Source organism: Bombus terrestris, chromosome 18, assembly GCF_910591885.1.
Source record: "Bombus terrestris chromosome 18, iyBomTerr1.2, whole genome shotgun sequence".
Lineage (NCBI taxonomy): Eukaryota > Metazoa > Arthropoda > Insecta > Hymenoptera > Apidae > Bombus > Bombus terrestris.
The window spans coordinates 3,411,684-3,889,844 of NC_063286.1; the positions used below are offsets into that span (position 1 = coordinate 3,411,684).

Sequence of the window (478,161 nt, forward strand, 5' to 3'; positions counted from 1 at the left end):
TGATATGTGATCCACGTGGCAGTCAAGGTGTTATAAACTACATCTCCACTATGAAACTGATATTTCCTTATGTATCGAAGCTGCAGACTGTTATAAAGCGTCGATAAAAGTAGCAACTATGCATTATCGTATTAAATTCGTTATAAAATCCCATTGTAAAATTCAATGCCACAGTAGATTCGGCTATCGCCAGGCCTTGAATAGAGAACCGTGGACGTGGCGCGGGACGCTGGATCCGCCGGGTTCCGAGAAATATATGAACCGAGTAGACTCCACCCCAGCGAGTTGGTCGTAAGTCAAACGAGACTCTCAGTTCGGCAACTGCGTCGAACTCGGCTGTTGGAAGCCATCGTGGCGCGCGAATAAGCAAGAAAAGGTGGAAGAAAGCAAAGGTGTGAAAGAACGAAAGGTAAAAACGAGAAGAAGCTGGAAGGAACGTAAGCGTGAAAAAAAGCGTGAGAGAAAGAGACGAGGGAAAGGGGTATAGGTAGACGCGAGTATGGAAAAGGGGGATGAAAACGTCGCTGGAGAAAGAGGGTAGGAACGGTGTGACGTATGGCGTGTCGTCAGTGAGCGTCACTTAGAGTGGCGGATGAGAAAACGTCGTGGAAGCGGGAAAGAGAACGGTCGGGAGTCTAAGAACCGCCAGAACCTGTCTGCGCCGGTGACGGCGCATTGTTGGCAGGGAAATCAGACGAAAAGGCGCGATAACTAACCGCATAATAAATGAACTGTTCACGGGAGTGTGCTAGGCGAACGGGTGCTGTGTACCCGCTCACAGCCGAGCTGCTGATGCGCGTCCCCGGAAAAGCCATCCCTTTTCGTCTTCTTTTGGATTATCTGCCGCGGAGAATTCTATGGAGCCTGACATATTCTATGGAGGCGCAGTGTGACACGCTCGCGGGCAAAGAATTCCGCGCCGACCGTCGCGATATGACCTGATTTTTCTCCCGTTTGGAAAAACACCAAGACAATTACAGGATCGAACGGGTGGTTTGCGTAAAGGCGACTCGAATTGTCTGGAAATTACTGTGTTACGTTATGGACCAAGTTTTCAAATGACAACAATAAAAAATTGATTAGCATTTTATCTTGGCTTTTGGTAAATTTCATTGACAGGTAGAGACAGGTAGACATTCAACGTTGCTAGAGTTCTTGAATTTTTATGTCCTAACCTTACTTTTGTTGTGATATTGGCTTGGCAACTAAGTGGTTGCGGATTTTGTTGATAGGTTAGGACGGAATCCGCAACTACTTAGTTGCCAAACCAATACTTGAAAGACAGCATAATGTTTGACAGCACTTTGACGTTTCGAGGAAATTTTTACTATAGTATTGAAAAAGGGATACTAAGAAAGATTATTTTATGTTCTCCTTCGATTTTGGGACATTTTTTAGTGATAGAAAAAAGGAATTCAAGAACATTGACGAATATGTTACTATACTTACATTTGAAGAAATCCAGTCTTAAAACATAAAGAAACAAAAATGATACAAAATTCTGCACTATTTTCAAAATCTTCTTGACGTATAAATAGAAACTTACACCGCTCCCTAATTTCTCAAATCATCACAGATGAGATCTGCAGCCTCTTCGTGTTCCCCGTAAGCGAGATAACGAGTGGAAGAAAACCGAAAATGTAATATTCTGTGGCACGTACGAAAGCGATATCGAACCCTCGGAATTACTTCATTGTGCTTATCGAGCAGCCGAGAAAGGACTGCAGTTTCTGTATCAGAAACTCATCCGCAGCATTGCGCTAGATGCGCCGGTGATTGATACCTGTCACTTCCTGCCTTGCTTTCCCTCATCAGTATCGACGAAGGCCAACTAGACTGCTAATTTACTGATAAGAAACATTCACCGTGCAACTTGATCGTTTTCACCAATACTTGGTACAATATACCCATTCGTTCTTATCTTTGCTTGTCTATAGTACGATATGGAGGCCCAAATCGAAATTTATCATTTTTTCGAGCAATAATTGTAAATCGATTGAGATAATTTGTCTTACGATGATAACAGTAGCTTGCAACATTGTTGTATCCAAGAAACATTGAATAATATTTGATAATTATTGGGTTGGCAACTAAGTGATTGCGGATTTTGTCATTAGGCGATAATGAGAAAATCCGCAGCCATTTAGTTGCCAAGACGATATATGTATTTTCTGATGGTGAACTAGCGACGTTGTAAGGTTAGAATGATAATAATCTACTAGAATACTAATCTAAATAAATGTGTATAATAAGAATATACTACCGTGATGATCAAGGTTACATATGAATAATGTGTGGAATACACATGATAATGACATGAATTAATGATGCAAATGTTCCTGTATATTAGTATCGTATATTATTGTACACTACTAATGATCCTACATTTACTGTATACGCTACAATGCAGTTATGTAACGTAACTTAGGATGGAATATTTAATGTGATACGACAATTTTTATTTCTACTTCACACTATAGTATTGGGTTGGCAACTAAGTGATCGTCGATTTTGTCAGTTGGTAGTACTGACAAAAGCCGCAATCACTTAGTTGCTAACCTAATATTATATACGATACCAAATTAGTGTCAAGCTGATGTATTTTCTACATCTGCATCATGTTTGTCAATCTGTTAATCAAGTTAACTCTTAACTAGAAAATCAGTCCTATAAAAGTACATAATTATAATATTACACTTAAGAGATTGGGATTACGATTAACGAGTTGATTAATTTTCTTCCAGTCGATGAATGAGAACCTTGACTTCTTTACAACCACCGCCAAGACACTAATTTTTGTAGTGTAATTTACCAATTGAAATACTAATAATACAATTAACTTAATCAAATATTTATTGCGTTGGCAACTAAGTGATTGCGGCTTTTGTCAGTACTACCAACTGATAAAACTACCAGTTGGTAGTTGGCAGATTGGGGTTATGATTAACGAGTTGATTAATTTTCTTCCAGTCGATGAATGAGAACCTTGACTTCTTTACAACCACGGCCAAGGCACTAATTTTTGTAGTGTAATTTGCCAATTGAAATACTAATAATACAATTAACTTAATCAAATATTTATTGCGTTGGCAACTAAATGATTGCGGCTTTTGTCAGTACTACCAACTGGTAGTTTTGTCAGTTGGTAGTACTAACAAAAGCCGCAATCACTTAGTTGCCAACCCAATAAATATTTGAATAAGTTAATTGTTAATTGCGGCTTTTGTCAGTACTACCAACTGGTAGTTTTGTCAGTTGGTAGTACTAACAAAAGCCGCAATCACTTAGTTGCCAACCCAATAAATATTTGAATAAGTTAATTGTTAATTGCGGCTTTTGTCAGTACTACCAACTGGTAGTTTTGTCAGTTGGTAGTACTAACAAAAGCCGCAATCACTTAGTTGCCAACCCAATAGATCACTGCAATACGACCACAAGTTCTTTCAACAAAATACAAATAGCAATGTTCTCAAAAGTATTTCCACTCGCCCCTCTTCTGGAAGAAGTGAAAGCAAAAAAGGAATCTGTATAGCAAGAGATGTAAAGAATTTGTCGTAGGAGGACAAGTATTCGACAGGACAGATAATCGTGGGAGCGTGCGCTCCACTTTCCTATCAAGGCCGCAGTAAATTTAACGCGGTACACCGCGATAGGGCTGAAAGCGGTGAAAGGAGAGAGAAGCGAACGGTTGCTTGGATAATGGTCGACCAACGCTATCAATTGATCTATCGATCGACAATGGAGGGGGGTACGATTCACGAAATCTAATAATGGCGACGATAAAAGGTGCTATAGTTTCGAAGAAAGGGGTGTGTGATTGCTGGAAGCAGTAGATTCTCAGTTATAAAGTTGTCTATTTTGTACACATTTCTTGTGTTAACCTAACCTCAATATCACCAGCAATACACATTTTTAATTAAGAATGATAAATAAATGAATCTTTTATACGAGACAGTCGAACAACACATGACATAACTAAAAATTTAAAATTGATATTTTTTCAATCTTGTATCGCAAAACAAAGAACCATAGAATATAAAAATATAGAAATAAAAGATAGAGAGATAAAAAATAAAATAACAGATTATAGCACGATGATAAAGCAGATGATAAAACATTTTTTCCAAGAGCATTTGAAATAAGATTCCGCGGCATCGAAAAAAAGAAGGAACCAGAGAGGAATAGGGGTGGTGGACGAAGCAAGGGTGTAGCGAAAGCCGACGCAACGCTGCCTCGATGGGGGGTAAGGACGATAAGACGGCGTGAGTAATGAGCAATGCCACGAGTGATATCAGCGACCGAGAATGAGATGCTTCTCGCCGCTTTTAAGAGGCTACGAGGAAAAGTTGCGGGACCGACAGAGTCCACAGGGTGGCGAGAAAGAGAGACTGTTACAAATCAACTTTTATACCGGAGGAGAAAAAAAAGTTCATTATTGGTTCCCCGTAAAAAGCCACGAATCCACCGTGGGGTAAAGAAGCCTTTCTCCCCCTCTAAGTTGGAGGACGGGGATGCTTCCGGCGCGAATATGAAGCAGGGGAAAAGGGGACGGTCCCGAGCGTTCTCTCGTCAATTCTTCTCGTCACCGCTGATAACGGATACCTCGCTTCAGTTTCGGTCAAATGAACCATACCTACAGAAAACGTCATAGAAAGGCTATAATGAGCGCCAGCCGTATCGATGTTTCGTTTGAAAAATTTTTGAAAAGAATTTATATTAGGTTGTCCGAAAAGTTTCTTTCGTTTTATGAGGAAATAATAGACGCACAACGTTTGTTGTTTTATATTATTTTGTCGAATTTCGTACGATTCGTTTTGTTCTGTTGATATAAACACCGAGACATTTCACAGACTTGGTTTCACGTTTGTACGAAGTGCGCTGTTGCAAACAACACGTTTGCGAAGGAAAGACACTTTCCGGATAACCTAAAAATTGTTATATCTTTGAATATAGCGTGGTTTCTGAACAGTCTATCTATAATATAATGTATAATTTGTTAATTCTTTAATAACATTAGTTAGCAAATTGTCGCTTGTGCGTGTCTGGACAATTTATAAAACATATTACAAAATTGTATTTACAACAGAAGTGCACAAATTAATTGCGAATTTTTATGAACGAAACTGAAGAAATAGAAACTAGATTAATGTTTGTTTCACCGTTTAAATATTGCAGTAGGCAATTGTTACTTCATGAAAGCACTAATTATATGATATTAGTACTTAGGTTTTAGATACTAGGTTGTCCGAAAAGTTTCTTTCGTCTTATGAGGAAATAATAGACACACAAGGATTTTTGTCGAATTTCGTATGACCATTTTATTCTGTTGATACAAACACCGAGACATTTCACAGACTTGGTTTCACGTTTGTACGAAGTGCGCTGTTGCAAACAACACGTTTGCGAAGGAAAGACACTTTCCGGATAACCTAAAAATTTAGGAATTTTGTCGAATTTCTTATAGGACCATGAGAATGCCTATTCCAGTCTTCTTAACTATTTTCTTAATAGTTTTTAAATTAAGGATAAACTAGAATCTAGCATCTGTGTAGGTTTGAAAAGTGGAAATTAATCTTACAATTCAGAAGAGATGCGGGCAACTCGCCCAATACAAATTAATATTTCTTATTAAGAAATACCTACCTCTCGTATTTGATAATAAAAATGCAAGAAATATTTTTTTTCAAATACCCATTACTATACTGTGTAATTATAAAAATACATATTAAAATAACATTTCTTAGTATCCAATGGTATGCGCAGGAAGATCGAAATTAAGGATTCTCATGAATCTATCAGAAGCTCGCGAAGAATTATAATTGCCAGTGGAGGAGGGGGGGACGCGTTTAAAAATGTTCTTGTCGTCCAGTTTCCAACCCCCCTCTTCGCCTCCCTTTTGGCCTGCCACGGTGGCGCGACGCGTGCACCAGCCCCTGTAAATCTACGCGGTGTCGTTTCCACATCCTGTTTCACTGTTTTCCACCAAATAATTTCAGCTTCATTCTTCATTTAGCTTGGCACAAACTGCCGCAAACAACCGGGCCCTCGTCGCGCGAGGCCAAGTCGGCCGACGCAGCCGCATTTATATTAAAATACTAAGAAAAACTTCCACCGTGCCGCTGCCACCCCCTCGCGATCCACCCTCTCTGGGTAGAATCGTTAATTTTCTGCTTCCATTCGCTTCTCGTAAATCCCCGTGCCCCCGCCGCGGAGAATAATACGAGCAGGAAATGTTGACCATTATTTTCGGGGCTCGCCTAGCGGTTTCATTAAAATTATGATTTCGATTCGGTGGCCGCGAGTCTTCACCCCGCGAAAAATGGCCTGGTCCACGGCTAGAATTCTGTTTCTTCGGCTGAGAAACATCTCATTTCGTTGAACCTTTCGTTCTGCCCGTTTTTCCTAATGGAATGCTCGAGGGATACAGTCCGTTTCAAAGTTGTACGATTCCGATTAGAACGTTTTGGGATGAGAATTTTATAGAACGAGAACGTGAGGGCGATACACAGGCAAATAAAATTAAAATCTCCATCCGGTTCTTGCGAATCTATGCGCACGAAAAATGACCTCGTTCATCGTTAGAACTCCTTGTTTCTTGGCTCAGGGAAACGTTTCGTACGTAACGTAATGCTTTACGTAACGAAACGTTCGAGGGATACACTTTGTTGTCTAAATTGTACGATTCTTTTATCAGAATTGTTAGCTTGAAAATTTGATGGAATTAGAGTGTGCGGGTAATATAGAGGATCGTGGTCGTTCGTGATACGTTCGTCTGCTTTGAGACACGCAAAAAAACGTCGGTCAATGGCTGGTCACCATGCACGATGAGAGTGGAGTTTTCGTGAGATCCGACCGGGTGCATCATTAAGGTACCCCACACGTGAAACTTTCCTACCGGGTGTACGGTGCAGAAGCTGGAAGATTTTTTGCAATTACCCGGCTAAAAGAACCGCTGCCGTGCTGCTCCATGGGATTAAGCTTGACAAGAAACAATTTGACTAGAGTGAAACTTTGCAGCAAGACGATTTTATTGTAAGAACAATATATCGAGAAAATTCTAACAAACTAACAAAGGACCGTCGAATTTTTATATAAATAGAAGGGTTATGGTTGGTCAAAAACGTTAAATTCATGGTACAAATGAGGTTAGAAAAATGTCGTGGCTCGAAATGTTAGGTTATCCGGAAAGTTTCTTTCGTTTTATGAGGAAATAATAGACGCACAACTATTTTTGTTTTATATTATTTTGTCGAATTACGTACGATCCGTTTTGTTATGTTGAGATAAACATCGTGACATTTCACACACTTGGTTTCGCGTTTGTACGAAGCTGCGCTGTTGCAAAAAACACATTTGCGAAGGAAAGACACTTTCCGGACAACCTAATACAAGGAAAGTCGAGAATAATTTGAGAAAACCAAATTTCAAGATTCACAGTAATTTGAAGTATATGTAAATTTGTTTAATTTCCAGCTGGTGGAGGGGGGAGTAGATAGTCGATAACAAGTTACTCTACGATTGAAAATTAGTCCAAACTTATACTCGTGTGCAGTGTTAATTTTTTATTAAAATATTCAGATTCACTTACATATTTATCAACTAACCTACATTCATCAGCACGTAATTAGCAACAACCATTGAAATAATCCAGCCTCAGGCGTAATATGAAATAAATGTCAGACTCGAAAACGACTTCGGGGACACCCAGTGTAGCATCTCACGGCTAGAAGCCGAAGCGAGGTAGCAGCGTTCGCTGCTCACGCTACATTACGTTCCATTATCTCGCGTTCACTTTTTCAAAAAGAACGCCAGCGGAGCGGACCGTACATAAGCCCGTGACGACCGCGACGTCCCGCCATGGAATTAAAACTTCTCTCCGTTACACGTGACCTCGTGCCATAGGGATTTTCAGCGTTCATCCACCTGCGATCCGCCTACGCCAGAGATCACCATCTACCTACCGCGCCGTTTCGTTTACAATGGAATAAATACGTCCAGTTGACAATGGAGCGATGTCTTCGAGAAGACAACGGAACGTGATTAATGACACTGAGAGTCTTTCGCTTCTTAAACGGCAGAAAATCGATGTCGATACCGCGCACTTCTCGTTTAATCGATCGAACACGTTTCGTAGTTAACACTGTGACTGCCACGTGGCATATGCCACCTGTCACGGTTTCTCCTGTGACACCACGGTGGTCATTGGTGACCGGGGCGCTTCAACTACTTACAATTGTAAAAATTAAATGAAAATTGACAGTTAGAGCATAAATAGAAGACACCTTGAAATAAAAAGTGCCCCACTGAACAATTAAACATTTTCATTAAAACATCAATAGAAAGAAAATGAGGACAAATCTTGCATCTAACCGTGCACTGTGTTTGCATCCATATCTTTGAGTGGTAATCTACGAATATTATTATAAACACACCTTAGAAAATATAATAAGTAAATACTGCTTTATGATCATATAATTGAGGTTAGAAGACATCTTGAAATAAAAAGTGCCCCACTGAACAATTAAACATTTTCATTAGAACATCAACAAAATGAAAATGAGGACAAATCTTGCATCTAACTGTGCACTGTGTTTGCATCCATATCTTTGAAGGTTAATCTACGAATATTATTATAAACACACCTTAGAAAATATAATAAGTAAATACTGCTTTATGATCATATAATTGAGGTTAGAAGACATCTTGAAATAAAAAGTGCCCCATTTGACAATTAAATATTTTTATTAAAACATCAATAAAATGAAAATGAGGACAAATCTTGCATCTAACTGTGCACTGTGTTTGCATCCATATCTTTGAAGGGTAATCTACGAATATTATTATAAACACACCTTAGGAAATATAATAAGTAAATATTGCTTTATGATCATATAATTGAGGTTAGAAGTGTAAACATTCCTTACTGTTATATATAGCATGAGCAAATACTGTTTACTAATATCTTCTACACGTTCACTAATATATTCTGCACGTTTTGCTTAAGGCGAAACAACGAATGCGAATGGTTTGTTGAAATAAACAAAGCCCTGTTATGATCTGTCGATATCAACTGTTACCATGGTGTCATGGTGGTCACCCGTGACCACCAATAAGATAAACTGTCCATTGGGAAAGAATGTTGTCTTACATCAAAGTGTTAGACAAAGTGTCTTACAAAGTGTTAGACTAATATTTGAAAAGTATTAGGTTATCTTGCAACGATGCATCTTTATACAAACATGAAACCTAATCTGTTAAACGTTGTGATCTTTATCTTGATAGAAGAAAATAGATCATACGTAATTCGATAAAACAATATGAAACGGAAAATGTTATGCATTATTTTCTCATAAAACGAAAGAAACTTTCCGGATAACCTAACATTTCACATTGCATAAAACAAATTGCTCTAATAAAGAAAAATATTGATACCGTTATAAAAATCAAATTAAACGTTGAAGGATAAAAAAAGAAATAAATACGAGAGGAATACGAAAGCAAAAGCGTCTGAAGTGAAATTGCGTTCATTGGGTCATCAAGCTACGATGCTTCAAGGATCAAACGAACAAGAAAGCTTTCAACTCTGTAAGAAGTCCGTGCTTGTAACGTAATCGTGGTTTATTAATTTCATTTCGTGGGCGAAGTTTTCGCGAGCAAACCACCCTTGCAAGGAGAAAGGAACGGGATCCGGCTCCACGGAGCCACGAATCACGTATGGAGACATTAATTTCTTACTTGAAAACTTGAGACATGAATTAATAGTGGGACGGTGTTCTTCCTTCCCGCTAGGCGTGCCGGCGACAGAATTCCCTGTTATTACAGCGAACATTCTACAAAATAATTTTTTCCCCTCTCTCCTAGCCCGCCGCTGGATAAGATTAATGAGACCGCGGGCAAGAACTTCAATAGCGACTCGTTTCGCAAATTAATCTTGGACATTTCTTTAAAACGTATTAATAACGCGTTGTACTCCGGCGAGCCGAGCTTTTTCCTCTAACGAACGCTATAAATTACGATCGCGTGGCTTTTTCCAGCCAATCTTGTCTAGTATCTTGGATATCGAATTCCACGGAATAGACATGTGGTCTGATGTGGACGGTGAGCTGACGTTGAAAAGTTTCTCCATTTCATTCCTGACATTTAAGTCTGTTCATTGATAAATGTAGAAATTCTTATTCAAATGAAATATTTGCATTCGAGAGTATTTTTCTGTTTAACACACAGTGCTGGTCTTTGTTAGTCTACAAGTGGTTCAGGAAAAAGGTACAGCATCGGATTTACAACTATTGTCACAGAAAGTTCCTTAACGCTTTGGCTGCCACGTGGCTCATATATGATCCACGGTTTCTCCTGTGACACCACGGTGGTCACTGGTGCCCCGAGAGTTTCAAATTCATACAATTGTAAAAATTAAATTATTGACAGTTTTTTGACAATTGTTTTATTGACAATTGTTTTTTTGACAATTTGTTTTATTGACAATTAATTATTGACAGTTAGAGCATAAATAGAAGATACTTTGAAATAACAAGTGCCCCACTGAACAATTAAACATTTTCATTAAAACATCAATAAAATGAAAATGAGGACAAATCTTGCATCTAACTGTGCACTGTGTTTGCATCCATATCTTTGAGTGGTAATCTGCTAATATTATTATAAACACACCTTAGAAAATATAATAAGTAAATACTGCTTTATGATCACATAATTGAGGTTAGAAGACATCTTGAAATAAAAAGTGCCCCACTGAACAATTAAACATTTTCATTAAAACATCAATAAAATGAAAATGAGGACAAATCTTGCATCTAACTGTGCACTGTGTTTGCATCCATATCTTTGAAGGTTAATCTACGAATATTATTATAAACATACCTTAGAAAATATAATAAGTAAATACTGCTTTATGATCATATAATTGAGGTTAGAAGACATCTTGAAATAAAAAGTGCCCCACTGAACAATTAAACATTTTCATTAAAACATCAATAAAATGAAAATGAGGACAAATCTTGCATCTAACTGTGCACTGTGTTTGCATCCATATCTTTGAGTGGTAATCTGCTAATATTATTATAAACACAGCTTAGAAAATATAATAAGTAAATACTGCTTTATGATCATATAATTGAGGTTAGAAGTGTAAACACACCTTACTATTATATATAGCATGAGCAAATACTGTTTACTAATATCTTCTACACGTTTCACCAATATATTCTGCACGTTTTGCTTAAGGCGAAACAACGAATGCGAGTGGTTTGTTTAAATAAACAAAACCTTGTTATGATATGTCGATATCAACTGTTACCAAGGCGCCATGGTGGTCACCCGTGACCACCAATAGGATAAACTGTCCATTGGGAAAGAATGTTGTCTTACATCATCAATTTATTATTACCTTGCCATTACATGCTTTGAATAATAAAAATACTGCAGTGGCGTCCTCAGTGAAACATGTGATCTCAGTGTAGCAATCAAAGTGTTAACCAACATTACTATTCCAAACGATTGAGAAACTTCCACAAAAGGAAATACTTGCATCGGGAGTTTTACTTCTAATTATTTAACATTAACTACGTTGCAATTAATAATTATAGTCGTTTTAAAAAAGACTGTATCTACAAGATAAAGAAAAAGTTGATAGCGAGAAAAAGCTTCATACATATCTATATATATATTTGAAAGCTTCTCAATTGCGAATACTCGACATGTACCTAATCTATCATGAGTTAAATACCTCTTCAAGTACTGATATGTAAAAAAAAAAAAAAAAAACAAACCATTTGCGAATCACAAACGAACGAATCGCATAAGCCACCCTAACCTCTTCGGATATGCGCGCTTCTAAGCAGAAAGTCATCAAGGTCGACGGAACGCTAGGCAGAATCCCGAGGAAGTTTAACAGATAGGAGAAGAGTATTCGAATGCATCGAAGAAAACATTGAAGTGCAACTAATTCGTGCTATTACCGGCTGGCAGTAGTACGGTTAACGTAATTACAAGGTATGCCTGTACGAGGTTGGAGAACCACGCAGAACTCCTCTGTATCTTCCTCTGCCTCTCTCTGCCCCTTTCGATTCTCTGTCTTTGCCGTTTTGAAGACAGAAGAATGATGATGCTACGTGCCTGTTGCTCGGCGTGGAATCGTGGACGCGTGGTTGTTGGCCGGCAGAGAACCCACGGGAACCGGTAATGGGAGGAGCCACGGAGCCTTCAAACGGCGGATCTTAGCCGGTGCACTTGACTAATCGAACGTCAAACGCTAATAAGCAACCACCGATTGCCGGGGCAATTTCATTCGCCGAGGCGAAAGCGGCTCTGCCACGGCTGCCCTTTCGGACTCGCTTCTCTTCGCTTCTTTTTCTTCCTCCTTTTCCTACCGATCCACCGGTAACCTGGCCACGCCGCTGTCTTTCAACTTCTTTCGTCTACTTGGAAACTTCGACTTTCGCGTTTCATATCCCCCGCTTTCTTCTGAATTCCGTAACATTTTAATGCTCGTGGTTGAGGTTAGAATTTTCTAAGACCGTGTGATTTAAGGTTAGCAGCGTGAAATCGGTAATTTACTGTGTCGGTAACGTAGAATTGGGAGTCATACTGTGATCTCTGTTACGAATACAATTCGATGTTACCAGGCTGCGAGTTACAACGTAGAGGTTTAAAATGTAAAAAATAAATTGGAGAATTTGTCGTGGGGACACGTTAAATATCGTCTCTGGTTAAAGAATGATTTAACAGTAGACAAGTATAGAATTCAAAGGTTGAAAATAAAGTGTAACTCGATCTGGGATATGTATTACGAATTTCTTGGGAACAATTTGAAAGTTCAATACAGCTACAGGAAATTCAGAAGTTCAAGGTGTAACTGAAAGCCTGAACTACGTTTTGAGAATTTCTTAAGAATAAATCGCAAGTTTCATAGCAGACAGAATTTAATGGTTGAAGGAAAAAGTGTAATTGAAAATCTGGAGTGTATTTTACGAATTCCTGGAGCGAACCAACTGTTTGTACGTAATGTTTAACTCTTTGAGCGCGGTGTTGTCCGACGTTAAGCGTGTGCCGTGTACTGTCCACTCTTTACGAAGAAGCACACCGTGGGCTACGTATTTTGGGCTACGAAAGAGCGCAAGTTGAGCAGACTGAATTTTCACTGGAAGATATATCGATCGTAACTAAAATAAATTACGTAGTGACCTGAAAAGCCATAACAACCATGTATTTCATTAGGCAATAATAACATGAACAATATCAAAGTTTGGAATTATATCTTTTAAATTGAAAATTTAATAATTTCGTATTGTATGGTAAATGTCAAAGCAGAGTTCGATACATAAGCCAGTGTTACATATTTTGCATTGGTAACGCGAGGAGCTCCTGCGATTATGTTTCGCGAAGAATGTTTATTATTTTCTTCAGTTACGCATGATGTAGGGAGATGTCTCTCCGTTAACCAAAATGAAAGGTCGTCCGAATCAACTCTTCCTCCTTTAACCTCCACTCTGCGTGGTGGGTATTTTTGCAAAATATCTTTTACGAGCAGCGGATGAAAATTTTCAAATGTTCCAGTTTTAATATTAGCACTTTTGTAAAGAATATATGCGTTGTATATAGCGAGGTGTAAGAGGTGGAAAAAATATTTTTTATGCCATTCTGCGCTTTTTCGAACGCAGCGAAGTGAACTGAAAATCATATCAATTTTATCGACTGCGTTCACCAAGGCACGTAGTCCGCTACACACTTTGCTTTTCGCTTTGGTTTGCCAGTTTGATAATTAACTTTTTCGTTCCAACGAAATCATCAGAATGTCAGGTGAATAACATCCATACGTCTCTTTTATCACGCCACTTTTAACCTAAAAATGTTACGGTAAGAATGTTAGGTTATGTGAGAACGCATATATGCATTCATAACCTAAAGTGAATGGTTGTGTGAGAACGTATATATTCACATAGCACTCACAGGGTTAAAGACACACATTAAAAGTAAAGTTATATTAACATAAGGAACGAGTATAATTCTCCAATTATTATTTTGAGTATTAAATATCTTGTAGACATATATTCTTCGTGTCATACGTGTTTTTTATCAGGCCACTTTTAGGCTAAATTGAATGGTTATGTGTACGTACGTCAAAACTTTCTTCCAAAGGAATAGATGAAGATTTGAAAAAGATTCTTTTCGGTTGTCTTCCGTTTGTTTAATGGAACAATCCACGAGCATCGTTTTGCTTGAATAAAAGCTTGTAAAGCTGGTGGAGGAACGAAAACAGGGCTGGAAACGTCCGTGGCAACGGAGATAAGGATCACGAGGCAATTTAGCTGGCGTTCCGAGGCGCGATGGCCGCTCGCGGAAAAGAAATCGGTCCTTTCCGCAACAGCAGCGGGTTTCTGGGCGAAATAACAAAGCGAGGAACGCCGGTGCACGCATGTTCAGCGGCGTGTTAGCAGATAAGAACGCGGTCTCGCGTTCCATTAAATGGATTTAGACGGAAATTAGGTTTGTTAACGCGCATCCCCGAGTGGAACGGCCGCTGTTCATACATGAAGGATACAATTAGCGCACTAATTAGAGTGCAGTAGGCAGCGACGCGTTCTGCTTGCCTATTTTACGCGATCTCGGTCGTTCGCGCCTCGCCTTCTCAACGAACGAACCATTCGTCGCTATCTGATGGAGTATTCACGCTGAGAATCGGATTCTTACCAGGGAAAATATTTTCTTTCGTCTACTTTTTCACTCTGCCGAAAATGTGAATGACCTGTGTTCGAGGTTGTCTATTATAAATTAAATAAATTAAATAAATACTTGGTGATAGGTTATATCCAATGCTTCCATATTTTTCATAATCACGCAATGGCAACAGAAAATTGTATAAAATGGAGCGGAACCTTATATGTATACAAAATTGATATTAATATAAATATTGATTTTTAATATTTGTAAAAATAAAGGTAATAATAATATAATTTTACTGTAACTTTTAAAATTAATAGAATGAAATTATCTATTAAATTAATTCAAACTCGATAATTTAATTTTTAAAAATAATTAAATTAAGGTGCTGATATATGTACATTGTAAATAAAAAATGTAAATAACGACAATAATAATAATAAATAATATAATAAATATAATAAATAAATTAATACCATATAAATACATAAGTAATATATACATATACAACATTTATATTAATATAAATATTGATTTTTAATATTTATAAAAATAAAGGTAATAATAATATAATTTTACTATAACTTTTAAAATTAATAGAATAAAATTATCTATTAAATTAATTCAAACTCAATAATTTAATTTTTAAAAATAATTAAATTAAGGTGCTAATATATATACATTGTAAATAAAAAATGTAAATAACGACAATGATAATAATAATAAATAATATAATAAATATAATAAATAAATTAATACCATATAAATACATAAGTAATATATACATATACAACATTTATATTAATATAAATATTGATTTTTAATATTTATAAAAATAAAGGTAATAATAATATAATTTTACTATAACTTTTAAAATTAATAGAATAAAATTATCTATTAAATTAATTCAAACTCAATAATTTAATTTTTAAAAATAATTAAATTAAGATGCTAATATATATACATTGTAAATAAAAAATGTAAATAACGACAATAATAATAATAAATAATATAATAAATATAATAAATAAATTAATGCCATATAAATACATAAATAATATATACGTATACAACATTTATATTAATATAAATATTGATTTTTAATATTTATAAAAATAAAGGTAATAATAATATAATTTTACTATAACTTTTAAAATTAATAGAATAAAATGATCTATTAAATTAATTCAAACTTAATAATTTAATTCTTTAAAAATAATTCAATTAAAATACGTATATATTATAAATAAAATATTTTAATATATAAATAATATTAATATTTAAATTTTAATATAATGCGTGGTCGTTCATTTTGCCTTCTTCGGATTCTTTATAAAAGTTTCATGGAAAGACTAGTTAACAAATAATTACATAAATAAATAGTTGGATAAATCAGAGGCAATTGACGTGAAATAATTGTGAAATCGTTAGTTCTTTTACGATCAAAATATTCTTCAAATTCACCCATTATAATTTAAACACACAGAATAAATTTGTAGCTTTGATCCTCTTACTGACACAAAACAATTTTCTTAATCTCTTCAAGAAGAAAATTAGAATGAAACAAGCCAATCGTTTTTTAATTTTCCATATAAAATAATAAACGATCATTGGACATAAGAATTAATTATTTATATTACTATTTTTATAAATATTAAAAATTAATGTTAATATCAATATAAATTTTGTATATATATATATATTATTTATGTATTTATATGGCATTAATTTATTATATTATGTTTCTATACTTCTATATAAGTTAAAAATTAAAATATTTAATATTTGAATATTATTAATATTACTGTTGTTGTTGTCATTTAAAATTTGTTATTTATAATATATATGTTAGTATTTTAATTTAATGGTTTTTAAAAAATTAAATTATTGTGCTTGGATTAATTTAATAGACAATTTTACTATATTAATTTAAAGAGTTATAGTAAAATTATATTATTAATAGTTATTAGTATTTTTATAAATATTAAAAATTAATGTTAATATCAATATAAATTTTGTATATATATATGTCGAATTGTCGTTTGGATTTCGAGCGCGAGACGATTCTTCGTTAGCATTTGCCATCATGATGTTCAATAAAGGTTGTATTTACATAAAATTATATTTCTTTACAAAGTTAGTTTATCGGTTAACTAAGATATCAAATAATAAGTAAACGAATGCTTTAAATAATATTCTTGGGTTCTGTAACGAATCCACGGTCAACGGGAAACTTTCTGTACGTTTTAATATATTTTTGATAGCACACTGACACGTTCACTCTGGCACAGGGTTTCTCTAAGACTCACTCCAAGACGATGACAGTAAACTCTCCAAGGAGATTGCAAAATAAAAGACAGATACAGTTACATATATCAAATACATATCGATCGGGAATATCAACAAATTCCCAAGCGCCGTAACTAGGCAGTTCCACATAAACCAGCATTGCTCCTGATCTAGACTTGATTGTTTATACAGCGTATCCCTTAACACTGGAATCTCCTTTGTAAAACATTTCGTTCATCCCGTGACCGTGGCTACGTTCGGCGACCAGTTATGTCACCCCGAGCCCAAGTATTGAGAAATCTTCCAAAAGAAAGGCTCGATGTCTCTGCATCTTTCGTTCATCCCGTGACCGTGGCTACGTTCGGCGACCAGTTATGTCACCCCGAGCCCAAGTATTGAGAAATCTTCCAAAAGAAAGGCTCGATGTCTCTGCATCTCCGACACGGCCATCCTGACAATCACCCGTCCTCGGGTGCATCTAAAATATTCGGTTTTCTTAACATTAGACCCAATTTAACATCTTTTACAATTTAACAAAACATTCTAATAAGCCAAGGGTCCACCACAACAACAAAGATTCTTACTAAATATTTGTTAACAAACATAAACAACAATCTGTCATATCACAATGTCTTTCTCCAAAACTGTTATTTAGTTGCATCCTCTGATCCTCCAGTCATTAGACTTCTGAACCTCTCACCAGAACACATCACAGTACTACTCTTATACATGAATATACCAAATTATATCACAACACCACACTGGGCGTGTGTGAAACACCAAATTACTTCACAACACCACATTGGGCGTGTGTGAAACATCAAATTACTTCACAACACCACATTGGGCGTGTGTGAAACACCAAATTACTTCACAACACCACACTGGGCGTGTGTGAAACACCAAATTACTTCACAACACCACATTGGGCGTGTGTGAAACACCAAATTACTTCACAACACCACATTGGGCGTGTGTGAAACACCAAATTACTTCACAACACCACATTGGGCGTGTGTGAAACACCAAATTACTTCACAACACCACATTGGGCGTGTGTGAAATGTTATGATCAAAACATTCCTTCTCAATCACTGTACCTCAATCGTCACTGTCGTTGCCAATATCATCATTACACACATCCAATTCAGCAGGAATACAACCATCTGGCATTTTCCTTAACTTATCATGACTGTACTTATACGACCGTTTGCCATCCATCGTTTTTAAAATATATCTATCTCCTTCCAAAATCTCTGCTATTATAAATGGACCCCTGTACTTAGGATCTAATTTTGTTTGATTTCTCTCTTCATTTTTACGTAATACAAAGTCTCCAAGATTAAATTTAACTATTTTAGCCTTAGTTCTATCAAATCTTTCCTTATCATATTTAGCGTTTGACTCTATGTTTTGTATAGCCTGCTGTCTTACATTGGAGATATCTACTTCCTTTTCTACAAAGTCATCGGGAAGCAATAAACCATAAGGTCTTGCTGTTTTCCCAATTAGTAATTCCAAAGGACTTGATTTAGTCACACGATTGGTGGTGCAATTTAAAGCTAATTGTATTTCACCAATCGCCTCTTGCCATGATCGACCAGTCGTTTCCACAGTTGTAAACATGTTTTTCAAGGTTCCCATGACACGCTCCACCTGACCATTGGCCCTACTAACACCGGTAGCTATTAAGTGAAGTTTAATATGTTTACTTTGACAAAAATCCTGAAATTCTTTACCAGTAAAACATCTACCCTGATCCGCTATAACTCGGCAAGGACTGCCGAATAAAAATATTGCTGACTTAAGCGCCTTTACTGTATTAGAAGAATCTATTTTACGAGTATGATATAAATACACAAATTTTGTAAAAGCATCAATCAAAACAATGACATATTCCTTTAAATCACTTTTTCCACTCAACTTACCCGTTATGTCCATGTGCACCGTATTCCAAGGTATGCTGGTCTTAGGTATAGGGTGGAGTTCGGCTTGTGGTTTGCCCGAACTTGCTTTAGAAACCTGACAAGCATGACAGTTCTCTACGAATTTGCGAACATATTTCGCCATTCCTTCGAACCAGTAATACTCGTACAACTTCTCAAGCGTTTTATCCCAACCTAAGTGCATAATTGATTGATGCACATGGTTGATAACGGACCATCTAAAACCTCTAGGAACTATAGGTAAACAGAGAGTCTTGCCTTTCCTTTGTATCTTACGATAAAGAGTACCAGACCGTAATTCATATGTACTCGCGATGTCTTCTGTGAGTTCGTCATTTTGCAACTTTGTTACAATCTCCAAAATTTGAGGATCACGACGTTGCTCCACTAACAACCATCCTTCAGAAATTTCAGTCAAATTAATCTCTTTTTCTTTAATTTTATTATTTTTAATACGTTCTATATCTATGGGGTTCCGTGAAAAGAAATCTACGTGAGTCATACGTTTACCTTCTCGATATACAATGTCAAAATTGAAGGTTTGTAGATAAGCCCACCACCTGTGTACTCTATCATTTAAATTCACCTTTTTACTTGATGCTTTTAAAGAATTACAATCTGTTACAACAAGAAATTCTCGTCCGTGTAAATAGTGTCGGAAATGCTTAACAGCGTTCACTACCGCCAACGTCTCTAATTCATATGAATGGTACCTAGATTCCGCAGGGCTAGTTCTTTTGCTAAAATATTCTACTACTCTGTTCTTACCTTCCACCTTTTGCATAAGAATAGCCCCATATCCATCCATACTTGCATCAGTATGTAACTCTATTGGATATTTTGGATCAAATATAATCAACACTGGCGCATCAGTCAATATAGAAATTACCTTTTGTCTTATGCTTTCGTGCCTATCTGTCCAATTTATGTTCTTATTACTAGAAGTGAGTGCATATAAAGGCTTCATTATTTGTGAAAATTTTGGAACAAATTTTCGGAAGTAAGAAGCCAGTCCAATGAACTGTCTAAGCTGTGTGACTGTCGTTGGAGGGGGTAAAGAACACAAAGCTTGTATCTTTCCCGGGTTGGGGCGTACCTCCCCGTTATGAATTACATATCCTAAATAGAGTACTGTTGTTTTAAGGAAAGAGCATTTTGCGAAGTTAAAAGAAAAACCAGCTTCCACAAGAGTTTTCAACACAATATCCAATCTTTTTAAAGCTTGATCTATCGTATCAGCAATAATCAAAACATCGTCTAAATATACAATAACATACGAATAAGCAAGTACACCTAAAGCTTTGAAAATGGCTCTTTGGAAAACAGATGGAGCATTTTTCAACCCAAACGGCATTGTCACATACTCGTATTGTCCATCTGGGGTAACAAACGCTGTAAACTCTGTCGAATTAGGATGAATAGGGATTTGGTGGAAACCACTAGCCATATCCAGACTTATAAAGTATTTAGCCTGTCTCAATCTCGCAATCTGATCTGCAATAAGTGGTAGAGGATACCGATCCGCAACCGTATTTTTATTTAACTCCCGGTAGTCTACACATAATCTATCTGAGCCATCTTTCTTTTTAACAAGTAATATAGGGCTGGCAAAAGGAGAATTACTGGGCCGAATAATTTCTGCTTCCATTAATTTGTTTATTCTTTCACGAACAAGCCTACGCTCTTCCTCACTAAGTCTATAAGGACTTCTTTGTACTGTGACATTAGGATCAATCAATCGTATCTCCATTTGGCCCGTATTCACACGAACACGAGGAAAACCCGTAATAAATGAATCTTTAAATTTTTCAAGAACAGAAATTAATCGGCTTTTATCTTCTCCTATAACTTCAGTATCAACATCATTAATATTAATCTCATTTTTAGTGTCTTTATTACACACATTAATTACTTTTGTTCTACTAATAGCAACACTATTTTGAGTGATTTTTATATCAAAACCCCGGCTCAAAATTTCACGACCAATCATTATGTCATATTTTAAATATTTATCAGCAAGGACATGGAAAACTATCTCCAACGTAAATTCGTTAATACACACAACAGACAAAATTTGTAAAGTACTCTTAATGGTAGTATTTCCTATTCCTCGCATCACTACTACATTCGTCTCTCTTTTACCGGAAAATTTCAAAGCCACAGATTCTTTAATCAGCGAACACTCTGCTCCAGAATCAAAATAAAATGGAAACGACTCACCCAGATGAGTTAATCTACCCATTGAAGTTTCCGTAACACAGAAGTCGACCCGACGCTCATTATTATAATCATTGCTACCCTTTGGTGTACTACTGTTATTTTTCCCCTTCCGCAACAGCGGACAATAAGGCGCAATATGTCCCTCCTCGCGACACTTAAAGCATGTCACTTTTGATGATGTAGCTGATCGCCTTTCCTCTGAGTTCTGTATGTTTTTCTGCTTTCCAAATTTTATTCTTCTCTGACAATCCACTACTTTATGACCGTAGTTACCACAGTAATGACATTTGTTTCGGTAGAAATCAGAAATCTTATATCGTTTTGCTTCAGCACGTATCCCACTTCTGATGTCGAATTGTCGTTTGGATTTCGAGCGCGAGACGATTCTTCGTTAGCATTTGCCATCATGATGTTCAATAAAGGTTGTATTTACATAAAATTATATTTCTTTACAAAGTTAGTTTATCGGTTAACTAAGATATCAAATAATAAGTAAACGAATGCTTTAAATAATATTCTTGGGTTCTGTAACGAATCCACGGTCAACGGGAAACTTTCTGTACGTTTTAATATATTTTTGATAGCACACTGACACGTTCACTCTGGCACAGGGTTTCTCTAAGACTCACTCCAAGACGATGACAGTAAACTCTCCAAGGAGATTGCAAAATAAAAGACAGATACAGTTACATATATCAAATACATATCGATCGGGAATATCAACAAATTCCCAAGCGCCGTAACTAGGCAGTTCCACATAAACCAGCATTGCTCCTGATCAAGACTTGATTGTTTATACAGCGTATCCCTTAACACTGGAATCTCCTTTGTAAAACATTTCGTTCATCCCGTGACCGTGGCTACGTTCGGCGACCAGTTATGTCACCCCGAGCCCAAGTATTGAGAAATCTTCCAAAAGAAAGGCTCGATGTCTCTGCATCTCCGACATATATATTATTTATGTATTTATATGGTATTAATTTATTATATTTCTATATAAGTTAAAAATTAAAATATTTAATATTTGAATATTATTAATATTACTGTCGCTGTTGTCATTTAAAGTATATATATATTAGTATTTTAATTTAATGGTTTTTAGAAAATTAAAATTATACTTCGACCAAAAATTTCACCGAGTCCCTTCAGAAAATCATTAAATATTCCGCAAACAAGTTCTCAAATGATTTCAATCGAAGAACCCTCGAAACGTCCACTCAGCTTTCTTCTCGACTCTCGCGCATCTCTAATTACAAATTCCAATCGCTGGAATCTGAAACCAGGTCTCGTCAGATGCTGTGCGGCTAAATCAAAGACACGAGAAAGCGAGTGTCGAAATAAATCAAAGAGCAAGGCGACTCGAATATTTCGATCCGCGTAAAATCAATAACCAGCGGTGATTATCCGCGTGCACGACGTTCACTTATCCCCACTACTGGCTTCCTGCTGGCGAGCAAAATTTCCCGATCAGCCTATTAAATGTCGCCTTCGACTTGGCAATCTAAATTTCCCAATGACCGGTGGCGGGTAGTGCAGAAATCGCGCGGCCGCGCGAAATCGCCGGCTTCCTGGCCACGCGCAATTACGCCTGCCGTGATTTCAGCAGGAAACCCGCCTTGCAGAAAATCTGCGTGAGAAAGAAAACCGTGTCTCTGGTAGAAACACGCCACTCGCTATTACCACCTTTCCCTTCTTCTCTCTTTTTCCTATCTCTGTGTTCCTCGTCCCTGGTGATTATTGATAATTACGTAACGCGAAGTAGCAGCGTTTCACCTTGGAATTCCGTTACAAAAGCTCAGCAGAACAAACAACAGATAGAGAGGCAGAGCGACAGTGGAGAGAGACGGAACTCGTGTTGAGCAGCGTGAAGAGATGCAAGTGGGAAAGAGAAGGGAACAGGAGGAGAGGATAAGAAAGGAAAGGAAAAAGAGAGAGTCGGTCGCATTTGCAAGTAGATTATCATTCCGAAAAGAGCCGAGACTTCCTTCTGCCTCGAAAACAACTGGGCAACGTCTTTGCGGCTGACGTTTGACAAATAAGAAACGGGGTCCAGCCGTATCATTACCCATCCTTCGCGGTGGATTCGTCCCTGGCCGGAGCCGAGGCATCCTCAAAAACTCTTTCGGCGATCTAATAACGTCGAGGACGCGCCGCCTCATTAGTCAAGTCCGAGCTGCTCACCCTCCGGCTCTCTCACCCTATTACAGTTGGGCCGCGTGTAACCGGTACCACGCTACAACCTGTATAACTCGTCGCACGAGCGGATACCTCTGTCTTTTTCCTTCTGCAGGTCTTCTGTTGGTTCGTTGTGCTCTCTTTCCAGTTTTCTTCTTTTCCTGCACGAAGAAAGTCCGCAAGATTTTGAATAGACAATCGTATGAAACAGGTTGCTGGTGAAATTGTGATTTGACATGGTGCGATAGAGTTTTGAGAGTGGAACTGGTCATTGTCCGGTTTCAAGCGTCTTTTCTCCATATTTTGACGGCTATTGTGAAAGATGGAAACGTTTGGAAGAAATACTGTGATTTAATCCTTGTACGTTAACACGTTGCGTATGGCGCTGTGCGGGCTCAGCGCGCTCCCAGGACCCGCACTTTTTTAAACGCTGCAGGAGCATGTTTGGCGAGCAATAGCATGCAAATATTCGCAGAATTTTAATTTGTATCTGGTTATTATATTTTTTATTCGGTCCTCTTCTATGTCTGATCGCGTCGCTTGATTGAAGAACGGTGCTGCTATCATTGAATTCATTTTCGTCGCAGGGGTTGCTCGCTGCATAGGATAAATCATCAAACGACGATTCACTTTGACTTTCGTTTTCTTTACATCTGTGTGTCATTTTGATACTTTTATAGAATTAGGGTCTATTTCATGGAATAACTTTTGTTAGAAAATATCGGCAACAGGAAAATTCAAATTAAATAATTTAATTTTTTAAAAACAATTAAACTAAAATACTAACACATATATATTATAAATAAAAAATTTAAGTAACAACAACAACAATAATAATAATAAATAAATTAATACTACATAAATACATAAATAATATATATATACAAAATTTATATTAATATTAACATTAATTTTTAATATTTATAAATATAATAATATAATTTTACTATAACTCTTTAAATTAATATAGTAAAATTGTCTATTAAATTAATTCAAGCTCAATAATTTAATTTTTCAAAAACAATTAAACTAAAATACTAATATATATATATATTATAAATAAAAAATTTAAATAACAACAACAATAATAATAATAATACAATAATAATAATAAATAAATTAATACCATATAAATACATAAAAAATATATATATACAAACTTTATATTAATATTAACATTAATTTTTAATATTTATAAATATAATAATAACTATTAATAATATAATTTTACTATAATTCTTTAAATTAATATAGCAAAATTATCTATTAAATTAATCCAAGCTCAATAATTTAATTTTCTAAAAACAATTAAATTAAAATACTAATATATATATATTATAAATAAAAAATTTAAATAACAACAACAACAACAATAATAATAATACAATAATAATAATAAATAAATTAATACCATATAAACACATAAATAATATATATATACACAAAATTTATATTAATATTAACATTAACTTTTAATATTTATAAAAATAATAATAACTATTAATAATATAATTTTACTATAACTCTTTAAATTAATATAGCAAAATTATCTATTAAATTAATCCAAGTTCAATAATTTAATTTTTCAAAAACAATTAAACTAAAATACTAATATATATATTATAAATAAAAAATTTAAATAACAACAACAACAATAATAATAATAAATAAATTAATACCATATAAATACATAAAAAATATATATATACAAAATTTATATTAATATTAACATTAACTTTTAATATTTATAAAAATAATAATAATTATTAATAATATAATGTTACTATAACTCTTTAAATTAATATAGCAAAATTATCTATTAAATTAATTCAAGCTCAATAATTTAATTTTTTAAAAACCATTAAATTAAAATACTAACATATATATATTATAAATAAAAAATTTAAATAACCACAATTATAATATTAATAATATTCAAATATTAAATATTTTAATTTTTAACTTACATAGAAATATAGAAACATAATATAATAAATTAATACCATATAAATACATAAATAATATATTCATATACATAATAATTATTATAAAATACTCTTCATTAAATACAAAATTATTCCATAATAATAATAATAATAATAATAATGTTCATGAAAGAGAGGTGCGCGGCTGTCAGGCGAAAAACCGCGGACAGAAGCAGAGGGTGAGAAATACAGGGGAGAAAGGGAATGCAACGACGCGTAATCCGTAATCATAATTCAAGCCAGCCTCCGTGCTACCAGTTCCGTTGTAACCGATGACTGCTCGCTGGTCCGTCACGTTTCCCCGTCCATCTCCTGAAATCACGGCTCTCGCCGGAATTTTATGTAAAATCCGATGCGGCTGTTAGTTTATGCGGCCAGCATACATTGGCGGCGGTCCCACGGACGTGCCCTACGTACCAAACCCAGCTCTTTTCCTTCCTTTTTTCCCGTTTCTTCCCCTTTGCCACCCTATTCGCCACCTCCTGCTCACCTTCGCCGATCCTATCGTCGATTTGGGGCGTCCTCGATATTTCGCCACCGATTGCATCAAGATTTAACCATATTTTGCAAAGAATCCAGCGTTCTTTCGTTAACATACAAGAGATTTATATTTATTTCACGGGTTGTGTTTTGTTTCCTTGAGAATAAAATATTGTGCGTTTCTAAAAGAGTAGGAATAATTGAAAAATTGATAAACTTATTGGAAATGTAAGGAAAAATAGTGGAAATTATAATTAGGAATGTTGCATATTTTTCACAAATTTTTCAACACCCGTTTTATTGAAAATACGATACTGTATGTGTAAGGAAAGAAGCTCAATCTCTAGAAATCTTGTAAAGAAAGAAATTCAATCCCTAGGAATCCAATGATTTGAAACAGAATTCATTGAAAATATAAGAGAAGAAAGCCCTTGGAAATGGAAGAATTTCAGAGAATTTCATCGAAAATGTAAGAAAAGAAACGTTTAGAAATCCGCTAATTTCGCAACAATTTTATATATAATTTATGGTCACAAATAAAAATACAATCAACTCGACAGAAATCATCTCTATGTTGGCAGCAATCGTTGGCCAACTTCTCGTAGTTTCATAGTGACGGCATGATCGTATCGTGGAAGGGCTCGAATTTCCATAAAATGCAGGCGTCGTAAAGTAGAAATTACGCAATCGGTTGCGAATCGGTCGCGTCACGTAGCTGCCGTATCGCAGAAGCAACGGCCGTGCTTTTTAATTGTAAACCGCTTCGAGGTGGTATTCTCCGGCGAATAGAGGGTGGACAGAAGCGAAACCTCGTGGAAAAAAAGAGGGCAAGGAATACGGAAACGGGACGAACGGGATAGACGGGGGAAAAGGAACAAAGGGATGAGGGGCAGAACGTCCAATTCGCCACGATCTCACCGGCCGGACAGACCGACGGATAGATGGATGTGAATGCAATTGTTTAATTGGGGAAACGCTACGTGGCACGTATAGACGAAACTGTTCGAGCAGAAGCCCATCCATCACGTCGAAGTCGCCGCCGCGAGCGTCGATGCCCATTCTACGTGGCGTCTTCCGAGCCTCTGTCTCTCCCGGGACGGAGATCCGAGAGAGTAGTTCGAATTGGATATCAGAGATTGGTTACTTTGCAGAAGCTATACAAGATCGTTGATACAGGTTTTACGATTAATAGTGAGAAGTTTAGAGATATTATTGGGTTGGCAACTAAGTGATTGTTGGTTTTCTCACTAGATGGTATTCGCAAAGTCCGCAATCACTTAGTTGCCGAATAAGTATACTACAAAAATAAGTGTCCTGCCTGTAGTTGTAAAGAAATCAAGGTTTCGACTGGGAGAAAATTAGTCAACTCGTTAATCAGAATCCCAATCTCTTAAGTGTAATATTATAATTATGTACTTGTAGAACCGATTCTCTAGTTAACAGATTGGCAAACATGATGCAGATGTAGAAAACATATTAGTTTGACATTAATTCGGTACCGTCTATAATATTAGGTTGGCAACTAAGTGATTGCGAATTTTGACATTAGATATTTGGTATTTGACAAATCCGCAATCACTTAGTTGCTAACCTAATATACTATTCACACGAATAATTCTCGTTTGGTATTATATTTATTATTTGACATTAGAAAATGATGAATAAATTTCAAGTTGCAACGAGGATGATGAGTGGAATTTTGTTTTTGAATTGAAGAAATATTCCCTGGAATTTCATGTAATATTTTGTGGTATTGTGTTTTACGTCCGTTTCTATGTGTTACGTTCAATCTGTTGGATTGGCAACTAAGTGATTGTGGATTTTGTCATTAGATGGCATTGTCAAAATCCCCAATCACTTAGTTGCCAACCCAATAAATATTTGAACAAGGTAATTATATTATTAGTATTTTAATTGATAAAGTACACTACAAAAATAAATGTCTTGGCCATAATTGTAAAGAAGTCAAAGTTTTCACTCATCGACTGGGAGAAAATTAGTCAACTCGTTAATCAGAATCCCAATCTCTTAAGTGTAATATTATAATTATGTACTTGTAGAGCCGATTCTCTAGTTAACAGATTTACAATCTGTTGGATTGGCAACTAAGTGATTGTGGATTTTGTCATTAGATGGCATTGACAAAATCCGTAATCACTTAGTTGCCAACCCAATACATTCTTGCTGTATTATGTATATGTTCCTATATATTTGAATACGATTTCGCTGAAGGATGTTATCTGTACAATAAGTAATTGTTATTACGTGTAGAAAATGGAAATTTTCGAGCATGATTTATCGCAAGATTTAGAACCAGACAATGCAATTTTAAATAAACCATATCGCGCAAAAGCGACATATTTCTTGACATAACCTTGCTAATGTGTCTGAACAGTTCAGATATTTCATATATTTTAATGTAACATAAAATATGCCACAATTGAGATATTTTCGATATAAATGATTTTCATGCGATGCAGAGAGTATTTTGAATAGACAAAAATCGAATGAAGAGGGCGTTAGAGAGAAAAAAGAAATTGAGAGAGAGCAAGAAGGATCGGCTTGACGTTTGACGTTGGCCGCCGGCCACTGACAGTGCTCCTCTCCCTTTCCAATCGTCTGACAGGGCGCCGTTAAAAATGATGCGCCGTCAGTGGCTCGGCTAAAGCACAAAATAGTTTTTCACTCTCGGAAAAACACGGTTTTTTGTCCATGTCGACGGCCCTGAATCTGCCTCTTCCTTTCTTTCTCATCGTTATTCTTGGATCATAGGGAAATTTAGAAAGAAACTAATAAATTTATGCCAAGTTCAATGAAATATCATTGGGAATAAAATAATGACGTTTTTGCCATATTAAATATCTTTCTTATTAATTTAAACAGCTTTCAAATTGACCTGAAATCTCGAGGGAAAGAAAGCAGGCAAACAGGGTCGTTTCTCTGTTAAAGTTTGTCTCGCTAGCGATTCCATGAATGGCACTGGAGACCGAGGAACCCTTCCGGACAGACATTTAACTCGCTCTCGTTAAATACACAAAATTAATGCGGCGCCTGGACACGGCTTGCCTCGGAAGAAAAGAGATTCCAGTAGCACGCACTGCGCGCAAGCTTTCACAAAGATAGGGTGAATGAATCTTACTCTTCTAATAAAATTTCTCTTCACAAACATTATATACAGTTCCTTTAATTTTACAAAAATCAATTTGGTATTCTATAATTATTTCTAGCAAGTAAAGAAAAGTAAAGCAAATCTCTTGTGACTAAATAATTTTATTGTTAATTCTCCTTGAAGCATAGTTGTAACAATGTTAAAATTGTGATCAGGACAAAGAGATCAAAATTACTATCAAATTCTGTTTGTAATTTCAATCTGCGATAATTCTTGTAATAAAGACTTCCTTTTTTAACATAAATTTTTGTAATTTTATAGAAACCAAGAACACCAAATATCTTATGTCCATCCTTGTGTGAGAGAAGAAAATTGAAGAAACCCATAAGACTAAATAATTAATTAATTTTTACTAATTTCAACCTGCGATAATTCTTGTAATAATGGTTTCCTTTTTTAACATAAATTTTTGTAATTTTACAGAAATCAAGAACACCAAATATTCTATGCCTATCCTTGTGTGAGAGAAGAAAATTGAAGAAACTCCTATGACTAAATAATTAATTAATTTTTACTAATTTCAACCTGCGATAATTCTTGTAATAATGGTTTCCTTTTTTAACATAAATTTTTGTAATTTTATAGAAACCAAGAGCACTAAATATCTTATGTCCATCCTTGTGTGAGAGAAGAAAATTGAAGAAACTCCTATGACTAAATAATTAATTAATTTTTACTAATTTCAACCTGTGATAATTCTTGTAATAAAAACTTCCTTTTTTAACATAAATTTTTATAATTTTACAGAAATCAAGAACACCAAATATCTTATGTCCATCCTTGTGTGAGAGAAGAAAATTGAAGAAACTCATAAGACTAAATAATTAATTAATTAATGATAAATAATCTGTTTACTAATTTCCTGCTATAATTCTTGTAATAAAAATTTCCTTTTTTAACAAACCTTTGTAATTTTACAGAAATTAAGAACACCAAATATTTTGTCCATCCTTGTGTGAGAGAAGAAAATTAAAGAAACTCATACGACTAAATAATTTGTGTTTTGTAATTGCAGAAGGACAGTGACAGCAAAGGGTGAAGAATGAAAACAGCCACGGGCCGTGGACAGAGGGATGAGGATAGTGGGAAGGGTAGGTGCGGTATTTCTTGTCCAGTCCAGACTGCTTGCTCTCTGGTCAAACAGTGTGTCGCCTTGGGTATTTATCGGGTAAGTTCTCACCTCAGGCTCATTTGTCTTTTCGCCGCGGGGAGTTGTCCAAGAGGGGTTAAACCTAGAGGTGAGAGTTCTGTGGCAGCAAAGAGAGCACAGGTTATTCCTCTACGTATATCTACTATTGAAATTCTTTGCTTACTACCCTCTTCAACAATCTATTCTGTATCACTGATTCATATTCATCTTTACAGAAATGGTACCGAAACAAGACAACTTGATACAAATCATACAAATACATCAATTAAACCTACATACACGTTGAAATACATATGAAATGGAGGCGAGAAACCACAGGAAACGACCACTCGTCTGTCTCGTGGTTACCAACAGTAAAATCAACTTTAAAGCGTCGCTTACTATTGAAATTCTTTATACTTCATAATATAAAGATATTAATTCTTGAAATAGAAAAATAATTTTTCATACCAACAATATTAATTATTACCGATATTTGAAATTAAATAATATCTTGCTAATAATTAATCTTGCTGGTGTGACAAATTATTCTTCTACTATATATATATATATATATATATATATATATTTCTTTTCTATATTACATTGTATATTTCATATCAAATATCTCGTTGCACTTTGTTACTTCGATATTGTTATGTGAAAAATGGTATGAAAAATTATTTTTCTATTTCAATAAATAACATCATTGTACCTCAAGGTATAAGGAATTTCAATAGTGAGTTTGAGGTTAAGGTTCAATAGCAAGGTAGTTGAGGTTATACTTTGATATTTCCATATGTTTGTACAATTTTTATATACAAAACTTGCCACCAAATATCGAAAATATGCAAACGTGTTATAAAACGCCTACATTGGGAAAAATGTCAAGCGGCGTACGCGTTATCAGACCGCGTCACCTTGTATCTTATCGAGGCGAGCTGGAGCGCATAAACTCGGCTGCTCGCGCGCATGCAAAGCGGCTGGCTCTTTTTTTCCCAAGGTTTCACTGCTTAGACGTAGCTCGCGCGCATAATGTACGCTTGGATGCGAAGGAAAAAACAGATTACGCGGCCGTGCCGCGGACGTTATTAATGACACGCGCGCCGGCCGCATAATATTCATTACCACAAATAGTTGATTATGTACGTTGGCTCATATTTTACCAACGGCCGACAAAGGACGTTGCTACGCGGCGGAGGCCATGACGAATTAATCTACTGATTAAAGCAATCCCTCTGACACCACTGGCTGCTACCACACATTTAATACGTCACCGGGAATCAAATCTCGTCCGCCCTTGCCGATTTTTTGCCAGCATCCGCGGTCAGCATCTCGCTTCTTCCTCTGCGCACCACGACCACGCGAATTCCTTTCTTCCTTCGAGAATCGAGTCTCGGCCACTGTTCGATCTCGTTAGCCTCGAGAGAGTACCATCGCCTTATCGCCATTAACTCGCGCCCGATTCCGCCGCGTATCGTTGGATAGATTTTCCTGGCGAGGCGGTGGAATGTTGATACCGAGACGCTGATGGCGACGTGCAACCTTTGATCGGTAAGAGAAAAATGGTGATCGATGACGACGAGGATGCGTGAGTGAATGCGCTAGGTGAGTCGAGATCGCGTTGAGATTCGCCGTGCATGATGATTGCATCATGCGTTTGCTGGGGCCAGATGCAATTCTGTTTAGATCCTTGAAGAATCGTGGAATTATGCTGTTGTAAATCGTAGCCGCGGTATTGTGGCTCTCAGAATTGCTATGGATATTTTATTGAACGAAGCGGAGGTAGTTGGTAGGTTTTAGGTATATAGAATGATGAATTGAAAATACACAGATACATAACCTAACTCCAACCTAACCTCAATCAAACGCATATGCAATTTAGGATTTATGCAACTTTTTGTAGAATTGCAATCAGATACAATTAGGTGAATGAGTGGTGCTGGTTAACGCTTTAATTTACGACCCTGTAAATGACGATTCTTCCTGACAGGATAAATATAAAAACGTATTGCAATGTAACAATTTGAATAACGTAAGGTCTTAGGTGCTCTACTACTAGATTAATTAATATTTTAAAAAATTAGAATCGACAAATTGCGACGGGCGAATATAAAATACGGAAGATCCAGCGACCGATTCCTAACCTAACTTTCCTTTCACGCATCGCCAATTTGCGATATCAATTAACAGTTGAAGCTTGCAATTTGCAGGATTTGCATTGGAAAGGTAGAAGGGAAGGCTTACAAATCGCTTTTAAATGAATGAACTGGCGGCGCGAGACAGAATCCGCCGGGCGGATCGGCCACGAAATGTCCGTTTTATTAAGACGCGCAGCGGGATAACTTATTACAATTCACGTAACAGATTCCGTCAATGTTTATAGCCGGCGAGATTTCATCCATCACCATTTTTCAGTATATCTGCGATCATCCATCACGAACGCTCCGGAATCCCGGGGTGGGCTTGACGCGCTAGCCTGCCCTTCCGAGCTAACAACTTGTTCCTGTTGACACTATCGAAAGCGTAGCCACTTATGGATCATCATACACGATTTATCTCGCGACTGATCACGATTGTCCACAGGAGCGGTCAGCCTGCATCGAAAGAAATTCGTTCGAATCGATATCGCACGCTGTGATAAAAATCTGAGGAGTTTGTACTACTGAAAGTTTTGAAAGATATGACAGATCTGCAGAATTTCTCGTTTCATTGTTAAATGTATTGATACTTTGTAAGATTGTTGGAATAACTTTCCTCGTTATGAAGGGAATGTCGAAGTAATTGCTTCAAGAAAAGCTTTACATCTTTCTCTTTTATATTGCAGTGACCTGGAGACCTCTGTTATGAAGAGAATAGAATTTAGTGAAATAAAAATTCAAAACAAGCAGAGGTCCATATTATTGTGGCATTAAATATAAATGTTGTTTTGGGTTACAAGGTGTAGAAACAAAACAGCTATAAGTAGGTTTCTATTTCTGTTTCTTGTAGCCTTCAGCTAGTGTTACACACCAAGGTTGACTTTTAGATAATGTCCTTTGCTATAAATATATGAGCATGCTCCCTATTATATTCTTTTGTATTGTAACACTGAAAGAGTGAGGATGTGGGTCAGCATAGACTATACCTGCACTTGTACTTATTTCAATACATTTTTCTATTATAAATTAATCCACTGGTTCCTCCATCAGTCAACCTCAATAATATCACACATTAAATTAATAAATAATGATAACAATTTACTTGATTTTGACCTCATACATTATGTCTGTACTTGTACTTATTTCAGTACATTTTTCTATTACAAATTAATCCACTGGTTTCCCCATCAGTCTACCTCAATAATATCACACATTAAATTAATAAATAATGATAACAATTTACTTGATTTTGACCTCATACACTATGTCTGTACTTGTACTTATCTCAGTACATTTTTCTATTACAAATTAATCCACTGGTTTCCCCATCAGTCTACCTCAACAATATCACACATTAAATTAATAAATAATGATAACAATTTACTTGATTTTGACCTCATACACTATGTCTGCACTTGTACTTATTTCAGTACATTTTTCTATTACAAATTAATCCACTGGTTCCTCTATCAATCAATCTCAACAATATCACACATTAAATTAATAAATAATGATAACAATTTACTTGATTTTGACCTCATACACTATGTCTGTACTAGTACTTATTTCAATACATTTTTCTATTACAAATTCATCCACTGGTTCCTCTATCAATCAACCTCAACAATATCACACATTAAATTAATAAATAATGGTAACAATTTACTTGATTTTGACCTCATACACTATGTCTGTACTTGTACTTATTTCAATACATTTTTCTATTATAAATTAATCCACTGGTTAACAGGAGACAATAGTAACGTAAGTCAATTCACTCTTATTTCTCAGAAAATAATATCCTGTTTCTGGAATAATATCATGTTGTCCCAAAAGTTTCTTTTGTTTCATAAGTGAAATAACAGATGCACAGCATTTTTTATTTTATATTACTTCATGGATTTATGTGTGATCCATTTTGTAGTAATAGAATAAAGTGGATTAAACGTAATTCAATAAAATAATATAAAACAAAGAATGTTGTGCATATTTCCTTATAAAAATGAAAGGAACTTTTGGGTCAGCTTAATTTATAAAAATTCATTGTATTTCGTTGGAATCATGGAAACGTATCGAGCTAAAGAATAAAGATATATAACTTAAGTAAATATGAAACGATACTTTTCACTTACACCGTTATAACTTCCAATTCGTTATAAATTTATGCATCCGAAGAAAAGAACGGAAAATTCCTATAATCGCATATATCTATCAATGGAAAGAATTTTTTCCCTTTAATAGAGAAGATAATGTACTTTGACCTCGGAGAAACAAATTTCTTTAAAAGTCCTCTAATCATAGATGTCTATCAAGAACCAGCTAATTCCCGTCTAACCAATCAAACGTCCTTTATCTTCCTAATATCCAGCCAAACGCATTATCATTATCCTATTAATTTCAAACCGAATTAATCACTAGTACCATAGCAATGGAGAATCAACTTTCGTTGCCGTAGAAAATTAAAAGCATCGATAAGAACAGGCGATAACGGTAGGGAACAAGGTGACACCCATTTTGCTATCGAGCCGGAATCGAGGAAAAATTCGTCGGTTTGGCGATTAGGCGCGATCGTTAACACCGACGAACGACATTTTCGACGATCTTGACGCGAGAAATAGGGAGGAAAAGGGGGGAGGCGGGTGGAAAGGCGAGTCGGAAGCGGTGTCCTTAAAGCTCCACCGCGAGAAAAGAAGCGCGTGCACACGCGAAAGCGCACTTAGCGTCACGAATTGATATCGAGTCGCGGGTCACGTGACTGGAAACATCAAAGCTGCACGCCGTGTATACTTTGTATCGGGGTTGCCTCTGAAAGCCGATTGGTCGAGCCGGCGATTCGCGTAGCGTATCACGTGGCACGCCTTCTGGTCACGCGAGTCGTCTTTGTTTCAACTTGGAAAGGGGGTAAAAAGTTTCGCGCGAGCGAAGCTACGTCCCACACCCCTACTCTCGAAGTATGGTTACACGGGGTGGGCGATCGATTTACCCTCCAACTTGACAATTATTGAATATCAAAATTCGTTTCAAAATTGGGAAACATGGTTTCCTACTCTTCTCTTTTTCATAGGATATTTCAAACGTTTTCATCATTCTGTATCGAGCACAGTGTTTTATGGGTTTATTTTTTCATAGTAAACAATCTTCTTGGAGGGAGTCAATTTTCAAAAGTTATTGGAAATTATCAAGCATTCGGCAATGAAATATGAAATGACCAATGCTCGTTAACTCTTTGGCTGCCACGTGGGTCACATATGATCCACGGTTTCTCCTGTGACACCACGGTGGTCATTGGTGACCGGAGCGCGTCAACTTCTTACGATTGTAAAAATTAAATTATTGACAGTTTTTTGACAATTGTTTTTTTGACAATTGTTTTTTTGACAATTTGTTTTATTGACAATTACTTATTGACAATTAGAGCATAAATAGAAGATACTTTGAAATAACAAGTGCCCCATTGAACAATTAAACATTTTCATTAGAACATCAATAAAATGAAAATGAGGACAAATCTTGCATCTAACTGTTCACTGTGTTTGCATCCATATCTTTGAGGGGTAATCTGCTAATATTATTATAAACACACCTTAGAAAATATAATAAGTAAATACTGCTTTATGATCATATAATTCAGGTTAGAAATGCGAACATACCTTGCTGTTATATATAGAACGAGCAAATACTGTTTACTGATATCTTCTACACGTTTCAACGATATATTCTGCACGTTTTGCTTGCGACGAAACAACGAATGCGAATGGTTTGTTGAAATAGACGAAGCCTTGTTATGATATGTCGATATCAACTGCTACCAAGGCGCCATGGTGGTCACCCGTGACCACCAATAAGATAAACGGCCCATCGAGGAAAAATGTTGTCTTACATTATCAATTTATTATTATTTTGCCATTACATGCTTTGAATAATAAAAATATTCCCCTGGTGTCCTCAGCGAAACGTGTGATCTCAAAGTGTTAAATTATTTCTATTGCTACTGAAGATTTTGAAAAGTTACTAACGCTACATACGACATCATTGCAAAATTATCTTCAATTCGTCTTGATGTCGCTTAAAACATCACATACATAATGTAAGAAATAGATATTGACACGCGAAATTGAATTGATGGCCTTGAAATTATCTTCAAGGTATTGTCACAGATACTTTGTAGGTTAGTTAGATGCTGAATTTAATGTATATAGGTATATGAATACGTGAACAAGACTGGCATAATATTGTCTGAAATTAGAACAACCGATAATTATTAAAGCAGTACTTTTATATCCACTTTCCTCAAATCCTTTTCATAAACCACGAAAGCACGTTGTTTCGTACGAAATCGATGCGGAAATCCAAATACAATTGGCAGGCGATTTTCACATTTAAGAGAGCTAAAGCCGTGGCGTCCTGGGCGAAAAATGTGATTTCAGCGTGGCAATCAAAGTGTTAAATGAAACGATGCAACTTAGGACGTTAGCTGCACCGACCTGCTCTCTGCAGCAAAAAAAAAAAAAAAAAAAGAAAGAAAAAGAAACAGAAAGTCCAAAGCGTTATTAAAGTTTGTTGAAAAATTTGATAGAACGTTGTAAAAGCAAAAGAAGCAGCGTATTTGTATTTCTAGCGGCGACTTTATCGTATCCGAGTACCTTAAAAATATTCCTTCTCCGCCTCTTTCAATGACTGTAACGTATTCGGCGAATATTCGACGAACCTTGTTATTAGCTGATATCGCAATCTCGTGATCGAGTGTGTGTCGGTTGGTCCTCGATGGGCTGAAATTGCTCGAATAACAAGCAGCGTAGCTCGTTTCCGTGGCCGAATGGTCTTCCACATATAAAACAAGCCTGGGACGATAGACGCGTAATTATATAGCGACCGACGTCCCACCCCGGCGTATGTATTACGCGTGCGATTCCGAAAAACAGATATTAGAAAAACGGCTGGCTCGCGATTCCAGATAACCGGCTAGCACCGTTGACAGCTCGACTTTGTTTCATTCGATATCTCTAACTTCTCGTTAACGATCTTCTTCCATTTCGATATTGATATGTAAAATTTCCTTGTTCCATTCCACGATGCAACAATTATCCGTTTATTAAATTTGTTCGTTTGAAGATCATACGAAGAAAACACGATAAGCACATTTTTCTAGATTTTCTCAGTTTAATGTCACCTTATAGTTGAGCAATGTTAAAAGTTTTTTAGAGGTTAGCTGACAAGTTGGCGAAGCTTCATGTAATGTCATAACCAGGCAAAAATGTACTCGAATGTTGAGAATTTTCGATCTTAATTGCCGAAATAATGGTATAGGAACGCTAAATTTACACTTAGAATTTATATTACAATAGTTATATATTTATTTGATAAACGATTTCAACGATATTCATCGATACACACTTGCACGCGTCTCATCACTTATTTCCATATCCGACTGTTAACCGACTGTACTGTTTACATTCATTTGTTTTCGAGATGCACACATATACTTCCACACACTGATATTCACATGCAAGTATTACTACTACGCAGCTAACCTAGTCCAGCACATACAATTATACATATCTCAACAGTGGTACAATGTCTTCTGTTTGTAATATCAACTTTTAGAGAATATTGAGACAAAGATTGGTATAAATTTCATTCTGTGTTTTTACGATATTGTCACTTGTATTATATTATATTCACTGTTTCGATAGTATTAGGTTGTTTCTTGTTCCGGAAAGTTTCTTTCCTTTCAGAAGGTGATAATAGATGAACAACAATTTTTGTTTTATATTTGTTGAGAATTTTGGATCTTGATAGTCGAAATAATGCTATAGGAATACTAAATCTATACTTAGAATTTATATTATAATAGTTATATATTTATTTGATAAACGATTTCAACGATATTCATCGATACACACTTGCACGCGTCTCATCACTTATTTCCATATCCGACTGTTAACCGACTGTACTGTTTACATTCATTTGTTTTCGAGATGCACACATATACTTCCCCACGCCGATATTCACATACAAGTATCACTACTACGCAGCTAACCTAGTCCAGCGCATAAAATTACACATATCTCAATATTGAAACTTTAAAGGCAATGAAAAGACATATGTTCAGCTGCAACATCAAATATAAAGACAATTTTACTAACTTTGTATTGGTCGATGATACATCGAATCTTAAAACCGATATCTAAAAAAATAGTAATCTGACTTATCGTGTTCTTTGCTTATAACCTACATTTATCACAGATTTACATTTAATGGGGTAAGATAATAGTTAATCGATGGCGGAGTTTTCTTGGAAACATATTAATTCAAAGAGTAGCTATATCGTAAATGATAATGCATGAAAAGATATACAGGTGAATTTAAATGGAAGAAAATATTGCATCGTGTCACGCTTGAACTGTGAGACTTGCATCTGCTTGCAATTTTTTCCGCACAACCCGTGCTTAAGCAGTCGATTTATGCAGGGTTGGATGCTTTCAACGTGGCCGTGCTCCGGACGGCTCTCATCAGGGCAGATGTCTTCATTTTTCTGGCCAAAGGCTATTCTTATATCGACGTTATAATCACGAATTTCGTCGCTGAACGACGCTGAACTTTTAATGTGCGCATCTGCCCTCTTGATTGTATAATCACCTGGTTATAAATCGGCCGCGAGCACGTATCATCACAATTTCAGGCTGCGTGTAACTCAAAAACATTACGACGAATTTATTCGCCTTTATAATCTTTCGGGTTGAGCAACCTTCAAATTGATATTTCTTCTACGAACAATGATTTTCAATTACACGCCAATGGAATTCTAAACTCCTAGGCAACATCGAACCTATGAAATTTAAATAAATGGGAAGAGATGCAAAATTTTGCAAAATTAAATTTGCTTCTTTCATATGTCTCTCAGACATAATAAACTTTCTCATGTTAGAAAGGCACAATTGCAAAAGGAAGTCCCATAGAAGACAAATCTTCCCCTCAAATTCAACGAATGTTCAATTTAAAGAAAAATATCGCACAGGACCTACCCTAGAAGCTGTTTGATATTTAAAATTCCTTCCAAAGAAACTCAGCTTTTCTATTTCTCGTAAAAAGAATTTCCTAAGTCTTCCCACGCTCTGTGCAAACCGCCTGCGAATAAAATCAGAAATAATAGCAAAAATTGGCGAAAAAAAGGTCAATCAGAGACACAATGAGCAGAGAAAATTCCGCTGGCCTGGAGCAAGGACGATAACGCGGGGGCGGCTGACGGGGGTGGTCGGTGAAAAATACTGAAACCGTTTGGAAACGATACGTTTCTCGTGCACAGCTCTCGTACGGCCAAAGTACAACTTATCTTTCCGCGGGCTAATAGAATAGCGAGCTGTGTACCTTTTGCAAGGGGTGGGATCGACGCGTTCTCGCGGCAAGGCGAGCACCGGCTGGGGCTTCTTCGCCGCGGTTTCCCGTCCCCGTTTTGTGGCATTCGAATTGCAAATACCAGAATGTTTGCATGTTGTTGTCACCGCATCGGTAGCCGGAGGGGACACGCAGAGAAGCGGCATACAGAAAGAGCAGGGTAGGAGGAGGAGGAAGAAGAACAGGGAGGCTGAGAAGGAGGAAGAACTCCTCAAGAGGAAATGGAGAGGAACCGACTCAAGTCTCAGATAAAGACGAATAAAAATAGGCGAGTGAGCGGAGAGATAGAGGGTGCAGGATGGAGACGGTGTTTCCTGCCCGAGGAACATTAGCGCCCTCGATACTCACCCCCCAAACTCTCCCTCTTCGTTCCGCCACCCACGCCCGCAGGACCAAGCTCCTCTGCCCAACCGTGTGCCTCTCTTTTCGTCCGCCTGACAGATGCACGGCCATCCTCTCGATCCTTAGATTGTTCTATTTATTTCTCTACCTTCTTCTGTATTTTATTCCTGTATATTTGTTTTCCCTCGGTAATGAAGAAGCTGCACTTGTTTCGTTCAGTATTTCTTTCGTTTTGTGAAGGATACAGAGTCGCAGCATTTAACTGTGATTTTAAGCGCGTTCGTTTGCGGTGGATCAGAGAACAGACGATGGTACGAGAAATAAGTAACATCGTTTTAGATTTACTAGGTTGTCCGAGAAGTTTCTTTGGTTTTGGAAGGTGGTAATAGATGAGCAATTTTTTTTTATATTATTTCAGCCATTTCGTTATATTTTTATTATTACGTTCAATAAATTAAAACAAGAAACATTCTGTGTCTATTATTTGCTTATAGAACGAAAGGAACTTTCCGGATAACCTAATGATTGATAAATATGAATGTTTACGTAGAAATGATTCAAACGAGTGGCTTAACACGTAGATTGAATATTTCACATAGTTTTCAATATCATCTTCGGTATTTATTCTGCAGCCATAGATAAACAACCATCAAATTTCTTGAACAGAGTGATTTACCATAACGAGGACCTTTGAAAATTATCACATGGCTTTGGTATAGAAATTGTTGAGGTTATTCGGTGTACAAAGAGAGAAAAACGCGTGTAAGTACAAAATATGTATATTTGATTTAATAGTGAAGCGTGATAATAAGTAGGAATGCAATTTGAGCTGGTCCAGATCCGCACGCTAGCAGTGCTACCTTATAACTGAAAAACCCCAAAGCCAACGTCTACTGTTTATGGTCTGCCTTCCTGCTATTCTTTTGTCCACATGCTGTCGATGGCTTCAGCGCTTGAGAAAACTAAAAGATCGGATGTGGAGTTTTGTGCTGACCACTTCAACAGAAATAAATATACTTTCGATTGACAGAGACACTTCCATAGTAGTTTGCAAGTACTTGGTATTCACCTTTCTGAAATACACAATCTCGTAATATACACTATTTTTCAGTGGTTTAGGATTCTTGTTTGAAGCTTCGTTGATAAAAAGAATATAAAACTCGATAATTTTGTATTTCTATCTTTCCTCGAAAATTGGCGTATTTCGTTCGAATCTCTATCTTCGTCTGAACGGTTGATCGTGTTTGGCTGAATGAAATATTCGTGCAATGTCTTTACTTATCTCGGCTGCAGTGGGATCGAGTATCGCTACTGGAGAATCGATACGGCGGACGCTGGTTTTTAACGAACTTGGCCATCGCTAAGTAAAAACAATGTTACAATCTTTAAACACCAAAGTCACTAAACACCAAAAATTCTCACATTTATCACTGAAGAGTCCATGGACTCTTTTTTAGAAATCGTAGAAATAAACGATATTAAATATAACATTTCTGGAAACCGTAAATTTTATGCTTTCTCGTTTGACGAATACCAGAGAGAGAGAGAGAGAGAGAGAGGAGTGGAGGGTGTCGGCCAAGGAAACCGGATGTCTCGCGAGATCCAGTCGCACGATTTGTTTCGCTGTTGCTCGTAGCCAAGTTATAAAGTTCCCCCTATCTGCCAGAGGAGATACGTCTTTCCTCTTTGCCTGGGGAGCGTTTATCGCGCGATTCCATATTGAAAAGCGCGGATACGCCAGCAAGGATCTCGCACCAAGTCTCTTTGAACTTCTTCGCCACTACTTATTGGGAGATCTAGATGTCGCAGTTGAACAGACTCGTGCTCGTTTTTTATGAGATTCGCCGTATGTTCCTCTTCTGAGTATATAAATAAAAATGTATATATATATGTATTTCAGAAACATTCTCTCTATTCTTTAATGAATCATTGTGTACAATACTGCGTGATACAAAAGACAGCATCTTTGTTTCACTGATCCTTTTTTTAGGTTAGCTGGGGTTTGATCTTTTGTTATTACGATGTTCATATTGCAGGTAAGAATATTCGGGAATATTTTCTCTATCCTTGAAACCATTAGGCATCGAAATGCTACGTGATAGGATAAAAGACATTTTTGGCCTGTTCGACCTTTTGTTATCGCGATATGAAATAAAACAGGCAGGAACCTTAAACCCCCATCGCATGAACTCACGAACAGACCTATCAAAGAAAAAGTTGGCCGATTAAACGAAGCGAGTATACGAGGCACGGAATTCTTTCTAAAATTTCAGTAAAATTCCCGGTCGTGGCACGATAATCGCACGGACAGGATGCTGCGAGGTAAACGCCGGATATCTGGCGTCTGTCCCTATTATGGCAGCCATTTCGCTGGCCCCGGACATGCTGGTCGCCGCATTACAGTAATACAGCCTAATAATAGAGTGGCTAAGAAACGAGAAAGATGAAAACAGGGGAAAAAGAGAGAGAGTGGAACTATGTCGTGAAAGAAGAGAGGCCCCGATTGGATGCCCCAGGCCCGTAATTGCGGCCGTACGATGATTATTGGTGGCGGAGGGGCTCCGATCACGATCGAGAGACTCCGCAAGCTTGGATCTCGGCCGATCGTTCCTTCCAACCGTCCCTTTCCAAACGTGCACGACCGGCTAAACACACCCATTACACTGAAAATGCGACTTTGATGATTGGGTGCGAGCCTCTCCTTCGCGTGTTCCCTTCATGGCGGACGCTTTATCGCCGATTCAAACCGGCGATCGCTGTCGTTCACTGTTACTCTTTTGGTACCGTGTTGATGATTCCCTTGGTGGACGTGGGAGGGCTCTCGGTGAATTGTTTCACCACCATGGTGGTACGGCATTTTTCTTAATGCTTTTTACCTCGTGACGTAATCTGTGGATCATTGACTGGCAGAGGGAGCCGGAGGATCGCGTTTGTTCGACGAGTGCTACGTCTGTTTGATGAGCTCGCTAGATAGTAGAAATTACACAGCTTCGGGGGAAAATGCGTGGAATGGCTTTGTAGACTTTTCTCCGAGTCGCCGTTTTTTCTACTTTCTGACGTAACTGTTGCGGTATTAGGTAGTGGGAGGAGCGATTGAGTCATAATTTGGTGGAACGATCGTTATTATAGAGAATCGATTTTTTATGTTCTTCGATGAAATATAGACAGATACATTGAATAGAAGTTCCTTTCTTTGGAATATTTAAAGCTTCAACCGGCGTTCTAACGTACACGTGATTGCTATTTATTGTCGGTCGTCCTCACGTTTACGTTACTTCAGCTTTTTCTCTCAATTTACTTGACGCTTAAGCGTTTCACGTTCTATTGAAGTGAAATTTACAAATACACTGAAAAGACCGAGTCAATGGTGAAAAAATGATCATAATCCTGATTTCTGTAACTGTATAGGGCAATCAGAAGATAAATAAATAAATTCGTATGATGCATACGCTGTTGGGGAAAATATTAGGTTGGTATGATCATTAGTTCCTACATGCAAGGTTGGTACGACTCTTTTGTTTTGGCATCCGCCATGTTAATTATCTGAGAGTATCCGGTGTGCTCATATGGCTTAATCGATCAATTAAATATCGAATTCCAAAACTTATTTAATAACATAAGCGTACAAAATAAATTAGAATAATGTGGTAAAGGTTCTATAGTTGTGGCGGATACAATGCAATTTTGTCAAAAAGCGTATCGTAATTCTAAAATAGTAATAAATAGTAATAGTATATAACGTTATACGTTATAACCTAACAATATACAACGTTATACGTTATATGGTAATACTATATATGGTTATACTATATATTATAATACTATACGTCATAAGAAAAGTGTTTATGGCTTATAATTACAACAAGTAATATTTATAAACCGAAATTTTAATTTCAGAGACTATGCTAATACGTTTTCATCAAAACTTCAAAATTATTGAATGCTATGAATTTCCAGCAAAAATGCCACTTACCTTGGTGACGTCGAGGGTCAGTTACCTTTCGGTTTTCGCCGCCTTAACGTTATTTTAACGTTTGTCCGCACAACAGGCCAGTTGCTGCAACTTCTTGCTTTTATTACAGGTCACACGGAAGCGCGCGGTCAACCTGCAATTAATTTCAATTATAAAAATATCATTGCCTTTTATGGCAGTGGCAGGTGCTTAGCGGTCAGAGGTTAGCTTTTTGCTCGAACCATTCTCATGGTTTCCGTGTGTCTTTGCCGAAATCACGCTCGAGAACTCGTTCCCGTTGCTGAGATTAATTTCGCACGGGCTGCTCCCAGAAAGCGCGACTACTTTCCCAGTAAGTTTGCTTTTTCTCGAAAATATTTCACTGGAAAATCCTTGTGTTTTATTGATAATAAGAAAATTTCCAGATCACATTTCGGAGGAAATTCCGAACACGTTACGATAATTGTTAAGATAAGAGGACATTGAAAAATTAAGGCAGAACGTATTTTACATTTACATTTTATGCTTACAATTCATATTTTCATAGAATATTTATACCTTGTACATAACATAATTTATTTGTATTATTTTATTCAATTGTTTTATGATCCTTGTTGTTCCAATAGAATTTTAATCACTCACCAAGGCAATAAAAATGCATCATATATCGTTCAATAAAAATAATAGAAAAGAAAGAACGTTGTACATCTATTATTTACTCACAAAACCAAAGAAACTTTTGGTACAACCTAATGTGTTCTGTGTATGTTACAATTCACAGAACGACTGTTTACGTTTTTCTAGAGTCTCAATCAATTTCTAAAGCGAAAATGTTTGTTAATGCTCGATTGAGGTTAGGTTAAGTAAATTCCACGTTCGGATGTGAGCCGATCATTTTAACGAGAAATCGTAGCCAGGCAGAAGAAGGAACGAATCGCTATTAAGACGAACTCCAGATACCTGAACTAATTATCCTCCTTCCACTATAATTAATACGGTTCTACCGTTATTTCTGTATTCTAAATATCGGCAACATGGTCGGAAGGAAATTAAATTACGAATCTCCAGCACTTTTTACACCCTCGTCCTTTCAACCCCTTCGCAACGATGCTTTAAACCAATCTACACCTCGGATCGTAGTCCGCAGTACACTCCCTAACTGAAACTCGGTGAACAGTTACTTTTTCCTGGCTTTCAAAGCGAAACAGACGAAAGCAAGGCGGCAAATTAACCGCTTAAAGTCCGTTTGCTACAATCGCTTGGGGGTTTCCAGTGAACTGGCGTTACATCGATCCCATTGTCGTCGAAAGACGGCCCTCGCCGGCAAGAAAAAGGCTCCATTGTTCCGCCGCTAATAGTCCGTTAATTCCCGGCGTACATTGTGCGCGATATTCCTCGGCGGCTCTGGGGATCGGTTAAATCGAATCATAAAAGAATCATAATTAACCGGTCTTTTGTTGCCGCGGTAGAGACGCCGAGACGAGGAACCGTCTCGCGTTACCGCTCCCTCCCCTCTTCTTCGTCCGCCAAATTGCCACTTCCGACTTTCGCTGGCCCGCTAATTTTGAATAATATCTCGCGCGGTCACCCGTACCGGATGTAGATTTATAATCATAAGCGGCTGATTTGAACTACGACGCAATTGATGCACACCTTACGACAATCTTTCTATTTCTGTTTCTTACATGTACCCCATATTCGCTTTCTCACGTTCTGTAATCTTATTTCCATATTCCTAACCTATATCTTCCATATTGTTTGCCATAACCTGTACCTCCATTTTACGTGTAACACTTGAAAATTTCATGTTCTTCATCCAGTGTTAAATATCTGTTAGCACTGGAACTAGCACACCAGTCAAATTGACTGATTTTACAATTTTATTTGAAAATTCCTACTTTATGTTACATTTTTTTCCCACAATGATGTAACGACTTTCGCATAACTAAAAGAATAATAGAATGAATTTGATGTATTCAAACTGAAAATAATTTTGTACCAATTAACCAGTTTTCTCGTTTTCTACAACATCATTCGATATGGCGATATCAGTTATCAAGAAAATTGCGCATCCATCGCTAGAAATACCACACCAGTCTAAATGACTGGTTATACAGTTTCATAAATGTGTTGACCCTCGTTTAGGGATCATGGTCCCAGATGGATCAATAATACGAAGAATATACCACATAACATGGAACTTCTGTAAGAAAGTAATAAATCAATAAATATACAAATATTCTATTATTGGGTATTTTTTAAAGTCCAGTCATTTTCACTGGTTTTGGTAGAAATAGCTTCCTGTTAACTATCGTTAATTCCAACGTTCACAACTACCTCACGTCGTTTCCGATTTCCTCTGGTTTCTCCAGCTATTTATTTACGTAATTATTTATTAACGAATTTTTCCATGAAACTTTTATAAATGATCCGAAGAAGGCAAAATGAACGACCACGCATTCCATTCGAAGAATATTCTTTGTCCAAATAACGGTATATATTTTCTTACTTCCGCGCCAGCAGTGGAAAGCAACTGCGTACAAAACTGCGCTCTAAAAAGAACGAAGAGAGAGAGAGAGAGGGAGATGGAACGAGGCCGATCGAAATAAATCCGAGGCACGTATCGTTGAACCCGCAGCGTCTGTACTTTAAAACAACTAAAAGAGGAAAGCGGTCGCGAAGCTCCGGGGCCCATTTAAATCTGTTGAATGGCTGGAAGGAGCAGAGCAACCTTCTCTTTCAGCGCGGGGATTCGGCAACAAAGGCAGAGGTTTTACTTTTAAATTTAGTACACGCCTGGCTTCCTCCGCCTCTCCTCGGCGCTCGCTGCTCCACCGTAGCCTTGCGACCGGTTGGTAAGTAAAATAGGGATTTAGATCCTGCTCGAGTTTATTACTCGAACTTAGTCTGCCGGTTGAATACGATAAATCAGCTTTCGGTAAATTGTCCGCAATGATCCAGGCATGAATCAGGATCAGCCTTGTCATTGTTTTTAACCCGAAGATCAACAAATTATACGAACCCTGCGGAAAAATAACGAGGTAAATAACCTACACCTTATTTTTTAAGAATTAATTAGATAATTAGTAAAGTATTAAGGGTTCACCTTGGTATAGTGTGTACAAAAGTCAGGTATTATACTGGAAAATTTGGTATTGTTTTATGCAAGGTTTTTTCACAAGGAATGGAACTAGTGTCTCTTTGATTTCCATTTTGTATTTGAAAGTTTCATACAATTTATAGCTACTCTTATTTCCAATGGAACATCCCTTCATCAAGGTCATTCCATTTTCATGGCATCAAATTTCTGTAGTACTGTTAAATGATGCAGGATTTAATATACCTGAATGTAATTAATTAGTATGTGGCTGATATAGTAAATACTATGATGTGCAAATACATTCTGTAGTTACTGTATGTGTAATTTTTATGTTTCAATTACATTTGTATATAACAATACCAGTGACACTGATAAATGGGAAAAGTTAATTAAGGAGAACACTACAATTGGAATTTTGTAAGTTTCAATCTTAAAATTGAGAAATAATAATTACTAGAAATGTATTTCTCTACTGACACAATGATAAGTAAATAAATTAAAAATTTAAGAAATATAGATATGTAACTTCCAAGTAATACAAAACTATATATGAACATATGAACATATCAATAACACCTAATGACAAAATCCGCAATCACTTAATTGCCAACCCAATATTAATTGGATTATGTTGAAGTAATTATTTCAAGGAAAGCTCTACACCTTTTCTTTTGTGACCTGGAGACCGCTGTTAGGAAGAGAATAGAATATAATGAAACAAAAATTCAAAACAAGCAGAGGTCCATATTATTGTGGCCTAAACAGCTATAAGTAGATTTCTATTGTTGTCTCTTGTAGCCTTCAGCTAGTGTTACACACCAAGATTATCTTTTTGGTAATGTCCTTTGCTATAAATATATAAACATGCTCCCTATTATATTCTTTTGTATTGTAACACTGAAAGAGTGAGGATGTGGGTCAGCATAGACTATACTTGCACTTATACTTATTTCAATACATTTCTCTATTACAAATTCATCCACTGGTTCCTCCATCAGTCTACCTCAACAGTATCACACATTAAATTAATAAATAATGGTAACAATTAACTTAATTTTGACCTCATACACTATGTCTGTACTTGTACTTATTTCAATACATTTTTCTATTATGAATTAATCCACTGGTTCATCTATCAGTCAATCTCAACAATATCATACATTAAATTAATAAATAATGGTAACAATTTACTTGATTTTGACCTCATACACTATGCCTGTACTTGTACTTATTTCAAAATATTTTTCTATTACAAATTTATCCACTGGTTCCTCTATCAGTCAACCTGAACAATATCATGTATTAAATTAATAAATAATGATAACAATTTACTTAATTTTGACCTCATACACTATGTCTGTACTTGTACTTATTTCAATACATTTTTCTATTATAAATTAATCCACTGGTTCATCTATCAGTCAATCTCAACAATATCACACATTAAATTAATAAATAATGGTAACAATTTACTTGATTTTGACCTCATACACTATGCCTGTACTTGTACTTATTTCAAAATATTTTTCTATTACAAATTAATCCACTGGTTTCCCCATCAGTCTACCTCAACAATACCATACATTAAATTAATAAATAATGGTAACAATTTACTTAATTTTGATGTCATAGACTATATCTGTATTTATACTTATTTCAAAATATTTTTCTATTACAAATTAATCCACTGGTTTCCCCATCAGTCTACCTCAACAATATCACACATTAAATTAATAAATAATGGTAACAATTTACTTGATTTTGACCTCATATACTATATCTGTATTTATACTTATTTCAATATATTTATATTTACAAATTAATCCATTGATTCCTCTACTAGTCAACCTCAACAATATCATACATTAAATTAATAAATAATGATAACAATTTATTTGATTTTGACATCATATACTATATCTGTATTTATACTTATTTCAATACATTTTTCTATTACAAATTAATCCACTGGTTCCTCTATCAGTCAACCTCAACAGAATATGAAACTAACGCTGATTAATCTTTGAGCAGCTTCAAGGAGCTAAATGTAAACTTTACTGTGTCGCACGATACAAGAATGGATCCTAAGATTATGTTAAACAACACATCCTTGTCCTTGACGAAACCGAGCAGGGTTTATCCTAAATGTGGCCCCAAATACATTATCCTAATGAATTAGAAGCCGGCCGGGCCGATTCAAGCTACGGCCGAAGTTCAATTAACTTTAAGAATCAGGTGACATATTTAATTTCCTCGGAATAATGAGAGTGGATTCAGGAAGGGTGAGCAGGCGAGATAGAGCGAGCAGGAGTGCCGGAAGGAGACGCCCGGTCCTTCATGCCGCTGTGTTGGCTGGAGAGAGAACAGCTGGAAACTTATCGCCGTGCAGGAAGAAACCCTGCGAGACTTATTTAGAAAATGGGAAACGCTCCTGTTAATCGGGCCGCCGTTGTTACTTCGTCAAACCTACCAGTCGTTCAATGCGAGAATTTGTAGATTAAAATGGAGCTCGAGATCAGTTGAAAAATATTATAGACGATTATAAGGAATTGTTTCCGGAAACGTTCATGGTGCACAGATGGTTTTGAAATTTTCATTAGGATTAAAACTGAAATTGAAAAGAAGTTCCGCAAGTTTTTTCGAACGATTAAATGTTGCACTAAAATAAAATTCTTTGTAAATTAATATTTATAAAGTTGGTCATAAAAGTCTTCTTATATATCATAAGAAAACCATTTTCGTTCCTATAAAATGATGCAGAATCTGATTGCTAAGTTACTGCATTCTATTAGGTTAGCAACTAAGTGATTGCGGACTTTGTCAATACCACTTAATGGCAAGATCCGCAATCACTTAGTTGCCAAGCCAATATTTCAAAACGATCAAAAGCAGTTCAATTCTGTCTTTATATATTAACCAAAAAATACATTGCCTGGAATGCCTTACACATTTTCTTACTGTTCATCGATATATGCTTCATTTGAACTAAAATGACTTCTTTACGAGGTGTGGCGAAGACTCTCGTGTCTCAGTGTACATACACGTCCACGATTTATCTGCTCTAGACTAAAATTCCATTCTGCGTAACCCGAGTCTGAAATATCATCTTTCCCTATATGATACTAAATACTAAATTCCCTATTCACCATGCACTAGAGAGAAAAGGACAACTTGACCGGTTGAAACTCCCGGCGGAAAGTCAGAGTGGTTTTTGTCCCAGATGGAAGTTCGAGTCGTAAACTTTTTTGCGGGACGATTAGTCGCGGGAGAGAAGCAACACGGTCGGGACGGCGGGATCCGCTGTCACAGCAGGATTTTGTCAGGAAGCTTTTATCCCTTCGCAAGGAGTAAATCGTGCGGTCGCCGCGTACATCTATTTGTCACTTGGCCCGCCTCGTGGACGTCACGACGTGGAAGACGGCAGTGGCGAGGGCCAAACACCACGTAACCTTCCTCCAGGAGGCTCGCCCTCACCCCCTGGGACCACTCCATCTTTCCTCCTCCGGTTCGATCCTCCAGCAAGAGGAATTGGTAACCTTTCGTTAAAGAGGTAATTTGTGCCAACGTCGATCGACCGTCTTCGCCAAACTTTTGTACACCTTCGTTCTACCTTGTTTCTCGTCCAGGACATTACCTGGTCAGTGACTGGCTGTATATCCAAATGTATTTACACAAATCAATTTTGTTTCTGAATGTGAATTTTATATACAGAAAAATCCGAAGGTATAAAATGCACGTAGTATGTAAAAATATATAAGAATGGTATTTCCTGTATGTTCTTTGGTTTATATATTTTATTAATTAATAGTAAAGTATGCGTATTTGAATGATTGATTTTTAAATTAAATTCTATAAAGTTTAATTCTACTTTAGTAATTAGTTTTAGGTTAATAATGTTTATGTTTCTGGTAATATTAATTAGCCGGATAATTTTAATATATAGGATCAGATATATGGATTTAAATAATGAATATTTGATTAATCGACTGTATTATTTAACATTCTTATTTTTCATATCAATAATTTTTTCCATTTCAAGACCTAATGTATTAAATTTATTATCAGGACGGGACGGTTTAACTTTAATTATTTATTATCAAAAAATAAAGTCATTTAATTCTGGAATATTAAGTTAAATTTAAATCCATGGGTTGATTCAAGTTTATTAACAATTATTTCTTTTATAACAATTTTAGCAAGACGAAGTCTCATATCTAACAGTTGAAGTTTCTATTTAGATTTCATCTTTTTAATTATGCGCATGAAAATATGAATTTGCATAAGTATCCATACTCTATTTATTAAGGTGAAAAGCGTGTTAAATGTAATAAGGAGTATTGCACTTTGGACAACTTGTATTGTACGCTTTCTATACGATTTTACGTGCTTTGTTTCAGAAACTAACCATAAAACCGCTCGTTAAACTTCACTCTATGTGCAAACGATGCTCGAATAATCCTTTTACATGAATTGCCCCAGCCTTCATTTACATTCTTTTCCTTTTTACATTTTATTTACATTCTCTGTTTATTTTTATTTATTCTTTACTGCCATCGCTCATTTACATCAATTTTACTCCATCGTGCAATCACTTGGCGAAATGTCAAATCGAACAGAGCAAGACCAACAATAGGAAAGTACATTCCACGATTGACGATTTTATTTTCCAAAGCATAGACAAATGGACCTGTGAATCGGGTGAACAACGTGAACGCGTGGACCAGGGGGCGATATATCGACGCCGACCCTGATGCCAAGTCACGAGCGTGCAAGTCACCAAGCTCCATGAAGGGATGATGAGACGACTAAAGTAGAGCCTCGCTGCTGGGGCCGCGCATGGATAACTTGATACACCTAAACACGAATCATGATTGCGTGTATCTGACAATCGATTTGGAGAACGACTGTTCGAGGGTGGCCGACGATGGACGAAAGCGAAGAAGAAATATAATACTTTGGATTTTTTTTTTTTTTTTTTACTTGCAAGAATTTTATAATCAATTCTCATTGGGAATTATAAACAAATTATTCTGGTGTGTTACTATAACGTGAATAATAAATGTTTATCGTGTGTTTGATTCTAGCTGAATGTAATGTTTAAATTTATAGGGTGATGTCTTTTTAACCTGTGCATCTAATCAGTAATCAAGTAATGGAGTAATTAGTGGGTTTTCGTGGTTGTTAATTCTTATCTTATATTTGTCACTGAATTTGCATATTTTTTCTTTAACTCTGGGTATCTTAAGATTGTATTGCTTCGTTGGTAACTGCATGCTAGAGTTTTTGATTGGAATCGTTGAAGAATTTCTATGTTGGCATTACTCGCTGTTCCCCATAGTTGATTTTGCGTTTTGGTTCTATAAGTAAGTAATTTTTAACCTAAGTGTCTTTGGCAATAATAAACAGTAATTTGAAAGGAATTTACACTCTTGTTAATACCTATGAATATCAGATAGTCGCGTCTTTATTCTATACCATAATTTACTTCAAAATTTTATGATGGCTTTTTATCATTTTTCTTTAAATAGTCTTGCTAACTTTATGGTTGTCTTAAAAACTTTCAATGATCAACAACTTTGTAACTACGTACGATATCCCTTTGCGGACGAGTGTCGGTAAATAACCGCCCATATCTTTTTACCGTTACGGACGAAATTTGTTCACAGTTGAGAACGCTTATTATGAAGCGACTGACCTACGTCTATTTTTTGAGCGATACTGTTCCTGATAAATGAGAATTTGAAGTCTTATTTTCCGTTTAACCTAAACCCTATCGATGGTCGAGCCAGAACCAAGTTCAGCTTCCCAATGACATTATCAGACGAATCAGCAAGCTTTTTATATATTATATATATTTTTTGTAGTACCTTACACACGATGTCTAAAAGATGCAAAAAGTACATGTTCCATAACCATATTATTGACGACGAATATTATTTTGAATCTATTGGGTTGGCAACTAAGTGCCAACCTAAGTTTGTTAATTTGGCATTTATTTATTAAGTTAAGTTTTGCCACTTTCGCATAAAACAGTATATAATTGTACACTGGTCTGGTCTTCCATCTTGTTATTGGGTTGGCAACTAAGTGCCTACCTAAGTTGATTAATTTGGCATTTATTTATTAAGTTAAGTTGGCACTTAGTTGCCAACCCAATAACAAGATGGAAGACCAGACCAGTGTAAGGTTACATACTGTTTTATGCGAAAGTGGCAAAACTGGTGGGGAAAATTATTTCTTTTGGGCTTGGAAATATTAACCATATGTTCTTACCTATTGTATAACGCAAACCAGGAGAAACAGAATAAAATGAAAATAACGCATAGATCAATTAGTTGAAGATTTGATATCTCAATCAATTTTTGAAACAGTAGAAAGGCCTGTACACATCGTTCGACGAGATGATACAGAAAGAAGTAAAGACCGTGTGGTATGTTGCAATCGAAAAATCAAATGCGAAAGAAGCTGATCATTGTGCTACTGGTTCGGTTGAACCAGACTTGCGAATAGACGACTGTTTCGAGAGATACCACATCACGCAGGAATATAAAACGATTCGTACATTCACTTTATCAAAACTAAATACCTTTTCATGGATATTATTTTAGTATTTGTAATATATACATACATACACGCTTTCTAATCCTTTCTGATCTTCGATGAAGCATGAATCTCTAAAAATTGGTCATTTCATATGCTACAACCTAAAATTTGCAATTCTAGCCGATGATTGCAAAGGAAATTGGCTAGTGTCCCGCAGAACGCGAAATGCATTTCCATAGAAGGATCATGCAAGCCAAGTGCGGGTTGGTTCAGTCGCGGCATAAAGGATTCATTGGATTCGAGGAACGGATTATCGAGGCCACAGCGAGTCCCGCGGGCTGAATATACAAATTTCCACAATTATTCGTCGACTTACGACGTCATTATATTGCAATCTGGGAACACCAACGTGGATAGACCGGCGAGTGATTTCGCCTAATATCAAGCAGCCCCCACCGCACTTTCTGATACCCCGGTATACCACTTCCATTCGTGTCTCGAACAGCACGCTGCAATCGACGGAACTTGCTAATCGTACTGCTTTGAACTATGCTTGCATGAATTCTTAAACAACCTGCGAACTATACCGAGCGTCAGTTGAAATTTTCCCAAAATGCAGAAATTGTCGTACATCGTCGTCAATTATCAGAGACGTTATCGTCATCATCAGAGACTCTATGCAAAGTAATCTATTAGGTTGTCCAAAAGTGTGTTTCTTTCGCAAACGTGTTTTTTACAATGCACCTTTATATAAACGTGAAACCAAGTCTGCGAAATGTGTTTATCTCAACAGAACACAATGGATCGTAAATAACTGGACAAAATAACATAAAAGAAAAAACTTTGTGCGTCTATTATATCCTCATGAAACGAAAGAAGTTTTTCGGGCAACCTAATACGATAAGATAAGCGCTAGAGACGATATGCACCATCCTTATCTTTCGAGTCTTTATGACAGTAAGGTTATGTTATGTTTTCGAAACGTAACGAATTCCATACTGCAGTAAATCTTAAATAAATGTGTTTTCAGAGTCGACTCGAACACCTTGTCAATTGTACCATCGATTTATTTTCAATGGATTGTTCAATTGATAGAAGTGAAAAAAATTCGTTTTTGAAAAATTATTCAGATTATTGGGTTGGCAACTAAGTGATTGCGAATTTTGTCATTAGGTGGTACTGACAAAGCTAAGTAGTTGCCAACTTAATACGAAGAAAAAAGAAAACAACAAAGAAATAATTGCAAAGAATAAATACAAAACGGTATTGAATCGACACCATTAATTACCCTTGCTCATCACCGGCTATCGAGTTCCATTAGCCGGTGCCTGGTCGACGTAATCGCTCGCAATTTATTTAATCGAATAAAGAAGGGTTTCTCGGGTTCTCGAGTTCCGGGAATGCGACACGGTATTCGCATTACGCAACGCCAGCCTCCGGCCACGTTCCTCCGAGCGACAAGTGCGCGCACGTTACGGTTAAGGTGGCCGGTTAAGGACAAAGGGGTTTCGAGGGATTCAGTGACCACTGAAGAACGGGTTGAAAACTGTACAGAGGGTTGAGTAGCAAGGAAACATTCTGCAATCTCGTGACAGCGTTTGCTTCTGAACAAGTTCAGTTTTGCAAACGTTTTATCTTAATTCTTAATTTGTTAATCAAGTCAATTCGTTGTTTTAATTATCTTAATTCGAACTTCCTGGAAATGTTAATGCAAGTGGGAGAAAATTGAAACTATTCACGAAGAAAAATAGAAATTTGATTGGAACGAAATGCGAATGGAATTAACTTGCAGTGTAAATTAAATTCACATAGAATAGGATAATACTTAATTAGAAGAAAATTCTTGGAAATTGAACTATCAATTAAGTTCACGTCTTATAAAGTAAATCATCGAATCTAAATACAAATAACACAGTTCCATCTCACCCTTTCACCGCTTCTCAACAAGTACCGACAACCAGAACCCCTACATTATTCTCGTGCAATAAAAGTAATTCGGGGAAATTGAAGATGGAGCTGGGAACACATCATCGATGTCTCATCAGTGTGCACGTAGCACTTATGAGGAACTAGCTGGTCACAGTTAGAAACGAACGAGGCGACACGCGCGGCGTGGCAAGAGAAATACCAAAAAGGTTTCGGGATGTGCGGCGTGTCGAGGGTTTACGAGAGGAACGCGGCCACCGCAACACACGCGGTGGCCGAGAGCAAACCAAACCAAAGATTAATGCACTACACTTACTGGGGCAATTTGCGCCAAGTGTCGGCCCTAGACCTGCCCTGTATACCTCCGGGGTAGATTTGTTCCAGGGTGGCGTTCTCGCGGGGAGATCCCTCTCTCTTTCGTAACAGTCACCCCTGAGAAGATTCTCCGGTGGACCGTTTCTTTCTTTCCAATGAGGAACCATCAGACTCGCTGAATCGATTGGCTATATCGTCGATCGAAAATGTTTACAAGAATGTTAGTGTAGTGGCACGTGAGTCAATGAAAGACTCGAGTCGCGAGAGACTTGTACTGTTGTGCTTTCGAGTGGCAACGCTGTTTTGGTTTGCTGGATTCAAAGGTAAACAAACTCTGGACAAAATATTATCGCCGCTATTTGTAGTCGTCAACCGGAGTTACATTCGAACTTTCATGATACTATCGGTCGATACAAATATTGGGTTGGCAAATAAATAAGTGATTGCGGATTTTGCCATTAGGTGGTACTGACAAAACCCGCAATCATTTAGTTACCAACCTAATATTTCGCAGATTTTTAGCGTAGACGATTGAAAGAACGTTCGTTTAGAAATGAGGAAAATTGAATAATATATTTGACGAAGATTATAGTTAAAGTGGAGATGTCCATATATTTATTCATTAGAATTCAATATAAACGTAGCGTTTTTCTACAGCAATACCATTTCTTGAATATTAGGTTGGCAACTAAGTGATTGCGGATTTTGCCATTAGGTGGTATTGACAAATCCCGCAATCACTTAGTTGCCAACCTAATAAATGAACGTGCTCTCTAGTACAATTAATATAGCGAGTCATACAGTCGAATAGCGAGCGTATAGCCGAACAGTAGCATTGAGCGAGCGACGATTATAACGTACACTATCTCTGTACTTGTACTTAAAGTGATTTTAATATAATCGTCAATTACTTTATTATTATTTTATAACTGGTGTCTTTAATAAAGTAACGCGTATAATTAACCATCTCATTAATATGACGATTTATTTGAGAATGGTAATTACATGGATAATATAAGTAGATTGCGGTTATGAGAAATTGAAATATGTGGAAATACACAAAATGCGTATAATAATGAAAATATATAAATATTATATTAATATATTATTATATTATATATTATATTTACATATTATAATATATTATTTATATTTATTAATATATTATTATATTAATATATATTTTAATTAATATATATTATAATATAATAAATATATAAATAAATATAATAAATCTGCTCATATAATATTTATTATATTAAATAAATATTAAATAATATATATAATATAATATTAAATATAATATATTAATATAATATAATATAATATATAATATATATAATATAATATACTAATATAATATAATATAATATATTAATATAATATAATATTAAATAAATATTATATTAATATAATATATTATAAATATATAAATATTAGAAATATTAACTGGTGGCATTCAGAGGATGAAATAAACTTCTATTTGTATTCTATCGCTTTAGTTACATTTATGAAAATATTTACGATACATTACAATTTTAAAAATATTGCAATCTATAAAAATATATTACAGGATTGAACATTACATTAATTCACGTCCGATAAAATATTTCACAAGCGAAGATTCTTGTGAATATTCTGAAGGAATCTGAAATAAGAATTCTAACGATCTTGAACAAACATATTCTGCATTAGGATCAAGCTAAACTCATGTCACTAAATCAAAGTCTCTAGACAGCATTGTAAACGAGGCTGCTAACGTCACCAACTAACCGTTTTTCTCGATTTCAGCTTGGAAATCGAAGCTCGTATAACCAATCAACGAAGTCTGGCATGGAAAAGAGAGGAAAACACGTGATGGAAGGACGAAGACGAGAGACAGAAAGACAGAGGAGGACCCCGGTTGAACGGGAGTGGCAGTTCTTGCGATTAGCGAGCGACTAGGGGAAGCTCGGTGCCAGAGTCTGAGGTTTTAATTAAGCATTCACTGCGGATGATATCGCATGCCTCTTTATACTTCATAGCGGCCAGATGTTGCTACGAGGACCTTCCTCGCCTTAGGTCCTCCGTGCCCCGCCGCCGTGCCACGCAAGGAACGTCGCTATTTCGTTTTAATTATGCATGTTTAATTTGCTTATATCCTGGCCGCCGCTGATACGCGGCGCGACTAGACGTTTCTGCCCGAGTTTCGCCACAGTTTCTCCTTGCAACCCTACTGACAAAGATTTCTCGTGACCTGACGATTCATGGTAGCTGCTTCACGTTGCACCGTATTTTGGGAAAATTTGCAATCGAAATTTCCAGGTAATTAGACGGAAAATTACGTTGTATAATTTATTATTTATGTTGATACTTTCCAAACTGTTTAATATAATTTACTACTGCTACGTTATAGGTAGCTTTTAATTTTATAATATTATACACATTATTTTTTAATATTTTAATGATGAGCAGACTACAAACGTTTTCGAAAGCGTAGAAATATCCAAAATTCGTGTAATATGCAAAAATATACATAATATTCGTATCGATGTATAACCCTTTGAGCGCTATGGACGCATATATGCGTTCTCACATAACCTAACATTTTTACCATAACATTTTTAGGCTAGAAGTGGCGTTAAAGTGGCGTGATAAGGAAGACGTATGGATGTTATCCACCTGCCATTCTGATGATTTCGTTGGAACGAAAAAAAGTAATTATCAAACTGGCAAACCAAAGCGAGAAGCAGTGTGTAGCGGACTACGTGCCTTGATGGGCGCAGTCGATAAAATCGATATGATTTTCAGTTCACTTCGCTGCGTTCGAAAAAGCGTAGAATGGTATGAAAAATATTTTTTCCATCTCTTAGACCTCGCTATATATAACGCATATATTCTTTACAAAAGTGCTAATAATAAAACTGGAACATTTGAAAATTTTCATCTGCTGCCCGTAAAGGAATGACAATTCCAGGAAGTTCGGACGTGGAAAGCAACTGAAACGTTTGCTACGGCCTACGAGCGAGGAAGGAGGGATAGAGAAAAAAGGACAATTTTATTTGGAGTCTTTAACGAGTTCGCTTTTACCTCGAATGTCGAAGAGGAAAAAGTTAGAAAGGATGGCGTGGAGTCGTGTTTCGTGAACGAAGGGCGAAAGTTTCCCTTGTGGAGAGGACTCGTTTCAGCGATTCGGTGATTGACAGATCGAACCCCGCTGGCAGACCATGCTAAAATGGCGACGAAAGATGGTTTATTTTTAATGGCGGATGTGAAGCACATTGAAAACTCTGGTTTAATACCGACGATCGTGATGCCGGCTAAATCGAAACAAAGCATTCGATCCTGTCGTTAATAATTCCTAATTAATTGCTTAACTGTCGTAAAGAAAGAAGTCATTTAAAATTAGGATTGTAAATTTGATAGATATAATAAATAAAATGATAATTGTAACCTAAATTCAAGACATTCTCAAATTTAAATTATTAATCACTAAAAAATCAATTCTTTGGATAAACGATTTGGAAAAATTCAAAAGTGTGTAAATGAAACAAGATCAAAATGAAATTGCTCTCACTAGCTCTCACTAGGCAAACTTAAATAAATAAATAAATAAAATAAAATAATAATAAGAACCCAAATTCGAGATATTCTTAAATTTAAAATATTCAAGCTTCTCAGAAAGAATTTTATAGCAAAAGTGAACTAAAATATCGATCACTAAAAAATCAATTCTTTGGATAAACGATTTGGAAAAATTCAAAAGTGTGTAGATAAACGAAAGATCAAAATGAAATTCCATGTACGGAAAATAGTTTCAGAGTACAAGACTCTCACTAGGCAAACCCATTGAAAAAGCTGCTGGAACACTGTACATGGGTCTCTTTATGCCACTCGATAGCCTATATATTAGGCGTCTTGGCGGAAGGTATGGCGGTGTCAATATATATGCAAACGCCGACATAACGATCTATCGGTACGTAAATATATAAGGGGTGCGAGGAGCAGAGTGGAAGAGGTCGGAGAAAAAAGAGGGGCGAAGGGGATGAGCGAGCGCAAGAGCCGAGAAAGGGAGAAGACGAAGGCAGGGAAAGGGAAGAAGAAAGAAGAAAGTCGAAGCTTAATATAAAACTTCATTTCGCAATCGGTGGCAGCCGGAGGAAACGGAGAGAACTGACAGACAGAAATTCCAGTACCGTAAAAAGGGGCCTCGCTTGGAATCTCCCATTTTTCTAGTATTAAGCTTGCCCGAGATAAGATAAGCGCGAACGTTCGTGGATTCGAGCACGCGGCGTTACTGCGAAAAAAGAGGAAATTTCTCAGCTGAAATAGAATGGCGGAACGGTGTCGATGAAAATTCTTTTCCATCTACGTTTTCGAAAAAAAAGGAACCCTGGCAATAAGATGGACCTTGAATCTCGGTAAAAAATATTTGCAATTATTCTACTATCTAAGAATTTGTTTAATTCTACGTTTATTTTTCATACACCACAACTAAATATTAATTATATTATTATAATATATCAATATATAACATTAATTATATTACAGACGCAACTAAATTTCAAAATACGACACATAAATTTAATACTAACAATACTACAATAGTATTGTGAGTGTTTGTAGTACACAATCTACCTACCATAACCTACCATAACCTACCATAACCTACCATAACCTACCATAACCTACCACTGTGTCTCCATATTATATGGCAAGGGAACAGGGCATAGTAAACAGACATAATTCAAATAAAAAAGGACATTCATCGGCTACTACCTCCAAAAAGTAAAAAAACAAATGTAATTTAAAAATACTATTTAAAATATAAAAGCGAAGCACCGTTTTACGAAGCGAAGTATCGGCGCACGTAAGGAATCGAAGTTTCGAATCGATCGCAAGAGGAAAGATCCTGCGAGTCTCCCGGGACTCTGCCAGCCCTCGCATCCGCCGTATTCCTCCTTTGGCGAACTTTTCGTTCGTATATTTCGAGCATCCTTGCTATATTCTTTCGGTGCGCAGCAGAAAGAAGGGGTCGAAACGGAGCGGCACGGTGCGCGCGATGAAACTTTTAATAAATGGCGGAGTCGATATGAAGTATAGGACTTTGACATATCGTGTGTCTGTAATGTATAGTTAAATCTGGCGGCAGATGTGGCGCTGCTCGCCTCCCTCTCGCGCTCTCTCGCTCTCCTTCTCCGCTCTGAGCCATCCGCGCCCTCGTTCGCGTTACGATTCGACTGTCGCCCTTTCAATCTCACTCTTTCTCGCTCTCTCCGTGGCGAAAATTCCCGACTCTAACCCGCTGCTGCATACATCTCGATACATATTCAAAGCATACGTTTCATAGGTCAGATTTACCGAGTACACAAAACATCAATTTTCTGGACAACTACTTATTTACAATAAATAAATATACATATAAATTTACAATCTACCGATAAAATGAAATTTTTCTAATATCTAGGAAATTAATTGGAAGGGTAGATTTTACTGGAATTCAAATCTCGAATATTCATTTACCAGACGTTTAGAAAGTTTGATCACACAGTCGTGAAATTAGGTTAGGAAGAGTAGAAACGAAAATAATTTCCCTTGCTATCATCTATCATTTTTTCCCCACGTAATAAAAGATTTCTCTAGCTACCTGAATTTGCAGTATGTTCTGCTCCACCCTGAGAAAACGCATATTATTCCATGGTATCTTTAACGCAGCAGAAGCAGAGAAAAAAAGGAAGTAGCAAGCAATTCATCTACATGGTAGGCTGCATCGTGCAACGAGGGTAGTGGCACGAATTTTTTGTTCCTGCAAAACGGTGGCAAAGTTTTCGATCAAACCGGCTGTCTAAATGAGAGCTTCTCCACAAAGCGGATCAGGGTAATCTGTCATCAAAACTGCCCCATGGCAAGTCGCCGTAACACCAGCCGGTGCCCCCAGCGGCCGGAAACCGTGACGACAACGTCGAATCCGCACCGTTCCATCCCTCAATCTACTATCGAATTTACTACCCTCGTAAAATTCTCAACGATTTTCTCGCCACTTTTAGCGATAGCAGCAACGTTTTCACAGTGTTAAACGTCAGAAGATGGCATTCCAAATTCCCGATGGACTATTTTGCATAGATTTTTCCCTGTGATTATATTTCTATTCAAATTGTACCATTGCAAAATAAAATTCATTGTTGTTGTACGAGAAATGGTTCAAGCGAATTGTCATTCGTACTTGTTTCGGAAAATACGAAGACAGGCAGGTAAAAAATTGGACTTGTTGAAACCCATTTTATCAAAAACCGTTAGCTGTTTGGGCTATTTACCAAAACAGTTAGCATTGCAGGCGAACGCATAAAGAAATACGCGATGTTAAGCACGTCACTGGATGGTCAGAAATGCAGGTTAAAGCAGGTTTGATGGAAAGAGTAGGACATAATTAAAACAAAAATGGGGTACTACAGGCAGCGACGGATGCTCGAGACCAGGAGTAAAAATAGCAATTGGCCGATCAGTGGAACGGTACATAAGCGATAAAGCGATAAACCTGTGCATATAAGAAAAGAAGAAATGTTTTAATCCGAGCAGATTTCTTTACAATACAAACGGTCGTCGCTTGTTTAGGTTAGGTTAGGCTAAAGCCTCGGCACATTTACAACTTTATTGCTGCAGTAGCACAGTTATCCCGCCACGAATTCACGAAAAAATTTTTACCGCTATTCAAACAGTGTCTTGTGAAACGTATAAACTGGAAACAAAGTAAAAAGCTCGTAGCTGATAATTAATTTCCATGAAAATAGCCCGATCACTGGACGCGAGAATCAGATTCTTACGATGGAAGTTAGAAAATCGAATATGGAAAAATCACATGGAATTCTTTCGGAGAAACATATTGCAAAACGTTCCACAACCTTTACCACTCACAATACTCATCCGCATGCCAAGAATTCATTTCACGGAACGAAGAAGACCCGATGGCCATCCTTCGACAGTCGGATCTTTACCTTCTCCTCGGCCGTTCCCCCGAAGGAAGTGGAACCGCGTGGTCGAGCACGTGATAATTTCCCCTCCACGTCGCGTGTCGACGGAAGTGGCGCGCTCGCGCGTCCCGCCCACAGTTGCGCCGGAATCCATGACCGCCCAAGTCGGCCTCGTGGTCGTGGCAGCGAACAGCAGAGAGTCGGTCGGCCACACTGCCGCGTCGAGGCGAGCAGAGAGGAACAGCTACGCAGTGTCTGTTCGTTGTACCCTGGCGGTTCCGTGCCCTCGGACCTCGATACGGCCAGCCCGCCTACGACGCCGGAGGGCTGTGCCTCCGCTGCCGCGATACCGCCACCTCATTGGTCGATCCGTTCTACTGGCACCCGGTCACGTGTCTCTCCCACAAGCACGGTGGCACACAGCGGCGAGAAAGAGTCGACGCTCGACGACGCGAAGAACCCTTGGGCCACCAACCGCCGAGGCCCCCTGCCCCACGGAGCAAACGAGACAGCAGTAACAACAGAGACACGCCACGGAGAACATTGGAGAAGCGAAAAAGGCCGCGGTGGAATTCGTCGGGGTGCCAGCCTCGAGTGGAAGTCACCGAGAGAGTCTCTCTCTCCTCTTGCCCCCTCTACACTCCTCGTGTACCCTTTGCTTCCGCCACCATCGAACTCGATCCTCCAAGGCGACTCCTACCCATCCTTTTTCTCCCTCCATTTCGCTCTCTGTTCCGTTCTCCGTCTCCCTCTCCCCCCTTCTCCCTCACTCTGTCTGTCTCTCTCTCTGTCTTCTCTGTCGATTACAGTTCGCCTCTCCGGCGTTGCCCTTCTCGAACCCCTCCACCTCCGCTTCTTTCTCCTCCTCCAGCACGTCACTCGGCAAGTGTACATTGCGCTCGCTGGCTCGCCTGCCTAGCCAGCCAGCCAGCCAGCCTGCCTGCCTGCTTGCCTGCTTGCCTGCCTGCCTGGGTTCCGGCCGATCGGAACGCTCCTGGTAGCCGTAGTGTATGCGATCGAGTGCGCGCCAGTCTCAGTGCTGCCGATTTAGCGTAACGTCTGTTTATCGATGCAGCGATTTCCTCTGTGAAAGTGTGCTTCCGCGTTATGTGGTTCAGCCGCACGGACCAGGTTATGTGATGATACGAGGTGTGATAGCTACGGGGTGAGTTTTTGCGGACATGCGAGTGTTCTGTGCGCCGTCGTGCTTCGATCTGCAGTGAACTCGACGGAGAAATGGCCCCGTGAATGCACCAAGTGGAAGCAGCTGTCGCGAACGACGGGTCGGACCTGGCCAAGGTCCTTCTGTTTTCGACGCCGGCGATATATTCCTCGTGCTAAGTGAACACGCGATTATGACTCGTGGTGTATGCTGAAACTGCAGTGCGAAGGATTCTTTCAGGATGTAATATCATTCTCGTGTTTCTGACGGCACAGCTCGACCAAGCTCGTCAGTTACAGTGAAAATAGAGACTACAGAAATATTGAGCAACCAAACTACCCCATTACCCTTACGCAAGCAACGAAGAATACGAAAACCAGTGTATCCTCGTCTATGCGAGGCAAACAACAATTGTCGTCGCATCAGCAAGAGAATCGCGAGGATCCAACGCAGCTAGACGGTAGCGGCAGCGTGCAGCCAGCCGGAAGGCAGCTCGAGGCGTTGGTCCACGCGGGTAAGGAGATCGCGAGCGTGAAGACGAGGCCGACGACACCCGTCCTGGCGAACGACGGAGGGGGTGGCTTCTGGCTGGCCACGGTGGCCGCGGGGGCAGGTGCCCCGGCCGGGCTGCCCCCGCACGGGACACATCACCCAGCCATGGATCCGACATGCGGCTCCGCGGAGACAGGCTTCATCAACAGCCAACCCTCCATGGCGGAGTTCATGACCGCGTTGCCCCAGCTGGCTGGCGACGCGAGCCTTCAACACTCTCCAGGAACCGGAGGATCCATCAGCCCAGGATCTCATCATCCTGGCTACCACGCTATGATGGACCCTCATGGGGTCGCCGATCCGTCCGTCAACGTGCCCGAGTACCCGTGGATGAAAGAGAAAAAGACTACGAGGAAAAGCAACCAACAAGGTAAGTAAGTGAGAACAGTGAAAATTGGAAATAATGTTGGGAAATGGCGGACTTTCGCGAGAGAGAATTGAAAAAGTAGGAGAATAGGAGTCGTATATCGGTAATTCGATTGCGTAGGTGGAATAATGGAAATAGATTTTAGATCTTGGCTGAAGGAAATTATAAATTTTAAACAATCGTGCCAATACTGTTAAATAATATCGGAAACAAATTAATGCATTTGACAGCCTCTTGTAAATTGATATATTTATTGTTACAACGGTTTTGAATTATTTAATCGAAAGAAATTCGAAAAACAGACGTATATTGGTAATTCGATAGTATTTTGAAGTGTTTTACAAAAATAGATAAAATTGAGCATATGAGTTCCACATGATAATACAACGTTGCATGTTGAGAAGCAGATGAATGGACCTAAACGGCACCCCACTTGAAATTCGACAGACACGATTACACTATACTATGTAAGTTACAATATCAATTACGAGGACCCCACAGAACGTTTCAGGGGTTCGTTTGGTCCAAGTCTCGTTGCGGTGAATCGATGAACGTTCGAGTCAATTAACGCGAGCCCATAGGATTCGATTACCATTTTTACTGCACTTTACAACCGCAGAAATCCCTCATTTGTGACTCAAAAAGCGTTACAATTATCTTTAATATTCCTGCAGTTTCCCATCGTTATTACAACTGTTATATATTAATCTTCAATCTGGCCATAAAGACTGAATCAGTAATCAGGCCACTAGAACATAAAACCAACCCTTTTACACATTAACAAACGTGTCATTGTTGAACACGAACGTTCATTGAAGAAAGATCAGCGATCCGTCATTCATCAACACCCATCAACCTTCTATTCACTTCGGACAGGACATTTAATGGTGTGCAATTGTAGGGTATAAATCAATTACAGAAGAGAGCTCGTAAATACAAGTGAAAATAGTCTTCTAGATGCCCGCGTTCGCTACCCCTAACAGACCTCCGATCGCACCTAAAACTACTCCATTTAACCGAGCAATTACCAACACCCACAAACGTCAGCATAACAGTTCACGGGATAATTGAACCATCGACCAAATAACGATGAATATACCGCGAATGTTCATGTACTTTTAGAAAATTTAGGAATAGAAAAATCTGCAGAAATATAGTCAGTATCTGTGAAGTTTAATTAGCACTAGTATTATACTTAGTTTTTATTTATTTATAACACGTAGATTATTTAGCCAAATGTTCATGCACTTTTGGAGAACTTAGAGATATAAAAATCTACAGAAATATAGTCAGAGTGAAAATGCAAGTATCTGTGAAGTTTAATAGAATTAGCACTAGTGTTATGCTTAGTTTTTATTTATTTATAGCACGTAGATTATTTAGCCAAATTTGCGAGTGTTCATGCACTTTTAGAAAATTTAGGAATGCAAAAATCTACAGAAATATAGTCAATGAGGTTTAATCGAATTAGCACTAGTGTTATGGTACATAGATTATTCAGCGAATAAGCAAAATTAGTACTGAGGTGGTATGTTAGTGAAGATGCCCACAAGAAATACTCTTGATGTTCAACGATAAGTTTATTAAACTATTAAAAGTCAACAATTAACGATTAACTATCAAGAATCAATAATCACGTATCTCTAATTATGTTTGTTTCGCTATGACGCTTAACCTTTCGCACTTCGCAGCTCAGGGCAGAATGAATGTTTGGTTCGAAAGCAAACGGATTCTTTTCCTTGTTGCCCCTCGATATCCCCACTACGCACGCGTTTATTAGATGTCCGCGACGGTTGCCGCGTATGCTATCTTCCAAATATTCGGCAGGGATATCGATGGTACGTTAGGCATGTCGGTCCTACGCTTCGAAGGTACAGCGCCTTGTGTCGCGAAGCCGTTGGAAAGTTCCATGGTCGAGTGCCGCCACAGTGCTTACTTATTTTCGTTACATTTAATAATAAATAATATTTAATAAAACACCCTTAGTATCTGTCCGCTAATTTCTGTACCCAATTGTATATAAAATACGTTAATTTATAGCAATTAGTAGAAACGAATTTCTATTCGGATATTATTTGTTTAATTACGTTGGTAAAAATATAAAATTGCATAAATATCCGCGGTCTACTGATGAAGCTACCGCACTGCCAGTCAATTAACGCCATGATTGCTGTAGCGCGTATATGTGGAACGTCTGTCCGGCGACACGTTGCGGCTCGCCACGGGGTGCCCGTTGTCCGACGGCTAATGACAGCGAGCGGCCACTCCTTTTCTCGACGGGACGGCATCTGGACCTCGTCACGTGCGAAAACCGCGCGTTTCCCAAGCATTCGTAAACATTCGCCGGCAAATTATGATGTATCGTTGGGCGAAACGTGAGCCTGCCGCACAGACAATCGATAGACCGATGGCTAACACATGCGGGCCTTCCGAAAACTCTTTCAATTGTGGGTGAATTATTGCCTTCCGGAACGAGAATCATCGCGTCCACATGCTGCACAGAATTTGGAATCCGGTATCTTCGACCATTGTGTCATTCGTTTTGGTTTGCTCGACCTTTCGGTCAACGTCGATTAGCTTTTTCGTTTAGTCGCCTCAGACATTTGTCGATGGTTTGATGATAATGAAGTATCGTGTATCTTGGTTACGGTTGTCAAATTTCTTAGAAAATTAGCGGTGTTTTTTGTTTATTTTAACTGCTGCGCGTTGATTGGCATCTTTGTTCGAAAGGTTTAACAGCCGAGGAAAAGTTGTTATCGAGGACGTTGTATTTAACGTTAACGCAATTTCCTCTGTTGTTAGCAATCGTCGTCTTCAAATTGTGCAACCGGAAACGCTGTAATTCCGAAGGATCGTGTTACGAATGAGCATCGATAGCGGTGTAATTGACTTACTGTTTGTGTCATCCTGACCTTCTGGTTAATTAATGGAATTGCGAAACGCGCGATTTTTTATCTCAACTTTCTTCTCCAAACATTGAACATTAGTTGTTAATGTCTGTGCTTTCTTCAAATTCTTCGAACGAAATTACAACAGAAATGGAAGAGACGCTGCTTTGGTTGGGTCAATCTTCACTATTCCCAATAACATTATTTGAAATTATTAATATCACGAAATAGAGCAATATTTTTAACAAATCTCAGGTGTCAATTATCTACGTGAAATAAAATGCACCTATTTATACGTATCTATCAGAACATGTTCTGATTTCCAAGATTCATAACAAACAACACAATAACAGTGACTTCTTCGCGGTACAAAATTGATAGAATTGAACAGTGCAGGTAGAAGAAATTTCAATTTATTATCACAAGAACATAACAACAATCACTGTCTCGCAATCGCAACGTGTGCTTGATAGAATTGAATAACGTGAATTGATTTAGTGCAAGTAAAATTTCGTCCAGTTGACGTTGTATCAACGTCCTGATTTTCAAGATTCATAAGAAACAACACAATAACAGTGACTTCTTCGCGATACAAAATTGATAGAATTGAACAGTGTAGATAGAAGAAATTTCAATTTATTATGACAAGAACATAACAACAATCACTGTTTGGCAATCGCAACGTGTACTTGATAGAATTGAATAACGTGAATTGATTTAGTGCAAGTAAAATTTCATCCAGTTGACGTTGTATCAACGTCCTGATTTCCAAGATTCATAAGAAACAAGACAATAACAGTGACTTCTTCGCGGTACAAAATTGATAGAATTGAACAGTGCAGATAGAAGAAATTTCAATTTATTATCACAAGAACATAACAACAATCACTGTTTCGCAATCACAACGTGTGCTTGATAGAATTGAATAACGTGAATTGATTTAGTGCAAGTAAAATTTCGTCCAGTTGACGTTGTATCAACGTCCTGATTTCCAAGATTCATAAGAAACAACACAATAACAGTGACTTCTTCGCGGTACAAAATTGATAGAATTGAACAGTGCAGGTAGAAGAAACTTCAATTTATTATCACAAGAACATAACAACAATCACTGTTTCGCAATCGCAACGTGTGCTTGATAGAATTGAATAACGCGAATTGATTTAGTGCAAGTAAAATTTCGTCCAGTTGACGTTGTATCAACGTCCTGATTTTCAAGATTCATAAGAAACAACACAATAACAGTGACTTCTTCGCGATACAAAATTGATAGAATTGAACAGTGTAGATAGAAGAAATTTCAATTTATTATCACAAGAACATAACAACAATCACTGTCTCGCAATCGCAACGTGTGCTTGATAGAATTGAATAACGTGAATTGATTTAGTGCAAGTAAAATTTCGTCCAATTGACGTTGTATCAACGTAAACAGGAGGCAGAATAGAACCACGATCCATTTTCCAGCAACTTGTTGGCTATTGTCGTCCCATCGAGGACCAATAAATCTACGGCGGAGGACCCCGACGCGGTCGTTCGACGCAAGGTCGCGCGATCAAAGGGGTGGCCAGTAGTTTATGGGCCAAACGAAGCCAAAACAGGCACCGTGTTCTGTTTCCATTTATCTCGAGGCCATTGCTCTGTCGTCGGCTCGGTTATCCGTGGAAAGTCGCGGGCCGATTCGGTCGCGGGACACGTCGGAAGATTAAGTGTTCGGCAGGAAGGTTAACCAGTCGTTGGCCAGGCGGTAACACGCGGAATCATCTGTAAATTGAGCCCAGGGCCAACGGGAGAGAGCGTCGGGACGGCCATAACTCACGGGGCCTGCTCTCTGCCACCGATCCTCTCTTCGTCGTCTCTATCTACCTCTTCTCCCTTTCTCTGTCACTCTATTTCCCTCCCCCCTGGCCGCGTTTTGCCCTCCAACCCTCCCTTACCGGACCTTATCGTTACGCTGGACGACACCCCTTCGCGATGACCCGACCTTCTATCTGGAAATTTTAAGATGTAAAATATTTGGGCAGAGACGCAGTCGATTACAAGTGGATTATGGATTTGTACGCGTTTGTGGGAAATTCAGGTGTGGAAGAGTGCGAAGAATACTCGTAAGATGTAAAAATGTATGAAATGTTCAGGGTAGTGTGTTTGTTATAATATTGTTAGAGTGTTGGTGTTCTCATACCTGATGTAGTTTTTTTATTAATAACTTGATCACAAGATACTGTTAAATAATTTTTACGATACTCTCTTCATTGTAAGTTTTAGGTAGACTATTGTTAGAAGATTGATTTTCTCTTAGACGTAATTGTTTATTAATAACTTGAGCATAAGACACTGCAAAATAATTATGACGCTCTCTTCATTGTAAGTTTTAGGTAGACTATTGTTAGAGGATTAATTTTCCCTTAGACGTAATTTTTTATTAATAATTTGATCACAAGACACTACAAAATAATATTTATGACACTCCTCTCTTCATTGTAAGTTTTATGTAGAATATTGTTAGAGGACTGGTTTTCCCTTAGACGTAGACACTGTTAAATAATTTTTATGACACTCTCTTTATTGCAAGTTTCAGATAGAATATTGTTAGAAGATTGATTTTCTCTTAGACGTAATTTTTTTATTAATAATTTGATCACAAGACACTGCAAAATAATTTTTATAACACTCTCTTCATTGCAAGTTTCAGATACATTAATCAATGAATAAATATTTTGAATATTACGACGCAGATTGAATTTGATATCTCACACTGTAACTGTCAGATAATCCTAATAATATTTTGTGAACGAAATGAATTTCAGCTTAGGTTAGTTACATTTAGAAGAATCAAATTGACCAATGGTTTACGAACGAAATAGAATCAAGTAGGTTGGGTTAGTTAGGTTAATTACATTTGAAATGAATCTCAGCTTAGGTTAGTTACATTTAGAAGAATCAAATTGACCAATGGTTTATGAACGAAACAGAATCAAGTTGGTTGGGTTAGTTACATTTGAAATGAATCTCAGCTTAGGTTAGTTACATTTGGAAGAATCAAATTGACCAATGGTTTACGAACGAAATAGAATCAAGTTGGTTGGGTTAGTTACATTTGAGATGAATCTCAGTTTAGGTTAGTTACATTTAGAAGAATCAAATTGACCAATGGTTTGCGAACGGAACAGAATCAAGTTGGTTGGGTTAGTTACATTTGAAATGAATCTCAGTTTAGGTTAGTTACATTTACAAGAATCAAATTGACCAATGGTTTACGAACGAAACAGAATCAAGTTGGTTGGGTTAGTTAGATTTGAAAATTCACTAATTAGTGATCTATTGGGAAAAAAATTATAAAATAAGGTGAAGTAAGTTTGTTAGGATTTTATTATAATGACAAATAGTTGAATCGAAAAGGTTTTGTTATTTCTGTAAGGGGAAAGGCTCTCTGTTTGATCCTTTCGGAGAGGCTCATTTGACTCTGCACTTTCCCGTTTCTTTCTGCCACACTTTCCCTCGTTAGTACATTTTCATTGTTTCCATGTACTTCATTGTCATGGACTTTGTAATTAGACAACAAAGTTAGATCGTGAAGATGAGATGAAATGTCGAGCAATGCGTTTATGGCTCTTAACTACCTGGAAATCTGACTAAAGAATTATATCCAGTTTCTTCGGGTTGTTTCCATTGTTAACCGGATCACGATAACTTCGATCGCCGTTCGTTTAATTAGACTTTTGAAAATTCACACTTCGAACAATCGCTGCCGATGAAATAATACAAAACCTATATCTAAACAATTGACGAATGTCAAACAATTATGGAAAATTTGAAGAAATTTGCAAATATGCAATCCAAGACGAAACAGATGTCATAGTGTATTTCTTCAATTCTCTTCATAGATTTACCCATATCGTTTCAAATTCACCGCATCATAGAAAGCTTCATCACCGTCATTAATCATCATTTCTCGTAACTATTACACATTTCGTGCGAAAACTAAGTGAACATATGCACATTCGTCAAAACCCATTTCTTCCAAGAGCATCTCTTCGACCGCGCCACTTGCTGCCAAATTCTTCTTCGAAGAGACTCTTCAAAACCATCACACGACACTCGAATAAGCCACGGAAGAATCTCGCGAACACCGCGGGTATCGCGACGATATTAATTGCAAAAGGGGTGACGACGAGTAGCTTGTCTGCTTGCCACGAAGACAACATCTCCGTGAGCGCAGGAGGAAGATACCGTGTCTGATCGGCAGGGTGGCACATCCTTGGAAGGAGATAGCAAGGAGGGTAATGATAATCCAGCCTCTAGCCTAGTCGTATCCCGGGGGATGCAGGGATTAATTGACACATCGGCGTTTCGAAGGAGAGTCTCGTGGGCTGGCGCCTCCGCTTTGCTAGCCGGCGACGTGACTGATGAGACGCCTGGAACAAGCCATCGTGAAAAACACCGTTGGATCCGTGGACTTTTTTGCCAGCCATGGATCCGCCAAGAATTACCGAGCAAACCATCATCGGTTGGCGGCTGCTTTCGCGCCCCCAGCCGAATAACTCGTCTAATCAGACGTCGTCCACCCTTGCCATTTTCTTCGAGCGTAGCCTAAAGCGTGGAAACGAACGCACGTCGATGTTACAGATTGGAATTTAATGCGAGCACGGTGACGCACACGGAAAGCAAACTAGGGTTGTCTTGAGAAGAGAACGTGCCTTCAGGAAGAGTCCTCCAGGAACAGCCGGCGAGGCTTCTAATTGAAATTTTCTGATGAAGATTTGCAGGCGGATGAATTGGTGTTGGAATATTCGGTTGGGGGTTGTGATAGTTGACGATGCGATGGAGGCAGGTCTTTTTTGTAAATTTAAAGTGCTTGGAAGGCAGAGCAGGTGTCTATTAGCAGCTGGGATTGTGGTGTTAGTGTCCAGGTTTAGTTTTTAGATTTTAAATGGAAAGCGAGGAAGGACGTTGCTTTGATTAGGTACGATGAAAGGAAATTTGAGATTGAAAAGGAAGAATCTGAGATTAGAAAAGAAGTAAGACGTCTGGGACTGGTGCTATTATGTTGGCTTGGCAACTAAGTGATTGCGGATTTTGTCATTAGGTGGTAATGACAAATTTCGCAATCACTTAGTTGCCAAGCAATAGTTTGAGTATTTAAATCTTAAACGTACTGAGTGTTAGATTTAAATGTGATATCGAGAGAGAGAGAGAGAGAGAGAGAGAGAGAGAAAGAGAGAGCTGCTCTGATTATCGTTTCAGAGTCTGAATTTTATGTATGATGAATATTTCTGGAAAATTTGAAGTCGAATAAGATGAAGAATACTTACAACTGCAATTATGATCTTATTGTCAGTGTACTGAAATTTTAAGAAAGTAGAAATTATTTTCTTCTTTTAGAATTGATGGAGATACAAATGTTCATCAATGAAAGTTTGTTGAAAGTCATATGCAAAATAAATATATTAAGAGACTGTACGTAATCAGTAGACTTACAGGGAAATCAGCATCGAAATAAGTAAAAATTATTTTCTTCTTTTTGGATCGATGAAGATAAAAATGTTCATCAATGAAAGTTTGTTGAAAGTCATATGCAAAATAAATATATTAAGAGACTGCACGTAACCAGTAGACTTACAGGGAAATCAGCATCGAAACAAGTAGAAATTCTTTTCTTCTTTTAGAACTGATGAAGATACAAATGTTCATCAACAAATTTTTGTTGAAAGTCACATGCAAAATAAATATGTTGAGAGACTGACAGTGCACTGTATGTAATCAGTAGACTTTCAGGTAAATGAGCATCAAAATAGGTAGAAATTCTTTTCTTCTTTTAGAATTGATGAAGATAAAAATGTTCATCAATGAAAGTTTGTTGAAAGTCACATGCAAAATAAATATATTAAGAGACTGTACGTAACCAGTAGACTTACAGGGAAATCAGCATCGAAACAAGTAGAAATTATTTTCTTCTTTTTGGATCGATGAAGATACAAATGTTCATCAACAAAATTTTATTGAAAGTCACATGCAAAATAAATATGTTGAGAGACTGACAGTGCACTGTATGTAATCAGTAGACTTTCAGGTAAATGAGCATCAAAATAGGTAGAAATTCTTTTCTTCTTTTTGGATCGATGAAGATAAAAATGCTCATCAATGAAAGTTTGTTGAAAGTCACATGCAAAATAAATATGTTGAGAGACTGACAGTGCACTGTATGTAATCAGTAGACTTACAGGTAAATGAGCATCAAAATAGGTAGAAATTCTTTTCTTCTTTTTGGATCAATGAAGATAAAAATGTTCATCAACAAAATTTTGTTGAAAGTCACATGGAAAATAAATACGTTAAGAGACTGACAATGCACTGTACGTAACCGGTAGACTTACAGGGAAATCAGCATCGAAATAAGAAGCACGTGAAACCGAAGGGAAGAGATATTAGCGAAAGAAGGTAGCCGAGGTTCCAGTCGATTCGGTGATAAAGGTGATTGAACGATTAGGAGTCTCGGAAAGAGGAAAGCACTGGTGAAAGAGAGAGGAGCATCTAATTTAAAGATTCATTGGCAAGTAAATCCGCGGCGAATTAAAGATAACTCTCCTAGGAAATCCCAGCCAGCAAGCTCCTTAAAAGCCACTGCGTTTGCTCGACGAAAGAGAAAAAGAAGAAAGATGAAAGGGAAGCAGAGGGGTGGTCTTAAGACTATGATATCACGTAGAACGTATTTAACCGAGGGATAAAGCACGCGTTTGAAAAAGAACATTCTTCAATAATTGTTGAACACGTAATTAAAGAAACAAGTAAAAGAAGATATAGTGATTTGATTTAACTCAAAATGAAGATACTCTTTGTTTCCTTATACCAAAGAAAGGAAGGAAGACTATGGTTTCTGTGAAATTCGATTTTTCTAAATTTGGAAAGATCGTGGGTGGCTGAATCGTCGAAAACAGAAGGCCAGGGTAGTTGGTTCGGTCATAAAATCGAACGATAGTTCAATCCTCCGACGTAAATCCTCGTGAGCTCTTCTTATCAGCTGCTCTACAATGCTGTACAAAGTAGAATGGAAAAGTTTCAGCGACTCGTATCAGAGGGGAGATTTCTTCCGCGTTCTTGTTGCCAAACACGTCTATTTAAATTCCTGCTGTTCTAAATTAATTCACAATTCACAATTCACTGAAGCGTTTCTTCAAACATGCAACTTCAAGTACACGTACTTTTGTCAAAATTTATTGCACATTCGAATTGTATAAAAATCGTATATGAAAATAATTTCTATAGAATTCAATGGAATCTTGCAACGCGACATTCTGATCTGATTGAAGAAAATCTTCTTGCCGAAGATAACTAGAAAAGTAAAACAGCAACAGTGAACTTTATCGAATAAGAAAACCACTCGACAAAATAACAGGCTGTGCCATGAATCTGCAACAAATAAAATTACAGCAGACGCCCTATAAGAAGAAGGAACGCCCTAACAAATTTACGATAACAGTTACCGCAGTTCTAACACTTGGCAAACGTGCGTAAAAACGAGAATCGGCAACGCATAGATATCATGTTACAACGAGCAACTGCACATCTGCGTGGAACCGGTGCTTGAATAATAAACACGGTATAACAAATTGATAATCCGGAACCCCATAATCGTGCGCATATTTCGGCTCGGGGAATCTGTGGACCGACACTAAAAGAACTTTCCACGCTCGTTGTTGCGCCAAATGGGCCGCTATAAAAGCGTGGGGGCGCTCATGGCAGCCCTCTTCCTTCCCGATTCCGTCTCACCCTCGTCGTCTCCGTTTCCGCCTCGTCTCGTGCCGCTTTCTGCTACCGTCGCGTGGATCAAAGTGTCCGGCATACGATTCTCGCCTTTTCGTCCTCCTCAGTTTCTTCGTTTTATTGTCCGTCGCTCGGTTCCGATCTTTCGAATGAACGTTGTTCGATAAAAATGTTTCGACAACCCCTGTCGGAGATTGATGAATGGCGGAAAAGTGGCGGAAATCTGATCAGAAGGGACGGCCGCTAGTGAGATGTAAATAATAGCAGCATGGATACACTGCACTGTGCGAGAATGATTTTTCGAAAAGGGTATTCGACCGTTGGCTGTGTAAATCGCTCGTTTCTTGCAGATTTTGTAATGTTTGTAATTGTTTGATAAAGTGCAAGCGATAGAAGTTTGTAGAATCTGTGGAACACCGGTTTAAGCGAGAACCTGTCAGGACGATGTGACAATATTTGTGAAACGATGGCAGTTTTAGGGGTCCGATGGAAAAGTGGAAAAACTTTGTCAATTTTTTCAAAGAATTTGATAAATACAGGAAACCATGCATAATATCAGTGTTTGCAAGATTTTTGTTGAAAATAACAACGTGAGTTCTCGCTCGCCATCTATGTGCTGACGGCTAGTTACAAAAGGAGTAACTAGAAGTTATTACTAGACACGGTCGATAAACCTGATCGATAGTTTTAAGACCTCTCCTGTTCTTTTCGTTCATTCGTTCGTGTTCCTTCTAAGTGTGTACAGTAAAGGCTTTTCTACTCCGAGAAGCGTGGATTTATTATCCAGATAATATAATAATAACTAACGCGATCCTACCTCTCAAATATAAAATAACAATTTTATTATTTCTAAGCCTCTAGACGTTAGGAATACTTTTCTATTAACAAGATTTTACTTCCAATGAGACTCGTGGAACAACATTCTACTCTGAAAGGGTTGTTCTTCAATTTTTCATCCGAGTCTCAAACAAAAATTGAAGAATTATGCAGTAGCACTGTACTTTCCTTGACATATATGCAAATTGTTTGCAAATTGAGACAAACCACGATCGCTAGCTTCAATAACAAGTTGATGGAAATATTCTAAGGCAATGGGGGGAGGGGGCAATGCTTAAAGAAAAATTGTCACAACGAGGGAAACTTCTCTTGTCTGTACTTAAAAGAAATTTGTGTTTGTCTTGTACATTTTTAGAAGAAAGAGGAACCTGAAACGCTGCAATAGGACAGATTCGAGGACATATTAAACGGTGCTTGATTTTCTATGCTTCTCTCTTAATTACACGCTGCTATTCACACTTTCGCTGAATTTCACCGATTAGATCGGGTTCCACGAGTGCTGTGAATTATGCTTTCGCGATGGTAACTCGCATACAATTTTCATTTATCTATTCGAAATCGTTGGATTGTAATGGAATATACAATGCCAGAATTTTGTCACATACGGAAGGGAATTTAATAGAAATCTGCATGCAATTAATAGACTGCGGATGTTTATGCACTTATTGGATATTCAAAGATGTAAGGACTGCGTGTAATATGCCAAGATATATGAAATATGCAAAGTATAGTATTTGTTAGAGGAGGAATAAATAGCGAAGAAATCTAGGGAAGTCATCTCTTCTATTTATTGGGTTGGCAACTAAGTGGTTGCGGATTTTGTCATTAGGTGGTATTGAAAAATCCGCAATCGCTTAGTTGCCAAGCTAATAAATATCTAAATTGTACCCCTTGGTAGCCCATTTTGAAAATATTTTGTTAGGAAGAAATTAATGTGTTGCATTTGAGCGAGACAAGTTTCAGAAATGTAAAAGGATGAAATATGGGTTTGATGTAGTTACTCATTGCTTGGTATTGTTTTACTGTTTGTTCTAAAACAGGTGGAGAAATTGCAGGTGGAATTGTTTTAATTCAAGTGGCTATTTGTATTAGGTTGGCAACTAAGCGTCGTTAATTAAAAAACAATCGATTATGCTACCTTTGTACAGTTAATTATACTGCAGCCATTAAATTTTCATCATTAAGCAGATAGACCTAAAATGAAAATCAATAAGCCATGTTAAACAGATGAACATATTTAATTTGTCTAATTCCTTATTTATATTAAAATTGATTTATTTAACAAAAATTAGTACTAACCTAATCATTATATTTAATTAAAATAAATTACAAATTATTTTTCTAATAAATAAATATATATACAAATTCATGAATAATTTAAATAAAAATTAAATTTTTGATATTTTAATCACCTAATACTTAATATTGTCATCGCCTAATGACAAAATCCGCAATCATTTAGTTGCCAACTCAATATATACACAAATTATACTACTTATATACATAACACAATTATGTACACAAATCACATATTATTAGGTTATCCGAAAAGTTTCTTTCGTTCCATAAGATGATAATAAATGAACAACAATTTTTATCTTATATTATTTCGTACATAATTCAATAAATTATAACAATAAAACGAAAGAAAGTTTTGGATAACCTAATATAAGCATGTGATAGCTATAAGGAAAATATTTCACTTATTTCATCTGAATTACATAAAAGTAGACGAAAAGGGGGAGGGGGTAGTATGCGGCACGCGAGCGCCATTTTCGTGTTGGTTTTGAGCAACCTGCGGCTAATAAATCGCCGGACCGCCACTGTTTATAAACCGTTTAACCGTTGGCAGGTTTCGCGAAGTAGGACGGAAAAGCTGCGGCGAAAAAGTGGGAGAAACGCGTGGAAAGTCAGCGAAGCAAAGGGAACGAGAACTATGATGGATGAGAGTGGACGACGAACCTAAAACTCGTCTCGGTCTCGTGCGACAATGGAAACAAATTATTAATTGTTTACTTAGCTACACTTTCGGTTCAATGTTAATTACCGCGAATCTGATAATTTTTCCATTTAGCATTTCAATCTTAGCGTTTAAGGTAGATTCTATATTATTGGTTTGTTCAAAAAGTTTCTTTCGTCTCATAAGGTGATAATAGATGAACGACAATTTCTGTTTTATATTATTGTAGTATCGTAAACTATTGTAATTAGTTTATTAATGATGAATGGATTAAACAGATGATAATTAAACAGAAAACAATGGTTATTCGACATGAACTAATTGCAACAAGCGTATAATAATTAAAACAACTAGATAATTAACAATTCTCGTCAACGTAAATTCAACTCTTAACAACACTAACAACACTATCTCGACAACACAATCCACACTCTTTGACTTCTCAACTCATACTGCTGTTAATTCGTTTATTGTCCCCTAGCAAACGCTTGTCTTATGTCTTAAACCGTTTGTTTATGATTCACGCCTCAGCAACCGCTTGTTTATAATCCGCACGACACCCCGCAGGCCCCTCGTTCACGATACTACATTATTTATTTTATTATCATTATATATTTATATATTTTATATTATTATATTGGCACGTAATTCAATAAACTAATATAAAAGAAAAAATATTGTGCATCTATTGTTTCCTTACAAAACGAAAGAAACTTCTCGGACAATCTAATACCTTTTGCTTCGATGGTCTCTGCATCCGAGTGTTGACAGAGTTGCGTCGTTACACGTCGACGAGAAAATGATCGTTGATGTAATAATTTCCCTTTGTCATTACATTCATTACACTATACACACTATATACCTTTACAATTAGACGTTTCTAATTATATCTTCGTTTTATGATCTCGCTTGTATATTTCTCTTTTAAATTATACTTTTGTCACTACACTCTGTTCATATTCTTCCTATTGTTCTTGCGTTTCCACTATGTTCAGATTACTCTGTTCTTTTTCAAATATACACAGATCGTCTTCGTACACCGTTTTTCCACTTTATCCCCCACTTTAGTGTATTTTTTAACATAGGTATTTTTTATACAACTCTTGAATTCATTATTTTTTAATTTTTTAAGCAAAAACACAGATTCTAATCTATAAACATTGTCCTCTAATTTTCCACTTCCACCGCTTGGTGACAACAAAAAGTACAAAAGCCCACAGAAAGTACAATTGAACCTTGGTATTTTTTACTCATAATTTTTTAACTTACCACTGCTTGCCCATTTATCTTTTTGCTACGACCGTCGCGAGGAAAACGCGTTAGCGAGGGGCATAAAATCTCGCTACGATTCCGATAATCGACGCCGCGAATTAGTCGTTACCCTGTTTCGATTAAGATAACAGAGATGGTTCAAACGAGTTTAACACTGAATTAACAGAGTTAATATAAACTTGTATATTTAACAATATTTAATATTATAATGAGCACGTCACAAATTGTTTAATGATAAATACAATTAGCTTGATACACGAATTCGACCCGACTTTATGATATTTCTCGATATATTCGTTAGACTAATCGACTTTAATTTTATTCGTTTGAACCTCTCGATGCATAACGTTTGAATCCTCAAATGATACTGATTGCCCTTCGATCTTTTCTTTGTTTTCTCTCGAAGACGACCCCCACTACGCTCGGGTCACGCCACCGTTCGCGCCTATGATCACGTATGCCACCTTCTTTGTGTAGATGAAATAACGAACCGAAAGCGAATCGACGTTTCTAGAACTCGCTGCTTGATGGCAACTACGCGTTTGTCGCTATATTGTATATATTTCGCCGGTCATGTAAGACGATCCATCTGCAACACTGTAGTACCACGGTAGAGCGACGGTTAGGGACACGGCCTATGGGAAGCTTCGTAGCGTAACACCTTTGCTGTTAAATGAAAATACGTCTTCCAAATCATCGTGCTGAAATTCTAATTTTCTAACGTCCACTTTCTCCGTCACAACAAAAACACACGCGATCTCCCCGCAGTAAACAGTGGAATAACGAGGATTAAACTAGCGGCTATCGATTTCCAAATCGTCCCCCGTCGATTCGACGAGGGAGATCGGAGAGAGCAGCGCGCGTGGATCGTGGAGTTCCACCCTCTGGTCGAACTCCCCGAGCGCGATTCGACGTAGCCGGTGCTACCGGGGGAAAATAATGCATCAGAAATTCAGATGACCGACGGAGAAGATCGTAGCGCGATTTATCAAATAAAAGTGCCGCTACAGTCGAATGCCCGTCTGCGTTGGTCGTTGGAAGCGACAGTTCATTTTTAATATAAAACGAGACTCGCGCGAACGAACGGGAATAGAAAAGAAGATTCCTCGGCGTGACGGCAAAAAGGCCGGGGCTGATATCGTTGCCGATGTTCGCCAGGCGACTTTCTCAAGGAAAAAACCGTGATTCTCAGCGGAGATTACGACTCCCGACGATTTCTCGAGCTCGCGGCTCGTTTGGTCGATACTGGACCATGAACGGTATTGTTTTTCTTTAACGACGATTATGGAAGATGTCCTCTGCACTTTTGGTGGTCTCGTGGAGGCAAGGCTCTGATGTTTCTTCGCTAATCACGCAGCAATGGAAGGAACAGTTTTTTCACCAGCTAACGTTCCGACGAATACGAATACGCCGTAGCTGCTCGTGAAGCTATTCGAATATTTGTAAATATTCTTTTTGGCTATATCGTTGCGTGTCTTATAGGAAAGGTTAAAAAGTTCGATTAACGCTGTAATGAAACTCCACTATTAGGATTATATTGGTAAAGTTAAATATGTGTCTACAAGATATTTAATACTCAAAATAATTAGAGGGTCGTTTTCCATGTAACTTGGACTTTTATACTCGGTTCTTATGTTAATTTAATTTTACTTCTAATGTGTGTCTTTAAACCAAAATCATATCAATCTATCAAGCTTATAGGACATCCTGTCTTTCATTCATTTAATTGATAGAATAGAACCATTGGTAATTGCAATTCTCTAATTGTGTCCAGCAGTATATTAAAATGTAACAGACCTAGTATACCTTATACAAGGTGAAATATTATTACTCGACGACGTGCAAAGTACACTTTCGAAAATCAACAAATCATTTTCCTGCAAAATACAAAACTAGCTGAAGCCCAAACAGCCAAATAACATCATTCGCATATGATTGGAACTTTGCCAGTTATTCAAGCGTCAATCTCAACGAGAGAGTAGCAAACGTAGAAGTTTCGGTGGGATACACGTCAACCAAAGTTTGCTTTCAAAAGTGCAGCGCATCTGAAAACACGCTAAGAAGTAACCGTTAAGCGTCGCTGTTTATAAAGACGATGTTCCTGTTATATTCAAAGCTATAACAATCTTTAGTGCAATAGGTTGGTTAGAGGTGCGCTTAAAGCAGGATAATCGAGAAACTAGCGTGTCCCCGAGGATCGTGCAAAACCTGTTGCCCGCGACGGGCCTCACAACGCGATAAAAAGTTGACTTCGCGGGAGCTTAGTCCGCGCGCTTCTTCGACGCGAACAGTTTAGCTTCATAATGCAAAGTCGCCAGTCATTCACCGATCAAAGTGTTAAGCCCCTTCCTCTGACCGCCTTCGCTCGACAGCGCCGCTTTCAAAGGCCCTGCCTGCTCTGATGGCCGTTTGATTCGTCGTTGGTTCTGCGCGCAGGACGTTGACACGAGGAAACAACGAGCGAAAGAGGACGGAGGTCCACGAGCGATAGCGGCTATTCCTTTTGTCAAATTTGAATGGGGATGCAGAGGTTGCGGCGAGGCAGGAAGTCGAGCCAAAAGAGAGCAGAAGACAGTTTTTGTGCACGTAGAAAGCTGGCTTGCAAGATTGTTTCTCGGATAGTTTAGTTTTTTATTTAAAGTTCAGGATATTTTCAAATTGTGACTCAAACTGTGTTTCTCTCCGATACTGAAAATCATAGATTGACGTTTCGAAAAATAAACTGATATTCTGGGTGAGTGTGAATGATCACTGGATCGAGCGTGCTTGCGCCATTTGTTAGATTGGCAACTAAGCGATTGTGGATTTTGTCACTAGATGGCAATGCATTGGTAATGCAGTGGTAATGATGCAGTGGTAAGGTAGCATTTAAGAAAATAGGAATTGCATCGATTTTGCTTGTTTATTATTTAATATACGAAATATCCGAAACGAAGTACTCGTTGTGAAATTTGTAAGACGAAAATTTCTCTGTAAGTCCCATTTTTTAATTACATTTATAAAAATACAGAAATTGCGTGGATATTTCGCCATCTATGTAAGTACGTGACCACGTAACATCTGTCACTTTTTTTTATCTAAAAACGGTTAAGTTTTCTAAAGAATACGAGAGAAAAGAAACTACGAAAAAATTGCAAAATACAAAGACCGGTACAAAGGGGAATCATTAAATGAGAAAGTACCGTATGTATAACTATTTCGGACTTCTTCAGGCAGTTCAAGATAAATACAAAATGACAAGAGGCTGATAAAAGCCCGAGACAATTTGTGATTCCTCTGAAAGCAAGCGAACAATAGGAAGAATCGAGCGTGGCGTGGAATAGGTGGCTTTAAAATCAACTTAGCAGCGATCGTCGGCAACGTTACAAGCGGCTACTATTATAAGCACTTTACTTTTAAGGAACATTAGCCGCGCTCCCTTCTTACGCGTCTTTTCTTTCGCGGAAACTGCGCCACGCTGCGAACGCCGCCGCCTCCGGGGAGAAACGGAGACGCGCACCGTGGCCATTGGGGTGGGTGACAGTGGCAGGAGAGGGGATTGTCTGGGGTAATTAGCCGATGGTTGCGTTGAAAGATCTCCCAGCGGCTGGCTCGGCTTGTCGTGACGGGTCATGTCCAGAATACCGAGCCATTCTGTTTAGAAAATGTCAAGCCGCCGATAAAAAGTCATGCAACATGAACCATCCAAAGAGAGTATAAAAAAGGGGAGCGAGAGAGTTTCGTAATTTAATTATCGAAGCGTGATCACCTTGAAGGCCCCCTGCGTTTGATATGATGGCGTTTTGAAAGAGGATTCTCGAAGGGTAAAGTCGCTTGAGAGTAGGATGAGAGCCGATGATATAAAATGTAGAGGAAGGTTACCTTCTTCCTTGGAAGATGTGTCATTCGACATTGTGTGTGTGTTTTTTTTTCTTTTAAACAGAAAATGTGGAAATTTTTAAAGTCGCTGAATTTTCGATTTGTAATTATAAATTAATTTATGTAAAGGACATTCGTATGATATACAGATCAGGATATTGATAAATGATATTGTTTATGTTGTTTGGAATATCTGAGGATTGGGAAAATTATAATTTATTTTGATTGGTAGTGCAACCACATAAAAGCTCGGATTTGTAATTGTAAATAAATTTATGTAAATCAAAGTCGTATTATATACAGATCAGGATATTGATAAATAATATTGTTTATGTTGTTTGGAATATCTGAGGACTGAGAAAATTATAATTCATTTTGATTGGTAGGGAAATTAAGTAGAAGCTCAGATTTGTAATTGTAAATAAATTTATGTAAATCAAAGTCGTATTATATAGAGATCAGGATATTGATAAATGATATTGTTTATGTTGTTTGGAATATCTGAGGACTGAGAAAATTATAATTCATTTTGATTGGTAGGGAAATTAAGTAAAAGCTCAGATTTGTAATTGTAAATAAATTTATGTAAATCAAAGTCGTATTATATACAGATCAGGATATTGATAAATGATATTGTTTATGTCGTTTGGAATATCTGAGGACTGAGAAAATTATAATTCATTTTGATTGGTAGTGCAACCAAGTAAAAGCTCGGATTTGTAATTATAAATAAATTTATGTAAAGCGAAATTGTATTACATACAGATCAGGATATTGATCAATGATATTGTTTATGTTGTTTGGAATATCTGAGGATTGAGAAAACTATAATTTATTTTGATTGGTAGTGCAACCACGTAAAAGCTGGGATTTGTAATTGTAAATAAATTTATGTAAATCAAAGTCGTATTATATACAGATCAGGATACTGATAAATGATATAGTTTATGTTGTTTGGAATATCTGAGGACTGAGAAAATTATAATTTATTTTGATTGGTAGTGCAACCAAGTAAAAGCTCGGATTTGTAATTATAAATAAATTTATTTAAAGCGAAATTGTATTACATACAGATCAAGATATTGATAGAGCTTTTTGTTGTTTAAAATATCAGATAACTGAGAAAATTATAATTCATCTATATTGGTAGTACAACCACGCAAAAGCTCGGACAAATCTAATACTCTCAAAAGCATAGTCTGTAGGTCCATGTATTAGTACCAATACCTATCACAAATTAGAAACAACCAAACACTATAATATTTACAAAGTGCTATTCAAAGATCAACAGTGATCTTAATCAATTTTTACAAGCATGAAACACATAAGAACCCAATAGAACTTCACGAAACCGCAATCCTCTACACAAACTTGAAATTTGAATAGCTGAACGACACGATAGGATGAAACACACGATTGCACCCGAAGCAATATACAAATCCAACTCTGAAACAACGTAAAACCTTCGCAGCTCGAACTTCCCCTAACCCATCTCCGTCTCCCTCTTTGTTCACCGACACATAGGAAAAGAAGAAGCGGAGAAGCGTAGGTTAGCGGCACGGATCGATTGTCAGGGGGCCCCGGTAGTCGAAGCATGACTCGCGGATTCGTAGGTAGATGCGTTCCTCGCGCGAAACTCCGTACGCGTTGGACGTGGCTGACCAGCCGACCAACCGACGGACGGCTGACTGCCTTTCTGATTGATGATCGCTACCGGACTCTCCGCCGCCATGCATACCCTATCCTCGACCTCCACCTACGCTGCTCACCATCCCACGAGTCAACCCTTCGCTCGGCCAAGCGGAGAAATGCCGGCCGATTCGTTCGCAGAATCTCGCACCTCCTCCCCCTGCCGCCGCTCTTCCGTTTTTCGTTGTTTTCGTCGTTACACGAATTCGAGGCTTGTTTTCCAACCCGAATAAACGCGCCGTTTCGTGAATCTAACCGAGGATTTTCCGGTTCTGGGAAACGCGTCGCTAAGCACCTGTCATGAGTTTACTGGGAAACGATCGTAGTTCGTGAGAGCTTCGTGAAATTGCTGGAAAAGGGAGAAAATCTTTGCGGCAGATTACCGACGCTTTCGTTCCTCACGAAACTGTAGAAGGTATTTATGTATAGTGTAGTACAGTATAGTGTTGGCTTGGCAACTAAGTGATTGCGGATTTGTCAATACCACACAATAACAAAATCCGTAATTGCTTAGTTGCCAACCCAATAATTTAGGATATTTGAATATTATTATATATCATAATTCAAATTTTATATTGTAACTCAAATTCTGCATATATTGGGTTGGCAACTGAGTGATTGGAGATTTTGTCGTTAGGTGGTAACGACAAAATCTCCAATCACTCAGTTGCCAACCTAACAGATTGAACGTGATACATAGAAACGGACATAAAACATAATACCACTAAATATTGCATGAAGTTCCAAGGAATATTTCTGCAATTCAAAAACAGAATTACACTCATTATCCTCGTTATAGCTTGAAATTTATTCATCATGTTCCAATGCCAAATAATAAATATAATACCAAACGAGAATTATTCGTGTGAACGGTATATTAGGTTGGTAACTAAGTGATTGCGGATTTTGTCGTTAGGTGGTAATGAAAAAACCCGCAATCACTTAGTTGCCAAATCAATATATATAGTGAGATTGTAGAAAATATTGAGAGTCTGAGAATAATTTGAAATGTGAAATATCTGAAGGAAATCGTTTACTGAGATTTTTATTGGTGAGATAATTTGTTGCAAATCCTTGAAACTTTTTCATTTTCCAGCTAGTTTCTTAGCTTTATTGTTTGTCCATAAGAATTGGAATGGAAATGATATTTCTAGAGTATAAAGTGAATCATTAAAAAATGTCGAGATTCTTAGGTTTTTAAGGAAATTATTACTCTAATCGTTAATTTGTAATTAGCCCATAAGAAACAATTTTTCTAGGATGGGTATACTATGAGAAAAAATGTCAAACAATTGAAAATATTAGAAGAATATATTTTCTAAAATAAATTTATCCAAGTAGTAGAGTTTCCAGGTTTTGAAACAAATTCGTTGTCTTCTCGTTAATCCAGAAGAGATAAAATAGGAATAATTCTTCCAAAGTATAATCAGGGAGAAGCTAAGGAAAGAATTGAAAGTTTGAAAGCAGTCGATATTCCGTGGAATGTTATTGTTAAAAAAAAAAAAAAAATTCCGGAAGATTCTGCGTGAAAATTAATTAAAAGTTGAATCGATTCGAAGACTCCACCGTCATGAAGAAATTAAAATCCGTTGGAATCTCTTTTCGCGATGAATAATTGGAAACTTTAATTGAAGAAACTTTCTAAAAATGTTGTGGTAGCAACGAATGTTAAACGTTCGTATAATTACGTGAACAGTCCATTATTGATTATCGTTGGCAATGCTATGATATCATCGGATCGATGTTAAAATAATGAATTGGAATAAGCAACGAAAGATGGGACACGATATCGGAGTGATGAAACGTGACTGGACGAAAATCGAACTTCCATCGTGTTTTCCTAGCTAACAGCCCTGTACGTCATGATATAACAATTTCCACTCCTGTACTTCTACTGTAACCATCGATTCTTTAACAATACTACACGTTGAACCACTTAAAAAAGCGTTTTGGAAAAAACTGTACCTAACCATGTCGATTTATCATCTACCAAATTCAAATTCCGTCAGTTCAAATCAGTTGAACGAAAAGCTATTGGAGAAACCTATTTATATTTCTAACCATTACTTTTTTATACATATTTTATCATTTTTATATCGAATTTCTCAAAAACAATTGGAATAAATTACTAAATTCAGCAGTTTGTTATTTAGCAAATCTATTGGCTTGGCAACTAAGTAATTGCGGCTTTTGTCATTAGGTAGTATTGACAAATCCGCAATCACTTAGTTGCCAACCTAATATATCGTTCACACGAATAATCCTCGTTTGGTATTATATTTATTATTTGGCGTGGGAAAATGATGAATAAATTTGAGCTGTAACGAGGATGATGAGTGGAATTTTGTTTTTGAATTGCAGAAATATTCCCTGGAATTTCATATAATATTTAGTGGTATTGTGTTTTATGTTTGTTTCTATGTATGACGTTCAATCTGTTGGGTTGGCAACTGAGTGATTGTAGCTTTTGTCATTAGGTAGCATTGACAAATCCGCAATCACTAAGTTGCCAACCCAATAAATATTTGAACAAGGTAATTATATTATTAGTATTTTAATTGGTAAAGTACACTACAAAAATAAGTGTCTTGGCCATAATTGTAAAGAAGTCAAGGTTTTAACTCATCGACTGGAAGAAAATTAGTCAACTCATCAACTGGAATCCCAATCTCTTAAGTGTAATGTTATAATTATATACTTGTGTAGAACCGATTTTCTAGTTAAGAATTAACTCGATTAACAGATTGACAAACACGATGCAGATGTGGAAAATACATTAGCTTGACACTAATTCGGTATCGCATATAATATTAGGTTGGCAACTAAGTGATTGCAGCTTTTGTCAGTACCATCAAATAACAAAATCCGCAATCAGTTAGTTGGCAACCCAATAAATCCACTTAAGAAAACTGTAAACTCAACAATTTCTACTTTCATAATCATCGATTCATTAAAAATATTTTCTTATTCCAACAAACTACTAAATTCACGTACCAGATGTAAAATTCCTTCGTTCTGAGGACTGAATTTTTCACTGAAAAAAGGTTTAAGAAATCCAGGAAGGCTGAACGTATAAGATGCAGCATATGATGAACACAGATGAAAGATACAAGTTCCATCGGAAAGAGAAACACAGGGCGCTATTTGTCGAGAAAAATATTAGGTTGGTATGATCACTAGTTCCTATATGCAAAGTTGGTACGACTTTTAACGACGTTCTATTGTTTTTGGCGTCTGCCACGTGTTAATTATCAGAGAGTATTCAGTGTGTTCTAGTGGCTGTGCATGGTGGTGAAATACAGAATATACAAAATTGAATCTGTGTGAATCAATTAAATATCGAATTCCAAAACCTATTTAATAACACTATTTAGCTGCTAATCGAGCAGAATGCGTACACGGATGACCTGGCACGACCTAGTCGAAGAAGAAGAGCGGTTACGAGGAAAAAGAATTCGCTTCCTCCCCGGGGGCCGAGCGTCGCTCGATCCTCTTCGTTCGCCTACTTCCTTTCATTCGGGGCAATATTTCTTTTCGCGAGTCCCCTCACAGTGTCCTTTATCTAACAAGGAGCAAATCATTTCCCTATTATTTGCTCGCTATCGCGCTCTCACTCCTCCGAGGCTTCCTGGTCCGGCCTCGTTTCGCTTTACCGTTCGAGTGTTCCAGGCTGACTCGTTTCTCTCGTTACGAGAGCCAAGCTTCCTCTCTCTTCTTTCTTTCTTATTCCATTTCTTTCTAGCGCGCTCTCTATCGCTCCCGTTCTTGTCTCGCTATATTTTTTGGAGGCCGTCCAAAGTCTATTCATCGCGTTTCATGTTCGCTTTCCAGCACGAGATACAAGACTCGCGCTCTTATTCTTTTTTTTACCTTTCTATTATTTTTCGATTTAGTCTACGGCGATATTTTTACGTAGTTTCTCAGTTTCAAGTTTATGAGAAACGATATTTTTCTCTTGTTTCTTATTCCTGAGCAAGTCAAATATTTAGTAGAAAAAGAATGGTCAGTGTCGAGTATCGCAATGCAATGAGTGATGATATTGGTCGACTTGATCGTAAGTGATATTGTATATGATATTGACATGAATATAGGACACGAAACAAAACATATGAAATTGTCTAAAAATATTCCATAATGATTCGTGGCCAACATACATCTGTGTATAGTTTTACAATATGGAAACAAGTATCGTACGAAAGTTATTTGCTATTAAATAGCATTAAACGTAATGAATGGAGAATTTATGGCTAGGTTTATTGGCAGATTTAAGTGTGCAAAAATACATAGAACTCGTGCAATAAATTAAAAAATACATTAGGTTATTCGAAAAGTGTCTTTCTCTCGCAAAAGTGTTTTTTACAAAAGTGCACCTTTATACAAACGTGAAACCAAGTGTGTGAAATGTCGCGGTGTTTATCTCAACAGAACAAAATGGATCGTACGTAATTCGAGACAGTAATATAAAACAAGAAACGTTGTGCGTCTGTTAATTCCTCATAAAACGAAAGAAACTTTTCGGACAACCTAATATATGTATCACTAATAGTGTTACTAAGCGTGTCTCACTACTAAAGAAATTTCAAAGTGTGTCTCTATAGGCATATTTACTCTGAAATGTACGAAATGTAACCGTAGAGAAGAAGGAAGAAAGTTTTCTGAAAGAATTTCTGTAACCGCGACGGGACAAGCAAGACCAGCGTCCACCTTTCGGCGATTTATTATCGGGCGTAGCGCCTGCCTTCGAAGTTCGCCACGGGTTTTAAGGGGAGTAATTTAATCGTAATTAAGTACCTACACGCTTGCCTCTAAGTACATAAAGTTTATACACGAACGCGCGACGCCCGGAGCGACCGGCCTCGGTCCTTTCTGCTAAAAGGGGTGGCCAGTGGTCGGTTTAAACAATTATCACAAGGGTTGCAGCTTGCACGAGTTGACAAGGGTGATAAGTTATAGCGCGTGTGGGGTTGCTTAGGAAATGCTGCGTGGTCAAGTGCCGCCGGCCACGATGAATTACATCTATTACGGTAATGCAATTCTCTTTCTCTTTTTCCTACTCTTCTTTCTTGTCTTCGATGCGAGCTTTTCCATTTAATCCGAACGAAATGACGCCTCGCATAATTTACTGTAGGCCACGGTGTGGCGTGGCCAATTAGCCTGGAAAATGAAATTCTCGCGAAACCGCGCCCCCTCCCTTTCTTTCTTGCTAAACCTTTTGCTGTGTTCAACAGCCGCGAACCGATCTCTGTATACCGTCAGTGACTGTGAGTTAACCGTCAAGGTCTTCGTGTATTATGGCCGACTATGCTCGATATGAACACGAAACAGGGCGTTCATACTTTCTTAGACAATTTACAGTGAAGGACACAGGAACACATGTTATGGTTACGTTGAATTATCGCGCTAGATATACTGTCCTCTTTAGTTGAAGTATGCTATCTAACATTTTTTCATTTTTCATGATAATTTGAATTATTTTTTTTTTTTTCGTAAGTATATGAAATAAATATATTAGAGTCTTAGTAAACTTGTTAGACATTGTGATATTTCAATTTTATACATTACCTTAGCCTTCTTCTTAATAATATACAGTATATTGATTGAACAAAAAGCATAGCAAACACATGATATTACATATAATATGGTAAACATATAGAAATATGTCTGAATGAAAAAGAAAGTAATAATTAGAAATATAAAACAAAGTAAATGAAACAAACACATTATTGTCTTGAATTTTATGGAGACCAACATTAATCATATCATTTCCAAATTACTTCCATTTCGTGGAACATTTTATTTGAAAAGGCAAGTACTAATTATCTAATATTTTAATAAAAAAGAATTGATATATAAAGCTAATACTAAAATCATATAAAACACATAAGCTTCCTGTATTTCTTAACTTTAGTTTACTTTCTTAACTTAGTTTAGTTTCTTAACTTAGTTTTCTTTTTAAGTAGTTATATCGTACAGTCTGTTACAAAATAACGAATTAATGAAGAAAAATAGAAATAGTACAGAAAAGGTAATAAAATTTAAAATTTTCTTCGATTTCATAATATGGAATTATATTAATATTATTGTTAAGAGAAATTGTTATTAAAGTGATTCTTGACTATTATTGACTATTACACAACTTGAGTACTGTAATGAAAAAGCGAGCAGAGGCACTGTCAGCGCAGCTGCATGCTACAGTAGGGACATCCATCGTAGCCAGACTAGACAAAGCTGGCAACAAGTCTCAGAATCTTTCTGGTTGGAAAATGATCTTGTTTTATAAGTATTGTTCCTCAGCTCTACTTTTAGATGCACGTAAAATAAACTGCTTTAGGAACGACTAATGCTTCTAAATACTTGCATATTATCAAAATTGTATCAATAAGTAAACCACAATACCTAACCTCAATTATCAACTACGAACGTTTGAACTACTTTTCAAAATGAATTGCTGCGGATACTTGTGCATTCTCTGGAAAATTTAAATACGTAAAGGTGTACAAATTTCACACAATGTACGATAACATGTAAAATATCCAGATTCAAATTACAATATCCTATTACAGTATCTACACTAGGAGCCTGCTGAAATTGAAACTTCACAACAATACATAAAAGTGTACAGATTTCACACATGTTTACGAAAACATGTAAAATATTCCTATTCAAGTACCTGTTACAACATCTACACGATGATCACTATTTAAAGTGCATTTCTTCTGTTGTGTTTACAAAACTGTAAATTTATATAATCCTGCACATCATACACGCAATTCCAACTATCTAGAAGCTTCCTAAAATTGGACCTTCGCAACAATCAGCTTAACACATCGCTCACACACGACATCAACACATCGATAAAACTCTGCTAACTAAAATCCTTTATCTTCCAACACTATGAGAAATGTCTATAATTTCGTGCAAGTCGAATCGACAGAGAAACTCTTCTCGAAGAATCACAAATTTTCGGCAGAAAACTGCGAGAGGGCAGGCGATTCAAATAATATTTTCATTCATAAGCGATCCGCAGGCGGCTTGCACCCTCCATGTCGCTGAGGAGCGTTACATAAGAATCAGGCGCGGAAAGGAACGATCGTAAATCTGGTCGTGCCGCGTGTGGGGGTGCGAGACACGGGCCGAGTGTCCTTTATAGCATTGTTAACAACTAATGTATGCGGCCCTCGAAACCCTCGCACATTTAACATTCTTTAACATTATTATACACATGGCGACCGTCTGAGCCGCTTGCCATCGGCCGGTGTCTTCGTGCCTTGCCATCCAAAAACGACCCTTCGCGCCCTCCCCGGGGAAGATTTTTGTCGGTTTTATTTAACTGCAACCTCGGAACCCTTTTCCATCCTCCTTCTGTAAGTCTGCTACCATTCCCCCTCCCCTTCTTTTCTTCTCCCTCCGCTCTCTCTTTTTTCCTCTTTCGCTCTTCCTCTCCGTTCGAAGGTTCAAGTTTCCGTCGTTTGGAATCTAGTCACGTTTTAAGACTTACGATCGGCACTGTAATTTCGAAGAACAAGTGCCGCTTACTACTTTCTGATACGACTTAAGAGAGGATGTAGGGGTAGGAACGACGCGTGCAAGTGCGTCCTGGTCCGAGTGTGATCCAAATTTACAAGCAAAGGCTGAATTGAAGATGACAGGTGAAATGGATCCTGGAAAATGTTTCATAACTGGATGCACGGTGTTAATTCGAAGTTAGTTAGTTTGGTCTTCTGCTTGACCTACTGTGATAATTTTCCTATTACTTGCGGCTAATTTCTATTTTCCTTGATTTATAATTACTTTTGTTGTATCGGGGACATATTGTGTAAGAAATATCAGGTGAACCATAAACAATGTTGCTAAAAGGAAAGTTTAATAGACCAATCGGTCCTTCAGTCGAATAATTACGCGGGAAAAAGGCCTAGTGAACATGGCCGGGGAAGAAGGAATAATTAACAGTCAGTAGTTAGTTGAGAAGTCAGTGTTGCCAACGTTGTCGAGGAGGGAAGTTGTGAATTAACTATTTAGTTATCTTAATTATAATAGCGCATTATTGTATTTAGTTCACATTAAATAATCGTTTTCTGTTTAATCCATTGGAAATAGATCCATCGATCAATAAAAAGATCCTACACTTTCATGAAAATAGAAACAAATAGAAGGAAGGATTTGTACTTTAAGTAACCTTGAATTTTAATTTTAATTTTAAATGGACTATAATTTCATCAATTTTGCGAATTAATCATCGTCATTATAATATATCAAATAATTTGGTAAAAAGAAATTCTATTAATCAATAATGAGGACGTGGAAGAGAAAGCTAGATGACGTGCGAGGATCGAAACCCAATTAAAAATAATTAGTTTACGTCTGGGAACGTTAAGTACGATATTAGTTCATGTATCACGATGTACGATAGACTCGTACTTAGAATAGACATCGCAGTGCCGCTTTTCCTCGCCGGAATCATCCGAAGGATTTATTACTGCGAACGCAATAATTCAGCGTAACGCGATTAATGAAGCATACCGTGAACCTTGTTTTGTCACGTATACTCCCCTTTCTCTGTGTATCGTTCTTAGTATGAATTCTGTATAGTAACATTCTACCTATCTCAGCAATCGTCCCTAACTAAATATTCGATGGCTGCAGATATCCAAATTTCCAATTTTCAATATTTTCCAACGAAACTAGAGTTAGTTTGGCATAACCTAACCCCATTTTTCTATTTCTTCGAACCATGTGTCACAATCGATAAGCGAAACTATAATAATAGTTTGAAACTCTGAAATTTTATGCAGAAATTTGTTTATTTTGAAAATGTAAATTGTGCATTAAAATTAAAAGTGTATTAAGAAAATTGGTAACTGACACGGGTATGCGGTTACCTACACGAGCCTTAATTCCATTTATCATTCGCCAGTAACAACAAACTTCTATGGAAAATATTTACACGTCAGCCAATTCACTCGCACTCGCAGCTGCTCCATCTGAAGTGTAACGATGCAACCGAAACTTTAATAAACACTGAACCTTCCTCCTCGGATAATCATCACCGTGTTTCTAGCATCGAAATTACGTAAACATAACCAGATAACAATCTGCAGATATTACTTGGATGATCTTATTGGAATTCAAGATAATGATCGTCGTTCAATTCGCACAGACATTGAAACTAATACGTTGATCGTCAGGTCTCTGTTAGTCGCAGCGAAAGGCTGGCCAGCTGACGAACGCCTAATTGCGTGAATATCAATCGATGCGACGCGATACGGGACATCACTTTCTCGCTGACGACACGTGAGAATCTGTCAGATAATAAGACGCGCGTGTAATTTGCAACGAGATGAACGTCGCGACAGAGAGCGACGAGTGTGTTGGGCGCGATGATTACGCAGCTTGGACGATTGCTCATCGAGGCGGTGGGAAACGCTCGGACGATTAGTGACGATTACCGCCATGACTATCGAAACGGCGCTCTCCGCTCGATCTTCGATCGATCGATGATGCAGCGGTGAGCTATTACGTGAATATAGTAGGAGTTGGCTTGATGTAATGTGTAAGTAAGATCGTGAGAAGATGAGAGGGAAGGAAGAACTAACCTTGGTACATCCTGGATACCTCATTTTGAAAATATATTGTTAGGAGGAAATTAAAGTGTCGCATTCGAGTGAGACAAGTTTCAGAAGCGTAAAAGGTGTAAAGGATAGGTTTAATGTAGTTACACATTGCTTGATATTGTTTTAATGTTTGTTGTGAAGCAGGTAGAGAAATTATACGTGGAATTGTTTTAATTCGAGTGGCTCATTGCGTTGCGTTGGCAACTAAGTGATTGCGGCTTTTGTCATTAGATAGTATTGAAAAATCCGCAATCTAACCTGATAGAATTGGAAGATAATCAACAATCGGTTTGACGTTGCTGCTGCTATAAAACAGGTGGATGAATTGTACGAAGAATTATCGAAATTCAAGTAACAAGTTGTAGAATTGTAAGATGATCAACGAGAAGTTTGATATTATTGCTACGATAACACAGACAGAGGAAATGCTATGATTCGAGTGACAAATTTTGTTATTTAAGACAGCCAAAGACATGCTCGATATTGGTGCAGTAAAACAGGTGGTGGAATTGTACAAGGAATCGTGTTTTCCACAAGGTGGAGAAAAAGTTTCAAGGGGATATCGGAGAGATACAAGCTAAAAAGACGCGAGATTTGCAGGGACGAAAGAAAGTGGAGGGGAGGGACTGTTCGAGGGGCGGTCGATCTTATTTCCCGTCGTGACACTTTGCACCGCTGCCGGGAGGGCCGCAGAGGACTTAAAATTTGTATAGATTAAAATAAACTTTTTATCCGACTACGAGTTTCCGATGTTCAGGGTGGAGCGAAGGAAACGACAGGGGATGTGGTGAGCAAGACAGAAACTTTCAGAACGAAACCTGGATGCAACGTTGTTGAAACGAAGCGCTCTCCTTTCTTTGCGCACCTGTTTCACCTGTTTTCTTTCATTTCTTAAATTACAAATCGACTTTTAAATGTTCAATTATCGTTGTTTTTTTAAATGAAACACGTCTAACCCTCTGACAGATGAAGGATTCAGAACGAACAATTTAGAAAATAATTATTTCTTTGCTGTCAACATTTCTTACACTTCTGACACCAGGTATAAAAATATATGCGCTTTTAGCTTCTTATGGAAAATAAATATTAATCATACGAATAACCAACAATTACATATGATGAAATTTATGGTATGTTTCAGATATATTTGACAATAACCTCAAATGGCATTTGTGCTACGCAGTGAAATAATTGAAAACCAACAAAGAATAACAAGAAAACGTTAATAGCATCCCATTATTATCCGATTAGTTTTATCATCATTGAAATCAATAAAATTCGATCAAACTCTTTTTTTTCAATTTTCTTCAAACGCAACAGAGACTTTTGACAAAAGGAAGGAACATAGGAAGAAAAGTAAAAAAACATGTTCGCGTTGATGTCACGATGGGATAAAAAATCGAACAGCATGAAGACTGATTAATAATCGTTCGGAAAGTGTGCGAGCGATTATCCGCTCGCTAAGGGGAAGGCTTATTTTTCTATGGACGCCGCAGCGCGGTCTTAATGGTATTACGGGGATGAAGCTCGTCCGAAATTGGCCGGCCCTTTGTATTTTGATTATCGTCGGATTATTTTAATCACATTAGCGATCTGCGCGGTAACGCCGATCCGCCTGTTACAGTAAGGAGCTTCTCGCAAAATCAATCTCGCGTCTAATGGGAAGATGGCGCTTTTCATCCCCCAGAGACCACTCCCGTTTTGCGTACCGACTACCCTTCGTCTTCGGAATCGTTTTCCACCACCCCTTACTTCCTCGATACAACGATATCTCCGAATGTTCGAACGGTATCTACTAAATCTTATCGATTAGAATAGCTTCTCTTAACTTTGCACGACTAGAAAAATGTGCGGAAGAAATGATGTTTTCTTTCTTGTATTTCTTCTATTTAGATTTCATTTCTTTTTAAATCATTTTGATAAAAGTATGGGTTTGTTTATGTTGGTGATAAAGCACGACAAATGAAATTTGTCTTTTTGACCAAATAGCTGTACATATAAATATAAGTAACTATACATATTTTCGACATACACGCATGTACATTTATTCTATAGCTTAACACAATCGCTGTTATTGACGCATATACGCATTGTCAGAATTGCCTCATTCACTACGCAGTTTTTGGCTTCTCGAGGTTACGCGTCCCAACAAAAATGGTTATTTGTTATGGCTATTGACAAGAACTATTCGAATATACGTAATATTGAGTGTATCATCTTCGAAAATTGAGAGCGACTATCCCAAAACGCGACACATTATCAAACAGCGGCGTAGAATGCAGATTCAGGGGTCCAATCCAAAAGTACAGTAGTCCTGGACTTTTCTCATGCTCCTCTCCCAAAGTCCAGCCACGTAGGACTCGATTCACTGGTATAAGAAGATCAAGGGACACTGCATTCGCTGCAAACTATCATACTCAACCCACTACTTCCGCAATAATCGCCAACAATTTCAGTATTCAGCAGCTACGTCGATGACAAATCTTCTACGAGCTGCCTTCGAAACGAAGAATTGGCAACGCGGAAGCAATAACAGTGTTCGACTGGTCGACCACGTCCCAAGGTACAAGGTGTACGTAGAATCTAGCGGACAACTGAACGATTTCAAAAAAGAAGGAAAAATAAAAGAAACGAACGCGAAATTGATCGCGGCGCGTTCCGACGTCCCTGCTGGCGGCTGCGATTAGAATATGCCGCGTGTACCTGTAATTAGATAGCAGCTCGAGGACGACTCGTACAAATCGCCAGGATTACGGGTGAGCAGTGTTTCTAGCTGTGTATCCGCGGGTATTAACCGGCGCCTCTATCTCGAAATACCGCAAAAATTCTGACGGATGGCCACGATCGGTCATCCGTCCGCACGCTTTCTTCCCAGTCGGCCGAACCTTCCTATTAGCGTGCCTTGGTCATTTGCTTATTCTACCGGTGTCGCGAATGTTTCTTGCGTCACGAATCTATTTGCTGGGAATCGCAGTTTGTTTCACAGTTCACTTCGTACAGGTGTTGTTCCTTCGTGCAGAATATTAATGACCGTTTGATTTTTATTTTGGCTTTTCTTCGATGGACAGTGTTCGTTGTTCAGTGGATAAGTTGGTACGCATTGGTTAAGAGGGGCATGTTCGTCGATGATCGTGTGGTGTCGTTTGGCTGAGTTGGGGAATCCGATGAAAGTTGTTGGAGCATTGTAACGGTTCCAGTCATAGTTTCTGAATTGTTGTTTGACGTAGCTGCGCTTGATACTTGATGAAGGAGCACTCATCTTAGACCTCGTATCGTGTTTAGCAGCAATATACGAAGCAGTATAAGCAGACTGTGCGTGCTCTGATCGATTGATGACTGCTCTTCTCCTGCTCCCTCTATTGACTCTCATAATATTGTAACGGTATGAACTTTACAGTAGATTTTGCTATCCAAAAACGTGGTACACCATCGATCAGTACCTTTGTAATGTGACAAACCATCGGTAAATTTGTATCTCCTCTTAGATCCCACTCATCTGAATATTCTAAACTAATGAAACTAACCCACGCAAGGATATCAGGTAGTGTCCAGTCAGGCTAAATACAAGAATATTATTTACTGTTGAAGTAACTACTTGTATATCCGTGACCTGGAGACTGCTATTATACAGAAATATTCTAAATGAGGAACAGTGCATATTGTACCCTTGAGTATACATTATGTTTTGGGTTGCAAGGTCTAGGAACAAAGGAACTGATAAACAGTTTTCTATTTATGTTCCTTGTAGCCTTTGGCTAAAACCATAAGGTTAACTCTTTGGTAATGTCCTTTGCTATAGATGAACGTGCCCCCTATCATATTCTTATTGTATTGTAACACTGAAAGAGTGAGGATCTCAATTAGCATACACTATACCTGTTCCTTTCCATATTTCAATATATTTTTCTTTACAAATTCATCCACTGGATCCTCTATCAATTGACCTCAACAGAATATGAAACTAACACTGACTAATCTTTGAGCAGCTTCAAGGAGCTAAATGTAAATTTTACTGCCTTGCATGATACAAGAATGGATCCTAAGGTTATGTTAAACAACACATTGTCCTATTGTCATTCTATTGTTTAGTAAGAGAGTAAGGATCTGAATCAGCATAAACTTGTACCTTCAATTATTTCAATATACCTCTTTATTACAAATCCATCCACTCGTTTTTCAAGCCGTCAACCTTAACCTCAACATTTACTACACACAAGTATAAATGAAGTATATTTCTTCAATACACAAATATATCTGTTATCTACTTTTAAGAATTGAAGACTATTGACCAACAACGTATTACATTATCAATTTGTCAAAATAAGAATTTTGTCAATACCACCTAATGACAAAATCCGCAACCACTTAGTTGCCAACCCAATAGTACCTATGCAGACTCACTCGATCCACCGTTTCAAGAATAGAAGCAAAGATTGTGAACCCTGCAAACCGCACCCAACGAACTGTAGCCTGGTCAGCTCACAAAACACCAACCACTGCAACGATCCGACAAACCACGGCGTGCAAACCTTTTAAGCCAGCGCCACGCCACAACTTGCCCCACACGTTGGTATATCAAGGATCAAAGAGCAGCGATGAATTATTAGTGAGTGGTCTGCGTTTGCGGTGTCGTGACGTTTATCTCGACCGGTGGTGCACGGCGTGGTATAGTAATTTCAGAGGCGTGCAGAGTCGATCGTGAGCCACGGCTGGTAGCGGTCGTGCAACCAGGCAGCTGTCCTGGGTCGCGGTTTCGTTGCTATTTGCCGGTGGTGGTTCGCGTGATCAGCCGAGGGATCCTCGTGCATAACGTTGGCCGCGACGCCGCCGGTGCCGCGAGCACAGATTTGTTATCGCGACGATGCAGATAGAATCGAAAAAATGAAACGGCCGCCGTGTAACCGGCAATTCTCCGAGCTGCCGGCAATGAATCAAAGCGACGTGGCAGCGCGGCGCGGCGTTCAGATCCGCTTCCTCGACGCGTGCATTTTCCCCGATCCCTGGGCCCGCTTGAAAACCCGCGATCCACATCGATATATCCTTTAGTCGTAATTAGCGCGGCCTCGGCTACAAGGTCTCTGAAACACGTTCATACATTTTTATAAGAACCTACAGTTACTTGGTTGATGAACCGAGTTGCAGGCGGAAGAGGGTGGTTTCTTCCACCAGTCGTTTGCATTTCTTTGCTCGCTCCGTTGCCTGAGAGGAAGCCTGATCGAATTGCAGGTACTTGTTAGTTTTTGGCTGAACATTGCGATGGATTTCATCATTTGCACAGAAATCTTTTCCAATATCTGCAACATATTTTTATAATATTAAACTTAACGACGAAAGTATAGCATCAGATTATCAGAGCATAGAATCATAACACAAATTTTCATCTAGTCGATTAAGAATCCTGTACTTGGTTCAAGTACCATTAACTTTTAAACCATCCTGTATATTTAAAATCTTAATTTTAGATCTACCAACCTTATACATAAAGAGATGCCACATACATAAACATAGTGTTCCAATCTCTCACAAATACGTGGTTCCTCTCTGCTCATTCCCGTAAGAAAACAAATGATCTGCCAAAATACAGTATCCGAAAACCAATCTGCTCGGTATCCTTGGAAGAACACGTCCGGCCCCACCCAACGAAGAAGAGGCCCCGAGAACATCTCGTCCGAAAAACCGAATGCCCATCCACGGTCTTCTCTCCAACCCTATCATCAATTGCCGCATCCCTCGTATCAAAGCATTGCCTTGGAAAAAAATGCGGTTCGCGGTACGAAGGACAAGGATCGCGCAGCCACGAAACGAAATTCGAAAAGAAGGAGGGACGACAGCTCGGAGGAAGGTGGCTGGTGGAAAGAGTTGTGGTGAAGGAGCCGAGAGAGGCACTCACGGAGATGCACGCACGGGTCGAAGGTGGTCGCTCCACCCCGATGATTGCAGGTTGCATCGGCACGCCTTCGGACTCGGCTTGGCCAGTGTGGTTCGCGCGCGCGCGCTCGGTCGCACACACGTCCCCTTCGCGGTCTGCGGCTCTCTCTTTCTTCGGTGCATCCAATTTTCTTGCAGGAAGAAGGGCCTGTACTCGTCCGCGGCCACCATAATCACGTTGCACGCGGCCAACATGGCCGCCGTAGCGTGGCAGCGGCAGCTGCAGCGCCGCGCTCCTCCTGGCTGCGCGCCTTTTTTCCCTGTTTTCGCCTTTTCTGCCCTTTCATTAATTTTTCGTCGCGGTTTTCCTCCTTCTCGGCCCCCCTCTTGCCTCGTTTCGATGCGTGTGTTTCAACGTTGTTTCTTTCCGTCTCTCTTCTTTCTTTCCTCTCCTCCCCCTCTGCCCCTCTCTCTTCCTCATATTTTTCTCTCTTCTTTCATTCCTGTTATCTCGCGATTCCTCTTACCGGTTCGTTCTTACTAACCGCGTTTTTGCGTCACTCGTACTAGAACTAAAGGAACAAAGCGACGAGAAGTTATGCTAATGCGAGCTTCGAGTTCTCGGAAGAAGCCTCGGTTTCGCGAAAAATGCGATGGCCACACGGACACGCGAGAGGGCTGTTGCGGCCGTAGTCGAGCGCAGGAAGCAGGTAATAACAAGGTGCGCCCTGTCGTTACGTGCTTCTTGCATATGGTTTAGAGCGGATTACGAACAGCGCGAGGACATCACGCGTGTGCTCCCACTGAACTTGCTCTAATGAACGAAAGGACTTCCCCCACCCTGGCTAATGAAAGCGGCCGTCTGCACGTAAACCTCCGCTGGGTAAACGAAACGCCATTCGTATCTTCCCCCTCGATACTCGCGCTACAATTTCTTCATCGTTTTCACCGACTCGACCTGTTCCCTGATCTCCTGCTTTCGTTAAGAGCTGATGGTGGTGGGAGAAGCTGGAATGTTCCGTGGAATGGACCATCAGGGTTATTCAAACTCGAAGTCGTGAATCTACATTGGAAACTTTATGTCGATGTCACTTGAACATGTAGATATTTTGACGAGATAAGCTGAGGAGTTTCTTCGGTTTTCCTCTTGCGAATTCTTTTTTAAACTCTTTTAACTTCGTTGATATTTAACTATTCGCAATGTTAGTTTTATTCGCTTTAAAAAGGTTTACTTTTATGCCACGAGGCTTACCATAGACCGTATTCCTAACCGTCGCTCGTGGTACTACAGTGTCGCAGACAGGATCGTCTTACATGATCGGCGAAATATATACAATATAGCGACAAGCGCATAGTTGTCATCAAGCAGCGAGTTCTGGAAACGTCGATTCGTCTTCGGTTCGTTACTTCATCCACACAAAGAAGGTGGTATACGTGATCATAGGCGCGAACGGTGGCGTGACCCGAGCGTAGTGGGGGTCGTCTCCGAGAGAAGACAAAGAAAAGATCGAAGGGCAATCAGTATCATTTGAGGATTCAAACGTTATGCATCGAGAGGTCCAGACGAATAAAATTAAAGTCGATTAGTCTAACGAATATATCGAGAAATATCATAAAGTCGGGTCGAATTCGTGTATCAAGCTAATTGTATTTATCATTAAATAATTTGTGACGTGCTCATTATAATATTAAATATTGTTAAATATACAAGTTTATATTAAACCTGTTAATTCAGTGTTAAACTCGTTTGAACCACCTCTGTTATCTTAATCGAAACAGGGGAACGACTAATTCGCGGCGTCGGTTATCCGAATCGTAGCGAGAATTTACAGCTCTCGCTGACGCGTTTTGCTTGCGACCGCGTCTCTCCATGAACGATCGTAACATACACTGTGTCATATTAATTTTTATAATACTTCTTACATCTGTGTTTTGATAATAATTTTTCAAATATTCCAAAAGTAATATTTTAAAATTTCAAAATGAAGATTAATTAATCTCTACCACAATATCGTATAACTAACCTACCGTGTCTACAAAACAGTTGTCCAGTGTTCTTCTCATGATCAGTTCCATAGAACCAATGGTAATTAACCCTCTTATTAATCCTCTAATTGTTTAGAACAGTATATTTCAAATCTTTTTCAGATTCTTCCAAATTCATTTTCAAATTTTCTGACCCACTAACTTATAATTAATATAATCGTTATAATATAACATTTTGTTATAATAGTATAATTGTTTGTGAAAAATGAGAGAAGTCGTTGATATACGTAACTACTACTGTCAGGAAAAGTTGTACAAAGATCGTTAGCCATCGACAAGAATCGCGATACGATGGTCTGAAAGAGGGAAACAGTCGGAGTGGCTGGAAACTGGAGCAGCAAAGTGGGAAATATTTTGCGGACTGCGGTGGCCAAGCGTGGTTCTTGCCTGGCTCGCCGTTAATTGATTATGGCTCGTACGGGCCGCGAACCCCAAAAAGCAAAGCGACCATCGCGGCCATTCCGGGTAGCGCCACCCTTCGCGTTTAGTTTTGTTCGTTTCCCTTGCCGTTTCCAGGCTACGCCTTCGTATAAATCTGTAATGAGCCACAGTTTACGACGATTCCACCCCCACACTCCCCTTTTCTCCCCCATGCGTTTCCTCCGGCGATTTATCCGCCACAAATTACCCGATCGCCCGTACACCCCGTCATCAGCCAATGAATAATTTTTTCATCGTTAGATCAAGTTTCTCCACCTACGTCTCACAGTCGATAATTATCTGTTTGATCGACAGAGTTTTTGGAGGTTAATCTACCTTTCTTTCTATTTTACTCTTTTTTCTTATCATTGATTTTTATTATCGAACAAATGAATTACATTTATAAGAATTAGAATTATACCTTGCAAAATATCATTTATGATGATGATGAATTTTGGAAATTAGAAATTACAAGTAACGAGATTGCCAATAAAAGAACGAAACTCTGCGAGTAAATCTTATAGGTTATTAGTCACAATATTCGATTGAGTGTAGAACTTTGAAATTGTAAATGAAAAATCTAGATCACTTTACTAATATTATTAGAATGAATTATTGAATTTTATTATTAGAATAAAAGTTATTAGAATTGTTGAAGTAGTCACCACTTCTAAGAAAACTCTACATCTGGTCTTTTTAGTTTTCTCAACCACTGAAGCCATCGACAGCGTATAGACAATAGACTGGGATCTGCACCAGCTCAAATTATATTTCTACTTGTACCTACAATTCTGTATTAAAATATATTTTCTGCTTCACAATTTAACCTCAATTTAATAACTTCAACAAGAATATTATTAGAAGATTATTGTACATGAGGACCCCGAAGAGAAGACCGTCTGGCAATTACGTTCGGTAAACACGTAATCACTTGAACCATTCAGAAGCCAATTCAATTGCTTTGTTTTTTAAAAACGTCTCAATTTTAGTATCAGAATGGCTGATTGTATAATGAGTACTTGAGAGACCAACCGATTAATCTTGACGAAGCTGGCCCATTCGGCTTCCGTGTAACTGATTTGCGCTTTTGATGCCGAGGGGAAAGTTATGCTGTTTTCAACAACTAGCTACGTTATACTACTTACAATTTTTTCGAAATCTCCATCTATAAAACATCAATATCAAAAGATCAGAAAGAACGAACGAAAGTTTCTCGGCTAACCTTATTTCAACTTTCACGTTTCAAATTAACGAAAAATGTAATTTCTAGATAATTTCATCGCCATATACGAAACCGAAAGATCAACCTATAGAGTTCAATAAACCGGTCACTGTGAGAGTTAATGGAGAACAGGCGATGGCGAGATTTCACGCTGACCCGAAGCGGTCTAGAATTTCGAGCAGTCGAGATGATCGAGGGGTTATCGATTAACTGCGGATGGGCCGCGTGCTATCGGTTCTCTACCTGTTTCGGACACGGAACCGGCTGTCTCCTCGTTTGTTTCCAAGTCTCGTCACTCATTTTTCATGCGTTTACGCGGTCCTCGACGTCGAAAGGAACAGAGCAAGAGAGATATACTAAAGCAAGAGGAAAAGGAAGCGGCTCTGTTGTTCACGTCAGTCGATAGAGCGGCTCTTTCCGTCCTTTGTTCTAGCCCGCAAGTTTTCTTCCTGCGGGCCAAGGGGAAACAAAAGACAAATTACAAAGACGGCCATCATGTGACCCTTCCCACCTGTCTATAGGCAACTGGCCCGGCCAACGAGCCGAACCAGATACGAAGAATTCCAAGCAGGACCACTTTCTCCATTTGTATTCTTCTCTTGTTCTCACCTATTTTTTAATACTACGAACAACAAATTTGTCAGTATGGCGAGTTTAGAATTTTTTCTTTTTACAATTGCAAACGCTTCTGACAAAATTAATAAATTGCGTATGGCGCTGTGCGCGCTTAGCGCGCTCCCAGGACCAGCACTTTTTTGAACGCTGTAGGAACATGTTTGGCAAGCAATTGGATGCAAATGTGCAGATTTTTAATTTCCATTTGGTTATTATATTTTTTATTCAGTCTTCTTCTATGTCTGATCGCATCGCTTAATTCAAGAACGTTGCTGCTATCACCGAATTCATTTTCGTCGCCAGTGTTGTTCGCTGCATTTTCTTTACATCTATGTGTCATTTTGATACTTTTATAGAATTAGGGGCTGTTTCATAGAATAATTTTTGTTAGAAATTGTCGGTAACAGATTGAAAGTGGAAATGATTTTTAAGAAGCTGTTTCCTTGGAAATTAAAACACCAACTTTGGAATAACAAAACGTGCAACGATAAAACACTTTATAAGGTGCAGCACAGATCTACCAATGGATCTACTGGGTATACTAACTGGTTGTTTTTACATGCTTCGAATGTCAACATTCAGTTGTTTTGCTAATCATTTGTTAGAAGAATGCGCGAGGCTTCATTACCCTGGTAACGTAACAAAAACATTTGTCTCTGGTTGCTCAAGTCATCGATTCAGTCGAAAAAACATGAAAACGAGATATCTCGTGACCCGGCCACAACGTTTGGATTGCTAAAAACCAGGCATCTCGTGACTCGTGCGCTATGTGTTAATATATTTGCCTCTATTTACTTTGTTATATTCATTATATTATTATAACAATACTATTATATTTAGAAACGTAAATATTAAAAATTGATAGTTTTTGTGTTACAAAATACCTGGAGAATGTTTTTTCACTGATTGCAACATGGTCGTGTGGATTCTAAATTCAAAATTTGGACGTAAAGAATTGTTTTTTGGACAGTTAGAGTGAACTGTATTATTAGGTTGGCAACTAAGCGATTGCGGGTTTTGTAATATCATCTAATGACAAAATCCGCAATCACTTAGTTGCCAACCCAATATCTTGTATTTTCTTAGGAAATTTAATTTCTGAGGGAAGTCGAAGTTTCTTTCGTATCCTAATCGCAAAGCTTTCAATTTCTTGACCCATTTAGACGAAATCTTCGAGCACTCGGTAAGAAATTCCATATAAATCTTCTAAGAGAACGAAGGGAAGAAATAAAAATGGTGCGATGAATGGTGACGTAGAAATTCAGATTTTCATGAAGGAGCGTGTCATTTTGTTTTGCTCAAAGGAAACTGCAACTGAACTGCTCAAACAACTGCTCAAAGGAGAATGTGCGAAGCGACGGCCGACGGCCCGTACTCGCTCGATGAATGACGAAGACCGCTTTAACAAGACCACAGTTATTTTAATACAACTGTCTGAAACTCTTTTCCATGTCATTTACCGTCATTATTTTTCAATCGTGAAGTTCCATCTCGCTGCTGTCTTTGCAAATTGTATTATATAATTTTCTTACGTTATAATTAAAAATTCGAGTTACTCTATGAGCTTTTCAATGTACAAAATGCAAATTGCTATAATATAAATAGGTATATTGTAATACATAAATTTATTATAATCTCGGTTAACAAAATTCTAGCTGTAACTTTAGAAATTTAAAATTTGGGACAATTTATCTTGCAAATCCAATTTCTCTAAATTCCATGTCACATTCGAACGAATGTTCTGGATTTCAAGCCTTTGGCAATTTTCACGAGAAATCAAAGGCAGGAATTTTTCCTGTAAGGTGTTGGAGGAAAACACACAGTGAGAGAGAGAAGCATTTTCGAAAGCGTGTCACAGTATTTCGAAATATAAATTCTATTTCTGTGGCGCGTGTTGCTCCACGCTTCACCGTTCACGCGTCACTCGCCGCTGTTCATTCTGAGAGCCAAAACCTGACAGTCCGTCATCCCCTTGGCCACTCAAGACGAGAATGAGACTCGACGCTATCGACCATGGTATTTTTGCTGCCACCGAAAGTAGCCATTCCGGCTGTTATTTCTGTACGCAGACGAATGGTCAAAGCTCTATCAAAACTTTGCCCGCCGCCTTGCGAATCGTCAAGAAACTTCCTTAATTTCCTTCCTCTTCTTATTGATATTTCAAGCTTGACACATTTGGAATTGCAAATTTTATGTAATTTTTTAAATAGAACTCAAATTCTGCATATATTGGCCTGGCAACTAAGTGATTGCGGATTTTGTCATTGCGCGGTATTGACAAATCCGCAATCACTTAGTTGCTAACCTAATATACCGTTCGCACGAATAATCCTCGTTTGGTATTATATTTATTATTTGGCATTGGAACATGATGAATAAATTTCAAGCTGTAACGAGGATGATGAGTGGAATTTTGTTTTTGAATTGCAGAAACATTCCTTGGAATTTCATGTAATATTTAGTGGTATTGTGTTTTACGTCCGTTTCTATGTATTACGTTCAATCTGTTAGGTTGGCAACTAAGCTGGGTTGGTAACCAACCCAATATATGCAGAATTTGAGTCATAATTTAAAACTTGAATTATAATGTATAAAAATATTCAAATATCCTAAATTATTGGGCTGGCGACTAATTTAGCATATTTGAATATTTTTTCCAAACGTATGACTCCCATAACCAATAACATTGCTGTTCTACCATTTATCTTCTACATATAACAACTACAAAATCATTACTATAAATAAACCTATTATATCAACGAAACAAATAAAATCGTGGATGTTAAACAGGACCACACAGGCTCTGATGAAGTGCAGAAATGAGAAAATTTCTATGTTCCGATATATCAGCTCACCAGTGAAAATCCAGTCGAGATTACCAGAGATTTACACGACTTTCAGGATCCACTATTACATCACCGGCGAATCAAAAGACGTGTTCAATACAGAATAACCTGCGACATGCCATCAGCAACAAAAGAGGCAGCAAGTGCCGTCCGACAGAAATCATTCGAAACCGTCTTAGCGAGGAGGAAAAAAAATCAGACGTCCAAACGGCGACGAGCGATAAATCACGTCTTTTGTACCGACTTCTTATTTTCATTCCTTACGGACACTTACGTCATCGATGACTAATATATTCCCTGGGTGGTACGCGAGGAAAGAATCACTTAGTGAGGCGGCTCTCCCCGCACGTTATTTGTTATCGCGCGATTTAGGACGCGTTTCGTTCCATCGGTTGCAACAAAGGTTCGCGTGCGACGCGTTTTCTGTCCGTCTAATACATCTCGATGGCATGGCGTCGTGTTTCGCGGACACACACCGCGCCAAACCGTCATTTATTTCTAGTGTGTGAAAAACCGCGCTCGGTGCAAAAGGTTAATAGCTTTCGCCTCGGTAGTTTATATCAGTAATTTCTTGTCCATCGTTTCGTCATTATCCACCAGGTTTCCTCTTTCGTCGCGAGCCGCCTCTCGTTTCTTTCTAAACTTTTCCACACGTGTTCACGCAATACCTGAGCAAAACCACGATATACCGTGGCCCTTTAGGTTAGTTTCGATCTAACTGGCACAGTTTCCAAAGATCCTCGATTATAACGTTTATGGCGAGAGATATTTTGTAATTTTCAAAGAATTAGCAAAGTTCACGCTTAGTTCCAGGTCTAAATACGAAGACAATTTTGGTAATGTCAGACTTGACGACGCAGTGAGTCTTGAAACTGCAGTTTTGTAAAAAATAGGAAATTTCACGTGTGTTCTTTTCCTATAGTTTTCATATATAATATAATATAGCCTACAAAAAAATAAGAAATTCTAATATCAAAATTTCAACTATCGATATCCATAAATTGTTCATATCGCAGCTTTGCTTTGATAGTGGCACAACCCAAAACATTTGAAATTTGCCTCTACCTGAATAGAAGATCTGTTACGTTTATATTTTTATCATGTAAAACGGTATATTTATAAATCCATCAGTTTTGCGTTAGAGAGCAAAATTATTATTTACGTGGCTATCAACTTGGCCTTAGTTTTACAACAACACCGGCTCACCTTCAGTCGTTTTGCGACGCCGCAAGTGGAAGGTCGTACTGCTTTCGCGAATAATGGCATATCTTACGTTAAGTCAGGCTTATAATGTCTTTGCAATGACTCACCAGCACATTTCTTTGTAAATTCTAAAACCTCTCTGCTCTAAGGTTTACATTTTTTCGATTATCCTACCATCGAATCAGAGTAACGATATATTGAAAACGTGGAGAATTTTTGTCGAAATTAAACAAGCAAAATGGCACAAAGATTCGGCTGAACGGTGATACAAACCTTCGCAAAAGGGAGCACAGAGTAGCACGAGACACATCCAATAGGCGTGGAATATCGGCTGATTGACAGGTTCGTCCAGCCAATCGCGAGACCGAAATGCTGATGAGGCCCACGTCAATCACGCGATACTTCCATCTCGCCCGGCACGCACCCCTCTAACCACCCTTATCCTCTGAAAAGCCCACGCGCGGGATTTGCCGAGTTTCGAGCACGCCACCCTCTCTTTTCTGCACGCTCTCGTTCTTCCACCATCGCCCCTCTTCCCTCGGCCACAGCCATTCGGTTTCAATAATTATGGTTCGTGCGGTTCCAACCAAGACAAGCTGCGATTTCGCGTTCAAAATGTCGATCGAAGATTGTTCTTTGCTATCGACGAACTTTTGTAGAATAAAGTGGGGGATCGAGGTATTGGGTTGGCAACTAAGCGATTGGGCATTTTGTCATTACCACCTAATGACAATCACTTAGTTGCCAACCTAATAAATTGCAATAAGGAACACTTAAAATAATGTTATTTGTTGCAAATCATTCTTATCACACATTGTGTATTTAAAAATCTGTCAGCCATCAGCATCTCGCATCCTGTTTCACACACACTACCTTCCCTTTAACTTAATTTTCAGCGAGTAATAAATACCCAAATACTAAACTCACCATAGAAAATTCAACTCTGGATAAAATCAAGAAAGGAAACCAATGGAACTGAATTGCAGTGAAAAGCTGCTTAAACCATTTCCAAATACTACAATTATTCTACAAAGTTGCTTCTACGAAAGTGCAAAAGAAAACCAACTGAAGCCAAATGGAACTATTGGGTTGGCAACTAAACAGATATGTGTAGAAATTAACGAATGTTGACATTGTGAGTTTTACATACACTGGTAGTCGTTAAATTATACATTGATCGACAATAAAATATCTTATGAATAGTATTTTCCAAATTAATTGTGAAAATAAAAATTCCTAGGTTTTCATAGATTTTACCTTATCACTTATGAGTGAATTTGAAAACATTATGGAATACGAGTAATTGGACTGTGAATAAGCAGAGATTTTCTGCATCCACTAAATACTATAGTGAATACTATACGTATATTAGATATTTAATATACCATTTCATATTGTTTACATCTTTTGCATTTTTGCGGTTTTATATTAGGTTGGCAACTACGTGATTGTCAATGCCACCTAATGACAAAATCTGCAATCACTTGGTTGCCAACCCAATAACGCGATCTTAATAGTGAATTCACCTTTCATAATTGTGAAAAACAAAATTGTTTCAATAATTGTTGCGAGAAAAGTGATATTGATTTTGTCATTAGGTGGTAATGACAAAATTCGCAACTACTTAGTTGCCAACCTAATACTTCGAAAGCGCAGAATTGGACGTAGGCAGTAGCGAAGGTCGAAATGGTGAATTTAGGTCTGCTGTGTATTATGGATCATTCTGAACTCTCGATCGTGTTATTTCTCTATTGTTAAGAGATTTTAATTTTTGTTATTAACATATAGAACGCTGGTCATAAATATTATGACAACTGCTAATATTTATTTAATATTCATATTCGATTTATTATTGTAGTATCGAAAAAAAAAGGATAGGGTTAGGATAATTTAGATTTGTAAAATTCTCCTAATACTATTTATTAAGATAAATAAAAATAACAGAGATTAATTAGACAGAGAACGATAAATGTTCAAGTTGAACTAAAACACAAAAGTCTTATTCCACTCGAATCACTCTGGCAACTCTATAACTCTAACAACTCGATCTCTCTACAACGCTAGCAACTCTACAACTCTAGTCTTCGGCTTCTGCACTCGCACGCTCTCGCTTCTCAACTCACACTGTACGCTTTTTGCATTCGTTCTCGCCGGCGTCTCAACTAACACTGTCTTTAGCATCTCTTTGTCTTTTCCCGTCCTATCGGACACGTGTCCCGAAACGCCCGTGGCCAGGATCACGCAGGCCCTTTCCACGAAACTATCCACTTGAAAGGACCGACGACACATTGATGTACTCGACGATGCCGCGGCTCTCGCGACATTGTATACGGTTCGGCCGATATCTTAGGCCTTTTGTCCACGATACTACATTATGAATCCGCTATCTTAATCGTATCACATGTTACTTGCAATGAAATAAAATTGGCAAAAATTTCCTAACAAATGGAATGAATAGATGTGTTGATACTCATGTGATTGACGATGTATGCAAAGATTGACAATATAGAAACAGGTATTGTATAAAAATAATCGTTGGTAATAAAAATCAGATCCGCCACAAACGTGTTAGAGTGGATGGTAGGGGCAAGTTAATTGAGATTGTAATTATTTATACAGGAAATGAAGACATTATAGAGCTGGTAGTACGGTTTAATGATTATTATCAGTTTCATGTTCTCTGAGAACCATGCGGTAGGACGATTACGAGATACACTGATAATATCAATTGTCAGAAAGAATATTATACGAGTAATGGCAGGAGTGTAATTATACAGCGGTATTTTTTACCGTAAGAAGTCAGTGTACTTGTTAATTTACTACGCCACCACACTTCTTGGCGTGAAAAGGTTGCTTGAAAAAAATATCACAAAGAACGTGTTTAACCAAAAAAGCTATCCTTCGCGCCTGATCATCAACGATTAACCCGGATACGCCTATCATGCTTACAAAAGAATTATTGCAAGCTACCTAATTTTATTTTACTCAGCACTGTCCAATAACCTTTCAGAAATTGGTCAACAATAATCAAGGACTTAATTCGTACGTTCGATTCAGAAACTAAAATTGAATTACTTTGAAAAATATCAGGAAGAAAATTCAAGCTTATTTACTCGAAAAATAATTCTTTATTTTCCTTCGTATCGTATCACAGTTGTATGCCGCAGAAACTAAAATTAACCCACCTCGAATTAATTGCTCTTTACCGACTGTTGTTAACTCTGAAATCGTAGAAGCTTTGGTTAGGAAACGGCCGGTTGATAAATGATATTGGATGGACGAAAAGCAAAAACATTTTTAAAAAAAATTCTACTTCGTGACCACGATCCACGCCTTTACTACTTAGCAATGAATACAAAAATTTCCACGCTATTACGGATCGTTTCCCGGAATCTCTGGCGCGTTATCGTCGTTCGAGCAATATCGAACCGCGTTCCGATGCGAGTCGCGATAACGATGCCGCGTGATACTTAATGGGACGAGAAAACGCGATCGATTCACGACTGTGGAACATCGAAAAACGAGAAAAGGAAGGAGGAGGTAAAAATAGAAAGAAGAAAAAAGAGAGAGAAGAGCGAAATGGAGAGCACAGAGAAATCAGTGAAGCGTGCCACGTTAAGTCAGACTTCACCTAAAGCTCGTTTTATCGGAGTTCTATAAATTCTGGCCGCGCGGCGCGTAGGCTCCGCCAGTGAATTCGCACGAAAACAGTGCTGCTAATTTCATAGGAGCCCGGATGATTTATGGTCGGCTGCAGCGTTCCGTTATTGCACCGGCCCGATGGAACAAGGATACGTCTCCGGCGCTGAACGTAAATGTCGGCTGGTGACGCGTTAATAGGCAGCTCGACCTTGACTTTTAAGCAGCGTAATTAACGAATCCGCGACACGCTGTGAAAGAAGAGGAAGGATCACGTTGCCCGATGGGATCTCCGATTCGTTGCTAATTTACTGGCCTGTGTATTTTGCCACGTGATTAGCTATATTAGAATTTTCATGTAACAGCAGAACGTATACTTTCGTTCATAGGTTAGGATTTATGATTTCTAGCAGATTTGATAATATATATTGCTAAAAGTAATAATTAGAATCGGTAATTACAGATTTGAAAAATGAGACAGCATTATGAAGGATTTTATTGCATCAAGCAAGACACCAGAAATGAGAAAGTCTTACAAACTACCAACTTTGTAGCTACCAATATTATTATGGTATTAAGAAAATATAGAAATAACAAACGTAATACGCGATGCTGCAATTATTTCGAACAGTTTATATAGACGACGAGAAATTTCTTATTAATGCAAGCTGCCTAGTGTAAGATAACAAGCAAGTAAAAAATTCTGATGACAATGAAATACACTAGAAAAGAGACACTGACAAGGTAATCCTAGTTACATTGAATTCACCCCTTAAAACCACAATTGAGGAAGGTAATGGATACCCTTTATAACCATTACACACTATACTTCATCCCCACAAATTCATCCTTCAGGATAGTAATATATCACTGAGAAATACCTACTCGTATAACAACTTGGATATCGTTAGACCATGGCATGCACCGTATTACAATTGATGCGTGTTCTGACGAATGGAACGCTTGAAGAATGACACAGCTACCCTCGTACAAATCTATACGTTTGATTGTTCGTTGGAACGTTAGTTTCTTCAGAATCTGGTATTAGGTTATCCGGAAAGTGTCTTTCTATTGCAATTTGTGAATTACGTGAATATGTCTAAAAATTTTTAGGGACTTTCGGATCTTACAGATTTAGTAAATTTCTGAATTACGTAAACAGGTGGACAAATTTGTAAATTTATAAATAAATTTGTATATTATTTCAGTTTTAACTTCCAAGAGATTGCGGTTACTTTTATATAACCTTTTTAGCTTCCTAAGATTCTAGTAATATATTAGGTTATCCGGAAAGTGTCTTTCTTTCGCCAACGTGTTGTTTACAACAGTGCACCTTCGCACAAACGTGAAACCAAGTCTGTGAAACGTCACGGTATTTATCTCAACAGAACAAAACGGATCCTACGAAATTCGACAAAATAATATAAAACAACAAACGTTGTGCGTCTATTATTTCCTCATAAGACGAAAGAAACTTTTCGGACAACCTAAAATCTAAGAGGTTAAGCACTAATATTGTACGATTAGTGCTTTCATGAAGTAACAATTGCCTGGTGCAATATCTAAACGGTGAAACGAACATTAATCTAGTTTCTATTTCTTCAGTTACGTTCATAAAAATTCGCAATTAATTTGTGCACTTCTATTGTAAATACAATTTTGTAATATGTTTTATAAATTGTCCAGACACGCACAAGCCATAATTTGCTAACTAATATTATTAAAGAATTAACAAATTATACATTATATTATAGATAGACTGTTCAGAAACCACGCTATATTCAAAGACATAAAAATGTTTAGGTTATCCGGAAAGTGTCTTTCCTTCGCAAACGTGTTGTTTGCAACAGTCCACTTCATACAAACGTGAAACCAAGTCTGTGAAACGTCTCGGTGTTTATTTCAACAGAACAAAATCAATCGTACGTAGTTCGACAAAATAATATGAAACGAAAAACATTGTGCGTCTAATTATTTCCTCATAAAGCGAGAGAAACTTTTCGGACAACCTAATACAATGATAACGTTATTCGATCATAAACTAGAAAATTACCATCTGTTGGAAAGATACACAAAAGATGTGCATACAAGGCAAACACAAACAGTGTCTTGAAAGCGATCAGATAGAAGTATCGACGGTTCGCCACGGCAAATCCCAAGATGGAAATATCGATAAGGGCCGTGTCACTCACGCGACGCTTCCACCCCTACTTTCGGTTACTCTATGAAAACTCCACGTGCAGACTTAGCTGCACCCACCCCTTCGCGGCGTCCATCCTTCACCCTCCGCAAGCGCTTCTTTTTTATCTGGCTCGTCCCTTTCTCGGTCTCTCCTTCGACCCCTGACGACTCATCGCGGCGCGGAACCACCCTTCGCCCGCCGATTCACTTGCACGCCATGGGGTAGTTTAGCATCTCAGCCCTGCGAAACGGAACACCCCTCTGCACCCTCCTACAGCGTCACGTCCTACAACGCTAGTTCTTCGTCCCTTTTTCTTTCTTCTGCTTTTTTATTCTGTTTTTTTTTTTTTTTTACGTCTGTCGTTTTTGAGAAAACAAACTCATGCAATAATTGCAAAATACTGGGATTGTGGCAGCGAGATGGTAGGACGTTCAGGTGATCGGTTACAGAAACGTCGACTGGATAGAAAATTCGTTCTGTGATCGAACTGTTCCTTTGTATCATAGGAAGACGATGGGTTTGATTACTCGGTGAAGAGCAATGCTATCGAAGGATGACTGATATGATGTTTGGAAGGACGGGAATCAGAAGAAATTAGTTTTCATAGAAGACTGTACGGTCGCGTTTCCTCCAGTTGTAGCAGAGAATAAAATTGTAATTTAATTGATCATGAAGCTAGAGGAATGATGCTTCGAAGTACCTGACGAAATTCGAACTCTCAGAATCTTGCCTTGCGCCATTTGTTAACGCGAATCGTTCGATAGGTATATAATTACTTCAGAATTGGATTCTTAGAAGAAGGATGTAAAATACTCGCGCGTTAGATATCTATCGTGTACAGTATCGTGTCAGAGATACTGCAAAATCTCATATCCATTGAATTCTCCGGCATAGCAATCAAAGATCCTGCCGCTTCTGGGACACGATATGACGAAAAAAGGAAGGGGAAAAATAGCGTTCTGAGAAAGGAACGATTCAATTACTCTGGCGACAGTGAACAATCGTAAACGCTCTAAACGTCGTGTCCAAGGCGAGCCACTTCTAGCCAGCTCGATTTTCATACAAAGCGTACCGGCGACTGTTACGCGAGTGCTATTTCGTCATCGTCAAAGAAAAAGGAATTCCAGACGGAGAAAAGGATGGAAAAAAGCCACACAAACAGGAAGAAAAAAAAACAGCGAGAAAAATCGTCCTGTTGCTGTTACAACGTGGATCATGTGGATCACGTTGATGGAGGTGGAAAAATCGATTTCAGCGAACGCGTTCAGTTAATTGCCGTTGCTTTATCGGCCACACGCTTTCCCAGCTGAATTTTGCATTAAGCCGTGCGTCGGCCATTTAAATATTCCCTCTTTTGCGAGGTTCTCCATGTTGGCTGTGTGAACGCGCGAATGTGCAAGCATATAGACTTTGATTGAAATATTACCCGCGTGTCAGCCGCCTGGTAAAATCCTGTAATTACGATAGCGGACTATTAATGATTGTTTACATCGTTGCTGCACGTAAATTACTATACGCCCTTAACCAGGAAGAGCAACATAGAGCCGTAATAAACGTTGCTTCTTACTTTGAAACCCTTTTCAGACGATCGCGAACCGTACGTGACTTCCTCTTCCTTCGTCGCGAAGCTTCCCTCGTTATCTCACGACAAGTTTCTTACCAGATAATAATTACCAGAGATGTTTCGCATCGACATGGAATACCGCCGGCTGAGAACTTAGCCGAAAGTTGCCAAGGAACGATGAAACTCGATGGAACGTCGAGCGAAACAGTGGCGACGTCTACATGAGGCATCTTCAACTAGCGCATTGTTCGCGCCATCGGTTTCCGCCGTCGGCCCTCGCTCGCACACCCAAATAATCATTAATTAAGCTGCCGTTTGAGTGTGTCGTAATCGAGCAAAAAGCGAATGTTCGCTTTTACTGGATGCTACGTTAACGTTCAATGGGTGTTCAGGGGTGACGATGTTTACGAAGCTCGTTTGCAGCTTCATCCTTTGACTCTACTCTGCAGAGATGGAAAGAAGTGGTGTGAGATAGTACAGGGACAAGGACGGTGTTTTGCTTTACTTTAATTCTTTTCTTCTTTAGTTATCGTATCTGAAATTCTTTCAGCATATCCGGGTGTGTTGAAGTATTTGAAATTAATCGTATTTATTATCTCGTAAATATAGTTAAATGAAGAATACATAGGAAGGATATAACTGTTGAGAATTTTGAATCTTAATAGCCGAAATAATGGTATTGGAATACTAAATTTATACTTAGAATTTATATTGTAATAATTATATATTTATTTGATACACGATTTCAAAGATATTTATCGATACACAATTGCACTCATCTCAGCACTTCTTTTCATATCCGACTGTTAACCGACTGTACTGTTTACATTCATTTGTTTTCGAGATGCACACATATACTTCCACATACTGATATTCACATGCAAGTAATACTACTACGCAGCTAACCTAGTCCAGCACATACAGTTATACATATCTCAATAGTGGTACAATGTCTTCAGTTTGTAATATCAACTTTTAGAGAATGTTGAAACAAAGATTGGTATAAGTTTCATTCTGTGTCTTGCATTTTACGATATTTTCATTTGTATTATGGTATATTCACTGTTTCGATAGTATTAGGTTGTCCGGAAAGTTTCTTTCGTCTCACAAGGTGATAATAGATGAACAACAATTTTTGTTTTATATTTGTTAAGAATTTTGGATCTTAATAGCCGAAATAATGATATAGGAATACTAAATCTATACTTAGAATTTATATTATGATAGTTATATATTTATTTGATACACGATTTCAAAGATATTCATCGATACACAATTGCACTCGTCTCATCACTTTCTTCCATATTCGACTGTTAACCGACCGAACAGTTTATATTCATTTGTTTTCGAGACGCACACATATATTCCCACATACTGATATTTACATACAAGTATTACTACTACGCAGCTAACCTAGTCCAGCACATACAGTTATACATATCTCAATAGTGGTACAATGTCTTCTGTTTGTAATATCAACTTTTAGAGAATGTTGAAACAAAGATTGGTATAAGTTTCATTCTGTGTCTTGCATTTTACGATATTTTCATTTGTATTATGGTATATTCACTGTTTCGATAGTATTAGGTTGTCCGGGAAGTTTCTTTCGTCTCACAAGGTGATAATAGATGAACAACAATTTTTGTTTTATATTTGTTGAGAATTTTGGATCTTAATAGCCGAAATAATGGTATAGGAATACTAAATTTATACTTAGAATTTATATTGTAATAATTATATATTTATTTGATACACGATTTCAAAGATATTTATCGATACACAATTGCACTCATCTCAGCACTTCTTTTCATATCCGACTGTTAACCGACTGTACTGTTTACATTCATTTGTTTTCGAGATGCACACATATACTTCCACACACTGATATTCACATATAAGTATTACTACTACGCAGCTAACCTAGTCCAGCACATACAGTTATACATATCTCAATAGTGGTACAATGTCTTCTGTTTGTAATATCAACTTTTAGAGAATGTTGAAACAAAGATTGGTATAAATTTCATTCCGTGTCTTGCTTTTACGATATTTTCACTTGTATTATATTATATTCACTGTTTCTATAGTATTAGGTTGTCTGGAAAGTTTCTTTCCTTTCAGAAGGTGATAATAGATGAACAACAATTTTTGTTTTATATTTGTTGAGAATTTTGGATCTTAATAGCCGAAATAATGGTATAGGAATACTAAATCTATACTTAGAATTTATATTATGATAGTTATATATTTATTTGATAAACGATTTCAAAGATATTCATCGATACACACTTGCACGCGTCTCATCACTTTCTTCCATATTCGGCTGTTAACCGACTGTACTGTTTACATTCATTTGTTTTCGAGATGCACACATATACTTCCACACACTGATGTTCACATACAAGTATTACTACTACGCAGCTAATCTAGTCCAGCACATAAAATTATACATATCTCAATAATAACCAGTCCATTTTTGTTGGGTTTCTCACTTTTATGTCAGTCGATTATAAAAGAAGATGATAATCTGATAGGTTTGAAGATACATATCAATCTTCCAAAAGTTAGGGACGTTATGTAATTGAAATCTGTTGATCATAGACGAAAAGAATGATTAGATAATGATAAGAATAATGACAGATTGTCGAGAAGTGTAAAGGTGCATCCTTTCGACGATGACAATGAAAGAATCGTATTTTCCCCTAAAGATCCGCATAGATTTGTTAACGCGCGGTGAGCATGAAACGCAATTACAATTTCTAAGCAATTCCCATTAACATAGCGATTAGATGATTAATTAGCGAATCTGGATGTTCCCTTTATTACTAGACCGCGTGACTTATCCGACGCGACGTACACCTGTCAAACAAACTGAGATTTACAATTCGATAACACGCTTTATACTCGGCGGAATATTTACGCTCTGGTAAAGTACTCTCCCATTTAAACGTTCTCGATCGCGAAAATATAGCGAAAGAACAAAAGAAATAAAAGAGACAATTTTGTTACGTTGCAGAGAATGGCCTGCCAAGAAGATTACGGACGGCGTACACGAACACACAGCTGCTCGAGCTAGAAAAAGAATTCCATTTTAACAAGTACCTGTGTAGACCGCGAAGAATCGAGATTGCCGCATCCTTGGACCTGACGGAAAGGCAGGTAAGAATGATTAAAAAGAAATGCTCCATGTACAGCCTTTCTGTATCAACTGGCTTCTAGCGTAAGCAAACCGTTCGTTCCACTGATTGCAGGTGAAAGTTTGGTTTCAAAACAGAAGAATGAAACACAAACGTCAAACACTAAGTAAAGAAGACGGTGACGAGAAGGATGGCTCGACGTCCGACGGAATGGAGAAGTCGAAGGGCGAGAAAATGCTGGCGATAGACAGCGACGAGAAGAAGAGCTGCCACAACTGTGATATATCTGGCGTGAGCGACGTGGGCAGCACACTGTCTGGTGACGTGACCGAACTGAGCTCGTCGGGTCGGCGAAACAGCAGTAACAATAATAACACGCCCACAGCAACGAACAATAACAACAACAGCAATCCAACTTTCAACGCGAACAGCAATGGAGCCAGCAGCGTTGGTAGTACAAACAGCGTGTCCAGTTCGTTCGAAAAGATGATAGCAGACGATGACTCGAGATCACAAGACGGTAGTGAAGTGACATCACCGAGCGTGGCTACCAAGAAATTGTCCAGCGACGTCAGAGTAAAAGTGGAGAGCGGCCACAAGAGTCCGAATCCGGGCAAGCAGCAAATTTCCGTCAGTAAGAAGTCTCCATCGGCGAATACCAAGGAACTCTGCTCGGTAAACAGCAATGGTGTCTTATTGGCAATGCCCGATTCGACCGTCAGCACGCCTGTACTGCCTGGTCAAAATTCTACCAGAAGTCTCACACCGTCTTCGACACCTGGGACGCCAGTGTCCGTTCAGTTGCAGCAGGGTAGTCCTCTGGGGATTCAAGCTACACACGCAGCATACATGCAAAGACCAAGAAGTTCTCCCTCGTCTACCAGCTCCGTGGCCACTCCCATGATGCATGGGTCGACGAACGCGGGCACGATGTCTCCTCACGGCGGCAGGAACATCAGCAACAATCAACAAACGCACTTCCCACAACAAAGCGTGTACCAATCGACATCTGCCATCGAATACAGAAACGGAGTACCTAGTAGACAAGCTGTTCCGACAGCCGCGCAACAAACTCAATCGCAAAACAATTATTGCTCCAGGGATACCTATCAACAACCTCGAATCTCCTACCCAGGTGACGTCCATCCCCTGTATGCCAGACAAAACCAAGTCCTAGGATCCCGAGTGGGTCATCACGTCCGTGCGACTACGGGCGCTGCCTCCAGGACGATGTACAACTCCAGCATGCAGTTTCATCAACAACAAAACCAATACGCCAACGCTGCAGGGGAGTACAACGGCTATACACAAGCAGGCCCACCCTATCATGCGCCTTATCATCGAACCATGCAAGGTAGCAACGCCTACAACACCAGCCAAGGTTACTCAGCTCAACACGACCAGACAACCGAAAACTACATGACACCGGGTAATTACGGCTACCCTAACAGCGGGAACTATCACACCAGTAGTGAAAATCTTGCCTCTCACGGCCACGCTGCTGTGTCTGTTCAAACTGCGCAACATTATTACAACGACATCCAACAGCAGCAACAACATCAACAGCAACACACGGCGGAAGGTTACGTCACGCATCAGCCTCCGATGCATCCAAGTTCCGCAGACTATCGAGCAGGCACCAAGTGCCACCCAAACGCTTACTACGAGCAAACCAGTCAACTGCACGTCCATCAGGGCGGCGAAGCGTCCAACATTCCCAACAGTTATGTGTCTTCGCCAGATCCGTTTCCAGCGCCAGGGATGACCACTACGGCAACCGCGATCGCCGCAGCCACAGCCGCTGTCATCACTCCGCCAGGAAGCGCCACCCAAGCGGAGGGCAACGCCGATTCTTACAATTACGGCAACTTCTACGCGGAACCAGTGCACACATCTGCCCCGCCACAATCCGCGGACAATAGCAACAGTTCGTCGGACTTCAACTTCCTGACGAACCTGGCCAACGATTTTGCGCCGGAATACTATCAACTCAGCTGAGTTCACGAGACCGAGAACCCTTGTCAGCTGGACTGGAGCGACGAGCAGTGTCTCCTGAACGCGTTGTACTGATGGCGCTCCTTGTGATCGTTGCATGTGTTGGATTAGTAGGCAGTGGTTGTCGAGGAAGATTCGGATTTCAACGTAAGTGGATTAGAGTGACGTGAAACGGAGACAGCCGTGGAATATGTGAATGTTGTGTGGGTGGTGGAAGTGAATTTCCGCGAGTTAGAAATTATCATAGTTGAAGAAGTAGCAATGAAGATTGTTTCTTCCTTTTTGTTTTGTTGAAAGAAATTTTAAGAATGGTATTGATTAAAAGCTGAGATTTTCTGTAATAAACCGAGCGACTAATTCATTATAAATATTCCCCTAAATAGAATCGATAGGCTATGATCATGTAAATAGGGTTTCAGGATCAGAAACAATTTGTTGTAGCCGCCAGATGGGCTTCTGTTTCTTCGGATTCGAGTCGAAGTTTACGTGTGATGGACTTTCTAGATATAAATGAAACCATGATTATTTGAAAATGTAAATAATATTTGGTAGATACGAAGGATCCACAGTTTCTAACGCAAGACTCGATTCAAACAGATGCAAATAGAAACGTGGAGAGAGCATTTGACTGGATAATTCTATAACGAATTTCAATAGAGAGGAAATGGAGCGCTTTCGATGATCTTCGTACCGGGCACTTCAATCATTTCCGTCCGTATCAATGATTGCTTCACCTGTACCGACCATCGACTGGAAGAGGTTGAAAACGCGTCGTGAAGGCCGACGAGTGATTTTCAAACAGTGCGATTTCACGTTCATGTGACAGAGTGTGTGTGTAAATAAATTAGAAATTTAGAAAAATAGAAAAAAATAACCAGGTGCAAGTGCAATCTTTCTAACATAAAACAAACACGATTTTCATCGTGTAATAGATAATTCCACGATGATCGCACCGGTCTCCAATCGTTCGAGTTCGCGTGTGCTTAACGCGACGCCATATTGTTGCGTAAACGAGGCAGCACCGTATCGATGATGCTATTTCCTTATAAATCACCGTAACCTGTTCGCCTAACGGTTAAAGGGAAAACGCGAAAAATATTTCAAATGCTATAAGATATTCGGAAAAGTGAACTAGCATTTCACGAGCAATAATTCATAGTGAAATAACGCGTGTACATATAGGAGGCTAGTTAACCAGAAGATTTGCAGAAAATGAGATAAGAAGGAGAGGATCGATAGTGTGGGTCGTGACACGAACTAAAGGACAGAAGACAGTAATCGTGGAAGCGTAAACGCTTTAGAGGATGATGAAAGGTGTACTCATAGTTTTTCAAGCGGGTTGAGAACGTTTCGTGAAAAAAATGACGGAACTTTATGGGAAGTTCGTTTTGCCCCTCGACATCGTTCACACGTCTTTCAAGAATTTGTTTTTCACATTAAACGTCACGAAAGAGTTTGAACGATCCGTCGAACGCCGACGAAGTTTCAGTTCGGACACATTGCACGCAGTTATACTCCTTCGGCGTTTATTTTCAATCGTACAAGGAAAGACAGATTTTTCGTTGCTTCTGGTTTTAGACTATGCGAGATGTGAACGCCACGATGAGAACTTGATCGTTTCTTCGCCAGGATCGTCCATCTATTTCGTCGTAATTTCTATTAGACTCTACAGATGTAAGCGAACCAAATAAAGGGACTCGCGTCGTTATCGGAGAAACAATAGCATAAAACGGTTACGAGATTAGATCACGTAGCTAGCGACGCGTGAAACCTTGATTTTCACCTCGACTCGACAGTGGGATATATTTAATAGTGCGCCAGTCGTCGTATCTGGTTTGTATAAAAAGAAAAAAAAAAAAGAAAAATTAAATAACAAATGGCATTTAAGGAGCCGCGATCGTTTACACGAGGACTTCTTTGTACATAGCGCGCTTACGATAATCGTACACACGGACACATGTACACACGGACACGTACACGCATATACATAGATACATGAGAAACACACATTGTTTATTCGATTCTGAATGTATGAATAACCACGCGATCCGAAGATTCCATCTTCTGAACGTGAAATGGAGAAGAAAAAAAAAATGGAAAAGCGACAAAAAAAAAGAGATAACTGTAAATGGGAGGCGATCATTGTGTACATTCGTTCATACAAACTTATAAAACAGAGAGAATTGTTTCATCCTATTCTGACCGCTCGCGATTTCGTTTAACCCCTTTCGACGGATTAAGCACTAAAGCAGATGATAAGTGGACATGGAAATGGATGATAATAAAAAATATCATTATAAAATTAAACAGGATTCGTCTTCGTTTCCTTTAACCCCTCCCCCCCTTTCTTCCACCTTGTCTTTGTTTAATCTTATCGATAATATAAATAAAGGGAATGCTTTATTACCATCTATAGAATATTATGTCAGTGATTAATTACTTAAAAGAGCGACTGCTTCGAAAGTAAATACATTTCGCTTACTACTTGACGCAGCAGTTACGAATAGGTTATGATCAAGAGAAAAATTCCACGCTCGATTCCACTTATGAGAAAATAATTACTTGTACCTTCGTTTTAGCCTACGTTACAGGAATTTACTTTTAATACACATGTTCGAAGAGTATACACTGGTCCGACGTTTTCGTATCGAGGAAACAGACGAGTCTCGCGTCAGGAAACTACAGACGACTGGCCAAAGAACACGATATACGAAGACAGCGCGCAATTTGCGCGCGCGAATCAATTTTAATAGGGTGATAAATGCGGCGCATCGCCTTGGTAAAATATGGATCGTGCACGCCGCTCCAGAGAGCCGCGCTAAAAATAATATTTCAGTTCGATTGCTCTGATATTTCGAGTCATCCATCATCGTCGCTCCCTTCGCTGACACGGAGCTCGCAGGAAACGCCGATCCGAATACATACATTTCGGCCTGCTCCTCCTTCCGCCAGTACAGCTAAGGGATCCTCGAAATTCAGACGTTCCTCCAGGCATACTATGCGCAATCTTGTGATCATCGTATCAGTGATAATTGAAGGGGGTATGGTCAAAAGTAATCATTCATTCGATATAATGTCTTGTGTTTGAAATTGAAGCTTGTCGAGAATATTGAAATAAAAATTAATATAATTTTCATTTTCGGTGTTGTAAGGTTTGTTTCCTTGAATTTGTGATACAATATCTTCTGTTTGTAATATCAATTTTTAGAGAATGTTGAGACAAAGATTGGTATAAATTTTATTCTGTATCTTGCATTTTACGATATTTTCACTTGTATTATGGTATATTCACTGTTTCGATAGTATTAGGTTGTCCGGAAAGTTTCTTTCCTTTCAGAAGGTGATAATAGATGAACAACAATTTTTGTTTTATATTTGTTGAGAATCTTGGATCTTAATAGTCGAAATAATGGTATAGGAACACTAAATTTACACTTAGAATTTATATTATAATAGTTATATATTTATTTGATAAACGATTTCAAAGATATTCATCGATACACACTTGCACGCGTCTCAGCACTTCTTTCCATATCCCACTGTTAACTGACCGAACAGTTTACATTCATTTGTTTTCGAGACGCACACATATATTTCCACACACCGATATTCACATACAAGTATACTACTATGCAGCTAACCTAGTCCAGCACATACAATTATACATATCTCAATAGTGGTACAATGTTTTCTGTTTGTAATATCAACTTTTAGAGAATGTTGAGACAAAGATTGGTATAAATTTCATTCTATGTCTTGCATTTTACGATATTTTCACTTGTATTATGGTATATTCACTGTTTCGATAGTATTAGGTTGTCCGGAAAGTTTCTTTCCTTTCAGAAGGTGATAATAGATGAACAACAATTTTTGTTTTATATTTGTGAGAATTTTGGATCTTAATAGCCGAAATAATGGTATTGGAACATTAAATTTACAGTTAGAATTTATATTGTAATAGTTATATATTTATTTGATAAACAATTTCAAAGATATTCATCGATACACACTTGCACGCGTCTCATCACTTCTTTCCATGCTGTTAACCAACCGAATAGTTTACATTCATTTGTTTTCGAGACGCCGCGCGCACACACATGCTTCCACACACCGATATTCACATACAAGTATCACTACTACGCATCTAACCTAGTCTAGCACATAAAATTATACATATCACAATAATATCATTTTATTGAATTAGGTATGATCCTTAAGGCTTAATAAGTAGTCACTCATTCGATATAATGTCTTCTGTTTGAAATTGAAGCTTGTCGAGAATATTGAAATAAAAATTAATATAATTTTCATTTTCTGTGTTCTAAGGTTCCTTTTTCCTTGCATTGTGACACAATGTCTTCTGTTCGTAATATTAACTTTTAGAGAATGTTGAAATAAAGATTGGTATAAATTTCATTCTGTGTTTTTACGATATTGTCACTTGTATTATATTATATTCACAGTTTCGATAGTATTAGGTTGTCCGGAAAGTTTCTTTCGTCTCATAAGGTGATTATAGATAAACAACAATTTCTGTTTTACATTATTTTATTTTATTTTATTGAATTATTTCTATTATTATGTTCGTGCATAATTCAATAAATTAATATGAAACAAAAAACATCGTGCGTCTATTATTTCCTTATAAAACGAAAGAAACATTTTGAATAACCTAATGTCACACAATTTGTATTCGACAATCCACAGTCTTCTAGAATTAACGTCAAAGCTAAAATTAAACTTGGATACAAGTACAGCTGCTACATGTATTTGATTCATGATTCCTGATAAATCTTAGACTAAATTATAGGGTCGAGATCTTTCTTTCCTCAAAAATAAGCAGAATAAAAACCAACCAAAACACAACTGATTATAACCTTAATACATAATACCTTACCTACTTTAAAAATATCCTTCGAATACAATCTACATCCTTATTTCTCATCCTTCCACTGTATTAGCCCCATAATCCAATCCTATTTTTACTATAATAAAGTTCCTACTTCGAATTTTACTAGAACCAAATCTCTAGTCTACTTGAAGACTCGTTTACATGTACAAACAATTGCACGCAGATTCTCAGGACCTTTGTCTTCCATTGAAATAAAAAACAACAGACAGTACCTTTGAATATTTGCGGAAACGTGTCTATGAACAATTGTTTATGAGTTTCGACAAGCTTAAAACACATACTTACAAACATTAATTAACAGACACATAAATACACATATACACAAAATATCTACAAACATGTACAGTGCTCAAAATAATTGCTGGCTGGGATAAACAGTTTTATTGTAAACACAAGTGAAAGAGGAGTAGAGAGGACGAGCCTTATGGACTTGATAGATTGACATGCTATTCACAAGATACCGGAATAAAACTTATCTCTAAGGCAATCGTTAAAGACAATGAACAAACACAATGAACAAACATTAAAAATCAAATTGACATGGAAAGCGATCTTCCAATTGTTTCGACCGTAAAAACACGATATGCCCGATACGATTGTACAACAATCTGCACATCAATCTACCATTTATCAACAATATCTACAACCATACACATATTATTTACATATTATTTACGTGTTTTGTAATTCACCTATTCAACTGTTCCCTCGAAAAATATACACAAACACGATCCTCTCACAATCCCTGCCGGAATTCAACGAAAACAACGATGCAGTTAAAACAAGCTGAACTTCGAGATCCCGTTTGAAGCAAATCGGGCTGATAGTTGTGCGTACGCTTCTCCACTCGAGCGAGGTTCAGTTTCGCGGGAAATCAGAGCTGGAGGAAGCCGGTTGACGATGCGAGAGGGAAGGAGAGGATCTCTCGAATCGAGAGAGTCCCGTATGCGCGTTCGTAGACCGGACGAACGGCTGTGTCAGTGAAGAGACTGACAATGATGGATGACTGCGCGTGATGCGTGTGAGTCAAGCCCATACGATGCCAGCGAGCTCATATGTGGCCTCCTGTCCGAACGAGCCGACCGAACTGTTGCTATCGTTGCATCTGTGCAGAACACCCCAGCGAAACGCAACCCCCGATCAACGATCACCCTTGGCTCTCCCCTTGCTCCCCCACTCTCTGCCGCTGAAACCATGGATCCTCTACGGTTCACCTCTCCCCTGCTCCCTGCCACCTCTCTCTGTCGGGCTAATTTCTCCACGCTATTAACTTTTTCTCAGCGATGGAAACGCCGCCCTTCCGCCGGCTGGCCGGCCCTAGAAAAAACTGGAAAACCGGGGAATCGCACTTTCGACGAATCCTTAGATATCACTGTTTTTGCCGGCATACTGGCCTTCCTGCTCTTTCGATGCTTCTTCCTTTGCTTTTTGTGTTTCTTTGCTTTTGTTTTTGTTTTTTTTTTTTGGAGAGATCTTGCATGAGATGGGAAAAAGTTCGCGAGGCAATTGTTTCGGTGGAGCTTGAAATTGAGCGAGTTGTAGAAATGGCGATACTGAGGAAGTGTTAGTTAATGGAATTTCACAGTTGAAGTTCTCCAATTCGAATTTTTATTTTTGCAGACGATTATCTTAAAGATCGGAGCTACAGGAAGATCGTATAATACGATGAAGTGGCTTGTCCGAAAAGTTTCTTTCGTTTTGTAATGTGGCAATGGATGAACAACAATTTGTGTTTTGTATTGTTTGTTTCTTGTTGGGATTGTTATTTTTATTATTATGTTCGTGCATAATTCAATAAACTGATATAAAGGAAAGAACATTGTGCTTCTGTTATTTCATTATAAAACGAAAGAAACATTTCGGACAACCCAATAACTTGGAATTTCGTACAATTTTTGGAAATCTAAAATAGTGGGAAAATTGGTTGTACAGTGTAGCAAATAAACAGAACTTTGCAGGTTTTTTTCTGTAAATTTATGACAATGATAAGGTTAGGATTACAAACCTTTCATACGAAATATGAAAATATCTAATTTCCACTTTCATGATGAACGTTTCCAAAAGACATAGAATCGTCGATTAAATAAAGTTTGTTATTTTAAGCTATATCTTTTATTTAAACTTCAAAAAAATGGAAATTACTATTAATTTTATATAATCTATTATTAATTTATTGGTTTGAAAAATTTAGTATAGTTAAAAATATTTCAATAGAATTAGAATGGTTTATAGAATTTTGTAAAATTAAAAAAAAGTCGATAAATTTTATAAATTAAAAAGAAATTAGAAAAAAATGATTATATGGTTTATAAATTTAAATAATAAAAAGATACATCATTTTAAAACAATATGGACAAATAAAAAATATCACCTAAACGATGGAAGTGTAAACACAGTGTATCTTCTAGAAAATGATTATAGCTCATACAAGCAGTCAGTGCCTGCTTCAACTACATTAAAAGAAAAGCTTCATGGTAAGAAAATATCTTATCGTACAAAGTAGTCATATTTTTATCACGAGTCGTACGACTACTATCACAACCGCATTGAATCGCAGGGGGTGGACCACGAGAAGTCAAGGGTTACTAGCCCCAAGTCGAGCAATGTTTGGCCTCCCTGTCCAACCGTCGCGACCATAAATCTTACGATCGTCAAGGGACGACTCATTCACGCCACTTTGCTTTCCGACCGATATAGCTGAACACCGGAAAACTCCTGAATTCCAGCGACTTTTGCTTCGAACAAGCTGTCAACCGACTTACTTTTTCATCAATTTTTCTTTTCCCTATCTACAGTGCAGAATTTTTCAATCGAGAAAATAAAAATATTATGCGTTTTTTACACTGAATTATATTCTATACAATCGCATACGTTAAATATATTTCACTCGTTAATCCTTTAAGGTCATTGTGGATGAAGAAGTTCAACGCAGCAGGTCTTTTCTAAATTTAAAAAATAATTAAGTTAGATATAGTTATTATGACAGCTGAAGAGTAGACAAATTATTACTCGTAGAGGTTATGAATAGTGACATTAAGATGATAATGACACAAATAATAATACATCAATAATAAAATAATAAATAAAATGAATAATAATAATTGTTGTTACGTCTTTATTCAAAGGTAGGATCACGATAGCTATTATTTTATTCTATGGATAAATCTATCACATCGTTGTGAGGCAAGAAGCCTTTATTGCACATTCTTACATGGACTAGGGATAAAAACAAAAGAACGTCTTAAATCTATCGATTAAATCTATCGATTGTATCTAGAACTATCTTCTAGTTACTTTTTCTTGTAACTAACGCATCTGCATATGGATGGCGAGCACGAACTCACGTTATCATTTTCGACAATAATAAAACATAATAACGATAATAAAACAGTCTTTATGAATCAATCGAATCTTATATAAAATTATAAAATATAAAGTAAGTCCCTGAAAGTTGCAAAAATATTATTTATTTCAAAAATGTTCTAGCTGAAATTTTTTTTTTTGAAGCTAAGGTACATTGACTTTGCTAGTTTCTAAAATTTGAAACGAAGAATATGGAAGCGTTGGACAGGAGAATGCGACACGAACGAAGAAGCGAGATTCACGAAAAGCAAATGTCGGCCGGGAGAAAACGGCCGGCTCTCGGTTCGACGTTTAGTGTCGCGTAATTGTAGGCTGGCGCAAAAACGTAAATAACGAGGAACTCATTTCACAGAGAGGTGAAATCTCGCGGCGCAGTGGCGCGGTGATGAAACGCCGGGGATTTCATGTAATGTAGAAAGTTAAACTGCAAAAGACATAATGCGGCCCCTGCAAAAACTCGCTGCTCGCAAAAACCACCTCGTGACCAATTCGATCGCGCGCTCCGTAGTCTCGATATTTCGATGATGAAGCATCGCGCGATTGCTATACTTGGAAAGCACAGATCATAAACCACCTTTAACGTCAAACTATCCGAAAACAGCGAAATAGTAATCAATAAAAAGAAATCAATAAATCTATCGACAAAAATGACATAGGAAGACGATTTGGAAAATTACCGCCCGATAATGCAGTTACCTTTATTATCTAACATGGCCTCCCTCCACTTCGACACGCTTCATTCTAACATACAATGACAATGATGATGATGACAATGATACTCCATAAAGTGCTTTTATGTCATCCAGGAAATCAGTTTCTTCGAGTTCTATAAAATAACTGTTTATTGTATTTTAGCTGGCAGTTTGCAGTCTGATCAAAATTATCGATCGACAAGAAACTTTTTCAATTTTACGTAGTAGCAAATGGAAGTGTCAGAGCGCTGAATCTACAGAACACGTGGAATTAGAAAGCAAGTGGAACATCGAATGCAGCAACTTGAATATGCAGCGTTATTCCTTTTCACTGCTCGTGTAAATAGTACGATACTGTGTTCAGATTAATTTCTACAGCAAACTAATCGACGAATCAGCTTCGAACTTAGACCCTTTAACGGTACAGCCCTAAACAGACTACTACGAATTTTATGATGCAATTCATACACGATGCAATTATTACTGTTTATTTGCTACAAAGCATTGAAAGTGTGTTTCACGTCTTTACATAAGGAATACAGGACATAGAAAAAGATGATGAAAAATTCGACATTTTTCAGTTAAACTGTTTATCAAATAGGAGGTTGGCAACTAACTGATTGCGGGTTTTGTCATTACGTGGTATTGACAGAATCCGCAATCACTTAGTTGCCAACCTAAAATATATATCGGTAACATTTCAAACTGTATAGTTGCAGCATCTACATTTTATATACTTCTTGAACTTTCGCGAATTACAGCGCGATCTCTAACCCCGTAAATTTTGAAACGGTGTCCCGAGAGAAAGAGAAGGTGCAGGTTAAATTAAAAGCCATTCGATTTATTTCCAAAGGCGGGAGATCGCCGCAGGCAAAAACATCGTGACAGAGTTGCTCAAAGACGAGTCGAATTTCGAGTTGGAGAAGCTGTCGCCCGAAACGAAAGGAATCTCGAATCCGGGTGAGGTGGCGGCTGGGGGCGAGCAGCAAGCAACGGACGGTTCCGGTTTCTTCGATGCCCCGTGAACGCCAGAGAAATGTCGTTAACGCTTAAATGTTAATAAATGTGGAGGGAGCAGGAGAGAAGAGCAGATCCCACGTAGCGGACAGGTAGAGAGTCTCAGCTGAGACTAAGCGTAGAAGGCAAGAAGTCGCTGCCACGCTGGCGGCTGCTTTTGAGCCTCGGTTTGTCATGGTTCGCATGATAGATGAAGGAAGCGGCAGCCTCCACGCTCTACACAACCTCTACACCCTATATATACGGTGTTAAGTTTTCACCGCGGGAACACCTTGCGCATTCGACTCTCCGCTTTCGAGGTTAGTTGTAGTTGATTCTCGTTCCTTCGTTAATTCCCGCCGTGGTTACACCGCAAATAGAATCTTACACGCCACGCGACCGTGCACTGGCACATGGAAAATTATGGATCTCGCTTCTATTCCGTTTCTTCCATGAGGAACACGCGAACCACCATTGCAAGCAAACGACAGAACTGTGTCGAGTTTTCTATGGTGGGCGGTAGATGTGTCGTTCTATTGATTGCCACGGTCGTAAAGGCTGACATATAGTTACGGTAGCTGGCAAAAAGATTTGCACACTTACCATCAGACGCTTTTATATATATCATGCGTGTTACATATATCAAACATTTCGGTATTTCATTAGTACTGTGATGACACGCGTCTGTCGCGATCATATTGCTTTCGAAAATGTATATATTCGGTTGGCAACTAAGTGATTGGGGATTTTGTCATTAGCTGGTATTCACAAAATCCGCAATTACTTTACTGTCAGCCAGAGGTTCAACAGCATACGCACGTCCGATCGGCAGCTCAGGTCCAGATTCTCCCTGGCGCCAGCTCTGTTTCGGTTTAGACTCTCCAATACCATTCTTTTTATTCATCGCGAACGGTAAGTTTTTCAAATTGGTATAAAACTGTAGGAACTAACAAAGCAATGCAACTGACGCAACCTAGCAAGATACCTTAGTACTAAATAACAGATTACTGCTCAAATAATGAGAAAGATTGACGGCGACAGAAAACCGATTAATGGCTATCGGTCGGTAAGCATCGGAGATAAAATGCCGATTAATTGGTTATCGGTCGGTAAAGTGTTAATATATGTAATGAATAATGATGTTAAATATATAAATAGGTGAGTACAATTAGTACTACAGATGCAGTCTAGCTGAATATCGTAGCTCACTGGTATACTGAATAATTGACTAATTCAAATACTTTGATGACTCTTATAAAGCAGAAGAAACGAACGATATTAGTACTAACCTGCATAGCTACTGTCGTTAACATTTCTTAAACATTGAAAGAAACGACAAAGAGAAATTATTGAAATCGAAATCAACAGAGAAGACAATACATTAAATTTTCAAATTGCTCGAATGTAATAGGCGAGAAATACGATGTATCAAGTTTTAGTGGTACTTCGTAGCCTTTAACGGATATAATTTAAGGAAGGATGATGCAGCGTACACTTTTTTTCATCGAGGTAGTAGCAGTACATAATAGCAGTTACAGTCGTTAACGTGGTACTACGCGGTGTTGACGGAACAAAACAGCGTAAGTTGTAACGTTTTCTTCAACAGATACGTGTAGAAAATGCGCTATCGATAAAATCTCTTTCATGAAATGTCAGTGTATAGAATCATTAACGTAGTACCAGGCTTACGGACCAGTGGAATACCATTAACGTTCGGTAACAGAAGTTGAAAGTCGACGTAGTACTACGTGCAAACACCTTTCATACATCTTATCTTGCGACACGAAGATCGTGCAGAGTCACTTAATGCACCGATCAAACCTCATTAACTCGACGATACCTGTGTTTGCAATGGAAATCACAGAATTCTATTACAACGAAATATTTTCTATTTATCCGTTCCGTTATCACAATTCACTCGCAACTATTTCCTAGCAACTCGAGAAGTACCGACGTCCTTTTAAGACTCGACTCGACCATTTGTCGCAGTACAACGTCCACAGACTTAACTAAGAACTCAAGGGTTAGCCGTTCGATTTGACACGTTCCATAAATCTCGATAGGGTAGGCTGGAGAGCACTGAAGAACGAACGGGCCAGGCCAAGCTTCCCGGAGGGTGATAGATCCGAAAATCGAGCGGTAAGCGTGCAAAACCATTCGACGTTTGTTCGTGGAGAGGCAGCCGGGACCAGAGTCCACGATCCACGCACACCACCCTCTAGCAACACGTATACGTGCACACACGGCATCGTTATAATGATTAGTTGGGCCGTGTCACGCCAGAATTCGAATATTAGTCGGGCCGCATCTTCTACGCCTAGACACTCCCCGATACACTTTATTAATTGTTACGCATCTGGTTTCACCTATAGATCGGCCGCGGTAACGCCACATTGCGATTCATTGCTCAAGGATTTTTCTATAGAACGTGAAACTCATGGGGGGGGGGGGGGGAGGATGGAAAGTTCGATCGATATATGACGCATATGAGTTGCGTGGAATGGTTTAAAATACGAAGAATCGGAAAATGAGAAACTGTGTAAGGTTAATGTGGAAAATTTGGAAATTTAAAGATTAAGCGTTATGATATTTTTAGATTTGAATAATTGAAGATTCGTATATTTGGATGTCTGAAAATTTGGCAACTTGAGTATTTGACAATTTTTAATTTAAATATTTGAAAAGGTGGGCATTTAAATTTACGCGTTGGAAATTTGAACATTTGAAGGTTAAGCGATCAAATATTTTTAGATTTGAATAATTGAAGATTCGTATATTTGGATGTCTGAAAATTTGGAAACTTGAGTATTTCACAATTTTTAATTTAAATATTTGAAAAGGTGGGCATTTAAATTTACTCGTTGAAAATTTGAACATTTGAAGATTAAGCGATCAAATATTTTTAGATTTGAATAATTGAAGATTCATATATTTGAATGTCTGAAAATTTGGCAACTTGAGTATTTCACAATTTTTAATTTAAATATTTGAAAAGGTGGGCATTTAAATTTACTCGTTGGAAATTTGAACATTTGAAGATTAAGCGACCAAATATTTTTAGATTTGAATAATTGAAGATTCGTACATTTGAATGTCTGAAAATTAAGAAACTTAAGTATTTGATAATTTTTAATTTAAATATTTGAAAAGGTGGGCATTTAAATTTACTCGTTGGAAATTTGAACATTTGAAGATTAAGCAACCAAATATTTTTAGATTTGAATAATTGAAGATTCGTATATTTGGATGTCTGAAAATTTGGAAACTTGAGTATTTCACAATTTTTAATTTAAATATTTGAAAAGGTGGGCATTTAAATTTACTCGTTGAAAATTTGAACATTTGAAGATTAAGCGATCAAATATTTTTAGATTTGAATAATTGAAGATTCATATATTTGAATGTCTGAAAATTTGGCAACTTGAGTATTTGACAATTTTTAATTTAAATATTTGAAAAGGTGGGCATTTAAATTTACTCGTTGGAAATTTGAACATTTGAAGATTAAGCGACCAAATATTTTTAGATTTGAATAATTGAAGATTCGTACATTTGAATGTCTGAAAATTAAGAAACTTAAGTATTTGATAATTTTTAATTTAAATATTTGAAAAGGTGGGCATTTAAATTTACTCGTTGGAAATTTGAACATTTGAAGATTAAGCAACCAAATATTTTTAGATTTGAATAATTGAAGATTCGTATATTTGGATGTCTGAAAATTTGGAAACTTGAGTATTTCACAATTTTTAATTTAAATATTTGAAAAGGTGGGCATTTAAATTTACTCGTTGAAAATTTAAACATTTGAAGATTAAGCGATCAAATATTTTTAGATTTGAATAATTGAAGATTCGTATATTTCAATGTCTGAAAATTCGGAAACTTGAGTATTTGACAATTTTTAATTTAAATATTATACCTTTAAATATTAAACCTTTAGAAAAGTTTCGTTCCTACAGCCTAATATTATTGAAAAGCACAGACTGTGATGCAAATTGAGGTTAGGTTGGAGTTAGCTTAGAAATAGATTAGGTTAGAATAGAATATAAAAGAAAACTATCTTTAAGCGTCACCATAAATTTTACAAAAAAAATTATTTTCCTTCTCATATAACGATATCTAGTTACAACACATGTAAATAACCAGTTAAGAAATGTATAGGTATCGGAATTAAAAAATTGCAGAAAATCAAGAGAAAGAAGGGAAAAGCATGAGGTAGATAACAAAAGCGGTGGTAGGTGAGTTTCTAATAAAGGAAAGGAAGAGGAGGGCGTACGAGGGGATTCCCCTGCGCATGTAAACAGGGCACACTGTATAACGGCCCTATAAAATGACTAATGATGTAAGGTGGGTGTAAAGTGAAGCGGCTATTGATTCGTAGACGCGTAAATGACACGTCTATCGGCTACCGAGGCCACCAGTCATGCTGAGGTTTTAACTCTTAGCACGGTGAACCCCCGAATCTCACTCAGCAACCTATAGAGATGATGATAAACGGTCGACGCCACCGGGAGGCTGCGGTTTACAATTACCCGGCAATATTTTTTCCACGGACCGCATTAAGAATGCTGACGGTCCGTTGATTTCGCTGTCGCAAGAAACTGCACGGACTCGTTCTATCCGCGCTGCGAAACACTACGTTGTGATTCTGCAGAAAGAAACGATTTCTCCGTGGATAATGAGATCGCTACGATTTTTTATTAAAAACGAAGCCCTAGAAATTTTGATTAAAAACGGAGACCATTCAAGGGAAGTTGAAATTAGCGAAATTTCAATTATTCCCAAGATAAATCTTGATTAATTTGAAATGAAAATTGAATTAGACGGCATTTAAATCGTGGGACAAATTGAGAAGTAACGATGGTTCATTTAGATTAAGTTGAAATTAGTGAGTTATCGGGGGACGATAAAGAAGATTGTTTCTATTATTGGCTAAACGACGGTTCCGATAAAAGGAAAGAAGATACGATAGAACGCGAAAGAACGGAAAAGATGTTTACTTCTGGTCTGACGTGGAATCCAATCAACGTCTCCATTGCGACTTGACCTTACGAAAATTGGGTCGAGGATCCACGGGGATGATTAATGCTCGCACTGATTAGTCTCGGGTCTTCGAGACGAACGAGTCTTCCACCATTAGCCGTCCTATGATCTTTGTCCATCGGTCGGGTAACATTAGATTGTTCATAAGACAGGCATAAAATCATTTTAGCTGGTACCTTTCCACCGACACCTTCGATTCCACGGAACTGATTGACATTTATTAATTATTCCTGCCAGCCCGTACAATTTTTCTTCGTCCAACATCGAACCAATACACACTTTATATTTCATATTCTTGTCCTCTTCTTTTTTACCAAATACTTGATAGACCGAAAATTTTATTTAGGAAATTTATTTTTATATTTAAATCACTTTTGAGTACTTTTTAAATTAGTACGTTTTTTTTTTATTTTACGTATATTATGGCGTCATTGAATATCGTAAAAAAAGTACACGACACTTAGTTCGTGTACGATCGCTTGTTGCACGTAGCTTTCGTCGTTTATCAGTTAGGGCGCACGAGGTTTGTTTATGTATGTTAACATGGCGTCGGCCTGTCTCTCCCATGAGCTCGGTTGATTTATAGGCGGAGCATCTGACAGTAGATACCACCCCCAAACTCGACACAACAGCTGTTTCGTTCTGCGGCACAACGTGAAAGTAATCTTGTCAAACACCATCTACGTTATTCAATTCTCACTAAACTTCGCGTACGATGAGCTAGGAACTTTGATTTCTCAGTCAGTTTTCCTACTTCACCAACAGTAAATCAATTCGTCAAATATTCTATTTTACCAACTCCTAGTGAGAAGGTTCTACTTTAGCCACAGAAATGTAGATATCCTGTATTGGTAAGAAGATTGCTACTTTATCAACAGTTAGTAGGCATATACCTTTCCGTGGTAAAACATAGAAATAACATAGTTTTCGTCACAGAATAAAAGAACTTTTACCTTCAAACATTAACCAATAGAAATTACGAAGTTTGAGACGATAATTGTTATACCAGATGGGCTTGTTTCACTATTGGAAGCTTGTAATACTTAATTGTTTCAGAAGTAGACAAACTTTCTTTATTGCTAAATTCCGTTACTATACCGATCATTTTATTATCAACAAATGTCCCTAACTAATACCGACATAATTAAATATCAGATTATATAAGGAATATCCATAATCTCGATAATTGTAAAAAGTTGTTACCGACTAAAAACATTCGCCGCATAACGAAGTGGTTCTCAAACGAGGAAATAAAACAAGTATCTAAATTTCACTTGTAGTCAATTAAAGTACAAGTTATACGAACTGACCTCAAATTTTTTCTTCTTTTTTCTTCTTCTTCTTCTTCCTTTCGTTTCAAGCTCGAAATCAATGCGCCATTGTACCATTGTGCCATTCTCCTCGCGTTAACGCCTGAACCCTGGACGCGTTTTCATTAAATGGAATTTCTTAATAGAAACTTTAGCCAGGATTGGCAGCATCTGCGAGAGAGTGACGTCGGACCCGACCTTAGTGGGATTGAACAGGGGAACCGACGATCCCGTGTGTTGACGCCCGAAATGCTGTCCGATCGATCTTCGTCAGACTTGATTTCGCAGCGGTACAATCATCCAACAAATAGAATTGTACGTTACCCTAGCCGTTCCCCGAAAAACTTCACAACTGCCGTTCCTTGTCAACAGCCCCTTTCCCGACTTACACCTAAATCCTCCGTCTTCTCTCACCCCTATCCACTCGTAACCCTTAAAAATTCTCTCAACTTCCTTTGCCCTGAACAAATTATAATTTTCGTCGTCTTTATCTCTCAACGCTACAATTACCACTGTAGAAATCATACGAACGAAATGAAAAGTGGTAGGGGTAATGCAATGAAAAAAATAATATGTTACGCCTGTATATCTGTTTTACAAGGAATCATTCAAATCCTCGCGAATACAACGTCCATTGTAAATTATGTGATAAACTTATATGAAAAATTACGAATTTATTTATTTGTCGTTGGTTTGGTACTTACAGCTGTTAGGTTGGCAACTAAGATTGCGGATTTTGTCATTAGGTACTGTTGCCAACCCAATAGTTAAACGCAGCAAAAATTTTGAAAGAAAATAAGGAATAAAAGTTAGCTGCGCGAAATAAATAGAAAATTAGGGAAAATAATTTCACCAATGTTTACTTTTATTCTCCTTTTATAGCAAACTTGCCCAAGTTTAATCGCAATGAAGAAGTAGAGAAGAAATGAATAATTATATGTTAGATTAATGAGATAAATTTGTAGGTTATACGTTTAATAAAAATGTGTTCGTGAAACGTATGGTAAACGTAATGGCCGAGAAAATTCCAACGCCAGTGAAGGAATAACGAGCAAGAGTTTTCGTTGCAGGCGCAACGTGCTGGTCGTAGCCACGCGTTTTATCGCCTGGCGATCAACCGACACGCGTAAGTGGCATGATTGATTCTCATTGTCGGACAGCAGTCGTTACCATATTTACTAACGACCGCGTTTGTCTTAATTAAAACATTACCGTACCAACCCTCGAGCAAAGAAACGCTACTGGCGTGCCGGTAGCTCGCGACCTTCCATCTTTTTTCCTCACGTGGTAGCCATTTTGGTCTTCGCTTGTTAACAAGATAAAAAAAAACAGCAGATAAGAATCTAAATAAAACGGTGTTGTAGAATAAACGTTTGATAGAAACAGCATGCTACGAAGAAAATTTCAATATTTAAACGTTTATAGGATAGCGAATTTGCGAATTTCAAACATTAATTACAGCAGAAACTAGGTTATCGAAACCTCGTCAATTGACGAGGAAATTGAGTCTCTTGACTTTGAGAGACTGAAAAATAGGAATAGCAAGAGAAAATCATTTTTTCATTTTTATGCCAAAGTCTTTGTTCCTGTTTAGCGTCGTCTGATATTTATAGAACGTATCAAAGTAAACGATCTTCTCTCATATAGCATCAAAGTCATTCGGTTAGTTGGACAATTCGATTACTCCGACAGTACGTGTTATGATTCATTTTGATAAGATAGTTTCCATTCTATGGAAATCGTACGAAATTTATGCGATAAAAAATTTGTTACAGAGAAAGTTTTTTAAGAAATCGTTTAAACTATATTTATTTCTTTATAAAAGTAGCAGGAACGTCAAAGTATGGAATCTGGTTTCGTTTATTAATTCAAAATAAAATAGAAATAAAAATGAAGAATTTTCTTAATAAAAATAAAATACAAATTTTTAAATAAAAATTGAGAATTTTCTTAATAAATATAAAATACAAATTTTTAAACAAAAATTAAGAATTAACTTTGTGTGTAATTTCCTACAAACATTGTTCTCTGGCTGTCTTCTTACAAAATTTCAATTAAATCTTTTGATCTTCCACTCCGAACAAGAATTTCAACATTCTCCTTTCTCCGTCTCGCTTTCCAGAAGAAGGAAAAGCTTCATGGTAGAATATCGGAGGAAAGCAGAAAAAAAAAGAAAAAGAAAGGAAAAGAGGGAACGAACGGATAGACGTACAGAGTGGTAAAGGCAAAAGGAAGCAGTGGCAGCGCGAAGAATGTCATAGCTAGTTGTTTCTGACCGAGGGGGGAGGCTGACACCTTCGTGATGGATGATCGTCGACCGTCCGCTAAAGCTGCCGTTGCTGCTGCTGACGCGGCCGCCGTCGGAATGGCTGTTGCTGCTATTGCTTCTGTTGCTGCAAGTACGAAACACATGGCCACGGAACTCTTCGGTCGCCAATGCCGCGCTATTTCATCCTTATTTTTCGCTACGCTAAATAGGTCAACTAGATCTAACCTATAATTTGAACATTGTTACTGATTATCTTATTATTCTTGCTTTTATTATTATTAAAAGCAGTAAATATTGGTGTGAGTATTAAAATACATGACATAACTTTTGACAAATTATTCTTAGTTATCTTTGGAAAATTTATTCAATAAATAACCGAAACTAAATTCCATACTCGGACGTTCTTTCCAGTTTTATGAAGAAATAAACGTGGTTTAAACGATTGCTTAAGAAACTTTGTCCATAGAGAACCGTCTATACGAAAACGAAATTTTCCACTGGGAATTTTATTTCAATTTCGTTAGCACCAGCTGCCAAGGCTTTTAAGTGTTACAATTGAAATTTACTTTAGTTAAAAGGTAAGACAATTGAAATAAATAAAGGAAAACAGAAATTCACTTAAATACCAGTTTCATTCACACTATTGTTATATTTTCTAATTTTTAAGTGTATGACATATCTTGAAACAATTCCCAGGATGCAATTCTGGTTTCACAAAAAGAGATGAGACTGAGAGAACGTCGACTGGGACTCGACAAAGGAGTGCAAAGGGTTAAACAACATCTGCAGTCGCTGATCCATGAGACACCTGGTGGAAAATAGTTGAAATTCCAGAGAAAACAATTGAAACGAAGGTAATATTTCTATTGCAACAGACGCTACACAAGAAAATCTCCAGCCTCTGAGAAGTGATCTTATAGCTTGGAAACCACCCCGGTTTCCTCCACAATTTCTCCATTATGGAGGATGGCTTTGGTACACCATCAGCTTGGTAACTTAATCCCGGAGAAGTTAGAAGAAAGATGACAGTACGATGGAGCTGAAGAGGAGAGAAATTGGCCCGAGGGTCTCCCGCTGAGAAACAAATTTTTCCGCGAGCAAGTAGGTGCAAAGTACAGTAAGCTCGGCAGCATTCAGCGGACCCGGGGATGTAGAGGCGGTAGCACTCGATGCTGTGCCGTTGGGAGCGTGCTAATGGCTACTGACACACAGTTTTGATGGATCGGCCACGGCTCTTCCTCCTATCCCGCACTCCGCCGCAACGAAATATGCGAGTCTAGCGATACGCCGACGTTTCACGATGAGAGGAAATGCACTGACAAACAGGAAGACGAGCTGCAAATGTTATTGCGTTTCGTACGAACGGCAATCCTGCTGATGATCAATATCTGGGTCAGCTAACGAAAAACATTCGTTGAGATACTATTTTCATGAAATCCTTTGCGTTACACTGTGTCTCTTCAGTTACATTTTTGGTGAAAGTCGTAGTTCGAGTAAGAGAACCGCCAATATCCTGTGTGACAGACGTTGATCTCGTTTCACAAATTGTACAACGCTTGTTACGCTCACATTTTATACACAAATTTTCCTGCGAAACACATCGAGAATATATATATGTAAACTGCCTAGAGTTCATGTAGGATAGGGATTCTTTTTGTTTTACGGGTAGCACGACAGGCTGTGTTTCACGGACAGAGCGATCTTCCTTTGTTTTACGGACGACCATTTGAAGAAGCACGTTTTCCCAAACGGACGGACAGAGAGTTACATTAGAGACAGACAAGGTTACAGAATAGTTATTTAAGACTTTGAAGACTGAAGATTTAAGATTTAAAGACTGAAGAAGAAAGATCGGTAGCTCAGGACGTTGAAAATCGATTCTCGATCTTCAGGTAAACATTGTATCAAAGACTTGTTATTTCCCGTTTAGATAATTATCGTTATTTATTGTTATAGACGCATATTGATTGTTCTTTATTTTTGTATTTTTAATTATTACTTCATAATAAAAAAAACTCGATTTTCAGACTTCAGAATCGATCCCTGAATTATCCAATTATTGAACTTTATATATATGTGCGCGAAACGAATTGAAATGTATGAATAGGTTAGGAGAAATATAAATAAACAAATATTATAGAAAATACATTACCGCTAAGTGATTTTCTTCATTCCAACGACCGGTTACATTGTAATAACAGTAGAATTCCATTTATCTTGACTGATCGAAACAGTATATTTGTTTACCTGGAGATCACATGTAAAATATGACAGTATACCTTCGTTGGTAACTACGTGATTGTGGATTTTGTCAATAGATGGTCTTAGCACAGTCTTTTGTTTTGTTAACGTGTTCAAAGCATCTAACCTATATTGTTTTCTTGTTCTTTGGACTTGCACCTTTAATTAGTAAAAAAATTGTATCGATTAATTGTTTAGTTTCGTTTTTATCCGAATATAAAAATGCAAGAACAAGACACGCATTTCAGACATATTTTATTGTATTATTTCCGAAAAAGCAAGAATGCATCGTAAGCACATAACAAGTTACGTGCCTTGCATGGGACTGAAGCGTTGAAGGAAAGGCAGTGTGAAATATGGTTTGCCAAATTTCGTTCTGGTGATTTTTCCCACCAAAAGTGGATTGTTTATAACAACGTTAATTAGAAAAGATCGTGGGTGATGCAGAATGAACCAGCCCAGACGACACCAAAAGCTAAGATTCACAAAAAAAAGATTATCTGTTTGGTGACTGTCAGTTTGGTAGGATTATAAGGGAATTCTGTACTTTGAACTTTTACCAAGAAACCAAACGATTAATTCAAACGTGTACGTTCAACAACTCGCCAAACTGAGCGAGGCAGTTCAAGAAAAGCGGCCGGAATTGGCAAATCGTAAGGGTGTTATTTTTCAGCATGATAATGCAAAATCCCACACATCTTTGGTCACTCGTCAAAAATTATTGGAAGTAGGTTGGTATGTGTTGTCACATCCACCATATAGCCGTGACCTTGCGCCTTCAGATTACCATTTATCTCGCTCGACGCAGAACTCCTTAAATGGTAAAATTTTTCGTAACGCTGATGATGTGATATCACATCTAATTCAGTTGTTTGCTGTTTGACAATACCTAATTGAATAAAGTTATATTTTTAAGCAAAAATGTTGAATTTTCCTTCTTATTTAAAATACGCAATCACTTAGTTGCTTTACATGCTAGGCACGTTCACATAAGCAGATTCAGTCCGTAGAAATCCATTTAATCGAATACTAATTAAAATTCCTTAGATATAAATAGACTCCAGATAAACGAACTGTACATTATCATGAATGAACGTTTTACGGATCATTAGTCTTCTCGGAAATATCATTACGTTACTAGAAAAACACCTGAGGGGACAAGCATAGCAGATCACTTTTCTCAAACAAATTACTGAAAGAACGTCAATGGCCAACGAGTAGGTCCAGCGTATCAACGATCGTTTATAGTTTCCAACGAACGACACGAGCATCGGGACTGGCTATCGTGAGCTAGTGATGCATAAAAATAATAAGAGGAGAAAGAGCGTGACGATTTCTCGACGAGAAGAAGAAGGAGCGAAGCGACGGGTCTCGGAACCGCGATACGTAGATACGCGAGGAAACGGATAGATACTAATTGGGCAAAGGAAACGAGACGAAAGTACTTGGAAGGAACAGAGAGAGGGCGAGAAAAAGAAAATGAAAGAGGAGGAGACAGCGACGGCGGCAGACGCGACGGCGACACGGGCATCCGCTCGCGTTGTTCGCGGTGACGTATCTGTCCCCAAGGATACACCCCTGGTCCCGAGGCCTACAGACGTCCAACGTTCAGAAATTCCCATTGACAACCTGTTCACCTCCGCTCGACGACGTGTTCACCGCCACAAAGTATTCCATAGAACCGCCACGACACCGATACCTTCAGTCGAGGACTTCCTGGCACCATCTTCGGTGCTCACTTTGTCTTCGAGGTTAGAAAACGAGAGCAACAACTATAGGACCTTGGTACGGTATACGAGAATAGGATAAAGATTTCTGAGAATGCTGCCGAGGCTTTTCTTGGCTTCTGTGCGATGCATTAAATTCTCTAGAATTCTACCGAAGGTATCGATCTGGCGAGAATGGTTGAAGGCATCAATGCAGAAACACGTTTCTGGTTTGGACAGTTTTACATGGATTTGTCTACTGGTTGATTAGGTGAGAGCATGTGTGATGGTGTTAGACTTTGAAGTATTTAGAAGAAAGTCATTATAAGTTTATTTCATTCCAAATACGAAAGTTTCATGGCGTTTGCTGAAGTTTCAGTTACATTATATTTATCGAGACTAATTTTAAGGAAAGAGTCAGATGAACAATTCCAACTTATATAAAATTTCAAGTATAATAGAACAGAAATATATGTGTATAAAGTTAAAGCATGATTTTAGTAAAATATTCTTCTTTTACGTTACTCGTCCCATTAAATTAGCTGTTTAGTAAGTCTCATACATATCAATTTATCGATATTTCCAATTTGAGGACTAAAATTAATTTTCAAACATTGTAATACTATCAGCACCGTGTTATTCGCTTATTCTTTTTTCGTGTCGTACTTTTAACACTCAGCCAACCGAACAGGGAGATCTCCACTCTGTGAAGAACATCGCTGCGTGACCGAACGAGGAGATCTTCCTTTTTCACTTTAGCAACGCGTTTTCTTTTTTCTTGTTGTTACTATTAGTTATTGTTTACCTGAAATTGTTGCCTTTTTCTGCTTTCACAAAGTACAGTAACAAATAACAAAATACAGCAATTTAGTGGTGTTAAAATTAATGAAAAAATTAAACTATCAGTTACGACTAAATAAGGTTATAATCGAACGATACCACGCTGTAAAAAAATATTAAAATGCAATATGAAATTTTAATTTCATGTTCAAGTCGTGTTATTTATCTTCAGTCATCTTTAATGTTTCTAATTTTACCTGTATTTTTTTATACTTTTAATTTGATGCTTTGTATATATCTCACATTTTTCCAACATCCTCGTACAAACATGCATCCTCATGGAGTTCATACGAAAACTATGTAACTTGAATTTACCATGACCAACATCTGTACCGTTAATTCTTTTTCCTCTGCCCATTTTTACTCTTACAAAATGTACAAATATTCCTAGTAAACTTTGGTCCCAAAGCATCAAACCATTGCAAGACGGTTGCATGTTTCGAGAGATTAAACGCGTGACTAGGAATACGAATCCTTAGGGACGTGACAAGAGGTCGCACAAAGTGTAGGATCATGTAGGTACGTCCGGCCGGATCTCTCCAGAGAGTTCCCGTGTACCTGGCCTAACATGCCCACAAACTGAAGAATTTTCGACAGGTCTACAACATTAAGAATCCATATCTCAGAACCGTAGCTTTTTTTAGCTACGAAACTTGCCTCCTGTCTTCCTCAAACATTTTGCTTAAATAATATAACATTTTTAACTCATAACTGATATAGTAATGATTCTATCATATGGACAGATATGTGTAGAAATTAACGAAAGCTGACAGTGTGAGTTTTACATACGCTGGTAGTCGTTAAATTATACATTGATTGACAATAAAATATCTTATGAATAGTATTTTCCAAATTAACTGTGAAAATAAAAATTCCTAGGTTTTCATAGATTTTACCTTATCAGTTATAGGTGAATTTGAAAAAATTATGGAATCCGAATAATTGGACTGTGAATAAGCAGAGATTTTCTGTATCCACTAAATACCATAGTGAATACTATACGTATATTAGATATTTAATATACCATTTCATATTGTTTACATCTTTTGCATTTTTGCGGTTTTATATTGGGTTGGCAACTAAGTGATTGTCAATGCCACCTAATGACAAAATCTATAATCATTTAGTTGCCAACACAATAACACGATCTTAAAAGTGAATTCTCCTTTCATAATTGTTGTGAAAAATGAAATTGTTTCGATAATTGTGAAAAAAGTGATATTGTTTTGTCATTAGGTGGTATTAACAAAATTCGCAATAATTAATTATTTGTTAACCCAATATTTCCCATAGACGCGTAAACACCCTATCGATAATGTCAAATAAAAAAAGACAGAAGCAATGAACATCGTGTTGTTCGATAATAATTATCTAGATTTTCTATTAAACGAATTTCAAGCGTTTCACGATCGATATTAGGACAAAGTAGCTCGTCCAACTTGGACGCTGATAAGATTCGAGGAACGCCAGGCACGCTAGAAAGCGAGTGTGTCGCGATCGTGACGATGACGCTGGAGAATCACCAGGTTAGAACTTCGAAACCGGATCATTATCTTCCACTGATGGCATGCTCACTTTCTCATGCATCCTCGAATGGGATTAATTAACATCTCAGATAAACATCTGAAAGAGAAACCGAGGTCAGTTCGAGCTGTCTTTCGATTTTCGAAACGTCTATTTCCAATGCGATCGTCGTTCTATGCATCAAATACACGCGTGATCGCCGCACATTGCGAAAATAAACTCTCGATATCGTGAAATCGTATCGTTGTTCGATCGGTTATCCAATCCTGCTCGATGTCGAAAACATCATACGATAGAATAATGTTCGAACAATACTCGCTGATCGAATTTATCAGAATTCTGTCTATATCTGTTCTTTGTGCTCGAGGAACAATGAGCTGGCGATAATGGTTACCGATTATAGAGATTCCAAACTCATTGATAAAGGAATACTGGGACAAAGATGATAAAGTAGAGTTCTACTGGAACTCCATATTCGACACAAATTTTATACGACTGATTCAATAACACTTTTCTATACACGTTGTTTCAGATATAGTATGCTCTTAAAATTCATCGTACTTACAATATAACACGTCATGAAGTTCCAAATTTAAAATATTCCTTCGGAAATGTCAGATTTAAACAAAACCCTCTCCAATATCCGTACGATTAAAGATAACAAATATATGTCGGTTGAAAAATATTTAAAAATATATGAATAGGTTAATATCTCCCAAGAAGACGATATTATGCTCAGGGCCGGAGCAAAGCAAGTTCAACGCGTTCGCCGGAACCCAGCCCCGCGGTCTATGAAAATTACCCAAATAAAAAACACCAATTTTGATTAATTTTTTACAGAATGATGATACCATTAACAGATGCAAGACATTTTTGTAGTAGCGATGATTCGGTTTAAAGGAGTGAGAAAAATCATGAAAGTTCTGTGTAACTTCATAAAGTCCTCATATCCTTGAAACTACTTTATATAAAAGAAATCCAGGCGCTTTCAGAGAAATGTACTTTTTAGAGAAATTAAACTACATCAATAGTTTTTTACAAAAGTCACACATGATTACAGATGTTCTACTTTCATTTAATTTTTTCTCCCTTGAAAGCGAATTATGCATGCGAAAAAATATTACTTGGATTTGTTTAAAAATGCTGCTTATAAAAAATATACAATACGTAGCAGCATTTGTGGATAAATAATTCCTCGTTGTAAAATTTAAGCGTAGAATTTGAATGTGTATTCAGGCCCCTCAAAATTTTTGAACCCGGCCTCGCAAAAGATCACGCCGGCCCTGATTATAACAATTTTTAAAATTCTAATTTTTATATCCAGTGTTTTTCCAATTTTTCCAATCAACTTAAATTCGCTTGTTCCAGTTCGACACTTCTTTCAAACTCCTATTGCCAAATTCAGAATCTGTGAAATATTCAACTTCCAGCAACTTGGATCAATTCATCTTGAATCAATTCAGGTATACCCATCATCCTTTGAAAAGAATGATCGCAAGATAATTCTATTATACTGTGCGATTTTTCCAGCATTCTTCAACAAAACAGATTGCCATTCTTTGAAACCTACACGAATACAACAATATGATTCATGTGATATTCGATGCAGACAAACAGAGGTTAACAACACATTTCTGAAAAACATCGGATTTGGCATACGACAAACTCGCGCCAATGTCAGGTAAGCGTCATCAAACCAGCAAACCAATTCCAAGTTGTCATTCAAATCTTCATTGTAGGTCTTTGTAAGCATCAACGCATATCACGTCAGCCTGCGATCCAAAAAAGGAATCAAAAACAAACAATGAGAAGACGGCTGTGATTCGATTCATATAGCAGCGTGTATCATTGGCATATACAGTTGGACCGAGTTCAGGTATCTTCGCGTTATCTCGGATGCGGGTCTAGGCTGGGTATATCGGTGGAACGCGTCCCGGTATCGGCGATCCCGTTGCCGACTGCGTTGGCTAGTTAGAAGAAAGGGATCCGTGAAAAGGAAGAACGGACTGAATGACACGGTCACCGAAAATGACAGGTACACGACTTGGAAGAGCCGTGGACGTGGGACCGATATCGCAACCGCATCTGACACAAACCTTGGTCAGCCAACTCCGTCTCGTCTTCTTTCTCCGTCCTTTTCTTCCTCCTCTCGTTCTCTCTCGTGTCTGCCTGCCAATATGCCTACCTGTCAACACACGCTGCATTCAATTAACTCGGGGACCAGTTTCACGCCTGTGTAATGACGCGGAAATCAAACTTTACCCACCCCCGTGCCCCTCGCCGACCCTCAAGACGGACGCGATCCTGTAGGACGCCAGGGAACGTCGACCTCGTTCTTGTGAGCAGCTTTCGTTCTGACAGCCACGGGAACATCCTTGAATCGGGCCTCGTGCGTATCTAGCAGCTGAAAAGAAGAGGATTTGAGGAAAAGAGAGTTGGAAAGTAAGAGGATCTGAGAGGAATTAGGATGTTTGTGTTACATACAGTATATGTACACTATAGCGTGGATATCATAACTATTTGTTTTCAGATTATTTGGAGAACAGAGAGGATTTAGTCGGAGGAAAACTCAATTTACATTATGAAATTTGTAGCAAAAGAAGTTTAGGATTATTTGAAGAAGGAAAGAGGATTATTTGGAAAGAAATCTAATCACCACAAGTGATAAGTATATTGCAAATATTCATGCAAAACTTCCTATTTTTGTGAATTCAGTAAAACATGGCACTTACAAGGAAATTGTTTTATCCACTAGATATTACACCTACGTCACGAGTTTTGTACTGTGGATATTCTACACTTGTTTGTATACTACGTACATTCTGTACATTTTTGCACCTTCAAATTTGCCTTAAATGAAGAACAATCGGTAATCTAGTGATGAATCTGTAAACTAAGGTCATTGAAAGGTCACTAAAATTGTTTTATCGTTGGTCTTGGCGTTTGTACATAAGAATTTCATATGATTAATAAACTTAATAGAATGGGACAGTGACAAGGCTGAAATAGAAAAGTAAACAACTCGAGGAAGTCTAATCCTGCAATCCATGCGGCAACCGCGAGCAACACGAAATCAGCAGATCAGCGACGATTACAAGAGGATAGAGATAGCGTTATCTCTTATCTACTAGCAGTCCGGGATCTCAGCATCCGCTATCTATCGATGGAATTAAGAAAGCCTAACCTGGCTAGATTAAATTAAAATCGGACTTTATCGGGGCCACTGCGCATTTCTTCTTATCTCGACGCTGACCGATAATGCGTTTACACCTTAGGAGAATCCGCGATCTCTAATAGGACACTGGTATCTTAGACCGATAGACCGATAGATCGATAAGCTTGTTGCTTTTATTTCGAAACTTTTTCATTTTTACATTTCCTGTATATTGTTTCATAATTTGGCAAACTGTTCTGGGTATATTAAGTATATTTGTGTAATTATAATTAGGTATATTATATATTGTATATTTAATTATTAGACTGTTGTATTAGGTCGTTCGAAAAGTTTCTTTCGCTTTCTAATTTAATTTAATTTTATATTATTTTATCGAATTACGTATAATCCATTTTCTTCTATCAAAATAAGGATCACAACGTTCGACGGATTAGGTTTCATGTTTGTATAAAGATGCGTCGTTGTAAAAGACGTGTCTGTAAAATAAAGAGATTTTTCGAACAACCTAATATTCTAATTATTGAACCGTGCTCGTTTCTACACTTACAGAAAATTTAAGTACATAACAAAATGTAGAAAAATATATTAAATATTCATTAAATGTTACAATACTTGGTAGATGAGACAAATCTCTGCTTATATTCCATTTCTATAAATCATGTTGAAAAATTTCCATAAAACACGGTAATAATTTCAATTAAGTAGATTTGAAGAAAGAAAATGAATTTTTATAACATATGTTGTATAAAATAGTTTCTGATAATTTCTATAAAAGTTAAAAGATCTACCATTTTTTTCTATACTTTGGAATATTTAAAAAATAAATTATGATCATCGTCGACACATCTTTAAAATAAACATGATAGAAAGAAAAAAGATACAGACACGAAAAATAGATTAAAATGTAAGTACAAACAACGGTACTGAAAATTGAACAGGAAGAGCGAGTTGCTGTGTTCGAGGCTTGTTTACGGGCGAATGAAAATTACACGACGGTACCAGCCACCCCTTGGTTCGACGCGTCCATTCATTAACACTTCATATCCCGTTGCGACGTGCTGGTAACGAGCCTGTCATAATTACCGCGCTAACTTTATTACTGCGGATACACGCTCTCCTTGCCCAGGCTATGATACTCGTGCGTCATAGGGCAAATCGAGCGCGCACCCTTCGTTCCACAAGGAAACACGAGCCCCCCGCGGCTCTGAATTTAGAACTCTCAACATATCAAGCGCTGCGTTCTCCTGGATATTTGTGTTTCCTATAAAAGTTCAAGGATATACCATTTTTTATGTATTTTGGAACATTTGAAAAGTAAATCATGATCATATCTTGATGATATCTTTAACACTAGCACCATCACACCAGTCAAATTGACTGGTTTTACAATTTTATTTGAAAATTCCTACTTCATGTTATATTCTTTTCCACATTGATGTAATGACTTTCGCATAACTAAAAGAATAATATAATGAATTTTGTATTGTTTTTTATGTATTCAAACTGAAAATAATTTTGTATCAAGGCTACTTACACCAATACCACTCGAAATGACTGGTACTTGTCAAAGTGTAAAAGGGCGCTGCAATCTGTTTATCGAACCCCATTAACCAGTTCCCTCGTTTTGTACAACTTGCCACACGTTTGTAGATCGCTATATCGTTAGATGCTAACACTGGAAATACCACACCAGTGAAAATGACTGTTTCTACAATTTTATAAATGTGTCAATCCTCGTTTAGGGATGATGGTCCCAGATGGATTAATAATACGAAAAATGTACTACATAACATGGAATTGCTTCTGTAAGAAAATAATAAATCAATAAATATACAAATATTCTATTATTAGGTATTTTTTAAAGACCAGTCATCTTGGCTGGTTTTGGTAGAAATAGCTTCGTCTTAACTATCGGTAGTTCTATTGTTAAAATAAACACGATAGAAAGAAAAAAAGACATAGACACGAAAAATAGATGAAAATTTGTTTGATTTGTCAAACACGATAATTTTCTCCATGATAGCTGTTTTGTTGCGTGGATTCGTCTTACATAGGTTACGAAACATCGTGTACATACAAATACAGAAAGAAAGTAAATTATCTGAAATTAGATGACGAAAAATTTCAATTCTCCGTGATGCTTTCAAAGCACACGATCATTCTAAATAGATCGAGTGACATTTCCAACTTCACCCACATCGATTGTACATAGAATAACGCACACTGGCGCACAAACGTATCCAGCAGCCATCAAAGTCGACACGCGAGAGCGTAACCCGCGCGAAGTCAGCTTTTGCCTGGAAAAAACTGCTTAAGCTGCTATCTTCGATCTGAAAAAGGGCAATTTACGAAACCAAAAGCATTGGACCGCGTGGAAATTGTAATCCGATCGGAATCGTGCCAGCTCGAACATTCGCCACCGTTTGCACGCACCATTCCGCCCACCGATGGCTAATTACATTTATTCAATATTTACGATGATACGATCTAGCGCGTAAAGCCTGCGAGTGAGTCAGGTCAAATGAAAGGGCAGATCGAGCCCAGTGCACAGTCATTCTGCGATCGAAGCTTTCCTTAATGCCGACATGTCCATTTCGCCTTTCCTTTCTACGTCTGGCAACACTGCCTTATTACATTTCCCTATTTAATCATTTTTAGGACTTTTTATTACAGGACTTCTGTAGACTTTTTGGTATTAATTTATAAAAGACAACAAAAAGAACAATAAACAAAAATGAATTGTTTTATAGGTTTTCCTCGTTTCTTCTTCAGTTGCTTCTTTTGAAATTTTTCCTTTTAGAATTAGCAAAGAGATATTGAATTTTTCATGTTACGTACAAAAGTTTACTATGATGAGCTCCATACTGCAGAGAAAATTAACTAATAATTCAATATGTTGTAATACGGTCCATGTTGTATCATTTACACTAGCAATGGCTAATTCACAATTAAAAATTAAATGTTTTTATGGTTCTTAATTATTCTAAATTTATCTATACTACTCTATCTATACTACTATAATCTATACTAATCCATACTAATCTACACTATTCTATATAATTAAGAACCATAAAAAACATTTAATTTTTAATTGTGAATTAGCCATTGTTATTGTAAATAATACAACATGGATCGTTCCAACATATGGAATTATTAATTAATTTTCGCTGTTTGTGTAATTTAGGTGTCCATTCCAAATTTGTCTACTTAGAAAGTGAAAGTTAAATTTCCATTCTAGATGCGCCCTTTTGTTTCATTCTCTTCCCTAAAAATTCTTATGCGATCAGATATTAACTAAACCCCATTTTGCCACTTTTTAATACCAAATACCCGAGTACAATAATAACACTGAATGGTCGAAATGAATCAGATGCACGTAGCATCTGATTTTCAGCAAGAATCTTAAAAACTCAGTGTCGCGTTTCCAACAAGACGTTTCATTTCGAGCGTGACGCCTTTAGAGTCGATCCTCTTGTCAGTCAAACATCCAGTCACAACAATTCAGCGGGTGGTTGCCGATGGACAGACAGCTGTCTATTCAGACACGAAGAACGTTGCCATTCTGCGAGAAGTTTATTTTCATAAAGGCGAGATAACTGGCTATTATTCGGTCGATCGTCTCTATTCTAACCAGCACGAAGGCAAAAGTCAGGAAGCCACGTGAAATAAAAGGAGGAAAGCTTAGCACCGGATGGGCGGAATTTTGACGAGAAGATGATTCCCTCGAGGAACAGAAATCTCGCGCCTCTCCCTGCTCCGCCTGCATCCTCCAAGGAACAAATTTCCATCGAACCCATTTCTTCTTTCGTATTTAATACGCGAATTTCGTCAAAGTGACTATCAACGTTGTTTGTGGATTATTGGACAACATTTCTGAATCTGGAAGCTTCAAATTGTGAATAAAATACAAATTATTGGAATTTGCTTTTGTGATCTAGTTGTTGATCGATGATTGATTAGTGTCACCTTAAGAGGGAACTTTTGTGCCTTGTGTTTTGGTAGAATTCTTATCAGCTGTTAGATAACAGATTCATTTAGTGATGTTAACCAAAGGCTGGTTCTAAGCATCGGGAAGAATAAATTTCAATTATTTAATTCTGAAGTTTCAAAATAGACAGAATATAATAATAATATAATAATAATAATAAGGGCAGATATATAATTGATAGTTTATTGATAATTGAACTTTAAAACTTCCAATAAAATTTTTTCAAGGTTAGGTATCGTTCGTAAATCTTGTGCCACTATTTTCATTGAACTAAATTAAAATTTCAATATACTGGTATCACCTTTAAAAATACGATAATGAATGCGATAATAAACGTACCAATAACAGAACCCAGACGTCCTTGACAAAGTCCATTAATTTTCTCGAATCATTCGGCGCAAATTCGCGTCGATCGTATCTAACGGACACTGTAGACGAAATACGATTTTCCACTTAGAATATTATCCTTTCTGTTCAGTTCTAGCACAATTTTGGTACTCAGCCTCTTCAACAAAATTCTCATTTTGAGTCCGTAAATCGGCAAACGTAACGGTTATCTCAAATCATCGTACTTTCCGAATTCATCGCACAACTTTTTCTATTGTTCAAATCTATAACATCTTCCTTTGACGTTTGAACGTGATGCAGATGTCGTTTTTCCGGAACGATCTCGAAAACTGTCATCGGGGCACAACTCGGCACGGAAATCGAAAATTCAACGCACAAATATCGGATTGCACGAGACACGGGGTGAAATCACGGGGTGCGAATGCCATCGGTCGATCGATCTTCCAGCTCGAATTTTCCATAATTCTGGCCATTTTCGGAATGGCGGCGGCTTTTTGTATGCCGCTCGCACGAAATCGTAGCAGGGACATGGGAAAGCCCGCACAATGGAGTCATCGATCATTCGGTATGAGAGTTGCTCGATTGCTGGTCTAACCGTGCGGCCTCTCGTCGGCCCACGAATGCGAGCGTAATCGAGTGTATTTACCGAATGTTTCGTCGAGTGCACGCGAATCCACGCGTTTCGTGCGCTTCTCTTCCGTTTGTTTCTATTGTTCCACGAAATTCCGAACAATAAGAGAAATCGCGAGTGCGAGCACTTTTATCTGATTGTGGTTGCTTGTGTATTATTTTTTATATAAACTGAAGTTTTAATCGCATACGATTTGTTGTTTAATCTGGACAAAAATTAAATTGTCCGTGATAGGTTTAGGTGTCTTTCTTGTACAAGTTGCTGCATACTATTTTTAATTCTTGTATATTATGGTTCAATTTTTAATTATGAATTAATCGTTTAAACATATTGAAATTAATTTTAGTTGATCGTATAATTTTCTACAAAATGGACATTTTTTAAGAATGTTTTTAATAATCACAGTGTGAAATTGTTAGGTTAGGTGTAGGTTGACACTTGAAAACTAAGATGGCCGGTCTTTATCGATATTCGACTAAGGGACTGATTACGTAAAAATCGATCATTTTCATAACCTCGAATCGAACAGACACAAAGTTATTCCAAACGAGTATTCGAAACTTATTTTCCATTGAGAGGTATATCTTATAGCAAATAAATGTATAGTACAGTAAATAAAGTATCATATATGAAATAAAAAAAAAAGAAAGAAAACAGGTCTCTTATTGTCTTTCTTACAAAAATCTTCTTCCTCGTGAAATTCTGTTATCTGAACCATCTCCAATTGCAGGCAAATTCCATAGAGTAAAAAATGCAGACTTCGAAACAGCAAGTTTGGCGTATCCTGCGAAAGTTCGGCACAGACCAAGTTCAGCATAGTAAGGCGAAGAAGACGAAGCGAGGGAAGAGGACAAGATGTTGTTGGTCGCAGATAAAAGGGAACTGCAGCAAGGCGACTGCGGCTTAGCATGACAATGCAGGTGCCTCATCCCACGTCAAAACGCAGCGTGGCGCCACGACGAGATAGGTACCAGACCGATCGACTGGTTTGTAATTGTTTAAGAGGATTAGCCAGAGTAAAGTTTACGCGTGTCCAAGCTGGAGAGGGAGGAGAAAGAAGCCCAGTCGCTGATATTTATCCGAACATTAGACTCGGCTAAACTCAAATTTACCAGCCTGATCCCGGAAAATAACATTAAAAGTGACTGGAATCGTTTGAACGTCGAATCACACGCCTCATCAACCGACAGTCGCCTCTTTCAGACGAATTCTTGTGGTTCGTCGCTTTGCAGATATCTGAAGAATTTCTATATCGATTCTAACTTCGGAAGAGGTTAGCTTTTTTCTTTTCTTTTTTTGGAGGGGGGGGGGTCATAGTGTACCGGTTTGATTTTAATAACAATTCTTTAGGTATTTAGGAAAGAAGATTCAAGTTCAAGAAGCAGCTGTCGGTTTAATTTCAGTAACAGCCGTTTAAATTACGAAGGACAAAGTTGGACAGTCGAATCTTGATGCAAGACTAGCAAACTTGCAGTTTGCAGCAGAAGAGATTTGCAGTTTTATTATGAGGAGCCATTTTCTTATGAAAATTTCTCAAAATCAATAGGATAAAGGTCAAATCAATTTTATACTACAATATGCTTTAATTTCTAAAAAATGAAACTCTAACTTCAAGTTCGAGAAGCAACGTGTCTGTCTAATTTCAGTAACAGCTGTTTAAATTACGAAGGGCAAAGTTGGAGAGTCAAGTCTTGACGCAAGATTAGCAGACACTACGAAGAAATTTGCGGAGTTTTATCATGAGAAGCCATTTTCTTATGAAAATATTTTAAAATCAATAGGATAGAGGTCAAATCAATTTTATACTACAATATACTTTAATTTCTAAAAAACGAAACTCTAACCTCGAAATTCAACAGAACAAACTCTATGTACCCTAATATTAATAACTTACAAAAACGCGGCATAAAAGATAACGCAAACACATAAACATACGTAAACCTAAAGTGAAAGATACCAAAAAGGACAGCGACAGCTAACATACTGAACCCAATTCGCAGGCAACATTATCATCAAACCCGAATTAACGAATATCGACGTACGAGGAGAGCGAGAGGACCGATGCACGAGGGCGTTCAGGTGAAAAAGATCGGCCGACAGTGAGAATCAGAACTATGAGACGTGAGGGAAGTTCGATCAAGATGAAGATTTCCTGATCTGATGCACGGCACAGAACGGATGTCGCGGGTGGCCGCAGGTGGCGCCCTCGATATAAGCTCTTCTGACTGAACCGCTGATATAGGACCGCTCTCCTAAAACTTTCACGGCGGAATGTGTCATCCTGTCACTGAACCCACATGGGGTAAGAGACGTCCCATGGGCCCGTCAACCGCGTCCCTCCAACTCCTATACCTTTCTCCGTCTTTTTCTCTCGCTTCCTCCGAATCTACTTCATCCAAGTTAAACGTTGTTTCGTACACTGTTATTACGTAACTTTGTGGGAACTTCATTGCCAACGATCACATTTATATCTGCTATTTGTAGCTATTAATCCACTGAAATGCACAGTCGTCTAGCAGGCATATCGTCTAACATCCAAGGGATGTTAAGGATAGAACCGAATTTTAACACTCTGACTGCCACGTGGGTCATATATGACCCGCCACGGTTTCTCCTGCGACGCCACTGTGGTCATTGGTGACCGGAGTGCTTCAACTTCTTACAATTGTAAAAATTGTATGAAAATTGACAGTTAGGGCATTTTAGGGTACGCTTGCCCTTCTTTCTTCTGCGTTTCGCGTCGCAATCTTTGTCGAATAAGTATATTTAACGGCTCTGGTGAATGGCACTGTGTAAGGTGCGTTGCGAATGCCATTCTAAAAGCTGATATCTTGGTTTTTGTTGCTTGTTTATAGAGTATCATCGCGTTTGAAATTGATGTATTTAACAATAACTCTAAAGCTAATTTTATATACCATTTGAGGGTTCTATGTGTTGTAGAATATGCTATTGTAGTATCGGAAAAAGGATAGGATTAGGATAATTTAGATTTGTAAAATTCTCCTAATACTATCTATTTAAGATAAATAAAAATAACAGAGATTAATTAGACAGAGAACGATAAATGTTCAACTTGAACTAAAACACAAAAGTCTTATTCCACTCGAATCACTCTCACAACTCTATAACTCTAACAACTCGATCTCTCTACAACGCTAGCAACTCTACAACTCTAGTCTTCGGCTTTTGCACTCGCACGCTCTCGCTTCTCAACTCACACTATGCGCCTTTTGCATTCGTTCTCGCCGGCGTCTCAACTAACACTGTCTTTAGCATCTCTTTGTCTTCTCCCGTCCTATCGGACACGTGTCCCGAAAACGCCCGTGCCAGGGTCACGCAGGCCTTTTCCTCGAAACTGTTCACTTGAAAGGACCGACGACACATTGATGTACCCGACGATGCCGCGGCTCTCGCGACATTGTATACGGTTCGGCCGATATCTTAGGCCTTCTGTCCACGATACTACACTATTATTTGATCTGATAAATCTACAGCACATTTTCCTCTGTTGGTAATCTACCATTGGTTTATCGCAAACATAATTTTTTTTCCGGACCTCTACCATTTCAGCCGAATGTTTCGTCGAGATCATAAAAATAATCGTAATACCGTTTACTAGTATCTTCTACACGATTCAACGATATATTCTGCACGTTTTGCTTGCGACGAAACAACGAATGCGAATGTTTTGTTGAAATAAAAGAAGCCTTGTTATAATACGTTGCTATGAACTGTTAGCAAGGCGCCACGGTGATTACCCGTGACGACCAATAAGATAAACTGTCCATTGGCGAAGAATGTTGTCTTACATCATTAATTTATTATTATTTTGCTATTATATGTTTTGAATAATAAAAATACTTCCTCAACGAAACATGTGTTAAAAGAAAGTCCGCTCAGAAATGAAAATTTATAAAATTTCTGAACATATCAAGGAATACTAATATTAGACATTATATTACATAATATAATATTTAGACATTTGATATGGAACAATTAGTAATGAGTTAAGTGTTGAAGTACCAGACAAAGCAAAGTTATTTTGTAATAAACATTCTTAAAATCTGTGAATACACATACATTCATATACACAGAGAAAAAACGTAAATGTGTTGTAGGATGACTAGGAAAGAAAGCTGAGTTTGTGATGGGAATATTTAGACGTTTGATATGTAACAATTAATACAACAATGAGTTAAGGTTTGAAAAACAAAACAATGCAAAGCAGAAAGCAGAGTTATTTTGTAATAAATATTCGTGAAATCTGTGAATACACATACATTCATACACACAGAGAAAAAACGTAAATGTTTTGTAGGATGACTAGGAAAGAAAGCTGAGTTTGTGATGGGAATATTTAGACGTTTGATATGGAACAATTAGTACAACAATGAGTTAAGGTTTGAAAGACAAAACAATGCAAAGCAGAAAGCAGAGTTATTTTGTAATAAACATTCTTAAAATCTGTGAATACACATACATTCATACACACAGAGAAAAAACGTAAATGTGTTGTAGAATGATTGAGGTCACTCGCTTAAAATAAATTCATATTTGAACAGTATCTTTGTTTTGGTAAGAATCCCCTGGACAACAAAGCGATTGAAAAGTTGCTGTAGCTCCTAAGCAAAGATTAATTAATTAAGTAGACGTTGCAAAACGTAGAATACTAACCCGATTCCGCTTGGAAATCGGAGCAAGCTCGGTGGAACCCGGTTAGGATGGTTCTCCGTGTAGCTTTCACGACGTAGATCTAGCGGTTCCTAATTAACCCATCAGGACGTCAGGCGTTAATGAAAGCGCAGGAGACAGTGTGCCCTGTCAGGGACAGGTGAGACACGCGTGTGTACACAGAAGAGCGACCAGTCGCGTTAAGGCAAAAAAAAAGGCTTAAGAGGGGGGAAAGAGAAACGAAAAGAACTCGCGGAAGAAAGGAAAAAAGAAGGAGCGATGCTGGGTCGGAGCTTGGAAGGGAACACCAACTAGGAGGCGAGACCCCGGCTATCCTGGAAGGTGGGCACCGAGATATAATACTCGACTACCTCTACCAGCCGCGATAAGTGTCAACTGCAGCGTGCCAGATAAAAAGAACGTAGGAAAAATAAAATTTAGCTCGGTGATCCATCATGAGGCTACGGACGCCGGACGCGCAGGCTCGTTCAGGATTGGCTGACTCCTCCCAAAGACGCTCACGTGACCTGCGTCGTGAACACGCCCAGTTTTGAAAAGGCAGCACCCTGACTATACCTTGATGTACGTACCGCGACTCGTTTGCCGGAGAACCAAAGGGGAGGGAGGAAGAGAGAGACAGAAAGGGAGAGGGAGACAGAGAGAGTAAGAGAGAGAGAAAGAGAAAAGAAGCCTAGGGTGGAAGAGAGATGCGAGAACTGGACACACCAGACCCTTGTGCCTCGCAATCTCACCTGCGTGCAGCGTTCGACCGTGCCGCCTTCCGCCAGACCAGTCCACCTAGCCAGTCCACTTCAGCGACTCTCGCCGATCGGATCGACGTCTACGCGTTCGCTGTTTGTCCGCTTACTTGCGCCAGCGACGACGCAGTACCGCGTGCTCTGGCGGATTCCGGCAATCTGCCTCGGGATTTCTCGCGTATTCGCGATTTTCTAGATATTTCCATCTATTGCGTCCGACTTGTTGACGTTGATCAGGGTTTGAACCACACCGAGGATGTTAAAGTAAAGGAAGGAAGTTATGATGAAGTTGACTAACGTCTGAAAGCAAGTGAAACACCGTCAGAAGGAATATCGTACGCTTGGACTGTTGGTAAAAAAGTGTGTCAACTAGTGATATTTCTGTGTTATAATCACAGCAAGCTCTTAAGTTAAAGCCTTCCATTCATTACACAATTATCAAGCATCGTGGATACAGAAAAGTGTAGATAAAAGTCAACGTGGTAGCCGTTGGTCGAGATGTAAGCTAATCGCTGGAACGCTCCTTTCTCCGCAAATTGCTCTCTCCCTTCCTCAGTGAAAGAGTGCGCGCACCGAAGGACACGCTGGTAGCCCGGCAGCAGGTGGCCAATTGATGTATTCGCCTCCACGCCACGAGGATGATGATGATGGACATGGGCATGTACGGAACTTACGGCAAGCCTGACTCATACCCCAACTACGTGTGCACGGGTCAAGGAAATCATCATCATCATCAACCCGTGTCCGTCGGGGGACACGTGCCTGTGCCAGCTTCGCCGGAACTCGCTCCAGCGCATTACTTCCCTCAGACCGCGGTTTCACCTTACTCGTCCTCTTCCTCGGAGAGTTTCCTGGCGTCAGAGTCCGCCACATCTTCCGGCACGCCTCCACAGGGCTTCTACTCGCCGTCGGCGGGTGTTCTGCACGAGGATGGTTCCACGACCGCGATAATCTCCTCGGAGAACGGTCTGAGTTACACTAATTTGGATTACGCTTCCTCGTCGTCATCGTACGGCCAGCAGCATCAGCACGCGAACGGCTCCCATGGATCGGTAGATCCTCACCAGAGTTACCACGTTCAGCAAGCGGCGTACAGAGACGACCATCATCATCATCACCATCCAGCTTCTTCCTCGGGCAACGGTCTTCATCAAGGTCCCATGATGACCGCTGGCCACTCGAGAACGGAGCATGACCAACAACTGCACCATCAGTCTTCTAGTCATCACCATCATCACCACCATCATCATCACGAACCTGACTATCAGCTCGCTGGTACCACCAACTATCTACATCAGCTGCCCACCAGTGAAGACTCGCTTCACTATCATTCGCAAATCCGACAAAACGACTACAGTGGACATTCCGCTGGCCACTACAAAGAGGAAAATCCGGATCCATCGTGTTATCACGTGCTGCAACAGTCGGGCCATCCTCAACACCCGCACCAACATAGTCACGGACATCATCATCAACAGCATCCCCATAGTCACCATCCTCCGCAGCAGCAACAGCCGCAACAGCCACACGTACCCACTTACAAATGGATGCAAGTGAAGAGGAACGTGCCCAAACCAGCTGGTACGTATTTAGATATTCGATGATTTGGGAGGAGGTTTGACTGGCGTGAAATTACTGGTCCGTGGGGCGATCCGGAGGCAGCTCGTTATTCAGCTTCTGTTTATCCAACGAGATGACTATTTTAAGTTTCACTAGTGGGAGAATCGTGCCTGTCCACTCTCTTGATTCCTATCTCATGGAAAATTAATGGTCAATCGGGAAGACGGTCCGATAGAGTTACCTTTGGAGGCGAGGTATCTCTCACGATGGTTTCATTCGAGTTATCGTTGATTAATGCGGATGAAAAGTAGGTTCAGGTGCCTTTTCGATATTCGATGCGTTTGATCTACGTACTTTGTCGACTTTAGTCATAAAGTCGTATATGGTTTGCAAATAGAGGTTATTTTCACTTGGAAGAATGGTACTGGAAATTTCAATTCTTTGTAAAATCCAGGAAGAAGAATTGTCGTATTTAAACCTTTGGGTGATATGGACACAATTTACGAAATTTTAAAAGGTAGACAAAATTGTTTGTAATTTTACAAAAATATAATGTCTAGAAAAAATACTGGCATTGTACGCACCAAGTAATTAAGTCCACATATATCAAATTATCATTTAACAGTGATTTTACACGAGTACAAAAATGTACCGTAAAAGTGAAATATATAGAACGTTGAAAAATGAGGATATTTGGCTGTACTTTTTGTAGCCGTTGTGTGTTCCTATCGTTCACATCCGACGTATTAAGAACACGCAGCATTGAGGTTAGGTGTTAAAAAGAAAAAACAGGGAAATAGGTATTTTCCTTTCCACAAACTTCTCCATCGCTGCTTTCCACGTTACTCACCCCGAGTTCTTGGAACAACAATTTGTAACGTTTAAGTGTCGCGACACGACCCAATTGTCGCTCGTTGACGACACTTTACACAAGTTCGTGCATCTCGAATGGCCGTCGCTGGTGAAACCGTGACGCGGTCCATTCGAAGCATCGAAGTCGAGAGGTTTTTCGCCTGGGTGGTGAATTCAATTAAGATTGACGGACAACTAAAATGTGACGTACTTGTTGGCCGACGACCTAGTGCCTTTCAAACGCAAACTATACGTAACGAGATTAATAAAACGTGACACGTAATTCCGGTTCGACAGACATCATTAATCTTGCACATGCTTCTCAGCCGATCGCGATTAGCCACATTCCTGTCTTCGCGGAGCTAGCTATCATTATTATTCTTCAATTTATCATTACGATTAATTAAAACTGAATGATTGGGTACACAGAATTTACCAAATATCGGGTTGTTCGAAAAATGTCTTTATTAAAAATTTCCATTATGAAACTGTAATAAAATATTACCTTCGTTGAATATTAAAGCAAATTACCGAGAAACATAAAAGAGTCATTGATACGAGAAATAGAAATTCGTAGAGAAAAAGAAGAATTTTTTCAGTCAGCTGGAACATTCGCTTCTATATTTCTCATTGGTTAAATGTATTGGCAACTAAGTGATTACGGATTTCGTCATTAGGTGATAATGGCAAAATCTGCAATCACTTAGTTGCCAACCTAAAAGTAAAATCTCATTATTATTTGTTGTGGTTTCTATAAAACTTATTCGAAAGACATAGATTAAATGGTTTAAAAGTTTGTAAAAGCTATTTGGAGAAATTCACTGTCAAAAGGGACGAAAGATTTTTTCAAGAGAGGATTCGTGAAATTGCAGATGGCAGGAGATCTAATTCTAATTAGACGTTTCATAACTCTCGCTACAAACTTCCCGAACAAGCTAATATTTTTCAACTCGAAATTGGCCTTATTTCATACAATCGAATGAATCAAATACCAAACGCTTCAACGATGATTTGCAACATCGTAAAATCAAGATGTAGATATCGATTTCTACGTGACAAATTAAGAAGCACTGCTGATAATTACCAAGCCATGGTAACTAACTATAATTATCTCGAATTACCGAAAATAAGCAAAGAATGTTATGTTAGACGAAACGTCGAAGTATAAGAAACACGAAGTGTTTAATGCTTCTGTAGAAAGAAGACATCCACGCGGTTATTCGTGAGCCAGGTAGAAATCAAAATTCGATACGGCAAATGATAAGAGGGCTTACCGAGATAGAACGAAAATTTATCGGTATTTATACTGTCCTCGGCTGAGTTATTTAGCCGCTGTTTACGCCCGTGCGACAGTCGTAAACGAGCTTGATAAGATTATGCACACGAATGCAACGCGTAACAGAAGATACCCCAAGCTTTTACGAGAATATCGTAGCTCCACGACCATAAATCTACCACTTGCGAATCGCTCGTCGGCTATCTTTCTTCCCTACAAACTACTCTCCATTACTTCGCCACGATAGATCTCTGATGCTTTGATTCGTGGCGTCAAGCATTTGAACAAGTTATCATCGGAGTTATGACGTTAAAACTATGTTCTAATATTGGGTTGGCAATTAAGTGATTGCGGATTTTGTCATTACGTGGTATTGGCTGACGTAGAATGGTTGAATTCAATTTTTCTAATAATTGAACCTTTTAAATTTCGACATTTTCTGATATTTCTTGGCATTCAGAGAATTTTGTATCTCGATAGCAGAAATTTTTGCAGCATCTGAAGAAACTTCAAGATCATTGACAAGTTATCATCGGAGCTATGGCGTTAAAACTGTGTTCTAATATTGGGTTGGCAACTAAGTGATTGCAGATTTTGCCAATACCACGTAATGACAACATCCGCAATTAATTAATTGCCAACCCAACAGTTGGTCAATTTTTCTGATAATTGTACCTTTTGAATTTCGACATTTTCTGATATTTCTTGGCATTTAGAGGATTTTGTATCTCAATAGCAGAAACTTTTGCAGCATCTGAAGGATCTTCAAGATCATTGACACGCTATGTAGGGGCATTGGCATTTCGAAAATGTAAATTTAGAACACTTGGAAGATTTGCAAAATGATCGTCGCGCTATGTGCGACGGTGATATCTGAAAAATCTGAAATCCCATATACTTGGAAAATATTCGGAATGATTGTCGTGTTACGTAACATACAATACTTGGAAGGTGTAAATTTCTTATTGAAAGCTAATAATAAATTGTTACCTGTTTCTTGTTTGAAAATTGATTGCTACTTTGTCTTATTCCTTTACATGGAACTTTAGATTCTTTAGAAAATTGTAATGGCTATTTATCATTTCCTGAGTATTTTCTCGTTTTCCTTTTACAACATAAACGATCCTACAACGGCGTGTTTATACACGGAAAAAGATATTTCGTGCATACCAAACGCGATTTATCACGCACGCTGGGTTCGATAATGATCACGATAGATATTGAAAAGCCCTGATAAGATTCGCGCTTAAGAACGAAATTCTTGCACTCGAGTTATCTGATCATTTCGAAAGAAACGACGCGGCGATAACAGGTATCGCGCCTGTAAAGCTTTAATTAAAAAGCGATATATTTTCGTAGCGCGTACGATCGTTTTGAGGTAAAAAGAAAAAAAAAAAGAAAATAATGCTAACAATCCATTGAAATGATGAAACGCTTAAAAAAAGGGAAAAAGAAAGGAAGGAAGGAAGAAAAAAAATGAAAAATCATATAAAATGCTAATAATACAGAACTGAACGCGATAACGTAAAGATTGCACGAAAGACACGGTAATCACATTACGCAAAACGGCAATTGAATGTGACGGACGAACAATTTATCTCGGATAGATCGAGTGAAAAGTACCGAGTGGTTAAACGCCTAACGATTTGCATAAGTGCGTGTAATTATAAACGTGGAAACGAAAATAGGGGAGAAAAAAAAACACCAGGCGATTTCATCGAGCGCAGGACTCAGGTCGTGGCTAGTTCAGTTGTCAAACTGTTAAAAACTTCATGAATAAGCAACGCGCAACAACGCCTGTTATCGAGCAAAGATCAGTCGAATTCCGGCGATTTAAAGTCGATTTCCCCGCCCCATTCAACCAGCCGTATACGCAGAAAGGTATTTTCCATCAGACATTGCACCAGTTTCGGTATTACATAAACGAGAATATATGGAAGAAGGAATTTCAATTTTAACGACTAGCAGCTAATCGACCAATGAATAGGTACCAGGGAATAATCTAACGTGACTAGTTCGATTACTTGTTTTTTTTAGAAAATCAAGACATAAAAGTGATTAATAACAGGTAGTTAGAGGCATTGGAATAGAATTCGAAGGAAAATTACATTATGTAGTTTTCAGATGTTAAATCGATATTCGATGATAATATCGTTCTTGTTTTCAATAATTATCGTACTGTTTTCTCATTCACTCGGAGATTTAAATCAGCTGATTTGATTCTTTGTAACAATACTTAATCGCCTAATTGTTTCTTCCACTTTGTTATATACTAAGTTAACCTATCAACAACTCTTATTTTGTTTTAAATAAAGGAAAGGAATAATGCAATATCTTAGAAAGAAAATTGTAACAAATAAAAACTTCAAAGAGGATATTTCTTTTTGTTGTTAAGTCTTTATTCAGACTTAGAATCACAATAACTATTATTTTATTCTATGGATAAATCTATCACACCGTTCTGAACCAGAAAAACCTTTATTGCACATTCTTACATGGACTAGGGATAAAAAACAAAGAACGACTTAAACCTATCGATTAAATCTATCGATTGTAACTAGAACTATCCTCTAGTTACTATTTCTTGTAACCAACGCATCTACATATGGATGGCGAGCACGAACTCACGTTTTCATTTTCAACACTTCTCATAGAAAGAAAACTAAAAAGAAAACATTCCACTGACCTCACAAATGAAATAAAATAGTCAAATTCGAAGATGGTATCCTGCTGGGGGTAGCATCTACATGTTATTTAACAACTGACTTAGAAAAATTTACCAAATGTCCAACTGGACAAATTTTCGTGCCAGGTACGCTTCCCCTTCTTCTTCTACATTTCGTGTCGCAATCTTTATCGAATAAGTATATTTCACGGGTCTGGTGAATGGCACTGTGTAAGGTGCATTGCGAGTGTCATACTAAAAGCTGATAGCTTGGTTTTTGTTTTTGTTGCTTGTTTATAGAGTATTATCGCGTTTGAAATTGATGTATTTAACAATAACTCTAAAGCTAATTTTATATACAACTTAAGGGTTCTTCTATGTGCTGTAAAATATGCTACCATTTGATCTGATAAATCTACAGCACATTTTCCTCTGTTGGTAATCTACCACTACCATTGGTTTATCGCAAACATAATTTTTTTTCCGGACCTCTACCATTTCAGTCGAATGTTTCGTCGAGATCATAAAAATAATCGTAATACTGTTTACTAATATCTTCTATACGTTTCAACAGTATATTCTGCGCGTTTTGTTTGCGACGAAACAACGAATGCGAATGATTTGTTGAAATAAACGAAGCCTTGTTATAATATGCCGCTATCAACTGTTAGCAAGGCGCCACGGTGATTACCCGTGACGACCAATAAGATAAACGGTGCATTGGGGAAGAACGTTGTCTTACATCATCAATTTATTATTATTTTGCCATTATATGCTTTAAATAAAAATATTCCCGTGGCGTCCTCAGCGAAACATGTGATTTGGACGTGGCAGTCAAAGTGTTAAACAACAATATATACTCAGCATCAATTTTCCCTGCTATATACATTAATATAATATTTTCTTTATTGTAACAAATAATAAATTCCAATGCCTAGTAACGAAATACTTTATACTCTTATAATTGAGAAATTATCTAAGAAAAAGTCCTACTTATATAAATTTCAATAAATAGCTACATAGATATATATATTTTCTAATCAAATAGTTAAATTATTATACAAATTTGTATTCATTTTATAAATATGAAGAGAACATCTTTAAGAGTCATTACACTTATCAATTGAAAGGTATCTAACATTAAAATCCCAGATTAATTAATATTTCAAACACAACTTAGATATATACATTTTCTAATAATGTAATAGTTGAATTATTATACAAATTTGTATTCATTTTATAGACATAAAAAGAACATCTTTAAGAGTCATTACACTTATCAATTGAAAAGTATCTAATATTAAAAACCCAGAATAATTAATATTTCAAATACAACTTAGATATATACATTTTCTAATAATGTAATAGTTGAATTATTATACAAATTTGTATTCATTTTATAAACATAAAAAGAACATCTTTAAGAATTATTACACTTATCAATTGAAAGGTATCTAATATTAAAAACGCGGATTAATTAATACTTCAAACGCAATTTACTCAATTCACGAAAAAAGTCTTTCAATTATTTATTATGCAGAAAAACGATCCTGTCAGCCATCCTTAACATCCTAAATCCGTCTTCGAGGAATTACTTTACCCTGAACGGAGACATTGCGGAAACGATTTAAAAATTGAAATCAAGGTGTCGTAAAAATGCGATAAGAAGGTAGTAGGAGGCTCGAGGCGTTCCCCTCTCTGATAATTTGCTTAACAGCGAACAGGGTTGCAGGCAATCGCTGGGTTCGAGCAGCTAAGCCTAGCCCGTTGAATGGAGCTTGTCAGGATTACCAGCGTTTCGCTTAATAGCTCATTATAATCGAATTAATAACGCCAGCCGAGAAGTCACTGGGGGTGACGCTTATTACACCGGGACATGCAAACGAAACGTTGAGCTGCCCTCGCCGCGCTCGCCCCTTTACCCTTCGCCGCCACGAGCTTCCGGTCCCGCGTTCCTTATCCGCGATTTCCACGCGGCAATAGAATCTAACGATCTCCGGCCAAAGGTTTTAGATTAAGGAACCGTGACTACCATCGACGTTATCGATACAACGTTATCCCACCTGATACCATTCGAAAAACATTACATATCTTTTTATCTTTCTACTTATTTTACTGAATTCTCTCCAGCGACTGGTATTTTCAAGCACATTGTGTTTTTATGTAAAGTAGCTCAGAAGCTCCTTTGTTGAGTTCCACTTGACATTCTTTCAGTCCCAGCTTTTTTTGTGAAACGTGTGAAGGAAAAGCAGGATCCTGGAAATTGTTTCAAGATATATCATACACTTAAAAATTAGAAAATACAACGATAGTGTGAATGGTATTTAAGTGAGTTTGTTACTTCCTTTATTTATTTAAATTGTCTTATCTTTTAGTTAAAGTAAATTTCAAATAGAACACTTAAAAGTGTTGGGAGCTGCTGGTAACGAAATTGAAATAAAATTCGCAGTGCAGAAGGTTAATACGCTCGATGTTGTGTATGTTTAAGGTTATGTTTTGACAAATTATTGTATATTGTATGTATTATAGACTTACCTTGCAAGAATGTTCGATATGTTACTTGACACCCTGTATAATTAATTCAACGACAAATGGATTTGTTTTTAGTGAAACTCTTTCTGGTGTATATCTGCATTATGTTGTCTTTGGAAAAACACAGGAAATGTGATTCTATACTCAGCAATTGATAAGAAAAATTTGTCCCACAATCCTGAAACATTACATAACAAGCATAACAAACAAACAACAGAAGACAAAGCTTCTGAAGCTCATTGGTTTTATAACATTTTATATTTTGAATAAAAGAATTAAAAGATTTTTATGCAAATAAAAAACGATATAGAAAATTAGAAAATCTTTTAACAAATATTACTATCAATCTGCGTTCGTCAAATATATCCAACGGATGTAACGCAATTCCAGAGGAGAGGCAGCTTCTCAACCAAAATAACGAGATGGGCGGAGCAGAATGGGGGGGAGGGGGTTTCAAGAGATTTTGGTTGGTGAAGTTTTTTGGTTGGCCAACAGAGCACAATAGCTGTGCTTTTTCCCTCGATGCTTCCATAATGCGTTCCGGGGGTCCATGGAATCTCTATGGGGACGCCCGGTGTGGACCACCACCCTTCTTCATGAGAAAAGCAGGAGAAAAAGGCCAACAGAAAAGGGAGAAAGAGAGAAGAAACAAGCGTCACAGGGCTGTCAGCTCTCCCGATTTATCATACACCACTCGATTTCTTCTCTCTTGTAATCAATAGCAGGATTGGCCAACACGCTGGAGGAAAAAACGACGGAACAAATAAGCAAGCCCCTGCACGAGACAGTAGTAATTCCCTGCATTCGTGCTGGTTTTAGAAACTAACACGTTACCTCGTCATGTATGTATATGTATTCACTTTTTTCCTCCTCTAATAACAGAGGATGCTTGAATAGGTAGAATTATTGGAATTTTTCTGCAATCACCGCTTTTTATTAAAAGGAACTTGTTTGGTAACAGAATATAATTTTCTAGATAACCTCAGGTTATAAAAGCGACATAGATTCAACGGTAAGAATTTCTTTACAACTTATTTCATAAGAAACAGAAATAGATGGAACTATTGGAATTTCTCTAGAATCACTATTTTATACTACAGGAATCTTCTTTAACAACAGAATACATATGTATATATGATCTTTTGATAATTACCTCATCTCACAGAATTGTCATGGGTTCTATTAAGTTGGCAACAAAGTGATTGCGGATTTTGTCATTAGGTGGTAATGCTTCACTTAGCAATCGCTTAGTTGTCAACGCAATGTATCTAGTGAAAATTTCGTTGCGATTTAAGTCATAGAAAAGTAATGAAACCGTAGATATGAACAAATCTTGAAAAATCGGGAAAATAAGAACAAATAACTAAAGAAGAAAGTTGAGATCATCTAAGGTTAGGACTTTTAAAAATTAGACAAAGTAATCGAATCGTATTGTAAATAAGAAATCGGACGTACCACAAAGTCTATTACAATAAAATGAAGTCTGAATAATGCCCCGAAATATTACAAATTAGGTAATTTAGCATAAATCAGGGCTAATGCAAAAAAGTGTAGAAGCGATTGTAAGGAATCGTTGCTAGTCGAATTGGTTGCCGTGTTTTCGTCATTTCGCCAGTTTTACGGCACATTTCGCGTTACTTACGAAGAGAGTAGGCGGCCAGTTTCATTGCACGCTTTCGTTCGTCCACGAACGTCAGCCCTTTACGTTCCACCGTATATACACACCAGCTTTCTTGTGCTGCTGCTTTACGACGTCACGTCACGTATCGAGCTAACCTTCAAATCGACTTCATCAATCGCAATGCTGCTGACGAGAGCGTGCTAGTAAAAACCTTATCTCAAGAATCGTGTCGTTTATCGAGTAAATTGAACACTTTTTGAATATATTCTAAAACAGATATAGGAAAAACTGAATTTTTATTTTTTCTTCCATATTTTGGATTGTTTTAAAATGCAAATAAATCTATCTATGATTAGTTAAAAGACTTTGTGATTATGAAATTACAATATTAGACATTTTGATTATTAATTCATTGTTACGTTTTAATTCTCCATTATGTTATTTTGTCAAACAATAATGAAGTGGAAATTTACTGACGTGGTAAAAAAGCCAGACTTAACAAATATATGTTAAAATTCTTCATTGTTTGGAGAATCAGAATAAAATACAATATTAATAACTGGACAATGATCTTTTATACTTGTCTATTGACTGTTATCTGCGCTATGTTCAAGGATAATTCCAAAACACTGAACACGAAGCAGTTCTTCCTGAATTTCCTGCGGCTGCGTTTTCCTCGTGGACGTAATAACACACAACTACAGTTACCATAATACTTCAAACAGGTAAGAAAACGAAAAAACCTCTGATCGAGCTAGAGAAATCAGCGTCGTGCGATTTTGCAAAAGGAAAAGCTCATAGAAACAATAACAAATTTTGTAAAAAGTGGGAAGCAAAGAGAATCGCAAAAATACAAATAACACGATCGACGAACGTTTAACATCAGCGAAATCGTCTAACTGGATAAGAAGCAGGAGAAACAAAAGTGGAAAAAGGATGTGAACGAAATAACACGGCACGGATGCAACTGACGTGTTCCTCATGCGCAAAAAGACCAAATTATCGCGAACCTAAACCGTCCGTGATCATAAGCCAGCGATTAGATTGAACAGGAAGAGGATAAGAAAAATGGAAAACGCGAGCGATATAAGTGGAGTGCAAAATAGAAAGGATGAGACGTCGCGCAGTAATACTAAAAGGAAAATTCTTAAAGAAGAACGAGGTGTACCATTAAAACGTGTGTGAAAGTCCACTAAAACAACGAGAGCAGGATGAAATTACTTAAGGAAAGAATATTAAAAAATCTGAAAATTACAACAATAAAAAGCAATTTATAAAAGTAGAAAACACGCCATTCCCAAATACTTACAACAAGGAACACATGAACAATGTTATTTGTTGCAAACTATTCTTATCACATACTGTGTATCTTACATCCTGTTTCACCCATACTACCTTCGCCTTAACTTAATTTTCAGCGAGCAATAAATACCCAAATACTAAACTTACCATAGAAAATTCAACTCTGGATAAAATCAAGAAAGGAAACCAATGAAACTGAATTGCAGTAAAAAGTTATGTAAAACATTTCCAAATATTATAATTATTCTACAAAATTCCTTCTACGAAAGTATAAAAGAAACTAACTGAAACCAAATGGAACTATTAGGTTGGCAACTAAGTGACTGCGGCTTTTGTCAATACCACCGAATGATAAAATCCCCAACCACTTAGTTGCCAACCCAATAAATTGTCTAAAAAGTTGAATAACCTATTCCTCCTCTTGTTTCACCAAACAAAGAAACTTTTAATATTTCCAGCAAAAATTTAGTGCATCGTTCTTTTATTGCCAATGTTAAGAAATATTTAAACAATAGAAAAACACAATTAGATGAAAAATGTGCGCAAGAACGTGGCAGAATTAAAGAAGAGCTTCGAACGCTTCTCTCTTTCTCTGTGACCGGAAAGGCTCAAGTACTTGGTACACGAAGAACGGAAGAAAACAGAACGAAGAAGCAAGAGGTAGGTCGGTCAGTTTGCGAGCGAAGGTAGAGTGGAGCGGCTGACCAAGCAAGCAAGGAAGCAAGCAAGCAAGCAGTCAAGCAGGCAGGGCAGCGTGTTGCGGCGCGGCTGGGGCCGTCGGCGGACGCGTGAGTGAGTGGCCGATATCTCGCGAGGGGATCAGAGGATCGTTCGCGTGTTTCCACCCGGGCTGCCACCCGCCGAACCTGGCAACCCCGGATCCCGCAAGTCCCGCAACAACCCTGGCCGGCTGCCTAAGTAACTGACTCCCCTTTGCTCCCTCGTCACTCGTCCCTTCTCTCTCTCTCCTTCTGTTTCTCTCTTGCTAGCTCGCTCGCGCCAGCGTTGCAACGCGCTGACAATCAACGACCACCCTGTCCACGTGTCTCGCGCAACGGTGATTTTCATTTCCGCGGCACTTCACCGACGATATATCGCGACGACGCGAGCGTGGCTCGAGTGCTGAAAAAACCTCGAGTTCAATGCTGCGACCATGTCGGAGTTTGGGGTTGCGAAAAGGTGTTGCTTTGAGAAGATCGAACGTGTGTGTGTGTGTGTGTGTGTGTATGAGGGATGGAAGTGGAGGTGGTTGATGTCGGACTTGGAAGAAAGGAAAGAAGGTGAATGGAAGGCGAACGTGTTGAGTCTTGTAAAATTAAACTCGGTGTATAGTAGGTGCCTCTCTTTCAAAAATAATTACATTGCTTTGGATTTATGGGTTTGGTTTACGTTGGTGATAAGAAAAAAGGAAATTAATAAGATTCAAAGGCTACTACCATGTTATTATATTTTAATGGCTTCCTACATTTAAATGGTTGAGGTTAACTACAGAGAGATTATATCGGATAAGTAGCAAAATCTTGTAATAATTCATTGTAACGATACGCCCTTCTACACTGCGTTATCTGTTAATGAATTTTTATTTGCAAGACGAACAGATTACAACTCCTATAATTTCGTTTTATTCTTCCAAATTAAAAATCATCTAGAAACTTATAAGTTTCATAGCAATGCCTTCCATTAAAGTTCTTCAAAGAACGGAGACTTCTTCATGCCTTAAATATCTCCATTAATTTTGATAACGATCATTTTGGTTTTTAGAAATTGAAAATGTTCCTTATAGAAATTATTATATCTTTAAATCAGACTTTGTACATCGAACTTGTAACACTTTACCGACTGCTAGCGATTCAACAGCATACGCACGTCCGACCGGCATCTCAGGCGCAGATTCTGCCTGGCGCCAGCTCTGTTTAGGTTTAGACTGTCCAATACCATTCTTTTTGTTCATCGCGAACGGTACGTTTTTCAAATTGGTATGAAACTGTGGCAGCTTACAAAGCAATGCAACTGACGCAACTGAGCAAAGTACCTTCGTTCTAAATAACAAATTACTGCTCAAATAATGAGAAAGATTGTCGGCGATAAAAAGCCGGTTAATAAGCTATCGGTCGGTAAGCGTCGGCGACAAAAAACCGATTAATCGGCAATCGGTCGGTAAAGTGTTAAAAGAATCAGATGTGACGTAATTTAGATCAAAGAAAGTCTAAAGACCTAACAGATACATGTTAAATACAGATATTTGTAATCAATTAATTTATCCTTAAATATATAAAAGTGATTTTACGAGGATTAAATTTAAGAACCAAATGGAACTTTTATTCAGCTAGGATTGCGGTTAAATTAAAGTAATCTTAAAACGATCGGATAAGTGGAACTTACATTTCACCGTGCGACGATAAGCAGCATCATAAATCGATTGGAGAGGAGCAAGAAAGTCTAGGCAACAAGGCCAATAAAAATGTTAATCTTAATACGCGAAATCGACTGACCTCGAGGCCATAAATAAAGCTGACTGCACGCAATCGTTCGGCACTATGGATCATGCCAAGAAATTCAGATTTCGGCCTTAACTAAAAAGCAAACACTTCTTACCAAAAAAGAGAAAGGCAAAAACGGAATTCATTACCATGTCAAGACTTCGCTCGTTAAGTACGTACATATACTATTAGCCTTATTCCAATGATTTAGCCAAGCTTTTTATTTTTACAAAGTAAGGTAATTGTTTATTCAGATCATTGATAGCACACAGTCGATTTTATATAATTGGCCAAGTAGTTTCGATCGAAATCTCATTTGCAAAAGCCCACCGTTTATAGTGACTCAGGACATTGGTTATCGCGATGCTGAAATCAAAGTAGCCATCGTGACACCCGATGACAAGGGGTCGAACAGAAGGAAATTGTGTCAGTAAAATTGTTTTGTTGCTTCTTATATACATCGACAAGATCTAATCGATACATATACTGTATAACAATCTTCGAAAAAACGATTTATCTATTAGCTAATTACAGATCAGAAATTAGTTTCTATACTGTACAAGTTCGTGTAACGATGCTTAGAAAGCCAGTAGTAAACCTTTATTCTTACCGATCCTTAAGAATTCTCTAAATTCCAAACGATCCTATATTTAATCCTAATCGTGTTATTAAGTATTCAATGAAAAAGACATGACTGCCTTCGCTATGAGAGTCATCAAAAATTGAGGAAAACAGAAGATCAATATTCCAACTATCTGTTATCTGTGATCTAGAGTAACGCAGGTTATCGCTCAATCGGTACAATCGTGAGAAAATATTTGCCCGGACAGTTGCAAAGAGAGTACGCGTGCAATAGTTACATTCGTTTGTACGTACCTATGTAAGTAGATTTGCAAGCTCTCATAACAGCACGTGATACAGATAAATGGCGAGATCGGATTTCCTCTTCATTTATATTCTTTAGTTAAATGGTCGGTTTATTAGAAGGATGATACAATTAAAAAGTAATATAATAATATTTAATAATAGTAATAAATAATATAAATTTTGAGATATCTGCGAACAATATGTTGTTAAAGATCCTCGGAATTCAAAGAATATTAACCCTTTACACTGCTATATCGACTGTGACACGACGCCAGTTTTTATCTCAACAGCTCCTTTGTCGATCCCAATTAACAGATTGTAACCTGAAAATTGTTTCAAGATATATCATACACTTAAAAATTACAAAATACAACAATAGTGTGAATAAAATTATATTTAAGTGAATTTCTTTCTTCCTTTATTTATTTAAATTGTCTTATTTTTTGGTTAAAGTAAATTTCAAATAAGACACTTAGAAGCGTTGGCAGCTGCTGGTAACGAAACTGAAATAAAATTCCGAATGCAAAGGGTCAAGGAAATTCACTGATTGTTAAATAGTTACATCGTTAATTTCTTATTTCAAACTTTCCTGAAAAATGTATTCTTTTTAATTATATCATTCTACTAACAAACTGACCATACTGACCACAATATGAATTATTACGGAGATAATCGTTTTGACACGATCACTCTATGAGAAATTCCGGAAGCGAGTGATTCCTTTTTCTATTTAATCAATATCCCGAATGTGGATAGAATCCATAACGTGCCACGTTATGGCTATAAAATACGAATAACAATATATTATAAAATAATGTATAAATACATTAAATCGCACGCACATAAATTTTTATCCGCCGCGAATATGTAAGCTCGTATTTCCCCTTTCAACTCAGTGTACAATAGAACTCCATTTATTGGAACGATTGCGCGATTAATTGAGAAATATTTGGTCAATTAAAAAATAGTACTGGATTGGCAGCTAACCTAACATTACCACCTAATGACAAACTCCGCAATCACTTAATTGCCAACCCAATAAGATGTATTCTTGGATTACTTTCATCATACGAAATAAACGATTTGCTAGAAACAAAATACAGTTGTTGTCGAATTTTCTGATTTTCACTAACGCATAATAACGCAACATAGTGGTATCAATAGTATAAAAAAATCATCTGTGTCATGACTTATTATATTATTGAGTGAGAACTATCTATTGGGTTGGTAACTAGTTAGTTTAGTTAATTTAGTTGCCAACCCAATAGATAGCGAAGAAAGCTGGTGAACTCTTATTACATGAATTTCAGTTATATGCATTGTTTCTCGACGAGTTCAGATGTTTAGATACGCTCGCTATAAAAAGTATTTGCCATTATATTTATTACAGCATTTTGGTACTAATTCTGTACATATATAGTGAATTTTGAATCATTTAATAATATTATAGTACACTATAAAAATTTGATACCATAAAAATGAAACGTATAACCTAATGAAAAATACATTTCGCTGAAGAGGAAGACATACGAATATTTTTTTTAAACCAATAGGAATTTGGTGTTTTAACCAGTGAAATAAAGTGTTGCTGTAGAAGTGCGTATGGAATCGTGACGCGACAAAACTCGTCCACATCAAATCCTAGAGCGATTCTTGAGGAACGTTTGGCGAACGAGCGTTGTTACAAAGCACGCGCACAAACGTAAAACACGATCGCGCTATTGACGTCGTTCAAGCAACAATAACGACTTTACGAGGCTCGTTAAACGTCTCGATATCCCTTATTGCCGTTCAACGAGCTTCGTTACAACCGGCGAACGAACAATTCGCGTTTCGCGAAAGGCTTCTGCGCAGCAGACTCGATATTTATTGGTAAAACGCGACATAACTCTGCAAATTGCTTTTGAAACTTCGGAAAAAATGAACGATGACATTTTACAACGTCCATTATGGACCGAGATAAGGCGGTGAGTATAAACGCGGAATATTTAAAGGTAATAAATTAAACAAGTTATTACGGAATGTCAAACAGCAACAAGATGTTTCGACGATGTATACCGGTTGATGGCTACTATATGCTACTTGTTCCATAATAACACGTTCTAATGGCTTTATTTTTGTTATAAATATTGAAAGAGATTGTTTCCTAAGTTTATGTTTAACGACGAACCTTGGAAAATTACTCGAGGTCCGTGCAGGCTTCAAGCTTGGTCTTTGTAAAGAAACATTCAATTATACAGGGATACGAGTGGAATGTTTGCTTAAAAGAAGAAGTTAGGATGGCGTTGTAGCATGTAATCGGATGTGGAAATCAGATAGTTTCAAATACAGCTGTATCCTGATGAGTGGATCCTTTTTTTTTTTTACCTACGGCCTACCCTGTTCGGATTGCCAGAAACGTAAGCAATACTATCCTAATATGAAACTGATTAAAATACTCGAATTAATGACTGCGAAATGACTAAACCAATTTTAATGTTATCGGTACAGTTGGAATATCGAAACACGCTATTACAGCAAAACGGTCAAATTGCCACGATTAATCTTCTAAGAATTTGAATAATTTATTTCAATGATTATCAACTTTTACTATGTTCAGGTGCAAATTTGAAGCAATATAATTTCCAAATAAATAATATTCTTAACAGATGATATATAACGGAAACTAAAAGTCGATATGAAGTTAATGAACCGCCAATCACCAAGCACAGCCGATCAAAATTTTATCCTCGATTTACAGTGAAATTTTCTCGAAAACAGTAGAAAACCATTGATCGACAACGAAGAAAATCCGAAGAGGAAGGAAACTGGTGCCCTTATCCAGGTCCATCTTTCCGGTAACATAATACCCTATGGCTGCTCGCACGCACACATTTCATCCCCTCTAGTTCCTTTCTACGTCATCTGCGCCCTGCCCCCCTAGCTTTTAGCCTTTGAATAATATTTGAATTGCGTAATGCTCGTCTAACAGGGGCACGTTCTCTACCACAAGGCCAAATGATCCCGTGTGATCAACGGATTAACGTCTTACGATTTTATCGGCACCATTAAAGAAGCTTGTTCGGTGTACCAAATCGTCGTACATATCATCCTGGAATTCATTAAATTTAATTAGGAGAATAGCACGAATTAGAAACAGCCAGAGTACAAAATAGATAAAAATTGATTATCATTAATCGACTTTCTTTTTAGTAACCACGACAAGAAATAATATTTTCTAACCTCTTTCATCCTTTCCCTCGATTGTATATTCGCAATTAATTTTTCTTTACATAATTTAATATTACGATTAGAAGAAAATTTTCTTGAATTTTGTAACTATCTGAAAAACTGAAGACTATCGTGACTAGAGTTCCTGTGTTAAATTTATTATATAGGTATCACAGGATACGATACTTTATGCTATTATAGGTGGCATAATTATTTAACAATTGATATATTATATAGCTACATATTACATAGCAATATTTTCCCTATCGACACGCAGAATCGCAATTCTCCGATTAATAAACGCATCCTCGAAGAACCGGATCGAGAGTAGGAACTCTAGACCAGGTTGATCTTAATGTTTTCGCAAGACTCGATCTCGATTCGTTTTACCTCTGCTGTTTTATTTTCGACTCGATTTTCTTCTTTTTCCCCCTCCTTTCAGAACGAATTATCAACGTGCATATAATGAAACGAACCGATTAAAGCTTGTAATTAACACATTCACTATACATGACCAGTCGACACGTACTTTCAGGATACGTGTATGATAGCAACTTAGATGCGTGATACAAACCGAATGTCCATTTCTATCGGATATACAATAACGCACATAATTATTCCTAGCACTTGAATAAGCAATGAATATTTAACTTTAAGAAACTAAACTTTTTGTGTAACCAATACAATCATAATAATCATATTTTTACTCGTGATATTTCAAAATGTTTCGTGTAACATGTATAATATAATACATTATATATACATATAACAATACTTCCACGTGAACCACTGTATACATAGTGTGATAGATGTAATAGATGTTCGAATGATTATAATTTATGTACATATAAAGATTAACTGGATAGATACAGGTGTGGCGCAGAACTATTTGTTAACAAGGCAATTTATATGTAACAAAAATCTGATTCACAGTGAACGGGTTAAAACCATGCAACATCTCTATATTCTATAAAAGCTTCATTTAATTCCTACATCCTTACTCTACACATTCTTCCACCGACCTTAGAAAAATATAATATTGGGTTGGCAAGTGGTTGCGGATTTTGCCATTAGATGGCATTGACAAAATCCGCAATTACTTAGTTGCCAATTGAATAAATTGCAAACAGCAATCGAACGACACCTTAATGACGGAAACATCTTTTTGAACAGTTCTTGGATAATTTTGAATAGTAATAGACCTGGAAACACCTAGTCAGAACAACGTTTCTACTCACGAATAACCGGGGAGGTCGGAGGAGAGGCTAAATAACTGGAATTACGGTTGCATAGACGGTACAAAGATCGTTCACGTGAACGATATTCGGCCAGTGTTTCCTGCACTGTTCCATTTGCTTTTATCCACTGGCATTATCCAACCTTCCCTGCCCGCCCCTCGCACTCTCTCTAATTTCCTCGCCCTCTCGTCGGGTCGCTCGTTTTCACTCGCAGGCGCCACGTAAAATAATAATATTAAGCCAGGTGAGATTTAATCGGGGGCCTTTGAACGAAGCCTGACTGGCATGCATGCTTCGAAACCGCGGCCACGCTGCTGTTTCCCTGTGTTTTACCTCGTGTATACGTGTTTCGCATGTGTGACGACAGGCTCGCGCGAGCGTGCGAGAATTACATTCATGTTCGAGCTTAAGTGCACTTGGTCGACTGACGTTGCGCCACCCGAGGGATATAATAATTCGTCGTTCTTCTACTAGCAACTTTCGCTGGGAACCATGACCACGCCGGACATTATTGACGAGAGAAATTTTTATCTGAAAGAAATTTTATCATGAGGAAATTTTACGCGAAAAGTATTTCATTTAAAGGAAACTATCGAAGTGAAATTTTGGACAAACTCTATGGATAATTGTAAGGCATTTTATGATCGAGGAGTATGGACTTAAATCTCTGAAGAATTTTCTGCGATCTCACTGAAACATACATAATATATATATATATATACGAGTAGGATAGGTAACCTTATGATTTTTCTAGTAATTTATATTTAATAATACTTTACCTGAAAAATGGAAACTAAATTTTGCTTATTCGATTGGACACGTGATCTGTGTTATGAATGTGGCTCGGTGTTATAAAGAGTTAACAGAAAGTTAAGAGGTTAAGATAACTCCTGAATATAATTTATGGTTCCCTTGGGCTATGGCCAATTATAATCCTTAACCGATGCCAATTTATCTATTCTTTAACCTGTGCTGCCCCCTGTGCCTTGTTCTCTTCTCATTTGCTATCACTTCAGCAATATAATTTTTAATTAATCTTAGCATTATTTAAAAACTACCTGACAGTCTAATTGACTCGAACGATCATTATATATATACTATACTATTATATACATATACTAATATAATAGTCCAATTTCTTACACACAATGTTTGAAATTTCTTTCCAAGAGCAAATCTGCATTCCCGATCTTCCAACCGTAATAACAGTTTCGTCCGTCTGAAAATTAACAAAAACATTCCTCCGTTAAAATAATGTTACCGGATGAAAAACGGCAAAGAAGTACTATGTATATTACTTGAGGAGGTAACACGATCGCAACATCTAATAATTGCACTACTAAACAGTGCTAGTAATTTTAATCGATACTAATATTAATGTTCGTTGCAGAATAAGTAGCAATTGGCAGGATATCGCGCTAACGCTTAATCGAAAGTGATTCCTTCATTCCACCTGAGCGAACGTTTCTCGGGGATTTGCCTTTTCGAGAAATGAAATCAGACGTGGCTACCGACTGCCATTGCAGAGCCGACTGGTACACGATACACTGTAAGCAAGAGTTTTATCGATTGAACGATGGTCAAACAGTAATACGGATTACCAAGAATTCTTGCATCTAGTTGGCAAAGTAACTTCTTGCTGGAAGATCCACCTTTTCTGTTGAAAATGACACGAAGAGACTTCTGTTTTATACAGGGTGTTTCTTTTTTTTTTATCTTTGTTTATTAATTCCAGGTTTTTTACATATTTTTTTTTACATGATTTTTTTTTCCAGAATAAACGCTGAATTCTAATTGTAGGGTGGTACAAGTACAGAAGTACCGATACGCGACGGTACGACGTAGCCATGCATTATTACATTTTTTTTTTTTTTTTTTAAGATTATTATTGTAACTTAAATTTAAGCCGCTGTTGCGCTGTGCTTACGTACGATATTTTAATTTATGTCCTGAAAGCCTGAACGCGAAAACAGGACAGTTCGCTAGCCTATTAGGGAGGGGATGGGAGAGGATGGACTGGGAGGGGAGGGGATACAGGGTGTTTCTACAATCGTAGATATGATTAAAAAAGTGGTAATTCCTAATTCAAAAAGTTAAAATTAGTATACATATACGTGATGAATTTTCAAAGTTATCTTCCTCGAAAAGGAAGCTTCGTATGTAAAAATGTTATTTCATACTCCTCGTTCATACCTTCGCGAAGAATTACTTTGTTCTCTGTTGTACTACGATTGCAGAGACACCTCGCATTTTGTATACAATGACCAGTGTGTACAACGAAAACGAAGCTTTATAATTTCACAAAGAATTAACCTCTTCTCTGTTGTACAACGAGTAGAGGAAACTATCAAAAAGTATCCAAACTGTCTACAAAAATAAGAGATACTACAATTGACGTATTTTCTATGAATATATCATCTTCTTCTATTGATTCAAAAAGTATGTGAACTACAATGTTTAGGATAAGGTTGTCAGCTAGTCTGTTACTTTTATGTCTCTATCTACACCATTCTGTGTCCACATTCTTATGAGATAGTAATATACAAACCCCAAACAACGCAAGAAACGCATAATTCCATTGTCATGAAGATTTCATGTTCTATAAAAATATAATTTTAAAAGATCCAAGAAAAACTTGGATGCAGCACTAATGATCACTGATGTATAGAGACGTTCGCCGGCCTGGCTAGGAGAAAATCAGCGGCAGCGCACGCTCTGTCCTTCCGTTAAGGTGCTAAATTGATGAATGAGTGGCGAAAACGGAAAACATTCCATTGTTCCACGCCGGCTCGTGGACTAATAGAACTTGTCCAACTCGATTATTCAGCTTGAAGATGCGTGAGCTTAATGGCCGCCGGCTAAGTTCCGAGCGCGATGTTTAAGTGACTGATGTTATCAGATTATTTGAAAAATCTGTGAAATAAAATCCCTACAAAATAAGTTGATTTTCGTTTGAGTTAGATTTAATATACGTTTGGGTCTCAATTAAATACTTTTAATATTCGGTAAAATATAAAAAGGTGATAAGGGGAATGGAGCAATACAGGCAAACACGGGTGAAAAAGAAGATGTGACTCTAAGGCGGTGGCTTGACAGTTTCGTCCGCCCTCTGCCATTAAGTAAATTGACTTCCACATACCGGTAGGCTAAATAACAATCTAATTTCCATAATGCGTAAGTGACGCCACCTTTTTTCATTAGAACGCATTCCTCTCTAGTTAGAATAAGTTTGGCTGCATTGCTTTATACCCAAAAATTCCCTGCTAATGAACACGCGTGTAAACAATTTGGAACTTCGTATCGAGTTTCCGAGTGGGCTTCATCGACGGTGTGTTACGATTCGATCGATATCAAAAATTGTACTCGGTAAAATTATTATCGAAATTGTTATACGAAATTATGTGAAACATGGTTCGTGTGGCGATATTATGCTTGTTTCGTTTGCCTGTCAGTCCAACACGACAGCTGACTATAGACACTCGTCGACATAACTTGACTCGAGATCGTAATTACGAAACTTAATTTCTGTCTGTGGTCATATACATATTGTCAGATAGCTCGAGACGATTATTATTTTTGAAGTAAAATATTTGGACGATCTTGTGATTAGATACATATATAGGAAAAGTTGGTTAACATGATCTAAGTCGAATATGCTTTTAGAGTGACCACTAATCGGTTGATAAATACGGGCTAAATAAAATGACGTAACAACTTACCCTTGACATTCGGCAACAGCTGATGCAATTTGATCCAGATTTAGGGCTTAACCCTATCGGTCTTCGGTAAAGGGTGGACAGGTTCGCTCCTTAGAACACTGACCAGCTGTGTTGGGCAACAAACGGCTGTCGCTCGATGGACCAGAGTTAAGCTTAATTCGGTATATATTACTTTTAACCTCTTCCGTTAACGCATCGGTCACGTACGAAGGGCATTGACATCTATAATTAAGATGGAAAGGAATTTGAGTCACAACATGTGCCCTTCTGAATCACACAGATATTGATAATGAATCTTAATGACTAGAATCTCGTAATTGTAATTGATATATAAAATTACACAGATGTTTTACTTTTCTAAAGCTTTACGTCAAAATAGTTCTTTCGCATCGTTACTGTACTGCTAGTACTAACATTTTTATGAATAGTAAATATAAAGCAAAGAATTTCAATATGTATAAACGCGCTTGTAAATTTTATACAAAAAGTTCCTAAATAAAAAGAAGATCAAAATTTGTTGCAGCAGCAAAGACAAATCTAAATGTGGGAGAATATGGCGGTAGCACAGTTGGAGGTGGAAACGGATCCCCCTACGCAACTACGGCGAACGGTCCTGTGAACTGTCTTACCGGCGGACCTATGGCTGGTATTGCAGGTAGCTTCAACAATACCGGCCGAACCAACTTCACGAACAAACAACTAACAGAGCTCGAAAAAGAATTTCACTTCAATAAGTACCTGACCAGAGCAAGGCGTATTGAAATCGCATCAGCGTTGCAGTTAAACGAAACGCAAGTAAAAATTTGGTTCCAGAACAGAAGAATGAAGCAGAAGAAAAGAATGAAAGAAGGTTTAATACCGGTTGATAATACAACTGTAACACCACTCAGTGGCGCCAGGAGTTCGAGTAATTCACCAACTAGTTCCTCCAGTCACGAAACTAGTGGTCTCGGATTATCTAGTTTTACGAACGATAATAGTCGGGAATCCCCACCCTCGTCTTCGAAAGATTGACGGGTTCCTTACTGCAGCAACGAACGTATCTATGGCCTACGACTTAACGATGATTGGTGAAAATTAAGAAAAAAAGCGTTATTTTAAATCATGTGATTTGAATTTACATGAATTTCCTTGCTGCAGCAGCAACAATATCTATAATAGTATTTCCAATTTTAATAGAACTGAATTATTGTAACAATATATGATACACTCTTTCGACGATCTTGAAAATTATCAAAATTAATCGAATATAGTATAGAAATTGAACAATGTATGTACCAATTAAGCGAACTATTTATTTTCGTTTGAGTTATATATGCCGTAAAGGCAATATGAACAGAATTCCTGAAAAGTTACCATATACCTCAGTTTGTGTAAATGGTATAATGATATTTATATATAATTATAAATACCAATGATTGATCACAGCATATTATGTAAAAACAATTGTGAAAATATTCTCAGATGCTAATTGATTACATCTAGAGACCAACTTTCTTTTTGGTGAGGACAATTATTGTTTGATGTTATCATTCTTACTATATGGTAATATTGTTTTAATTACTTTTTTACTCGCCTTTTCTCGTTCTGTTTATTGCGAGATATTCCAACATTGATAAATTTACATACCAATGAATATTGTTAACTATTCAATACTTGCGAATTATTGTAAAATTCTTGTATAAATTTTACATTCTCAAAGAAATTATTAGATACTGATAAAGATAATAAAAATGATCTTCATAAATGTAACAGTGTACTAGTAGATTATAAACATTCTATAATGATAGCATGATAACAGTAGTTGTGCTCCCAATTTGAATATCTTCTGTATGTATATGTACATATAATCTAATGCAAATCTTGTGTGAGCAGCAATGTACGTCATTATACAGTAAGACATTACCAGAGTATTTAAAAAATACAAGAAGAAGATCATTGCACAGACGCTATAGCTAATAATTGAAATGTATAAATAAGAAATTACACTGTATGATGAACTTATTTTAAAATGATTGCAAGATTTGCATTGATTCTATTTAACTTAATTTGATCACTTAAAAGTTAACAAATTAATGTAATCGTATAGTTATATAGATTATATTGTGATCTAATAAGAAATTCTGTACCTAAATGAATTTGGATATAATAAATTGTGATTATTCTGTAGTATTACTTAGAATTCTGTAGAGAGAATAAAATATTAATACACTACGAAAGAAAACTTATAAAATCCACTGAAACTCCGAAATAAAATGATTTACCTAATTATAACTTCGTATTTTACGACTTATTCTCTGTCAGGAACCAAATTAAAGTTTTTAGCATGCACTATATTTTCTTAACAATTCCTCCATACACGGTTACCTTTTTTCAACGTTTTCTAACAAATTTAAAACATTATCTGACCAATTTTATGAACGCATACACTGAATTTAAAATACATACAGGCAGTATACAAAAGCCAGTATTTACTCATACGTCAAGTTGGTAACATTGAAATCCAGTATGAAAACCATAACCTTCAAACATTAAGTTACAGATTTTTAATTACATAGAATACTTGAACTTACTTACATAAAGAACTTGATACTTTAGCGTATCTTGTTACTATAAAGTTTACGTTTTATTATTGATTTCGTTAAAAATAAAAATAATAAAATAACACTAACAAAAATGACGACTATCGATGATTTTAGCAATATAAAAATAAGTACCAGCGATTTACTCGTTTTTCAAAGAGAATTAATACAAGAAAAAGAACTTCTTCAAAATATATTAGCAAAAATTGATAATCAAATAAGTAGTTTGCAGGTAAATATAATATTTACAATCCCTTTTTTATCTGTTTTAATATTGAAAAACATTTCATATGCCAAAATGTTTAGGTAGAACAACTTCATTTATTGGGGTTAGTGAACAAATCATTAAAAGGTACAAATACCAAGTCTCCTCCACAAAGTATCAAGTATCAGTCAACAAATGATAATCAACAAGACTTTACAAGCAAATCGTTAGACTTAGCTGTACCCTCAACCTCCAGGTATTACGAGGAAGAAATGGAAGATGAAGATGATTAGAATAAGATTTTAATTTAAGAAAATTATATTACATTAAAGTAGAATGATAATTTGGTTAAATTTGATAATTTATTTCCCTTACAAATAATGAAACTAAATAGTGCGTCAATTTATTTTATAAATATGTTTCTCATTAATAAATTTCTAATATATTTATGTTAAGTGCTTTATCTTATTAATAATTCAATAAAAGTACAAAACCAAAATTAAATAGAAACCAAACTATTATTATATTTCTTAAATCAAGAGACTGAATTGTCTATACAAATTTGATGTACTGGCAATATGATAGTTGTCAACTACTATTGTTTCAAAGAATATGAAACATTTGTACTTAATTATATGAGTGTAATTTAAAATATATCTAGATATTTATATGTTTTACGATGGATGACTTTGTCTCAGATGGCTTGGATCTTCAGTGAACGATGGAGGTTTGAATTGTTCCGCGGATAGACGGGTAATAAATATTCCTACACCTTCTATTAAAGCCAATAACACTCCTCCAATAATTGCACTACCAGCCATGGCTGGTAAACCATTTCTTGCTGCTAATATTCCACCAGTAGCTGCTCCACTGATAATAGAGTTCCATGGGTCTTCTTTCTTCCTAAGATGAACCAAACTACAATCTATTGTAGAAAACATACCACCCCATAATGCAAAATTTCCAGCAATAATAGGAGACTTCTGTTTAATAGCTATAAGGCTTCCTAGGACCCTTTTGTTTATTCCACTGGGTGCATTACGAAATCCTTTAATACTTTGAAATACTGCACCACCAATAGCACCCATGGTAAAGGCACCACCACAGTCATCTATTATACGCCATGGGCATGGTTCTCTTGCGTATTCTTCCATTCCTTAATTGATATTCTATAAGAAGTTATACACATATTTTTTTTATACTATCAGTTGCAAATAATGATAATAACTATCATATTATTATGGTTTTACCACATTTTATATATTATTAAATAAATAATACATGTATGTATGATCATTGTTATCAAGGAAAAAAGGAAAAAGGCAAGTACTTAATACATCGTAACAATCATGTATAAATGTTTAATATGTTTTTGATTACATGTAAAATGTATGAAAAAGACTCACTAAAAGTAACCTTTACTGCTAGCTCTTTTGAATTTTATACAGACAGTAATGTTTCTGGAGCATTCTTTTTACATTCAATTTTCCTATACAAACATGTTACGTAAAAGCAATATATCTATATGTATTTAAATAAGAGAGGTGAAACGTGGGAAAAGTAATATATGATATAAGTGAGGTTATGAGACTAGATCTCGTGCACACTCGATTAACATGTAAATAACAATACGAAAGATTGCAGTGCATTTATGAAAAATCCTAGTCTTATTATAAAAATAAAATCTTTTTACGTATTTACCATAAAATTTGTTTCAAATAATTAGAATGCCGAGGAGAAAGATGCCCCGAGCGCGACACTGTGGTGAATGTAACTATGTTAATGAACCTTCATACAAATAAAAGCTTTTTTTTTTGATTATGTAAGAATAACGAGATGTCCATCAATTTAATGTAATAAATGACTTTTCGAAAACAATTGAGATATATTTTATCATTTCGTTAAATTATTTCTCGTTTACACTTTTCATAAATACGTTCGAATTCATTTGTACAAATAATGCATTAATTCAGCCTCACAGTGCATGATATTTCGTAATGAAACTACTGTAGCAATATCTTCTCGTATAGATATATTTTGTTCCCATAAATAATCGTACAATCCAGAACATACTTATAATTCGAACGAATAATCAATGACGAGTTTTATGTCATGTACTTGCTTTAAATACAATACGACTAACAGTTTGTTAAATGCTAGACTGGCACACGTTTACGATAGTTTAAAATAGAACTAGCAGACAATGTCCAAAAATACATCATACTTTTCATTAGTCCTGGATATCCAGTCGCTTTTGTGTGACAAGAAGTTCCGTATTTAAAGGGAAACATCATTTTTTAACACGTATTCCATTGTATTTTAAGTTCCCGGTAATTAATAAAATCGATCTTATAACATAACTGACGATCCAAAGCTACGACTCATATACTAGAACTAAATTTAAGTAAAACGGATTATACGTAACATTTTAGAATTTCGATCGTCACCCAAACAGTCGATAGACTACAAAACTATAAGAATAAGAAATTATTTCGTGCCTAACGATAGAAATTATTTGACCAGTTAGATAATAATGAACACAGTGAAAATACATAAGAAACAAATTCGTTTTTCCTCTGTTTCGTATGTTTCGTGTGCAACATATAAAAGTGACATTTCTTGCAGATAAAAATGTCAGACAGCGAGACTCTTAAATCAACCACTGATCCAAACTCTTGTCTATCTGAAATGGCAAAGTCAGGTCAACAGGACAATGTAAAAGATACATCAGTCGTCACGGTAGAAAATCAAAATGCACCCGTGCAAGATATTGACTGTAAGATTTCGCAATGCATAGAAGATCAAACAATAGAGATGTCCCCAAAGGAAGTAAACGCAACTGTCGTTGAAGATATGAAAATTGTCCGTGAAACTGTGAATAAGTCTCTAGAAAAAAAAGTGGAGGACAGCACAACCTCTGAAGTGAAGCAAAATGTGCCATCTGTGAGTTAAATATTTCTACATACGGATACTATCAAGTGTTAGGTTGGTAAAATTGTGAATTCCTTTTGTAGCCAAATATTCCGGAAATTCAGCAAGAAACGGCCATAGGCGCCGGAGATATTTTTTCCGTGACAAAGCAAGACGGAAATGCTGATGTTGAGAAACCGGAAGAGCAAATTGCACTTACTGGCATGATCGATCCGATTAAACCGGAAAACGATAAATCAGTGACAGGAAACGATAACAATGTAACTGAACACGAACTTTTAATATCGAAATTAAAAGAAGAAGTGAAGGTAAAATTTTATATACAAAAACAGAACAAATTAATAATAGGTAATAAGTTTTATGAAATCTTAATTTCTATGAACGATAACAAAGCTATGATAAATTCTTGTCTATTTACAGAAAGCGGCTAACGAACGAGACTCTTATCAAAAGAAGTTGGAAAGCGCAGAAAAAAAACTGACGGAGTTGCAGGCGACGTACGATTCCCTGCTGAAGGGTGAAGGTAACGAAGTCATGCTTCGTCGAATGGTGGATCAGTTAAAGGGTAAACTTATTCAAACTTCGCTGCAATTGGAAGATCGAATTCGTACTGTATCTAATCAGGAGAAGCAAATTAGCGCATTGAATAATCAGGTGACATCACTGAAGGAAGTAGAGTCTCTCACCAGAAGTCTGTTGCAAATTCGTAATATGGAAGTAAAGCATTTGCAGGTGATTAGTGAAATATAATAAGTAGTATGTAATCAGTAAAATACGATCAGTATCATCATAAGGTCTGTCAATCGAATGATTATCACATTTAGGACAATTTGGTTAAATTATTCAAAGAATTATATTTTTGAAAACGACAAAGAAAATGAAGTGAATATTTATTGTCATTGTCATAGGCGGAGGTTGATGACATGGAAGTCCGAATTTCTGAGGAACGTGAACGATATAATACGATGATTAACAAAATGGATGCCGCGGTCAAATTAAATGCAGATTTGAAAAAAGAATACGAGACGCAGCTTTGTCTTTTCCGAGATTTACGAGATAAGTATGAAGAGAAGGTTTCGTTACTATCGGAAGAGAAACGAGCCCTTGAGGCTAACGTACAGTCTCCTAAATAAGGAAGTATCATAAACTCGCTGAATTGTTTTGTAATTATTATAATTTGTATAAAATAGAAACTTTGTTCGGAAATAATTTACGGCTACATATTTTTATACCTCTTAACCTATTCCTTTGTTGACAATGAGTGAAATTATAGATATAGATATATTTGATATGTGTTTTAGTAGAGAATTTTTAATACATACATACATAAAGATTTTTTTTTATCTTTGTTTATTAATTCCAGGTTTTTTACATATTTTTTTTACATGATTTTTTTTCAGAATAAACGCTGAATTCTAATTGTAGGGTGGTACAGGCAAAAATGGTACAACGTAGCCATGCATTAGCATACATAAAGATTAATTAAAAAATACGTTATAAAAATTATGATTAAATTAAAATTATAAAAGATACCTTGCATATGTTTCCGTGGTGTAGTGGTTATCACATCCGCCTAACACGCGGAAGGTCCCCGGTTCGATCCCGGGCGGAAACATTTTTTTGCAGAAGAGCAAAAGGGGATTAAACAATTCACAAGATCAGTAGAGATCCCTGTCACGTAAATTTGACTTATCAGAATATTATTTTGGTTGTAATTTATAAAAATGTTTAAGCCCTGAGGAAATTTAAAACTTAAAATACTAGAAAATCCCATAACGAATAACATAAATAATTATAACAGATTAGAAAAAATAAATTATTTGTATAAGTAAAATGGATTTTCCAAAAACCATGGATTTTCCAAGGAAGAGAAACTTATGTTTATTCTTACTATTATTCGCGGTAATTCCCTCTTGCACTGGTCTGTATGTATACATGTGAACTTTCACAAGTAAATAAGAACACATTTGGTGCGCCTTAACCAAACAGTGCACTTCGACTGATGATGTGATGCAATGATTTAAACAATTTTATATAGTGAAGGCTTTCTTTACAAAAAATGCTAAATAATCTGTGATAGTATTTTGTAACAGCCAATATAAGTGCCTAAAATGTAGTGAATATAAATATGTGCTACTGTTTTAATCTAACGAAAAAATATGATTGGACTATAAACTTGACTCATATAGTAACAGTAAATAGGTTGAGAAAGAATAAGAAAGAATGAAAGAAAAATTCATAACTTTCCTGAAACAACAACATGACTAAAGGAAAACTAGAATAAAAAGAGATTCTTATTATCACGCGCGTGTTGTGTGCAGTCGGTAATTCCCAAAGTACTATGAAGCCTTGAACTTTCACGCAGACAAAGACTGATACGTCCAACAGTTCGTATAAATACCATGCAACTCAGTACATTCGATATCAGTGACTTCTCATTCAGAGATCTGACCACTAGTTAATTAGGTAAGATACACACCATATATATACAAGTAATTATTTTATTAAAAAATATTTGTAAAAATATTCAAAGATATAAACGCAACTAAATTATATTATTTTCATATAGAAAATCATGAAGAACTTTATCTTCGCCATTCTGGCTATTACCTTTGTGGTAGCCGCATCTACCACCACAATCCCAAATGCACGTAAAACTGAGGTAACATTAGAGAATATGTCCATGGTTAATTAGAGCAGATATACTTAATCTAAAAATTACATGATAAGAAAATAATTGAGTCAAGTATGAGAAGCAATATTAAATCGTTTTTCTTACCACAGCTCCGTCATCGTCGGGAAGCCGGACCGGAACCAGAACCAAGTAATCGACCACCCCGACCTATAACTCTCCCACCAATTAATCCTGTAAGTCTTTAAATATCAGTATTTAGATATTAATGCACAATGACAGTGTTCTATACTAAATTTTTTGGTAATTTTTATCTAGCGTCTTCGTCGCGAAGCTGATCCAGAACCGGAACCAGCCAACCGACCAGTGTACATTCCACCACCACGTCCACCACATCCGGTAAATATTAATTAGATATCAATCGTTTATATGATAACTGTCGATAGTAAAGTTGTTTGATTAAATTTAATTTTAACTTTCCCCAGCGCCTTCGTCGCGAAGCTGATCCAGAACCGGAACCAGCTAACCGACCAGTGTACATTCCACCACCACGTCCACCACATCCGGTAAATATTAATTAGATATCAATCGTTTATATGATAACTGTCGATAGTAAAGTTGTTTGATTAAATTTAATTTTAACTTTCCCCAGCGCCTTCGTCGCGAAGCTGATCCAGAACCGGAACCAGCCAACCGACCAGTGTACATTCCACCACCACGTCCACCACATCCGGTAAATATTAATTAGATATCAATCGTTTATATGATAACTGTCGATAGTAAAGTTGTTTGATTAAATTTAATTTTAACTTTCTCCAGCGCCTTCGTCGCGAAGCTGATCCAGAACCGGAACCAGCTAACCGACCAGTGTACATTCCACCACCACGTCCACCACATCCGGTAAATATTAATTAGATATCAATCGTTTATATGATAACTGTCGATAGTAAAGTTGTTTGATTAAATTTAATTTTAACTTTCCCCAGCGCCTTCGTCGCGAAGCTGATCCAGAACCGGAACCAGCCAACCGACCAGTGTACATTCCACCACCACGTCCACCACATCCGGTAAATATTAATTAGATATCAATCGTTTATATGATAACTGTCGATAGTAGGGTTGTTTGATTAAATTTAATTTTAACTCTCCCCAGCGCCTTCGTCGCGAAGCTGATCCAGAACCGGAACCAGCCAACCGACCAGTGTACATTCCACCACCACGTCCACCACATCCGGTAAATATTAATTAGATATCAATCGTTTATATGATAACTGTCGATAGTAAAGTTGTTTGATTAAATTTAATTTTAACTTTCCCCAGCGCCTTCGTCGCGAAGCTGATCCAGAACCGGAACCAGCTAACCGACCAGTGTACATTCCACCACCACGTCCACCACATCCGGTAAATATTAATTAGATATCAATCGTTTATATGATAACTGTCGATAGTAAAGTTGTTTGATTAAATTTAATTTTAACTTTCCCCAGCGCCTTCGTCGCGAAGCTGATCCAGAACCGGAACCAGCCAACCGACCAGTGTACATTCCACCACCACGTCCACCACATCCGGTAAATATTAATTAGATATCAATCGTTTATATGATAACTGTCGATAGTAGGGTTGTTTGATTAAATTTAATTTTAACTCTCCCCAGCGCCTTCGTCGCGAAGCTGATCCAGAACCGGAACCAGCCAACCGACCAGTGTACATTCCACCACCACGTCCACCACATCCGGTAAATATTAATTAGATATCAATCGTTTATATGATAACTGTCGATAGTAGAGTTGTTTGACTAAATTTAATTTTAACTCTCCCCAGCGTCTTCGTCGCGAAGCTGATCCAGAACCGGAACCAGCCAACCGACCAGTGTACATTCCACCACCACGTCCACCACATCCGGTAAATATTAATTAGATATCAATCGTTTATATGATAACTGTCGATAGTAAAGTTGTTTGATTAAATTTAATTTTAACTCTCCTCAGCGTCTTCGTCGCGAAGCTGATCCAGAAGCGGAAGTAGGCTCCCGACTAATGTACCTTCCACCACCACCATGTTCACCATATCTGGTAAATATTAATTAGATATCAACCGTTTATATGATAACTGTCAATAATAGAGTTGTTTAATTAAGTTTAATTTTATCTCTCCTCAGCGCTTTCGTCGTGAAGCTGATCCAGAAGCGGAAGTAGGCTACCGATCAATGTACTATCCACGACCATGTCCAACACATTCGGTAAATATTAATCAGATATCAACCGTTTATATGATAAATGTCTATACTAGGGTTGTTTGATTAAATTTAATTTTAACTCTCCTCAGCACCTTCGTCATGGAGCTGATGCAGATGCGGAATTATATTACTGACCAGTGCACATACATCACCCAAACATCATATCCGGTACATATTAATTAAATATCAATCGGTTATGTCATAACTGACAATATATTTCCTACTGAAGGTTTTTATATATAGTATTATATTATATAATATAATGATATCAAGCGCAATGTAATGTGTTCAATTTACTTTTTAGGCTGAATGTACGTTAAATACTCGAAGAAGTATTCTTTATTTCCCTAATATACCCAAGGCGAATTAAAATATTTTAACCTAATACTCTGTAAGATGTAGTTAACTTCACAATAAAATTAGTTATTATTTTAAAATGTAGGAAAATTTGTATTTATCAATCCTTATTTATATATATAAACATTTCCTATATGTACAAGAAGTAAGGATATATGTTTTATATTATACATTTTACAACTGTATGTTTGCACGAATTACAAATATACAAGCCTATTCTAACGAAACAACAACCGGCGCTTCATCTTCAGTTTCTTCCTGCAAATTAGAAAAATCCCACAAGAATTTTATAGACAGTCGTCCGCTAAATCTCGTTGTATAAGATTTTAAACGTCCATCTAATTCAGAATTCATTTCAATATTTGCGAACAATTTGCGTAAATTATGATAAACAAAATTATTATTGGCTACAATGTCACAAAGTATGTCCTCGGGTACGTGCATCAATTGAACTTCTAATGCTTTCATAAATTCAATGTAAATTGCGCGACGTTGTGATATCGCACAATCGGCTCCACAAATAAGAGATACAAGTTTCTTCCAATGTTCAAAGGCATCAAAACTTTGTCCAACAAGAAAACAAACAAATGCCAACTCCATTTCACCAATTATCTCCATGGGACTGTAAAAATATTAATCGTAGGTTATAAAATTCTGGAACAAATATTTAACTAATCACTTACAGCGTCAATTTCTTAAGAACAGTGTCCAATGCATAACTCGTATCCAAAGAATACTTTGTAATCTCAGTTGGTGATGCTCCATCTGGATATTGCTTACAAGGTATTTTTGAAAGTCGAAGTTCTGTCCCAGGCTTAGGTTTCATATCAGGAAGAAGCTCATCTTCCTTCTCTTCTATGGTAATTCCACTCCTCCTTCTTCTTTTCGAACTTGATTCTCCACCTCTTGGTCTTGCAGCATCAGTGCAATATTCTAATTCTAATGCTGACCTTACAAAGCTGAAATACAGAAATTTGTTAATAAAAGAATAAATATAGCAAAGACAATTAATAATTTATAAAACTTATTAACATACCCACATATGGGTGAACAACGTTCAACAAGAGGAGGGGTAATATGATTTGTTAATTCCTTCCATTGTTTCCATATATCATAAGGGTAACATCCTAGAAATCTATCTAAATCTTTCAAATTGCTCTTGTACCTTTCAACCGTTTCTTCTTCTATAGCTTTGTATGAAAAATTAGATTTTATTAATAATGAAGTCTTTTAACAATTTTCTAGTACATTAAGTGCTATCATACTTTCTGAACTTAAATCTTCTTCTTTTGCATCCCAACGTTTGACTAGAAATTCAGATTTTTTAAATATATGAAAAAAGCCAACTTTAGGTGTTGCTTCTCCAAATTCATCTACAGCACTTAAAGAATATAAATATATAAATATTACGTTATGAATAAGAAAAACATAACTACGACAAATTTACCTATAATGTACATAATGAAATCCTGGTGGGATCATTTTAATCCCTTTAAAATTATCTGCTGTATTCCAGGATTTTAAATCAATACCAAACTCTGTGCCAACAGGTACATCCAGCATAACTAATGTAGCACCTTCAACGAGAAGTCTCTGGGCTAGAATTTGATCCATTTCTACTCCTTTGCTTCCCATGATTAATTAATAAAACTGCAAAATCTGAGTAATAAATGGTTTTCTTCACATATAAATCGTATGGAAATTCATATATTACATTTGTGTATTACTACGCTAGTACCAAGCATTTACCTAAACAATTGGAAAATAAGTTTATATTTATTTACTGGAGTAACAAGATATAATATATATGAACGTTGTTGAATAAAAGGTTCTAGAAAGATATTTTATTTCCATCTTTAAGTTAATAGTTTACAACACTGTTACTTCCAAATTAATACAAAAATTTTGCAGTTTACCCAAAATATTCTTGTAAACATTTAGAGTAGGCGGTCAGTCTGTCATTCTATTTTCCATCACTCATGAACAATGTATTATAGAGTAGGGAACCACTCTACATATAATGTACAATGTAGATTATTCCCTTGTTAACTGGCCATCGCTGCCCCCATCATTTCTAGGAAATACATATGTACATACTTTTATTTCGCTTGTACCGAGCTCCAAACCTGTTTTATATAAAAACTATAAACTTTAGATTAGTTTAATTCTATTTCTTTATCAATTCTATATCGGAGCAGAATTTTTGACATAAATCTTTTCTTACTAAGGGAAGTTTGACTAGGAATGCTATATGTATACAGAATCATCGATAATGTTTATCAATTTCAATAATGAATCACACCGACTCAATTCGCTAGTTACCATACGAATTAATTAATTTTATGTAGCGTACTGATTAGTAGAATGTGGAAAGAGAGAAAAGGACGGCATCTTAAATGAACGGAGTGAGGCGATGCGCAAAATTTAACAAAAAAGCGCGCGACAGATTTCGAGTGTATTGAAAAGTCATAATTGTCATATTGTATCTTGAAAAAGGAAATATGTATGTGTCTACATTAAAATTTATGTCTGATATAATGTAATATTATTGAAAGTTTATTATTATAAAGACATATAAAACTGCGTGAGTATACAAAAACAGTTAAAGGTAATACTTTTAAAAGAATACTTATTAATATTATTAATATATACATATATATATACAATTTCGGCTAGGGACCCTAACATTTATGATAAAAATTATGATAAAATTTCTATATAATGTAACGATATTATATACAGGTGTGTAAAAGATTTTTATACGTACTAAAAACCTTTTATACGTACTAAAAATCTTTTACACACCTGTATATAATGTCATTACATTATATAGAAATTTTATCATAATTTTTATCATAATTGTTAGGGTCCCTAGCCGGAATTGTAAACATCAAACTGAACGCCGCATAAACGTGTTTCTTGATCGGCATTCAAAAATACAAATAATTTTAAAACAAATAGTACTAATTGTCATTTTAATTACCATGGACGATAATTTTTCGGATTTGAAAACAGATGAAACTGCTCAAGTGAGTATTTTATTCTCAGAAGTTTTTACTTTAAATTGAATTTAATAGTATCGACTATTTAGGTTAGTTTGAGGTTATAATACCATTTGATTCTATGTTATTAGTTAATAAGAATTTAATCTGAATTCTAATCAACCTTAATCTAAGACTCTAGTCAAATGAAATACATCACTTTAATACGAGTTTAATATGAAATATTTACTAATAAAATTCATAGTTATTGTTATGCCATTTTTAAATTCTGATTCTTAATAATTTTAATAGTCGATTGTTATTTATTTAATTTAAGGAGGATATTTCCAATGTAATCAAATTAACGCAGTCCTATTTATTGTTAAAAAAGAAAATTACTGGAACTCAGTAAGTAAATTAATATATTAATCATGTATTTTTATATATATATATTTACATCTGTCATCATTTTTAATTAATATTAACGAAATGCTTATTTTTAGTGAATTAATTAAAAAATATAATGATAAAACAAAAGAATGTGAACGATTAAGGCAAGAGCTAGATACAATAAATAAAGATATGAAAGAAACAACATATAATTATAATACTACTTTAGCAAAGATTATTAAATTAGAACTTGTAAGTAAAGAATATATGTAAATACTTATCCTGCGAAATCTTACCTTTCTTCCTCTTAGTCATGCATTATTAATATATAATTTTCAGCAAAATACAAAATATAAAAAAAGCATTGAAACTCTGACTACACAAGTAAATGAAGGTAATATCAAGGCAGCAGCTGATCAGCAGCATATACAACAATTAATATGTAAAATAAAGGACATAGACGAACATCAAAATCAAAAGATAATACAATATGACTTGGAAAAATCCTCACTTCAAGGTAATTTTATAAAGTGGATTTAAATATTATATGTAGCTTAATAATTTGATTATCTCTTGCAGTAAAAATCAAGGAATTGGAACAGGAGTTAAAAAATGTAAAAAAATCCCATGATACAAAAATGAAAAAGATGGAAAAGCAAATTTCTGTTTTCGAGAGTCTAAAAAATGAAAATAGTAAGTTAATTTAATTGAAGAATTAATATAATTGATTTAAAAATATTTTTTAATAATAATTTAATATTTTAAATCCATTAAATATTTTAATATTTTATAGAAGCAATGTTACGGGATATTGGAACTAATACATCGACTAGAGACACAATAATGCAAAATCCGGAAGTCGCAGATAAAAGCGTATTAACCGACAATTTTTGTAATATCAAGGATGTCTTATATCCTATATTTTGTGACAAGTGCGATGTTCTGTTAGATCCACCTCCCTTTGAGAAAATATGCAAAATTATGAGCAATTCATGTCCAAAACTTGTTGAAAAGATTCCATCTCCACCAAAAAGATCTCCATCTCCATTACAACCTTCAATAGGTACACATTGAAATATTTACAGTGTTCGTTTATATGAACTATATTTTAATAATTTCATATACTTTTAGATATAAAGAGTGGACAACGATGTAAAATTGAAACTTCGTTAACATTATCAGACACTTCTTCGCAGCATTTACCGGATCAGAATAGTCGTGTAGAGTTTATTCCAACGAGTCTGTTAACGCCCCATGCGATTTCGTTAGGTCGCTCGGATTATTGTAATACTTTTCCTCCGACATCGAATTTAATAGATCCAAGTACATATTATATCGGATCGACGCCACTTAATCCGTTATCAAGGACAGATTCGAATACAATTAATCAAGATAATCATTGTGAGAATATGGTAACGCCTTCGTTATCGATTATGTTGTCGTTACAAAAAAGAATCGATATGTTGGAAATGAAAATGAAAATGAAGAAGAAATTAAATAAAAAGGGCTTAAATCAAAACAATAGCTGTTGTCAGCATCATCATCTAAATGCTTGTAGTATATACGATGTAAATAACTCTACGCAATTTAGTTTCAATGAATTGAGAAAACTGATGGACGCTTACAAAAGAAAAGAAACAAAAAAATCGAATGGGCATAAAACATTGAGGAAATTATCTCGATTAAAATGCAAAAGACTACAAAATGTGCATACTGGTTTTTGGAAAATTGAATCAATTGTTAACAAAAATGAACGAACTTCTTTTAAGAAAAAGCCCAAGAAGTGCAAGTATCGACATTCGTTTCTCAGAAACCCTGATAATTTGTTACGTAGTATAGAAGACATAGAAGAAGAGTTGACTGATGACAGTAAAACAAATATTAATGTAGAATCTAAAAGCGTATTACGTATAAGAAGATCTAGCTTGTCTTTGAATTCTGATCATACGAATAGAAATGAAGCTGAAGCAAAAATAGTACGAAATTTGGTTGAATGTAGTAAGTCAGTAGGAGGTGAAACCGATTCAGGAATATTATCGGATTCTATTGAATCTGGTAAACTGATCCGATCTGAAGCAAATACGGACATATATTCGGCACTAACAGAGCATAAAAACACGATAGAAATAAAATCTTCTATGGAAAATGAATCATGTTCTATTGAGCATATTAAACCGGTAAACGAATCCTCGATAAAAGTAGTACACGTATCACATTTAGTAAAATTGAATAAACCAATTGAAGAAACTAATGCTTTAAATACAGACATGTCAGAAACGCCACAATCTGATAGCTTAATACCTCAGATTGATACAAATAATTTTAATACTCGGAATTCTATAAAGAAAAGGAAGACAAATGAAAGCGAATTTAGCAAATCCGTTATTCGACCAAAGTTGTTGAAAAAAATAAAAAATTTAAAGAAGAATAGTAAAATCATGAAAACATGTCAAAATGTGTTGGAACATCAAGATATGCGCAATTATGAGCATGAAAATGGTAATATATCTGAAAAACAAAAAGGTTTAGACGATAATTCTCAAGTAGTTAAAAAGGATGATTATATACCTAAAAAGAAACCTCGCATTGCACACGTACCTAAGAACACAATGATTAAACAAGAGAAATTGAATGATGTTCCAGAGTTCAAGAAACAATTAGTAAAAGATTTAGAAAATGCCGACTGTACTGATTTAAATGAATTGAAAAGAGATAATAATGAGTTACAAAAAATTTGTGGTAATAATATACAAAAAACTCGATTAATTTCTTCGAAGGTACATTCTAGCAGTACTGAAAATATTGCAGGAGATCCTGTTCATGAAATACCAGTTACCGATATTAAAAATTTATTAAGTAATGTAAGAAACAAGACAAGCGGACAAGACACAAACATAACATTCAAAACAAATAGTAGGTATAGTCTATTTGATACTACATCCAATACTAATTCTTTGGAAGGGATAAACGAATTGGATGATAAAAAGACTGATTTGACTAAGAATGACGAGCATTTGAATCACGTATGTGAAAATAATTCTCTAGTTGTAAGAGAAATCAACAAAACAGATAGTACGAGCAAACAAGAATTATTAAATTTCAATGACAAGTCTTCCACTGATACTTCAGAGATAAATGATATAAGTGAAAGGAATTTATGTACTGAAAAAATAACACGCACGAATGTTTCTATTACACAGGAAGATTCTGCTATAGAACATGAACTAGAATCGTACTGTCCATTTAAAATATTACAAAAACATATTAATAATAATCCAACTAAGAAGAATAAGAATATGCATAACAAAAAATTTTTACATATCGGTTTAATGGCAGGTAAGATTACTTTTGCTAACAGATTTTTTAAAACATGTGGGATTATGTAAAATATGCTTTATTTATTTTAGATAAATTCGTGAGTAAACAATTACAAAGGCTGGTAGATAATGATTGGCAGAGTTCCATACATTGGGATGTGATTGAAAAACTGAAATTTACCTGTAGTTCTCGTATTATAGCAAAGTTAGTATCACATCATATTTGTAATTAATTTTTAACATGACTAATTACTAACATATACTATATGATTTTAGAGGAATTATAGAATTCTTAAGTACAGAACAGGAACATAACAGAAATTTAGATAATAGTTATACACCGCCTGCACCATTAATGACAAAAGCACAACAAAGAATAGCAGCATTATTAATTGACCTAGAAAAATCAGTTCCCACTGTATTTCAATTTGTTCAAGTTGGCATAGAGTACAAACTTTTTAGACTTAATCAAGAAATAGAGGTTTGGCTTTTCCCTACTATTTTCATACGTAATGCAAAATTAACGAATGCAATTAACAATTAATTAATTTTATGTTTAGAAATGTGTGATAGAATCTCTTGCTAGAATGTATACAGTTTTAGCACGAATTAAGAAGGATCGAGAAAAAGTGAGGATATTTTGTTGTGATGCTTTGTATTGTTTGGGAGTTCATGCAATACTTATTTTATATACAGTATTCACTTCTTGGCCAGAAGTATTTCCAAATAATCAAACAAGTAGTAATAGTATGTGTAATTTTTTAAATCATTTCAAAATCAAATTTTTATTTCGTTATTGTAACTATTTATTATGTATACAGGATTATTGCCAAAATGTATGGCACATTTAATTATGGCGCAGCAAGCTATAGACTATCCTAAACTTTATGCTTTAAAAAATTTGGTGTCAATGTTCTACAAATATCCAATGGGAACATTATCGAAAGATTTGCTCGAAGAACTTTTGACTGCACTTCAAGGTAAGAAACAATTATAATACTTTTAATTTATTACCTAAATATAATTTGATCATTTATAGAAAGAAATGATAGTGAAGTAGAAATCGCTATTACACTTCTTGCAAAAAGAGAAGGAACTAGATGGACGCACAAGAACATTATTAAGGGTGCATTGTTATCTATGATAATTAACGAGAAATTTCCGAGCACATATCGAGCGTTTTCTTTATTAGGTAAATTTAAAATTTAATAAATTCCATTTAAATATTTAAATTATAACTTCCACTACAATATTTGTAAATGCAGGTAATTTGATGCGTGTATTCCCAATAGAAGATAAAGATAATGTAGTTGGTCAAATTGTAGAACAACTGTGCGATTTAATCAATTCCGATAAAGGTATACTGTTTTTATTTATTTTATTCATGTTTTAAATGTAATAGAAAATTCAGTTATTAATAAACAATTAATATTTTTAACTAGGATCAGATGAGCAAAAAGAAGGAGTTTTCTCTGCATTGTTGAGTTTGTGGAGGCATAAATTTGATGAAGTGATGCAGAATACGTTAAAGTGGACTCCATCTATGCCATTGCATGATCGAACCATGGAACAGATCAGTGGATTATTTAATGCACGCGACCCAAATTTTTGGAGGGCTTATTTAAGGAAAAACAGAAAACTGTTTGTTACTTGGGAAGAAAATAAAACGTAATGCATAGTTTTTTTAATATGAACAAATCGAGAAATCGTGTGATATTTATTGTAAGATAATTTAGATTATTAAAAACTCTGAATTTTTCCATTAAGGTTACGTTAATCTCGAATTTATTTAATTTTTCTTTTAATCAGACATCGTGTTATTCTATTAATCACGACAATTATTATTAGTTCTTTCTATGACATTTTATTACATGATCCTAAGAAATAGAAATAATGTTTCCTTCGTTATTTCTGCATGCATAGTTTAAAAGTGTAACAAATTACTGACTCCTTTAACTGATTCTGAAATCCCTTTTTTTATTTGTCAAATTGTATGATACTTTAAGTGATAATCTTTTTAAGTATTGTATTATGTATTATATTAGTATTGTATTATGTATTATATATTATACGTGACATGTAGAAGACTATGCGAAAGAGAACTACAATTGATAATATAATTTTGATAAGCCAAAGAAGCCATTTCGTACGTGAAATAATCATGCTTCCATAAACTGATTAATAAAGCTTTGGTTGCACTTAATGTGCAAATGTAATGTCTTTACTTTCTATTTCCTTTTATTTTACCTACAGGTAGAATCAAAGAATAGAAAAAAAATCATTTTGTTATGATATAATGAAATAAAAAATTGATTTTCTACATTTTATCTTTCGAGTGATAGTTCCCTTAAAATATTTTAATTAAAACTCAGATAAAGGATTTAAGCTGTTTCATATCGAATAAATTTCAATTATATAATTTTTATTATATCGTATTTTTCAAACACAGGAGATACTAGCAAAAATGTAATAAGATGAAATATTGATTGGATCAACTGAATATTTATAATTAAATTATAATTAGGAGGTATATGTATTTATATAAGTCGATGGTTCTTGGTCTGCATGGCCTTAATGTTTCTTTGAAATTCCATCTCGCCAATTATCTATGGATGTTACAAATTCAGCTTTTAATAACTCCAACTGTTAGCATTATTTTTCCACTATTTCACTAACATTTACACTAGTATCACTATAGCATATCTGACATCAACCAAACGCATTGCATCGAAGATAAGAATGCCATTAAAGTGAGATAGATGCTGAAACATCAGATCAGTTTCCACAAAAAATTTGTAAGTTCGCGAATTGTTTAATGTCGTTCCAAATTTAATGATTCTTTGAACAATTTGTCATTGAATTAATATACACAGACACTAATTTAAACACGAAATATTTTAAATATAACACTTTTCGATGCGTAGATTACACGTTTCATGGTGATCAAATCTACGCTGGAACTACTGCGTGATCAAATTCGAAAAATAAGGTTTAAATATTGTGCTCTCTTTGGTGAAACTTAGTACGTCATGTTTATATATATTATTTATATATATTATATTATATATATATATATATATGTCATTCTTCAATTCTTTTACTTTTTCCTTCTTTTAAATACAAGGATAAACGTTCTAGAATTTTTTAAACAACTATAATCACGTATTTGCCTGACGTATTATCATCTAATTGTAAAGGAAGGAACGCGAAGGACAGTGGCGCAGCCTATGGAACAATCAGTGAAGAATGGCGGGAAAGTGTTTAAAGTTTAAAGGATGACTGCAGCAACATATACGATCTCGCTTATTTATACTACTTAACCATTTCGGGAAACAAGAGTACAAGTTTTTATTCCTTTCAATATAATAATAATCGTAATAATAATAGATAATAATAAAAATAGATAATAATAGCAATAATAATAATAATAGAAATAATAATAATAGAAATAATAATAGCAATAATAATAATAATAGTAATAATAATCAACATATCGTAAGCTTCCATACGCAGAGCACGCTAAGTTAATACATGTACATAGTTTCTTTACAAAAATAATAACAATGTTTCGGTGCAACATTGCGAATCCAATGATCAATCTCGTCTAGCTAAATGACACTTTAGCAGCATTTTTCCTTTGGATAGATAACTCTTGTTAACTATATTATCCCCGTTATATTCGTTCATTGTTCTTACCGTTCGATTTTTACGAAGCAGATCATACACGCGTTATCCGCGTGCACACTGCTCCTTTCTTTCTATCATTTTCTTTCTTTCTTTTTTTTTCATTCTTCTTCACACATTTTTATAAATAAACTACCTTTATTTTGTCAGTTAATCGACATTGTCTTTGGTACATTTACAACGAACAGCATATATCGCGACAGAAAGTACGGATTTGGTATGTCGGACGGGGTACCTACCATCCGCCGTCATAAAGCGCACGCAATTCACGAAAAAAAGAAACAAATTTCACTTGGAGACCTTTCGCGTGTCGTCTGAGCGCGAAGATTTCCGTCCGGAAATTAAAAATTAAAACAAATAAAGGAAAACAGAAAGAAAAAAGAAAGGAAAAACAGAATATTAAGAAGAAACGGAAACGGAAAAGCAAGAAGCAAACAAGAGAAAACAAAGGAAAGAAGAGGATACGAACGGACTGAGCGGCGGTCGCCGACGGTAGAGTTGACCAGTCGTCGATCGGAATGATCGCGCTCCACTAAGAATTTCGTGATTCCAGTGTCCTCGAGTCGATTCCGATCGAACGGTTAGTGGTACAAACCATTCCCGTCGGGTCTCTCTCCTAGGATAAGACCTCTCTGACCACGCTGACCCAAAAGAAAAATTCATCGAAATTTCTTCGCGTCGTTTAGCTGTTTTTCTTTCTCTGTTTCTTTCTCTTTCTCCCGATCGAATGCAACGTATCCTTCTCGTGTCTGCTTTTTTTCTTATTCTTTCCCTCCCTTCGGCTCTCTTCTTCGTCTTGATCTTCGCGATACACGGCTACAGCGCTGTCTGATGTACTAAAATGCTACCACTGTCTACGCTTAAACGATCGCTAAGTCACAAGCCCAAGTCATTGCTCCCGACGATGATTCTCTCTGGTTTATTTATCTTTTCTCTCGACAAAAATTAAAGTCATGTTTCCCCTCGATGATTGATAGGGTGTAAATTAAAAAAAGAAAAAAGAAAGAGAAAGATCGTGGTCAAGCAATCACTCGGTCGTGACGATATTTTAACGTTTAGAAGCTGACAATCGAAGTCTACCTACGAATCTTTTCTCTTGCGATCGCTCCCGTATGAAACGTTTCGAAGTTCCTTCGTGTTCAACAATCGGCCATTCGTTGCTCAATTTTTCGGAATCGACGGGTTCGAGTAATCGCTCTCACGATGCACGTCGATGCGTTTCGAAACGCGATACGACCAATTAGAAGAATTGCGAGGAATCGACTACGATCGTTAGAAGCGATTATTCGAACTTTCAGTGAAACTGTGTTTAGAAGTTGATTCAACGATTGCTGGTTCGATTGCATGAATTACTACGTTGCACTTATGGAAAGAAACCTGTGTGCTGGCTGAATGAATTGTAGGAAAATGGCTTTCTCGATTGAAGAACAACTGCAGATACTACGATATTCAACGAATGCCTGTGCGATGTTGGAACGTAAGCTTTTCATTGAGTTTTATGCGGTTTTCACAGGCGCACTTGCGTCGGAAATTGCGTGCTTTTTCTCTTCGTTCTTTTTCTTTTTTTATATAACTCTTTTCTCTCTCTCTCCCTCTCTCTCGTTCGTTCGTTCGTTCGTTTATAAATAATAAGTGCGTGTCCTTAAAAGATATCGTGTTAACCAAATAATACGCGGTAGTATTAGGAATAAATTGATTAATCGTGGTTCGATAATAATAATAAAAGGAGAATAATTAAATGATCGCAACTAATGATCGTAAATTAGTAAGTTAATAATAATAATCGTGGTAATTAATAATTAGAGGGAAAAAAATAATATAAGAATAAATTAGGAACCAAGTACAAAGTTACGAGAGAAGTAAGATCGGGGAATAATTAAATTAGAGTTTTTCCATTTTCACGCTACGATTTCTTCACGATAATTACGACTATTTATAATAAATTACAACGTACGGTTACGATTCGAATTCGTACCCGTAACAGAAAATTAAAAAAAAGAAAAGAAATACACATTAGGCCACCTAGCTTCACGCGTTTCTCGTCTCGGAACCTATCTCGTTTCATAATTCTACGTACGTATGCGTATTCTTCGGTTTTCTCCTTCGTTTCTTTCTTTCGACTCTTCTTCCCGATTTTCGTTGTCCAGAAAGATTACCAGCTCTTACTGCATCTTTACGACGTTTTGTAAGTCATTCAAGTTTTGAAACTTCATAACGAAAGAGAAAACACGAGGCTCGTGGCCGAGCAAAGAAACGAAAGCGTCGTCGGGTCATGATCGCGCGACACATTATTCGTACACGTTACACAAAAGTATACTAGACGATTCATTTTCTGTTTCTTCAAAGCGTTTGGAAGCTTCTTCATTCCACGACACAGTATCTACAAATGTACAAATCATCGTCGAATACAGGATCGATCCTTCCAGGATGTTAGGTTATGATCGACTAAACAAATAACATATCGTGCTTCTTCGTGAACTTTTTAAGATGGCGTCGCGGTAGCGTTCGACAACGATCGTTTTAAACGAATCCTCGACTCCTTTCAAAATTCGAAAGAAGAATGGAGATAGTTCTATCGGTTATATTGGGAGGAGCACGCCGCGTGAACAATCGACTCTGTCATCCGGTCGACTCGTTGCCCGATAAATTTATTTGTCAATAGTCACCGTAAAGAAATGGGAACTCGCTGTCGACCAGCGTCGTCATAATTGTAGTTTGTCCGCTACAACGGCCCAATCTTTCTTGGGATAAATTTAACGGAAAACGAATCGGCTGGCCCTATGTGGATAATTTACTATTTACAAGAGGAGAGGCGAGGAACAGAGATTTGCTCCGCAGCGCGCTCGATTCCGACCTTAATCGATCGATGGACACGATCGTTATCGATGCCACCGCGACTCGTGCATTCGTCTTCGAGAATTCAATCGATTTTTATCGACGATCTAACGAATATTACAACGAGGCTTACTTTCTTTTCGCTAGGTTTTAACGCCGCACAGGGACACCATCCTCGAGTTCGTTTTCTTTTCTTTTCTCGCCATGTTAAGGCGAATTTAAATTATATTACGAATTTAAATGAAGTTACACATACGGCATTGTGCGGACAAAAAATACATATACTTAACGAAAACTTTCCAATAAATAATTACGTCTGTATTGAACGAACATTTTACAGTGAAACACACTTATAGGATCAAGTTTTGGCCCGTCACGCGAATCTACTTTGTATTATCGCTGTGACGCATAACTTTCGTGACGATTCGGCACATTGAAAGAAAGAAAACTGAACGACAGAAACGGTTAGAATTTTCGAATTTCTTCCCTTCTGGATCAGCCAGTGTAGAAGAAGAGAAATTGTCTGACATCCAACGATTTAGAACTTCGAATGCTTTGCATCTGCTAACGCTTCTGATACGTGAGTCGTTCTATTTTCCGCGTTTCAGTGGTATTGATTTCTAAGAAACTTGTGCTGAACTCGGAACTTGCATCGAAGGATCGATTTCTGCGTGAGGATACGGAAAAAAGAAGCGAACGAAATCGGACATACAGGAAACAGGAGTTTATGGAAAAGAAGAATAAAACAAAGCAGTGAAATCTGGGAGGGGAGGGGAGGGACTTATTTCCGCGCGTTTTCTCGATTAAAATCGAGGAATTATATTCTACGACGAGCAACGTTTCTACTTCTAGCAGAGGATTATTCGTCGAAACTTAACTGGTACATTTATCTTAACCGATGCTAATAACGTTATGTAATTATTCTCCGGTTATTATTGTCTGCTCTAAACTATCTCGTATCTCCGATAGGAACAAATTACTTATGCTTCTTCTCCGTTACGTTCGCGCTAAATGCTTCTTTTCTCTTCTCCTCTCTCTCTCTCTCTTCCCTACTTTTTCTTTCTATTAAGAGAGTCACCTATTCAGCAGAGGCTTTATTTTTAAGCTTGCCTTCTTGTCTACTTTCTTGTCCTTTGTTCTTCCAGCTGTTCAGGTCCAGCTATTTAAAGTTACCGGCTACGTACTTCCTTTTTAATCCTACGCTTTTTTAGATCTCGCGCGAATCATCGATCCCGAGGATCCCGGTCCACGTATCGATTTTTTCAGCTGCCAACGAGATCGTCTCTTGCTGTCTTGCCAACGTGATCTTCCATTGTGAAGAAACGCACCGCTCGAAGTCGAGCTAAACGATCTTCCTCTTCAAACGATCCTTAACGATGCAAGAAACTCGTCGACCGGATAATTCAGGCACAAATAAACATTGAATTACGACGAAGCTAGGCTCTTCAAAGTTGCACACGATCGTCGAGCAATACGTTCACAATGGATTTTTTTTTTTTTTTCTCTCTTCCTTCCTCTCTGATACGTCACCGCGAGAACGTAGTCCATGGACGGAGACAGAAAGCAGCTGGGTGAAAGTGATTCCCTTCCGTCGACGTGGTGTCGGTGATCTCTATGCTGGACGCCTTGCTTCGTGTAGTGGAATTAGGCACCGGACTGACTCTATCATTGATTGGAACGTTTGCCTTCGCTGATGGACGCCATTCTCATTGACTCCGCTTCCGGGCAGTTCCATCCGGGCATTCTCGTCTGCTCTATCGCCGCCTGAGAACACCACAAACGAAAGGTTCTTAGCGAACAAGTTTTTACTTTCTCTGATCAATCATTCTCTCCACGTAATACTATATATATATATATATATATTAATTAATTAATTATAATATTGATTATGATTGTTATATTGGTAATTTCCATTTTTTTAAATAAAGAATGGAAATTACTATTTAACTTTATATAATTTTATTAATGATTTATTAATTTTTATAGTTTTTGAAAATTTAAATAATTTGATAAATTTTGTCAAAAAATTGGATAAAGTTGGCAAATTTTTTAAAAAAATTGAATAATATTGGCAAGTTTTTAAAGAGATTGAAAAAAATTGGTAAATTTAGTTAAAAAATTGGGAAAAATAGATTTTATTATATATATAGGTAAATGTATATTCATTTATTTATTATAATATTGATTATGATTATTATATTGGTAATTTCCATTTTTTAACAAATAAAAATATATTGGAAATTACTATTTAATTTTATATAATTTTATTAATGATTTATTAATTTTTAAAGTTTCTAAAAATTTAAATAATTTGATAAATTTTGTCAAAAAGTGGGACGAAATTGGCAAATTTTTAAAGAGATCGAAAGAAATTGGTAAATTAAGTTAAAAAATTGCGAAAAATAAATTTTATTATATATAGGTATATATATTAGTTAATTAATTTATTATAATATTGATTATGGTTATTATATTTGTAATTTCCAATTTTTTCGAGGAAATTACTATTTAACTTTATATAATTTTATGAATGGTTTATTAATTTTTATGGTTTTTAAATGTTTAGGTAAAATTTTGACAAATTTATAAAATTTGATAAATTTTGTCAAAAGTTGGATAAAATTGGCAAATTTTTTTAAAAAATTGGATAACATTGGCAAATTAAAAAAAAAGAAAAAAGTTGAGGAAAATTGGTTTTATTATATGTAATTATATGTATAAATATATATGTTTATAAATTTAAATATATATATTTAAATAATACAAAAATTTAAATTAGCATATATATATATATATTTAAATAATAAATTGAAAAAAGTAATTGAAATATAATTAATTATACATATACAATAATTTATATAAAATATTATTCTTAAATCCTGAGATATATATATATATATCCTGGGAAACATTTATATATATATATAAATTTATGTGTTTATTAAATATATAAGTAATTATATTACATAAAACATAATACAGCATAATATATATATAATTTATTTTTATAGATGGAAATATTATTAAACGACCCAAGCATCAGATCTTTGGTACTTTGTATGACACGGCAATTGTTAAGAAATCGTGTCCAAAGTATAGCTGATACAGATTCGCAAATAATAATATGCGAGCTATGGAAAACGTGTATAGAAAAAATTCGCCGAGGAAAATTCGTGCCAGGAGATATCCGCAGGCCATGTGAGGCGTGGAAAGATAGGAAATCATAGGAGTATCGATACAGGTGCACGCGTGCTACACTTACCGAGCTATTAGGATTCTTGGTCATGAAGATCATGAGGGAGCGGCTGCGGTTGCTAAACGGCCTTAACTCCGGATCTCGGCCAGGACCATCCACCGTGTCGACGCAATTACTGTTGGCACAGAAATAACGTCGAATGTGAAATTTGTGCATTCATCAACCACCATGCAAGATTTATGAAATGAACGAGAATTAGTTTTTTTATAATTCATCTAAATATCAACCATGTCTAAATCATCAATCTGCTTTAATTATCACTTTCATCATTCTAGGTGAGAGAAAGATAAGAAAGGAAGGCTATTAATAAATAAGACGAAGAAAAGTTCATAATGATAAAAGAAGAAACTACATACCTCGACCGTAATTCCTTTTGCTTTCGCTTACAGTGGATGTAAGCCGCTATGCAAATGATAACGACCAGGAATACTGCTATCGTGGCACCACCGGCGATGCTGGCTGTCTCCAACATTACACGTTGCCGGGAAGCTGTAACAAAAACGTCACTTTCCTAGTCACCGGACATAGCTTCTTGTCCCTTTGGACTGCCTCTAACACGCGTTGCAGATTGAACAAGGCAGTTCGTTGAATTTACATTGTACCCAGTGCATTATACTCGGCTCTTGCTATGTAGCATGACTCTAGAATGGAATAAAACTATCTGGTCGCGGCGACCAGGAATACAACAAGAGAATCGAGAACGGCAGATACTTACGTAAATAGGAACCATCTAAATCCTTAAACTCGCATCTCTGCCCGATATAACCGTTGGCGCATCTGCAAGAAAAGAAAGCGAACCTGGTTAGATAGATACAGTGTTGTATATCGGCCGGATAGAAGAGTGGTAGAACGCATGTCGGTACTTTATTGTTCGAACGCGGCACTTCCGTAAAACGCGGCAAGAAATCCAGGAAGCTATAAAACGTACTCTTTAGGCACGAACCGCTTTTAGTATCGGGCATTAATCAGATAGGTACGCGATGGCTCGAACCACCCAATTAGTACACTTAATTATTAACAGAAAAGCGCAAAAAGGAGATAGGAGAACTGTGTAGAAAGAGGAGAGGGGAGCAAAATCAAGACGGATAGAAAGAATAAAAAAAAAGAAGATCAAAGAAAATAAGAGAAAAGAACATCAGGAACAGGTAAAAACTGTAGAGAGGAACGATTGCTTCTAGAACGTATCGATACGCAAGGCTCGTAATAACCCGGTAATTAAAAGGATTCTCACGGTCGATTTCATGGAACGGTACCACCGAATCATGATTCGCCCTTGGAGCGGAATAATTAGCCGAATGCTGGTTCGTTTCATCCAGATTAACCCGAACAACATTTACAATTAATTGAGTCCTGTGATCGTTGAATTAACGTGACCAACAGATACTGGTCACGCACAATAGTCTTTCAGACATACTCGTTGATAAGGATGCACGATAAACGCGCATCATGCGCCAGCTGCCATAGTTTTCGTTTCATCAAAACGTTCGCTTCTTTTGCTTCCCCGTACCGAGCATTTAACCGTTGGCAACTACGTGGTTGCAGATTTCTTCATTACCACCAAATGAAAAAAGTCCGCAGTCACTTAGTTACCAAGCCAATAGCTCGTCGCCAGTCATACCAGAGTCACAGTTAGTTCTCTTTTTTCGAATAATCGTATCGCCGTGTCGATCGGCATTTCTCGCAGATAAATGAACGAAGCGCTGCATGGCACAATCCGACACGAATTCTTAAAAACCGCTGCCACTAAAACGGTTAAGCAACGCTTCCGTTACTCCCACGCAACGCAACATTAACATGGTCGCTTCTACCGAGAGACACAGATCCTGCCCTTCCCCCTTTTGCCATAGTTTCGGCTGGAAACGCGGCTAATTGGCTGTGCGAGGTGTCTATCATCGATAACGTAACACGTCGATACTCGCCGTGCGAGTTGAAGCGTATCAAGGCCTCGATACTTCCTCATGCGAGCAAGCGCAGTAAATAATTACTCGTTCTGAGAGCAGGGCCGGCGTGACCCTTCGCGGGGCCGGGTTCGAAAATCCTGCGGGCCCAACAACAACGAGCAATTGTTTATTTAAAAACTGCTGTTACATATTGTATATTCTTTATAAGCAGTTTTTTAAACAAATCCAAGTAATGTTTTTTCGCATGGATAATTCGCTTTCAAGGGGCAAGAAATTCAATGAAAGTAGAAAATCTGCGATGGTTGTATGACTTTTGCAAAAAACTGTTGATGTAGTTTAATTCCTCTAAAATGTACATTTCTCTAAAAGCGAACTTTCATGATTTGTCTCACTCCTTTAAACCGAATCATCGCTATATAAAAAATGTCTTGGGTCTGTTAATGGTATCGTCGTTCTGTAAAAAGTTAATCAAAATCGGTGTTTTTTAATTGGGTAATATTCGTAGACCGCGGGGCCCTTCAAAACGCGGGGCCGAGTTCCGAAGAACGCGCTCAACAACCTGCCTTGCGCCGGCCCTGAAATATGAAATTTGTAACGATCGAGCAATACCGAATATTCCAATATTGACAAAGTAAAAAGACAGATAAACTAATATTATCGTAATTTTAGTAATTATTAATAATTATTGTAACTTCAGACACAAGACTAACTGAATTGCTCTATTATCAATGGCAACGTTTTACGAATCTTACATCTTGTAGTTACATCGATATTACGCTTATTATTAAACACCTTACACAACGAAAATAAGTGCACACAAATGCAATTAAACCGCTATATGCAGCAGCAAGATCGCGTATACGCGATTACATGGCGTAATAATTTACACTGTGGCTTACTTTCAGAGCACCGCTTATCGATTTAATCAATGGCCTTCCAGTAGATTTCTCAAGTGTGCGCTTAATTATAACCGGTGTCGACGATGAAAAGAGATTTGCGCGCGTCCGGATCACGTAAATCTAGTAGTTTCCTCCGCGTTTCTCGTATTTGACGTCATCGTGGGCGCTGCAGTGCGCCAACACGTGACCGACTGAACGTGAACAAATCTCAGACGCCCGTTACAAATGGCGCAGAAAATTACGCAAAATTATATTTTTCATAGCTGTCAGGTAGTTTGGTCGATCCACAGATCAACGTAGATCGAGAGACAAGAGCGAATAGTGGAACGTCGAGTGCCGGGTCACTGGTCTCGTTAGCAAATGTCCTCTTGGTCTTCGTAACGCGCGCGCACACGCCGGCAAGAAAGTGGAAACGTTTATTATCCAGCACTTTCCACCGCAGGAATTTTCTCCGTCCGTTTCACGGAATCCTGTTGTTCGTTCCGCGGAAATTATGGGAGCGCGAACGAGGAAAAAGTAGCACGTACGATGCTCGCGAGAGCAATCGGCCCCCGACGCGATTATTTATTCGTTTCGCCATGTATTCGGTCGTTTGCATGGAAACTGATGAATTGGAGTTATTCGCGGTGTAAAAAGTTCGCCAGTTAGCCAAGTGCATGGACGGTGAAACGCTGATTGAGATACTGTCCACGATTTCATGGCGCGCGTGTATGAATAATGTTTATTCTTGTATTAGAAACTTCGTCATTAAAGCCTGATATTATCAGAAGAGTCTTCGATCATGGTTAGGAATAACTTTTTATTGCAAGCAATTTGCATTTAGCATGTTTTCTGTAGAATGACACTGATATTCCAGGGCTGATAAAATACAGTGCAAAAGTGAGGTTATTTGACACGGTAGAGTCTTCATTATCAGAATATCGATTTACCCTTTGCACTGGGAATTGTATTTGAATTTCATTAGCAGTAGCTGCCAACGCTTTTAAGTGTTTTACTTGAAATTTACTTTAACTAGAAAATAAAAGAAGAAAGAAGTTCATTTATATACCAGTTTTCTTCACACTACTGTTGTATTTTCTAATTTTTAAGTGTATGATATATCTTGAAACAATTTCCAGCATGCAATCCTGCTTTTCTCTCTCACGTTTCTTAAAAAAAGGTGGACATGAAAGAATGTCGAGTGGGACTCGACAAACGAGCTGCTAAGATAAAAACTGATATCGAGCCACAGTCGACATAGCAGTGCAAAGGGCTAAATATGAAAATGCTCCTTCATTACGAAGATTGTAAAACATGGACAGAACATTATAAGAGCTGGAAATGTGTAAAATGAAGTCAATATTAACACTTTACCGACCGTTAGCGGTTCAACGACATACGCACGTCCGACCGACAGCTCAGGCGCAGACTCTCCCTGGCGCTGGCTCTGTCTCGGCTTAGACTCACTAATACCATTCTTTTTGTTCATTGCGAACGGTAAATTTTTCAAATTGGTATAAAATTGTGCGAGCTTACAAAACAACGCAACTGATGCAACTGAGCAAGGTACCTTAGTACCAAATAATAAATATTACTCAAATAATGAGAAAAATTGTCGGCGACAAAAAGCCGATTAATAGGCTATCAGTCGGTAAGCGTTGGCGACAAAAACCGATTAATCGGTTATCGATCGGTAAACGTTGGCGATAAAAAACCGATTAATCGGTTATCGGTCGGTAAGCGTCGGCGACAAAAAGCCAATTAATAGGCTGCCGGTCGGTAAGCATCGGCAACAAAAAGCCGATCAATCGACTATCGATCGATAAAATGTCAATATATATATTTATAAAATAACTCGGGATAAACGATGTTCTTTCGTAGGAAAACAAACTAATTCGATCATCTTTGTACTTTAACAAACTTTGTACTCTAACTTGTCGTTTAACAAACAAATTCTCTAAAAGATTCTATGCCAAACTATCGCCCGTGCAATCTTAACTTGCCTAAAAACAGGCTATTACCCGATGGACTATTTTGCTAGCTTTCACAGGAATCGGTCGGCAACGAAACTTTCAACTTCAGCAAGTTTTCTATAGAGTGACACTGATACTCCGGGGCTGATAAAATACAGTGCAAAAGTGAGGTTATTTGACACGATAGAATCTTCATTATCAGAGTATCGATTTAATTTGAAAGTGATCTTTTATTAGGAAGATTGTAAAGCAAGGACAGGAAAATGATAAGAACTGGACATATGTAAAATGAAATCAATATTAATATATATTTAAAAAATAATTCAGGATAAATGACGTTCTTTCCTACGTATCTCTGTACTTGTCGTTTAGCAAATAAATCTTCTAAAAGGTTCTATGCCAAACTATCGCTCGTGTAATCTTAACTTGTCTAAAAACAGGCTATTAACCGATGGACTATGTTGCTAGTTTTCACAGAAATCGATCGGCAACGAAACTTTCAAACCGGGCGGTCTATTCGAAGGCCAAGAGAAAAAAGATCTGTTAAAGAACGTGTCGGTTTATGACCATCGCAATACCTACAAAGAAAGGAGTCGATTCGTACGATTGATGGCTTTCCATAGGATTTCCGTAGGAATTCCTCCGTACGTGTCATCGGCACGTAACCAGGGATTAACGTTGACGATGGCGAAAGAAGAACGCGGTGATCCTTTTTTCCACCTTTTCCCATTTCGGTTCCGTTGCAATTGTTCCAGCCATGCTGATGTCAATGTGATTCTCAAACCTGGAGGGTGTGCGTGAGCGAGAAAAAAGTCGGCTGCCGTGTAATGTTCACAGGGATCCGATGATTCCTTTCATTCGAAAGTATACGCGTGGCCGGGCATTCGTCCAGAACATTTCGAGATTCTGGGAATTGGTTCTGATCGCCTCAGGGAATCTCGTTGCAAAGAATTTTTGAGATTGCTTTGAAATAAGTTGCACATCTATTGTCAGTGGCGCCACAGGTGTAAACCAAGGTAATGCAAATGTAATCGTGTCGAGTCGGTAAACAAATTGGAACTTTTAACACATTGTTGACCGGCAATTTTACTGAAAATTTATCTCATGTCACAGGCTATTATTTCATAATTGGATGTGCAAGTAAAATAATATAAATAAATTTTAATACATTTGATTTATTATTCAACTTTGAATATTTCTTTTTCTTATGATAAACAGTGTAACAATCACCTACATGTAATGGTACACAACAGCTTTTGCAAATATATCTAGTTTCGCTGTATTTTCCTTTTGAACAGCGTCCTCTACACGCTCTAGTCGGATTTGTTTTTCTGCTAGTGACTATTTTTTCTAACACGTGGTCTTTTAGTTGTCCGGAAAGCCTGAAGGGTGCATCACTATAATAAGGAGCTGTTTCAGAAATTCGAGAAGTGTCAGGTGCAATGCTGCCTTCTTTGGAATCCACAGTTATCCATTCTCTAGCTGCTTGCAGTAGAAATTTGTTGTATCTTGTTTTATTGGCAGATAGGTACAGTACATTTTATATGCATCGAGCAAGGTGCAGTTTATCGGAAAAATGCTAATTTTTTTTAAAGTTTTTCGTAAAATACTGCTGTTCGCCAAATACTGATCTGCACGATTTACCCCTTTCATGTGCTTATTGTATTGTAATATGCACGTAGGTTTAATGATATTTTGATGCGTGAGATTTTTATACGTTCCGTCATCGTTGACATTTTTTTTTGCAACAAAGGACTCAACTTGACTGGTCTTATAAACGTGAGACACAGTTTGAGATATGCTGACCAATAATTGCACTGTATCATCTCCAACAGCGCACTGAGAAAACGACGCTGATACGGGAAAAAAGCGCATCACGAGTTTACTCGTGGCCGGTAACAATGTGTTAAGATTTACATCGCGGAATTAGGGAATCAACGCTGAATTTTTTTTTGTTTCTTTTGCAGCAGATTCTCTTTGAATAATCGATAGATTTAATGGCGAGGAGCCATGGCGTTCGACCGTATTTTCGACGATCATTCCAACTGGCTGCTATTTACCAAGGGTGTGTCTGATTACGTAATATTCCAAAGCGTCTTCGCGGCTGAAATTCCACGCGTGATACGGCCGTGTCGCAATCATTCCACCGTGAGATAGTTCTGCTTCCTCTTGGAAAGCGATCGTTCCACGAGACCCTCCGGTAAATGGGACATCGGTTTCCAACTCGGCTACACAAGGCGGATTGTTTGCAAACCGATCGATAAGTCGAAGAAATCTTGATCGAGCGTTGGCAAAGTGAATTTCTATGTCGTTTATAGAAAGCTTCGAAAGGATATACAACTGGGAACAGGCTAATCGGAGAAAAGTAGACACAAATGGACACTGGGTTACACGGTCGTAAATCATCCCGTGTAGTTACTTTAAACGTAAGCAATCTCGGGACAGGCACGCAGAAATACCTGAAACTAGGTAACGTTGATTACAGGAATGGACGATCGATGGTTATCAGCGAAAACGACGCTAAACGGTGCTGCAAACGAAACGCTATGTGTTTCCTTTATATTCTACGAAGTAACGTTTTCCCAGGCGAACTACGATCGCGTTAAATAAAGTATAAATTAAGGCTCGATGGGATAGACGGCGTTCGAATCTGCAACGTAACCTGCCATTGTCATAGTTTACGGTAGATTTGTAAAATGAACGGTAACCACGGCGCGCTATAGTCGATAGATACGATACGTAATAATCGGTTAACGGCTGTTCTTCTATCGGATACGAAAAGCACGCGTATCGAATGAAACGGTGATTCGAATATCTGCCATTAAACTAAGTCTCGCAGAATGCTGCGGCTGCATTCTCATGCGCGTGTGGTCTTTCATCACGATTACATTTCGAGGTGAAGATCGTGTGTGGTTCCTTCGGAAAGGTCTTGTAGAATGTTGTACAGAAGGTTAATAGCGGATTTGATTGTGAAAGGTCTGTTGGTATGGTATTGGCTTGGCAACTAAGTGATTGCGGATTTTATCGTTAGGTGGTATTGACAAAATCCGCAATCACTTAGTTGCCAAGTCGAACAAAAGCGTGCGGTAATTTGTATCGTTAATTGCAACTGTAGGAAAAATATACTACTTTTATACTACTTCGTGTTCTTTGAAGCACTATAGTAATATCAATACAGTATTTCAATTGGTAAATTAATTGGAATTATGAATGAACTGTTGACCTTTATGCAATCTCATATTTTAACAAATGCAACCTAAATTACATTCACTTTGGATATTCTATATGTTTCTTTGCATATTACGTGCAATTCGATATTTTCATAACCTCGAATTTCTTCGATCATGAAATACTTGATATTTACATTAACAGAAATTAATATCACGGATTTATATGGAAAACTGATTGTATCGCGTGAGATTAATTTAAAATGCAGCTTCAGTTCCAATTCCTCGATGTTAGATTATTATAATATTTCCATATGACACGGTGTTACAGCAATAAACAGCGATAGTCACTTAAGCACAGTAGGATTCCTAACCTCAATTTACTAGGAGTAGGATTAAGCGATTTATGTATATTGGGTTGGCAACTAAGTGATTGCGGGTTCTGTCATTAGGTGGTAACGACAAAACCCGCAATCACTTAGTTGCCAGGCCAATACTTTGAACTTTTACCGTCTTGCGCTACAAGTGAAAAAGTTTCTTTTTTATTATTTAATTTGTACTTTACAATTTGTCAACTGAACATTTGCTAAATTTGCCTAACTTAATTGCTAAATAACACGCGGATGGCTAACCCCAGAAGCATACCATCTTCGAATTTGACTATTTTATTTCTTTAGTGAAATGCAAAATTGTTCTCTGATAAAAATGAAGGAAGAGAAATGAACTAGCGGCGTACTTACAGACAATTGTAAAGGAGGGAATCGACGATTTTGACAGTGAAACATGTGGCACCGTTCAAGCAGTACCATTCCGCATAATCCGGTGGACACGTGTACATGTGGAATGTGATGTTCGGTCGAGGCGTCGGCGTCGGTGGCCGTGGTTTCGGCGTCGACCGCGATGAACAGGCGTCTGTCAACAGAAATCATTCAAAATTAATCATCCATAGAATCACCAGCGCATACCTTCTCAAGTTTCTTGTTTCAGTCACTTCAGACGTCTCTACTAAATTACTTTCACTAAAAATATTTCCACGTTGATTCCATCGAAATATACTGTGAAATTTACTGTAAAAAGGTTGCCTTTTCAAAGCAGCCATTATCCATTGTGGAAATCACGATGGTGGATTAATGAAAGGACAGCGAGAAAGCTGAAAACGTGTTGGCGGTGAATTTGCACGATTAAGTTGTGTAACGACCAAAAGCCAACCATCGTTTATCCCATTATTGGGCACAAGGGAGAGACGAATTGTCGAATAGCCGCTTTAGAAATTCCTTCGGCTTCCAGGTTTGGCAAACACAAAGGGTGGTCCGGTATTTTAGAGCCGGACTAAGTGATCGTCTCTCCCCTCCTTGTACCTCGTAAAAACTAAACTGGAAAACCTTTTTTCCATTCTGTTATCCTCCATCGGCATCTTTTTTTCTCACGTTACCGATCCCTATCAGTAGCATTAAGTCGTAATTAGCACTTTGACTGCCACCTGGGTCATATATGACCCACCACTATTTCTACTGTGGCGCCACTGTGCGGTCATTGTTGACCGAAGCGCCCCAACTATTTATAATTGTAAAAATTGTGTGAAAATTGACAGTTAGGGCATTTTTAATATAACCGATAAATGGAAGATACATTGAAATAAAAAGTGCCCATTAAACGATTAAACATTTTTATTGGAACATCAATAAAAAAAAAAAAAATGAGAACAAATGTTGCATCTAACGGTGCACTGTGTTAAAACACTTTAAACATAAATGTGGCTCATCGATACAATCTGGACGATAGGTGGTCACCTTTTTGGTCCGATTCTTATCAATTTTTGATCCTAACTGTTTAACATTTTTTTTATACCACTCTCTGAAAAATTTTCGTGCCAGATACGCTTGTCCTTCTTTCTTCTGCGTTTCGTGTCGCAATCTTTGTCGAATAAGTATATTTCACGGGTCTGGTGAATGGCACTGTGTAAGATGCGTTGCGAGTGCCATTCTAAAAGCTGATACCTTGGTTTTTGTTTTTCTTGCTTGTTTATAGAGTATCATCGCGTTTGAAATTGATGTATTTAACAGTAACTCTAAAGCTAATTTTATATACCACTTAAGGGTTCTTCTATGTGCTATAGAATATGCTACCATTCGATCTGATAAATCTACAGTTCATTTTCCACTGTTGGTAATCTACCACTGCCATTGGTTTATCGCAAACATAATTTTTTTTCCGGGCCTCTACCGTTTCAGCCGAAAGTTTCGTCGAAATCATAAAAATAATCGTAATACTGTTTACTAATATCTTCTACGCGTTTCAACGATATATTCTGCACGTTTTGCTTACGACGAAATAACGAAAACGAATGGTTTGTCGAAATAAACGAAGCCTTGTTGTAATATGTCGTTATCGACTGTTACTAACGCGCCACGGTGGTCACCCGTGACCACCAATAAGATAAACGGCCTATTGGGGAAGAATATCGTCTTACATCATGAATTTATTATTATTTTGCCATTATATGCTTTGAATAGTAAATACTCCCGTGGCGCCCTCTGCGAAACATGTGATTTCAGCGTGGCAGTCAAAGCGTTAGAAAAACCTGATATTCCCAATATTTAGTCGAAAGTTTCGCCTCAGCCATCGTAAATATTTCGCAAGTTTTTCATTTCGATTAATCTAGCAGAAAGATTGCTCGCATTCTGAGGTTCAAAAATTTGAAATATTCCATTTTGTCGCATTTTCCATGGCTAATGGATCGTACATGCTTTTTACAGGAGACACGATGTCACCTTACGGACAAGGAGGATCGAATGGAACGCCAGGCACTCGATACTCGGCGCATTAATCTGCCATACCATCGAACAATTCGAAAGTTGGAAAATATTCGCGCACGCCACGTGAAACTTGGCCGCCGGGTAATAAGAGAGACGCGCCAGGAGCCACGAGCTTCGCAGCAACATCGACGTTCTTATGCAGAACCGCAGCGCACGTTGCATCCGGCCATGCGAGCCTCGCTCTATCTGTCACCTGTTATAATTTTGCAATACGCCGAACACGGTCGATGCCACACGATTCTGCGCGTGTTTCTTTAAAAACGCGTACATCAAATTTACAGTGGAATTTATCGTCTGTTATTTGTATAAACATCACATAGAATATCAAGGCTCGTTCAAACACGTTCAATAGATTCGAAATAGATTGAAATTTCTAGATTATCCGGTCAAGTACACTGCACCTGGTAGCTGTCGAGATTTCCATCTTTTGAAACCAGGATATTTGGTAATCGTTTAGGCGCAAACTATTTTCCGGGCAATTTCGGAAATTGTTTGAAATGGACAAAAAAGAATGAAATTTTTGGAAGGTTCTAAAGAACATGATAAACGACAAAATCGTTTTGCTAAATTACTTGATTACATTTTAGTGTTCATATACGGTAAATTGCTAAATTACTTGCCACTTGACTAAACTACTAGCACGTTTTACTAAACTAGCCGACTAAATTTTGGCACACGCCAAGTTGCTCAAATTAGTTGCCACTTGACTAAACGTGTCTGAACGATCTTTTATTCGCGATAAGAACAATAGATAATCGTAAATTGTATTGGCAACTATGGTTTCGAAAAGGAACCATTTATTGGACACAGTTAGTTGAAGATTGCAAAGTTTAACAGAGAGAAATGCTCGGTTATTTGGGAAAATATTTGGTTTCTTGCAAACTTCCACTTTCTGTTGTAATTTCCTTCAATTACTTCCATTTTTTGTCCAGTTTCCTTTTATGCGCTTCGGAAAGATTAGAGGGCCATTTACAGGGCCATGTGTGTACAAATTCACCGGAATAATTCACGCGGTATGTACGTAATTGTTAGGAGCGATTAGGGTCTCGGGAAGCATCGCACGTGTCGCGTTCTCGCAATCTGTCGCTGCCACGCGTCCACTCGAGTTCGCCTCCTCTAAATACGGACAACGGGATCGCTTTGTATACGCTAACTTATCGACTGTGTACGTTGTAATTTGTTGACCTTATAATTCAGCGTCATCGAATTATATCAACACACGGTAATGCTTTTGCAGTTTTATGTGACACGCGTTTCAAACTTGTATATTTCCATGGCAACTAAGTGATTGCGGACCTTGTCAATACTATCTAACGACAAAATCCGCAATCACTTAGTTGCCAACCCAATAGATTGCGATCTGACAGTATCTTAATTGGCCGAATTTGTATAAAATTTGCAAAAATGTTCAAACTTTCCAAAAGTTTCTTAAATCGATGTTGCGAATGAACAAAGTTGATCTACACGATTACAATCTTATCGTTTCCACAGATACAATTCTGACAACACTGGCTCGTTCTCGAGGTCATTTCATCACTTCACTGGTCCCACCACTATGTATCACGTTACCGTCTCGCGATAACGAGCAACCGGACGTAAAAATGGACAAACTTAAGAGAAAAAAGGCTCGTGCACTAACCTGCTATACCGAAGAGGGTATAAGAGAGGATGAGTAGAGTAGCGAGGTAGGGCGGGATCCTGCATCCTCTCGTCATGGCAGTGACGGTGGCAGGGTTGTCAGTGGCGGTGGTACCATCCGCGTGGCGATTGCTGGTGGTCCGGACGATGCGATCGGCGTTTTCGTCCCGATCGCAAGGCGGTCTGTCGTCCCGCAGTCGCTGATGGATATGATGCAGATGATGATGATGGTGATGGTGAGGGTGGTGATGGTGGTGATGGTGATGATGCAGATGATGATGGTGATGTTGTAGGTGGTGGAGTTCGTGACGGATGTCCCGATGAGGAGGAGCAGCGGTAGCCTGGTCCTGATACGTAGCCTCATCGTCGGCTTCCTCGTCGACGACCAGCTCGTTGCTAGCCATGCTGTCCCTTCGTTGGTGACATCGTTGACGCTGTAGTTGTTGTTGTTGCTGATGACGATGACTATAGCGACGATGTATATGATGCAGGTGATGACGACGGTGGCTGTAGTTGGTGGTGGTACTGCTGTCGCCGCAGCAGACCTCGCCATCGGCCACCGGTGAGCAACTAACCTCCTCGAGCACGCTCGCTCCTACCGCATCGCATCCTCCCCTTCCTTCGTCCAGACCGTCCACGTAGCCTCCCACCCCCGCTGCTGCTGCCTCTTCTGTTTCTTCAACGGCACGAGCTCCACCACCTGGCCCGGAGCTGCGGCGCACGTGCCGCCGCCTCCCTGTAACCAAATATCCGACCGGCCGGCCGTTTACAGTGTGTTTTATCTCGGCCCGGCTCCGCTTCATCTAGCCGGCTGATCCACGCACACCCGGGGGTAGTTAAACACGCCGTGCCAACCGAACACAAGCAACCGAATAATATATCCTTACTTGGAGAGGATCGACGCGTGTATGCGCGGGTGGTTTTTCGTCTGGCCACATGCAGGGGCCTCTATATCGTGGTAAGTGCATATCTAGGGAGGGGGGACTTTACCGGTGAAATTTCGGCGATTTAGTTTAGTGGAAGGAATCGAGCAATACTGAATTTTTAGGTAAAAATGGGGGCTGGATTTTTTATCCTAGACTCTTCTAAATATTGGCCTGGCAACTAAGTGTCAATTTTTGTCAATACCATCTATTGACAAAATCTGCAATCACTTAGTTGGCGAAGAGAAGCGTGCGATACCTTCTATCGTTAATTGCAATTGTCCTTTTTTGCAATCTCATAGTAAAAGTGGTCGTTGTTAGTAGTTATAAAAGAAATTTAGGTTGGATCTAGAGGATCTAGTTGCGTGATTCACACAGTCTTTCGCTCTACGTTCCTTTTATCATGGAAATAGCCGCAATTAACCCTTCCTGACGTCCGACGGTCCTAATTCGAAGCAGCGATCTACTAGAAGCCCAATACATATGTATACACTGAAGATCGTACGACAATGTAACGTTCACATCGCACGCGACTAACCTTCTCAATTTTCGCCGACCTCGATTTACTATCTTTAACTTTTTGCACTGCGAATTTTATTTGAATTTCGTTGGCGGCATTTGAAATTTACTTTAACTAAAAAATAAGAGAATTGAAATAAATAAATGAAAAAAGGAATTCATTTAAATACCAGTTTTATTCACACTATTGTATTTTCTAATTTTTAGGTGTGTGATATATCTTGAAACAATTCCCAGCACGCAATCTATCGACTTGAACATGAAACAATGTCGACTGGGACTCGACAAAGGAGACAAAAACTGATGTCCACTAGTCACACTCGACGTAGCAGTGCAAAGGGTTGAAAAATATCTGGCAATTCGATATTTTGGAATTTGATCAAAAAACACGAGCTTCTCAACGTTATATGTTAGGTCTCTTGGAAAAAAATTTTTTCGAAAATGGAAAATCGTCGGGCAACGTGGTATATAAATGTCTATGGGTAAATATTTTTCGATAGATAGCACGCGGTTTCGAGGGTCGGCGCCTCTTAGAAAAATCGAGGTGGTGTGTAAACCAGAGAACACGGCCACGTGAACGCGATACTTTTGTGAAAAGGCCATCTCCACAAAATGCAAGGCTTTTCCTTGTTAAATCCACGAAACCATTGTGTCGCTATTCGACCATAGGCTGTCATTGTGCTCTGTTTGGAAGTAAAATATTTGCCACGAAAAGAAATTGTTTTCCACGTTTGGGTCCCTTAAAACCATCTGCCACCCTCGCGCCGATTATTCCCAACGATTGGATCAGGTTGCACCCTATCCATCGTTCATATCCGTTTTTCGCGACAGTGAGATTTTCATTGTCTAAATTCTACGAAACCATCCATTTTCCTACGAGATTGCGGTATTTGTAAATTACCGATGTAAGTGGTTGTCTCTGTGTATTGAAATTGAAGGCCTTATTAATAGAAAATCACAAGTCTTATTCGTGTTTTTCCAGGAAGGCGAAGGAATGCAATAACATTCTTAATTGCTGCTCAATACATTGTCTTCGATGCATTCAACGATACATTCTTCCTAATCTTTCGAAACGAAATAGTTATCGTCTTACACAGTCACTGTGCGTGTATTTATATCGAAAAATTATTTCTAATTACGTCAGAAACTTGTATCTCTCGCGGCAGATTGTTTTTATAGAAGTAATGGCCTGGCAACTAAGTGGTTGCGGATTTTGTCATTAGGTAGTATTGACAAAACCCGCAATCACTTAGTTGTCAGCCCGGTAGGTAATTCTCACTCAATAATATAATAAGTCATGACACAAATGATTTTTTATAATATTGATTCCACTGTCGTGTTATTACGTGTTAGTGAAAATCAGCACTCGACAACAGCTGTTTTTTGTTTCTAGCAAATCGTCTATTTCGTATGATGAAAGTACTCTAAGAATACAATATCTTATTGGATTGGCAACAAAATGGTTGCGGATTTTGTCAATGCCACCTAATGACAAACACAGCAATCACTTAGTTGCCAACCTAATATTCAAGAAATGACATTGCTCCAGAAAAGCGCTACGTCAGTGTTCCTATTTCTTCCTCGTATCGCTTTATTAACACTTTACCAACCGCTAGCGGATCAACAGCATATGCATATCCGATCAGCAGCTCAGTCGCAGATTCTCCTTAGCGCCGGCTCTGTTTCGGTTTAGACTCGCCAATACCATTCTTTTTGTTCATCGCGAACGGTAGGTTTTTCAAATTGGTATAAAACTTTGGAAGCTTACAAAGCAACGCAATTGATGCAACTGAGCAAGGTACCATAGTAGTAAATAACAAATTACTGCTTAATTAATGAAAAAGATTGTCGGTGACAAAAAGCCAATTAATAGGTTATCGGTCGGTGAGCGTCGGCGACGAAAAACCGATTAATCGGCTATCGGTCGGTGAAGTGTTAATTAACCAACATGATGAATCCTCATTTATCCATCGATCGTACATACAGCACACGAACGCGATCGATTGAGCACAAACTCGATCGTAGTCGATCTGATCTCAACCGGAATCGTTTTTCAGAGGACATTGCAGATTTCACGACGACCTTGTCCCAGTAATAGACGTGTCGTAAGTTATACGCGATATTGCTCGCGATAATGAACGGTTTAACTCTCGTCTATGTATTGGGTTGGCAATTAAGTGATTGCGGATTTTGTCATTAGATGGTATTGACAAAACCCGCAATCACTTAGTTGCCAATCCAATATATTTCCCGCCAGTGTTTCTGTAAAACCCGCGATCTCGTAATAGCACTGCTAACTATAATAACATCGTGAATTTATTAAGAGTTGGTAGATGGCGGAGTCGAAGGTGATTTGCCAGAGTCACGTAGAAAGATAGCAACCGGTTAACATGTAATCGTCGTTGCCATGATTCATTGGATAGATACGTGCCGGGGAAATTAGGCGTGTTTAACACTAGAACTACCACACCGGTCAAATTGATTGGTTTTACAGTTTTATTTTAAAATTCCTACTTCGTATTATATTTTTTTCCGCAATGATATGATAACTTTCGCAACGATAACTAAAGGAATAATATAATGAATTTTATTTTCTTTTTTATGTATTCAAACTGAGAATAATTTTCTATCAAGGCTACTTACACCAATACCACTCGAAATGACTGGTACTTGTCAAAGTGTAAAAGGGTGCTGCAATCTGTTTATCAACCCCCAATTAACCAGTTTCCTCGTTTTGTACAACTTGCCACACGTTTTGAAAATTTTTACTGCGTATTCGACATTCGTACATTCGACATGACGATATCAGTTATTAAAAAAATTCCGGATCGATCGCTAAATCGCTAAATGCTAACACTAGAAATACCACACCAGTGAAAATAACTGGTTCTACAATTTTATAAATGTGTCAATCCTCGTTTAGAGATGATGGTCCCAAATGAACTAATAATCCCAAAAATATACCACATAACATGGAATTTCTGTAAGAAAGTAATAAATCAATAAATATAAAAATATTCTATTAGTAGGTATTTTTAGAAGACCAGTTATTTTGACTGGTTTTCATAGAAATAGCTTCGTGCTAACTATCGATAGTTCTAGTGTTACAGTATCGCATCGATTTCACGGAACTCGAACGTTGTCGATTCCGTTCGATTTAACATGCTAAATGTGACACACAAAACTGCCACCTTGCGTCAAGTAGCGTGACGTCAATCGTCGTTGGAACGTTTCGCACTTGCCTGTGGCGGTCTACGGAACTATTCGATGATAAAAAAGAAAAGAAAAAGATGGTAAAAAACCTCGAGATGTCGTTCGACTATCGAAGCTGAAAGAGACGTTGCTGAAAGGGATCGTGTTCTATTTGCATGATAAGGAACTTTGATTCGCCTTTCAAACGATATTCTATGAAAGATAAAAACGAGTTCCTCCATAGGTGTGTCGTGTGAATCGTGCTTTGTCTTTGAATACAGATCGGAAACTTCGATTTTATTGTTATAGCTGCCTTTACAATGGAAACTGTCACGGAGAATGAATTTTTCGATAGGATAATGTAATTCTATTTTCAACGAAAAGACTTCGAAGAAACTCGATGACAAAGCAGTTGGTCGTCGACCAAATATTTTTCGAACAATTCGTTAGAAACGATTACCTCGTTTTAAACAGCTTCTATCAAGAAGGAAATAACAGATGAATATAGAGAACGAGATTATCTTGGCGGTGAATCTTGTCAAAAAATGGTAAAAAACGCAGTAAACGTGCAGAGGAGCGTGATGCACGGCACCGCGAGACCGGAAGTTACGGTAAAGTGCGTGCAATTAGAAAATAACCTAAATTCAAGACGGTTCGCGATTCGTGTTGAGAGCTATCTCGCCGGGAACGAGCGAGCAGAAGCGTTTAACGGCGCGTCGACGAGGGAAATGATCAATTATCAAGAGCAGACCACGTGGGCCGTACTTTAACTTACGATGCAGCTCCTCTCTTGTGTCACCTAGTTATATCCACGAATTCCTCTATATTTCTAACAAAAGCTTCTTAAAATCTTGCAATTTTTCTCTCTACGTTATTCTATGGGAAAAGTTTCGAATAAAATCGAACTATAGATCGCGTACACGCGAGAGAAGGCGCGCTAACAATTAGAGACTTGAACGCCCGCAAAGGACGCAAACCAGTAGCAACGTTTCCATCGGCGACACTCTTAACACTTTACTGACCACTAGTGGTTCAACAGTATACGCACGTCCGACCAGCAGCTCAGGCGCAGATTCTCCTTGGCGCCGGCTCTGCTTCGGTTTAGACTCTCCAATACCATTCTTTTCGTTCATCGCGAACGGTACGTTTTTCAAATTGGTATAAAACTGTGGAAGCTTAGAAAGCAACGCAACTGACGCAACTGAGCGAGGTACCTTAGTAGTAAATAACAAATTACTGCTCAAATAATGAAAAAAATTGTCAGCGATCGGTCGGTAAGCGTCAGCGATAAAAATCCGATTAATCAGCTATCGGTCGGTAAAATGTTAAAATCTGTTGGCAGAGAAATGAGATCGAACATTTATCTTAACACGAAGAAAGTTGCGAATAGTCCGCACGATGTCGTTCCATAGATTTTTCTGTAAATGTGGTTTCTTACGCTCCAATGTTGTCGAGTAATTGTTTCATAACGCTGTTGATTTAGCGTCTAATTTATGTCATAGACTCGTAATCTTATCAGAACACACGATAATATCTACGCATTGCGTAATCGTCGTTGTGAATTTGTAGAAATACAAATAAGTCGATGGCTTTATAATCTCGTGCGAAGAGAGGAGAATTTGTATTTGAAGATTCTATTAGGTTGGCAACTAAGTGATTGTAGATTTTGTTCTTACCACCTAATGATAAAATCCGCGATCACTTAGTTGCCAAGCCAATATTTCAGAGAAGAGATAGCTATTACATCGTCTGAAAAGTTTCATTCGTTTTATAAGGAAATAATAGACGCACAATGTGTTTTGTTTTATATTAGTTTATTAAATTATGCACGAACATAATAATAGAAATATAACGAAATGGATCATAATATAAATTCAATAAAATAATATAAAACAGAAATTGTTGTTCATCTATTATCACCTTATGAAACGAAAGAAACTTTTCGGGCGACCTAATATCGTTAGTAGTCTCGAAAGAAAGCAAACAACGATTCGAATGATCCACTCGGAAAATCTATTTATTTGGGCTGCCAAGAAGCAGCGATGTGTCAATAAACGCGACAACTTCGTGCTGTCAGAGGTCTGCAATTCGTTAATGCTTGCGACGAGTCGAGGACAGGTCCGAGTACACGCGCACTCGCAACCACACGAAACCATCTCGTCGCGACTTCTAACGTTTTCCCTGCGAGTCTCGCGAAGTTTAACACTTTGACTGCCACGTGGATCATATAAGACCCATCACGGTCATTGTTGACCGGCGCGCCTCAACTTTTTATAATTGTAAAAATTGTGTGAAAATTGACAGTTAGGGCATTTTGAATATAACCGATAAATAGAAGATACTTTGAAATAAAAAGTGCCCATTGAACGATTAAACATTTTTATTGAAACATCAATAAAAAAAAACTGTGTTAAAACACTTTAAACATAAATGTGGCTCATCGATACAATCTGGACGATAGGTGGTCGCTCTTTTGGTCCGATTCTTACCAATTTTTGATCCTAACTGTTTAACATTTTTTTTATACCACTCTCTGCAAAATTTTCGTGCCAGATACGCTTGTCCTTCTTTCTTCTGCGTTTCGTTTCGCAATCTTAGTCGAATAAGTATATTTCACGGGTCTGGTGAATGGCACTGTGTAAGGTGCGTTGCGAGTGCCATTCTAAAAGCTGATACCTTGGTTTTTGTTTTTCTTGCTTGTTTATAGAGTATCATCGCGTTTGAAATTGATGTATTTAACAGTAACTCTAAAGCTAATTTTATATACCACTTGAGGGTTCTTCTATGTGCTGTAGAATATGCTACCATTTGATCTGATAAATCTACAGCACATTTTCCACTGTTGGTAATCTACCACTGCCATTGGTTTATCGCAAACATAATTTTTTTTCCGGGCCTCTACCGTTTCAGCCGAAAGTTTCGTCGAAATCATAAAAATAATCGTAATACTGTTTACTAATATCTTCTACGCGTTTCAACGATATATTCTGCACGTTTTGCCTACGACGAAATAACGAATGCGAATGGTTTGTTGAAATAAACGAAGCCTTGTTATAATACGTCACTGTGAACTGTTAGCAAGGCGCCACGGTGGTCACCCGTGACCACCAATAAGATAAACGGTCCATTGGCAAAGAATGTTGTCTTACATCATCAATTTATTATTACTTTGCCATTATATGCTTTGAATAGTAAAAATACTCTCGTGGCGTCCTCCGCGGAACATGTGATTTCGGCGTGGCAGTTAAAGTGTTAAGCGCGTATAAATAGCATAATATCGGTAGAATATTGATTGGTCCATACCGCGGACGTTACATAAGAACATCTATGCACCGGGTAATTAAGATTCTTTCTACAAGTGTGCTCGCGTCACAGTAAGTCCGATCGACGAATATTTACATAAGCAAAAACGAAAAATTAACGTGATGCATTGTTTGTGGAGCACGGCAGCCGTTGCGTAAAGGCGTATCCGCTTTCGTTGATGGAAAGGAAAGGTGGACGCGTGTTATGCGTAGTAGAAAAATTGAAACGCGATCTAGAAAATGTAAATCACTGGCAAACGAACGTGGAAAATCTGAGACGTATGGAAGATCGTTGTTTGCCTTGATCCAAATGCGAACACAATCCCCGAACCGGATAGACGTTATTGACCGATTCTACTGAACAGCATCATCTTGAACCTTGGCATGAGAAGAGCAGAAGAAAAAGAAAGAAAGGGGAGAGCAGATTCTTGCATGCTTTTCGACTCGACTGTCAATTTGTTAAGCGATTCACAGTAGCAGAGGCGCGGCCTTCCCTCAGAGAAGAGACATCAATCGAAAGGACAGGCCAACCCCTCGTACGACCAGGATGAACGTATCCGGACAGGCACCGACAGCGATTCTCGAATTATACGAAAAATTTTGGGCGTGTCTCTGGTCACGTGTCTCTTAAAAGCTGCTGCAGCCTCCACGAGCGATGGAGAGAAACAGGGCGCGAGAACAAGGGGAGAGAGGGATGATTTTCCAATGTGACCAAAGAAAGAGAGAGAGGGAAGGGCCCCCTGGTCCTTCCGGGACCGGTCTGGTATCAGCTGCGCCTCGTTTAAACACGGAAATTCGTAAGTCCTAAGATATGTTATATTCAGCTTGGAAAAAAATCTCCTGTCTGCGAAAGAGGAGCAAGAGGTGCGGGCCAGTCTCGGACTCCTCCGGCTCGGTAATCTCCACCCCCGATGGCTACCAACCAGCTGAACTGGAGCCAAGATTGACGAGTTGAAGCTGTTCCTTTGATCGATCCCCTGTTTTTTTTCTCTTTATCTGATCGACAGAGACTAACCGGTGCGAAAGGTTAATTCGGTTTGCTGTACGTTTTATCGACATAGACGCCGAGGATTTCATCAACACGTTGACTGGCGCGTGTGTTTTCAATGAAATCTCCTTCGGGCCACGAGTGGCGCTGTATCAAACGTACTCTGCCAGGTACTTCCACCGATATTTTAGTAACATTTAGAAATAACAAAAAGATGTTCTTCATTGCAAAGTAAGAAAAGATAGATGGTATCCAAAGAAGATGATAACGGGATTGTCGTACTCGAATGGAAAGATACACGGGATGTGAGAATTTTATGGCTAAAACATGCTCCAACATTAAAACCACTGGCTGTTGTCGAATATAATGAAGGAAAGTGTGATATAAGATTATTCTGACCAAATAGTTTCTTATGCCACCACAATCGCAAAAGGAATCAAATGGTACCGAAAACTTGGCATTCGAAGAATGTAAATATTAGAAGATTTACAATACAAAAAATTCTTGTCTTCGACGCAGTCAGCGTAATATCGCCGTTCGGAAAAATGATTCCGGAAGAAGCATTAGACACGCGCATGCAAACTATATTGTGCGGATAAAAGACGTCAAACGGACCGATCAAAGACACGGTAGAATTTAAAGCAACAACTTATTGTCCAAATTGACCTGACCAAACTCAGCTTTCTATAGAACGCTTTAAAGTTTCACATTCTAAACAATTTTCTTAATAAACAATTTTCGTATTGCTTTTATAACAATTCAATAGTTTTATTACTTCCTGTGGAAAATATTTTTCAAATACCTTCGTAAATAGTCAAATAAGTGCTACCCGTATTCGGGTGACGCGGCCCGACCAGAAATTTTGATGTCACCCAAATATGGGTGACGCTGGTCGACCAGAGACTTTGCTGTCGCCCGAACACGAAGGCGCGGCCTGTTGCGGAACTTTGACGTCACCCGAATATGGGTGACGCTGCTCGATCAGAGAATTTGCTGTCGCCCGAATGCCGTAACGCGGCCCGACCAGAAATTTTACCGTCACCCGAATATGGGTGACGCGACAGTCAACGCGTTAACCCCTTAACCTACGATTTACGTCCGAGAATTTTGGGCCGAAAATGTAAACAAGCTATTATATATTATATTATATATTATATTTGAGCCGATCATCGTACTATGGGCTATGCCCGTAGTTGTAGGTTAAGGGGTTAAAGATCGTAAGAATATACACGAGTGTATACGTCAACGCGATTCGTCGTTAGGTGAAAATCGACGAACTCTCTTCGCTATTACGTTCGATATGGAGCAATGGAAATGGAATGGTTTTCTGCTGTGGAGTGGAATTATTTCGTTCACCACGGGACACGGCGCAGTAGTCATCCCCGACAGATCCCAATTTCGATTGCTTTATATCCACTTTAAGAGCAGAGGCAGACGTTAGAACCATACACAGGAACGAGATGCAACCCGAAGATCTCGGAAACTCCAAGCCTCGCCACCCCCGTCTGTGGCTATCAGCTGCCCCGAACAGTTAGGCGCTAAGCCAGCGTATAACAGTCGGGACAGAGTCTAGGGAAGGCAGCGTAGTAATAGTAGAGACGCCAACGACCAAAAGCCAGAGAAGGGGAGCAAGACGGTGAAAAGGTGGAAGAACAGTGGGAGGTGCAGATTTCATAACGTGCTAGAGCTCCAGATACGACAATATGTGAAGTGTAGATATAAAATGTGCACTGGAACCCCGAGTACATTGAAAGAGAGGGTGGAGCAGACAGAAGAGAGTTTCTAAGGAGAAAGAGCAGAGAAAGAGGGGTATATGAATCGTGTATATTTTCATAATCTTTCGTAGACGATTTGGCCGTGGTGGCTCGAGCCAGCGGTTCACGAACCGTACACGCATATGCCTCCGTCGAAAAGCGTGGATCGCACATGCTCGGGGCACTTCCCATTCAGACGAGCGCAGCTGCCGAACTCGTGGGACACGTCGGCAGGCACGCGCCTCTTGCCTCCATAACCTGTTTTCAAAATTCCGCTCCCCTCGGAACCAAGGCTCAAGGAGAGACCCATTTCTTCCTTCTTTCCTCCCCACCTACTATACGCACGCTGCTCTCCCCGTATTCCTCCTCTTTCTTTCTGCTCTCTTTTCTTTATTTCAACCACCTCTATAGCATGCATACACTCCTATCCACAAGTATTATGACATTTATAGAATCTCAGATAAAGCTTAGAATGTTAGTACAAATTTGACGAGTTGTTATTATCCGGTTTGAAACTATATGAAGACAAGCAGAAATTCGAGAATCTTAGAGCAATAAATAAAATTAAGTAAGGAAACGTGGGCAATCCTCATCACGCCATGCTAAGCTCTCAGCTTACTTGGGACAACGTCACCACATTAGCCAAAAGGATCTGCTTCCTGATAAGAAAAAATCCTGGACTGAACTTCCCTCAATAGAACTTCAATTAGTTCAACAATTTTTCAATGAGATTGGAAGATCAACATATGATTGTTAATTTTCTAACTCTTGTAAAATATATTTTACAAGTTCTTAAATTTTTATTTTGTACGAATGCAATGATTTGGTGCCCTAATATTTATAAACAAACGTGTATATGTATCTGGTCGTTTCTTGGCGTGTTCATCTGTCGTCGCTTCCCCGCCTTGCAAATTGCTCGAAATTTCGACGTTGGCGGCAATTAAGCCCAACCCGTGTCTCAACTACGGCCGATGATGCGGTACACCGCGCGAAGAGCGTTTCAAGTGGCACAAGAGCACCTCTTGCCGAAGACGCCCTCAGCTGCGGAGTCCCGTCGACGCTTAAATACCTTCGAGTGCTGCTTTTTAATTGCCTTCCCTACCCAAGAGACGTGTTCGTCTCTTAATCGTTGCATTATACGTATTCACGGACGTGCAAGGACGAATGCAGCTCCCCGAGGGGAATACTTGGATGATTTGCATACGTCGTCGGGGGTGACCGCCCTGGCAGACGGCAGCTGCCGCCTGTGTCGCTGCCTCCGAAATCTCATCGACCATCGTCGTCACCCTCCAGATTTTATGTCTTCGATTTCCAGCATTTGTCTTTCACGGTTTCAGACCAACAGTTTTCATAGAGTTTTGTAAAGTAGCAAATCAATTTTTCTCTTTGAAAGCAAACTCACCTCTTAGAAACGATCAACTATACTTCTATGCATTTTTATACAAACATTTCTCAGTTTCATTACATAACTGCACGATCAAGAAACGGATTAATAATTTCCATAAAAGCATTTACCACAATGAGATAATACAGGTAACGATAAATTGAAAAAGATATTTGCGATGTATCATATATCTTTCTCTATTCTTCCATTATGATTAGAAAAATATAAATTTGCGTAAACATCCGCAATATAATTGTTTTTTAGTAGACGATTATTATATTATAACTTTTAGTAGGCGAAACAAATGTTTGTGTTCATAAAAATATGAATTTGCTTGAACGTTTACAATCTATTTATTAGGTTGGCAACTAAGTGATTGCGGATCTTGCCAACACCACCTAATGACAAAATCTGCAATCACTTAGTTACCAACCTAATACGACTCCCGATCATATGTTTTCACTTTTCTATTTTATCAAATAAATTTCGCAGATATTAACATCTCACTATCCTCTAAATTGAGAGATTTCGTTGCCTTCAAATTTGCTACACTGGCGCCACATATTTTTAAGGAAAGATAGTAACGAAATTATCGGGATGAAAGGGAAATTGACCGCTGCCAACTGCGCATCGCGATTCCTCGTACACGAAAACGGAGAGAACAGCCGGTTCGACCAGATGGCGGGCGGATCGATGGCACGACGATACGATCGATAGAAATCGATGACTGGTTAATCAGCATCGTCGGTTATGATGCCGCTTTTCACGCGGCGGTGTAACCTGTCGACACGTCTGCTCGTAACTCTCGTTTAAAACGATTCGGATCATCGAGGTCGTTCAGAAACGATAAAATGAAATATAAGCCGACTCTAAAGATCCATTTCCATCGTTTCATTGTCTATGTTTCGCTCTGAACTTGCTGACCAAAAGTTAACAAAATATTGTCGTAACAATAACAATAATTAAGCCTTTGATAAATGACGTAATGTAAAATAATAAAGAATGTAAAATGATCGATTTGAAAAATGGAAAATTTATTCTATTTTTGGTATTAAAAATATAAAAAATATCTTGGATTTTTTGTAAGCAATAAATATTAATAATTATGTTATTTATAATAATTTAAAACATGGAATTTCTAGTACTATACTTATTGTTCAAGTTTTCCTTACGTTATACTATTAACAATAAAAACAATAACAAAAATTGTATCTTTGCCTCTTGCGAAACATTGTGTGGATTTTATTGTAACTAAACTACTACATTAATTTAACAAATAAGAAATTAAACTGTCACCGTAATAATAAACGTTGGAAGAATATTGAAAACGCTGCGACCACCAACGAACATCGTAGAAATCCTCATCCTCAAGGACTTCGATGAGGTGGCCTGCTAGGCTCAAGGTAGGTACGTATCGAATGAAGAAAAGAAGAACGAAGTGTCTTACGGAGTTAAATACGCAATAAAAAATTTGTCGAATTATTCGCAATTAAAAATTGATCGTGTATTTAATTATAATGGAATATCGACGCGTGTTACGTAGTTAGTGTCATATTATATGGAGTAGTGTCTTAATAATAGGATAATCTCGATACATCGTTCAGATTATCCTCAAGAGAGATACTTTACACGCCTCTTCACCGGAGGAAGATCAACGAGGTGGCCCACTACACAGATATAAAGAAGAAAAAGGGACGCGTCGAGAGAGGGTTGAAGAAGGGTTCGTGCCACGGCGATATAAAAAACCAACGCGGCCAACGAACCGACAGGGGTATTTATCCTCCTATTAAGATCTGTTTCTGTTTCCCTCGCGCAACACCATGTTCTACCTCAACGCCCACCACGTGCGATATAACACGCTAGAAAAAAGAAATATTCCCTTCAAAACAGTGTAACAAATAAAGCTCCAACTCCACTGTCATACATCCTTAATACTATTCACTAGAACTCTATTTATTGGAATAAAATTTCAGTTAACATCCAATTAATGAACTTCTGCTGATTATATTTACTTATCTGGACGTGATCTGCTATTACTGGCTTGGCAACTAAGTGATTGCGGATTTTGTCATTAGGTGGTATTGACAAAGTCCGCAATCACTTAGTTGCCAACACAATATATGAACTCTAATTATTAAACGGATTATTCCTCGATAAATTCAGATAATTCCACCATATTTTTCTCTGCGTCTACGCCTACAGAGAAGAGAGATGCATCGGGACGGGCGAACGAACGCCACGTAATTGAACCGTGTCCGCGAATGGAATTAAACGAGAAACCGAACGGCGGCGCTCATATTCGAAAGTTTGCATGCGCGTGTTCCGCACAAAAGCAGGAAACATTATACGGCTCTTGAACAGACGAAGATGCAGCTCGCCAGCAAGGATGAAGGGTCGCAAACGCGCGACCAGCCAGCGAGCGAGATAGAAACAACACGCGTCTGTAAACAAGGAAGGCTCTCGGCTAGCTTCTGGAACGGAAAGAGATAGATAGAGACGTGTGTCGAACGTAGGTCGATCGGTGAAGAAGATAAAAAAACGTGCAGCTCTCGATAGCGTATAATACTTTAGGGCCGGATAGACGAGCAGGACGTATCTTTTCCACTTGATAGGGCTCGAGGAGACCTACGAGCGCGCAACCATCATCGTCGGCTATCGTGAGCCATAGTGTGTGCGGGCCATGGGTCCAAAAGAAGACATGGGCTCGCACATGTTCTTCACCTCGTGCAGGGTATTCATGCCCGGTATTCATAGCGTGCAGCTGCCGAATGCACTTCAACGCCATTACCTGTTTTTCGCAACGTTCGCTCGTTTGCGCCTGGGCACGCGCCCGCCGCTACGAAACGTACCCCGAAATCGAGGCGGGTCTAATATTTCTTTCTTTTTTTCTCTTTATCGTCTTGTTCTTGGTGGAAGCAAGAGCTGTGGTCTTCGTCTTTCTCGTCGATGGAATAATAAGGCTTCCGGGTGTTCGTGCCTTTGGCCATCTTTGCCCACGGACCTAATTTCTGATTTACAGGATTCGTTGTAACCATCGACCGGTTTACGCGCACTGACAATGTTAGATGAGACAAGTTTGGATACGAACCGCTTTCTCAGCAGTCTCAACTGCTTGTATACGTGCGACCGAGAATGTATACGTAGGATACGGTTTCATTTGGAGTTTAGATAAGAAGATTTGGAGTTTTGTGTTTGTAGATTTTGGGGTTAGGTTGCAATGTAATGGTAGTATAATTTCAGAAATAAATAACACGAATGATAAACGACAAAGGATAACAACGGTGTGCCGTGAAACAGAAACGAGACTAATGCGCGCATCGCCCTTCTCGAGTTTTAAGGGAGAAAATAAGGCTTCCAGACGTAGGTACAGTATCGTAGCGGTGCCTCGAATGCGAGGAAAAAAGGGACTCGTTATGACAGGACAATTGTGCTGTTGCGCGAAAGAAAACAGGTGGCAAAAAACCTTTCCATCTTCCAAAGTGTTTGGTTTCTAAATATTTGAACTGCAATGCGTAATATTTGTTAACTATTCAAGAATATAAGAACGTACATGCGATTTCAAAATCGAATGAAAAGATAATTTTGATTCGAAAGTGGTCGACGGTACATTGAACTTAAAAATTGCCATTCTATTGGGTTGGTATCTAAGTGATTACGGATTTTGTCACTAGGTGGTACTGACAAAATCCGCAATCACTTAGTTGCCAACCTATAAAACACGTGAAATGTATATAAAACATGTGACTCATCACGTCCTTCTCCTGTGATCTTGAAACGAATTCAAGCAACACAGGTTCATTCGATACAGCACGAAGAAAATAAATGGGGTCTGTATAAACGTCGTGCTACCGTAATTATTCTCAACGAGTATGACGCAACCGAAACCGATGACACATAAAAACGTTTCTTTCCCTAGGAATACCGCGTCAGTGCACAGAAATAGTTGCGAAGGCGGTTACAAAACTTCGTCGATCGTCTTCCGGGAAAGTAGGGCGACGAAACGCGTTCCACGTATTGTTGCTGACTTTTAAACGATCGCTGTTGACACGGAACCGCAAGTGCTTGTTAAATTTTCTTAACAAGCTGTGTACGGCACGACCAGTCGTTAAATACGCAAAAACCATGAAAAGGGAAAAAAATCTGCGTTTATTGTCCGAGTACAGATGGAAATGTAATGAATAGCCAGTTGGGATTCCTTGTCGACAATGAGTTTCTAAAAAAGCGAAAGAATCCTCGCGCGCCCACGGAAACAATGGCGGCGATGCTGATTGTACGCGATCTCCTTTCACCCCCTTTTACGCCGTATTAATTTCTCTGGCCTCTTTCAAATTGCGACATAATAAACGGCTACGAACGGAACAACAATCGGCACTTTTATCTCTGAAAAGAAGTTTGCTTCGATCTAAGATATACGTTCGGTATGCTGCGTCGCGAGAAACAGGCGAACAGGTGGCAACATGTACGTCTCGCCTCGCCGAGATCCCGTCGAATATTATGTAACACGCAATACTTCGTCATCCGTTTCGAGCATTGACGCGCGTTTGATAAAGTTGCACAGAAACACCGTTCGAATCTACCTTGGTATTTCGAGTCTCACAGGGTTTTAAGTATCGTAATAGAACACAGAATATTTTTAGAAAAAGCAATTCGATAAGAAAACATATTTCAAAGATAACGTAGTTTAAAGTTTCACGTTATCGCAAAGATCTCACATAACCGTAAAGGTCTAAAGCCAGAGTTCTAAAGTTTAGATTTAACAGTTTCACTAATACGATAATAGAGAAAATTAGTTGCCTAAATCGGGGTTAGGTTAGGAACGATTTCGTGTTCAGATCGGATCTTTTTACGTTCCATTTCACGGATTCCCTGAATGCCCTACAAATCCTTGACCAAACAGGTCGGAAACAAGCGACCACTCTCTGACGATAGCTATGTAGAATTGATCCCGGCGGCAACAAAACTTTCATCGTAGACTTCGAAGCGGACAGAAAGAAACCTCGTAAAAAGTCGCAGCTTATCGTGGCGACGAGGCCGGTTTCGTGCCGCGTTTTGCCTCCGATTGACTCGTAATTAAGGGTATCACCGAGCCGACCCGTGTTCCTGCCTAAAATGTGTACACAGTGTCGCACGCTAAATTGCCCAGTGACATGCAGAACCGAGCCGAGAATATCGCACTCGCCGCGCCTCTCTAAATTAATGAAAAAGGACGCAGATCGGTTAATTAGCAGGGATTACACGCTAAGCGATATCGAACGGCGAGGAGAGGCGAGAAGAAGGTAGCGCCAGGCGTTTTAGAGCGGCGATTTGGAATCGGGTGCCGAGCTACTTGCGTTATCCGCGCCATCTACCTTATCTTGTTTGCCGTTTCTACGCTGTATCCGCAGCGTGAAATCTTGCAGATATGGTTATCGGCTTATCTGCACGAGCTCAAGGATATAGAAAAGCGCCGCCACCTGTCGCACACACAGCCGCTATTGAAGCCGATCTGGGACAACAAGAACGTTGTCCTGACAAGAATTATGGTCGAAGGACTCTGTAAATCTCGTGCAAGTGGATTTCCGCATAAACCGTACCCAACCTGGACAATAGCGTTTGTAGAATGGCTGACTATAGCAAGCACGATTTACCGAGGATTTTCTGTTGTAGTTTAATAGGGATGAATTGTTGGGAATTATTTAACATTTTGACTGCCACGTAGGTCATGTATGGCCCACCACGGTTTCTCCTCTAACGTCACTGTGTGGTCATTGGTGACCGGAACGCCTCAACTTACAATTGTCAAAATTGAATGAAAATTGACAGTTAGGGCATTTTCAATATAACCGAAAAATAGAAGATACTTTGAAATAAAAAGTGCCCCATTGAACAATTAAACATTTTTATTGGAACATCAATTTAAAAAAAAATGAGAACAAATCTTGTATCTAACAGTGCACTGTGTTTGCATCCATATCTTTGAGGGTTAGTCTACGAATATTATTATAAACACACCTTAGAAAATAATTATAAATGCTGCTTTATAATCATATAATTGAGGTTAGAAGTGTGAACATACCTTACTATTATGTATAGAATGAGCAAATACCGTTTACTAATATCTTCTACACGTTTCAACAATATATTCTGCACGTTTTGCTTACGACGAAATAACGAATGCGAATGATTTGTTGAAATAAACGAAGCCTTGTTATAATATGTCGCTATCAACTGTTAGCAAGGCGCCACTGTCGTCACCCGTGACCACCAATAAGATAAACGCTCCATTGGGGAAGAATGTTGTCTTACATCATCAATTTATTATTATTTTGCCATTATATGCTTTGAATAATAAAAATACTCCCGTGGCGTCCTGAGGGAAACATGTGATTTCGGTGTGGCAGACAAAGTGTTAACTAGAAATACGTAGGTTATGTAAATAGAGAAGAATTTCATTAGAAGGTATAGGGGCTACAAAGAATATTTTCCAATCAATCGTATTTTTATAAGATTCAATATTTCATTTTTATAGTACTAAATTTGTCATATACTTGGATTCATATGTGTAAATGTTATAATAAATACAACGGTGTGCAAATATTGCCTGCAGCCACTGTAATTGGTTAAAAGATGATCGCGATACTATCTCTTCTTAAATGCCTTATCTAACGTAATTGTAGTCAAGCATGATTAACATTATTTTTTGAAAACCCCACAATTTTATCAGAACGTATGACTACCTGCTATTTTGTTCTGTAGAAACTGAACTTTTATTATCCTTGAAACAGTGAAAAATTTGCCTTTGTAATATGCCTTATATGTTACAATTGATTCGAAACATAGAACAACACCAAGTTTTTCCATCTTCGATGCAGGATATTGTTGAGTATATCATAAACGTATCGTATACATTATTCAGGGTATTGTTGAGATACACACGAACATAACGCATCATTTTATTTAACCTTCAGTACTTAATATGACGAACGTCATCAATAGTCTACATCAGCCAACTCATGGAATACAAAACAGGACGGAATATTCCAAAATGAAGTAATTTACCCAATTGCGGTCGGTTCTAACCTAACGACACCAGCTGTGACTTAATCCTCTAAGTCGAAGCTAAGCACACGGATTGGCAACTAAGTGATTGCGGATTTTGTCAATACCACCTAATGACGAAATCCGCAATCACTTAGTTGCCAAGCCAATATACATTCGAAGTAAACATCATGGCTCTTACATTCGAACCATAACTCTCGTCATCGTTGTAACTCGATACTCCAAAACATAGAGCATAAACAGACGAACGGACGAATAAACAAAAAAAGAAACGAAATAGGATTATCGGCAATTTCTCGTCGCGGTTTCGAACGCGCTAAACTGATCCATTCTGCTGACGCGGGCAAACACGTATACACAAGAGAACATAGGTGCGCGCGTTTTACGGTGTGTCGAATATACAACAGAGAAAGAGGGAGAGAGAGAGAGAAAGAGAAAGAGGAGGTAAGTTACGAAGGAGCCCTTGCGTTGCAAGGGTATCGTTGGCAGGCGGCACATGGTCCGCATCATGATTTTCGAAGCCGCAGATGGTTCCTCCTGCGGCACACGATTATGGTTTTTTGTCAAGCATGCTGGGAGCAGGCGGTAGGGCACACCGCCGCTTGTATTTCTCGATCAATTTTCGCCGCAAAATTGACTGGCCAAGCCGATCGAACGATGCCAGCGCATACACTCTAGGAATTATTCTCCATAGCTGGATATCTTATTGAGGAATTAACTGGCCGCTTTATACAAAGATCGATATCGATACTCGTGGTGGAACTGAAGGGTGAACGCGTTATAAATTGATTCGACGAAGCTAGAAGTGCACTTGTAACAGAATTTAAATGAATTGTGGAGACTGAGAAGCGAGCCTGCCTCTCAGAAGCCTAAATTAATCCACAGCTCCACTTTCTATTAATTTCTTCGTTCAAGAAACGAATGATTTAGTATATAGTGGGTTGGCAACTAAGTGATTGCGGATCCTGTCATTAAGTAGTATTGACAAAACCCGCAATCACTTAGTTGCCGATAGAATGACCCATAAGTTAACATCCTAAGGTAACATAAATAATAGTGAAATTCTAAGATAAGATGAATCAATGTAACATCTGAACAGCTATTATACCAAGTCGCTATAATCGTACATTATCATTCATAGCTTGCACTTGATATTGTGCTGCAACATCGTACAGCTAACTCCCGTTCAAGTAGCTAGACATATCACGAGATAAGAGCAGGAATTTCTAGATATCACCAATATCATTGATCACAATCTATGGAAACTAAGTGATTGCGGGTTTCGTCAATAGCACCGAACGACAAAATCCGCAATGACTTAGTTGCCAAGCCAATAAAACACGAATTCAGATCGTAAAATAACCGAAGCTGATTCTTTTCAAACAAGTTTATACAGCACACAATCGCAAACAATAAATGGTGCCCTCGACGATCCAATCACCCGAAATCCCCCATCCCTTCTCCAATATTACCGGATTTACCATCCCTCTATAAAGAAAGATGAGCGTTGACTGGAATGAAAAGGCGAGAGGAGCGCGTCGCGACGCGCAGAAAGCCTCGTAAATCACGGCAAGTGGGTTAAGGGTGACGAGGCCGGTTCCGAACGGCGCGCTGCGCCGGTTCAAAGCGTCGATAATAATTGGCGCTGCGGAGGCCGGGGCGGCGTTGTTTGTGCGCATTTCAATGGTCGCTCTGGAAGGCACGGCTAATCACGTGGCCAAGAGAGCCGGACAAACGGAGCGAACTGACAAACGACGGCATTATGTCCGCCATTCTGGTCGTCGCTGGTGGTGGGCCGGTGACAATACCACAGCCAGCAGGACACACAGCTCGAAGAAAAAGAGAGTAGAGACGGGGGGGGGGGAGAGAGAGAGAGTGAGGAAATGGAAGAGAGAAAGAGAAATATAAAAAGCAGAGAGGAGAAAAAGGGAAGCAATCTTCCTTATTTCTTCCCATCTCATCTCGTTTCGGCGGCTACCCTCGTATCCCCACCGCCACCCCCTACGGTCCGGCCAATCTCGTTCAGGATGACTGCCGACCAGCCAATCCTCTTATTCCGTTTCATTTGTCGATCGCAAACGTGCACAGTGTGCCTGCGTGTACGCTTCATTATTATTTCGTATTGTGCGTGTAACCCAATTCAATAGCCTAATCTACTTTCCTTGCTTTTCTCTTGCTAATCGTGGGCACCCAGCCGATCACGATCCACCGATCGACTCTCATGGCTCTTTCTTTCGTTCCTTTCTCCCCGTTTCTTCCTTTTTTTTTTTTTTTTCATTTAAGCTCGTTTTCCTTACCAGTTTTATCCACCGAGTTTAAGAGAAACTCGTCCGTATAATGCACGCGCATGGGAAAATTTGACGACAATCGGTTGCTATTTTTTGAAGCAAGGAACTGGCTCGGAGGAGGGTCGAAACTTTGGGAAAGTAGGTTTCCACGATTCTCGTCGAAACGATCAGGTGCACTGCAGTAATAACGTAATCTGGCTTACGGTGCGCTTGTCCGACGGTCGGTCTGCCCGCGTACCAGAGGTCGCTGCGATTAATTGAAAAATGCTGGCAGAGAAACAACGCACGCCAGTGTATACTTAGGTGCATAGATTCATCTTGATTTAAGCGTAGAAAAAGGAGCACACCGGCGGGATAGGGGAGGAGTCGTTAAAACGTTCGATCAGTCGCTGTATGTCCGTCGATGGATATTACCACGAGGCAGCCATGCCAAGATAATTGGACGGCGGGAAAATTAAAGGGAGCCACCGCGACTCTTGACTCTTCGCAGCGAGCGGAACGAGGCGGAATAATCTGCCTTGTCTTTAAGAGATTAGGTCCTTAAGGAAGCACTGCCTTCCTTCTCCCCGTCTCTCATCCCTCGCCCCTTTATATACCACTCCTTGCCACCCCAAAAAAACACTTTTCATACCTTTCAGTCGAAACCTACCGCGATCATGCGGCTTCGACCAACCGCCAGATCCAACGTCAAACGAGAGCAAACTCGGGGTTCTCCTCCCTTCGAACAGAACGGAACAAGACCAAAGTAAATTACCGTGGACCGAGAAGCTTGGCCTGCAAGCCCAACCGTTTCTCGGAAGTCCAATTAAAAGTACTGTCTACATTGAGAGAGCAATTAGCGCGCGACTCAGCACCAAATAATTTTGTGGAATCCTACACTTTCGCTGTTTGTTGATCTTCTATTCTCAGTTTCATTGAGCGAGCTTGATAGGGCGTTTCGAGGGGAATTGGCACGCTTACGTGCAAATCTAGGGATTTTGTTGTTCTAGTTCTTTTTAAGAATCGTAGCTATGATTTGTTGGTTGTACTGTGCGGTATTTTCTGAGTATATTATTTATCGATTATCCAAGTGTGTCAGTAAATTTGAAGTTGTAATATTTAAACTTATAGAGAACATTTTTAATGTGGAGACATCTATTGGTTGGCAGTTAAGTGATTGCGAATTTTGTTATTAGGTGGCACTGACAAAACCCGCAATCACTTAGTTGCCAATGCAATATTATAAAACATGAGGTTACAGTTTTGTGATACAGTTTTCAGAAAATATAAAATTGTTCAAGAAAAAGTTAAAGTGGATATTTAGGTAACTAGAATTAAGTCAAATAAATTTCCAACTTCTTGCGCTAAAGATACCAGTTCCACTGAAAGATACTCAGCAGGATGAAATTTAATTAAATTCTCAATAATTCAATTCATTTACAAAATATTAAGCATCTTGCCAAATAACTCACCAGAAATCTTGCGAAGACTTTCCTGAATTTTTACTTGGAAAAAGATAGCTTAACGTTATCACAGACAGACCTGCACCTTCAAAAGATTAAAAATCTTGCTGAGCAATTCCATCACACCAGAAATCTTGTGAAAGCTTTCCTGAATTTTTACTTGCAAAAAAAAATAGCTTCATCACAAACAGACCTGCACTTTCAAAAGATTAAAAATCTTGCCAAATAATTGACCAGGAATTTTGCGAAGACTTTCCTGAATTTTTACTTGGAAGAAGATAGCTTAACGTTATCAGAAACAGACCTGTACTTTCGCAAAGTGTAATTAGATGAAACCTGAGATTCTCATACGAAGAACATTCTTTTCCACACGGTTTAATACTAATCGGTGGCACACGTACCAAAGAAGACGTTTTAACAAGCCCATCCTCAGTGACTCATTGTTAGTTACAGCATACAGAGTATCCCTTGGTCACGTCGAGCAAAGAAGGGTCCTCTTTCTCTCTATGAATCGACCGGTTTATCATCGATCGGGCAAAGATTAAGCTCCATACGGAGGTGGAACAGGCCTCATGAATATTAACCCGAGAAAGCATAAGCCGAGGAATCCTTATCGATGTAGATCTTATAATTCGTCGGCAATGACCGTCCCGACGGACGATGATGTTAATCACACGGCCGACCAAATTATGGTTTCGCCTCTTGGTTTTCGGCCGTCGCAACGAGAAAGCTCGCGTTTTGTAGTCCAACGATCATGCGAATATGTATACGATATACGCATAGGTCTTGCATTAATTTAGCATAAATTACGGAATACGCACGGTGCCGTTAAACGATAGAAAAGACTGGCGGCGAGGTGAGCTAGTTTTTTCGAGTTTTACCTCGCCGATGGTTACGTAGCTGAGGAAACATGCGACACATCCGTCACGTTTTTGTGCCAATGACGTGTCTACTTGAACAATCGGACGAGATAAGTTGAAACGTTGCTCCCACGAGCTTTCAGAACGAGACATTCCGAGCATATGATAACAAATTCTGTAATTCACTTAAATGTAGATTTTATCTAAATTCAAAGAGATGTTACGCTTCAGTAGACATCAGCTGTTCTTAGAACTAAGATTCTATGGAAAATTGAAATCTGCCAAGATGTACAGTACATTGGCAATATACAAAAATATATAAAATATTTGTTAGAGAATTCAAATAGTGAAACAGATTTTTATCCAAATTCCACGTTTCCTTCTCTTCTGTTCATAAAAATATAAGTTTGCAGAAAAATGCAGAGTTTGGTTGTATCTAATACTTGCATGAACAAAGAAACGATAATTCATATTATGTTGATAATTAGACACAAAATTCTAATGCAAAGATCAAAATATCTTTCTGTGCGAGAAAAAAGGTAATCAAAATTTGTCTATTCTTCTGAAATTATTAGGTTGGCAACTAAGTGATTGCGGGTTTTGTCAATACTACCTAATGGCAAAATCCGCAATCATTTAGTTGCTAACCTAATATTCAAGAAATGGCATTGCTGCAGTAAAACTACGTTTGTATTGAATTCTAATGAATAAATATATGGACATATTGAGATATGTATAATTTTGTGTGCTAGACTAGGTTAGATGCGTGATAGAAATACTTGTATGTGAGTATCAGTGTGTGGAGGTATGTGTATGCGCGGCGTCTCGAAAACAAATGAATGTAAACGGTTCAGTCGGTTAACAGTCGAGTATGGAAGAAAGTGCTAAGACGCGTGTAAGTGTGTATCGATGAATATCTTAGAAATCGCTCATCAAATAAATATATAATTATTCTAATATTAATTGCAAGTGTATATTTAGTGTCCCTATACCATTATTTCTGCTATCAAGATGCACAATTCTCAACAGGACATCTGCACTTTAACTATGATCTTCGTCAAATATATTATTCAATTTTTCTCATTTCAAATCGAACGTTCTTTCAATCGTCTACGCTGAAAATTCCGCGAAATATTCGCTTGGCAACTAAGTGATTGCGGCCTTTGCCATTAGGTGGTATTGACAAAACCCGCAATCATTTAGTTGCCAACCTAAAAGATATTGCTATAGCCTGTAGAATCTAATCGTTGAGAAAGCAACGTGACCGTATAAAAACGCTGTCACCCTCGCGCTGCAGCTGGGTGGTCAGTCTCGGTGTGTCCCCGATCAGAAGGCGGAGGATCATAAATCAGAACGTGGCAGAACACCGCCATTGACCTAGTTGCGTGGCAGAGCCGCGTGCAATAGGCGCTCGTCTACCTGTCGCGAAATGCCACCGGTTTCCTTAGCATCGACGTTATCCATCTAATCGCTTTATTTCCTCGTTACTCTATTTCTCGTATTTTTATGTTTCGTCGACTGTGCTGCACTCGCGGAGATACCGAGTCGTTTCGTTAATCGGAAATATGGATGACTAATATGAGAGCCGCGTGGCGAACGCGAGCGAGACACGTCTCGACTCGCTCGTGTCTCGAAGTCTTCTCTGTAAGTCTATAAATGTAACGAGATGAAGGAGCGGCCGCAGTCTGCCTCGTAGAATGTACAGTGCACACGATCGATGCTGGCCGAAATCCGAGCATTTTTACCGCCAGACGCCAAAACAAACAGCAAGGGACCGTTGGACGCCGCCTACCCGATGCAAAACTGTCCCCGCGTGCCTGCATTTGTACCTGAATTTTCAAAAGAAAGATCGAAAGGCGCGTCGACATCTTTTATTCATTCTTTCGGAGAAATGGCTGGGAAAAGTTTGACAAATGTTCAGAAAATATGACCAATTTGCCGCAGACAAGAATGGTGAAGAATTTTCCTCCTGTTAGGGTTGTCCAGGATTTCGTGAATTTGGATGTTGTAGGTGGGAGGTAAATATAGAAGGTAAATATAGATGGTGGGAAAACGAAGTAAAGATTGGATTAAAGAGAACAGACGACTGAAGACACGTCTGCAGTCGTAGGTAGCAACTGACAGGATTAAGGAGATTCTACTTGTCTGTACAGATACCTTTAATACTATGCTTGTCTAAGCTTTTCTAGTGAATATCTCACGAATCTTGTAATACACTGATATTAGTTAAATATAGAATCCCCATGATTTTTATTCTTTACCTGAAAATAGATATCTTGATAAAATTTCATAACCTCAATCCTAGTTAGCGAGAGATTAAACAAACTACAGAATCTATTTATTCGAGTTAGGAAATTTATTTATTTTCAAGTTTCTATTATGTGAACTTCGACTATATGAATCGCTTAATCCCCCCTCCCTAATTCACATAAACGGAATTCTACTGTGCTTAAGCGACTATTGCTATTTATTGCTGTAACACCGTATCATATGGAAATATTGTAATAATCTAACATCGAGGAATTGGAATTAAAGCTACATTTTAATCTAATCTCATACGAATACAATCAATTTTCTATATAAATCCGTGTCTCGAGTGCAACTCGATAACGTAAGGCAAATGATTAAAAGTCGCGAGTTCCACGAAAATATTGGGTTGGCAACTAAGTGATTGCGGATTTTGTCATTAAATGGTATTGACAAGATCCGCAATCACTTAGTTGCCAACCGAACCTAACCTTAAACTAACCGCAATAGAATGGTTTATCACCTGCCAGTTATTTCTTCCACGACAAAACTGCAGTTCTGCTTGATAGCAGGAGGAGCTGCATAAGGAGTAGCGTTTCAATTTTAAATAAAGACACAGTCACGAAAGTAGATTCGCGGAAAACGTGGAAAGGGGAATGTTTTATTGTCCGATGAAAAATTTAATTCGACAACGCCCCCCGAGGTTAAAGAAACAATCGCCGGATCTGATCTAGGGGCTCATAAATCCGGCGCATTCTCATTCTCTGAACGGACGCCACTGTATCGCTTGCCTCTTTTAAATTTCGAAATTATCGATCGCCAAAATCTATGAGCGCCGTTCCTTCCAGCCTCGACGTTCACGCAACACCACAGTAAAAGCACCGCTGCGTCAACGTTGCTCACTGTGCATAATAATAAAAAAGAGAGAAAGAAAAAGGAATGTCTACATTAGCCATCGGCACGACAGATCTTCGCCCGGAGATAAGAGAAATTTACGAACCAGCTAAGCTATCGTTACACGCACACTCTTATCGATCTGTAACGGAAATGAAAGCGAATCGTTGTCGAAAACGATCGTTTTGCCCTTAAAAATTGTTTATACGACAATCTGATAAATATTTCTGTGTTTCAGCACCTTGCGAACCTCTGTTACTTGTGACGATTATTCTGACAGCTGAATTATGGAACAAATTCTATAATAGGACTAAAGCATAGGAATTTCAAAAAAACATGGCGCTACAGGCATTGCACGGTAAATAGAAAACAAACAGGACTATGAATCTTTCAACACAAAGATGATATTTAGTGTATAGTATGTAAGTATATTGTATGACATATAGGTTAAGAGAATAATGTTTCGTTAATGAGTATTTTTTGACCACTTTGAAATATCGTACGATTGGATTCTACGAGTAAAACACGAGCACCCACTTCAATGGGAAAACGGCGTTATATAATTCAACGAAGTTTAAACATTGTTATCACGATCGTCCAATATCTATTTTGTAGTGATAAAATGAAGAATGGACGTGATAACTAAATTTACTTAAAACGTACGATCGTTCGTATAATTTATAATGTTTCATAGAATAATAATAAATAAAAGTAAATGTAAGTTTAATAATAAAGATTAATAATCAATTATTACCGACATATACACAAATTCATATTTTTCATAATTTGTGAATTATGTGCATTTAAATTTAAGTCTAATAGTTACGTACGACGTGAAATGGTAACAAGGTATCTGCTACATCGTACATCGTAACATCGTATTGGTAGGAAGAAAAACCACAGAGTATGGCAACGCGGGTGTAACCTCATGCGTACCTACACCCGGACCGGACCACGAAGGCCACGCCAAATATCGATTCTCGCTAAACTCGAAATGGATATGGAAGCCCGAAGAATGTTGGAATTTTCTAGCGGGTTGCGAAGAGTTGGCATCGATAGTTCCCTACGTACCTCGCCTCTTATCTTTCCCGATCTGTCCAACCATCGTAACCTTCTTCTCCTCCAAAAGATCTCGGCCAATCGAACACTTTGAATCGCATCCTCGCGAGACAGACGAAAGAATTCGAAGTGTGGAAATGAGCGTTGCCACAATTGCAGTTTGCGTTTAACAGGAATAGCACCGGCTGATATTTATACTCACTAGGAACGTTTCTCTGTGTTTCCTGCGAGCGCTAAAGAGAACACCGCGAGCCCCAGCCTGGAATTCGTAGGTTCCACGGAAAGTAGAATTATTGCACATCGGAGACCGACTAGTCGCGATTTGAATTTAACGATAACAAGTACGAAGCGACTGGCGATAACGACTGGTTTCCTCGATCGGTAAAAAACCACGTGATAAAGAAGGAATGAAGCAGAGAGGTCGCTGCAAAATGGGGCATCGCGATCGACAGCGTTCACGCGATAACGAAACGTCCTCCATTAAACGACGAACATAGCACGCGCGCGTAATCGCAAAATAAGTCGCCACAGATTTTAACGACTTGGTTCGCTCTACTTTGCGTTTGTTCACGACTTTTCATTGATCTAACGATTAAGTATTCGAGAACAGGGATTCGAGGACGTTTGATACGAGATAACGTTTATCCTGAGTTGTGAGTGGCAAAGAAAAAGCTAAGAGAGGGGGCAAGCTACGTTTGATGGCAAAGGCGTCAACTCGAAAGCACGTGAATGGCTTCTTCGCGTGATGCAATAAAACCTTATCTTTCGCACCAGGAAACGTTCGATCGGTGAAACTTCGATCGAGATTATACGTAGAAAGAAGGTGCGATTTCTTTTAATCGATTTTATTTAATACCATACAGATGGGTGCCGATTGAACGACGAAAGATCCATGGAAGACTGAAGGAACAACGCAAATTTAATCCGCTTACTCGTGTAAGCGATGAACGTGCTTGATAATTACGTTAAACGGTGGACGGAGGCGCGAATCGTCGCGGGGAGACATCAACGCCCGATAATTGTACACGCTGGCCCCGAAGAACGCCGGGTCAAGAAGAAAGCCCATCGTATTTTGCTGAGCGAAGTAGGTGCCAATTGTAGCGGCTTTAATAAACTCTGTAAGAGACAATGACGGCTTTACGAGGTGCAATAGGTCGATTGTGCCTGCGATCTAAGTGATGAGATCATCGGCGATCGCACGCTCGCCGTTATCTCGCAATTCCAATTTCATAAATAATCTATTTGGTATTTCCTTTACCTGGAAAAAATATTTTTCCTACTTTATGAAGTTAATTCAAATGCGATATATTTGTATACTAATCGACAATAGAAATAACATTATTTAATTAAATTACGTATAATATAATTTAGCATCTACATTTGGAAGAAATAATTGCTCAGTTTTTGAGAACGTGAAGTTGGTCACAAAAGTGTCCAGTCATGTTCGATATGCAGTATATTTTGTATAAAATTATAGGATTATTGAGAAGGCCGATAATGGTTTAACCTCTTAACCTACAACTACAGGCATAGCCCGCACTACGATGGTCGGGCCAAACAAATTTACGGGCATAGCCCGTAACACGTACTACACAAGTCGTGCGAATGGCTCGAAGGCTGCGCGAGCTTGTTTACATTTTCTCGAACGTAAATCGTAGGTTAAGGTTAAAAATAAAACAATATATAGCGAATAATTATATCTTCAAAATTAAATAGCAAATAACCAGGCAAACATTTCTGTAACCAACTATTAGGTTGGGTAAGGTTAGGTTAGGTTAGGTAATATATATCGTAACACAAAAGAGTTAATCTTATCTTCTCCTTTATTTATTTACGAGCATTATCACCTATGGCACAATAAAAACAAAAGGGTAACAATAATATTGACCATAACCATATCAACAACATTCTCTGTCATATACATTAATCAGTTAATCAAATGAAATTTCGAAAACTGCAGCCTCGAACCAAAGCAGAAAACCAACATAGAGCGGACGATCAAAGAGAAACGACACACTGTCGGCTCGAGTCATTATTCAGATTCAAAGAAGAATCGACGAGGCGAGAGACGAAGCTGGACGACGACAGACCGCGACGAAGACGAGGCGCGACGCGACCAAGTCAACGTCCATGACGACGACGACGACTACGACTACTACGACGACGACTACGACGATGACGACGATGACGTCGAGAAAGAGGCACGACAACACGGGTGGCGTCTCTCACGCACGCAGAAACGCAAACCTGAGCATATGAGAGTTCGCCGGTATAATATTACAGGCCTCGAGGCACTAGGACTCTACTCCTGGGTGTTCGTTACCCGTTTCTATACCGGGTGGCTTGGGTCGATCGCGCGAGCCAACGCCGCAGCGAATATCGATTTCTCGCCCTCTTTCCAGCCGTTCGAGCGCAACGTTCCGCAGCTTCGATCGCGTTCGAGCTATCCGCTGATCAATAAACAAGCAGCCAGTGCTCGACAAGTTCGTGATATGCTATATACTATGATACTTTTTTCCCCCGACTCGTAACGTACGTACGACTCATAACGACTCTTCGTTGTAAACCTCTAAAAGAATATTAAATGGTCGTTAAGGAGTTCTATTATTCCCCTTTTCTTTCCATCGAGATTTCTCGTACAGGTCAATTTAGGTTAACCCAAGTCGGAATTGCGAAAAATTAGACGACAGAGGGACTCGCATATCTCGACATACCGATAGTATCAGGTTGGGTTAAGTCGGACGACTTTCACGACAAAAGTCACGATTTTTAGGATTTCTCGAGTTTCTTGGAAGATACCCACCCACCAGCAGCAAATTCACGGTTCCCATGAAACCGCACGAACGTTCTAGCCCACCAATGAACTCGCCAAAGAATTTGGACTAAAAACTCGACCACCTAGATCGAAGGTGAACGACAACGTGCACGACGAAACGGTCGGCAAACAATATAATCCTACCTTGTTTACCGTTTGGGAATGCCCGATTCGCCACGCGACACCCGGTATAACGAGGAGACCAGTCGAAACTAGAGAGTAAAAGAAGGAAGGGTGGAAGGTTGTGGTAGGACTGAGTGAAAGAGAGAGAAAGAGGGAAATACAGATGGTGAAAGGAGAAGGAAGACGGAAGAGAGAGAAGGAAGGGAAAAGGGTGCGTCGAGGAAGCAGACGTAGGAGTTAGAGGGAAACGTGTGGTCTCTCTCCGCAAGGAGGGAACATTGGTAGGGGGTGGTTCGGTTCTATGGTACCCTATGAAACACCTGGCTCTCCTCTCTCTCTCTTTCTCCAGCTTTCCGACTGTTCCATACATTGCCGCCTGCCTCATGCTACCGATCTTCGTCATATTATCCTAAACTGCATTGGCATCCCTTGGACCTTAGAGCTAAGGGCCATCTTTGCACGTCAAGCGGCTTGTTATGTGCCGGACAAAATATCTATATCCGACAACGGGAGATGGATTGGACGTACACGGTTCATCCAGGTGTTGCTAAATATCGTTCCAACACTCTTATCGCTCGTCCAATCGATTCAGATGCGGGAAAGTTCAACAACAGAGGGCTTAATGGCCGTGAAGATTCAATCGACTACTCTGATATACACATACACGCTCGGCTATAAGTATTAGGAAATGAGATGAAATAAAAGAATCATTAAGGACTAATTGAAACATATGTGTGGCATATGGTCCGTGAAAAATCTATATGTTTACCTATTTTATGTCGTAATAAAAATCCTGTAAATAATAAGAATAATATTGCCATTGATATTGTTCAATTTTCTATTATTAGGTTAACCTAAAAGTTTCAGAAGAAAATAATAGATGCACAACACTTTTTGTTTGAATGCAAACGGAACGTACCCTACAGCAGTTAGAGGTCGATAGAGGATAAAGACCACAACATTGGACAGATTAGGTTTCATGTTTGTATCAACATAGCCAGATAAAGCAGCTGCGTGCAGATAGCGAAATACATTTTTGGGACAACCTAATATATTTGTTATTCTTCGATTCTATGCATTCTGTACACGATTCCACAGAGTCAGCTTCAAACTTTTGCAAACTTGTAGCTTGTGACTTGTAAAACGTACCGATAATACGAGTTCAATTTTCAATTCTACGCGAGGCAGACCCGATGCTTGCAAGAAAATCACACATTTACTTGATACAATAGAACCATTCTGTTGTGACAATCCTGCAACTTCTTATGCGTAACACATGCGTGCGTTACGTATATAAGATATTTTACATTTCACCATTGATCAACGACGCCATTTCAATTCAGGAAGTTTCTTCCACTCTGAACGTCTAACCTTTGGATTCGATTACACCATTCCTGTTTTTGGAAGACGGTATAAAATCTGCGTAGATGTCGAATGGATGTAGGTGTCCAAGAAATAGATCGCAATAGACTCTATGAATGGATCGCCAGGGTTCACTGGACGTAGGTGTCCAACGTTCTGTTCTAGTCGAATCGCAGGGATTCGATGAACGTAGGTGTCCAACGAGCAGATCGTTCTGATCTCTGATTAGAATCTAAAAAGGCCTCGTCTAGGCGTCCAACGTTCCGATTTTCGAGCCGGAAGGTTCGACGATCGGCGTCGATACGCCACAGGATCGCTAATTACGCTCGGGCCACAGTTTCTCGTGCTTGGCGTAAGAGCTTGAAGGCGTAGGCGTGACTCGCGAACGACAACCTCTGGCGCGGCGAGAACAGTAAATTCACCGACGATATTCTCCTTTAATCCAGAGAGGAGTGAATTTTGGGAAATTTTTCGATGAGTTTTGCGTTTCACCAAATTGCAAATTATCTTTGTATCGGAGATAATTTTCAGATTCGGAGATGATCGCGGCGTTTCTACAGAGGAACTCTCAGACGAGGAGTCGGTGTGTTCCGGTAGTAGTGACGGTCCTAAAATAGCGACAGCAACAGGATGATCGCGAGACGCCGTCAAGTTTAAGGTATTGTTCATTGGAACGCTACGTGGGTGAGGACAGTCATCGAACGTCGAAGCACTCGGTCCTCGACCGGTCATTTGCGATGCAAAATCTTTTCTTGGAAGCTGCTCGGCCTGATTCTATCGATGTAGGTTATTCTAACGGGAATCTTAGACAATGCAACAGTTTTTCGAGCTGCTTTCGACACCATACTCCGTGTGTCTCTTCTAAAACGAGCCTGTCATTCGGTATCAAGAAATTATGTAATCAATGGTTGAAAAATAATGGAATAAAAGATGGCGGCAAGAGTTGGAGAGATAAAAGTGAGCGCCACAGGCGAATACAATCGTCGGATCTATCGACACGCTGAGACAAGAACCGCACAAAGCATTTAGTAGCGTATGAACACTTTTTGCCGTGTGTAGGCGGTATTAGGATTGCGCAACTGCGCGCAGGATTAGGATCTGTGCGCGAGACCGGGAGAAAGGGGTAGGTGGGAGGCTTGATTTCCGCAAATTAATTCATAAGAACGTCGTCGGCTGACGTCACTTCCTGGATACGCGCCGGCAAGGCGGGATACGCTCGTAGACGCGAGACGATCGTTGCAAGAGAGCTCCTCTTTCTTATTCTCTGTCTTTCTTACGTTCTCTTCCGCGCAGCGTGTCGCGCATCTCTGTCCTTCTTTCTCGACTGCCGTTCCTTCGAGCCTCCTCGTTTATCCTTCTGTTTCACGCGGCTCACCTATAGAGGGATACACGTGCCAACTAAAAACCGCCTGGCTGGGCGTAAATAGAATGCTGCTACTTCAAAACCGCGAAAATAAGGGCACTGACATTCACCGGGTTCATCGCGATCGTCTTCAAAAAAAGAAATAACGCGTCGATCGTCCATCTTAATCTCTGTATTCACCATCTATAGATCAAAGAGACACCGTTTTCTTCGAACAAAGTTAAGAACATGTTACGTGTATAGGTTAATTACTAATGGGATGAATCGATTGCTCCAGCAACGTACTACGAGGAAGAAGGTCGAAGATCTGTCGATTATCTTCGTTTCTGTGCGTGATCGTGAGATCAAACAAAGTTTCTTTGGCAGCTGAAATTACGACTTAATTACTAGCACGGCAACTTAATTGCCCGATGAATGTATCTTCGATCGAAGATGCGACGCCGATGCTCTACAATCATCAAATCTAATTTTTACTTCTAACTTCGCCACTGTTTTACAATAGACGCTTATCGACATAAACTACATCCTAAATATGTAGTTGGCCATTTGGAAAGTCAACAAAGGGACCGCCACGGGGCAATTATCCCGTCTCCGAGGATATCCCAACCTGTTTCCTTCGAAATCCTTCCGATCGCGATCATCTTCCGAACTTTGCTCGGCTACGCGGTAATCTCATTAAACCGGGGAAACGTATCGATGCCAGAGCTGATTAATTTCCGCACGAAACGAACAGGCCGGCCGGTTAGCGGCTCATTAAATCCACCTCTGTGAACCGTGCAGCGTTATTACGCCTTTGTCTTTATCATTTTGCCCGATAATTGCTGCTCCCTGGCCATTCTGTACGTACGTTTCGATTCTTCCACGGTGTGTCCGGTTTCGACGTTTTATATTCGGTTGGTAACTAAGTGACTGCAGATTTTGTTATTTACCACCCAATGTTGCCAACTAATGCCAACTAATATTCCTCTCGATCGAAGTACGTACGTTTAGAGAGAAACTCGTTTCGCGACGAAACCAAGGAAAATCATCGTCTCCGTTTTTGAACAAGGTTAAAAGCAGAGATCGAATCCTTTTTTGAAATGGTTATTTGAGGGGATTTGCGGTTTTATGAGACTATTGTGATCGTCTTAACGCTCTTCTCAGGGACTTTGGTATCGGTTAACCGTTCACACTGATTTGAACTTATATTTTCAAAAAAGAGATTGTTGAAAGTGTCGGGAAATCCTTTTGAGAACACGAAAATTTTCTTATGAATTATGTTTTTGTATCGCAATGTAGTAAATATTGAATAAATATTGCTTGGAAGAAAATTACTTGCAATTAGACTTTTCCTAATAGCTACTAGGGAATTATTGTAGATACAATAATTAAGTTTTAATACCTGGTATTATCTTTTATTATAGTTTTCAGAAGTAATAAACTACAATTTATTGCTCAGGCAACTGACGAGCTATTCAATTGTTTCGTGAGTTTGAATTATCTAATTGCTCTATCAAGCAGGTAAATAGAACACTAAACCTCGTTTGAAAATATACAAAAATAGGAAATGTAACATATTATGTTTTCCAGTCCAGATTTGCAGTTTTTAATAGTTTCATTAGCTCAAATGTTATCCCCAGAAAAATATCTACTATATCGTAACATTTAATTTTTGCGAAATATATTGTTTTTAGTCTATTATATTTTAATTACTATTTATTTACTACTAATTACTATTTAGTCTTTTGGTTTATGAAGTTTACCTTGCTCTAATTAGTCTACAAAATTTGGTAACGTGGGACACTGATGACCACCGTGGCAGTCGACGTGTTAATCTACAAACAATCATAGTTTCCTACATAAACAACAGCAACAAACAAGAACAAATAAATCAGTCGCATTTTGCCCGTTACTCCGGTTCCCGGTCTCACGAGAATCAGCCCATCGGCAACGGTTGAAATTCACCGGCCGTGTAACAGATCTCAGTAACAGAGGGGAATCGGCTAATTGGCCAGTGAAAATCGGCCCACGTTGTTTGCCGACTTTTCAGACCAAAATTTCGCCGCCAGGTAAACCACCGACTCATTAGCCGGCTACGGTGCAATTAGACGTGCCGGCAACAGCTTAATTAGCATACTTTCGTTGCCACGAACGCACCCTCAATGGCGGACGTGTATCCGTGATACATGGCGAATCCAACGATGCGCATGCGCAAACCTTTTCACACAAGCTAATTCAGTTGGGACCAGGAAACAGAGAAACGTTACTCGCTGGATAATTTCACTTTAATTAGTGTGAACGTGATGGTTTAACTCGAGTAGTGAGTTGTACGTGGAACTGAATGAATATTTTGGTGAAGATAGGATTAATTGGTAAGCTATTGATTTCAACGAAAAGGTTTCAAACTACTTGGTAGAAATAGGTTAGTCGCATTACTTAACAATTGTTTGTTTGTTGTCACAGGGATTAACCTCTAACGCTCCGACTTTTAACTGTGAATATCGACCGGCAACTTCAACTTATTCTCATCATGCTTCGACTTGCAAGTTTTTAAGTGTCAGATTTGAAATGCTACAATGACGTGCAGATAATAATATTAAAGTCATTCAAAACAATCTTAATTCATCTGAGAAGTAATAATTTTGATTACAATACTTATATTAAATATAAACGAGTAATGTGTGGAATTTTTTAAAACATTCATTCGGATACAACCCGGGTTCACTGGTCTAACGGTACTCACTGACGGATATTATTTTTTATTTGTAAACAATTACCAACAACGACCGAAAAATACATTTGTAGTAGAGCATCGCACATCGGTGGTGCTTGAGAGGCACACTCGGAGCGTTAAGTGTTAATCCTCGAATGATGGTGGCTGAGTGAATTCTAACGCGGCTATCTCAAGTTTATTATTTTCTAAGCTACTCTTTATATTCACTATTTTCTGCATACTTCTATATAATTAATGAAAATCAACTTATCACTATAAAATAAAACATTCGACCGCGCCAATAATAACCTACTCTCCGTTAGACGAGGACTAAATCAACTAGAGTATCGCTACTATGAATCAACGAAAACCGCTACTGCCGCGCCGCGATTAGCGCTGTCTAAATATTTTTCAAGTCAACCGCTGTCGTTCGAACGTAACGCGCGCGATATATAAATGCAATTTTATGTCTCCCTTTTTTCGTGCCACATGCATTCGTGCACGGTAGCAAAAGCGGTTATTCCGGCGTTAAATTTAATTTATTCCCAATGCTGACGTATCACGAGGTATTCGCGTGATCGCCTCTCGACAGCACAGCGAAAAAGCTTTCTCATTCGAGGAGAGTAGATCTGCGGATAAAAAGGGGTACACATTTTTTCGTGGAATTCCTTCGACACCTTTTTTCTCCCTTAAATCTCCGGTCTTTCAGCATTTTTTCGTTCACATAAACGGGAGAGAAAACGGTTTTCGAGCAAAGAACAGTTTAGATGCATTGAAAAGATCGGCACACGAATTTGAAATTAGCCGCAGTGGCGCAGTTCGACCGGTAAATTACGCCAAATTTTCACGTGCTCAGAGGCATAATTTTCTGAACGATTTATCACCTTGGTAATGACGGCCGGGACCCACCTCGCAGTCAAAGAGATCGTATGTAAGCCGGAGAACGTTCGATAATGGCGTGGCCGGTCGGACACACCAGCCTTTCGTGATCGCGAGATGTAATTTGATATTAGCGGGCCGTTTCGGTGGAAAAAAGTGGCGCGTTCCTACCTAGCCTTTACTCTCTTTCTCTGCCTCTTTAGCGTTCTTCACCGCGTAGCATGGCCTGATCTAATGGACAATGGAAGGTCCACTCTGGCATCGAACCAAAGACACACCGACGTGAACACTGACGCGACGCCACGAATTTGCATAACTTCACGCTGCAGGTGTTCGTATTGCAGCTTCGTATGTGTATTGGTACGTGCATTCGTGTGCAATTGACACGAAAGTAACGTAAACCATGGCTTTCGACGGTTGATGAGCAACGGTAATATAGGTTGGCAACTAAGTGATTGCGGAATTTGTCATTACCATCCAATGATAAATATATTAAAGTTTTCAAAATCCCAGTAATTTCGTTAAATAGATCCAATTGAGATTTAGTTTGTACTTTAAGAATTTGAAATAGTCGTTAAAATGGCTGTGGAAGGCAGTTCTATTTACGGTAGATTAGCAGGTGAAACGATGATCGATCACCTGGTTGAAAGCAAGCTGTTGCTAATGATTATCAATTAGGTGTCGATAATTTATGGTCGACTCGTAGAGATAATAGCCTCGAGATACGTATGTAGGTTCCTACAAGCGTTGCAATAAATTTCATTTCCTACATAAAAATATATTCGCTATGCTTTAAAGGAATAATTTTTGCAATTGTTTAAATTGTTTAATTCTACTTTGTAGAATTGGCACGAATGATAGACATTACGATTGAATATACATTTGACAAATAACATTACGGTTGAATGATATACGATTGAAGATCGATTAAATATTTATGGTAGAGTATCGGCAGCGAGTGAAGAGCGATTCGCAGAATGCACGTGAAGAAATGGGCATACGTGGTGACACGTGAAGAATGAATTGCACGTGGCAAAAATCACCTATGCTTTACTTATTCAGTTAAATATTTTACTTACTTACTACTTAATTACTTTACCAACCTAACCTCAATCTATTAATTTTACACGTCTTTTTGACCTTTTGCACTCCAATGTCGAGTGTAACTCGATATCAGTTTTTATCTCAACAGCTCCCTTGTCGACATTCTTTCAGTCCCACCTTTTTTTTGTGATTGCATGCTGGAAATTGTTTCAAGGTATATCATACACTTAAAAATTAGAAAATACAACAATAGTGTGAATAAAACTAGTATTTAAGTGAATTTGTTTCTTGTCTTATTTTTTAGTTAAAGTAAATTTCAAATAAAACACTTAAAGGCGTTGACAGCTGCTGCTAACGAAATTGAAATAAAATTCAAGTGCAAAGGGTTAAGTTACATACATACAATTCTTTTTCCATTCTTCTCTTACAAATTCATACGTAGTTTTGTTATTCACTTTCAAGTATTTACCAGCAATCGTTAAATTCTCCACAATTGCCCTGTTTTCTGTTTTAATTCAATGTTGCAGCTAAATATACAACCTAACCCCAACCTAACCCCAATCCAAAATCCGTTGAACCAAAAGAAATTCGCTTGCAAGAAGAAGTTATCTGCGAAATTGCTTTCGATGCTAAATAACTACATTTATTTCGATGAAATTTCGCAATATCGTTATCGCTACCATATTCATAGCCTGTCTCTTTCTTTTGCCCAAAAGAAGTAAGTCGTCGATACTGATCGATACGACGTTAACATCTACAGAACAATCCTGCAGCTCTCCATGCAGTTTTGGTGCATCAGGAGCAGTGGGCCGCTGCACTGCGACCAACTGCAGCACTCCCTGAGGGTATAAAAGCGGCGGGTGGTTGCGGAAGTCGTGGCTCGATGGAAATAAAGTTTCGTGCAGCAGGGCAACGCGAGGTTAAGAGCGACGATATATCGCTGCGGCCTGATTTCAGCCCGGCACGAAAACCACCGTTTCCTAAGCCAGTCTTTGTACGCGGTCCCGTTCCATACGTTCCTTCTGTCACTCTTTCTAACGTATCCCTATGTATTGTGTTGACAACTAAGTGATTGCGGGTTTTGTCATTACCACCCAATGACAAAATCCGCAATCACTTAGTTGCCAATCCAATAGTACCGTACAGTAATCGTTAATAACTAACAAACAATTAAAAATTAATAAGGAATAATCGTTTTCGATAAAATTCAATGACTATGGGGGAAAATGAAGAAGAAATAAAAGTGACGTGATTGGTCGACTTTGTTCCGATCGAGGACCGACGCAGAGTGGCGCGTAATGCACCGAATAACATTTGTGTCGCGCGCCCGAATAATTGATCGTCCTTTCACGTGCCACACCGGACGTAAATCGAAGAGCCGTGGTAAAATCGTTCGTCGAAGAGGATACGTTAATATTCATGATCGAGATTGTCCGAGCTTGTCGTGTCGACGTGCAGGATTATTTTCTCTTTTGGTCCAACCAATTGCTTTTTTAATTTCAACCATTGGCTTGGCAACTAAGCGATTGCGGATTCCGTCATTAGGCGGTATTGACAAAACCCGCAATCATTTAGTTGCCAACCATCCAAACTGTAAACCATCGTGAAACAGACAAAATTATACTAAATATTAAAATATATAATATAATATATACTATTATATCAAAATACTGATTTATTGTAAAATCTAACAGCATAAAGAATCCCCAAAGAAGTTCCAATAAAAAAGAAAGATTTTTCTAAATAACCTAGTAAACTAATAAATGTAAAGTTACAGGTTTAAATAATCTGTATAAAAAATCACAAATCGATCATGTTGACAAACGTGCCAGTTCTCCGGTTAACATTGTTTCGCTAAATCCTATCAACCCATGGACTTGCTTCAATAGAAACACGGTAAGCAGTTGTTCAATAGGATTACAAGTCCTAAAATAACACGTGAGAAAACATTCGACCCAGCATTATAGAAAGACGTTCGTGAAATTCATCCGGACAAACTTTTCACGGCAAACTGAGCACGTTTTCCACTAGATTTTACGACCTGGTATTTAGCAAGCAGGTAGAGACAGTCGCGTATGCGACGCAGTCCACCGTTAACACCGACGATTTTCACCATCCGAGATCGGACACGATACGAAACGTGCGCCGCTCGCATAGTCATACGAGCATCCTCCTCGTTAGCCGAAATCGCCCTTTCACCTGGTCGATTCCGGAATAATGGGAAACTGGCAGAAAACTCTGGAAAAATGGAGAACAATAGGATTTAGCTAATGAAATAAACAAAAGTTCTATTTCCCTCCGAGATCCATTATTACGATAACATAGTTTAGAATACCGTAACGTTCGTTCCATTCACCTAAACGCTACGAATGCCCATTCAATGCAATTCTAAAAATTGAATTCATTCGACTTGCCAATTTTCGCCAGATATTGTTATATTGTTATAATATAAGATATTACTGTAATATTAATATTTGCGATAACGATTTTGATGTTATTTAGTGGTTAAATGAGTATGCTTCAATGTGATGTAATTTTAAAACGAGGAGCAACTAGTAGAAAAATCTACAGTGGCTAATGAAAGTATTCGAACGCTTACACATGCTAACTTGAATGGTCGAAATAATGTACATTAAAGTAATTTGCTTAGACAAGCAGATGTCAGTAGGAAGATGGAGGTTTTGAGGTTATGTCAGTAGAATTTGAAAAGGATTCAATAACGTAAGTAGGAGATGATTTATTTATTAGAAACACGCATTGTAAGTGACTGACAAAGGTATTTGAACGCTGCATATATTATTAAATTGTTTAATATTAATATTTTGTTGGACCACCTTTAGCAGCGATAGTGTGTCTCAATCGACGTTTCATACTGTAAACCAATGAATTTGTAAAACTACATTCAACGGACTTCCATATTTCTATAATTTTATCTTTCGATACTTGCTTTGAGATTATATGAAATTTGTTTCATTTTTTTCCGATTTCAGCCCATAAATTCTCAATAGAATTTATGTCTGGACTTTGTAGTAGAGTAATTAACATGTGTGGTGTATTTATATAGGATTCATTCTTTCACAATTCTAGCAGTATGCTTAGGATCATTATCCTGTTGGAAGTGGAAATCTTCCAATAATCCTAATTTACGGACACTTTCCTTAAGATTATTTTTTAAAATATTTGAATACTTATACTAATCAAGTATTCCATCAATGAATATCAAATTTCCGGCGCCACCGGCAGCCGTGCACTCCCACGTCATGACCGATCCACCTCCGTGTTTCACTGTTTCACGTAAATGTCGAATTTCCAATTTCGTATTTGGTTCCCTCCACACATAATTTTGACCATCCGAGCCAAAAACGTTAAACTTTGTCCCAAAAAGAATTATTTTTATTAATATAGGTTTTTGCAAATGTCAATCTTTTTTTATGATTTACCGCATTAATACATGGCTCGTTTCGCGGTACTCTGCCACGAATATTATTGCTTTCTCTCCTCTCTTCCAGTCAATTTCTTTGGTCGACCTTATCGACCTTTGTTTACGAGTGTTCCCTCGTTCTTTGACTTTTTTACCATATAATGTATCGTGGACTTACTTCTGTTCACAATTCTGGCAATCTCGTTACATGATCTGCCGTCCTCATGTAATCGGATATTATTTCTCTTCCACAATTTTTTGTTTCACACTTGTTGGTATTCATTTTAAATGCTATTGTGCACACTTTTGCGTTTCTGTTACTGAAACGATATCCTAACATCAAGTGAACGTACGAATATTTTCATTTAGCAATGATGTTTACATTGGCTGCAAAGGAAGATGAAAAACTATCAACAGTGTTACAGCGCTCGAATAATTTTCTGAGACACTCATCATGAATGTTTCTAATAAAAGTATCATAATTCCTGTCTATATTATTGAATCGTTTTTCAAATTTTACTGATGTAATCTTGGCTTTTTCCGTCGCTATAGATACCAAATTGTTTTAACAAATTAATTTAGTACACCTCATTTTATTAATTGAAATTTGTAAGTGTAAGCGTTCGAATACTTTCGTCAGCCACTGTATGATAACTCTAAGAAGTTGTAGAAAAAAGAAACTAACAGCACACCCTAATATCCAAGATACGATGGTGTATATTATTTTCACGAATTTTTCCCGACAGTTGCTATTTTTGTAAATATTTTTCAACAGAATCCCATGACAAATTTAATAAAAAGACAGTTTCTTTTTAACTCTCGAATTTGCCAATTTTCCGTGCCGAGTCCGAAATAAAAAGGAAAAAAGCTGAGATAGACGAAACGATAATCCTTTGACGAAAACAAAATCGAATATGATTTACACGGACGTTTGGATGTTTGTCCAGGCAACCTAATAATAACGGTGTTCATTGTTGTATCGTCAATCCCACGGCTGGACTCTTTCGTCTATTTAGAAATAGGCGTTACGCGGGCATTGTGCGCGGGCTTCCAGGAGAGAAGCAGAAAACATCATTGTCCGAGAAATGGTCGAGTCCGAGTCGCCCTTGGATGCTCTCCTCCGCGTACGATACCCTCCCCCGTTGTTGCGATCAGAAACGAGGCCGAGCCGTTCGTGCGGAATACAAGTACCGAACACACGTACGCCATCTGAATAGTGCAGCATTACCGGATACCGCTCGTACACACAGGATGACTTTTATTATTAAACGATGAAATTCCACGATCTGGCTGCTTTGTAATCGTTTCAGATTTTTGTCAATAGAGTGGAGATTTTAAAGCTGATGTAATCGAGTATCCTTTCCAGATCGATTTTCCTTTTATCTACGAACGCAATAATATAATACTGTGATACGTTGAAGTCTGAAAAACAAAAGTCGGTGAATATTTTTAACGAGATACCAGATATCTATAAGGGGTTTCTATGGGAAATATGGGACCTCAGTGACGTCGGTAAAATTCTATTACATTTTCCTTCTAATTAATCTTTCTAATAGAAAAAATTAATCTTTTCTAAAATTCTTCCTATTTATGATAGAATCCTATATATTGCAGTGGATTTTAGAATTATATAAAAAAAGAATTACAACAACCCAGCAGTGTTTCTAAAAATTATCTTGTATTATCCTACTATGGTAAAAGTGGCATGATATGGTTCTAGTAATAATTACGAAACGCTAGAGTTAAAGAAAACAGATACGATACCGCTTTTTTGTAGACAGTTTCACAACTTCTAATAATCCGAGAGTACTGTAATATGTATAAATATAGCTTAATAAAAATATTAGAAGTATCGATATTAGAACCCGTTTCGTGATCGTTTTATTCCTACCATTCGTTCAACACCTGCGTTTAATTACGACTTGTGTTAAGCAAGTTGTAGGTAAAAGGACGTTTCCAGGACCGCGTGATAAATTCGACACCGACAATCCTCTCTATCCACGAACACATATCCAACCGTTTAATTTTCCAACTCGATAAACCCGACACATAACACATCGCCGTTAATTAACAGACAACCATGTATAATTCATGTGCTATTTGCTAATGGGGACAGAAATAGTTACTCTCGAATGGTTGGCACCGCGAAATTTCATACACCATACGCGACTCTAGGGAAATAAGAGCTCGGTATATTAGACGTTTTATCGACGGAGTCGGTTAACCGGAACCGTGAATCATATCGAAACGAATGGGCAAACCTTCTCGAGATTTCACGGTAATCGACCATTGATTCAACGCGTCGATTCTCGATTACACCTATCGATATACGCGTTCCTCATTGCAACAGGAGACATGGCGATATTTTTTAATTTATATTAAGCTGTCCGAAAAGTTTCTTTCGTTTCATAAAGTGATAATTAGTTGACAACAATTTCTGTTTTATATTATTTTATTGAATTAGGTGTGATCCATTTCGTTCTATTTCTATTATTACGTTCGTGCATAATTCAAGTTACACTTTATTTCTCCTCTTTTTAATATTATTCTTGGCAACTAAGTGATTGCAGATTTTGTCATTAGATGGTATTGACAAAAGCCGCAATCACTTAGTTGCCAATTCAATATTTCTCATTATTCGATTATATATATTTATTCATCTTCTGTTTATAGGAGAAAATATTTTCAAATATCATTATTTCTTATCTATATAGTTCGTTATCTTCTAATAGATAAAACCACGAACGGAGAAAGAAAGATATCTGGCTCGATGGAAAGTGTGGAGTTCTAAGGAGAAGCTGTTAGGCGAATCGTGAAAGTAAACAACTTCTTTTTTGGAAGTATATATATGTAGTTACTTACCGGCGAACCGGCACCAAAGTGAAATTATGAAACTGTTTGGCAGTCTGCTCAGACTTATCTGATCTTTATTATCCTAAATTAGAGTACTCTTTTTGCGATAGAGAAACTTCAGGTTTGATGAATACGTCTTTTGTAAAGAATAAATTTCCATTTCACTTTGGAAAGAAGAAGAGTCATAGAATATATAGCTAATAGATTATCTCAGACATTATTTTCTATTCTATTTGTAATATTTTAAATTACCGATTACTAATTACTTTAAATTACTTGAATTACCGATAGTTGACACTTTGACTGCCACGTGGGTCGTATATGACCACGGTTTCTCTGTGACAATTGTAAAAATTGAATGAAAATTGACAGTTAGGGCATTTACAATATACCCGATGAATAGAAGATACTTTGAAATAAAAAGTGCCCCATTGAACAATTAACATTTTTATTGGAACACCAATAAAGAAAAAATGAGAACAAATCTTGCATCTAACGGTGCACTGTGTTTGCATCCATATCTTTGAGGGTTAGTCTACGAATATTATTATAAACACACCTTAAAAAATAATTATGAATGCTGCTTTATAATCATATAATTGAGGTTAGAAGTGTGCACATACCTTGCTATTATATATAGAATGAGCAAATACCGTTTACTAATATCTTCTACACGTTTCAACAATATATTCTGCACGTTTTGCTTACGACGAAATAACGAATGCGAATGGTTTGTTGAAATAAACGAAGCCTTGTTATAATACGTCGCTGTCAACCGTTACCAAGGCGCCATAGTGGTCACCCGTGACCACCAATAGGATAAACGGTCCATTGGGGGGAGAATGTTGTCTTAAATCATCAATTTATTATTATTTTGCCATTGTATGCTTTGAATAACAAAAATACTCCCGTGCCGTCCTGAGGGAAACATGTGATTTCAGCGTGGCAGTCAAAGTGTTAACACGAAGCTATTTCTACGAAAACCAGTGAAAATGACTGGTATTTAAAAAATACCTAATAATAGAATATTTTTATATTTATTGATTTATTACTTTCTTACGGAAAGAATTCCATGTTATGTAGTACATTTTTGGTATTATTAATCCATCATCCCTAAACGAGGGTTGTGACACATTTATAAAATTGTAGAGCCAGTCATTTTGACTGGTATTGGTATAAATAGCCTTAATAGAAAATTATTTTCAGTTTGAATACATAAAAAACAATACGGAAAATATATAACAGGAAGTAGAAATTTTCAAATAAAATTGTAAAACCAGTCAATTTGACCGGTATGGTCGACCTGCCAAGATCAGTGTTTTTTCATTATTATATCTTTCGAATGGCGGATCGGTGTTGTGGAAGCATTAGAAACCATATTGGACGCGACAGACGCGCCACACCAGACGACGGAACGTCTATTCGACGATTCGAACGGCATCGAAATTTAGCGAATTTTCCGGTTTCTTGCCCCCTTTGATGATCCCCCGGCCGATATTCCGACCAGACGGCGGATACGTAAACCTACACGTCGAAAATAAATTTTGCCGAGTATTGCCGGTTCATTCTAAGGCGTATAGAATGATAGCTATTTCCGTTAAGGAGAAAAAAACCGGTGCCACTGTCTGTCCGTGGCTTCTAAAGATAAAGCGTCTGCAAGCGATTTAACAAGAAAATCACTCTGCTCCTGTCTGCATCCTGCCCTATCGAATTCGTTTCCCCTTTTTCACAACCCTTTTCCTCGTTCCAAAAAAACGACCACCAAAAGACAACCCCCGGAAAAAGAAAACGCAGAAGAGAAACGAAGAAACTAGCGATAAAATGGAAAATAAAAATATCAGTACGCAAGCAAGCTATTCGCCTTTCGAAATTTATCGATGGCTAGAAAACAGCAGACGCGGATGTTGACTCATTGCCACTCTCACTTTTCCTGCGATTTGCATCGAATCTCTTCCACATATTTATGCGCTCGATACCAGCGCACAAAATCCGACCGCTCGTTTCCAATATCACCGATACGACACCGCGCCTCTATTATCTTCTTTCTCTATGACTGTTTCACATTTTCGTTTCCTTTACTTCGGAACGTTTCCTCCTTATGGATCAGACCTGACTGTAGGTAAATTCTCGAATAGTACCGACTCGGTACCCGAGGCCGACACACACAGCAGCGGTCCTCAGACACGTTTCTATTTATATTTTGATGTATTCGCGGCCGATTTTTGCCTAGAGGTTACTCATTCACTCGTCGATGAATTAATGTATAACGGATAGCAGGAGGGGGCAGAGGTTCGCAAATGTATCGTATGCTCGTCAATTCGATCGAATAAATACGAATCTGTTTGGTTTGGAAATTTGATGAACACACTCTCTTAACGATGATGAAACGGTGTTTATTTCATGATCAATAGATTAGGCGATGACGAGTCAGATATGAGATAAACAAACCTATCGAAATGAGACGCGCCACGGTCTCCTTCTGAACAACGATAACACGTACCGATCGAAACGATTCTGATTTATTTTGCTTTTGCGAAAAGATACTTTACGCTGAGTTTTGACCAAAACCTTACTGATACGAGCAATGAAATTTTTAATTTGAGAAAATTAAAAGTGCTATAGTATTTACTAAATGTGTATAGTAATATAATATCACTATATATATGAAAGTTTAAACGTTCAATAAAATTCTTTAATAAATGCCGATCTTATCCATCTTTCCTATATAAGATTCCAAAGAAAAATGCACTTTTATCATTTTTCCATTGAATTGGTCGATTATTAAGGCTGGATCTTATGAAAGATAGTATCGTCGACGTCTTGAAGGCGAAATTATCACAACGTTCGTATCAGCTGAAATACTTTAGGACCGGTTAGGTTAACAGTTAATCCATGCGTTTAAATTTATCAGGGGACTGAAGAAATATGCAAGGTTGTTTACGTACATATGTACTACTTTCGGTTATCTACTATTATTACACACGACAAAGTGCTTCGATGACTGTGAAACCAATGTTTTTCAATTCCTCGACTTTTAAAGCTACAAAAATGATTTATATTTTTCCTTTCGCAAACTACACATAATTTCGCGACAGTCTGAAAATAGATTTCGTTTAGACGTTAGGTTTCGCGTGCATGTAAGAAGAATTACAAAAAAAAATAAAAAAAAATAAATAAAAAAAATGGTTATTGTATAAAAAAGAAAATAGTTACAGGAAGTTTGGAAAATTCTTTTGGAACAAGAGAAAATATTTTTTCCTTTGCATACAAAGAGAGGCAAGTTTAGAAATAAAAGTTAGCTGGTTTATTCACTCATTAGACAAGAGTCGGTTTCGCGACGCTGATCGTTGCGAAACCGGCGACAATAGCGATCATTTGGCCGCTAATTAACACCGATATGAGAAGAATCGGTGTTGCCGTGTCGCTGCGGCGTGTCAAGAGGACACAGATTCTCACAACGCGGCCACGGATTGCTGTAATCCAAATAATTACCATCGCCATTCTCTTTCTCCCCGTGACAAAATTCTTTATTTACCACGGAATTCCTATATTATCATCATTCGGCTCTTACTCCCGGTCTAATTCAACGACAAATCGCTTGGTCAATCCAACGATCAATTGCAGAGTGCAATTTGCTATTTAAGAAGAAATTACGAACGTAGAGTAATTCGGATAAGACGAACCTCGATAAAGAAACGCATGAAATTCACAAGAAATTCATGGGTTTTCACGCGTGTAGACTATGACTGATCCTTTTCATTGAACAGTTTGCGTAATCGATATAAATAATCGATTGATCAAATAAAGCAGAACTACGAAATGCTTCCTTCCTGTTTACGTAAGCATTTTATAGATAAGATTTAATAAAATGTCAAAAGTGTTACCAATATAGACAAATTAAAAATAATTTCTACTATTATTTCCATTATTTTTGTCTTTCTTATTTCCTTATTTATTTCTACCGTGTTCCGCAAGTGTATGCATCGACGACAGACGCTTGAAACGAGCCCTAATGTTACGAAAAAGAGTCATGGAAATTGGTAGTGGGGGAAAAGTTAATGAAATCCAAGGTAGGAAGAGAAACACGTTGACACGTATCAAACCGATGACAACGATCAACGATTTGGATTTGAGAGGAAAACGGGGTGGTAGTGAGAAGCGGGGAAGGTTAATTTTACGCGACGCTATGGAAATCCGAGTCGATACGTCAAATCCTCTCTGCACGGAATACACGCGAACTCGTATAATACCGCGGTTACACGAGGCCGTCTCTCGTTTTTGTTCCTCTTATTCTGTCTACGTCGTCCGCTGTACGCTTCCATTTAACAGCTAGCAGTAGCGGTGCACTGACTCGAAAGTCTGGGAATCGAAACCGCACGGATTCCCCGGCGGCGAGCCGCCTACCCGACTAGACAAGGACCGAGAAAATAGCGAAATTTTTACCGAGATGCAGAGAGAGTGTGACTAAAGCACGCGTCGTTGATGCTGGAAAAGAGATATGGGCATGCACACGCGCAGGGGAAAAGACGAAATACGAATACATACGTATATAGGTAATAATACGCTATACACTATATAATATTTATAGCGTAAAACAGCCGAGAAACGAGAACGACATTTTCTCGATTCGAGATACGTCAAAAGTTCCCAATGATTGATTTAACATTATGTATACAACTTATAAACGCGAGAATTCTTATTGGTAATTGCTATCGATGATTCTTATTGGCGAATGCCAATGATTCGTAGGCAACGATACCACGACGACGATCGTCGTTAGTTTTTCTCTGTAGCGATTCCCCTGGCGTGCGCGGCGTGACTTTTTCCTTGTTGAAACGAGAAATAATCGACAAGACGGCCGTCAAACGTTTCCGACGTTCCGTCCAACGGATAGAAGAGATGGATTGCATGCTAACCTGAAAGTCTAGCGAGGAATCGAAGCATACCAGCGGCGGAAGACCAGCAATGAGCCGCGGTTCCAGCGACTAGAATTCCACCAGCGATCGGCATTTGTGTTTTCCTCCTCTTTCCCCAATTGTCCTGGCAATGTGTGTATGTGTGTACGTAGTCGGTTTGGCCTCTCGTGTCTGCGCGTTCCTCTTCGGCCGTATGCCAGAAAAAGAGAGGTAGGAGAATCGCACGAAAGAGCGAGAAGGACGGAGTGTAGCCAAGGGTGACGCGGAGTCCTAGCCTAACCTAACCTCTCTTCCTCCTTTGGTGTAAAGGGATATACAGGCACGCACCGGATGAAATGCAAGATCCTCTTTCGACGGGGCCAAGCACGAGACAACCGGTCGCGCACTGTTTTTTCAGTTCATGGCACACACTGTTCCCATAGCCCGTGATTTTTCCTCGGATGTTTGACACTCCCGTTTCGGCTGGACAGCAGCCGGTTTCGTTTCGTTTTTCGTTTACGTGTCGGTAGCGTGTGTGCGCGCGTGCCGTGCCGTGCCGTGCCGTGTCGTGTCGCGCCAGTGAAAACTCTGCCAGCGCACAGACAGGAATGGTATAGACTCAGACAGAGACGGGATAGATAAATTGGCCTTCAGCGAGAGAGAGGGAGAAAGAAACAGTCCATTACGGGGAGAGGGGAGAAGCGCGTACGACGGCGTAAAGTCCGACCACGGCCTCTATGGGATGTGAGAGAAAGAGAGACGGATTCTATCTCGTTCTCTCTCAGGATACTCCTCTCCGTACACTTCGACACGATGTTGTCACGATTCACGCACTCATTCGTTTCTCGACATTCGAGTGGCAGACGCGTAAAACCCCGCGCGCGCACTTCAGGAACTTCTATAAAGGTTCGGAACCAAAACCTGCTGCTGCTGCTGCTGCTGCTGCTCGTTGCTGCGACTCAACCAACGAGACTTGTATGTACGACGAATACGCGCGTTTCGCCGTGATCGTACGCTTCGAAACACTGTTACTTAAACCACGAGTCACGGAAACTCTCTCCTCTTTCATCGGCTGTTTTTCAACGACGATAACCAACAAACGCGAACATGCGCTATCGTAGCAATGTTAGATGTATCTGTACGATTGTCCCGTCGATGATGGTGGTGTTACTACTCGTTGCTGCTCCTGTTAGATATGTCATCGTGACCGCGGTGAGAATCGCGATGATATTCGCGGTGTTCGTGGGCCCTGACGGGCCCTCGCGGTTCTATTGGCAACGACACTGCACTGTCAGACACAGACTACGATAGAACAGCCGAACGACTACTGACTCCTCCACTCGCAAGCCACCAGCAACGTTGCCACATCACTCCCGAGTCTCAATCGGACAAGTCTTCGGCCACCGACGTACAGGTACTGCGATCACTGCGTTCTTGGTGCTGGCGCGCGACCGACTGTTCCATTCGATTTGTTCTCTCCTCTTCTTTCTACCTCGCGATTCTTCCTCGATACACCGTTGTCGTTGCTCTCCTTGTTGTTTATTCTGTTCTCTCCTGTCCTATCCTATCCTGTCCTGTCCTGTCTTACTCGTTTTGTTTCGTTCCTTTCTATTCTCTGTACACGTCGAAATCGTATCCGCTGAATCAAGTCGTTTTTCGCCTTGCCACGACTTGTCACCGACTCTCCAAGCCTTTTACAGTGCGTTCACTCTTACGTGGTTCTCTCGAACCCGGCGTGTTGTGTCGCGACGACGAGGGTCACACTCGGCAACTGATCGCTGGCTATTGTCGCTACTATCGACTGCGGATTCAGTCGGTGCATCGAAATCCACAGAAACACTGTGATCCGAACGAGCACACAGCACCGAACTAACTGACCACATCTGCTGCCGATTTGCTGGCAGCTCTGTTAACTACAGCGCACGGCCGGCCAGTCTGCCTCTGCCAGCCAGTATGCTCCTTCGCTTTCTTACTCTCACCTACCAACAGTCTACCAGCCTTCTCGAATAGGCCGAGCCTACCTCTCTCGTGTATTCTCCTTCCCTTCCCTATCCCCTGCTCAACCGCTTTCCTTCTCCTTTCCTCTTGCCCTTCCCGCTACTCGCCTCTCATTCACTCGCTTGCTTGCTTTCTCCATCCTTTTCCCACCGTCGACTCTCGCTTCCACCTACTACCTTCCTATCCCGTTCTTCGTTCAATTCTTCGTCTCTCGCTCTCCATCGAATGAATGGTTTTAGTTCGGGAGGGCGACCGTACCGGAAACAACCGATTGCATCCGGAAATCACCGAGCCTGTACTTCCCGCATTAGAGCGCTTCTTGAATAAAATTCTATTCTTTCCTCCTTTCTTTCCTCACCGTTTGATATCTTCACCGCGTAACTTCCTTCCGAATTCGTCATTCTCATACGTACATATCCGGGGAAAAACAGTTGATAATATAACTCGCTTATCCACCGTTTTCCTTACAGCGAAATCATCTATGACACTACTGCGACTCACCTTTCTCCGTATGGGATGTAATCCGTTGTACAGGATCGCGTTCCACGAACCTTTTCGTGTAACTTTTCGTGCGTGAAATTGTAATACGTTTTGACGCGTGCGTTTCGTTTCTAATACACGCGCTTCTGCGCGTGTTTTCCTTCGTCGCTTCCTCTCTTTTCCACATTCCCTTCCTTCGTTCGATCGACACCGCTTCTCTTCACGGAGTGTCCCGTAACGGTAGTTAAATTGTGTATCAGTCGCTCGTATGAACGCATTTGCATCATTGTATTATTTATGCAAATACTCTTTCTATTACAATGGAGTCACACATTTTAACTTATCGTGTCCCAATTTTCTCGTAAAGTCTACAGCCATAGTTCTACTTTCTACGAGAGTCCTATTCGAATTTCAATTTTATAAAATTTTAATTTTTTCAACGGCTATACAAAATAATTTTTATGGACAACAATAATATGTATTTATTACAAAATGGTTATCGCGTGATTTCTTCGTGTAGAAATTTCGCGACTGCAGAGCACGCGTGCAGGAATACAAAAATCGTGAACGGATTGCATGTTCCATATTTCGTGTAACTGGAGCAGTATTTTAGGCCGAAAATTGGCGCCGATTAAAAGAACTGCAGCGTCTGGTGAACTAAATTATGCAAGAAAAATATACCGAATCTCTTCGGCAAGATACGTCAGTGAAGGAAATGCTGCCGCTACGATTGCCATTCTGTTCGCATTTTTTAAACATTTCTTTAAGATCCGCTCGAGCATGGAATGTTGAAAGCAGGCGTAATTCGTGGATACAGTTATGACGGTTCAAATTAAACATCTTGATCTAACATCTTTCCTGTTTGGTCGTACAACTTTCTGTGAAGAAAGTTTCCTTTGCAATTAAAATATTTTATAGTACAACTAATCAAATAATACAGAAAATAGTAATAATATAATTTGATAGTAACAAATGATGATCATCATGAAATATGTACAACTTTCTATGTTTGACGACAAACTCTAGCATTTATTTACATAGAACGATGATATCGTTTCCTGTTTTATCTGCCCTTCTCATCAGATTTCTCAGTTGGTTGTATTAATTTTAATTTATGTAGCTATACAAATCTCGCATTCCATTGTGCAAGCTAGTACATAAGATAATAAGATACGGCAATTCATAAAGTCCAAAGAGACACATTGAACGATAATAGGAATTATGTTTTAATATATGTATTGTGTGTATATGGAGCGACATCTAACAACGATATGTGCACAACTGCGGCAAGAGAGTTCAGTCATTAAACGCGATGTGGCGCTTTCTTCTTCTTTTAATCCACGGTACGTAATAAACAAATTTTCAGGAAAAAGAATTAATATATGTATATAATGTACTGTTAATTACTAGAAAGCATTCTTCTATAGCTTCGAATATATCTAATTGCTTATTGTATTCTAACAATAAAAAGATGATTATTAAAACTCTTAGTTGCTTGAAATTCAACAGCCTTTTCTTATAATTTCCATGACAAATTTCATCATTTTGTAAAATTCAATTGAATAATAAATTTGTAAGGAAGTGGATTGTTAGTTTTATTTCTATTTCAGAATTTTTAAAAATATCTTTATACCATAAGATTAAACCTCCACTTTCCAAACGTTATGGAAAGAAAAATGGAAACGATGAGAAACAATAGGCCGCAGGGGCAGGTTCTTTGAGATTGCGTTCGCATAAACGACATCTGAAATATATTTAAAAATAGTGCGAGACTATTGAAGCATTTCGCCCCAGCTGGCCTCTCGCCTCAGTCAGGGAACATCTGCGGAGCAATCTCGATCCTTGCGTCATTATTCTTTGTGACCGCGCACCATCGATTCACAGGTTTCCTCAACCATGGAAATTAATCAACCTTAGACCATGATCAGAACTGATAGATAATGGGAAAACGTGACGTTCGTCGCGGCAAGATTCACCGATCGAGAAACTCGATTCTATCGTCTGCTCTGTTTTCTTTCTTTTCTTCATTCTCATCTTCCTTCTCTTATTCATTTCTTTCTTTCTTTCTTTCTTTTTTCCCTTCTTTTGGATCGGCGATTCAATCGAAGAATTGTTCGATGAAGCGATTTGTCGGCACGCGGTTAAAGGGAACTTTATCGTTCAGCGGTCGCGAAAATAGCGAGACGGGAATGTTCGCCGATCGAATTTCGCCAGTCCAGGTGCTGAGGAACGGGGTAGTGTATGCACGCGATACAATCAATTATCGATTAGGAAAGTGCAGTTTTCAGCGTAAACGATTCCTGATTACGAGCTTTTCCTACATAAATGTTACTGGACGAAGCAACTGTTACGTGCACGGTGAATCAATAATATGCGTATCGATCATTTATTCTCTATTCTCCTATTCTAAAAACGTTCCACGCGCACGGAAACCAAACCTTTCTGCGGCCAACGACGGTACTCGGTGCTTTTAATGCACCGTTGATTCTATCATTTCATAATTATAAGCTGTTTTATACATAAAATAACTTTGTACATTTGCCTTGAATTTATTGGGTTGGCAACTAAGTGATTGCGGATTTTATCAATACCACCTAATGACAAAATCCGCAATCACTTAGTTGCCAACCTAACATTTATCCTTTCAATGCAGTCTTTGACGTAGAGTATTGTACACTAAAACGTTCTAAAGTTTTATTTGCTTATTCAAGTACTATTTATTCAATTATAATTTTTGAATTTTCATCGATAGGTTTATTCGAATCACAGGTAAAAATTCATTCCTCGGAATCATTTTTAAAGAAATATTTGGTCCTAAATATCTCAAAAATCACATAATTCTTACATACTCTGATTCAACTTTTTCCCCGTCCATTAAGTAGCAATAAGTTTCAAAATCGGATTTCTCCAATAACCATACCGAATGAAATATTAGGTTGGCAACTAAGTGATTGCGGCTTTGGTCATTACCACCTAATGACAAAATCCGCAATCACTTATTTGCCAACCTAATACATCCCGCACATATTCTCCTGAAATTTAGGTAAAGAGGAGAATGTTGTTAAATAACCCAATTGTCGAGTAACATTCAACGTCATGAATCGATCGCCAATGTTCAGGTTAGTAATCCTTGGCAGTCGTCAATTTGAGCGATAAATCGATGGCTAAGGTGGAAGAAACGAGTGTCAGGATATGACATCGACTTCCACGTAATGAAAGTGAATTTACGGAAAACAAGGACCACAGTTTGATAGTCGACGGTGTAATATTCATAAGCGGGTGTCGTAGAGAGCGAGCGCAGGCGTCGTTGTCGTCTTCCACGGTATCCTCCTGTTTGCCTACGCGGAAGACAACGGTTGTTCGTTCATCCGGCACCAAGTCGGTTCTCCTGAGCCATGTCGACCACTGTGGTAGCAGCGAGTGTGTTCCTGCTTGCCTCGTTCCTCGGTCCTACCATCTCTCTAACACCTATGAACATGTGTAAGTTTTGTCTACGATGGCTTTGGAAAATTTTCTTTGCAATTTTCTAACGAGTTGAAACGTTCGAACGACGTATGGGTTTCGTGGAGTTGTTTTGAAAGAAGATTCACAAGTTGGTTCGAGATATCATATTTTAAAAGGAATATCAGATGAAACTCTCTTACTTTTGTTTTACAAAGCTTTAGAAATTGCCAGTAGATGATTTGAAACTGTTTTGACTTTTTTTATTATTACTATTCTTTAGTCGTTTTCATTTCCTTAAAACAATATTCTTGAATGCTATAGTTCGTTACTTTTTAGTGAAATACCGATCCTGCACAGTGTTATTCTTAATTATTCTGCTAGAGTTAATTTTTGTCAAATGCAATGTTATGAAATATTAGCGAAAATGAAATATATCGGCTGCACTGGTTAAACATTGATTGGGTCGCATAAAACTTTGCTTCGTTCTCAATACATCGATAGTAGTTGTACTATTGTTGAATTATTCACGCGATAAACGTTTGACTAATACCTTCCGTATCTCCTGTGCCAACTCGAACGGTTGGTCCCTGGTCCTTGACATAGAAAGAAGTTCGACGAAAGCTATTACCGATGATTGAGACCGAAAAAGAAACAAAACGACACAGATGGCGATATCGTCGCACGATCGTGGCTTCAGATGACACAAACGCGGTGTATCTTTTCGCTCTTTCTTTCCAAACAACGAGGGAAGAAACTTTATTAGCTTAATGAAACTTTCCCTATATGAAGAATAACGACTTATAGCGTAATAAATGATTATTGCACGATTAGATTCTATCTACTGAAACGAAACCATATGAAGCAATACAATAATGAATATCAATAGCGAGGTAAATATGTCACGTGAAACGATGACATTATAATATGTACTCTTTTAAAAACAGCTCCTTTCCTTGTATATGTAAAAATATATGTAGGATATCTTACTACGAATTAATGTAGCTAACTTAATTTTTTTTTTAAATAGCGAATGTGAAAAGTCTTTGAGAGATTTCTTATTTAAATTAATTTACACTGTAGTGATCGTTTTATTGTTTTGTACAGTGATAGTAATAGAGGAACCAGATAAGGCGATACTAAGCATCCTGAACGATGCTGTACCTCAAGCAGAAAAGAATTTTGGTCAAAACATCATCGCCGTCCATATTTCCACAGTCCAAGTGGATCGTTCCAATGTAGACAGCAGTTACGAAAGAGGTTAAGAAGCAAAATATGTCGTGCAGTTTTCACAGCTTTCACGACCACAGTTCTAATCGATAGCGATCTCTGTATGTTGTAATGAGCGATTTCAAAGCTTAATTGCTAATTTTATCGCAAATATTCATATAAGGAATTTAACGAAAATTCCAATTTGCTTCAGAATAGATTTATCCCTTAACATTGCAAACTTCATTGTTCCAGACATAGGATATTTCACGATAAAAATTTCTTATCGTTAGTTTAATCTATAGCTAATTTTCATACAGTTTACAAGTAGCTTACAAAATTTATCGCTCTTCAATGCTTTAAAATTAACAATATTAATACTCCACGATAAGAATTGTTTTCTTGAAAGAAAATAAGAAACGATGGAACATAATTTTATTTGTGACTAATTCTCATACACTTCGCATCCTTTTGATCGATCTATCGATGATAGCTGTGCAACATCGACGAGCTTCTCCGACATGATCGCGCTTCATTCTTATTTTCGTTTCGTTAAAATCAACTTGCAGTATGTGCTGCCTTATTTAAGGGAATCAGTATCATACTCGACATGACCTGGACTGGTTGGGATCGCCTACGAAACTTGGCCGACGAGAACGGAATAATATACAAACGGGGCGATAGCAATATAAACCCGTACATCCAAGCAATCGACGATCTTTTGATGTTGAAAAACGCCACGGACGTGAGCCTGATCTTCGAAGATGAAAGAGGTACCTTCATATCAACCTTCGATCGTTCATTCCGCGGTTTTCAACTCGTGTCAGATGTTTGAAAACTGATTCATACCCTTTTGCAGAGTTGAATCAGAGTCTCTACTATTTAATTGGGAATTCGATCATAAGGCTGGTGGTGATCGACGAGTTCACGGAGAAAACAGTGTCAAAGATCAAGACCATGAGACCATCGCCATCTTATTACGCGATCTACGCGAGCACAGCTAAGATGGAGGATTTCTTCAGAACGGTGATTCCTAGAAATTCTTTTAACCTGTTAATCGAATTTTTAGTAGTTTTAATCCAATCTACTAATTGTTATTGTTTTGTTTTTCGTATACTTGTAAGGATTAAAACCGGGCCACATAAAATCGAATTAAGATTTTAAAAATTGATCAGACAAGGAATGAGCAGGTTAACAGGTTGAACAATTAGGTATAAAAATTTAGCTTGTGAACTTACTTTAGTTCTAAAATTTAGGCCATACAAGGAGGACTGGTTACTAGAAATGGAGTATGGAACTTGGTGTTCACTGACAATAATTATGAGACCTTTAAATATATCAATGGGGAGCACAAGTTGGATGTTTCAATCACTATTCTATCGATGAAGAAGGATATTTGCTGCAGACTAATCGGTGAATCGGATTGCAGTTGTCCCTCTGATATTCAAGTATCTAGAAATTTCTTATCGTGTAGAATATTTCTCGAGTCAAACGATTCACGTGTTCTTTTCGTACCTTCCCATGTTTCTAGGTATTTTCACATTACTTTAAAAGATTAGTGGGTTTAATAGTGAGTTTAATGAGCGACCTGCAAGCGTCTGGCATCAGCGTGGAACCGAAAATTGGCCGATGTCCTTCGCCAAACACGAGTCCAGCTTCGAATCTCACGTCCGAGGCATTTAACAATAATATACTAGCGGTAAGTTGAATTTCAGTTGTTCGATGATTCTCCAGAGGAACTGAAGCTTGACAGAAAAATGTTGTGATAGAAATTAGGAAGCAACGACACGTTTGAGTACTGGTCAGAGAAAGGAATGATCACTTACAAAGCCGAAATTCAGTTGGAGGAGTTTAATGGGATTTTGGAGCCGCTGGCCATTTGGACGAGACATGGTAAAATCAAAGAAGCTAAGAAAAACAAGATAAAGCCCGCTAGAAGATTCTTCCGAATCGGAACTGCTCCTGTAATTGACACTCATTACCATGTTTGCATCACGATAATTTTGACAACGTTAATTAATGCAAGTATTAAAATTGCATTAGTCAGTGCCTTGGACCGTCCCCAGATTGGATCCAGTAACTGGAAAGATCATGAAGGATGAGAATGGAAATGATATGTGGGATGGATATTGCGTGGATTTCATAAAGAAATTATCCGAGGAGATGGAATTCGATTATGATCTCGTTGTACCGCAGGATCATCAATTTGGGAAGAAGTTATCTAATGGACAATGGGATGGCTTGATTGGTGACCTTGCTAAAGGGGTAAGAAGTATGCAAAAAGGATGTTAAACTCTGTTGAGGTACTTGTATACTAAACTTGATGGTGCCTGTAATTCTGCAACCACTTAATCTTGTTTGTAGAAAATGTTATCTGTTTAAACCTTTCTAATGATACAAACTATGTGATTCCTCTTGGTGAAATTTGATTTTACTGTTTATTATTCAACAAACTTATCGTTAGAAACTTCTGTTCTTACTACAGACATTTATTTTGTTTTCCAGGAAACAGATATGGTAGTTGCAGCATTGACGATGACTTCAGAACGTGAGGAAGTGATCGATTTCGTCGCCCCATACTTTGAACAATCTGGCATATTAATTGGTAAAAAGTTTCTATTTAAAACATTACTATGTTACACTATACTATTTTGTGTTATGTATAGACACTATGTACTATACTATCACGTTTACTATTATTATACTTAAACTCACATTATGTTTTCAATCTATATAAATACGTTTTATGTTATGTAATAATTTTTCGTTCCAAGTGATGAGGAAACCTGTGCGCAAGCCGTCTCTCTTCAAATTCATGACAGTACTGAAAGTCGAGGTATGGTTAAGCATCGTCGGGGCATTAACATTAACTGGCATCATGATTTGGATACTCGACAAGTATTCTCCATACAGTGCCAGAAATAATAAACAACTCTATCCATATCCTTGTCGGTAAGCAAGGCTAGTTTCGAAGATTCATTAAGGGACACTTAGATTTAGATTTCGGCAAATTGCCCTTAATGATTCTTATATTTTATGTTGTTATAATACGTCAATACGTCTCGTTAACATAAAGAAATTATTTCCTGAAAGATAGTGCTTCAATAGGATCAATGTCCTATGTTTAGGGAATTCACGTTGAAAGAGAGTTTCTGGTTCGCTTTGACATCTTTTACACCCCAGGGTGGCGGCGAAGCTCCTAAGGCATTATCGAGCAGAACATTAGTGGCCGCTTACTGGCTGTTTGTTGTCCTAATGCTCGCCACGTTCACCGCCAATTTGGCTGCTTTCCTTACCGTGGAAAGAATGCAGGTGCATAAATTTTACAAATGGATTTAGAAATTTTTGTACATGTTTTAGAAGATGATAGTTAAATAAGCATTTTGTTCCAGTCTCCTGTGCAATCTTTGGAGCAATTAGCGAGGCAGTCAAGAATCAATTACACCGTGGTGGCTAATTCTGGGGTACATCAGTACTTCATGAATATGAAGAATGCAGAGGATAAGTTGTACATGTGAGTCTGAACTTTGGATCCCTGTGTTGCAAATTCTCAACTAAATGGCGATCGATTGATATAGGGAACCTTGGACGAGATTAACGTTCAAGGTGGAGGTAAATTAAATATATCGAGTGTTAGTATGGTTTGTTTGTTTATTTGCACTTTTTAGTATACAGCCAACAAAAGCTTTGTCTCGTCCTTATATATTGACTTTCCGTCCCCGGGTTTATCATTGTTTATTATGGTCTCTCGTGACTGTATTGACTCTGGTATTGTCAGCTGTTTACCCTACACCTGACCCATCGGGCACTTAAGGTATTTTTAGCCTCTTAATGAGGTCCGCATTGTAAGATTTACAGCTCGGGGAGGCAGGTAATTCGGAATTTTCCAAACAAGTTAGGTGTATTGTTCGAGTCATAAACAGACGGCCACTCGAAATCCCAAACGTACCGCCTCCTTTAAACGGGCACGTTCAAAAGTTGCCTATAATGATGAAGTGTTTAATTGCGTATATTCGAAAAAGATGTAAATTTAGCAGAATGCAATTGTGCACAAACTATCTTATCTTCTATTGCTATTGTTGTCTATTTCTTGTACTCCGTATGTTCTGGTTCGTTCTATTTCTAGAGTTTCTGATTTCCTCGAGTAGACCGTCTCTTGTACATTTACAGGTATCAATTTCAATGTTGATCTTCTTTAAGGTCCAATCCAATATTGTAAGGTGTTTCAAATACTAGTTAGATTTTATTGCTTTCCCTTGAGATAAAGTACTAAGTTGAGTGCTAAATTTTGTGAATCCCATGTGCAGTCGCTTTAAATTAACGTTCAAGTCGATGACTTCTGTATATATTTTAGGCAATTCGGATAGCAGTCATCCAATCGTTGCTAATAAATTCACCGCTGGAGTCCACTGCCCGGCAAGTGTCGTTGGGCACCTTGGTTCTGAGCTCAGGTAGTTGTTCTGCTTTGGCACGTGTTTCTTGGCGCCAGATTATCCATGGAAGACGAGATTAGAGGCGTCTTTCTGTTTCTTCCTATTCTTCCCAGTCAATTGAACGCAGTTGATTGGAGTTTATACCTACTGAGGTTTGTAGCCATCCTGGCTCATTGTGTCGATATTTAGTCGTTATTGGATTGTTCCTAGGTCTGCTTCTTGGTATTGTCGCCACGTTCTGCGTCCACTGGTTCCGCGTAAAACGAACTGCCCTGCTTTGATTCGGGTGTCAGAGGGCAACAGCCCTCTGATTTGGCCAGCATTAATTTTATTTTGTTCCTGTGAGGTGTCACCGTGCTGGACCTGTTCAAGGAATTCGCTACCCCATCATTTCTGGCGAGTTTGTCGTTGGAAGACAAGGAATGATTCTACCGATTGGCAGTCTTCAAAATATCTTCAGGCAAACTTCGATCATACGCCTCTAAAATGTTAGATCCTTTATAGTGTTCTATCAAGCTTCTAGAACTCGTTCTAGTTTCTAATTGCTCATGTAGGATGACGTAGTTTGTGAAAGGACGTTGAGCGTTGAGTCTAACAAGACTCTGCATTGTTGCATTTTTCGGGTTTGATCACTGATGTTTGTAACATCTGTAGACAAAACGACGTTTGGAAATATCTTAGATGCGTTTGATAGATGCGATAGATAGTGTAACGTTTTCATTAATTTTAACGCCACTAAATTCGTGTATTTTATTACATACTGTACTTTATAAAAGCAGAAAAAGTGGCGCAATTATTTGTTCTTCACAAAATCTCCCTATTCAGTTGACTAAGTGTTAAGGTGTTTTTAACCTCTTAATGAGGTCCGCATTGTAAGGTTTACAGCTTGGCAAACAGGTAGGTAATTCGGACTTTTCCAAACAAGATTAGACAATTGGCAGATTATTTTATTGACAATACGTACAAATATGCTGAAACAGTATTATTGTATGCAATGGCCGAGTGCACTTTGTTATTGAAGGTTATGTTATACTTGTTATATTCCAGGACAGAGCTACAATACTACAATACTTATTATTTATGTTATTCATTTTTTAGTTGATTTTACAATCAACGACCATTTTATGCTTTAGACACTTTGTTCTGAATAGATTCTATTCCGATGACTTCTTTAGTCACAAATCGGTGAATCGACTGACGACATAAATTTTTACAAACGATACAGACGGTGAGTTCTCGGCCATTGGAAACAATCCTATAACAAAGAATGTTACAAGAAAAATTCTATTAATCTTTCGTGAAGGATCGCGTGATTTAATGTCTGGATCATTGATGTCGAACGAATTAATAACATTTCAGATATTGAAATTTAGAAATTAATCATATTTATCATTATCTTAAATGTATAGTTCATACATCCAATGAATTTCCCTCCCATAAGTCTCCATTAATTTTTCCCAATTTTATTTCACAATTAGGGTATGGAAAGAAATCACGTTAAACAGTACCAGCGACCAAGTAGAGTATCGAGTTTGGGATTATCCAATTAAGGAACAATACGGTCACATATTGCAAGCTATTACGCAGGTCGGCCCTGTTGTAACTTCCAGAGAGGGTTTTCAAAAGGTATGCGTTGACGATCAGTCGCTCGTGCCAGGCAAATCGGTGAACAAAGCCATCGTCTTTCGTGTCATTTCAGGTGATAGAAAGCGAAAATGCAGAATTCGCTTTCATCCACGATTCATCGGAGATAAAGTATGAGGTAACGAGGAATTGCAACCTGACGGAGGTTGGGGAAGTGTTTGCGGAACAGCCTTATGCAATTGCTGTTCAACAGGGAAGCCATTTGCAGGAGGAAATAAGCAGAAAGTATGTTTTTGTACCGAATTTGTACTAACCTATCCAGATGAGTTTGTACTAACCTATCCTAATGAGTTTGTACTAACCTATCCTAATGAGTTTGTACTAACCTTCCTGATGAGTTTGTACTAACCTATCCTGATGAGTTTGTACTAACCTTCCTAATGAGTTTGTACTAACCTTCCTGATGAGTTTGTACTAACCTTCCCAATGAGTTTGTACTAACCTTCCTGATGAGTTTGTACTAACCTATCCTGATGAGTTTGTACTAACCTTCCTAATGAGTTTGTACTAACCTTCCTGATGAGTTTGTACTAATCTATCCTAATGAGTTTGTACTAATCTACTAACCTTACCTATCTTAACTAATCCTATAATTTATTATAGGATTCTATTCTATTTATATCGGTTGATTTGTTGTAGAATTCTAGATTTGCAAAAGGACAGATACTTTGAAATGTTGGCGTCTAAGTATTGGAATCAATCGTTGAAGGCACAGTGTCAGAATTCTGATGACAACGAGGGAATAACATTGGAGAGTTTGGGTGAGTTGTTATGAACTAAAATACTTCAATAATTCACAATGTTGAATACTTGAAATGTGAAGATAGCTTAATATTTACTAAATAGCAGTTTCCTCAATAAATAAAACAGAAAAGTTGGATATTTTATATCCAAATTTCAAAGAATTTTGTCTAAAAAATATAATAATAGTAATGTAATATATAATTAAATGTACACGATAATTTAATCAAACAATTCCACGTGTTTTCAGGTGGAGTGTTTATCGCAACTCTTTTTGGTCTCGCTCTAGCGATGATCACGTTAGCAGGAGAAGTGTTTTACTATCGAAAACGAAACACACAAGACAAACAAAAAGATAAAAAGAAAGTGAAAACCATCGACAACGAGAAGCTGATTATGCAGAAGTTGGCCTCGAAATTACAAATGAAACCTGCGCCGACCAATGCGTTTTTCGAGAAAACGATGAATCCTCCCCGCGTGTCTCACATTTCCGTGTACCCTCGCAATTTCACTTTCAAAGAATGAAAAACTTCATAGAGTAAATTAACATGATATAGAATAGAGCTTATAATGTACGGAAATCTTCTTGTACACACGGTCAAATCGTTCTGTATTCGAATGACAATTTGGATTCGATAATAAATTTAATAAGAAACGATGGCAGCGTAAAACGAGAGTGAAAATAAAGTTTCTAGCTAGAAAACATAGTTTTACAAGAACCAGTATCTTTCACTGTTTTGCAATATTTGTCGATTATTTACGCCTCTCGCGAGCCCCGGAAACAATCGTAAATCGATCGATTGCATTAAAAGATATTTCACTTTCGTTTTAATTAACTCTGTACCAGCAGCTTGTAGTCACATGAATAAACAATTAAGAATATTTTTTATATCGTTACGAAATTTTTCATCTTCGAAATTGTCCTTCATGCACCAAATGCATCAATTACGAGTGAAAGAATCGGCGATTTCCCGGCAAAAATATTCCAATACCCGAGGATGTTTTTCCCAACGATGCCTCTTAAATCGATACCACTTGCAGGTTATTGTCCGTCGCGACATTTTTTACCAACTGCGGTAACGGAATTGCATAAATGAAAGTGAGCAGTTAGCGATCGGTCGGCTGTGTCGCTTCGATTCGTAACATTCTATCGCTGTGACAGATATATTCCCTGAATTGGTCCGCGAGATAAATCTAAACATAACCAATTTATGAATTCATTCAACAAATAAACCGCAACAATTAAAATAATGTTTAGTTATATGATAAACCATATCATCTATGATTATAAACATGATCTATGTATATTACTGTCCTTGTTAATTAAAATGGTATAGTATTTGGTATATTTCATTTTCCAAATATATTGAAATATTTGAAGCTTTTTTAACCTTTAAGGTTAAGTTATAAATTTATAATAAAATATCTATAAAATATCTTAATACATATTTAATATCATTCTACTATAAGAATAACACTAAGATATTATTAAACGTAGAATAGTTTGAGAACAATAGTTCAACAGAAAATACAACAGAAAAAGAGCAACAAATAGTAATAGCTTTTTGTAAAACTTAATCGTCGACACAATTTCGAGCATCTTCCTGGTGAGAAATAAAAACTAACGAATTCGTGTACCTCGCTGCGATTTTTCTTGCTTTTAACGAGACAAAAATGATCAACCAGTGGCCACGGACGAGCAAACAGCGTCCGCCACTGCTTTACGCTCGCTGATTCAAATCATTCTGATCGACAAGCAACGTTCACCGAGTCCGGAGATAGTTTGTGTTTCGCGAAATCAAAAGGTGGGGTGCTGATCTTTTTGGATCAGCAAGTCGATATAAAGGCTTTCCACGCGCAGGCGAGATCATTTCATGGGAAAGTGATGTGGCTCGCCGAACCGGAACCGGAAACGGAATAAGTGTCCACGATCGGCGATATCTCGCACCATGCCCTTCTACAAACTCCATTCTCCACGCCTTGATGGAATGTTTCTGGTAACATCGTCTCTGTCGTTATTTATTCGCAATGGAGTAGTCGCATCTTATTAAGCATTTGTTCAATTACAAATTTATCTCAATGAGTCATACAGTGAAATTTTGTTAATCAATATTTAATTGTTTAGTTGATTGTTTCAGATGTCAAAGCCTTTTATAATATCTTTTAATAAATATATTCTCGGTTCTTTACATTTTTTATCGGATTTTTTATTAGTAGCATAGATAGTCGAATTTTATTATTGGGTTGCTAACCTAATAATACTGTCATTAAGTGGTAATGACAAAATCGGCAATCACTGAATTGCCAACCCAATAGACATGATTTTTCGAATAACTTTGTCTCAATGTTTCATAAAATTGATCGCTGCTAACCGGTATTTAGTCGAACTTAACAATTTTTAAATATCTTTTAATAACAAAAATTCCGGTTACCTATACTTTTTACTGTATGTTTCGTTAACATTTTTATTAGCGATATTTATCGTGTTTTCTATCATTTTTCGGAAAATGAATATGACTTATTAAAGAAAAAAAAAAAAACAAACACATGCTTTTATTGAAATTAATCTTTTCTGACGCAGATATGTCTTACGCTGACGATCTTCTGCGTGTTAGCAAATGCCGAATTCTACAAAGCCTCATACGTCGACGATTACCCATGGATTCGCGCAAATCGCGAAATTCCTAGCGAATCCGCCTCTTCAGACCACTCGTCATCTTACAGTCGTTTCTTAGAGTCCAGAAAAAAGCACCGTTCGTTGGATTCTGCCGAGTCTTTTGACAAGCCTAGAGAATGGTACTCGACTTCCGCCACTAAGAAAGTCCCCACGGAGAACAAGAACTTGAAGAAAGTAATATCACCGTTTTACACCATAACGAACAAAGATTCGCAAAAGTACAAGGACATGGTGATGAAATCCGGCGTTCCGTACTGTCAAGAGATCAGGAAGAAACGAGTTAATAAGAACAGCGACGCGAAGAATAGCATGGTCTGTTACAAATGTAAGAATCCGAAAAGTGGCGCCACTTACGAGCAATGCTCCTATCATTCTCAGCCATTGACCGATTCTAGCAACGTGGAAAAGATAGCAGTGCCACCTTCAGTGTTCAGAAGTAGGAGATCCAACTCTGAAGAAGCTTTTTCTGGTTTTAAAAATTCCGATGATTACAGAAGACACGATAATCCGTACAGATTTAGCGAGAAGATTTTCTCGGACGCCACGGATGATGTTCCGGCAGAGTATAAAAATAAAGATGAAAAATGCGAGAAAGTGGTGAAAGATTCCATGGTGTGCATGGTGTGTAAGGATACCAAGAGCAATGCAAAGTACGAACAATGTTCGTATGTTCGACAGCCTAGTGAGAAGAGATACGCTTATAGTAAATCTAGCTCACATAAGAATCCCGAGACATTTAAGAACACTCAAGCTAAGAAGGATGATAAAGAGGACGGAAAGAGATATGATAAAGAATATTCGGCAAGTAAACCGGTTAAGGAACGTTTCGGTTACGTCGATAAGGAAGAACCAGAGGGAAAATCTCTTGAAGAAACCAAGGAATCGTCTGATAATTGCAAGAAGGTGCAAAAGGGCACGAAGACTTGCACTATCTGTAAAGACCCCAAAACAGGTGAAAATTACGAGAGATGCTCGTACACTTATGAGCCAGATGACAAGGTCTATAAATATAGTAAATCAAGAAGCTTTGGATACCCTGACAGTTCTTCTGGAAATAACGATAAGAGAGATGCTAGTGACAAAGAAGACAAGTCGTCTGAGGAGTCACGAAGCGAACCTGAGGAATCACGAAGCGAACCTGAGGATTACAGCAAAGACTATACTATTCCTGAAAGTTACTACGAGAAAAGTCAGTCCGCTCCATCGAGTTCTTACTTCAAAGACGACGAATCCAAGTCGAATTATGGCCAGGGTGGCTCTCAAGAAACTAAGTCCGCCTCTGACGAGGATGAATCCTTATCTGGATATGAAAGATCTAAATCAGAATCAGAAAGAGTGGCTGAAAGCATCGAACCAAGTCATTGCAAAGAGATTCAAAAGGATTCTATGACTTGCAAGGTCTGTAAAGACCCGAAGACCGGAAGTAACTCCGAACAATGTTCGTACAAGTATCTACCAAATGACAAGAGTTATTCGTATTCGAAATCTAAATCATTTGGTAGCCCAACCGAATCGAAAGACAAATCTTACGACGGATCCGAGAAGAAAGAATCCAAGGAGCCTTACGAAAGTCCTGGCTATGATTATTCTTCTAAGAAGATGCCCTACGTTACCGACAGCGATATCAAAGACGAATTTTCGGTTTCTGATCAGACAAGGCAATCGGAAGCAAAAGAGGAATCAGCGAAATCTGCTTTAAAGAAAAGCGACGTAGGCTTCTACGACGCGTTCAAAAAGAAGGCAGAGATCCAGAAGGTTCTTCAGGAGTTCCAGAAGGAAGATCGTTCCAATTGTAAGAAGTTAATGCGTGACAAAATGACTTGCTACCAATGTGTCGACGAAAAAGGTTTCCAAAAGGAAGAGTGCGCTTTTGTAACTTCTGAAGAACCATCTGTCGATAAATCGGATTATCGAGAAGAGAAAGCCTACCATGTAGAGCCTACCAAAAAAGTTCCTAGGTCAATCATCGCCCAACATCCTCTGCACGATTTTCCTATCGAACCAGAAGCTGCCGCAAGTGAGGGAGCATACGTAAAACGAGAACAAGCAGACAAGGAGAAGGATTCTGGAGAAGTTGAAAGATCCAAGGAGGTTGAACCTTACGAATTCGCAGCAGAAACTAAACCTGTGTTTGATAAGGTTCTTGGATTCACACTTCCGGCGTACATGCTGAGTACTTCCGAACACGAAGAAGAGTTTGATAAGATCGTGGCGAGTAAGGGGATTTAAAGATATTGTTTTTGTATCTTCTTAATAGATTTGACGATGCTTAATCGCTTGTAGAACTCTTCGATTAAAAATAGAATTAAAGTTCATATACAAAACTCGGATCTAAAGGTCGCTAGGGGTATTTTAATTGATAAAAATATAATATTTTTTAATCGTTTATATTTTACTTCCATCGTAAAGTTATTTAGTATATAAGTGGTATTGAATTGTTATATGGTTTGTAATTAAATTTCTTCTTGTTTAAATGATGGTGAAATTAATGTTTGCCCGATTACGTGGAATTGCGTTACGGTTACGCTCGATCGAACAAGAAATTAGAAACTTCGTTTGCTGCATTTATTGCCACCGACTTTTTATTAAACGCTATTTCGTTTTTTCTATTTTTTATTCTGTATATGCAGGAGAAAGAGAATAGAAGATTTCTTCTGTTCATATTTCGTGAGAAGAAAGTGAGAATACGAGAGTGATATCTACCGTCGTTCTATTTCGTCATGGATGACTGGCTGTGGATAAAGAAACCATCTAGATAAAATCTAACGGATTACGAAATATCGTTTTTCATTACAGCGTTATTCGTCAACCGAGAAACCTTTCGTCGTTTTAATAGAACTCATTATTCCCTTGAACTATCCATCTAGAAAACCATTTCTTTTTTCATATACAATTTTATCATTTAATAGTTCAATCTCCAATTCAGAGAAACATAAATTCTTCTCAAAAATAGTCGTAGTTTCCAATTAACTTTCAATGCATTTCATTTTTACATTCCTATCAACATTCGCTTATTTTCTATTCATTGCACAAGATCCTCCGTGCTTTTCTTCAAATTTCAATTTCCCAAATTTTCTAACCTATATCTCTTACACCTTATAACACCCAAATTCTATCCTTTTCAAACTTAATCCATTTCTCCTTCTCCCTCGACATCTTCGCATCTAAATAAAATTCACAAAATTAATTTGCAACAGATCCTTCAAATCTTCAGTTTCCAGCCTGCGACGTCAAAAATTTTTTGAAACAAAATCTACTTTTTTCTGCGAAACTCTCGAAGCTTCTTCATTTTCCATCTGGCAATAATAAAAACCATCCGTTGGTCGTCAATTGAAAAATACAAAATTCATCAAATTGAACGCAGCAGATCCTCAAATCTTTCGTCTTTATTATTTACATTCGCAATATTGAAAATTGGGCCCTTTCGGTCTCAAGCCGCTCCTGTTCACCTGCAACCGATCTTCCACGTCGACTGTGCGTGAATATCTCGGTTTGTCCGATCGCGCCACAGCGTACAGCGTATCGCGGCGACAAAGAGGAATGGCGGCGGAATCCGAGCGTGGTCCACGATCCGGGTGATCGTGGTCAGCGAGCAGTAGCAGCGGGCGCGCACTAGTGTCGACATCGGTGCTGCTCGTCCCTTTCCAGATCCGTTACCTTCCACCTCCTCGTACGCTCACGGACCTCCGTGGAACAGGTACGGCCAGCCAGAAAGAGAACCGGTTCCTGTCGGCTGGTGGAAAGCGGCACGAGGCGGCGCGAGCTTAACCCGGCACACCGGATTTCGTATCGTCTGCGGCGGATACCGAACCCTATCCGAGTATGAGCACCTCGACGTTCGTGGGGTAAGCGTGGATTTTCCTTTTCCTCCTATCTTGTAAAACAGATAAAGAAAAATAGACAGATGAAGTAGATAAAGCGTCCAAGGGTTCTCGATCGTTGATAGTTCATTTCGCTGACACGGGGTTCTAGGGAGTTTTTTCTTTGATTGTGGCTGTTCCGCTAACCCTCGGATACCTACATAGATCTTTTTGTCCTGAAACAGCAAATTGCTATAGTTAAACGATAGGTATCTTGAATCTGCTGCTTGTTACTTTCATGTAAACTTTGCTATAGTCTAGCGTGTTGTTCGAAGATCTTGAAAAAATAATCGAGCAGCTTTCTGAAAGGAGAACTCGCAAGGCAGAATGGTGAATTAGAAAATTGTATCGCAAGCCTTGGTTCTTGTTTTCCAATATTAGCTACTGCTTTAAATAAACGCGTGATCGTCGAGGTAACGAGGATCTTAGAAAGATGCCACGAATGCTATCGTGATAATCGTAATAAAAATTCTTAAATCGGTTTGTTCCTTTTACGTTTACAAATTTCATAATAATTCGACTCTTTTATCATAAAATACATTAGCTGGCTATGTATTTATCGTAGATGTGTATCCCATTTTTCTTTCTTTTTCTTTTTTTTTTTCCTGAGAACTACTCAATTATGTAAGTATAATAAAATCTAAAAACGTATATCTCGGTTGGTTTTCGTGTTTCCGTTCTAGAGATACCAGTTCTCGAGGATTTTGTGATTTGTATATAAAAAGGAAAGTTTCTGGTGACCAGAAATGGTAGGATAGGTGAAACTGGTTTCTAGTTTGGCGCTCGGAAGGACTCGTCCGGTGAGAAGGACCTGCTTGCTCTTTTTGCTGCTTCGATTCGGCTTCTTCAGCTTCGTTGTTGGGGTTGCTCGAGGATACTCCTGCGGACAGAGTAGCTTTCTTACAAGCCACTGAAGAGGTTTAAAAGCTATCGGAATGCTATTGTTGTGCGCAATTTGTTTAACGTTGTTTGCGAAGATTTTGAAATAGATTCATGTAAGAGGATGGCTATCACGATTGTGCTAATCTGCGCAGTTGATTCTCACTTCCAGCTTGTACAGAAATAGCGGCGACGTTTTGGAACGCGTTAGGGGATTGAGAAAGGTCGGGATCTTCCCGGTTTCACGTTCATGGGGTCCGAGTTTCACGTTTGAGAAAATTCACGTAACCTCTTACAAAATTCCTACCCCAAATTAACCCATTGACCACCAAGCAATATATTATTATAACGTTATTATACGTTAAATTTTTAAAATTTCATAGAAATGTAGAATTCTTTTTTACAGCGACAATTGCTAAAGAGCAGAATTTGATAATGGAAATTATTTGAAAAACATGGCGAACGAAATGTATTAACGCAACGTTGGCCCTCGCCGAATTATCTGGCAAACTTTCTATTAGAAAGAAAATTTTTAATTTATTTCTCTTTCTTCGTATAATTCACAGCATTAACAAAGGCTAAATTTTAAAATTATCATTCATGGTATTTTTTCTAGCTCCACAATCGTGCATTTATTTAAAGCAGTTTAAAATTGCAGAAATAGTAAATCGGTAAACAAAATCGTCTGCCAAGAACAATTATTAGAAGCAATAAATCCGACACATTGGTCCGAGCTTCGTATCTTTCCAAAATATTACAATTTCGAGTATTTCAATTCCGTTGTTGGATACCTTTTCGTTTTGAAATAATATGGCGGCAAAATTGACAAAGAATAGTAAATCGCGAGCAACTCGTTCGTTGAAGATGGCAGTTCGAACGACGGGCTTTGCGACGATTCTAAGAAAGAGCTGCTCGACCTATATTTCGTCGTTGAAAAGGAAAACACCGAGGAGCATTCATCGAAAGATTCTCTGTTCAGTGGTTCGTGACTGCTCGATATTGCTTTTGATTAATTGCTTCCTTCGTATGGGTTTCTCTCGTACGATCGATCAAGCATTTCTCGATCCTAACCTTGCTTCGCGATTTCAATAAAAATCTACGCGCGTGAAAGTATGTACAGTGGCTAGAAAAAATATTTCTACGTACCCTTAGTCTGCGAAGAAGCGTTTTGTAATTTTATTTTAAGGTTCCACGTTTTATTTTCATAGTGTCAGATTTTTGTAATGGAAGAACATATATTACCAAATGACTATACTACAAATGGAATAATAAATGCAATGGCATACGAATACTTGTTATAGCCACCGTGTATGAAATAGAAATGGAAGAAACAAAGAAACGTATCGAAAATCTTCTCTGAGATCGAAATTTGTATTAGATCAGGTTAGGTTACGTAAGGCGTTTGGAACGTGCATATTTCGGAAAAGAGGAACTTTGGCCTATTTATAACGAGTACAATTACACAAAGTGAAAATCATTATGCACCTGAGCACAACAATTTCCAATTTGGCAACACTAAACTAAGTCGAGCAGAATAAGTTATAAATAAATCGAAAATTGCATGAAACCATCCGAAATTCGAAGTCGCGTACTTACTTCAAATCGCATGAACGAATTCGAATTAAGTAGAAAAATGACATTTTATAAAAAAGAGAAGGAGAAATTTTGAAATAAGAAGAAAATCAGACATTTTAAAGGAAATAAGGAGCTAAGACGATGCATCGAACGAAGGAAAGCTCGCGGAACGTGTTTATAGTTACCACCCACGACGAGATTCTATATCTACGTGGATGAGTAATCTCAGCAGGCAGCTCGATGAAATAATCGATGCATCGGGACCGTTCGATTACCCCTTGGTCTTTTATTTCTTCACGAAAATTCAATTCTCACGAGATACATGGTTCATGTTACAAATTCAAATTTCCCGCCATTCTTCATTCGTTACGTTACATATCTCATATTGCAGACTTACATCGTTGACGTAGCGCAGAGTGCACGATAAACAAAGCTAGCTTTGTAACTTCAGATGACGTCCATTTTTCCGCAAAAACATAAACCTCGTGTTGGCTACGTTCGTCTAGAGTTAGACACACGCCTACGCTTCATCCAGTGTTGCATGTCCCGCTTGCAACCGATTCTTGCCATTGCTGCAAAAAATATTGCTTGGACGTCAGTCAGCGGCGAAATTTTCGTTCGCGTGAGGGTTCGTCTTTAGATGTTTTGTTAGACACAGAGTAATCTTTAACACGCGTCCGGTATCTCAAGCGTAAACATCGATGAGATATGAACTTTGAAAAAACTCCACTGCACATAGAAGATTACAGAGACCAATTATGGCAAACTTAGAGCCTTTGAAATATGCAAACTTTCTTTATCTCAAGCAATGAATATCTCATGGAAACTCTTGCAATGTAGCTCGATATAAATTTGCTCCCCGGTATATAGCCTAAATGATTTTGCGATAGCAACTCTAATCAACTTGCACAGTGAAACTTTTCCCGAAAAGAAAGAAGGTCATAAATTCGTGTAAAGCTTACGTAGATGCTTCCCTTTTCTCGTTCTTCATCGGTGAAAAGAAAATTAAGCAACAAACCTTGCATTATTTAACATCGTTATAACGGAACCAAATTTTCCAAATTTTAATTACATTCATATTTACAAAGATGTATCCTAATTTACCTGGTCACCCCGATCTACTTAAACTATGGTTTAAACAATAGATGTTTGTCCTAGCCAACTGTGGTTGGAATGAAACATTTCAAGAACGATGTAGCTACTCTCACAAGGATCTATATATCTGATTGTTCGAACGTCGCCATAACCGTAGCCTTAACCCTTTGCACTGCTATGTCGAGTGTGACTCGACATAAGTTTTTATCTCAGCAGCTCCTTTGTCGAGTCCCACTCGACATTCTTTCATGTGCACTACTTTTTGTGAAATGTGCGAAAGAAAAGCAGGCTTGCATCCTGGAAATTGTTTCAAAATATATCATACACTTAAAAATCACAAAATACAACAATAGTATGAATAAAACTGGTATTTCAGTGAATTTTCTTCTTCCTTTATTTATTTGAATTCTCTTATTTTTTAGTTAAAGTAAATTTCAAATAAAACACTTAAAAGCATTGGCAGCTGCTGCTAACGAAATTCAAATACAATTCCCAGTGCAAAGTGGTTAATCTGACAATGATTTATCATCTTGACAAAAGTGATCGCGTTCAATGGTCTCCATTGGGACAGGGTGGATCGACGAACGTCTGTCGCGATGGAAATACACCGACGGGTTTCTAGGTCCACGCCTACGAATCATCCAATTTTGAACGTCTCGGAACCTTGCTCGAGCCCCGCAGTTTAAGCTCCAACCGATTCCATTCTTGTCTGATCAGCTACGTGACTAGGCGCGCCGCATTCTCTCTCTCTCTCTCTCTCTCTCTCTCTCTATTGGTCTTAGCCGATCCGCCTCGTCATCAGGAAAATTCGCAGGTGTGAACGACCCTTCGATCATGAGGGTACGGGAAAATTGTTCATTGCCACGTGCCGTGCCCGACTGGCCGCCACGGTGTATTTTTAAACGCTTCGTGTTTTCGACGTCGATCACTCTGCTCTTCATCGCGAGAGCTATTCTTCGTCTTCTCGCCATACTTTCCTTGTGTATAAAGTTTCATCGATCGACAATCGATCCGTTCACCGATGTACACTGAGCCAACTCGTCGCTAGACTGTGTGCGTCTCGTTTTTGCCGGACCATTGCTTTCTCCTTCCAGGATAATCGTCTCGTGCCTTTTTTTCTGAGACCATCGAGCGAGGATCGTATTTCGTTTCTTTTTTCACGGGTGAACGAACGATTTGCGGTCGATGAAATATTTCGCAGTCATTCTTTCTGTTTGGCTACTGCTCTTTGTTTTCTCTGTTTTTTTTTTTTTTTTTTTTTTTTGGTTAACCGTCCTCGTTGAAGCAATTTAGTTGTAATTTTGTATCAAACTAGAATAATTGAGTAGGGAAACTTGGATCAGATACCTTTCAGTTTGTTCGGTTTTCGGCGCAAGGCAAACAGCGTTTGACAAATTAATTCGCCGATCGGCTCGGTATCAGACACCTGACGTGTGCTCGCCTTGCTCGCGGAGAAGCCACGACGCGTCGAAGCCCTAAAAATAAAATAATCGGAAGCATTTTGTGCGGCGCGGTAACGCGCAGGTCGAACCGCGCTAAATTTAACTACGCCTCGCGTATCTACCTAAATACATTGGTACAAGCCACGGCCTGTCGTTGGCTGGGTTCCGAGCATCGCGACACCGCGCCACCACCGCTCGCCCTCACCGAGCTTTTCCGAGAAAGTTCGTCTTTTGCGAGAACCTGGATCCTTTAATCGGAATAATCGCAGAAAACACATTTCCGTGTTTTCATTTTATCGCTTGATATTATATTTACAACGAGCTTCTTGTCACGCAGAACCATCAAATTTGTAGAACGTAGGTTAACTCTTAACGACCGACGACAACTGCTGAACCGTAAATGAGTGCCAATTGGGTTCTAAAGATTTATGTAAATCACGAATTCCACGGATGCAGCATAAACAAAAGATTAGATGAGTGAAACTCGTCTTCGTTTAACAAGTAAAAGGATTTTCATTTGTTTCGAGAGAAACTTCGGCATAAAATTGAAAACCACGCGCGTCGATAAATTATGGATATTTATGCGTTTATGGGACATTTCAATGGAACAATCTGCAAAATGCACGTAACGTGGAAAAATATATAAAACATCTAAAAAAAAGTACACGTTATGATATCTAATAGACGAAACGAATTTAATTTAATTTGTTTCATTATTCGCATAAACATTCGCAGCTTAGCAGACAAGTTTTTTAACAATCGATTTTTCGCCACCCTTGTTACCTAAAATCAACTAAAAGCTGAGGCAAACTATTCGATCGCCCTCAGTGTTTATTATTTTTTTTCAGTTGGTCCGTCGTTCCAGTCTCGTTTCTCCTGCAAAATTTTGCAGCGTGGAAACGATCAACGCGTTTTCCGAGAAAGTCGACCGCGTGAATTACGATTCCAGTCATGATAACAATGACGTCATCTGTCTGATTCAATGTTAAAATTAGTCAAGGGCGGGTTCATGGTTGATGATTTTGATAGCGTTTTTCTTGCAAATATTACGACCTCACTTTAAGGTTAGGTTGGAATGGGTTAATCGAACAATTTTTTGAATTTGCTATCAGTACGATTGTTTCGGTGGTGGCAATATATGTAATTGAGTCGAGAACAAGAGGACACGTGGCACCGATCAGCATGCCAAAAAAGCGACGTCGTGTCGAAGCCATATCTCCAAAATTCTATTATTAAAAGAGATTTTCGTACGCCATCGAGAGTTTGCCATGGATCGAACATTGTTTTGCGAAACACGTTTCTGTATTTTGAGACCAGACTGTTCTTGGATGCATGTAAATGTGTGACAAAATTAGTATTTGTTTTTATACATAATATAGAAAGAGAACGATGATACTTGGACGGTTGGTTGGAAAGATCGTCTGAAATAATTGGAGTTTACGAAATGGTAAAGTTTTCCAATCAGACGCCATAATTTTGAATTACATTATGTCGAAAGAAATTTACCTTATTTCGCGAATTTTAGAAATCGTAAATCTTCCTTGATAAACGACTAGACAGATCTTTTGTCATTGATTAACGAGCTTTCGCAACTGCCAAAACGAATTTTTATAAAAAGTTCAATCACCTTGTTGAAAGAAAATGGACAATATAGTGGATCAAGTACACTGACAACGGGACCAGCAAAAATAGAAAACTATCAATATCGAGCAGATAGTTGGTCGATCGCTGCTTGAAACTGTACTGTAAAAATAACGACTCTTTAAATAGCGGATCATCATAAGCTACACGCAATTTCGTCAGTGAAATGACTGTTGGCCATTTTTCGTGCCACGAACGGTTTCGCGCATCGTCCAAACTAACCATTAATAGCTCCTATTATCTAAAGATTATTTCACGTCCAGTTATACTGATTTTTGAGTGGAATGTCTTGTGGTCAAATAAACGTAGATATAATGTTACATTCACATAAATATACATGTATTAGGATGTCCGAAAAGTTTCTTTCGTTTTATAAGGAAATAAAAAATGCACAGTGTTTTTTATTTTATATTAGTTTATTGAATTATGCATAAAATGAATCATACTTAATTCAATAAAATAATATAGAACAGGAATTCTTGTTTATCTATTATGACCTTGTGAAACGAAAGAAACTTTTCGGACAACCTAACCTATATCGACCATGATACTCTGCGGCAAAAAATGTAACGTGTTAGAGTGAAATATTGTATTTAGACGTGGATTGTTCAAACCAGGGCCGGCGTGACTTTTTGAGGGGCCCGGTCCAAAAATTTTGCGGGTCCTGAATACACATTGAAATCCTACGCTTAAATTTTGTAACGAGAAATTATTTATTTACAAATGCTGTTACGTATTATATATTTTTTACAAGCAATTTTTTAAACAAATCCAAGTAATATTTTTTCACTTTCAAGGGGGAAAAAATTCAATGAAAGTAGAAAATCTGTAATCATTGTATGACTTCTGCAAAAAATACTATTGATGTAGTTTAATTTCTCTAAAAAGCACATTTCTCTAGAAGCGCCTGGATTTTTTTTTATCTAAAGTAGTTTCCAGGAGTTACACTGAACTTTCATGATTTTTCTCACTTCTTTAAACTGAATCATCGCTATTAAAAAAATGTCTTGCATCTGTTAATGGTGTCATTATTCTGCAAAAAGTTAATCAAAATTTGTATTTTTTAATTGGGTAATTTTCGCAGATCGCGGGGCCGGGTTCCGGCGAACGCGCTGAACCTGCTTTGCGCCGGCCCTGGTCCAAACCTACTATAAATCGATTATGAAGCATCAGAGTATTCCGAAAATTATAAGCTTATTTATCGATCTGCATCGATACCATTTTATTTCTATTTCAAGTTACATTTATGAATTTTAACGAAAGATAACTTGGTATAGTACCACGATAATACACTCAAAACAGGCCATATTCCCCCAGAAACGTTCTTATACCTAGATTAAAAACTTACCTCCAAGATGAAGACAATATACCCATAATTTACCACATAAAAAGAAAAATAGGAATTAAAACAATACTTCACGAAGAAAATATAAATGGACAGACCATAGATACTAGGTGGAGATACAATATGGCTCTCCCGCAGAAAGACACAAAAGACAGTCACAGAAAAAACATAAAAAAGTATTGGTGGATATTGAAATCATTAAAAAAAAGAAAAAAGAAAGAGAGAGAACCTCAAAACGTCAGTAGCGTCCCCTGTCCCTGTAAAATAAATGTAAACACTGTAAATAAATCTAAATGACATCCCCCTACCTACTCCACTCCTCCTTCCCCCACCCTTCCCTCAGTCGCTTAGCCCCACAGGAACTAAAAGTAGGCTACCGATCTGTCCTATTTTGCGACCTATTTTTCAGGACAGAAGAAGAAAGAAAAGATAATATCGTATAAAAGCACCGGTTTTGAGCAGCTTAAATTAAATTACAAATGTTAAAAATGTAAACTCAACACGAAATATGGTATGGCTACGTCGTACCGTCGCGTAAGGGTAATTATGCCAAAACCACTTTCAAATAGAAATGCATTGTTTATTGTGAATACACATGTAATTTATATCTTTCTTAGGCAATACACGTTATATAATATATATATATATATAAATTGGTATAGTGTTCTATGCTATAGCTCGTTGCTTAGCTTTATGGCTACTTAGGCCATTCCATTTTATTTTTTTTCACTTATATATATATGTATATACATATAAATTATGTTTATTACATAATAACATTATATATGTATATATGTAACTTGGGCCACAAAGTGTTCAAAGTAACATTTAACAAGATTTTAAAGAAAATATTAAAATGCAATAATTTTTAGAACATTTGTGTGATAAGCTAGCAGATACATTAAAGAGAGTGGTTGCGGGTTTCGCAAACTAATTAAACGAAGCAACCTTCCTACGCGCGATGACTTCCTTAAAAGGATTAGGCAATGAAACATAGTCGAGTCATCGAAAGATAAGTTGCGGTCGCGACGATACATATATAGGTTACCGTTTCTCATTCGTTCCTTGATAATTCCAAAAGCAATTCAGTTGAACCGATGGCAAACACACGGCAGCAGCGGCTACCGTGTCCCCAAGGAAATAAATCTTCTTGCTCTCGAGTACTTTGCACACGTGAAAATAGAAAGGTGCTTCGATTCGAGTATTTTAGAACTTCTTGCTTTACCAGGTCACCTAGTGCTTTCGCTAAATCAGTTAAACGGCAATTGTCTTACTCGATAAAATATATCCTTCAAGAAAAGTATTCTCCTTCGTGTCTTAAATAATAAGAAATCGCATCTTAAAATAAGAATTCGGCTAAACTTTACATAATGAAAATATTGATAAAGACTTAAGTCGTTAAACATAGTTGCGATGACTGGAAATCTCGTCTATTGGAAAAAGTCGTTTTAAAGTAGTTTTTTAAAACAAGAACCCGATATTTGAAATTGGATTGGAAAGTATATACTGGAAATAAATAAAATGGTAATTTTGTAAAAGTTGAGATGAAGAATAAAATTGTATGTTGTTATTTGTTTATTTAGAGGTAGGATCACAATAGATATTAGTTTATTCTTCGGATAAATCTATCACACCGTTCTGAGCTGAACAACCTTTATTACACTTTCGTACATGGAGTGACTAAAAAGTAAAACAGAAACCTATCGATTATATCTAGAACTATTTTCTAGTTACTATTTATTGTAACTAGCGCATCTGCATATAGATGGCGGGCGCGAACTCACGTTGTCATTTTCAACATTATACATTGAACAAAACTAACGACAATTTTACCAAGGAAAAATACAAACGACTTTTCTTTCGTTGTATTCTTTTTTGATTTTCTAGATGTTGAAATGGGAAATATGAAATAGAAATGAATAAAAGTATACTTTTAAAAAAGTTAAGAGGAATCAAATAAAACACATATAGTAAAATGAATAAAATTAATGAAATTGATAATTCCATTAAAAATTTGATGAAAGTCACTTTCTAACCAGATGATGATTCAAGTAAAAAATTTCCAAGCTTCCATCGACGACCATAGCGCTCTTTCATTCAATGTTACTTTGAACTGCGCCCTCGAAACGGTAATTGGAACGCGACCACCGACGCAATCCCAAAGCTATCGAAACAAGTCGTTTTGACAGCAGCTCTCGGTGTGCGCGAATGTCATGTAGTGCACGTAGGTGAACCAAAATACCGATACCGCGCGATATGACTCAACGTTTCGAGTAACTGCGTTCCACAGATAACGCAGGAATGTATCCAACTAACATTAAAGAAAATTCTCCATATACGTATCTGTACACGTATTATCGCGATGATCGTCGCTGATGATCATTTGCTTAATAGTTTCCCAAGAATTCAATCTTTTGATATCTTCCATGGCATATTAGAATGTAAATATTTTTAGTGAGTTTCGACGTAGACAAATTGAATCGATCACCTAAATGAAATTTTACCATCGAAATATTTCGAAAGAAATATTTTATTCCCAGCAAGGGAAGAATTCAAATGTTTAACATCGTGAACGATTTTGTAATTAATTGTTGGTAGAAAGTATGATAAGCGTGTTAGAATTTTTCTAAATCTTTTTAAAGTCCGCAATAAGAATTAATTAATTAACTCGAATATAAACAGTGCAATTTTCCTATGTAGTATAAGAAAAAATATGTGTCTGCCTATGGATGATTGAAATTATTCAACATGAATATTTTTCGCTTCAATATATTCTTTAACCTCCTCATTCCTAACATTGACTTTAATTGCGATCCGCGAGTTAATTTGTGAGTGTCAATGTCAAATGAAATCGTCTTTGACAACAACTTCTAAATATGTAGCATTGTCGTCTTAATTGCGTGTATAAACACATCTCTGATACTCATCACCTAAATTAAGTCATTACACGTACAATCAACATATATACATATATCTAATCATTACTTTATCAACACGTATGTCATACCTATTTATTTCTATATATTATCACAATTGTATCGTTCTGACGTAATGTATCACGTTAGTGATTTTACAATAAACTGAACAGCCGTTTTCTATAAGCGATAACTTCACTGCCTTGACTACAATAAAATTGCCTTCGATATCTCGATATGGTGGTTAGGTTTATAGCTTGTCATTGCTGTACATGGTGACGAATCGATGAATAGATGTTTCCGTCAGTTTTAGAAATTTCATGAAATTTCAGTATTATTGGGTTGGCAACTAAGCCAACCATGTTGTCATTAGGCGGTATTGAGTTGCCAACCCAATATTATTATCGGTTTTCAGAACCTCATATACCTAACACAATGATTTTGTTTCAAAGAATAAAATTATGTTTACGTAGATGGATATCGAGTGATTCTTGGACAAATCGACGTATTTTTTTAAATAACTAGAAAATTTGCAGAATTTATAATCGTTAAGAAATAATTTAATGCCGTACGTTAATTTAAGAGTAAAACAGGAAGAAGTGTTGTAATTTTAAAATATCTATAATATTATCCATAACATTTTTAATCTCGTTAATCCTTTGCAATTATACACGAATATTTTATTAAAGAATTTATATAAAATACGTATATAGAATTTGTTTCATAAAATAAACTGTTTATATGAGATAAAATATTATCAAGTTGCAAAGGGTTAATACTTCGACGATTGTATCCTCCTAAGTGATCAAATGTTTCTCGTTTCAGGAATTCAGACGGCCTAGTGACAGGTACGTGTATCCACGTTCAAGCAAAATAATTCGCGGGCTTGGTTGCTCGTAAAACGTAGCAACGAAGATATGCGACGTATGCAAATAATAACTGCTGTCTCATGATAACCAGCAACCGGAAAGTTCGAGCTATGCAGTTAGTTAGATTCGTCGTTTCAACGTTTATAAACATTTGTGACAGTCCATCGATAAAACAATATTACAGATTCCTTGCCCAATATGGATTCCTATAAAAACCAGTTAAAAAACATACACATATATATATATATATATATATATATATATAATTTTTTCCAAATATCGTCAATATCGTTTAAATATCTAAAAAAGTATTTCCTCTGAAAAAAATTCTTATGCAACACAGAAACAGCGTTTACTTTGGTATCACGCAAGCTACACGAGATTTCCGTATCTCTGGAAACAGGAAAAACAGCCGGCAGCTTCCCCCTGTGTGTACATAAAACGTCCCTAAATACACAAATTCCAAATGAATCCACAATATTTTCGAGATCCACAGCGAACCCACTTGCACAGGAGGGCCGACTACGAATCGAAAATTCAACAAAAAATCGAATTTACCATTTACTGACGATCATCGTATTACGATTTTACGATTCACACATTGGTCAGGGCGAAACTGAATTCCATATAAGGTTACATTCCAAACTTCCCGCTGTAAACAGACTTTCGTTCGTTTACACTTGCAGATTTAATTGTAAAATCTAGAAAAATAACTTCTCGCGAATGGTAACTGTTTTCTTAAGTAACATTAATTTTTCTTAACTTTTATCGTATAAACAATTTTATCAATACTGTGTATCTACCATTTTAATGCCACTGTAAACTGTAAACTCGTCGAATTCCTGAGAGATGAGTTCAAAGATGAGGTTACAACGATAATAAATCTGTCCAATATCTAACACGTCGACCGCTACGCGAATTTTATATATTTTGCCGCTGGAGTCGCCACAGATTGAAATACGCTACACTACAACATTTTATTCTTGCAAAATATTATATTACATTTGTGCACTTTTTATACCGACTTTGGAAAGAAGAGAAGAAGGAAGGTATCTCTAAATTCGACGGTATATTTTTCCCTGTGACAATGTTATCTAAGACATTCGCGTCGTTGAAAATTTGTTAATTCATGAAATTCATCTTACTTCAATCGTTCTATTGGGTTGGCAACTAAGTAATTGGGGATTTTGTCATTACCACCTAATGACAACATCCCCAATCACTTAGTTGCCAACCCAAAAAAAAATTCCATAACCTGTGTCACTGATGACCACCGTCGTGGTCAACCTGTCAACTTCCATGATGGTAAACAATAAACGTTATAAACTATATAACTATAAACTATAAACTATAAACGTTAGCTGGTAAATCTGCCTAATTTCGTTTTATAGCTTCTATCATATAAACAATTTTGCCAATACTTTTACGAATTACCTTTAATACCGCTATAAACAGTAAACTGTTGGAATTCTTGGGAGACGAAGCAGAGGTTACGACGGTGGTAAATCTGACGAGTAGAGTCGGCCACGGGGTTTCCGGTGAGGCATATAGAGAACGTGTGAAAGTGCAGCGAAAACGATGCGCACACGTCCCGCATAGCTGGCCACTCGTTAGCATTCCACTAAATCGCTAATCGTTGCAGGACTTTGTCCCGTGCCTCCACCACCGCCACCACCACCTCCAGTGCCTGGTCAGGTGCCGGCCATGAGGATCAACACCATCGAGGTAAGTGGAAGATCGTATTCAGTCGGCGTTTGTCGCTCGTTGCGAGCGATTCTTGTGGATTTTAGTAGCATGACGTAGGAAGCTTTAACTGACCTAAACGAAAGGAAGGACAGAAAGGAAAATATTATGTGCGTTGATTGGACCAATTGTTCAACTTCAAGTGTAATATTTTATTTGTGAATCGTTGGTAATATTGTTTGAAAAAGAATTCTTCTTAGTGTCAGAGTGTTTCCCCTTCTACTTGTGTTTCAGTTTATTCAGTTGGATAACTAAGAATGGTGAGTGTTGAGATGAAAGGATTTCTTGGGTCAAGTTGAAGCGTATAGCTTGAAGAAAACGAGGGCATATACATACATATATATATATATATATGAGAATTTATGGAAAGAATGTGAGGTCGCGATGAAAGCGTAGATTTAAGATAAAAGATGTTTCATGAGGAATTATAGTTGGTCCAAAATTAAAGAGATTTCAAGGCTGTTGTGCCTTCTCTTTGTTCCACGTGTATTCTCTTCCACTGTTTGTTTTCCACATGTACAGTTCTTTGTTCCAATATATTTAAAAATAATTTAAGCACATAACAAAAGGAAAAGACGAAGAAGAACAGCCTTGTATGAAGTATAACATCTTCGACTCTGCAACTGACAAATTTGATACCTTCAAAATCAACTTAATATGCTATTCTCATTATATTCTTATTTTTGAAGGTGAAAAATTTGAAAAATTTGTCACTTGCTGAAACGCGAGGCTTCTATTTTAATGTCACTGAATGCGACTGTGTAATTAACATTTAACGATCATAAAGATGCTAAGGGAGACGTTGAATCGTAGGCACCAGTGACAAGAAGGCCTCAGATGGCTAACAACGATGTTTACGAACCACCAGCGGCCATTCAGAACGCAATGCTGACCAAGGATAAGAAACCATTCACGTATACGCCGGGAATGGGTGGAAAATTGGACCTTTCTCAAATTCGAAGCCCACGAATGGCACGCAGAGTGGCGAAAAATGCGAACGACGAGGGAATCGAGGGTCCGCCAAAATCGGCGCTCGAACCGAAGCCGACACCAACACAAAACACCGGGGCCAATCTGTTTGTTCAGCCTCAAGTAGCGATCCCTGTCTTTCCGACCAATGTTCCGGTTCAACCGTCTGTCAATAGAACACCATCTACACCTCCTGCCAATAAGATTCAACCTACTAGTAAGTATACTTGACGATTAAAATGTAAGAATGTAGTTGAGAAAATGATGAAGATAAAGTAGAAATTTTGGAAAACAAGTTAAATACTTTCAGATATAATAATAATTACAATGATAGTCGCTAAACACTTGACCTCGAACAGAATAGTGATGATGTTGTCTTTACTCAGTCATGTAAATTGGATGAAAGCAGTTTATTAAAAAAAAATCTTTCCAAATCCACTTATGTCCATCTGGTAAATATTTCTTAATAGTTTTAGAGATTGTGCATATGAATTATGAAGTTTAAATTTCTTCTTCTATGAAGTCAAGTCTTCTTCTATGATGTTTCTGAACCGCTATAGAATTTTCTAATAATTAAAACTCACAAATACAGTGACTCACGAAAGTATTCGAACGCTTACATATGCAAACTTGAATGGCCGAAATAATGTACATTAAAGTAATTTGCTTAGACAAGCAGATGTCAACAGGAAGATGGAAGTCTTATGATTATGTCAGTAAAATTTGAGAAGGATTCAACAACGTAGGTAGGAGTTGATACATTTATTAGAAACACGCATTGTAAGTGACTGATAAAGGTATTTGAACGCTACATGTATTATTAAATTATTTAATATTAATGTTTTGTTGGACCACCTTTAGCAGCGATAGTGTGTCTCAATCGACGTTCCATACTGTAAACCAATGATTTTGTAAAACTACATTCAACGGACTTCCATATTTCTATAATTTTATCTTTCAATACTTGCTTTGAGATTATATGAAATTTGTTTCATTTTTTTCCGATTTCAGCCTATAAATTTTCAATAGGATTTATGTGTGGACTTTGTAGTAGAGTAATTAACATGTGTGGTGTATTTATATAGGATTCATTCTTTCACAATTCTAGCAGTATGTTTAGGATCATTATCTTGTTGGAAGTGGAAATCTTTCAATAATCCTAATTTACGGGCACTTTCTTTAAGGTTATTTTTTTAAATATTGGAATACTTATACTTATCAAGTATTCCATCAATGAATATCAAATTTCCGGCGCCACCGGCAGCCATGCACTCCCACGTCATGACCGATCCACCTCCGTGTTTCACTGTTTCACGTAAATGTCGAATTTCCAATTTCGTATTTGGTTCCCTCCGCACATAATTTTGACCATCCGAGCCAAAAACGTTAAACTTTGTCCCAAAAAGAATTATCTTTATTAATATAGGTTTTTGCAAATATCAATCTTTTTTCATGATTTATCGCATTAATACATGGCTCGTTTCGCGATACTCTGCCACGAATATTATTGCTTTCTCTCCTCTCTCCCAGTCAATTTCTTTGGTCTACCTTATCGACCTTTGTTTACTAGTGTTCCCTCGTTCTTTGACTTTTTTACCATATAATGTATCGTGGACTTACTTCTGTTCACAATTCTGGCAATCTCGTTACATGATCTGCCGTCCTCATGTAATCGGATATTATTTCTCTTCCACAATTTTTTGTTTCACACTTGTTGGTATTCATTTTAAATGCTATTGTGCACACTTTTGCGTTACTGTTACTGAAACGATATCCTAACATCAAGTGAACGTACCAATATCTTCATTTAGCAATGATGTTTACATTGGCTGCAAAGGAAGATGAAAAACTATCAACAGTGTTACAGCGCTCGAATAATTTTCTGGGACACTCATCATGAACGTTTCTAATAAAAGTATCATAATTCCTCTCTAATATTATTGAATAGTTTTTCAAATTTTACTGATGTAATCTTGACACTTTTCCGTCGTTATAGATACCAAATTGTTTTAACAAATTAGTTTAGTACACCTCATTTTATTAATTGAAATTTGTAAGTTTAAGCGTTCGAATACTTTCGTCAGCCATTGTATGTCTCGCTATACTGACTGTACCTACAGAGCACGTTCGTCTATTTGTATCGACCGGTGGTAAAAGGTTCGACTCCGGTTTACGGTTACAAATAATGGCGATAATGTTTTGTCCGCAGTTCGCTTACCTTTGAACGTAGCAAACCAAAACAACGTTGGTATTCCAAGGCACAACAATATGTGTCTCTCCCGATTCAAATCTTCCGTTGACTTTCGAGCAAAAATCTAAAGCAACCGGACAATGGAAAAAATTGAATGCCATAATTTTGTCATTTCAGCTCCAGAGAAGCAACCAGAATCACCGAAACACGTGACCAAAGTAGAGACCAAAGTAATCCCCACGATGGCAGTTCAGCCGAACACACCCGAAAGTCCGAGCACTCCTACTCAAGTGACTTTGACAAAGGCGCCAACTCCGTGGCTGCAGAATAAGAACAAGCCACAGGAAGAATTACCAGAGTGGGCGAAACGTTCGAGCGTGAACAAACAGCAGAGCACGTCGTCGTCTTCGCCGGATAGTCCAACGTCACCACCGGTCTACGCGCCTTCGATTCAGCAAACACAGCAACAATCACCACAATGGCAACAAACTCAACAAAGGCAGCAATCGATTCAACAGAGGCCACAGTCTCAGCCGCTTCAACCAACACAACAAAGACCATCGCAAATTCAGCAACCGCAACAATATCAATACCAGCAGCCTCAGCAATTCAATCAGCAACAGAAACGTCCGTTCTCTAGTCCTTCTGCAACGCAACAGGTTCATCCAACGCAGACGCAAGAACGCATGATACCAATTCGCGTAAGTGTTTATTATCATGCGAGGCAGATGTTGGAAAGTAGTTTCACGATCTCGCTGACTACTGTAACTCACGTCAATCCATTCGTTTGATAAATTCAACGATCGGTGGGTCAGATGTTTAGTTGGACTGTGCTACTTCTTAGTGGCTAAAGATTTAACGTTTGAGTTACCTACAAAATTATTTCTGTTATTTCATTTGCGAAACGCAGGTAAAAGAGTTGTTAGAATAGAAAAATAGAATAGAAGAACACGCAGTAACAAAAAGGCAGCTCCAATATTTAAGTCAGGTTTATTAGAAGAAAAAGAGAGGCGTAGGTTTCATATTCGAAAATACAAAAATTTATTATTATGAATATCAGTTGACCGTGAATTTATTTCATACATTTTCAAGATGATTCGATTTTCAATTAGTTTTTGTTGGTTTATTCAAATTATTAGAAAGTGGAGCTGCATCCTTGTTGCAACAGATCTTTCGAATCTCTAATTTTTTAAAACTTTGAGTCTAAAGAATAATTAGAGAAGAAAGAATTGTAAAATGAAGTATGGAAACCATAGTGTATTAACATGCAATAATCGTTTGTGTCCAGATTGAGGATAGGCCGTCTGTGTTCGACGTAAAACCAGAGCCTGGTCACCATCAATTCAAGCAAGCGAGTCCGCATCATCAGCAACGCTGGGGACAGCCGACTCAGAATCAGGTTCAGAACCAGGCGCAGAATCAAGTTCAGAATCAAGTTCAGAATCAAGTTCAGAATCAGATCCAGAATCAGATGCCTCAACAATCGACAGGTGGCGGGTACATTATACCAATTATGATCGAGGGAAGTGATAAGAAGCCTGCTGGTATACCTACTTCGAATACCTCGTACTCGCAACCGATTCTTAGGAATAACGCGTCTAATGCTGAGAATCAGAACCAGAAAGTGTAAGTTTATTTTCAGAAGTGTGACAATTATCTTATGAGTAGACTTGTAAGTAGAAGAAATATTATAAAAATTGAATAATATTGTAAGAATTTATAAAAATTCATAATCTAGTAATGAGCTAATATAAATTTATATCTTAGTCAAAATATAAATTTGAATGAATTGTTGTATTATTGCTATTAGGATGGCGCAACGTATTATACCTGTGCAAGTTCAGCAATCGGATTCTGGTCCAGTTCAATCTCGATCGTTCAGAGTTCTTCAGAAGATCACAGACACGGATTCAACGAACGACGTGGACACTGAACAGATGCGTAAACTTCAATTGTCAGAGGACGATAGGATTCTGATGAATAAATTCAAGGAGCAAAGTAAAGATCGTATTTTACCAAAATGATCAGTTTCTTTTTATCGTTTGATTATTCTGTTATTGCTACGTCTTCTTCTTTCTATAGTCGACAATGAATCTTCTCTTCATCACGAGGAAGACCCGAGATATCGTGGTGGAGCTATACCCTCTCGAGCTTTCCGCTTCCTACAAACTATGACAGAGTCCGGTGACGCTCCTGCTGTGAACACGAGTAAGCTTTTTACGTTTCAATCGATCGACAGGCTGAGAGAGAAAGTGGTACAAATAGTTAAAACATGACTTTGACAAAATTGTAGATAAAATGAAATGTCAGTAGGAAATTTTGTATCCTTCTATACATTAAATGTATTACTATAAAGTTATGGAAACTTGGAAATTTCTAACAAAATTCTATAGATAAATATCAATTTTATATATATATCGTTTCATGTGGGTCCACCTCATTTTTAAAAAAACGTATACTTTTACCACTTTTTCGTGAAATCCATCGACCATAAAGGTACAACATTGTACTATTAGTATCTGTAAAATACATATCGTGTGTACGTAACGAATGTACTGATAGTACAAGAAAATTCTACTTATAAAAGATTCTACTTATAAAATTATAAAATAAAATCGTACGTTGCAGCGTCACGGCCACCATCCGCCATAAACAAGAAGCAGAACAGGAATTCAAAGACGTTTGGTAAGTAAACTTGTTAGTCATTTTTCTCTGATTGGCTCTCCATTACATTGAAGCAACATTAACTTCTCATTAATCCTAAAAAATGTATATAATAAATATAATATTTGCAGAAGAAACGCAAGCGAACTTACCACCAAGCGAGCAACAGGTTCCAGAGCCAAAGAAATACATGGGCAGCGCGATTCCCTCCAGATCGTTCAGGATATTACAAGCGATGACAGCGCCGGAGAGCGTCGGTGAGTGTCGATCGGCGAAAATTTATCGTCGAGACCAACAAGCGTAAAAGACACTGTCATCCTTCTGAATGAAAAGAAGAAGAAAGGAAACGCGTACAACATGTTCATAATTCATGCAGGAACACGCTACTCGTCCATGATGAATTAATAATCGCAACAAGCTTCTATTGACCCTTGTACATTAATGTTCAATGACAAGCGTCTTTACTATTCTAATGGATGATTAAAACTTGAAGTAACGATTGCGTGCCGTCGCTGGAACATTCCCGAATCCTGTGTTCACAGGAATAACGAAAATTCCTTGGTATCGTTCAGCTCGATTAAGCCCTCACCCCGTTCCACTCAAATTTCGTTCAAATAATTTCATTTCTCTCCCGACAAATTCGTTGCAACAGAAGTTACATTAGAGAAATTGTCACGCAATGCCCATTCTGGACGTTCCTGTGTATTTTAACGATTGACACACCGATCATCGAGCAACGATCAATATAACGAACTTTTGTTTCGTCCAATGAAAATTTATGATTGCTGTTGACATGGTCTTTTAAAACACCAGTCACTCGATATATTGTACATATACAGTGCATGGTAGGTGAATTATTCGTCTATTTCCATCGATCGAGTAGTATCGTGGTAAACTATGTTGCTTGTAAAATCGTTCCATCATCGTCGTAACAAACGTGTCGATTCGTCAACGTTGAAATAGCCGTTCCTCGTTTAGAAATGAATACACGAGAAAGTATGGCGAGCTACGATATATGGATTTTGGGTAATTTAACCGGGAATGTTGCATGTTCTTATTAATTGATTTCACACGTGTTTAATTATCGCTGGGATTTTAATACGATTGCAAGTGATCGATTTGCATGTAAAACCGTACTACGATTATTTTGGACACTTACGATCCATCTGTCCAGAATATCGTACGAGCATGTTCTTCCTACTCGAACGTAATGATCGCTTGTGTCCCGTCGAAGATCATCGACGAGCTGGTTTTGCGTTCACAATTTTCGATCGTTTCCTTTGAACACAGGATCACACGTCTCGTTTTTTTTTTCTCTCTCTCTCTCTCTTTCTCTCTCTCTGTCTCATTCTTTCGTAGCCGTTCGCGACTACACTCGTTGCTTATCCTCGCCGTAAAAATCGTGGCATCTCGTGGCATCTCGCTTGTCCGTCGATTTTTCATAGCCAACGGTAGACATTTATTTCGTTTTCTGTAATATTGGGTTGGCAACTAAGTGTTTGTGGATTTAGTCATTAGATGGCATTGGCAAAGTCCGCAACCACTTAGTTGCCAACCCAATATTTCAACATATTGGCGTGGAACATTTTTGCCTAGAAGAAATAAAAATTCCTGGATATCCCATGAATACTGACGTTAGTGAAATTTAAATACACATAGATGTTCGTTAAAAACAATTATTCTGCTAATAAAATATATTCTTTTTGGTAAATAATAGTACAAGTTGTCTTATACATATTGCACGCAAGACACTGCTTCTTTGATAATTAATTAGCCAAACATCTTGTGTATTCAAAGAACTGCATTTCTTATCTAATCTTTTATCTTTGGAATTTTCCTGTAGCCTTTAGTTGGTAACGTTTTTTCAGCTACCAAGTCACTTCTTATCAGAATTAACAATATTCCATGATATTTACAATAACGAGATTGTGAATTTGAAATGAGCCTCAAGCTTGAACAGAACATGAAATAAATGTCTATCGCTTGTTCTTCCATCGCCTAATATGAAAAAGAAAGAATATCGCGTGTAATATAAGAGAAAGGGAAGTGTGCGGGTGAAAAGAAGGGATAAAAGCAGAGAAGCAAAAATAGAAAAGGGAGAAACGCAAGACCACATCACACCCCAATAGGAACAGTTGAACTTCTTGTCTGAATGCATTGTGCTGTTTGTTGTAGCCACGCAAGAAAATCGTCAAGCAGATTACCACTGCCAAACAGAGAATAACGTGCCGGGCAATCAGCAGGGTGTCTTCCTCTCTCCCTGTCCGCCTCCATTTTGGACCCCCGACAGTGGTTGGTGGGGTTACTACCCTCTTCCATATGCTGGTGCCGCGAACGAATCTTACCCTTATCATCCTGATAACACTGCCTATGTATACTTTCCTATTTACAATCAAAATTACCCACTTTATCCACCTTATCCACAGTATGATCCGATGAATAATAAAAACGCATATTCTGGTGTTTACCCACCTTATATCGTCCCAGTTGCTCCACAGAACAATAACAATTGCAATAACAATTGTGAACAGGTCTGTGGCGATGTGATAGTAGCAAAAATTCACTCAACGAATATTACAGATATTGCAGATATTGCAGAGAATATTCAGGAAAATAATGGAGGAAACAAAGCACTGGAAAGTAAAATTACCAAGGAGAACGATGATAATACAAATGGTCTTCTGCAATGGGAGAAGGTGAACAGCGTGTCACGAACTGCGAGCAATAACAGCAAAGACAGTGACTGTACTACTGCGATGAATATCACCGATGAAGAGGAGATTCCTGGTGAAATAATCGTGTCAGAGGTAGACGAGGATGACAAGAATTCTAACAGACCTGAGACGAAATCTTGCCCCAATGGAAGTCTCAATGTCAACGTTCCAAACTATACTTACATCGACACGAGTGACTCCAGCGACTCCACTGACACGGAATCGCAATCTGACAACGAGTCCATCATCGAATCGTCTAAAGGTAGCAGAGATTCTGATGATTCTTCTTCTGATAGCGACGACTCTGATTCTTATTTAGCGTATTCTACGGGACTGAATGCTCATGGCAGGTTAGAAAACGACGATGAGAGGAATTCGACTAAAAATAGCTCCAGCAAAGAATCTTGCAACGAGGACGAAAATTCTGAATCATCCTGTAAGAACAATATCGATTCTGGAACAGATGTTGAGCAACGAGTGGAGGAGAACGTGGAGGAGAACGTGGAGGATAACGCGCAGACCAGCGCGTTTCCTCATCAGCTGAGCGTGATTTACGAGGACGTGGAGCGTCCAGATTCTGAGAGTCCTAGACCCCGAGAGCCTAGAAGTGTGAAAGACTGGAACGAGACGCCTTTCGAAGCCATTGACGACCCTCCTGATGATACTGACGCGCCAACAGTCAGCGTGAGTCTGCCATTGAGATTTAAATTTTCTGTATCTGAAAATAACGAAGATGTGACCACAGTGATTGTTGGAGACAGCACGATCAAGCCTGAGAGAGGTTATAGCAAGGAAGAAAGCAGAAAGTCGAAGGTCCAAGACAGTAAAAGTCAGATGGAGAAGGCTAATGAGGTGTCCGCGGATTTTGTAGTGAAGAATGACACTACTGTGGATTTTGTAGTTAAAAAGAAGAGTTTCGACAGCAAACAAAAGAGCAGGGATCATTCTAATGAAAGGACGAAGGAGGAAACGACAGAGAGTAAGGTGAAAGAGGACGAAGATCCTGTGGTACCCCATGTGAATTTTACTTTGAGGAAGATTCCTACTAGGTTTGGTAAAATCAATTGCGAGGAGACTGTGGAGACAGAGTTCACGATTAGGAGAAAGACGAGCGTGAAGAAGGAAGAAGACAGGACGAACAAGGGTCAAGAAGAACGCGCGAATATGAAAAGTAACGATGATTCTGTGAACAGACAGAATAAAGAAAGTAATTGCACTCACGTTGCGACAGTGAAGGGCATTGGTTCAGAGACGCGTGACTTCAACAGAAACATCCTGAAACCTGAAGTGATCGTCTCTGAGTTTAACTTGGCAGAGGAATCTTCGCAACACAACAAGGAGCCTTCTGACAAGTTCCAAAATACAGACTCGAAGATGAAACGAATGGATAAGCCTGAAGGAAACGGTGACCTGTTGAAAAAAAGCGAAGACGAGGTGGGCATTGAAGAGAAAAGAAGCAAAGAGTCGAAGCACCTGTTGAGCGTGCAGAATTCTCGAGAAGAGACGGACGACGAAGATAGCGGCGTCACCTCGGACATGAGTCGCATGATCTCTGAAGTGGACACAGACTCAGAATGCACGTCGTCGAAAAACATGAGAAAGTATCAGAGGACTCAAACTCACTCCAGATTGTTCAGGCTTCTAAACGACGACTCGATCCTCCTAGAAGATACAGAGAAAACCAATGAATCTTCCTCGACTGAAAAGTACCTTAGCCTACCTCTGAAGAGCAACGCCTTCAATTACGACGAGAATTATTGTTCCAATTACTCTAGCGGCGTGACATCTCCAGAATATTCACCGATCTGTGAACAATCGTGGAAGAGACTTCACGACGCGGACAATTCAAGGTTACCGGATCAAAATGGCGACGTGTTTCGTCAAGGTCGAATTTCCTGCAAGGAGGACCCGTACTATCAAGCTTGGAAAACTGCGAAACCTTCGGCACCATCGTTGGATCACGACGTGGTGCCATCGTTGGCTTTCAAGGTCCTGGAAAGTAGAAGGCCATTATGGTCGTACAAGGTGAACGTGCTTTGTCCACGGATTAAAAGTACGAAAAGCGTGCCACAGACGTTGCGAACGAACAAACAGACCAACTCGATGGTGTCATCCTGTCCAAATTCCTCGCCCTTCCAAGCTAACCTAAAAAGTGACCATTGCTGATGGCCCGGGGCAGAATGAGGCCGCGTTTGGCCGCGAGCAACCGGTCCACGGACGAGCCTCGCGCAACTTTTCTCTAGATTCGCAAGACTGGGCTGACTATGCCCGGGGGGCTACAGGCTACGTGGTTTTTTTTTCTATCGGTACATATCGTTTGCATATATTTATCTATTCGCATTTTCTTCCTGATTTTTTTTTGTATATTTTGTTTATTTTACTTTATTTATTTATTTATTTTTTTTTGTTTATATTCTCTTCTATCGTTCTAGTGTTTTTTTCTACTTTTTTTTGTCTTTGTTTCTTCTTCTTTTTCTATTCTACTCGTGTGTTTCGTTTGCTGTCGAACGGACACCGATCTTCTACACGGGTGTAATTGTTTTTATTTATTAATTTTTTTATCTGTTTATTTCCTTGTCAATTTTCTTCACTCCGCGAACGAATCGATCCTGTCAGCCGTGACTCGGAGTTTTCTTTTTATTTATTTTTCTCTTTGTTTGCTCTTTGCTGAGGTTTGTCACTAACCAGCCGCCTCTGGTCCAAACAATGCGATTCTAGTTTGTCTTCTCTCCTTGATCAATATTAACGCTTCGTATGTCTTGTTTTTATCGTTTTTCTGTTATCCTTTTGCAAGTGAATTGGCAGCACCTTTCCACTGCTACGTCTTCTTCGTTCTTCTTTACCATCGGTGGGTATCAATGATCTATAAAGAACGAGACCAATGATAAATCATTATCTACAAAGATGTTCTCGCGGAACTTTTCCATAGAGAAAACGTTAAGATAAGCAGACAAAATTCATTGTCAGTGTTTCATTTCAGAGTGCAAAAGAACGATTGCCGAAAGGAAGACGATGTGATTTACGTTCGTAATCTTTGCAGAGTGTGATTTCACGCAGGCTTGCCTCATGATTCGACCCACAACTGCATTATGTTGCGAATAAAAATATTCCATGCATGCTTGATTGCGTGATCGACTGTATCCTGTGAATAACGCAAATCGTTTCCTGTTTTAATAATCCTGAAGAGGGTGTTCTGAGTTACAATGTTCTAAAACAGCGTTCTTGTGATTTTTTTTAGAAGAGAAAGGAAGAAATGAAGTTACTGGATTTTGAGGTATAGTTTTGCATATATTTTACGAATACAAAATAATTCTTTTTAAAGTAAAAAGATTAATTGTAACAGATTTCTAACCCTATTTATACACGGATGTCTTGTCGCTGCAATCTTCAATCGACGAGAAAGATGCAGCTCGTAATTGTTGAGTGAAACGAAAAACCAAAAAAGGATCAAATTATTATATATTTCTCTCCTGGGTGAACCAAAGGAAGGCAGAAAAAAGTTTATTTAAATAATCGTTATAATAATAATTGTAAAATTTATATCTTTTTTAAAAAACACATCTTTTTTTAAACTCGCCAAAAGTTTTAATTTCACATTTTTCTCTGCCTTTGTTTAATTCATTCAGAAGAAAAATATATAATAATTTGATCCTTTTTTAGTTTTGTGTTTCAGTCAAGAATTACAAGCTGGATCTTTCCTACCGACTGAAAACAGCAGCCCATGAAACAGGCATAGAAATCTGTTACAATTTATTTTTTCACCTAAAAAAAAATTTCTTTGTATTCGTTAAATATATATAAAACCGCAGCTCAAAATTCAATAAGTTCGTTTCTTTCATTCCTTTCCAAAAAAAAAATCACAAGGAATGCCGTTGTAGAACGTTCTAATTCAGGACAGCCCCTGAATACGCACGCCATGCATGCACGATGCATTTGTCTGTTGTATATTGTGCCATCAGTTGGAAGCGCGACGATTATTTCGCGATTTATCGGATCGATACGATTGTTTGGATTTATGAAATCCAGAGGCAGAACGAGTCGTAAGTAAATTAACGCCTCGATGATCGATAGTTAATAGAGCTACTTACTGAAATAATCCATGCTCTGAACGAATAATAATCAGCGTCATTCGTTGCTTTTAATTAGCATTTTACTGTAATCACGACTATCGCTATTGTCATTTTACTATATTGCTGAAATTGTAACTATTACAGTCTGTTAAATCTTAACTGGTTACTCAACATTTTCCCAATTTTCCCCACTCTATGGTTAACAGTTTCTAGTAAAACAAAAGTAGATGACTATCTTTCAATTGTATGCTGAGTAGCCAGCAAATTTTGAACGAATTATAAACTGTAATAAGAATCAATTATTTCATGGAATTCAACGACGCTGAGTCCTTTCTACATAGAAAATAATTACCAGAAAAAGATAATTATTCTCCACAAAAATCGTAGCGCGACAGAGTTCCAAGTTCTTTTATTATGTTTTTTTTTCTTTTCCTTTTTAACCAAAGCATAGGATAATTATAGGACGTTAATAATCTTGTCTGTCTGAATTTTTAGGTCCTGATGCGACGGATTACTGAGCAAGGACGAGTGCCTCCATCAGAAACATGGCATTGCTAGTGTGTTTTCTTTTCCTTCTTTTTTCATTTTTTATTTTGTTTACGATGACTCGTCGCGATTCGTTTTAACACGACAACCATCGATACCACAGGACTGCTGCTGAGACCTTCCCAAGTCACCTCATTGTATTTGTTGCCCCTTATAGGTTTCGTCTTGTCCCTTCCGCCATTATCTTTATTTTACTTCTTCTTCCCTCTTAATCCCACGGTGTGCGCATATTGTTAGAAGACGAAGATCTTTTGAGGGATCGATCGGTCGTTCGAACGATCGACGACTAACGACATTCACCGAAACGAATCACGTGACTGGTTTTTCGATTTCAAAATTGAAAATAATCGTCACCTGGTCGCAGTGATTCCCTGTTACGCCATCTTCGATAAAAAGGAATCAACGCCAAGTGTATTCGTGTCGAATACCATCACGTTACCTCGATCAATCATTGTGCTATATTTATGTAAGTTGTGTAAAATAAATTATTTGTAAAGTTCACTTTAAACCTCATTTCCAGTCAGTCTATCCCTCGCTGCCTTTTCTAACAACATTCCATCATCTTTCATTCAATGGAAATAAATAAATGAGATAGCAACCTTTGATCTTGTTTTTAAATATTGTGTACAAAATTTCTGCTATACATACAGAAGGTATATTGCTGAACGTATATTATCATAGGCTGATGTAACTGCGTTTGCAATAATTGCCCATAACTCAGTGCTCCAAATGACCTGGCATGAACGCAGTGCTTGACTCACCATGCTACCTGTAGTACAGTGGAAAGGGAAATTTTAATAGCACACCATGTAGATGTGACAACGAACGTATCCAAATTCACGTCATTCCATACTATCTGATAGGTTAGGTTCTGACTTCACCCTTTGCACATGGCCCAACATTGCAATTAGCAATTACAAACGCAACATACCACAACTGCAAGCATTCGACCAAGAAGAATCTTTTTAGTCTTGAGTCTAGTCTTGTGTACAGCTTGGCCGTGGTTTGAACTTAATTGTAACGTTATACTTAATCATTTTTGTGAATAAAAGCCTGCAAAATTATAAAAACATAGTCAAGTTAAGTTATTCCTTTTTTATCATAAATTATTCATACTTACGTATAATCGAATATAATTGGTCTTACATTTGTCGCAAAAGAGTGTTGAAACAGTAAAGAGGTTGGGCTCCAACCTGAATTTTTCTTAATGATGCCTTTTAACAATCGAATAAAACAGTTATTGCCGCTGTTACAAATTTATATGTTGGAGATGAAAGGACATCTTTCTTTTAGAATTTTTTGGGAAGATCCCCAATACTTTAGTCTAGCTGTACTTAAATAATTTTTTTTTTTTATTTATTAGAATATTTACAATCAATTCTGGTTGAGAATTTTCAGTAACTTAATTTGGCATGATACAATGACATGGATTATAATAGTTTTATATTGTTGGTTCTAGTAGAAACTAAGGATTTAATCTAGAGGGTATTTTCTTTTTAGTCTGCGGATCTGGTCTGTCGTGTCCAGTAGTTGGGTGACTAATGGGTTTTGGTGGTTGTTGACTCTTGTGTTATACCTGCTTCTGGACTTGTGTATTTCATCTTTGACTGTAGGTATCTTAAGGTCACGGTGGATTGTTTCGTTAGTAACATACCAGGGTGCATTTGTGACGGCACTCGACCTCGAAAATTTCCAACGGTTTCGCGGCACAAAGCGCTTTATCTTAAAAGCGCTATGCGGACAAACCTTTAGGTGTCCCTACTGCTCCTTCGCCGAATCTTCGGGAGACCGTACACATGGCAGTCGTCGCGGACTTCTAACAAACGCACGCGATATCGATGGCCAACAAAGAAAAGAATCGCCGTGGCTTTTGAATCAAAGAGATTCAGTCTGTCCCGAGCTGCGAAGTGCGAAGGATTACGCGAAACGAGCGCTCGACCTCGTGTAACCTGCGTCAAGCATTGATCGTTACCAAGCGTTGCTAATTGTTAATTGTTAATTGTGATTAATTGTTGTTTGTTGCTAGTTGTTATTGGACGTCAGTTGTTATTAAGTTAATAAACGTTTTTGTTGAAACATCTGAGCATTCCTTCTACACCTATCACGACATACCACTTCATATTTAATAGGGATGTACTTAAATAATAAAACTTTTTTTTTTATTTGGTAGACTTTTTACAATCAATTCTCATTGAGAATTATAAGTAAATTTTGTAAATAAATAAGAGAATTATAAGTAATTTTGGCGTGGTACTGTAACTTGGATTATAAGAATTTATAGTATGTTTGATTCTAGTTGAATCTAATGCTTAACACTAGGTTTACGGGACTCATCAATTTGACGGTCTTCCAACTTTAAAATGAAATATCTCAGAAACCATAGCACCAATTTTAGCCATTTTGCATCGTAAATTAATCATTTCATCCAAAGAATTTATACACAAAATTATTTTTTCCTAGGCTTTCTAATTTTTGAAATCTGTATGTAGTATACCTAGTATATAGTAGTATTTTTTTCATTAAAAAATCGATATATTCAAATTAAGTCTGAATATTAGGCTTCACGTTTAAATAAATTATTAACAAATAAAAAGTCTTTTTTTTAATTATCACTAGAAAAATAACAATAACGTTAACGGTACAGGGTGATCATATCTATTGAGCACATTTTTTGCAAATATACTGAATGCTGTTTCTGCATTTTCCGCATACGATCTTTTTGCGATATAAACAATAATTATTACTTCTATTTTTCTGCAATAATCCACTTGGCAACTTTTTCGCACCTCTGACGTCGAATGTGACAGAAATGAAGCTGTGTCTGATCTTTGGCAAATGTTGTCCTTGTTTTCTCCAGTTAATTCCTCGGCTAAACAAAATATGAATTCCTCTCTCGATATTTTCGATCTGGTACACTCTTTATACAGTATCCACGCTTATCGCTACCAAATGCAAAATATTGAAAAAGACTTGAAGGGGCCATTGGAAACTCCTTGCTTTCACGCTATATCTGCGCGCCATTTGGTCAACGTCATACTCTGTTTTATTGTAAAAAGCAATGGTTTCTGGAACACGTTTATAATTATCTTCTATTCGTACACCTGTATGTTCGGTGCTTAGAAGGAGCACTTTTACTTCAGCTTTACTTTTATACACGGTAAGTGTGCAGTTTTCTGATTTATATAAATTTGAGGGATACAATGTCATGTTTTTCTTTTTTCTCTTCAGCATCGAGTTTCATCTTTTCCCATATACTCAGAAAAATACAAATCAAGAATAGCAACACACCCAAACCGTCTAGCTGCGGAAACGTACAAAACCATAAACATGGACAGAAGACTAAAAAGAAAGCACCCAGCAGACCTTATAAAGGACATAACCTAGCAAACACGAGGATGGTACCCCGCTGGGGGTAGCCACCAACATGCTAATTTAACTGTTAAAAAATTCCACCAAATGTCCAAATTGGACAAATTGTGAATTTCAATAAATAAAAAAAAAAAATCTTTTCCCATATGAGGGAAGCCATTCAAAATATATCTTATTATATCTCTTGGATTTACTCACGATTGCTAGAAAAGGGGGATTGTTCAAAATAAGAAAATACTGTGCCTAAATTCGATTATCCAATTGTAAATACTTACAATAAATGGAGACAATAATGGGAAATGTCTACGATAACTGAAACTTTTGCACACTGTCTTTGAAAAACCGATTGTTTATGAAATCAGCCAAGCCGTCATTTTGATGGATCTCGTAGAGATAGATATACAACAAACAGATTTCGAAAATTAGAAAGCCGAGGAAAAAATAATTTTACGCGTAAATTCTTTAAATGAAATGGTTAATTTACGATGAAAAATGGTTAAAATTGGTGCTATGTTTTTTCAGATATTTCATTTCAAAGTTCGAAATCCGTCAAATTGACGAGTCCCGTAAAACTAGTGTTAATGTTATTGTTATTTTCTTAGTGATAATTTAAAAAAGACTTTTTATTTATTAATAATTTATTTACATGTGAATTTATTTTAATATTGTTCATTTCAGACTTCATTTGAATAAATCGATTTTTTCATGAAAAATACGTATTTTCGTTTACCCGTCAATTTGAATAGAGATAGGTATATACGAAACGCCCGTAAGCCTAGTGTTAAATCTAAAGAGTATTGTCCTTTTAGCCTGCGGATCTGAACCGTTGTGCGAAGTAATAGGTAAACTAACGGATTTTGGTGATTGTTTGCTCTTGTATTATATCTCGAAGTAATAAAACTTAGAAGTAGCTGTTTATGATTTAATCCGATTATGTCTTCCCGAGATTTATGACGATGACCTTGGACTCGAAGTGACACGGCTGGTCATTAAACGTAGCAGTGGACACGGCATGGACGGTTTTACCTAATAGAGGTATAGAGTAATTATATAGCTCTTCTTAAGAATATGATTGTAGTACAGTAAACTTTCCAACGGTTTCTGTTTGACGAAATTGTTCACTATACAAAGATCCTACTCTTCGGATAAGATGATTGCCAGATGTCAATATAACATTACGGTATATTTTCAGCCAGCCTAAGGACATGCTATAAATCTAAGGATTTCTGTAGCTAATGTTCTTCAACTGAACAAATAGTCTATATCTTAACAGACCCTAAATCTATTATCTACTATGGAAAGATATAGAAAATCTGCCTTTCTAATGTACAATGCCCCCCACTAGCTGTTTTTCCTCAAGGGTAGTTATCCTTCTTCAACCACCAACGTAGAAATTGACCAATTAACAGCAACGTCCATTTCCCCCACTTTCGGAACGAAGATCTCCCTCGACCAATCTGATGATCTCGTATCCTTAGACACACCCCATCATAGTTTTCCTCTGCAACATCGTCGTGACAAAAAGTCAGTCATTAGACAGCAGTCAGAGCAGATGGTTGGTAGTTAGCAATAACAGTTGATCAGAGTTTCTCGACATCTTAAGCGATCATCATTCGAGCTAGTATCGTGCATCGTAAGACATCGCCTGGAAGTCGAAGTTGTCGCACATATAGAAGTTATCTTGCACTGTGAACAAGCCAGTTGAGCTACACTTGGACTGTGGACAAGCAAGTCGAGCTACACTTGGACTGTGAGCAAGTAAGTTGAGTTCGACTTAGACTTTGGAAGAAAACACTATCATCTATATTGTATACTAAAAAATGGATAGTCCAGATGAAGGTTTGCCAACCGTCGCTAACTGCGATAGTAACTCGATATCACAAATGAATTTAACAGTGGGACAGTCTGTGGCTATCATACGCGAGATAATTAAATCGTTCATGCAAAACTCGAATGCGAAACCACAAAATGTATGTCTACCGCGTTTTAATCCTGAAGTCGAGGGCACCGACCCAGCTGTATGGTGCGCAACTGCCAATCAGATTGTGGAGGATAATTCTTTAGAAGGCAGCGCGTTATACTCTATTTTAGCTGATAATCTAAAGGGTTCAGCAGCTCCATGGTTTAGAAAAGTATTGATCGATGAACCGGCTATTACCTGGCCAAGATTTAAAGAAATCTTCGCTATGCGTTTTGGTGGAAACGAAACAGGAACCGGGGCGCTAACGAAGATGATGATGGAACAACCACTGGAGGACGAATCCTTGTCAGCTTTCGGTCTTCGACTCCGTAACTTCCTAAAAATGAGATGGCAACATTTAGCAATTGATGAAATAATCAACGCCTGCGTTCTTGCTCGACTGGTCTTAGAAGATGAGCATATTAAAGAAATTGCATTTGCGAAGAATTTCAAGACCGAGGAAGAATTAATGAACGAAATAAGAGATCTGCCTCAGATGCCCTCGGTGTCATCAGGGAGCTCTAGAACTGAACGGCACAAGTCATCTCGCTCCCGGATCAGATGCTTCTACTGCGGTATGATAGGACATAAAATGGCAGTGTGCCGTAAGAGAATGAAGTTAACGAGACAGAAAAATAAACAAAAGTCAGAAGAATATCGACCGAACGTATCATCTTCTTATTTCACGTGTCTTGTGGAGGGCCATAACGAGACTAATTGTCCGTGGTTCAGAAGAACCTCATAATTTCAACGACCATCAATGATAGAAACTGCTGCATTAAACGATACAGGTAAGTGGTTCCCATTTTACTTCGATTCTGGAGCTGAGTGTTCTCTAATTAAAGAATTCGTAGCCTTGAAATTTTCTGGAAAAACGACTGATATAATAGTAGTAATGCGAGCAATAGGAAATACCTGTATTAAATGTATATCCCAAATTTTTTCAGTTGTATGTATTAATGGTTGTTGGGGATAATTTTCCATGTCCTTGTTGATAATTGTTTAAAGTATACCATGATTGGTCGTGAAATTTTAAGCCAAGCTTTTCACGTGAATATTACACAAAGTAGCCTCGCTATCTGTAAAGCAAAAACAATTAATGTCTGTAATAAAACTGCTGAAAACGAGGTCGATATTAATGAAGTTGACACTGATGTAATTGGTAATTGGAAAAATTTAAAGATTCATTCATTACGGTTTTCCCACGTACTCGCGTAAATAGGGGCCAGTTAGGTTAGAATTGATCCTAACCTCACTGTACAAAGAAGTCCTTATAGACCTAGCGAGGAAGTGCGAAGAATAGTACGCTAATTAATTAAAGCAAAAATATGGTCGCTGATCGGTATTCTCTACCTTTTATCAAGTCGCCAGATTGATAAAAAAGCGAGATACTTTATTAGCCTAGACATGGCCAGCGGGTTTCACTAAATCCCTATTCATCCTAATTGTACTGGGTATACAGCATTTATTACCTTCGATGGACAATACGAGTATATAATAATGCCGTTTGGGTTGAAAAATGTACCATCCGTTATTCAGAGGGCCATTCTCAAGGCCTTAGGTGACCTCGCTCATTCGTACGTTGTTGTTTACTTGGGCGATGTTTTGATTATTGCCGACTAGGTAGACCAAGCTCTAGAAAGATTGTACATTGTATTAAACACCCTCATAAAAGCCGGGGTTTCTTTCAATTTCTCTAAATGTTCTCTTCCAAAAATATCGGTACTTTATTTTGGGTATATAATTCATAATGGAGAAGTTCGACCCAACCCGGATAAAATACAAGCCTTGAGGTATTTTTCTTTTTTTCTTTTTTTAATCTTTGTTTATTAATTCCAGGTTTTTTACATATTTTTTTTTACATGATTTTTTTCCTGAATAAACACTGAATTCTCCTTAATAGGCTAATCCCCTCCCTAATAGGCTCCCCCTCCCTAATAGGCTAATCCCCTCCCTAATAGGCTAATCCCCTCCCTAATAGGCTAGCGAACTGTCCTGTCTTTGCGTCCAGGCTTTCAGGACATAAATTAAAATATCGTACATCAGCACAGCGCAACAGCGGCTTAAATTTAAGTTACAATAATAATCTTAAAAAAAAAAATTTAATAATGCATGGCTACGTCGTACCTTCGCGTATCGGTACTTTTGCCTGTACCACCCTACAATTAGAATTCAGTGTTTATTCTGGAAAAAAAATCATGTAAAAAAAAATATGTAAAAAAACCTGGAATTAATAAACAAAGATTTAAAAAAAAAAGTGATTAGCACGTTTGGTTACAAACGGTTAGGACCCAGGTTCAAATCCCGGCAGCCGTAGTTTTCCGTTTTTCCTTTCTACAAGGTGCTTTGCAAAATGCAGAAGAGGCAAAAGAAGGAAACAATTCAATTTGTGTAAGTTTTCGAATGCAAGAAATAAAAAAAAAAAAAAAAAGGAAGAAAGCGTACCTCTACAGCAGCACATGTTATATCAGCAGTAGTGCTATCACAATGGCATATCCACCTCAGAAAGTTCATAGGTCTAGCTTCTTACCTAAATTTTCACAAGTAATGAAACCTCTGAATATACCTACTTCAGGTAACAAAAACATAACTTGGACAGGTAAAGATGAAAAGATAATTTCTATTCTGACTGGATGCTCTTGGCTTTGAATTGCACCACCAATCGTGTAACTAAACCGAGTCCATTAGAATTATTAATCGGTAGAACAACAAGACATTACGGCTTGTTACTACCGGATGATAATGTTGAAGAAAAGGAAGGTAGATATCTCTGATGTACAAAAACAGGCAATAAATAATATAGAAATTAATGCTAAATATGATAAAGATATAGATTCGACAAAACCTAAAATTAAAGTAGTTAGATTTAGTCTTGGTGATTTTGTATTACATAAGAATGAGAAACGAAATCAAACTAAATTAGATCCAAAATTTAAGAGTCCCATTTGGAAGGAAATAAGTATATTTTAAAAACAGTAGATGGTAAACTAATCATATAGATGCAGTCATGATAAATTGAGAAAAATGCCAGAGAGAGTTGCATTTCTGTTGAGTTGGATGTCTGCAGTGATGACAATGGCAGTGACAATGATAAATATGAGTACACCGATCATTATTAGCACTATTGCCATAACATCTAGCATAGTGTTTTCACATACGTCCAGTGTGGTAATATGATCTAGAAAAAGTGAGATTTATTCAGATACGAGATCGAGAATGATCTGCAATGTCATTACGGTCTGACTGGTAACTCACAGGATGCAACTAGCACTTTGAATACTAATCATAATGTTATTGATTTTTGTTTCTTTGGACATTATTCTTATTATTATTATTTATACTTATTTGGACATTTAGATAAATTGTAAATAATGTCAGTTGTATTGATTCTAATGTTGAAAACATCCAATGTTTTAGATACATCCAAGAAGTTGTGATTGTGAGGGTGGCCAAAACGAATGTCAAAACCAGAGACGAACGCATGCTCTACTCGTACCAGTTTCACTGCCAAATTTTCAAATCAGATTTCCAGAAACAAGTTGATCACACGAAAGCGCGCCTATTCGACCAGAGACTGTCAGCCTGCCGGCCCTACCTACTTATAATTAACAGACACACCAGAAAGTACCATATACTACCTATCCTACTTAGCGCTATATTTACAAAATGGCAAAACAGGCGTACCAACATATATTATATAATATTATATTGTATTCTATTCTGTTATATTCTGTTATATTCTATTCTACTCTATTCTACTCCATTCTATTCTACTCTACTCTATTCTTACTCTACTCTACTCTATTCTACTCTACTCTATTATAATTTACTCTACTCTACGCTATTCTATTAGATTATATTCTATTATATTCTATTCCATTATATTATATTATATTATATTATATTATATTATATTATATTATATTATATTATATTATATTATATTATATTATATTATATTATATTATATTATATTATATTATATTATATTATATTATATTATATTCTACTCTATTCTACTCTACTCTACTCTACTCTACTCTACTCTACTCTACTCTACTCTACTCTACTCTACTCCACTCTACTCTGTTCTACTCTACTCTACTCTATTCTACTCTATTCTATTCTACTCTATTCTATTCTACTCTATTCTACTCTATTCTATTCTACTCTATTCCATTCTATTCTATTATATTATATTGTATTATATTATATTACATTATATTATATTATATGACATTTTATTGTATTCCATTACATTTTATTGTATTCTATTACATTATATTCTATTGTATTATATTCTATTATATTCTATTGTATTCTATTATATTCCATTATATTCTATTCTATTATATCATATTCTACTCTATTATATCATATTATATTCTATTATATCATATTCTATTCTATTCTATTCTATTCTATTCTATTCTATTCTATTCTATTCTATTCTATTCCATTCTATTCTATTATATTATATTATATTATATGTCGGAGATGAAATTACACCGGAACCCCTCCTTGGATTCGCGGGAATGCTCGATATTCTGCGCCAATAGGCACGCGCGATTTGAATTCGCAATATATTCCGCCAATAGGAACGCCTGATTTTTGTATACACGAGCGCGCGCTAATTTATTACATACGAATAGTCAAATTGGTGAAATTGGGAAATAGAAAACATATTTGAGACAACTTTCAGTAACAATTACGAATAAGATTATGTTCATAATGAAAAACTTTTATATTATATGAGTGTAACTGCTACTATTAAATAAAATATTGCATTAGTAAGAATATCATTACGGCATATTACTTAATTATTCATACAGTTATTAATAAATATATTTCAATGATTCAAACATTGTAATAAATAGAAAAACCTCGACAAAAATGTTAACAATTTACAATGGTCTTTGAGAATTAATAGCGGAACTATCATGGAAAGAGAAATTTCATTAATTGAAAATAATTTATTATCATTGTTTACTTTGCTATTAATTGATGTACAAATTCTAAAATTTGTATTACTATAACATGATCTTACTTGATCTTAACTTGAAAGTAAAACAAACTTGTGCATGTAAGAACATATTAGATTTATATATTTAATAATTAATTATTAAATAGAGGTATATGCTTATAATTAAGTTATGAAAATTGATAAATTGTTGATGCTGGGTTATCCCAGCAAATATCATCAGGGAGATCAACATCAGGCAGGAACCGTTGAAAGGCCAATGGTAGAAAGAGAGGTTGAGGTGAAATGGTCACCAAAACACGGTGAGCGATTGCTGACCATTTGAAAAGTTGGAGATAATGAAAAATGAAGGTGGACGGTGTCCCACGGTGTCCCACGGTGTCCCACGGTGCAGTCCAGTCTAGATCATCCAAAATTCTCTTAGCGGCTTTTGGTGATCCAAACTGGATTGTATTAGCGTAGTTCTTAGCTTAGTATCGTTTTCCAAAAATTAATCAGTTGATTAATCTTTGGAAAACGATGCCAATTACCAGGTCTCACCACGAGGAGGTGACTACGCGCGAGACCCGCCCATGAGTTACACATTGGTCTCGACATTCAACCTATTGGCAAGAATGTCGAGTTCTGACTCTACGTGATCATGGGCCTGCGTAAAGAGATAGTTGTTTCGTAGCCAAACTGCGAAACACATATCTCCAATGCAGCGCTTACATGAATCTTTACAAATGTAGAACAACATACATAACGCAACATCTATCTCCCACACAACGATTACATCGATCAGTACAACTATCGTACAATAGTTCGCAACCCTAATGATAGCATTCGGTATCAAAGACACAATTATCCAACTTGGAACAAGAGAAAGAAACTGTAGCTGCTGACACTGTATATATTTCGTGTCTTGTATGCGGGTCGTTGTACTAAACTGTTTAACATTTTATTTTCGCGACACTAAACTTTTGGAGGTATGGAAAAGAAACCCGAACAATCAGACGATAAAAGAAAAATCGCGGCACGCCCAGGACGAACAAGATCGCGATCTCTCGAAAGAACTAACAAACCAACGCGACGTACCCCCGTGCACTGGATAACACTAAGGATCAACGGAAACCCCAAGAATTGACCGTAACTCGATTTCTGTTTCGCCGTTCGAAACTTACACGAGTCACGGTCGATGGCGCCGACCGATGATGTCAGTGATTCATCGGTGATCCAACCGTGGGTCCAGCACATAGGCCGGCAACTTAACACACTCCAACTGAACAAGTGGAACCCGGGGAGGGACCGCTGAACAGGATTACAAAGGCAAGGCCCCAACTGAACAGTGGGGTCCACCCCCGCGAGGCCGAACAGGATTACGGAGGACGTGAAATTGCAGGTTCCTGACCGAGTACCGAAGTACCAATCGGCAGGACTGCAGATCGACGACTGAATCCCCAATAGATTAACAAGCATCATCGGTGCGACGACAACTCCCGTGACACAATGCAAACGTCAAGCAGTCATCGAGCAATCACCAAGACAGAGGTGTCCTTGGGGCGACTTACGAATCCAAAGAGTTGTCTAGTGCACGTTGACCCACGCGCACCCGGAATACGCGCGAGCGAGTACGCCACGCGACAATTTGAAAGAACTGAGTGATCGCGAACCGATAAATCTGAGTATAATTTCTCCAGTGCCGTAAGCGAGAGAAGAGAGACGAGATTTTTCTTTTTTCGTTCCAAGATGGATAAGTATCGTTGTACAGAATGGGATCACAACGCATTTAACGTGGTTATCTATTTTGCGATTAATTAAGGCAAAGACGCACGCATCCCACGGCGTCCCACGGTGTCCCACGGTGCAGTCCAGTCTAGATCATCCAAAATTCTCTTAGCGGCTTTTGGTGATCCAAACTAGACCAACGATGTCCCACGGCGTCCCAGGGCGTCCCGCGGCGTCCCGCGGCGTCCCACGGCGTCCCGCGGCGTCCCACGGCGTCCCACGGAGTCCCGCGGTATCCCACGGCGTCCCACGGCGTCCCACGGCTTCCCACGGCGTCCCACGGTGCAGTCCAGTCTAGATCATCCAAAATTCTCTTAGAGGCTTTTGGTGATCCAAACTGGACTGTTGCGTAGTTCTTGGCTTGGTATCGTTTTCCGAAGATTAATCAACTGATTAATTTTTGGAAAACGATGCCAATTACCAGGTCTCACCACGAGGAGGTGACTACGCGCGAGACCCGCCCATGGGTTATTTAACATTGCACATCGATCTCGACACGCAACCTATTGGCAGAATATCGAGTTCTGACTCTACTTGACCATGGGCCTGCGTACAGAGATATAAAAGTATGCCACGCGACAGTTTGAAAGAATTGAGCGATCGCAAACAACAACAACAACAACAACAACAACAACAACAACAACAACAACAACAACAATAACAATAACAATAACAATAACAATAACAATAATAATAATAATAATAATAAATCGCGAGAACAATTTTTTCTGCGTAGCAAGCGAGGGGATGAAGAGAAAAGAGATTTTTATTTTTCGTTCCAAGACGGATAAGTATCATTGTACGGAATGGGATCACAATGCATTTAACATATGTATTTACCGTATGAATAATTAAAGCCAAAGCGCACGCATTCCACGATGGCCCACGACGTCCCACGGTGCCCCCCCCCCTAGGGACGTATCAGTCCAGTACGAAAACGATACCAATTACTGAGACTCACCACAGAGAGATAACTATGCCCGTTCCTCATTTAGATAAAGAGTTTTTAAGCATCGGCAGGCAAAAACGTAAAATTATTCTAAAACAAAGAAGTAGCGTGTATTGAAATTTATTAATTACATTGAACTTATCAGCGAAGAAACCAAACCATGCGACTTACCAATGCATAAATGGATAATGAGATCTCGTTGCCTTTTATTAGATGGCACTTGTTTCTTCAATTCCAGGATTACGGTGTTGATTCCTTGGCTTTGAGTAAACACGAAGAATTATATTCCATCCATAGACGCTCAATAATTACACTTTGCATTGTCGCTGATTTTCTGCAAATTAATGGTTTAAATGTTACAAATAAATTTTCTGAATATTGTTAATTAATAATTCAAATGTTATAAATTAGTGGTTTAAATATTATAAATTAATGCTTTAATTGCTATTAAGTAATGGTTTAAAAGTTGTTAATTATTGGTTCGATTGTCATAAATGAATGGTTTAATTGTTATTAATTAATAGATTAAATGTTATAAATTTATAGTTTTAATGTTATAAATTAATAGTTTGAATGTTACAAATTAGTGGTTTAAATGTATAAAGTAATAGTTTAAATGTTGTAAATTAATGGCTTAGACGTTGTAAATTAATAGCTTAAACGTTATAAATCAATAGCTTAAATATTATAAATTAATGGCTTAATTTTTACAAATTAATAGTTTAAATGTTGAAAGTTAATGGCTTAAATGTATAAAATAACAATTTAAATGTTGTAAATTAAGAGCTTAAATGTTATAAATTAACGGGCTAAATGTTATAAATTAACAGCTTAAATGTTATAAATTAATAGCTTAAGTGTTATAAATTAATGGCTTAGACGTTGTAAATTAATAGCTTAAACATTATAAATTAATAGCTTAAGTGTTATAAATTAATAGCTTAAATGTTATAAACTAATGGCTTATATGTTATAAATTAATAGCTTAAGTGTTATAAATTAATGGCTTAAATGTTAGAAATTAATTGCTTAAATGTTAGAAATTAATATCTTAAAAGTTATAAATTAATAGCTTAAGTGTTATAAATTAATGGTTTAAATGTTAGAAATGAATTGCTTATATGTTGGAAATTAATTGCTTAAATGTTAGAAATTAATATCTTAAATGTTATAAATTAATGATTTAAATGTTATAAATTAATTGCTTAAATGTTATAAATTAATAGCTTAAATGTTATAAATTAATGGCTTAAATTATAAATGAATAACTTAAGTGTTGTAAATTAATGGCTTAGACGTTATAAATTACTAGTTTCAATATTATTATTTGATATTTTTTTTTATTTACCTTATATTTAAATTCTTCATCGATGCTCACTCTCCGGGAGTTCAGGCACAAAAGAGCTCGCGCGTAAGTTGCGTGTTCCTTATATAACTTGACAAGGTGTCGCAATGTCAATCAAACGGTAATGATTTTTTGATATAGCAAACGACGGTTTTTCCATTATAACAAAATCAAATTGAACAATTTCTTAATTTTTATCGTAAATTGGCGTCTTTATCGATTTAATACAATATCCTTTTTTATCATTTTAATAGTTTCTACAATCCAAAACTAAATTCACCTATCTATTAGTTTGGACAAAATGGAAAAAGAAGCCTAACGGCAGTCGATGACGTTACTGTGAAATAAGTTAAGGTATTAAATAATCAAACAGATAAAATTCATATTAAGCATTATATTATATTATCGATATTTGTTCATTTACTCGTGCTAAATATAAGATAAAATGTTCTTTATTCTTGAATAACACCTACATCACTGCGATATTTAAAATTCTTATTTAATGCTCACTTAAAAGTCAGGTTCTTTTTTAATTCCTCTCAAGTTAAACAAGTAAACTTACTCGTTATAGTTATAATATAAAATGGCCTTTTTTCTTCAATACCGAATGCATCGCTGTTCGTGATACAAATATTAATTATGTAGCGAATAATATGAACTAATTGGCTATAATCGCGGTTAGATATTTCTTCGTTAGATCTATCAAAGGACCTATTAGGCTATTAACGAGAGACTTATTGATTCCTCGAAGAAGTATCAAATTCTATGAAAATTAACTAAATAATTTTATTAGATTAGTATTCGACAATGTCTATCATATTCAGCAACCTTCTTTTATAGTAGATTCTTCCCGGATCAATTATTTTATAATAAATTGCAGATTATGCCACTATATATTATAAGATGTTTACCTATTGCCCCTGAGTATCTGTTGTACGTACACCTCCATTATGCTCAGATTTCTTAGGAATGCGCGGAGCCACGTGGATATTTGTCTGCGCATGACGAGAATTCGCAACGAGAGCGCTCAGCATTTCGAAAAGCAAACTATTTTTGGAAACGTATTATACGTGTCTGTTTGAAGTTCGTTCGACAAAATGGAAGAGAGCTTCCTGGAAAAGAAGCGTTAGATTGTTCATTTTGTGTGTAATAATAATTGTTTGTCATATGAAATTATGCCAAGTTTACGATACGAACAGCGCATCAGCTATTTTTTAGAAGTTCGAGTTTTTCCACATTGCACGTTATAACGTTTGCAACTCGAAGCATGTGGACAACTTAATTGGCATTTTAGGCGCTCGACAAAATGAACAAAATTTGTCGAAACTTTAGAGCAAATCGCTTCAGCTATTTGTTCGTTGCAAATGTTTGGCAAATGGAAAATGTGACGTGAAATTTTAGGTTTTAATTGCTTGTTGCTAACTCCGAATATCGGCAGAAATCATGCCGAAAAGGATGCTCCCTACCTTTTCTGCGATGTCGATTACGACGAAAGTAATAGAAGAGAAGAGCAGACGCGCCGTGTTTCGTATGTGAAATGTGAATACGTTATGAATGTGTTGTTTATGACTGTCGTGTCTACTACAAGCTGATTTTAAGACACAGAATCGATATTTAGCATGATTATTCCTATGCTGCGATTTTTTCTGCCTGATTAGATCGTACGAGAAAATAATTTTATTTACATGTTCTTTAATTTTATACAACGAAGATAGATTGGAATACTGCGAATTATCTGTAACGGCATTCGACGACGAAACTTTCCGACGGCTTCGCGATACGAAACGCTACACCATCAAAACATAGCGGACGTCTAACAAACGCGTGCGTAGTGAAGATATCGATGGGCAACAAAGAAAAGAATCCGTTTGGTTTTGAACAAAAAATTTATTACGTTTCAAATAGCGAAGTGCGAAGACTCTAGCGTAACAGCGAAACAAACACATTCAAGAAGTGTGATTGTTGATTGTTAATTGTTTAATAAACCATTTTGTTAAATATCGAGAGTATTACTTGGACATTTACATCTGACACCATCTCATATCAAATCACTTGCATCGTAACAAAATTGCTACTTTATACCATTTTTCAATTAAACCAAAGTTTCAAGTGCTTCATTTTCCACGCTGTAATTTTTTATTCGTCTCAAGCTATAATCGCATTTCATTATTCCACGCATAATGCCTTTCCTCGGAAAGTAACAGATTGGTTTATGCGATTAAGCACGTGGGAATTTAAGATGTCGAATAGATTTTAAAGACGAAAGCTTCGAGGATTGTAAGAACAAAAATATTCTGCTGAGAAAACAGTCGAAATTAGCGAAACTTCGCATCTGTATTTGGGTAATGGGTTTCGTAAATTAGAAACTTGCAGATAGAATCGCTGTAAATTTTAGAAATGTTAAGTCCGATAATATCCCGTGAAAATTTCCTGTATTAAAATTAACGTCGGAAATATTTGATTATGCAAGTTTGTAGAATTGTTGTTTGTAAACTTGTAGAATTAAAAATCGCCCGAAACAAGCTTGAAATCGATAAACCAGCGAGAAATTTATCCGAAAAATTCAGTCAGAAAATCAGAAAAATTGTCGAAATTTCAAAGTGGAAGAAATGTCCAACACCGCGAGAAATCTTCATGGAATTTAGTTTGAAATTTCCACGAGTGTCCGCGCGCAGTGGAAATCGAACAAAGCAACGGTAAACGATCAGATTGATAAAAATTTGTTTAGCAGCCACGAATTCGTTCTCGATCCTTGCGCGATGAACGAGATATTTGAATAGTTGCGGTTACCAGCGAGGACTTTGTTTACTTAAAATGGCAACAGCGCGAGACGTGGTGTGATTATCGCTGTGTGCCTTTGTTCCAAGTATTTCAGGAACCTGTAGGTTGAAATTAAATACTGCGTGAAAGGATGGTTATATGAACGCAAGTGTATGGCTAATTGAGTGTACAAAAAATCATAGAATATCGAGGTAAGTGGTGAAACAGGGATGGTGGTTGTACTAAAAAATTACGAGGAGAGTTATGAACAAACAAAACTATTTAAAACGTATTTTTGTTTGTTGTTACTTGAAAATAGCGATTACTTTCCTGCGCGACCTTCTTTCGATATCTTTCGCGAGTATATTTTCTGCGTCGTACGTTGGAACGTTTTAAAATTTCTATAGCAAATGAATTATAAAATACGAATCTACCGATTAAGATATTTGTTTCAAAAAAGAGAATTTATTGAAAGAAGGCGCAGTTTCTTCTTCGCAGGATTCTCCGCCGAAAAAGATTTTACTACTCGCGAGCGAAATAATGACCTGGCATAGAGGCCACGAAACGGGGCAACCAGAACAATGTAAAGAATCGCTGTTGATTCTATAGTCCTTAATCTGTTAAAATTAGCGTTATACTTCGTTTATACTACTTATATTCGTGGCGTCGATTATTCAAATAGTAACGGAAATTTACGACTCCCTACGAATAGAAAACTATTGTAAATGTGGAAGTATATAGGTCTCCTTTCTTCGAAAAAATTTATACTGACAGATCTAAAGATAATGGCCAGATTATCGTAATCTTTGGAAAGTTTAGAAACCACTGTCAAGCTTTCTTTCCTATTTGGTTTCTGTCTTTTCTAAAGATGTTCTTTTCGTTCAAAGTAACTAGACTGTCGGAAAGAAAGCTGTATTCCCTTCTGATTCGTTCGTGTCTCATTACATGGCTGTTAATTGGCCCACAAATTACTATAACTGTCTCTCTGCATTGCTCGACAGGTAGTTGCCTGTCGTCCTAACGCCCAAGTGTAACACCCCACTGTGAACGATGGCTAACTACTACGACATACTAGAAGTGCAACAAACCGCCACGAGCGAGGACATCAGAAGGGCGTAAGTACTGCTCAGTAAGAGCAGAGCAGCCTGTTATCAACGGAGAACAATGTACAAGAATACTCAAATGTTTGACTTGCATTTAATATTCTATTATAAGATTGAATTAGTATTAAAAAAAAATTATAAAGAAAAAGCCAAGTTCAACGAGGATATGTGTTATAAAGATATATATATATATGTTCAAATGAATTACCTTATCATAAATAAGTGTGATTACTTGTTTATCATTGGTGCTATTTTATTAGACGAATGGTAAATGCGATGGGTGAAGAAAGACTGAATAAATGGCTTTTTATTTCAACTCCGTTGAGGCAGTTGGCTCTGATCTAACAGTTGATCAGCATTCTCGGTTAAAGGGAGTTAAGAGACTTCTTAAGTTCTACTATAAAGAAGCATCGCTGGTCGGTTCATTAAACAAAGCATTGCCTTACAGATATAGAAAATTGGCATTGATATGGCATCCAGACAAAAACCCTAATAATCTGGAAGAAGCGAACAAAAAATTCAAAGAAATATCCGAGGCATACGAAGTCTTAATTGACGGTAAGTTTTAGTCGTTTCTCGTCGTCCTGTTGTCGATTCCGTGGCCAAACATTCCTTCATCTGCTTTCAGTTTTTGTTTATTTTGAATTTGATTTTGTCGTTTTTTTCTCTTTCACTTTTTTTTTTTATTTTTTTAACGAAACATAGACGAAGAATAGAAATATTATTTGAGGCATAGCAAATGTTTTACTGACAAAAAGTTCAACGTATGTCAGGTACCCTAATCCCTCGTTCCTTACTCGAACTCGTAGAACTCAGGAATCTCTAATAGGATTTCTAACAATTTTGTCATTGCTCGACTGATTGAAAACAAGAACGATCAAGTTGCTACCAATAATTTCCTCCTAAGAAAGGCAGATCTTCGAAGAACTAAGTCGTTCCATGGTATTTATATTAAGAAACAGTCTTCAATATTGGAATTATTTGATCTCTTAAAGTTTTCAAAAATTCTTCGAAGGCTGTCTACGTTCATTTCATTCATCCACGATTCCCAAGATCATTTCCTCCTTAATGATTTTGCTCTTGCAGTGGACAACCTCAGATTGATGTTACAAATCATTCAGAGTATTCCTACTAACCTGACAAGCCTTGCAGTACTTGCTTCTTGGAATTTGGAACAAATAAAACTAAGCAATCTGCCTTCAATTTTTATTTTACAAAAAGTAATAATCGCTTATTGTTTTATATACTTTTCAGAAAGCAGAAGAAGAATCTACGATCAATATGGAAAGAATGGACTTCAAATGTACGTTGGTAAGGAGCCCCACAGGAACAACTTTGGTCCACGCTTCATTAACACCTTCATGTTTAGAAACCCACAGGAAGTATTTGAAGAATTCTTTCGTCCTGCTATTTTCGAGAACCCGCCCCCTAGTAAGTAAATCCATCCTGCCAGTATTTGATCGGTGAATCTGTGTAGTACCAACTACATGTACCCTGAGACACATAGAATTTACCTCATCCACTAAATGTTAAAAACATATTCAAGTAATTAACCGAATAATAGATGTTTAAATAGTAGTAAGAACCATGTGATTAATTGATATTTTAATTGTCCCAAAGACCTTATTAGAGGCGATGTACACCCGCCGGTCAGACCCAACGGGTATATGCATCCAAGCAGTAACAGCATTAGCATACCATCCTTTACTTCGATAAGATTTCCTCCGATGGGACCTCCTCCGATGGGACCTCCTCTGATGGGACCTCCTCTGATGGGACCTACTCTGATGGGACCTCCTCCGATGGGACCTCCTCCGATGGGACCTCCTCCGATGGGACCTCCTCCGATGGGACCTCCTCCGATGGGACCTCCTCCGATGGGACCTCCTCCGATGGGACCTCCTCCGATGGGACCTCCTCCGATGGGACCTCCTCCGATGGGACCTTCTCCGATGGGACCTCCTCCGATGGGACCTCCTCCGATGGGACCTCCTCCGATGGGACCTCCTCCGATGGGACCTCCTCCGATGGGACCTCCTCCGATGGGACCTCCTCCGATGGGACCTCCTCCTCCTTCTCCTCCTCCTCCTCCTCCTCCTCCTCCTCCTCCTCCTCCTCCTCCTCCTCCTCCTCCTCCTCCTCACTTTGGTTTAGTATCATTCAACGGCGTACCTCGAGGTCAGCCAAGAAACATCATCTGGATCAATAGGGATGTGACTGGATACAGAGGTCCTAATTACGTGAAACAGACGAATATTTCAACTCAAATTATCAACGGCAAAAAGATCACCATCAAAAAGTAAGAACAATGAACAAAGAATTTATCATAGATATTAAATCGTATGTAGGTGATCCCATAAGACAAGACACGAGACGTCACTTATATTTGTAAAACAACACGAGATCTTCGATAGAATTTTGGCGTATTACCTGCAAGATGTGCAGAAACGATAACGATTTGTATCTGTGATTGTTTCAGGGTTTTTAAAAATGGAAAGCTAACAGTAATATTGTACGAGGATAATGTCATGAAGTCGAAGTTAGTGAACGGCCTGCCACAACCAATGAAGTCCACTTAAATCATTTCTCTATCAAGAACGTTTGCTCGATCACCGCTTGGCAATTGACAAATTCCTACCCCTCGCGTCACGTTTGCGAGTAATATTTCTGCGCTCTACCGAGATGTGTTCTTGCTACCTATCAATCTGACATAAATATCAAAAAAATGAAAGACAAGAGAACATAATCGCCAGCGCGGCTAATTCAACAATTCAAAATATTCTTGTGTCTCTTATTTAGATCGTCTCTTCATCAATTTACTTCGTTTTATCTATATTATTTATTTTGTCGCTGAAATATTTTTAGGAAAATATTGTTTAAATGCAGTAGTAAGATACATATACGTATATATATATTTATTTATCACTTTAGAAAAGAAAAAGAGAGCAGTGAAATTTTGAGAAACAGCGATTACTCGATGAAATTCGATAACAGTGATTGGACCTCTAAGCTCGAGCCCGTTTAAAACAAAGAAAACAGGAAAACTTGTTTAATTTGGAAAAACTAACACTTAAACAAAACACAGCCGCGAAAAATGCTATTTGAGCTTTTGTTCCCGTTACCTCCTCTGTTTTATCAAGTCTGACGAGTCATCGACTAGTCGCCAGCTGACCGAATAAAGACGCACCATAATCCACTTCTCACTAAGAAGTATCTTCCTCATTTTAGTCTCTTCGTTTTATTCTTTTTTTTTCGAATTAAACGCATACATACATAAACATACATTATATACATATGTACGTGTATCATTTATGGAATTGATGTTGTAAATTATCAACGTAGCTTTTGGTATTGTCTAAATAATAGGAATTTAAAAAATGAAGAAAAACTCTTCGCGAATTAACATTGACTGATCACAAATGTTCGATTTGACCAATAAATAAAAGAAGATAACACAAGAATAAACTTCACTTAATCTCTGGACTCAAGCTACAACTACAGAACAGTCACCACATCTCTAGATTTGTTCCTCGCGATCGCGTCTCTCCGCGACTGGTCGAACAAACAGTCTCCTTATAGTGAATTCAGGCTGGCAATTTAACCAGCTACATCGCTGAGCACGTTACCCCCTAGGGGAGAATAAATCCCCTAGAGATTCTTCCATAGGATAATTTTCACTCCGTCCCTTATAAGATTTTATAGGATACTTTTGTAAGATAAGTTTAACAAGCTAAATCGTGACGCTTCTATCGATTTTACGAACGAAATACGCAACGGTTGATATTAAAAATAAAAATCCTAGCGATAATTGAACGACGAAGAAAGGAAACATTAGACTTGCGCGTGTGGAATGCTACATCGTAGTTTGGAGGGGAAGAAATGGTAGATTCTTCGTGTCTTTTCAATTTAGACGTTACTATCCTCTGTAATGTCTACTAATTTAATTTTTCATCTGATAATTTCTTCTTAATCTTTATACTGATAAAAAGAATCTACATTCGTAAAAAAATTCCTGTAATAATTTCTATTAATAAAATTCAATATTCGTAGTAATTGCTGCCAATAATCTTCCTGAATAGAATCTTAATAATAATAATTAATCAAAATAATTTTCATTAATAAAATTCCATACTTGCTGTAACTTTCAAAAATAGCTTCTGCTAATAAAATTCTATACTAATATAGCAATTACTACCAATGCTCTTCCTTAATAAAAGCCTAATAATAATAATCATGCTAATCTCTTCTAGTAATTCCCGTTACTAGAATTCTATACTTGCATTAATTTCTTAAACCAACTTCTCTTGATAAAATTCTCCTTCGCTTAATAATTATATCGCTCATTTTCCACTGCGTATCTCGTGCCGGAGTCGCAAGATCGATTCAAACTCTTCGAAGCTGCACTGTCGTTCGCTTCGAATTCCAACCGATTATTCAATTTGCCCGAAATCGATGCGATCTTCGTTCTAACAATTTTACGAGGCAAATTCTAACCTGATAAAATAAATGATTACGATGATCTTGCGTACGATCGTTTTCGTACGATTTAAAAACGAATTATTAAAATGTATTATTAAACTAATAACAAAGCTACTACAACATTCAATATAACTGTAGCTGCATATGAGTCATAGGACGATTCGAATCGAGGTTGACTCATGTTGTTGTTTTGCCTCGGAATATTAACACCGTTACGATATACGAAATGTAATAATTAACAAACTCCGGGCAAAACAATATGGCCGCTACGCGCAACCGTCAACCGAAGTCGAATTTAAGATCGTTAGAAGAGTATTGCCGATAGTTCTAAATACATTTGACTACACCAAATATTAACTCGTCTCATCACTATATACACCAACACGTTTAATCAACCTCCACATAACCGAGAAGTGATTTCAAATTTGACCCACGTTTCCATCTACTTCGCTTTCTTTTTTATTTTGAAAGAAATGCACTCCCACTATTTATTAGCTAAGCGAACGAAAATTCAAAACGAATGGAAATTCTCTACCATCACGTAGACCAAAAAAAAATATCAGCCTTTTTCGAACCTGTAGATTACAACGAGATTCTCATCTCAACACGAAGCTCATAGTTAGAGTTCGAACTGGGATATAAAGTGGCACGAGAAGAAGCAGCACGAACAGTCCGTAAAAATAGAGAACAGAAACAAGCGGTGAATCGGTATCGTTTATACGTATAATATTTCGTGGCACGTACGTCACGAGCGCGAGCTCGAGTTCGCGAACCCGTTCGTTACGTAACAGCTGCAGTCTGATAATAAATGTGAAATACAGGCGGGCAGAGTTACGAGCCGTTATTGCAGGGCCCGCAAAACGTCAGCCGAACTTTGAACCTGTTCAATGAAGCGCTTCACGTGAGAAACATTGAGACGACTGAAAATAACGTATAGGCAAACCATAACATGTAATATGATCGATATAGTATATCGATGCCGATAAGGGAAACACAGCTTCGTTATTTATTTGAACGCCAATTTCCAAGCGTCAAAGCGATCAAATTTCAGAGTGGCAGAATTTGAAGACCACAGGAAGAACGTAATTTGATTTTCGTCTATCCAAACGTACGACACGAGACATTCCAACTCACGCGCCAAGTAAGGTCGAAAATGCGACAAAATGAGCTTGTTATGTTCGCTTGTGATCTTCGAATTCTATTCTCCTTGAGTGAATCGTTGGATATTAAGAAACCATCTATGCTCGAGGAAATAACGAGCCGCGTTCGTTTTATCGAATTTATTAAATTGCCAATTACGAGAAGTTGAAATTATTGCGTTTAACGCATTTATACAACGGCTTTCTAATTTATTTTTCAAGTATTTAAATCGAGCATTTTTATTATTAAAAATAATTACTCAAAAACGTCAAAGATTAATTGTGCAAAACACAAGACGTGCGAGCTGGAGAGGAAACCTGGGACTGTCAGTGCAGACGGTATCCACACAAATAGATGCCGAGACGGTACAGGGATAATCGGCTGGAGAGCCAACCAGCTGGGACCGAGCTATATGCTGGTAGCTCCGCCTCCTTATGACCCCCGCTGGTAACGACGCGGCGCGATGCATGCATCGTATGGCGTCGGCTAAGCGAGCTGCCGCCCGAAAGGATATGTTTAACTTGTCCAATGAGCCGCAAGGTGAGGGCAGGGTTTTTCCGAGTCGCGCGCCGCCCATGTATGCGCGTTGTTGCCAAGACGGAGAGTGCTAGAGGGTAGACAAGAATGAAAACGAACGCATAGATGCGAAGCCAGTATACTTTACTTATAACCCTAAGTGAGTTAATTATGAAGAAATTTCACAGTTGATTTAAAAAAACGAAGCATTACGATAATTGCAGTAACCCCTAATAAATAATCTCTGATTTTGTCGTTTCCGTATGAGCGAGTTTGTAACGGCGATTTATGAGGAAAATGCCAACCAGACTTTTGTTACTCCTGCATTGTTCCTGCTGACCGTTAAGACAGGCAATCAGGTTCGTCATAAGGCTAAAATGTATCTGCGATCCTTTTAATTAACGACTCCCTTAATTAACTCGCGTGCCCACTTTTCGAGAGGAGGGGTTAATTGCACGGAATAAAACTCGAAAATATAATCCACCGGCGAATTTATTTACGTCGTGTGTCGTTGCCACGATCATCAGCCTTTTAGGAAACAAACCTCTGACAGAGTTATTACGCTGTTTCACAGCTCTTACAATATGAGAAATTTTAATTAATTAACTTCCCTGTTCTTCTTTATCTGTTGCGTATCTACGCGTTTAAAATGTCTATGCCATCGTAGGAAATATTTCGAATATTCGGGGCTCAAATAAAATTTCCACGGGTTGTCCCTCGAAAATATGATTTACGTTCGAGAATTTTGGGCCGAAAACGTAAACAAGCTCGCGCAGCCTTCGAGCCACTCGCACGACTTGTGTAGTACAATGACCCGTACTATGCCCGTAATATTTACGTTTGGTCCGATCATCTACTGCAGGCTATGCCTGTAATATTTACCTTTGGCCCGATCATCGATTACGTCACGAAGCAACTCGAGAAATTTTCCAAGAAATTTCTAGATTTCGTTAAATTATCGTAATACAACGTATGTCAAATCGTATATCAAATTAATATGAAAAATGACTACAGATTCCACCCGACAAATATCAACGTCTCTTAAATAACCGAAAAAACGCGTGAAAGAAAATTCCCAACTTCGCCGCTTGTTTCTAAAAAGAAGGTTGCAGCTGACATTCGTCGAATCGCGTCGCGAAAATTGCAGGAAGCGGTGAGACGGCGAGGAAAGATGTTATGGTTATGGTTATAAGGTATATTAACTCAAATCTATTTTTTACAAGTGCTAAAAATTAATATACACATCATTGGTATTGATATATGTACCCGATATTCATCAAAATTTCCTAAACGCTGCTGCTTGTATTAATATAATGCTAGTTCTTGTGTAAGTATAGAAGAAACTTGTTTATGTAATTCGTTTCTTACGGGCTACAGGGTCTGAGATTAAAGAAATTTTTCTGACCGTTTTGTTACAACTTTTGTTAAAACCACATCACGAGAATAAGATAATAATACAGATCGTAACCATTATATATCGGCATATACTATCAATTTGATTGTGCAATTAAATAACATAATATCAAAAATAACCAAATGTTGGGATACTTTTGAGCGATAGTGTATATGTGTAAAACAATATGGTTCTATAAATTCATTAACAATAAATCAAAAACAATGTTGTGTTACTTATTCTAATAAATAATCCAACCATTTAACTGTAAGATATTTGGAAAGCTCATGTAACAAGCATACAATATGGCGCGCGGAAGATACCAACCACGTTCCTCTATGAGATTAGTGCAAATGTTTCAAGACTTATATACGATTAACATTTCACGCAACGTTTTTATAAGATACGTTAATCCGTAAAAACGACCCGTCGCGGTAAATTTATACATAGGACAGAGTTAGAAAATACATAAGAACGATATTTCCTCTGAATATACGAAGGTAAAATGGTGTTAAACGCAAATTAATTGGTTGGAAAGAAGCGCCTTGAAGCGTACTAAAAGAGGTAGCTTACCCCGTTGAAATACTATGGAACGAAACCCTGTTGGGCAATGGACATTCTGCTGCAGCCTGGAATTCCTTTTGCTCCCGTATTCCTCTACTGTTTTGCGTGGTTTTTTTGCAACACTCGTGACATTTTCATTCAAACGAACACACAACGCATAAACGGAGAAAAACAAACGTTGAAAGTCGCGTCACGCGAATCACTGACGCTACACTCATACGTCGAAAACAGGAATGAAACCAACGCGGGTGCAACACAGGGCCCGTGAAATGTAAACTATCGAACTACGTATAATAGCACATGAAAGTATTTCTATTGTATTGTATATATATGTATGTATATTCATATGTATATATATATGTGTGTATATATATATTGATATGTATATATATAAGATTTATAAAATAAATGCTTGGTAAAATGTCTGTATTTTGATAAATAATTCCAATTAAAATAGAAAAATTTTTAATTGCGCTGCTTCGACCATACATATACATATACTTAATGTGACTTACTTTATATGAGAAAAATTCTATTTGTCAATTCCATATCGAAAGCTGATAATGTTAATACACAATGAAACGATAACCGAAAAATCCGAATATTCAAAACTTTTCACGATATATGATAAATAACATTATGAAATAAGTTAAATAATTGCCCCGTATTGCTTCCGACGTACGTTTGCGATTCTCGATGAGACTAAATATGGCAGCAGGAAATCAACCAATTATAGCTCTAGAAAAAAGTAAAGCGCAGAAAGAGATCGCGACGTCTAGCTTCCTGAGAATCTATTCTCGATCTCGATGTAAGCAGTAATCTTTCGATAATCGTTTTGCAAAATGGCGTGCCTTAAACGAAGCGTATAATAAAATTCGCATTTGAGAGACGCATAAGTAAACGATATCGAGGTATTTCTCGCGAGAAATTAACGTTTGGTTGCAAGATAACATGTCACGCATGTATTTTCGTCGAAAACTTTCCAGGGATGTGTATATGTACGTATCGAGTTACTTTGCTAAAGTTCGACGATAGACTGTGACTTTAAAACAGTGAGTGTGTAAGCCTGTGTTTGTTGTCCGAGAATTTAAAGAATATTTTGTTCATCCGTCATCTTTTGTTTACGTCGACTGCAATAGAGTGGTGTTTATGTTTTGTGGTAACTGGATGTCTCAAACAACAAACTCGAGATTTCAATGGATCTTCGGAAAGAAGTCGTAACCATTGGCCTTGGATGAGTTGTGATTTCATAACTTTTTAATTCATAATTGATAGCATAAGGTTATTGTAAAACCGATGAAAATATAGATAGAAACCAATTGCAATTGAATATCTGGCTTGTCATGCACTATTGAAATTTTGCAAGTCACTAAAGTTACCAGTATTAATATGTTCCCTTGCACAAGTTTGACGATAAAACAAATGAAATTTTACTAATTGCAAGTTATTTCATTATCCTATTTAACGAAAAATTATAAAATCATAAAATAGAATTCTATATAATCTGTAAATCGTAACTTGTCAATCTGCTAGTACATATATTGTAAATTGGCAGACTTTTGTGTGAGGGGTGCTAGATGTAACACTCATGCGACATTTAGAAAGATATTTAATTATAATCGTGAAAGGCTTTATTAAAATATTGAATTCTTATTATTGTTCCTTGCAACTTCGATTTTACGTACCATATTTAAAATGTACATAAGGTGTAAAGTATATTAACAAGTAACAGTCACAAAATTATTTCAAATAAGGATAATCATCCTAATATCTACATATCAATTGTGATCTGATAAACAAGAATTCAAAATACAGTTAAACTGTGTTCTACATATGATAATTTCTTTCGGATGAAATTTAAATATATGTACATATTGTGATATTGTATCTATAATAATAACATGACTAATACAAAGTTTCGTATTACATATACTATATTTTTTAATATATTCTGTATATCTCATTTTATGACAACAGACAAGCAAACTATATTCCTATTATAAGCTTGGCTCTAATTTCGCATCATTTCTCCTGAATATATCGTGAAGTTTCATCCCGTCAAAACTTTGCGTCAATCTTTTTTATCTTAACAGATTAAAGACAGTTGCAGAACGCCACGTTGTTTCGGGTTTTGTTTACATTTTCACCAAATAAAAAAAGTTTCGCAAAAAATGGTGGTTCTCGAGTGGCTACTATCGGCACGTCTGGTTACAATTTTCGTTTGCAATACTTCTGACGAATTATTATAACGTACTGGGTCGAGAGTAAACAGTCGGTCGTCCCTGAAATTTGAACTGTTGAGAACGAGGTAATAACAGGGCAACTGGTTTGTTCCTGTGTATATACGTTTCTGAATAGTTTTCTACTTTAAATGAAATTAACTGCTACCCGACGGAGTTTCGACGTAGCGATAAATACGCCATTGAAAAAAGCGACGAATGCGAATGGAAAATACGTAAAGATTTTTTTGACAAAATAAAGAATCATTTCGTCAGATTTCAAAAAGAGTTTGAGTAAATTCAATTTCTGCTATTTGCTATTTGACTTATGTTTATGACACTAAAAGTTATCTTTACAAGCAGCGAAGTGATTCAGTTTTATTCTTAGTTCGGTTACTTCCAATTTTTTCACTTTCACATTACGTATTACAATATTGATGTTAAAATATTATTATAGAAGCACATGTTAGGAATTTAATTTTTTGTTTGTCCTTCTCTCTCTTTTCCTTATTCTATTTTTGGATTTGTGGTGGATGATTTAAATAATGACGAGATGAGTTGATAATCGGTATTGTCAAATGTATTTAAAATTATTCTAAGTACAAAATTAATCGCGCAGGAGTTAAGGATGTTTTAAGGAATCCAGCGGTTGCCACTTATCGTTCACGCGCTGTTGCCGATACTGCGTACACTAACATCGTGGCGTCAAAAAGGGCGCGTTGCGATTCGCGAAAGGCGTTTTCGGTTTGCTCCGACCACTCGATTGGCCGCGAACAGCTCGTATGTATCTTTGCTCGCAGCTCCGCGTAGTTTGTTGCGCGGGTATACGCTTATATCGACACCGGTGTCTACGAGGAAAGAGATCCTTGATGCCCTGTCCGTCATGCCGGGTCCAGTTGCAAAGGGCCCGGCACTTCCTTGCGCGGTCTCGGAAGGCATCGTGATAATAACAGAGACCAGAGTTCTGCGGTCTGTCTTTCGAACTCGATCTGCGATGTCTCGACATGATCGCCGACGGCGACGAATGTCGAGGCTCAGCGCGGCGTTGCCGTTTGCCTTCCGTTCTTTCTGTTTCGATGGCGATAATTCGTTCTTTCTCTGGACATGATTCCTTTATCCGGTCGGCTATCCGCATTAAATTTTCCACTTTGGCATCTTCCAAAACCTCCAGGACGTACTGGACGTGAGCTGGTAGTTGATTTCTCGAAAGCGTGAGGATAGAATCGTCTGGCGAGGGGCTGGCGAGTTTTTTTAAGACTCGATAAAAATTTTTTTATTTGTCAGAATATTTATAATCAATTCTCGTTGAGAATTTTCAGTAACTTCATTTGGCGTGGTACAATGACATGGTTTATAATAATTTATATTGTTGATTCTAGTTGGATCTAATGATTCGATCTAAAGGGTATTTTCTATTTAGTCTTGATACTTGATATTGTCAAATGTATTTAAAAGTATTCTATGTTCTGAATACACAATTGGTCGTAATCGTCGCTCGGTCGACGAGCACATTTTGATATGTACGCAACGATGCCTTTGCCCACCCAAATTGATGTGCAACGCCGACACGATACACAGACACGCAACGGATCCGAACGCTCATTTGTAGATTTTTTTTGCCGTCACATCAAAGAAATGATACGCATGTATGCAGCGGTGATTCGCAACAATGATACACAACGGATTCGGTGATATGATAGGTTACTAGAAGAAATATACATATTTAGGATTAAGGTATAAAAAAATGGAGGTATGAAGGGACAAAAGATAGGATCACAAAGGTAGGTATGACGATGAGAAGTATGTGGGCATTGAGAAAAGAATTGGTTTGAAAGGAAGGATTTGACTAGTTTGCGTGATTGAAAACGAAATTAAACGAAGAATTAGTTTCAAGAGAAGGATTTGACTAGTTAAAGTAATTAAAAACGTAATTAGAAACGAAACGACCGTCAACGGGTTGTGTACCATTGCGTGCTTCCTATTCCATTGCTGAATTTTAGATTTTTGAACACGTAGTGGTCTAAACTATCGAAATAATAGATTGTCTCGTAAAGCGCCGAAATTTGCCGAAGTTGACCGATGTGCAGCCGACGGCACGAGGTCGTTAGATAAACAAATGCGTCGCATCTTAAGGAATGTTTACGTCTAAATATGTAAATCGACGTTGAGTTACATTATATTCGAATAGCTAAAGAGAGAAAAAATAAGAGTAAATGCGGGGTAAAGGACAGAGAAATACGAGGAGAAAATCAGGAAAATGTAACGGGGTGAGATTAATGAAAAAATACTTGAGAGAAAAGGATTTAAAAGAGGAAGAATAGAGTTTCGGTAAAGAAAGATTAGAGTATGTACAAAGAATACCATAGTAAAACAATGATGGAAAATATATGCAATAAAAAGGTGCAGGTCAGTATCATATTGAAAACAAGACATTATTACAATCAAAGATAAAGGCAATTTAATAAAATATAAGGCTCAAGGTATAATAGTAGGTATAAATATATATAGTTTTGAAGGTTACTAGAGTATTTGACAGCAAGGACAAGCGAAAGTAACCAAAAGCTTATTATTAGAGCAAGATGAGGCAATCCAGAAAGCAATAACATACGGGTTAGAGGAGCTCATTAATTATTAATACAGCTGATTGGCTAACTCATACGAATTTAAATTATTATATTCGTCCTCAATATATCTTGTTTGTTTGTTTCATATGTACGTTCTTCGCCCTTTAAGCGAAGTTTTTGTAATCGGTGTCTCTTTTGATTTGATTCTAGTAGACTACAATTTTTCAACAGTTCTATTTTCATTGCCACGGCTTCTTTTACAGTTATGTTGTAATATATGTTCTATCTGGAGGAACAAAAACGTGAGGATTTTCGTGGATAATTTATGACATACGTATTTGAAGACAAAAGACTATTTTTGAATGAGGGCAGCAGAACATCAATAATTTGTATGACCTCCACCTAACACAAATAACATATCGACGTATTCATGAAATTATGGCATTTTGAACGTTTCCTTATTTTAAGATACTGGACTTTAAAATAACGCTTCAGATTCTTTTTCCAATATTCATAAAACGTATTCTCAACATAAAAGAAAAGAAGATTTGCAAATGATATAAAAGAATTGTTACATTAGTGAAATAAATTGAATAATAATATTATTAACAACAAATTAGCAGATAACTGAGGAAAAGCAGTACTTCCCAGACTGATAGTTGTTACCTTCAGCATTAACGTATGTGTATATATCTATATATATATATATAAAAATGAGAAAAATTTCCAAAAATTTACTATCATAAAAAGCATACTATTCCAAATGTTGTAATTACATTTAATAGCAGTAACATACATAGTTTTTAGTACAAAATTTATTTGTATAGAATAATCAAAAAATTGCAACAATTAGTCCTATAGAAATTAAAAATTCTTTATTACTAATTTTATTACGTTTTGATGATAGTACAGGACAAGAATTTTGGAATCTGAAATCTTCTTTGTTGGTTTCATACATCTGGTTTCCTACTGTTGGTGAGTGATTTTTAGACTTTTTAGATTTGTAGATTTTCATCACTTGCTCTGAATCCTTTAATAACGTATCATAAACCGGAAATTTCAAAGAATTAGTTAATAACAATTTACCAACCGAACGGTATAACTTGGGGCACTTCCCTATCGGATACTGTCCTCCTCCACCTTTCCCTAGATAAGAACATACAGGCAGGGAGATGGCGATCAGTACAAAACACGCTGATTGTTAACTTAAACTGGCAAAAAATTAACCATGACGTGTCAAATGAGAACTCGGTGAGCAAAGAGAAGCAAGTAGAGGGGAATGTTTCTGAGGATTGCTACACGACTCGACAACACCTTTTTCTCTTTTTTTTATTTGTTTATTATTACAAGATTACATATTTGTATTTTCCATAATAAACGCTGAATTCTGGTTGTGAAGTGGTTCAGGCAAAAGTACCGATACGCGACGGTACGACATAGCCATGCAATATTACATTTTTTTTTTCTTTCTTTTTTTTAAAGATTACTTTTGTAACTTAAATTTAAGCCACTGTTGCGCTGTGCTTATGTACGATATTTCCATTTCTGTCCTGAAAGCCTGGTCGCAAAAACAGGACATGCTCGACAATATCGGTCCACTAAAGTTGGACAACTCAATCGCGAAATTTTCCTTTCACACTGAGCAATTGTCCGGGCTTCTCGGGATCGAGTTGACTTAGTAGTAGGATGAGCCTTTTGACGCCTCGACTCAAAACACTCATTGCCGTTGCTGGATGATGCCGTCGGCGCCTGGAGGGACCTTGATGACTCGACCCAAAGGCCATTGCATTGAGGGCACATTATCCTCTCTGATGATGAAGATCGTGCCTTCTTTGATGCCGTGGTTGTCCTTGCTCCATTTATTGTGATTGATCAACTCATTGAAATATTCCCGATGCCAGCGATTCTGGAAGTGCTGTTTTAGTTGCTAAACGCGTTGCTATCTGAGGAGCCGGTTGAATGCACTGTCCCTGAAATCTCGCTCTCGCAGGCTCATTAATGAATCGCCAATGAGGAAGTGACCAGGAGTGAGGACCAGGAGGTCATTCGGATCAGTTTGGAACTAGCGGTCTTGAATCAAGGATGGATACCATTTCAATGATGAGTACTTTATTCCGGGTGATTTTGTCAGTTTTCCTGTTGTGAAGTTCATACTAGAGCAGTGCTTGACAATGGATTGATTGTTGTTTATCGTTCAAAACGCTGATCTGTATACTGTAAACGCTGTATGAGTGTCATTGGAATTGTCGATTGTCCACGTCACTGTTTACGTGTTCGTCGATGTTGGAGAATGATCCCCCGACTTGTGTTTCGTTGTAGATCTCCGATGATCAATCGGAGATGAGGAGGATGTCGAGGAGACTTTCGGGGATCGATTGCTCGACGAAAAGATTTGGGTGGATGTAACGGAATGATAATTTGAGTGGCGTTTTTCCTTATGCAACATCGTGTTATGCCATTCTCCACATACAAGACATGATCCGGCGTAACAATCTGCCGCAGAGTGCCCCTCTCTCAGGCAATTGATGCATAAGGATGCCGCTTCGACGTCTTTAAGGCGCTCGTTAACGGATTTAGACTTGAAACTATCGCATTTCCAAATCTTGTGCGATTTTCCGCAGATGGGACATATCCGTTTCGTCCTTTTGACCGTAGAATCGGCCTTTGCCACATCCGAGCTGCGTACCAGTTTCTTAAGGAAGCTCAGTAGATGAGTATACTGAGGCACTTTTTTGTTAGGTAACGTGAATTGCCACTGTTGCATGATTTTTGCTGGTAATTTCGAACCGATGAGACTGATAATTATGCCGTTAAGAGTGACTGACTTTCCTAAATTATCCAATGATTGGAGATTTTCTTCGACCGTGCTAATTAAGTGGCTCAATGCCGTTGGAGATGCTTCATTCATTTTTCGAAAATTAATAATCGCGAGGCTGTGACGTAAAGCGGCGTTTCGTGAACAATCGAACCTCTCCGTGGAAGAGGCCGTATCGTCGGTGCTACTTTCGTTGATAACATAGTCGTCGTTATCTGTTGTCAAGGAGAGACTGTTATCGGGCGAATATTTTGCAGAAAATTCGCTGCCTGTGGATATCAAAGGGGTTGATGATTGCTTGCCTTCTATGAGATTCACTAATCGAGCTGCCACGGATAGGTAATATACCAATGCTTCGCGCTCCAGAGTATTATTTTCTTCGTCAAGGTCGTATAAATCTTCCTGGGCGAATCGGAATTGTTTCCACTCGTTCTCGAGTTGGTCTTGATATATTATTAAATCACTAATGTCACACTTGTCGGACTGGTGATAATCGTCAATTTCTTTCATTATGAGCTTGATGTTGTCGAAATGCTGGTCGCGTATTTCTCGCAGGTAGTCGATCTTTGATGAGGCCGCCATGCTTTTGACGGCTGTTGGTATTGTGCAAGGAATAGGAATTGGCGAAACACTTTAAAGAGTTTACCTTGTTGCGAGATTTCGTCGTTGTTGAAACTTGCTATCTTGAAAACTGCACGTGTATCTGACTCGAAGGGACAAAAATGTTCGACCGATCGCGTAGAAGCACTCTAACGATATGGTTAAATTGACGATAACACTTGGTTAACAAATTAAAATATGCACTTTATTTTAACAATCTCTCCTCGTACAACATAAGTTTTAGTGACGATAGTTAAAATGCCGACTGATGGGCAATAAATTGAGATACTATCTGTTCGAGAAACCTAAAGCAACTAAACTCCTGTGACGATGATGTCGCGGAACAAGACTAGTTATAGGTGTGTCTAAGGCCACCGAATAAGCGGATTCGTTAAGCATAGTTTTCGTTAGGGAATTGAGGGCAACGGTTATCGTTGCCAATTGGCTAGGAAAAAAGGTGAATTGGTAGGGAAGGGTGTCACCTGCCTCCCAAAGAAGATCGCTAGTGGAAGGCATCATACATGGGAGAAACTGAATTATTTAATTTGTACTTTACTATTCGTCCAGCTGGACATTTGGTCAATTTTTCTAACTTAATTGCTAAATAACATGTGGATGGCTACCACCAGCGGGATATCATCTTCGAGTTTGACTATTTTATTTCTTTAGTGAGGTCACTGAGATGTTTTCTTTTTAGTCTTCTTTCTATGAGAGACTTTCCCGCAGTGGACAATAAATCTAAGGAAGACTTCGATTAAAAAAATACCTGTTTGATTTGAAGAATCTTAATTATAAAAGTACTAAGATTTATGACGAGTTCTTAAGATTATTGAGGGTATCCAACAAAGATGTTGACTTCTGGCGGTCATCTTATCCGACGGATAGAGTCTGTTTTGTGTAGAAGGCCACGGGACGTAACACCTATAATCTCGCAGAAAATTAACAATTTGTCGTGGTATGATGTGGAGGTAATTACGTCAATAAGGTTGTGCTTGATGTTTAATTTTCTTCTTGTTCAGTTATATTTTTTATATCCCATAATGATATGCTTGAAAGTTATAGATACATTACATGTTTCACATAGCCTGGTAGAGGGGAGGCATTATAAAGAAGATGTGAATGTGACAGTTTGGTGTGTCCAGATTTAATTCAAGTTATTGCCAGTTGCTATTTCCTATTAAATTTAGAGTTTGTTATAAGATGATAAATGTTACCAACTGATTTACAAAGTAACCTGCTGTATAATTTTTTCATGTTCAATTCTAAGAATGTCTCCACAAATATTCAATGTATTTATTAGTGTCCTGAAAAGTGTGGTATAGGGACTGTTCATTCATACAAAGCATGGATGTAATTTTCGCTTAAAAAATCGACAGGATTTATAGATATACCTGTGTGAAAATACTCGCGCTATTGTTATTATCCTCCCACACTTGACTAATTTGTCATATAATTCGTGAATTACTATGTACATTGCCATGCTTTGTATCTTAGATTTCTAAAATAATGGAGAAAGAATTTGAGAAAATGATCAATTCAGAGTGAAAGGAACTAGCAATATAATTTTTTTTTATTATTTAATTTGTACTTTACAATTTATCCAGCTGGACATTTGGTAAATTTTTCTAGCTTTATTGCTAAATAATAAAAGGTGGATGAGTTAAAGCTTTGAGTTTGTCTATTTTATTTCTTTAGTCAGGTGGGGTGTTTTCTTTTTAGTCTTCTTTCTGTGAGAGTTTCTATGAGATGTATCTTTCTGTGTACCTGCTGATATTTCTTCTTTGACCATTGATATCTTTAAGTCTTTACATCTATCCTCGTTTCTGACATACCATGGGGCGTTAACTATTGTTTTTAGTATCTTCGATTGTAGCGACTCTAGTTTATTTATGTGCCTCATTGCTGCTGGCCTCCATAATGGTATTCAGTACGTCCAAATTTGTTTTGTTATCGTTTTGTATATTTTTAATTTATTTCCTATGCTAAGTTTAGAACTTCGACTAGTTAGCCAGTACATCTGTCTTCTTTTTAGCCATATTTTGTCTATAATTGATTTAGTATGTTGCTCCTATGTAAGTTGTATGCTAAGTGGAGTACTCGGTATTTAACTTGCCTTGTTTGTATTATGTGAGTACCGTTCAATTGGATATTTTCAATTTTCTTTCTCTATTGTTGGTTTTAGGCCGTCGTATAGTTGACTGGATAGTTGACTGGACATTCCATGGCCTTGAGACTGTAATTAATAAATACATACATATATATATATGCATATATAAAAGATTCACGTATGAGATGGCACATTGTGCACTTTTACATTATTATAACAATGATAAACGTTCTGCAACATTATATTTTGTTATTATTAAACACAACATGCTTAGTCTATGGAAATGTTAATATTACTTGACGTAAATTAAATTTTATAAAATGTGAATATGAATAACTTCAAGCGAACCGTTTATTGAATTATTCTAGAATATAGAATAGAAATAGAATAGAAATAGAATTCTAGAATATAGAATTATATATTGTGTCAATTTATTATTCATGGTATTATAGCATCTTATAGTTATTGTATACTTAATGTTGATTCGCAATTTGTACTATTCAAGATCATGAGGAACACGGTATTTGGCTATCACGCTTAATTAGTGAATCTATCGATGTAACGCCATTTCCAATGTTGATGTTAAATATGTGATATGTGATATCTTGTAAATCTCAACATTTTGAACAACTTCTTCCTAAGCATATAACCGGCGGTTGGTTTTAGTTTACAAGTTATATGAAAAACTATCCCGCGACTTAGTTTTTAAGCTGAGTTGAAGTGATTAAGCAAACAAATGCTGACCTTGCGAGGTGGCGTGTTAAGACTTGGCAATTGCCGTGGTAAGACGTGCCTTGTTTTGCTCTGTGTATTCTACTGTTACCAACCTGGTTCTCTCGGACTGTTTTACATTCTTGTGAATAAGTGTCCTGTTGAACTCTATTACACCTATAAAGATTACTGTATAAGCGCTATACAGATTGTGATAGTGATAGTGACAAACCTGTGACTTGTGTATCTTGTGGAATTAGTTTCTATTCAGGCTCTTTATGCTTGATGAGATCTGGCCATTCTTAGTCCACTGACACACTCATAAACTGCTTTGATTCAACTTCAACGTTCTCAGATTTGCACGGATCGGATGACAATTCTTTATCATCATCATTCGATCGTCTACGGGCCTCTCCTCATGCTGCTTTATCCGAGATTAATACTAAACTTGATCTCTCCACCAAAAGAATGAATCAAGGAAGTCAAAGACTCAGTGGACGCAAAATTAAATGATATTTCCATTTGCGTTTACTGAACTGTTCCAAGAGTTCCGATATTGGAATTTAAATTATTGTCAGCTTCGTCCTTCGTGGAGACATGTAAATACGAAAAAATATATATGAAAATTCAAAAGAGAAAAAGGCTCAACAAGTTCAACCTTCTTCTATTTAACATTAACGAACCTGTTTGCCTATGCCTGATGCGGATCTGAAGGTGGTGGAAGTTTTCAAAGTGGGATTGGTAAGTCCTTCTTTCATAGCCTCACATGGCCAATTCTGTTAATATTACCAAGTACGTATATATGCATAAGTATCTATGTAAATAGATTCATATATATATATATATATATATATATATATATATATATATATATATTTGTTTATTTATTTATTGTTATATATTTGTTATAATTATCTATTATTATTGTTTTTATCATTCTATATGTACGTATAATGGTAATGGAATTAACATGAAAGAAAGATATTTAAAATGTCCTCTTTTCATATCAATAACAATCATGGCTACTTGTTTGTAAGTTTGTAGTCCATCTAGCTGAAAGTAAACTACCATGATTAAATTAACTGAGAAAAATAACAATATAAGAAACTAGGGAAAGATTCCCAAATTTTCTTCTATGACAAAATTATAAACAAATATATTTTCATAAAAAGAATCTACCTGATTTTGTAAAACTACATATTTATAAATCAAAACATTATTACGATTTAGGATAAAAATAAAATCACTATAATGCAACATAAAAACATGTGTAAGAATTACTGAAATCTTCTTTATCGATATATGCCTCACGTGAATTATTAAACTCTTTGATTTTTCTGTAAACAGCGAGATGAAAAATAAAAGTTATAAACATGTGGTCGATAAACTTACTTGAACTTCATGATTTTGAAATTATTTAGTTTACTAGTAAAAGTAAAGCTTTGTTCACTCGTTTATTTCTTTACTTGTATGTGTCTTACCTCTTAAGCATCCGAGAAATATTTGCGCGATACATATCGTGACTCCATCTAGCACGCAATTGCCTATCAAACGTCTCCCCTCTCTATCGGCACATATGCATTTACACATGACTGTTGTTTAGTTCTCACTAATATTTCTTTAATAAATACTTTATCAAATAGCCACCGTTTGTGAATAAAAGACGCTAAAATTAGTATCAACTTCCCAAGTTGGTATGACATTCGCATTGGGCTACGAAAGTCCATAAGGTAATTTGTCTATTCTCATATTTCGTCCGTGATAATATAGTAGTATTGTAGGTTGCAGATTCAAGATCATACTGCACTACAAATCCTAACGAATAAATCAAAGTGGTATGGTAACAACCGATTTGTAAAACACAACTTCCGACATTAATCTCTTAGGAATTATGCGCCATCTTATATTACGACGTGCTACTATAATAACTCTCTACTGACTTATACACTCACTGTTTGAACTAAATAATCATTTTCATTTGTCTTGCTTCATACTTCTTTTACCCTCACAACGTTCTATAACAGTGTTAACAATATACAGACAGAATATATAATCTTCGTTTTTGATACGCCAGTGTCAAGTATCAATTGTTGCTTCTCGTTAATATAAATATACCATTATCGAATATACCATTCACCGAAGGATAACACTAAATACAAAATTCTAACTTATCGATCGCAGTGTTTTATGGTCGTCACTTTGTAAACCTCAACTCCCGACATTAAGCGTCTTACCCACTTCAGGAAGTAGATTTCCTCTTTGACTTACCAGTGGTACAAAATTTTGCAACTAGATAGTTGTTCCCAGACTAGTGCTGTACCACGCGGCTAAGTGGTGAGCTTAACTAACATTAGCATATACAAGGACCTACAAAATTAGGGATCTGCTCCGCGATAATAACAATATAATACAATACTATAAGATAAGATAAGAACAATATAATATTAATGATAAGTTTCTTCCCCACTGTAATTCTAATCTAATCTTTCGCTTTTATACATCATCCGAATTTTGTGTTGAACATAACTTTATAATTTATAATTTTAAATAATTATACATAATATTTGCTATACTTCATAAAATGTTTAAAAAAATATTGTAAAGGGGAGTGATTTATAAATTTGTTAAATTTCTTAATTTTTAATTTTTATTATTATGCAAAATTCTCGTTAAGCTTTGTGTGGTGGAATAGGTTCTTTTCTAATAATATGACGTTGATCGATAAAAATAGCGGTTTATTGTGTACTATCATTTTGAACAGCATTCATCAGTACAGTTATAATGTTATTCATTATTGTACGTACACTGAATAGTATATAAATATCGATTTATACCAATAATTTTAAAAGACTAATTTATATGAATCAATCTTTATAAACATTTAATATCATTAACATAAGATTTGGCACATTGAACATTTACCTAATATGATTTTTCTAAACAAATAGTGAGACCTTTCATGCTTGTGTAAGTATAATTATCTATTTTGTTCCATATTTTGTAATGCTTTATATTTCATACTTTATAATAATGTGCTATTAATAATTTAAATATATTTGATTCCTCAAATCTAGATTTTAATAATATAAACAAAATAGAAAGAATAATTATTGCATTATATAACACAAAAGTTTTGAGCTAATATATCACATATCAAAATTCATATATAAATTATTTTCTCTCTATCCATTCTCTTTCTCTTCCACGCACGCACGCGACGCACGACGCACGCACGCAAAACACACACACATACACACATTATTTTCATTGAGATAATCGAGTCACATATTCTTGATTAATAATTTCAATATTTCATGACAATTAATGTTATTAAGAATATAAAAATATGTTAATATAATATTGTTATAATTTCATAGTATGGTTGTACTATCAAGTAATACCTGTTATTACTTACAAGAACCTTGGTTATAAAAATTATTTAATTCAAGAAAACTTAACATTTTTGCAAAAGCTTGCAAAGAACTTTTTTAAAATAAAATACTAAGTAAGAAAATAATAAGTAATAATAAGTAAATAATAAGTAACAAAATTTACCAGTCTCTTATCTCATAAGTAGTTTGTTACATTGTTATATGACACTTACATAAGCGTAAAATGGCCTCCTATTCTAGACACGATTGTATATCACATGTAGGATCACAACACTGTTACGATTTGCATTTGCAGATAGATTGATTATATATCAGTTACAAAGAGTTTTTGTTAAACATTCAATAGTAGGGCACTTTAAACTTGAATTGTTATTACTATTAATTATCAATTGGTGCAATAGATGTAGAATAAAATCTTCTTATTTATGAGTGATTTGTCTACTAATACGATATTTTTTTATATACAAATATCAGGTATTTCTTTTAGGAAACAGTAGCTCTTTTCTAAAGATTCATTATTCCATTAAATTGTAAAATATTTTGCTTCCGATTAAAATAAAAGGAACTAAAAACATTATCAAAATAATGTATTTAAAAACTAATCTAATCTGAAAAATAGAAACATTTTTCGATCAAGATATATTCTTTAGAAGAATATTTCCTGTGTAAAATTTCTCTTTAGAAATGTAGTATATGTACTTTTATATATAAGTATTAGAACACACATTTATGTTTGAGAGAACATACTGATCTATTGCTATATTCATTTAAAGGATATTTTAACTGTCTTTTATCTCTTTTTGCTTTTTCTATCAATTACATTTAAATTTATACTATATTTTTGTGATTATTTGTTCTTTTCTTCTTCATTATAATATTATGAACAAATAAGATTTCCTTATTTGAATTCTGAATAATTGTAAAACTGTAAATATATTTCTATAAGATTTAGAATATAAACTCAGATAAAATATAATGTTTTAAAAATATCCATTTTGGCATCTCAATTCTATAATTCTCAACTTAACAATATATTGCTTTATATATAAGGATTATTACCTCTTTTCACATGTATGTTATAATTAGGATAACTGCCTAAATATTGATGTCGTGGGCTTACTGATGGTTGTTTTGTAATACTCGCCATTGCGCAACCCATGATTAGTTCCAAACCTCTGCACAAAGTTTGATATATAAACCAGGGCCATGGTCTGGGATATTGTGTGATGATTAGTTGTATACCATGTTTTGTAGTCTCGGCTAGGAGACCTATATTAAACAAAAAATTTGTAGTTTTTTACAAAAATGTTCCTTTTCTCAAAAATCAAATTTGTTATTTAGCATTTAATACATTTATGTTAGTAATCTTATATTTTATATTAAATTACCGTATGGCCCAAAAATACGTGCTACGTCTGTAATGCATAAAATGATTCCTAAAACCGCAGTTGCATATGTTACATTTAATACTTTTCGAATTTGCGATCTCCTAACTGCCGCTGTATTTTCTTCCAACATATGTAAAGGCGTATCGGATTTAGTCCTATTGACATACGCAATATGATTTAATATTGAATGAAGCGTAAAATCGCTATTCTGAAAAAAAGTATTCAACCTTGTAAAATGATATAACAAAAGTTAATTTTAGAGACAAACATTAAATTAAAATAAAAATACCCCAACTTTTCCGTCGACTTTAGTATTTTCGGGAAGCAAATTAGTTTCGACCGTTATATCTTCAACATCTTCTTTCTCTTTTTCATTTTTCCAAGATAAATTTTTCTTTCGTAATTTTCCATCATCATCTTTATCTTTACTTTTTTCTGTCATTAGAGCTGCTTTTTCACTACAATCGGGTTGATCCGAATCAGATTCAGATTTTTCTTGTATCTCTATTTTTTCAGGAACTATGCTACGACCGTGAGTTGGACTTCTACTCAAGCTTCTAATAGTAATATCACTACTTCGACGATTTAAATCCAGTGGCTTGACGTGAACAAATTCCGAATTACGTCGAAAGGAAATATCTGAATTTCTACGTATCTCAGTTCGGGGAGTAAAACCGCTAACATCAGAATTACGTCTTGAACCTAAAATATAAATGAAGTATAATTGAAATAAAAGTTTATTTATACTAAGATTGATAACCTATATGTGTGCATATGTGTTATTGTTAGGTTTTATCTACCTGTAGGACTTAGGTCCACGACTTTTGGCAATTTATGAAGATCGGTCGGAGGTAACATTCGCCTAGGTGTTCTGTTCCCAAAATCGCTATTCCTTTTTAATTTAGCAGCAAATTGAGAACTTCTATTCTTTTCATGTGAAAAATCAGAACATCGTCTTAAATCCCTAATATTTCCTAAAGGTGTCACATTTTCAGAATATCTTCGAGACATCTTGTCCGGAGATCGTCTTCTATCAATCTCAGGCGAATGTTTAGGACTAAAGTCAGAATTGCGTCGACATTCCGATGTGAAACCATCCTCTTCATTTATAAATCTAACACTACACTCTGAATTTCTACGAGAGGATCTAGACGCATCACTGTTTCGTCTACTAGTTACTGAACTTCTACGGCTTGGACTAGATACTGTTATTATAGGTAAATTTGTTGCTGATGGCGTAGGTGTTGGGGGTCTAACATATACTTCTGGTACAGTCGACTTGGGAATTGTTCTGTCATCTTGGGATGACATACTTTTACAAGGTGATTTGTCACATTCTTTTTGAACCTGTTCCTCTTTTTCTGTTATTTTCATAGGTTGATCTATGGTATTAAAGTAAAAGAAGTTTAAAAATATATTGCTTCTATACCTATACTTTTTCATCTCTCATTTACCTTTAGGATTTTTGTCCAAATCATTTGTAAGGGTTGCAGGTTCTGTTATTTCAGCATCTTTAATTTTGGGATTGAGCAAAGTAGGTACTAAGGCAGTGGCAACAGATGATGCCAAGTTATTATAAGGAGCTAACATTGCCAATTGCATAATACCTAAAACAACACTTAATATGAAATATTTAAATAGTTGTTTAATACCTATATTATCAATATTAGGTACTGAAAAAAGTTCGTGTGAATTCCTAGAACAAAATACAAATATTCCGAGTCTTTTATAACATAATTTTATTTAACAATATAATCATCATTTATCATTTTTGCGCATTTCTTCGTTGTAAAAACTTCGATTTCTATTTGCAAAAAATGAACTAATTACTGATTTGACTATGGCATCATTTTTAAAATTACTATTTGCAAATTTAACATTGATCAAAATAGTTGATAGAGGAGACAGATCTGGCTTGTAAGGAGGATGCGGTAGAAACTTCTATCCATTCCTTATTTTTTGGTGAGTTGAAGGAAGAACGAGGTCATGTGTTATCGTGTACATCTTTCCTGTTTCCGAATATTGAATGAATTTTTTTGAATTGTATACCAACTACATAGATCAAACTTTTTGCTGATACTAACTTTATGCATTGTATTATACAAATTATTGACCGAAATTTGATATCAATTCATTGGTAGCCGAAAAAACTACACAAACCTTTTCGAGTATCTAATAATAACATTACACCTTATAATATAATATAATATCTATTATAATATATATATTACAATAGATATATTACCCATATTATTAATACTTATTAGTTAATTATATAAAGTCTTATTTTTTACCATAATTTTAAATAAACTGAAGTTAGCTTATAGAAACAAACCTTTTTGATGTGTATTAGAATTGTCTCTCATTAACATACTACTTGGCACAGATTGCAGTAAATGAATTATCTTATATCCTGCATGTAGAAATGTTAAGTACAATAAAATACTCCAGATAAGGAACACTGTTTGGACCACATACTTTACTATATAACAATTATGGGAGGTAAGAGCAACGTCACTAGCAATTACAAAAAAAAAGTGTCCTGTTATGATTAAACTGAGACAAGATTCTTTTTGAATCTTCTCTGGTCCAAATTTAAGCTGGAAATATATTTTACTATATATTAAATCAGTTTCGTTTAATGTTCAATTTTTTCTAGAACACTAAACTTACCTGAGTTAATTGCAGAAAAGCCAGTTGTATGAGACTGAAGGCAGATGTTACACATGGAAATCCAACATCCCAAATAATGGAACCAATAATTTTGGGCATAATATTTTTAAAATTATATGGATCTATGAAAAGGCATGCTGCTCTTGATGCTCCAAGTATACATAAAAACATATTAATTGTGGACATAAAAGGCCGGCTTGATATAAGAGACCTAAAAGAAAATACAATATTTTTCAATACTTTTGTAGTTCTGTATATCTGGAATAAGATATAATTTCATACCTTAAGTGTAGAATAGATAAAAATGTGTAAAATGCAAGTACAAAGAAGAGGCAGGCAAAACCATATGTATGTAAAAGAAAAATCCATTTTAGCTCTTGATGTATTGATGTGATTGATGGAGTAATGATTAGTAATTTGTCTAAAATTGAAGGTGTTGACAAGTTTGAGACACAATTTTGCCCAGGTATTGGTGTTGATAATGATATATTTATACCTATAGATAAAGTAGAAGTGATTAAATAATTATAAAATATAAGTTGAGGGATAAAAGATAATTATAAAATTGATCCTTTTTTTCTTATTATGTCTCAATGTTTAATTACATCTGTTATGGAGAATTACTTTCACATATATGTATTTTTTTACATAATGTGAAAAAATTAATACCAGTAATAAAAAAAAACAAAGGGAAAAAATATCAAAATATAAGAAACCACTGACCACGGGTCCAATTAGTCAGCTTATCCATAATCTTTGGATTGAAATTCACAGCACATCACTAACTTTTTTCTGATACTTAAATCCTGTTAACACACAATCGAATTTTTTTTTATTCGAACGAGCAACTTATTGCAACAACGGATTTTGAAATGTGACTGCAGCAACAGGCTTTGCTTATAGTGTAGTCCGATTAGCACCCCTTCTCCAATTCGCGGATACCTACAGTCTCATCCGTTTCTCTCACCCTCTTGCTAGAAATATTGATTTTGCACAAAGGATGATTGGAGGGAGAATTCAGACTATCCTGAGCTTTACGCTTGTCCATTGTTCTTTAGAATATAAATAGAACATTACTAAATTTATCAAATTAATTCCGTTTTATTATTTATTATTATCTCTTGTTGCAATCATGCATATAGCATTTCGATATTTAAAAACTTTGCATTTTTCAATTATAAATTGTCCTAAAATGAAAAATCGTCCTTTTCCTTCTTAAAAACTTCTTTGACTTAAGTTGATCGGAAATTCTATAAAATAAAAATTTGATCCTTGCTTTTAGGATATCTTAAAACTTTCACAATTGTTTATTATTAACAATTGTAATTATGATATCAATTTTTGATTTTTATATACATTTTCCTATATCAGACATATCTAATATAACGATACATCGTTAATGAAAATTTATTCGAATCTAATATTACAAATTATCCATAGTAAAGAGTTTATACTATTGTACATAATGGACAATGATGCAAGCTAACTGTATATGTATTTAGATTCAAATGTCCTACGCTTGATTAAACGAATCTTTCCAATTATTCCTATTATAAAATGCTTATGAAATATATTAACAAACGCGTGACAAACGGGTACATCGTAAATTTATTATTTTGTATACATATAAATACATACATTGAAATATTATAATATCTGATGCAGACCATTCATTAATGTTTAGAAGTATTGATTTGAAACAAATTTACCGAAGGTATTAGTAACTATTATGAAAGAATTTTAGCTTAAATTTTTGTAGTAATATAAAAAGACTTAGTAACATAAAGTTAATGATTAAATTAAGAAACAGTATTAAGCATTAAACAATTCTTTATTACATTACATTTACATTGTATTTTCTATAACTGAATTTATTTCTTAGATATTTTACTACACTTTATAAGCTTATTTACTTTAATAATAAATTGTTAGAAATAGTAAAACGATAAATACATTTTCTGTCTGTATACATATGGTAATGGATTATGATGAAAAGTATGTTATGACTTTATGTATGTAATAATATGCTATAGAAGTTAATGAAGTTGACATGCTCTAACTGCAATTAATTGCAAAAGAATAAATAGAGGGCTCAAAATTTCTGAATATTCTAAAGGACTTTGTCCTGATAGCTTTCTACACAGGAGATATTTAAAAACAAATATTAGGATCAACAATATGAGACTCCATAATCCTCTTAAAACAGCAGCTTTGACCATTCCTTCCATATGCATTCTTATGAAAATAATTGCACAAAAATAAGCATTCAGACCATCAGCAACAAAAAGTGGTGAGAATACTATCCACCATCCTGTATTGCCCAGGAAATAATTTTCGTCCAATCTAAGAGCTAGTAACACTGAGAAAATTGTTAATGAAACTAAATTTATCCACATTTCAAAAATAGTCAGTCCTAACCAATGTTCCAATTCATTTAAAGTAAATATCATTTTAAAGCAATTAAAAATATCTAATTATAGTATCTAATAATAATTAAATATCTAATTACTAATTTGATTTTATATTTTCATTTATTGTATTATCAGTTGTCTTTTGTTACTTATTGTAAATTGTTTTTATTAAAGAATCTTGAGTATTTTTTAGAAAGTTATATTTTATTCTTGATATTTAAGGGTACGCAGCGAAAATTTTCGAAACACTCGAATATGTACTGCTGAGTTTTTTCGATTAATTATTTCATAATCTGCGTTATCATTGACAGGTTCAAAATCATCTGAAATAAATAAAAAATTATTTTAATATAATATGTAATATTATGAATATGGTTTGTATCTTTTATATGTAATATTTATATACCAATAAGAGATATCGTAGAAGTCTTGACTTCTAATTCTATGCTATCATAATGATTCTTCTTTAATTGTAGAGCCAAGCTACATGCTCTTTGTACGGCAGCACCAAGACCATGAATAATCACTTCGGAGGTACCATTATTTAAGTGTTTTTCACATCTTTTTAATTGAGCCTTATATTATGGAAATATAGAAAAAACAATTAAAATTAAAGAAAATGTAATTGTAAGAATATCTTACAATTATTATTTCACTGATGATTTACATAACTGTATAAGAAACTATATGAACTTGTATTTAATATAAAACTCCAGATGTATAAATTCAATAAATGGAAGAAATTTTATAATTGCATATTTATATGTTTTGGTCAGTAGATAACGTAATAAGAAATTTCATGATAAAATCTATAGGAATGAGACTTTATTCTCGTACTTATTAACAATTAACAATTAACAGTGTTAAAAGTAAAGGTTATACGTTCATGCTAAAAATTACCTTAAAGTTTGTACTATTAGTAATATATATATCGTTATTCTTCCGTTTCTTCTTTGTATCAAAAGGTTGTCTCTTCTTAATAATATAATCAGAAGATAGTAATTTTTTACGTTTCACTGTTGGATTATTTCCCTTTCTTGGAAAGTTCACTTTTACCTTGGGACGTTCGTGTATATCGGCCATTCTGACAAATACTACACGCGACTTTCTGTTGATTTTTTATTTGTAACAGAAGAATTCGATTAATAAAAATCTTTCTTTGATTAAATAAGAAAAGACTATTAAATTGACTATGTAAGCATTCAGAGGTAATTTTACTTATTGGATCAGTTATGAGAAAGAATTATAACCTCGAAAAGCAACGGCATCGATTGATGGGCGTTTTGAGTACGATTTAGTGCATCGTACCGGAAAGAGGTGATAATCTTTAACCTAACGTGAAATACGAGATTTGTACACTATGAAGGAACCAGAAGTGGACCCGAAAAATATTATAAAAAGCAGAGAACTCCTTTACAGGCTTATGATCAGGTTACGTATTTCTGCTTTTGCACATATATAAATTATTTTTTAGTCATCTGAAGTAGTGAAAGTAATAGTTTTCTTAAATTACTAAAATTACTTTATTAAACTTATTTGCGACTTGCAAGTACTTCAATATAATCCTTTTTAAATAAATTGAAATTTATTAATAATGTATAATAAATATTTTAGCCAATTGTTCTATGATGGACACCAGACATTGGCAGTACAGCTGTCAAATATAATTCAAGCAGAACCTCCATGCCCTCCATCCGATCGTTTACTTCATTTAATGTTGATTGGTCTAGCTCATGAACCTGATCGTTCTAAAAAGGACACGAGTAACTTATCTTCTTTCACATCGACTTTTGATAATACTTTGGGACCTGGTCTAGATTTAGAATTTGAAACAGAAGCTCAAACTCAAGCACCAGAACCTGCACAATATGAGACTGCCTATGTAACTTCCCACAAAGGAAATTGCAGAGCTGGAGCATTTTCTGCAGATGGTCAGTTAATAGCAACTGGATCAGTCGACGCATCAATTAAAATTTTAGACGTGGATAGAATGCTAGCTAAGTCTGCACCAGATGAAATGGCACCTGGTGATCAAACAGGTGGTCATCCAGTTATAAGGACATTGTATGATCATTTAGAAGAAGTGACATGTCTGGAATTTCACCCAAGAGAACCTATTCTTGTATCTGGGAGCAGAGACTTTTCTATTAAGCTGTTTGATTTCAGCAAAGCCAGTGTTAAAAAGGCATTCAGAACTATTACAGATGCAGATCAGATACGATGTTTATCTTTTCATCCTACTGGTGATTTTTTGGTTGTTGGAACCAATCATCCAGTAGTCAGGTTATACGACGTTAATACAGCACAGTGCTTTGTTTGTAGCATACCAAATCATCAACATACTGCTGGAATAACTAGTATTAAGTATTCTCCCGATGCAAAAACTTATGCATCGGCTGGTAAAGATGGAAGTATCAAATTATGGGACGGTGTATCAAACCGATGTATAAATACTTTTGTAAAAGCGCATGATGGCTATGAAGTATGTTCAGTGACTTTTACAAGAAATGGAAAGGTTTGTATTAAAAATGTATACTTGTTATGTAATAAATTTGTACATTAATACATAATCTTATAATTCTGAATTTCAGTATTTATTGTCATCAGGGAAAGATTCTTTGATAAAATTATGGGAACTGTCTACTAGCAGATGTCTAATAGCATATACAGGTGCTGGAACTACAGGTAAAATATCAAAACATTAAATATGTCCAAAGTATATACAAAAAAGTTAAATTAATTCTTTATTTGTTGTGTAAAATTATATTGTATATGTATTGTGATTAATTAATGGTTTTTAATAGGCAAGCAAGAACATAAAGCTCAAGCTATTTTTAATCACACTGAAGACTATGTAATGTTTCCCGATGAAGCGACGACATCATTATGTGCATGGAATTCTCGAAATGCATCTAGGAAACAATTACTATCATTAGGACATAATGGTCCAGTAAGATTGATTGTCCATTCTCCAACCGCTCCAGCATTCTTAACGTGCAGTGATGATTTTAGAGCAAGATTTTGGTTCAGAAGAATGCCCACTCATTAGATTGGAATTTAAAGAATCAATACCCATCTTGAACATAACAAATTTAAGTTTGGTAACATTTACTGTAGCTTTTAATATGATTAGCAGAATAATAATCATTGAAACGTTGAGAAAGAAGTATCGGACTGCGAATGATATCTAAAAAATTTTGTACAAACAATCTTAAATGACCAAATGATTACTTGCTATGCCCTGAAGCGACAAACGTTTATTCATTTAGCGTATGTTATACCTAATTTTATATCAAATGTACTTATTCATTTCATTTTACTTTATTGAAGTAAAAAAGACGATAATTTTCACCGATGTCAGTGTTACGAATGGATGAATTCACATAAATGACGCAATAGTTTATGCGTCTATTAAATTATCGATTATAAAAATTGAAAATTTTTTATTTTTCATGTTTACAAATAAGTAGTGCATCAAAAAGAAATGTATTACGTTATACGAACAAATGTATTCCGGTAAAATATTCGGAAGTATGCATATGAAATGCATGCTAGTAGTGAAGTGCATTTTGTATTTCCTTTCGCTTTTCGATAATAACGCCGGAAGTACAGTAACCAAGTATTTTCATCGTGTTAAAAAAAAAGTTGTATAATGGTTCTATCGATAAGATCGAAAAGAACATCAACAGATAAATTAACAGTTACGGATGATGAAGAATAACAAAGTAAAAGTTACATGAATGAATTTAAAATGTTCCATGCGTTATGCGTCGCTACGTGTCAAATTACTCGGTTAATCGCAAGGCGGCGCTCTGAACTCCCGCTCTGCGTTTGACGATGTATCACGTGACCCACGCTAACCGCCATCTTTGCTTATCGTATAAACAGTGCGACCGGGTTCAGCACGGATTCTTGTTGAGAAATTGTGGTTTTTCCAGTGTTTTTGAGTGATTCAGTTGCGAAGAAATGTCGGAGATCAAGGCGGAGAGCAAGAACGATAACAATATCGAGGATGTGTCAAAGGTAAGCAGAGGGAAGCACGAGAAATATCTTCATCAAGCCGAGTTTTCATGCTAAGGCGGCGTGTTGCGCCCCTGAAATACGAAGAGACGCTCGTTCTCTCGAAAATTCGATGGAATAGCTTGTGCTACGATAAAGAAATGTCGTTTGAAAAGTGATTACGTGAGACACGAAGCTATACAGCTAAAATGCACGGACGCTTTATACCGCGTAGCTACAGGCTCAGTGATTTTTCAAAGCTGCGCCGTTTGTCCTTCATTAGCAAAGATGGTGGATGTTTTTTATTTGTAACTCTCGTGACGAAGGGAGTCGCTGGTTAATGGCAATAAGCCTGTACAAAAAAAGGCGGGAAATAGATTTTGATTCTAAGACTGTCTGTCATACGGTTTTCTACGAAAACTCACTCTCTTTTAGGAACATTGTTCGAGACTACGACGCTAGAAATACATATCGACTTGGCAAAATGGCGGGAAACTTAAATAAACCTGCTATGTATTCTCATATAGTTCAACGGTTCTTGATAATCTTATCACGGGTGTAATTATTATCACGTTTATGCGTTTTTCTGTTAGTTCGACATAATCCTTAAATCGTTTACCATTTAATTTGTTTCTACTACTTTACATTAAGTTATGATTACAATTACGAGACGATGCATTTTTATATATTTCATCGAATCTTCTTAAAATGCAGCAATTATTTATTTTCAGGATCATTCAGCAGAAGAGAAACCAAGTCCAACGAAAAATAAACGAGGAGGCACGAAAAGACTCTCTACACTAGAAAGATTGGCTCAAGAAGGAGAGCGAGTCACAAAGGTGCGTTCTGTTTTTTTTTTTTTCTTCGTTTATACCTTTCTTTCTTTATTCTTTTCTGTTTATGTATTTTCCTTATTTTCTTAAAATTAGATTACACGGTGAGAATTAGGTTTGTCGAAAAATTTGTAAATGTTCCCAAAATTCAAAGAATCAAGATTTCATCCCTTTATTATTTCCCTCCATTTAGCCTGCCCGTAAATATTGTTTGCCTACGTGAGGAAAAGGGTGTTAAGAGTGGGGATACAAAGGGCTGGAGTAGGGGCAAGGGGAATTCTCTCAGGTGGGGGAGGGAGACAGAGGATTTCCCGCTAATACACGTTGTAACCGCCAATTATGAAGTCATTCATATTTTTCAGATTGAATAGCTGATTCTTTGTTGTTACTCTAATTATTGATATATATGTAGTATTATATCTTTTCACATTTCTGTGTTTAATCTCACTTTTACGTTATAGTTGTAGTAAGGATATGTACAAATAACATGAATTTTTATATTATTTCGCTAAAGTAAAAATTAATAGGCATAGACTAAATTACAAAAAGAAGTCATGTTATTGTTTAATTGCGCGGGTAGTAGAGTATACTATGCATTTTAATCGTATTTTAAAATTTTCATTATTGTTGTAAGAAGCTGATTTGTTGTAAGATGCTATTTGGATTATGCTGCATTTAGAGTTATGATTAATAGTGGGTGATCTCCTATTGCAGGATTTAAATGCATCTGTTGGAGAAGTTGAAGGGAGGAGGCGCACACGTAGTTCAGCACGAGGCCTAACCTCATCAACACCTGTGCCATCTCCACCTAAAAAAGAAAAGAGGGATACATCAACAAAAGGCACCGGTCGTGGACGCGGGCGTCCTAAACGACAAGAGAAAAATAATGACAATAATACAGACGAAGAAGCAGCTAACAATAAAAGCGAAAAGCATTCTGAGGAGGAATCTATGAAAATGGACGTGGATGAACACAAAGAGGAAACAGAAAAATTGGCGGATAACGAGGACAAGAGTGTTGCGAAAACTGAAAGTAAAGAGGCTTCTGATAAGGTGCTTGACTCTAATTTCAAGGAGGAAAAAGTTACAGAAGAATCGGAAAGCTTCGCAGAAGAAAGCAAGAGTTCTAGTGTCAGTGAAGAGAAAAAGGAGGAAGACATAAAGGATAGCTCGGATTCGAGTCAAGATGCAACAGACACAACAACAGAGGCACCACCTTCATCTTCATCAGAGTCTCAAAATCCTTCTAATGCTACTACTACAGAAGAAAATAAGGAATAACCTCCTTTCGTCTGTTTACCAACTTCATGTAAGCACTTTTTTTTACAATTGATTCTTTGACTCGTCATTAGCATTGGTTAGACTTTGGTTGAATAAAGTGGAAAGGAATGAGAATGTATGAGTGTTACAAAAAAAATGTATAACTATTTTCATGTATTTACACTCCTGAACTTTTATGGATGTGCAAATAACTGTAATTATTGCTAACGAATATAAAAATGTGCATTAATTATAAATATACAATTTCATAACTATATGTATTATCGTTGGTCATAACATATGAGACAGGAGATATATTGTCGTTCCATGCATTCTCAGTCTTTTCGATTAGTATAAGAGTACATAGTATAAAATTATTTAATAACACGAAGTATGAATGGTATAAAACTTGTATAGATTTTTATAAATTTTAATAATGTCAGTACATGATTAGAAAGCAAATTGAATCATAGAGAGCATTGTCAAAACGTAATTATAGCTTGTTTAAAAACAAAGAATTTGTTATAAAATATTGCTTTTACTGTAGCAGGTACCAGGGCGGCGCACACAATGGGGTTACAAATCCAGTCCCCTCGTCTATTTTAACAAATTGACACCTTCTTGCCGATCGTTATTCTAATCAGCGTACACGAGTATTATTTTCCTTTTTAATTCGCAGACGAAATATTGAGATATGTTTTTGATATACATTCATTGCCAGGATAATTATATGTTTAATTAATGTATTAAGTGGTATTGGGTGTACCATAGAGTAGTTGTACTAATGTACTTCTACTTCGATAAAGAGTAAAATTACTCGTGCACTGATTAGTTTACGATGCAAAAACAAGGTGTAGAGCGTACGTTGTTCATGTACAATGATAATATTATTGTAAAATATATTTAATATGGACTTATATAGACAAGTTGTTTTCAAATCAGAGCTGAGGCCGGAGTCTTTAAACACCAGTCTTCAATTCAGATCTGATATGGAAGTAGCTAAAATTAATTCGTACATAGTAAATTACTGTAATATCTTATCTTATATAAATAACGACTGAATGAAATGGAATATATGAGAATTATGGTGAAACGATTTCTCTTTTTTCATGGTATGCAGAAATAAAATTTCTGAGAAACGCGTCGTGACGTGATATCAATTCTCCTTCCTCGTACAGTGTTACTAATAACAACCGGTTTTTCGATTATTCATATTTTCAGTTTCTTTTGTATTTGGCAACTAACACTTTAATAGGATATGCTTTCTTCCTATCGTTCAAATTGAAAAAAGAAGAAAATGAAAAACGACAAAAATATTGTATAATAAATTTATGCATATGTATTTTTTATAATAGAATTTCGCTGCCCGTCGATGTTCTGTAATGAATGTAAATCTTTTTATTAAGCCGTTTTCTTTTCATTTAATGGTCCAATATTAAATATGTTGATATTATTGTGTATTTGAACGGTTGTGAATGTACAGATAGATTATATAATTCATTGAACTATATCTAATTAAAAGGTCTACAGGTTTTAACGAAATACAGAAATGGAATGATAAATCTAATAGTTGAACGTTCGAACATGTGTGCAATTAAAGAAGCAATTTGTTTTGATCGCGCTTACATATCTTTTAGATCACGCGAATGTAAAATAACTTTATCCTTCTCCTCTTCCTTAATATTTGTTGCAAAATTTTCGGATAAATTCTGAAATAATTGATCGAATTTATTTCTAACTCAAGCGTTATTCAGATAATTGACAGAGTTTGTAAACAAAGAAAGAAAAAGAAAAAAGGTAGAAAAGAAAATGGTTTTAGCTAAGTTGCTTGCTTCTGATAATTACTTGTACTGTAAGGGAAAATAGGATTTGCCATTCCATGTATTTTTTCTTTTTCTTGTAAGTAGCACGACGAGACAAAGCGTCGCTTTTCGCGAGAGATTAAAATCAAATGCGATACGCGTGTATATAGTTAAGGTTAAGCTTCGTGTGTGGCAATTGATCTTATCTTCGACGTGGTAGCGTGAAGGATTGGAACGACATGTGTCAGCGTGAACATCTGTTATAGAAAATATAGAAAGTATAGCTGAAACATATTTTTTACTAATTCAGTTAAACACTAATCTTTATGATACATATTACGTTATAAATTAGAACATTTAGTCCTTTTTACGAGAGAGAGAGAGTAAACGGTACATTTATTTTATCTATACATAAGTATGTAAATGATTAGCATTTATGAGAAAAAGTGTCTACGAGGTTCGATATTAGAATTTTTACAATACGTATGTGTATATATACATAAACATATACATACGCATATATATATTATATATATTTACTATTTTAGCTGTGTATTATTCTTGTTATAAATTAGAGAATTCTTATCAGCCTGAACCTTATACTTCAGCTCTTATAAAGAATAGCTAAAGGAAGTTCTTCTTCGGTTTGAGAAATTCAAGAGAATCATGTTTTTACATGAATAACTCGCGGTGAAAAATAGGTTATTGAAAACTTAAGTTTAACATTTGTCATTCTCGGTAGTCGACACCAATAGACGTTTTCATATTACTGTACATTTATTGTACTTTGATCATATTTGGATAATTCAATTCGCAACGATGTGTGCGAGTATGTATAAAATTTATCCGTTTGATACAATCTGTACTACAATTTGACGAACATTTAACAAATTTGCAATTCAAAAAGAAAAAAAAAAACATCAAAAATATATCTATCGAAATGTGATGTGTCAGATCTCGCAGATATCTAAGAGAAGCTAAGAGAAGACGAGAAATAATTAAAAAAGTCGTTATCAATAAATCTATTTGTGAACAGATATAAAATGAGATATAAAAATGAAATATGCTTTGCTTAATAGACGTGGTATACAAGTTACACGAACGATATGTTCGTTTTCGTCGTCGAGAAATTTATAGTGTCTCTATAAATGGAATTTAGAGATTTTCGTAAATTATGTTTAAGTTGAACAATCGTTTCAGAGCTGGAGCTGTAAATATTAATAGAAATCAGGATGAAAGACAATGATTTTGTACAATCAGTATATTAGTTCTGATAAAATTCGATATCTTTTTTAAAAGTATTTTACGAGAGTATAAATATTTCTCACGAACGTTAAATATTGCCTATAAAAACGGAGAAAAGATTATCATGACAAATAAACAAATTTTAAGCATACTCACGTTATCGTATCGTTCGATGTTGAATACAATTCTTGCTATCGTAATTATCAACAGTCAACAATGTCGATTCCACTATTTAATCGATTGCGTTTAGTTACCAGATGGCGAGATCGCAGCGCTTTACAAATACCGCGAATTTAAAAGCGAAAGGAAGAAAAATGCGTGCAGAACCAATAATTCGGATTATTCACAGAATTTGTTTAAAAAGAATAAACTCTAAAACAGATTGCAATAACGGAAAAGAAAAATTGAATATATCTTAAAACGAAACGAAGCAAAAAAAAAAAGAGGAAAGAGTTATCATGCTCGTTTTCGTTTAATAGTAAAAATTCTATTTATATCCAAACAAGAACTATAAAAACGTGATTGTTATCATCAGTTTGTTACTACAGAGAAATTTACACGAAGAACAATCTTTTAACTATTGTTATTTTTTAAATTAAGTTACAAAATCATCTATAAAGTTCTAAAAGAAGAGAATGGGTGTTTACGTAAACGGAGGAAATCTTTGGTTGCTTTGCTAACTCTTTATTGGTTGTGCTTATTTCCAAGTGTAATACGAATTTCGTGTTTAATCGGATTATTCATCGTTCGTACTCAATTTTTTTGATACATACATACATACAGTATTGACACAGCCTTTAAAACAGAATTACTTTTTAAAAATTAGACTTAAACGACTTGAATCTTTTTAAGAAGTTAAAAGAATTAGTTTATTAGAAGATAGGTTAAATTTTTTTTTCTAAACTGCAGTTGATTGGAAATGCGAAGAAAATAATAGAGGTCACTTTTTACTAACATTTTTATCTGGGCCTGTAACGAAAATGTAAGTAACATATTATGAAGGGTTATGCCAGCTATACATACACATGTTGAAAATTTCATCGAAATCGATTAATATAGAAATAGGCAATAGGCATCAAAAAATGAACAAAAATGTAGATTTATTTCAGATATAGGCGTAAAGTCGTAGAAAACTGCAATTTTCATTAGTTTTAACCGTTTGATTTCGATGACATTTTTAGCACATATATAATTAACATAAATCTATAAAGTATACTTTCTAAATTTTTAAACAAGTTGTAAAAAGTGACCTTTACTATTTTTTTTCGCGGTTCCGGCCAATTACAATTTTTTCAAAATTTTTTTATGCATCATCTAGTAAACTAGTCCTTTTACTTCTAGAAAAGATTCAAGTCGTTTGGTCTAATTTTTAGAAAGTTATTTTGTTTCAAAGAGTGTTTCAATGTTTTAATTCGTGACCGTATGTATACATATATAGGCGTTCAAATTAATGCGCTCGCCGTTATTCTAATGAAAATTCACTTCTTTCTTGTTCGACGTCCACGTTATCTTTGCGTCAAAATCAATTAACCTTTAGTTCGTGTAACATTGTTGATCTGCGCGTTTTTTGACGATCCACAGACCTAACTATACATATAACAGATATCTACTTAGGTTGGCCTTGACTTCGATGGACGAGCGCATGATTGTTAGGCCTCGTTTTCACCGAAGCAACAACGAACAACTTTCTGCTGTCTCTCGTTGCTACATTCCAAGACATTTCCAACAAACAGCAACTTATAGAAACATTCTATCCACACTGAAACATTATGCGATAACTTTTTCAGGAAACATGGAATAGCAATAAAAGGTTATTCAATTTGTTTCAGTGGAAACGAGGCCTTTCGCTCGCTATTACGAACAATCGTGGACCGATATTTTAATGTCTTTTCATTTCTTCTATATTTTCTCTACTTATGAGTCATCTTTGCTTCTTATTTGTGTGGTTTGTATATGGTATGATCTGTATTGGTAGATCTGTCGACTGATCTACCAATTTAAATTCTGTTTCAGCCTTTTGCCAGAAATGTGTTTTTCATTTCGTCCTTTTACTATATTCGCCATCGTTATTCGAAATACAAAAAAAGACTGATAGAAAGACGTCGATAAACGAGAAAGATAGTTGCAAAATCGTTCCGACATTCAAATGCTTTGAAATAGTCAAGAAATTATTCTATAGCAGATATGTACTTGTACGAATCTTGGAACAGGTGTACGGAATGGCAACGTTGTACAAAGAATCGAATAGGAGCGTTTGGCACGAGTCGCAGCGTGTCGCGTTGACGACAAGATAAAAAGAAACTGTTTACGAACGAACGAGCGAAAAGGGGTGCGGCTCGCTGCATCGGCCATCGCGCTGCTTCTCGATAATTAAATGTCAGATAGCTAGGCGAGACAGCGCGACATGACACGGTGTTTTCATCGGTCGGTCGTGGCACGTTTACATCGGTTATATAGTCTCCTTTTCTAATCATAAAGATATGTCCTTACAGAGGCTTTTAAAATATTTTACACTTTTGGTTTAAACTTCTGAACGCACGAGTCCTATGAAATTGCATAGTTGAGTCAAACGCGAGTGATTATCGACATGGCAATCAACACGACGGAGTTCTTCCGCGAGTTTGACATTTTCTCGTTGAATATTTTGTGGGAAATGGAGAAAATTAAGAGCAAAGGAAGTGACACAAATTTGGACGCGATAACACGACTTTCGTTAACGATAAGAGCGCGTAGTTAATGAAAGTTACAACGTTTGATTTAATCGATAACGCCACCGCGAATGAGAAGAACGATGCCATCCTCTGCGGACTTTTCACATAAAGTTGTTAATATTTGACCGAAAGTTGAGTCGTTGTTCGTTGGTTGGCAGGAGCACAAGATACAAGCGTACCAAGTATGTATATGCGTAATTAGAATCTTTAGCGATTACTATTTCACTGGTGATGGTGTTCGTGTTTACTCGCTGATCGGTACAGATCGGATACGTTCGTTGTAGATAAAACTTCGCTTTTCAGTGTTTACAGTTCACAAACAGATACGTATTAGATGCTTACCATCTCCGAGAATTTCCTGTTCTGTGTAATTCGCGCAATTATCGAGATAACGATAACGGATTGCGGCGAGCTCACGTAAATTAATTGTCCCTGCAATTAGAGCGGTGACAGCATTGATTTCGAGATGGAATAGGGAAACTGGACGAAGGGGGCAGTGGCGTGGTTGCAACGAAATCGGTAATTGGTTTAACAAACGGATCTTGTTTCTCGACTAGCCACGACTAGTCGACGAAGCGGTCGATTAACTAGGGAAATTGTTCACGAACCGATGTGCCTCGGCATTCCACAGTTTCTATTGGATTTCAAAATATTTATTTCCTCATAACTACATGCGTTTACATTTACAGAGTGCTGGTGGTTAGGTGTACTAACGCGATCGCATAGGTGATTACCAAGTGTTAATTACATCGCAGGGAAATGACAGCCGCAAAACCGTTGGGAACGCGTTCCCGAACGCGCTTCCGAATGCACCGCGCCTCCGCTCCTTTCATATTGGATCCATTCTTTTTCATCTTTCGTTCCTCTTTCGTTCCGATTTTCTCCGTAATGAGCAAATACTCGCATTACCGAAATGCCGCATGATTTACTCTCTATCCGTTGGCGCTAGTTGCTTCGTTGGTGGTTCTACGCGATTTACTCTTTCTTACGAAGGTCGAGAAAATAAAGTAGTTTCGTAAAATGGATCGAAAAATAAGGCAAAAAAAAGAGGCATTCGTGTATGCGACGAGAGACGATATGGCGGATATGTTAAGAGTTACTCGTACGTCTACTTCCAATTCGATCTGGTGAAATTGTGCGGAGTAGTGCGGAGCGATGCCGTTTACAGCGTGGCATTCGACGTGCACGGAATGCAAGGCTTGTGATATCAACAACGACGCAATACATTGACGCGACTATCTCGACATAATCTCTTTGCGTCCGGTGGTCGTCTTTGTGGCCACTGACGCGATAGACTCATGAAATTTGATCTTTCCAGTTTCGCTGGTTTGGAACGGCGCGCGATATTCGCTACCGCTTCCTGCCACGAAAAGCCTCTACTCAAGCGCGTTTGGCTCGCAGGCTTTGAACGCGGCCACCGGAAAGCGGAAAACGTAATTTAAAGTAAATTACGACTGTTCTCTCGCCGTTTCTTTTTCTTCACGTTCGAGATCGTTTCTCCTGAACTCTCTCCTTGTCCGTGCTTTTTTTCTCCTATAATCGAATAAATCTTTGACCCAAGAAAACAGCACAGCAGAGAATCGTCAAAGTTCACAGTGATATTTAGCTTTAAACGTTTGATATCTTTCCAATGTTTTCAACCGTTCTCGAGCAGCAAATGAAAATCGATTTTGTTCGAAATATGTCTCAGTTTCGTAAATGTAATAGAAGGAGAAGAATATCTCTCGAATCTATGTTGCTGCACTAGAGAATCATTTCGGAGAGAGCGAGAGATACGTTTAGATGAAAAATGTAATGGAAATCCTTTGTTTCGATGGCCCTTTACTTTCATCTTCGTTGGTGGCTTCGTCCGCAAATGTAGCCGAAAATTTGTGGATCTAGACCGGATCTGGTGCAGGTGCGAGCAGTTGCATGCTGCTGCTACTAGAATGCGCGATCTGTAAAAATAAACAGTGTTGCGATACGTTTGTTACATTTCGACGCTTAGTACGGTTCGTTCGCTGGATACGTTCGAATCGCGCGTGAAATCACTGTGAAAGATTAATATCGATTAACGACGATATAGCAGTGGCTGGATAAAATTCGTTTGATTCTGCGCTGCAATGTAATGTTATCGGTCAGATACCGAAACGAAATAAACACACGATGAAATCTATTTTTGAACATCGAATAATTCAAGTCGACAAGTTATGACGCCACAGTCCGAGGCTACTTGTTGGCGATTTCAGCTTGTTTAAATTCAAGTATTTTCCCTAGCAATTATCGTATCGAAATAATTCGGAAGCCAGCGGCAGAAATTTTAGGCCGATTTTATTAACACTTTTTTTAACGTTATTCTATTATTTTGGTGTTATATATAAACAAAGAAAATGACAGTTCTCTAAAATATAGGCGAAACAAAGCTCAACAGGAGCGTCCAACTATGTGACAAAGGATAGTTTCGTTGACTGAGATCATTAACGACGCCAAAATAACTTTTCTCAACTATGAACATCACGAAATAAATGTTCAGATAAGGTCGCTCTACTACATTATCTGCAAGACAAAGTCTATCAGTCACCTGAAGAAACGAGGCGCGCCACAAACCACGAAGGCTACGAAGAGCACGGCAAACTTTTTCTAGACTAGAAAAGAAGTTACTTTAAAGAATCAAATCGAAATCGTTTTGTCACTCGCACGGCAGACACCAACTAATAAAGCATATTCGTTACGAAAAACATTTTTACAAAGTTAAGAAAATGAGTCGGACAAATCTGTCGTTAACTGTCGGACTATAACTAAACACAGAACGAAATAAGCGGTTTTCAAAAATTAAGCACCTTTTGGGGAATAGAGAAAAGAAAAACAGAGAGGATAGAGATTTACCTGTTGTTTTGGTTGCTTGTACGACTTCTTGGTGTAGATTTTCAAAACTCTGCAGTTGCACGCGACGGATAGCGCTACAACTAGTCCCTGCCGTATCGATCGGTCGATGGATCATCCATGCAAAGAAAAGAAAGCAGAAATAGGATACACGTGTGATATTTAACGTTACCGATAGAGACTGCGAATCCCAAGCGAATGGGAAAAAGTTCAGGTGCTGTGTTCGAATTTACTCGATGGACAGACCGAACGCGAAGACAAATCGATCCTACTAGCAATTAGTGGTGACATATACTTACGTGTATCGCCCACGCTTTCCAGGAAAACGTTAAAACAGCTAAAAACCAAAAGTGGAATATCGTCCGGGAAGTCTGCTGAGAATAGAAGGACGAACGTTTCATTCGATATGTCTTTAAATCGTTCGTTCGAATAACTCTATTGTTCGTCTAAGCAGCAAATAGCTGAAAAGATTTGAATTCCGTCGGATCGCTCGATAAAGTTGGCAAGAGTTTCATTCGATGAACGAACGAACGTGCAATTCCAGTAGAATGTTAAATACGCGTACAATTTTTTAATCTGCGTGATAATTACCTTTTATCGTCAAAACTAATTCAAAAATATTCGAGTTACCGTGCAATATCAAAAACAATTCGTAGAAATCTATTTTTTCAACGACGTATTTGCGTTTCGCTTTCATTCCCTTGCTGCTACTGTCACGCGAAACTTGCAAATAAAAAATGTTGTTACCAGCCAGAGGCGATATTTGCTTCGCCATGAAAATTTTACGACTTTTCTTTCACGGGCTATGCTCTGACACCGAAAACACTAACTCCAATTGCAACTACAACTACATATCTCTTTTGCGCATGAGATCAAGTAGAGGCATCCGCTTCGTTTCGTATGAATAATTCGCTTTCGTATGGTACGGACGTTTCCGCGTTTACCGAGCGTTTGCCCTGAAGCTCATATACCCCGATTTTCAACCGTCCTTTGCTGATATTTCAAAGCATTCTCTCTGAGAAATTACCTTAAGTAAATGCGTTTCGAACTGTCTAATAATACACGTTTTCACTCTGTTGAAGCGCGTGAATCTTTGACGGAGGAATATCAACTATCGCACTTGCACAGAAATTATTAACAAACGTTCTCAAACTTTTTTAGCGCGCTACTATTTGATATTAATTCAAGATTGATTGAAATTTATTCGACATACGTATACGTATGTATTAAGTCGCTGAAGCTAATTGTAAAGCGGTCACTTACCGAATATCGATAAAACGCGTCGTAATGCGGCGCGAGGAAATTTTTACTTATAAGTCCATGCGAAAAGACAGTGGAAGGGCAAAAAGCGTAAGACAAAATGGCGCAACGTAGATAAGAAAAGAATAATCGAGGTGAAGGGAATTGAATATTCGATTAGGGAAAAGTATGTGCAAGAAAGGCAAGGGTCGTCTTCCATCGTTCTTCCATATGGAAAAGTCTCTACGTGGAAAACATTTGATACTCAGGCCGCATACGAAGAAAATGTCGTCGAATAACCGTTTAAGACCCGACTCGACCCGACTAGAGTCTCGAATGGCTATTGGTGGAAACTTCCAACGTGACTTCTGTCGAGAGAACTTCCGCTTGCTGTTTATCGCACGGTTACGCGCTTTTTTACCTTCCAATCGTTCGATCGGTTTTGTTCTATTCAAACTATATAAATCTCGATAATCGCAAAATCAGACTTGATCGTATAGAAAGGAAGAAACTTGGCAGCCAGAAACCAATAAGAAGATTGCTTTTCCAACAAAACTAATCGTAGGTCAAAGCCGCACGTTCTGTTTTATCGAATTCTAGTAGAAGACTGTAGCTGGAACTTTCCAGTTAGATATTCCAGTTAGATAGCAAGGTCGTAGATATATATCTTTCTGCAAGTTGTAGTATTTATTAGACAATTATTATTTTACCTGCAAAGAATGTCCAGTACAGAATACAGCCCAGAGAAAAGGGACTTTCCACACCCTGGACGCCACCCCGCACCCAGCTATGAGACCCACTATTAAACACACTTTTAAAAACAGAATAATTTGCAACGCTCTCCTTCTCTTCATCTTCTCGCGTTGCTTAATTTCCAGTTGCATGCTGCACGTGTATCTGCACAAAAGAAATTCGCTAAAATATTCTGTGATCGTTTCTGATCAAAACTGGAAACGAGCAGAATTTTATTCGAATAACAAATAATAAATAAATACAAGGAATAACATTTTATTCGCCACTAATGAACAAACATCCTAATAAATAAATATTTGTCCGAATGAGAATTTATTTGAACAAGAGATTATTTGTATAAGAATTTATCCGAATAAAAATTGAATTGGATAATATACTCAGATTAGAATTTATTCGAATAAAATTATATATTGTAATATAAATATTTATATATTATTTATTATTATTATTATTGTTTATATATTATTATAAATATTTATATATTATTACAAAATACTGAAGGTGAAATATATTTTCGAGCTTCGTTGTCCAATTGTTGTAGTATTGGCTCTTATAATTCATTTTTCTCAAATGTCATAATAGAATAATGTTCCATAGTTAACTAGTCATTTGGTAAATTAATAGTAAAAATTGTACTAGTACCTCCATCAAATTAAGTACACACAAACGATTATTCGTATTATTATTCGAATAATTTTGTAATCATATAGAAAACAATTTTGTTACTAATAACAAATAATTATTACCAAGATAAAATATTCGATTAATATAGAATTTGTTTGAATAATTATCGTAGACAAACATTTATTCGAGACAATGGCGAACGATGCTCAACTCTGGTTCGAACAAAATGGCCGCGAATGAGCGTTGTAAATTACGACGAGATTTCTCGTTGCTAAGGACGATACGTTTACACGTCACACACAGGTCTCTACGCTCTCTACGCTCGGAGAGGAGTGCCACATTTTTCGTGTCGATCCGTAGATCGATACGTATTGTACTAGTGCGAAGGATGCGCTGTTGGCCGTTGAAAGATTAATAGTAAATAAACTTGAGAGAAGACTGGATTTGCTCCACTGAATTATACATGGTAGCTAAATGGAAATCAGCCCGAACAAGCACTCGGGCGCGTCGTAACCAGTGAATACACCATACGTTTCTTTCTTACCGTCCACTTTTCAACACAATTTTTCCTAAACCGCAGATTTATTTCGAGACGACGCATATTTTTGGTGAAAAGCAGTGTACCTGGATACAATCGCAGCTTTGATTAGATAGTAGCCGGCGGAAAGAAGCAGAAGAGCCACTGGCAAGCCGTACGCATAAATCGTTGCCTTCGTTCCTAGAAACCTGTAACAGATTATATCGTGTTTGTAACGTCCAAATTATAATATGCAACGCGCCGAAGTAAGAACGCTCAAAATATAATATTGGAAGGCATCTGGCACCCAAATTTTAGTATTGCAACCTGTTTATCCAGAACCGTGTCACACACAGTAGACTACGTGCGACAATTCAATAGTTACGAAACGGAAAATCGAGTAAAATCACATTTCCATTGCTCTCTTTCAGTTGCCTTTCGGTAGCTGAAAATAGGAAACGATGGAACAATAGCAGAGAAGATACAATGAAAATACGATTGTTCAACCTGGAGAATTTCGTTCTTAAAATTTCGCGACGCTATGCGACGGAAGAGGGAATAGGAAAACGAGTTTTGAATATTTAGTCGAAAATCGGAACGAGATCAGGGACGAGATAAAACGATATCACATCGTTCCTATATCGTGACGTTTTTAATTCGTTTCAAAAGCATAGCTATCGCTTTATTCGGGAAATTAAATTTCAAAGAGTATTCGCGCAGGGTTCGACGTAGCAGGACAAACCGATAATTAACATGATGGAAAGTTTTGTTAAATCTAAAAAAGATTCTCTTGAACTTGTTAAAATAATGCATGAATTTTTAAGTTGGTAATAGCCGTAAAAGGCGTAAAATGTTTGCCACCGAAACGAGGTGTAAGATAGCCGACGTGAAATTTCAGTGAGCAAACCATGCCAAATTTTAGTTGGCCTCGATGATCATTTTATTTCGGAAAATGCTATTTGCACGTTCGACCGCCACTTCGGTATCGTTTCCGTGTCGATTTCTCCTCGTAAAACGGTAAATCGTAATTCCAGTATGGGGATGTGTAATAACTTTTACAAGTTTTATTTTACAACTTTTACAAGTATGAGCAGTCGTCGGGTCACGTCGCGCCAACTCGCCATTTTTGAAATCCCGTAACGCAACTTCTTGGAATTACGTGCGAATAGCGATAAACGTTCGAGGTTTCCGTTTTACACGAAAACATGGGTAGAAGATCGACGAAAGAAGGTAGGGGAAAGAGAAAGAAAAAAGTAAGATGGGGGAGAAGAAAATATACCAGCAATTGAAAGGTGTAAGATCCGCTATGTTCCAAATGACGGTCGCCTCACGTATCTGTAGGAAAGTGGCGATGGCCAGATCGAGCAATGGTGCACCCCAGGCGAACAGACTGTATTTCAAATAAGATGGTGGATCGTCGCGACGCGGGATCGAAGCAACGGTTGCGTAAAGATGATGACACATCGCAGCCAGCCAACAAACCACCGTCATCCGAAGATACTGCAAGCTCAACTCCAGAGAGATGCATAATTCCCAGTCCTGCGAACACCGAGATCTTATTTTCTTCTTCTCCATTTTCTTTTATTTTCGTTATTCTTACAATTAGTTTTGTGCAAAATCTATTAGGAAGAGGATCCAATTCGTTTAGCAGTCGGTTCGGGGTGATCGCGAGAAATAAATTGCAAAGCTGCTGGTTTATAATCCAATAGGCAGTGAACGTTTCCTGCGTAACACTTTAGTAAACTTGATTTACCACTTTTATCCTTATTTTTATGTTTGAGAATGCTAAAATGGGTGTTTGTTGCCAACCTTCCGGGCAGAGGCCGACTAGAAACATTTTACGTTGCCAAAAAGATTCGTGTTATAGCGGCAAGGCTGATGTTATGTTTGTTCGTAATTTATTATATAAAAAGTAATAAAATGACAATTTGCCAGCCTCTCATTGGGGCAACAGCTTGGTGGACGTAATAAAAGTGTCGATTGCTCGAGCGTGTCGGCCGTCGTCCAAGACGCCAACTTACTTGCTAAGCCCGTATATTATTATTATACGTTTTATTATTACAAGTTTGACTAATATTGTCCCAATAACACACTTGCAAGTTGTCACTTTATCACTTTTTATGTACCTAATACATTATAAACAAACGAAAAATCAGCTTTGCTGATATGACAAGAAGTTTCTTTCTTAACAAAATGTCAAAATCTCAAGCATCAAAATAATAATAATAATCGATGAACCATGCTTACTGAAATCAGACGACAAAATGTTCACTACGTCATTAAGGTGGTTTCTGTAGGACGTGTAGGGCGCGTAAAACACGTTTAATGACTTTGTTACAAGTCTCGACTCGCGACTTCTTCGAGCGACATTTTATTCACAATTCTCGTTTTCGACTCTTTACGTACGACTCTCGATTTCGATTGACCAATCTCGCTTCCCGGTCGCAACTCGACTGTTCTGTTGATCCGATTCGTTTCGTTTTTGTCGCCTCTCAGTATCTCCACTACACCGCGTTCGTCCCAACTATTCGTGGAAGGACCGTAGGGATATCGATGACTCATTAGGCCTGTCGACACTTCCGCTTCGTCGTGACCTTACTTATATTTCATCGGTCTCTCGACGATGGTATACTTCGACGGACGAAACCGTTGGAAAGTTCTTTGTTGCCGAGTGCCATTACAGATTATTAGGGCGCGGATGGAGAATCAGCCGAATATACGCGTATACTTTTCTGCAAAAATCCGACAGGATTAACTTCAATCAAAAACGTGACATTTTCGGAACGAGATTGCGTCTCCTCTTTCGGCGTGTCCATTTTCGGTCTCGGGGATCCTCCTAACGACTAGTTTTCGAGTTTTCCGTTTCCAACAGATTGGCCCGCTTCTGATTCGCAATAAATTACCAGCGGAATCTTATTTTTCGCGATCCTCCATTATCGACGGTGTGATCAACTGTCTTACAAGAGGCCGAAAAGGTTCGACATTCTCACGATGCGCCATTACATCGTCTACCTCCCTCGCGAAACATTCGTCGAAAGCATATCGTAAAATTAACTGGATCACTGGATATCCTCCATTCGGAGATCGGGACGATATTCTTTAGTAATTTTTATTGGAACGATCGGCACGATGTGACGTAGCTTGGCGCGGTGCGGCCTATCGATTGAAAGCAACCGCGCGGAGAGGATCGATCACGCGGAACCTCCGACATAGTACATAGTAGGTGGAAGCAAACAGGAATACCGAAGGAGACACGACTCACGGTATCGGTGGTTCATCTGTCTCAGATTAAACCAGCTGCTACGTTGCCGAGCTACCGTCGCTCGAATACCATTGGTTACAGTTATATACAACCTGTAATCGAATATATCGGAAATACCGAGATTGTCGTTGCTGTTAGCTGTATAACCAGCGGGCTAACATGTTTTCGTTTTCCCGCGGTAAAGAAGAAGATTCGGTGATTTGCGTTGAGGTTTTTATATATTTCGGAATAGAAAGAGCAAATGCATGCATGAATGTACTATAGAAATCCTTTATTCAGAAATGTTAGAAATTAGGATTTCCAGTGGTTTCTATCCTATGTGATAATGTATTGATAGATGGATTATTTAATGATGATTATTTAACGTGAACTTAATGCAGTAGTGTGATATCGTAACTCTCGATTAACGACTATTCACTCTTGACTCTCCGACGGCTAACTGAACACCAACTGCTGCGGTGCCGAAATATATTAACGGCCGTTAGGCCTATCCAAGTTTTCCGACCCTTTCGGCTTGTCGGCATTTGCGCTTTATCGTCGACATTGTCTGTACGTCTTTTCGCTCTTTTTGCGGTACTATAATAGTCGCTTTAATTATTATTATTAAACATTAGAGTTTTGTTAGAAGTGAGACCCACTTCAACAATTTATAAAAGAACACGAACAGAAAAAAAATAGCGAAGGCGATGATGGCGGAGGGGAAAGTTGATGGAGTTAGGTAGTTGTCGGATAGTACGGAGGAAAGTGGAAACTAAATTGGGTATTACGCATAGCGGCTACGTTATCACGGAAGGCTGGCAGTCGGCCGGATATCGAGTGTCAATATCCAAAGGATGTTGGCGCAATATCGGATGAACGGTTCTGAAACACGGCCACCCTATCTCGGACATGCCACGGCATTAATATTCCGAGCAAGTTATGATGCAACCATCTTCTTGTTTTCATCGTTGATAGGAATACTCGCGCTACGCGACACCAACTTGCGCCATTTTCTCCACCGAAATCACGTTCTCAATTCAATTCTGCATTGTTGAAGTTGACTGATAGGGGAACGAGTGGATGAATTTGTAATAGAAAAATATATTGAAATAAGTATAACTACAGGTATAGTGTATGAGATGAAAACCAAATAAACTGTTATCATTATTTGTTAATTTAATGTATGGTATTGTTGAGGTTAACTGGTAGAGGAACAAATGCATGAACTTGTAATAGAAGGATATATTGAAGTAAGTATAGATATAAGTATAAGTATAAGCATAGTATATGCTGATCCAGATCCTCACTCTTTCAGTGTTACAATACAATAGAAGAAGCTATGATAGGGAGCACGTTCATATATTTCTAGCAAAGGACATTACCAAAAAGTTAACCTTGTAGCTTTGGCTTAAGGAGAAAGAAACAGCAATAGGAATCTACTTATAGTCCTTTTGTTTCTAGACCTCAACAAACCCAAAACAAAATGTATATTCAGGGGCACAATAATATGCACCTCTCCTTATTTGGAATATCTTTTGTTTCACTAAATTCTATTCTCTTTGTAACGGGATATACAAAAGGAAAGCTGTAGAGTTTTTCTTGAAGTAATTACTTTAACATAAATTAAATTCACGTTGTTATCAGCTTGCAAGTTGGTTAAAGAATGTTTCATCGCCGATTTACAAGTGATTTGCGCATTTATTCAAAATATAATATCAAAAGGCAAAATGAGCAAATTTCAAATTCGAAAGTTCGACGAACACCATTGGCTTATCTCAACTATTTATTTGGCGATAACAATGATATTCGCAAAATACCAGTTGGCGATTGGCGGATAATACAGCGTGCAGGTTCTATTCTTATAACTCGAAATATTTTAAGGAAAGAACTGGAGCTTAAGGAAGACTACACGGGAGAAACAGAATCGTGCAAAGCGACGGGTGCTGAAATCAACGATAAAAGGAGGTGATGAGAAGTAAAGCTACTCTCCTCGGGTTCGCAAAATTCGACCAGAAAATACGCGTCAATTACAGTAATTAGCATTTTGTGTGGAGGAAACATTTCTGTTGCGCTCAGTCTGCCTGCATCGCGCAAATTCACCGCGAAAATCGTTTAAACAGATCCATTAAATTTTTTCGGCCACGTTGCTTTCGCCGTCCGACTGTAAATGAAAATTTCACCAACCCGACGAGCTTGTAAACCAACCATGCGACATTTCGAATTCTGACTTTGTAATTACACTAGCCGATAAATCGCATCGTTTCATATTTATATACGTATCGGTTCACCGACTAAAACTGTTCTTTTCACTAATGCAACGTTTATATATATAGAATTGGTAGATATTAATAAGCAATATATATATTATATATCAATATACTTAATTAATCTATATATATAATTAATCAATGTATATGAATACCAATGAATTATATATATATAATTGGTAAATAATAATAAGAAATATATATATTGATTAACAATAGATATATTATATATCAATATATTTTATTAATCTATATATATAACATATATAATTAGTCAATGAATACCAATGAATTATATATACATAATTGGTAGATAATAATAAGCAATATATATATATTGATGTAATTACACTAGCCGATAAATCGCATCGTTTCATATTTATATACGTATCGGTTCACCGACTAAAACTGTTCTTTTCACTAATGCAACGTTTATATATATAGAATTGGTAGATAATAATAAGCAATATATATATTGATTAACAATAGATATATTATATATCAATATATTTAATTAATCTATACATATATAACATATATAATTAGTCAATGAATATCAATGAATTATATATACATAATTGGTAGATAATAATATATATTGATTAACAATATGTATATTATATATCAATATATTTAATTAATCTATACATATATAACATATATAATTAATCAATGTATATGAATACTAATGAATTATATATATATAATTGGTAGTTAATAATAAGCAATATATATATTTATTCACAATAGATATATTATATATCAATATATTTAATTAATCTATACATATATAACATATATAATTAGTCAATGAATATCAATGAATTATATATACATAATTGGTAGATAATAATAAGCAATATATATATATTGATTAACAATATATGTATTATATATCAATATATCTAATTAATCAATGTATATGAATAGCAATGGTTAATCTCGAAATATGTATTTAACGAAAATTACGTTCAAAACAACGAGGATATTCATTTATTATCGAGAGTAGATACAGCGATGCAACTTAATAATTCATCGTAATTAATGCAGTCGGAACATGCAATTTTAGGTTGACTCGGTAATTTTCGTAATATTCATATACGTTACACATAAATACATTTTTAGCTGAAATTTTGATACCGTTCCTGTTTTCTCGAATCCTCTATAAATCTGTGCATAAAGGGTTATACAAAAGAAAACGGTTTTTCAGTTATACCGGAACGAATATATCTTAAAGATGCAACAGTCGATTGGAAGCGTTCGAAAGAGTAGATTCTTTTGAAGCATCGAACGAAAGCGAAGTAGAATAGCGTAAAGCCGAGAGAACTCGAACCTCTCGATATGTACGGTCGAGGTCTAAGCTCGGGATTATCCCTCGACTACGAGTATTAAGGAACAGGATCGGAAATTTGAATCGACATCGTGAATTTCAGATTTCAAATGAACGAATTTGAAGCCAAGATGTTCTTGTATCGAGAAAGTTCAAAGATAATGTTCCCTCTCCAACCTTCGATAAAAGACTTCACGCGGTCTTTCGACACCAAATTACAGGAAAATCGAGAATTGTCAATTTGAAATACGAATCGATTAAAACTAGTGAAAAGAAGACTCGATTGTTATATCGAAGCGATTACTAGTAATCGCCTTTGCCGTGGGGAAATATGATTGCCCTGAAGTTGGCTAATTTTCTTTCTTTCTCAATATTTTAGTACCTTTTCTACGTCTCTATCGATAATCTAATCGATAATGGTCTCGAATCGCAAACAATTTCAGACGAGAAGCTGAAATATCGAGCTTGTTAGTCTATCAAATTGTTTAATCGTTCTGTAAATTTGATGCGTCGCTATGGGGTAAATATAATCAAGTGTATCAAATGTGCACAAGTTAATTGCTTTGCTGCAGCTCCCATAATGTATAATATTTACTTGTATTAGTGTTTCGATCGATAACCGATGTTCAATCCAATTTTTAGTTGTTGTTACGTAATTACCATTTCAAGAGAGTAATAAAAGTGGTCTATAACGTAGTTTTACGATGCAAATCGATAATATCAGAATGTGAACGTGATACAGACCTGCGAAGATTTACGGAACATGATATACATAGTTATAACAAATTGAGAACACGATCTTAATTTGCAATTGCAATGATTAATAAAGTATAGCTATAGGCTATTACCATAGAACCATAAATTATAGGTTAAGATCGGATAAAGTATCAAAATCTATCAATTCTTATAATAAAACTCTTTATAGACACTATATATATTTTTATAAACATTGAATTACTATTTTTGTTTCATTGAAACAAAAAGATGAAATTTGGAATGCGAGAGGTAATGCGAAAGAATTAGAAAGATAGCCTATTAATATCAGTTGTAAAATCGAGACGCAGCGAGCGCTTCTTCTTGTTCTTATCTTTGGCTAAAGGGATCGACTTTTATCGACTTTTCCATAGTGCTCGATTAAGCTTGATTTTGGTTGCGTTTTCTTTTCGTGCATTCTCGCCAATATTTCTTGTTTTCCTACCGACTACTTTTTCTTATTATTATTATTATTATTATTATTATTATTATTATTATTATTATTATTATTATTATTATTATTATTATTATTATTATTATTATTATTATTTCTTATTATTTCTTATTATTATTTTAGTATCGTTCTACGTTTGTATATTCGATGATCGTTCTTCTTTATCGATCGTCTGGTAAATCTAAATTAAGCTACAATTAGATAACGTACAGTTGAGAGGACTTTGTTAACTGTACAAGTTCGGTCACGACGTGCTCACGGTTTCGACAAATAACGCAGTCCGTTGTAACCCTATCGACGCTATGGATCGTGACTGGAACTACTAACGGTTTACTCCTCTTAACGAGCACTGAATAATAGCGTGAGACGATGTATCTTCTTTTATATTACTTTATTAAAACAAATAGTTAAAATTACACTAGATTTGGACAATTTTACGTACTAGTTTGTGCACACGCAATGTGGAAATTGGGTCTAATGAGATAGCCTCTTTAGATCTTCCAAAGAATAGGAGTTGGAATGTATTTGAAAAAGAAATTTCTGATAAATGTGGAAGATGGAACACGCACATTAATACTGAGAGAAACGGCGATTGTATCGGCAAAGCGCCATCTAAGGAGTTTGAAAGTTGATGGTGAAAATTTAACTGTACGATTGCGACTACCACGACATCTATATATTTGATGGATTACGATACAAATCTGTCGTTCGTTTGCTTCGATGCGCGACAAACTTGGAAAGTAACTACATATTTGTTTCTACTTCTTACTTGAACTTCTTGATTCTATAAAAATTTTCAATATCTTTGCTACACGTCGGAGATAGAAGTTTGCCCGTTTCAAAACAAACGTGTTGAAAAGTTGCACGTAATATAAAACGTGTCTAGGAAAGATAAACGCAAGTTGTTCGGTGCAACGTTAACCTAAAAGCAGCGTTATCGGTACATGTAGGATCTGTCGGTTCAATCTTAAAAATCCGAATTACGTACCAATGAAAGCGTCGATTCAATTTTAATAAAAACAGTGCTTCTCTTTTTATTTTCTTTCCTTTCATGTCCATATATCTACGATCTTACGTTTTTCGATATAAGAAAATTCGGGTTTCGACTAAAACCAGTGGATAGGAAATTGTTGTCGAAAAAGTCTAGCGAACCGTATCATTGAATGTTAGAAAGCTATTAAAAGACGCATCAAAGCTTTAGATATAAAAAAAAGTTGTAATTCGATAAGAGTCAAAATTTGTTCATTCTTTGAGAAGCTCGGTTAGCTGCGATTTTTATCACACAATATATTTTGCAAATGGATGTCGTAGCTATGGTTAAAGATAAAATTCGATTTACGCCAAAAGATTCTGAGAAATTACGTAATTTAAATTTCAGCTGCTAGATATTTGGAAAAATGGAAAATCTTAGTTTTAACTTTTTAAAACTAAGCAACTGCGTATTTTGCAAACTTCTTATCCAGAACTAAATGGAGAATACAGCTCTATATATTCAAGCAACTTTTAAGCAAATATCGTTGATAAAACAAGGCAAATTTCACCTCAGTTCTACGTAAATAATGCATGCTTCCTGGACAAAGTTTTCTCTGCTGAACTGGGAGAACTTTATAGATTTATATTCCCGTTACCACGACTGCAGTTTTTGAAACTTTCTCGCGCATACGCTTTGCGATTTTTTCTTTCCCCTTGCTCCTTTTAAATCGTGGAATCGAAAATAATTCGTATCGAACTACGTGAGTCTAATTTCTAAATTGATCACTCGTATATCGCACGTTTAGCGCATATTTTCTCTTACAACGACGACTAATCGATTATTAATCCCTAAGTAAGAAATACATTCGTCGCTGATTCTCTTCGTTGGACCGTGCACTTATTGCGATGTGTGTAACTTCGTGTGGTACACTTGATCAGCCGAGTAGTAGTGTCACATGTATGAGTATGAATATGTGTGGTAGTACGTGCGTGCGCAGCGTCTCGTAAAACAGAAGAATGCAACTGTTCCGTTCGCATGGTGTTAAGGAAGATGGTGAGACAAAAGGAGTGCTGAGACGTATGCAATGTGTATCTACGAATATCTTGTAAATCACATATTAAATAAATCTGAAACTATTTTAAAATCATTTCTACATGTAATGTGAGTGTTCTTATATATTTATTTCGGCGACTAAGATCCACAATTCTCAACAGTACTAAAGTTAAATCTCGCTAGATTACAAGTGAAAGATAAAGGTTTTTAAAATCTTTTCGAAAACCGAACAAGTTACAAGGCAGAAAGAACATTCATGATTCAACGATGCACGAGTTCGATTTTCGCTACTTTCTTCAACTATGGGAAAACTTCGTAATTGAAAGAACCTCCACTGTAATTTTGAATCTCAAATGTTCTACCACAGTTCGCTTCAAACAGCGACTTTTGTGGACTTTGAGAAGTATACTGCATTGCAGGTATTGGTATCCTCCTCGCGGTTTCATTTTCAATCTTTCTTTGCGAAAACAACGAGAATTCGATCGGCGTTACTCTAACCTTACACATCCACGTTTCTTCCTTTCGACATTTATGGATTTTTATATAAATCACGAAAATCTTCTTACATATTTCGAACGCACCGACGCATAATCGATTGTAAGAACGTATCGTTTTCATCGCAAAGTATGTATTTTGCGACAATGGCTTGTTAGAATTTGGCTGCATCGTTATCGTAACGTAACTGCAAAATGTCGAACCGATGAATTATTTACTAACGATGAATGAAAAGTAACGTAAAATGTGTGTGTCTAAAAGTTATTAAAAAGAATAAGCTGCGCGAGAAAGAAAGTAGATAAATGCGGAAAGTCACTTACTTAAATATGGACGTCAATGAACATGGTTAATGTCATGGTGGTCGCGGCGAAAAATTACTGGGTACTGAAGTTTACGTAGTTGACGTAGAATAACTAACCTCCATCGATCGTCATAAACGCCTTATCTTTATGTCGATCCAGACGTCGATTTTCAGGCAATATATATCCATTGTAGGAGCTCGTAAAACGCAATTTTCTTAATATACATTTCGATATATCATATTCCAACTAAGGTCCCATCCGGTTTTATACGGAAATTATGTGGGAATTGAGAACGCGCGCGTGAAACGAGGGATACGACAGACAATCGACACACTTCACGCAATTAGGAAAATTGTACATTTCGATTGATTACAGGTACGTAATTACTGGTTCGATCTCCATCGATCTGCACTTCCTTTAAAGATCGATAATAGAAATCGATAAGACGTAACGCTGTATCTCTTACTACTCATACTATGGCTGCTACTATGTGCAGTGTTTTCCAATAGTTGGATGCGTGCACACAGTAAGAAAATTTTCGGTGTGTACAATCAAAGAGAAGAGAAATGTTAGAAATCTTAGAAATCATATTGAAAGAATTGATAAATTCGTTTATTCAGCCCGTGATAGTTGTTTCTCTCGAATGAAACGTGGTTAATCTCCTTTAACTATGGTTAAATACCTTCGTTTGCGTTTTATACCGACCGAGTTCGTTATTCGAAGTAAGGATGAAAGAATAATTGAAGTTTTTATCTGCTCTCTTTGCAATTTAAGGGTGGAGCCCGAAAGGATTATGCTGTTTGCAACATCCATGAAAAAAGTACACGAAAAACCACGCGCGCAATTAAATTTTTATAATCACTTTCCGTCGCGACCTTTATCTTTCCATAAGACAAAAAGTAGTTGATTCGCGTCATCCAGCTAACTTCATTTCGAACACTGCGCTAGTTTTCATCCACGTCGATTTGTACGTTCGAGTAATTAAACGACATGACCCGAGCGAATTAGCTGGAAATATCTCTATGCGGTATTCTAGCTTATACTTTGTACTAACCTTGTATACTAACCTTGTACTTTGACTTACTTAGTTAATCGTCGTCTCGATGCAGGAAAAAGAACGCAAAAGTGATTTTGGTATTTTTTCATAGCCCAGGAAGTTTGCAACATTTACGACAATACTTTCTAACAACTTTGTGTGAAATAGCTGCAACTCGATTTTGACGTTCGTTCCTTTTCGGCGAATAATTACGATATTGCTCGAAAGTTGTCGTTCGGAAACGTGATTTGAAACACAGGTAAATCCGCTTTGCTTGCTTCGGATTAAATTCAACGAATTTCGTTTGCATTAGCTTCCAGTTAGATTCGGCTCAACTTTGACCTGAATCGCGATTGGATCTGGGCTCGTTTCCCGTGTCCATATCCGAAAGAATGGGCATTTTCCAGAGACGTGACGCCGTGTAAAATCTGAAGCGGAAGCTAACCTTTACGGACGGGACCTCTCGATGAGCGAGCGTCGCTGTGAACGAGAGATATCGGCGCGCGCAGTTGAGAAAATATGCACGTTGAACGATTGCGTTATTCGTTGTTAAAAGCTTGTATTTTCTTCAATATTTAGTTCATCATCACTGTCACTATCACTAGAAGTATTGAAACATCTGAGTAGTATCCTTGTTGAACGTAGTTCGTTTGCACTGTCTGAAGCACTGTTGTCGTGTTCTATCTTGTCAGGTTCAAAATAATATCCGTCATCACTACTATCACTATCGAACATGTTCTTTCTGGAATTTTTTGGCAGCCGTGTATAAAGTATTACAAAAAATATATAAAATATATAAAAAGCCCGCTGATTCGTTTGGTAGTGCCATTGAAAGATTGAAATTTGTTTTGAGCCGGCCATCACCCTGCATCGCGAATTTACGGTAAACGGAAGATAAGATTTCTAAAGATCTGTAATTTTCTTTCATCAAAAACATAATACTGTTTAGTTTACTATACCCATGCGTAAATACGCAGAAGATTATTGCTCAGAAAATAGACATACGCTAGCCACTTCACAATAACTGACCGGAATTGTAAACAGATTCGGACGGCTATTTGCCGACACTCGTCTGCAAAGAGCTAAAGCATCGTCGGTGGAGAACATCTAATACGTGGATAATGTTGAGATTTTTATATATTTCGGAATAGAAAGAGCAAACGCGTGGATGAATGTATTATAGAAATTCTTTATTCGGAAATGTTAGAAATTAGGATTCCCAATGGTTTCTATATTCTATATGATAATGTATTGATAGATGGATTCATTACAGTGGATTAAACAGAAAACGATGATAATTTAACGTGAACTTAATGCAGTAGTGTGATATCACAACTCTCGATTAACGACTCCTCACTCTTGGCTCTCCGACGGCTAACTGAACATCGACTGCCGCGGTGCCGAAATATATTGATGGCCGTTAGGCCCATTGAAGTTTTCCGACCTTTTTGAATGTGCCAAAAACTAAACACTGGAAAAAATATAGAATTTTCCTAGAAGCGAGACCCATTTCAACAGATAACACCCACCCAAGGGAGGGAAAGTTGCAAAACATTTGTTAACCTTTCACACTGTTGCATTAATCATACGACCGTTTTTCATTTGAAGTCAGGTTTGCAAGACGAGGTCATTAAGTTTCTTATAGGTGCGCTAAGTGCTCTTCGACGATCGCGATACGTTGTAACACGGCCAATGTAGCTCCTGGTGCACACTCGTAACATCACGCCTTGGAAATGTCATTCCCATTTTCTTCGACGTACAGATCTTCCGTCGCATGTACTCAATCGATCGAATTTCACATAATAAAACGCCCAAATGGCTGTCTATTTTAAAACGAGTTTAAACTGCAGAAAATGAATCTTTAAAAATAAAAACCTAACCCCAATTCGTGCTAATTCGAAACTTCTTTCGTTTGGATAAGATTTTGGAAAAAGTTTTGTAGCGGCACGTAAGTCAACGGAAAATTCGAATCGCAAAAGACTCGTATTATTGTGCCGTGGAATACCAACGTTGTTTTAGTCTGCTAGTTTCAAAGGTAAACAAACTCCGGACAAAATATTATCGCCGTTATTGTAATCGTGAAGTGAATTAGGTGTAGGACGCGTAGAGTGCCAAAGAAATACTCGGTGGTGTTTAACAGTATGTATCTATTAACATTTTCGACTCTTTACGTACCACTCTCGATTTCGACTGACCTTTCTCGCTTCTCGGTCACCACTCAACTGTTTTCATGATCCGATTCGTTTCTTTTTGTCGCCCCTCAATATCCCCACTACGCGCGCGTTCGTTAGGCGTCCGCGACCGTTGTCGCGTACACCTTTTTCCAAGTATTCGGCGGAAGAACCGCAAAAATATCGATGGCGCATTAGGCCTGTCGGCACTTACGCCTTCGCTTACGGAAAGTTTTGTCGTCGAGTACTGCTACAATCGTCAACCGGAGTTACATATGAACTCTAACTAACTTTTTATAATAACACCGGTCGATACAAATAGACGTGCCCTCTAGGACGTTCAGTATAGCGAGTGATATACAGTCGAATAGCGAACGTAGAGACGAACAGTAGCATCGAGCGATACGACCGGCATAAACTATCTTTGTACTTGTACTTGAAGTAATTTTAATATACATCGACGATTATAATTTTATCACTTGTTTCTTTATTAAACAAACAAACACGTGTAATAGACCACCTCAGTTTAAATAAAACAAACACTAGCAAGAAGCGATCGGGATCTTTATCAGAAACAAATCGCTCTGTCACGGTCTGAACGAGAATTGTTCTCCTAAAACATTTGCAATGAATATGGTGAAATGTACAGAGATTTTAATATATACCTAATATATACCTTTGCTCGAGCACTGATTGCAATATGAAACCGTGCCGCTGAATAAGTACGTGCCGTTGAAAAACTCGTCACGTAGAAAATTTACCATATCGAATATCCCGAAACAGTTTGTTTCACATCTTCCTTCCATTTAACGGATCCAACACGTTGAATGCTACGCCAGTTTTACAAGATTTGACCGTGGCGCCAAAATGAATTTTTTTATTATGCGATACGTATAATATTGAAATATTACCTACCAGAGATATGTTACGGTGTATAATCATCATTAATGAATTTATCTCACTAAGGTCACTGGTGACCCCCAGGGCGCTGTAATACAATTTCGCTCGATTCAATTATTTTTTGCGATTATCAATTATCTCATATTATTTCCTCGCATTGCCAAATAATTGTTCTATGTTGTTACCTTCTGGGGCTACCATAAACCATAATCCAACTCTCGGTTATATTTATTCGGATTCGCAATATTTCTAAAGAACCGTTATAAAATTTAGCATTTTTTACTCTACTGTCAAGGCCCTTAATTGCCATCAAACATCTTCCAAGTCGAAATGTTCTGTTTGCAAGATGATACATTTACACTGTACATGTGGTGAATGTGTGTGTAAGCGTCAGAGGGCGTGCAGGCCTTAGTTGGGACAAAAGACGATTGGCAGTCGTTAGAAGCATCTGGAAGAGTCGGTTGACAACAAGCGTGCGTGCGAGTATGTTTTCGAGATCTTCAAAATATAAGATATATGTATAACTGTTGTGTGCTAAATAAAGGAAATTATTTGTATTTCCGAATCCCTCCTATATCTTTATATTGGTTCATAGTTTTGCAAGTTATTTAGTGCGTGGTTTTTCAATATTGCGAGTTAGTTCGAGTGAGTTTCAGTAAGGGAAGAAACGTTCAAAGGATATAAAGAGAAAAAATATATTTCGAGCACTAGGAACGCTTGAGTAAGAGATAAGGAATCGATTAAAATGGAGAGATCAAAAATCATGATACCTATATTCGATGGCGAGGATTACGGTATATGGAAACAAAGAATAACGATGTTTCTCAAGTATAAAGAATGCGAGATTGTCACAACTAGAGCGAAGACCGAAACAGACAGTGAAGACTGGGACAAAAAGGATCTGAAGGCAATAAATATAATTTACAGTACCATCACAAATAGACAATTGGAATATATTAGGGAAGAAAAAACGGCGTATGAAATAATGAAAAAGTTCGATGAAATGTACTTGAAAGAGTCGACGGCGCTACAGTTCGTATGCAGAAGGAGATTGGAAAAGATAAGACCCGATAACTACAGTGATTCAGTACCGTTCTTTAGCGATTTCGAAAAATTAATAAGTGAATTAAAAAGTGCGGGCGCAAAAGTGAGTGAAAAGGAAAGATGGCATAGGATGCTAGGACACGTAAATTTTAAATACTTAAATATTTTGGGTAAAGAGCAGCTAGTGACTGGTATACCGAATGAATTTGAAAAGGAATTTTTTAAATGTACGGTGTGTATAGAAAGTAAAGTGCATAATTTACCTTTCAAAAATAATCGAACCGAGGCTAGGCAGATAATGGAAATTATTCATACGGACGTGTGCGGTCCCTTTAAGACTACCGGATTCAATGGAGAGAAATATTTTATCTCATTTATCGATGATTATAGTAAAATAGCTAGAATTTATTGTATAAAATCAAAAGATGAGGTGTTTGATTCTATCGTACAGTTTATAAACGAAGCCGAGAATCTAACGGGAAAGAGGTTAAAAATATTGAGATGCGATAATGGTAAAGAATATTTAAACAATCGAATTTATAAATTTGCTAGGGATAAAGGTCTCAGAATAAATAATTGCCCAACCTACGTACATGAATTGAACGGGATAGCGGAATGGTATAATAGAACAGTGATGGACATGGCGCGTTGCTTGTTAGCGGAAGCGAAAGTACATAAAAGGTACTGGCCGGAAATAGTTTGTACAGCGGCATATTTGAAAAATCGAATACTGGCAAATACCATAGAGAGAAAGACACCTTTTGAAATATTCTTCGGGAGAAAACCAAGTGTTGAAAATCTACATCTATATGGAAGTAAAGTTTTTGTAAGAAGGCTAGAACAAGAAAGAGTTTCTAAATGGGATAAGAAGACAGATATGGGAATTCTGTTAGGATATAGTGAAATAGGTTACAGAGTCTTATTAGATGGGGAAATAGCAGTAGCTAGACATATAGAGGTCATAGAAACAGACACAAAATATATCGTTTTTGAGGAGAATTCATTAGATGCAGATAGCGATGATAGCAAAGATAAATATAATTAAAGTACATACTGCAAAAATACTGCGGATATTTTTACGAAGGCACTGCGTAGAGAGAAATTCGAAAGGTTTAGGTCATGGATGAATGTAAACTAAGAGGAGTGTAAATAAAGCAATAAGTGTTAAAGTTTTCATTACTAATTCGTCAAAGTATGTAAATACGATTAAGTGTATAGTATAAATGTAAGGAGGCGTGTTAGGAAGATGGTACATTTACACTGTACATGTGAATGTGTGTGTAAGCGTCAGAGGTCGACTAGAGGAGTCGGTTGTCAACAAGCGTGCGTGCGAGTAAGTCTTCGAAGTCTTCAGAGTATAAGATAAGATTATTTGTATTTCCGAATCCCTCCTATATCTTTACACGTTCCTTAAGGTTATTGTTCATTAGGGTAAAACACGGAGAAAGCATATTTTTTCCATGTTCGACAGCCACTGGTGGGGGACGCACATAATAGATGTATATTTCATGTATAAATAAAACTATTTTTACATGTTTCATACTGCATTAATTTCGTCACACAATTGTAGTGACAACAATGGTAATAATAACAAATTTATGACTATTGACATCTGTTCAAATTCTGTATTTCTACTAATTTTGGTGCGCCGGTCACCGGTGACCCCCATGGCATTCAACGTGTTAAAACGGTGTGCTCTTAAGATGTAGAAACAGCATTCATGAGGTCTGGCGTACAGGCAGTGGTGTAATTACAAAAAGAAAGACGTAAATGGAGGCAGGTGGGAAGAGAAATAGGCTCCCAGCAGATATACACACTCTTAATGTCTTCCTCGACAGCACGTCGAGACGATATACGCCACTAACACCTTTTATGCTACACGTACGAGTCCCCTAATGACTTGGGGATGTTTTTTCAGCCATGAGGGAGAAAGCTCGTTAAAGAATGTGCGAATGAGCGAGAGAGAGAGAGGGAGAAAGAAAGACGCAGCAGTTGTTTCTAGCAGAAACCGCTTATCTTTCGCGCTGGTGTTTCGAGCATGTCGCGGCATGCCGCGGCAGCTGAGTACTAGCGCGTTGAGCAAAATTCCCTGGCTTTTGTTCAACTCTGGCGTATCGCCGTGATGATTCCACCTACATGCACTCGAAAGCGCGCTGAAAATGCTGGTTTTCGTCCGATCGCCAAAGTTAAGCAGCGCGTGTCGCGGGGGGTACTAAAATGTGGGTAATCGCTCCTTGGGGAATTCCGTATTATCGTCGATCATAACCTTTAATTTACCGAATGTCCAGCTGAACAGATTGTAAAGTATAAATTAAATAATAATAAAAAAAAATCGTGAGACCTGCCAGCTATTTAAAATCCCCACTCCCGCGGCGATATTCTCAGCACGGCTAGTTCGATTTTCTGATTTCTATTCGATTTTCCTTCGATCGTGCAATGGAAACGAGCCTGTCAGACGTTACGTGTAAACGTCGTTTTCATTTTTCTTTCCTTTCAGAAAAAAATTTCGTACTCTCTAATCTATTCCGTCGCTTCCAATCATTTTCGATTTTTCTTCGATTCTTTTTTCGAGGAACGCTAAATCCCTGCTAAAATGGCTTGCTACGTAATGAACCTTCACGATTTATACGAGAACAGTTTTAAATGATATTTAGATAATGATCCGTAGAAACTTTTGACCGCCTTATCAGTTGAAATATCAATCGGATTACCCTACTCGGCGAGCTTATGATCTTGGAAAGGTAATTCCTTTATTAAATCGAGCAAAAGTCTTTCAAATGCTAGAGCAGCACGGTATCATGAAAATACACGTACACGTAAAGAAATTTTTTTCCAGTTCGTTGTTTATTTGCTCGTATATTTTTGTTTACTATGACGCAAGAAGCAAAAAATGTGCAATAGGAAAAGGAAGATTTTTCTTTCCGAAAAAACTGTCGAAACTTACCTGAACGCCACCTACTCCAACTATGAAGAGCAGTTGAACCATAAAGAGAGCTGCCAAGAGATTCATAAGGATCGTACCCGCCAGGCTCCTTAAGTCCGAGAATAGGCTGTAACATAACGAATGTTCTGACTTCCATCTCTTCTAGAAATCAGATAACTCCGTATAACTAACTTCGAAGTAGCACGTTTCAGCAGCTTAAATTTAATTATAAACTGTAATGTTAAAAATGTAAATCCGACAGAAAATATTTTGCTTAAGTACTTTTGCCAAAACCACTTTTGCAATAGAAATTCCTTGTTTATTCAGAATATACGTATGCAATATATATTTTCTTGGGCAATAAACGTTATATATATATATATATATAAAAAAATACTAATTTGGAAGAAAAATCGGTAGAGTTCCAGCACGAAGACGACAAATGGGTATGCAACGCGCGAAACCAAACAAAAGATACTCCTCGAACCGAATAGTACACGGTAGGATATCGTTGCATACTCACGTACAGACAATTTGCATTGCTCCGTGAAGAAGAGTAGCAGACAGAAGAATACAAAATAAAATTTACGTCGTGATTCGCGTCAAAGGAAAACTCCCTCCTTTTCTTCGTCTCTCTGTTTCCGTAATATTTTATTCGACTGCTAGATGAGAAAGGAAATATTCGCATGTAGGTAAAATTACAAATTGTTCGGAATGAAAATTCTGGGAATTATTTATGGCCTTGCGCGAACGATACGTGTTGAAAGGTATCGCGCGATACAGATGGTACAAGGAAACAGACAAAGGGTTCGCACGACTGGCTTCGCGAGCAATTCGTCGACTGTGAATAATTCATAAATCAAACAAGCTGGTCGAGGTTGGTCAAGGTGAAACTGGCCTCGCTGCTTATCTGTGTTTCGTCCCCTTTTTATTTTTTAGAACGACCAAATCGTCGACGAGCGACGAAATGTGACACCACGGTAATATTTTCTGAGATATTATTATTTCTTTCTTAGTAGAAACGTAAGATGATACGTCCAAAGATGGGCAGTTAAGATATACATAGGCACGTAATAGCGATGTTGCACGCTATTCGTCATTTTGAAAGAAATTCTCAAGATTGCCTTCAAGCGTGCGACCACTAGCGTTACCGTCGGAAGGCAGAGTAACGAAAATCTTAGAAATGGTCGTACTTTCTTCGAGTGGTGTGTCTGAAAGACACGCGGAATTAGATTTCTGCTAAATTGAAAAGTTTCGACGCAGATCTTGTTCCCGATATATCAACGGAGACTGCAGCAAATAAATAATACACAGCGTCATGCGTTCTATCGATTTCATACGTGCGCGAAAAATAAAGTAACGCGAGTGGTTTCCAAGATTTTAATATACGTTACGTGCGAAGTTTCGTGTTTGTGAATGTTCGTTCGTGAAAGAAAGGAAAAGTAACGAAATTGAATTCTAGAGGCAGAGGATGAAGTAAAAAGGAAACAACCGAGCTTATTTCAGAAGAAAGTTTATCGGAAACTAGAAATACGGTTTCCTTCTGCCTCTCTCAAATTTGGAATCAAATCGATCCTATCGTAATCTGACCAAGATTTTTTTTATTCAATTTCCGATTCGAATCCTAAGAGCTTCCTGCTTTAAAAATTTTGCATCGTTTACTTTATTTACAATTCGAAAGAATTTATGTTCAAACGTTGTATTTAACGGTCACCGATCCAAAATTATTTGCATCTTCTCCGAGCTTTTGCTTTTCAACGCAAATACTGGCTTTGCTAGATGCTCGCGCAACCGCTAAAATGAAAGCTCTGTTTCATTTTCTATTTCGATGACCACGATACTCCGCTCAAAGGGTAAACTATGTAACTGCAATGAGAGCGAGAGCGAGAAAAGAGAGAGAGAGAGAGAGAGCGAGGGATACACAAAGAGCGAAAACGAAGCAAAAGAAAAGGAGAGATAAAAGGAGAAAATAGAAATACGCGGTTTACCGTCCCTATGCACCGATAAGCAACGAACCGCGCACTTTATTAAAATTCCTTCGATACGAAAGTCATGTATACCTGCAATTCGAATTGATATCAAGTTTCACGATATTTCTAGCGACCGCGACTAGTCGGATTTCGCAAACAGACCGCGTTTCGAAATAACCTACGGAAAGGAAAATATCCCACGAGCAAATTTTCGACAAATATACTGTACCTATACCGAGCTGATGCTCGGATCCTCGTCGCAACGAACAAAGTATGTATTCTGTCGCATCTCGGTTTCCATTTGCAAGATGTACTTAGAGAGAAATTACATATATATTCGATACATGTATATCGAATCGAGAATCGATTTTCTAAATTATCGTTCTTCTCTCGTGATTTAACCTATTCAGTAAAATGGCTGCCGGTAAAACAAAGCAAAAGTAAATACGTCGGTTGGCGGGTAGTTTGAATTCTATAGAATTTACACCTGCCCTCCTTGTGTTGACAATTCCAACGGAAAAACGTGATTCACTTTATCTTCTGGTTTTATTATAGATTCTACACATTCTATTCTTTCACCTTTTGTGTTTTCGTCCATGGACATACGGAGAATAACCTTCGACGGCATGGCGTAGAGAAAATCGATTCGTAATAACGTAAATCCTTGGGGTAATTAAGACGATCGATTCTGGAAAATCGAGTTTATTCTGGGAATAAATTGAATTATATACAATAACAATTCATAACAATTCTACTAGACATTTTACCTGTTGAATCGAGAATCGATTTTCTAAATCTTAAATTACCTTCCTTCTCTCGTGATCTAACCTATTCAGTAAAATGGCTGCCGGCAAAACAAAGCAAAAGTAAATATATCGATTGGCGCGTAGTTTGAATTCTATAGAATTCTTTACATATGTATATATATTTCTTTCGTTCTCTATGAGACAAGCCAGTTCGATGTTTTCTGATTAACTCGTCCTACGTGTGTTCTACCAATCAAAAGACGAATCCTACTCCTGCGCGTGTCGAAGTGTCTAAAAGCAGTAAGAATCGAGTGAGGGTTTGCGACTGCGACTTAAATTCTTGCTAGTCGAGGGGTTGATCTTTCTAAAATCCTATCGACGACTTCTCATTCGACCCGTGAATAATTCATCCTGAGCCGAACTTCCAATGGTAACCCAGTAAACGGAAGAGGAATCATAGATGAAATCGAAGGAAAGGATTAACCTGCTGTTCTTTTGTTCGATTTCGCGAGAGAAATTCGTCTCTCGTCGTACAAAACGACTACGAGAACGAATATAAAGTAGTTGCCTGAATATCGTGCATTTTTAATTTACCGTTTGAAACATTAAATTCTCTTCGTTAATCGACAGCGATGCTACGATGCTTCAACTCGTTACTGCGAGGTAATTGTATCGAAGCTTTTGTTCGTTTGCTACATCGTTAGGGTCGGTTTGAAAGATGGTGGAAGGAAAAGGAAAGGTGATTAAACTTCGAAGCTTTGTCAAGTTCGATCGATTTATCGATCGGTATGTCAGAAGTCGGCTAAGCAGAGCACTACCATTAAATTTCGTCTCTTCTTTCTTTTCCAGCTATTCATCCGGATGATAAACTTTTCAAGCGTTCCGAAAGCCTTGAAATACTAGCGGCGAAAAAAGGGATTGATCGTTCGAGATTTATGAATCGCGTCCCCTCGAGACTACTTTCAACTTCGATGAGACGAACAATCGTAATATAAGCCGTTAACAAGTCCAGTACAAAACCGAAGAAGATTTGTTGCAAGAGAAACGTTATCTTATTTTTCCATTGCTCGAAGGTTTCGAAAGAAATGAATAATTAGTTTTCAATCATTCCGTAGAGAAGTATCGAGTATTGAAAGAGTAAAGAAAATTATATTGGCTGATTGCACGCGACTCGAGCAGTGTAGCAAAGTTTTTGCGGTCGGAGACTCGGTCGAAATTGATTTGAGGTCGAATCTCACGATATCTAAAGTTTGTCGTTCGAAAAGCACACAAGCTCGAAGTTCAGCGGCATCGACAGACCTCTGTTGCTCTATTTACATCTACAAAGTTTTAGAGTTACTGGTTCAACAGTAGCCAACCGATTTATCAATATCCGATACAGATGCTGAATTGCGTTAAGGCCTCGACCAAATCGACTGGCCATTTCGAGAATCAAAATTTCGATTGACAAAAACAAATAATATAAAACGGTGAAACAAAGTTACGGCCTACAGTATAAGATTATCCAAGTTGAGTGTCACATCTTTCAACGGTTAGCATTGTAAAACCGCTTCACATGTCTTCGATTGATTTTGATTGATTTTATCGGGAGATATGTAACAAATCACTGTGGGATGCTATGGAGTGCAGCAGCGTATGCAAATTGCTGAAATTTATTATCAAATTACCATTTAATAAAAGTTTCATTTCACCGAGAACAGACATCAAGTGACCAACAAGATCGAGGTTAGGTTGGGGTTAGGTTAGATTTAATATCGTTAGACCTATTTTTAGGAGGATTTTTGGAAAGTACGTCAATAGCCCAGGGATGATTGAAAAACAATGTAAGCCACTCTATTGATGCAATGGAATCTCAGTCATGCGAAAACGTAGAAAAATTGAGTCAAACGAGGCAGACGATAGAATGATATCATGTTCCATAATTAATGTCATGAAGTAAATCTTATGTTAAAATAAACAAACCAGACAAATCTCAAGTAATTTATGTTTTATTTCAATCCTTTATATCCCATTTGTTCTTAAGAAATGTGTAGATAAAAATTTCAACTATGGCAGCTTTAACGTTACATTTCTCCTTTCCTTTTTTTTCTTTCGTTTCTTTTCGTTTCTTTTGTTCTCATTTTCTGTGATATCTGATAGTTCTTTCTAACTGTCCAACTTTTTGTCTGCCCGGAATTGCACCGACAAAGGATGAAAAGAATTTATGAAAATCCGTAGAAATTCAGAAGACCTGCCCATCTTAATCCTCTGTCGCGTTTGAAACAGTCACAATCTTTGTTGTCCCGTTATCATAACCTCTCAGGGCTATACACAGCTCTTTAACAAAATGGTTTGCCGTTAAACCGGAAAGAAAATATGCAATGAAATATGCATAGCACTTTGCACGAGAAAAGAAAAAAGCAGAGAAAGCGAGGTGAAATTACGATTTCTTAAAAATGTAGGGCAGGACTGTCCTTTATCAGGATAGGAGTTTGCTCGGACAATAGAGACACGTTGAATTCTATCCTACCTTAGTCTCTGTACCCGTCTATTCATCGAGGGTACCTACCGTGGTAATTAACAGTCACAAAAAACGTGGCGAACAGGACTAATTTATTTTTTCGAATGCAACGAATTTCATCACTCCTCTTTCGACTAATCCAACTGTAGCGGCACTCGAGAACAAAACTTTCCAACGGTTTCGTCGGGACAAAGTATATCACCGAAGCGTAAAGCCGACAGACCTAATGCGCCATCGATATTTCCACGATCCTTTCGTCGAATATTTCGAAGAAGGCTACATGGCAATGGCCGCGGACGCCTAACGAACGCGTGCGTAGTGGGGATATTGGGAGGCGACAAAACAAACGAATCGGATTAAGAAAACAGTCGAGTTGTAACCGAGAAGCGAGAAAGGTCAGTTGGAATTGAGAATTGTACGAAAACAGTCGAAAGCGAGGATTGTTAATAAATATACTGTTGAACACTGCCGAGTATTTCTTTGTTACCCTAAAGGGAAAGAGGTGAACGTGTTGTGCCGCATAAAGACACCGTGTCCGTAAAATCAAGAGTGTTCGTAATGGCTAACCGCAACGAGAAAAGGCGCGCAACGAACGCCACAGACCGCGAAGACACAACCTTTTGTTGACAATTTCTACGAAAAATTCGATGCCCCACGGTACGAAGCTCTTTTATTGTCTCATATAATGATCGCGTAACGCGTAACTCTTTTCTTTTCGTTCGAAAGCTGGACGAATTGAAAGAATAAAAAATTTATTAAAATTCCAACGATTTGGACTGCAACAGAAGGCAAAAATATGTAACCTGCGTAGATCGTTTTCGATGCAAACGCAATTTCGATTCCAGCAATTTGCCAAGCTATCCAACCTGGATCATAGCCACTGGAAAAATATATTTACCATAAACTACACATCTGCAATGTAGATAAGGGGACAAGCATAGAAAATCTCTCGTCATTTTACAAAATAACCTTTCCTTCCTTTATACGATATATGCTAACGACGAAGGATAAAAACTGGCATGTCGATTATGCGAGATGTTCAATTTAAAAAAAAATTTTTGCTATTAAAAAGTAACCAATGATGGTGTATCTCTGTTCAAATTTTTCGATCAATGTGGAGTATCACGTGATGAAGTTTACCATGGTGAAAGAACAAGTTAGGATTTTTTTCATTGATCACCTCTCGTCCTATCCGCTTACACGAAATAAGTATTTTCTAATCCCCTGGTCAATCGTTGCAAAGAGAATTTTTTCGATTGGCGAAGTTGCAAAATGTCCGTCGCTGTATAAACTAATATCGTATCGAATTTCCTAATCATCTTAAACAACATTATTATAGTCAACATTCTTTTGCCATCTCGTATACCGTTTGATTTCAAATTCGTATAGTAAAGGATTTTCGTCTGCTTGCTTTTGCTCGACAAATACTACTATGCTACAAATACCATCTACTTTGAGAAACTTTGATTGTGCGCGAAAAAGGGGAGTAAACGAGAGAAGCAAGAACTCGGTAAGCTGCGTAACGTTTGAAAAGAGCACGTTGGTGAAAAGCTGATTCACGGAAAAGAGCAATCGTAGGTTGCGGAATATCGGGTTTGAGGAAAAAGCCCGACGTTTTCCACTTGTCGTACGTGACCGCGTTGATAAGCGGACAAAGAGTGCAATTAACCAGGCATAGTCGGAATAACGATAAGCCGTCGGAAGCGGTTCTCGAAAGAGCCGAAGAAGGTGCGAACTAGCGAACCACGCGAAAGGAACGGTCATAAAGTAACAACGTGACACGACAGCGAAACGCATAAAAAGGAGAGTAAAGTGACCGCGCTTGCTTGAATTTAGAATGAGTTTAGAACGAGTTGGAAAGCTTGCAGTTATTTATATTTCTCCACTTTTCGGTCTGTGCTGCTTTCATCGGAAGCATCGCGATGCGAATCGTTTTTCTGGCTAACCTCGTCTACCCTCCATTAAGATGATTATTATACTATTTTATATATTATACGATATTATTATTTAACAATTTACGACTTGTTTGAGATACACGTTACATTTTCATTCTGTAATCGATTTTACGTAATGTTTACCTTGGTTACGCGATGGTGGCTGTACAAAGCTATGTAAGTATCCACAATTTATATATTTTGATTCAATATGTTTCGGTAAACTAAAACAAAATAAATATGGAGAATTCCTATAAAAATATACACACATCGAGATACAAACTGAACGAAAATTTGTATATTGTACGAGACGTGAATCTAGGATAACAAAAATGGCGGCGCACGAAAATATTTCGTTTCTGTTCCAACACATCCGATCGGAATCGCGCCAACGCAGAAATTACAGAGCTAATCGTGTGAAACGTTGGCACATGGTGTCGTTCCGGAATCGTTACTAATCGTACCACCCAGAAAATTAGAACGGTTCCGCTAATTCTCCAAGGAATTCCTCTTCCCAGCGTACCTATACCATCCTTCCCTTCTATAGACACTATAATACTTCGTTCAGTAATTGAATCGCGTGACACGCGTCGTTTACGTCTACGACGAATGAAATTACGGAATTTCCCTCGATCGTATCAAATAATTGGGTACCGCGTCAGATTGCCAATTTCTCTCTCGGATAATGAATCCTCTTTTTCATCTGCTTTTCGACACTTTGTGCTTTCTCGTTCATAGCTATATCTTATGGGTACTAACGTGGCATCTTTTTATTCGAATTATCGATCCAAGCTATCTTTCTCGAGGGAATATTGTGACTAATCGGTTATTTTTCGCGTACGTTCTCAATTAGAATTAAGCATTTTTCAAATACTTTCGAATAAATATTTATCGAAGATAATTATCCGAATAAATTTATATTGGTCGAATTTTTTATCTGAGTAATAATTATTTGTTATTCGTAAGAAATTTGTTTTCTATATTTGTTCGAATAATGATTGTAAAAATAATACGAATAATTGTTCGTCTCTGTTTAATCCTGTACAGGCATTACTATTAATTTTCCAGATGATTAATTAGTCAAGAAACGATAAATTTTCCAATCTGACATTTAAAAATATTAATTATAAAAGTCAATGCTACAACAATTGGACAATGAATCCTGAAAATATATTCGATGCCTTATCTATCCTTCATCTGTGCATAATAATGACTTATACATAATATATTAAAGATTCTAAGGGATAAAAGGAAGATAGAAAGAATAATGGAAGAGAAAGATGAAGGAAGAAATGGCGAAAGAAACAGCACAGATTAAATGGTGCAATAAGCACACGATTAGCGAAAGGAGTGGCTGGTGGAAATAATTTGAAAATAACACGAATTTCTAGCATAGACTCTTAGTACAGCGACAAGTAGTTAGTATAGCGTAAGAACAAAGTATGAAAAGATGCGTGGGAAGATAGGATAAGAAAGTGTGGTCAAAATAAAATAAATTCTTATCATTATTTATTGATTTAATGTATGGTATTGTTGAGGTTGACTGATAGAGGAACGAGTGGATGAATTTGTAATAGAAAAATATATTGAAATAAATAAAGGTATAAGTATAATGTATGCTGATTCAGACCCTCTCTCTTACAGTGTTACAATACAATAGAAGCTATGATAGGGAGCACGTTCATATACTTATAACAAAGGACATTAGCAAAAAGTTAAACTTGTAGCTGTAGCTGAAGGCTACAAGAAACAGCAATAGAAACCTACCTATAGCTCTTTTGTTTCTACATCTTGTAACCCAAAACACAATCTATATTCAAGGGCACAATAATATGCACCTCTCCTTATTTAGAATATCTTTTGTTTCACTAAATTCTATTTTCTTCGTAATAGCGGACTTCAGGTCACGGGTATAGAAAAGGAAAAGTGTAGAGTTTTTCTTGAAGTAATTACTACAACACGATTGAATATCGCAGAAGATATACTACACAATTTGTCTCTTCCTAATTGTTCGACACGCGCCAGACCGTCGCAAAGTGAGTGGCCAACTCGGCTACAGACAAAAATCTACTTATAGCTCTTTTGTTTACAGACCTTGTAACCCGAAACAGACTTCATATTCAAGGGCACAATAATATGCACCTCTCCTTCTTTAGAATATCTTCTGTTTCACTAAATTCCTATCCCCTTTGTAACAGCGGTGTTCAGGTCACGGATATACACAAGAAAAGGTGTAGAGTTTCTCTTGAAGTAATCACTTCAACAAATATTATCTGTATAAATTCTCGTCTGAATAAGTTATTCGATTCAATTTTTATGCAGATAAATTCTTACACAAATAATTCCTTATTCAAATAAATGTTTATTCAATTGGGTATCTATACATTAGTGAGGAATAAAATTTTATTTCTTATATTTATTTATTATAGATTATTCGAATAAGATTTTTCACTGTTCTCGATAACGTTATCGAATTCGCGCCAACTTCACTCATGTCAGACATATTTAAACGTATTAGTATCGCGTTCTACAATATACAGTTTATGTATGACGACTAATTTGATCGTTTCGATGCTCAAGCGACACTCCCTACTTATAATTAAAGGCTTGAACCGAACGCTCAATAATAACGACTGTGAAACCACTTGTAGCGCGTAGTTTTCGCAATATGGATTTATGTCGGAATAAAATAGAATTCACTTTCGCAACTCGTTATCACGCGAGAAAAAGGCGGATGGATAAAGAAACATGTATTTATACGGTTCGAGGTTTTGCACCATTGAAACATATTTTTCACTCTATTCATCGCGTTTCACACCCCATACTCGTTTTTATGTCGATCAAAGGTCTCGTGCGCTCGTTTCAACTGTGTCACGCTGAAACAATTTATTGCTTTTATGAAAATAATGAGCACTACCAAGGTACACTTTTAACGCGCGTTTCTTTAAAACCATCGCCCATGCAATTCATTTAGCGCAGTTATATTTTTTTCGCAAAAATTCTATTCTTAATCTGCCACAGTTCCGTGCTGCTCTGCTATAATGTTACTGCTGCTACGATGAAATTAAAAAAAAAAATAAAAAAGGATCTCCCGGAAAATAGTTTAATAATAAAAAAAATCATGTGACGAGGGCGATGTCTGGGGGAAAAATCATTTCTACCCCGAATGAGAAATAAGTAACATCTTACGCAACAAGAAGGAATTCTGTAATTTTACTGAAAATAAAACGCAATAGTTGAGGAAATATTTTGAATAAAATTTTTAATCAAATTCGAATAATTCAAATTTTTGAAAATTCTGTTTTACGATTTTATTTGCAATATTCTTCTGAAATTTTGCAAGTATTTTTTTACGCCTCAAAGTTATCGTAGATTTATCGATGCGATCCTTAACCTAAAAATGTATTTGATAATCCTCGGTCTTTAAGAAAATTCGAGATTTCATTGAAGCTAAGAGTGACGCGTACGATCGTGATTTTAATAAAATCGATCTACCCAAGGTTGAAAGAACCAGAATAATCGTGGTATTCTGGAATTCTCCGGTTTTCTCTTATATTTTCTGCTGTCGATGCCGTCTTTGCCGGATATTGCGAGTCCACGGTTGGCCAGCCATCGAGGTTGAAGGACGTTCCATGTACATCGAAATGGACAGCTTTTCAAGCAACCAAAACTTAGAACCCTTCGCAAATTCCCGACCACCGAAAAGCATACAATTCTTTTTTATCGTTGTGTTTAGCTGAATAAAATCCGTCACGAGTTTCTTCTTTCTGTTGGTTTTAAATGCACCTTGTACAAAACTGAACGAAACTAAGCGTACATTATGGAGTAACGTGGAAAAAGAAAAAGATAACTAGAAACTAGAACTTGAGCGTAAAGATATTAATATATAAGAAAGATTCTCGTTGTTCGTGCCTGAAATGAATTAATAAAGCCAACGTGAAAAATAGTATACAGAGCGTCGAAACTTCAACTCTCCTCTGGCACAGATAACACAGTTAGGCTCCGAGTTTACTCACACATTTTAAGGTTAGTGAAACAAGATATCTTTCTATTTTGAAGTTTCAAATTTCTTTCTCGCTACGGAACCTTCGTTAAAACAATATCTTCTATCGTTTAGGAATCGATTTGCGATTGATACTGTGTGTGGTTATTTATTTATTTTACTAGAATATTTAATTGCGACGTATTGGGTTGGCAATACCACCTATTGACAAAATCCGCAATCGCTTAGTTGCCAACCCAATAGTTATCGATCAGATTCCTATAACCTGAGCTTAAAAGCTGCTCTGGAAATTGAAGTATGTCGACAATTCGATCTATGTATACACGTACGATATAAATCGAAAGGCAGAGACGTGGTAAGTTGTTGGACCTGTTCACGACCGACCTGTATCATTCTCAGCCAATATCGCGAAACTTCTTGTATTAACGAGTTCTTCGGTTCCATTCCGCCCCACAAAATTGCCAATAATCGAAGTCGCTCGTTATCTAACTATTTTCTCGTAACTATTTTCCAACGATGAAAAAATTCCTTCTACTTTGAAATTTTCTTTATTACGTTGGTCGTTGGTGAAAAAAAAAGGAAAAAAAAAAGAAAACGACTAAACCCAAATAATTTGACGTAAACGAGATCGAGGCAGTTTCGAGTTACTGACAACTTGAGAGGAACGAAACGCAATTATTGCTGCGAATCAGACGTAATTTTATCGAGTCACGATGTTTTTTGATACTTTACAAATTCTTAATAGCTGTGGATACTTCAACGCAAGATTCCGCTCTTTCGCAGATATTATGTTATTGGTTGGCAACTAAGTAATTGCGGATTTTATCATTAGGTGGTAATAACAAAATCCGCAATCACTTAGTTGCTAACCTAATAGTTTTCTTAATTTCCATCAGTTGCCAGTCGTATTTTTAATAAAATAAATGTGAATAGAATGCTTGTGCTAGCGGGAATTTAGCAGAATAAATTTTAATTTAAACGCAGCTGCGAGTTGAAGGAATTGCAAAACCGCATATTATCATCGATAGATCTTTCGTGCAAGCTGCTACGTTCGCCAGTTATTCTCGCTCGTTATCGCCGTATTTCTACGCTTCACAAATAAACGTGTAGCAGCAAAATGGTTTTGGTGAAACGGCGCTGTTTGCATTCACATCGCGAAAAGTTTGTTTCGTAACATTCACGCGGGTGAAGGCATGACAATGAGACGTTTCTCCTATAGCTGAACGGTTTCAGCTGCGATTATGAACCATCCTAGCAGCTTTATTTTCAGCCAGGAAGATGCTCTCGTTATCCAATCAATGTTTTCCAAAAATTTATATTCATCTCACAGATACCATATATATTTACGCAATTACCTTTGAATATCGAGTGCAAAAACGTGAATCTATAATCTTCCCCAATTTTGTTAATATTATTAAAATCATTTTATTAATATTTATAAAATTATCTATTTTTCCTGACACATGTAAGAAATACTATTAATACATAAGTACATACATGTAGTATCGTGGACGAAAGGACTAAAAGATATGAACCATAAAAAATGTCGCGTTAAAGCCAAAAGTGCCAACAGCCCCATCTATGTATTGTTGGTCCTTCAATCGAATAGTTACGCGGAGAAAAGGCCTACGTGACTCTGGCCATGAACGGTTGCGGAACACGAGCGTGGTGGGGCTATGAGAAAAAACAGAGATGCTAAGGGAGAAAGACGAAATAACAGTCAGTGTGAGTTGAGAAGTCAGAGAGTGTGATATGCGTTGTCGAGAGTGTTGTTAGTGCCACTTAAAATTCGTGATAAAAAAATCGATTTGCAATTGCTACTGTGTGTGGTTATTTATTTATTTTACTCGAACGTTTAATTGTGATGCATTGGGTTGGCAACTAAGTGACTAAGTCGACTGTCCTTTAATATTTTTATACGCTTTTATTCACCAAAGTGGTTAAGTACAATATTACAATGAAGTAACGAAGTTACAAAGTATTAAAATAGCTGTTCAAATCACAGCCAAGACTGTATCCAAGACTAGTTTCGTGGTCGAATGCTCACAGTTTTTATATGTTGAGTTTGTAGGTGTTGAGGGGCAAGGAGAAGATCCCGAATGCCCTACATAATAGGGAAAATTTAGTGTTGGGCCATGTGCAAAGGTTAGGTCAAAATCTAACGATTCATTGTCAGGTAGCGTGGAATGGCGTGTATCTGGCTATGGTCGCTGTTACATACCTCTCTCCTTAGGTTGTTTTTGGTCCTCCAAAGTTAATATTTCTTCCTTGTTGATCCTCATTCTCGTCTTGCTCCGATCTGGTTTATTCATGCAGATGGTAAGTTTCTTTGGTTGGTCAATTGAAAATTTTGACATTGCGGTGCAACGTGTCCCAATTTATTACATTTATAACATTTTACTCGTTGTCGCTCAGTAAATGGTACACGTTTCGTTTTAAAAAATGGCGAAATATCTTCGTTGATTGGATTATTACGCGTGGCAGGTAATGGTCGGTTGTTTGTCTGCATCGGCCTGTTACTAAGTCGGTTATACGTTGCTGTTGGTCGAGTACCCGTCCTTCTCCGTCCCTTTTGTTCTCGTAGGTATCTTTCAATCTCGACGGCTTTCTTTTCTGTTTCGCTCAATGCATCTAGTTTGCTTGCTATCAGTATGCGTCCTATGTCGTGTCGAAGCCCTCTTAAATAAATTCGACTTACTTTTTTCATGGTGGCTTCGATCATTATTCGTTGTGTAATTGGTTGTGGGTTTTCATTAGTTATTGCATACGTAAATTTATTTAGTACGCGGCGGAATCGAATATTGAAACTTTGAACAGATTCATAGCGTCCTTGTTTCAAATCGCGTAATTGTTCTTCGTATTCGTCAGATGTCACTTCAACTACTACGTTGGATCTCAAAGCGTCATGTAAATCTGCATAATTTTCAATAGGTATGTTTCGAATACTTTGCGCGGCTCTACCAACTATTTTATCGATTTTAATGACTTTCAATAATAAATCTTTTTGTGAACAACGCATTCGCATATCACGTACTTCTTTTATGAAATCTTCCACTCCAACATCATCGTCACCGTTTAAAATTGGAATGTATCTTATTGCGTCTTTCGCTGATAACATAGTCAAGTGTCGTGGTTCATTGTAGTTTTGGAATTCGCCATCGTTGTCGCTTTCAGGGTCAAATATCGTTTCGGGTGCGCCCGCTACAGCTGCACGATCCCTGTTTCTCGATTTCGCGGTTTTTTTTATGGTGTTAGTTACAGATTCAAAATCTTTGGTCATAATTGTTTCCTGACTTTCAATGCCTAGCTTCAATTCGGTAACTGTTTTTCTTAGCAGTTCGATTTCTTTAGCGAGGCGTTGATTCTCCTCGCTTGCTTGTTTGTTTAGTATTTGGATTTGTTGTCGAATTTCAGCGGTAATTCTCGCGTGAATTTCGTTCTGTTTCTGTATCGCGTCTAGTACTTGCTTAATTTCGCTGTCTTTACTTGTTGATACGTTAGACATTTTTTTCCCAAAAATTGCTACTTCGTCTGAGTTTTGACTGTCAAAGCTAAAACGTCTAGTTTTATATTGAACAAACGAATCAAGCTTTACCTTGATATCCGTAGAAATGGAACTTCCGTAGAATGTCCGTTATCAAGTTATAGGCTTCAGATTCGTAGATTATGAGTTTATGGTTGAGGATGACCCGTAGCCCAAGTTAAATTCTTTTCCACGTAGGTAGAATATCTTGTTTTCCCAACGAGCACTTTTCACAATCTTGGCAGGATCGCCAAAATGTCACATAAAATTCGTGATAAAAAAGCAATAGCTTAACTTGATTGTCCTTTAATATTTTTATATACTTTTATTCACCAAAATGGTTAAATACAATGTTGCAATGAAGTAGCGAAGTTACGAAGTATTAAAATAGTCGTTCAAATCATGGCCAAGACCGTACCCAAGACTAGTCTCGTGGTCGAATGCTCGCAGTTTTTATATGTTGAGTTTGTAGGAGTTGAGGGGCAAGGAGAGTATCCTGGCTGCCCTATGTAATGGGGAACACTTGGTGTTGAACCATGTGCAAAGGTAAGGCCAAAGACTAAAGAATCATTGTCATGTAGGCTGGTTGGTAGCAAGTAGGTTGTCGAATCAATGGCATCTGCATGTCCTTTTTCTCTTTTTTTGGGTTATTTTCATTGTTTGCTAAACCGAGTTGCTCTTAACGATGACTTTAGACGTATCGCACAGCAAAGAAAACGACAGTTTTTACAAATCACTTTCTCTTAAGTCGTTGCTCTATCAAATTCCAGAAATGGAAATTACACGAGAATTAGGTTTGCAAGTTGATGGTGTCATGGCAGAATTTGACTACCTATGCGATAAGACAGCAAATTCCAAGCGCCTTATCATGAGTGACCACCGAGGGAGTGTCCGGTTTCTCTGGCCGTTCCCACGGACATATGACAAGTGCAACCAAGGTCTTTTCCCACTCCGGCGAATAAAAGAATATAAATACTACCCCCCAAAATCGTCCAAGTCAGTCTTAATCAGGCCGAGACAGCCCGAATTACTGTACAAATTGAGTAAAAAATAAAAGAACGTGACATTTTAATCGCTTGTTCAATATTTTTTACGTGACAATGGCAGCGCTATGGATAGTAACGATGAAGGGAATTTAATTTTAGTAATGGAAGAAAAAGCGATACGAAGTTGTCGTACGCAACAAATAACATTACATACTAACGTAATAATGGATTTTATTATCAACTAGATCTATTGGGTTGGCAACTAAATGATTGCGGATTTTGTCAATGCCACCTATTGACAAAATTCACAATCACTTAGTTGCCAACCTAATATATCTCGATGCTGTTACATATTCACGAAAGATGACAAATGCATTTCAATTTTTTCACGAAATAAGTTGCCGACAATACCAGAACACAGTCGCATATTCGGAAAATTACGCGGCGGATTCGAGGATCTTGGGATTAATTAAGGTCAGGAGGCAGTCAGTTTAACGATTCGCTCGAATGGGGCCAGATATCGAGTGCTTTCAAGAGTATACCGGTAAAATCTTAGAGCAAGTTTCGATCGATCGAACAGAGTTACTAGTAATCATATATGGCTGAGTACATTCTCGTGTTATCTTCTTTCGCCATGAGCGTATTCTGATAGACCAGCCAACTAGCAAACAGTGTGAGTTTCAAACGATACGAGAAGGGGGGCAAAGAATGGAGAAAATGTTTGTTCGGTGAATTTATCACGCGTGCATCTATATATCTACATATACGTATTACAAGCAGAGATTATTCTTTCAATTTTCTAGGAATATCGATTTCATACGTAAACATCCATGTAAACACGCATACCGATTCCCAGTATACACAGTGTTAAATTTTGGTCCGATACAAAATAACAGCGAGCCATTCCGTAATATTTTTTTTAGAATCTGTAGAGGACAGATATGCAGGATGTTTGACCGTGAGATTAATTGGAGGTTATCGTTTGTTGTCGTAACCGTCGAATATATTTAAAAATAATAAATTAATGTACAGCCTATAATCGCTGAGTCGTTCATACAGAGTATAAATCGCAAAGTAAAATCGCGGTTGAATTCTCGATAAATGCTCGTCGAATAACTCGGTAGATAACACTTAGACCTCTCGTTGATACAGAAAGATGCTCGTAGATACTCGGAGATACTAAACTCTTTTCGGTTGCGTCGGTTTATTTATACTGGTCGGGGGGAAGTTGGAAGATTCAAATTCGTCTTTATTCGACGGTTATGCGTAGCGGCGACATTGTTTTACCCGGTTTTGTTTTTATATTACTTGTATCCTAACGACCTTCGTACTCCGAGGCAAAACAACAACATGACTTGAAATGTCCTCTGACTCATGTGCCGCTACAAATTCTATTTTCTCGCAAACTGCGAAGATTATTTTCACCTTTTAATGATAACCCCTTGGCATAGGATGACGGAAATCGTGCGTCAATTCTGTTTCATTTAAAATGTTTTTTTATCTACTTTACATAGCTATTTATAACGCTTATGTGCTGTATTCTAAGTTGCCTAATTCAACAAAGCAATCGATTGTAAATTTTCAATTTGTTCAGGTTAACTGATAGAAAAGGAGAAAAAGAATGGATGAATTTATTATTAGAAAAATATATTGAAATAAATAAAGCTATATGTGTAAGTACAGGTATAGTGTATGAGGTCAAAATCAAATAAATTGTTATCATTATTTATTAATTTAATATATGATATTGTTGAGGTTGACTGATAGAGGAACGAGTGGATAAATTTGTAATAGAAAAATATATTGAAATAAATAAAGGTATAAGTATAATGTATGCTGATTCAGACCCTCTCTCTTACAGTGTTACAATACAATAGAAGCTATGATAGGGAGCACGTTCATATACTTATAACAAAGGACATTAGCAAAAAGTTAAACTTGTAACTGTAGCTGAAGGCTACAAGAAACAGCAATAGAAACCTACCTATAGCTCTTTTGTTTCTACATCTTGTAACCCAAAACACAATCTATATTCAAGGGCACAATAATATGCACCTCTCCTTATTTAGAATATCTTTTGTTTCACTAAATTTTATTTTCTTCGTAATAGCGGACTTCAGGTCACGGGTATAGAAAAGGAAAAGTGTAGAGTTTTTCTTGAAGTAATTACTACAATACGATTGAATATCGCAGAAGATATACTACACAATTTGTCTCTTCCTAATTGTTCGACACGCGCCAGACCATCGCAAAATGAGTGGCCAACTCGGCTACAGACAAAACATTGGGCACATTCTCCTGAACACGTACCTTCGACTAATAAAAAGGAACATCTTGCAAAGAGCTGCCACGTGTGCGTAAAAAATAGTATAAGAAACGAAAGAACTTTGCAGTGTAAAAAATGTCTAGTTCCTCTACATATTCCAAAATATTTTGAAACGTATCATACTTGAAAGAATTATTCATTTATTATTTTATAATGTTACTTAACTATTGTCCATTAACATTATATATCAACCTGATTAAATATTATACAACGATGTAAATTTCGAAATAAAATATCCTGTGTCTAAGCTTGCATTATAACTGTTCAGTTGAGCCAAATTAAATAGTACTCTTCGCACGCATCAAATTCCATTTTATTTGTACGTCAAAGGGTTAATATATTTGCATAACGTTTAACATAATTAACTCTACCGAACAAGAAATAAAAGAAATCATCAACGTCTAAACATCCTGTAGCGGCACACGAGTCATCGGAAGATTCGAATCGGCAGAGACTCGGATTATTGTCTTGGAACGCCAACATTGTTTTGGTTCGCTAGTTTCGAAGGTAAACAAACTCCGGGCAAAATATTATCGCCGTTATTTCTAACCGTCAACCGGAGTTACATTCAAACTTTTCATAACACCATCGGTCGATACAAATAGACGAACGTGCCCTCTAGGACGTTCAGTATAGCGAGTCACAAAGTCGAATAGCGAGAGTAGAGTTGAACAGTAGCATCGAGCGATTACAATCGATATACACTATCTTTGTACTTGTATTAAATTAAATTTAATATACACTGATTATTACAATTTGATCACTCGTCTCTTTAATAAACCAACACGTATAATAACCCACCTCAATCCTAGCGATCATTAACGTTTGCAGACGCGAAGAATTAGAAAAAGCGGAATAGCTTTGATGTAGAGTAAGCGAATATAATGTGAACAATTGTAATGTTTCACGACAATACATACGATGCATGCGTCGATTTGAATTGGCATATGTTATTTTGCATGTAGTATACAAAATGCTCGATTATGCACGGTGTTTCAGAACTTTTGCACGCTTGAAAATATGAAAATTTTAAGGTACGTAAAACTATGCGCCGAGCGAAACTGTCGTAAATCTTGCAGCTAACCATTATTTCAGCCCAATTTCCATAAAAAATACTTATCTCGCGGCGACCTTCTGTCGCTCCCGCTTTAGTTCTGCCGCTCACGTACGTATGTATATATTATATATGCGAATAATCATTAAGGAAAGTAAAATATACCAAGCTAAAAAGCGCTTAAACGCTGGCGTTGAGTTTTAATGAGAAAATCTCGTGAAAAATGAGAACTGTCTTTTGCAAGGATCGTGTCGTAAATATCCGCCCAACGATGCTACGGTGTTCTTCCGCTCTCATTAATGTTGAAGAAATTCCGTGCAACTTGCGATTTTCAATTGACATACAGAGACGCGCATGAATGTTCAAAGTGAAGTCTTTGAGCAGCTTCGTTCGACGTTTGCATCGCCAACTGGATACACGCGATCGTAGAAATCCGGACGAGCGCTATCGATTTAACGAGTACCTGTTTCTCCAATTTCTGTCAACTATCTCAGGCTGGTCGCTTAACTTGCCCCGATTAAAAGTTTTTCGAGGAAAAATTTCCGAATTACGTAAGATGGAAATAAAAAAAGGCACAATCGAAACGCGTGTTTTCTTACATCTTCGTTTCGGCAAATACATATTCGACGATCAAATCGTCACGATGAGATAATTCTTCGACATTGTGTGCGTTGAAGCGGAGGAAAGGGAAAGTTGGAAATAAAATTATGCGAAAAGCGTGGGAAATTTTACGAGAATATTTCAAGCTGTGGCCTGGATTCCCAAAACGTTTTCGATAAGATTTAGTGTGCTTCTCAAGCAAAATTTAACATCGAGCAGAACAGCAAGCCAGTGTTTTTCTTCCACCGTGTTTATCATGGCTATGGAAAATCGATAGAAAAGAAGAATAACCTATTACCCTTGACCCATGATCGATTGGAACTCGCATAGATGAAAATTAGACGAGTTCGATACGCAGTACATTATCACTGTGACATTTTGAAATAACGAAGAAGGTCGTTATCGATCTTTCCGTGAAAGGTCAGCGAATCCCTTTCTTCGTCTACGAACAGACATCCAAATTTCCCCCAACGCGACATCTATTTGTCATCGGCGGAGCTTATACCAACCATATGCTTCACCGTCTCAACATTAAATTCTCATTACGATTTAGTTGATTCACGTTCTACAACTACACGAATAACGCACGATCGTTACGTTACCGTCGGTGAACGATGATGGTTATTAAGCGCAAAAGGCAATATGGAAGACGTCAACTATCCTTCCTCGTCCTTTTGTATTATTCATCTTGTACATAATTCAATGAAAATAGAGAACTTTCCTTCACACGTCGTGGCCTTCAACGCACGTGAATTATTCAACATTTTTACATGAATAAACAAACACATTGTGAAAATATCTTCTAATTTACTGAACGTGGCAGATTAATTGTCGAATATATACAGCGAATGACGTGAAGTTACAGACGCGAGATGTGGGATATTATGCAAATTAGGAGCGAGACAACCAATCCGTGTCAATGTACGTAGATATATGGCAACTAAGTGATTGCGGATTTTGTCATTAGCTGGTATTGACAGAATCCGCAATCATTTAGTTGCCAACCCAATAAATGCATATTATTCGATGTAAATGAGAATCAGTATCGTTTAGTAATTCCGGTAATTTATATGCTGAGTTCGACGATCGCGCGTATCATCTTTCGTGATTTCATATCACGGCATTGATAAGTCGATAATGCTCGACACATCGAACGGATCGTGTAACTACTTTTCAAAGTTTCGGAGAAACTCGAAACTGATCATCCCGAGCGCTTCTTACGGAAAAGGAAGAAATGAAAGAAGAAAGAAGAGCAGTGTCATACAAGAACAACTGCAACTGGTAAACGACGTCAAAGAGGAAGAAAGTTCCGCGAATTATTTTCTCTCTCTTTTTTTTTTTTTTCTACGTCGGATCCACTCGCGAGGTGGTACAGGCTCGTTGACGCGTAGCCTATACATTTCAATAAGCTGGAAAACCGCGAGAAAATGACCAGTTAAATTTAAAAGAAAACTCAACTTTTGTATGTTTTTGTTAGAACGGTAATGTTAAAAACAGCTGGTTTTGGGAAACGTTCGACGAAAGTGACGGAGAAGAATAATTGAAGCGGTCGTTGGAGAACGTGCTCCAAATGTTTCGAATAAATATTGAACGAAAAAAGTATTTCATTTGCACAGAACGTATCTTTCGATATACAATCGGTAGCGGATTTATCAAAGTTTAGCTATTGACACGGTTTTTTTAACGACCCACTGTACGCGAGAATAACTAGACAGGAAAAAGCATTGTAAACGGAAGTGAAATAAAACTATACAAATATGTGTACATGTCTCGTACGCGGAATATAAATCCGACGCATGGAAACCGACACTTGGCCAAACGTTAGGCGATCAATCTTTACTATACATTTGCACCGATAAGAAATAACGAGCGATCGTAATCTCTCAAGTTCTGAGACTGTATATCTCGTAAATGAACGCGACTAAAAAGAAGAAACATTTAGAAGAAACATTATAGAAAGGAAGGTATTGAAACTTTTGTCGAAAAAATTGATCTAACATATTCTACATACGTCAGCCTACAAAAGACGTCTTTCAAGGATAAAACGTATCTGTTGAGAATTGTGGATCCTACTCGCCGAAATAAACGTATAGGAACTCTTAGATTACACTTAGAATTAATATCAAAATAGTTTCAGACTTATTTGATATGTGATTGACAAGATATTCGTCGATACACATTTGCACGCGTTTCAGCGCTCTCTTTGTCTCGCCATCTTCTTTAGCACATTACTAATGGAACAGTTGCATTCATATGTTTTACGAAACGCTCTGCACTCATATATGTGTGTCACTACTACGCGGCTAATCTAATGTAGCACACAAAATTACACATATCTCAATAATAACTTTAAAATTTGAGATTTTTCATATAAACAAAGACGAACAATATTTCTAACACAATAAAACGAAATATTGGATTGGCAATTAATTGATTGCGGATTTTGCCAATACTACCTAATAACAAAATCCGTAATCATTTAGTTGCCAACCACAATAGTCACAGCGACAGAAGGAACCAACTTTGCTCCAGCTCAAATATTTCTTTAAGATTCATAACTGTTGAGAATTGTCGATCTTAATCGCCGAAATAAACGTATAGGAATTCTTAGATTACACTTAGAATTAATATCAAAATAGTTTCAGACTTATTTGATATGTGATTGACAAGATATTCGTCGATACACATTTGCACGCGTCTCAGCGCTCTCTTTGTCTCGCCATCTTCTTTACCACATTACTAATGGAACATCTATTTTACGAGACGCTCGGCATTTATATATGCGTGTCACTACTACGCGGCTAATTTAATGTAGCACACAAAATTACACATATCTCAATATCTCAATAGTATCTCAATAGTATAATAGTAATTGGAAGAACAAACAATTGCTCGGTTGTATAATTAATTACTTTTTAATTCGCAGATATAACGTAGAGACGTGCCATTTGAAAGAATATTCGAAAAGTAAATGAAAGTAAATTTATCGTTCTCATGCAATGCATATAGATACATACGTATGTGTATGTAAGCGAAACACGCGATTGCTGTGTATCAGAGATACATATGTACATCGATGTATTGGGTTGGCAATTAAGTGATTGCGGATTTTGTCATTACCACCTAATGATAAAATCCGCAATCACTTAGTTGCCAACCCAATATCTTAAGGAATTGAATAGATCTACGAGAAGGATGGCCTTGCGATTAAATTCACAATTGGGATGTTTTATGAAGGGGCGCGAAGGATATAAAAGGACTTGAGAGAATGGGAAGAGAACGAGACACAGAAACTAGTAAGATATTCCGTGGCATTTTGAATCATTTTATTAGAAGAGCCACAGCTAGGAAATAAGGTTGGCGAGAGTGCAATCTTATATGCTATTTCGAATATGCAATGCAACTCTCGTGCCGTACATTTTCCATCGTATGCAGTATGCAGGCAATTTTCGCGGTGAAATTCCCAAGCTTATTGCTACAAAATACTTATAGTGCAAAAACTTATCGCGGTAGTTACGTAAATTTTCACATCAAAAGAAACGGATAAAATGGATGTTAAAATACCGACAACAACTTTCGACGTTGTGAGCCACCAGCTAACATCAATTTAAACCTAGCAACATAACAGCAAAGGAGAACTTAAAAAGGAAGAGTTTGCAAAGAGTTTATAGTATAAAACGACGCATAGGGGTCATTGAGATGCGAACACCTGCGAGTTTAAAATAAAAGCAGCCAGAGATTAGAAGCAACTCCTGTTTCTCAGGCGAAATTTTCTACGTTACCAGATCCGTGTCAAAAGGCTGCTTAAAACAAAACAACTTTTACAACTGTATCAGTGTGTTCATGAAAAGCATTGAAAAGACTGTAAAAACTCGCTTTGACACTTTACGTTGAAAAAAGAGATTAACAAAATATGTTGTCGCTCCACAAGGAGTAATTTGAAACCACGGCGTATAATAGTAGAAAAGGACACCCAATATCGTATGCTCGTCAGCCTAGTCCTTCAAAGGGCGTTTTCGTCCAGATATCGATGCATACTAGCTAATTCAATCGTGAAACACTTTACGAGCTGTACAAAGTGTTCTCAGGACGCTACAACACCATCTATTATCTATCAGTGGTTCTTCCATTGCAAATACAATACCACCATTAAACAATTCTAACATTATGCGAAATATACTTTGGAAAATGTATATATGTCCATATACACAAATAAGTTATTTCTCATTAATATTTGAATCGTATATAATAAGTACGTTCTATGTATAAATGTTACATAAAGAAATGTGTTTTATATGTGAAAGGAATTACAAGATATAACGGAACTATATAAAAGCAAATAAATGATACAAGGGACCATTAATTTGTTGTTTAATTGCGATAAATACCGCAAGCAATCGAATGCAATATCGTGCCAATGTCAATACGATTAAGAACCACTGGTCTACATAGGAGCTGCGTCGAACTGAACATAAAGAGGCAGACAGACAGAGACAGAGACAGACAGAGAGAGAGAGAGAGAGAACGCGATCGATAAGAAGTCGATGGCAAGTACAGTTTTCCTTTGGGAAATCAAAGTCGAAACTTAGGGAAGCTCGATTTATTAGTTTTTTAAGGCATAACACAACGGTTTATGTTTTCTTACCGATTTATTGGATTGGCAACTAAGTGATTGCGGATTTTGTCAATGGTTGGTATTTTCACGAGTGTGAATTGTCTCGACTCGGTGAAAGTACAAGATAGCTTTGTAAGAATCAAAATATGACGATTCTAAATTCAAATAGAATATTACGCTGTTGATCAAAAACTTGTTCTGTAGTGGTTTGTTATTTCTAGTGTTACAGAGCCATAAATTAGCAATATATAAAAAAACCAAGAGGGTTTAACGAACGTCCCGCAGGCCATCGAAACAACGTAGAGAATGTTCCAGTGTGAAAAAACAATAACAGCGTGGCCATCTTTGACCTGGGCCCCGGCGATATCCCCTCCATAAGAGCCAAACCCATAGTATATAAACATTCCTAAAATCAGCTCTCGACATTCTCTGTTCTAACACTTTGAACAGAAGACTAAAAAGAAAACACCTTATTGACCTCACTAAAGAAATAAAATAGTCAAATTCGAAGATACCATCCCGCTGGGGATAGCCATCTAAATGTTATTTAGCAATTAAGTTAGACAAATTTACCAAATGTCTAGCTGAACAAATTGTAAAGTACAAATTTAATAATAAATTAAAAAAAAAAAATACTGAACCATCACTCTGTTGGAATAGGATTCGTACAATAAATTTTACTACTAAATGTATCTAAAGTTCAATTCTTTACCTTATTTGTGAAACGTTCGAACTGCCACGCGAGCAGATCACCGGTGATCTGTCAATTTCGTGATTTCTTGTGTCTCCTACGTGACACTAGCGTAGACCTTTCGAAGGATTCTCCTCCGATATCAACTATTTCTGCGTGCAGCATCTATCTCGATGAAAGATAATTCACCATTCTACGAGCTATCTTCGGCAATACTTTCCTCCTGTGGTGAAATTTCGAGACAGAAATAATGCTACGTTTGAAGAAGTATTCTAATACGAGGAGGGACAAGAAAATTTGATCAACCAATGAGAATCTTAATGTACCAAAGAGGGGGAAAGTTGTTAGTAATAAAAAATGAGGCAAAGAGGCCAAAAAGGAATTACAGCAAGATATAATATCAGGACAAAGATTGAAATATTTCCTTAGTAGGAATACAAATATTGAGATATGTATAATTTTTTGCGCTAGACTAGATTGGCCGCGTAATAGTGACACACGTATGTGAATATGAGTGTGCAGAAGTATGTGTGTGCGCGGCGTCTCGAAAAACAGCTGAATATAACTGTTCCGTTGGCAGTGTGGTATGGAAGATGGCGAAACAAAGAGAGTACTGAGGCGCGTGCAGATGTACATCGACGAAGATCCTGGCAATCGTTTATTAAATAAATCTAGAACTATTTTAATATGAATTCTAAGTGTAACCCTAACGTTCTTTTACTTTTATTTCGGCAATTAAGATCCACAGTTCTCAACAATAAATATATGCTATGAACAAATTCTAAGATATCCTCGAATGAAAGTCATCTTGAAATATATAACATGTCCTAAGCTAGGATTCTAAGAATGGTAATTTTAGAACAGATAAAGTTGAAATATAAGCTGCCCAATATACACATTTGTGACGTGAACCGTTGTATTATATACATCATAGGTACACGTACGTATGCTTAGAGAGATCCAGAGGTGATCTCAGTTTTATTTAGGGCCAACTGTCACCGCTCCTTCGAGATCTCTTTTTGAACGTCAACAGCGGTTACCCTGCTTTCAGCGTACTTGCTCGATCCATCAAAATCAATTCCTGACAGCTTATCGAACCGCATCGAAAAAATTCATCTCTTGTCTCTGCCTTCTCGTTTTTTCTTTTTCAGCTTGCGTGGCACGGAGTTTCAACTCCTAAATCGAGTGTAAATGACATTTGCTTCCACTCAATGGAAAACCTTCCATAAGCTTTCCTTCGATTCTTTTAATTCAACAAAGAACACCAATTCTTCTGATATTGGGTTGGCAACTAAGTGATTGCGGATTTTGTCAATACCACCTAATGACAAAACCCGCAACCACTTAGTTGCCAAGCCAATAGAAAGTTCTTGCCAAATAGAACATCGAGGAATGTGTTAAACTCTGAAGATTTGCCAATCTAATTGATCTTTTATCTTGTAGGATACAGTAGATACGATGGAAATCTAATAAACAAAGCGGAAAAAAGCAATGTAAGTTTTGTTGATGTTTGAAGTAATACGTAGAATGGTAAATGAAGAGGAATATTTCAGATGACCGTTTTCGCTATCAACGGAATTTCATTGCTAAATTAAGGATCTCTTAATTAGAGAAGAATGGAAGGCAACGGAGCATAAAGCTGTCGAGCAAGCACAATTTCTCTAGGCGATATTAAAACGACGCCTAATATCCTGGACGGCTTGATATTAAGAGGATGACGAAGGTGAATCCCAAAGGAAAGCTGAAATGGGGTGAAGAAAGGGATCGTAAGCCGCTTACGGTTTCACGATGTCACGAAACGAACGAGCCACCAACTGCTTGTCGTTTTAGCAGCACGCATAAACCGCACTCTACGTAGCTAGGATTTACAGATCTAGAAGATTCTTGAAATTAGACCAAATCGCGTATACGCCTTCCATGATGCACGGATTAACTTGTTTTCCTACAAACATAAATTTCCTCCAAATTGCCAAAGTTGTCAACTAAATGATTACGGATTTTGTCAATGCCACCTATTGACAAAATCCGCAATTACTTAGTTGTTAGCCCAATATATGCATATTACTCTGTTGCTTAAACAATTATCAGTTTCACTGTAATTTCAGTATGGTATATGGTTAACTGAATTACAATTCAATTGATCTAATTAAAACACTAAAATGGCTTGATTATATAAAATAAATGCGATATTTTTTGCAAAAGTTTACGCTTGTTCTACGGTAGATCTTTTTCAGATTTTTCACCAGCGATGTTTCAACGTTTGGCTGTAACGTAAACTTGATTTTAGCCGAAGACGAAAACGCTGTTGCTTCATCGTTCGTTGTAAATTCTCCAACTCGTTAACTTTCGCACAAAATTCTTGACATTTTGTCGAAAAGTTTCCAACTAAATTTCACCTTACTACGAGTTAATTTACAAAGGATCTAACGAGGATATCTAAGTGCATATCCTTGTAAAAAGACAAGTGCCTGTTGAGAATTGTGGATCTTGATGGCCGAAATATTGTTATGGAAACATTAAATTTACACTGGGTATTAATATTAACGTAGACACATATTTATTTTATAAATGATTTCTAGAATATTCATCGATACACACTTGCACGCGTCTTAGCACCTTCTTCCATACCCGATCTTCCGTAGACTGTTAACCGACTGAACTGTTTACATTCGTCTGTTTTTCAGTCGCCGCGCACACACATATCTCCACACACTGATATCTACATACAAATATCTCTACTACGCATTTGACCTAGTCCAGCACAAAAATTATACATATCTCAATAGTGCCTTTCCATTAAATTGAAATGATTAAATTTATATAATAAATCATATAATATGAACGTATGATATTTGTTATGGCATGCACATAAATATTAAATTCATTCAAAATTCACAGGTTCCAGTTTCAACTCAGACCTTAGAATCCCTTTAGTTGTCCTACTTATGGGAATATATTTTCACCCGCCCGGCCGTCTCGCTATGTAAGGATAACATGGGGCTTATTCTTTTAAACCTAACCTGTAAATCGGCTTACTTTAACGACTATCCTTTCACGATCTTTTACATGGCGAAAGGAAGTTTTAACAAAATTGGAACGGGAAAAGACAGACGATGAAGACGGTTTTCATTATACTCGTGGATATCCTTGATCCTTAATCCTTGTGGAAATTTCACACGATCTGCTACCTTGTGCGCTACAACATGTCAAATGTAATCAGACACCACCTCCAACTAGTAGGGGGATTCCGACGCGACGAGAAGCATTAAGCTCAACAGTATGCGCATGGCTGACTAATAAAGATAGACTAATCGCGTTAAAATAGCTTATTATCTAATAATCTAATCTATTATAAACTAATTAAAGCTTTTTCGATTACCAGCAATGAATTTATTCGTCGGACTCGATTTTATTTATGTAAATAAAATAAAAACGTCCAGTAACGATCATCATCTCACCAATTTTTTTAGCGTCCGATATTCAACACCACGCTAATTTAAGCGATTTATTTATCGTATTTTTGTAAATTTTCGCTCGATTGTATAAGTATTTGCATAGATACAGGAAAATAAGGATCTGCAAAATTTTTTATCGGCGCGTGTCTTTTCTGGAATATTTTACCTAAACCAGAAATGAGCCATTTTTCACAAAAATGAACGGTTTTGAAAATTCTGCCTTATGGACATTTGACAGACTAAGGTCTGAACTGTAGAAATCTGCGTGAGACCGTGAACAGGTGATGGCATTGGCAATGCCAATTTTCCTGCTTACCGTTTACAGATCTGTTGAAAATTTTGGATCTTAGCCGAAATAATGGTATAGGAACACTAAATTTACACTTGGAATTCATATTACAATAATTATATATTTATTTGATGGACGATTTCTAAGATATTCATCGATACACATTTATACGCGTCTCAGCACTTTCTTCCATACGTAGACGCCGCGCGCACACATGCTTCCATACACTGATATTCACATATAAGTATTTCTACTACGCATCTAACCTAGTCTAGCGCATAAAATTATACATATCTCAATATGGTCTTTGTATGATTACAGTGAGACGATCAGAAAAACAGAAAATAAGTGAAACCTATTTCAGTAATGATGATTCAGATGCATATAAAACAAGGCACACAGTAAGTTAAGAGTAGCGTGTTTTGAAAAAGGTATCTTTCAAATTCATGAGGATGTCACACATCAACAGTTGACTGTTTTTCACGTCCCATTTCCGTAAAACACGACCCTCATTTTTGGCTTCAGCGACCTGAAAAACGCCTAATGAGAGTCAAATATTTTGCAGTCCGGATACTATACCGAGCCCGGAAATAATAACAGAACGAGATAATAGGTAGTTTCAAGGGAATAACCATAAAACATTTTATTCGCTAAAACAAGCAGCAAACGAAAAAAAATACGAGCGATAGGTTGTATTAATTTTGAATAAATAAAGATTTTCAATAATAATCGAGGACATTCTACATGTAAAAAGTCACGTTCAAAAGCATTCTTATTCGGCAAAAATATCTATTTTCTTCTATCCGTGAAGCATAACTTAAAATATTATTAGGTTGACAATTAAGTGATTGCGGATTTTGTCATTACCACCTAATGATAAAACCCGCAATCACTTAGTTGCCAACCCAATATATCGGTCTGCTTTTCTTCCGGCATCCGTTAAAAGCGAAAGTGAAAGTTGACGAATCTATGACGTTTAGTTATTAATAATATTTATTGGACGATAAATAAAGACAATATAAACGTGCGAACGAGAGAGATTTTGTTCAAGAAAAATCGGAATTAGTTGCAGGATTTGACATTACCATCGAGTTATTCGAAGGAAAAATGTTTCTTGTCAAAGAACTCCGCGTACCTACTAGATCATGTTACTTTGAATAATGCCTCTACTTTGTTTATAGTCTTATCAGCTTATCTTTAGCTTGCTTTATAAGCTCCTTTCCTTCTCCCATTTTTCAATAACAATTTCCTATCAGATAGATTCCAAGATACTTATATAACTATGTTTGTTATCGAGGAACCGATTGAATTAATTAAACATTATATTATAAATAAACATTATATCGAATAGAATTCAGTGGAAACTTTTTGGTAAAACATCTTTTTCCATTGTTTGGCGCTCCTTTTATTCCTCGTATAGGACTAACAAAGGTTACAGTTGGTGGTAGCTATATCCAGCGACGAATACATGAAACAGATCCAGAGGGAATATGAAGTTCCTAAGATTCAATCTGCGAGGCTTCCAAGGGATCATTAAGATCCCACGCGTATGACAGAATGGAGCAAGGATTCTCGCTAGTAAGCCTCTTACTTTATTCGAGAATAAAAATCGCGGTGGCATTTCAAGGGAGAAGATAGCGAAGAAGCAGGATCTCTCTTTCTCAGGTTTTTAAAGCCATTACTCTCCCTTTATTCGTGGCGGTTTCGCGCGGAACCCGCTGCTACCAAAGGAAAGTGCTTCCTTCGACTAGCAGGGAATTAGGGCTTTCAAGAAGCAAAAAGAAAGCATATCCTAGATCAGAGAATGAAAGAGGAGTTTTTCGCCGAAAATGTGATCGTGGTTACGCTTTTGTTGTCACTTTTCAAATATCACACCAGGAAATTGCCTCTTAACCTCCACTTCCGAGTAAGTTAAACTTAATTTAACTAAAGCTTCAATGTTTCAGCATATGACTGTAGTTCGAACCGCACCTAATTCTCTTTGACAACTAGCATAGTTATTAACGTGTGGTGGATGGTTAAATGTGTTCCTTTAAATGACGACACGAATGAATACTCGTGATGGTCAAATATATTTAAAATCGTTCTAAGTACAGAATACAGAATTAATCGTCGTTCGCTCAATGTCGCTCGTATGCTAGGTAATGCTTACTGAATACTCGATAGAGAGCGTGTTCGTTTGTTTATACTGGTCGGGGAGTAACGGAAAGTTTGAATTCGACACCGGTCGACGGTTGCACGTAACGGCGATACTGTTTTGGCTGGAGTTTGTTTACTTCTAAATCTTGGACACCGAAACGGTGTTAATACTCCGAGGCAAAACATGAGTCACTCTCGATTCGAAGCGTCCTATGACTCATATGTCGCTACAAACGTATCAAGTTTTCAAGAGCGAGGAGCTGGTTAGCACGCGATGCAAGATGACGAGAAATTTCATAATAAAATAAAGGAGGAAAGGTATGACCGCATTACGACCTCGTTAAAATAATTTAAGTACCTCGAGATCAGAAGATTTAACTAGCAATTCCTCGAAACTTCGATTATTAGCCCATATTCCTTGTGACATAAGTTGACTCGAAGCAAGAGAACAGCGGACTGCGTTTAATTAGAGCAATTAAATTGAAATAGGAATTTCCAGTAAATTATACTGCGACGCGTCTCTATAGTCTCACTGACGCGCTATTATTATGCGAAAGCAGCCTGGCGACCCGTCTTCTGCCGGAATTGAATTATTGATTTCGGCCAACGAATCGCGAACAAAACATGATGAGAGAATAATACGAGTTGATAAATATTCATAGGTTACAAAGAGAAAAAAATGGAATATCATGAAATAAATTCGCGTATCAGTGAGAAATAGAAATTTAAACGAATGAGCTGGCAACCGTTCGATTACAATTCTCTCGTTTTATCGAATTAATTCCCAGTTGCAACTGTTAATCCTTGCGTAGCAAAACACGTACAAAATATGTTGTGAAAATAAAGATTACAGAAATTAACTGAAACAAAATGGTGGAAGAAGCAAGACAAATAAATGTATTGGCTTGGCAACTAAGTGATTGCGGATTTTGTCATTACCATCTGATGACAAAATCCGCAATCATTTATTTGCCAACCTAATATATCGAAGAAGAATAATATAATTGTTATTAATAAAAAAAAAATAAGATAAAAACTTGAGTATAATTTTTGAAAAACATGCAATTAAATGCTTTGTAACAGATGTTTTTTAACGGAGAAAAAGAAAATGGTAGATGATCGATGGTTGATGTCGCACTCGACTCAAGGTAATTCGGAAAAGCAAAGTAATCGTTGAATGCCGTGCTCAAACGAAGTTATTTGCACTCTCTACAAACGTACCGGTGCTTATACCAGAGACCATTTCAGAAAGGTAGCTAATGCCAGTTGCATATTTCACAAGGTACAACCATATGTTCATTTTAAGGTATACATTTTAAAATAAACATTAGCTTACCACAGTACAGGAAGTTCACTTGCCATTAATTATTTGTAACGCGGTTACGACATTCGTAAAATTATCACGACGCAGCTGTACTATGTAGGTTTATTCAAGTATAAGGTTGGCAACTAAGTGATTGTGGATTTTGTCAATAGGTGGCCTTAGCACGTTCCTTGGTTCTGTCAATGCGTTCAAAGCACCTAAACTATATTCTTTTCTTGTTGTTCGAACTTCTACCTTTAATTTAGTAGACAAATTGTATCGATTAGTTATTTAGTTTCGTTTTTATCCCAATTTAAATATGGAAGAGCAAGACGCGGATTTCAGGTATATTTCATTGTATTATTTCCGAAAAGGCAAGAACGCATCCCAAGCACACAAGTTATATGCCATATATGGGAATGAAGCCTTGAAAGAAAGACAGTGTCAAAACTGATTTGCCAAATTTCGTTCCGGTGATGTTTCACTGAAAAATGCTCAACGATCTGCTCGTCCAGTTGAAGTTGATGAGACCCTATATCAAGGTCATTATCGATTCAGATCGTCATAGCACAACGCGTGAGATTGCAGTAAAGGTCAATGTGTAGCATACATGCATTAAAAAAAAAAAATTAAAACTGGTTGGCTATGTCAAGAAACAGAAGTTTTATGAACATGGAATTATGATACTACCTGAAAGATGGCAAAAGGTCATCGACAAAAACGGACAATACCTAATTGAATAAATTGAATAATTGAATATTAATTGAATACTAATACTATTATACTATATTATACTATACTATACTATTGAATACTAATAGTATACTATACTATGCTATTGAATACTAATTGAATATTATAGTCCTAAGCAAAAATTTTGTATTTTCCTTCTTATTTAAAATACGCAATTATTTAGTTGCCAACGCGTTGCGAAATTCGTGCACTTTTTAAGATTTCTAGAAAACATGAGACAAGAGTAAAATTAGATTAAGTAGATAAGTATAATTAATCGATGTGAAGAACGAATCGTTAGATGGGAGATTTACATAGATCAAAGAACCTCGATGAAAATTATTGCAATCTCGCATTATCATTCATATAATTACGATAAGAATTTAATTAACTCGTGAAGCATCCGCTCGTGAATGAGTAATATATTACAAAATAACGAAGCGGGATTAATCCGCGAATATGACAAGCATAATTATTCATTATTGATAGCGCAGCGTTGATCGATCGCTAGATTCTAATTTTTAATTCGAGTTATGCAAATTTTTCGTTAATTAACCGTGTCTATCGCGACACCTTCGTTCTTTCGTCAAACTAAAATAAAAATCTCTACAAAAGTTACTTAAAGAACGCGGATAAACTTTACGTATTCACACAACGTTTTTATAGTTTTAATATTTTTATATTGGGTTGGCAACTGTATCGGGTTGGGTTTTATATTGGGTTAGGTTGGCAACGGATTTTATCATTAGGTGGTAATAACAAAATCCGCAATCACTTAGTTGCCAACCCCATATTTAAAACCGCAAATTATCGTTTTCTCGGTTTCTTTTCTACAACTCATTCTTAGGCAAAGGCTGCAACAATAATTATTAAGCAATTCGAAGCTTAGTCAATTACTAAACTAAATTAAAACGCAAACGTACGATTCACGTTCATAGTTCTAAGTAGCTCACAGTGTCCCTAAGACGATTATCTATTGAAACTAGACGTACAACAGGTTGCAGGGTTATTTCCATTTCTACTGTGGCTTGCATTTATTCGGCCTGTATTTCAATATAAACAGACGTCTTCAGAGACATTATCGTTAAAACCGGAATTTATTTTCTATTGTATTTTGCGTTAAAAAATGATCGTTGTAATTCTAACTGTAATCCTTACCTTGCTATGCCATTTCACAATGGCTGATAATGATAAATGATAAATTGATGGATACTTCTTCAACGACCTACCCTATGAAAGAAGAAACTCGCATAGGCGTCAGCGTAAATGACCCCGCGCTTGACAAATGGCGCGAGCAGAACTGCCACGTGATTATCAAATTGCTTGCTCGCGTGCTGCCAACTATCGATCAATTTCTATATTGCCAGGTATCAAGATCAATTGCACGATGGATTGAACATGCTGCCTCCATAGATCGGAATATTTGTTCGGGCAGTCTCGCTTCGTCAAATTAATACAAAGTAGATAACGGAATTTCATTTCATTCTGGTTAACACATTGTTGACCGGTCACGAGTTAACTCGTGTTTTCATGGCCAAATGTTACCGACCGGCCACGAATAAACTCGTGATGCGCTTTTTTTCCGTATTAGCGTTGTTTTCTCAGTGCGCTATTGGAGATGATACAGTGCAATTGTTGGTCAGCATTCCTCAAGCTGTGTCTCTCGCTTATAAGACCAATGAAGAATCTTTCAATGAATTATATATTTTATCTGATTGTCTGAATGATTGTGGATCAAATTGTAGTAACTTGAACCAAATTGAGATGATACTGTTTCAGAAGATAGTGAACCTGATATTAGCCCACCAAAACATCATTAAACCTACGTGCATATTACAATACAATAAGCACATGAAAGAGGTATATCGTGCAGATCAGTATTTGGAAAACAGCAGTATTTTAGGAAAAACTTTAAAGTGGTCCAAAAAATTAGCATTTTTTCCGATAAACTGCACCTTGCTCGATGCATATAAAACGTACTGTACCTATCTGCCAGAAACGGCTCCTTATTATAATGATGCACCCTTCAGGCTTTTCGGACAACTAAGAGACCACGTGTTAAAAAAGATAGTCACTGGTAGAAAAACAAATCCGACTAGAGCGTGTAGAGTATGCTGTTCAAAAGGAAAACACAGCGAAACTAGATATATTTGCAAAAGCTGTTGTTTACCATTACACGTAGGTGATTGTTACACTGTTTATCATAGGAAAAAGAAATATTAAAAGTTGAATAATAAATAAAATTTATTAAAGTTTATTTATATTGTTTTACTTGCACATCCAATTATGAAATAATAGCTGTTGACATGAGATAAATTATCGGTACAATTGCCGGTCAACAATGTGTTAAATATAGTTATATTGTATACAAATTGGCAGATTGAAAAGTAACATATGGTAACGCTGTAGTATCGTTACCGTAATATCATGTGATAGCTAGCTTTAATTATCCTACTTCCAGATAGATAATTGCATAAATGAAATTATATTTACACAACGCGACATAAACCAATACGTACACCGATCGATCCCACTTTTCTAGTCTTCTATTTTTCATCTTCTATAGCCGATTTCATGGTTCCATCCTTGAAAAATGTAACCTCCATTTTTTTTTAGGATGTAGGATACGCGTAATATTGCGTTAGCAATTAAGTGATTGCGGATTTTGCCAATAGGTGGTATTTCTTATCGTTGCTCTATCAAATTCCAGAAATGGAAATTACACGAGAATTAGGTTTGCAAGTAGACAGCAGCTCTATAGATAGTAACGATAAAGGGAATTTAATTTTAATAATGGAAGAAAAAGCGGCACGCAGTTATCGTACGCAACAATTAATATTACATACTAACATAATAAAGGATTTTATTTTCAACCAGATCTATTGAGTTGGCAACTAAGTGATTCCGGATTTTGTCAATAGGTGGTATTGACAAAATCCACAATCACTTAGTTGCCAACCCAATACATCACAATTAAACGTTCGAGTAAAATAAATATATAACCACACACAGTAGCAATTGTAAATCGATTCCTAAACGATAGAAGATATTGTCTTAACCGTAGAAGGTACCGTAGCGAGAAAGAAATTTGAAACTTCAAAGTAGAAAGATATCTTGTTTCACTAATCCTAAAATGTGTGAGTAAACTCGAAACCTATTTGCGTTATCTGAGCCAAAGGAGAGTTGACGTTTCGACGCTCTGTATACTATTTTTCACGTTGGCTTTATTAATTCATTTCAAGCACGAACAACGAGATTCTTTCTTATATATTAATATCTTCACGCTCAAACTCTAGTTTCTAGTTATCTTTTCCTTTTTCTACGTTACTTCATAATGTATAGATTTTGTAATACCATCTATTGACAAAATCCGCAATCACTTAGTTGCCAACCCAATATTAAGAACCTGGCATTTGTATAAAATTCCAATAGACATCCTTGGAACAAAGAAATGGAATTTTGCGCAGGTCAGACAACCGATTCTATCGCGTATAGGTAACGAGAGCGGACCATAGAACGTGAGAGCGACTTTAACTTCGTTAAGGATAACGCGAAAATCAAGTTAAACGATCCTCGCTATTTACCCCTTCTCACCCGCTGTCTCACACTACAGGATCCACTTAATTACAGGCCACTCTAGCAATTCACTCTAACGCCAATACTGTTTAACGTAATTTTTTGTTTAATTTAACCCGATTTTCGCGATATCAAGATTCTGCTGAAAAAGATGAAACTAATTATTATACTATTATATCGGTATGCATGTGCACACACATACGAATGCTGTATTATACATATACATGATGAGAAAGCAACTGCGCGAATAGTTAAGACCCAAATGGAAGAATGATCGAACGAATTAAAGAATGAACTGGTTGTGGAGAATGAAGAAAACCAAGGCTGTTGATTCCGAGGATGAAGAACCTAACCGACATTTCTTTTCACTCCGCCGCACTCTGCGACTGCGTTCCAGATTTTTATGACGTATGCAGCGTGATAAAGTACACTTAACCCGAGCTCTTTTTGTTCCCACGGGTATTTCAAGTAACACACCGGAACGCTTTTTCTTTGAATTTTAAAATAACCCAGCTAACACGACCCATATACGACACAGCTCATATGCATTGTGTTCACACTAATTGAAATGTAATGCAAAGACAATCCAAACTCGATCCACGTTTTTTTATAAAAATCTAATCGAACTCCTTTGCTACTATTCTACACATTTCCAAGAAATCACGTGACACTAATTATTAGGAAAACATTAGCTTGGCAACTAAGTGATTGCGGATTGTGTCAATACCATCTATTGACAAAATCCATAATCACTTAGTTGCCAAGACAATACGATCGTCACGAAGGTAACAAGGCTGACGAAGAACTCGGATAAGCAATTTGAACGAGACTCTTGGCTCAGTTTAACCAAATAAATGGAGACGTAAACGAAAATGGCCGTTCTTTCGCATTGAACGTGGCAACTAAACGAACAATCGAGGGGATTGGGGGTAGCTGCGCGGAACGATGTCCCAGTATGAATTATATGGCCGCTCGTTTGGAAATTTGCCGGATTATCAACATCGTCTAGCGTTCAATCGCGATTATACGGAAGGGGAAGCGTGAATAATAGGAATCGAATGGCATCGGCTGTGAATTAACGTCGCAATATGACAAAGCTAGAAACCATCATCTATCATAAATTACACGCAACAAGACTTTCGACTAGATATTGCCAATCGCCTACTCGCCGAATTGATCGATTTAAATACACGTGTTTTAGACTACTGTTACACATACTCGTCTCATACGAACGATTTTTATCTTTATTTTCACATTTTTCATCCGTACTTGTATTACTTATTACGTTATTATATATATATATATATTATTTTTATTAAGTATTATACATATTATATATTACGTATTAAGAGATATCGTGTACGTTAATTAACTGGAAAAATTTACAAGATATCGATTGGGAAAGCGATCGTTCCTAGTTTGCAAGTTACCTCGACAGTTTCCCAATGATAAGAAGTTTCTCCGGCTTCCCCAAATTTACGTAGCGCGCTTCATGGTGCCATTAGTCGATTATATTATTCATGATAGATTACCTTAGACACGAGGGGAGTACTGAGTACGTGTACTCATTACTCACGCTTGTCTGCATTTTCTTTACATTGAAGTCGCTAATACCATCTCGCAGTACATGATAGAGAAACTACAGCAGTCCTGCACTTGTACTCCCTCAACTCAAATTTACATGTGCGATTTTTTGCCTACACTCGTGTTTGTAAATTTGAAAATTGTTTATTGAGATACGTATAGTTTTTGTGCTGGACTAGGTTAAATGCGTAGTAGAAATATTTGTATGTGGATATCAGTGTGTGGACATATGTGTGTACGCGGCGACTGAAAAACAGACGAATGTAAACAGTTCAGTCGGTTAACAGTCGATTAGAGGTCGGGTGTGGAAGAAAGTGCTGAGACGCGTGCAAGTGTGCATCGATGAATATTCTAGAAATCGTTTATAAAATAAATATGTGTCTACGTTAATATTAATGCCAAGTGTAAATTTAATGTTTCCATAACAATATTTCGGCCATCAAGATCCACAATTCTCAACATTGTTATAAATGATTCTACTTAAAAAAATTGCAGCAGACTTCTAATTGGAATTCTCGCATGAAAACCGCTACTCCTACGAAAGTATGTCATTTTCTCTTCGTAAAATCACACCTATTGTAGAATCGTGGAGAAATGGCATAAGAAATGTCGGGTGGACCATAAACAATATTGCGAGAAGGGGCCCGGGAGTTGTTACCGGGTGGTTCTTATCTGGCAGTCGTTATCTGGAGAGTCGAGTGGTGGGGAGTCGAGTTGTACGAGTCGCGAATGGAGAATCCAGTTGTGAAGAGTCAAGTTGTGAGTGGAGAGTCGAGTGGACTAGTCGTAAGTGGGGAGTCGAGTTGCGAGATTGGAGTGGAATAGTCGTGAGTGGGGAGTCGAATGAGAGGAGTCAAATTGAGTAGTCGTGAGTTGAGAGTTGAGTTGCCGAGTTATTACGAGTTGTAAGCTATTAGTTGTGAGTTGTAAATTAACTATTTAGTTGTCTTAGGTATAGCACATTACTGTACTTAGTTCACGTTAAATAACCACCGTTTCCTGTTTAATCTATTATAAATAGTTCCATCTATCAATAAACTTGTCATATAGAATAGAAATCATGGAAACCCTAATTTCTAATATTTCTAAATAAATAAAAAAGATCCTATACTATAGATCTTTTTAATTGTTATATTTATTTTATTCCTTAGCTCTTTATATTGTTTGTTACGAAGAGTGAAGTGTTACACTTTGAAATAAAGATGAAATATTTATGCTCAAATTCATCCGAAACTATGGTTCTGGCCACGTCTTCGACGTTTGTTCAGATTCGACGATCGTGGCACAAGTATTATAATCTCGTAAATTTAGAAGCTGTAAAAAACTGGATTTGGAAATTTGTTTAATTAATTCATACATTCTGTAAAAAAGCAAAAGAACGAGAGGCCATTTAACCACCTGCGATTTATAAAAACTTTAGACCAGTTGAGAGGAGATATTTGACAACCGCAAGATCGAGCTTCCACATCGACTGCTAATTGTGATGAAATTCGGTTAAATGGAAAGCTGCATGTAATTTTAACAGGAAGAAAAAAGTATTTTAAGGTGTGTTCCTACCAAAACAAAGCAGGAGAAAGACGCGAAACAACTTATGCAGATGTTTTATAAATTATCGTAAAAAAAAATACAGAAAAGATATTAAAAAGTGATATGTTCAAAGATGTAAATATATATAGATTATTAAAATATAAATTAATTTTTAAATTAATTTTTGTGTAAAATCATTTTATATTACCCACAGGACGCTCGTCACATACGCGCAAAATCACCTCGAGTTGCTGCTACACGCAACCGAAAAGGCTGTCGAGTGCAAACGGTTAATTCTTCCATGCAATTTACGGTGAAATAAAAAATCAGGCGGAACAATTATCGAATGTGTTGCGATTGTTCGAAAACAATTGAGCTGCTGCAGTTCTACAGTTTGTTGCAGTCCTACACATATGTAATTCAATGACAGGCAACAACGTACCCAACGAAACTTATTGACTCGCGATTGCCCCGCCAGAATGCAGTGCCTCGTTTTCCACGTTTAACACATCAATGGGTTGGCTTTCGTTGATTCTTTTTTCTCATTGTACGACCTTTGCATCGTATGCACGTTCTTGTTAAAAGTTACGCTCGAAACGCTTTGCTACTAATTGCGATTGATACTTCGGAGAAAATGTCTGAATCGATCTCGATACCGTCAGATGATTAAGCGTCGAAGTGACATTGCGGTTTGCCGCGAATTTCTCCGATATCTAACCAACTCTCGTTCGCTTGCCATTAATTACAAATCAATTGCATTATCATGCAATACTCAACGAAGATGTAATATTTCGCAACTTTCATGAAAATCTATCGCCCTAGCTGTCGATTTAGCTAAAATTTCTTTCGCTCTGCTTTCTTCGCTAGTAAAAACTCACTTATTTTCATTTATAGTATTGGTTTGCCAACTAAGCGTCACTACCACCTAGTGACAAAATCCACAATCACTCAGTTGCCAACCCAATATGTTCTATGTAATTTACTTCAAGTTCCTAACGAATATCTTAGGACAATCTCTTAAATGCCTTTTAACACGAACAACGAAAAAACTGCTATTCACAAGAATAAACTTCTGTATTCTTCCAGATAGTTTCCTTTCTTAACACATTGCGTACAGCGCTCTGCGCGCTCAACACGCTCCCAGGGCCTGACATTTTCGAACGCATACGTGGCAAGCAATAGGATGCATATATGCACATTTTTAATTTGCATTTGGTATTATATTTTTTATTCAGTCTTCTTCTATGTCTAATCGCATCACTTAATTCAAGAATATTGCTGCTATCACTGAATTCATCTTCGTCGCAAGTGTTGCTCGCTGCATTAGATAAATCATCAAACAACAATTCACTTTGACTTTCATTTTCTTTACATCTATGTGTCATTTTGCTTCTTTTATAGAATTACCATTTCATAAAATAATTTTTGTTATAAATTGTCAGTAACAGATTGAAAGTGTAAATGATCTTTAAAAAGCTGTTTCCTTACAAATTAAAACACGAACTTTGAAATAACAAAATGCACAGCGATAAAACACATTATAAGGTACGGTAGACGACGATCGGCACAGATCTACCGATGTACTGGCTATACTGACTCACTGTTTTTACATGCTTCGAATGTCAACATTCAGTTGTTTTGCTAATCATTTGTTAGAAGAATGCGCAAGGCTTCATTACCCTGGTAGCGTAACGAAAACATTTGTCTCTGGTTACCTAAGTCATCGATTCAGTCGAAAAACATGAAAACGAGATATTTCGTGACCCAGCCACAACACGTTCGGCTCGCTAAAAACGAGATATCTCGTGACCCAACCTCAACGTTCGGCTCGCTAAAAATTAGATATTTTATGACCCGTACACATTGTGTTAATATGCATGAGGACGGTTAAATTATCTATCCAGAATCGTGAACTTTGTTTCTTTGTTTTACGAACATACTTGTGATACTCTATATTAATAACAGATACTTCTATACAAATGGATGAAATCTTTCATATAACAAAGCAATTTTGTGAAAACGATTTGTAAAAGAGAAATACAAAAAGAAAAAATACTTTCGATCAGGTTCATTATCGATCGAACATAGATTGTGTACTTCGTGTAACGTTTCCGTTAAACGCACACTCGTTTTTAACTTAACCTATTGAATTGGCAACTAAGTGATTGCGGATTTGGTCATTAGGTTATAATGACAAAACCCGCAATCACTTAGTTGCCAACCCAATATTTCCAATACATCGCGATGACCGTTTTATTTTAAACGCGTGATCAAAGTTGAAATGAAATTAATCATATATATTTGAAATAGTCTTGAACGAAATTCTTGGTTTCGAGCGCCGACAAAATTTTAATAAACAATAACAGATAAGACGAAACTCAACGTACAACGGTCCGAAAAATTTCGAAACACATAGCCTGAGGAATCGATGCTGATGGTTTTGACTGCTGTGAGATAAATTCGCTGGATCGAAGTAAATACGTGATATCGAGGGAGGGAAATATGGAAACTAACAAAGTTGAAACAAAACCGATGTTTTTGATACATTCGACAGGAGCGAACGATTTTTAGAAAGAAAGGCGATTGGTGTTATTTCTAAAGGGTTTTGAAATTTATCGGACTATCGAAACACAATGGAAAGTAGATTGAAATAGGGAGTGAAATAGAACAAAGGCGGTTTTATATTACCGTAACTATCTGTAATTGGATTTCAAACCGACTGGACACGCTTCTTCTTCGTTTCACGATCACTAAATAACTCTGTTTCTTAGTTCGCTACTGTAGGACCTTATTATTATTTTATTTAAAGATGGATTAAACAGGTGTTGGTTAAACAGGAAACGATGGTTATTTAACGTGAACTAAATACAATAACGTGTTATAACTAAGACAACTAAATAGTTAATTTACAACTCTCGTCACCACGGTTCCAACGCTCTCTCTCACGCACACCGCACTCTCTCGACAACACTAGCAACACTCTCTCGATAATGCAATTCGTACTCTCTGACTTCTCAACTCACACTGACTGTTAATTCGTCTTTCTCTCTTTGTTTTTTCTCATAACCTCACCACGCACGTGTTCCGCAACCGTTCATGGCCAGGGTCACATAGGTTTTTTCCGTGAAACTATTCGGTCGAAGGACCGATGATACATAGATGGCACTTCGGCTTTCTCGCGACATTGTTTATGGCTCACGCGATATCTTTTAGGCTATTCGACCACGATACTAGACTACTTTATACGTAATGGCTAAACGAGTGATAAATTAGAGGGAATAAATAAGATGGAAAGATTTTCAAAAAGAACTTCGATTCTTTTCGTTTGTTAAATTTTATCTCTCTGATAATTGGAATTTCAATGGCGCGGAAACAGCATTGCATTTAAATTGTTAAAGCATCCCGTGCAATTTAACGACACAGTACGATTCTTGAATAATAAGCGTGTTCGCTTGTAACAAAAGACTACTTTCTAATAAATAGTAATCTGGTTTTATTTTTCACGCGCTGTTAACGAGCAAACGTCGATTTATTAAAATCAAATCGATTATAATACTTCAACATGATCAACATTTTCTCAACTTTTTATTTTATGTCATCGGATTTCAGGATATCGATAACCAACATCGAAAAAGAAAGAAAGAAAGAAAGAAACCGCGCCTTTTCATTTCCATCCAATTTCCGATAGCGAATACCTGATTATAAAGTTTATATCAGCTTCCCTAATCTTATTGTTAACTGTTCACAAAGCCAAATACGCTTCAAGCATGTTAATCCGATTGGAAAATAATAATTTAGTATAACTTCTTATATATACTATATTCTCCTATATTATTTATATTATATTATAATATACCTTATATTATTAATTATCTCATATTATAGTATAATTTCTTAGTATAAGAAAATAACTATTATTTGTCGAAATCTTCCTTTAACACTTAGCCCACCGCGCATTTTTCCAAGTATTAAGGACTAATATTCGCTACTTAAGAAACAAACAAGTGCAAAAATTATTTAAGTGGTTAATTATATTTGCGGTAATGATTTTATTTAACGATTTCACATATTGTTTATACAAAACATCAAATTAAAAGTATATATTAAAAGTACACAAAAATATAGGCAAAATTGAAAACATTAAAAACGACTAAAGATAAATAACACGACTTAAACGTGAAATTAAAAATTCATAATGCATTTTAATATTTCTTTATAGTGTGGTATCGTTCGATTATAACTTTATTTAATCATAACTGATAGTGTAGCTTTTTAATTAATTTGAACACCATTAAGTTGCTGTATCTTATTATATACTGTACTTTATAAAAGCAGAAAAAGTGGCGCAATTATTTGGGAACAATTCCACGTAAACAATAACTAATAACAACAACAAAAAGAAAAAAAACGCGTTGCTAAAGTCAAAAAGAGAGATCTCCCAGTTCGGTTACGCAGCGATGTTCTTCACAGAGGGCGGATCTCCCTATTCGGTTGGCTAAGTGTTAAGATACGAACAATGTACAGTATCCATTAATACCAATCGATAACAATGACAATCAATTATTTGACTCTTTTTGAAAAATCTGTTATGTCGCTGACTATTTATTCGCAATAACAATATCAATCGACTTACCTATAGGTAATGAAGGCAAAGACCAGAGCAACCAGAGACAAGCTTCCGCCTAGAACGACGATGAGACTCAACACGCCGTCTTGATCGAACGAGCTGGCAATTCCCGTAGATATTCCATTAGACAGTCCACCGTTCGATTGGGGAAACCCGTGGATTGCTCCCGTGTAAAGTGTCTCCATTTCTTCGTTACTCTCGCATCTATTCAAGAACACTATATATTTATTGATTCTATTTTTCACTTTCTTCACAGTAGCTTATAACTAGTAGCTTATAATTAGTATAACAGAGTAGCAAATAACTAGTTATTCCAACTCTTTCTTAACACGTTGAATGCCATGGGGGTCACCGGTGACCCCCACGGCACTTAACTTGACCGTGGCGCCATAGAGGTCACCGGTGACCGGCACTCAACTTGGCCGTGGCGCCGTGGAAATCACCGGTGACCGGCACTCAACTTGGCCATGGCGCCGTGGAAGTCACCGGTGACCGGCACTCAACTTAGCCGTGGCGCCGTGGAAATCACCGGTGACCGGCACTCAACTTGGCCGCGGCGCCGTGGAGGTCACCGGTGACCGGCAGTCAACTTAGCCGTGGCGCCGTGGAAATCACCGGTGACCGGCACTCAACTTGGCTGTGGCACCGTAGAGGTCACCGATGACCGGCACTCAACTTGGCCGCGGCGCCGTGGAGGTCACCGGCGACCGGCACTCAACTTGGCTATGGCACCGTAGAGGTCACCGATGACCGGCGCATCAAGATTAGTAGAAATACATAATTTGAACAAATATCAATAGTTATAAATTTGTTATTATTACCACTGTTATTACAATGGTGTGACGAAATTAATGCAATATAAAACATATAAAAATAATCTTATTTATACATGAAATATACATCTATTATGTGCGTCCTCCACCAGTGGCTGTCGAACATGGGAAAAACACGTTTTTTCCGTGTTTTACCTTAACGAACAATAACCGAACGTTTCGACTTGAAAGATGTTTAATGGCAATTAAGGGCTTTGACAGTAAAGTAAAAAATGCTAAATCTTGTGACGGTTCTCTAGGATTATTGCGGGTCCGAATAAGTATGACCGAGGGATGGATTATGGTTTATGGTAGGCCCCTGGACGTAACAACATAGAACAATTATTTAGCAACGCGAAGAAACAATATGAGATAATTAATAATCGCAAAAAATAAGTAAATCGAGCGAAATTGCACTACAGCGCCCTGGGGGTCACCGGTGACCTCAATAAGATAAATTCATTAATGGTGATTATACTCCGTAACATATTTCTTGTGGGTAATATTTTAACATTATATGTATCGCATAATAAAGAAATTCATCGAGGCGCCACGTTCAAACCTTGTAAAACTGGTGTGGTATTCAACGTGTTAAAGATACAGTACAATATATCTAGGTAGACAACCATGCATTAACATTTGGACACTTCCACGTTATTGCAGATGTATAAAATACGCCTCGGAGAAAGTTCTTCAAAGTTCCTTTCAATTTTCAATTTTTGCCTTTGATCTTATCTCGGACAACTATATACAGTTAGTGGATATCGATAAAACAATAGCTGATATTAAGTGTATTTGTTCGATATTAAGATTTTTAAATGGTTAGAATATCTGCTTCCAAACACATTCTAAAAATTGTAATAAAATTTAGCCCATTTATTCCAAGAAGTAAAGAATTAATAACTAAGAAATATTCTTCTATCATAATGTTGGAAATACAGTGAAAATATCAATATTTCGACCAGATTGCATCAAATGTCCTAATACTTACGCACAGTATTGTACATATAAGTTTAAGAACACTGAAACGTAACCATACTATACAAAGGGCAACGATATAATTTTTATGCGTTTGAACATACAGTTTTTATTTGAAATGTAACATAAAGTGTTTATTCGATTAAATTCTGAATCTTTGAGGTAATCTACGTGTCATCAATTGTGTTAGCAACTAAGTTATTGCGGATTTTGTCAATAGACGCTCTTAGCACATTCTTTTGTTTTGTCAAAGTTTTCAAAGCACCTAACCTATATTCTTTTCTTGTTATTTGAACTTCCACCTCTAATTTAATAGAAAAATTGTATCGATTAGTTATTCAGTTTCGTTTTTATCCCAATTTAAAAATGGAAGAGCAACACGCGGATTTCAGGCATATTTTATTGTATTATTTCTGAAAAGGCAAGAACGCATCCCAAGCACACAAGTTATATGCCATATATGGGAATGAAGCCTTGAAAGAGAGGCAGTGTCAAAATTGATTTGCCAAATTTCGTTCCGGTGATGTTTCCTAAAAAATGCTCAACGATCTGCTCGACCAGTTGAAGTTGATGAGACCCATATCAAGGTCATTATCGATTCAGATCATCATAGCACAACGCGTGAGATTGCAGTGAAGGTCAATGTATAGCATACATGCATTAAAAAAAATTAAAACTGGTTGGCTATGTCAAGAAACAGAAGTTTTATGAACATGGAATTACGATACTGCCTGAAAGATGACAAAAGGTCATCGACAAAAACGGACAATACCTAATTGAATAAAGTTATAGTTCTAAGCAAAAATGTTGAATTTTCCTTCTTATTTAAAATACGCATTAACTTAGTTACCAACCCAATACGTAATAACAGCACAAGAAGCTTTGATTTATGATTTCTATAGGAAGCGCGAGGGAAGGCGGAACGCCGATTGAGATTTATGACCCTCGATATCCTGTACACGCGTAAATTAGATATTAATCATATAACGTTTTATACCACGGATCTAAGGAATTACCATGGCTTCAATTACAATAAGTCTCGTATATTTGCGTAAAAATAATGAAATAAAATGTTATACGAGTGGTTTTAGATCGAAGTAGAAGCAGACTAATATTCTTTTCAACTGGTTCTGCTGAGGAAAATTGAATTTGTGATGGAGCCTCGCGTGTCGCGGGAGGGGCAAATTGAAACAGGCCTGGTAATTTCCTGTAAAGAGGTGAATCAAAATGGCGCTCGACACCACCAGCCACAAATTGCGGCCTTCCCTTACAAAAGTTACTAGTAATGGCGAACATTTATAACTACGCGTAACCGTTACTAATAAACCAAGCTAATCTATCACGTATAACAGGCGAAAAGGCAACATTTTCGCCTCACTTCAATCTTTATCATTAAAATCGATTAAACATCGACGAAAACAATACAAATGCTCAATTTGTTTTTCTTTACGCGAATTCGTCATCGAAAAGCCAAAAATGAGAGAACAAATTTCTTTCGAACGGTATGGAGTTCTCAAAAGAACGTAAACAGATTGATTTTTGAAAAAACTGCTCGCTAATAGCCGCAACGATAGCAAAACTGTGTCTCGCGTATATTTTTCTATCCGGTTTCCGAGCGGACTCGATATTTAAATGTAGTGACCTTATCGTTTTGATTTCCAGTTCGATTCACAAGAATGCTTGTTACAGCTTACAAACAGACCTGCTATATCACCAATGCACACTTTTTTCTGGTACTTAATGCTTTCGCAAAATTTATCTTTATAATATTTACTCTTCGTTATTTTCGCTAATGTAATAATAAATAATATTGGATAATAAACTATCCGATTAGATAGTCGCTCTCGACGCAGCATCCGCTTGTGAGAAATTACTCCCGAGAGCAATTCACGGTAATTTTACACTCAAGTGAACGTGTTCCTTTAATTAGTATTATATAGAACAGGCTAGATGTTACTTTCATTGATACGTATTAAAAATCACATGATCAAAACAATTGAAGAACAAACACTCGGAGAGGAAACTTACCTTACGAGATGGAGAAATAGTTGGTTCGATGAAAATATATGGACAGACGTTGCGCGATTCCATGGATCGTTTGACAGCCTCTCGAGCGAGCCACGTGTCAGTAAACACGTGCTACAAGAATGCAGATCGCGTGTTCCTTTGAATTAACGGGTGCTCTTGGAGGAAAGAAAGTTCCTGGAGTAGGCCGCATTGTTCGACACTCGTCGGTTGCGCCGCGTGTGCAGCAGCATCCTCGAGAACGTGTTCGCGCTCAGACACCGGTCGATCAATCTCTTTTCGCTTGCGAGAGCTGGATGCACAGGATCGTCTTTCTTTACCCACCGAGCGACCCACCGAATGAGTAAATACACGCGATCGAAATATACACGCGAACGCAGCTACTCCGATGCTACCACCTGTCAACATCACCGTTTTATCGTTTTCCCTTTCTCTCTTTTTTCTTATCGACATCTTAGATTCTTAGTACAACGAAGGAAAATCCCGCGAAACACTAGATATTTACCTGTTATTAAAAAAGATGCGACTTCTATTGCAAAATATCGCGTTCGTTTCGTTAAGCTACCGACCGACATTCATGTGTCAAAGTGGTCGATCTATCTAATAGAAATATTAAAAAATTTAAGATTTCATTTCTCAGTGACATCGATTATTCTTCTTAATTATTTGCACATTAACGCGTCTAAAATAATACAATGTAAGTCGACAAATGATAATGCATTACTAAATCATTACAATATATCACCTGTTATGAGAAATGAATGACAATAAATAGTTACGTTCGTTTGAAGTATGACCGAATTTGTATAAAGAAAGCACATCTTTTTTTGTTCTACATAATAATTAACAAACGTATAAAAAATGACAGGATCACTCGAAAAAACACGTTGCTGATTGACGCAACGTGATCATCGATACTAGTATTTAATGAAAAATTACGAAGCAACAAGATACGTACAAACTCCTCGAGCAACGGCGGCGAACTGCAACGAAATTTGTTCGCGCTCAACTCGTTCGCGCATCCTACGTTGCGCATACACTCGAAGAAATAGTGGGGAATAAAAGTATTTGAAAAAAAAGGAACTCATAGATCAATTATCAAAAGTGTGGAAAATGGAAGGTGGCAATGCAAGGATTATAATCAAAAAATAAAAATATAAAAAACGAATTTTTCTTTATTTTACGTTTCGTACATACGAAAAGTTAATATTTCGTCGTTAACTACAAAATACGCATTTATCCATTAAAACGCAATAGTTGATGTCAAACATAGAAACGAGTATATAACGTTACATTTAAAAGTAATTTGATAAGTAATTTTATAAGTAAATTGAAATCCGTGCATATGTACATGTACAATGCACATGTACAGATACAATGATCAACAATAAGTAGTGCTGCTAAATACAGAACCAATCAAATCCCAGATTTCAAATTTATGGTATTGTTTTGCAAGTTCAACAATTTATGTACTTTAAAATAAACTGAAATTCGCTATATCGATTTACAACTATATCGTAATAACAATTTCCGAAATTACTGTATATTGTAAATATAAATCTCTTTCACCTACTAAATTAATTAATTAATGTACAATAATTTACATTCATATATGCACAAGAATTGTAGAATTTATACAGTATATCAGCCCACGAAGAAGCCATAAGTATAAAGGATCAAAAGAACATCAGTCTATGGGATTGTAATCACTGCAAAACTCTATCTCGTTATACGTTTCAGCTATCCAACCAAGTAGATATTTTACTTTCTCTGTTGTTTCATCTGATGCTTTGAAATCTGTTATAACTTCCATTAAACATTTTGATAGATGCTTCAATATAGGCTATAAATAAAAATACAGAAACTGATAGCTTGATATAAATGATAATTGTCATAATCTATTTTAATATGTAATAGAAAAATAAAATATTTACCACAGGCCAGTTCTGTCTAAATAAAGCTACACATTGATCGCTAAAACTGTTAATATCTAAAACATTCTTCTCTATTAATTTATTAATAAATTTTCCAAACACTGTCCAAACTTCTTCTTTCTCTGGTTGAGCTAAGAGCATAACGTTTCTAGAACTAAGTATTCTATGTATAGGCGAATCTGATTCCAAAGTTTTACAACGATTCATTGCCCATACAGTTATAAATTTTTCTTGAACTTTTGGAATAAACAGATCACTTCGGTAAGCAACTGCAAATATAAAAATCCAGGATTTTTTTCGTATTATGACAATAATTAATAATGAATCATATATATTATTAATAACTTAATATTTACTTACCTAAAAATAACGCAAAGTCTGTACTAAGAGAATATAAAACTTTCTCTGGCCCCACAAGTAAATCAGCTCTTTCATTTAAAGTCTGATATAAATTATCTAATATAGTTGAAACAATCGTTATTGTTAAAGAATCACCGCCATTATCAAGTATAACCCATATAAGTTCCTATAAAAGTTATAATACAAAAACTAATAAGTTTTAATGTTACTCTATTAAACGAAATATCAAGCATGTAAATAATTACTCTCAAGTTATCAGTGATAGTTGTTGGGCTCATAACATTTGGGTTATGTTTCTTTTCTTCAATAGGATGGAGTGGCGCATTATTCCTTAAAAATCTATTTAATTCGACTTCCATATCTTTTATAAATAATGAGCCACCCACTATGTGAGATTGTATCCATTGATGTATACGTTCCATAGCTAATCTCGTAGCAATTTTAGCACAAATTTCTTTCACAGGTGTTAACGAATCCTCCGCTAAAAGGGATTCTATACATTTAGTTACCCGTAATTCACAAATTCCTGGTATAGATATTTCGCACTGCTCTTTCAGTTCTTTAGACATATTCGTAGCCAATGTATTCATATCAGTTGTCACAATTGCCTAAATGGAATAATATATGAATTAGCTAGATAATTTAAAAATATATTTAAATATCACAGTATTTCGTAGTATTACGATGAATATAGAAAATTCGAAAATCTACCTTAAAATCTGTAATGTTACGTTGTTCCCCGAATTTCTCAAGTTGTCCTTCGATTTTCTTTTTTTCCAAAATCTCCCTAAAAATATTCAGATTTGTTTCTCTAGAGGCCATTAACAAAGTGTTACATATATGTTTCACACAAGTTGATGCAACTCGCTCTGATACAAAATCAACAGTTTTTCGAGTAGATGCTGGTTGTCCGCCAAAAAATGCCTCTTCCAATTGCAACTATTGAAATTTAAATATTAAAATTTTTCTTAAGAAACAAGTCTAACCGATAAACTTACCTCTAAATGCTTTATATCTGCACTCTTAGCAGATTTGTGAAGTTGACTAGAAACTGGTGTAATGTGTTTATTTGAGTTGTAATTATTTAGATTTGTATTAGAATTTGATACAGATACGTTTAATCCAACCAATGGACAACATATGCGCAACGTTCTTTCATTAATTATGTCCAATTTGTCTAAACTACATTTAGTTGATGTAACAGACACAGTCGACTCTCCTAATAGCATATATTTTTGCTCATGATATTTATCAGGTTGTTTCAAACTTCGCAATTCTCTAACTTTATATATCTTTTGCCACATAGAATACAAATCCTTTGGAACATTTGGTAATTCAAATAACCAACTTAAAGTAGATTTAAGAAGAACTGCCGTTTGTTGAGAAATAAAACTGTCAGATGTTGAAAAATCAAAATGATTTACAGCTTTATAAATATAATATAAGAGTTCCAAAATTTGTTTATAATATGGTAAACGAAGAGACACAGTATCCATCATAGCCAAGTATTTTGCAATCCAAGGTACAGTTAATGATAATTTTCCTAATGCTATTGCATTATGTAGACAAACATGTAAATTTATTGCTGGCACAACCTAAATAAAAATCTTAAGGTTAATTTCGTTTATTAATAATAAAAGAGAATATAAAGCAGGAAGTTTATTACTTACTTTGCTTCTAATTTCTACTTGAGTTGCTATTAACTCTTTAAAATTGTTTGATTCTGACCTATATGGTAATGATATAAGAAAACCTAAAACTTTTGCAAGGAGCCTTAAGCTGGATAAACAAGTAATAAAATTTTGTTGTGTTCGCTCATCAACTATTGTTTCTGTTACAAAAGAAAATAATATAGTTATATCAATAATAAATGGAAATACATAACTTACATTAATGCTATATGTATATATTAATACCTGAATCTTCTATTTCACTATTGTTAAACTGAGTATCGTTCAATTCCATTATCTCGTGGATTAAACAATTTTCTAGATGAACATAAAAGATTGGATTAAAAGCAAATAATATAAAGTCTTTGAAAAATTCTTGTACCCCAGGGAAAGATGGTTTCGTAATTTGATTTTTGGAAGGCTGTGGAGTTACTAATCTCTTTTGAAGCTGATCCAATTTTTTCGGATTTACATTTTTCAATGTCTTTAAAACACTTATGCTTTCATCATCTTCTACCTCTGTCTGAAAATAATAAAGACAAACTAAAAAATTAGTATCTAAGCAAAATAAAGAATATTTAAACATATAATTTTATTAATCCAGCTTACCTGTTGCCTATTTTGTATACATGAAATCAAAAGTTGTGACTTAAATAATCTTGCAAAATGATAATAATTTATAGCATCATTGTGTAATGTCAACATAGTTCTTATTTTACTTCCTAAAGCTATTTGAAATATCCATCCAGGTACCGAATGATTTTTTTCCCATATCCTAAATATCTCATAAAAACTATCTCTTTGATTTTTAAATGTCTGAAAAGCAGCTACAGATGGAAAATTTTCACGATTGTCTGTATCTATTTGAAAACATACATTTAATTCACCCATTATGTATAAGTAGCTGCAAAAAAGAAAATAATGTATATATTTAAAAAATTGAACTTTTACTTGTAAGAAATGATAATTTGTTACATATATCTTTTCTTAATTTTTTCAATTACATTCAAGAATTTATATTAAAATAAAAATATTTGCCTCAACATTGATTGATATATTTTAGAAACATATAACAATTAGAATAAATAAATGTTATATAACAATTAATGAAAAAACTATTAGATGAAGTATTTTATATATAAACCTTATAAATAATGTAAAATTGTTAACATATTTTATTTATACAAGTATAAAATAATTTTCAAAAACAGTTCTTTAAGTAAACATACAATCGCATGTGCAATTATAAATATCGTGTAAACAGTTTAAGAGAAAAAATATTTATATTGTATTTAAACAACATATTTCTATACAAATCTTTTAAACGTACTCATTTATCACCGAATATGTACATGGAATAAACGTCGACCAATTTTGAAATCAAATAGGTTATGTTTAAACTGTAAATATGCTTCAATATAATATACTAACACAACTAAAACTCGCACAATATCGATTCATGCATTCATAATTCGTTAGTTGATAAAAATTTTACAATTTTTACATAAGGCTATATTTTACAACATGAATATATTAATGCCGTAGCACTCCACATTGTGACCGGTGATGGCAACAGCTTATGCATAGGCCTTGGCAGTCTCGGCACACACTAATTCAATGGCATCCATCTTGCGTTTAAAACTTCAACACATCAATTTAGTGTTAAAGCCACTTCATAGATATATATGGATATGTATATATAAAAATTTTGAAAGGTAATATTAAAACAATGTAATATTAATAAACATTTCTTTTATTCAATTAATAAAAAAAAGTATATTTGCTTTTTTTGATGTACAAACAGAAGCTTAGATATGTTCAAATACTTATTAATTTTCGTTTTCTCACTTTTTGTTTGCATCTTAGAATATTATTCATAAAATTCTTAACAAATTATCCTTGAGATCCAACAAGAGGATAACTAGCAGTGGAAGCAATACCACAATGGTTCAATTTATTCCTAGCCATTTTAATATACCCATTATCACCCCATGTTTCACCCCAACTATTTTTTACTAGCCAGTAATCCTGACCATTTTCATCAGTTCCATATCCTACTGCTAATACTCCGTGATCCAAGTTTTCTGAAGAACATTCTGGTTCATAATAGACTCCTACAATTTAGACATAACATTTACTTTATTATAAACTAATAATTGGTTTAAATTCATAATTCAGCATCAAATTATATAATGAAGAAACAAACCTTCGGAATAAAATTGGAAAGACTGATGAGAAGCATCAATAGCAACAGAGACTGGACCTATAGTAGCAACTGCTGCTTTAAGCTTTTTCTCATTACCTTGAGGAATGTCTACATAACCAACATCACGGGCACCACTATTTGCTGCGTTATATCTACACATTATGAAATAATTAATCATAGTAACTAGGAAAAAATCTTTTCTTATAATACTTACCTGCATTTATCATTTTCAGCTTCATACGGATAAGTAACTTCAGTATCTAAACCTTTATTATCTTTAATATATTGAAAAGCTTGATCCATCAGTCCTCCATTGCACCCATTATTGCCATATTTTCCAGAGCAATCAATTAAATTTTGCTCACTTAAAGGAATTAAAATTCCTGTTCGTCGAAAATGTTGTCCTTCTAATGCGCCGGTCTATACAATGATTTTGATCGATTCATTTCATTAAAACTTGATTACAATATATTACAATTCTAATTCTAATTTTTTAATAAATAATTCAATAAGTAAATTTATTAAAAACATTAAATATATATCTTATAATTTAATTTTTTTATTTGAATTATTATTGATATCTAAACTATTGTATACTGTTAGTCACAAAACTTACTGCAGAAAATGACCAGCATGACCCACAATGTCCCTGATCTTTGACAGGAGTTACAGCACCATGTTCTCTCCAATCTACTGTCTTTGGTAACACTACATTTGCTGGTTCAATAAATGAAGCTGCTATAGGTAATCTCTCAGATCTCAACTGAGTATTTATGCTTTTATTGAAACCATTTAACGTATTCACAAACTCATGATGAAGCTAAAAATCAAATTATTCAATTTTCAATATATATACGTAATATAAAGCTATTTAAATTTTGCAATTTATTTACCATGTCACCATATTTATTCATCTTTAATTTATATGAAACCTTTTTCATTTCGTAATTCCCATTATGTTTAGCTATTTTATGTTTATTGTCCATAAATATCTTCATCCTGAATCTTTCCTCTACATCATTTTTATATACCTTATTATGTTCCATCTAAAAATGAATAATACAATAAAAGGTATATCTCTTTATTTTATCGTAATTTATGATCATTTATGTTATTGTTATTATAAAGGTTGTTTTATACTCTAAAATGTTTTAGAATGTGATATAAATATTATGCTATAAAAATAAACAAATGATCATATTTATTTCTAGGAAAATACTTTATCTGCACATAGAGATATATATGCTGATAAAGGTCAACTGCAGACCAGATACATTTCATATACAACGGGACATTTCTTATTTAAACAATATAACTGATTCAATTTAAGACAAAATTTTTAACGTATTACACAAGATATATCAAAATTATTATTGCATTATTAACCTTTTTCATGAAAGCAATGTATTTAATTACCTTAAATGTTGTCCATTCTTGATTAACCAATTCAAAAAAAGAAATAGCTTGTGCTGTAGCAAGTACTGCTACAATTAAAAACAGAAACAGCTTCATGATTTTGCAATTATATCTGAAAAAAATATATACAAATTAAATTTTTTATTAAAATATATTATCTTCTATACATTTTATTTCTAATCTTTCTGATCGTTTCTAAATTTGTATCAAATGTTTTCTACCATTATACTGTTTATAAAAACAAAAGTCGAAATTTGAAAATCTAAATAGCGCCATATTTGTATCAATCATTAATTTCATTTAATAAAATGACGTCTTTGTGTTGTCTGTTATCGAAAATATGTAAATATTAAAAGGAATATTTATACGGATAATAGTGCAAAGTGAAAATATAAATCAATTTTACGTAATGAAATTATTAATAAAAATTTAGATAATGACAATAAGAAAGGAAATTTTTAAATCATATAAAAATCCTACGCTTAAAATCCTTATTCTTTATAAAAAATATGTAATTACATATTTTGTTGACCTATGTATTTCCGCGATATCTACCATTACTTGTATACAAAAATTTCTACTACGCATAAAATTATACACTATATCTATCATTGTCATCGTACGAACAAAGACATAATATGATAGTCATTAATTGGAATTCTGTGTAACAGGAGCATATCAAATGTTTTATCGATATATTTATATCGACATCACATACTTGTGATCTCATTTACTCATTTACTAATGAGTGTTGATTAATCATCTCAAATTAATCATATGACAAAGAACAAAAAGAAACAATTCTCTAACTCCTAATATATGACGAACAAAGCACGATCTTTTTGCGACAGGCATGTAAATGGATTTCCGCAACCAGTATAATTTTATAATACTCGGATTAAAATGAAATATTTAATTGTCCAAAAAAGGATAAGGTTACATATTTAAAAAAAAAAAAAAAAAAAAAAAACTATGAATGAAAGAAATGTCAAATATTGTCGTAAAATATAATTCCTGAAAAGTATAACAATAATGTATAAGTTATATACATTTATAGTTATGTCTAATTACGATTCAATATTAATGACATGAACGACGAAGCAAGTTTCAAATGTCTTACCAAGAATAATTTAATTGCTGAGACGATTTGACGCAAAACAATTGATACACACAACGTAGGTATGACCCGTTATTTCAGAATGGCCACTAACCAATAGTAACCGCGACCTTTCAGACTTCAGATTCCTAACTAGACTGCTGCAAATGTAAAGCGCTCTCTCTTCTCTATATTCTATAGCTTCCCCTTCTACTACTTGATTCATCATTGGTTCTGTTGTGCGATAACGTCTCCCAACTTCCAACTTCCAACTTCCGCGTCCATCACGATATTATATGACTCATAAGAAAAATAAGAACATTATTAATATTATTTAATTTATTATTTAATATTTTTTATAATATTATACATTTATTATGTAATAACTAAATTAATAACACAGTTTTAATAAAATTTCAAACCATTGGGAAATACTGGAATATAGAGTATCGGATAATTTTTATCTATTCACACGCGTTCGGATATTTTATGTAAATCGATTTGAATATGATCTTCCAGAATACATTGCAGTTGTCATTTGTCATGTGATTTTGATAAATGTAGCAACCCAATTTCAACATATGTATCTATATGTGAGTAATATATTTTATCGCAAACAATGTTTACGCATTTTTTACATTCAATCTTTATAATCTTTCATCGACACTATTTAAACTGTTTATTTAACTATTCAAACTATTCTTACAAACAATAGTAATGTAGATCTAACTAGTAATTCTAAATAAATAATATGTCAATAAGCGATAATGTAAAACAGACATAAAGTATAATTATCGCTAAATGTATATTTAATTTTAAGATTATCATGGACGAAAGTCCAATACATTAAGCGAAACTACTAATACTACTACTACTACTATTTATTGTTACTTTTTATTCCATACATATAACAATTAATAATTATTTTATTTATTTTTATTAATCATTTTTGTACAAATCAGATATATACGTAGTTTATCATAAATATTATGTAGTTATATGTTTATGATTAACTTTCCATTTTTACTTACGTGTTATTACTTAAATTGAATTCTAGATATTAAATTTAACGTAATCTCTAAATTTAATTAAAATAGTACGTATCAGAAAATTAAAAAGTATTATTATATATTATTATATTTATATATCACATACATGTATTAAATATTATATATATTATATATGTCGGAGATGGAAGGATACCGGAACCTTCCCTTTGGAACTTTAAGAAAACTCCTTATACTGTACTCTAGATTCTACCATAGCCATAACTTGTATTAGTTCGAGATTTATGAGTGATAGTAGATTTATAGTGAGCTTGGGCTCGAGGCGACAACCAGTTGTCGAACGTAGCCGCGGTCAAGGAATGGACGTTTTGCTTAACAAAGGCATGGAGTAATTCTATAGCTTTCCTTAAAAGAAATAGTTGTAGCGGCACGCGACATATATATTAACAACTAGTTCATAACATATTAACAACTGTTCATCAAAGACTTCCTTAACATAAATTCTAGATATAGATTCTACATATATATATGTATGTATATACATATTTATCAAAAGTATAGGTAGTCTATGTCGCTGTTGCAGGTTACAGTTACAAAGAGTCCTAAGCAGTTTTTGCGATTTGTCACGTATTCCTTCTGAACAGTGCAAATTTTCTGCTACAAAAGATGTGTGCACAGAAAATAGAATCCTACGATTTATCACCAAAACAACGATCAATACTAGAATGGAAATACGCAAGAAGAACTCAATTACGTCAAAAATATTTAAAAGAAGTTCTCAACCCAACGATGCAAGTAATGCCCGTATGTATTGAAAATTTGTTAACCTTACTTATATAGATTTAATAATAATTTCCGTTGTATCTGAAAAAATGTAGCTCATTTAGATTCATATCTAATTATGTAATGTATGCTTAGTTATTTTAGGTAATTATTAATTTAATTGTGGAATAGTCTCATAATTTTATGCAAAAAATGTAATTATGTAACAAGTATTGTATTTTTCTCATTTATATAAATTACACGAACATATTGTTAAAAATCACTTTAATATCAATTTTGTTAATTACTAAAACACCTTATCATATTTGTATTAAATACGTAATTAATTAATATAGGTGGATAGTGCAGTTCAACGATTAATTTCATTGAGACATAACCATGATTATGTTTCAAATGTAAAGTTTCTGCCACATTTAGTATTTGGTTTTGCGTGGATTGGAGCTATATATCTTAGTGGAAGATTTCTCAAGAAAGTGAAGGTATATTATTAAATGTTTGTTTAATGAGTATACCATGAACATAAAATTTTTTTTATTTTATAGGAAGATGAAGAACATTTATATCGTACTGGTCAAGTAGCATATGTTGATAGAGAATTTAAATTTGGATAATAACATTTCTTTTTCCAATTGTATATTTGTAGATCTTAAACTTACAATATATATGTCAGTACCTGTACTCTAATACAATAAAATATAAAATGAGTATTTCATTAGTAAACATAAAATGCTATAACTATGTACATGTCATTTTATTTGCTGGCATTTAATTTTCACACATATGATTCCATTTTCAATTAACGAACGAAAATTACTATGAAATGCTGAAATGTTTATAATGTGTGAAAATAATTTAAATCAACCACAAACAAAACTAAGGGATTCTTTTTTATATTTTTAATTCAAAGATATTCATTTCTTAATTGCATTGGAATATAAAATTTTATCTTATTACTTTTAATTTCTTTCCTATGTCTTTAATTATCGATCTTCGAGTTGTTTATCACGAGCAACAACTGCATCATCAAATTTAACCATGTATGTTGTTCCTTTATGCCAATGTGCAGTGACTTTTGCTTGCTATAAATGCAAATATTTCCAATTAATTCATTACCCAAATAATTTTATAATTTAAATAGTGATATTGACAAAAATTTAATACTCACAAAACCACAATCACAAAGGATAGCTTCAACTATACCAGCAATAAAAGAAGCACAGTTTAGACTTCCTTTATCTTTTGGAACTGATATAAATTTATTTACTAGTGCTTCTTTTTCTATGATATAGTAAGTCCGTTCATCATCATTTGCATGTTCTAATTTATCAGCTTCACGACCAAACAATGACTTCCATACCGTACTTTTAATAAATAATAAAATATTTAATAATTTTATCTCGCGCTTTCCACCTTTTTCCCGTACAACAAGTAAGTCTGTTACTCTATGACCAACCTCTGTACCTACTTCTGCCAATCTAACCAATGAATAGAAAACATTTGTATATAAGAATTTTTAATGAACTTGATTATTTACATACTTATTTTGTAATTCTGGTACGGTGTAAACTCGATTTTGGCAGTATTGTACAAGTTCTGAAAACAGAAGTGCGAAACAACTCAAGCTAACCTCTCCCTTTCCCTTACTTAATGATTTATCAAGTATACTTGTTCGTGTTCGAACTGCTGATATTGTAATACTTGTCATTTCTATAAAATATTTAATATCTAAAGTAATATTTCACTTTCTTATAAACGGTAACAAACTTAACACGACAATCGAATTAATAGCAAAAATTAAGTTTATCTGATAGGTTCGCCATCTGGTGATAGTAAACAGAATTACTTATTTAAGCGAAAATGATAAAACTAAATAAATATATATATATATATATATATATGCTATTTTATTAATAAATTTTCAAGAAACGATATTACCTGACATCATTGTTTTTTATAATATATATTTCACATTAGAGAATTAATATCTCAAATCCTTTACCATACACACATATGACTGATTCATCACTAAAACAATTAAATTTTAATGCCAATATTATTTAAACATTAATCCGTTAAAACATAATAATGCAGATTATCGTAATTAAATATCATAGAAGCAATAAACATACTTTGAATTGTACCATGAAGTTAAGCCTTTTACATCTGTTACAAATGTAAAGATTTTCTTCAAAAATGTTACAGATAAAATGCTATTGTTATAATCATAATGATACATATTTACTTGCTGATCCACTCCAACGCTAAAAATTGTATTTCTTTCGTGAAATATTACTCCTGGAAAATATCTTTTCAAATTAATTGAACTTTTATCAATAAATTATTTATTGATATTATTATTTATATATATTATTTACATTTCTAGCTTACTTTATTTTATTTTTATTCGTTTATATTTTCTAATTGTAATTTTACAAATACAGAATAAATATAAATAATGTTAAGCATTATTTAAAAATATATACTGACATAAAAATTGTAAACATACCTGTAATTTGAGCAGCATGTGCAGTCGCAGTACTCCATTTTGATAACAATGAAATATGTAATTCTTCCTTCTTACTCTCTAACTGAACGTTAAAACAAATAACATTAAACAAATTATCATCACCACCAGTTGCTAACAAATATTCGCTTTTTTCAATCACTTTTAGGTCATATGAATTAATTCCAGATTGATGTAAATCAAACTTTGCAATGAACATATTTTTACAGTTGTAAAATTCTTGTTCTTCAATTTGTGGGCATATTATAATCTTTGAAATAATATCGGTGAAATCAATAAATCGACCGATTCCATCAGTGGACATTGTTAAGACAATTATTTTTTCATCATATGTTAAAACAGTTATTTTTGTTATACAACGATCCACACACTTTACATGTGCTTTGAGTGAAATACTTTTCATAGTAATATCATACAAAAATACTCTGCAAATAATATTTAAGTAAATATTTGAATAGAAAAATACCTTAATTTTCAAAAATTCATTTTGTATTACAAAAAATAAAGATTATATATATTTCTATGAATATTAATTTAAAATTATATTTCTATGAATATTCATATGCACAAGTATATTTGTATAAGATACTACATTGTAAATTCATAAATATCAAGCAAAAAATGTACCTTACAAATCCATCTGCACAAGCAACAAAGAGCAATATATAATGTAAATTTATAGAGCAATGATAAACTTCAATATCCATATATCGACTCTCGGGTTGCATATTATAAGAATATTTAAATTCTCTCCACTGTTTTTTATGATAACGATCAAATCCATACAACATGTGAGATGTAATGTCATGACAAGAAATATCTGTACTTTGTAAGGATGTTTTATTATCTTTTATATCAATTTCCCAAACTTTTAACTGTGCTCTTCCACCTCCCGAAAAAATGAGATATTTATTGCAAAGAAGATTAGTTTGTAAATTTAAACAATTTATAAATTTAACACTAGAGATATGACCATCAAAAATACTCAATGTTTGAAAAGTGAGATTGTTTTTCATCAGTGTACTTGAGATGTAGCTAATGCGAAGAGTACTATCTTCACCTCCAGATATGAAAATATTATACTGACCAATTTTTGATATTGGATTGATGCAGTATATTTCCTTTGTATGGAAACCATTCTAAAAATTTAAAAGAATATGTTTTTAATTCCTCTGAAAAAGTATAACATTTTCAGTATGAAGAAATTACTCACCAATAAAACCGGCAATATCAAAGAAGTTAATGAAAAATCAGATATATATACTTGCTTATTACGAATATATACAAATGTAATAAGTTCATTTTGTAACATACAATCCCATGATCTATGCCCACCACCACAAGGAACTCTTATCAAAGTTCGATGGTGGGACATACTATATATTATAAATTCTACCTATAAATAATAACGACGAAAGATAAAAAATGTAAAAGAAAATATGTATGTACATATATATGTATAACATCTGTTTAAATACATATGTATGTACCTCTTTAAATCCTAGTATAAGAACATCATCAGAGGATTTTAAATGGCTGCTAATCCAATCCATTGGCATCTTTTGTTTATGTAAAGCGCATAATAACTTTGCACTTTTATATTTATTTAATTCATAAAACTTTAACATTCCATCACGACCAGTTGATATTAATTTTGAATTCGAAATTATGAAATTTTGAATACCAATTTTTCCATGAACTTTAACAAAAGTTTGGATAGGTTTGTTTTTTGCTTCAGGTACATTTGCTCCATTATATGATACAGATTTTTCAAGCTCAAATACATGCATATTTCCAGTTCTATCTCCACACACTAATAGTCCTTCATATAAAACAGCCGCTGTTAACCAACGTTCTCGACTATATGGTAACAAACATATTGATTCTATATTAATTAATCCTGTATAAAATAAAAATTGTAAAAATTAATGAAAATTTAAATTTTACTAAACAACAGATTATTCTATATTTCATAAAATATACCTCCTTCTGTAAAATTAAATATTTTTAAAATTCCATTGAGGCCACAAATTACTAATTTATTATCTCCTAGCCACTGTACAGAAAATATTTGTGATTCCATTATCTTTGTTTCTATAATCTGTTGTAATTCTTTATTAGCTGCAACTTCTAAAATCGTTACATACAATACTCTTAACGATTAATGCAATTTTATCAATCTTTAGTATTACTTTACCTTTGTATATTGTTATATATCCATCTCTTGATGCAAAACAAACATAGGTATGGCATAAAGAAACCTCCATAACACAATATGTACTATATTTCTTTAAATACAATGACCCTAGCAGACTATTATAACAATTGTTAAATATAAATAAAGTACCATTTTCATCAAAAATTAAAAGGTTACCACTTCTTAAGTAACAAACATATTTTGGCAAAGTGCATGTATGTACTTTTGGTATTAATACAGCTTTTTGAACATAATCATTAACAAAAGGCCATGCATAAACTGCACCATCAGCACCACCAGTGAAGACACTTTTATTATCGTTTGATATGTCAATACTCCATATAGCAGCACCATGGTGAGCACAAATTTTGTTAAGTAGTTTACCATCCAATGACCAGATGCATATAAGAGAATCCTTCGATTATGAACATGAAAATAAATAATCTTTATTATCAATTGTTTACTGTGTATACAGAATGATATATACCTCTCCTATTGTAAATAAAATTTCATTTTTAATAATAGATTTCCACACTCTAGCTGTATGACCAAACATTGTTCGCATTAGTTTTATATTAATTTCTTTCCAATTTGTATTCACTGATTTTCTTTCCAATGTAAGCTTACAGTCTTTACTTTTGTTGTTACTTATTTTCCATAATCTGACTGTTCTGTCATCTGAGGTAGAACAAATAATTTGTGTAGCTATATCATATGTGATTGAAAAGATTACACCCTAGAATTCAGTTCATTTGCATTCTTAAACTTTAACATAATGCATAAAAAAAGACATTGCTTTAGGTAATATATTACGAACATTATGCCCTTGTAAACGATGTAAAACTGGAGATATTTTAGAATGACAAGTATAATTTATTTGCCATATCAATATTTCCTGATATACAGTTCCACTAAAAATGATTAGATCTCTATTACTGTTATTTAACATGGAGCCAGCATATCTAATAATAAAGTTAAGATTAATGTTAAAACACTTTGTTTAAATATATAAATATAAGGATACAGAATACATCTTTCTTCGCAACATATGCTTTGACAGCATTCACTAGATACGTTATAAATACAAACATTATTGTGTGCTAAAAGAACACAGAGATAATCACATTCATCAAATATCACCCATTCTGCTGTCACAATCCAATCATTAAGTCTTTTTTTATTAAAATATTCTTCAATTCTAAAATATATACTTTCTTATGAGTATATAGATAAATAAAGTATAATAATTAATAAAACAAATATTATATGTATAGTACTTAAACATACATTAATGTTTCTTGTTTATGGTAAATTTTATATGTAGAAAAATAGTTAGCACCAAATACAGTTAATTTGTTATTAGGACCCTCAACAATTCCATGTATGTTATATGGATAAAGACAATTTATTTTTTTTTCCAATTTGTATGTATTGGCATTAAAAATGTATAGTACACATCCCATACCTATGTACAATTTGAAAAGGAAATTATAAAAATTACAAAATATAAATATGTATTACTGTTTAAATAGAAAAATGAAGATTTGGTTATAATTTTTATTTATTGTGAAAAAATTACATGTATGATACTAACCTACAAAAATGAAATTATCAACACAGCGAATGGCAAGTACATCGGTACATAGAAATTTCGAAAACATTTTAAATATCAAGTTTTACTATCAAATACTTTTAATAACCGTATATCAAAATAAAATCATTTGTTCGTCAATAGACATTAAAACTTATACATTTAAATCAATATCAAAATTCGTTCTCTCTTCACATACGAAAATTTGAACATTCGCGTGATTACCTGATATACTTTCATTAAATATGTATATGTACTGTGTACTATGTACATATATGATGTTCATAATTTCTCTCAATATACATACTAATTTAAAATTATTTTGGACAAAAAATTAGAAAAAGGTATTTTTTAAATAATAAAAATAGCGTAATGTCGAAGGAACAATAAATTTATTCGAAATAATTATATTTCATAAACCATTATTCAAAATTTTAGTGTAAAGTATATTTTGACTGTTTTAAAACTTTTACTAAATAGTCTATGTATCTGTCGTCTTAATAATTTAATGTGAATTCAATATTAAATATGTTTTAGGAGAATAGGAAATACTGTCTTACTTGGAATTTATATATTTTTACAGAAAAATATAATTTTAAATGAAAAGTTCAAACAATCATTAAGGCAATTACTATTTAACAAGAAAAGTAATAATGTGGGTATTTGGTTATGGTTCACTGATATGGAAAGCGGACTTTCCTTACGAAGAAATTCTCGTTGGATACATCAAAGGATATATCAGAAGATTTTACCAGAAAAGTATAGATCATAGAGGAATACCTAGTAGAGTACGTCTTATAATTATTGTGTGTTAAACTTCTTTAAGTAATTTCTTTCACTTAAAACATCTTTTAACATTTGCGATTAAATTATGTACGTTTTTTAAATTTCAAATTTCAAATTAATTTGGGATTTTTCTTTTTTCTTTTTTTTTTGTGTTTTACAAATAATGTTTTGCAATTAATGGATTAATCAGTTTTCTTTAAGAAAAGTAAAAATCAATTTTTGTAATTATTTCTTCATTAATAGAATTTGATATGTGTGTGATTATTTAAAAATAGTGTTTAAAAATTTAGATATTACATTAAATATAAATTATTTTATTACTTATTAACAATTCATGTTATGTTGTCTTTTATGTAATGTATAATATGTAGTTTTTAAGTATACAAACAATGGTATTTTGTTATAGCCTGGTCGTGTTGTAACATTACTTAATTCTGATAATCCTAATGATGAAGTATGGGGTGTTGCTTATAGAATATCACCCCAAAATATAGATAAAGTAGTAAAACACTTGGATTACAGAGAAAAAGGAGGTTATGAAAGAAAAAGTGTTCTCTTTTATCCATCTTATTCCATTAAAAATACTGCACCATATTCTTTAACAAATAATACTTTTCCAAATGATCTTAAAAATAAAAAACTATTATCATCAGTTTCAGAAAATATGCCATTTTATATTACAATTTACATAGGTGGTGAAGATAATCCAAATTATGCAGGTGTAGAGGACATATATACAATAGCAAAACAGATATTAGTGTCTCATGGTCCTAGTGGAACAAATACAGAATATTTATATAATTTGGCATCTGCGATGCGAGTAATAGCACCAGGTATAAATGATGAACATTTATATACACTTGAGACAACTGTGAAAATGTTAGAGCAAGAAAAAAATACGGAAATGAAATTGGATAAAAATTTATGTGATAGTGAGAATGGATAAGAAATGTGTTTCTTTAATAATATATTTCAGAGCTGAATAATGTAACCAAAAGTTTGTACTTAAAACTTTGGAAAATAGGCAAATTATTTGTATTATCTGTGTAATTAGAAAAAATAAATAAAACCTTTGTATAGTATGAAATTTTATATCTTCACATAATATAAATAAAAGTAATCTATAATTGATAATAGAAATGTATAATAAGAAAAGGATGTTATTTTTATTATAATATATTACCATATAGTATTCTTGTTTAAATATCTATTAATTTGTACATAATAAGAATGAATGAATGTAAAAAGCTTCATTTTATAAAATGTATAAATGTATTCAAAAATCATTCTTGTTTACTATTTATACATGTATAAATATATATTATGTTAACTAATGAAGTAGCATAACAAATGTAAAAATTAAAAGCTGACTCATAAACTACATCTATGGAATACTAATAGTTTAAAAAATTTTTTCTATATTATATTAAATCATCTGATACTACAAAAATGATCACATACTAATAACTTATGTATACTTAAGGTTCCTAACTGTAATATTGAGAAAGGAAATATCAAGAAGAAAATGATTGTATCAGTAGATTTTAAGAAAAATATTCTACGTATTGCTGAAATACATATATGTGCATCATTTCAAATTTTTAGTATTGTAATAAAATCAAGATTATTAATCTACATTATTATTACTATTAATTATTTATTATTTATCTTGTTTCTCCTTTCAGACCTTGTGAAGCTTTGGTCTTTACATCTTATCATCTATTTTTTTCTAATATTTAGCAACACAATGATATTGATACAATAAGATAAGTAAAATATTAATAAATTTAACATGTAAACTTAAGATCCAGTAGCAAGTTAATACTGCTACAATAAAATAAAATATCATATACATAGATATAAATATTTGGGGGAAAAGGATGAGTGATATTTGGACGAAACATAAGACTTCTGGGTGATTAAATAAAGGTCGCGAAAGTTTCTCAGAGTGATCTTTGACCAATCGGGCCATTACAATTAGGTAAATTACCCATCGGAAATGTTTGCATTTATTGCACGTTCGACTATTGAAAACATGATAATCATAGAAAATTACAGGCATTGTTACCATTGCTGAACAAAATCATGCTAAGTGCTAATGTCCCAACTTAAAAATAGCCTCTCGTCTTCGAAAGAGGGTGTCAAAAAGTTATCTACGGAAATCCTCACTTTTTTTGTTCCTATGCTACGTAATTGTGCTGTCTTCTGCCCCTATATCACGGCACAATCATTAATCTACATGTTAATATTATTTAATACCAATACCGTCCCTAACATTAAATTTAAAATTATGAAATAATGCTATATTCAAACTAGATTTATAAATAGAACATTCAATTCTAAAATTAATGAAAATTATTCGAAATAATATAACTGTAATGAAGATAATAAATTATCTAAATATAGTGACATCATATTTAAAATTTTTCGCGGAGAGAGTTACGCTTATGGAAGGACTATTACGCATGAGCGTCTAGAAACTAGTAATGATCAGCTGAACGTTCATGACTTCGCCATTTCTTATTGTTAAAACAACTGTCAAACAGAACAGTTCGTTCGTGAATCTGTTTCCTATCCGTATCGACAAATACGATAAAAAAGCCAAGATTGGGTGATCTATCGACGTAACAGCGTTTCGGACGCATCCGGGTAAATCTTTGCTTTTTTTTTGTAAATATCATTGTAGTGCATAAAGTGTTTATAAAATATATGTTCAAATGTCTAACTAAAACAAAATGGTGGTAATGAGAACAGAGAAAGAGTTCGACGAATATACATACTGTGTATATGTACTTCTAATTATTTGATTATTTATGATATGTCTTCTATATGATATAATATAAATTAGTTAAGACGATAATGATAAAGCTTTTGATAATACTATAAAATTGGAACTTTACATATAACAAATAATTGTGATAAAAATCTAATTTTTCTTTCTACAAATTAAATGACAGGAATAAATGAGATCTCTATCGTTCTTGGCGTTTGAGAGTAAATAGCATAACATTTATTTACGATTAGATAAAGAAAATGTGGATCGCTATGAAATTTATTTAATAATGAAGTATGATAAATTGTATAAACTCGTGTCAAATATAGCAAAAATAAGATGAGTTACTCTGTGTGTGTGTGTGTGTGTGTGTGTGTGTGTGTGTGTGCTTGCATGCGCGCGCGTCGCGTGTATGTATATATATAAATATAAAAGATAAAAACTATATTCCACAGACTCGCATTCAACATTTTACAGTTTATGTTTTCATAAAGTTATTTTTTATTGCTCATTATCTAGAATACATACATTTTTATTTTTGTTGAAATAATTTGTTAATTTTTATTTAAATGATCATTGAAATTCTATCATTTGCAAATAAATAATTAAATTCGTTTATTAACCGAAGATTTCATACATTATTTGGTCTTAATACTGCTTTACAGTTAACTTCGTCTAAATTCGTGCATATTCGTAGTAATTCGGATATCGCTCATCCGTGACGATTCACATAGTAGATGCGAATTAACAGTATCATTCGAATACGTGATTATATAGAGTGTAGCTTTGCTCTTCGTAGGAGCTCGTTGCTCTTACGTAAAGAAAAAAAACAATATATACCTATAGATTTTTGATGATTCTGTGATTTCATAATACCACATTGTCTAAAATAAATGATAAGTGTGCACATTAATTTGCTGTTATATATGGGAAAATATTATAAGTATGTATTTTGTTACTAACAACGAATTGATCGTTGATCAACATAAACATTTTTTCCGTTAAGTACATACATTAATTCTTCATAAATTGCGAGGATCAATCTCTTTATAAACAATTTCCTTTGTTTTATATCTTTCATTATTGTTTTATATCTTGTCATTACCCATAATGTAATTCAAATCAAGCATCTCGTAGTAAGTGATAATATTATGAACTAAACCATTATTTCATATATTGTTTTATGGTTCGCTTGCATATTTTCATTGCTAATTACTATCACCAATATAGTAGTGTTTAAACAGCTTTTCGGGTCAGTGGAATTTATATCTTTATAAACATATATATGTAAATATGTGATTTTAGTTTTTATACATATATCTTTCCAAAACTAATATTTTTATTTTTATTTTTTTTTATTTTATCCATGTTTCAGAACAAATTTGCATTAAACTTTTAATTTCAGTTAGATACTTTTCCTTATATTTAACATATTTAATTGAAAATATTTTTATTTGGACATTTTTGGCTCGTTTTGAATTGACGTATGATACAAATAATCGAAGACTTAGACGCACTTAAGTTCTTTTAATTCTGACAGTACATTGCATCAGCTGGTTATATATCTTCTCGTTTTGTCGTTTTGATAATATATGACAATAATACGACTTAAGTATTACCAAATAAATAAATTACACATTTCTATTCGATATTTGGCATTAGAATATTCTCGAAAATTATTTTACAGTAGCCTATTATTACATTATAAACTATCGTTATATTATTTTACCTTATTTTGCAAAACTATTTCCTTATTATATCTATGTCTTATATTTTTACAATATTCGATTTTTTTTTTGTAATTCTATACCTTTATTACATTATCATTTTGTTTACATGATTTTGGAAGCGCTATTTATAAAATAGGACACTATTCTAAATTGAATTCTTTTAAATTAAACCAAAAATAATAAATTCAGCCCGTTTGTAATAATATATTTAAATATTTTACAATGGCTGTAGTTCTACAAAAATATTATCACGGCAAAGAATTTTGACTCAATTTATTTTAAAAATGGAATCATGTAAAAGAAAAAGAACAAAATCGAAAGCGCTCGAAGTTATTTCGAATTATATATAGATGATTTTCTAGTACATTCTTGAAACTTTCAAGTATATAAATCTATTGATGGCGCGTGGATGCAAACTCGCACACCTTACACAATAGCAAAGAACAGAAGTAAAAATAAAAAGCTGGAATAAATTTTTTACAAGTTTGAGTATTAAAATAATATAGGAACAATTGTCACGAAGAAAATATGGTCTTCTTATAATGTATTAAAGAAAAAAACTATTCTGATATTTGTTATTTCTCTGTAATTTATTAAAATAGTTGAGCAACTTATACAATTTTTCGACTATATTTATGTTATTAAAGAATAAGTTATTTATCACAAACTGTTACGTTTAATTCAACATTCTAGAAACAATGTATTTATTATCTTTAACATAATAATTTAGACAATAACAGATCTTTTAAACAATAATTTTAATATAAATATTTTCTGTTTATAGATACAAGGCTAGCCAGCTGCGCCATTCTTGTTGTGTGACATTCATATCATCAGCCACACTACACATATTTTGCATTGCTTTATCTTTTAATTATTGCTGTAGTGAGCTGTCAGTCACACATTGCAGGAATGGACACATCGGGCTTGCCTGTACCGGATGCAATCCACCCGCTACTTGAACAATTGCAAGAAGCTTTGGTTCTTGAAGTAAAGTATCAACCTAACCTTCCGTTACCTAATATATCACAAGTATGTATATAAATCATATAAAATAATAGAACGATTGGATATCTGTAAAATATTATAAGTAATTTTGTTTTATATGAAATATTTTTTTCTCCTTTCAGAATGATGACATAACAATTGGAGCTCGTGATGGATCAGCCCATGTTTTAAGGTGTTTGAAAGTATGGTATGATCTACCATCGGATGTATTTTTTGTTGCCATCAATTTAATGGACCGCTTTTTAACAAAAATGAAAGCAAGACCAAAATATATGGCATGTATCAGTGTATCTGCTTTTCACATAGCTACTGTTCAGTTAGCACAGTCACTGGATGCTGACCACTTAGTCTCAATTTCTCAGTGCAAATGCACTGGAGGTGATCTTAAACGTATGTCAGAAGTAATACGGAATAAGTTAGAATGGGCACCTGGTACTCAACCTGTTACATCTTTAACTTTTCTTCGTTTATTCAATGCAATGTTTCTTGCAATCGCATCACAACTAGGGCTAGGAGACATGTATACCAGTATTGTAACGGTAATTATTTTTATTTATGTAAAAATAGAAGACTTGGTTATATTAATATAATGATATCAATTTCATTGCTTTATTTTAGGAATCTGAGCTTTTACTTAGGTTAGAAATGGTTGCATGTGATGGTAATTGTGCAAGTTTGAAGTCATCGGAAGTAGCACTTGTTCTACTCTGCACATACTTAGATGGTGCAGTGAACCGATTAGATACTAATACAGATATTCCCATATCTACTACTGCTATTTCTAGTTCCTCTACTATCAATACATCTGTAACATCAAGGCATCAAATGCTCAGACTTTTGGACTTTGCTATAGAACTTCAGAAAATATGTAAGGTAACGTTATAATAATTTAGTGAATTTTAAATCTTGTAAATATAATAGGTAAAACAATAAATGATTGGTATATTGCGTTTGTAGATTTCAGATACAAGCTTCTTTTCTACACATGAAGCTGTGGGTGCTGTATTGAGCAAATATAATGCTCAGGAGCAAACCCCTCACAGGCAAAGACTGATATGGAGATTATCTTCTCGTACAGCACGTCTTTTACGTCCAACTGACAAATTTACTTCTGTATTACCTGTTATCGCCGAACACACTCCGGTTCCTTCGCCGAGTAAAATTAGGTATACTTTCTATGCTCGTATGTTTGCATAACATTAAGTTTAGGAATTAAATTGAATATAAATACTAAGCATTTCGATAATTTGAACAAATATTTTTTATATATATTAATAGATTTACAACTTCCTTTTTGTAGAAAAAATCGTAAGTTCGGTCGACGTCATGGAAATAAGAGACGTTAAGTGGCAGTATTGAGGCCTTAAAGTGAGTTACTATATTATCATACCAATTATAACTATAAATGTTAGTAAAGTACGCGGAATATATTACAACTATATGTGATGGTGGATTATTTTTAAGGTGCTGAATCAGGTGTTTAATATTTATTCAACATACCGAACAAGAGAAGAAATTAGACTTTAGTTTAAAAATAAAAATAAATTTTGTTAAAAGTTAAATAGAAAGTACAAATATTAATGTATTTATGTCAAATAGCAACAATTTGAAGTACCTCTTTTTATGTCAAAATTTGATTTTCCATATATGAAATGTATTGAAAGACACACACACACACACACACACACACATATATTTTCTACTTGTATCATACATTTTATAAACGAACGAGGAATTTCATTCTCGAATTTATCAGTTATTGCTATTATATGAAATACGTGAGAGCGAGTGCCGTAAACGAAAATGAACAAGTCATATGGTAGTAACATTAATGTGATATAATGTCCTTTATAATTCGTATATTATGAATAGAATATTATAAATATATGCATACACTTGCAAAACGTTAAAAACACAAAGAAATTAATTATATGTGAGTATAAATATAAAGTTAAAAAATTATTTTAAAAAAGGTAAATTATAAAAGATGAATGAAATTATTTAGGATGATCAAAATGTTTAATAAATTTTAATGCTGAAAATTATGCAAAATTTAAATTACTCTTTAATGTTTTGTTGCGAGATTGTATTTATGTATCTAAGAAGCGTACGAATGAATGTAAATAAGACATTTTTTATTAAATGAGTTTCGAATATCTTCGTTAAGAAAAAGAAACGTAACTATGTATTTACATTAAATGATTTAACCTTTTGTGATCAAATTGTTATTTTTACATCTCTTATCACACATTTCTTTCAGTGGATATATTATTTCGATGTTAATAATTAATTATTAATCTTGTTATATGTTAATTGGCTATCGATATTTAATAAATTGCAATTAAAAGAATCTTAAAAAGGAACAATTGCCTTCAATATATGTATGTAGGTCATACTTAATTTAAAAATTAAATAATGTTTTTGTACAAAATTCTTAGACAGTATTTCAAGAATATTATATATATATTACATGTTGTGAATAAATACAATTAAGAGCACAAAAGGTTAGTAACAATTTTGAAAGCTTTGAGTGAACATTTTTGAAAATCAACAGAAAAAATATTAGCTGTGAAAGTATAATTACATGTAAAATTAATTTAAGATATATAGTATTATAAACTAAGAATAAGAATATTTCAAAGCCACAATTTGTGATAGGATTTTTTACTGACATAGTTCTTAAATGTGGCAAATTACTGAAATCTAACCACAATAGTCTTAAGCATTTAATAATTAAATTTTTCGTCTATAATAATTCATTATCTTGTCTTTTACATTTTGTATCACTCTTATGGCATTAAAATGAATACAGAAAACATAAAATAAACGAAACTTCAAATGAAGTATAAATGACTTATATATTAGTAATATTTCATTCAATTGTTAGATAATAAAACAAAAAATTAGTTCCAGAAAAGTAAAACAATTATGTTTTTATTGCTTAAAAACTGCTTTACTCCTTAATTACATATATATAAATGTTATTTATAATGTATCCCACAATATTACAAATTAATGTCATATTTAAAGACAAAAAGATCAATTTTTACTTTATGTATTTATATTTTCAAGTAGTTTATGTTAGCCATAAGTAATATTTATATGCTCTCAAAACTTTCATTATTAAAGTATTTTATAGCATCAAATTATTAGATGTTAAATAATTGAAATATGAGTCTTACATTTTATTATTAATTGTCAGCCAATATCGTTAATACTAAAATTTATCAAAAATAAAAATTCTGGTAAATATATCTTTCTATATTATGTTACCTAAATAAATGTATAATATAAAAAGTTTTTTATAAAATAATCTTCTATAAAATACAATTCTTTTTATCTCATATCGAAAGAATTATATTTAAATATGAGGTTAATAAACATTTAAGAGAAATATTTTATGAACTACTTATTTTTGACATATAATTATTATATAATAATTATTATGAGAAACATAATACAAGATAAATAATGTCATAAATTTATTTGAATAATTTTATGATCCATAGATCACAACTTATTATATTTTTATTAATTATGTTGTTTCAAAATATTAAGGAGTTATTATTCCAGAAAAGACAAATATTTTTATTTTAACTTTAAAAAGTCCGTTATAAAA

At 36.7% G+C, this 478,161-nt stretch overlaps 26 protein-coding genes, 25 long non-coding RNA genes and 1 other non-coding gene across 97 annotated transcripts; 31 read left to right on the forward strand and 21 right to left on the reverse strand.

Moving 5' to 3' along the window:
• Nucleotides 1–43,494: 43,494 nt before the first annotated feature.
• Nucleotides 43,495–44,541, forward strand: LOC105666687. Its single transcript, XR_001099509.3, has 4 exons — nucleotides 43,495–43,732; nucleotides 43,845–43,936; nucleotides 44,030–44,251; nucleotides 44,325–44,541. It is a non-coding gene; the product is annotated as an uncharacterized LOC105666687 (long non-coding RNA).
• Nucleotides 44,542–62,958: 18,417 nt separating this feature from the next.
• On the forward strand, nucleotides 62,959–123,731 carry LOC100643103 (homeotic protein proboscipedia). The gene is made up of 3 exons (XM_012318241.3): nucleotides 62,959–64,814; nucleotides 119,309–119,451; nucleotides 119,544–123,731. Exons 1-3 carry the CDS (start codon nucleotides 64,286–64,288, stop codon nucleotides 121,425–121,427), a joined length of 2,556 nt encoding a protein of 851 aa, XP_012173631.2. The 5' UTR covers nucleotides 62,959–64,285; the 3' UTR covers nucleotides 121,428–123,731.
• LOC125386909 lies at nucleotides 94,106–95,902 on the forward strand. Its single transcript, XR_007227484.1, has 2 exons — nucleotides 94,106–95,729; nucleotides 95,829–95,902. It is a non-coding gene; the product is annotated as an uncharacterized LOC125386909 (long non-coding RNA).
• Nucleotides 123,732–140,453: 16,722 nt separating the features above from the next.
• Nucleotides 140,454–141,712, forward strand: LOC125386910. Its single transcript, XR_007227489.1, has 3 exons — nucleotides 140,454–140,590; nucleotides 140,709–140,866; nucleotides 140,933–141,712. It is a non-coding gene; the product is annotated as an uncharacterized LOC125386910 (long non-coding RNA).
• Nucleotides 141,713–145,941: 4,229 nt separating this feature from the next.
• On the forward strand, nucleotides 145,942–149,425 carry LOC105666688. 3 transcript variants are annotated; one of them, XR_007227487.1, is made up of 7 exons: nucleotides 145,942–146,325; nucleotides 147,692–147,786; nucleotides 147,854–148,004; nucleotides 148,063–148,765; nucleotides 148,854–148,991; nucleotides 149,079–149,232; nucleotides 149,306–149,425. It is a non-coding gene; the product is annotated as an uncharacterized LOC105666688 (long non-coding RNA). The 3 variants fall into 3 exon arrangements; XR_007227486.1 differs by having other exon boundaries at nucleotides 145,942–146,439; nucleotides 148,854–149,232; XR_007227485.1 differs by having other exon boundaries at nucleotides 148,854–149,232.
• Nucleotides 149,426–154,792: 5,367 nt separating this feature from the next.
• On the forward strand, nucleotides 154,793–157,495 carry LOC105666689. Its single transcript, XR_007227488.1, has 3 exons — nucleotides 154,793–155,043; nucleotides 155,196–155,738; nucleotides 155,816–157,495. It is a non-coding gene; the product is annotated as an uncharacterized LOC105666689 (long non-coding RNA).
• Nucleotides 157,496–159,925: 2,430 nt separating this feature from the next.
• Nucleotides 159,926–185,487, forward strand: LOC100643550 (homeobox protein Hox-B1a). Of its 2 annotated transcripts, none has more exons than XM_003402152.4 (2): nucleotides 159,926–161,475; nucleotides 183,740–185,487. In XM_003402152.4, exons 1-2 carry the CDS (start codon nucleotides 160,533–160,535, stop codon nucleotides 184,228–184,230), a joined length of 1,434 nt encoding a protein of 477 aa, XP_003402200.1. In that variant the 5' UTR covers nucleotides 159,926–160,532; the 3' UTR covers nucleotides 184,231–185,487. The 2 variants fall into 2 exon arrangements, with proteins under 2 accessions (XP_003402200.1, XP_012173635.1); XM_012318245.3 differs by having other exon boundaries at nucleotides 159,927–161,475; nucleotides 183,743–185,487.
• On the reverse strand, nucleotides 166,970–171,796 carry LOC105666692. Of its 2 annotated transcripts, XR_001099514.3 has the most exons (5): nucleotides 171,710–171,796; nucleotides 169,614–170,667; nucleotides 169,120–169,518; nucleotides 168,783–168,957; nucleotides 166,970–168,503 (listed from the first exon to the last, which is right to left on the reverse strand). It is a non-coding gene; the product is annotated as an uncharacterized LOC105666692 (long non-coding RNA). The 2 variants fall into 2 exon arrangements; XR_002308667.2 differs by having other exon boundaries at nucleotides 169,120–170,667.
• Nucleotides 173,984–176,207, reverse strand: LOC110120066. Of its 2 annotated transcripts, XR_007227502.1 has the most exons (4): nucleotides 175,696–176,207; nucleotides 175,059–175,372; nucleotides 174,363–174,548; nucleotides 173,987–174,275 (listed from the first exon to the last, which is right to left on the reverse strand). It is a non-coding gene; the product is annotated as an uncharacterized LOC110120066 (long non-coding RNA). The 2 variants fall into 2 exon arrangements; XR_007227501.1 differs by having other exon boundaries at nucleotides 173,984–174,275; nucleotides 174,363–175,372.
• LOC105666691 lies at nucleotides 176,891–180,801 on the forward strand. The gene is made up of 4 exons (XR_001099513.3): nucleotides 176,891–177,016; nucleotides 177,290–177,448; nucleotides 177,698–177,886; nucleotides 180,668–180,801. It is a non-coding gene; the product is annotated as an uncharacterized LOC105666691 (long non-coding RNA).
• LOC105666690 lies at nucleotides 178,467–180,916 on the reverse strand. Its single transcript, XR_001099512.3, has 5 exons — nucleotides 180,796–180,916; nucleotides 180,641–180,716; nucleotides 180,277–180,507; nucleotides 180,113–180,187; nucleotides 178,467–180,028 (listed from the first exon to the last, which is right to left on the reverse strand). It is a non-coding gene; the product is annotated as an uncharacterized LOC105666690 (long non-coding RNA).
• On the reverse strand, nucleotides 181,770–183,743 carry LOC125386915. Of its 2 annotated transcripts, none has more exons than XR_007227503.1 (2): nucleotides 183,217–183,743; nucleotides 181,770–182,410 (listed from the first exon to the last, which is right to left on the reverse strand). It is a non-coding gene; the product is annotated as an uncharacterized LOC125386915 (long non-coding RNA). The 2 variants fall into 2 exon arrangements; XR_007227504.1 differs by having other exon boundaries at nucleotides 181,770–182,426.
• Nucleotides 185,488–185,746: 259 nt separating the features above from the next.
• On the forward strand, nucleotides 185,747–186,458 carry LOC100643789. Its single transcript, XM_003402154.4, has 2 exons — nucleotides 185,747–186,030; nucleotides 186,105–186,458. The coding sequence occupies exons 1-2, from the start codon at nucleotides 185,893–185,895 to the stop codon at nucleotides 186,294–186,296; spliced, it is 330 nt and encodes a 109-aa protein (XP_003402202.1). The 5' UTR covers nucleotides 185,747–185,892; the 3' UTR covers nucleotides 186,297–186,458.
• Nucleotides 186,100–190,575, reverse strand: LOC100643916 (mitochondrial import inner membrane translocase subunit Tim17-A). Of its 3 annotated transcripts, none has more exons than XM_048414132.1 (2): nucleotides 190,468–190,575; nucleotides 186,100–187,172 (listed from the first exon to the last, which is right to left on the reverse strand). In XM_048414132.1, the coding sequence occupies exon 2, from the start codon at nucleotides 187,155–187,157 to the stop codon at nucleotides 186,678–186,680; it is 480 nt and encodes a 159-aa protein (XP_048270089.1). In that variant the 5' UTR covers nucleotides 187,158–187,172; nucleotides 190,468–190,575; the 3' UTR covers nucleotides 186,100–186,677. The 3 variants fall into 3 exon arrangements, with proteins under 3 accessions (XP_048270089.1, XP_003402203.1, XP_020723223.1); XM_003402155.4 differs by lacking the exon at nucleotides 190,468–190,575 and adding an exon at nucleotides 187,705–188,145; XM_020867564.2 differs by lacking the exon at nucleotides 190,468–190,575 and adding an exon at nucleotides 187,410–187,698.
• On the forward strand, nucleotides 188,182–190,143 carry LOC100644231 (tropomyosin-1). 2 transcript variants are annotated; one of them, XM_048414131.1, is made up of 5 exons: nucleotides 188,182–188,333; nucleotides 188,629–188,946; nucleotides 189,018–189,242; nucleotides 189,355–189,728; nucleotides 189,843–189,935. In XM_048414131.1, the coding sequence occupies exons 2-4, from the start codon at nucleotides 188,635–188,637 to the stop codon at nucleotides 189,682–189,684; spliced, it is 867 nt and encodes a 288-aa protein (XP_048270088.1). In that variant the 5' UTR covers nucleotides 188,182–188,333; nucleotides 188,629–188,634; the 3' UTR covers nucleotides 189,685–189,728; nucleotides 189,843–189,935. The 2 variants fall into 2 exon arrangements, with proteins under 2 accessions (XP_048270088.1, XP_048270087.1); XM_048414130.1 differs by having other exon boundaries at nucleotides 188,183–188,333; nucleotides 189,355–189,666; nucleotides 189,843–190,143.
• Nucleotides 190,477–190,549, forward strand: TRNAV-AAC. Its single transcript has one exon. It is a non-coding gene; the product is annotated as a tRNA-Val (tRNA).
• Nucleotides 190,576–191,239: 664 nt separating the features above from the next.
• LOC100649867 lies at nucleotides 191,240–194,243 on the forward strand. 8 transcript variants are annotated; one of them, XR_007227492.1, is made up of 17 exons: nucleotides 191,240–191,400; nucleotides 191,504–191,596; nucleotides 191,719–191,802; nucleotides 191,885–191,965; nucleotides 192,052–192,132; nucleotides 192,219–192,299; nucleotides 192,386–192,466; nucleotides 192,553–192,633; nucleotides 192,720–192,800; nucleotides 192,887–192,967; nucleotides 193,054–193,134; nucleotides 193,221–193,301; nucleotides 193,388–193,468; nucleotides 193,555–193,638; nucleotides 193,725–193,805; nucleotides 193,892–193,970; nucleotides 194,107–194,243. It is a non-coding gene; the product is annotated as an apidaecins type 73 (long non-coding RNA). The 8 variants fall into 8 exon arrangements; XR_007227494.1 differs by lacking the exon at nucleotides 193,388–193,468; XR_007227495.1 differs by lacking the exon at nucleotides 192,720–192,800.
• Nucleotides 193,997–196,308, reverse strand: LOC100649756 (protein AAR2 homolog). Of its 6 annotated transcripts, none has more exons than XM_012319495.3 (7): nucleotides 196,076–196,307; nucleotides 195,909–195,990; nucleotides 195,607–195,809; nucleotides 195,425–195,540; nucleotides 195,196–195,349; nucleotides 194,843–195,118; nucleotides 193,997–194,781 (listed from the first exon to the last, which is right to left on the reverse strand). In XM_012319495.3, exons 3-7 carry the CDS (start codon nucleotides 195,792–195,794, stop codon nucleotides 194,373–194,375), a joined length of 1,143 nt encoding a protein of 380 aa, XP_012174885.1. In that variant the 5' UTR covers nucleotides 195,795–195,809; nucleotides 195,909–195,990; nucleotides 196,076–196,307; the 3' UTR covers nucleotides 193,997–194,372. The 6 variants fall into 6 exon arrangements, with proteins under 6 accessions (XP_012174885.1, XP_012174883.1, XP_012174886.1 ...); XM_012319493.3 differs by having other exon boundaries at nucleotides 195,607–195,818; nucleotides 196,076–196,305; XM_012319496.3 differs by lacking the exon at nucleotides 195,909–195,990 and having other exon boundaries at nucleotides 196,076–196,308.
• A 702-nt stretch (nucleotides 196,309–197,010) lies between these two features.
• LOC100650463 lies at nucleotides 197,011–203,063 on the forward strand. 2 transcript variants are annotated; one of them, XM_012318246.2, is made up of 14 exons: nucleotides 197,011–197,188; nucleotides 197,478–197,548; nucleotides 197,644–197,782; nucleotides 197,870–198,047; nucleotides 198,110–198,223; nucleotides 198,324–198,593; nucleotides 198,662–200,866; nucleotides 200,938–201,052; nucleotides 201,124–201,328; nucleotides 201,408–201,594; nucleotides 201,669–201,827; nucleotides 201,887–202,039; nucleotides 202,113–202,205; nucleotides 202,290–203,063. In XM_012318246.2, exons 1-14 carry the CDS (start codon nucleotides 197,144–197,146, stop codon nucleotides 202,517–202,519), a joined length of 4,164 nt encoding a protein of 1,387 aa, XP_012173636.2. In that variant the 5' UTR covers nucleotides 197,011–197,143; the 3' UTR covers nucleotides 202,520–203,063. The 2 variants fall into 2 exon arrangements, with proteins under 2 accessions (XP_012173636.2, XP_048270082.1); XM_048414125.1 differs by lacking the exon at nucleotides 197,478–197,548 and having other exon boundaries at nucleotides 197,014–197,188.
• Nucleotides 203,064–203,248: 185 nt separating this feature from the next.
• On the reverse strand, nucleotides 203,249–274,393 carry LOC100644466. 3 transcript variants are annotated; one of them, XM_048414126.1, is made up of 7 exons: nucleotides 272,384–274,393; nucleotides 222,997–223,731; nucleotides 219,282–219,453; nucleotides 211,338–211,399; nucleotides 210,979–211,111; nucleotides 210,629–210,737; nucleotides 203,249–209,130 (listed from the first exon to the last, which is right to left on the reverse strand). In XM_048414126.1, the coding sequence occupies exons 1-7, from the start codon at nucleotides 272,445–272,447 to the stop codon at nucleotides 209,032–209,034; spliced, it is 1,374 nt and encodes a 457-aa protein (XP_048270083.1). In that variant the 5' UTR covers nucleotides 272,448–274,393; the 3' UTR covers nucleotides 203,249–209,031. The 3 variants fall into 3 exon arrangements, with proteins under 3 accessions (XP_048270083.1, XP_003402207.2, XP_012173637.1); XM_003402159.4 differs by having other exon boundaries at nucleotides 272,354–274,391; XM_012318247.3 differs by lacking the exon at nucleotides 272,384–274,393 and adding an exon at nucleotides 250,898–251,007.
• LOC125386912 lies at nucleotides 251,234–252,763 on the forward strand. The gene is made up of 2 exons (XR_007227491.1): nucleotides 251,234–251,673; nucleotides 251,749–252,763. It is a non-coding gene; the product is annotated as an uncharacterized LOC125386912 (long non-coding RNA).
• On the forward strand, nucleotides 258,695–259,214 carry LOC125386911. The gene is made up of 2 exons (XR_007227490.1): nucleotides 258,695–258,899; nucleotides 258,991–259,214. It is a non-coding gene; the product is annotated as an uncharacterized LOC125386911 (long non-coding RNA).
• A 3,759-nt stretch (nucleotides 274,394–278,152) lies between the features above and the next one.
• Nucleotides 278,153–287,167, forward strand: LOC100644584 (ionotropic receptor 25a). 3 transcript variants are annotated; one of them, XM_003402160.4, is made up of 16 exons: nucleotides 278,153–278,290; nucleotides 279,359–279,511; nucleotides 280,030–280,233; nucleotides 280,320–280,486; nucleotides 280,717–280,908; nucleotides 280,992–281,159; nucleotides 281,230–281,424; nucleotides 281,504–281,725; nucleotides 281,966–282,065; nucleotides 282,235–282,412; nucleotides 282,589–282,772; nucleotides 282,853–282,974; nucleotides 285,372–285,519; nucleotides 285,593–285,762; nucleotides 286,177–286,298; nucleotides 286,529–287,167. In XM_003402160.4, exons 1-16 carry the CDS (start codon nucleotides 278,206–278,208, stop codon nucleotides 286,801–286,803), a joined length of 2,685 nt encoding a protein of 894 aa, XP_003402208.1. In that variant the 5' UTR covers nucleotides 278,153–278,205; the 3' UTR covers nucleotides 286,804–287,167. The 3 variants fall into 3 exon arrangements, with proteins under 3 accessions (XP_003402208.1, XP_020723187.1, XP_048270092.1); XM_020867528.2 differs by lacking the exon at nucleotides 278,153–278,290 and adding an exon at nucleotides 278,937–279,144 and having other exon boundaries at nucleotides 280,050–280,233; XM_048414135.1 differs by lacking the exon at nucleotides 278,153–278,290 and adding an exon at nucleotides 278,938–279,144.
• A 1,004-nt stretch (nucleotides 287,168–288,171) lies between these two features.
• On the forward strand, nucleotides 288,172–291,333 carry LOC105666710. Its single transcript, XM_012318339.3, has 2 exons — nucleotides 288,172–288,275; nucleotides 288,860–291,333. The coding sequence occupies exons 1-2, from the start codon at nucleotides 288,228–288,230 to the stop codon at nucleotides 291,182–291,184; spliced, it is 2,373 nt and encodes a 790-aa protein (XP_012173729.1). The 5' UTR covers nucleotides 288,172–288,227; the 3' UTR covers nucleotides 291,185–291,333.
• A 1,328-nt stretch (nucleotides 291,334–292,661) lies between these two features.
• LOC100650582 lies at nucleotides 292,662–319,981 on the forward strand. 2 transcript variants are annotated; one of them, XM_020867506.2, is made up of 12 exons: nucleotides 292,662–292,800; nucleotides 304,533–304,555; nucleotides 306,219–306,301; nucleotides 307,133–307,505; nucleotides 309,657–310,180; nucleotides 310,768–311,105; nucleotides 311,290–311,477; nucleotides 311,562–311,687; nucleotides 312,108–312,164; nucleotides 312,275–312,400; nucleotides 314,319–316,882; nucleotides 319,423–319,981. In XM_020867506.2, the coding sequence occupies exons 1-12, from the start codon at nucleotides 292,778–292,780 to the stop codon at nucleotides 319,483–319,485; spliced, it is 4,488 nt and encodes a 1,495-aa protein (XP_020723165.2). In that variant the 5' UTR covers nucleotides 292,662–292,777; the 3' UTR covers nucleotides 319,486–319,981. The 2 variants fall into 2 exon arrangements, with proteins under 2 accessions (XP_020723165.2, XP_020723166.2); XM_020867507.2 differs by lacking the exons at nucleotides 292,662–292,800; nucleotides 304,533–304,555; nucleotides 306,219–306,301 and adding an exon at nucleotides 306,436–306,579.
• On the reverse strand, nucleotides 292,838–306,127 carry LOC125386918. The gene is made up of 3 exons (XR_007227510.1): nucleotides 306,011–306,127; nucleotides 294,841–295,841; nucleotides 292,838–292,991 (listed from the first exon to the last, which is right to left on the reverse strand). It is a non-coding gene; the product is annotated as an uncharacterized LOC125386918 (long non-coding RNA).
• On the reverse strand, nucleotides 308,036–309,663 carry LOC125386919. Its single transcript, XR_007227512.1, has 2 exons — nucleotides 309,507–309,663; nucleotides 308,036–309,117 (listed from the first exon to the last, which is right to left on the reverse strand). It is a non-coding gene; the product is annotated as an uncharacterized LOC125386919 (long non-coding RNA).
• Nucleotides 311,471–316,210, reverse strand: LOC125386917. Its single transcript, XR_007227509.1, has 5 exons — nucleotides 316,079–316,210; nucleotides 313,303–313,735; nucleotides 312,296–312,464; nucleotides 312,101–312,239; nucleotides 311,471–311,998 (listed from the first exon to the last, which is right to left on the reverse strand). It is a non-coding gene; the product is annotated as an uncharacterized LOC125386917 (long non-coding RNA).
• LOC125386920 lies at nucleotides 317,170–319,293 on the forward strand. Its single transcript, XR_007227513.1, has 2 exons — nucleotides 317,170–318,131; nucleotides 318,201–319,293. It is a non-coding gene; the product is annotated as an uncharacterized LOC125386920 (long non-coding RNA).
• A 4,407-nt stretch (nucleotides 319,982–324,388) lies between the features above and the next one.
• Nucleotides 324,389–328,564, forward strand: LOC125386881. The gene is made up of 2 exons (XM_048414103.1): nucleotides 324,389–325,593; nucleotides 328,220–328,564. The coding sequence occupies exon 1, from the start codon at nucleotides 324,663–324,665 to the stop codon at nucleotides 325,545–325,547; it is 885 nt and encodes a 294-aa protein (XP_048270060.1). The 5' UTR covers nucleotides 324,389–324,662; the 3' UTR covers nucleotides 325,548–325,593; nucleotides 328,220–328,564.
• Nucleotides 328,565–336,662: 8,098 nt separating this feature from the next.
• On the forward strand, nucleotides 336,663–340,305 carry LOC100650705 (basic proline-rich protein). 2 transcript variants are annotated; one of them, XM_048414027.1, is made up of 7 exons: nucleotides 336,663–336,816; nucleotides 337,606–337,719; nucleotides 338,156–338,265; nucleotides 338,962–339,010; nucleotides 339,077–339,138; nucleotides 339,328–340,006; nucleotides 340,187–340,305. In XM_048414027.1, the coding sequence occupies exons 2-7, from the start codon at nucleotides 337,655–337,657 to the stop codon at nucleotides 340,284–340,286; spliced, it is 1,065 nt and encodes a 354-aa protein (XP_048269984.1). In that variant the 5' UTR covers nucleotides 336,663–336,816; nucleotides 337,606–337,654; the 3' UTR covers nucleotides 340,287–340,305. The 2 variants fall into 2 exon arrangements, with proteins under 2 accessions (XP_048269984.1, XP_048269983.1); XM_048414026.1 differs by having other exon boundaries at nucleotides 338,962–339,138.
• A 15,786-nt stretch (nucleotides 340,306–356,091) lies between these two features.
• Nucleotides 356,092–357,590, reverse strand: LOC105666694. 2 transcript variants are annotated; one of them, XR_001099517.3, is made up of 3 exons: nucleotides 357,499–357,590; nucleotides 356,849–357,400; nucleotides 356,092–356,230 (listed from the first exon to the last, which is right to left on the reverse strand). It is a non-coding gene; the product is annotated as an uncharacterized LOC105666694 (long non-coding RNA). The 2 variants fall into 2 exon arrangements; XR_002308663.2 differs by lacking the exon at nucleotides 357,499–357,590 and having other exon boundaries at nucleotides 356,849–357,424.
• A 1,943-nt stretch (nucleotides 357,591–359,533) lies between these two features.
• Nucleotides 359,534–365,269, reverse strand: LOC100644705. Its single transcript, XM_003402161.4, has 9 exons — nucleotides 364,992–365,269; nucleotides 364,551–364,764; nucleotides 364,269–364,479; nucleotides 363,931–364,195; nucleotides 363,050–363,202; nucleotides 362,396–362,977; nucleotides 361,885–362,297; nucleotides 361,596–361,803; nucleotides 359,534–361,476 (listed from the first exon to the last, which is right to left on the reverse strand). Exons 1-9 carry the CDS (start codon nucleotides 365,017–365,019, stop codon nucleotides 361,247–361,249), a joined length of 2,304 nt encoding a protein of 767 aa, XP_003402209.1. The 5' UTR covers nucleotides 365,020–365,269; the 3' UTR covers nucleotides 359,534–361,246.
• Nucleotides 365,270–366,080: 811 nt separating this feature from the next.
• On the reverse strand, nucleotides 366,081–366,851 carry LOC125384607 (transmembrane protein 203). Its single transcript, XM_048414054.1, has one exon. The coding sequence runs from the start codon at nucleotides 366,716–366,718 to the stop codon at nucleotides 366,305–366,307; it is 414 nt and encodes a 137-aa protein (XP_048270011.1). The 5' UTR covers nucleotides 366,719–366,851; the 3' UTR covers nucleotides 366,081–366,304.
• An 11-nt stretch (nucleotides 366,852–366,862) lies between these two features.
• On the reverse strand, nucleotides 366,863–368,071 carry LOC100645030 (ribonuclease P protein subunit p20). The gene is made up of 4 exons (XM_012318250.3): nucleotides 367,930–368,071; nucleotides 367,580–367,787; nucleotides 367,086–367,254; nucleotides 366,863–367,002 (listed from the first exon to the last, which is right to left on the reverse strand). The coding sequence occupies exons 2-4, from the start codon at nucleotides 367,760–367,762 to the stop codon at nucleotides 366,884–366,886; spliced, it is 471 nt and encodes a 156-aa protein (XP_012173640.1). The 5' UTR covers nucleotides 367,763–367,787; nucleotides 367,930–368,071; the 3' UTR covers nucleotides 366,863–366,883.
• Nucleotides 367,969–370,034, forward strand: LOC100644830 (cleavage stimulation factor subunit 1). The gene is made up of 4 exons (XM_003402162.4): nucleotides 367,969–368,110; nucleotides 368,294–369,194; nucleotides 369,271–369,364; nucleotides 369,484–370,034. The coding sequence occupies exons 1-4, from the start codon at nucleotides 368,040–368,042 to the stop codon at nucleotides 369,726–369,728; spliced, it is 1,311 nt and encodes a 436-aa protein (XP_003402210.1). The 5' UTR covers nucleotides 367,969–368,039; the 3' UTR covers nucleotides 369,729–370,034.
• Nucleotides 370,035–370,476: 442 nt separating this feature from the next.
• On the forward strand, nucleotides 370,477–375,514 carry LOC100645145 (myoneurin). The gene is made up of 4 exons (XM_003402165.4): nucleotides 370,477–370,702; nucleotides 371,410–371,517; nucleotides 372,226–372,820; nucleotides 373,319–375,514. The coding sequence occupies exons 1-3, from the start codon at nucleotides 370,646–370,648 to the stop codon at nucleotides 372,790–372,792; spliced, it is 732 nt and encodes a 243-aa protein (XP_003402213.1). The 5' UTR covers nucleotides 370,477–370,645; the 3' UTR covers nucleotides 372,793–372,820; nucleotides 373,319–375,514.
• On the reverse strand, nucleotides 372,257–376,191 carry LOC125386860. Its single transcript, XR_007227342.1, has 2 exons — nucleotides 375,975–376,191; nucleotides 372,257–372,319 (listed from the first exon to the last, which is right to left on the reverse strand). It is a non-coding gene; the product is annotated as an uncharacterized LOC125386860 (long non-coding RNA).
• Nucleotides 376,192–379,160: 2,969 nt separating this feature from the next.
• Nucleotides 379,161–452,465, reverse strand: LOC100651821 (latrophilin-like protein LAT-2). 11 transcript variants are annotated; one of them, XM_048414045.1, is made up of 9 exons: nucleotides 452,420–452,465; nucleotides 451,465–451,859; nucleotides 447,653–447,850; nucleotides 403,488–403,593; nucleotides 385,804–386,063; nucleotides 384,632–384,733; nucleotides 383,341–383,527; nucleotides 381,395–381,481; nucleotides 379,161–380,466 (listed from the first exon to the last, which is right to left on the reverse strand). In XM_048414045.1, the coding sequence occupies exons 3-9, from the start codon at nucleotides 447,829–447,831 to the stop codon at nucleotides 380,407–380,409; spliced, it is 981 nt and encodes a 326-aa protein (XP_048270002.1). In that variant the 5' UTR covers nucleotides 447,832–447,850; nucleotides 451,465–451,859; nucleotides 452,420–452,465; the 3' UTR covers nucleotides 379,161–380,406. The 11 variants fall into 11 exon arrangements, 6 of the variants coding, with proteins under 6 accessions (XP_048270002.1, XP_048270003.1, XP_048270001.1 ...); XM_048414046.1 differs by lacking the exon at nucleotides 452,420–452,465 and adding an exon at nucleotides 451,967–452,119 and having other exon boundaries at nucleotides 447,653–447,863; XM_048414044.1 differs by lacking the exon at nucleotides 452,420–452,465 and adding an exon at nucleotides 451,967–452,116.
• Nucleotides 390,893–394,702, forward strand: LOC125386866. Its single transcript, XR_007227349.1, has 2 exons — nucleotides 390,893–391,882; nucleotides 392,005–394,702. It is a non-coding gene; the product is annotated as an uncharacterized LOC125386866 (long non-coding RNA).
• LOC125386864 lies at nucleotides 392,944–398,595 on the reverse strand. The gene is made up of 2 exons (XR_007227346.1): nucleotides 395,411–398,595; nucleotides 392,944–395,277 (listed from the first exon to the last, which is right to left on the reverse strand). It is a non-coding gene; the product is annotated as an uncharacterized LOC125386864 (long non-coding RNA).
• Nucleotides 404,171–408,158, forward strand: LOC125386861. The gene is made up of 2 exons (XR_007227343.1): nucleotides 404,171–406,921; nucleotides 407,032–408,158. It is a non-coding gene; the product is annotated as an uncharacterized LOC125386861 (long non-coding RNA).
• Nucleotides 418,556–430,615, forward strand: LOC100651939. The gene is made up of 3 exons (XR_007227341.1): nucleotides 418,556–418,688; nucleotides 429,858–429,907; nucleotides 429,968–430,615. It is a non-coding gene; the product is annotated as an uncharacterized LOC100651939 (long non-coding RNA).
• On the forward strand, nucleotides 441,832–443,332 carry LOC125386862. Its single transcript, XR_007227344.1, has 2 exons — nucleotides 441,832–442,444; nucleotides 442,644–443,332. It is a non-coding gene; the product is annotated as an uncharacterized LOC125386862 (long non-coding RNA).
• A 153-nt stretch (nucleotides 452,466–452,618) lies between the features above and the next one.
• Nucleotides 452,619–457,032, reverse strand: LOC100645473 (codanin-1). 3 transcript variants are annotated; one of them, XM_003402167.4, is made up of 10 exons: nucleotides 456,857–457,030; nucleotides 456,035–456,329; nucleotides 455,672–455,948; nucleotides 455,426–455,586; nucleotides 454,754–455,350; nucleotides 454,467–454,694; nucleotides 454,001–454,363; nucleotides 453,756–453,921; nucleotides 453,396–453,664; nucleotides 452,619–453,304 (listed from the first exon to the last, which is right to left on the reverse strand). In XM_003402167.4, the coding sequence occupies exons 2-10, from the start codon at nucleotides 456,314–456,316 to the stop codon at nucleotides 453,149–453,151; spliced, it is 2,499 nt and encodes an 832-aa protein (XP_003402215.1). In that variant the 5' UTR covers nucleotides 456,317–456,329; nucleotides 456,857–457,030; the 3' UTR covers nucleotides 452,619–453,148. The 3 variants fall into 3 exon arrangements, with proteins under 3 accessions (XP_003402215.1, XP_012173643.1, XP_048269994.1); XM_012318253.3 differs by having other exon boundaries at nucleotides 456,756–457,030; XM_048414037.1 differs by having other exon boundaries at nucleotides 453,293–453,325; nucleotides 456,857–457,032.
• On the forward strand, nucleotides 457,033–457,811 carry LOC125386863. The gene is made up of 2 exons (XR_007227345.1): nucleotides 457,033–457,140; nucleotides 457,604–457,811. It is a non-coding gene; the product is annotated as an uncharacterized LOC125386863 (long non-coding RNA).
• On the reverse strand, nucleotides 457,161–460,324 carry LOC100645780 (cathepsin L). Its single transcript, XM_003402169.3, has 7 exons — nucleotides 460,168–460,324; nucleotides 459,048–459,159; nucleotides 458,525–458,677; nucleotides 458,248–458,451; nucleotides 457,846–458,051; nucleotides 457,632–457,783; nucleotides 457,161–457,539 (listed from the first exon to the last, which is right to left on the reverse strand). Exons 2-7 carry the CDS (start codon nucleotides 459,141–459,143, stop codon nucleotides 457,319–457,321), a joined length of 1,032 nt encoding a protein of 343 aa, XP_003402217.1. The 5' UTR covers nucleotides 459,144–459,159; nucleotides 460,168–460,324; the 3' UTR covers nucleotides 457,161–457,318.
• Nucleotides 460,325–461,392: 1,068 nt separating this feature from the next.
• LOC100651624 lies at nucleotides 461,393–462,660 on the forward strand. The gene is made up of 4 exons (XM_012318279.3): nucleotides 461,393–461,531; nucleotides 461,734–461,954; nucleotides 462,269–462,412; nucleotides 462,476–462,660. Exons 2-4 carry the CDS (start codon nucleotides 461,817–461,819, stop codon nucleotides 462,542–462,544), a joined length of 351 nt encoding a protein of 116 aa, XP_012173669.1. The 5' UTR covers nucleotides 461,393–461,531; nucleotides 461,734–461,816; the 3' UTR covers nucleotides 462,545–462,660.
• Nucleotides 462,550–463,819, reverse strand: LOC100646082 (trafficking protein particle complex subunit 5). The gene is made up of 3 exons (XM_003402172.4): nucleotides 463,472–463,819; nucleotides 463,099–463,408; nucleotides 462,550–463,012 (listed from the first exon to the last, which is right to left on the reverse strand). The coding sequence occupies exons 1-3, from the start codon at nucleotides 463,636–463,638 to the stop codon at nucleotides 462,914–462,916; spliced, it is 576 nt and encodes a 191-aa protein (XP_003402220.1). The 5' UTR covers nucleotides 463,639–463,819; the 3' UTR covers nucleotides 462,550–462,913.
• On the reverse strand, nucleotides 463,213–468,390 carry LOC105666697 (WD repeat-containing protein 6). 3 transcript variants are annotated; one of them, XM_048414035.1, is made up of 14 exons: nucleotides 468,249–468,390; nucleotides 467,942–468,119; nucleotides 467,679–467,852; nucleotides 467,472–467,616; nucleotides 467,142–467,390; nucleotides 466,655–467,069; nucleotides 466,441–466,587; nucleotides 465,948–466,357; nucleotides 465,671–465,853; nucleotides 465,085–465,596; nucleotides 464,440–464,882; nucleotides 464,063–464,228; nucleotides 463,869–463,958; nucleotides 463,213–463,294 (listed from the first exon to the last, which is right to left on the reverse strand). In XM_048414035.1, exons 1-13 carry the CDS (start codon nucleotides 468,313–468,315, stop codon nucleotides 463,904–463,906), a joined length of 3,144 nt encoding a protein of 1,047 aa, XP_048269992.1. In that variant the 5' UTR covers nucleotides 468,316–468,390; the 3' UTR covers nucleotides 463,213–463,294; nucleotides 463,869–463,903. The 3 variants fall into 3 exon arrangements, with proteins under 3 accessions (XP_048269992.1, XP_020723207.2, XP_048269993.1); XM_020867548.2 differs by having other exon boundaries at nucleotides 463,213–463,526; XM_048414036.1 differs by lacking the exons at nucleotides 463,213–463,294; nucleotides 463,869–463,958 and having other exon boundaries at nucleotides 464,113–464,239.
• On the forward strand, nucleotides 468,262–470,668 carry LOC100645896 (putative glutathione-specific gamma-glutamylcyclotransferase 2). 2 transcript variants are annotated; one of them, XM_048414052.1, is made up of 3 exons: nucleotides 468,262–468,280; nucleotides 468,829–469,033; nucleotides 469,438–470,668. In XM_048414052.1, the coding sequence occupies exons 2-3, from the start codon at nucleotides 468,899–468,901 to the stop codon at nucleotides 469,975–469,977; spliced, it is 675 nt and encodes a 224-aa protein (XP_048270009.1). In that variant the 5' UTR covers nucleotides 468,262–468,280; nucleotides 468,829–468,898; the 3' UTR covers nucleotides 469,978–470,668. The 2 variants fall into 2 exon arrangements, with proteins under 2 accessions (XP_048270009.1, XP_003402219.1); XM_003402171.4 differs by lacking the exon at nucleotides 468,262–468,280 and adding an exon at nucleotides 468,460–468,589.
• Nucleotides 470,669–471,523: 855 nt separating this feature from the next.
• On the forward strand, nucleotides 471,524–477,385 carry LOC100652061 (cyclin G). Of its 2 annotated transcripts, none has more exons than XM_003402060.4 (7): nucleotides 471,524–471,680; nucleotides 474,319–474,566; nucleotides 474,665–475,081; nucleotides 475,161–475,415; nucleotides 475,500–475,708; nucleotides 475,843–475,910; nucleotides 476,007–477,385. In XM_003402060.4, the coding sequence occupies exons 2-6, from the start codon at nucleotides 474,447–474,449 to the stop codon at nucleotides 475,886–475,888; spliced, it is 1,047 nt and encodes a 348-aa protein (XP_003402108.1). In that variant the 5' UTR covers nucleotides 471,524–471,680; nucleotides 474,319–474,446; the 3' UTR covers nucleotides 475,889–475,910; nucleotides 476,007–477,385. The 2 variants fall into 2 exon arrangements, with proteins under 2 accessions (XP_003402108.1, XP_012173665.1); XM_012318275.3 differs by lacking the exon at nucleotides 471,524–471,680 and adding an exon at nucleotides 472,573–472,747.
• The last annotated feature ends 776 nt before the right edge of the window (nucleotides 477,386–478,161 follow it).

Bases quoted from the DNA above. Each gene is read 5' to 3' on its own strand.
- LOC100643103 (XM_012318241.3), top strand. From the start codon at position 64,286: ATGCGAGGCAAACAACAATTGTCGTCGCATCAGCAAGAGAATCGCGAG. The intron at 64,815-119,308 runs GTAAGTAAGTGA...GTTACGTTGCAG, and splicing joins GAGGAAAAGCAACCAACAAG to AGAATGGCCTGCCAAGAAGA. The intron at 119,452-119,543 runs GTAAGAATGATT...CACTGATTGCAG, and splicing joins TGGACCTGACGGAAAGGCAG to GTGAAAGTTTGGTTTCAAAA.
- LOC100643550 (XM_003402152.4), top strand. From the start codon at position 160,533: ATGATGATGATGGACATGGGCATGTACGGAACTTACGGCAAGCCTGAC. The intron at 161,476-183,739 runs GTACGTATTTAG...AATTTGTTGCAG, and splicing joins GAACGTGCCCAAACCAGCTG to CAGCAAAGACAAATCTAAAT.
- LOC100643789 (XM_003402154.4), top strand. From the start codon at position 185,893: ATGACGACTATCGATGATTTTAGCAATATAAAAATAAGTACCAGCGAT. The intron at 186,031-186,104 runs GTAAATATAATA...CAAAATGTTTAG, and splicing joins ATCAAATAAGTAGTTTGCAG to GTAGAACAACTTCATTTATT.
- LOC100643916 (XM_048414132.1), bottom strand. From the start codon at position 187,157: ATGGAAGAATACGCAAGAGAACCATGCCCATGGCGTATAATAGATGAC.
- LOC100644231 (XM_048414130.1), top strand. From the start codon at position 188,635: ATGTCAGACAGCGAGACTCTTAAATCAACCACTGATCCAAACTCTTGT. The intron at 188,947-189,017 runs GTGAGTTAAATA...TTCCTTTTGTAG, and splicing joins TGAAGCAAAATGTGCCATCT to CCAAATATTCCGGAAATTCA. The intron at 189,667-189,842 runs GTGATTAGTGAA...TCATTGTCATAG, and splicing joins TGGAAGTAAAGCATTTGCAG to GCGGAGGTTGATGACATGGA.
- LOC100649756 (XM_012319496.3), bottom strand. From the start codon at position 195,794: ATGGGAAGCAAAGGAGTAGAAATGGATCAAATTCTAGCCCAGAGACTT. The intron at 195,350-195,424 runs GTATGATAGCAC...TTTCATACAAAG, and splicing joins AGAAGATTTAAGTTCAGAAA to CTATAGAAGAAGAAACGGTT. The intron at 194,782-194,842 runs GTAAGTGATTAG...ATATTTTTACAG, and splicing joins GTTCTTAAGAAATTGACGCT to TCCCATGGAGATAATTGGTG.
- LOC100650463 (XM_012318246.2), top strand. From the start codon at position 197,144: ATGGACGATAATTTTTCGGATTTGAAAACAGATGAAACTGCTCAA. The intron at 198,048-198,109 runs GTAATTTTATAA...TATCTCTTGCAG, and splicing joins GGAAAAATCCTCACTTCAAG to TAAAAATCAAGGAATTGGAA. The intron at 198,224-198,323 runs GTAAGTTAATTT...AATATTTTATAG, and splicing joins GAGTCTAAAAAATGAAAATA to AAGCAATGTTACGGGATATT.
- LOC100644466 (XM_003402159.4), bottom strand. From the start codon at position 272,447: ATGCCGATCGCTGGTGGAATTCTAGTCGCTGGAACCGCGGCTCATTGC. The intron at 210,738-210,978 runs GTATGTAGTTTC...CTGTGCCAACAG, and splicing joins CAAAAGGAATTACGGTCGAG to TAATTGCGTCGACACGGTGG. The intron at 209,131-210,628 runs GTAAGTGTAGCA...TGGTGTTCTCAG, and splicing joins CCAAGAATCCTAATAGCTCG to GCGGCGATAGAGCAGACGAG.
- LOC100644584 (XM_003402160.4), top strand. From the start codon at position 278,206: ATGTCGACCACTGTGGTAGCAGCGAGTGTGTTCCTGCTTGCCTCGTTC. The intron at 280,487-280,716 runs GTGATTCCTAGA...TCTAAAATTTAG, and splicing joins TGGAGGATTTCTTCAGAACG to GCCATACAAGGAGGACTGGT. The intron at 285,763-286,176 runs GTATGTTTTTGT...GATTTGTTGTAG, and splicing joins CAGGAGGAAATAAGCAGAAA to AATTCTAGATTTGCAAAAGG.
- LOC105666710 (XM_012318339.3), top strand. From the start codon at position 288,228: ATGCCCTTCTACAAACTCCATTCTCCACGCCTTGATGGAATGTTTCTG. The intron at 288,276-288,859 runs GTAACATCGTCT...TTTCTGACGCAG, and splicing joins GCCTTGATGGAATGTTTCTG to ATATGTCTTACGCTGACGAT.
- LOC100650582 (XM_020867506.2), top strand. From the start codon at position 292,778: ATGAGCACCTCGACGTTCGTGGG. The intron at 311,688-312,107 runs GTAAGCTTTTTA...CGTACGTTGCAG, and splicing joins CGCTCCTGCTGTGAACACGA to CGTCACGGCCACCATCCGCC. The intron at 312,401-314,318 runs GTGAGTGTCGAT...TGTTTGTTGTAG, and splicing joins GACAGCGCCGGAGAGCGTCG to CCACGCAAGAAAATCGTCAA.
- LOC125386881 (XM_048414103.1), top strand. From the start codon at position 324,663: ATGGATAGTCCAGATGAAGGTTTGCCAACCGTCGCTAACTGCGATAGT.
- LOC100650705 (XM_048414026.1), top strand. From the start codon at position 337,655: ATGGCTAACTACTACGACATACTAGAAGTGCAACAAACCGCCACGAGC. The intron at 337,720-338,155 runs GTAAGTACTGCT...ATTGCCTTACAG, and splicing joins AGCGAGGACATCAGAAGGGC to ATATAGAAAATTGGCATTGA. The intron at 340,007-340,186 runs GTAAGAACAATG...TGATTGTTTCAG, and splicing joins AAAAAGATCACCATCAAAAA to GGTTTTTAAAAATGGAAAGC.
- LOC100644705 (XM_003402161.4), bottom strand. From the start codon at position 365,019: ATGGATAAGCTGACTAATTGGACCCGTG. The intron at 364,765-364,991 runs GTCAGTGGTTTC...CTTTATCTATAG, and splicing joins GCTGACTAATTGGACCCGTG to GTATAAATATATCATTATCA. The intron at 362,978-363,049 runs GTAAATGAGAGA...TTAATACCATAG, and splicing joins TTTGGACAAAAATCCTAAAG to ATCAACCTATGAAAATAACA.
- LOC125384607 (XM_048414054.1), bottom strand. From the start codon at position 366,718: ATGATATTTACTTTAAATGAATTGGAACATTGGTTAGGACTGACTATT.
- LOC100645030 (XM_012318250.3), bottom strand. From the start codon at position 367,762: ATGGCCGATATACACGAACGTCCCAAGGTAAAAGTGAACTTTCCAAGA. The intron at 367,255-367,579 runs GTAATTTTTAGC...CCATAATATAAG, and splicing joins CTAATAGTACAAACTTTAAG to GCTCAATTAAAAAGATGTGA. The intron at 367,003-367,085 runs GTATATAAATAT...TATTTATTTCAG, and splicing joins TTCTACGATATCTCTTATTG to ATGATTTTGAACCTGTCAAT.
- LOC100644830 (XM_003402162.4), top strand. From the start codon at position 368,040: ATGAAGGAACCAGAAGTGGACCCGAAAAATATTATAAAAAGCAGAGAA. The intron at 368,111-368,293 runs GTTACGTATTTC...TAAATATTTTAG, and splicing joins CTTTACAGGCTTATGATCAG to CCAATTGTTCTATGATGGAC. The intron at 369,195-369,270 runs GTTTGTATTAAA...TCTGAATTTCAG, and splicing joins CTTTTACAAGAAATGGAAAG to TATTTATTGTCATCAGGGAA.
- LOC100645145 (XM_003402165.4), top strand. From the start codon at position 370,646: ATGTCGGAGATCAAGGCGGAGAGCAAGAACGATAACAATATCGAGGAT. The intron at 370,703-371,409 runs GTAAGCAGAGGG...ATTTATTTTCAG, and splicing joins ATATCGAGGATGTGTCAAAG to GATCATTCAGCAGAAGAGAA. The intron at 371,518-372,225 runs GTGCGTTCTGTT...CTCCTATTGCAG, and splicing joins AAGGAGAGCGAGTCACAAAG to GATTTAAATGCATCTGTTGG.
- LOC100651821 (XM_048414045.1), bottom strand. From the start codon at position 447,831: ATGGAGACACTTTACACGGGAGCAATCCACGGGTTTCCCCAATCGAAC. The intron at 384,734-385,803 runs GTATATTTTCTT...AATCTGTTACAG, and splicing joins CTTACACCTTTCAATTGCTG to GTTTCTAGGAACGAAGGCAA. The intron at 383,528-384,631 runs GTACACTGCTTT...TCTTTTGTGCAG, and splicing joins AAAGCTGCGATTGTATCCAG to ATACACGTGCAGCATGCAAC.
- LOC100645473 (XM_003402167.4), bottom strand. From the start codon at position 456,316: ATGGGTGAATTAAATGTATGTTTTCAAATAGATACAGACAATCGTGAA. The intron at 455,949-456,034 runs GTAAGCTGGATT...TATTATTTTCAG, and splicing joins GTATACAAAATAGGCAACAG to ACAGAGGTAGAAGATGATGA. The intron at 453,922-454,000 runs GTAATTATTTAC...TAACTTTTATAG, and splicing joins CTATCACTGATAACTTGAGA to GAACTTATATGGGTTATACT.
- LOC100645780 (XM_003402169.3), bottom strand. From the start codon at position 459,143: ATGAAGCTGTTTCTGTTTTTAATTGTAGCAGTACTTGCTACAGCACAA. The intron at 458,452-458,524 runs GTAAATAAATTG...TTTGATTTTTAG, and splicing joins TGAATAAATATGGTGACATG to CTTCATCATGAGTTTGTGAA. The intron at 457,784-457,845 runs GTAAGTATTATA...CATAATGTGTAG, and splicing joins GCTGAAAATGATAAATGCAG to ATATAACGCAGCAAATAGTG.
- LOC100651624 (XM_012318279.3), top strand. From the start codon at position 461,817: ATGTGTGCACAGAAAATAGAATCCTACGATTTATCACCAAAACAACGA. The intron at 461,955-462,268 runs GTATGTATTGAA...TAATTAATATAG, and splicing joins CAACGATGCAAGTAATGCCC to GTGGATAGTGCAGTTCAACG. The intron at 462,413-462,475 runs GTATATTATTAA...TTTATTTTATAG, and splicing joins GATTTCTCAAGAAAGTGAAG to GAAGATGAAGAACATTTATA.
- LOC100646082 (XM_003402172.4), bottom strand. From the start codon at position 463,638: ATGACAAGTATTACAATATCAGCAGTTCGAACACGAACAAGTATACTT. The intron at 463,409-463,471 runs GTATGTAAATAA...TTCATTGGTTAG, and splicing joins GTACCAGAATTACAAAATAA to ATTGGCAGAAGTAGGTACAG. The intron at 463,013-463,098 runs GTGAGTATTAAA...TTGCATTTATAG, and splicing joins TCCTTTGTGATTGTGGTTTT to CAAGCAAAAGTCACTGCACA.
- LOC105666697 (XM_048414035.1), bottom strand. From the start codon at position 468,315: ATGTTTTCGAAATTTCTATGTACCGATGTACTTGCCATTCGCTGTGTT. The intron at 466,358-466,440 runs GTATATTTTATG...TATTTTATACAG, and splicing joins ATTTAATTTTACAGAAGGAG to GATTAATTAATATAGAATCA. The intron at 465,854-465,947 runs GTACATACATAT...TATTATTTATAG, and splicing joins TTATACTAGGATTTAAAGAG to GTAGAATTTATAATATATAG.
- LOC100645896 (XM_048414052.1), top strand. From the start codon at position 468,899: ATGTGGGTATTTGGTTATGGTTCACTGATATGGAAAGCGGACTTTCCT. The intron at 469,034-469,437 runs GTACGTCTTATA...ATTTTGTTATAG, and splicing joins ATAGAGGAATACCTAGTAGA to CCTGGTCGTGTTGTAACATT.
- LOC100652061 (XM_003402060.4), top strand. From the start codon at position 474,447: ATGGACACATCGGGCTTGCCTGTACCGGATGCAATCCACCCGCTACTT. The intron at 474,567-474,664 runs GTATGTATATAA...TTCTCCTTTCAG, and splicing joins CGTTACCTAATATATCACAA to AATGATGACATAACAATTGG. The intron at 475,082-475,160 runs GTAATTATTTTT...GCTTTATTTTAG, and splicing joins TGTATACCAGTATTGTAACG to GAATCTGAGCTTTTACTTAG.